This window comes from Desmodus rotundus, chromosome 4, assembly GCF_022682495.2.
Source record: "Desmodus rotundus isolate HL8 chromosome 4, HLdesRot8A.1, whole genome shotgun sequence".
In the NCBI taxonomy this organism is placed as follows: Eukaryota; Metazoa; Chordata; class Mammalia; order Chiroptera; family Phyllostomidae; genus Desmodus; species Desmodus rotundus.
Genome location: NC_071390.1, coordinates 20439790 through 20943438, shown reverse-complemented (window position 1 = coordinate 20943438; position 503649 = coordinate 20439790). Strand labels below are relative to the sequence as shown.

Below are 503649 nucleotides of genomic sequence, written 5' to 3'. Positions count from 1 at the left end.
ACTTCCTCTGCTACCCACAAGCAAATTGGGCCCTTCTGGTGCTGATTCCCAGGTGGGTGGTTTTGTGTACTTCCAGGACCCTGTGGGTCTCTCCAAGGAACTCTCCTGTGAGGCTGGGAGTTTCTCCCACTGCTGTAACCCCTACAGATTTTTACAGCCAGAGGTTTTGCGACTTTATTTCCCCATGCTGGAACCCTGGGTTGCACAGTCTGCCTCGCTCCCCAGTTGTTCATCCTGGTTTATCCACACACAAATATGGGACAGCTCGGTCTGCCAGCTGCTTACTCACCTGCCCTGGTCCTCTGCCTTGCCGCCAGTCCTCTCCGCCCCTCCTACCAGTCTGAATGAATATTTCTTCTTTAATTCCTTGGTTGTTAGACTTTCATACAGTTTGATATTTTTGGCAGTTCTGGTTATTTTTTGTTTTTAAATTTGTTGTTGTCTTTCTTTTGGTTGTGTGAGGAAGCAAAGTGTATCTACCTACACCTCCATCGTGGCCGGAAGTCCTTTTTTTTTTTTCTTTTTAAGCAGAACTCCAAGGTGGAGACAGCTGAGGCACCATCAAAAAAACCATGAGGGGAACAGTTCTCAGTCAATCCCACGTCTTCCCTGCCTCTTCCAACTCTGTCCCCTAACTTCGATTCCCCATCACCACTCTGTCAATCCAATTCTCCACACTCCCACACTCCATTCTCAAAGTAATGGATTCTGAGCTTGTGTATATTGATGGTCAATCCAATGAGTCTATCAATATTACAAAATTCTTAAAAGTTGAATTCAGCAAATCTTCTGTATTATTGATTCTGTTGACATCCCAATATCCTCCAGCTTGGTAGTTACATCCAGGGTGGGGGATGGAAATGGGATAGGAGTGCAAGAATAAGATCTGGAACAGGGGGAATACTCCACCCCTTACCTGCCACAATGTCTGTGCCTTCTTGTCAACTATTTTGGGGGTATTATACAGAGACTGTGTGTGCCCTAATGGAACCCAAGTTTCTCTAACTCCAAATCTATGTGACTGATTCAGAAAAGAGGGGATTAGGTGTCGACCCTAACAGACCTCTTCAGAATGAGATCCTTCAGCCTTTGTAGCTCTCATAAAAATCTTTCCCTAAGGGGGCTGTTTCGGCATGAAGCTGAGGAAATATAGACGTGAGAATACCCAATTGGGAGATGCTCAGATGTAGCCACGTTGGTGACAAGGGGAACATGAACGGTTGGCCCAGTTGGGGTCTTCAGACCAGGGCTAAGAGAAGAAGAGAAACAGTCTCTCATTGTGGCAGCTGCTGTCTGACCTTTCACTGTGGACCAGGGCTGGCTGAAAGTTTCCCAGGTTTTTGAAATTTTAACATCTTCACCAGACTAGTGATTTGATAACACTGGATCTCTTTCCCCATAATAATCAACTATAAAATATTTGAAAGAAAAACGTACCCTGTAATTGGCTTTAGGGAGATCCTAACAGGGGAGAGCTGATGCCTCACTCAGCATCCAGTCTAAAGGCATGAGGAGCCCCAGAGATTGAATGGGTAGACAGTAAGTAGGCTGAGAATCTTACAACTTGTAGGAAGGAAGAAGTGGGAGCCTGGAAGATTACCAGCTGCAAGGCCTGTATGGCTCCCAGTTCAGGAAGAAAATCCCCAAAGTGGAAAAGAAACAACCCCAGCTGAATGGCTAGGCCTTTGCAAGAAATAAGAAAGCCGGTCTCAGAGACCTAGCTTGGATTAGCAAAAGGACCTTTCTAGGGGCTTCACCCTGATGGCTTCCCTAGCATATTAAGATACCTCCCATCCTCAGGAACAGTCCCATTTCATTGGTGACCATATAGGGGTTCATTTGCAAAAAAAAAAAAAAGTAACAATGATATCAGTTCATTGATACCTGGGAGCTGGAGGAAGAAAGAGGGGTGAGAAAAGACTGGGATCATATGCCTTGCTTACCTCGCTTGCCTCATGGAAGAAGAAATTCCCCTCCCCTCCCCCCTCCAAATCCTGACATGAACTAGACACAATGCCCTTACATGGTTTTATAGAGACCAGTGGTCTGGATTCTCCCAATATTGACCCTTCCCTGCCTCCAACATTTGTGTGTCTGCTTCAATTTAAAGGCTCTTGGGGACCAGGCTGGGAATCAAGGTCTTCCCCATCATAAAGGGGCTTCTTAAAGTAGGAACAAATTTCTTTTCTCAAACTCAGGGACTCTCCAAGTGTCGGCTTAGCTCTTCTCAATAAATTGGAAACTACAGTGGGTTGAACTGTGGTGCTCAAAGGCATATCTGTCCAGAACCTCAGAATGTAACCTCGTTTGGAATTAGGGTCCTTGTAAGGTAATTACCTTATAAGGTAATTAAGGTAAAGATCTCAGAAGGAGATCATCCTGGACTAGGGTGGGCCCTAAATCCAAGGACGAGTATCCTTATAAAACAGAAAAAGAGAAAACATAGAGACACAGAAGGAGAAGGCCATGTGAAGACAGAAGCAGAGTTTGGAGAGATGGGGCTACAAGCTGAGGCATGCCAAGGATTGCTGCCAGCCACCAGAAGCTAGGAAAGAGGTATAGGATGGAGTCTCCCTCAGAGCTTCCAGAACATTCCAACACAGACACCTTGACTTTGAACTTCTGGTCTCCAGAACTGTTGTTCTAAGTCACCAAGTTTGTGGTAATTTGTCATAGCAATACTAGAAAGTTTATATACCTCTCAAGAATGAGGTCAGGTTTCCCTAAAGGGGAGTGGGCATGTATCCTGGGTGGAGGCTAAGGTCAATTTCTCTAACTCTATTATACACAGGAGGAATCTGAGGCTCAGAGTTTTAATGACTGAGTGAAGTACAGCAGAATTATACAAAGAGGGTTCTAAAATCAATGCATAGGTCAAAAACAATTTAGTCAAAACATGAAAATTCTTTATATCACCCATAGATACTACTTCTCTCTTTTTAAATTTTTATTTATTAATTTTAGAGAGAGAGAGGAAACATCAATTTGTTGTTCCACTTACTTATGCATTCATTGGTTTATTCTTGTATGTTCCCTGACAGGGAATCAAACCCGCAACCTCAGGGTATCAGGACGGTGCTGTAACCAAATTCCCTGGCCAGGGCCTAGACAGCCTCTCAATAGGTCCAGCTCAGCCAGTTTGGAATCCATTGCTGTTGCAACGGTTGAGCACCAGATTTGGAAGTTGATTTGCTTTTAGGGCCCATGTTTGAAAAATGTTTGAATCATTGAACTTACACTTAATGTAACTAAGATTCCATCTCTCTTCTCACCCTGCCGGTTGTTCAGAATCACTCTTGGTTGATTGCACAGAGCTGTACTGGCCCCATGTCAAATGTGCCATTGATGCAACTCCATTGTGGTGGAAGCAAGATTTAAACCTAATCACTATGCTGCCCCCTAAGCATTTGTTCTTCCAGCTCGGGGGTCCTGACTATTACCAGTGTGGGCCTGCTTTTTCCTGAGCCAGCTTTGGGTCACCCACCCACAGTCACTCCCCAAACCTATCCCTCTCTCATTCCCAACCATCTCAGACAAGGATTCTAGCCTGAGCTTTTGATGCTGTGATATTGTGATTTAGAATAAGAAATGTATATAGGAGTTGGCAAAAGGAGGCTTAGAGTTGCTTGTATGGAAAAAGACATGCAGGTTATGATTATTACAAACAATAGCTTTATTAACTCAAAAGAAGGACACAGTACACTTAGGTACAATCTCGTGTGTGGTCAAATTGCCAGCCTTCATTTTTTACACATTTTTGTAGTCTACTTGCTATACTCAAGCACACTTTGGCACAGAGTTCTTTATTGTCATCAGTTTCTTGACATGCTCCTCTTATGCAGTGAATCAAAGCATCCACAGTATGTGGTTTTCATGAAAAGACTTTATCTTTGCGACACCCCCAAAAAGGTCTTTTGGAGTGAGGTCTGGTAATCATGGTGACCATGCCACTGGCCCTTGTCAACCTATCCACCTGTTGGATAGGTTGTTCATCAAGAAACTCACACACTGTTACAGCAGTGTGGAGGAGCTCCGTCTTGTTGAAAGAAGAAACCATTTTCATGCCGTTTCTGCAATTGTGGCAAAACAGTGTCTCTCGGCACGGTAGTTACAACTGTCACGTTGTAACAGTAGTATGGAAAAAATGGGTCCAAGTACCCTGACACGCGAAAGACCCACACAAACTGCACTTTGCCAGCTGATTCAACTGTCCTTCTGTGGTTACAGGAGGACTGTCTCTTGAATAGTAGACACAATTGTGCCAATTTACAGCACCTGAAAGGTTAAAAGGAGCTTCGTCAGACCACGTAGTTTTATCAATGATGCCATTGTCTCGTCTTTCTTCATTCAGAACCACTTCACAGAATTGGAAGCGGTGATCCAAATCGTCTTCCAATAACCCATGAAGCAATCTTGGCCGCCGTGTTTTCAAACCTAACCTTGCAGTAGGTGACTCAAAGATCTACGGGAAAGGCCTAACTCAATAGAAGCTCTTTGTTTTGATTTTTTGGGATTCTTCCTAAAAAATGCCTGACTCACTAATATCTCATATTCTTGGGTGGTAATAATGACTGATCAACCACTTTTTGGAGCATTACAGATGGACTCAGTTTCACCAAATTTATCTCACATCCTGTAAGTTGTCTGTCTACTTGGTGAAGGTGTGTCAAATTCTTCAGCCCATTCCTGTTGAAGCTTTTAGGCATCATCTGTTTTCCAGTATTGTTTAAGTATCCACTTTTGTTGGTCATTGGTTAAATTACCAGCCATCATTACCTAAAAGATAAATCATAAGTAAGGATACAAAATAGTAACAACAATAATAACAAAACAAATGATACAAATAAATGATACAATAATTTATAAGTAAATAATGTAAGAATAAACTTTGTGTTTTGCATACTCATATAGTTTTTTTTAAGATTTTATTTATTTATTTATTTTTAGAGAGAGGGGAAGGGAGGGAGAAAGAGAGGGAGAGGAACATCAATGTGTAGTTGCCTCTCGTGAGCTCCCCACTGGGTTCCTGAAAGAATAGCCAGATGAAGAGATACATAGGGTGACATGCACCCTGACTGGGAATGGAATAGGTGACTTTTTGGTTTGCAGGCCGGCACTCAATCCACTGAGCCACACCAGGCAGGACTGCGTACTCATAACTTTTGCCCACCCCTGTAGTTGGTCCTTGTCCCCACTTCTGGCACAGAGCTTCGAAAACCCTTGGAATTTCCTAAATGACAAGAGCAATAAATGTGTCTTGGTATTTAAAACAAACTTTCATCCTCACCTGAGTTAATTTTAATGCAGTCACTTTTAGAAAGCACCTAAAGGGGGTGGGACGGATTGGTTGCTAGGGAACAAACCTTGTGATCAGAGAGTTGGAACTTTCATTCCTGCAACCCTGACCTCCAACAGCCAGTGATTTAACCAATTGTACCTATGTAATGAAGCCTCCATAAAACCCCAAAAGGATGGTGTTTGGAGTGCTTCCAGGTTGGTGAACCAGAACAGATTCATGTGATGGGAAGGTGGCAAACCCCAAACTCCATGGGGGACCCTTTCAGACCTCACCCTATGTATCTCTTCATCTGGCTATTCTTTCATATTGTTAAAAAAAAATTGAACTGAATAAATTTAAAGATCTAATTGGCTTTATTTAATGATTCATGAATGGGGCAGCATCCATCCAGCATAGAAAGGGACTCTGAGGAACTCGGTAAAATGAAGGCATTTATAGGCACAAAGGGTGGGACAAAGAAATCATAAACAAAAGAAAGGATTGTTTCAGGCAAGATCACCTTCCTTTGGGGGAAGGAGGGATGTCTATCATGCAGATTACCTCACTAGTCCTGATAGGTAATTACAGATTGACTAGTTAAAAGTCACATTCCTGGGAGAGACTGAAATTGCAATTAAGTTAGCCAGTGTGGGGCTTGGCACAAGTGACTCCATTTTTTGCCTGTTGTTTCTTTCTAACAGTATCCTTTAATATTCTTTGTAATAAACTGGTAATCTAGTAGGTAAACTGGTTTCCTAACTTTTGTGAGCCACTCTAGGAATTTAAACCGAGGAGAAGGTCATGGGAATGTTCAATTTGTATGTGATTGGTGTCTGAAGTAGGGGTCACTCTTATAGGATGACACCCTTAATCTGTGGGATCTGGTACTATTTTCCAGGTAGACAGTGTCAGAATTGAGTTGAATTGTAGGATGCCCAGCTGGTATCAGAGAATTGCTTGGTGGGGTTGAAAAAACACAATGGATACGGAGGACAACCCACAGGTTGTTCCCCAGCAGGGGCCTGAAGTCTGGGGGAAACAGGATGATAACAAACCACCAGAGCTCCCCACCTCCCCCACTGCAGACTGTTTCCACCTCACCCAGCAGGTTGGATTAGACTTTTCTGATGGGCTTCCATCCACAGATAGTGTTTATATCCATGTCCTGGGAGGCAGAGGGAGCAGGGTCAGGATACCAGGAGTAAGGGAAAGTTTGAGGGAAGGGGGTTTCCTGCCCAGAAATGATTTCCAGGGAGAAGAGACAGAGAAATGAGACTGGGTGGGCTGGAGTCAATCAGCTGTGACTGTGATGCCTGGAATCTGACACTCCCGTGGGTGTAACCCAGGCTCTCCAGGAGACTGGGACTCTGGAGTGGGGGTGGGATCTGAGACTGGCCCAGAGGGAAATTCCCGGGAGGGGAGGGAGACTTAGGTCCACTCTGTGCCTAGAGGATGAATTTAAGGGAGGAGAGAAGATTGTACTTGTTGTTTCTGAGGGAGTAGCTGCTGTAGGAAAAGGCCTCACACAGCTGCTTATTGCTTATGACACTGCGGGTGTTCCAGCTCCTGGGAAGACAAGACAGGAGGGAGAAGGGGAGGAAACTCAAGTCCAGGTCAGAATGTGGAGAGAGGTGGAGAAAATCAAGAAAGGAGAATGGGGTAAAAGACAGGTGGAGGTGTGAAAGTTAGGAAGGGATGGATGGAGGTGGGGGGTCAAGAGTGAGAGAGGAAAATGAAGAGGTGTCAGGGGCAGATGAGAGGAGCCAGGACATGGACAAAGGCGGGGTTTGGGGAGTTCTGGGGGCTGGGGCCCAGATAGTCAAAGTGGGAGCAAGTTGCATAAGATGGGGAGGGGTCACAGATTAGGATGGGATCTTCCTGAGGAGACCAGAGGTGGTTCCCAGCCTGAGGGACCAGTTTTCAGACATGAGGGGTGGGCATTGAGTAGGCGAAGGTAAACATATAGGAGGAGCAGGGTCATGGCCAGCAGGCAGCGGGTAGGCAGGTGCTGGGGACTGGACAGATGGAACTAATAGCCTCTGTAGAACTCACGTAGCCAGCCTCATATTTCAAGCCCTGAGAGCGGGGCAGGAGGGAATATGGTCTTACGCTTCAGCCAGACATCCGGTCAGCTATGAACACATATTACCTTCTATGTGTGAAGGACAGGGAGGGGCAGTGACAGAGGTGGCCTCTGGAGGCCAGACCAGCAAACAGAGCTCCCCTTATCTTCTTGCAGCTGTCCCACTGGCTGTCCTTATTTTTTATGCTCTCAGCTAGTTTGGGTTTAGGTGGGGCAGGATGCAGAGTGGTAAGGCAGAATGAACCCAATTCAGCACCTGATTAGCAAAGGGGGACAGTGTCTCCTGCGCCCCCTCCTTACACCATACAGAAAGCATCCTGATATATTGACAAGGGACAGGAGGGCTCTGATAGTGTGGGTGTTCCAGAGCCTCTCTGCTTTACTGCTAGACTATCCTATTTGTTTTGCAATTTCCGAGTTCCTAACTCTCCATTCCTCCACTCCAATCCTCCCACACATCCTGCATTAGGGTCCCACCCATTCCCATTCCTGTGGATTTCAGAGCATTTGACCTCCTGGCAATGGGCTAGCTGGAAGACAGGGGGTGGAGGGACTCTCTCTCTTTCTTTTTAAAAAAATTTTTTCAAAAGATTTTTAAATTTATTTTTTAGAGAGAGGGGAAGGAAGGGAGAAGAGAAACATTAATGTGTGGTTGCCTCCTGCATGCCCCCTACTGGGGACCTGGCCTGCAACCCAGGCATGTGCCCTGACTGGGAATCGAACCAGCGACCCTTTGTTCCTCAGGCTGGTACTCAATCTACTGAACTACATCAGCCAGGGTGGAGGGACTATTTCTGAACTTACTAAACTCTCTATCATCAATTCATCCTCCTAACAACCCTGTAAGACAGGGGCTTTTATTATCCCCATTTTAGCGATGAGAAAGAAAGCTCACAGAGGTTAAATAACTTGTTCGGAGTTACCCACCTGTAAAAGGTTGGGCCACAGTTCAAAACAGGGGTGTCTATAGCAAGAAGCCATGTTCTGAAGCATCGTGCTTTGGTTACTCCAGGGATCCCCATGTTAGCTCACAGCACCAGCGCCCTCCCAGTTCTTCCGAATCTCATTGCCTTCCATCCTTCCCACCCACTGCTCAGATTCAGTAAACTGCCAAATTGTATCTATACTCCTCCTTCCAGCCTTTGTTACTTTCCACAAGGATTCGGTCTCATTTTTATACTTAGTATTTGTTGTTATAAAGGTACCATAAGTACATTAAAGGAAATTTGAAAAATGGCAAAGAAAAATACACCTAGAATTCAATTATCTTATTACTACCATTGTACTTTCTTCCTGTGTTTTTTTCCCCTATGAATAGACTCCTTTACATAATTGGAGTCACTTTGTACTATAATTTATCATACTTTTTCAGCTAACATTTATCATAAGTGTTTTTTCACATTCTTTTAACCTCTTGGTAAACATCGTTTTGATGGCCATGTAGCATTCCACTGTTAGGACGTCCCGTAGTTAATCAAGCCACTTTCCTATCCATCACTTTCTGGAGTTTCCACATTTTCTAGAGTAAGTAATGCTGTGCTTCCCAGAAATGGAATTAGTGGGTCAATCAGTGTGCACATTAACACAAGTTGCTTTTCTGAGAGATTACTCAAAGTGTATGAGATTCTAGTCTTTCCCCATTCTTCCCAGCACTGGGTAAGATCATTGAAAATCTTTGCGTCTTGGCGGGTGGGGGAGGTAGAAGAGGGATGGTGGGGATAAGTGGTGATGGGAGGACACCTGACTTGGGGTGGTGAGCACACAACACAATATACAGATGATGTACAATAGAATTGTACACCTGAGACCTATGTAATTTTATTAACCACTGTCACCCCAATAAATTCAATCTAAAAATAAAGAAAATCTTTTCCCCTTTAGTATGATTTTGTTTATATACTTCAAAAACAGGCAAAACTGCCCCGGCTGGTGTGGTTTGGTTGGTTAGAGCATTGTCCCACACACCAAAAGGTTGTGAGTTCAATTTTGGTCAGGGAACATACCTAGATTGCAGGTTCGATCCCCAGTCAGGGGTGCATATGGTAGGCAACCAATCAATGTTTCTCTTTCTGTCTCTCAAATCAATAAAAATATATTTTTTTAGAAAACAGGCAAAACTATCCCTGGCCAGGTAGCTCAGTCTGATAGAGTAGCGTCCCGATATGCAGGGGTTGTGGTGGGTTCAATCACTAGCAAGGGCACATGTGAAAATCAACAAATCAATGCATTAATAAGTGGAACACAAATTGATATTTCTCTCTTTCTTTCTCTAAAGTCAATAAATACTTTAAAAAAAAACAGGCAAAACTAATCATGGTATTAAAAATCAGGACAGTAGTTATCCTTGGAGGGTAGAAAATTATTGGGAAGGGTCATGAGGAAGATTTCTGGGGAGCTATAATGTTTTATTTCTTGATCTTAGCACTGGTTACAGAGTACGTTCAGTTTTAGAAAATTTGTCAAGTTGTACATTTATTATATGTGTACTTTTCTGTATGTTATACTTCAATACAAAGTTTACCAAATATGCCAAAAGCACAAGCGACAAAAGAAAACTAGATAATTTGGACTTCATCAAAGTTTAAACTTTCGTGCTCTAAAAGGCACCCTCAGAGAAAAGATACCCCACAAAATGAAAAAATATTTGCAAATCATATATCTGATCAAAGACTTGTATCTAGACATATAAATAACTCTTAAAACTCAATATAAAGACAACTCAATTTAAAAATGGGCAAAGGGCCCCAGCTGGTGTAGCTCAGTGGATTAAGCGCAGGCTGTGAACCAAAGGGTCACTAGTTCGATTCCCAGTCAGGACGCATGCCTGGGTTGCAGGCCCCGTCCCCAGTGCGGGCCATGTGACAGGCAACCATACATTGATGTTTCTCTCCCTCTCTTTCTCCCTCCCTTCCCCCTCTCTAAAAATAAGTAAATTTTTTTTAAAAAGAAAATATTTTAAAAAATAAAATAAATAAAAATTGGCAAAGGGCCCTGGCTGGGTAACTCAGTTGGTTAGAGCATTGTCCCGATACACCAAGGTTGCAGGTTCCATCTTTGGTCAGGGCACATACAAGAAGCAACCAATGAATGCATAAATAAGTGGACCAACAAATCGATGTTTTGCTCTCTCCCTCTCAAAAAAAATCAATTAAAAAATTTTTAAATGGGCAAAGGATCTTAACAGACATTTCTCCAAAGATATACAAATGGCTAATAAGTATATGAAAAGGTGTTCAACATCATTAGTCATCAGGGAAATGCAAATCAAAACCATAATGAGATACCACTTCCCATACTCCAGGAAGGCTATAATAAAAAAGGCAGACAATGACAAGTGTCAGGGAGGATAGGGAGAAATTAGAATCTTCATACGTTTCTGATGGGAATGCAAGCCACTTTGGAAAACAGTCTGCTACTTGCTCAAAATGTTAAACAGAATTACCATATGACCCAGCAATTCCACTCTTAGGTATATATACCAATGAGAAATCAAAACGTGTGTCTAAACAAATATGTGGACATGAATGTTTATAGCAGCATTATTCATAACAGCCAAAAACTAGAAACGACCCAAACATCCATCAGCTGATAAATGCAAAAATGAAATGTAGTCTATCTATACAAGAGAATATTTGGCAATAAAGAGAAATGAAATACTGGTACATGCTACAACATGGATAGATAAGTCTTAAAAACACTCTGCGAAGTGAGAGAAGCTAGTCATAGAAGACCACATATATATGATTCCATTTATATAACATGTCCAAAACAGGCAAATTTATAAATACATAAAGCAGATTACTGGTTGCCTAGAGGTGGGATTGTGGGGGAAATCACTGAGTGACTGGTAATGGGTACAGATTTTCTTTTTGGAGTGATGAAAATGTTTTAAAATAGGTTGTGGTGCCCTGACGGGGTGGCTCAGTTGCAGCTGGTTGAAGTGTTGTCCCCCTACACCAAAAGGCTGCAGGTTTGATCCCCAGTCAGGGCACACACCTAGGCTGCAAGCTCGGTCCCCAGTTGGGGCACCAGTCCCGGCACATACAGGAGGCAACTGATGGGTGTTTCTCTCTCTGTTCGAGAAACATCAATGTTTCTCCCTCTGTCTCCCTTCCTCTCTCTCTCAAATCAATGAAAACCTATCCTTGGGTAGATGATTTAAAAAAAAGTTGTGATGGTTGAACAACACTATGAACGTACTAAAAGCCATTAAATTTTACACTTTAAATGGGTAAATTGTATGGTATGTGAATTATATCTCAATAGAGCTGTTATATATATTTAATTTACTAGGGAAAGTCTCTTTGTTAATTTAATGAACCAAAAAACAGCTATGTTATTTTAATATACAATCATTTGTTTACTATATTTTTATGTTATTCTTAGCACTTCCTCCTCTGAAATTGTCCTTTACCCATTTGTCGTCAGGAACCTCTTTTTTTAAACCTATTTTGCATGAATTAGTTATACAACAAGATTGTAACTGATCGTATTTGCTGCAAATATATCTCCCAGTGTGCCCGCCTTTCTTTTTTTTTGTGGGGTGGGGGTGGAAATGTAGTTTCTTTTTAATGATTTTATTTATTTTTAGAGAGAGATGAGGGAAAGAGAAAGGGAGAGAAACATCGTGTGTGAGATACATCAATCAGCCACCTCTCACCCACGCCCCACCCAGGGACTGAACCCACAGCCTAGGCATGTGCCCTGACTGGTGACCCTTTGCCCTTGCAGTATGATGCCCAACCAACTGAGCCACACCAATCAGGGCTGTTTTTTATTTATACACACACTTACCAAAGTTGTAAATTTACTCTGTAGGTAGCCAAATCGATCACTCTTTTATTGAGGTGAAATTCACTCTTTTCTTTCTGATTTCTTCTATGGTATTTAAACTTGCAAGTTTGTCCTCCCCACACATTCCTAGAAGGCTGCTGAATATTATTCTATGTTGTTTTCTTCTAATTATACTTTCTTACATTTACTTCATGGCCTCCTAAGTGATCCATCTTCTCTAGTCTTATATACCAAGCCAAACTAATCTTATTTAAAAACAGATCTAATTAAGTCACTTCTTTGTTCAAGAACTGTTGGTGGCTTCCCACTCCCTATGAAATTAAGTTTAAACTTCTCAGCCTGTCATTCAAAACTCTCTACCACTTAGGAGGACTGTGGAAGTCAGTTTTACCAATTCCTTCGTCCAGCAACGTGCCCACCATTCCTTCCCTTGACACCTCAAGTTCCCACAGTGTACCCCTTGCTGCTACAGCTTCACTTGCTTAATTGTCTTCTCCCCGGACCCTCCTGCTTCAGTACCTTCCCTCCAGCTCTCCCCCCTACTTAGAGTATCACTTGCTGCAGGTCCACCTCCCTTCAACAAGCACTTTCCACAAGTTAATTTCATTTTCAGCAAGAGGCCTTCCTGAATCTCTTTGGTCAAAACAAATTTCTCTTCCTATAGGTCTATAGCACTGCCCATTTTAATCCTATTCCTTGATGTGTGCTTTTTATTCAAATTGTGGCAGGGTCTGATTTTCCTGGCTCTGGAAGTTCCTAGAAGGCAGGGACCAGGTCTTCATCGTGACCTGACTTAGCCCCTTCAGTGACAGCCCATTATGTTTGGATATAACTCAAAATTCTTGCTGACTCCAAGACTGGGCAAGCTGCTTGCCTCGCTGGCTTTCGATTCCCCGATTCTGGCCTTTAGTGCTCTCCTGTTAATGAGAGGTAACAGTAGCTACATTAAGTAAGGAGTTGTGGTCAGCTTTTACTGAGATTTGGTAGGAAGGATTTCTCACAAAACCTGGTTTCGAGTGAACATTAACTGTTATCTTTTTTGTCATCGTCACCATCGTCTTCATCTTTGACACCACAGCCTCTCCCCTGCCACCGTTTCCCCTCGCTCGCCAGGCTGAGAACCTACTGCTGTTCTGTTCTTTCACCCCGCCAAGCACGTCCCAGCATGAGGATCTGTTTCCTCTATCTGCTCCACCTGGCTAAGTACTCCTCACCCTTCGAGTCTCAGCAGATACATCTGAGAGACCTTCCTTCACACACCAGTTTAAATGAGGTCTCCCCAATATATATGTTTATGCTGCCCTTTTCAGTTAGGTTATAACTTGTAATTACGTTCCTATGTGACCATTTGCTCCAAGTCTCCCCACCCAACTGTATGCACCGTGTTGTTTCGTCCACTGTTCCATCCCCAGCTCCTGGCATGTTGTAGATGCTAAGTTAGCTGGAGTTTGACTGGCTGGACACGTGATGAACAGAGTAGTTTATATAGCAGGTACTCAATAAATGTTCTGATTTTAATTCACGTTAACCCCATACAGACTCTTCCTGGGCTTCGGAGGTGGGGAACCTTAGTTTTCAGAGATTACACCTAAACATAGAACCAAGAAAAACTCTGCAACGTAAGATAGGAAACAGGAATAAAAACATCACGTAAGTGCTCTTCATGAGAGCAAAAACCTAGAAAAGGTTTTAGATGGGAAATGGCTCCTTCCCAAGGCTGCAGTAGGAGCCTGGAGCTGTGGGTCAGCTTCCAGTCCCACTCATCTTCCCCCACGCCCCAGGTTGGGAACGGCAGGGTGTGTAGTCCCCCACCCATTTCCTGTTCTGCTTCACTGAAGACCTCAGCGTGGGGGTGGGGAGGAGTCTCATTGGTGGGTGCTGAGAGGACGGGGCTGTGGCCGCATGGTAGACGGTTATTGTAAGCATTCTGGGTACTGGAAGCTGTGCCCAGCAGGGGCCAAAAACAGCATCTTTGAAACTCAGCTTGGAGGCAGGGGGCCGCCGCCTCAGAATTTCTTTTTACACATTCCCTTTCTTTCAGCTTGGCCTAGAACATGCCTGGGCCATCCTCAGCACCCCCTGCCCCTCATCTCCCTTCTTTATCCAGGCTGTAGCTCCTCATCCTATACCTTCACCTTTACTCTACTAAATCCCCCAAATAAGGCCCCACTTTGTAATTAAAAAAAAAAAAAAAAAAGGAGGGGTGGATGTGGGGAGGCCCTGGAAGGGTAGTTCAGAACTTTTCACTTCAGGGGATGAGATTTGATATCAGGGTGAACTGGGCTGGGCTGGCTGGGCTGCAGTCTAACCTTTGGGGAAAGGGGTTACAGGGCAGGCTGGGGTTGGCTAAGGGCATTAAGAGGGGCTGAAGGTTATACTGGACCAGACTATCAGTCCTAAAAAAGGGAGCTAGAGGTCAGCCTGGATTGGGCTGAGGTAGGAAACATGAGGAAGGAGGAACTGAACCCAGGCTGAACTGGGAATCTGCAGTGGGTCCTGGCTGGGCTAAAACAAATTTTTCAGTATCACGCTGGGACCTTGGGTAGGGCCCTAACCTGCACCTGGGAACAGAGGGCATGATGGCCTTGAAGGGCCTCCCCTTCTCCTACCAGAGCAATTCCTCCAGAGCAAGGGCCTTCCTCAGCCAGGTTGCTGGGGCAAACAGGGAGGAGCCAGATCTAAGGGCTCCAGAGGAAGTCGCTGGCCACTATGTTTCCTGAGTTCAAAGCGTCTCCCCCTGTCTCTCTGACACACTCCCTTTCCCCAAGCAGGGCAGAGTCCAAGCCTGGCAGTTCACTGTTCTTGACCCCCACTCCCTCCAAAACACAACACACACACACACACACACACACGCTGTGAACCTTCAAATACCCAAACCAGTTACACAACTGCTGCCCCAGCAGCCCCCAAACCCAACACAATCGAACTGCTAAGCCACGCATTCAACAACACACTCTCATTTCTGTATTTGTAGCCTCCCACTCACACCCAGCAATCATCCCTTCTCTGCCTGGTTCAGAACCATATCCCTAGCACCTAGAGTTGGGCCTGGCACCTGGAGAAAGCTCAGTGATTAGCTGAATGAATGAATCCACCAAGACACATACCATAAACAACTGCATATACTATCCCACATACATATTCACACATGTGTATGTTCCATGACATACATATATCTAAGCCCTCTCCCAGCTCAGCAGTCACATACATACATACACTGGCACACACTCAGGCAAAAAGGCCAGATGTACACCTAGTACCGGACACACTCCACGTAGGTGTTACCTAGCACTCCCAGGGGGAGTTGGTGATAGCAGCTGGCTGGCAAATGTCCTTCAGTCAGGTCAGGCCTGCAGAGGAGCGGTGTGTTTGTGTGTGCAAATGCAGGCCTTGGGGTCCTGAGGCGCTGGGGCAATGAGAAGGAGCTGGGCTGGCAGCAGGGCAGGGCCAAGGTCACTGCTGAATTGGAGGGGGTGGGGTGGGCCATGAAGTCCTGTCCTCTGGTTTCTTCTGCCAGCTGGGAGGTGAGGGTAGAGGTGCAGGTCCATGAGGCCTTACTTCAGATCCAGAGAGACCTTAGTGGGGAAATAGTCTGAGGCCTCAGGTTCCCCTGCCTGGGATGAAAATGAGGGAGACTGGGTAGGGGGCTTTGTAGGTGCTGAGACCCCCATCCCCAATTCATAGTAGCGTGTCCCTGTCTTGCCAATCTTCTTTAATGGTGTGGGAGGAGAGGACTGCTGGAGGGAGAGGAACTACCTGGCAAGGAGTCTAAAGTGTCCTATTCTTCTTCCCATTTTTCCACGGAGCTTCAGGCTGCCCCCTAGCAAGAGCCCTTAGGTATCCTCCTCTCTCCCTCTGTGCCCTCACCCAAAGGCAGCAAGGAGATAGATAATCCCGCTACTCTCTGACTTCCCTCTAGGTAGCTGGGCTGCTCAGCCTCCCCAGTACGGGCAGGAATCTCACTGACTGAGCCTCCCAGGCACTCTAACCACCAAAACTCCTTTAGAGTACTCTCGGAGGCAAAGACGCCATTCTCCACCCCACCCCCAACACCTAATCCAGGAGAGGCTATCCCAGGAACCCTGCCTCAGGAGGGTCACCTGTCTGGCAACCCCATGACAGGAGTGAGGAACAGTGGAGGGTGGGAATGGGGTGGGAAGTGAACTTTTGAGGGAGCAGGGGCCAGGCTGGGACATCTGAGGAGCAACACCAGAATAATAAGGGGAAATGTCAGATGGGAGTGAAGGGGAGGCCGTAAGCCCAACTCACACCTCCTCCCCAATGGCTGGTCTTAGGACTGCAGGAGCAGGGGAAGACTGTCTTGGGCTGAGTCATCACTGAGCATCAATGACCAACCAAGACACGCTCAAACTGAAAAGTCTCTTTATTGATCGGTACCATACATGACTCAAATGGAGAAAAAAAAGGCATTACAGTTGGGGTGGGCCATCCCTCTTCCCAACCCCTTCCCTCAGCTCCTGACACAACACCCCTCCAGCAGTGGCAACTAGAGTGAAGGAAACAGAGTGCAGAGAGCCCCAGAATCCAGAAGAAAGACTGGGAAGATAGGTGGTACTAGCATTTCCAGAACTCGCCACAGGAAAAGGCAACAAAGCCAGAGCTGGGCCCTACTCGTGGCCTCGCCCTGGGCCCAGAACCTCCACGTGTCCAACTGCAACACAGCTGAGGGTTCTGGCTGCTTTCCCCTTCCTTCTATGAGAACAAGGACTAGAGGGCATTTGGGAGATGAGCACCCTCTACTTCAGCTGAGGAACAGAGCCCTATTGCTCCCTGCTTAGAGGGGGGCACCCAGTGGCTCCTTCCCCTCTGTGGAGGGCAGGGGAGGACTAGATTCGCAATCTGAGGGACCGGAGGAAGAGAGTACTGGACAGAGTGGATGAGCCCTTCCCCTACCCCATGCCTACCCAACTGAGACAAAACAAAAACACAGTGACAAACAGGGCTGCGCCTTCCCTCCATTCTCCCTGAGGAAGGGAGCCTCCCCTCCTCCATCCAAGACAGCTGCTTTACTGGAGGGCTTGTAAAGAATACACACACAGGGCGGGGGCCGGCAGGGAGGCGGCGGTGCTGGGAGTGAGGGAGTTACGAGCGTCCTGGAGGATGGGGAAACAGAGACAACAGCTGGGAGCTGTTCCAAAGCAATGGCCCCCTACCCCATGGCATGCCTTCCCCAACTCCAGTCATCCCAGAGGAAAAGGGAAGAGAGATGGCGAAATGTCTCCTTGGTCTGAAGCTCTCAAACTATATAAAATGGTAACGTTTCCCCCGCTACCCTACCGATATGCTCACCTCCACCTGGGCCCTAAACCCCCCATTTGCCAGGCATAGGGAGGTAGCTGGACTTTTAATAAGGGGAAGAGGGGGGACATGAGTGACTTTTTTAACTTACATTTTTAATATTATTTTTTTAAAAACTTGGAGCTGGGATAGGTGGTGGAAGAGAGGAGGAGCCCAGAGCATTACCCCTCTACTTCCAGCCACCTAGGGGGAGGGTCTGGGGAGGGGCACTCAATGAAGCGCCATAACTTTAAGTCCCTAGGGGCTGTGGGGATAGACAACCCCAGGCTTGAAGGGGGTAGAGTCAGGAGGATGGGGAACCCATGGGGTAAGGATGGAGGCAAATGCTCTGGGGGTTGGTCAGGACATTTCTCAGAGGCCCAGGGTCCACGCAGACATCCACATGAGTACCTCCTTCCCCCAAAAGGCTCTGCAGAGGCCAGGCCCAGCCCAGAGCCACTGCGGGGCAAATCTTGGCACCTGCCCCCAGTGAGTCCAGTTCCTCCCTGAAGTGGGTGGATGGAGGCTGCCCATTTTAGATGCTCAGTCTCTTCATTCTGTCTTCTGCTCCCTGGGGCTTCAAGAGGTGGGGCAGGCAGGCAGAGCACTGGGTGGCCCTGGTGAAGCCTTTACTGGGAGGCCTGTGATGTGGGGTTCTCCGATTTGCTTTCTTGGCTGGATGGAGGCTTGCTGTTCCAGGGGCTGTTGGCGCCCAGGGCAGGGGAGTTGTTAAAGCTGTCCTCGTCGTCAATGCCGTTGGCTGCGTCAAACTGGGTATTCTCCAGCCGGGTGATGAGCCTCTCGTCCTCGTCCCCGAACTCCCCGCCCATCAGGGTGGGCTCCCCCACCACCATCACATCCTGAGAGTGGCGGAGGTCCCCAAACATAATCGGGGCAGGGGCTCGCCCAGCCCAGGGCAGCAGAAACCCCCAGAGCCCCAATACCCACCCAGAAAACTCAACACCCCCACCCCCTTCTCATACCCCAATTTAAAACATCAACTCCTCTGACACCCTCAGCCCTTGGAGTCCTTCCCACTGAAGGACTGCAGAGCATCATGCTCTGTAATGCACATCCACTAGATTCTGGGAAAAAGTCAGTCTACTCCCCAAGCTCCCTAGTCCCTCTCCCAAAGTTTTAGGGGGCTCCTAAACTTCTGTCCACATGTGAGAGAGGGAGCAGATCAAAGACACCAATGGGGGAAGTGTGTGCATGTTCATGTAGTCTAGACACACACAGTGAGGCTGCACGTCCCTCTGCGAGTGAGTGTCTGTGTCTCCGATGGCCTGTGTGCTCCCAGCTGTCTGTCCTGAACGTCCGTGTGTTCTCGTGGCTGACTGTCCCTTTACATCTATATTGCTATGTCTGAGTCTGTGTGATCACAACCACACATGTGACTAACAAGGACTCTCATCAGTGATAGGAGTCAGCCCATCCTGGCAGAGCACACTGGGAAAACTGTCTCTACTTCTATGCCTGCTGGTGAGCTCACACTGGGACAGAGTCAAGAGTCAGGGGTCAGCAGTAGGGGAGCCCAGAAGAGAGAAGAAAGCCGAGATGCTTACAGGTACCTGGCTGGAGAGGGCGAAGGTGCTGGCTGGGCTTTTCTTCTTGCTGTTGCTGTTGTTGGTGTTGCCGCCACCGGAGCTCATGGTGCTGCCCCCTGACATCTTCCGTTTCCGCCGTTTGCTGGGCTGCTGCCGGGCGGGCTCCGCTGTGTCAGAGAAAGGAGACTCAGGTGGGGCAGGGTGCTGGGCCCCTGGCTCTCCATCCTGGCTCCTAAGGAGCCTGAGCCTACCCTGATCCCAGTCTTGCAGACCCAAGAGCAAGGACGGGGCTTCACAAGGAGACAGATACAGCCTTGGGGGATGGCATCAGATCCTGGTAAGAGCAGATACAGGCCCCAGGCACTCACCGGGGGGTGCTACCATACGCTGCCACTTCTGGAAAAGGCAGGTCTTGAGGCAGTCACGAGGGCTGAGGCTGTAGGTCTTGTGGCGGGACATGAGCTCTTGCATGGGCTCGAGTATCACACATAGCTGTGGGGAGACCAGGAGGGGGCTTGTCAGGGGAGAGACACGGAGCTCAGTCAATGGGAGGGGCAGAGACTGAGTGATCAGACTCACTCGGAGGTAGTTGAGAGTGGAATTGGACAGCCCACACCGTGTGATATTTTTGGAGAGCTGATCCAACATCTGGGGGTCCTGGGCCTAGAGGGGGAGAAAGACAACAATGCTAGCACCTGGGCTGCACTTGCTCATCTGCCCTATCATCTGAGCGCGTGACACTCCCGAAAGAGAAGAGGGGCTATTACGAAATCCATTTTTCAGGTGCAGAAACTCTAACCCTCTAAGGTCACTGTCAGGACACGAGACCTTATTCTGCCCTCCCCGCTGTCTGCCCTCCCCCTTTCGCCTTGGTTTCTGCCACACTCACGTGCATGGCAAGAATGCTGCGGGGGATGAGCTCCCGGTGCTGCCGGATGCTGAAGTGCCAGGTCTTTATCCGCATCATATCATCAAACATGAACTCCAGGTATAACCGCCCCTCCACACATACCTGAAGACAAGGCTGTCACAGCTCTGCCCCTCCCCCATACGTGAAAGTGTACCTGTTCCGCATTTGCTCACAACTCCCCCGCCACATATACTTTTGCCACCTGCACCTAAATCTGGGTGTAAAACTGGTATGGACTACCCCCTCACATAACTTTTACACCCATGACCCCTATACACAGCACAAACTGAGTAGAAATGCTTGACCAATCCTGTCCTCTCCCATGTAGTTAGTGATACCCTCATCTGCTATAAGCTTCCAATGAGGGCAGACTCTTCCTCACTGGTGTACGTACCCCTGTGGCCCAGAATATGGTCATATACAAGCTCAGTAAATGCCTGCTGAATGCGGTGGCACCCCTGCCCCCTTCTTATCTGGACACGCCCCAGGATGCCTCCCTGGGGAACAGCTGAGTACAGTTTGGGAAGGAGGAAGGGAATCAGACTCAGGTGCTTCAGCATTCCACATCCATCTGGATTGCTGACCTGGGTGAACATGGGTTTGCCGTGCTGGGTCACCATGCTGCCCTGGTCACAGTCGAGGGACACAAAGTTGCTGTGGAATGCCTCCTTGGGGTGCTTAAGCACATAGTATAGCTCCGTAGCACCCCCCTCAAAGATGCTGCGGAAGTAGCGTGGGATCAGGGTCCGGCCAATGGCTGTAGAGAAGGGACAGACTCTTCAGAACAGTAGGACCTTAAAAGGGGTCAGGCAGATGCCACTCCTGCCAAAACAGATACCCTGGAACAAATACCCACTCCCAGACTTTGGAAGGACACTCCCACAGCAGAACTGGCAGAACCCCCAGAAGCCACTCACTGTATCTCTTTGGTCCATCCTCCAGGCAGAAAGTGATGGTTAACATGGCATCATCCTCGAAGAACTCAGTTGTGAAAGCATCCCACCAGAGATTGTCACACTCCTAAGAGCACAGGGAGAGGTGTTTTTGTGTCAGAAGACATCCCACTGGGGTGCCCGGCTGGCCCTCTCCCTGCTCTTTCCTCTGGATACCTCTGTCCAGTTTTGAAGCCGTTTGTTAAGCTCGAATATTCTGTAGTCAGTTTGGTTTCCATATGGTGTGTGCCTCCTGGGATAAGTAAAGAAGGGAGGTTAGTAGGAGCAGAGCCTCCCCAAACCCCCCATGTCTACCCTCACCCATGTAATGGAAAGTACCTCCCACCCCACTGGACTCCACTTACCCAATCCCCGGCTCCAGGTATGTAGGCGGATACATGGGGGTTGGGCTGTGTAAGGGAAGAGGCTATGAGAATGGGGGTGGAAGACAGGAATTATTGGGGGGTGTAACTCCCTCCCCTTTTTAGGCAGGATCCCATCTGGAAAAGGGGTGAGAAGTGAATAAGACTCACCCCACATCCCGATCTAGCATGGTGCCGGGATGGAAGGGGGGGAAGGCGTTGCCGTTCGGGGGCTCCTTCGGCGAGTACAGCTTGAATGACTTTGAGGAACAACCTAGGAGGGAAAGGGAAGAAAAAAGGTGACCTAAGTCCCTCTTGGGAGCTCACCTGAAGTTAGCTAGACTGGGTGAACAGGGACTGGTCTCCTGGAGCCAGAGAGAAGTAGGGGAGAACTAGGGGAGGGGGACTACCCTAAGGAGCACCTACCTCTGCTTTTAAATCTGGCTCCAATCTTGTTTTATTAAGAAACTAGAAGTACCCAGCCCCAATACCCAAGACCTTATTTCTTCATGTGGCTGAGGTCTGGATGACAGAATCGAAGCTGGGAAGAAATGCCAATACCACAGAATAAATACCCAAACATTAGAATCTAATTTTAATAAACCCCCTTTTCAACTACATTATTGTTTTTAAAGATTTATTTATTTATTTTTAGAGAGAGGGGAAGGGAGGGAGAAAGAGAGGGAGACAAACATCGATGTGCAAGAGAAACATCAATTGGTTGCCTCCTGCATGCCCCCAACCAGGGACCTGGCCTGTAACCCAGGCATGTGCCCAGACCGAGAATGGAACCAGCGTTTCAGTCTGCAGGATAACACCCAACCTGCTGAGCCACACCAGTCAGGGCTCAGCTACATTATTTTGTTCCATCAGCACCACCATGGTGTGAGGCAGCAGGACCGACTACAGCATTCCCATTTTACAGATGGACAACTGAAAGCTCAAGGGGTCTTGTCAAGATCATAGAGCTAAGGACTTGGGCCCAGACCTTCTGATTCCCATACCCTGAAGTATTCCTACCCTTCTTTTGACCTCTGGAGATCAAGTTGTGGGAGAAATGAGGGGATTTAGCCAACTCCCTGCCCCTCCTCCACACCCAGGGTCTCAGGAGGGCAAGGGATGGAAAGATAAAGGGTGGGGGGGGGGGTGCCTGTTGGGTGCAGCCCACCAGATAACCAGTTGGGCCTTCTGACTATCCCCCCCACCAACGGCCACTCCCTTATCAGCCCAACCCCCTCTCCCACACCCACCACTAGTCTAGTATTGTCTCCAAACCAGAAACCCAAAGCCTTAACCCATTCTGTCTTCTAAGACTTATAGTGCGGGAGGGAGGTAGAGGGGCCTCCACTGGATCTCAGTCTACTTATAAAAGGAAAAGAGGAGGCCCGGGAAGGAGGCTAGGTTCTGGGGTCTCAGTCTAGGAGGCAAGTGGTAACTGGACAGGGATCTCTACTTGTACCTGTGCATGTGCAGGATGTCCCCTCTCCCCTCACCTAGACGCATGCAGTTCCTGGTGTACTGTATCACCTGACTGGAAGGAGCGTTATATTCATAGCTGGGTATGAGCCAAGTACCCCTGCAATGCTATCTTCCCCCCACCCTCCAAGGTGAGGGAAAACTGAGGCACCATTCCAAAGGTCCTGATCCCAGTTATAGTCGCTTCTTCACGTCCCCAAACTTGATTGCATTTGGAAGGGTAGCTGTATTAGTTGTGTCTTAGCCTCCTCCCCAATTTAGGCACAAAATCTACTTTGTTCCTCTGGGGGAAGAGACAAAGGAAGACCCTGTGCCAATGTGTGTCATTTAATTCTCTCCCCAGGGAACCTTCCTCACAATATGGGCAAAAGGAGGGTCCCAGAGAGGCCTTCACTACATAGTCCCTGAAGGTGCCAAGAGTCAGAGCCTGTGTGTACCTGCACATGTGTGTGCCTCATCCTGCTGAGCAGGCTTCTACCCTCAGCTCGCCCCAACATGCCTACCAAGGGCTGGAACCCAGCAGCCCCAGGCAGGATCGCTGTGCCCAAAACAGGCCCTCGCCCCACGCACGAGCTCTCGCAGTTCACATCCATATGCTCCCAGCACGGCACACACAGCCTTCACATGCCTGCCTGGACTGAATGAGGAGCCTGTGCCCTCAAGAAAGAGACAGTCCCACCCAGCCCCACGTCTCTGAACTCCACCAACAGGTAGACCAATGCCATGTAGGAAGCCACAGTTCATGCAGCTCACCAGAGGCCAGGCCTGGGCAATGAACCCAAGAGTCTAGATGCTCAGACCTGGGCTTGACTAGGCCATCCTTCCCCCGAAAGCATCACTGCCCTTGACCCTCAGTTTCAGGGCCACTTGAAGAACTGTGTCAGCTCAAGACCCTAAAAACAAGTGAGGCAGGGTACCTGGATTCCTCTCTAACTCTGAAAGAAGTTTCAGAGCTTCAATTTCGCACTAGTGAACTAAAAGGCACTGTCTGGGCCCAGGGAACAGTTCTGAGGGGCAAAAATCCAAAGCTCTATGGCCTTGATTTACACCTCTAGTGAATGGACGTAAAAACCCTTAGCATCTCTCAGGAGGCATGGCAACTCCCAGTAGCCCCGGCACAAGGGCTTGAGAGTGAGAAGAGAAGGGGAGGGAACACCACCCAGACCATCTGTCCCTGTTGCCGCCTGTCCACAGCAGCAGGGGTAGAGGGGAAAAGTGGGGGCGGGGGTGAAAGGGCCGTGTCATCCAGCCTTGGAGTCAGACATAGCCCCCCTCCCACCTCTAGCAATCTGGGAACCCTTAGGAAGGAGAAGAGAGGAAGAGCCCAGAACTAGTAAAGTTTTCCCAGGATGGAAGCTGCATCCTAGGACTGAGGGGAGCAGCTCCAGCTGGGCATTTCCATGGTAACCAGCCTGCCTCCCTTTTGGGGCTGATCAGAGGTCAGCAGGCCTGGGAGCCCTGGCCTCTCTAAGCTGAGAGGCACCTCTCCCCCAGCCAGCATACCAGGCCAGGGCCAGACCCAGGACCTTCTACCCACCCCCTACAGGCTTGCAGGGTGCCCAGACTTACCTGGGAGAACTGAGGGGGCCAGGAGAGGTGCGGGAACGACTGGAAGCCCACCAGGGCCCTGGCAGGGGTGAGGACTGAGGGGGGGGGGGCAACTTCAGCCGCTCATGTCCCGAGTGGGACGGGCAGGCCTGGCTGGGAGCTCCACTCCGTGGGCCGCACAAAGACTTGCACGCACAGCCTTGGCCTGCCCCGCGGCGGCCACAGCCCCGGGGGAAAGTTACAATGGCCACTGGGCCGGGGGTCGGGGGCCAGGGGGCCGGCCTGGGGGGCGGGGGGCCGCGGGGAGTCTGGAGCCTTCTTTGTTTGCAAGGTTTCCCTCAACAATGGCTGCTCCGCTCTTTCCTCTCTCCTCCTCCTCCTCCTCCTCGGCTCTACCCGCTGCCGCCTCGCGCTGCCTCTACCTCCAAGCAGCCCGCCTGCCCTCCCCAGGCCACCAGGCCCCTCTGCCTGGGCAGCAGACCAGGCAGGGCCCGGCACTCACACTCACTCACAATCGTACACGCACAGACACACGCAGCGCCCACCAGCTCCCAGCCTTTTCTCCCTTTCTTTCCTTCCCTCCCCGCTCGCTCACGGAGCCTCTCAGAATGAGGCCCCAGGGCGGGCAGAGGGTGGAGCTGCCCCCACCGGCCCCGCCCCCTCCCAGCCAGGGAAGAGGAAGAGGGAGAAAGGGAGGGCGCGGGAGCAAGAGAGGCAAGCAGGCAGGGAGGACTGCTGAGAAAAACAAAAGAGAGAAAGAGACTGGGAGAGACTGGGATGGAGAGATGGAAACAAAATAGACTGGGCCTGGAGAGACCTGGGTGGAGGGGAGGCCTGTGGGGGCCAGGAACTGACATGCTCGCTCCAAGCCCCAGGTGTGGTGCTCAGGAGTGAGCAGGGGAGCCAAAGCCACAGGCAGGGATGGAGAAGGGTGCTCTCCTCTCTGGAGACTCCCAGTACCTACAAACCACCTCCCAAACGTGCCCCAAATCTCTCTTGCCACCCTGGGCTTCAGCCCCTGGTGAAATTCCAGAGCAACTAGCGGGGGGGGGGGGGGGGGGGGGGGGACTCCAGGGGGTTATTTTTGACAGAGATACACTCTGACTTCAGCCTATACACAACTGATTGGTGGGACGAGGACACGCCAGGCTCCTGGGCCCCCAACCCAGCCAAGTTCCCATCCCTGACTTAGATCTGCCTCAGCAGGAAGCTCCTTCCCCCACCGCAGCCACCACCACCGGAGACACGTGGGTGCAAGGGAAAGAGGCGCTGTCAGCGCTAGGGAAAGCAAACTTGCCCAACCAAGGATCCCCAGAAGGGGGCCTGGTCTGCTGCTGAGTCCTCCCCACCACCCTGTGGGTTAAAAGTCCTCCCCACCACCCTGTGGGAAAAAAGGTGTGTGGTTACTGGGGTAGGAGCTCTTCTCCACTGCGGAGGGCATTCCCAAGAGAGGGGGTGTTTCTAAAACTTGGGTAGTCCGGGCACTACTCCCTGGACAGGAAAAAAGAAACACACACACACACACATTCTCTCTCTCTCTCTCTCTCTCTCTCTCTCTCTCTCTCTCTGAAGGGGGCAGCACATAACCTCCTACTTCATTGCAGGTTGAGTCTCCCTGCCCACCCCCACCATGTACACTCACAGCCCCAGGACAGGATTTCTCCTGACTTCTACACCAGTTGGCTGTGCCTTAAGAATGTTGCACCTGGCTCTGTGAACACCCTCCACATGTAAGTAACACATCTCACTTTACATAAATCAGTACCTGAAACATACTTCAACCAGTGATACGTACCTCAAACTCTAAATAAACCCAAACCCAAGATGCACACACATACACAGTCTGTGTCAGACCCTGACACCCATACACACTGGGACTAGTGACATGCATGCCCCGACCCCAACAGACACACCAAAAGTGCATTATATGCCTCCTGAACCTGGGACAGGCTATTACACACACATCCTGACCATGTGTTACCCAGGCACTAACCCCATAAACTACCACCCTTCCCGAAACCTGCACACCATTCTCCGTCATGGCCGGCCACAATACACCCAGGCTTTCACAAACATACCAAAATCTCTGAGATTCAGCCAGACTCTACAACGTACTACCTATACCAGGCCTTGAGACATTCTCACTGACCCAAGTTTACAGCCCAACTCTAAGATAACCAACGCCCCCCCCCCCACTACTGACAATTCCTGTCATTTGTTTGGTATCTTTAAACTTTCCAAAGTGCATTCACAGGCAGTATCTCAAAAGTACAGCACATAGGGCCAAATATTAGCCTAACTAGAACACATTATAATAAGACAGAAAGGCCTGAGGCTCTGGATTTCTAACCAGACTCATTTAAGCCCAGCCCTGGGGCACTGCAGTGGTTCCTACTCTCTCCCCCTCCAAAGAATGGCCATCCCAGGCCCAGAAATGACTGTCTACATGGGAAGGGGTATAGGTGTGTGCTCTGGCTTCTGCCTCCCAATTCAGGGCGCAAAACCCCCACCCAGTCTGTCTCCTCAAATTTCGGGGGGAAGGGACCTTAAATACCAAGATGACAGACATGCCAAGACTCTGGCATATCATTCGAAATGGGGACCCTCCTACTTCCTTCTCCAGCAAGTCTGACCCTCTCTATGTTCTGACTTAATTTCCCCACTTGCACAGGGGCAGAAGAGGTCCCGCTAAAGAAAGCAAGTCTGAATTAGAAAGCCCTAATAGTTGGGGTGGGGATGAGCAGGGGGCATCAAAGAAGGACAAAGGTGATGAGGATAGAGTACAGGGAGAGCACCCCTCCTGGAGGTGAGGACTTTGAAGGGCAGCAGCCTTCAGGATAAGGTACCAGCACTGCCCCCTGCCCGGGCCCCTGGGGCTCCCTGACCCAGGCCTCCAGTGTGCCTGCCCCCCTTCCTTTGTCTGTGCCCGGCCTCCCGTTGGCCTGGCGCTCTGCCATCCTCTTCTCCTGGCTCCCAGCCGCCACCACTGCTGCCTCCCTCCCCTCCCCCTACTCCTCCCTGCCTTAACCCTTCTGAGCCACATGCTGCCCCAGACAGGCCCTGGCCCCCTCAGCAACCTGCCCTATCCAGGGTGATGTCCCTTAGCAAAGGTTCTATCTGCTCCTGACCAAAGCCCCAGAAGCCATTCCCCGCCCCAGGAGCACTATGGGAGTTGGGGGGGGGGGGTGTATGTGTATATCTTGTGGTGTTCCTTCTGCGTGTGCATGTGTGTGGGTCTGTGTGTGCTCTGGCTTCCCTCAGTCACATGTGTGGGGCATGTGCTGTCTCTGCTGGGCTGGGGGAGGAGGAGGAGGAGCTGGGAGACAGCAGAGCACAAAGGAGAGACTCAGACAGGCAGGCAGGCAGCAGGCGGGCGGCCTGCCAGGGCGCCTGGGCGCCCACCCTAGGGCTGCTTCAGTTGGGGGGAGTCTTTGGACCTGGACTGCACATGCCCTTGTGTTCAACCATGTGCTCCCACCCACCCATGCAAGCCTGGTCTCCTCTCTCACCCCAACTACTACCATTCCCCACCCCCAGGCCACTCTCAAGCCTCTCTGCATGTGGTTCTCCTTTAAGTCTAACCTCTATCCATCCTCTGTGGCATCAATCCATAAGACTTCTTCACATTGGGTAAAAAGATTTCCCACTCTTAGCCATCTTTTGCCCCCTCTCCCCCACCCGGGCCACTAGACACACAAACAGAACATACCTTTTGGAGTGCTAACTAAAGATGCCTCCCCCCCTCCCCACACACCCTGTGCACAAGTCCTCTTCCCGGCCCCATGCTGCTCCCAGACAGGCTGAGGAGGAAATTTTCTCCCTTCTCTGCTGGACCCAGGCACCCTGCCTCAACTTCAGGGCCAGCCTCTCATCTACCTCCAACCTGACAACCCCTCCACACACCTCCTACCCACTATTTGTAGGAACTAAGATTCAAAATGTAAGACTCAGGCCTCTGGCTTGTTCAGAGCCTTAGTTCCTACTATGCTCATGTGAGGCAGTGGAGGATCAAGGCCACGGGGTAGACTCAGAGCATGGATGGATCCAAACAAGGTACCCAGCATGGGGCCGTTCTTTGAAAAAAATACACACACAAATATGCACACCAAGCTGGTTATGAGGAGGAATGATGGGGCCAGGCAAGATTCCAACTTAGTAAACTCTTTCCTCTCCTCTCCCCCACCCTCTGCAGCAGGAGCCAGGGGTTCCCACACCCAGATATTCCAGGATCCTCAGGCTCTACTAGCCCACCCTCTGGGCCCTGGGCCCCTTAAACGTCAGCCTCAGCAGGCACTTTAAGTGTGTACCCTGACCAGCTTGGCCTGGCTCACATGATTTTCAAGGAAGCTTCCTCACTAGCAGCTTCCCTTGAGGACTGGGGGGGGGGGGGCACTTGTGGGGTGTGGGCCTCCCAGAAAGCAGGGAATCTAGAGGAGCAAAGGACCCAAACCAAGCTAGATTCAGGGACACCTGACTTTCAGAAGAAAAGAAGAAAGCTAACTCCAGCCTGGGACAGGAGGGGGGCCTGCAAATAATTCAACTGGGTAGTTCAGTTGGTTAGAGCATCAACCCAATACACCAAGGTTGCAGGTTCGATCCCCAGTCAGGGCACATAAAAGAATCAACCACTGAATGCATAAATAAGTAGAACAACAAATCTATGTTTCTCTCTCTCTCTTTGTGTGTGCGTGTGTGTCTCTCTCTCCTCCCTCGCAACCTCTCTACAAGTCAATTAAAAAAAAGAAATGTAAGAACCCAGGGTCCTGGGGATGTGGACAGACAGTGTTCTGAGGTCCTCTGAAAACTACCTCTACAATCACATTGCCTCTCTTTCACCCTGGCAGAGAGGGAGGGCCTTCCCCTCCCCAGGAAAAAACTCAGATCCAGGCTGTCACTGGCAAGAGCTCTGTTTGGGGGAGGCAGGGATCTGAGCCTAAGTTCTTCTCAAGTTCTCCCTTTGGGGTCAAGCATTGCTCCCCTCAACTCAACTCTCACAAATCACTCTTGTCCCTAGCTTACCTGGGGCTGCCACATTCCCTCTCCCACAGGGCAGTGATGCCAGACCCTAGGGCCCAATTATCTGCCCCCTCCCGGAGTACCTCCTGTCCCTCAAGAGAGCCAACCTTCCCTGGCAACAGGCAGGAAAATCTGAAGGTGGGGGAAGATGGGGCCCAATTAATCCCTCCCCCAAAACACGGCCCTCAGAAACAACCTGGAGGGGGGTGTCACAGGATCTGTAAGAGGGAATAGGCAGCAGGGGGGGGGGGCAACCCAAACCAGCCAATCACAACTCTATGGTGACCTGAGGGGGGGTCAAAAGTCTAGACTCACTTCTGATTGGCTAACACTCTGGAATTCTGGGAATTTCAGCCCCCCAAACCCCTCCCCAAGTAGCCTGTTCCCCCCCCTCCTAAAATCTACACACGAGCTACCCCCAGCACCCCCACCCCGCGCCTCCAGGCTGCTACGTATTTACATAGTTGGGGAAAACCCTCCCCCCGGACTGAGGTCCCACATACCTCTCACAGCCCCCTACCTCCGCCATGCCATCGACGCCCCACACACAAGTTCTCGCCAAACAAGGGGTGAGGGATCCTCGGAGAGGGTAAGGGAGGGAGGGGCCGGGCGGCCGGGCGCCCCACTCACCAGGACAGGCACAGCCCACTGACATCTTCACATCGCCCGCCGCTGGGGGCCCAGCCGAGTCACGGTGCCCGCCCCGCGCGGGGACAAGCCGGGCATGAGCCGCCGCCGCTGCCTGCGGCCCCCGCTGCCCTCGCCGCCGGCCCGGCCAGGCCCGGCCTCTGCCCTGTGCGGGCGGGCCCTAGCTGCAGCGAGGAGCCTGTCAGGCGCGGAGCAGACAGGAAGGAAGCCAGGCAGGAAGGCGAGCTGCCTCTGCGTGTGTGCGCGCGGGTGTGCGTCCCCCGAGTGTGTGTCTGTGTGTGCGCGTGTGCGTGTCTGTGAGCTCCCGCTGCCAACGCCGCCGCTCGCTCGCGTCTCCCACTCCTCCCTCCCGCTACCGTAGGCGCCCGCTCTCCGGCCTTAGCGGGGCTGGGCCGGGCTTTATTAATATGCTAATTGCCTGCTAGTGGGAGGGGAGAGCGGTGTCAAAGTGACCCGGGCGGGCGCGCAGCGAGCGACGCCGTGCGTGCGCCGCGCCGCGGGCGGGCGGGCTGCTAGGGGCCGGGAGCGTTCAAGGAACGGCAAGCATGTGACGCAGCTTTTAAAAAAGGAGACGGTGGCAGAGACCCCAGAGAAGGAGAGCGAGGGGGAGAGATAGGAGGCGAAGACTCGCACTGTGTGTCTGTCCTCCCGGCGCTGCTGAGTTGGGAGCCGTAGACGAGCCGGAGCGGGAGCCGGGACTCGGGGAGGCGGAGTCTGGGTGGGCTGTGAGGTGTAGCTCTTTCTCCACCCCAGCCACGAACTGGGAGGGAAAAGAGACTGCTGACCCCCCCAACCCCCACCCATGCTCTCTCTTGAGACCGCAGCCTTACTCTGGACCCTTGTTATGCTTCCCCCCACCCCTATCTCAACCTGGGAAAGGACCACTATCCCAATTCTTGTAGCAACCCGTCAACTCACCTCCTCCCTAAATTAACCACCCCCCCTAGCCTGTTAAACCAGTTGGGACTAGAGCTGAAAGGGTTAATTAAGTGGGGTTCCCGCCCTTCCCCGCCCAAGGATCTGCGTTTTGCTGGGGGGGAGGGGGCAGCGGAATGGCCGCTTGGTTGGACTGGGGAGATGGGAATCAGCAGGCTGTCCTTCCCCCCCTTGCAGGTTCTGACTCATCAGTCAAGACACTCTCCTCTACTCGCTTCCCCCTTTCTCCATCCAGTCTTGGCCTCCCCCACCCCGCCCCCTGCCTCCCGCCCCTCGCCTGGAAGCCGCTCTCCTTTGAAGGCCTGGAGACCCGGGAGACCTGGAAGCAGACCCCTCCAGTGCCCTCTACCCGTAGGGCCTTTGGCCACGGTGGGAGTGGGGTGTGTGGAAGGATGATCTGGATGGTCAATGTAAGGAACACTCCTTCCCCAGGGAGGAGCCTCCCAACCTTCAGGCACTCTTCAAGGACTCCCCAACCCAGCCGAAGGAGGGGGGACGCCTCCTCCCTCTCCGTCCCTTCCCAAAAGCCCAGCCTTGGCTGCCTCATAAACAGGAAATATCTATTAGCAGGGGGAGGGAGGGGAGCCGTCTGGAAAAGAGAGTTGGCCCCCTCCTTTCTGGGGGCTCCCCAGCTGCTAGCTTCTCTTCCTTAAGCTTCAGGGTGCTCCAGGAGTAGCCGCCACTGGGGACCTGAGCTGGTATTCCCCTCCCTAGGGCTTGTGGCTCAGACTAGGTAGGGGTCCTGCTCCCTTTTGTTACTTAGAATGGGATTGATTGTGAAGGTTTTCTCCTACCCCGAGTCTGCACAGCTGGCTTGACTGGCTGGGGGAGGGTTACAGATGTGGAGGCTTAAGTGTTTATGAGATCCCTTCTCTCCACCTTGGCTTTTGCTGAAGAAGCTTGAAATGATGGGAGGATGAGGATCTGAGGGTTGAGAAGACGGCCTTCCTAGGGACGGGAACCCTCTCCCATTTGTTTAGGAGAGTATGGGGGAGGGGAGCTGTGAGCACAGCCACATACTCCAGCATTCCCATCTTCCTTGTGGATTCCCCCACCCCCGCTCCCGTCCGCTCCCTATCCCCACCTAAAGGTGAGGGAGTAGGGATGGAACTGAAGTCATCCACACTTATACAGGCATCCTTGACAGCATCCCCTGCCTGTGACTATCTCCTCCCCATATTCCTTCTCCACAGAGCAGTGGGTCAGCGCTAGAGGGAGTAAAGGGAACCTAAAGTAACAGAACATTGATCTGGAATTTTGGGCACCTAGGTTTGAATTCCAGCTTTGCCCCTCACTAACAAGTGACTTGGGGCAACTGACTTCTCCACTCTAAGCTTTAACCTCTGTAATTGTTGAGAATCAAACTAGGCAATGTATGTCTGGTCACCTAACCCAGGACCAGCCTTGTAGTCAGTGCTCAATATCTATTAGCCCCTTTCTGCTTTCTCTGAAGTTATGTTATTTCCAGAGTGTGGGAAGTGGGCTGGATTGGATGGACATTAGAGGTAGAGTGGAGGAGAGGGGTTACCTGCCCTGACCCCTGTCACTCTCTGCTTTTCATGATTTGCCTTCCCCCAATCCTGTGACCATTTTATCCCTCAGGCCACTCATTCCAAACAACTAGCTTGGCCAGATTCCATAGCAATACCAATTACCTGGGTGGACAAAGGGACTTACAATCTACCCTGTAGGGGACTTTGCCTCCTGTGATTCTGAGGTTCCCCTTCTCCTATGTTAACACCTGTGGGAGGTGGAAGGCAAGGAAGAAAAAACAGCTTTTGTTGAGCACACACTATGTGCCAGGCACTGTGCTAGGTGTTTGATACCCTGAGATCTCATTTATTGTTCCTGACGACCTTTGGGAAAAAGTGCTATTACTTCCATTGAACAAGCAAGAAAATTGAGATTTAGAGAGGTTAATAAATATGACTTGTCTGTAAAACGTTCTTTTTTGTTTTTCAAAGGTTTTATTTAATTTTTAGAGAGAGGGGAAGGAAGAGAGAAACACTAATGTGTGGTTGTCTCTTGCACGCCCCCCACTGGGGACCTGGCCCACAACCCAGGCATATGCCCTGACTGGGCATCAAACCGGTGACCCTTTGGTTCACAGGCTGGCACTCAAGCCGCTGAGCCACACCAGCCAGAGCTATAAAGCATTCTTATTCCTCTTTGCCTACTAACTAGTTAATGCCTCATTTAAACTTCAGTTCCAGCTTCATCTCTTCTAGGAAGATACCCCTTCCACTCCCACTCCAGCTAATCTAGTGGCCCTCTTGCCTTTAAGAAAATATCTCCCACAGAGCATTTAAGATCTTGCTTCCTAGCAATTGTCCTTCAATTTGGTTCAAATAAGCTCATAAAAATTCTCTTTAAAACAAAAATCCTGCAAAAGAAAAAAAAAAAAAAAAAGCCCTGGCCGGATGCTCACTTGGTCAGTGTCAACCCTATACACCAAGGTTGCAGGTTTGATCCCTGGTCAGGGCACATACAATACAGGAATCAACCAGTGAAGGCATAAATAAGTGTAAGACAAATCAATGTCTTTCTATTTCTCTCTCCTTTCCTCTCTCTCTCTAAAAATAAAGAAAAATTTTAAAAATTTCAATACTGTTGAATGAGTGATTAAGATAAGTGGTTTCAGCTCCTTGAAGAACCAGGCTTAGGGGGATTACGTAACTCACCTAAGGTCACACAGCTGAGTACTAAGCTCTTTTCCCTGCCTTACTGCTAGTATGGACCAGACCTTGGGAAAGAGAGAACATCTTTGGAGCAGCTCTGGGAACTGTGGCGCAGGCAAAAATGGGAAGAGAAGTCATGGATGCCTGGTACATAGACCTGGGGTGTGGTACAGAGACGGCAAGCCTATGTAGAGAATCTATAATTTAATTACCATGTCCTGGAGGATGGAGGCTTAACTGAATTTTTTTTAATTTAATTGATTTTTTAGAGAGAGAGGAAGGGAGGGAGAGAGAGATGCACACACACATTTGTTCCTCTTATTGATGCATTGATGCATTCATTGGTTGATTCTTGCCTGTGCCCTGACCAGGGATCAACCTGCAACTTTGGCCTGTCAAACTGATGCTCCAACCAACTGGGCTACCCAGCCAGGACGGCTTAGCGGGTTTGGATGGATGGATATGAGCACCCAGTTTGGGTTTTTTTTTCTGAGTTGAAATCACATTACATAAATTAACCATCTTAAAAGTGAACAACGCAGTGGCTGGCATTCCAGTATTTGTAAATATCATTTACGAGTACAAGGTGGATTCTAGACGGGATGAAGAAAAGTAGCAGGTACTTGAGAAGAGGTGAGGTGAGAAAATGGGAAAAGGAGCCCCTCAGAGAGATAGACAGCAGAGGCAACTGACTAGGCTCTAGCTCCAAAAGAGGTAGGCTTCCTGCTTCTTCCAGCCCCTAGAACTTGTCCCATCCAACTCCCCCTCCTGACATTAACCTGGGCCTTCTCTATTTTCTCCCACATTTTTTTACACTTGAGACTCCCTCAAATTCTTATTGGCATTGGTCTTTCAAGGATGAATATTCTTTTTCCATCATGATAGTAGATGATATATGTCATTGATGGCTGTGTCCCCAGCACTTAACGGTACCTAGAACCTAGAGTGTGTCCTGTAGTATTTGCCGAATGGTAAGAATTATATGATAGGATTTATCTTCCCTTGCCTCAACACACGACTCCTTTCCCTCTGGTCCATTGACCATCATCATCACCACCATCATCATCTACCATCACAATTTCTTCATTTCTCTGTGAAAAGAGTTTCTCAAAGTGTATAAGAAACTCCCAGGAAACCTGGTAAATGTGTAGAAGGCCCCACCCTCAGATGGAAGAGATCTAATCTCTAGAGAGGGCAGGGGATCTAGGAATCTGAAATTTAAACAAATTCCTCAGGGACCCTGCCAAGGTGGCTCAGTTGGTTAGAACTTTGTCCCAATACTCCAAGGTTGCAGGTTTAGTCCCCGGTCAGGGCACATACAAGAATCAGCCAGTGAATGCATAAATAAGTGCAACAACATATCGATGTTTCTCTCTCCCACCCACCTCTAGAATCAATACATTTAAAAAAATTTTTTTAATGTTCCTCTTGCCATGACTGGTGTAGCTCAGTGGGTTGGATGTTGTCTTGCAGACCAAAAGGTCACTGATTTGATTCCTGGTCAAGGAATATGCTTGGATTGCATGCCAGGTCCTGGGTTGGGGGCATAGGGAGAGACAACGGATTGATGTTTCTCTCTCATGTGGATGTTTCTCCCCCTCTCTTCCTCCCTTTCCTTTTCTCCAAAAATAAATAAATAAAATCTTTTAAAAAAATGTTCCAGTGGGGAGAAAATGCAGACAACTCTAATTGAATAACAATAAAGTAATTTTTAAAAAATAATAATAAATAAAACATTTAAAAAATAAAAATTTTAAAAAACATTCCAGGTGATTTTCATGCATAAAGATATTTGGGAATAGTTCTTTATTCTAAAAGGATCCCCACGCTTCAGGGTGTTCCCACCAAGTGGGCAAAACCTATTAGTGTCTCCTTCCACAAACAACTGCTTAGTACAGTGGAGGACACACCCTATAGGAACCTAGTAGCCAAAGAAAAAAAGTACTGGGTGCCCCTGGGTGAATGGCCTAACCCTTTCTTTTCTTTTTGATTGATTGAGTTTTTAAAAGATTTTATTTATTTACTTTTAGAGACAGGGGAAGGGAGGCAGGAAGGGAATAAGAGAAACATCAGTGTGTGAGAAATGCATCAATCGGTTGCCTCTCGCACACCCCCAACTGGTGACCTGGCCTGCAACCCAGGCATGTACCGTGAATGGGAATTGAACCATTGACCTTTTGATTCATAGGCCAGCATTCAATCCACTTGAGCCACACCAGCCAGGGCTGATTGATTGATTTTAAAGAGAAAGAGAGGAAGAGGAGGGAGAGAAACATTGATTTGTTGTTCCACTTATTTATGCATTCATTGGTTGATTCTTGTATGTCCTCTGACCTGGGATGAACTGCAACCTTGGGGTGTCTGGACCAGCCATGGCAGCTTAATCCTATCTTAGTCCCAATTTCTTCTTCAGAATAATGGGGATAGTGATCTCTGCTTGTCTAATTCCTCCAGGGATAGTGCAAGAAGTCCATGATACGTGACAACAAGCTGAGGACTGTAAACCATTCCTCAAATGTGGGTTGTTTGAGCCTAAAAATAAAGCACTAAAAGGGACATTGTTTTAGGGGTGAAGCTACCTGGTAGATAACTGCAGTTCAGGTATATTAATTATCTTTTGCTGGGTAACAATTTACTCTCAAATTTAGCATCTTAAAACAACAAACTTTTATTATCTGATGCAATTTCTGAGAGTCAGGAATTCAGGAGTGGTTGAGATGGTGGTTCTGGCTTGGGTCTTCCACAAGGTTGTAGTCAAGCTGTTGCCCAGGTCGGCGACAGCCATCTCAAGGTATGACCGGTGCTAAAGAATCTGCTTCCCAGTTAACTCTCGTGGTTGTTGGTAGGTCTCAGTTCTTCAATGGCTGCTGAACAGAGGCTTCCATTTTTTTTGGGGGGGGGGATTTTATTTATTTACTTTTAGAGAGAGTGGAAGGGAGGGAGAAAGAGAGAAACATCAAAGTGCCAGAGACACATGGGTTGGTTGCCTCTCACATACCTCCAGCTGGGGACCTGGCCTGAAACACAGGCATGTGCCCTGACCAAGAATCTAACTGTGACCCTTCCGTTTGCAGGCCAACGCTCAATCCACTGACAGAGGCTTCAATTTTTTGTCATATGGGACTCTCTGTTAGGCATATTGCAACAACATGGCATATTGCTTTCAGTAGAGTAGTAGTGTAAGATATGAGAGAGAGAAAGAGCGGGGGAGGGGGAGGGAGAGAGAGAGAATGAGAAAAAACACCTAAGCTGAAAGCCCGTCTTTTTATAACCCAGTCTTTGAAGTGCTATATCATCACTTCTGCCTTCTATTATTGGTCACACAGACCAACCCTCGTGTATAATATGGGAGGGACTGGCATAAGAGTGTGAATAACAGGAGGCAGGGATTACTGTGGGCCATCTGGGGAGTTTCCAACCACACCAGGGCTGGTCGTCAGTGTTGCAGGTCTGGAGATTCAGTGAATCATAATTCATCGGATTCAGGAGACTGATTCACACAAATTAAACACACATGAAACATCATCTTGGCACTACTCTCCCTCCCTCTTTTCTAGAACTGTTTAAACTGGTCTTCCTTTTGAACACAACAGATGTGTTCCTACTTCAGAGCCTATGCATTGGCTGTTCTCACCACATAATGCCCTTGTTTTTTTTTTTAAAAGATTTTATTTATTAATTTAGAGAGAAGGGAGAGAAACCCCGATGTGAGAGAGAAGGTTGCTTCTTGCATGCCCCCATTGGGGGACCTGGCCTGCAACCCAGCCGGGCACGTGCCCTGACCAGGAATCTAATCAGTGACCCGTAGGTTTGCAGGCTGGAGCTCAATCCACTGAGCCACACCGGCCAGGGCCAGAATGTCCTCTAAATGGTAGGTTTTCCTTGTGATTTAGGTCTCACTTCAAATATATCCCCCTCAGAGACCTTACCTAATCATACCATATAAAACTGTTCCCTCTTGCCCTGATGTGGCTTAGTTGGTTGGGCGATGTCCCACAAACCAAAAGGTTGAAGGTTCAATTCCCAGTCAGGGTACCTGCCTAGGTTGTGGGTTTGGTCCCGTCAGGGCATGAGTGGGAGATGTTTCTCTCCCTCTTTTTCTCATTCCCTTTCTTCTAAACAAATAAAATAAATAAAATTGTTCCTTTTTACCTTTTCCTCTCTCCATCCCATTTATTTTCTGATACTACCTAATAAAGCCCTCTGAAATTATTTTGACTCTGTTTACTTGGAGATTGTCTCTCAACTAGAACGTGAGCTTCATTAGAGAAGGGTTTTTTTTGTTTGTTTGTTTGTTTTTTGGCCTGATTTGCTATTGCGTATTTCCGGTGCCTAACACAGAGCCTGGCGCATAGCAGGCACTGAATAAATAAACCAGAACACTGATTTGCTAATTGATACTGACAAATACAGGTTATGTGAACTTGGAATTTTGTCTCTCTTGATCACCATTCTTTCTCCCCATAGAAAATGATATGGGAAGTCAGTTATTATAATCAGATGAGTCTGGTGAGCATGGAGCTGGGCAAGGACATGTGATTGGAGGTGCCAATATTTGGTGGCCTATGTCTCTGAGGTTTTCCTTCATGGCCCTTAGGAATGCATCTGCCGAGGACAGTAGCCAGGACACCACCTGTCTCAGTGGCACCGAAGACTGAGAGACATGCCCTGGCCTGTGTGGCTTAGTTTGTTGGGAGTCATCCTGCAAACCAAAACGTTACAGTTTGATTCCTGGTCAGGGCACATGCCTGGGTTGCAGGTTTGGTCCCCTGTTGGGGTGTGTACAGAGGGCAGCTAATCAATTCTCTCCCTCCCCCTCTCTCTAAAGTAAAAAGAAAAGAAAAGAAAAGAAAAGAACAGACTGAGAGATATGTTCTTATCTTTTTGAGTAGATTCCATGCAGACACCATATTTAGGTGAATACTTTGTTTTGTCAGATGCTGAACAAAGCAAAAATACAACTTTCTGCCTTCTTTAACATTAATCTTCCCAAAGCCTAATCACCATAATAATGACAATTTATGCCCAAATCATCAACATTTATGGATCATCTCTTAGAGTATGTTTCTTCCACAGACGAAGAATTGTGTTATATATCTATTCTGATTTCTCATAGGCAAATTATTTCTAAGTTTACTGGAAAGAAACTTTATTGTTGCCCTCATAGGACTATTTTATACAAAAAATTGTGAACAGATTCAGTTTCTGAATTTGTGGCTTTTTAAAAAAAAATTAAAGCTGATTTTATATAGAGGGAGAAAAATATTGATTTATTGTTCCACTTATTTATGCATTCATTAGTTTTTCCTTTTCTTTTCCATTGGTTTATTCTTACATGTGCCCTGACCAGGGATTGAACCCACAACTGTGGCATATCTGTCGATGTTCTAACCATTGAGTACCCGGCCAGGGCTGAATTTGTGGCTTTTAAAGCCTATTTGGGAAGACAAAACTAACTTACCTGAAAGATTATGAAACTAACTGAAAGGCAGTTGTATTAGTGTGCCCGGGCTGCCATAACAGAATACCACAGACTAAGTGGCTTAAACAACAGAAATGTATTTTCTCACCGCTGTGGGGGGCTAGAAATCCACGATTAAGGTGCTGGCAGTGTTGGTTTCTGGGGAGACCTCTTTCCCTGTCTTGCAGGTGTTGCTTCCTCTTCTGATACCAGATCTATTGAATTAGGCCTCCACTTTTATGATGTCGTTTACCTTTACCTCCTTAAATGCTCTACCTCCAAATACAGTGATATTGGGAGTATGTCCCTTCAACATATGAATTTTGCCTGGTGCAGGGGTGGGGTGGGCACAATTCAGTCCATAACAGAGGCACTCTCTCTTCCTGAAATTTTTGTAGGAAGGTGTGTGTGTGTATATATATATTTAAATATTTTATTTATTTTTGGAGAGGGGGAAGGGAGGGAGCAAGAGAGGGAGAGATACATCAATGTGTGGTTGCCTCTGTATGTCCCAAGCAGGGACCTGGCCCACAACCCAGGCATGTGCCCTGACTGGGAAGCAAACAGGCAACCTTTTGGTTCGCAGGCTGGCATTCAATCCATTGAGCAACACCATCCAGGGCTTATTTTTATTTTTTTATGTTTTATTGTTTATGCGGTTACAGTTCCAATTATTTCACCCTCATCCACCCAGCCCACCCCCGTAAATTTTTATTTGATTTTAAGAAGGGAGAGGGAAAGAGAAAGAGAAACATCAATCAATTGTTCCATTTATTTATGCATTCATTGGTTGATTCTTTATATGTGCCCTTATCGGGGATCGAACCTGCAACTTTGGCTTATTGGAATGACACTCCAAACGATTACCCAGTGGAGGCTGTGGGGATGTATGCTGATGCAACCTTCCTGAAGGACAATTTGGCATTATCCTCCAAAATTTCAAATGCACACTCTTTAACTCAGCAATTTTCTTTTCAAGGAAACTATTCCAAACACAAGGCAAATATACATGTACACATGTACAAGTATGCTCACTGTAACTTCATTTGTAATAGTGAAAAACTGGAAATAAACATAACAAATAATGATATATCCATATAATGGAAGGGGTACTCTCTAAGATCTCAATAAATATTTGAATAATGAATGAACTGTTACATTAAAAAAAAGCAAGTTGTATAACCATACATATGGAATGGTCCTTTTTTTTTTTTTTTTAAGATGTTGTTTATTTTTTAGAGAGGGGAAGGGATGGAGAAAGAGAGGAAGAGAAGCATGAACCCATTGCCTCTCGCGCCCCCAACCCGGGACCTGGCCGGAAACACAGGAATGTGCCCTGACTGAGAATCAAACCTGCGACCTTTAGGTTCAGCCTTTCAGTTTGCAAGTCAGCGCTCAATCCCCTAAACCAGGGGTCCCCAAGCACCGGAGCCACGGACCGATAGCTGTCCGTGACCTGTTAGGAATTCGGCCTCCAGGGTAGCTCTCTGAGCCCCGCCTCCTGTCTAGCCCTCCCGGCCTCCCACCACCCAGTCCATTGCAGGAGTGCAGCGGCGAGCAAGTGAAGCTCGCCAGAGCTCCACCTCCAGTTTCCCCCGTCCGTGGAAAAACTGGCCCTGATGCCAAAAAGTTTGGGGACCGCTGCACTAAACCACACCAGCCAGGCCATAGAATGGTTCTATTTTTGAATAACAACAACATCAACAAAAAGAAGGAGAAGGAGGAGAAGAAGAGGAGGAAGAAGAACCAATGTGTAACCCTATAGATTTTTAGATTCATAGAAAAAGTGTGGATGAATATACACTGAAGGTGACAAGGGTGAAATCTGCAGGCCAAGTGTATTTTTTACTTTATATAGTTTTGCATTCTTTGAAATGATTTTTAAACATTTGTAATAAACTTTTTCCTAAAAAAGTAGGAAAACAATATGAAGTACCTTCTACATGGCAAAAAGGCTTTCCTGGATAAAATAGGGTATGAAAGATGTTTCGAGGTTCGAGTACCCCAGACAGAAAAACCAAAGGCAGGAGAACACCTGTTGCCTTCGGAGAGCAGCAAGGTGATCTGTTTGCGTCATCGCAAGACATTTGGTAATGAGAAGCCAACCTGGGTTTCTGAGCGTCCCGGAGAGACGCTGAGAATGCAGCATACTAAGATTAAACTCGCAGTAGTGCCGCAGTGTGAGAATAGGTGAGGGTTAGAGTCTGGAATGCGCGTGCCCACTAGGGGGTGCTGTTTCAAAACATAGGCACACTTGGATTTTAGTGAAAGGAATGCACTGTATAGCAGGTAGAGCATCAGACAAAAGAGGGTGTTCCGATGGTTGGACAGGTTAGGAAAATAAAAAGATGCGCAAATGTTAATTCTCCCCTTATCACCTCTCGCTCCCTACCTGGATAGCCCACACAGAAAAACTAAGCATTACAGTACGTACGCCTATAGCATGTACCAGTCCGGCTCCATCAAAATGACTACTTCCCCAGGATCCCCCGTGAGGCCGCTGCCCTCTCTCCGGGTGCAAGTGTTGGGGGGGAGGGAGGACAGTGGATCTCGCCGCACGGCTTTCTGGAATTCGTAGTCTTGCAGTGCCTTCCGGGAGTTGTAGTTCTTTTCCCGCTAGCGGCTGGGCGAGGCAGGCGGCTTGGAGGCGGCGCCGGCTATCAGAGCTGCGCTTGGATGTTCAGGGGCCAAGATGGCGGCGCGCCGGGGACGGAGAGACCGAGTCGCGCCGCCTCCGAGTGGGGGCCCTGGCCCCGACCCTGGCGGTGGAGTTCGCGGCAGCAGGAAGGGAAATCGGAGCCAAGCGCCGTATGGGACTGTGGGTACTGTGAGCGGCGGGGAGCAGGTGAGAGCCTGGCGGCTGGCCCGCGCCTGGCAGCAAAGCGGCGTGTGCCGGGCGGTGACACGTGGACGCCACAGGAAAGGGAGGAAGCGCTCCCAGTCTGTGCCGGGTGACTGTGGGAGACAGGTTGGGCCGAGGGGACTGGGCCCTTTGCTGGTAGGATGCGGGCAGAGGCAGGGTCCCTACGGCCATTCTGCGGAACGGCGAAGGAGCACAGCTTGGTGTTGGAAACGTGGCCCGTGATTGGGGGGGGCGGTGAGGGATTCGGGCTTGGAGTTGAGGGCTAAGACCTCCCTCTAAGGACGCCGAGTGGGGGTTGCCCCTATCCCCGCGCCGCAGTGCCTTTTCGGAGCCACGTGGTCTGGGGGGAGCGATTTTCTCCGAGAACTTATCTGCTCCCCCTCCCCCTCCAGAGGGCCGCGGCACCCACGTGGATTGGGCTCCGGGTTGGGGGGGCCGCGGGTCCACGCTGGGGCGGGGAGGGAATGTCCACGTGGCTCCCGCCTTAGGCTGCCCGGCGTCTCGTATCGGCGCTGGAGCCGCACTGCCGGGAACTGGGTGTGTCTCAGCTGGTCCCGCCATCTCCGACCGGGCTGGGGGCCCCTGGCTGGGAAGGAAGGTAGGGACTGCTAGAGTCAACTTTGCTCAGAGCCTTGGAGTTTTTTTTTACTCCTGCTTTGGTCCGCGACTCCTCTAAGACAGCGGATGGTGAAGGGCTTTCCAGATGTGCGGATGGCCGGGTGTGCTGGGGAGGGTAGAGGGCTGAAGTTGAAGGTCTGTGGAGTGAGCTTGTGGCGGCCTCTGCCTGACCAGCTTGGGCTGGGTTGTGAGTCACGAGCACTGGCATTTTGGTTGCCTGCAGTTCTGCCTCGTTCTTGATTCAAGGGGAATGGAGAGTGTCAGTATGTACAGGGGGCAAGCTTAAGGAAGGGAAAGAATAACCCTCTCAACCTCTCTCACTTTTTCCTTCATCTCTTTTGAGGAGGCAGCTAAGCCTTGCTCCTGTGAACTGATACAAATTGGGGTGGTCATTGTGTAAGGTTGTCTGGGATTTTTGCTGGGGATGGGAAAAGTTAGAGGCAATTTGAGAACAACACTAGGTGAACATTTATTGGATGGGGGGGGTAGGTTCCTTCTGTTAGAATCTTTTTTCTTGGCCTTCAATTCTCCATACTTCAAAAGTTACTTTCTTACTCCTTAGCAGAGAGCTTCTTAAAAGTTCCCAACCCGAGGGGAGGTTAGCAGGACTTAGCTTGAACTCTTAAGCAATGAAGTCCAGTCCTTGAAGATTTTTTGTTGTTCTGCAGGTGGGAGTTGGGCTGCAGGCTGCCAGGTAATGTCACTTCCAGTAGACCAGTCCAGGCCCTTGCCCAGGAGAGAATGGCTTCTGGGTCCCCAACTTGGGAGCTTCCACCTCCTCTTCCTTCCTTTTCTCAGAGGTCACATCTTGTGGGAGTGGTGCTGCCTGTGCTTTGCGGGAGAGGCAGGAAGAATTCTTGATGTAAGCTGTAATCCAAGTTGGTGGTCATTTGGGGTTGGGTAGGGTCTCATGGAGAGGTTGCCCCGTTCTGCCCCCTGCTCCCCAAGAGCCATGTGTGGAAGCTAGTCAACTAGCTATTCACTGACATAGCATTATGTTCGGACGCAGGGAATACTGTGATAAACCACTCATGGGCCCTGTCCTATAGGATCTTATTTTATCCTCACCCAAGGATACTTTTTCATTGCTTTTGTAGCAAAAGAAGAAGGGGGAGGGGAGAAATACCTATTGTCTGTTGGAAGTGGTGATGAGTGGTTTGTAGAGCTGGTCATTGTCTTGAGATTCTTGGCCAGGTAAGTGGCAGGGCAAGTCGAGATGCACCTTCTTGTACTGCCCCGACGGGATTGAATGGGCAGCCTGGGCATGTGTGCCGACCGGGAATTGAACCTGTGACTTTATGGTGTACTGGACAACACTCCAACCAACGGAGCCGCACCGGCCAAGGCAGATCTTATGTTTACATATCAGGCTAGACAGACAATAAGGAAAGTGCATATTTGAGATTATATAATTAGCAGTAGTAATTTACCTTGTAGGGTCTGGGAAAGGACATTTTAAGCTGAGACTCAAAGGTTGTGTGTAGGTGGGGGACACTTTCATCAGAAGGAATTCTATGTGAAGGCCTTGAGGTGGGAGAGAATATGGGTTACTGGAGAAACTGAGAGACCTATATGGCTGGTGTGTAGAGAGACAGGCTGGGTGGTGAGAGAGGACACCCTGGAGCAGAAGTCTGCTGGGGAAGACCAGGACCCCAGGTAAGCCATATTAAGGAGTTTAAACCTAATGACAAGAGCAGTAAGATACCATTAGAGGGATTTAGGCAGGGCCCTTGGAAGTTATTGGATTTATTTTTAAAAGTTTGTAGCTGGTTTTGAACCACGCAGGGACAAAACTGGATGTGGGCCTACTTTTAGCCTGGGCTTAGCCCCTAGATGATCTCGGTACACTGGGAGCTCTCCTATGTGGGGACTGAGTGCTGGGTGATGTCAGGTGAAGAGGGGTTGTCTCTGACTGGGGCTCTGGTACTTGTCTGTTGGAGGTGGTGATGAGTGGTTTGTAGAGCTGGTCATTGTCTTGAGATTCTGGGCCAGGTAAGTGGCAGGGCAAGTTGAGATGTGGCCTCCTCGCTCACTTTGGAGTGTTTGCTGAGCTCACTTTGGAGTGGTGCTATTCAGCTGCTGGTTGTAATTACAGGATTGTGAAGGTCTGGGAGGAGTTACTGCCTAAAACCTGCCACCTTTCAGTTCTTCTCTGGGCTTGGCTTCCTAAAGAGTTCTTTTCCAGCCCTTCCTCTCCCAGGGTATCCTCAGCTTGGTAGGAGGGTGGATATATGGTGTAGTTACACCTGTTGCTTCCCCCCACCCCCTTGGAAGAGGTGCAGAATTTTCCTTTGCTGCAGAAGGGGAAGGGGCTGACTTGTCCATATGTGTTCTATTCTCTGGCCTGTGCATCATATGTTTCCTACTGTGAAGATACCCGTGCCTCTGGCCTCTGGCTTCTGGCATTGCGGGCCCCATTCCAGCTACTTCTGGCCCTGCCCACACCCACATGCTTGACAGGCCTGGACGGGTGGCTCCCTGCCTAACAAGGCTGAAGACATTGCTGGTTCTCAGGGAAGTGGTGGGGTGGGGCTTTTCCATCTACAGAATCAAGCTTTCTCATCTTTTGCTCTCACCCGGTAGGGGTAGGGAAGAGACTTTTTTTCCCTTGGGACTACCCGTGAGAGATTGGGTGGCACACTGTAGGACATTCAAAATAAAAGCGTAAAGTAAGTGCCCTGATCGGCATGGCTCAGTTGGAGCATTGGCCAGTATGCCAAAAGGTTGGGGGTTTGATTCCTGGTCAGGCACATACCTAGGTTGTGGGTTCAGTCCCTGGTTGGGCATGTATTGGAGGCAACCAGTCATTGTTTCTCTCTCACATCAATCTTTCTCTCTCTTTCTCTTCCCCTTCCTCTTTCTCTAAAATCAATAAACACTTAAAAAAATTTTTTTAATATGAATTAAGTGTGAATATCAGCTGTGTATAAGACACTGTGCTAGGCATCATGGGTGACCAGGAAGTGTGTGGACAGTTTAAACCCTTTAAAGCCAAGAAGAATATAAAAGTTAATAGGATACGAAGGGTTGTTTTATTTTCCCCAAAAGAACTTGGAATCTATTTTAGTAATGATGCAAGGAATGTCATGGGCTGGGGAGGGGGCAGGATGTGATCGCCAGAAAAGTGAGTGATACAGAAACACTTATAAATTCAGGGGACAGAGCATCTTGAGTTGGGGCCCCCGAGGAGTCTTCTTGAAGGTGGGACTTGAGCTAAGCAGGGAAGAGAAGTGTAAGGGTTTGAAGGAGGTAAGGTGGTGGCTGAAATTGCTTCCTGATCTTCTCTCCATGAGTGTTGCCCTTCAGACTGTCTGCCTTAACACTTCCAGCAGGCGTCTCTTCTGAACAGTCTTGATGTTTTGAATCCCCAGTTCAATAATCCCTTGTGGCCCATCTGTTTCTGGATATAGTCCAGACATTTGTTTTTTTGCCCAGAAGGTCCTTGAACACTCCCATCTTGGTTGGGGCTTTGGCTCATGAGTTGCACTTCTCTCTGCTCACCAAGCCTGGAGGTTTGGCGGTGGTGGGGCTTCTGCTGAGTCTGGGGCCATTGGTGGAGGGCTGGGCACCTAGTTTACAGAGCATATCAATCAGCTGCCCCAGAGGGCCCATATCCTGCAGCCTTCACAGTGCCCTTCTGACTTCTCCCCCTTTTGCCCCAGGTGCTGCTGCAAGAAGAGGTGGATGATTCTGGCTTTGTCAGTCTTTCTCGGCTGGGCCCCTGTCTGAAGGACAAGGACCTGGGGATGGAAGAGCTGATGCTGCAGGATGAGACACTCCTAGGGACCATGCAGAGCTACATGGATGCCTCCCTCATCTCCCTTATTGAGGATTTTGGGAGTCTTGGAGAGGTGAGCTAGAGCTGGGCTTGCAAGTTTTCAGACAGAAGCTTTGCATGGGGAGGTTATGGCTCAGTTCTCCCAGACCCTTGGCTCTGGAGAGAGAAACCCAACCTGAGTCACTGAAGTGTATTTTGTGTCTCTTAAGTGAGAGTTGGCCTGCAGGCTGCCAGATTATGTCCCATTTAAGGATGACCTGGGAGGTTTGAACTATAGCCCAAGGCCTTTTCTCCTGCCTGGGTCCCTGACTTACATGTCCAAAGGGTCTGATCCCTGTTTGAGCCCAATACCAGCCTAGCCAAGGGTTGTCTGCTGAGCATCCCATTTTTTAACTTGAGGGCGGAAGGAGTTTTTATAACATAAGTTTAAGGCTCAATTTTGACAGGTTTTTGTTGACACTAGAAAGGTAGTGGATGGTAGCAAATGAGATCAGAACTTATGCCTTCTGGTACTCAAATTTGTCCCTGGCAAATTGAGCAGAACTGAGAGCCTGGGAAACTGATTATCTTGGCATCCAGCTCGTAGCGGCTCAGTAGATCATTTGGGATGTTGTCTTTCTGGAGCAGAGCAGGCTATCACTGGAGGACCAGAATGAAGTGTCACTGCTCACAGCTCTGACGGAGATCTTGGACAATGCAGATTCCGAGAACCTGTCTCCATTTGACAGCATTCCTGACTCCGAGCTGCTTGTGTCACCTCGGGAGGGCTCCTCTGTGAGTGTGGGACCAGGAGAAGGGTTGTATGGTTGGCGCAAAGTATGTCTGTGGACCTTCTCACATAGTTCTGAAGCAAAGACTCATCTCAGCTCCTTTTCTCCCTCTTAGCTGCACAAGCTGCTAACCCTCTCTCGAACACCCTCAGACCGTGACCTCATCACCCCAGTTGACCCACTGGGACCCAGCACAGGCAGTAATAAAGTAAGTGGGGTGAGCCTGACTTAGGCAGCCTCAGGGAATCTCAGGGGGGAGGAATGTGTGGGGACAGCTCTGGAGAAAATGCCTTCCATGACCTCTCTTCTCTCTTGTAGGTTGAGATGTCTCTCACGGATTCCCCTTGGGACTTTTCCCCACCCTCCTTCTTGGAGACCTCCTCCCCCAAACTTCCTAGCTGGAGAACCCCAAGATCCAGACCCCGCAGGAGCCAGTCCCCTTCTCCCCAACAGCGTAGTGATGGAGAAGAAGAGGAGGAGGTGGCCAGCTTCAGTGGCCAGATGCTTGCTGGGGAGCATGACAACTCCATGAGCAGCGTCCCAGATTTTCCCATGCATCTGGCCTGCCCCGAGGAGGAAGATAAAACTGTAGCAGCAGAGATGGCAGTGCAGGCAGCTGGTGACAAGAGCATCTCTTCCCTGAGTGAGCTGGTGCGGGCCATGCACCCATACTGCCTGCCCAACTTTACCCACCTGACGTCACTAGAGAATGAACCTCAGGAGCAGACAGGTGATTTGACACTGCCTGAGGACTGTGTGGTGCTGGAGATTGTGGGCCAGGCAGCCACAGCTGGCAATGACCTGGAGATCCCAGTTGTGCTGCATCAGATCCCTGCTGGACCCCAGCCTGTTCTCCTGGATGATTCGCTAGAGGCCAGTCCAGCCTTGCAGCTGCTCCTACCTACACTAGAGTCAGAGACAGAGGCTGCTGTGCCCAAGGAAGCCCTCTGTCCTAAGAAAGAGGGGTTGTCACTGGACTCAGAGGAAAAGCGGGAGTCAACCTTGTTGGAGTCCAGGGAGGTCATGGAGCCAGTGGCAAACAAGGGGCCTAAGAACCCACCAGCCAATGCAGTGCTGAGTTCCCAGAGAGCTCGAAAGGGCAGGAGGAAGAAAAACAAGGAACAGCCAGCAACCTGTATAGAAGGGTATGCCAGGAGGCTGAGGTCATCCTCTTGTGGGCAGCCTACTGTGGCTACGGAGGTGATCTCTCAGGCAGGCAATTTGCCTCAGGAGGAACTTCAAAGACAGGTTGGGCCTCCCCGTGGTAGAGGGAAGCCTCGGGCCTGGGCTCGGGCTTGGGCAGCTTCCTTGGAGAAGCCTAGCTCTGGGAACTTGGAGAGTAGTACTGGACAACCTAGTCCTGCTAAAGAAGGTCTTCTAGATCTTTGCCCCAACCTGGGTGATACCATTGAAGCCAACCCTGTTCCAACCCATCTCTCCTTTGTTGACTCTGCTTGTGCCGACCCCATGCCGCTTGATTCTGTTGAAGCTGATCCCAGTTCAGTTGACCCTATTCTAGCTGACTCTGCACCTGTTGGCCGTGCATTGGTTGACCTTGCTTCACCCAACTCAGAGCCGGTTGACGCCCTCCCAGCTGGCCCAGTATTGACTGAGCCAGTTCTGGCTGACTCAGTGGCAGTTGACCCTGCAGTGGTTGTTTCTGTCTCAGATGACCTGCCACCAGTTGACTCTGTCTCAGCCAACCTAGCACCAGTTGACTCTGTTCCTGATGACCTGGCTCCAGTTAACCCTGTGCTCGTTAAGTCTAGGCCAACTGATCCCAGACGTGGTGCGGTGTCATCCGTCCAGGGGAGTCCAGCCCCCCAGCTCCTGGAGTCAGAATCCTTGGACCCCCCAAAGGTCATCATTCCTGAAGTCAGGGAGGCCATGGGTCCTCTGAAGGTGGAAGGTGGTACCAATGCCACAGCCCAGGAAGCTAGACCTCGGCCTCTTAGCCTGTCTGAGTACCGGCGACGAAGGCAGCAGCGCCAAGCAGAGGCAGAAGAAAGGAGTTCCCAGCCCCCATCTGGGAAGTGGCCCAGCCTCCCAGAGACCCCCACAGGACTGGCAGACATCCCTTGTCTTGTCATCCCACCAGCCCCAGCCAAAAAGACAGCTCTGCAGAGAAGCCCTGAGGCTTGCTTTGTGCCTATGGGTCCCAGCCCCACTTCTAGTCCTGAGCCACCCGCAAGCAAATCTATGACCTCAACTCCCACTGAGCAGGTGCCATCCCAAGAGATGCCACTGCCAGCAAGACTTCCACCTCCTGCTGTGCAGTCCATGCCCCCCACAATGCCCACTGCTCTGCCTTTTCCACCGGGTGGGGTGGGCATGACCCCCATGCTGCCCCTTCCTGCAAGTGGGCAAGGTGTCCCCAGTCTGCCCCCACCACCCTTTCAGCCTCCTAGTCTTCCAGTGTCTGTGGGGCCAGTGCCACCTGATTCTTATACTCACTATACCCCCATGCTACCTTGGCCTTGTTACCCCCCAGTGTCTCCTGGTTATCCGTGTCTGCCCTCCCCACCAACAGTGCCCCTAGTGTCTGGTACTCCTGGCACCTATACAGTTCCCCCCACTTGCAGTGTGCCTTGGGTACCCCCTCCTGCCCCAGTCCCACCTTACAACTCTAGCTGTACTTATGGGCCCTTGGGATGGGGTGCGGGGCTGCAACATCCTCCATTCTGGTCTGCTGTGCCTCCACCACCTTTGCCTCTACCCTCTGTTGGGAGAGCTGTTCCCCCACCCAAATTGGAGCCCAGTGTCATCCCAGCTGACCCTCCTGAAAGTGTACTTCCTGCACCAGTGGCTCCTCCTCTCAGTCTTGGCTCAGCTGGCCAGGGAGCTCCACAGATAGAGTCCACCAAGGTGGAGATCAAGCCAGTGCCTGGATCTCCCCATCTGAAACACAAGGTGTGCTCCCCAGTGCAAAACCCGCAGAGTAAGGCTTCACCCCACCTGTCTGCTGAGAGTGTGATTGTGGAGGAGCCTGCATCAGAGATGCTAAAACTTGAGACCCAGGAGACAACGTCTAGGGAGAAGACCCCCTCTCCTGTTGCCAAGGCTGTCCCCACACCCAGGCAGAGTACTGTCACAAAGTTGCCTGCTGTTCACCCAGCTCGCCTAAGGAAACTGTCCTTCCTGCCAACCCCACGTACCCAGGGTCCTGAGGATGTGGTACAGGCTTTCATCAGTGAGATCGGTGAGTGCCAGGCAGTTCAGTGAATGAATGAGGGCATGGGCATCGGGTGCGGAATGTCCTCCATAGATCCGGATGGAGCACCTAGACGGACTGGCCTTTGGATTTTTTTGGAGGGTTTTTTGAGAGGTGGAGCTCTGGGTTTCTTTCTTTCCTGCTTTCCTGTTTTGTTGCTGCCTTGATTTACTTAGTATGGTGAGCGGGGGTGGTGCATAAAAGAAGTGAGGTGATTAGGGACTTCCTGGGACCTGTATAATCAGTTGATGGGAGCTGGTTTCCAGCCCTGTGTTGTGTGCTTCTACAGGAATTGAGGCATCGGACCTGTCCAGTCTGCTGGAGCAGTTTGAGAAATCAGAAGGTGAGGGAACCTGGGTAGCTTTGTTCCAACCACTCGTTGATAATTTCCTTTGGGCCCAGTTTATAGTCACTTAAACTGGGGGAGGGGCAGTCTCAGCTACTAGAGCAGTCTTAAGCCACGGAAAGGGTACAGCTGGTACTTAATACAAAGAATAAACCAGCAGGAAGGTCCATGTGGGTTGGATTGTTTGGGGACATTTTTCTAGAGGGAAGTAGCTCTCAAGCTAGACTTTAAAAGACGGGATTTCATTGGATGCATGTGGTGAATAAAGGCAGAGGTATAGCAATGATTGACTATGGTGTATTTAGAAGGCAACGGATAGCTCAGCTTTTTCAGTGCAAGGCATGGTTCTCGGTGCTGTGAAGGACACTATATCCTGTTCTCAAGGAGCTTGTGGTCTAACTGGGGAGAGAAATAATGCAGAAATGACTCCTGAATTGGAATAGGCATTTTTAATTCAGACAAAATATAAGTACAGAATAAGAACAGGCTGTAAGACTTTAAAAGTTAGGCTGGTCATGTACCCTTGAGTTAGGCTTAGAGGTTTGGACTCAGATTCATTGGGTAGTGTGATGTTTCTGGGCAGAGAAGAGACATTAAAAGTAATACCTGGGCCTGGAAGAGAATGGATCTTCCTGAGGGAAGATCCATATTCCACGCCTGGTGGAATATGTAGGCAAAGTGTATTTTCCTCCTTTGGGTCTCAAAGCCAGCCCTTCTATACCTCCTCAATTTGGAACATCTAGTTGGGCTTTTAACCAGTATGGTTTCTTTGCAGCCAAAAAGGAGTGCCCTCCCCCGGCTCCTGCTGACAGCTTGGCTGTAGGAAACTCAGGGTAAGTCTGGGGACGTGTGAACGAGTTACCCTACAGCTGTTGGTCAGCAGCCGGCTGGCGCTCCGGGACCGTACACTGGATGCCTCTGTTGCAGGGATGCTTCATCAGCTCTAGAGTCTTGCCCTGTTTCCCCATCCCCGTGCTCAGCCCAGCACTACTGGGCATTGCTTGGGTGGAAAGGTAGGAGGATGTATACCAGCAAGTACCTTTGGTCTTCTGGCAGGTCATGCCTCTGGGGATTTTTCTTTCATTTAACAAAGATTAAAAAAAAAAAAAAAGCTTTTATTTATATATTTTTAGAGAGAGGGGAAGGGAGGGAGAAAGGGAGAGAAACATCGATCAGTTACCTCTCACGTGCCCCCAACTGGGGACCTGGCCTAAAGGCATGTGCCCTGACTGGGAATTGAACTGGCGACACTTTGGTTTGCAGGCCGGCGCTCAATCCATTGAGCCACACCAGCCAGGGCTCATTTAGCAAGTTTTAAATTTGCTAAACAAAGTGGGGGAAGGTGTTCATGGCTAGGGCTTCCCTGGCTCCTTGTTGGACACAGGCACCCTGGACCTCCTTATTCCTCAGTCTCTCAGTACTGAGAGACCTTTTTTCATTTTTCTTGTACATGGTACCCCATGTTATTCTGCCAAGCACATTCCTCTCCACACTGATTTTTGGGTTGGTTTGAGCAGGTAGGTAAGGCTCCTGGCTTGAAGGAGGTCTGCCTTCTGGCATTGGGCAGGGCTGAGTTGAGCCCCAACCTACAGTTTAGTCACCAAGACACCTTTTGTGCTGGAGTAGAATGATAGGGGCAGGTGTGCATCCCATTTTTCTCTGTACACATCCCTTTCCTGTTGCTTTCTAAGGAAAGCAGATGTACAAGATGTCAAGGAGGGAATGAACCAGGCTTTCCCTTTTCCCCCCGCCAGCAGCGTTGACCCTCCCCAGGAGAAGCGGCCCCTAGACCGGTTACAAGCCCCAGAATTGGCCAACGTGGCAGGTGGGTTCAGGGTGGGGAACTCTGCCTTTGATTAGTTCATGGAGCAAATGTTTGTAGAGCCTGTTCTGCAGCATGTGTGGGTAGGTGTTGGGGATACAGAGATTGGTCCTCATTCTTGAGGTTCTCAACAGTTCAGGGGCAAGTGTATAAAATGAGTATGTTGAGTAGCAGAGATTGTGTGTTAAAGAAGCCTGTGTGGATTATGGTGGGATCTGAAGGGGGACGGTCAGGGAAGGGTTATATGGAAGGTAATGTCTAAAACAGAGGCTCGAGAAAATCACTGATACCAGTCAGGTAAGTTTAGGGAACTGAGCATTCTAGGGAGATGGAGCATCTTGAGTGGAATGAAGAAATATAGTCAGCCTGGTATGTTTTGGGGAATTGCAGATGGTTTGGTTTGGCTATAGTGTAGTGTCTGATCAGGGTTGGGGGCAGGGGCAGAACTAAAGCGAGAGATAAAGCCGGAGTGGTAAGTAGGAGGACAGATTATGGGAACTTCGAATGTAAGTTATTTGGACTTGTTCATTGAAGAAGCAATTGAAAAAGCTTTACCAAATTGGTTTTTGGGCGCTCCCTCCAGCTGGAATGTAGAAGACAGGTGGACAGGTATGAACCCCAAGGAAGGGGACCATCGGAAGATGATTACAGGAGTCCAGGCAAGAAGCAGCCGGAAGTCAGACAGTGCTGCAGTAGGGTAGAGGGGTCTGGGTATGCAGAGGTAGACCAGGCAGGCCCTGGACACTACTTAAGATTAGAGCAGTGAATAATGGTTGAGGGGTTCAGGAAGGCCCTGGCTGGCTGGGTTTCTATTGCTGGTCCCCAATGTGAGGAACTTGGGGGAAGGAGCAGTGGCACCAGTTGGTGAGGTTGGTGTACTTCGTGAGATGAAGTGGGGTTCTCTGGAGCCTATATACACAGTGTTTGGAAGTGTAGAATCGGATCTCACCCTGCTATCTCCATCCTCCCTCCCCTCACAGGGCTCACCCCTCCAGCTACCCCTCCCCACCAGTTATGGAAGCCCTTGGCTGCTGTTTCCCTGCTGGCCAAAGTCAAATCTCCTAAGTCCACCGCCCAGGAGGGAACCCTGAAGCCTGAAGGAGTTACAGAGGCCAAACATCCAGCTGCAGCCCGCCTCCAAGAAGGGGTCCATGGCCCTAGTCCAGTTCATGTGGGCTCTGGGGATCATGACTATTGTGTGCGGAGCAGGACCCCCCCAAAAAAGACGCCTGCCCCAGTCTTCCCAGAGGCAGGCTCCCGATGGAACGTCAAACGCCATCAGGATATCACCATCAAACCTGTCTTGTCCCTGGGCCCAGCTGCCCCCCTGCCCCCAGGCCCAGCTGTCTCCCAGGACCCACTTGATCACAGGACTAGCAACAAGCAGGCACATCCTCCAGCCCCTCGCCTTGCCCCATCTGCCTTGCTGTCCCCTGAGGCCTCGCCCAGTCGGAATGACATGAACACTAGGACACCCCCCGAGCCCTCAGTCAAGCAGCGGCCGATGCGTTGTTATCGAAAAGCCTGCAGGTCAGCCAGCCCCACAAGCCGGGGCTGGCAGGGCCATCGTGGCCGCAGCAGTTCTGTCAGCTCTGGGTCCAACCGGACCAGTGAAGCATCTTCCTCATCCTCATCATCGTCTTCATCCCGATCTCGGTCCAGGTCCCTCTCCCCCCCACACAAGAGGTGGCGAAGGTGAGCTCTGGTGTCCTATTAGGTCCTCTCCATATAGGAGGTTCATGTGTACTCCTGGTTTATTTAAGCTTTTTGCACATCAAGTTTGATGCTTTCAGGCACTAAGACTTCTATTTCTGTCTTTGGCTTTTATCTTCTCCCACTTCCCTAGATTGTTGAAGGAGGCAAGCTGTGAGAAAATAGCTTCTGTCCTCTTGAAGTTTGGGGTATCCTGAGGTCTCTGCTTCCTTGAGACCTGCCATGGGGAGACTGTTAGGGTTTGATCTTGACCATGTTGATTTCTTCAAACACTGTATCAGTCCTCATTTCTGGTATTTTCCTGATGGGATTGTGGGTTAATGGCAGACAGTTCTTTTAATCTCCTGTTGAAGAAAGAGTCTGGGCAGTTCCTTTGGGTGTCTCTGTGGCCTCATCTGTTTCCTGGCAGTACTTTTTTTTCAGTAACCCAAATTTTTCCCATTTAGATAAGGAGGCCATTAGCTCTTGAGTTCATTTATTTTTCTTCTTTCTGATTATTACCAATTTTTAATTGCATAATTGAAAATAAATATGATCTATTCCAAAACACTAAAACATTCTAGATACATCTAAAGTTTATGAAGGCTTCTGTTTGGTCATCTGTGAGAAGTTTTTCTAGACCTCTTCAGCTCTCCTTTGCCTTTAGTCCTGAACCTCCTGATAGGGAGGCAGGGCTGCAGCCAAGGTGAAGTAAGTGGAATATGCCTGCGCCGTTTCCAGCATTCCTATGTGCCCCTTTATTTTCCAGGTCCAGTTGCAGTTCTTCTGGACGTTCCCGAAGATGCTCTTCCTCTTCCTCATCTTCCTCATCCTCATCATCTAGTTCCCGAAGCCGGTCCCGCTCCCCATCCCCCCGCCGGAGAAGTGACAGGAGGCGGCGGTGAGCATGTGTTCAGGGAGTCAGTGCATCTGGGGTACTAGTGCCTGAGAGTTCTGAGACTGCAGCTGTCTTATGTCTGGGGGGCTGATGGCACCTTCTTTTGTCAGGTACAGCTCTTACCGTTCACATGACCATTACCAAAGGCAGAGAGTGCTGCAGAAGGAGCGTGCAATAGTGAGTAGAGGAACAGGTCATGGAAGGAGGGAGCTTGCCCCGACCCATGTGCTCATAGAGCTGTCTGTAGCTCTGGCCCTGGTTCATGGTTATGTGAATTTTCGTTGACCTTACATAGGAAGAGAGAAGAGTGGTCTTCATTGGGAAGATACCTGGCCGCATGACTCGGTCAGAGCTCAAACAGAGGTTCTCTGTTTTTGGAGAGATTGAGGAGTGCACCATCCACTTCCGTGTCCAAGGGTAAGCTTGGGCCCCAAGGTCAGGGTGTCTCTTCTGTCCCATTCATGGACCTTGATGCTTCTTTGTCTTTCCTCCTCACTTGGGTGTGCTGGTCAATGTCAGACACCTTGATTTTCCCACTCAGTGGGCTATTTGGGGAATGAGAATAATCACCTCAGTCCCTCTCTGTACTCCGGGGAGGCTGTTTCTTCTCCATGGCATGTGCCCAAGTAGCCTCTGCCTCACCCTCCCCATCAGTGACAACTATGGCTTCGTCACTTACCGCTATGCTGAGGAGGCATTTGCAGCCATCGAGAGTGGCCACAAGCTGAGGCAGGCAGATGAGCAGCCCTTTGATCTCTGCTTTGGGGGCCGAAGGCAGTTCTGCAAGAGAAGCTATTCTGATCTTGGTGAGTGGAGGGAGGCCCTGAGACTTTTTGGTGTACTTGATTTTCCCAGAAGGGTCCCAGCCTTTTGTGAGCAGGCTAGGCAGACTTGTCTTCCTCTGACACACAAAGATCCTAAGGGGTGGGATGACTTACAATCATTATTGGGTTGGGAGGTGGTGGCCATCTCAGGACCCTGTGGTTGACAGGTATGGTCAGAGACCTTGATGTTTGTCTCTCTCTACCTTTATAGACTCCAACCGGGAAGACTTTGACCCTGCTCCTGTCAAGAGCAAATTTGATTCTCTTGACTTTGACACATTGTTGAAACAGGCCCAGAAGAACCTCAGGAGGTAACCCTGGGCCCTTCTCCCCCTTCCCCTATTCTTTGGAGGTGTCCAACCATCTCCATCCCCCTCCCCTTATTCCAGGGGAGAGAGCTGCTAGTGAGATGAGGACTGTTTTATAAAGAAATGAAAAAAGTGAAATAAAAATTGTCTTAAATCAGATTTTTTTAAAGGGTATTTGTTTTTTTATAACAGGCATTGAAACAAGTTAATTTGCATTCCTATGTGAGATGAATGAGGCTGAGGGGTTCCCCCAGGGTTTGGATGATCTATGTCACTATGCAGACTAATAAACATGAATTAGACAGAACTCCTAAGTGCTGTTCTGCTTCTTTCTTTCCGTGGTGTTAGTGCCAGACATAACTCACTTTTTGTTTCCACACAATCAGCGTCGTTTACCTCCATTGAGTTCCTAGGACCCCTCTTTGGTCAGGTACCAAATCCTATTGGACTTGAAACTTGGTTTCTCAAAGTGTGTTGTTAGTGAAATCAGTCATCTAGAGCAGTGTTTCTCAAACTTTAAAGGGGCATTTGTATCTTTTGGAGATCTTTTTACTTTATTTTTTTAAACAGCATGTTTCATTGCTTTATTTATTTATTTCTTAGAGATCAGGGAGGGAGAAAGAGGAGAGAAACATCGACTGGTTACCTCCTCCACACCCCTAACTGGGGACCTGGCCTGCAACCCAGGCATGTCCCCTGACTGGGAATCAAACCGGTGATCTTTTGGTCTGTAGGTTCAATCCATTGAGCCACACCAGCTGGGTCTGGAGATCTTTTTAGAAAGGGGATTTTTGACTTCTGGGGCCTGAGATTCTGCATTTCAAACAAGGGAATACTGATGCTACTGGTTTTGGAAGGTGGTTTTCTTTTTTAATGAAAAAATTTTTGAAGTTTTTATTTTTTTAGTTTATTTTTTAAAGATTTTATTTTATTTTAGAGTGGAAGGGAGGAAGAGACAGAAACATCAATATGTAGTAGTTTCTCACACGCCCCCTACTGGGGACCTGGCCTGCAACCCAGGCATGTGTTGTGACTGGGAATTGAACCAGGAACCCTGTGGTTTGCAGGCCTGCACTCAATCCACAGAGCCACACCAGCTGGGGCTGTTTTTAAGATTTTATTTTTTAAGAGAGGGGAAAGGAGGGAGAGAAACATTGATGTGTTAAGGAAACTGATCTGTTGCCTCTGGCAATGCCCCCAACTGGGGACCTGGTCTGTAACTCAGGCATGTGCCCTGACCAGGAACAGAACCGGCAACCTTTTGGTCCGCAGGCCTGCGTTCAATCCACTGAGCCACACATGCCAGGGCTGGAAGCGGTTTTAATATGAAGGGAAACTCATACTTATTCCAAATAAAGTTGTTTTAAACAGACTTGGGTGTACATGTACCATTTTAGTTTGAGCACAATGCTTGGCACAGAGCAGTTGCTCAGACATTTAAAGAATGCATACATATACCTTGCCTGGTATGGCTCAGTAGATTGAGTATGCGCCTGCAAACCAAAGGGTCACGGGCTCCATTCCCAGTGTAGGGCACATGCCTGGGTTGCTGGCCAGGTTCCCAGTAGGGGGTGCGTGAGAGGTAACCCCACATTGGTTTCCCTCTCTTTCTCTTTCCCCTTTCCCTAACAGTAAATACGATCTTAAAAAATAAAAAATGCATACAAGTGGATAGACCTCTGGGGCAGAGGGAGATAAGAGAGTTACATCTAGGAGACAGGAATGCCTATTTTGAGAAAGGCAAGTATGTGTGTCCCCTTACCCTTCCTGAGGGGCATTAATGGGAAGTAGTCAAGGGGTAGTGTGTACGATTGAAGGTCTGCCGCTAATGTGAATTAAAAAATAATAGAATTGGAAACTGACCTGGCAGGCCTGGTTATTTGAATATTTAAGTGTTCGTGACAAAGGGAGAGGGAATTTTCTAGTTCTCCCATAGGGAGAGTTCATTGTACGAAGTGTGACCCAGGAGGTACAAGTGTTATTTTCAGGAGTATGGTGCTGTATCATTCAGGTTTGGTGCACAACCTCTTTTACCTTCATGGAGCTGACTTCTGACTGAACAGGTGGGGGGAAGGGTTTCATGGGCAAGACATGATTGGGGAAGGGGCAGTTTTGGGAATCAACGCCCCATCTCTACCATGGATGATCTGAAGGATCTTAAGCAGTGAAGGGAGTAAAGAGGATGGGGTGGCGTGTAAAAAAAATCGCTGTGGGAGAGGGAGGCAGTGAAGGTGAAGGGAAGGTATCCAGTGGCAGCTCTGTAAGGGGCGGTCTGGAGATCTTGTTACCAAGTCTAGAGAGTCCGTAGGTACACACATTTCTCTGAAATGCGAATCCCAGGCAGGGAGCGGGAAGCCGCAGCTGGGAGAAAACGTGCCTGCTGTAAAGTTAAAAAAAAAAAAAAAAAAAAAGCCCGGCACCGGAAGTCCGGTGTTTTCCCGCCACGCCGAGGGCATGACCCCTGACGTCAGGCTCCTTTACAAAGCGAAAGGTGGTGGGCTCCGCCCTTACCAAGATGGCGACACTCGTGGGAACGCAAATCTTAGACTTCGTCGAGGCTCCGCCTTCTAGTGAAGGCGGGACGGCCCTGGAGAGTGTGCCCGCCTCTTCCGCTGTGCCCTCTCCTCTTCCGCTTGTGCCGGCGCGGCGCGATGGCGTCACTTGGGTCCGTCCCCACTTCTCAGGGTTCCAGAGTTCCTGAATCGTGTGCGTACGCAACGGTAGTGACGCGTATTGTCCGGAGGATGGCGGACGCCGGCTTGCGCCGCGTGGTTCCCAGCGATCTGTATCCTCTCGTGCTCGGCTTTCTGCGTGATAACCAGCTCTCGGAGGTGGCCAATAAGTTCGCCAAGGCAACAGGCGCTGTGAGTCCCGGGCTTGGGGCATGGGCCAGGGTGGGCTGACCACAGGACTCCGAGCCCAGACATGCTTAGGTTTCCAGGTAGAGAGGTCTGTAGGGTGCGCCTGCCGCATGTCTGCGGGGCCTTTGTGCCGAGTTCTCGGTTGAGACCAGAGAAAGCCTGGAGTCCGCGAGGTCTGACTAGGTAATGCTGATTGAGTCGTGTTGCTTTTTTGCTGGTGAGCAGCGCAGTAGCGGCAGCGTGGCACCCGCGTGGCCCAGATCACGTGGCTGGCGGAGTGGCTTGAGGGAGCACCCAGTCCCATCGGAGGCTTTGGAAGCTCCTGGTTGCTTCTTCTGGCTTTACTTTGGCTGGTGCAAAACGTGACTTGACCTTAACTCTCAATCGAATTTACTGGACACTCAAAGATTAAAAAGCTGCTTTAGGAGGGTGGGGTTTTCAGTAGTAAAGAAGAAAATAAACGAGAGTAGGGGCAGGGTTCTGCTTTTAGTCATACTGAAGCAGCATTGAACATCAGAGTCCTATGCAGTCATAGCAGTGAGCTTGGATCTTTGACTTGAGGAAACAAATACGTACATGTAGGTTTGGGACCAAGCTCTGCCATTCATTTAAGGATGTATGGCCAGGGCAGCTTGCTTAAACTGAGTCTGTTTCTATTTCTGTGGAGATGTTACCATCCACTTCATAGGGTTTTTGTGAGTTTCAGTAGTATAATGCATACCATGTAACAATCCTGGTGCCTGGTGGTCAGAAAACATCAATGAGTGAAAGCTGTTATCATAGTTTTGGTAACTTAGGATATTCTGAAGACATGTAAAATGAAGATGACCAAGAATGTGAAAGGTTTGGAATCTAAATCTCAAGAAAAGCAGACATGATTGCATGGGGAAACACCTTGAGAGAAGGTAGAGGGTTTTTGGCAGTCCTGGTCTTTGACTAGAAGATAGATTTTTTTTCTTAGTGGAAGAATCAGGGTGCACAAGGAGAGAATCATCAGCCTCAAAAAGGACTTCTTGAGCTGAGGCAGCCTGCCATGTGACCAGATACAACTGCTTTCATGTTGGAACTTTTTGGAATTGACTGTGAAGGAGGCTGCAAAGAGTGTTTTTCTGCAACGGGCTGATGAAATCGGGCATTTCAGAATTAGGACTTTTTTTTTAATGTGACAAAAACTAATCTTTGTGGCAGGTTTAATAAGGGCCAAATGATTTCTCCAGATGCTAAACCCTTTGTATGCTTTGTCTCTTACTCTCTGAACAACGTATGATGTATAGTATTATTTCTATCTTACACAGAGGAAGAGAGTCTCAGAAAAATTAAGCAATCTGCTCATGGTCACCCAGTCATAACTGGCAGAGGTGAATTTTACATCTCTGCTCATCTGATTCTGAGCCCGTACTTTAGTGTGTACTGCAATGCCTTGCCATTTTTATTGTATTAGTGAATAACATCTATCAGTGTTGCCCTGGCTGGTGTGATTCAATAGATTGAGTGCTGGCCTGCGAACCAAGGGGTCGCAGGTTCGATTCCCAGTCAGAGCACATGCCTGGGTTGCGGGTCAGGTCCCCAGTGTGGGGTGTGTGAGAGGCAACCACACATTGATGTTTCTCCCCCTTTCTCCTTCCCTTTTCTTCTCTCTAAAAATAAATAAATAAAACCTTTTTAAAAACCATGTCTATGAGTGTGCTTAGTAGCTCGATGAAATTCTGTACTGTATATATGACGTAGCTTTTTACCAGTCTTATCTTGGAAGCTGATTTCCAATGATTTGATATTATAAACCAAATGACAGCAGACACTCTTTCGTATAAATGTTTGTGCCCTTGTTTCATGGGTAAGGGTAAATTCCTGGATAATAACATTGCTAGAATAAAAGGAACACACATTTTAAAAGGCCTTATAAATAGGATTGAGAGGTGGGGAACAGATGGTGTCAGAAACTCTGACTAGCCTAAGTTTTTGATACCAGATATTGGAAGATACATAAGTAGAATATTTTTCTCCTACTTTGTACAAGTAGAAGAAGTCATATGAAACTTTAACATTTATATGAACTATCAGGTATAAAACAGGTCACTTTTTAATTAAAAAAAAATTTTTTTTAATTGATTGATTTTGAGAGAGAAACATCAATTTGTTGTTCCGCTTACTTATGTATTCATTGGTTGATTCTTGTATATGCTTTGACCAGGGATCAAACCTGCAGCCCTCGCATATCAGGATGATGATTTAACCAACTGAGCTACCCGGCCAGGGCCGAAAACAGATTCCATTTAACAAGATGGTAACACAGAGTCTGATCTCCCCTGGAAAAAGTAGGGTAAAATTTTCATACCCAGCTCTTTACTTTTTCTCCTATAGACCCAGCAGGATGCCAATGCCTCTTCCCTCTTGGACATCTATAGCTTCTGGCTCAAGTAAGTCTTCCCTGTACCACTCTGGCTGTTTTCTTCCCCCAAGTGGGCTGGGCTGTGTTTCTTGGTTTGGAGAGGTCCTGATCACCTAGAAGTTAGCCTGAGCTACCTCAGCAGGTCTACCAAGGCTCCAAAACGGAAGTTACAAGCAAATGGGCCAGTGACTAAGGCGACTAAGAAGGCTTCATCCAGTGACAGCAGTGAAGACAGCAGTGAGGAGGAAAAATCCCAAGGGCCTCCAGCTAAGAAAGCTGGTAAGGCAGGGCAGGAGTTGGGGTTAGCAGTTCCGGGCAAAGGATTTGTAATCTGCCTATCCTATGTGGCTGATTCTTAGTGGTACCTGTGCTTTTGTTCAGCTGTACCTGCCAAGCGTGCCAGTCTGCCTCAGCATCCTGGAAAGGATGCAGCCAAAGCATCAGAGAGTAGCAGCAGTGAAGAATCCAGTGATGATGATGAGGAGGAAGAGGACAAAAAGAAAAGGCCTCTCCAGGTTTGCAACTTGGGAAGGTAAAGGGTTGCTTAAGGGGTCAGAGAGAAGAAACCTAAAATCTTGGCTTCTGGCTTGTGCCCCGGTTGGTGGTGGGCAAATGACTAAGAGGCAGAAAGTCTGGGGACCTTTCAGAGAGGTGATAGAAGTACGAGGTCTGGAAAGGACACGTGAGGGTGAAGGTAGACTCTGAATCTAGACGAAATCAACCCACCTGCCTCCCCAGAGGTATTGGGTTTCCCTGGGGTACTGTCTAGGACTCCAGGAGTGAGGGAGTATGTTTTGTAGACAGTGTTGGGAGCTCCAGCCAGGGAATGGCAGGGACAGGACCAATAGATCATGGGGCTGAACTTTCTGTTTCTTACTAAGACTTTGTTGTCCTTTTCATATGCTGCCCTGCTTAGTTTTCCCTTTCCCCCTAAAAAATAAGAAGCCTAGGAAACGTTTTACTTTAGGATGCCATTGGGTACCCAAAAGCCCTTGCTGAGTCTCAAGGCTCCTTATGTGTTTTCTCACAGAAGGGAGTTAAGCCCCAACCCAAGGCAGTCAAACCTCCTCCTAAGAAGGCTGAGAGCTCTGATTCTGATTCTGACTCAAGCTCAGAGGATGAGGCACCAAAGAATCAGACACCAAAGACAACACCTGCCGCAGCTAAAGCTCAGGCTAAAGCCCCAGTGAAACCAGGTACTGTTTCTTTTTCCAAAAGGCCAGGCCAGGCACCAGTTGGCTCTGGGGATGGGTGTTCAAGTTGCTCATTTAGCACAAAGGTGAAATGGTGCTGGTATTGAACTGGGGGTACGGATTAATGTTATATTTTCTTTAAAAAGCTATTAATGAGCAAAAGACTTTATAATTAGGGGCTAGTAACTAGAGAAACAGTTTGCAGCGAGGGAAGGTGGGTTTTAAAAAATGGCATCAGTTTGTCATTCTTTAGTTGCATTTCATAGACATTTTATATTCCCACAAACCTGGTTTTACTGTGACCACTTAACACCTCTATTGTTTGTGCTTTTCACTCCCATTTTTTCCTTCTGCACCTTCTTTCCGTAGTACAAGTGAGAAGTTTTATTTTCTTCTGTGATGAAGGTTAGGTTATGATTTATAGGAGCTTCTCTAGAAGTTGGAGTAAAAGACTTCAAGGACATATTTAAATTATTCGCGTCATGCCATTTTAAAAGGTAGAATAGTTTTAACTTCTGAAGTCAGGCAGGAAAGACATCCTTTGTCATAGTGAACCACAGCAGTCTCCTTTATGCCTGCTCTGAAGGCCAGAGAATTGACAGCCTCCTAAGTTCTGAGTTAATAGGGCGGAAGTTTTTCTGTCCCTTTAATTTCTGGATACTTTACACTGTTTCTTTTTTCTTAGGCGCACCCGCTCGAGCAGCACCTAAAGTAGCTAATGGCAAAGCAGCTAGTAGCAGCAGCAGCAGCAGCAGTAGCAGCAGCAGCAGCAGTGAAGACTCAGAGGAGGAGAAAGCAGCGGCTGTCTCTAAGAAGGTCTAGGCTATAACTTCTCCCAGGGAAGGGGGGACTGGAGGTGGAGGGGGCAGTTTCCATTTCCTGGTAGGATTGGCTGGGTCAGCATTCTCCTGTGGTGACTGATTTTCTTGTATGATGCAGGCTGTACCTAAAAAGCAAGTAGTGGCCAAGGCCCCAGTGAAAGCAGCTGCCACACCTACCCAAAAGAGTTCCAGCAGCGAGGACTCCTCCAGTGAGGAGGAGGAGGAGGAGGAACAGAAAAAGCCCGTGAAGAAAAAACCAGGTGACTGGACACGGGGGGGTCAAGCTACATGACTGTGACCAGGGCCCGTGTGCGGAAGGGCCTCTAGTCACCATGTGTAGTCTCTGTAGAATTGCTCGATGTGAAGGCTAGTTTCTCTCAGAGGAAGAAGAAAGGCACATTGTTTTTAATAACCTGGACTCGAAAATGACATGTCAGCAACCCTGCTAATTCTGACCCACACTCCAGGGACAGGTTGAAGCTCCATTTCAGGAAAAAGAGGTGTTGGAGAATTTGGGTACATACTTTAAAACCACCACATTCTCCCTTTTAAACAGGTCCCTATAGTTCAGTCCCCCCGCCTTCTGCTCTCCCACCCAAGAAGTCCCTGGGAACCCAAGCTTCCAAGAAAGCTGCAGAGAAGAAACAGCCTGAGGAGAGCAGTGACGACAGCAGCGATGAATCTGGTGAGTCATCGCCAGTGGTGAGTGGGTCTGAGGAGCGTTGGAGGAATAAGAAGGCAGAAGTGCTCTGTCCCTCCTCTCACTGAAGCAAGACAGCTAAAGCTCTGTGGACTGTGCAGCTTTCTTTTTATTGCTCCTGGTTGGGTTGGGACTGTGGTCCCAGCCTAACATATGGGTTCTCTCCAGATTCGAGCTCTGAAGAAGAAAAGAAACCTCCGGCTAAGGCAGTCACCTCTAAAGCAGCCACCAAACCAGCTCCAGCAAAGAAGGTGGCAGAGAGCTCTTCAGACAGCTCAGGTAAGACGTGTGGAGGCCCTCAGTGGGGTTGGTGCTCCAGGGGCTCTCCTCGGTCTAAGTTGAGGAGCTATTTATTCTATCCTCTTCTTGCCTAGACTCTGACAGTTCTGAGGATGAAGCTCCTGCCAAGCCAGCCAGTACTGCCAAGAATCCCTCAAGTAAGGCAGCTGCCACTCCCAAGCAGCCTGCAGCTAAATCAGCCGCAGCTCCCAAGCAGCCTGCAGCCAGTGGCCAGAGGCCTCTGACCAGAAAGGCTGATAGCAGCTCCAGCGAGGAGGAGAGCAGTTCTAGTGAGGAGGAGGAGGAGGAGGAGAAGGTAAAGAAGACTGTGGCCACCACTAAGTCCAAGGTGACGGCCAAAGCAGCTCTGTCTTTGCCTGCCAAACAGGCCTCTCAGGGTGGTGGGGAGAGCAGCTCTGATTCAGATAGCTCCAGCAGTGAGGAGGAGGAAGAGGAACAGAAGACGTCTAAACCCCCAGTTAAAAAGAAGCCACAGACGACAGCGGGAGCTGTAGCCCCTTCCAAGCCAGCCTCTGCAAAGACAGTAAAGGCTGAGAACAGCAGTAGTTCTTCTTCTGATGACTCCAGTGAGGAGGAGGAGGAAGAAGAGAAGCCCAAGGGCAAGGGTACTCCTAGACCACAAGCCCCCAAAATCAGCAGCTCTACGCTGACTATCCAGAATGGGAAAGCGGATAGGGACAGCAACAAGGAGGAGGAAGATAAGACAAAGGCTGCAGCAGCAGTTTCTAAGCCAGGTCTGTATCCAAAGAAGCTGGTCCCTGGGTTTCCCCTCTAAAGTCAGGTTGGGGTGAATACTCTTGGACGGGGTAGGGAGAGGAGGCAAAATGACTAGGTTTCAGTTGCAGGCCCTCGGTGTGGCAGTCTGGACAGAGGAAGAGGAAACTGGTCTCCTGAGTCCGGCTTTTTGTTCTGTAGGTTCAGGAAAGAAGCGAAAGCAGAATGAGGCTGCCATGCAGACAGAGACTCCTCCAGCCAAGAAGATAAAGCCTCAGACCCCCAACACATTTCCAAAAAGGAAGAAAGTAAGTTGTCTCGTTTTCCTCTCAGGAACTAGCCCTTATTTTTTTATTTACTTATTTATTTTTAAAGATTTTGTTTATTTACTTATTTTTAGAGAGAGGGAAAGGGAGGGAGAAAGAGAAGGAGGAGAGACATTGATGCGCAGGGGAACATTAGTCGATTGCCTCTCGCACGCCCGGAACTGGGGTCCTGGACAACAGCCAGGCGCATACTCTGACTGGGAATCAAGCTGTCTACCCTTTGGTTCACAGTCCAGCACTCAATCATTTAAGCCACAGCAGCCAAGGCAGGAGCTAGTTTTTATTTTTTAATATTTTTAAAGGTTTTACTTATTTGTTTTTGGAGAGATGGGAAGAGAAGGAGAAAGAGAGGGGAAGATGGATATGTGAGAGATCCGTTGACCGCTTGCTTTTCACACACCCCCAGCTGGGGGCGTGCCCTGACTGGGAATTGAACCAGTGACCCCTTGCTTCACAGGCTGGCACTCAACCCACTGAGCCACACCAGGCAGGGCTATTTTTTAATTTATTATTATTAGGGTTTTTAATTTAAAATTTTTTTTAAATTTGTTTTTTAACAGCAGGAAATAAAATTTTAATATATGTGCATGGTGAATTCACACAGGCATGAAAATGTCAAAAGAGGGCATATAAGGCGTATTTGGACAAAGGAGAAAGTAGAGACCCGGGTGTTAGATTTCAGAAGTGAGGATGGGGTACTTTAAAGAGCAGAAAGAGGAATCTGGGATCATCTTTTGACAGCACCGGGCACACACGCACATGTCACAGGAGGGCTTCTTTGTTACCTGGCCACTCCGTCTTTAATTTCGCACTTCGTTCTCCTCCAGGCAGAAAAAAGGGCATCTTCCCCCTTCCGAAGGGTCAGGGAGGAGGACGTTGAGGTAGATGCTCGGGTGGCAGACAACTCCTTTGATGCCAAGGTGAGGAGAGAGGGAGTCACCCCTTTTCTAAAGTTTATTTTTAGAGGGAGGGAGAAAGAGAGGGAGAGAAACATTAATTGGTTGACTCTCACATGCTCCCGACTGGGGACTGAATCTGCAACCCAGGCATATGCCCTGACCTGGAATCAAACTGGCGACCTTCTGGTTTGTGGAAAGATGCCCAACCAGCTGAGCCACGCCGTCAGGGCGAGTTCTCCATTCTTCAGTGGGGAGGTGGCGCAGGGGGTGGGGGACAGTTTTGCTTCAGACTAGTAGGAAGTTCTCTGGGTTCAGGCCTTGAGTAGGGAGAATAATGTAATAGGGCCCTGGTGTCCTTCTGTGTTAAGCACCTCTCTCTACTCACCAGCGAGGTGCAGCTGGAGACTGGGGGGAACGAGCCAATCAGGTCCTGAAGTTCACCAAAGGCAAATCCTTCCGGCATGAGAAGACCAAGAAGAAGCGGGGCAGCTACAGGGGAGGCTCCATCTCTGTCCAGGTTAATTCAATTAAGTTTGACAGCGAGTGACCGGGGTCACCCTAGCAAAGCAGGGTGGTGATCCGAGACTACTGACTTTCCCTGACGGACCCAGGAGTTCCCAGCTCTGTTAGGGGGGTATTGATGAGGGCGGGGGTATAGAATTGGTCCGAGGACTGCATCGGAACATCCTCCCTGGTCCTTTTCTATGTTCGTAGTTTTGTACAGATTTGATTTTGAGTGTTAAGTAGTAAGGACAAGGTAAAGGGTGTGTTCTTTTTAAAGAAAAATTTGTTTTAGTTGTCATCCCCTTCTTACTGTTCTGTGGAAGTCCTCATACTGAGAAATTTGTATATTTTATATTAAATCATTTCCTATTGATTTTTTGTTGTGATTTTCAGAGGTGTGTTCCCACAGATAAAAGCTATTGCTATTGCCCAAGACATGATAAAGGTCATGTGTATGAACTTCTATGATCAGAGAGGTCTGCCTACATGAGTGCATATGTCCGCATTTCATCCCTCCTACCCATCAACACTGGTGAGGGGCAGTTGAGAATGGCTAATGTAGATGTCTGTCAAGCACGCATGGTGTAGTTCATCCTCATTCTCGGGGTCTAGGACTGAAGTTTTCAGCCAGTGTGAACTTAGCTACTTTGGGGGATAAAATTCGCTGTATCGTTACAGGCAAAATAATGATGTAATGTGAATGTCGTGGACCCAGTCTGAATGTTTTGTTTTCTGTTATTTTATTATTACATAATGATATTTGCAATACTTGTTTTTTAATTCGAAAGCATAAATTTTTTTATTGTTCAAAGGCTTGTTTTGATGACTTGACCCTTAACAGTGGTAATCAGGACTGCGTCATCTGGTTTTTCTGTTTTAGCATTTTAGAGGGGAAAAATAACATTAATTTAACCACTTGGTATGTCTGTCTTGGTAGCAGTGGTGACAAAAATTAGTTTCATTAACTCCTACATGGTGGGGAATCACTGATGAAAAAAGCAAACGAAGAAAAACTAATAATCTCAGTCCTCAGTAGGAATTAGGTTACATTTGTCAGGTGAACTTGTGACCTCTGTGTGTGTGTGCTAACACTTGAGTAGAGTGGGTTTGGGGGAGCATCCAAAAAGGATTATTGTGTCTCGTAGTTGGTCCATGGGAGCGATTGATGCTCGCCCTTCAGAGCTGCCACCAGCTGCCACCGCTGTCGCAGTGGAGGTGATGAGAAAGACCAACTGGGCGGAGGTGCGACTACAGGCCTGGCCGGCCGGCCGGCCGGCCGGAAAGCTGCAGGGAGTGTTGGCAGTGCGCAGTCAGAGCGAGATGGGGAAGGCAGAGTCCACAGACCCGAGAGAAGGCTGGGCTGTCCCTGCAGTGGGAGGGCGTGCCCCAGTTTCATGGACAACGTATAGGTCTTATAATTAACCTCCCCTTGTTTGGGTTTCACAGTTGTCAAATAACCTGATAATAACCTTGTTTTCCATGTAACTGCCTCTAGGAAGAAAATGCACTGTTCATGCTGACGTGGGTATTTCAGTCTGCATGGTAAAAGTTACACATCTTACTATAAAATAATAAATGGTTGGTTTATAACATGTCTTGGGAGTTTTATTGTGAGCCCGAAGCCCTCCCACCTCCTATTCAAACCAGAACAACTTGGGTGCCAGTTAGAGGGCTGGGGTCAGACCTGTGAAGTTCACTGCAGAGCTGTCTTTGCTACAGCTTTCTGGCTCTTCTTGGCCATTCCTTGTCTCATGGTTCCTTTTCCAGGCAATCGTCCAGCTGGTGTGGGGGCTAAATTGGGGCTTGGCACAGTAGCCTGTGGGCCAGATCCAGCCCATAGCTTGTCTTTGTATTGCTTGGGAGCTAAGAATGGTTTTTACATATTTGAAGGGCTTTAAAAAAGAATATGAGAGACTTCATGTGATCACAGAGCCTGCAGTATTTACCATCTGGTCCTTCACAGAAAAAGTTTGCTAACCCTTGGTACAAATCGGCGATTTCATAGCACTGGCTGGAAATCAGAACCAACTGGGGGCACTTCCAGAAACACTGGTGTCCAGGGGCCCACCCCAGGCTGGTCGAGTCAGACCCTGGTGTTCTCTGGTGGGGCTGAGTGTTAGTGCCCAGGTGATTCTAAAAGGTAAGCAGTGTTGAAACCCACTGATTTAAAAGTGAAAAGAGCCCTGGCTGGTATGGCTCAGTGGATTGAGCACTGGCCTGTGAACCAAAGGGTCGCTGGTTCGAATTCCAATCGGCACATGCCTGGGTTGCGGGCCGAGTTCTCTGTGAGGGGTGCACAAGAGGCAACCACACGTTTGTGCTTCTCTCTCTTTCTCCCTTCTTTCCCCTCTGTCTAAAAATAAATAAATAAAGTATTTGGAAAGAAATGAATTGATACTTTTTCTTTCTCATGATTCCATTTGCTAATGTTAAACGAGTAAAGTGAAAATTAAATTCCGTCTCTTAGTCCCATTTTGGGGGACTTGATTCCTGTGTCTCCTAGAGTTTGTCTGTATGTACTGTGTGCACCCTCTCTCCTTTTCTTCACACAAGTGGGGTGGTTTGCTGTGTGCGGTGTTTTACAACTGGGGAGCTAGCTCATCTCATGACCGAACACAGCAGCTTATTTGTAGTGGCTGCAGGTACTCCATTGTATGGAAACTGTGAGTTACTTCAACTAGGACCTTACTGGTACACGTTTGGGTTGCTTTAGTATTCTGCCTGTGTCATAGATTGCAAATGTTTGTTTTTCAGGTCTTTTCGTCTTAATATGGAATATAATATATCTCCATTGCCTTTTCTTCTTAAATGAATCATTTGTAAGTTTACTGTTTATTGTTTATGGCCTGCCCTGGCCAAACGGCTCTGTTGGAGCGTTGTCCCATGCAGCAGAGATGGCGGGTTCACTCCCTGGTTGGGGGGTATAAGGAGGCAACTGATTGATGTTACTCACGTGGGTGTTTGTCTCTTGCTCTCTTTCCCTTCCCCTCTCCAAAATCAGTAAATATATCCTGTGGTGAGGATTTTAAAAAATAAAGTATAAAAGAAAGCAATGGCTTACTGGGGTTTTTTTGCATTTTATAAATACCACCTTTCCCAGTATTGTGGTTTTTTTGTTTTTTAACCTAACAGACTTGTCTTCTTCCCCTCAGGCTTTGCACATCTGAACCTGCCGCATATATGCAGCTAATGTGCTCCACAGATGAGGCAGTTTAGCAAATTGTCTAAAAGCATTTACTAGGAAATTACCTAACATCTACTTTCTCATATTTGAAGGGAGAGTATTTTTTCATCTTACCTATAAAATGTGACTACTCTGGAGGGTTGTAAGGACTGATAACTTATCTAAAGCACTTAGCACAGTTCCTGGCCCGAGGTAAGCACTCTGTGACTGCCACTTGCACAATAAGAGAGTTTCTGAAATGACTTTCCTTGGTGTCCTTGTGATGTGCAACATGCCATTGCAACAACGGCTCAGGTCGTATCAGAGTTCATCACTGTATCCTGGCAATGGGTTTTGTTGCTTTTTTGCCTTCACAATGCCAAAGGTTGATAGGCAGAATTGGTTTTATTTCTCAGAAACTAGTTTTGTGAGGGATATGGAATTCCCACCAATTGCTAATGGGTTCTGGCACTACTGCTGAAGTCCACAAGTTCAGTGAATCCCATACGTGATGGCCCATGCTCCCTGCAGTGTGCCTCACAATGACACATGGAAGGAGACTCCTACACCCCTTGTAGGCTTGTGTTTCGCAGGGTTTATCCTCACCGCAACCCAGCCCTGTTAGGCAGGTGTGAACTAGGTCGGGGTTTCTCATCCTCGGCATCCTTGCCATTTTGCAGCAGATAATTCTTTGTTGTGGAGGACAGTCCTGTGTGTGGGAGCATGTGTGGCAGCATCCCTGGCCTCTTAACTCCTAGATCCCCCAGTTCGGACAACCTAGAGTGTTGCAGATACTGCCAAACGTCCCCTGGAGACAAAATCACCCCTCATTGAGTACTGGGGAAGTAGCTGAGTAGCAAATGATTTGCTTAGGGTTGATAAAACCACGACTTAGTGGCACATTTAGACCAGAACCCGGGTCTCCCTATGTTTGAAAATCAGTCTACCTGTATTCCACATTGCCTGCCACGTGCCAGCCGTGGAACTCCCAGAGAGCTCGGTGTGTGATGGGCAAAGCTGGACATGAGAGCAGTTTTGCACAGTGTTCTGAGTGCTGTCATCAAGCACCAGAGTAGCTCCCCGAAGGGGACAAGCAAGAAAAGAGTTGGCTGACCTTGACCCAGGGTTCTGAGGAGAGGAACAGCTTACTAGGTGTGAGGAAGGCACGTACCATGCAAAGAAGATGTTTTTTCCAGTGGGGGAAGAGGGCTCTTAGGATGAATCAAGAGGGTATGTGGAAGGTAGGAGCAACATGATGCTAAGTCTGAAGGTTCGATGACAATGACCTTTGGTACCCAAGTCAGGGGTTAGTACTTTATTTTGTCCCCTTGGGATTGATAGTTAAGTGCAATGTTCCCGGTGCTAAAACAGCTGACAGGAAAGCAAAGTTCCAATGACCTCTGAGTTCTCACCCTCTGCTCCCTGCAGAGCCTGCTTAAAAGCAGCCTGCAGTTACTGAAGAGGCCAGCAGGTGGGGATTTGCCCGCTGCAAGGAGCTGGAGTAGACTTCAGTCGAAGCCTGACTGTCGTTATTCTAGTTACATTCAGCAAACTCAGAGAACCTGCCATGAGCTTTTGGAAACAAGCCACAAGATGAATGAGACATAGGCCCTCATTTGAGGACCTGTGTTCTGGAGGGTGGACAGAGGAGGCCCTTCTGCTCTCTAGGGTATCTATGAGAGGCCACCTGTCGCCTCACAGCTATGGCAAGTGGCATGGCTTGTAGAGGACGTCCACCATGGAACTTTCCCCTCAGGTTCTACAGGGCACTGGAATCCCCACCGGGGGGACAAACCACAGGCCCTCACTGCGTATGTAACCTGCAGCCCCGTGTCCTTCCTAGGCCTGGATGCTCAGAGGTCCCAGTACTTTTCCCTGCCTTCCCTCTCTCCTCTCCTCGTTCAGTATAATCCCTTTATGGAGCTCAGGATTGAGGAGAACAAATACCAGACTTCCACCTTGGAAGTGGGTTTGAAAGTGAGGGGAGTACAGAGTATTTTGATAAATTAGCCTGCCAGACACGGAAATGCAATACATTCAGCAAATATGAGTGCTTACTCTGTGCCAGGCACATAATGTGTGATTTTGTGTGAGAGATGTTGACACAATCATGAATGAACAAAAAATCAGTCCCAGCAATCAAAGTTCACCTAGTCTAATGAGGAGCAAGGATAGTAATCCTCAGAAATGTGTACATGTAAAACTTCAGTACAACGAAGACAAGGTGCAAAGAACTGAGAACAGTAAAGGGCAACTGACCCATGTGATGGAGGACTTCCTCATGGATGGGGTGGTCGTGGAATTTATCATCTAAACTGGGATGGGTTGAGAGTGAAAGGGAGAGCTGTTAATAATTAGGCTGACATGAGCAGGGGCTAATCTGAGACTTCTAGGCAAGTCAGGACATGGCCGCCGCAGTAATAAAAACCTTTAGTGAGGAAGTGATGTTTCAACTGAAACTTGTGGGTCAGAGTTGCTTAGGCAAAGGTGGTGAGGATGAGCAGGGCTGTGTGTTTTTTCCAGCTAGAGGGAACAGCGCGTGCAAAGGCCTTGTGGTGAGAGGGAGCTCGACGGAGACTCCAAGCTGTGACAGAAGGTACTTGAAGCTGACAGGCAGCGTGAGGAGGAGAGAAGGCTAGAGAGGGAGGGAGGGGACCAGAGCCTGCGGAGCCTTGGTAAGGCATGTTTAAGATTTTGGTCTTTATTCTGAAGGCAATGGGAAGAATTGAAGGGTGTCTGAGTATGCTAGCTTGGGCTGCTATAACAAAAGAGCACAGACGGGGTGGCTTAAGCAACAGAAACTTACTTCTCACAGTTCTGGAGGCTGTGAGAAATGCAGGCCTACCAAGATGCAGGCCTACTTGGTTCCTGGTGAGAGCTCCCCACCTGGCTTGCAGTTAGCTTCTCGCTGTATCCTCACATGGCAGGGAGAGAGAGAGTAAGCTCTCTGGTCTCCTTTTATAAGAGCACTAATCCCGGCATGGGGGCTCTACCTCGTGACGTCATCTAAACCTAATTACCTCTTCAAACCATCACATTTTGGGAGACACAAACATTCAGTCCATAACAGTGAGTATATATGCAATGTGCTTTAAATGTTTTTTTATTAGAGAAAATTTCAAATATATACCAAAGTAGAGAGAATAAATACTATAATAAATCCCCATTAAAAATTTTTTCTTAGATTTATTTATTTATTTAACATCATTTGATTTATTTTTAGAGAGAGGGGAAGGGAGTAAGAAAGAGAGGGAGAGAAACATCGATGTGCGAGAGAAACATCAGTTGGTTGCCTCTCACACACTCCCAACCAGGGTCCTAGCCCATAACCTAGGCATATGCCTTGACTGGGAATCAAACCAGCAACCTTTAGGTTCACAGGCTGGCGCTCAATCCACTGTGCCACACCAACTAGGGCAAGATTTTATTTATTTATTTTTAGAGAGAGGGGAAGGGAGGGAGAAAGAGAGGGAGAGAAACATTGATCAACTGCCTCTCACATCCCCAGTCAGGGACCCAGCCCGCAACCCAGGCATGTGCCTTGACTGGGAATCGAACCGGCAACCCTTTGGATCACAGGCTGGCGCTCAATCCACTGATCTACACCAGCCGGGGCTGTTCTAGAGTTTATAAAGTACATCAATGTATAAAATACATACATTGAATTATCTTTAGACTCTCTGGACTCAATTGCCTATACGTGTGCGGGTTTATGTCTGACTCTCAATTCTATTCTATGGATCTATATCTCTCCTTATGCCAGTATCATACTGTCTTGATTGCTGTAACTTTACAATATAAAACTTATAATAAGTTTTAAAATTGGGAAACATCAAAGGATTTTGAAGAGGAAAATAACATCAAGTTATATTTTTTAAAGGTTACCCTGGGGTTCCTCAAAAAAGTTAAACATAGTCCTAGATAACCAGAAGTTTCACTCTTACGTATATACCCGAAAGAACTGAAAATAGGAACTCAAACAAATACTTGTATGCCAATGCTCATAGCAGCAGTATTCTAGCCAAAAGGTAGAAACAACCAACGTGTCCATCAGCAGATGAACGGATAACCAAATGTGGTATATGAGTACAGTGGAATGTGAGTCAGGCATACAAAGGAATGAAGTCCTGATACCTGATACAATGTGGATGAACTTTGTAAACATTATGCTATATCAAAGAAGCCAGATACAAGCAGATAAATATTGCACAACTTCATTCATGTGCAACATCTAGGACAGGCTAACTCACAGAGATGAGAAGTAGATTAGAGATTATCGGGGTTTATTGGTGAGAAGAATACACAGTTGTTGTTTCATGGGTACAGAGTTTCCATTTGGGGTTATGAAAAAGTTTGGAAATGTATAGTGGTGATGGTTGCAGAACATTGTAAATTAATGTCACTGAATTCTACATGTAAAATGGTTAAATTGGCAAATTTATGTTGTATATATTTCATCACAATTTTAAAATGAAAGAGCCCTGGCTGGTGTGGCTCAGTGGATTGAGTGCCAGCCTGCAGACTGAAGGGTTGTTGGTTGGATTCCCAGTCAGGGCACATGCCTGGGTTGCAGGCCAGGTCCCCAGTTGGGGGTGTGAGAGAGGCAACCACACATTGCTGTTTCTCCCCCTCTCCTTCTTCCTCCCTTCCCCTCTCTCTAAAAATAAATAAATAGAATCTAAAAGGAAAAAGACTGATTGGCAGCTGTGAAGAAATCAGACTGTAGGTTAAGGTGACTGCAGTAATTCAGGGTAAAGATGATGTTCTGTTTAACCCTTTCAGGTCTACTCTATCCTTCTCTATCCTGCTCTGTGTTGACTGAACGCTCTGGCTTCTTCTGGTTGAACTTGGCCAATGTGGAGCACTGGTAAGAGATCGGAGGGTAGGAGGAGACCGAGATCAGGGAATACCCTGGCTTCCAAAGTTCAGGGTTGCTGTGGTCACTGTATCTCCTGATGAAAGGTTACAACTCCTATAAGACAGCCCTGTTTGCAAAGTTCTCTTTGTATTTTATTTTTATTTATTTTTATTTAAAAAATTTTTTTAATTTATTTTTAGACAGAGGGGAAGGGAGGGAGAAAGAGAAGGAAACATCAATGTGTGGTTGCTTGTCATGCGCCCCCCACTGGGGATCTGGCCTGCAATCCAGGCATGTGCCCTGACTGGGAATCGAACCAGCCACCCTTTGGTTTGCAAGCGGGGGCTCAATACACTGAGCCATGCCAGCCAGGGCCTCTTTGTATTTTAATAATGGTTCCCTCCCTCTCCCCATTCCTGCTAGTGCCATAGTGGTCACCACTACTGCCCTTGTATTTCCCTACACCAGTTTATTACTTTAATAGTTCCTTTATTAAAGTTTCCTAGAATTAACTAATTTGAGTGTGCAGTTCGTTTCCTGCCTTAGATGGGGGTGGGTGTAGTAGAGAGAGCAATAGGTGTATTTTGAGGTAGAGCCTTGAGGTTTTGACAGTTTGGATGGTGTGACAGACATGACTGGTATATGAAAAGTTCTCATACATTGGGTAAGATAGGACACACAGTCTAGGGGAAAAAACACAAGATTCAGACTCATACTAACTAATTATATTCTACGTACAGTATCAAGTTCCGAAGTGGTTGGAACAAGTGATTCAATGTACTAAACCATCTATCACCCTGCCTTGGGGACAGAGTGATAGAACTTACTCTTCTCCTAGCTCTCAGATATGCAGGAGAGAAAATGGAAGGATCAGGAAGGTGGGGTGTCCCAAGGAAGCAGTAAAAATAGAATTATTGGAAATGATACTAGGAAAAATGCCTAATAATTTGAGGGAAGTGTCAAGATCCAGACACTGGGTCACAGTGGCTCAGTTGCCCAATCAGGTGACCTGGAGGTGAATGGGAACAGCAGTTTGTCGAGATATTCAGGGTTCAGGGCTAGTGAAGCAACACCCTGTTACATCCCATACCTGTCCTCTGGCGCTGATCTCTCCCTGAAACCACAGACACGACACAATGGAGGCGATTTCTCCATCACAGACCCTACACCATGTATATATCCTTCAACTCTTTCCTCACTTTCCTTCTTTTTCCACTCTCTTTCAGCCTCTGAAAGGCACATAAAGCCTGTATCCCTGAGAGGTGGCAGGGCATCTGAGATTGAGGTGTAACACACTTCAGGATGTCCTCGGTCAGCCAGGAAATCCTTAATGGCCTACCTGGCTTATTTACCTTCGATTCAATATGGAGAACTCTAATTAAGGTATAACTCCCACAATACAATCCTTAGGTCTTGGGCCCCTGGACCAGTTCTCTGCTAGTTGTTTCAGCTCAGCCTTTCGGACCAAGGGCCCTTGAGTGGGTGTGCCAGTAGCATAACCTCACTTTCTTTCTTGTTACTCTTGCTTTCTTTCTGCAAGAAGTAGTTATCAGCTTAATCTTATTCCCTTACATGCTCAAAGGATGCAGAGAACCTTCAGCCATTCACAGCTCCTCGCCATCTGTGTGATATCAGACCGATTACTTAACTTCTGTATGCCTTGAGTTGTTATTCTTAAGCTCTTAGCCAATGCCTGGCACATGGCAAACTCTGTTTTGAGTCTAAATTCAGTTTATTTTGTATGCCTGCTTTATTTTATTTCAGTTACTTATTTTTAACTGGGTATTATGTGCACCCAGAAAAAGTTTCCAAAAAGTAAAAAGGCCCACCACTTCTCCTAACCACCCAATTCAACTCCCTACAGACAGCCCTCTTACTAATTCCTTTCTTAGACTCCAAGAGACATTCTATGCAATTATAGACACAGACTCAAATTATTTTTTCCTTGGACAAATACTAACCCTATCTTGGAGAGCTTTTCAAATCAGTTCTTACTGAGTTGCCTAATTCTTTTTTAATTTTTATTATTTACTTATTTATTTTTAAAGATTTTATTTATTTACTCTTAAAGAGAGGGGAAGGGAGGGAGAAAGAGAGGGAGAGGAAGCACTAATGTGTGAGAGATACATCAAACAGTTGCCTCTCACACGTCCCCAACCAGGGACCTGGCCCACAACCCAGGCGTGTGCCCTAAGTGGGAATCGAACTGGCGATTTTTTGGTTCACAGGCCAGGGCTCAATCCACTGAGCCACACTAGGCAGGGTGCTTAATAGTTTTTTCTAGATGCCTCCAAATTTATTTATAAGTTTGGTATAATTTTCATGAAATAAGATGCATTTATTTTCATCCATTTTAACTGTACATATTAATAAGTTTTGGCAGCTTTATATAGTCATTAATCATCACCAAAATTAAGATACAAAATGTTTTCATTACCTAAAAACTCCCCCTTTCCCCAATGAGGTCATTCTCCTTACCTACCACTGAGCTCTATGCAATCTTGGCCTGCCTTCTGCTACTAGTTTTGCTTTTTCTAAAGTTTCACACAAATGGCATCATACAATGTTGCCTTTTGTGTTTGACTTCTTTCTCTTAGCATAATGTTTCTGAGATTCATCCATGTTGTTACACATATTACTATCTCATTTCTTCTTAGTGGAGAGTAGTATTGCATAATAAAGAAACTTTGAAATCAGTTGCCAGTTGATAGCTATTTGGTGTTCTAGTTTGTTCTTATTATGAAAAATACTATTTGCATATGCGTCTTGGTGTGGGCATATATTCACATTTGTTCCTGGGTAAATATCTAAGATTGGGATTACAGGGTCATAAGGTGAGTGTATTTTTATTTTGTAAGACACTGTCAAACTGTTTCCTAAGTGTCCATACCATTTGCAATCTCATTGGCATGTATTGGAGGTCTGGTTTGCCTTTTTCTTTTTAACAGCTAGAGTGTAACTGCTGGACAAAAAGAGCAATAAAGCAAACGTAACAAATGTTAACAATTGATGAATCTGAAAAAGAGTATATAGGTTTTCACTTTAGTATTCTTTTTGTTTATCTTTAAATTTTTAAAAATTCACGATAAAAAGCTGGGACAAAAATGAAATTGCATATTACATGAAATTGAACTGATTCTGAAGTTTACCTTCAGGGAAAATTTGCCAGGAGAGCCAAGAAAATGTGACAAAGAACAATGAATAAGAATGGGTCCTATGTTAGCTTAGGTAGCTAGATACTAATTTAAAAAAGAGCAAAGGGAATCAGACATCAAACCTAATAAATTTGGAAGCTGAATCAGATAATAAGCCTGTTTTGCTAGGAAGTTGCAACATTCATATGTACCCTAGGGGATCACAGCATTTCCCCACCAAGGGGATTAACATCACCCCTTCTCCGGTGCAGAGAGAGAGGACTGGCTTTTCAATCACCCCAGGATACAACTGGTCTGTTTTTCTGCAGATTTCTGGGATAAAACAACAAAAGGCAAATTTCTCTGCTGGACGCATGCCCAGCAGAAGTCAAGGTGGCACAGGGCAAGGTACTTCTACTTTGACATGAGCAGTGGGAACTAAAATGGTGACCATAAAGTCCTGTCTACCCTGGGAAAGGGATCATATTGGATAAGGGACATAGGACCTCAGAAGATCTAGGAAATGGATTGGTTAGGGGGAGGAACCAACAGAAGCCCACAAAAGATTGGGAAGTCTGTTAGTTTGAGAGGGTGCCTGGTCCTTCCCAAGCCGAAGATAGTATAACAGAGCCCTCCTTCCACCCTCCAGTCACTGCCCACCCCTCCTCATAACACAGACATACCCTGTTCCTTCAGGCATTCTCTCTCCTTAGCAGCCGCGTGGCCCTAACAGCCCCCTGGGATTCGGCAGCCGTGCAGACTTGGAGCATGGGCTTGTGCACAGCACCCCTGGAGCACAGCTGGGAACAGATTAAGCTAGCTGGATGGGGACAGACATGGACTAGCTTTAGCATGGCACAAAATTTTGGGGTGCTGTCATTTGTACTGGGCCTGATGAAGACAAGGCTGAATGTTTTCCATGGCAGGTGTGAGACACTGAAGCTGAATCCAGGACAGTCCTTTGTATTCACTCCAGCTCCTTCAATATACCTACCACTAAGCTTTATCCTCCCGTATGTGGGTCCCTGGAATGCTTTCCTGGCAATTCCTTGAAAGGGCCTCATTTTCACCTGCAACACTACTAGATGTCAAAATTGCCTCTAAAGCTACAGTAATTTAAATCTATTTTACTGTCACACACAAAACCCTCCCAGAAAAATTATACAGAGAATCTAGAAAAAGGTTCATGAGGATATAGATATTTAGTTTACAATAAAGTGACATTTTAAAATTAGAACGAGTTGGGATTTTGGTCAAGATTGGCAGCATAGGTAAATGTGGTATTCACGTTCTCCCACAGCCACAACAAAATTACAACTAAATTAGCCCTGGCCGGTGTGGCTCAGTAGATTGAACGAAGGCCTGTGAACCAAAGGGTTGCTGGTTCGATTCCAGGCACATGCCTGGGTTGTGGCCCAGGTCTCCAGTAGGGGCCATGTGAGAGGCGACCACACATTGATGTTTCTCTCGCCCTCCCTTCCCCTCTCTCTGAAAATAAATAAATAAAATCTTTTTAAAAATTATTTTTAAAAAAGAGATAGGAAACAAAAACTAAACTAGAAAACACAAAAAAGAACAAGTTAGAAATGAAGACTACTTTACCTGAAATTAAGAATACAGCCCTGGCTGGTGTGGCTCAGTGGGTTGGAGCTTCTATGGGGATTCCGTAAACCAGATGGTGGTGGGTTTGATTCCCGGTCAGGGCACATACACAGGTTGTGGGTTCAATTCCAGTCAGGGCACGTATAGGAAGTCAACCAATCGATGTTTCTCTCTCACACTGATGTTTCTCTCTCTCTCTCTCTCTCTCCCCATGCCTTCCTCTCTCTTCAAAACAAAAAATTTTAAAGGATACATTACAGGGAATTGACAGAAGAGTAAGTGAAGCAGAGGATCAAGTCAGAGATTTGAAAGAGAAGGTAGCAGAAAACACCCAATCAGAAGAGCAAACAAACAAAAAAAGCATCCCAAAAAATAAGGATGGTATAAGGAGTCTCTGGGACAACTTCAGGTGTACCAACATTTGCATCATGGGGGTGTCAGAAGAAGAGAGATAGCGAAGAATTGAAAACCTATGTGTGATTGATTTGGAGTTCCAACAAAGATGGAGGCGTAGGTAGAAATGCTCTGCTTCCTTGCACAACCAAAAGAAAGATAATAACCCATTTAAAAACAATAAGCAAGCAGAACTGCCAGAAAATCAAACTGCATGGAACTCTGACAACCAGGGAGTTAAAGAAACATTCGTCCAGACTGGTAGGAAGGGCAGAGATGGGCAGCCAAGGCAGTGGACCACACCGATGAGGCGGGGCTGGCCGACCAGGAAACTAAAGACTCAAAACTTCTAGCTGTAAAGTCCTGTGGGGATCCTGGAAGTAAGACTCATGAGAGTGTGTGGGCTCCTTGAGACTGGTGCTAGTGCACAGGGTGCATGGACTGCTCCAGCTCCCAGGTGAACTGCTGATCCGCCTGAGGTTGCAGACTGGTCTGAAGGTGGGTAGGTGACCTCTGTGCTAGTTCAGCAGTTTCCTGAAGACTGGAGTGCTCAGCCCCCAAGACTGGATGATACTCAGACCAGACTCAAGACTGGTCTTCAGCCCCTACTGCTCAGTCCAGTGAATGGGTAGGAACAACTATTGAGTGGTGTTATGGGAGTGGGTGGGATGAGAGAGCAAGAGAAACATCAATTTGTTGTGCCTGTATTTATGCATTCATTGGTTGATTCTTGTATGTGGCCAGCCTGGGGATCAAACCTGCCACCTTTGCATATTGGGACGATGCTCTAACCAACTGAGCTACCTGGCCAGGGCCTCTTCCACAAACTCTTAAACAAAATGGAAATAAGGGTGATGGAAAATGAAGAGTTTCTTTAAAAAAAAAAAAAAAAGACTGTGGCTAGACCACACAGGATGTAGGAATTTGTTAATTACTGTTTATAGATTCCTACTAATTCATGGCTCCAATGGCTTCTGCTCCCTATAAGCTGTGATCTTCAGTATTTGCCTGTCTTTTCAGTTTTGGGGCAGTGGTTTACCCTAAAAAGATTTATTTAAAAATAATTACATAGAAATCTAGAAAGAAATCTTTGCAATATAATGGTAACCACATTTGAAGTGATTTTTGTCTCTTAGTATTTTCAAAAATTTCTACCTTGAAAGTCAGAAAGAAAAAAACACAAGCTTTTCTTTTTGTTGAGTAATAGGAACATGGTACATCATGCAGTGAAATAGTGTACAGCTATCCAAAATGATAAGGAAGCTCTAGAAGTACTAAGATGGTACCTCCTCAAGACATACTTAAAAAGGAACTATAAGATAATATGAAAACGTGCTACCCACCCTCCTGATACACCAAAATCGCGCATATAAGAATCAACCAGTGCATGCATAAGTAAGTGGAACAACAAATTGGTGTTTCCCTCCCCACTTTCTTCCTCTCTCTCTCTCTAAAATCAATCAATAAAAAACACATATCTTGAAAGAAAATTTTAAAAATACTTTGAATTATTTTCTATAATCTCACCTACCACATCAAATGATTTCACATTTTAGTGTTTCTTTTCAACTTAACACTTTAGAGACCTCATCACTTTTAGATAACTGGGAGAATGGGATAGGTTTTCAATACTGTTTTCCTTTCACATTATTGTACAAACATGGTTTCATGTTACATTTTATTGACTATGCTGTTACACTTGTCCCATTTTTTCCCCCTTTTGTTCCCCTCTGCCCTGCACCACCCCCTTCCACCAGCATTCCCCACGCCCTTAGTTCCTGTCCATGGGTTGTACATATAAGTTCTTTGGCTTCTCCATTTCCTATATTATTCTTAACCTCCCCCTGTTTTGTACCTACCATTTATGCTTGTTATTACTTGTACCTCTTCCCCCATTCTTCCCTCTTCCCCTCCCCACTGATAACCCTCTCTGTGAACTCCATTTCTGTGATTCTGTTCCTATTCCAGTTGTTTGCTTAGTTTGTATTTGTATTTGTTTGTTTTTTTTAGGTTCATTTGTTGATAGTTGTGAGTTTGTTGTCATTACTGTTCATAGTTTTTATCTTCTTTTTCTTTTTTTACCTCATATATTTGTATTATGTAAATTCTTATGCAATACTTAAAACATATTAAAAAAAGAGAAAATGGTGTAAAGAAACTCCAAAGTATTCATCTCCCAACTTTCAGAACCCACTTCTACCTTTCCTATACTTTTCTTAACCTTCCCCTGTCTATTTTCTACCTACCATTTATGCTACTTATTCTCTGTACCTTTTCCCCTCTCTCTCCTTCCCACTCCCCTACTGATAACCCTCCATGTGATCTCCAATTCTGTGATTCTATTACTGTTCTAGTTGTTTGCTTAGTTTCTTTTTCTTTTTGTTTTTTTAGGTTCAGTTGTTAATAGCTGTGAGTTTGCTGTCATTTTACTGTTCATAGTTTTGATTTTCTTTTTCTTAGATAAGTTCCTTTAACATTTCATATAAGGGCTTGGTGACGATGAGCTGTGGGGGGGAATCCGCCCACAGGGCCCCCCTGTCTGCCATGGATGAGAATAAGTCTACCAAGACATGATCTGCTTGGGGAGGAAAGGCAGCTGATCTCTCAAAGGAGAAGGGCCAGGAGCCTGTTCCTCAATGGGCCGTTTTTGGATTTATTTGCATAGGAATACAGGGCTTATGCGTAAGGCTTATCAATCATTGTCAGGTAGTAATGATCAAACAGTAGATAACATTCAAAGAACTATGAGGACTTATTTTGAGTCAGGGTCAGATAGCTAAAGGACCATAAAACTTTGGGGAACAAACACATTTCATGCTTGGACCCTTATTTAAATTGAAGGTATTGGAAAAATAGGTTTCGCAGGATTTTATGCATTCTTTTTTAGGCCTGATCGCCCTGGGGAACCCGCCCTTTCCAGCACAGGGCAGCACCCACCTCCGGCATTGTTTCAGGCTTAAGTCAGGTAGGGGAAGTAAGGCAGCCAAGATTAGGAGACTTCTTGCAGACAGAATGAGGACTCAGGCTATGTCAAAGCCGAGGGGCAAGGGTCCATCATCCCCTTTTTCTGTAGCCCCCCAAGTCCTTCCCTGAGGACCCCTTGGTGACCACGCCTGTCTTAGGTCGTCCCCCCTTTGAGGAATCTTACCCGTCATTGGCTAACTGGTCATCTGCTCTGGGCCAAGCAGGGTGAAGTAAAGGAGGCAGAAGCGGTGCCCCTGCCAGGGAGTTAAGCTTTGTCTCCTTAGTGGCTTAGGGTCCCAAGGTCTCTCACTCAGCCTTAGCCATGGGGGGTTACAGCTTCTGAAACCAGGCAGCGCAGTTCCCAACAACGAACTCCTTTAATTTGACCTTATCTGGGAAGCACTTTATCTGCCCTTCCATTCTAGATGATAGCTTTGCTGGAGAGAATATCTTGGATGTAGGTCCTTGTCTTTCATGACTTTGAATACTTCTTTCCAGCCCCTTCTTGCCTCTATGATTTCTTTTGAGATATCAGCTGATAGTCTTATGGGAACTCCTTTGTAGGTAACTGTCTCCTTTTCTCTTGTTGCTTTTAAGATTCTCTCCTTATCTTTAATCTTGGGTAACTTTATTATGATGGGCCTTGGTGTATGCTTCCTTGGGTCCAACTTCTTTGGGACTCCCTGAGCTTCCTGGACTTCCTGGAAGTCTATTTCCTTTGCCAGATTAGGGAAGTTCTCCATTATTTTTTCAGATAAGTTTTCAATTTCTTGCTCTTCTCTGGCATCGCTATGATTCAGATGTTGGAATGTTTAAAGTTGTCCCGGAGGTTCCTAAGCCTCTCCTCTTTTTTTTTTTTTTTTTTTTTTTTTTGAATTCTTGTTTCTTCATTCTGTTCTGGTTGAATGTTTATTTCTTCCTTCTGGTCCAAACCGTTGATCTGAGTCCCAGTTTCCTTCCCTTCACTGTTGCTTCCCTGTATATTTTTCTTTATTTCACTTTGCATAGCCTTCACTTTTTTCTCTATTTTGTGACCATTCTCAACCAATTCTGTGAGCATCCTGATTACCAGTGCTTTGAATTTTGCATCCGACAGGTTGGCTATCTGTCTGTTGCTTAGTTCTTTTTCTGGAGTTTTGATCTGTTTTTCCATTTGGGCCATATTTCTTTGTCTCAACATGCCTGTTATGTTGTAAGGGGTGGAGTCTAGGTATTCTCCAGGGTGGGGCAACCCACGTTGCTGAGTTTTGGTGCCATCTGTGGGAAAGGGGTCAGAGAGGGAATAGTGCCGCTTGCTCAGCTCTTGGCTTTCAGTCACTTCCCCCGCTACCCACAAGCAAATTGGTCCCTTCTGGTGCTGATTCCTGGGTGGGTGGTTTTGTGTATGTTCTAGGACCCTGTGGGTCTCTCCAATGAACTCTCCAGTGAGGCTGGGAGTTTTCCCCACTGCTTCAACTGCCACAGGTTTTTACAGCCAGAGATTTTGAGGCTTTATTTCCTCACGCTGGAACCCTGGGTTGCCCGGTCTATCTTGCTCCCAGTTGTTCCTCCTGGTTTATCAATACACAAGTATGGGACTCCCAGCTGCCACCTCATCTGCCTGGTCCTCTCCACCCCAGATGCCTGACTCCACCCCTTCTACCAGTCTGGATGAATGTTTCTTCTTTAACTCCTTGGTTGTGGGACTTCCATATTGTTCAACTTTCTGGCAGTTCTGGTTCTTTTTGGTTGTTGTCCTTCTTTTAATTTTGTTGTTGTCCTTCTTTTGGTTGTGCAAGGATGCAAAGTGTATCGACCTACACCTCCATCTTGGCCAGAAGTCCAGTTTCATGTTTCTTTATGTTATGGTATCTGCAAACTGTTTTGTAATATTAGTATCTAATAACTTAATCATTTATTGGTGGGTTTCTATTAAGCCCCACTGACTTATGTGTTTTAGTACATACAGATTTCCTTTTTCTTTTGGCCTAGTTCACTGAGTTGTAAATTCCTAGGTGAGGGACTGGGTCAAAGGGTATCAGTTGGTTCTTGCTAGATGTTGCTTAAGTGTGCTTCTTGAAGAATTATGTCAGTTTGTCTGGCCATTAACCAGGTGTGAATGTATCTGTTTCCCAAAGCTTTGACCAGCCAGCATTGGGTATTTAATTTTTACACAGTTTAATAGCTGTTAATTGGGACCATACTCTACATACAGTCTTTAATTTGCATTTCCCTAATTACTAAGGAAGTTGAGTCTCTTAAAAATATATATGTTTAGTGTTTGCATTTCCTCTTAGGTGCCTATTCAATTCAAAGCAAGAAATATTTTGAGTGCCCACTATGTGCCAAGTGCTTTGTGCTTCCTTCTATGATGAGTGACCTAACAAAAATGACGATTTGGGGATAGGGTCAGGGAGCCGGAAAAATAGAGAAAATGAATGATGGAGTGTACTCAGTTGGTAGAAGCACAATATTGGCGGGCAGAATGGGCAAAATCCAGTGGGTAGAAGACAAAGTAGGAAGGGGTTGGTCCTGTCTGAAACAGTAGGCTTTTGCAGGGCAAGGGACTTTAAGTGGGGGCTGAACAATGGGTAAGATTTGTCTAGGTGAGAAAAAAAATGTCTGGGGAGAGGGAATAATTTGGGGAGAGATAAAAGGGGTTGAAAAACCTAAAAAGATAGTACTTGTTTTATGGAATTGTGACTGTCCCATTATAGTGAATATGTGGAACCCTGGGGCTGAGGGATGATGAATAATGTAGGGTTTACTTCAGGAACCTGACTTTTGTCCTGAAGGTTTTCTGATGTTATTGTTCTTGAAGAAGAGTTACATGAGCCCTGACTGGTGTGGCTCAGTGGACTGGGTGTCGTCCTGAAACCCAAAAGGTCACAGTTAGATTCCTAGTCAGGGCACATGCCTGGGTTGCGGGCCAGGTCCCCACTTGGGGGTTGGGGGCGTGTAAGGTCGATGTTTCTCTCTTACATTGATGTTTTTCTCCCTCTCTTTCTCCCTCCCTTCCCCTCTCTCTAAAAATAAATATCTTAAAAACAAAAGAAGAAGAAGAAGAATGGCATGAGCTAACATATGTTTTAAAAGACCTTTCTGGTAGCTAATGAGAGGTAGATCTGGGGACACTGGCGTTTATAAGATGAGCCTAACTGTGTCCTTGGCCATTTACCAAAGGTTAGAGAGATACAACTAAAAATAAGCTTGTTATGTAGTATACACATTAACTCTTTATATATCCTACTTAAAACTATATTCCCTGCCCTGGTTGGGTATCTCAGTTGGCTAGAGTGGCCCAATATGTCAAAGTTGCATGTTCGATCCCTGGCACATACAAGAACTAACCAATAAATGCATAAATACATGGAACAGAAAATCGATATTTCTCTTGCATACACAAATCAATAAATAAAAACTAAAAACGTATATCCCCATTTCATGGCTTTTAAAAAATGTTTAAGTTAAGGGAAAATATACATAACATTTACCATCATAACTGTTTCTAAGTGTACAATTCATTGGCATTAAGTAAACTCACATTGCTATGAGACTAATCACCAGATCACGGCTCTCCTTTTTAGTTAATTTAGTTGAGTTTTATTAAAGAGAAGTTGAAATTTATACAAATTCACTTTTTTGGTAATAATTACTATTGTTTGCTTAACACTTTACATTGCATAATGTTCTTTATTTTATTTTATTTTTAATTTTTTAAATCCTCACCCTAGGGCATGCTTATTGGTTTTAGAGGGAGGGAAGGGAAGGTAAAAGAGAGGGAGACAAACATTGATCAGATGCTGAACCTGCAACCTAAGCATGTGCCCTGACAGGTAATCAAACCTTCAACCTTTCAGTTTATTGGATGAGGCTCCAACCAAACGAACCACACCAGCCAGGGCTGTTCTTTAATATATATGATCTTCTTTGATCTTCATAAATGTGCCTCCGAGGTGGATATTATCCCCATTTTACATATGAGAAAACTGAGGCCAAGAGATAATCCTCCGTATTATCTTGGAGAAACAAAGAGTATTGCCCAGATTTATAGGCTGAGGATTTCATCCATTCAGTCACTCATAAAGCAGATAGTACCGGATACTTACTATATGCCCAGTGTAAGGACAATGTTGAGCAAAATGGACATAATTGTTTGCATTTATGGAGCTCAAGGAATAGTGGGGGAAACAGGCATCAGTCAAGAAATTATAAAAATAATGAAGTAATAATAAACTCGTATTGAAGAAAAAAAATACCATGTTATGAGAACAATTTCTATACGACAGAGGTACCAGACCAAACCTCACCACAAACCTCACAAGAAATGATAATATAAAATGTCTTCATCTGAGGGAAACCCAGGACTGAGTATACATATTCTATACGCATTTATAAACCTTCTAGAAATGATTCACCTTGGCATTTCTCTGTGTCTAGTCCACAATATACCTCCTCTTTTTAATTTTTAATTTTATTCTTTAACGATTTTATTTATTTACTTTTAGAGAGAGGGGAAGGGAGAGAGAACAAGAGGGAGGGGAACATCAATGTGTGAGAGACACATTGATTGGTTGCCTGTCACACGCCACCAATCATGGACCTGGCCAGCAACCCAGGTGTGTGCCCTGACTGCAAATCGAACTGGTGACCTTTTGATTTGCAAACCAGTGCTCAACCCACTGAGTCACACCAGTCAGGGATAATTTCTTTTTTTATTTTTTAAGACTTAAAAAAATATTTATTTATTTATTTATTTATCTATTTATTTATTTATTTTCAGAGAGAGGGGAAGGGAGGGAGGGAGAAAGAGAGGGAGAGAAACATAGATATGCAAGAGAAACAGCACTTGGTTTCCTCTCACACACCCCCAACTAGGGTCCTAGCTCGAAACCCAGGCATGCGCCCCGACTGGGAGTCAAACTGGTGACCTTTTGGTTCGCAGGCTGGCACTCAATCCACTGAGCCACATCAGCCAGGGCAAGATTTATTTATTTATTTTTAGAGAGAGGGGAAGGAATGGAGAAAGAGAGGAAGAGAAACATTGATGTGAGAGAGAAACATTGATCGGTTGCATCTCACACATGCCTTGACTGGGGACTGGGCCCACAACCCAGGCATGTGCTCTGACTGGGAATCGAACCAGGGACTTTTTTGCTTTACAGGACCATGCCCAACCAACTGAGCCACACCGGTCAGGGCCACAGTATACATTCATTGACATTATTTGACTTGTATACTGACCTCAGCCTTGTGAGGTAGGCAGGCAAGTATGACTACATTTTACTGAAATGACAGTGTCAGAGAGAGGTTAGGTAACTTGCCTAAAATCACATGACTAGTTAATGGTGGAGCTGGGATTTGAATCCAGGTCTTATAACACCTCAATGGTATTATTCTTTTAATATTCATTTTTCTGCTTATTCATTCATCCGTCAAACATGTGCTGATCACCTTCTGAGTGTCAAGGTATGTATGGAGCAACCGAGCGCTACTGAAGGGTTTTAAGCAGGAAAGTAGCATGATCCACTTTAAAGAAATTGTATTTTCTTTTTTTTTAGAAAGGACTTTATTTATTTTTTGAGAGAGAGAGGAAGGGAGGGAGAGAAACATCAATGTGTGGTTGCCTCTCGCACACCCCCAACTGGAAACCTGGCGAGCAACCCAGGCATGTGCCCTGACTGAGAACTGAACTGGCGACCCAACCCTTTGGTTCACAGGCCAGCACTCAGTCCACTGAGCCACACCAACCAGATCAGAAAGTGGTGGTTTTAAAAGTATGGTCTGGGCCCTGGCTGGTGTGGCTCAGTTGATTGGAATGTTATCCCACAGGTGAAAGCTTGTAGGTTCGACTTCCAGTCAAGGCACATACCGAGGTTGTGGTTCGATCCCTGGTCCCAGCACATACTATCCGGGAGCGTAAGGGAGGCAACCAATAAATGCTTCTCTTTCACATCGATGTTTCTCTCTCTTCCTTCTCTCTCTAAAAAAGGCAATGAAAAAATGTCCTCAGGTGAGGATAAAAAAATTAAACATAAATAAAAGTGTGGTCTGGGACCAACTACTGGGTCAGAATCTATGGGGTTGGGGCTCAGGAATCTTACGACTAGTCAGGTGTGGGAATCCTTGTCTGGTTCTAGTGCAATAGAGAGAGAGAGAAGCACTGTATTAAATAAGGAGGTGATGCAACCAGTGAACACAACTAAGGTAGTGGCTGTAGTAACCAAGTGAGAGGTGATGAGATACAAAGGAATAAACTTGAGAGTTACTGAGATGGCATGGGCAAGACTTTCCACTTGAGCCTTCCCTGGACAGTGGCTGAGGTCAAGGAAGTAGAGCTTGGATTCCTACCTGGGCCCTCTGGTTCCAGAGCCTCTAGGCTTTACTGCATATAGCTGTTCATAGCCACATCTTGATTATAAATATTGTATATTTAGTTATTTAGGACTTGTTTTGCAAATCTCCATCTTTTTGAAAACTGTCATTGAGCCCTCGCTGGTGTGGCTCAATGGAGTGAGCACTGGCCTGAGAATCAAAGGGTTGCCTGTTGGATTCCCAGTCTAGGGTTCATGCCTAGGTTGCCAGCCAGGTTCCCAGTAGGGGGCGCACAAGAGGCAACCACATAGTGATGTTTCTCTCTCTTCCTCCCTTCCCCTCTCTATAAATAAATAAATAAACTATTTTTTAAAAAAGAAAACTGCCATGAAACCTCGTAGTTATTCCTCACTTTCGTAAAACCTAGGAGAGAAATAAGCAACAGACAAGTAAGGCCTTGAAAGTTTAAAAATATTTCTTTGGGGCTGAGTACACAGGCAAGGAAAAAGTAGGTTTGATTAAGCAAGCACAGACTGCGGGAAAGAACAGGACACTGCTCCCTTCTACACACCGTAGGACGCGATCAGGAAACCTTAAGACAATAATCTCAGAAGCCCAGAAGGTGACCCCATTTTCTCCCCAGGGTTATTACTGGTTGTCAGGCTGGAGCAGTTCAGGAATTCAGGAAATTGTAAAGAAACCACAGCAGCCTCAACAACCACCTTCCCAAACATCAACACCAACAACCTCGACAATAAAATTCATTAAAATCCATCTCCCTCCCACCCACAACCACAGACTTGAAGGAGGCAGATGGGACCATGGAGCTCTTCGATGCTAATTCCCTAGCATGATTCATCCTCAACCCCGGCCTGGGTTTTCCAGGGTTTCCAGGAAGCGGCGGGGGTTGGGAGCGGGGTGGGGGTGGGGTGGGCAGGTGGAGAGGTGGGGAGTTGGGGAGATTGGGAGCACTTACATCCCTATTTCTGGGTCAAGGCACCAGGGGCTGAGGACACCTCCACTCTCTCCTCACTGCCAAGTAGGTCAGGATTAAAACAAACTGAAGCAAAGGTTGAGGTTGGCAGTTGCAGGGAAAGATTGGCATGTCCAGGTACCTGGAAAGGCCGTTCGGATTAAGCCAAGAAAGCAGAATGGAGATACTGGGGGAGAAAGAGATGGGAAAGGGCGTGACCAGAGTCTACGACCCGCGCGAGTGTGTGTGTGTGTGTGTGTGTGTGTGTGTGTGTGTGTGTGTGTGTGTGTGTGTGTGTGTGTGTGTAAGGATGACCAATTAGAAAGCGAACTGTGGCGGGACAGAGGCGTGTCTTGGTCGAGATTGGATAACGGCTCCGGGAGGTGGCCTCCCACAGCCTGGACTCGCAGCTTCGCAGTTCCGCCGTATATATCGCAGCCGCGGCTGCGGTCTAATGGGATCAGACTGCAGTGCCAGTCCCTGAATCGTACGCTCCTCGGCTTGTTGCCTTGGGTCCTGGGTCCATTCTGTCCCCTCCCAAGGTTCGCTGCATCCTGGGTTCCCCAGCCTTTCGCCCGGCTCGCCGAGCTCCTGAGCTTAACGTCTGCAGAAGGAAATAGGCACAGTCATGAATGTTTCAGAGGAAATAGAGGAGCTGCTCCAGCCCTACAACTTCGAGATGTTACGGGACATAAGGCCCTTTTTGGAGGAGTACTGGTGAGACCGGGGGAAGGGCCATGCCAGGGGCCTGATCCTGATCACTGAAGTTTGGGGTGGTGGGGAGACACTGCCCGCGATGATTTCCTTCAAAAGCAAAGGTATGGGGCTCCCCTGTACTGCCTCCATATCCCCGTTCTCAGAGGTGCAGGTAGTGTGGTACCTCAAAGAGATTAGCTCTCGAAGAAAGAAAGGGGGAAGTGAAAGAAAGGGGGGCAAAAGAAAGAGAGAGGCAGAAATAAGAGGGTGGGGTGAGGAATATGAGAGGAGACAGCAACCAAGCGGAAAGAGTATAGTGAGAAACGGTTTCTGAGGAACCGAGTTTATTGAAAGTCCTAGCCCCACCAGCCTGTGGATGATTCTTCTTTGTATTCTGTGGCCTTGGGTGGCCGTGTGCTCCCGCATACATAGTGCTGGTGTCCCGGGACAGCCTGCCCTTCACAATTATCCTGTTGTTCACCAAGTGTTCCATCGTCCCTCCTGCAGAGAAGGAGGCAAAGTCAGGGAGCTCTTCAAGATTTCCCCAGGCTCTCTGGCTTTGCCCTAAGACTTTTCAGAGGTGTTTGTGGGCTGTGTGCTGCGGCCAATTTGCTGCTACCCAACCGGGTGGAAGCTATTGCCACATTCTTAGACCCGCAGCCCTGTGTTGGTTCTAAGCACCGGCCAGCAGTTATCACCTACTTCCAGCCCCACTGAGAGAGCAATAATCACAAAGTCCTTGGACACAGCCCCTGCAATGTCGTAGGTACTTTCTATATTAACCCTGTCAGGGGAGGAGTATTATTCCCCTATACAAATAAGGAAACTGAGGTTCAGATAATTAAGTAATTTTTTCCAATGACACACAGCTAGTAAGTGGCAGAGCCGGGGCTCCAACCCAGAACATTCACTTAGATAAGTGGGCATTTTACTAACCAGCACCCACCCACGAGCCCATCCCCTTTGCCTTCTGCCTGCCAGGGCAGTCTCATTCCCCATAGCTCTGATCTACGTACTGCTCATCTTTGTGGGGCAGAACTACATGAAGGCACGGAAGGGCTTCAACCTACAGAGGCCTCTCATCCTTTGGTCCTTTTGCCTTGCGATCTTCAGGTAAGACACTCCTCACTTATCCTGTACACCCTAGACCCTTGCTCTATCTCTAAAAGCTTTCTAGAAAACTCAGTTGCATCAACTCCCCAAGTTGCCATCCAGCTCTCCCTATCCCATTCCCTCAGCTCTAGGTCCCCTCCCCAGCTTCCTCGCTCCTTTCTCAGCCTCCAGCCTGACAGTTTCTGTTCTCTCAGGAGTCTTCTTGTGCTCATGGAATCTGTACTTCTGACAGATTTCTCCAGAGTCTAATACCCTTTCCCAAGACCTTTCAATAACTTCCCTAGCCCCTCCTTCCCATATTTTCTCCCCCATCAATTTCCCCCATCCTGCCACCCATCTCCTCATAGGCTTCTACCCATCCTGAGAACTCTGTCCCTAACTCATCTTTCAGTCCCATCCTCCAGCATTCCCTGGTCCTTCCCCAGCCCTCATCTCCTCTAGATTACTGATTGGATTTACCAGATTAGCGCCAGGATCTCAGAAGTTGTAACTCCTGGAAGGGTGGGAAAGTGGTAGGGCCTGGGACAGTAACCTGACCAGGCTGAAGGGGCAGGGTGGATTGGTGTCTGGGAATGAACTTACACTCTTTTCCTCTATCCCATTTCAGTATCCTGGGAACAGTGAGGACATGGGGCTATATGGGGGCCTTGGTACGTAGGGATAGCCTAAAGCAAACTGTGTGCTTCACCGTCTTCCTCGAAAACTCCGTAGTCAAATTCTGGTCCTGCCTCTTTGTTCTCAGCAAGATCATTGAACTTGGTGAGTGGCAAGGCTTTGTCTCTCTGGCACCCAGTCAACTGCATTCTTCCTCAGGGTCCCCCTCACCCATCACGTGGAGAGTCCCTTCCCCACCCGTGGGTCCTAACAACACCTCTCACCCAAGCCCCTCTTCAGATTCTCTGCCAAAAAGACACCTCTCCCAACCCCGAGAATTCCCCCTGTGCTCCCATATCCACTGTGGAGGGTGGTCCTGACAGCGGGTGGTATGCTAGCTCTGACTCCCCATCTCCCAGGAGACACAGCCTTCATCATCCTTCGTAAGCGGCCGCTCATCTTTGTGCACTGGTTCCACCACAGCACGGTGCTAGTGTTCACGAGCTTTGGATACAAGAACAAGGTGGCTGCAGGAGGCTGGTTCATGACCATGAACTATGGTGTGCATTCCCTCATGTACACCTACTACACTCTGAAGGCTGCCAAAGTAAACCCCCCCGGGTGGTTTCCCAGGCTCATCACCAGCCTGCAGATCCTGCAGATGTTTATGGGAGCCGTTGTCGTCATCCTGGCTTACACCTGGAGACAGGAACATGGATGCCACACTACAATGGAACACTTCGTCTGGTCCATCGTCTTGTATATGGCCTATTTCATCCTCTTTGTTCACTTCTTCTACCAAACCTACGTAATGCCCAAGGTTAAAGCCAAGACCAAGAGGGAGTAAAAGTCTGGGAAAAAAAGAAGAAGCTCCAGGGTCTCTCTTCCCCAGGGCACTTGAGGGGCATGGTTTAGGTCTGGGAGAATGATTAGGTTGTATCCCCCAAGGTGGCAGGAAGTTATGACAGAGAAGAAACATGAACCCTAGGAAGGGGGTGTGATCTAGTACTTTGATGTTTCTATTTTTAATGTGAGGGCCAAGCAGGCCTGGGGATCGGGCTGGGACTGAGAAGGATCTCCAGAGCTGAGTTATTTATATTTCTATACAGAAACCTTCCTCTTCTTGCTCTATTTTTAAATTAAACATTTCAGTAAGATTTCGGAGTTTTGAGAATTTGGGGGAAGAAGGGGACTGCTTTGACGGGAGATGGCTGCTGGCAGTGGGATGATAAGTAGGTGGGAAGTCTAAGAGGATGTGGGCGAGGATGGGAGGCACACACGCAGACAATAAGAACCCTAGGCCTGGTAGGCACTTAATAAATGTCTGTTACAGACCAGAATTTTATTGCTGTTAGAGGCTCAAGCCCCTCATTGGAACAGTGAGAAATAGGTACAGAAAGGCGGAGTAACTTATCTAAAGTCATAGGCTTCCTAAGTGGCAGAAGTGACACCTGTAAGTGTTCCACACAAGATCTTGCAATTATCCTCCATGTGATCACAAGGTGGCGCCGCAGCACCAGCTTTGGCCAACGCCGGCCTTGTAATCCGTCTCCAGGCCTCCAAACAAACCTGCAAACACGCGTGCGCCCCTCTGCTCTACGTATCCTCGGACTTCCCTGTCCTGGTGTTAGCGGCTGAGGGGCACTGAAGCCCTAGAAAGTTGGACCTTTCTTGTAGAAGAAGGTGTCTTTCCTGTACACCGAGTACTCGTTTAAACGTGCGGGAGGATGAGGGGAGAGGGCTCAACCGCAACTCTGAAACATCAGGCCTTTGACAGTCCGCGCACATTTATTTCATTTATCTTTGAAAATGATAAATGGGAGAAGAGGAGTCTGGAGGAGTCGGGGTGGGCCAAGGGTGAATTGCCCCCCCCCCCCCGGGGGAACTGGTCCCTGTTCCTGGCCTTAGTCCCAGGGGCGCTAAGTCCCTGGACCGTGCGGAGGGCCCAGTCCACCCCTCAGAGCTGGGAGACGAAAGGCTCTCTCCCTAGCCAGCGCCTCCCTCCCCCCAGCTGCCCCAGCGTCCCTCTCGGACCCGGGGCGGGATCAAGCCAGTCAAGACGACCCCAGTCCAGGGAGGCTGTGAATGATCGACCTCGCCCTTGGGGGTGACCTACAGGCTGGGCCACTCATACGGGCCTTTCCACAGCGTACTGACACGGGCTGAGGTTGGCCGCCGGGGGCGGCCCGGGTACCGTGGGGTAGCTAAAAGAGGAGTGCTGTTTGGCCTTGAGCCTCAAGCTGGCCAGACTCGAGTTACACGGGTCCCGATATACGTAGGGAGAGGAAGCGGCTGCTGCAGCAGCTGCGGCGGCCGAGGCGTAAGGGCAGGACACTGCCCCAGAGGACACTGCGGCCGGAGCCAGCCCGGGGGCCCCCCCGCCCAGGCCCTGCAGGGCCCCAGGCCCTGGCACGGTGCCTGGGGCGGCCGCGGCCGAGGGCACCATGGAGGCAGCGATGGAGCTGGGTGGCGAAAAGACCGGCTGCGAAGCCAAAGGCCCCACGTTGACTGAGTTGAAGGCGAAGGGGAAGGTCTTGGCGGCGAGTGGCGGGCCGAGCGCCTTGGGTGGCCAGTTGCCGTAAGAGTAGCCCGGGTACACCTCTTCGTAGGGCGGCACCAACCCCCCGAGAGGCGCCGCGAAGCCGCCCTTGCACAGCTCCGCCTGCTGGCTGCGCTCGCGCTTCCGCCACTTGGCGCGCCGGTTCTTGAACCACACCTGCGGGCGCGGAAGAAAAGGCTGTCAAGGCTGGGAGCCGAGCGGGGTCCCGGACCGGCCAGCGCGGCTGGTGACTGGGCCACCCAGATCGGGGTTCAAGCCGGGCCGTTATGAGGATACAAGATAAGGTGGCTGGAGATGGGAATGCGGATCGCGAGGAGACACGGAGCCAGGGAGCTGAGATCAGAGGCAGTGGGAGACGTGGGGGCTTGCAGTAGGATGGGGTCAAGGAGGGGAGACGAAGAGAATAAGCGATAGTCTCTGGGAATGAGAAGCACGAGGCCTGGAGTAATAGGGTGGAGTGAGATTGAAAGTGGGTGGAAAGCAAGCCGTGTGGGGCAGCAGTCCGGGGCCTTGGGACGTGCGGGGTCCGAGGATGGGACAGAGAGGGCAGAAACACAGGCTGCAGATGCAAAGCTAGTCGCTAAGCAGCCCAAGACAGAATGGCCGGGGTGGAGTGAGGGCTGCGGATCTGGGAGCGCGTACCCGCACGCGTGCCTCAGTGAGGTTGGTCCACACGGCGATCTCTTCGCGCGTGCTCATGTCGGGGTAGCGGTTCCTCTGGAAGGTTGCCTCCAGCTCTTGCAGCTGCTGGCTGGTGAAGTGCGTGCGCTGCCGCCGCTGCTTCTTCTTCAGCGAGCCGTCTTCGGGGGAGCCGCCCGGAAGCGAAGCTGAGGCCTTCTCCGAGTCTGGGGCCGGGTGGGGGCAAGTCACAGGGATTCCCAGGCTGGGGTACCTTCTTCAGCAGCCCCTCACTCCCACCCGGGCTCTACCCCTATTAGGGATTGAATTTTTATCTCCCCTACTCCCAGAAGGGGGCGCGCTCACCGCTGTGTTCCTGGCCCTTGCAACCGTGTTCTGGGAGTGGGGGGTGGGGAGTACCCGCATCTGACAGCGACAGCGCTGGGCTCCGGGCCTCCGCCTCGCTGAGTAGGCCGAACTCCATGGAGAGAAGACTCTGGAGGAAAGAGAAGACACAGACCAGGTTCCTGGGGATAAAATCTCCGGGTTATCTGGTTCCCAGAAGTGTTTCCCCATAGGTTCACTAACCCCTTCCTCAGCCACCACCATAAAGCTACCTCTGAGTGGGGTGCCCTAGGATAGAATGGGGAAACAACAGCCTAAGGAGAAAAAGGTGTATACGCACAGGTTTTATGCGCAGATATACACACTAGACTTTTTTTGCTCACTGCTGGGCACCTAGAACTGTACCTGGTGCACAGTTGGTGCTCAAGATATTTATTGAATTAGTGAAAAATCACACCACTGCATGCCACATGCTATATACCACATCCTCAAAAACTTCAGTTCCCTCTCACATGAATGCCCAATAGCCCCATAACTTAAACATGCCCCTCAGCCAGTCACGTCATGCAGCCAGAACCTCTCCACTGAGACAGATTTGATTTTGAACCAGGCCTGATATTTCTCCCGTTAGGATAATCACTGCTGTCAATTACAAGTACTTACTGTATGCCTTTATCTCATTATCTGTCCCCTCACAAGAAAACATCAATATTAAAAGTACGATCACCTTTTTCAGGTGAGGAAACTGAGACTTGAAGTAACGATTAAGGGTCACAAGCTTGTAAGTAGTGGAACTGGAATCTGAACCAGTTCTGAGAGACTGAATCTAATACTTGTTTCACCATTTGCTCTTTCAAATTGTGTTCTTTGGGGCCCTCCCCAGAAACCCCCTCAGGCACTGGAACTCAGGACGAGCCTCAGGGATAGGACACTAGTCTGGCTGTGCTTTGGTCTGCTTTAGCCAGAGCAGCCCTGCTTTTGTCTTTGTTATTTCGTTTTAATGCTTTCTGGAGAGGTTTCATTTGAAGAAAGGATTCCGGAATCAAAAATAAGTTAAGCCAGGCAGGTGTGGCACAGTGGATAGAGCACCAGCCTGCGAACCCCCCAAAAAGGTCCTCGGATCCATTTCCGGTCAGGGCACATGCCTGGGTTTCAGCCCGGCCCCAAGTTGGTGCAGCATGAGAAGCAACCAAGTGATGTTTCTCTCCCTCTCTTTCTCCCTCCCTTCCCTCTCTCTAAAAATAAATAAAAATCTTTTTTTAAAAAAGTTGAAAATCACTGCACATTCTGGCTCTGTCTGCTTTGTGCCTGCCCAGGCACACTTCACACCCCACCAGTCATTGCTCCACTCTCCTGCACAGCCCCTACCAGGCCTGCCCCAGGCAGTAGATGTGAGCTTCTAAAAACCACCTTGTTACCCTTACTCCCTATTCCAAACCTTGGAATTGCCCTCCTCCTGTCATTGCCCAGGAGCCTGCCTGGGTTCCTCTTCAAGTCTCCCCTGAAGCTTTCTCTTTCCTGCTGGCTCTCCCAGGCCCCCTCTGGTAGGAGGAAGGAAAAGGGGCCCTAGTGGGACTCAGGAACTCTGGATGCTTCTAGGTCAGAGGAGACCCAGAGGAGGCTAGGGACAGAGGAACAGTGGTGAAGAGCTGGGCGAGAGGGGTCCATCTGCCTCCCCATTAACAGGGATTTAATACAGGCTATGAAAGGTGGCATTAATGCTGCCGATTAGCCTAAATAGAGATGTGTGTCACTTGGCTGCTCTGAATTTATTAGGAGCCTTTCCCAAGGAGGCCAGATGGGCAGTGGCCTGTATGTGCACATGGTAATGCCCCCTTCAACCAGCTCAGAGATGACAGCTGCCCCCAACCCCAACCGCTCAAGTAAGGTTGGGGTGGGACAGAGGTCAAGGCAGGAGTTGAGAAATAATCCTTGTTCTTTCCACAGGCAGAGGGGACTAGACCTTGGACCTTTTCCTAGGATTAAAGAGGCAGGGCTGAAAGGAACCTGGAAAGGAAGGAGAGAAGTCAGGACAGGGGTGGGGGTGCTCAGCTGACCTCTCCCCTTTCACGTCTGAGGTCAGGAGTCAGAGGCTTGGGGCTGGCTCAACAATGCTCCGGTGGAAGGGAGATGCCCTTGGGAAGGACCTGTGGCAGCCTTTACTAGTAGCTCTTCCCAAATAGCTGGGAAGGCTTAGAACTGAGAGCTGGAAAAAGGGGTGCTCCTAGGTATCCTCTTGCTTCATACCCAAGAGGGTGAAGAAGGTAAAGGGTGTTGAATGCATTGTGTCGGAGAAGACTAGACTTCGGGTGGTGAGCACACAATAGAGTATAGAGATATATTATAAAGTTGCACACCTGAAATTTACATGTTATTAACCAGTGTTACCCCCCAAAAATGTTAATACAAAAATAAAATAAAATCTTTTGTTTTAAAGACGCCCTCAAAATGCAAATTGTGCCCCCGACTTCTCTAGAAGCCACAGTAGCAACACAGATGGGGAAAGAGAGACAGTTGGGTTTGCCTGTAGGGAAAACTAAATCCCGCCATTGCCATTTATCCTTCCAGTCTGCTTTCGCTGCAGACTTCTAATTTTCCAAACTCCCCTTCCCCCAGCATTCCATACCTGTGTCTTGGTTTCACCCTTTATTTCAGCAGAGGGAGGCAGGGTGAGGAGAGATAAGGGCCAGAGTAAAAGATGAAGCTGAGAAAGCAGAGTTCAGGCTGCGTGTTCCCAGAGACAGTCAGACACACATGCAGACACACACGGGTCCCCACTCAGACAAAATAAGCACTTGGACTTGGAGCTAGAGGCATACAAACACATACTCTCCCACACATGCGCTCCCACATTCAAGCAGACAGACACACACTGCCACACAGTCTCCTCTCTCTGTGACAGGGACAGCTGCCTTGCTGTTTTGGAGCTAGCCATTACCCTCCCCCCTCCCCTTCCTGGCCCCTCTGAACCTCAGCTCTCAGTCCCAGGAACTAAGGACTCTGTGGGTAGGAGGAAGCCAAAGGAGCCAGTAGAGTGGTCTACACTCAGTGGCTTCTGGGGAGAGTCTGCTCAGCCGAGTGGGGAGATGGCAGGAGAATGCTGGAGGAAGAGGATGAGGCAGAGTGGGGGGTAAAAATTACCCAGGCCCCTTTTAGGAAGTACTTTGGAATAGCCCAAAGAAATTAGGTTTGGAGTCAAAAGATCTTGATTCATGTACTGACCCCCCAGCTTACTAGCTATGTGTTCTTAGCAAATTACTTCTCCTCTCTGAGCATATGTTTTTCATCTCTAGAAGGGAGATCATAATCCTTTACCTTCAGTATTACTATAAGGTTAAAATAAAACATAATGTGTAAAAGTGGGTAGGGGTACAACCCTATCCAAGTATATATTTTTCTCATTCATTGAGATATGTTTATTTGGCATCTTCTATAAGCTGGTCATTGAGTAAGTCACCAAGGACAGAGTGGTAAGTATGATCGCATCCTCATCTCTGCTCTTGCTTGAGTGGTTCACCTCCCTAGACCCTGTATCTCCCAGTGAAGAATTTCTCTGGCAAATAAAGACGTGAGTATGCCGCATTTTAAAGAGGAATGCAGCCTTGGCTGGTGTGGCTCAGTGGATTGAGTGCCGGCCTGTGACCCAAAGGGTTGCCAGTTCGATTCCCAGTGAGGGCACATGCCTGGGTTGCCCGCCAGGCCCCCAGCTGGGGGTGTGTGAGAGGCAACCACACATTGGTGTTTCTCTCCCTCTCTTCCTCCCTCCTCTCCCCTCTCTCTAAAAATAAATAAATAAAAGTCTTTTTAAAAAAGAGAGAGAAATAAACCTAATTAAACAAAAGAGAGCTGTAAATGTGCATTGTGAGCACTCTGTCCTGAACATAAAGGAGAGCCCAGTCAATCAGATAACAGCAAAATGGGTGGAGTAACGCAAGCTGGGAGCCATTTTTGGGACCAAGGACTGGTAAAGGAAAGAATGAAGCCTGACTGGGTTAGTAATAGCAGATGGAGTGGATGAGGCTGAGAAGGGCCCCAACTGTGAAACCGAAAAGAATGCTAGAGCCAGGCAGGCAATAGGAAGACAGAGGGTGGGGCCATAGGTCTCTAGCAGACTTGTGCCCTGATGGGCTGGTCAGGCAGAGGCTGGGGGCGCCAAGTGGTTGTCTGAGCTGGAGACAGGCTGGCTGAGGATTAAGCTCCCCCAAACTGCTAGAGGTTAGGAAGCTAGGAAGTTGGGACTGAGGCCAGGGACTTCACCTCACTCAGTGGACAGGGACAAGCAGTAAGTCTAGGAGCCAAAGGTTTGGCTGATGCTGGTAGAAACTACCACGCAGGGTCAAAGAGAGCCAAGAGAAAACCGTGGTGCTTCGAGAGGGGCTGCCTGTCCCACCTCCAGCCTTTCTGACACACCCTGCACGGCTGGGATGCACGGCTGGGATGCACGGCTGAGAACATGGTCCGCCCACACCGTGCCCCATTAGTGTCAGGGTGGCAATTCTAGCCCTAAGGAGAAGGGAGGGCCTACAGGTGTGCCCCGATTCAGAAGTACAGGTTAGAATTATAGGAAGCTGTCATAAACTGCAGCAAAAACAATATATCCAAGGTATATTAAGGTAGCAAGCAGAGACTATCACGGGACAGAGAGGCCATAGTGGGGAGGCCATGGTTTCTCTGAGGGACACAAGTTCATGGCAAGAGGACAACTGCCATGTGTACCCACTTTTGTTCTGAAGCCAAAGCAGTAAACCAGGGCCACAGCCAGAAAGCCCCAAAGAAGTTGCAATAATCATGCCTATGGCAGGAAGCACCTATTGGAACTTTAATAGGAGAAGTACTTTCTCTTGTAGGGACAAGATAAAGAGGAAGATAAGAGGGGATGGAGTTGTGGTGCTGTGGCTCAGCAAGCAGCAAGTGGCGAACAGGTGTAAACCAGAGCCCTAAACCATAGTATAAACCTGAAACTGAAGTGAGGCCCTGAAGTGCACACAGCCTCACGTTCCTTACTGATGCCGAGCACCCAAACTGTCTGGTCCGCTGAACTGCAGTGACAAATGGGAACAAATGAAGACAGCTGTAGACAAAGCTCACAACCCCAAGAGGAAACCCTAAGACTCAGGTGGAGGCAGCAATCATTTAAAAAATGTATTTATTGCCCTGACTGGTGTGGTTCAGTGGATTGGGTGCTGGCCTGTGAACCAAAAGGTCGTTGGTTCAATTCCCAGTCAGGGCACATGACTGGGTTGCCGGCCAGGTTCCCAGCTGGGGGTGTGTGAGAGGCAACTGTATCTCTCACACATTGATATTTCTCTCCCTCTGTTTCTCCCTCCCTTCCCCTCTCTCTAAAAAGTAAATAAATAAAATCTTAAAAAAAGAATGTTTAAAAAATGTGTTTATTGATTTTACAGAAAGGGAGAGAAACATCGATGTGTAGGAGAATCATTGATTGGTTGTCTCCCATACGTACTCCGACTGGGATCAAACCCACAACCTAGGTACGTGCCCTGACTGGGAATCGAATCCCCAAACTTTCAGGATGATGCCCCAACCAACTGAGCCACGCTGGCCATGGTGGAGGCAGCAATAATTTGATGCACTTAATTCATTAAGGGGTAAATCAGGGATCAGAGAAATGAACCTCCACACTCTTTCCTTCCTTCCTTTCTTCTTTCCGTTAGCAAGTGTTAAATTCTAAGACAGATCCCCAAGATTGGTAAGGTGCAGACCCTAACTGCTAGGAGCCTGCAGTCTGGGGAGGGAAACAGAGCACAGGATAAAATGATGGGCTTCATGGGCCTGGTTCTCAGATTATGGGAGACAGAGAAATGGAAGCCCATGTAAAGGTATGTTTTGAGGCTCAGAGATTGTAGCACATAGTTGAGCTAGGAATTCTGGAGAAAGAGAAGGGGCAGAGGCTTCTGAATAATTTCTGATTGGCAATGAGATAGCAGGTTCAGAGGGCAACAGGGAGCCTAGCTTGGCTAGGGTCTCAATGTGGGCAATGCAAAGTCATCAGAGAAAAAAGGGTCAGGCAGGGGGGAGTCTCCAATGAGGGGCAAAGGGTGGTGGTTCAGGTTTGATACATTCTAGGCTAGAGCATCTCCAGCTTTTCCATAAAAACAAACAAACAACCCTACCAAGACAAGTGAGAGAGACCCTTGGGAAACTAGGGGCACAACCCAAAACAGCTGCCACCAGTATGAAATTTCTTTGAGATTTCCAGCCTCATGTTAAAAATTAAAGTGAATTTTGCAATATATTCCATATTTAAAGTTATTATGTTTATTTAAATATATAATTAAAGTTTTGTCTCCAAATCTCCAAGTGACATCATCACACCAGGAAGACAAATGGGCCATGTTTAGCCTGCAGCGTCATGCTCCTGCCTCTCCTGTACTGTCCTCCTCCACCCCAGCCCCCTAAAGAGAAGCATTGCTCCAAGCAGTGGGAGTCACTGGAGGCTTATAGGCAGGAGAGTGACATAAAAGCAGCATCTTTGGGACCTTTACTTGCCATTGGTGAGCAGAATAGGTTGGGCAGGGGAGAGATAGGAAAGGGACTCTGTGAAACCAATTCTGATCCCACCACCTATCTTTTCCTTTCTCTCCCCATCACTCTTATCATGGGTCCCTGTCGGTCACCATGGGCTGGACACTCTAAATCCCAAAGCTCAGGAACTAATGGATCTTTCGGGTCAGCTGCCATCTTCCTTCCCCATACTCTAGGAAGCATCATTTAGAGTAAGTGGAAAAAGATTTGGGTGGCTCCTTCCTTCTCTCATGCCCACCCCAGCTCAGCCTCTCTGCCTCCCCTGCCCTCCCTTCCTGGTTCCCTATGGACTCGGTCTTGGAGTCCATAGCAGAAAACAGATGAGCATATTTGGCCTGGCAGAGGGGTTAAGCCTTTGAGGAACTCCCTTGAACTCTACTCAGAGAGGGGCAGGGGTAATGTCTGACATCTGATGTCTAAGGTGGGTGTTCCACCGTCACTGAGAATCTTTCTGTGGCTGGATCAGGGATGCTATCTGGACGATCTAAGACTTGAAACACCACCCTTCCAAGCAAAGATTCTACAGTTTGGGCATAATAATGGCAATAATGCTTCTTGTTTCTGTGGTGCTTCTCCATTTGCAAAGGGCTTTCATATATATGATTTCATTTAATTCTTACAACCACAGTGAGTGGCAGGAACGACCATCCCCATTTCAGCTCTAAGAAGACAAATTTGTCTAAGCTTACTCAGATTGAAGAGATTGAAGACCAGGGACTGAGCTTGTTTTCCACTTCTTGCCCCCTCTGTTCCAGCAACCATTTATGGCTCTGACACGCACTGATCCTCCCAAGCCCTGAAGGATTCCATTTCTACTTCCTGCCTCTACCACCTCTCTGAAAATGAGCTCTGGAAGTTGGATGTCCACTGTGTGCCAAGGAACATTTTCCTATTCTGTATCCCATACTTGTATCATTCCAGTTCTAAGAGGCCCCCTCATCTCCAGTTTCAGGATTTGGGGAGCAAACAAGTCTTCTGCTTATCTATACCTTTTATTATTTTGTGAATTTCCACCCTATCTCACTTTCCAGAGGCCTCCACTTTGAAGTTTGCTCTCTCCAGCTGCCACTGGCTTCCCCTCCTGCCAACTATTCTCTGACCCTTTTCTAGGCCCATGACATTCTCCCTTAGAGCCAGTGACTCGGCGTGCACTCAGCTACATAGTTTTATGCAAGGAGGGGAGAAGGTTTTGCATTTGTTTCCAATCATATTCATTAGAATGCTGTTGCTTTTTGGCCTTATTGATAAAAGCAGAACTTTGGGCTAAGGTCCTCAGGGAACCATCTACAATGCCTTCCCTATTCCTTTTCTGACTCGGAGCCTTTCATTTCACCCATAATTGTGATTTTCAAAGGTAGTGGGAGCACAGGCCCCTGAAGAGGGTGTCAGAATGTGGTGGGATATTGGGATTCCACCCAATTGACTCCACCTTTATCAAAAAGGGGCAAGGAACAAAAAAGGTTGAGAAACAATGTCCCAGCTGGTAATAAGCCAACTTTAAAATTGAGGAATGGAGGTGGGAGTGAGGGGAATATATATTCTATGTCACTCATGGGTGGAGGTTGAGAAAGGTTGAGACCCACTTGTTTAGATCATTTACTCGTTGCTAGACACATCATCTTGCAACTGTCCCCATGAAAACTCAGTCCCCAGGCCGACTGTTTTGTTCACTAACATAGACTGGGGGAGTTCTCTCCACTCTGTTCCCTTCAGCCTAACTGGGGTCTGGCTAGTTAAAGAGTTGGTGGTAATTGTAGGGGTCCAGAGGAATCAGCAGCCTCCCCCAGCTACAAGGAAAGCACACAGGGAAATTGGGTAGGACTGAGACCTCCTTCCTAGCCAGAGTTGGGGGCCCATAGGGTTTTGTGCTGGATCCAAGTGTCTGGATTCCATGCCTCCTTCCTACCTCTTCTCAGCCACCAGAGTGGTTTTCAGATTGGTGGGGCTGAGGGAGCAAAAGGGGAAACAAGACCAAAGGGTTTGCTTTGCTGAAGGGCTGCAGTTTTCTCTTTAGGCCTGTGCTCCTGCTCTCTGCAGAGAAGGCACCTTTAGCCCACTGACACCCAGGCAAGAAGTCTGGGGGTGTCTGATCAGCTGTAGTGGAATTAGGGGTTGCCTCTGAGTTTATGAGGGAACTAAGGTTGACAGGGGCTTGTGCTGGGCTCCTCCTTGTCCTCCCATCGCCCTTTGTGGTTTATTCCTTCTTTTTCTGGTCTTGATTTCCACTAGCAGTCCCATCGTTGGCTTTGTCTCTTTACATTTGGATTCTGGAAGTCTAGGTGATGCTTGGGTCTGGTTTGGGTTAGAGAGGGAGTCTCTCCCACTACCACTCCACCCCAAGGCCAGGCTGCAGTCTTTCTGTCACTCCCTGCTCCTGAGTCTCACAATCCCTAGGAGCAGAAACAAGTTTGCAAAGTGGGATTTGAGGCAACCCACTACAGCGAACCCCACTGTACATGCAGCAGCTGGGCAGGCGCTGACGCGTAAATGGACATGCCACTCGGCCAGGGACATTCTGTCCACCGCTGCCTGACACAGTGCCTGCTCCAGAGAGACCCACCTCTCAGTCTGGACATTCTGTCCGCTCCCAGCCTCGTGCGCTGCGGACATTCCGTCCGATTTCGTGGCGGTCTCAGGCCGGGACCCATGAGAGCCCTGACACCCCAAGCCCGAAACGCCAGATCCGCTGCCTGGTGATTCGGGTTGCCCAGCCACTTCCCTGCCGCCCGGACAGCGGCCATCTGACCCGGTCTCGGCCAGCCTCTCACTACACGGCTCCTATCGCAACTGCGAAGCAGCAGAGAAGAGAAGCGTGTGCGACTAGACGCACGCCTGCTCCTACTCCCTTGAGTCTGAGTCCCAGCCGAAGGGAGTCGGGCTCCCACAACTGCCCCCTTACTGGGCAGCCACCAGCTCCCCCCACTGTCCAGGGCCTCGGTAACCCCTTTAGTTCCCTTGCTGCCTACCTCGAGCCGTCGGATTCCAGGGTGCTCTCTGGTCACGGTTTCCCTGCCCTTTACTCCCCGCTTCGCGGAGCCCCTGTCCTGGCTTCATGTCCCCGGTTTCCCTCCGGCTCCTCTGAGTCTTTCTTTTTTCTGTAGCCCTAGTTCTGACGCTGAATTTCCCTTTCCCTAAGTCCTGGCCCTGGGTCTGCAAACCGCTCTCCCAGTCTCGACCCGTCCCCCAGGTGCCGTTCCCTAGTTTAGCGGACTCAGGTCCTGTTTTAGGGATCCTGAAGACCAGCCATGGCCCCTTGGCCCCTTGGCCCCTTGGCCCCTTGAGCTCCTGTCCCCCGCAGGGTCAAGCACTCACAGTGAGTCCAGCAGCAAGCAGACTCCCGGCAGCGGCGGCTGCGGCGGCGGCCGCAGTCTGGAGGGCAGGCAGGGGCCAGCGGCCGGGCACCCGGCCGGAGTGCGGGCCGCCCCCCTGCGCCCGGGCCGCCGCTCCGCTAGGACGCTCCCGGACTAGCTGAGGGAGACAGTGAGCCTCGCCGCGAACTGCCACCCGTGGCCTGCGCCCATTCACTTTATGGCAAGCCCAGGGCGCCCCCAGCCCGCAGCAGCTAGCCTGGCTCGTAGGGCCCCGCCCCCTTCCAGCTGCGCTTCCCGGGCTCCACCCTTTCTAGCTGTGAATCTTCAGGTACCGCCTTCGGGGGTGGGGTCCTGCCAGCTCCCTGACAAGAACCCCGCCCCCTGACCAATCGGAGGGTCTTCTCAGCAACTGGGACACGCCCCTCCCCACGTGGCTGAAACCGCGCTCCAGCAAGAATGCTTTGGCAGAGCCAAACAGTAGGACGTAGGGTGGATTCTGTAGCCCCACCGAGCCTGGGCCCTCCAGCGGAGAGGTGGAGCCAGGCCGCCACCCCGAGAGAAGTGGAGCTGTGCCGGGGATAGGGCTGCCGGGGTGCCAGGTGGGGTGGCGCACGGGCAGAGAGAGGCCGCCGTTTTTCAGAGCTCAGACTTCGTTGCCGCTCAAGTTTCGGCGATTTTCTCCACTTGTCGCTGTCTGTCTCTCTGCCCTTCTGTGTCTGCTCCAATCCTCCCACGTCTCGCCTTTCTTTCCTTCCTCTTTTTTCTCCTCCACCGCTTTGCTCCTGTTGTTCGTCCCTCTCCTCCCTCCTCTGCCACTTTGAAACACTAGTGTCTCTTTCTTTCAGCTCCTCTTTTCCCTCACATCTTTCTCTCCTTTCTCTTCTTGGCTATCTCCCGCCCTCTCCCTGCTTTTTCTTTCCTCTAAGGAAAGCGGCTTCGTGGAGAAAGCAGAGTTTGGAATGAAACAAACCAAAGCATCATTGTAACCCTGCTACCAAGCACACCATCACTGGGTGACCTTGGAGAAGTAACTATCACCCCTTGGCCTCCACCCATCCCCAAAAGTTAAAGGAGGCCCTCACTGAATCTCAGGGCTTGGACTGGGCACTCTTCAGAGGCCTGGGCAGTTCACTTGTCAGTCTGCACTTTTGGCTTGCCCAGGCTGTGCTCTTCCAGCCTTAACAGGGCTAGCTTCTCCTTGGTGATACCAGGTTCAGTTCTGTGAGCAAGGTGTGGCCTTGGTGCATGCTAGTTAGGGAGTTGCAAGGAATAGGACAGATGTCCCAAGGAACATATGGAGTCAGGTTGGGTTGTTTGGGTGCCCCTGAGGGCCCTAAGCCCTGTCACACAATATGCTCCTAAGATAAATCTGACCAGTAATGTCTCTTCTTAAAACCCTTCAATGGCTCCTGAGCCCTCAGGATAAAGGCCAAGCTCCCTTGTCTGGCATACAGGACTTTTAGGATCTGACTCGGTCTTAATCTCCAATCTCCTAGTAGATTCCTGCACACCTCTGGCCTTTCTTCTGACAGTAACATATTTCCAGCTAGTCTTCATCTTGTCAATTCCTAATCATCCTCTTAAGCTCCACTCAGGCCTCATTTTCTCTGGGAAGCTGTTCCTGAACTCCCAATTTAGCCAGATGGCTAGCCTCTTGTTCCCACAACTCTCCTGTACATACCCTCTATACTGAAGTGACCAGCTTATATGTTGTCCCCTATGATGCTAAGATTTAGGAGGGCAAGTACCATGTCTCCCCCCCCGCCCCCGCCATGTGTCTAATAATGTAGGAACTCTATATTGAAATCTAAGAGGGAGATGTTCTACCTGGTAAGTAAGTTAAGATGGAGGTTAGGAGGGGCTAGGACATTGTCATTTCTCTCCTCCTCATCTCTAACACACAATCCCATTCATGTTTTTAGGCTGGCTAGTTTTTGGAAGTATGTGGGAATGGAAACGGGGGGAGTAGGGAGTTTTGGCTCACTTGGAGGATTTTCCAATTTTTGGCTGTTTAGACCTCTTAATCTGATATAGGCCCAAGAGACCAAATCCCAATTTTCAGATGAAAGTGGATAATGGCTCAGATGTACGTGGAAAGAAGTGGTATGGTGGTTGTATCTTCTTCTCCTCTCTCTGAGTGAAAGAGGCCAGATCCTCAGTTGGACTCAGAGATCAGGAGCCTAATGTATAGGTGCAGGGAGTGCTAAGGAGTTCTGCAGGTCTGATGTAAGGTCTGATGAGTTCTTCTAATTAGAGAATCCTGGCACATGGATGGTCTTTGGATGTCTGGTTTTGAGACTACATTTGTATGGGGTTAGGTATAGCACTTCCCTGGATTTGGATCATCCACAAATGGGAGGAAATGGGAAGAGAGTTTCTATGTTTTTTTCACTGTTTCCCTGTCGTCTCTTCAGGTCTGCAGGGAATCCTGGGCTCTATTCCAGAAAACAGGCAGGAAATTTCACCAGTCAATCTGCAAGGAGAAAACCCATCCCCCTGTCCTTTTCCTACACATTCTCACTTCTAGGTAATTGTAAATATCCTAGAAACCTCTATCATGTCTTGCAGGAGGAGAGGCACCTGGAGAGTGAAGACTGAGGTGGGCATCTAGCCTTTAGGCTTCTTAGTATTTCTAACAGGGAAGGCTTCAGCTTCCTGTCACTAGTGACGTGGACTAACCTGTGTGATTAGCTTTGTTCCGGGTAGGTAAAGCGTGTCCAAGGCTTAGTATGAGAGGCAGAGCTGGGAGTTACAACCTGATAGACTAGGGCATAAGAGATAGTGAAAGGCAGTGAAAATGAAAAGTGAACTGGGGGTGAGGACACCTGGGTTAGTCTCTCTGCTCTGCCAGTAAATAGTAAACGTGGGGTCCATCTTTCCACTCTTGGACTCAGTCTCCTGCGCTGTAAAACAAAGAGACCTGAATTAGATACTCAAGGTTTCTGCCACCTCTCAGTTTTTCTATTTCTGCATAATAGGGATAGGGTACAAGACACAGAAACAGAGTTGGAATGGAACAAACACGTCTATGAAAAGCCAGACAGGACAGTGGGGAGAGTGGGTAAGGGAAGGATGGAATAAATTGTGGGACTGGGCCTAGGATGGAGGGAACCCAGTAGCTGCCTCGTGTTGAAATGTTCCCTTAAAGGGCACGATTTTGGTCTAGGTGACTTTGATAGAGGGTGTCCTGGGCAGGGCAGAGAAAAGGGAGTAGAGTCGCCCGCTCAGGGTCTCAAAATGTACCCCGCCCCCTTTCCAGCAAATCGTAGCTTTCCTCCCCATAATGCCCAGCAGATACTGCCAAATTGCATTGCAACCGAACTCTAGCTAACTCCACCTCTCCAACCGCCCAGCACAATCTCTCCTCGTTTATTGGCTTTTATTATTGTCACTCAGAAAGTCCTTGTATCCATTGGTTGTCTCCTACCTACACTTTTCTTTCGCTTGTAATCGCACCTCTTTCGGCACAACCCACCTCTCGAAGCCAATTTTCTTTCTTCGATTGGATAGCTGGAATGCCACTTTTCACGGTGCAAAGTTGTGATTGGCTGTGCGCGGCAGGGCTCGCGCAGTTACCAGGCAGCGGGATAGACTGAGGCTAGTTACCACGTCAGTGAGCTGACAGGGAAGGTACCCGGCTCCACCACCCGTTCCGGCTGACTCTTTCCCGGCGCTGTGCGGCCCCTGACTACAGCCTCAACTTTCAGGAAAAAGGGTTATTTCCTCTTTCCCATCTGCCATCACAGCCGGGAGAGCTGCTGGGAGACGCCTTCGGGGCTCGGGCTGGACATGAGCAGCGGCTGCCGGTCCTGGGACTAGGCCCCGCCATTTTGGATCCGCTGACAGGTCAGCTAAGTCTCTTCTTAGAGTTCCAGGGTCGTGAAGGCCGCCCTGACTTCGTGGTAGGGAGTAAAGGGAGGAGGACCTTTAAGTTGGACGAGCTGGGGTGGGTTAAGCGCGCAGCGGCAGGATTCAGACGAGGGAGAGATTGTTGTGGAAAGGCAACTGGGAGGAATGTAGGGGCAAAGGTCAGGCCCCTTCCGCAGGTGGGGCGACTTAAGCTCTGATTTCTGATCCCTTGCAGATGCCCAAATCCTTTTTTTGTGTTCCCAGACTTAGCCTAGCCTTTAGCTCCTCCCTTCCTGAGCTTTTTGCACTCTAAAGAGCATTGTGCAATATCTGCTTTTCAGGATTGATTTTTAGACCTTAGATGTGAAAGTCTCTTCAGATTGTGTACAGCGTCCACTTCTGTGTGACTGCCACATTAACACAGCCAAACTGCTTCATTAATATTGGGTGATGAACTTTGCAACCTAGACCCCGGTGGTGGGGAGAGGTGTGCAAGGATTGAGGCCAGCAGTGTGGGGACCTGGGCTCTGAGAGGCTTTCTTCCTGTAGGGCAGCTCAGATGCCAGTCTGGATCTGTGTATGAGCTCTGGGTCTGTCTTCTGAGCTTGTTTCTTCTTTCACACAATCTGTTTTCAGATATTGTCTCCTGGTGTATATTTTGGTTGGCATTTTTCCCCCCATGTCTTTTCTTCACTTGGCCTAAAGAGATGAGGGTCAGTCATAAGGAAGTCACTCTTTAATGACATATTCGGTGGAAAGCAGAGTGGGATTTGAAGAGTGGTGAAGTTTAGTGCTGTTGGCCTATTATTTTTAGTGGGTAAGAAGAGTCATAAGAGATGTTCAGGCAGTTTAAAAGTGTAGGGTCAGGAGCAGAGTGAATGATGGAACATAACCCCAAAAAGTATAGTTTATGGCACTGTGATGACATTTAATAAATTACTGTATTGTAAACCTTAAAGTACCCCAAGGGTAAAGAGTGACTTTAGAAATGAGGAATAGTGTAGATAGTGTTTTTAAATGCACAACATAAAAATGTGTATGCCTTTTTAAAAAATTCTTTTATTTATTGATTTTAGAGAGAAAGCGAGAAACATCAATTTGTTGTTCCACTTAATTATGCATTCATTGGTTGATACTTGTATGTGCCCTGACCGGGGATTGAACCTGCAACCTTGCCATGTTGGGGACAATGTTCTAACCAACTGAGCTATCCAGCCAGGGAAGAAATTTATGCCTTTAATTCAGGTGCACAGGGCACTCCTCTGGGCCCTGTGGAGGATACAAATGAAAAGCTCTGTTTTGGGATTGCTCTGTTCAACTTACTTCTTAAAAGTAGTAGCATATACTGGTATGTGCAGTGGCCTAGTTAGAGCATGTGGTAGGGATAAAGCCGTATCAATCTAATGCCTTTCAGCATATAGTGGACACTCAGTAAATGTTATCTGTACCTAGTATTAGTATATGATCCTAAGTCGTGACATGGTTCTGCTCCTGGCAGTCAGCACTTCTGCATGGTGAGGTAGTAGTAACAAGGAGAGTCATTGTGTTAGAAGGGAAAACTATCTAGAATCTAGAGTGACTAAACTGTTTATTTCTACCTAATGCCTTCTCCCCTCCTGAAATTGTGTGTGTGTGTGTGTGTGTGTGTTGGGATAACATTTATTTATTTAAAATAATTGGGATGGAAATGGTACAGCAAATATTTGCATTTTAGGTTGATGATCTAAGTTAGAACTTTCAAAAAAGTACTTGAAAGTGGCTAATGAAATGACATAGCCCAGGAAGTATCTAGGTGTGATGGGGCAGCCCTGCTCATCTGGGTTGATATGCCCTGTTAAGCCCTGTTGAATTGATATACTTTACGTAATAGGCAATCTAGTCTTTGGGTAGATAGTGTGACCAATCCAGCATCTTTTCAGTTTGGCCTGGAGATGACTCAGGCATCAAAGATTTTCCTTTTTTTTACTTAAAAAAAGGCATTTGCTAGATAGGAATAGTTCTTCACCACTAACCCCCACCCTGACCCCAAATCAGAAAATTTGTACTTTTTCAAGACTTGTGTTCAAGCTTTTTTTAAAGGTGGCTGGTAGACTGTATGTTCTAGTCTTAAAGTGATGCTCATTGGCACAGTGGGAACTCAGGTTGCAGACACTTCTCCTTATGAGTAGCTGGGCACCAATCCTAGTTCACCTTGTAGATCTCAGAGTTCCACTGCTATTTCACTTTCTTGTGTTCCAGAAGGCAGCATGACTGCCACTTTTAGGTAATAACTTCATTGATAAAGTACTTAGACTAGCTACTGTGGGCAGCTAGAGTGGAAAAAGACACAGCTCCTTCTTTTGAGGAGACCCACAATATTTATACAGTACTCAGTGGAAGGATTATTCTAGCCTCTGTACACCACTTCTGTTGCTTGATCACAGTCTGTTCCTGTAGCTTGGTGTGACAAATTAGAATGATGCTGTTGGGTTATTGGCATAGTTGAGTTGAAGGAGAGGGAAGGTTAATTTACCCTCAGGTTAGAAGAGCTGTGTGAGTGTAATTGGCAGCTGTTTAGCAATTATTGTTCCTCTTTTCTGTCAGTATGTCCAACAGTAATTGTTTAATTAAATGAAAATATAATAGAGCAGTGTGCGGATTTGAAGTCCCAATTGTAGTGGAAGTGATCATGGGAATAATGATTTGTTGCTACTATATAAACCAGGAGTACAAACTTAAATGCCTGAGTATCAGGCAGGTAAATGACTGAAGTGAGCCAGGTGAGAATGTATTAGGATGTAATGGGGACTGTAGTACTGGAATGTGGACACAATATACCCAGTTTTCCTGTTTTTGAGAAGAAATTGGGAATTCAGATCATTGGGTTTGAAACTGTTGGCAACTAGTTACCTTTTTAAAAAACCTTTGCAGGTGGAACAAAATATGTCTGTGGACTGGATTCTGCCCCATGACAGTGGATGATGACCCCAATATACAAGATGGGCAGGACTTAGGAGACTGCAGTTCTCGTTATACACTCAATCAGACTAACTTGTTATCTTTATCCTACTGTGCTACTGTTACCCTTATACCTTGGGTACCCTGGTGCTTAACAGTTGAGTGAGAGAAGCCTTGTTTTATTTTTCATCTTCTACCTGGCAGAGGGGTTATCTTTGAACAGTTTTCCCCATATCTTACTGGCTCACCTTGCAATACAGTTCTTGGGATAAACTCAGAGTCTCCAGAAGGGGAAGGTGCCTGGCAGAGCTGAGGTACATTGGTCACCTGATTATCAGGTTTGGGAGGATTTTCCAGTCCTGTTCTCTCAGGGCACCAGCTTTTTTCCTGGTTTGACTTTCTCTTTCCTCACCCTTTGTGTAAATTTCTTGAGCCCAGTAAATTTACTTGTGCAGTAATTCTTGGTTACTTTCAATAAAGCACCACTATGGTGTGTTCCTCAGCCAGCTCTGGAAACCTTGTATACTCTGCATCTTTAGTGCTCCTCTGTTATATCTGAGAAATGGAGTGAAGAAAAACCTTGGAAGGGCTAGTTGAGGGTTGTTTAGCTCCCTGGTACCTTTTACCCTCTCAGAAACCCATCAGTGTTCTCCTGGTTTGCAGAGCTCTGTACTAGACACAAAATTGCATGAAAAAGGAAAAAAAACCCCTGAGTCTTTACCTTTGGAGAATCTAATGTCTAATTTGTTAAGCACAGCTTTTACAAGCAGTTAAGGAAAAAAATAGCCTAAATAATGGTGTACTAATGACAGCTAGAACCAAAGAAAATAATATAGAAACATATATGAAGAATTGACAATTACATAAATAATTATATACAGGGTTGGCACAAATAATGCCCTTGTTTTTATTACAAAATCTTTAATATGCCCTGGCTGGTGTGGCTCAGTGGGTTGAGCACTGGCTTGTGAACCAAAGGGTTGCTGGTTCAATTCCCAGTCAGGGTACATGCCTGGGTTGCAGGCCAGGTCCCCCAGTGGGGGCCACGTGAGAGGCAACCACACATTGATGTTTCTCTCCCTCTCTTTTTTTCTACCTTCCCCTCTCTCTAAAAATAAGTTTAAAAATCTTAAAAGAATAAGTAAAAATACTATTTAAAAATAAATAAATAAAAAGACAGAACTTTTGATAGTCTATTTTATATATACAAAGAATACAAGGTCTGTTCAGAAATTATCCAGTCATGTAATATGAAAAATAGAGACATTTGCTGCAGAAGATGCCAGATACAAGAAATATTGTATATAGGACAGTGATACCTCAGTCCCCTTCAAAGTAGACACCTTAGGACCTCACACAGTTTTCCCTATCTCCATGCGCTGCCCTGTCATATTTTCTTGAATCTCACTGGTGGTCTGAAATCTCTTCCTTTTCAAAGGTGATTTTACTTTTGGGAAAAGCCAGAAGTCTCAGGGTGACAAATCTGGGCTGTAGGGGAGCTGAGTCACCTGGGTGATTTGGTGTTTTGCCAAAAAACTCTGCATGAGACGTGATGCATTAGAAGGCGCAGTGTCGTGATGAAGCTACCAATCACTAGTTGCCCATAGCTGCGACCTTCTGAATGAATCGTCTGAATAGTTTCCACTGAAGAATGTTCAAGCTTAGTGCAAAATTTGATGCAGATTTGTTACTCCACTCAGTCATTTTGAATGTGATACCACATAATACACAGACTCACTCAATGGCATCTACGGCCCCCACTGACTAGTACAGTGAAGTCATCATTGTTCACACATGGGCATTGCAGTCCACTCTCCTTGACAGCAGGTTATATTGATGTTGCACAAACCATTCTTGTTATATTAACAAAGGCTGGACTTTTTCTGGACAGACCTTGTATATAGAGCATACATGGGGCATCAATATCCTCCACCCAGCTTAAAAAACATCACCCAAACTGAAGCCACCTGTATGCCCTTTCCTGACAGTCACACCCCTCTCCCCCGGCCACTATTCTAAATTTTTTGTGAGTTTTGCTGGGGTATAGTCTTGGTGGTGTGATTGCTGAAATGTAGGATATGAAGTTCTTCAACTTTGCAAGATAATTCCAAATTATTATCCATGAGTTACATCAAAATTTATGTACTTACCAGCCACTTGGTCTGCATTTTTACCAATTTTTAGTACTGTCAGATTAAAATTTTTATGCTATTTTGGGAGTGTAAAATGGTATCTCATTATAATCTTATTTTATAACTTGATTATTAATGAAGCTCATAATCTTTTAATTTTTTGCTGTTTGTATTTCCTTATTCTGTAAAATGCCTATTCATGTCTCTTGACAGCTTTGGGGGGGATTTATATATCCTTTTTTTCTTTAAGATTTTATTTATTTATTTTTAGAGAGAGGGGAACAGAGGGAGAAAGAGAGGGAGAGAAACATCAATGTGTGGTTGCCTCTCATGCACCCACAACTGGGGATCTGGCCCTCAACCAAGGCATGTGCCCTGACTGGGAATTGAACTGGCGATCCTTTGGTTCGCAGGCCAGCGTTCAATCCACTGAGCCACACCAGCCAGGGCTATATATCTATTCTTGTAGTTTAGTAGAAGTTATTTTATATTATGAATATTTCTTCTGTATTAGTGGTATGTGTTACAGATACTTTATCCCAGTTTGTAATTTATCTTTTCCCTCTTTTTTATGGTGTCTTTTGGATAAGTGTCTTTAATTTTTTTAAAAAAATCCTCACCTGAGGATATGTTTGTTGATTTGAGAGAGAGGAGGAAAAAAAGAAACATTGATGTGACAGAGAAATATTGATTGGTTGTGCACTGGAGATTGAACCATAACCTGGGTATGCGCCCTGACCAGGGATTGAACCCATAACCTTTTAGTGTATAGGACCAGCCAGCTGAGCCTCCAGCCAGAACTAAATATCTTTAATTTTAACGTGGCTTAATTTACCATTTTTTTAAATGGGTTGTGTTTTTTGTGTCCTGTTTAGGTACTTTTCCCCTATGCTGAGATTATGAAAATGTTTTTACATATTATCTTCTAAAAGTTTTCAAGTTTTGTTTTTTTTACATTCAAGTTTTTAATTCATTTGAAATAGAATTTTTGGTATTCCATGAAGTAAGGATCCACTTTATTGTTTCTGTTTCTCCTGCTTTTGTTTAGATCTAGAGGGAGTTGCCAGTTGATATAGTGACTCCTCTTTGGATCCTCTTGGGGTGAGTAACTGGGATGCTGCAAAGCATCATTCTGAGTGCTACAGATCCAGCTTTAAACAGACAGGTCTTTCAAATGATACAGGAGTATGTTGCTCAGAGTCTCTGGGTCAGTGGCTTTAACTGACCGGGGGATGTTAGTGTGTTTTTCCTGGTTGTTCCTTCTCATGTTATTTCTGATACAAGATAAACCTTAAGTTCTTTTCTGCCACACTTATATGTGGTTTTCACAGGTCTTTGTGACCGTGTGACAAGGGGTTCTGAGCCATCAGGTACCCGACAGCAAGTGGTACATCAGAGCTTCCCATTTGAAGCTCAAGAACTGATTCCTTTGGAAGATTCCCTGGGTGAAGAGACAAATTCTCAGAGGCTGGAGGGAGATTAGGCAACTCTGCATAGTCTTTGAAAATAATTACTTTTTTATTCCCTAGATGTTTTTTTTTTCCTAAGAAAAGAAGTTTAAGACAATATTTTTTTGCTTAGATATTTGCCAGCTTAGAAAGTTGTTAGCTTTTGGTGCCTAATGAATTTTGATCAAATGTTAGGTTGATTATTTCATTTGGAATCCCAGTTCAAAATTTATCTCCTCCAGGAAACTTCCCAAATAGCATGTAGATTCTACTAGTTATCAATTAGTCCCATTAACACTTTGTTTGCAATTTGTAGTACAGCGTTGTTGTTTACTTGTTGCTGTTGTTTTTCAATATTGGTGTTTTCTCTCATTCTTTTACTTCTTTGAAAGAGAAATTAAGTATTCTTATTTTATAATTCCCTTTCTAGGCCCCCTGAAATATTTTTACAATGAAGTACAATGGTAGGTATTCTGGGAGCCTTGTCTTGTGCAAAATATGCAAATGGAGTAATAACCTTATATTGAAGGACTTCCATAATTTGCACCCCCTCCCCTTGCTATTCTAGTTTTACCTCCAGTTACTTCCTTAGGAATAATGTTCCAGCCAGTCTGGAATAATCATGATCCCCTAAATACACACTGAATTTTCCTACCTGTAAGCCTTTACTCATGCCATTCTCTCCTTATAATTTTGACTTCCTGAATCCTGTGTTTCAGATGCCTTTCTAGGGCTTCTGCCAGAAATAATATTCTTTGCTTCACTCCTGTAACACTATGTGTCACTCATGCATTGGTATTACAAAGTTTGTATGTATATTTATGTGATTAATCTACTAGATTATAAATTCCTTGTGGGTTGGTCACAATACAGGGACAATTCTATATGACTGCCTAGCATTTTGCTTAGCATGAGCTAAGGAATGTCCAATTGACTGAAGTAAATGTTATTTAATTAACTTTGCTGCTTTTAATCATTTATGGATGGAATAATGCAACTACTTTTCTAAAGAGACTGCTCATTTTAAAAAATAAGCTAATTGAAATTTAAAAATAGGTAGTAGGTAATATATGTATGTGACACAAAATTCAAAAGGTACAAAATATACAGAGAAAAGTAAGTCTTCCTATCACCTGTTCTGTAGTTCCCTAGTTCTTTTTTTTTTTTTTTAAGATTTTATTTATTTTATTTTTAAACAGAGGGGAAGAGAGAGAACGAGAGGGAGAGAAACATCAATGTGTGGTTGCTTCTCACGTGCCCCCATGAGGGACCTGGCCCACAACCCAGGCATGTGCCCTGATTGGGAATCAAAATGGCAACCCTTTGGTTCGCAGGCCAGTGCTCAATCCACTGTGCTACACCAGCCAGGGTCCCTTTTCTTTTCTCTGGAGGCAACTGCTGAGTTTCTTAAAAATCCTTCCAGAGATGTAGAGCATACTCATCTTGCCTAAATAATTTAAGGAAGGAGGGATACTAGAGGTTTTATCTTTACTGATGCTTTTAATTATTTTCAAATTTCTTTTTCTTCTTGGTTTCCCTCCTCCTCAGAAGAAAAGTTTTATATTCTCATCTTTGAATCTTCTCAGGAAGAGAACATTGTTGTGTGTCTAGACCATTTGGAAAGCAGATTGTTTTCTAAGACTAAGCTAGTAATTTATTTAAATTGTCATTAAAATAAATTTTGTCTTGCCTTAGCCCAGTGGCTCAGTCGGTTGGAGCATCATCCTGTACATCAAAGGGTTGTGGGGTTCAGTTCCCTGATCAGGGCACATACCTGGATTGCGGGTTTGATTCCTGGTCAGGGCATGTGCGGGAGGCAGCCAATTGATGTTTCTCTCACATTGATGTTTCTCTCTCTCTCTCAAATTGATATAACATGTCCTCAGGTGAGGATTAAAATAAATAAATGAATAAAATAAGTGTTGCCTTATGTTGGATTCCTTTATGGATTGGGGGATGTGTTATGGGCCTGGACAAAATTTGTACCAGTTCTTTTTCCCTTTATTATAGTGTTTTTCATATTTCTCACTTTCTGGGGGCCCTGTCTTGTGCAAAATATGTGAATGGAGCTACTTGCAGGGTTAATTTTTTTAAAAGATTTTATTTATTTATTTTTAGAGAGAGGGAAGGGATGGAGAAAGAGAGGGAGAGAAGCATCAGTGTATGATTGCCTCTTGTGTGCCCTCCACGAGGGACCCTGCCAGCAACCCAGGCACGTGCCCTGACTGGGAATCAAACTGGTGACTCTTTGGTGGCAGGCCAGCATTCAATCCACTGAGCCACACCAGCCAGGGCAGGATTCATTTTTTTTCTCTATGTCTCTGGTTCAGTTTTCTTTTAGATTCCACTAAACTCTATAAATGCCTTATGGGCAGAAATGTACAGTAATACATTCTGGTAAAAAAATTAAAACGTTATAGCTCTGGCTGGTGTGGCTCAGTGGATTGGGTGCTGCCTGGCGCCTGAGAACCAAAGGGTCACTGGTTCAGTTCCCAGTCAGGGCAAGTGCCTGGGTTGCAGGCCAGCTTCCCAGTTGGGGGCACGTGAGAGGCAACCACACATTGATGTTTCTCTCCCTCTCTTTCTCCCTCCCCTCCCCTCTCTCTAAAAAATAAATAAATACAATATTTTAGAAAAAAAATGTTATAGATAAGGCTAGAATATTCTCTGATTATACCCAGATTTCAAAATACCTTCTCTAAAGATAACTATGGTGATTGAGGTTGGGGTACATTCCCCCAGACCTTTTATTCTGTGTTTATATATCTATATATACCTATATAAAGTGTATTAAGTACACTTAACAACATGGATGACTCACAAGCATAATGTTTCAAGGGAAAAGGGCAAATTGCAGAATATTTACAATATATTAGTTACATAAAGTATAAAAATACAGGATAATACTATATATTGTTTAAAGATACATACCAAGGAAGTAAAAGTATAAAACAACATAAAAGTTTAATAAACATCAGATTTAGAATAGTGGGACCTGTGAGTGAAAGAGAGGAGGATATGATTAGGGAGGACACACAGAGACTTCAGTTGTACTATTCTTAATCTGGATACTGACTATTATATTACTCTTTATATCTCACTGTATGTTAAATATTGCATTTAAAAATTTTTTTAAAAAATATTTTATTTATTTATTTATTTAGAGAGAGGGGAAGGGAAGGAGAAAGAGAGGGAGAGAAACACCAATGTGTGGTTGCCCCTCATGTGTCCCCAACTGGAGACCTGGTCTGCAACACAGGCATGTGCCCTAACTGGGAACCGAACCAGCAACCCTCTGGTTTACAAGCCCGCGCTCAATCCACTGACCTACACCAGCCAGGCTAAAAATTTTTTAAAAAAGATTTTGTTTATTTATTTTCAGACAGATAGGGAGGGAGGGAGAAAGAGGGAGAAAAACATCAAGGTGTGATTGTCTCTCATGAGCCCTCCACTGGGGACCTGGCCAGCAAACCAGACATGTGCCCTGCCTGGGAATCAAACCATTGACCCTTTGGTTCACAGGCTGGCACTCAAGCCACTGAGTCACACCAGCCAGGGCTGCATTTAAAAATTTTTATTTTATATTTCAATTTTTATTTATTGATTTGAGAGGGGGTGTTAAAGAGAGAGAAAGGAACATTGATTTGTTGTTCCACTTATTATGCATTCATTGGTTGATTCTTGCATGTACCCTGACTGGCGATCGAAACTGCAATCTTGATGTATCAAGACAATGTTCTAACCAACTGAGCTACCTGGCCAGGGCAATATTGAAAAACAAATTTTTTAAGACAAATTAAGCACAAATCAGTAGCAAAGTGTTTTTTTCTTTAAAGACTTTATTTATTTTTTTAGAGAGAGAGGAAGAGAGGGAGGAATGGAGAGAAACATTGATTGGTTGCCTCTCTCACCCCCCCACCCCAGGCACCTGGCCTGCAACCCAGGCATGTGCCTTGATTGGGAATAGAACTGATGACATTTCGGTTCTCAGGCTGGCGCTCAACCCACTGAGCCACACGAGTCAGGATAATACTGAATATTTTTAAAACTAAAAATCTAGGGAGGAGGTGACAGTGGAGGAAAAATGGGGGACATCTGCAATATTATCAACAATAAAAATAAAGAAAAAAAAAACAAATATAGCCTTTTCGGTAAGATGGGTTTGTTTTTACATTAGTGGTAACACACAATATGTCTGACTGCTCCTTCCATGTCTTACTTGTTTTGCATCCTTGGCATTCTAAAAGATGTCTTATGTGTAGTAGTTTCTGGAATTCTTTCTCTTACCCTAATGGCCATACTATTCAACTTTCCTTTAGCCAGATCTAAATGTTTGTCTAACTGTATACAAGACCACCCCCACCTTTTCTTCCCCCCTTTTTTTAAAACAAATTTTGTCCTTCTGAGGAGGGGTTCTAAATAATGGAAAGTGGTTAGTTGGTTTTACATGCTTCTAGGGTTTCTCTATACCAAGAATATATTTAAAAATATATATATATTTTTTCACCTGGGAAGAGAATTAAATCTTTTCTAAGTGCTGTTCTAGGCATGAAAGAAAATGGTAGTTAAGTGCTAATTAAGTTGGGAGCACTTAAAATACTAAAATAGTTTTTCAGCTTCTCTTCAGAAATTCATATAGAAGCCGTTTTAAAAAGAATCTACCTTTCAGTCTGCTTATTAGAGATTTCCTGCTAAAAGCAAATGAACTTGACTTTTCAGACTTTTCAAAGGTTGTGTCACTGCTGCTGTCCAGTTTTATGGAGCTGATTTGGCAGAATTGGTGTGGTCTATAAGTTGGCATTGTAACTGTGGTTCCAATCTAAGGCTATTTCTCTAACAGCCTTCATTCTTTTAACTTGAACCTTCATTATTTATTGAATGGATAGAAAAGAACAAAGGGAAGATCTGAAATATTGATAATATATCTTTAAAACACAGATATATCTGCATACCAAATGGCATCATAGGAGAGATTTTTGAGGACAATTAACTTTGAAGAATTTGACATGTTTACTAGAGATTGTTGAAGTGCCTTTGAGAAATTGTCTGGATTGATGTTTTTTGAAATATATCTTAAACTTCCAGAAATCTTGGTACTGAAAAGTTAAATTGTAATTCTAAACTTATCAGCTACAGATTAAGTGTGGATATGCTCTGGGTAAGCAAATATTAACTAGACTTTTTTCTTAACTGTTTTGGTAGGTTTGCCAGGATGGTGGATAAGAATATTTACATCATTCAAGGGGAGATTAACATTGTGGTTGGTGCCATCAAACGAAATGCCCGATGGAGCACCCACACTCCATTGGTAAGTGGGGAATGCGCAGAAAGCTTGGTCACTAATTTGTGCATGGTTAAAACAGTAATCAGTTTCCTAGTAATAATCAGAATAGTAGGAAATCAGAGTTGTTCTTGATATCAAGGACCCTTGTGTTTTTTTCCAACTAGTGTCAAATTTACAGGCTGCCTTTTTTCCTCTAAGACCCAAAAGATGAAACCATTCTTTTCTTTATTTTTAAAGCAGTCTTTTTAAGATTTGATTTATGGGAGTGTGGGGAGAGAGTGAGAGAGAGAAACATCACTTTGTTGTTCCACTTATTTATATATTCATTGGTTAATTCTTGTTTGTGTGCTGACTGGGGATTAAACCTGCAACCTTGGCATATTGGGACCAACACTCTGACCAACTGAGCTACCTGGTCAGGGCCTGATACAATTCTTCTAACTGTTCTTGTAAACAACTTAAGCTAGTGTTTGGGACCTCTTTAAAATGCCTAAAAATATCCGAAAGATTTCTTTTCTTTTAGTTCCCTAGGGCTGTCAAATTCATTTAAGTTAATTTAGTTATTTATACATGGAGTATGGCTTGGTGATGGTACTCCTTGGGAGTTCAGCAAGCTTCTATATATAGTGCAGGCCATATCTTGCCAATCAGATGAATAAGAAATTTACCTGCTGTAAAGGTGGCTTCCTTGTTGTATACATATGTTCAAGGATTTTTTTTTTGTGCAGTTGTACAAAACACTTTTTGGCACAATTGTAAAAAACAAATTTAGACATTTCCAACTTGGCATTTAGAAATTTCTCATGTTTATTTATAAAAATAGATTGTTTTAGAAGTGAGATGGAGTTAGGAATGTCTTTGAAGTGAATATGCGTGATTATATAATGAGTATGAAGGAGGAGAAGAGTATAGAATAGCACACATGTCTTAATCTGTTTGCCATAACAAAATACCACAAACTGGGTAGCTTGTGAACAACTGAAATTTATTTTTCACAGTTCTGGAGCCTGGAAGTCTGAGATCAGGATGCCAGCATGGTCAAGTGGGGGCCCTCTTCTGGGTCTCAGACTTCTCATTCTGTCTTCAACTTGGTGGAAGGGACAAGGGAGCTCTCTTGGGCCTCTTTTGTAGGGCATTAATTCCATTCTTGAGGGTTCTACCTTCATGCCCGAATCTTCCATCTTTTAAAGACCCCACCTTCTGATACCATCACATTGGACATTAGTATTTCAACATGTAAGTTTTGAGGTGACGCAAACAGTCAGACCATAGCAAATATGAAGGACCTGACAATCCGTGGTAGCTTAAGTGCTGTGGTCATGGTATTGATTAGTATTCAGTATTTACTATTTTAGGTAAGCCCAGAGGACCTCTATGAATTAAGAGATTAAGGAACTGGAAAAATGTATAGCTAGCTTTTTTTCCTAAGAAGAAAAGCTTACTGGATTTTCTGGTTGAATTCAGGGAAAGAGTCCTTGATCTGTTCTTTATTTCCCTTTTTCTCTTTGTCCGACTGTGACTTAAAAAAAAAATACCTGTGTGTTACAGGATGAAGAACGGGATCCTTTGCTGCATAGTTTCAGTCATCTAAAGGAGGTTTTAAATAATATAACAGGTAAGTCCTTACATCTATGTAAACTACTTATCCTGGTTTAAAAAATAAACAATAAAAACGTGTTTGATTTACTGCAGGGCTAGACAACTTTTTCTGTAAAAAGCTACTGTAGGGACGGACAGACTTTTTCTATAAAGTAAATATTGTAGGCTTTGCAGGCCATCTCAGCTGTGCCACTACTCAGATCTGCCATTGTAGTTCAAAAGCAGATGTAGATAATACTTAAATGAATGAGTGTAAATAAAAAGGTTGCAATCTAGGTCTGACGCTTGGATGTAGATTGCTCCTGGTTTACTGTATGCCTGGTCTGTTTCCTAGAGTCCCTAGGAAAAGGGCATCCCACTTCAGTGGAGAATCAGCATTCATGCAGTGATAAGTTTCCTTCATTATTTGTAAGCTATTTTAGTTACTATTTTTGTTTTGTTTTGTTTTAACTACTTTCTTTGTCTACCTCATGCATGCCATGACGTAGGATATTGGTGGCATAAATAAAGTTTTTAATATCTGTAACAAAACCTTTTTCTTGTGGAAAGTGATTGTCACTTTTAGGGCCTTAGCTCTCTCTGCTGCAGATTCTTCAGTCTTTATGTGTTCCTGGGATTTTTTTTCCCACCTTGTTTCCCTAATCATAATGAGCTTATGTAATATTTACTGAGGGGGGCCCCAACCCGCCCCCAGAATTTATTTATAAAAATAAATAATAAATGTCTAATTGTGTATTAAAAATTGTGTATTTATTCTTACGTGTTTAAATTTCAGCCACCTTCAAAGTACTCTCTATATGATGCAATATCCCTATCGAGATGTTTTTTCCATTGCTCAAAACAATTTTTGAACTTGTTGATTTTGATATCTTTTAGTGTTTCTGCCATTTTTTGTTTCACCTCTTCCCTATTGGCAAAACTTTTCCTTTTGAGGACTTTTTTCACCTAGGGAAATAAACAAAAAAAAAGCCAATTGGGCAAGATCAGATGAATAGGGAGAGTGGGGCACCGGGGTCATGCCATTTTTGGTCAAAAACTGCTGAATACTCAGCGTGGTATGGGCAGGTGCTCTTGTAAATTACCCACCATGAAGTGGGCAAATGTGCCCTGGCTGGTGTGGCTCAGTGGATTGAGCTTCAGCCTACGAACTGAAGGGTCGTGGGTTTGGTTCCCAGTCAGGGCACATGCCTGGGTTGCGGGCCAATGTTTCTCTCCCTCTCTTTCTCCGTCCCTTCCCGTTTCTCTAAAAATAAATAAACAAAATCTGTGTAAGAGTCTTAAAAAAAATTCACTGAAGCTGAACACAGCTTCTCACAACAATGTCTTTTGGTACACTGGTACAGATGGGTTCCTAGAACACTCCCCTAGCCCAGGAAGCCTGTACTACAAGGGACCTGTCCTCTAAAAGATTCTGGTTTTTTTTGGTGGTCCCTCTTTGTATATGTTTAGAATTTAAAAATCCACTTTCATGTTTATTACCTTTTTGAACTCTTACACAACTCTGTAAGGGTGGGTTGGCATATATTGTCCCTTTTTATGAATGAAGTTGAAGCCCGGAGACCTTTTAAGTGATTAGCTAAGTTCACACTGATCCTAAGGGGTGGAGTCAAAACTAGAATTCTGGTCTCTAATGCCTGGTTTAGTACCCTGTTTTGTATTGGTTCTTTTCATACAATTAGAGGATAATGTACATAGGAAGTACCTTATATATGTATATATATGTGTGTTCAGGGGGAGGCAAGCCTCAATATCTTTGGGTTTTTCAAGGTGGGGGGTGGGGGGTGATAGAGACTAAAAGGGAAAGCCTCAGAGCTGTGTTGCTGTGTTGACTGTAAAAGACAAATGTTATATCCCTGGAATGGTTTTAGCTAGTAATGTATCTAAGGCCACAATTGAAATTGTTTTTTAAGCTTATGTAAATCAAATAACTATAAACAAACAAGTACATTTCCTCCTTTTCATGAGGAATGTAGAAGAATATCTGGAGAAAAATTCCTTTTTACTTTCCTAAACATTGGCTGAAGTTATCTAAGGATTCTCTATGTGTTTTCTGTAAAGGAGCAAATGCCAAGCTATTAAAAAGCATTGGAAATGTTAGCCAGGAAGGATCAAGTATAGAGGAGGTAGTTGTTGGCTAGTTAGCAGGGTGAATGTTGTAACTAGGTGCCAGGTTCTTACTTTATGGCCTATATTGTAAGTGACTTCGATGCTTTAGAAAGAGTTGGCTGCTTGCACAGATTTTTTTTTTTTTTTTACCTTACAGATAAAGCTTACATTTCCAAATAAGAAAGAAAATATAGTGAGTAGATATTTATAACTTTCTTGGTGAGTCAGAGTTCAGAGTACTATCTAAGAGATGTTAAGAGGATTAAACAAGTGAATATATTTGGAAACATTCAGCAAACATTTAAAAATTTTATTTATTTATTTTTAGAGAGGAGGGAGGGAGGGAAAAAGAGAGAGAGAGAGAGAGAGAGAGAGAAACATCAGTGTGAGAGAGAAACATTGATCAGCTTCCTCTCACATATACCCGGATCAGGGACTGAACCTGCAGCCCAGGCATATGCCCTAACCTGGAATCGATCCTGCGACATTTTACTTTGTGGGACCACACCCAAACAACTGAGCTACACCCGTCTGTCACCTGGGCAAACGTTTTATACATAGCCTGGGATTGTTGAATTGGTTGAGAACACCCTAAAATGACTGAGATCAGACTGGAGTAGCCTCATAGGCCTTTTGGGCACTCTGTGGACATTGAGGAGCTGAGGTGGTGCTGCTGTCTTGACAGCCACATTTCCTGTTTGCCATCCAATCCATATCCCATACTTGTTTTCTCTTTCCTGATATATCCTGAGATTTGAACTCACGTCTCTGATGAGTAGTTACAGTCCAGGACTTGGGGGTGGATAGACCATGTAAGAGCTACCAAGTTGAGTCTGCTGCCTAATTTTCTTACACCCTAGGGTTAGGCATCCAGATTATCTGCTGCGTGAAACTAGTAAAAACCAGAATGTGCTGAGAAGCTAGTTCTGTTAGTGGTACTAGGAACATACCTGGGTGTTACCAAGCTTTCCTCTGGAGGAAGAAAGAAGGTGCAAGTATTTTCTAGGGGCCAACAGTGTGGCAAATGTTGAAATTGTGCCTGCCAAGTTTGCCCCATTGTTCTTGGGTTTTAGCATATTACCTGCCTGAGAAAATGACAGAGTGGACACGAAATAGAGCATTTCATGGCCTTTCAATTGGTTCTGACGGCCCCCCCGCCCCCCCACAGTGCTGGCTTCTAGGAGCAGGTTTATGGGTCAGCTGCCCCTGTGGTCCTGGACTCTGCAATCCATGACCAATTTTTTGTTTCTTTTACTGAAACAAACAGATTTTTCTGATTGGCAGTGTCAGGAGGACTGCTTTCTTGGAAGCCTGTTAATGGTTGAAGGCTGGGAAAGGGTTTTGAACCTGGAGAGAATAGCTAGTGAGACTGCTCTTGCTATGTGACTCAAAATGGTGTCTTCTATACTACTTATATTGGAGGAGGTATGGCAGGAATTCTAGGACTTCCACTCAGTTTAATTCATGAAACTTACTTGGGCATGGTCTGTTTTTACAAAGGCTTTCTATTAGCATGTTTCTAGGCTTTCTCCTGGCTTAATTGCTTAAGAATATTACTGTTGGAAATAGGTGCTTCATTGGACATTGTCAAAACCAAAATGATTTTTTTTTCCTTTTCTTGTAAATAGAGGATCATTTAAATATATAAGCACTATCTATTCCTTCTGGAGTATTATTTGAGTATTGTGAAGGAAATAAGTCCAGACCTGTTATTCTCACAGATATGTATCTCTGGACCACATTTGGAGTCAGTATTTGCCCAAACTGCATGATGACTTCATGCTCTGTAGCATTTAGAGTAATAGAGTATTCTAACACCGAATCTAAAGACAAGGTTGCACTTGGAAGATACAGGGTGCCTAAGAGCAAAGTTTGCATATTGCTACTTTGGATAAAGTCTTTCCTCACCACCAGTGAGATTTGACTGCTGCCCCTTTTATGAATCCTTTTAGGAGGTTATTCTGAAGAAGTTAAAGCAGGTGTGTGATTGCCAGGGGTGGGGATGGAGTGTGGAGGATGGGTACAGGTTTCTTTGTGGCATGATGAAAATGTTCTGGAATTATATAGTGGTGATGGTTGTAGCACTCTGTGAATATACTAAAAACCATTGAGTTTTATACTTCAAAAGGGTGAATTTTATGGAATGTGAATTATATCTTAATTTTTAAAAACAGCAAGTGTAGTTTGGAAAAGTGATGGGGTTTACCAGTTCTTTCTCAGGACTCAGAACTATGGAGGGAGGCTTCTACTGTATTCGATGGTGTGCTTTAAACCCATTGTCCAGCAAAGGCAGCATAAGGCTCTGTACAGCCTCCTGGCCCAGTTTGTCCTTTTATGTCTCTCTCATTAACTCCAGAAGCACATGGCTTTTATATTTAAATTTATTCAAGCTGTAATCTTTGACATTTGAGTTAGCTTTTAGTACAGTTTTGCATTTATAGTAATATATATTATGTATTTTCTCTATCCCCAAAGAATCCATTTTAATCTTTTCCGGTTGCAAATTTCAGCCTGTCTTGTCCCATCTTCCCTCTCTTGCTCTCTTTCCCCTCCCCCCACACAGTGTGTTTGATCAGGTGTGGCAGGAATATCCACTGTCAAGCTGCGCCCTTTATATTAGTCAATATTATCTTTTTCCCCCCTCCCTGTCTGTCTGCTCCTTTGGGCTTTCCCAGTTGATTTATAATTTTGGAATTCTCATCGGAGTCTGTAATACAGTTTGTTCATTATTTAACCAAAACCTGTTTAATGAGCAGAGAGAGGCAATGTAAATGTTAGGCATGTTGCAGTGATGTACCTTTGTGCTTCTCAAAGCGGGTGGGTAGTTAACTCTGTGCTGCCTGCAGGGCTGGGGTGTCCTGGCCTTAGGGGCAGAAGGACCACTGCCACTCCCTTGCATCTGCCTAAGCCCTGCCATGGGCTTAGATTCCAAAGACACGTTTTCCTTTATCCTTCTAGAGATCTTGTGGGGGCTCTTGCAAAGAGATATCTTCAGTCTCATAGCTAAGTCTCATAGGTAAGATCTGTGGCATGGGATAGGGCATGGAAGGGAAAGTGAAATATCAGGATATTTGGGTTTAGGTCTGAAGAGAGTAGATAGTTTAGAAGAATCCTTCTAGCTGACATGGTCTATGGTCTTTGATTTCTTTGTTCCCAGACTGGACAAGTGTCTGCAAGCCTTAGTACCATTTGAGCTTCACCAGGAATTGAACTGGTAACCTTTCACTTCGTGGAAGGATGCTCAGTCAACTGAGCCACACCAGTCAGGGCAGGAATCACCTCTTAATGACTTTAAAGCCTTCAGGGCCAGGGCTTGAGGAAGACTTCTTAGTGGTGTGTATGTCGGGGATGGTGTTGGCATGGATAGTGAGTTTGCCTTTGGAAATTTAACCCCAGGCCTTTTAAATTACGAGGATCTCTGAGGAATGAGGGTATTCAGCATAAGACTAAGGTGATCTTGAGGTCCAGTATAAGCACATGCAGTAATTATGGAACTGTTTTAGCTTCTTGGACATCTTTCTGGGATCCATTAAGATTTGGATTCCTTCTAGGTCTGGCTTATTGAATTGCTTCTAACCGATGTTTATTGACTATCTGTTATGAGGTAGGCATTTTGCGTAGGCACTTAGGCATTGGATCTATCACAGTTGACAAACAGGTGAACTTTCTTCCTGCCCTCATAGCCACTGGTTTACAAGACTAGTAGCTCTAGATGACCATTTCAGGCTAAGCTTTGTGTCCTTTACTCTGTGCCATATGGTTCCCTATCAGGTATGGAGTGGATGATATTGAAAGAGAGCAATCTCTTGCCATCTTTTCTTGTTCCTACTCCTACCTTTGCTGATGAAACAAGCTAAAGAAATGAACAGAAATTATAGCTTATACATTTGCTAATTTGACTTTCTCATGTAAAACCATTCTTGCCAGAGTTTAGATATTCCCAAAGACATTGGTGGATTGCCCAGAGTAACTCTGAGGGATAGGCTATTTCTTTATTGAGCTTACCTGGACAGCAAGATATGGTGTATTTGAGTTTAAGAGCAAGAAGCAGGTGCCTGGAGAAAGTGGATATATCAGGAATTTATTTAAATATAGTTTATCCTGGACAAACACACCTGTAAGATACTGTCTATCTCAAGCTTTGTGAATTAAGAGTCTGAGCTAGGAGGTTTGAATCCATGTAACCTCCAGAGGTTTGCAGAGAACATTTAAACAGAGTCCGGATGCCAACCTGTGAGGAACTAATACTTAACATTTATCTGGCCTAGGTCTCTTAGAAATAGCCTTCTAAGTAGAAGTGAAACTCTCCAAGGATGCCTCATACCTGAATTTTAATGTTTCAATTGGAAGATAGGGAGTTATAGGGAAAAGAAATTTTAGTAGTCACTGTCTGGAAAAAGATTGAGTAAGGATACATTACGTGAAAAAAATTTTGCTAGAGTTATCATCTCCCATACTGAGTGAACACATACTTTCATTTTTTAAAAAAGATTTTATTTATTTATAGAGAGAGGGGAAGGGAAGGAGAAAGAGAGGGAGAGAAACATCAATATGTGTGGTTGCCTCTCATGCACCCCCCACTGGGGACCTGGTCTGTAACCCAGGCATGTGCCCTGACTGGGAATCGAACCCGTGACCCTTTGGTTCATAGGCTGGTGCTCAATCCACTGAGCCACACCGGCCAGGGCTCTTCTTCTTCTTCTTCTTCTTCTTTTTTTTTTTTTTTTTTGTAGGGGTTTATGGTTTGGGGAATAGTAGAGTATACAATATATCACTATTAATCAGTATGAGACGAATGAGCTTTGTCCTACTTGGAATTGAGCTTGTGAATTGTTCAAGGCCTGGCTCAGTGGAGGCTAAAAGAACCAAGTTAATAAAAATTGGCAGACAAATTCATGTAATGGGCTGAGTGTTGGAAGAGGCAAGGTTGGACAAACATGTAAGTATTTATTTCCAATGCCCTTTTTGTTTTTCTTTTCTATAGTAAAATATAAGACTATATTAGTTTGGAGATTATTGAGTAACACATTAGGATATGACTTGAGTTTGAGTCAGACTGACTTTGGCATCTTAGAATCTTGGTAGCTTGATTAGCCTCAGACATTATGGGCATTTTAGCACAGTTAAAGAAAGTAAAAATAGTGTGATTCTTTATTCCCCAGGTAGTATTTATATACATAAGGTAGCTCCAAGAGGCCTGTATTTTGATGACTTGAATTTGTCATTTTTTTTACTAGGGCCTTTCCCACCTGATCTGAACCCTCTTCACTTGACATTTCTAAACAAAGAAGTTCTTCCAAACATTTATTTATCTTTGGGCTTAGAAAATTACTTTCTTGAGAAAATGTAGCTCTGCATAGTCTGGCTTCTTATGGATCCAGCCCTCCCTTTTTCTCTTCCTAATACTCAAAGTTAAACATCAGAACTAGTCTGCTGGCACAGAACTAGTGGCACATTTTCCATTACATGTATCTGAAAGGGGGTTGTAAAAAAAAAGGGGGGTCGTGGTCATTCTTAATAGCTTGGCTCTCAAGGGCAGAGGCAAAGGAACCTAATTTCTAATAGAGGTTAGGGAAGGGTAGGGACAGTGTGATAGTGTGGCCTGTGGTGGATGTTAAAGTTGCTGGTATTATTCTCATTGCCATTATCTTCTTTAGCACAGTCACCTCTTTAGAGGCCTGAAATTATTCTCTGGGTATGTGCCCAACTTGCTATGACAGCAGTCAGATGGGTAAAAAGAGGAAAAGCCAGCTGCTGCTTTGTTTTTAACGAGGAGGCAGGCAGAGTCCCTTTCTTTTTTTCCACCCACTCAAACTCAGGGCAAGTGCCAGGAGGGTTTCAGAAGAAGCCAAATGTTTGAAATTCAGTGTGCAGCTTTGTTAGGAGAGATAGTGAAGAGTTATTTGTCTCAGCCTTGCCCCTCTGACCACCTCTTTATGTTCATACATGCTTAATTGGTCACCTCAATTTCTAAAGTGTTACTGAATATGTTTATGGAAAGAGTGAGTGCATTTCTCTTTTCTCTCCTGGCACCCATTAAAAGATAGAGCTGGATATACATACAACAACAACATGAAGATTATATCATTTTAGCTCAGATCACCTCATTAAAAAAGGGTGGTAAATGGAGAACAGTGACTACCTTAAGCTCTCCATTTTGCTTCTGGAAACTAGATGATAAGATGTTCCTTCCTAGTTCTGAGGCCTTTGTTTTGTCACTTTGGTCTTGAGAGATCCTGAAGGACTTAGATGGACAAGCACTCCTGGCTGCCTGTTGGCTGGCTCTCATTGCATCTCTTCGGTAACACCAGCCTTCTGTTAGCACTAATACTACTGGAGGTTGGGTTGTGAAGGGCTGCCGCATGTGTACTCATCACAACTGACCTTTCCTTGTTCCATGCCTGTTGAGCGATTACTTGCCCATTTGTGGAACTCACATTATTGCCTTGGATTTTTGGCCCAGTGTGAAGTGGGGGCATCCAGGAAGTGGACTGATAGACTGTACATCAGAGGGCAATAAATTGGCATTTGATTTGGTGGAAAGGCAGGGCCAGATGTGGTGTGGGAGCAAAGGTTTTTCTGCAGTCAGCCATGCAGCTTGCCTCCAGGTGTCCTGGAAAGCAGCTTGGGAACTGGAGGCTAAGGGTAGTTGGGGACATTAGTTGTAGAGGAAAAGGATCAAAGGGACTTCTATGTTATATGCCCTGATTTGGGAAAAATCCTCTGCAAGTAGGACAAATAACGTTTCCCTGATATTGGTAGGAATTTTTCTACTGATTATTCTTACTTTTCAAATAAAGTGAGTTATTAATTGGTGGGAAAAAATATATAAAATTTGAGAGACTCTTGACAAGGGCTTGCAGAATAAGAAAGCCTTATCCAACATGAGCCTTTTCATGAAGATTCACTCTTCTTTTTGGACAAACGCAGGTTTAAGAAAACTGGCTCCAAACTGCTGATAATGTGAAAGCTAAGATATTATTATGACTGTTTTACCATGGACCACAAGTGTCATCTTTTACACTGTAGGTCGCATTCCATTAGTGGATTGTGGTGATATTGTAAAGGCTAGCACAGCATTTTTCCTCAATTTTTTTTTATGAAAAACTTCAAGCATACTAACAATTGAAATAATATACCACAGTGACCACTCACATTCCACACTGAGAGGCACAGTTTTTAACATTTAGCCATATTTGCTTTATCCATATGTATATTTTTTCATAAGCCATTTGAAAATAAGTTGCAGACATGATGACATTTCACCCTTGAATACATCAGCATGCATCCTAAATAAGGACATTGTCCTACATAATTATAGTACCATTATCACACCTCTAAGAAACTTAATGGTAATTTACCAATATTAACTAATATGAAGTCTGTATTAAAAAATTTCCCATTTGTCCCCACATTTCCTTTTGTAGTTATAGTTAGTTTCACAAGCCAGAATCCACGCAAAATTGTCATTTCATTAGGTAGTTATATCTCGTTATACTTTAAAAATCTAAACAGTTTTCTCTACCTTTTTTTCCCTCTTGGCATTGACTTTTTGAAGAGACTATGGCATTTATTTATTTTATTTATTTTTTCTTAAGATTTATTTATTATTTATTTTTAGAAAGACGGGAAGGAAGGGAGAAAGAGAGGGAGAGAAACATCAATGTGTGGTTGCCTCTTACACACTCCCTACTGAGGACCTGGCCCGCAACCCAGGCATGTGCCCTGACTGGGAATCCATCCGGAGACCCTTTGGTTCGCAGGGTGGCACTCAATCCACAGAGCCACACCAGCCAGGGCACATTTATTTTTAGAATGTTCTACATTCTGGGTTTGTTTTTGTCATTGTGGTGTCATTTTACTTGTTTCTCTATCCCATATATTTCCTATATTCTAGAAGTTAGGATTAAAGGCCTAATTTGATTCAGGTTAAACTTTTTTGCCAAGAATAGGTCATTAGGTGCTACTGTGTACTTCATTAGGTGCTACTTTGTACTTCTTATTGTATCACCACATACTGTCAGGTTGTCCCCAGTATTGGTGACGTTAAGCTTTACTACTTGCTTCTGGTAGTGACTGCCATATCTCTCATTGTAAAATGTTTTTCTGTTTGCAATTAGTAAGGGATCCTCTGAAGTAATAATTTGGCACCTTCTGAATATCCTGCTCTGTAATATTCTTTTACCTAATGATCATCCATTGATGAATTTTTACTAGAATCATTTATTTCAGTAGAGGTTGAAGAATGATGATTTTCTCTCTTTTTTTTTTCTTCCTAATTTTATTGTTATTCAAGTACAGTTCTCTGCCTTTTCCCCCCACCCCAGCCTAATCCCCAGCCCTCCCCCCCTCCCTCCTGTTTCCACCGCCCCCCCCCGCCCCCCCCCCCCCGTTATTGTGATGATTTTCTAATTGACATTCTTTCTACATTTATTAGCTGGCATTCTTTGTGAAGAATTTATTCCTTCATACACTGAAGGATGAACCACAATTTCTCCTAAAAAGTCAGGGGAAATGCTTAATTTTTTCCCTTTAATTGCCAATCTTCAAAGTAAGGAGTTAGTGTTAATGACCACTCATGTTGGTAAATGAGGGGTTTCCCCCTTTTTTGGGCTTGTGAATATTTATTTATTCAATGTTTTATAATTAATTACATTTATGATAATTTTTGGTGCTCAATCATTCCCAGTTTGACCAGTGAGAGTCCCTTTAAACTAGATCCTGTGTCCCTTTGATTATGACCCACTTGAGCATTTCTTTGCTTTCTGGTACAAGCTATAGGCATTAAGGGAGGGGGGGAAAGAAATAGAATAGAAAGAATCAGTGCATCACATAATAAAGATAAGTACTATTTTGGGAAACTTTTGTTTCAATTAGAAACATGTATGTGTTCTGGGTTACAGTATAACTGTATTCATTGCAGTGTAAACTGTATTTCTTTCTGTAGGTTATGGTTAAAAAAAGTTAGAAAGTTCTGGTAGAGAGAGCTTGTGATTTCCTCCTGTTCCAGCACTAGTTTGAATTTGTGTCTCTGCAATGTTATTTCTTGGGCTAGGAATCAAAAAAGGTGTTGAGTCAGGGTGCCTCTTCCACCATATTCTTGACATTCTGCCAGGGATTCTCTGAGGGTGCCTTAGCCCCCTTAATTTTTAGGACTATTACATCTGGGTTTCATCCCTATTAACTTTGATTTCAGTAAAGCATTTCTTTCCCTATTATTACATATTATTTCGTCCCACCAACTTTATTCTGGTATAATTAACATATGATACTGTGTTAGTTTAAGGTGATAATTTGATACATGTATATGTTGAGAAATGATTACCACAATAAAGTTAGTTAACACAATCATCATCTAACATAATTACAACTTGTGTGTGTGGATGTGTATGGAGGGGGGTGGGCTGTGAGAACATTCAAGATCTACACTCGTCCTGACTGGTGTGGTTCAGTGGATTGGGTGTTCTGTAAACAGAAAGGTCACTGGTTCAATTCCTGGTCAGGGCACATGCCTGGGTTGCAGGCCAAGTCCCTGGTTGGAGGCACATGAGAAGCAACCAATCAATATTTCTCCTGCACATTGATGTTTCTCTCCCTCTTTCTCTCTCCCCTTTCTCCCCCTCTAGAAATAAATAAAATCTTAAAAAAAAGACCTATTCTCTTAGCAGCTTTCAAATATATAATACAATAGTTAACTGTAGTCGCCACCATGCTGTATATCAGATCCCAGAGTTGTACCCTTTGATCAAGTTCTTCCCATTTCCCCTATCACCCAGCCCCTCGGCAACTACCAGTCTACTCTCTGTCTCTGTGAGTTTGCTGCTTCTTAGATTCTACGTATAAGATCATATATTATTTATCTTTCTCTGTCTGACATTTCACTTAGCATAATGTCCTCAAGGTCCATCCATGTTGTTGCAATTGGCAGGATTTCCTTTTTTACGTCTGAAACAGTTCTATTTATATGGTTGTTTCTCTCTGGATTAATCAACTTTCTTAAGGCAGAGATTAGTTTGAGACCATTTGATTCATAACAATCCTGGAGAATATTGTTCTTCCTCAAGGAAATAAGGGTCGGGGATGTAATTGTGACTGACTAGTCACTTTGCATCTCATACCTTATCCCTTTTATATGATGTTAAGCTGACTTGTCCAGGGAAAAGGGAGATGGCCTGTCATCATAAACATGGCCTGGCCATCCTTTTGAATCCTTTTGAATGGGTTGAGGAAGGAGTCATTTGTATTGGAAAAACTCCAAAACAGTACCTTCTTCAGGAACTTTGCTCTTCGCACTTAATGTGTGCCACCAGGAGGCAGACCTAAAGTTTCTGGTCGGGTGGGCTGGTGATTTGAGAAGCTCTGGAATTTGAGTGGACAGCTGGCACTGGTTTGAAGTCTGCCCAGCTTCCACATGTGACCTCAGGAAATTATTGTATGCCCTGTGTGCTGAAAGAGGTTCTAGAATGGTCTGAAGAACAGCAGTGGTGTTTGTGTGCATTGTCTATCCCACCCCCACCTTTGCCCCACCTTCTACCTTGTAGTACTGAGTGCATGGCAGTTTCATTAGATGCTTAAAGGTCTTGGATGTCTTAGGGCTCTATTAGTCCATTTATACTCACCTTTGATTAATTAGTCTGTGCATCTCAGAACTGAATTCACTAAAATTTACCATAGGATAAGATGTAAAAATTAAAACAAGAACCCCATTTAAAATGTAATGGAGGGGGCTAAAGGGAGAACTCTCACGTGTGTTATTCAATGCCCCTTCTAACCCCAACAGGAGGAGATGGACCTTTCCTTTCCAATAGGAGGTGTTACTACTCTATTAGGTCAGCAGGAGGAAGAAAAGATTCCTCCCTACCCGGTAACAGCTCATCCAGTGACAGACTGCCATAACTCAGCTAATGAAAGTACAGTTACTGTACTTAGAACTTTCAGTTTCCTCCAAGAGACTCCCAAGTCCATAAAAGAGGGGTCTCTTCTTTGTTTCTCTTGGGTTTGCATGTGGTCCACCATTAGACTGCAGGTCCTGAATTGTTATTTTTTGTTGTTGCCAAATAAACCCATTTTGCTGGAGAAATATCTGGCTATTTGTTTAGGGTCAACAATGTCAGTGGCTGATTGCCATTTCTAATAAAACTTAGTTTTGCATTTGAGCCCTCTTAGGCTTGGACTTTGGGCACAATTATTAGGATTTTGAAGTCTGGGGGCACAAAACAAAGATTTTAATAGCTAGCTAAGATGCTAAAAGGATAAGGAAAGTTCTTTTCTATAGCTTAGATCTAATAGTCCCAGTTCAAAAATAACATGAGCACTTTTTAGTAGCAACCCCTCGTCTTTAGCCCGAGGACCTCCTGCTAGCAAAGAAGTATCAAAACCCATGTAACTTTGGATAGGTCTTGACTTCAAATTAGTTGAACATCCCATCACATATTTATCTTTTGAATCTCAGATAAAGCACCCATATTTAGACTAGACCATGGGAACCTTGGGTCGTCAGAGAGAATGCCCTTAAGAAATTCCTTTTTTTCCTTAGGAAAAGTATTCCTAGAATTTTCAAGGGGTGAAAGAGATAGTGAAGCAGTGAAGCAATTAAATAGTGGTTAAGGTTGTTCTAAAAGAGAAAGTTGGAGTGGATGTTGAAATATACATGTGTTCTACAAAAAGACCTGTGACCTATCATTTTCTTAATAGCTTATTGTGTTCTGAATTTAAAGCTTATTGCATTCTGCATTTCTTTCTCCTTTGCCTCTTTTTTTCTGGTATAAGTCTACATCAATGGAAATACAAGGTATTTCATTAATACCTACTATAGCCAAATACTTTTTGTGACCAGAACCTGGTGACAAAAAGATCTTGGTTCCCTCTGGCTCAGGAAGAGAAGTTCTTGGTTCAGCCCTGGACAGAAGCATTGTGGGAAAAGTAGTCAAGGGAAATGGATTCTATTACTAGAATCCAAGTATGGCTCGTTAATCCTCCCAGGTGAGCCCAAGATTAGCATCTTAATCAGTCTCATTTCAGAGGTTTTAAAGACTCATTCTGTTCTCTAGGTTTATTATAAGGAAGGAAATGAGCAGTGGCTGTATTTGGTAGAACTCTTCGATATCTAGAGAATGGAAGACATTGCCAGGGTCCTGAAGGGTTCTAGGTTGGCTGCAGGCTAAAAAGTCAATAAAACTGGGTTGTGTGCATGCAGTAACAGAAGGCAGAGAGTGGGAAATACGTATTTATGTTGGTAATTGTCTTCCTGTAAGTTCCTGAGAAAGGAAAAAGTTGACTTACTCCCCTACCAGAGGTTGTTTTAGTGTTATCTAGAATGTGAGTTCATCCACAATTTCTCTTTACCTAATTGATGTTGGGACATTCAGTTAGGTCAACTGATGGTGAGTTGTTGTTTTTTTTAATCCTCACTGAAGGATATGTTTTTATTGATTTGAGAGAGAGAGAAAGAGAGAGATAAAGGTAAACATTTATGTGAGAGAAGAACATTGATTGGTTGCTTTCCATATGTGCCCTGACCGGGGCTCAAACCTGCAACCCAGGTATGTGCCCTGATTGGGAATAACATCCACAGCCTTTTTGGTGTACTGTGTGATGCTACAACCAACTGAGCCCCGTGGCCAGGGCAGATGGTTAATTTTTATTCTGAAGTAATTTCAAATTTATAGAACTGTTGCAAGAATAATACAGAGGTCTCTCACATACCTTTTTGTGAACTGTTTTTATCATTCTCTTTCTATCACACACATACATAATGTATGTAAAATTTTTTCTAAACCATTTGAGAATAGGTTATATACATCATGACCTTTTATTCAGTGTATATTTCCTAAGAATAAGGATATTCTTTTACATAATTTATATTTAGTACAGTTATTAAATTTAACAAATTGAATATTATTGTACTTTACTATTCATATTTCAAAATTGTCAGTTGTCCCAATTAATAAACTTAAAAATTTTTTCCACCTTCAAAAAAATTTCCCCATTTACTCAGTGATCACATACTGCATTTAATTGTCAATTTTCTTTAATCTCCTTTAATTTGGAACAGTTCTTCAGCCTTTCTTTATCCTTCATGATATTGACATCTTTTATGAACACAGACCAGGTTTTTCTTCCTCTCTTCCTTCCTACCTTCTCTCTCTCTCTCTCTCCCTTTTTCATTCGTTTGTTCGTTTGTTCCTTCCTCCCCTCCTTCTCTCTCTCTCTCTCTCTCTCTTTTTCTGTCATCCTTTCTTCTTTTCTTCCTTTCTCTCCTCTTTCTCCTTCTCCTTCTTCTTCCTCAGACCATTCCTCATTGTGAGTTTGACTGATGTTTCCTCCTGACTAGATTCAGGTTACGTGCGTCTGGCACGAATCTGCATGCTGCTACTGAGAACAGTGTCCTCAGGGTGTATGTGGAGATACCCTCATTGGTGATACTATTTTGATCAAGATGTTATTTTATTTGCCACTCGATAGATACTATTTTTTCTTTGAAACTCATAAGCAGTCTGGGGAGACACTTTAAGACCATATTTTGCTCCTTATTAAACTTTCCCCCATAGTTTATCATGCATTGATGATTCTTGCCTGAACTATTTTCAGGTTGCAGTGATGGTGAATTTTGAATGATTGCTTGAATTACCTGTTCTTAAAGTACTTCCTTAGATGTGGACATGAACTCTCTTCCTAGCTTGCTTGTGTTAAAGGGTGTCTCTTTTTTTTAAGAAACTCCATTGCATGCCTAAAGGTCTATATTTCTTTATGGCTTTGGTGGTTCCATTTTAAAAAACAGTAACTAAAAAGAGTTTCGAAAATTGGTAATTTTCTAGAATATGGCAACATCACCCAACTGCAATTTGTTCTCCACTCAAAAAACAGCATAAATGCTTCTTTAAGCTAGAATAGGGTTAGCCATGTGAAGCTGATTCCCTTTTTTCTCTTTCTCTTTTCTCCTTCCTTTTAAATATTTTATTTATTTTTAGAGAGAAGGAAAGGGAGGGAGAAAGAGAGGGAGAGAAACATCGATGTGTGGGAGAAACATTGATTGGTTACCTCTCGCATGCCCCCAACCGAGGACCTGGCCTGCAACCCAGGCATGTGCCCCCACCAGGAATTGAACCAGCGAACTTTCGGTTTGTAGAAAAACGCCCAGTACACAGAGCCACACCAGTCAGAGGTCTCCTTCCTTTTAATAAATGGGATAGCAATATGAATTCATTATCATGTTTCAACCTTTATTTTCAAATCTATTTTAAAAGCTTGATAGGGCTCATTAAAAACTTCTATGTTATCTTTTTAAAATGTGTAATTTTAAACTGTCCAGGAGCTTTAAGAGAGTAATGCTAAAAGGAAAAAAAAGCATTTCTCCATTCTTATTTACTATCACTCTTTTTTCTCTGTATTTTTCCTTTTGCCTCTCCTTTCATTCTTTTGAAGGATCTGATCAATATGCATGACTATGCCTTCTTAAGAAAAGAAAAGGTGAACCCTGACTGGTGTGGCTTAGTGGATTGAGTGCCGACCTGCAAACCAAAGGGTCACTGGTTTGATTCCCAGTCAGGGCACATGCCTGGGTTGCAGGCCAGGTCCCCAGTAGGGGGGTGCATGGGAGGCAACCGCATATTGATGTTTTTCTCCCTCTCTTTCTTCCCTCCTTCCTTCCTCTCTCTTTAAAAATAAATAAATAAAATGAAAAACAAATTTAAAGAAAAGGTGAAAGAGGTATTGCTTTGAGTCTCAGGTTCGTTGCTGTTACTACCGTGGAGAGTAAGCTAATGATATGATATTACTATTGAAGGCTTGTCAACTAGCATTATGTTTTGTTGAGGGAATCTTGCCCATTGTAAATAGAAAAAAGAGATAACTAGGGAAAGAAAAGAAAAGCAACTAGAGAGGCAGGAAGTATGGAGGAATGAACAGAAAGGAGCAGAAGAAAAGGACTTGGGACTGGGGGTACAGACGTAGGGGGGAAGGACCAAGAATACAGAGCTGCTAAAATAGGAAAATGGAAGTCAGCTCTAAAATTTACCTTTGGCCAGTCCAGTGTTTGGGCGTTCCCCCTTCTAGTAGAGTGTGTTACAGGGTAGTGTGAGATGGGGTGAATGAAATGGTCCCATTCTTGACTCCTTGGATCCATCTACCCAGATCTGAAGAATTTACCCTGTAATAGGGTGACTTGATAGCCTGATCCTAGTAGGATGGAATGGAAGAGGCTACTAATTCATGCTTTTTGGGTAGCTGGCATTAACAGTATTATTTTTAACTTTCCATTTCAATCCCTTCATTGTTTAGCCTCCATTGGCTACCATGAGAGCAGTCAAAATTAGCAACTATATAAAATGAAGTACCTCTTGTCTCCCCAGTCACTTCCAAAATAAACAGGGAGTAATACTGTCCGTATTTTGTCTCACTTTACTCTGAAGGCTACTGATAGAGGAAGCATGGATTAGTGTGTAGTGATTTCTAGGCTCTGTCTTCTGGACAGATTCCCCTCTGAGTTCTGTGGCTGAGTGACAGGACCATGTGGCAGGAGTGCAGCTGGAAGTATATCATTGGCAGATTTGGGTTGAGTAAATATAGCAGGAGCAGGATGTCAGTGTGGGAGATGGATTGTTCTGGGAAAGGAAGTGTTGTCTTTCGTCTGAGAAACAATTTCCTGCACTTCTGGGGCTCTTGCTTTCTTCTTCTTCTTTTTTTTTAAGGGCAGAATAGGAGTTGGCAGGGGTTGGGTACACTTGCCCTATTCTATCTCTGGGTGTCTGTCTGAGACATTTGAAGTTGGGAGTAGATCTATTCCCAGATCTATTTCAGCCAGTTAGGAAATGGACCCAATAAAATAGCCATACCTATGCCTTCCAGTTCACTTTTTACAGTTCAAGCACATACCTACACAGAGTCTCTTTTTTAAAAAGTAACCATTCTGTCAGTAATACAGACAGGTTGGGAGACAAAAGTAATTATACAAAGAAAATCAGCTCTATTGAAAGTCAGACATGAGACACCAGCTGGCAGGAAACAGCTGGGATGTTTCTGGGGGCTAGACTCTTCTACACCAGAACTTAACTCTTCAAGCTATGTCTGTTATCTGAGCTACTTAAAATGGCTGCCTACTTACTAACAATCTATGCGAAAGACTAAGCCCATTAAATTTATGTGGTATTTTACAACTGACTAGAACTTTACAATTTATAAAGTGCTTTGCATGTTTTTTTACTTTTTAAAATAGCCCTTTTATTTTAGAATAGATTCAGATTCATTGTAAAGAAGTTGCCATATTCTCCAAACCAAGTTTTCCCTGTTATTAACATTTTATATTAGTATGGTACGTTTGTCACAATAAACAAACCAATATTGATGTGTTATATTAACTAAAGTTTTTTTTAAAGTTAATTTTTATTGTATTTTTTTCCATTACCATTTAGTCCTTGTATACTTCCCTCCTCCCAACAATCGCCACACTGCTGTCCATGTCCATGAGTCCTTTTTCCTTTTTGCTCAATCCCTCCACCCCCTAATCTCCCCCCACCAGCTGTCATTTGGTCTCCATCTATGAGTCTGTTTTGCTTGTTCAGTTTGTTCATTAGATTCCACGTATGAGTGAAATCATATGGTATTTGTCTTTCTCTGACTGGCTTATTTCACTTAGCATAATGTTCTCCAGGTCCATCCATACTGTCGCAAAGAGTAAAATTTCTTCTTCTTCTTTTTTTTTTTTACGGCCGAGTAGTATTCCATTGTGCAAATGTCCCATATTCGTTTTATCCACACATCCATGGATGGACACTCGGGCTGCTTCCATATCTTGGTGATTGTAAATAACGCTGCAGTGAACATAGGGGTGATTATGTTCTTTTGAATTAGTGTTTTGTGTTCCTTTGGATATGTTCCCAGAAGTGGGATCGCTGGGTCAAAAGGCAGATCCACTTTTAATTTTTTTGAGGTATCTCCATACTGTTTTCCATAGTGGCTGTACCAGTCTGCATTCGCACCAGCAGTACAAAAGGATTTCCCTTTGTCTACATCTTTGCCAGGACTTGTTTGTTGATTTATTGATGACAGCCATTCTGACAGGTATGAGGTGGTATCTCATTGTGGTTTTAATTTGCATTTCTCTGATGATTAGTGATGTTGAGCATCTTTTCACATGTCTATTGGCCATCTGTATGTTGTCTTTGAGCAAATGTCTATTCAAGTCCTGTGCACATTTTTTAATTGGGTTGTTTTGGGTTTTTTTGGTGTTGAGTTTTGTAAGTACTTTATAAATTTTGGATATTAACCCCTTACAGGTATATCAGTGAATATGTTCTCCCATTTTGTGGGTTGTCTTTTTATTTTGTTGATTGTTTCCTTTGCTGTGCAAAAACTCTTTAGTTTGATATAGTCTCATTGGTTTATTTTTTCTTTTGTTTTCCTTGACTGGGGAGATATAACCAATAAGAAATTGTTACGAGCAATGTCTGAGATTTTGCTGCCTATGTTTTCTTCTAGGATTTTTATGGTTTCGGGTCTAACATTTAATTAAGTCTTTGAACCATTTGGAATTTATTCTTCTGTGTAGTATAAGAAGCTAGTCTAGTTTCATTTTTCTACACATGTCTGTCCAATTTTCCTAACACCATTTATTGAATAAACTATCTTTATCCCATTGTATGTATTTGCTTCCTCTGTCAAATATTAATTGACCATATAAGTGAAGGTTTATTTCTGGGCTCTCTATTCTGTTCCATTGATCTATGTGTCTGTTTTTTATGCTAGTACCATGCTGTTTTGATTACTATGACCTTAAAGTTATACTTTATTCAAATTTCCTTGGTTTTTACATGATGGCCTTTTTATGTTTTAGGATTACATCCAGGACACCACATTCCATTTAGCTGTCATGTCTCCTTAGACTTCTCTTGGCTGTGACAGTTTACATATATTTTTTCATTTACCTTTTATAACAGCCTACAAAATAAACTGGACCTTTGTTATGTATCCCCCTTTTAAAGATAAAACTGAGGCTTTAGAAAGGGTAAGTGACATGTTCAAGGTTATAGTTAGTAAAAGCTTCAATTAAAATGTGATTATGCTACATGAAAAAGGCAATGAGATAACTATTCATTTGCTTTTTATGTCAATGAGGGCAGAACTATAGATAAATGTCAGGTGGGCCATTTGCAGAACAGGAACAAGAGACAGGTGAATATAGCTTGTGTCTGGACAATTCTGTCTTACCTGGATACAAATTATTATTTTAATCATAATACACTTTCTGTTTGTAATTCTGCTTTGTCTGCCAAAGGAGGTGATCCCAGACAATCCTGAGCTGCCTCTCCAGTTACGTTCTCTAGTAGCAGACTTCATGGGTCCCTGTTGTTAAGACACCCCAGTTCAATGGGAACGTCCACTGAAAACATGACATACACACTAACGCAATCAGGCTGTTTTTGGTATGTGTGAAAGTAACTATCTGTGGCAAAAACACATGAGTTTTTTAGTGCTGGTGTTTAGTCGGGCAGGCTGAAGTTCTTGGGTTGGGGGGTTAGGCAATTCATTCAAGAACTGTAATGCTGAGAGGTAATAGGAAAATTAGAAGTCTAACAAGACATGGCAATTACTAGCTCTGAATGCTCTACCCAGAGGGGTGAGTGAGAGGGATGGTAAGAGGACGTAAAGTGTAGTATGTTACCCATGATTCTAGAGACTATTAAAAGGTCGTCTCAGGGTGATGGGAACTGTAGGGGTACAGATCTTAAGGGAGAGAATAACATCTGTTGCCTATAGAAGTACCGTATTTTTGGACTATAAGATGCACCTTCCCCCAAAATTTGGGAGGAAAGGGGGTGTGTGTCTTATAGTCCGAATGTAGCTTACCTGGCTCTCAGGGGGTGGTAGCGGAGGAGGTGGAGCGGGGGTTTTTTTCCCTATTTTTCCTCCTCTAAAACCTAGGTATGTCTTATGGTCTGGTGCGTCTTATAGTCTGAAAAATACGGTAGTTATAGAATTGTACTTGTATCCTAAAGGGAAACTTTTAAAGTACTTCAACTTAAGCTGACAGGGTAAGCAGATTATTGATGCCATTAACAACCACTTTTATGAGAGTGGTTTTGTGGGGGGTTTTTAATTAATGGGAATGGAGATACTTCTCAGTTGATGCTTTTATGATATGTATCTGTGAGCCTAGAGGCTGATTTGGGAACCCTTGGTAGTGAGTCACTGTTGCCCTCTTTTGTTGGCTCTGAGGCTGGGAAAAACCTGATGTTTTTCTCCAAAAAGAAGCTGGGAAAATAGCAGTGAGTAAAACAAAGAGGAAGAGCTTTAGGAGGTTGCATTATGTTGTGCATCTTCATGGCATCATGGAGTGGGTTGAGGACAGGGTAGATATTTAAACCACCAATTGTAGGAGTCTTTGAATTAAAGATATGAGCGACTGAGGCCTTCTTCCAGGAGGGTGACAGGTTATTAATGGAAAGAAGGATTGCAACAGGTATTAAACATCATAGATTTTACCTCATACTCTGAAAATGCTTTGCTTCAGTAATGTGGAAGACAAGTAGACAATGTGAAGAATGACTATTTGAAGTTCTTCTACCAGAAAATCCTGTCCATTGGTGAGATTTAAACTGTCCTTTGGTAGGGAAAAAGACTGGGGAGGATCTTGTGCTTAGAATCAAATACAAGACAGATTAAGTACCTGTGTCTCTAGAGAACTTTGCATTCAGCTGTAATGGAGGAGGGGGGAAATTCCTTATTGTGGTCTTTCATAATATGAAATCTTCATATGAGTCTCAGCAGATGTAGAGTCTCCAAAGAGTTTGTGGCTAGCTGAAGCAGCTTGGGTTCAGTAACCTCCAGTGGGAATGCAAGACAGAGATGGCTCCCTGACATTTCTGCTTCAGAGCAGCCAGTTTTGGTGAGTGGAAAGCTAGCAGGTTTACTTCACTTTTGCAAGAATCCAGAGTGATCCCTCTGCACTATGGGCTGAGGTGACTTCTTGTCTCTACAAAAGCTACAGAGGAAACACCACAGGCTTTAACAGAAACTTGTTTATGGTTCCCAGAAGCAAAGCTCTTACTTTGTTAAAGCACTTTAGAAAAATAAAATAGAATTAGAGATAAGAAAAATCTTTACTTTCATTTTCAAGAGCTTTTTTAAAAAAATTGGGGTAAAATTCATAAGTCATAAAATTAACCATTTTAAAATAAACAATTTAGTGGCATTTAGTACATTCACAATGTTGCACAACCACCATCTCTATCTAGTTTATTTTCTCTATTTTTTTTTAACTCCTCACCTGAGGATATGTTTATTGATTTTAGAGAGAGAGGAAGAGAGAGAGGAAATATTGATGTAAGAGAAACATCAATCGTTGCCTCTTGTATGTGTCTGACTGGGGATCCAACCCACAACCTAGGCATGTGCCCTGATCAGGGATTGAACCCGCAACCTTTTGGTGTATGGGACAATGCTCCAACCAAGTCACCCGGCCAGGGCTACTTCATTTTTGTCACCACAAAAAGAAAGCCTGTACCCATTAAGTATTTGCTTCCCCTTCTTCCTTCCCTCCAAACCACCAGTTTGCATTCTCTCTCTTATGGATTTACCTGTTCTGGATATTTAGTATAAACAGAATAATATAGTATGTGATCTTTTGTATCTGGCTTGTTTGACTTAGCATAGTGTTTCCAAGGTTCATCCACATTATAGCCTGAATAAGTACTTTATTCCTTTTGATGGTGAATAATATTCTATTGTGTTTTTCCACTCATCCACTAATGGACATTTAGGCTGTTTCTACCTTTTGGTTATTGTTAACAGTGCTGCTAGGAATGTGTGTATATATATTTGAGTACTTGTTTTCTACTTTTTAAATTATATACCTGTAAGTGGAATTACTGGATCATATGGTTAGTCTATGTTTAACTTTGGAGGAACTGCCCAACTGTTTTCCACAGTCCCATCTTACAGTCCCAGCACCGGTGTGTGAAGGTTCCAGTTTCTTCATATCCTCACCAACACTTGTGATTTACCGGTTTCCCCCCCGCCCCCCGATAGCTTCAAAATGTTTTGAGGCTGGATAGATAGGACTGTGATGATGTAACTTCTTCCAGTCCTTAAGGAGCTCCTAGCATGCTTTTCTTGAAGTAGATGGATGGCTCTTCTAGGCTAAGTAAAGCATTGCGGTTCTAGCTTTGTGCTGAAGAATGACTTCTAAAATCTGCAGCAAACAGTGATTACAGCTGGTACAGGTTGCCTAGAGAGGGCTGACATCTGATTTGTCAAAAAAAAGTGTCGGTTACACTTTGGGTCTTGAGAGTAGTAGATGGCGGTATTTCAGGTTTCATTTGCTGTCAGAATCCTCTACCAGGCAGTGGTCTGTGTCTTGCTGACTATACAGGAGGCTCAGTTTGCGTGCATATTGCCAGCTTATTTTCCTGCTTGCTGAGTAACCTTCTGGAGATGGAGTTAACTCTAATTCCCGAGTGACTGGTTCTGTAACATGTGCTATATAAACTGATTTCAGTTGTTATTCCATTACTACTTATGTGAGAGACTACATACAGATATTAAAACTAATGTTCCCATTTCTTTGCTGTCTAGCAGGATAGTTTCTTATTTTGGTGTCTTCTCCATCAATTATTGAATTCCTAAATGCTTTTTATTTACCTTCTCTTTTTTTTAGGCCATCAGTTTCCATTTGTGTCTGTATATTGTGATTTGTCTAATAGTAGTCATTATGGTTAATGTTTTAGCATATCTTATCTAAATTTATTTTTCTTTTGTGAAATGAAAATTCTTCTTGTGGAAGGAGAAAATTGATACTGGGATCTAGGATGCTTGAACTTCTAGTTCTTTCAGTTTTTGCTATAAATCTAGTTTTCCTTTTTTTCTTAACACTGCTTTCTCTAGTTTATGTGTTGGGTGGTCAATTTTTCTGACTTCTGGAAAAAATTTTTGCTACTGTATTGTTCATTGTGTTTTTTCCTTATAATATTTTAAGTCAGAATATATTTCAATGTTTATTGCTTCCATTGGTTATTTTTTTAAATGAGTTTGGGCCAGTTTTCAAAGTAAACAGAAAATTGTAGTCTGTACTGTGTCTTCCCCTCACCCCCATGTAAGATTTGCAAATGTATCCTAACCATTTGATCAAAGTCAGGCTTCGAATAAGGCTTTATATTACAGTCAGGTGTGGTTGAATGACAGGTATGTCTGGATTTGGTCTCGAGAGATTTGGGGATGTACAAGTATGAGATTTTTTTCTTTCTCTCTTCCGATAATGTGGTGTGGTCGATAATAGGTTGAGTTGTAACATTCATTAAACCACTCCTCACATTGCCTGTTTTCAAAGCTTATCAGGATGACTTTGATTTAGTTATTTGGAACCAAAAAGGCAGTTTGTGGAGCCTGGTTTGGAGTTGTGGAGCAGTAATATATCAGAAATCAGATTTAGGTCCCAGTGGGATTATTGCTTGAGATTTATTTGCCTGGAAGTCCACACATCAGCCAAATGGTATGTATGGAAAGCTTTGCTGGAATGCAAATTGGACACACTTTGTTGGGACCTGTAGGGGATTTTCATTGCTTCATAATTTTTCAAAGGTTTGTTATACATCAGACAGTCACTGCCTCTTCTTTAAATCTTTAAATCCCCCCTCTTTTTCCTGTTGTAAAGGTCAGATTTTTTTTTTGACAACTGTGTGCAGGAACAAGATTTGCTAAATCCCTTCATTTTTATTCATACAAATATCAGCATTCAGTGAGCATCAGTTATCCCAGCAGTTAGAAGTAAGGAAAACTCAGGGAGAATCTTGTGAGTCTCAGCTTAGTGCCAGGCATATATCTTTGGGGATAAGTTTGCTGCCTCAAATTTAACTCTTCACTGCTCTGATGTGGTACAGCACCCTTCCAGTGGCTAGCATGTGAAGCCTATCCTTTACTCATCTCATGTGTATAGCTGTAAGACAGATGATATAATTAATGGGAGGGAGCTTTGTTGGATTCTTCTGATGGGGCTTCTTTGCCTGCGACAGTCCTTAGGTTAGTGTTGGAAAAGAAGGAGAATTCATTCCTTCCCTTAGAGACCCTTTAGCCTTACTTAGTTTTTAGTGATATCTTGAGTAGCAGACCACTTTTTAAAAGTATATTTTATTAATTATGCCATTACAGTTGTCCCATTTTTTCTCCCCTTTATCCCCCTCTGTCCTGCACCCCTCTCCCTCCAGCACCCCCCCACCCTTATTCAGATTCATGGGTTATACATATAAATTCTTTGGCTTCTCCATTTCCTGTACTATTCTTAACGTACCTCTGTCTATTTTGTGCCTACCAATTATGCTTCTTATTCCCTGTACCTTTTCCCCCATTCTCCCCCACCTCCTCCCCACTGATAACCCCTCCATGTGATCTCCATGTCTGTGATTCTGTTCCTGTTCTAGTTGTTTGCTTAGTTTATGTTTTTGTTTTTTAGGTTCAGTTGTTGATAGTCGTGAGTTTGTTGTCATTTTACTGTTCATAGACTGTTCATTTTAGACTGTCATTTACTGTTCATTTTAACTGTAATTTAAGTTTTTTATCTTATTTTTCTTAGATAAGTCCCTCTAACGTTTCATATAATAATGGCTTGGTAATGATGAACTCCTTTAACTTGACTTTATCTGGGAAGCACTTTATCTGCTCTTCCATTCTAAATGAAAGCTTTGCTGGATAGAGTAGTCTTGCATTTGGTCCTTGCCTTTCATGACCTCAAATACTTCTTTCCAGGCCCTTCTTGCCTGTAAGGCTTCTTTTGAGAAATCAGCTGATAGTCTTATGGGAACTCCTTTGCAGGTAACTCTCCTTTCCTCTTGCTGCTTTTAAGATTCTCTCCTTATCTTTAATCTTGGGTAATTTAATTATGATGTATCTTGGTGTGTTTCTCCTTGTATCCAACTTTTTTGGAACTCTCAACTTCCTGGACTTGTATTTCTATTTCCTTCACCAGATTGGGGAAGTTTTCCTTCATTATTTGTTAATATAAGTTTTCAATTTCTTGCTTTTCCTCTTCTTCTGGCACACCAATGATTCAGATACTGGTATGTTTAAAGTTGTCCCAGAGGTTCCTAAGCCTATCCTCATTTTTTCTGAACTCTTGTTCCTTCATTCTGTTCTGGTTGAATGTTTATTTCTTCCTTCTGTTCCAAATCTTTGATTTGAGTCCCATTTTCCTTCTCTTCAATGTTGGCTCCCCATATATTTTTCTTTATTTCACTTTTAAGGCCATCTCAGCCTTAAGTACTAATTAAAACCTTTTTCTTTGTCTAAAGCAAGCCAGTAAGCTTTCTCCCTACTTCTACCCTTTCTCTTTTTCTCTTCCTTTCAAGGGGGCATCTGTAACAGCTGGTCCAAGGAACCCTCTCATGAGAACCTCTTAGCTGGATTCAAGTAATCTTTTGTTTCCTCAACTTATTTACTACTGATCCTGTAAAATTTGGTGCAAATAGACTAGATTGACCAGAGTAATGGGGCCACCATTGATCTTTCAGACTGAGATATATAATGATATGAGCTCTTCTTGGATTCTATCCAGTAGCTCTGAAATGGAGATAAATTCCTTGTACATGGGAGATATTTTAAAACAAAATTATTTGTCTGTTATTTGAGGGTTTCATTTGGTTCTTTGTGTACCAGTCAGATAAAAGCCTGAAGAGTTATCTGCTATTCTTCACTTTTCTAGGACAAGCAGGTCTACAGTCACGATGATGTAGAATGCACAGGTTGATCCTGGAGCTGATCAGGGGCTCTGTCCTGCCGACGTGAGCTGTGCTGTTACATTGACATCTTTCCCCCACCTTGGTGCACACGAAGCTCTATACCTGATAAAAGAAATCTTTGTTGTAAAATTGAACTCATTCAGCCGTTGCAAGGTTAAAATGGAGAATTAGTTTCCTTTCTCTAAAATCCAGAGAATCTGACTTCCTAGGAAACAGCCTGAAACTGTGAATGTACTCTGGTCTCATGTTCCTGTTGCCATTGACTGGCCTAGTAGCAAATTCATACCTGGGAAATATCCATGAATGCTTTTTTAGCTTAGACCTTACAGAACCAGAGAGGATCCAAACTTGTGTTTAAGTCTGCAGAAGACAACCAGGGGTGTCCAACCTGCGGCCCATGGGCTGCATACAGCCCAGGATGGCTGTGAATGCAGACCAATACAAAACCATAAATTTACTTAAAACATTATGGGATTTTTTGTGTGATTACATATCTTATTGTATTTAATGTGTGGCCCAAAACAACTCTTCTTCTTCCAGTGTGGCTCAGAGATGCAAAGGTTGGACACCAACAAAAGTAACAAAGTAGTCAAACAAGAGCAAAACTTTTCTCCATAAAATCTCTATTTACCTAACTCACTGACCTTTAATCCTTATTATATATACATAATTTAAATAATTCAATCATCATTTATGTTCCTTTTATTCATTTAGCATAATTTAACCCATTTCCCATTTGCCCCAAGAATACTCACTGGCAGCACTTGCAGCTGCAGCATTTACCCCAGGGTGACTCACAGATTACAGTCCTAACCTTACTCATGAAGTATATTGCTTTTATTATTACTTTCACATTGCTGTAGTATATCGATAGCCTTTGGAAGCAAAGACATCATTCTATTTATAGCATTCTGTTTTTAGTAGTGGCAGTGAGCTGTACTTTTTTTTAATAATGGGAGATGGGTTAATATAGAATTTTCCATCAGTTTACCTACACATTTATCATTTAATGGCATTATAAGAATACATCAGCCCTGGCTGGTGTGGCTCAGTGGATTGAGTGTGGGCTGAGAAGCAAAAGGTCACCGGTTTGATTCCCAGTAAGGGCACATGCCTGGGTTGTGGGCCAGGTCCCCAGTAGGGGGCGCAGGAAGGGCAACCACACATTGATGTTTCCCTCTTTTTCCTTCCTTTTCCTACTCTCTAAAAATAAACAAATAAAATCTTTAAAAAAAAAAAGAGTACCTCAAATTAGAATGCTATAGGCTAACTATTCTTTTTAAATTTTCAATTCATTATATATAGTGCATTTTAATTATCTTTGTACTGATAACATTATTTCTCTTTCTAATTATTTTCATGAAATAATAGTCCCAGTAGTAGAATGACTGAGTTTTATAGCTGTGTTGTATCTGATAGGAGTTTTCTAACTTTTTTTATTTTTGCTAATTTAGTTGACAAGATGATACCTTAATAATTTGTTTTAGATTTTTTAATAGCTAGTATTTTCTCAAGTAATTTATTCTTTGCATATTTTCCTGTGTGAATGGTCTGTTCTTAATTCTTGGCCACTTATTTGACAGAAATTGGATAGCGTCCTTTCAGATTTGTATTAGCAACTTTTATACTTGGATAATGCTTTTTTTATATTTTCATCTTTGTTGTCAGTGTCTTTTTTTCCCCTATTACTATGGGCTATTTGAAACCTAAGTAGGTAGAGGTATTTTTAATCTTTATAAAGAGATGCTTGGGCATCAACTAGTTTATTTGCATTTGAAGTGTAGAAATGAGAGATTCTGTGAGAACCTTTGGTTCAGAGTGTGTGTGGGATCCTCCTTGTATGGAGAGGAGTCAGTCCAAGGTGTAAGGAGGGGAGATGAGGACAAGGCTGACACCAGATCTATAAATAATCTAAGGTTTAGCTTTGTACTTTGAAATAGGAATTAGCTCACTTTTATTGTCTTCCCCAAGTTACTTACTATTTGGCCATGAAGAGGAGACATTAGGATTTTTGGAGGAATGTTACTGTTTTCAGCTCTCAGAAAGTGAAAAGTGCTGATAGGGGTCAGTTCGGTCTCTTGTTTTCTCATTCCTCTTATAGTGAGATGACTGAATGAAAAATCTGGGTTTGGCAATTTGTTTAACTAGATGTGATGTCCAGCTTCCTAAGTAAGAAAGTAGAATTCTAAATACTGAAAGGTCCTGTATCCCTTTGTCATGGCACCCTGCCTAGGACAGATACCCACGTGAAAGACAGAGCTAACCCAGCATGTCATTTTCCTCACCATTGAGCAAAATCTTCTTTTTTTTTCTTTTTTTTTACCTCTATTATACACTACTATGCCTCATCATTCTCATTGATCTCTGCAGAGAGTTAGAGGCCCAGACTCTTAGAACTTTTGCTAAGTTCCTACTTTCTAGTGTTCTCTCTGGGCTGTCAGTTTTTTTCTCTAAAATGAGAAAAGTACACCAAATGACCTTTAATGTCCCTAAAGTCACAAGATTCTTTGAATCCATAATCCTGTCACAGTTTAGAAATACTTTCAGAGGGATACTATTCTTATTGAATGTCATTGCAGTTTATTTGTAATGAAAATTCTGGTGTTGGAATATTACAGAATATAATTTAAAAAAGAAAATATACTCACTATTTACTTCCATGCATGTTGAGGTAGTCTAACTTTTCAGTTTCCCTTTGTCTTGCTATTGGCCAGTAAGGACAATTTTCAGATGAACTGTGCTTCAGACTGGTTATATAATTTTACAATGGCCATTTAGTTCAAAATAAATGATTCCAAGATTTTTATATCTTTTAAAATTTTTAATAGTTCTTGAAAATGGATTAATACTGCCTGAGTTTCAAGTGAACATGTTCTACTTTGATTTAAAATTTTTTACTCATTGAAATAACTTACATTTCATATATTAATACATACATGAAGACATATAAATATATCTCAGTTAAGCATCACAACACTCCTCATATCCATGAGGATATCGAATAGCAGTCCTCAATAGCTATTCTTTCCAATTTCTGGTCAAGATGGCAACATAGGTAAACGTGGTATTCACCTTCTCCCACAACCACATCAGAATTACATCTAAACTACAGAACAACCATCATGCATAATCACCTGAAATGTGGGTGAATGGAAGTCCTACAACCAGGAAGTTAAAGAAGAAGCCACATCACGACTGTCAGGAGGGTCAGAGACATGGAACTGGCTGGTCCCACATCCATGAGTGGTGGATAAAAATTGAGAGGGATGTCTTGGCTGCAGAGGGCCCCCCTGAGGAGCAAGTGGTCCCAGCCCCATACCAGGCTTCCTAGCCCAGGGTCCCAGTGCCAAGAAGAGACATCCCCATAACTTCAGGCTGTAAAAACCAGCAGGGATTGAGGCTGAGGGAGACAGAGGGCTTCTGGAGTCCCAGGCAGTTCTTCCTAAAGGACCTGTACACAGACTTACTTAGACTCACTCCCTCTGAGCTCCAGCACTCGGGCAGCAGTTTAGAGGGCACCTGGCATCAGGGCCATACAAAAGTGCTGGTAGAAGCCATTGTTCCTTTGATGAGCCCTCCCCCCAACAGAGCCTGCAGGTGGGCACCGTATCTGAGACTTCATCAACTTGGCTTTCACTGTTCTCCCTAACCTGGTCATTTTCTGGGTCCCCACCTCACCTAAATTTTGGGCCCACCTAAGCTACTTCCAGTGGCTTTTCCATATGAATGGTCTGTCTTGGCTTATGCTTCAGATATTCTTAAAATCTCTCAAACAGGCAGCAACTGGCTTTAGTGTGTTCCATACCTCTTGCTAAGTGAATGACCCCAGGCCTGGCACTAGCAGCAGCTGGCCTTGGTTCACAACTTGGCCTTACCTGGACACCTCCAAGCGCAGCACAAGTAGCAGCCATATGCAGTTTGCTTTGTAGCTTATGCCAGTGGCCCCAGGCAGAATACTGGCAATGGTTGACCTTGGTTTGTACCTCCTGGGAGGCCCCAGAGCGAGAGCACCCAGTGGATAGCTTCAGGCCATACCAAAGCACTACCACCCAACCACCTCCATAAGCAACACACTCAAGGGGTAGACTCAGTGGGTACCAAAGCCTGGCTGAAGTAACTCTTGCTCTATGGGATGGGCCTCTGCATAGGTGATTGTCCATGGTGGTCAGTGGTCACAGTCAGTCCTTGCAATTGATTGACCTGGGGGTAGGTCCCTCATGTTGATGTGCCAACAGCAATCAAGACTCAACTATAATAGGGAGGTGTACACAGCCCACAAGGGGATGCACTTGGAGTACCCAGATTGAGTGATCAGGGAGGTTGTGCCACTGGACCCTACAGAACACTTACTACATAAGGCCACTGTAGCCTGCGAGACATGGCAGTCCTACCTAATACATAGAAACAGACACAGGGAGGCTGCCAAAATGAGACAAAGAAACATGTCCCAGTTGAAAGAACAGAACAAAACTTCAGAAAAAGAACTAAACAAAAGGGAGACAAGCAATATACTAGATGCAGAGTTCAAAACACTGGTTATAAGGATGCTCAGTTAACTTATAGGAAGAGTAGATGAACTTAGTGAGAACTTTAGCAAAGAGATAGGAAACATAAAAACAAAGATAGAAAAAATGTACCAGTCAGAAATGAAGAATACATTAACTGAAATATAGAATATATTACAGGGAATCAACAGTATAGTAGATGAAGCCAAGAATCAAACCAGTGATTTGGAATGTAAGGAGGCAAAAAGCACCCAATCAGAACAGAAAAAAGAATTTAAAAATAATGAAAATAGAGTAAGGAAACTCTGGGACAACTTCAAGTATACTAACATTTGCATCATGGGGGTGCTGGGAGGAGAAGAGAGAACAAGAAATTGAAAACCTATTTGAAAAAATGACAAAGTTCCCTAGCTTGCTGAAGGAAATAGACATACAAGTCCAGGAAATGTAGAGAGTCCCAAGCAAGATGAGCTCAAAGAGACTCACATGGAAACACGTCATAATTAAAATGCCAAAGGTTAAAGACAAAGAGAATCTTCAAAGCAGCAAGAAAAAAGAAGTTAGTTACCTACAAGGGAGCTCCCATAAGACTGTCAGCTGATTTCTCAACAGAAACTTTGCAGCCAGAAGACATTGGCAAGAAATACTCAAAGTGATGAAAAGCAAGGACCTACACAACCAATATTACTCTACCCAGCAAAGCTATCATTTAGAATAGAAGGACAGACATAGAGCTTCCCCGGCAAGAAATAGCAAAAGGAGTTTATCACCACCAAACCAGTATTAAATGAAATGTAAAGGGTCTTCTTTGAGGAAAAGAAGGGGAAAAAATAAAAATGTGAATAATAAAATGGCAATAAGTATACATATCAACAATTGAATCTAAAAACAAACAAACAAGCAGGACAGAAACAGACTCATAGATACAGAGGACATTTTGACATTTGCTGGATGGGGGAAGGTTTAGGGGCAATGGGTGAAAAATGTGAAGGGATTAAGAAGTACAAATTGGAGAACCAAGATGGCGGCGTAGGGAGACACACTGCGCCTCCTCGCACAACCAGAACTGACTGAGAATCGAACGGCAAGGGGGTCCGCCACCAAGGAAATAAAAAATAAACATTCATCCAGACTGGTAGGAGGGGCGGAGATGGGCAGCCGGGGCGGAGAGGACTCGCGTGGCTGTGGCAGGACCGAGACTGGTGGAGTGTGGGACGAACGGCGCAGGCAGTCCCAGCACTAGCAGACCCTGCGGCCCCACGTTCTTGCAGATAAACCGAGAGGGCCGGACTCAGAGTGGCGGAGAGCGGGGCAGGCAGAGCAGTGGGTAGCACCCCGCGGCCCCACATTCGCCCATTCGTAAACCTGACGAACGGCGGGGAGAGAAGCAGACTGCACAACCCAGGGCTCCAGCCCGGGGAAATAAAGCCTCAAACCTCTGATTGAAAATGCCCGTGGGGGTTGGGGAAGCAGCAGGAGAGACTCCCAGCCTCACAGGAGAGGTCGTTGGAGAGACCCACAGGGGCCTAGGGCGTGCACAAGCCCACCCACTTGGGAACCAGCACCAGAGGGGCCCAGTTTGATTGTGGGTATTGGAGTGAAAGATTGAAATCCGGAGGAGAGTGAAGCGGGCGCCATTGCTCCCTCTAGGCCCCTTCCCCACGTACAGCGTCATAGCACAGCCACCAGCGTTACCCCGCCCTGGTGAACATCTAAGGCTCCACCCCTTAAAGTAACAGACGCGCGACAAAAAAAAAAAAAAAAAGGCCCAAATGACAGAACACTTCAAAGCTCCAGAAAAAATACAACTAAGCGAGGAAGAGATAGCCAACCTATTGGATGCACAGTTCAAAACACTGGTTATCAAGATGCTCACAGAATTTGTTGAATCTGTTCGAAAACCAGATGAAAAAATGAAGCCTATGCTAAGAGAAACAAAGGAAAATGTACAGGGAACCAATAGTAATGCGAAGGAAACTGGGACTCACATCAACGGTGTGGACCAGAAGAAAGAAAGAAACATCCAACCAGAAAAGAATGAAGAAACAAGAACTTGGAAAAATGAGGAGAGGCTTAGGAACCTCCAGGACATCTTGAAATGTTCCAACATCCGAATTATAGGGGTGCCAGAAGGAGAAGAGGAAGAACAAAAAATTGAAAACTTATTTGAACAAATAATGAAGGAGAACTTCCCTAATCTGGCAAAGGAAATAGAATTCCGGGAAGTCCAGGAAGCTCAGAGAGTCCCAAAGAAGCCGGACCCAAGGAGGAACACACCAAGGCACATCATAATTACATTACCCAAGAGTAAACGCAAGGACCTACATCCAAGATTACTGAATCCAGCAAAGCTATCATTTAGAATGGAAGGGAAGATAAAGTGCTTCTCAGATAAGGTCAAGTTAAAGAAGTTCATCATCACCAAGCCCTTATTATATGAAATGTTAAAGGGAGTTACCTAAGAAAAAGATCAAAAATAGGAACAGTAAAAATGACAGCAAACTCACAGTTATTAACGACCACACCTAAAACAAAAACAAAAGCGAACTAAGCAAACAACTAGAACAGGAACAGAACCACAAAAATGGAGCTTGCATGGAGGGTTATCAACAGGGGAGTGGGAGGGGGGAAGGGGGGGAAAGGTACAGAGAATAAGTAGCATAGATGATAGGTGGAAAATAGACAGAGGGAGGGTAAAAATAGTGTAGGAAATGTAGAAGCCAAAGAACTTATAAGTATGACCCATGGACATGAACTATAGGGGGGGAATGTGGGAGGAAGGGGGTGGGCAGGATGGAGTGGAGTGTGGGGGGGAAATGGGACAACTGTAATAGCATAATCAATAAATATATTAAAAAAAAAGAAGAAGAAGAAGTACAAATTGCCCTGACTGTGGCTCAGTGGATTGAGTGCGGGCCAAGGAACCAAAGGGTTGCCGGTTTGATTCCCAGTCAGAGCACATGTCTGGGTTGTGAGCCAGGTCCCTTGTTGGGAGCATGAAAGAGACAACCACACATTGATGTTTCTCTCCCTCCCTTTCTCCCTCTCCTCCTCTCTCTCTAGAAATAAATAAATAAAATCTTTAAAAAAAAAAAAGAAGTACAAATTGGTGGTTACAGAATAGTTATGGGAATGTAAAGTAGAGCCTAAGGAATATAGTCAGTAATATTTAAAAATTTTTCATTTTAGAGAGAGGGGAGGGGAGGGAGACAGAGAGGGACAGAAACATTGATATGTGAGAGAAATATCGACCGGTTGCCTTCCATATGCACCCTGACTGGGACTGAACCCACAACCCAGATGTGTGCCCTGACTGGGAGTGGAACAGGCGATCTTTCAGTTTTCAGGACAATGCCCTACCAACTAAGCCACAATAGCGGGGCCTAATTAATAATATCTGATAACTATGTATGGTGTCAGATGGGTGTGAGGTTTATCAGGATGATCACTTAGTAAGTTATTTAATGTCTAATCAATGGGGTGTACACCTGAAACTAATATAATAATGTATGTCAACTGTAATTGAAAAATTAAAAAAATGATTTCAAAAAGTACCTACTCTTGCCCTGGCTGGTATGGCTCAGTGGATTGAGTACCACCCTGAGAACTGAAATGTCTATGGTTCGATTCCTAGTCAGGGCATATGCCTGGTTTGCAGGCCAGGTCCCCAGTTGGGGCATGCAAGAGGCAACCGAGTCTCTCACACATCGATATTTCTCTCCCTCTTTTTCTCCTTTCCTTCCTCTCTCTCTAAAAATAAATGTATAAAATCTTTTTTTAAATAAAAGAATGACACTATTAAAAAAAAACCCTACTCTTTTTTCATCTTCTGCTACTCTTAAGAGGCAGCCCCTTTCATCTCTTTTAGCAGACTCTTTTGGCATTTACTTCTACATTTCTAATTAACAAGCTTATATTGCTACTTCTTGTTTTTTTTCAGTTTTAAGCATGATGTTTCACTCATTTGTTTTATCTCTGTGTTAATGTTTACAAGAATCAAGGTATCTTAGAACTGGATAAGACTTCAGATCCTCCAGTAACTCAAACTCAAAAAACATCATGGGTCCAATAGGGAGTAGTGTGGACTGTGGCAAACTGGAAGGCTACACCCATCTAAAGTCATTCAATTCTGTTTTTAACTCCATGCATCAGACATTTGCAATATATGGACCATATTTGGATCCTGATTCATGCAAACCCAAAACAATAGTTTATGACAGTTGTAGAAATTGAATAGTTGCAAATTGAGCACTAACTAAAATTTTGATGCTAAAGCAATGTTACTCTTTTAGATGTGATAATGAGGGTATGGTCATGGTTAAAATGATATGTACAGGATTATCTACAAAATAAGATGGAAGGGGGAGGGGATAATAGAAAAAAGATGAGCTTTGAGTTGCTAATTATTGAGAATGGGTTTGGGGTACATGGAAGTTCATTGTACTTGCCTCTTTGCTTTTATATAATTTAGAAAATTTTTATAATAAATATTAAAAAATTATGTAGTTCAGAACCTGGTCACCTTAGCATGGGAGAATTAGAATGAGGAGGAAAGGAATCCAGAGTAGGCTAGAACAAAGGCACTTCTATTACCTGTATTGCTTAAGGATTGTCACCAGACCCTTAATAGTATATTCACTTAAATAGGTATTTATTTGGTTCCTTTTCATTTTTTTAAATTTCTTATTTTATATATTCATTTGTCTAGTGTATTCTGTTAAATACTCACTTGCATACTCATTAAATATTTATTCTATTTTTAAAATTTATTTATTGATTAAGAGAGAGAGAAACATTGTTTCGTTGTTCCACTTATTTATACATTTATTGTTGGCTTCTTGTAAGTGCCCTGACTGGAGAACGAACCAGTAACCTTGGCTACTGGTAACCAACGAATATGGTAACCTTGTTTTGGGACAACGCTCCAACCAACTGAGCAACCCTGTCAGGGCCCAGCCTTGTCATTTTAGAGGAGAAGAAACTAAAGTACAGAGTGATTATGATTTGACCATGGTCACACAGATTATTTGTGGGGAAAGCTAGAACTCAGGTCTCTTGATTCTATATCCTTTGCTTCTTATGAGAAAATTGCCCAGCTGACTTAAATAAGAAAAAAGGATTACGGTTTTGCCTGGCAGTTTTCTGTTTCTTATCCTTAGCTCTTTGTTTTTAGAATACTGGCTAGAGGTTTGGCTTTCTCTTTTTGTAAGGTGATAGGGATAAAAGATTCAGCCTTAAAGTGTGATAAAAATCCAGGCCTAGAGATGGCTGTATTTCTTAGAATGATAAGGAACTTCAGAGCTTAGGCAAGTTATAAGCATAAAACTTTAGATGAGGCAGGACTGGAGAAATGAACCCCTTGGTTCTCTTTGATCCACAAGTGAGATTTCACTCCCACTGAAAACTATTTCTGTGTGTGGACTTTAATTTTTTTAGAAAGTGGGTTTTGTTTTTGTTTTTGTTTTTTAACTCCAAAGCACTAAGCCGGTAGCATAGATATACAGACTTGCCAACTGTGATGAATGTGTTGCTAAGTAGCTGTGACAGAGCCTTGGTAAAATGCTTTGCTATAGAGCTGTGACTACATTTTGCTACCAGGTCAAGTTAAGGATTTGGGCAGATTTTTTTAATATATGTTTTATTTACATGTTTAATTTAAAAGCCTAATAAACTTGAGCTGACTTTCAGAGTTACTCTGCTGTACTAGCAAAGATGCACATAGTAAACATCAGTTGAAGGAAGAGGATTTATAGAAAGCACCAGAAGAAAGTAGAAAAAGTCTTGTAGAAAGATGTTAATAGTCTCTTCCCCATTCCAGCTTATTTCTCCTATTTTTTACCTTCCTACCCTGCACCTGTTTGTTTACATTTTTCTAAGACCAAACAGAGGCAGGAGGGAAGGAAATGATCTTACACAATTCCTTTCAGCAGAGAATTTGAGTTCTTTTAGACTTTAGTTCAATAACCCTTTTGAAGCATACCCTGTTTTCCCAAAGAACCAGTCACTTGTCAAGTGTCACAGAACTCAGGCTTTTATATATTTTTCTTCCTCTCAGGTGTCAAAAATTATGCAAAATACCATTTTGAAATTGATACAGATACCTGGAATGAAAGAGTTGGAACTAGCAATTTTTAGAATACATTCTACATATTGACTAGTAAAGATTTTGCCCTTACCTATGCCTAGGGACTGTTCTAGACTAGAAGATGGATAGATTCTATACCTGAGTCTTCATTCTTATTTTTAAAAAAATAAATGGAAAATTAAAGCTATATAGATGCAGCACACTATTTAGTATATTATATAATGGCATCGATTCTATTTTTAGGAAAGTGTTTGTCTCTTAAGCTAGAATATATGTTCCTTGTATTTAGGGGCCATGCCTTTTATGTCTTTCAGAGCTTAATAAATACTGACTTGTATATTTGGTAGGTATTTTGTTTGGCATGATTTTATTGGTTCTAGGACAAGATAATATTATTCTGTGTCAGGAACTTTACATATATCATCTCATTTAATCCTTCCAAGAATATTTCTTTTTTAAAATTTTTTTTTATTTTTTAAGATTTTGTTTATTTGTTTTAGAGAGAACAGAAGGAGAGAGAAAGAGAGGGAGAGAAACATCATTGTGTGGTTGCCTCTCATGTACCCACTACTGGGGACCTGGCCCACAACCCCGGCATGTGCCCTGACTGTGAATTGAACCCACAACCCTCTTGTTCACAAGCCAGCACTCAATCCACTGAGCCACACCAGCCAGGGCCCAAGAATATTTCAACATAATAAGATCCTTACTTTATAGAAGAGGAAACTGAGGTTTCAAAAAGTTAAGAACTTATGTCAGGTCTCATACTTAATAAGTGACAAACTGGGATCTAAATCTAGGCCTGTTTCACTGATGATAGCTCATGCTCTTACCTCCATGTCATGCTCCCCTTAGAGCTTTGAAATCATTGCTAGAAGTCTTTTTATTTATTTACTTATTTATTTTTACAGAGTGGGGAAGGGAGGGAGAAAGACAGGGAGAGAAACATCAGTGTGCGGTTGCCTCTTGCATACCCCCTACTAGGGGCCTGGCCTGCAACCAGGCAATATGTCCTGACTCCGGATCGAACCGGCACTCAGCCTACTGAGTTCTCAGACCAGCACTCAGCCTACTGAGCCACACCAGCCAAGGCTAGAAGGCTAGAAGTCGTGACAAACTATTCTCAGCCTCCTTTTTGGTAAATATGAAACTCATTTATTCTGTTGTTCCAAAAGATCCCTTCATGTTTAAGTCAGCATTATGGACTTCTCTTCTGAGAGCCTATGCTAATAGGGTCCATTATAGCGTAGTAGTTAAGAGTGTGGGTTCTAGAGCCACACAGAGCTGGGCTTAAATACTGTGCTTACCTTGGTGACCTTCAGTAGGTTACTTAACCTTTATGAACCTCAGCTGCCTTGTCTGTAAAATGACATTATGGGTTACTACTCATAGTATTCCATAAGAGAGCAATAAGAAGGGATAAACTATTGATACACATGAGCTTGGATGAATCTCAAAGCCATTATGCCAAGTGAATTACTTCATTATTTGGCATCTGGAAAGGCAAAACTTTGGAGACAAGGAACATATTATGTTTGCCAGGGATTAGAGGTAGGGACAAGGTGTGCTACAAAAAAGGGCAACTGAGGGAATGTTTGAAGTGATGAAACTGTTCTGTATCCTCATTGTGGTGGTGGTTACATGACTTTATTTATATGTTAAAACTAATAGCAAAGTACACCAAAAAAAAGAAGAAAGTCAATTTATTGTATGTTCACTTTAGAAAATAAATTAAAAGTAAAAAATGGGGAAAATGGAGATAATAATAAAACCTTTATTATAAGATCATTGTGAAAATTATAAATAAAGTAATGTATCTAAAGTATTTATCACTGTACCTCATATGTAGTATATGACTAAATGATTGTCTTACTGTTATTTTCATCATTAAAAGTATGATTAAATTTAGTGGCATTCATTGAAAGGACAATGGAATAAACTGTCCCACTATCTGCATGGGTACAGTTAGTATACAGTGAGGACAATAAATAACCATGAGTCAGATGGAGTATGTGTTTTCATATGACTCAGCAAGGGACTTGAGGGCTTCTGGAAGGCAGGGGAAGATTAGGTCTGCTATTTCTGGAGTGTCTTGCAGCTGGCTTTTTTTCGGGCTGTGTGTACAGTTCCCTTGATATTATTCTTCAACAAAATAGCTTTGGTCTTGGAAGCCACAGCTCCTTTCTCTGGCTTCAGATTAGATCTGTAATTTTGTTTGAGCAATCTGATCAAAGAAGGAGCTGGAAGTGGTTCTCATACTTGGAAGATGGTAATTGGTTTGTATAACAGCTGTGGCTTCCAGAGCCATTTCCTCCCACCAGCCAGTCTCTGGATTAGACACTGACAGTAGCAGGGCAAGCATTGTTCAAGAGCTAAAGAAAAAAAAGTTAAAGTCAAAGCGGCATTGTAGTTGTACTACAGTGAAAAAGAGGCTGTAAAGCGAAACCTTGACCTTTCCATCATGTAAGTTGGTTGTCTTGTACAAGAGCTCTGAAACGGAATCAGAACAAGTTGAATTGATAGTAAAAAGGATTCTGACCTCACAACCCTGCTACAGTAGTTACTTATTAGTCTTACTAGCACTTACTGGTCTGTGAATTATATTCATTTTAACTAATGACACTGGAATTCAGAAAACAGGGAAAAAAATGTTTGGGGTTCTTGGCGTAGGACTTTGGTTTAGGAATGACTTATTTTTTCCTAATTTCTTTATAGCATTGACACTAAATTTCAATCAAAGTTTTTATCATTTCATTTGTTTCTTTCATAGCTTGTCTTTCTTATATATATGTGGCTAAATCATTGATTGCTATAAGGAACATTACTTTTTTTTTAGATTGTGAGGAGACAATGCCAATGTGACTAGTCTCTTGATTTGCTTTGGTTTGGGTTTTGGTTTTTAGTTTCCTGGGAGTTATGGTGAGTGGTTAGTTAGGGTAGTGGTTTAAAATATAAGAAGATCAGTAGTTTTAACAATCATCATGGTTAGTTGCACATCTCTGAATATACTAAAAAAAATTGAATTATATACTTTAAAGGGGTGAATTATATGGTATGTGAATTATATCTTAATAAAGTTGTTATCAAAAAATGCCATACCAAAAAAATCATTATACTGATCTGTGACCTCTTAATGGAAGGATTTGGACTGAGAACTTCTTAAAATGGTCCCTGGCTGGGTAGCTCAATTGGTTAGAGCATCATCCCAATATGCTAAAATTGCGGGTTCTATCCCCAGTCAGGGCATGTACAAGAATCAACAGATGAATGCATAAATAAGTAGAACAACAAATCCATGTCACTCTCTCTCTCTCCCTCCCCCTCCTTCCTCCCTCCATCCCCCTTCCACTCTCTCTAAAAAAAATAATTAAAAAGGAACTTTTAAAAATGGGACTATTTTCAAAATGGGACTAAAGTCTTAATCAGTGTCCTAAGATCATCTCAAATTATGAATTATGGAATATTAAATGACTTTTCTGAACAATTCTTTCATTTGTCTACTAAGGAAATAACCATTCAGGTAATCATGGCATAGATGTTGGTAATTTTGTGAGGGTCCAGGATTATAAGGAACATCATTTAGTCTAAAATAGTGATTTTCAACTGGGTGATTTTGCCTCCCAAGGGAAATCTGACAATATCTTGAAGCATTTTTGGTTGTCAACATTGGGGAGAGAGGTGTGTTACTATTATATAATGGATAGAGGTTAGGTGGAATGCTGCTAAACATCCTACAGTGCACAGAATATTATCTGGCTCAGGCTATTATTAGTGCCAAGGCTGAAAACCCCTGGTATAAAATTTACACTTACGTTTTCTTCTAAGAGTTTTATAGTCTGAGCTCTTACATTTAATTTAGGTCTTTGATCCATTTTGAGTTAATTTTTGTATATTGTGTGAGGTAGGGGTCCAACTTTATTCTTTTGCATGTGGATATCTTGCAAAAAAGACTGTCCTGTATTTATAGAATGGTCTTGGCACTTTTGTCAAAATCAATTGACCATAAATGACTCTGGTATAAAATGACTTTGATATCTATCCTATTTTTGCTAGAAGATCCTTACGCAGCCTTCCTAAAGTCATAGATAATCTTGATGACTCTGTACTACTTCAGCTATCTGAAGAATAACCCAGGGTGTTGTACAGATGCTGCTGCCCCTGAATGAGAACAGGTTAAGGATTATGGTGTCTCTAAGCTCCCTTCTCTGATATATTCAGGCAGCTCATACCATGCAGCCAGCCACAGGGCTCCCCAGGCTAAGGGGTAGCATTAAAATCAGGAAGAACCCTAATGATCATTTGACCTAATTCTCTACCAAGTACTCTGAATTCTGTCTAACATTATTTTTTAAAGATTTTGTTCGTTCATTTCTAGAGAGAGGAAGCGGGGGAGAAAGAGAGGGAGAGAAACATCGATGTGCGAGAGATAACATTAATCAGTTGCCTCTTGCATGCCCCCAACTGGGGACCTGGCCTGCATGTGCCCTGGTTGGGAATTGAACCAGCAACCTTTGGGTTCTCAGGCCAGCACTCAGTCCTCTGAGCCACACAAGCCAGTGCTATCTAACACTATTATTGTTTATGACACATTTTAATATATAAGGCAAGTACCCTCTCAGTACTTAGCTGTTTCAAAAATTTTCTTAGCTATTCTTATCTGAATGTTTTATATATGCTATTTTATTTAATTCTGAGGCAAGCCTATGAGTTATGGTTATTAAAATCTCTATTTTACAGATGTGGAAACTGAGGCTTAGAGAAGTTTATTTGTCATGGTTGCACCAGAACTGGAATTTCAGTATAGATCTTTTTGACTCCACAGCTGCTGCCTTTAGAGAGCATATAATGAAATCTCCATCTTTACATAAAATTGAGTTGTTGTAATGGGAATAAAATAACTACAAAAACATATGCAAACAGAAAAATGGTATATGAGACTTAAGTTTAAGCCAATATATGCTAGGAGGGAAAATCTAAACTATATATGAGTCATTAACCTTTTATAGGGAAAGGGAGTGTAGGCCGTTCTCTGAATACACTGGCTTCTGATTTGCTCTGTTGCTAAAGAGGTCCTTACAATAGTGGGCTTTGTCCTACAGGATTTTGAAAACAAAATTGTAGCATGCCAACACCTTAAGTACCCTATGTGGTTCTGGTTGCAGCATCTGAGACAGATCTGAAAAATATTCAGAGAAGGGTAAAGTAAAATGAAAAAGGAACTTCTAAGTCTTGGAATATTACAATTCTGGAACATAATCTTTAAAAAAAATTTATTGACACTCTAACCAGCAATTCTTTATTAGGATGCCTGCCCAGCTCACACAGGAGAGTAAGATTGGTCAGGGAGCACGGAGAAATGGGCATAGAGAGCAAGGCGAGAAGCAGGCAGGTCCACCTTGCCAGGGACACCCTGGCCACTGCGGTAGGTGCAGGGTCTGGTCCAGGGAGGACACAGCTGTTGGCATCCTCAGGAGCAGTCATCCCCTTGAACCTTTCATTTCCTCAAGACCGCCTCCTTTGGGACCCAGTAGGCCTTGTCCATGCTGTCGTTGACGATGATCAGGTCAAACAGGCCAAGCTCTTGCTGCTTTCCAAGTCGGCCAGGGCAGTGGCCTGCCGCTCCTCTATCTTCATGTTCTGCTGCCGCATCCTCTGCCCCTGGACTTCCAGTGAAGGTGGCTGCACAAAGATGGGCCTCAGATCGGTCTTCATTATGTTATGCACATCCATGTTCTGCTGCATTACCTCCCTGGTCACAAAGTAAAATAATAATCTTTGCTATTCTCCTTTTTTGGACCTCAGGTCCTTTGTGGTGTGGGACACACTGAACCTGAAGATGCTGCCACGCTACTGCAGGAGTCTCTTAAGCAGGGTACTCTCTTCCTAGCCCAAGAAGGTCTATTCAGTATGATAGTCCTTGGTCCTGACATCCCTTGGGGAGGAGTGTCAGGCTGCTTCCCCTCTCTGCCCCTCTGTATCATTCAGGGTCCACAATGGCATCCAACATGAAATCCATAGGCTGTGGGGTTTTACAAGCTGTCTGGAGCTTTTGGTGCCAGAACTGCCTCTTATATTTTGAGAACTGGTACAGAGGTACCAGCCTTTAATGTGATGTCCAATGGGGTGCAGCCAGCGGGTTCTGCAGCCTGTGGGAGTGAGGGGAGAGGCAGGCAGAGCCAGTGCCGCAACAGCCCACTTCTGCTGGCAGGGCCTACATCTGTGCCTGGAACAAAATCTTGATATTGGAATTAAGTATAAGAAAAAGTTTCTCCTTGTGTAGTTTTAAGTAAATTTATAAAATTTTATACAAGAGATTGATTTAAGAGAGATTGAAATCAGACATTCTGATCTGTGGTCTTGGAATGGGATTCAGGGGCTTAGTAGACACCCTGAAATTATATGTGAAATTGTGTGTATGAGGTCTGTCCAGAAAATATCCAGCCATGTACTATGAAAAACAGAGACATTTATTGAAGAAGATACAAGATATAAAAAACATGGTACATAGGACAATGATACCTCAGTCCCCTTCAAAGTAGCCACCTGGGATCTCACATAGTTCTCCCAATCTCCATGAGCTGCCCCATTGTATTTTCTTGAATCTCATTGATGGTCTGAAATTTCTTCCCTTTCAAAGGTGATTTTAGTTTTGGGGAAAACCAGAAGTCACAACACACCAAAACTAGGCTATAGGGAGACTAAGTCACCTGGATGATTTGATGTTTTGCCAAAAAACTCTGCATGAGATGTGATGCATGAGAGGGCGCATTGTCGTGATGAAGCTGCCAATCACCAGTTGCCCATAGTTGTAGCCTTCTGAATCACCTGAATAGATTCCACAGAGGAATGTTCAAGTTTAACACAAAATTTGATGCAGATTCATTGCTCTACTCACTTGGTCATTTTGAATGTGACAGCCACACAGTATACATGCTTGGTCAATGGCATCTACCTCCCCCACTGACTAGTACAATGACGTTGTTGTTCACACATGCACGTTCCAGTCCACTCTCCTTGGCTGCCTGGTTACACTGATGTGCAAACTGTTCTTGTTATATTAATGATGGCTGGACTTTTTCCGGACAGACCTCATACACACACACACTTTTCTGGGGAGAAGACTCATGTTTTCATCAGCATCTCAAAAGGATTATTACATTCTGCATTTGAAAGCTCTGTGAACTTGGGCAAGTAACTTTACCTTTTTGTGCTTCATTTACTTTCACCTGTAAAACAATGGAGCTATTCTGTCATCCTTAGTTTCTTTCCATCCCTGGTGTTAAGACTTCCTTTTCTCTATGAATTGACATTCTTGGTTCCACATGCCCGAGAAAGTGTTACCTTTAAACTCTGTCACCTTAGTGAAATAGTATTAAGAGGTACCACTGCACTTCTAATTATGAACAGTGTCTCTTTCCTAGCTTTAGAAGTTGAAGTCCTTTCAATCATGTTTCTCTTCTAAAGGTCATTTCAATAAGTTTTTATTTAATGTCTTCTGTGTGCCAGAAACTTTTGGGTGTTTTGTGGAATACAAAGATAATCACATTTAAGGAGGGTCATGTACTGTTCTGGACAGATAAAGAATAAAAGGTGAGCATTCCTGCGGAAAGGATGGAGGTAGGACAATGTGAGGTGTGGGCAAGAGCAAGGAATCTGGTGGGAGTGAAAGGTAATCAGTATGTTGGATTCATGTTATGGAGAGCCTTAACTGCCAACAGAGGGAAAGCCCCTAGATATAATGAAAAGAGACCTAACTGGAAATCTGAAGACTTGAAATACAGATTGGCCTTTGTCATAATTATGTGTGTGATCTTGAGTAAGTGACTTAACCTCTCTTGACTTGAGTTTCAATACATACACTCACAAATTTCACTAAAAAATACGATACAGCCTCATGGTATTTCTCTAAAATTCTATTATTCTTTTTAATTCAGTTAGAAATGGGAAATAATTGAAGGTTTTTGAGCATGGTAATTTTTATCAGCAGAATTACTGCTGCTTCACTGCTTGGAGGCTCCTATTAATGCTGTTTCTTCCACTGTTGTGTGATTGCTCTGGAAGTACTATCACTTTAGATAGTTCTTGATGTGGTCAAGGAGTTGGCTATCATTATCATTATTAGTTTACATTGTCAAGAACATAGCAATTACCCGGTGTTTGTTCTTGAATTAGATCTGAGGCTAGTCTTGTTTCCTCATGTTATCAGTCCCTGACCTGAGAGCTAGACCAAATGTCTAGAGTGTGGGCAGCAGGTAAGTGCTGACATTTTGATGGCCACATCATATTTCAGGGATCTATGAGAAGGCCTGTAATGACCATGGAAAGCCAGCCAAGAATCTCCTTGCCATGGACAAATGGGAGTAGTTACTAAATTTAGCTGACATTAAGCTGCAAATTATTTGAAAGGTGGAAAAGGATTCTATTCAGAGGCTATCTAGAATTTCCATTTACTAATCAAGCCTGTGTGCTGTAGGGGCTTTCATCCCAGGAAAAGTATTGCTTTCTCTCTTCCTCTTTCCCCACAGTTTGTCCCTGTTATAATGGGAAGATGATTTGTAGCTCTTATTGGGACCTGGCACTTTAGTGCTTCCTGCTATTCTTAGATGCCAAGGGCCACAGGATGATAGAATCAGAAGTTGGAACTGCTAGTTAAAAATCGGAATATGAGCTTATTTGTTCTTGAGTTTTATCTAGAGAATGATAGAGATATGTATGAAGTACAGTACACTCCTGATTTTTGAGAGGAATGTTTCTAGTGATATTCACAAATCACCAAACTCGGAAAACAAAAAAAAATCTGTGTAAGAACTTGTATGATCAATAAGGGCAGGTTTTTCCAACAGAAAAATGGACAGACTTGAGCAGATACCTCACAAAAGAGTATATCTGAATAGTCAATAAACATAAGAAAAGGCATTCAATTTCATGAGTCATTAGAGAAATTCAAAGTCACAATGGAATACTGCACATAGAGTAGAATGACTAAAATGAACCGATACACTTGTACCCTGTAAGCCAGCAATTCCATATCTAGAGATATGCAAAATAGGAATTTATGCATACATTCACCAAAAGATGTGTGTAGGAATGTTTATAGCAATGCTAATCATAAAAGTCAAAAAAGAGGAACTATCCAAATGTCCATCAGAAACAAAATGGATAAGTAAAATGTGGTATATCCTCACAATGGAGTACTACACAGCAAGTAGAATTTAGTGAACTACAACACAATGAAATTTTTTAGAGTAATGTTGAGCAAAGGGAGCCAAACACAAAGGAGTCCATACTGCATGATACCATTTATATATTAAGTGCTTTTCAATGACTATGCAAGGCAAATCAGTGGTATTAAAAGTCAAGATAATGGTTACCTTTGGAGGGATTGTGACAGGAAGAAGTCACGATAGGAATTTCTGGGTCCTGGTAATGTTCTGGGTGCTGATGGTTAAGGTTGTAAAAATTCATTGAGCTGTATATTTAATGATGTTATGTATGTTAACAGTTTCTTAAAATGTGGAGGATGGGCTTAAATTTGTAGATGCTGAGCAGTTTTTCAGGCCTACTCACGAGCTAAATAATTTACTGGTACAAATTAACCCTAGTGCAATATTCAAACTTTTGTCTCATAAAAGTTACTGATTGCAATTGATCTTGGATCTTCAGAGCCCCTCTTAGTAGTTGAAATAGTAAATATTAAGTCTTTGGATGCAAGGGTCTATATTATTTTGGTCATCAATACTAGTAAGATGGCCTGTGGGGAAATGAGTGTAAGATCACTAAAATGAAAGAGGTGGTCTAGTATTTCCCCTGATAATACTGACTTCCCCCCCCCTGTCTGAGTCAGGCTCCAGAGGTTGTAAATATGAAGTTTGCTCTTTCTCTTTAGGCAGCTCAGTTTGTGCCTTTCTTAGCTTTGCCTCACTATCCTCCTTTGTAAGATACTGCTTGCCCACCTTCCGTGGCTGCTGATAAGCAGCTCTGGTGCACTGTATTTATTAAGGTAGGCTGCCACTTTTTATTCTTTTGAGAATTTTTGGTCTTTCTAGTTATGATTTTTGCGTGTCCTTGTTTGTGGATCTGGAACTTAATTATTAGTTTTAGAGTGAAAGGTAGGGATATTTTGTTCTCCTGAATTTTCTCCCTATTCTAGACCTGTGGTTATAAAGCTTTAATCAGAAGCTAATTCAGTGATGATGGGTTAGTCTTAGAAATTGCCTTCTATTCAAGTTTAATTTATTCTGTGTTTCAGTGTTATAGAGAAATCTCATTTTATGATTTTTGGTTTACATTTGTATAATTTAGGAAAATATATTCAAGTTTAATTTATTCTGTGTTTCAGTGTTATAGAGAAATCTCATTTTATGATTTTTGGTTTACATTTGTATAATTTAGGAAAATATGACAACCTATATTTTAGATACATATATATTTACAGAAATATATGTATACATACACATATATATTTTATTTTTTCTGTTGGGTTTAAAGAGTTGTGTTGGATATTATGAAATTGGAAAGAGACCATGTGGAGTTACAGGATTTAGGCAAATTCGTAGTTGACAGAAGTGGTGAATTGAAAAAGTGGTCAGGTACACATGTTTCTTATTTAAGTCTAGTCTATTACTACTGTTTAATGTCAGAGTAAAAAAGTGTCAGTAGCTCAAAATGGCAAAAGCATCCTGACAGACTGGAAAAAGTTGTGCCTAGTGTTCTGTTGACCAAAAGGAGGTTATATTTTCAAACTAGCTTCCTGAGATAAAATTGAAGTCATACACCTGCCCTGCTTATTCTTCTTAGCCCTGATTTTAGTTTTTCAAATCTTCCCTATTAAATATTATATTAGCATTGTATATTTCAAAGTCAGTTATGCTTGTATTGATTGAGATTCCTATTAATCTGTGTTAGATTTCTGGTCTCTGTTAGGTCATTTCTACTACTGGCCTCCCCTAAAATAGAAGCATGCATACATGCTTGTATTCTGGTGAGTATAAGCACTAGGGTATTTTCCTGGGACTGTTAGAAAACCTTGTAGTGGAATTAACCTAGGAGAGATTTGAGGTTTGCAGGTAACTGAGGAGGGGAGGGTTGGTCAGTTTGTGGCCTCTGTACCAAGACTTTTCTTTATCAGCCCCAAGCTGCGGGGGCTGGTAAATCAACCCCTGAGGAAGGGGTTGATTTTCTATTTATTAGAAGTGACATGAGCAGTGGGGCAGTGGCAAAGAGGCCATGTTGCTCTTACTAAATATACATCTCTGACAGTTGGATAATAGGTTCCAGGAAGTTCAGTGGAAAATTAAAACAAAGCAACATTTATAGCTGACTGAACTTGAAAAGCCATTTTGGTGTTGAATGGCAAATATGTAGACTTCAGCATTCCTGGAGCCTGATGCATCCTGCTGGATGGCCCTGTTCCTGTGTACATGATGGCCTGGGGACTCAGCAATATGCAGGGTGCTCTTTTTTAGAGTGTTTTGAGGAAAGAAAGTTTGCTGCTACTTACAGAAGTCCCCTTCCCATGGATTTTTGCAACATAGGTTCCTTATGTCTAGGGAGCATCTTTCCTCTAATGATTTGAGGACTTCATTGTTAGAAGGACAGGAATGTCTGGCAAGGGACAGAGGAGCTCTTAAATACTATAAATACTCCTAGGCATCCTTTATTGGGACTGAAGCTCTAAACCAGGGGTGTCCAACCTGCAGACTGAATGTGGCCCAGGATGGCTGTGAACGCAGCCCAATACAAAATTGTAAATTTACTTAAAACATTACTTAGTTTTATCACTAAGTTTTATTACTTAAATATGTACATTTTCTATATTAATGCTCACAAACTTGGGACCTGCCTGACGATTTTAAAAGATTATGTATCGAAAGGGCTGCTGCATAATTAGGGTTATTATGTGAGGACATTCTTGCTTATCTGTGGTGGCAGATATCACAAAAATTATGCACAGACCATTTTTATTGCTCATCAGTTTTTGTTAGTGTTTGTGTATTTAATGTGTTGCCCAAAACAACTAACTCTTCTTCTTCCAGTGTAGCCCAGAGACACCGAAAGATTGGACAGCCCTGTGTTTAAGCAGATTGCTGTGGTGTATACACGTGATCTTAGCATGGTAACACTTCTGATTGATGTACCTAGCTGTCGTGAGGCCACTGGCTTGAGCCTTAAGTTGGGCTGATTGGCTGAAAAGAGGGCTTTGGACTCTATATGGGGGGTGGTTATTTTCTTGGAACCAGGAGGGGGACTTGCAGGGATAGGAAGGTGAAGAAATGGTACAGGGTACGTAGGTAGAGAGAAACAGTTGAGCCTTTTGCAATTATCGAGAAGAGTTCCTGCATATACCCATCTTTTTCTCCAGGATGGTGTCCTGTTGCTATTCTGATGGGAACTTAGGAGCATTAGTTTGGTTAGGGTGATAAAGCTCCTGTCATTTAATCCCATCAACTCCTCTAGGAACTTCATGCTAACCAGCCTGGCTATCAGGAAACATGAATTGTGGGTATGGATCTAACTTTCTTCTGTTCCCGCTCAACTGAACTGTCTCCATTGTCTGTAGAATAAACAATTCCTGTGCCCTATGAATTTCTCCAAGTTGAACTACACCAGTGGAAATGAGAATTGAGTTTATAGGTTCCCTAGTTTATCAGCAAATGAGTTTTCTCCCCTTGCATCTTAACTGGAAAACAGAGACCCAACCTTAACAATTTCCTCAGCTCCTCCTTTTCTTAATGAAGAGCTTGAGTGGGCCCCACTTTTAGACATGGTTACTTGTTATGGTGGAATGTTTATAAACTTAGAAAATGTTAAATCTCTTTCTGTCCCCACTCTGCTGTGGGGTTGAGGCATAATACATTTAATGGGTCTTTTCCCTTCTCAGCTGTAGCCATGGCAGCTCTGTGCTTAGATTGCTTAGCAAGCATTTTATAAACCTGATAACCTGGCACCAAGCCTTTGGTTCACTTATATTTTAATGCTATTGAAGTTTAGCTTTTAGTTTGTAGGGACCTGATTACTTTAGTTGGCAATTGTATGCATTGCGAGAGAATCTTAGTGGCTGATCCACTGTTGCCTATGCAGTTTAAAGGGTCTTTAACTGGAGTAACACCATTCTTTTGGCAATCCTAGACTGTGAATCTGTGATGCAACAAGATAGAAACACCTGTTTCTCTTTGGTTTCTCCAGAAGAAACAACTGTGCTCATTGTATTTTCCTCAAGTTCCTGCAGTCTCTGAGAAAGAAACTTTCTTTCCAGTGAATTGAGTTTAATTGTGGCCTATTGCTTTTTCCTAAGCTGGTTAAAGCAAAGATGTGCCTTGCCCTGTAGAGATCTGAGACCTGGCTAGGCTCATCTTGGTGGTCTTCTCCTAACGGTGAAATTAGGGCCCAAGGCACAAGGAAGTGCGGGTTCCCGTTGTGTCTTGTGGATATAGATCTTCCTAGTCAGTGCTCACCTTGTCAGAACCAAGAAAGCAGTTCTGAATGTGTTCTCCAGAGGCTTGCACAGGAGTAGCATGCTGTGGATGCTAATGAAGAGGAATTGTGCCGTTAGGCAAAGGAAAGATTTCATGACTTGAAAGCGGGCATCTTGTATTGTGGAGACCAGGTTATTTTCCCACTTTGTTAGAAGAGACACTACACCAAGAAGCTTCATATTCTCCTGAGTACACACAAGTCCACACTGCAGTTAGTAGATTTATGAGGTGTGGGCCCTTACGTGACAGAAAACAAAACTGGCGGCTGCTGTGTGGTCCGGTAAAATTCTTGTGCCATCTCGGTGGTGTGGGTTACAGAAGAAGATGGAGAGGGCTTGCTGCCCTCCCTTGCTGGGGCTCAGCTGCCCCAAATACTTGTGATATTATGGGTTATTTATGAGGTCATCTGGGCTGGGATTCTCTACCCTACACCCTGGTAGGTGAAGATTTGCAGGCCGAATGTAGAAGCCCTCATTAATCTTCCTGGTCTTGTTGAGGATTTCTTGCCAGCCGCAGCTTCTGTTGGAGAATGAACTGGCTTTTCCCACTGAACTGCAATGGCTCAGATTAGAATTAATCCTTTTAATGCTGCAGTTCATGATATAGTCATTAGGTGACTTGGAACTAATCCTGTCCACCTAACTAGTGTGATTTATTAAATACACATGGAGATCGAGTCTGAATACAGCCAGGCAGAATCAGCAGCAAATAAATACCTCTGTGTATCTATATTAATGCTGGTCGATTGGGACACAATTGCAGGCTGGGCTGGGGAGAAACAAGGGCGAAAGGAGGCAGAGCTCTATGATCAACAGCATTTCCCCACCCCTAGCCTTTACATAGTAGAACCTATAAAAACTCTAAAGACGTATGCCCAAACTAAGGAGGAAGAATTTCCTTAAACATGTCAATGACTTGAATGACTTTCTTCCTTTAGGTTTTAAAATAACTGTTGAAATAGAACTCTCTCCATGACTGAACTTGCTTAGATTCTTTTGAGTTCTTTTGAGTAGATACCTGAAGCAGGACACTAGGCACACTGGTCTATCTCCTCTCCTGGCTTCAGGGCTTAAATTTTCCTTCTTGAAAGGGGCAAGGAAGTAGAGCAGCCAAGCCTGCCATACAACAGTTCTCTTCTTTGATATACTTGACCAAACTAGCAGAAGCATAATTTCTTTTGTGAAGAATTGAGGTTTATCATTTTCCTTTCTCAAATCTCCTTTTCCTCTCCCTCTTTGCTCTTTTAGCAGACATGGCATTAATATGAAAAACATCTACCTAGCTGGCTTCGCTAAATCAGACAACTCTGACATTTGTAAAACCTCTCATTAACATTTTCCCCAAAGAGCACAAAATTGCCTCCCCTCCACCTCCCCTCCTAGTACAGCCACCTCAAAGTTTAGGCTGCTTTCCATCACCATTGGCAGCCTGTTCTCAGAGATGTTGCTTCTCTAAATTTTCACTCTTGGCCAACAGCTAATGGTCACATATGGGGGGAACCTTCTGTTTGGATGCGACCCAGTTCCTTGTAAACATTACTTTTTATGACTTTTTCCTGGAAATGACAAGAAATCTTTGATAGGAAAATTGGGGTATGGATTTCTTTAGTACTTCCTCTGATTGTGACCTTTTTCAACTAGTTCCAGAGTATTGGTTGAACAATACTGTGTCCATGGTCCTCAGCTAGACACTGTTAATACAAAACCAAAGAAGCTTTGTCCCTTTCTGCCTTCCAGGAGCTGACAGACTACAGCTAGTTATTCCATAAACCAGAATACTAAACTAAACTAAAGCAACAGCACTCTAGAAGTACCAAGAAGGAAGAGATTAATTCTGGTAGGAAGAAATCCAGGATGGTTTTTGCTGAAACTGAGAAAGTGAGTAGTGAGAAAGCCAGGCCTGGATTCTTGGGATGATCTTGGTTTTCTTACTACCTTCAAAGCACACCTTGTGTACCCTGAACCAGTGGATGAGAACTAACCCAGAATTGGGATCTTGATGTATCTGGTGACAGTAGTGCTTCCTACTTTACTGTAAGGTAGGCATTGGTAATCTTTATTGTTTGTACTCCTCAGTTTTCTTTGTCATTCCTTTTTTGCACTTTATTTCTTTTTCCCCCTTTAAAAAAAAAAGATTTTATTTATTTTCAGAGAGAGGGGAAGGGAGGGAGAAAGAAGGAGAGACATTAATGTGTGAGACAAACTTCGATTGGTTGCTTCTTGCACACCCCCAACTGGGGACCTGGCCCGAAACCCAGGCATGTGCCCTGATCGGAAATCGAACCAGTGACCCTTTGGTTTGCAGGCTGGCACTCAATCCACTGAGCCACACCAGCCACAGCTCAACCTTTTTCATTCTTATAGCACACATAAACTAATTACTCAAATTCTGTGGCACAACAAAAAATATTTTTTTGTCAATCTGACCAAAAAAGGAAAATAGGTATAATTGTGATTCATTCACACCAAACGACTATTGTTGTGTTGGCTGTTGTCACTTTTTTATTTGACAATCCAAGAGAAGAGTTCAGTGTTCCTGACTAAATGTTCAGGTATTGCATGTTTTAAAAATTCTTGTGGCACACCATTTGAAAATCACTATGATAGAAAGATAGATAGAAAGAGAGAAAGAAAGAAAGAGAGAGAGAGAGAGAGAGAGAGAGAGAGAGAGAGAGAAAGAGAGAAAAACTAATAAATTAAGATCCAGAAAATCTTAAGGTTTGGCCATGGTCATACAAACTAGTATAATCTGTAATTTGTAAGCAAGGACTGTGGGTTATTCATCTCTGTATCTTCAAAGTCTAACACAGGGCCAGTTCCACAGAAGGGATTCGAATCCAGAAAGGCCAGTATTGTTTCAGTGATCTTATAAGAGCCAAATTTTTATGATTTTTTTGTAATAATATTTATTTTTCAATTATAGTTGATTTACAATATTATATGAGTTTCAGGTGTACAACCCAGTGATTAGACATTTATGTAACTTATAAAGTGACCACCCCAATAAATCTAGTACTCATCAGACACCATACATAGTTATTACAATATTATTGACTATATTTCCTATGCTGTACTTTACATCCCCAAGACTACTCTGTAGATACCAGTTTGTACTCCTTAATCCCTTCCACTTTTTTACCCATTGCCCCTAACACCCCACCCACCTGGCAACCATCAAAATGTTTTCTGTATCTATGAGTCTGTTCCTGGTCTGCTTGTTTGTTTATTTTGTTTTTTAGATTCTACATATAATTGAAATCATATGGCATTTGTCTTTGTCTGACTTACTTCACTCAGCACAATACCTTCTAGGTCCATCCATGTTGTTGCAGATGACAAGATTTCATTCTTTTAATTCTATGGCTGAATATTTCATTGTATATATGCACCACTTCTTTATCAGTTCATCTATTGATGATACTTGGGTTGCTTCCATGTCTTGGCTAATGTAAATAATGCTGCAATGAACATATAGATGCAGAGATCTTTTGGATTTAGTGTTTTCGGTTTCTTCAGTTAAATACCCAGAAATGGAATTGTTGGGTCCTTCACTGTATCTTGTTATTGCCTTTGTTTTAAAGTCTATTTTTTCTGGTATAAGTATTGCTATCCCAGCTTTTTGTTTGCTTGTTTGTTTCATTTCATTTTCATGAAATACCTTTTTCCATCTTTTTAATTTCAGTCTGTGTGTGTCTTTCAATCTGAAGTGAGTCTCTTAAGTCTCTTATAGACAGTATATGTAAGGGGCTTGTTTTGTTATTCATTCAGCCACTGTATATCTTTTTTAAAATATTTTTTATTGATTATGCTATTATAGTTTTCCCAATTCCCCCCCATCTCCAGTCTGCCCTGCCTCCCCAACCCTCCAGCATTACCCCCCTTAGTTCACATCCATGGGTTGTACATAAAAGTTCTTTGAGTCCTCTATTTCCCATACCATTTTTTAATCTCTCCCCATCTACCTTATGCCTACTAACCATGCTTCTTCTTCCCTGTCCCTTTTCCCCCCTATTCCTCCCTTCCCCCTCCCCACTGAAATCCCTCCGTGTGATGTCCATTTCTCTGATTCTGTTCCTGTTCTGGTTGTTTGCTTAGTTTTTGTTTTCATTGTTTTTCTTTTCTTTTAGGTTCATTTGTTGATAGTTGTGAGTTGGTTGTCATTTTACTGTTTATATTTTTTATCTTGTTTTTCTTAGATAAGTCCCTTTAACATTTCATGGGCTTGGTGATGATGAACTCCTTTAACTTGACCTTATCTGGGAAGCACTTGTCTGCCCTCCCATTCTAAATGACAGCTTTGCTGGAGAGAGTAATCTTGGATTACTCTCCTTGCCTTTCCTGACTTCAAATACTTCTTTCCAGCCCCTTCTTGCCTGTAAGGTTTCTTTTGAGAAATCAGCTGATAGTCTAATGGGAACTCCTTGTATGTAACTTGTCTCCTTTTCTCTTGCTTTTTTTAGGATTCTCTCTTTATATTTAATCTTGGGTAACTTAATGATGATGTGTCTTGGTGTGTTCCTCTTTGGGTCCAACTTCTTTGGGTTCAATTTCTTTGGGACTCTCTGGGCTTCCTGGACTTCCTGGAAGTCTATTTCCTTCACCAGATTAGGGAAATTTTTCTTCATTATTTGTTCAAATAAGTTTCAATTTCTTGATCTTTCTCTTCTTCTGGCTCCCCTATAATTCGGATATTGGAACATTTCAGGTTGTCCCAGAGATTTGTAAGAGTCTCTTCACATTTTTGAATTCTTGTTTCTTCATTTTGTTCTGGATGGATGTTTATTTTTTCCTTTTGGTTCAAATTGTTGCTTTGAGTCCTGGTTTCCTTCCTGTCACTGTTGGTTCTCTGAACATTCTGCTTTATTTCACTTTGGGTATCCTTCACTTGTTTTTTCATTTTTCGACCAAGCTCAATCAGATCTGTGTGCATTTTGATTACCAGGGCTTTAAATTCTCCTTCAGGTAGGTTGGCGATTTCCTCCTCGCTTAGCTCTCTTTCTGAGGCTTTACTGTGTTCTTTCATTTGGGCCATATTTCTTTGTCTTGGTGTAGCTGATAGGTTGTTAGGGGGGGTGGGGCCTTAGGTATTCACTGGGGCAAGGCAACCCTCTTTGCTGTTCTGAGGTGCTGCCCTGGGGAGGGGCCAGGGAGGGAACAACAATGTGGCTGGCCTGCTCCTCTCTAGTGCCCTTTTCAAGGGACTCTTGTGTGAGACTGGGAGCTTCTCCTACTACCACAGCCACAGTAGCCCACAGCCACCTCTGAGTCCCCTTAAGTCAGCCCCTCCCTTGCAGCCCTCAGAGCTGGAAGCCAGCCCTGACCCCAAGGTCTGCTGTGATGCCTCGGTTTTTCTGACTTGCCCACGCCATCTGCCTCCTTACCAGTCTGGTTGTTCTGATTGATTTTTTCTTTAATTCCTTTGTTGTTGGAGTTCCATGCAGTTTGATTTTCTGGCACTTTTGGTTGTTTATTGATTTCAGATTGGTTGTTATCTTCCTTTTGGTTGTGTGAGGAAGTGAAGGGTCTCTACCTATGCCTCCATCTTGGCCAGAACTCTGTATATTTATTTATTCATTTTAGAGAGGGGAAGTGAGGAAGAAATAGAGCATTAATGTGTGGTTGCTTCTCATGTGCCACTTACTGGGGGCCTGCCCTGCAACCCAGGCATGTGTCCTAGACTGGGAATTAAACTGCTGACCATTTGGTTTGCAGGCCAGCACTCAATCCACTGAGCCACACCAGCCAGGGCTCACTGTGTGTCTTTTGATTGGAGCATTTAATCCTTTTAAATTTAAAGTAATTTTAGATAATATGTGTATAATGCCATTTTATTACTCATATTTTTAATTATTTTTCTTCTTAAAGAAGACCCTTTAACATTTCTTATTAATAATGGTTTTGTGGTGATGAACTCCTTTAGCTTTTTCTTGTTTGGGAAGCACTTTATCTGTCCTTCAATTCTAAATGATAGCTTTACTGGGTAGAGTAACCTTGGTTATAGGTCCTTACTTTTCTCACTTTGAATATTTCTTGCCAATTTCTTCTGGCCTGCAAAGTTTCTGTTGAGAATCAGCTGGCAGTCTTATGGGAGCGCCCATGTAAGTAACTAACTCCTTTTCTCTTGCTGCTTTAAAGATTCCTTCTTTGTCTTTAATCTTTGGCATTTTAATCATGATGTATTTTGGTGTGAGTCTGTTCAGGTTCATCTTGTTTGAGATTCTCTGTGCCTCCTGGACTTGTATGTCTATTTCCTTCACCAAGTTAAGGAAGGCTTCTCTCATTATTTTCCCCATGATTATTTTCAAATAGATTTTCAATTCCTTGCTCTCTCTCTTTTCCTTCCAACACCCCCATGACGTAAGTGTTGGTATGCTTGACATTGTTGCAGATGTCTCTTTTACTATCCTCATTTTTTTTTTAATTCTTTTTTCTTTTTGCTATTCTGATAGGGTGTTTTCTGCTTCCTTCTCTTCCAAATCTCTACTTTGAACCTCTGCTTCATCTATTCCACTGTTGATTTCCTGTAATGTATTCTTCACTTCTGACTGGTTATTTTTTATGTTTTCTATCTCTTTGTTGAAGTTCTCACCAAGTTCATTTACTCTTCTCCTAAGTTCATTGAGCATCCTTATAACCAGCATTTTGACCTCTGCATCTGGTAGCTTGTCTTGATTTTATTTAGTGCTTTTTCTGGAATTTTGTTTTGTTATTTCATTTGGGACATGTTTCTTTGTCTCCTCATTTTGGCTTTCTTCCTGTGTTTGTTTTTATGTATTAGGTAGAGCTGTTACGTCTTCTGGGCTTGGTAGAGTGGCTTTATGTAGTAGGTGTCCTGTAGGGCCCAGTGGTAGTCTCCTGGGTCATCCCAGCTGGGTAGTACAAGTGTGTCACCTGTGTGGGTTGTGGTACCTCTTGTAGTTGAGCCTTGATTGCTGTTGACACTCAGCGGGAGGGACTTAGTGGGGGTCCAGGCTGGTGGGCTACGAGGACTAGTCTCAACTACAGCTGAGGAGCTGCTGTGCAGGGGCTGACCCCACACAGCAGGACTCGCTTCAGTGGCGCTGGTGCCCATGAGTTTGCCCCTTGAGAGTCACTAGTAGAGGTGTTTGGGTGGTGCTCTGATGTAGTCTGAAGCTGATCACTGGATGTGCTGGCTCTCATACCTCCTGGGAGGGGTGTCATTTAAGCAGAGCCTCCTGAAGATCTGGCAGTTTCTTCTGCTGCCCCAACCCCCACCAGTTTTTATAGCCAGAATTATGGGGATATCTTCCTGGTGCTAAAACCCTGGCAGTCTGGAATAGGACTGGGATTGCTCACTCCCAAGGTAACCCTCCCAATTTTTATTCACCACACGTGAATGTGGGACTGCCTATTCCACTGCCACTTCTCTGTGCCACACCACGTCTCCACACCTCTCTACCCTTCTCCATGTTTCCACGCCTCCTACCTGTCTGGATGAATGTGGCTTCTTTAAATCCTTGGTTGTCAGACTTTCATACAGCTCAATTTTCTGACATTTCTGGGTGTTGTTTTGAGGTCTAGTAGTAATTTTTTCTGTGGTTGTGCGAGGAGGCAAAGTGTGTTTACCTACGCCTCCATCTTGATCAGGAATCTCTTTATCTTTAACCTTTGGATTTTAATATGATGTGTCTTGGTGTGGTCCTCTTTGTATCCATCTTGTTTGGGATTCCCTGTGCCTCCTAGACTTATATGTCCATTTCCTTCACCAAATTAGGGAGGTTTTCTTTCATTGTTTTTTCAAATAAGTTTTCAATTCCTTGCTCTTTCTCTTCTCCTTCTGGCGCCCCTGATTCTAATGTTGGTACATTTGACATTGTCCCAGAAGCTCCTTACCCTATCCTTGCTTTTTTGGATTCCTTTTTCTTATTGTTCTGTTTGAATGATTTTTCTTCCTTATGTTCCAAATCATTGATTTGATTCTTGGCTTCATCCACTCCACTGTTGATTCCCTGTAAATTTTTCTTCATTTCATTTACTGTAACCTTCATTTCTGCCTGGATCTTTATTATGCTGTTGAAGTACACAATGAGTTCCTTGAACATCGTTATAACCAGTGTTTTGAACTCTGCACCTTAAAGATTGCTTATCTCCTTTTTATTTGGTTCTTTTTCTGGGCTTTTGTTCTGTTTTTTCATTTGGGCCACATTTCTTTGCCTCCTTATTTTGACAGCCTTCCTGTGTTTGTTTCTATGTATTAGGTAGAGCTGCTTTGACTCCATCTTTTTAAAAAAAATTTTTATTGTTGTTCAATTACAGTTGTCCCCATTTTTCCCACATTACTCTCCCCTGCCCTACCCACCCCTCTCACCTCTCACATTTAATTCCCCCCCCCCCCCCGTTATCTTTGTCCATGGGTCCTTCATTCATGTTCCTGACTTGACCCTTAGACTCCCTGTCTTAGCAGCATGGCATATTGTAGGTAAGTATACCTGTAATTTGGATGGACCAGAGCCTTAGGTAATCACCAGGGTAGGGCAACCCATGTAAACCAGGTTGATGGAGTCTCAAATATGGTTGCCATTATGTGTCTCTGTGTGGGAGAGGGCTCAGAAGAGGGACAATGGCTGCTGCTTGGCCTCTGGTGTTTTGTCTCTGGGGAAGCTGTCCCCCCAGCATTCACCCTGGTGCCAGACACTTCAGTTCCTCCCCACGTGCTACTGGTGCCCTTCTAGCTGCTGCCCTGGTGTTAGAGCTCAGAGGGAGAGAGTCTGCATAAGTCCTGAGACCCTTATGGGCCCTTTAGGAGGAGTGCCTGAGAATCCCATAGTTTCTTATGTTGCCCCAACCCCCACTGGTTTTTGCAGCCAGAAGTTATGAGGATTTATCTTTCTGGCACTGGAACCCTGGGCTGGGTGGTCTGGTGTAGGGCTGGTATTCCTTACTCCTGAGGTATCCTCCCAATTTTTAATTCCCATTGGGATTTTGATTCAAAAACACAAATTAATACAGGGAGAATTGAAATCTTTATAATGTATTTGGCCTCCCTTTCCAGAACATGTTACAGCTTCTTCATTTATTCAAAACTTTTTTTGTGATGCTAATAAAATTTTTTGGTTTTTCTTTCTCCCATTTACATGCCATAAATTTCTTAGGTTTATTGTTAGGCATTTAAAATTTTCAATTGCTAATGGAATGGGATCCCCCCCCCCCCATTATAAGTTTCCTTTATTTTTCTAAAACAGGGTTGATTCTCCTGTATCCCTACAGTGTAGTGTATGTTATATGCCCAGGTCAAAAGAACTACTAGCTACATTTTCAACAAATGCCAGCCTTTTCAGTTACCTATTGCTACATGCAAACCATCCCAAAACCTTGTGCCTTAAAACAACCATCTTAATATGTCTCACAATTAAGACATATGTCTCAGCCAATTCTTAGCTGACCAGGGCTTATCTGGCCAGTTCTTCTAAAGGTCTTCCTTGGGGTCTCTCCTGTGGTTGCAGTCAGCTATGTCTGTGGCTTGGATGTCTGGCACCTTGTAGCTTCCTTTGAGGTGATGCCTGCATCTCCAGGGCTTGTCTTTATGACCTTTCTCTGATAGAGTAGGTTAGACTTTGTACATGGAGGTACAGGTCTACAGTCTGGGTGTGGAAGTTACTTTATCTACATTGTATCTGTTAAGGCAGTCACAGGCCACATTCAAGGGGACAAACATAAGTTCCACCTCAAGGGTGGCATTGTGTGGGACTGTTTCTGGAGACTAATTATCATGATGGCATTTGTTCATTTGTCCTTCTTCCTTTTCTTCCTTCTTTTATACCAACTAGCTACTCTAGACTCAGATTCCCACAGGCATCTTTTATCTGGTCAACTTCTAGTACCAAATCACTATATTCATTGTTATAAGCAGGAGTCTGTTTGAAGGGTGCTAGCAGAGGTTAAAAAAACAAAACAAAAAAACAAACCGAAAGACCCTAATGTTTCCACCTTCCAATTTGCTGTCCTGGACAGAAATACAGAGTTCACTTGAGCATGAAATACCAGACAAGGGGCAATTGTAAATTGGCCTTGTTCTGAATTCTGCCTACTCTCCAGAAAGGACAGCTTTCCCCTTCCTCCCCAGCAGAAGTCCAATCCCTTCCCTCATTCTGGCTTGTCAAAGTGTTCTCTCCTATGCTGGTCCAAGTAGAAATAAAGTGTTATTCCTTTTCTTTTTTCACATAATTCTTCTTCCTACCCTGGGTTTATTAACCTCTGGCTTAAATATGCACCAAGCAAAGATGTATAGTCATCCTGCCCTTCTCCCCATCAGCTTAGTCTGAAGGAAGGCAGCAGGTGATGGAATGCATAAAGGATGGGGAGGGGGGTGTACTGGAGGGGGAAAGAATCTTTTCTCACACACTATGGATGTTGCTTAACAGAACGGGTGTGAAATTTAGTCAGAGCCACAGCATGTGTTTCGATTTTCCAGGGAATTTCCTCTTCCTAACTGTAGGTTTAACCCTTTCTTCTGTGTAGTGCCAAAGGCTGTCAATGTATATGAAATGAGTTACTTGCAAGAAGACAGTGCTAGGATTTCAAGGACCCCTTCGGAGATTTAAGATCTCCAACTTATTTCCTGCCAAATTGTTGTGGGAAAAACTTCAGACTTGAGTGGACCTGGGTTCAAATCCCATGTATACCATTGGATGGGCTTGGGCAGTTACTTGACCTATTTGAACCTCCATTTTTCATCTATAAATGGAGATAAATACTTGGCTTATAGGGTCTCGTGAAGATTAAATGAGATGATGTGCTCAAGGTGCCTAATAAAATGCACACCTGTACATAGTAGGCATTTGATACACATTTGTTTTCTTCTCCAATCTTCCCACTGGATTTTAAGGATATCTACTCTTCTTTTATCCTGAGCCACCTTGGGTTTGTGATGTAAGCAGCTTCTCACATCTTAGATTTATTGCTTTTCTCCCTTAATCTAATTCTGCAAGTGTGTTAGAGGGAAGAAATCATTTTACATGGTATGCAGCACCACTCTGGGGGTCCTCATTAAGCTAAAGCATGAGTCTCCATAACAATGATGAGAAGGATTACAAGGCTTGTCTTCCTCCTCTGATCCTGGAGGCCATATGAACTTGTAAGAGTTATAAAATCATACAGTGGTAAAAAAATAAAAATCATACAGTGGTAGAGCTCAAATGAAACATAGATGTCATCTTGTCCATTTTATAGAGAAAAAACTATGACTTTTAGAGGTCTCATGTCTCGTTCAAGGTCTCATGACAGAGTAGTGGCAGTTCTGGAACTAGAGCTCTGAATTGGCTGTTACTATGGTTATAATTTAATTTTTGGAATACTGTCTGACTTAAGTCCTGAGAGCCTAGCTTTTGTTATATATAAACTTTCTTCTTAATTGGAACCCTGATTATACTTTTAGCACTAGGGAAGTGAACACTGTTGAAGACATTTCATTGACATTCTTTGGGGGAGCAATAGGGCTCCATTGAGAGTATATCGATTACCACCTAAAAATCTCTTCTTGCCTCAAAGGTTGCCCAAAGGGCACTGAAGTGGCAGCTTGGCTGTCTGTTGAGCCTCTGCTCCCAGAATGGTGAGTTGGGAAGCAAATTGGTTTCTTCTGTTCTATAACTTAATTCTCCAAATAATGCCAAGTAGGGGAGGCTCACCCCAAGTCCCAGCTCTCTCTTTTTTTTTAATTGAGGTTTAATTAACACAAAATAAAATTCACAGACTTCAGTGTTCAGTTGCTAGATGTGGATAATTGTATAAATACATATAAGCACCTTAAAAAACAGATAAAAAATATCCTTATCACCCCAGAAAGTTTTCCCCCTTTACCACTTTTTGTGTTCTATTATGATAGATTAGTTTTGTTTTTGGATTTCATGTAAGTGGACTCATAGAGGATTTGTATCTAGCTTCTTTTCACTTAGCATGTTTTTTTGGAATTTATCCATGTTGGTGCATGTGTCACTGTTTCTTTTTATATTGTTTTGTGTTACTGAGTAGTATTCAATTGTATGGATAAAACATAAGAGAATTTACTCATTCTGCTATTGAAGGACATTTGGATTGTTTCCAGTTTTTGTCTGTTATGAATAGGCTGCTCTAAACCTTTCTATACAAGTCTTTTTGTGAACATATGTTTTAGTTGCTCTTGGATAAATACTTAAGAGTGAAATTGCTGGTCATAGGGTAGATGTATGTTTAACTTTAAAAGAAACAGCTCTTCAAAGTGGCTGTACTTCACAGTCTATCTTTTCCTTCCCTTAGGGGCTAGGCTCTTTAAGTTGAGGATTTGGCAGGGGAAGAGAACCTACATCATCAGGATCCCTGCTGCCAGAGCACAGTGGCTTGAAGCGGACACTTAAAAAGCTGAAACAGGTGTTTGAAACCTTACTCCAGCCTCCCTATTTGATGCCAGCCCCCTGAGAGGCTGGGCCTTAGCCAGCAGAATTCAGACCTAATCTAATGGAGGCTGGATTAGGGGCTTTTGCAGGACATGGCTACATAATATTGTATTTACTATGAGTTGGTACATTTGAAGCAGGTAAATGAACATCTTCATCTAGGAGTGGAGCTTTTGGTGGCCCAAATGCTTTTTCAGCATGGAACAGTTAGTCTGTATGCCAGATGAAAGCCATTCACCACTCGTGCTTCTTACCCTCCGTATCCTTGAAGTTGTATGTAGTAGAGGTCGGCACTTCCCTAAGCAATGTTAATATCACCAAGGGCTTTAACCAGGTAGGATTTGGTATCCTGTGTGTCAGATATTATGGGAGATAAATTATTCCCTGGTAAATTCTTTCTCTATATTTTTAATGCCTCTGTCTTACTTAGGCCTTGGGAAACTAATTCTGATGGGCCAGAGGTTAAAGCAAGAAACTGAAGGATAGGGTGTGAGTTCTGAAAGCCAAACTATACCAAAACAGTAGTTTCTCTAACTATGCTCAGAGGGGTTGAAGTTGATAGAAATGTGATCTGTCTTTACATGGCTGCTTTAACTGAAGGTTTCAAAAGGCTAGGTTCCAATTGCAAATCTTTTCTAATAATGGTTAGAAGAGCCCAGGGAGAGAAGAAATGTCAGTCTAGCCTTTCTACAAACCCTTGAGGGGAAAGTGTGTTTCTGAATTCAGGTCACCTTATTCTGAATTCGGGTCTACCTTGCGGGTGACCATTCCTTTAAACTTAATCTGGTTATCTCCAGACCTCCATCTTGGAAGACAGGGCCTAGTTTTAGACTGTATTATGTGGGCACCATTCTTGGTATGAATAAGCTGAGATTTGTAGATTAATATTCTTTCAATACTTTTGAAAAATTACAGTAAAAAGTACAGTTCTGTGAATTTTAACACATACATAGATCCCTGTAACTGCTGTGGCAATCAGGATACAGAACAGTTTCATCACCCCAGAAAATTCCTTCCATAGTCAGTCATACCCACCCCATCCCTAACTCTGTCAACCACTGCCCTTTTCTCCATCACCATAGTTTTATCAAGAAGGTCGTAAAAATGGATTCATACTGTATGCAACCTTTTGAGACTTGTTTCTCTCATTCAGCATGATGACTTAAAGATTTTGTCTAAACTGATGCATAGATCAGTAGTTCTCTTTTTATTGCCAGGCAGTATTCTGTGCATGGATGTACCACAGTTTGTCCATTCACTAGTTGAAGGACATTTGGCTTTGCCAGTTTTGGGGGGCAACTATGAACAGAGCTGCTATAAACATTGGTGTACAGGTTTTTGTGTGAAAAACATTGTTATCTCTAAGGGGTTTAAATTTGCATTTCTCTAATGGCTAGTGACATCGAGCATCTTTTTTGTGTGCTTATTTGCTATTCATGCATCTTTTTTGGTGATGTGTCTATTCAAGTCTTTTGTCCATTTCTTCACTGAATCGTTTCCTTACTGTTGAGTTTAGAGACTTCTTTATCTACTCTGGACTCAAGATTTTTAGTGGCAATACAATTATTTATAAATATTCCTCCCAATCTGTAGCTAGTCTTTTCAATTTCTTAAGAGTCAGTATTGTTCACAGAGCACTTTTACTTTTGATGAAATCTGGTGTATCTTTTTTTTTTTCTTTTGTGCATTGTGTTTTCAGTATCTAAGTATTCCTTGCCCAATTCCAGGTCACAGAGATTTGTCCTGTTTTCTTCCTCTTCCTCCTCCTCCCCCCCCCCTTTCTTCTTCCTCTTTTGTCCTTCTTCTTCTTTAATCCTCACCCAAGGATATGCTTTTTTAAATTGATTTTTGAGAGAGACACATTAATTGATTGCCTCCCGTACACACCCCAACCAGAGATCAAACTCGAAACCTAGGTATGTGCGCTGACTGGGAATCGAACCCATGACCTTTTGGTGTAGGGGACGATACTCCAACCAACTGAGCCACCTGGGCAGGTCTTGAGTTAATATTTGTATGATGTATGAGGTGTAGATCAAGGTTCTCTCTCTCTTTTTTTTTTTTTTTTTTTTTGCATACGAGTGTGCAATTGTTCCAACACCATATGTTGATATCAGCGCCTTTTTAGATACAAATTCTCCTTAGGACTGTACCTTCTTTAGGAATGAAGGAGTTACAAAGGATTCTGTCTTGGGTTCCTCCTTTCTTTCCAAGAATCATCCTTGTTCCTGTCCCTTGTTTCTTTCTGGGTCTTTCTGAATTTGGGTTTGTTTTTAATGCCATGTAATGGAGTACTCATTATTTGTAAGTTGATTAAGTACAAAGTATTTCACTATAAAGTGGCCATCCATCACGAGGAGGCATGTGAGCTATAAAAAACATTAACTGGTACATCCTGGGCTGTAATGCAACTTTACCAGACTAACACAGCTTTTGTATTGTGTGCAGTTGGAATAAAATGAGAGACACACAGAGAGAAAGATATTATTGGGAACAGGTGTTGGGAGAAACATCTATTGATTGTCTCTCACACGCCCCCACCTGGGGACCTGGCCTGCAACCCAGGCATGTGCCCCTGCCTGGGAATGGAACTGTTGACTTCTCAGTTCACAGGCCAACTCTCAATCCACTGAGCCACACCAGCCATGGTCCATGGTTTTGTTGTTGTTATCCTCACCCAAGGACATGCTTATTGATTTTTAGAGAGAGAGGAAGGGAGGGAGAAAGAGAGGGAGAGAAACATTGTTTGCCTCTCATAGGCCCCCCAACCAGGGACCAAACCCCCAACCTATGCATGTGCTCTGACCTGGAATCGAACCTGCAACCTTTTGGTTTGCAGGATGACACTCCGACCAACTGAGCCACAGTGGCCAGGGCTGTCCCAGATTTTCTGAAGTTGTTTCTCAACTCTTTCAGGATTGCTTCGCCAGATTGAGCTGTCTTGAAGGTTCTCTGGGCACCTTTCAAAGCAAATTTGTTCTTTCTTCAGCTCACAGACATATCTTTAGAGGCAAGTGATTAGGGTATTCATTCTGGCCCTTATGGGTTACATTTCTGATGCCTTTGTTTTACCATCAGTAAAGTAAAATGTGAAATGTCCTTTATCATAAAGTTCTTGAGCTGGTTAGTATAAGAGCTGGTTGAGGCAAAATAAGATTCCTCAGTCTCAGTGTCACTAAGAATTTATACTGCTGAAACCATTTGCAGGTGATGGAGAGAGGTAAATAAGTAGGATTCTGTATACTTAAGGGACATAGAAAAGTTGCCTACCAGTCCCATACTTGATATTCTTTAGGGATTCTCAGATTCTTCTCTAGAAGCTTTGGCTATTGACCCTTCAGTCTTTTCCATCATCTGTAGATTTCGCTAATGTCAGTTCAGAATTTAGCTCTTTTTTATTTCCTCTCACTTTCCTTCAGGGCCCTTAGAGGAGACCTGACAGGGTAGTAATTGATAATAAAACTATAATTGTCTTCTCTTCTTGCTATTGTTGACCAATGAAGCTTTTTACTAGACTGTGAGAGAGGAATTTGCATTGAAAAAGTTGTTCTAGCCCTGGCTGGTGTGGTTTAATGAGTTGGGCATCATCCTGTGAACCAGAAGGTTGCCAGTTCGATTCCCAATCAGGGCACATGCCTGGGTTGTGGGCCAGGTCCTTGGTTGGGGGCATGCAAGAGGCAACTGATCAATGTTTCTCTCCCTCTCTCTCCCTCCCTCCTTTCCCTTCTCTCTAAAAATAAATAAGTTGTTTTAGAAAAGTGCTCTAAGTGTAATGAATGCATAAAGCTGGAGTGATTTGTCCTGTTTTAAACTATAGGAACAGAAGTTTTTAATTTCTCCTGAGCTTTGAAATTGCCTGCTTAAGTTTGGGCTTGGTCTTATACAATGCATGTAGAAAATGGCAAGGCAGAGTAAAGAACCACAGGTGCTCTGGTTTGCCTGTATGTTACTATCTAATTGCTTTCTTTTCAATATGTGCCTATTTCCTCTAGAAGGAAGTGAACTAGTGTTTAGAGTTGATACGCATCAAACTTGTGCTCTCAGTAAGACACATGGATCAGTCTGTCCTTGAGCCTCTGCAATATGTTTGAGGCCAGTCCCTGTGGGCCTCATTTAATCCTGCTGGCCTTGTTAAAGGGGCCTCTATCTTCCTCTTGGGTTAGGAGGGAACCTGGGCAAACTTGATGCTTAATTTATATGGCAGTACTAAGCTCAAAAGCAATATTTAGTCTTTGGTTAGGAGGAGGAATGGTGCAGAAGAAACTTCAATTCTAGGATAGTTGAGGTTTTCTTTTTTCTTTTCCTTTTTCTATCCAAGTAATGCAGTTAAGATATCTAGTAGTAAACCTGTAGCAATAGCACGGTATAATATTTAAGAACATAATGCAGTGTTTAGAATCCAAAACAGACCTGGGTTTAAATTCTACCTCTCCCACTTACTGTATAATCTGGGCACTTAATTTTTTAGAGCTTTGGCTTCCTTCTCTGTAAAATGAAAACAGTAATACTATTTCTCAAGGTTATTTGGGAAGATGAAATTATCTGTGTATAATAATTACACTTAATAATCTATGTAGCTGTTGCTGATATCTGAGACAAATTAAGGGTTTTTTGTCCTGCGCAATGGAGTAGGATTCTTCTAAGGGCAGTGGACAGCTGCTCCTAACAGCAAACCACACTGGTTATTTAGCAGGAATGCCAAAGGTGGGAAGCTCTTTTTGATTCCAGTCAGTATTCATGCATCATATTGGAAAAACTCATAAAACAAACTAATGTTTTCATGTGTACGCTGCTTTTAAGTGCCTGTCTTAAATTCGGAAAGTAAAGGGTAAATCTGACTTCAGGCAGAGCAGACTGGACCTACTCAGTGAGAAGGAGATGGTAAAAGTGAGGAATTCAGGAGAGAGATTTACTGAAAGCAGCCTGCTGTTGATGCTTTCAGGGATTTGAATCCCGGAGGCGAAAAATCCTCCTATTTCTCACTAAGGAGAGGTGGACCTGCCATAGGCACAAGAGAGGTGGCCAAGGTCCTGACAAAGTATTTGAGCCAGAAAGCATATGCCAAATGCCCTTTTCTTTGTTGGTTATCTTGAACATTTTTGGGCTACATATCTAAGGAGGAGGAGTTCTGTCATCCCTGGCTTAGGTTGGGACCTCATGAACATGACCTTTCTATAAATTGCTTATCAAAGATAATTCAGAGGCAAGTATGAAATTGTGATTTCTAATCATTGCGGTTTTCAGACTTTCAATAAAACCCCAAGTTGTATAAGTACAGGAATTGCTCACATTTAATCAGAGAGAGTATTAAATTATTTTTTTACTTTATAAAGATTGGGTTGGTATTTGAGGGAGATAGATCAATCTGAAAAATGAATACTTCATTTTAGAGTTTTTAAAGGATCAAGTGTTAGAAGTAATTTGTTTTTCTTAATATAATGTGGTTGATACCATTATCTTCTGCTGCTGGCCCTAGGAGGGCCCGTCCACCCACCTTGTGCCTGGGTGTTGCAGTGATTAAGCCACTGCAGTGCTTTGTCTCTTAATGGGTCATAATATCAAAGATAATCCCCCCTCCCTTCTCTAAAGTCACCTGGGAGAAATTCAGCACATATTTGAGAGAAGAAAATAGATCTGGGAAATTGTTGGGTGATAGCTGAAAAAAAGGATCCCCTGTCAAGAGCTTAGACAAACTGGGTTGCTTTCCCCCTGGGCTACCTTTATAACAGACTGCATTCATGTGCATTTACTCCCAAACTATAGTTTGCATTTAGAATAAGTTTTAGGGATCTAAAGGAACCTTAAAGAATTTAATTAGCTCTGGCTGGTGTGCCTCAGTGGATTGAACACTGGCCTGCGAACCGAAAGGTCACTGGTTCAATTCCCAGTCAGGGCACATGCCTGGGTTGAGGACCAGGTCCCTGGTTGAGGGCCTGAGATAGGCAACTGATTGATGTTTCTTTCCCTCTCTTTCTCCCTCCCTCCCCCTTTCTCTAAAATATAAATAAATAAAATCTTAATAAAAAAAATTAAACTACCATCTCTATCATCTTCCCCAGGAAATCCTTATAGATGAGGAAACTGGCACAGAGAAGTGATGTGTTTTGCTCAAGGTCACGTAATTGGTGACAGACCAAGACAGGACCTAGTGCATTTCTTTATTTCATTATAAAAACAATGAAATAAAGTTATATAAGGCAGGATTGCAAAGGCTTGTCTGGGTTTAACTCTTAAGCCTCCATTAACTAATAACATTTCTCTGAAAGCTGCCCTTTGGCAGTTTTCTCTTAAGTCAGTTCCTGAAATCAATCCTAAATCCCCACCTGACCATTCAAGGTCTAGAAATAAAGGTATGGAAGGGGTAGCAGATATTCCAGAGGCTCTGGCTTCACCAATAAATAGTTTTGTTCATCCTTTGGACCACTACTCATGATGTCGTCCAGTGACCAAAAAGTGCACAGCTTCTTCCTACCAAACTTACAGTATCTCAGAAATTCCATGTGGGGATAATTCTCAATCTTACTTTTACTTTTATAAGAAATATTCCTGGGTATAGCATAGTCAGAAAAGTAGAACATGAGGATCTAACACTTTCTTCTAAAATGGAATGTGCAGGCATATACAGAAAAGCCAAAAATGAAAAAACTTTTTGTGCTCAAATAATTTTGTCCTGTGTCTCTGGATACAGAAATGTCAAGAGGGGTACAAAGGAGCTAGGCTTTTGTTCTTATCATGCTCTGATTTATTAGTCTGTTATACATGACACCTTGTGAATGATCGTATTCTGTCTTCAGAAACATGAGCCAATATTTGCAGGAGCTAGGTTGGGAGCAGGCTGATGACCCTCTAGAGTCTAGAAAGCAAGAATGGAGAAGTAGGCCCTGAAAGCAAAAGGGTGGAGATAGGCATTTCTGGAGCCAAATGGTGTTGAAATAATATACCACAGGCCTTTTCCTTGTCAGCGTAATCCAATTGAGAATGCCCAACCACCCTTGATAAGAGTCACTCAGGAGTGAAGAGCCAGCCTCGCTATGAGGGAAAGCAGCTTATGTGTGCATTTTGGCTCAGGAATGTGCCAGCCCAATGCCGGCCAAATGAGAAAAGGTTGCTACAGGCTGGAGAACACAGGCCTCCTGGGAGGATGGTGACTGCCCCCTTGTAGGCTAAGAAGGATGTGTTCCCTTTTGTCTAAGGGCAGTGCTTGGTGCCACATGGTGAGGCCTTTGCCATATTATTGGAGGGGGTGGCGGCTCTGACATGAAAAGAGAAAACAGTGTCAGGATTCATCCATTCTGGACAGGTCACCTCATTCTCTGAGAAGACAGAAGACTTGAGGGATATCTGCAGATCCTCAAACTGACATTGGGCCAAGCTGAGACTTCTCTGTTTTAATGTAGTAATAATATAGGGAGTTATAATAATATAAAGAGTTGAGCTCCCTGCTCCTTGGTGTTGAGTAGAATACCACCAAGACATCTCTAAAGGGCTTTCACTTTGCTTTGTGTTGAAGTGGCCTATGAGCTTCTCCAGAAAATGGTTTAATAATTCTTGTTGTAGTTGTTCTTATTTGTCATTGACTAGCTAGAACTTGAACCTGGATTTGATTTTAGAAGCGGGTGGCCTAGTACTAAAAGGATCTCAAGTGTTCTTTCTCCAGTGAGGAGTTTATTTACCCTTTTTGTACCCATTCCTTTTTTTTCTTCCCATCTTAGAACATGAACCAGTCACCTTCAGAGCACCCCTCTACCTGATCTGCACTCTCTGTGTACTGGACTGTTTGTGCCTTGAGGTTGCCAGCCTTCCAGGGTGGGAGTTTTGGCCACTTGGCAGTGGTGTCAGATGTCTCCTTGGTTGTAAAATTACTCACCCTCTTTACTATGAACAGCATCATGGCACCTTTCCCCAGAGAAAGTCAGCTCTTCTCATTCTTCTGAAGATCAAGACAGTTGAATCTCAGCCCCAGGCAGGCCAAGCCAGGAGGTAGAAACCAGAAACTTTTCTGTTCTGGTTTTAGGAAGCAGTAGAGTTGAGTGGCTAGGAAAACAGATTAGAGTCAGATGAATCTAGATTTGATTCCCATTTTTACCACTTGTTAGTTGTATGATCTTATTTAGTGGGTAGATCTACTTATCCTTTCTAAGTCTCATTTTCATCTTCAAAATGGGGATAATTATGAAGAGAGAAGGTGTATTAAGTGCTTAGCACATGGCATTGTACAAGGTAATAAATGGTAGCTGCTATTATTATTATCTCTATCTCTTCTAAAAGGAGGATGAATATTCAATCATTGATTTTAAAATGGAACCCTATTACTTTCTCTGACAACTTGTATGTATACCTTGGATAAAACTGAAACCATCAGAAATTTAAAGACCTATTTCAAATTGTACCATATGTAAATAACATCCTTAACTTGTATCCCTTTTAAGGTTTAAGTAATCAAAGATAGAAGGCTCATCTTTGAAGTTTTTGGTATTTATTTAAATCTTAAGAAATAAACTGAACTTATAGTACCTTATTAAGAACATTGGACCGGGATTCTAGAGCTACAAAACTAGAATAGTAATGTCTTAGTTGTATTTATTGCACATTTATTTCATGTACTACATGTTTTACATGCATCAAATGAAATCATATATATAATTGCTGAGCACAGTGCCTGGCACATAGTATACCAGGTCTTTCTGGAAAAACTCCAGCTGTTGTTAATACAATGAGAATGGTTTGCATGACATCGCTGTAACCTGGCAGCCAAGGAGAGTGGACTGGAATGCACATGCATGAACAATGATGACTTCACTGTACTAGTCAGTGAGGGCGATAGACACCACTGAGTGAGCATATGTACTGTGTGGCTGTCACATTCAAAATGACTGAGCAAGTAGAACAACGAATCTGCATCAAATTTTGCATTAAGCTTGAACATTCCTCGCTGAAACTGTTCGAATGATTCAGAAGATTTTTGGGGACAATGCAATGAGTGGAGCACAAATAAAAGTGTGGCACAAACCTTCAAAGATGGTCGAGAATCTGTTGAAAGTGATCCACATTCTGAAAGACCTGCAACAAGCAGAACACCTGAGAATGTTGAACGCCTACAGGCTCCAATCAACAAAGACAGTGAGAGAACTAGAAGCCGATCTGGGGATTCCAAACACTACTGTGTCCGAGATTTTGATGCAGGATCTTGGCATGAAACATGTCATGGCAAAATTCATTGCATGGCTTCTACTACCAGAGCAGAAGAAACATCATGCTGCAGTTGCCAATGACTTGACTCGAACCTCTACCAATGAACCAGATTTCCTCAAGAAGGTCATAACCGAAGATGAATCATGGGTCTATGGTTATAAGGCCCAGGCGTCCCAGGGGAAGTTGCCTGGTTCTCCACGCCAGAAGGTGTGGCAAAGTTATAGGAAGGTCAAGACCATGATAACTGTGTTTTTTGATTGGGAAGGTGTTGTCCATCACGAGTACACCCCTCCAGGCCAAACAGTTAATAAGGAGTACTACCTCGGTGTTCTCATTGGTTAAGAGATGCAATTCGATGAAAATGGCCACAGCCATGGGCAACTGGTGATTGGCAGCTTCACCAAAACACATTCATGCATCATGTCTTGTGCAGAGTTTTTGGCGAAACATCAAATCACCCAGGCAATTCAGCCCCTCTACAGCCCAGATTTGGCACCCTGTGACTTCTGGCTTTTCCCAAAACTAAAATCACCTTTGAAAGGGAAGAGATTTCAGACTGTAGATGAGATTCAGGAAAATATGACAGAGCAGCTGATGGCAATTCCAACAAAGGATTTTGTAGATTGTTTTGAACAATGAAAGGGATGCCGGGTGAACTGTGTGAGGTCCCAAGGTGCCTACTTTGAAAGGAACTGAGGCATCATTGTCCTGTGTTCAGTGTTTCTCATATCTTATATCTTCTTCAATAAATGTCTCTATTTTTTCATATTACATGACTGGGTACTTTCTGGACAGACCTTTATTATTATTCTTATATATTACTAGGGTTGATGTTCTGATCTGCTCCTTAAGATGAAATATCTCAGTATGGGTATCAAGAGGCTTGGAAGAAGCAGGAGTGATATCATACAGAGACTTGGAGAAAGTCCCATGGAGAACTCTCTGGAGGCTCTGGTGTGACCCTCACACAGTATACAATCCAGTCAATGAACAAGGGATCATTGGTCTCCCTCCTGCTAATAGCCAGGCTTATGATACCCAACCTCATCTGTCAAATTAGGTAGCTGGAATCTTTGACTGCCAAAATACATAAAAGCCGGAAGTCACAGGGCAACTTGCATTGCCCACACTGGTCAAGAAATCAAGATCTAAATACATGAAGACGTACCATGCATAGATTGGTAGGCATGACATAGGAAAGATGTCATTCCTCCCCAAAATGATCCATAGACTCAATGCAATTCCTATCAAATGCCCAACAATATTTCTTATAAATATAAAGAAGTTTATCATAAAATTGAAATGGAAAGGTAAAGGAACTGGAATATAGAAAACTGTATTTAAAAAAAAAAGAGGAATAAAGTTGGAGTAATCATACTACCTGATTTTAAGAATTAGAATAAAGCTATATAGCCCTGGCCAGGTAGTTCGGTTAGATACAGCATCATCTCCATACACCAAGGTTGCAGGTTTGTTCCCCAGGCAGGGCATTTACAAGAATCGACCAATGTAGAAGAATGCATCAGGAGTGGAACAACAAATCAATGTTTGTCCCCCTTTCTCCCTTCCTCTCACTTCCTAAAATCAATAAATTAAAAAAAAAGAAAGACAGAATATAGCTATAGTAATCAAGACAGTGTGGTGGTATCACAGAGTTAGACATTAAGATCAATGGAACAGAATAGAGAACCCAGGAATAGACGCACACAAATGTAGCCAATGAATTTCTGACAAAGGTGAAAAGACAACTGAATTGAGAAAGAATAATTTTCTTTAATAAATGGCATTGGAAAGATTGGACATCCATATGCAAAAAAAAATAATCCTTGAATTAAACTTCACACATTATATAAAAATTAACCCAAAGTAGATCATAGATGTAAATGAAAAGCATAAATCTGTATACCTTTTAGGAAAAAAAACCTGGAAAAATCTCTGTCACCTGGGGTTGGACAAAGAGTATTTAGATACCAAAAGCACAATGCACAAAAGAAAACAATTGATACGCTGAACTTCATCAAAAGTACTATATTTTGCTGTGTATAATGCACACCTATGTTTCTGGCACAGACTTTCAGGAAAAAAAATCTTTCGTTTTAATTTTTTAATTCAATTATTTATTTATATTTAGAAACAAAATTAGTTATCGTATTCCAGTGTATTATTTTGCATATGGATATCATTATTGCTTTCTAGAGTTATACTTTGAATGCATAAGCATAAATAAAAGACTTAAAAACATTTATATAGGTATGGTGTTAGTATACCCATGTATAATGCGCATCCTTATTTTTCCCTCAAAAATTCGGGCAAAAAAGTGCACATTATACACTACAGTAAAAGTGCATATTGTACAATATGGTAAAAATGTCTGCTCTGTGGAGAGATACTGACTCTCAATAAATTGAAAAGACTAGCCCTGGCTGGTGTGGCTCAGTGGATTGAGCACCAGCCTGAGAACCAAGGGGTTGCCGGTTCAATTCCCAGTCTGGGCACATGCTTGGGTTGCCGGCCAGGTTCCCGGTAGGGGGCTTGCAAGAGGCAACCACACACTGATGTTTCTCTCCGTCTCCCTCCTCCCTCTCTAAAAATAAATAAATTAAATCTTAAAAAAAAAAAGAAATTGAAAGGACAAACTTCAGACTGGGAGGAATATTTATAAATAATTGTATTGCCACTAAAAATCTTGAGTCCAGAGTAGATAAAGAAGTCTCTAAACTCAACAGTAAGGAAACGATTCAGTGAAGAAATGGACAAAAGACTTGAATAGACACATCACCAAAAAAGATGCATGAATAGCAAATAAGCACACAAAAAAGATGCTCGATGTCACTAGCCATTAGAGAAATGCAAATTTAAACCCCTTAGAGATAACAATGTTTTTCACACAAAAACCTGTACACCAATGTTTATAGCAGCTCTGTTCATAGTTGCCCCCCAAAACTGGCAAAGCCAAATGTCCTTCAACTAGTGAATGGACAAACTGTGGTACATCCATGCACAGAATACTGCCTGGCAATAAAAAGAGAACTACTGATCTATGCATCAGTTTAGACAAAATCTTTAAGTCATCATGCTGAATGAGAGAAACAAGTCTCAAAAGGTTGCATACAGTATGAATCCATTTTTACGACCTTCTTGATAAAACTATGGTGATGGAGAAAAGGGCAGTGGTTGACAGAGTTTGGGCAGACGTGACTAAGGGATAAAATAGAAGTTTTCTGGGGTGATGAAACTGTTCTGTATCCTGATTGCCACAGTGGTTACAGAGATCTATGTATGTGTTAAAATTTATTGACCTCTCTATACCAAAAGAGGCAGTTTAAAAAATTATTTTTTCTTTAAAATGTTTTTTAAAAATTAAAAAGGCAGAATATACTTACCCTGTAAGTATCAAGCCATGGCTATAAAATTGCCCTGGTCTCTCACCATGAAAGAAGACATGAAACAAGTATAGTAATAATGGCAATTGTATGAAAGGTTGGAAGATCTGTACCCTTTCCCACCTCTCAGTTAATTTTTTTTTTCCATATACATGTTTATATCTCAAATATACCAAATTCTGGTGGGACTCCTCCAAAAACCTGGAACTATCTTCTGGTAAGCGGGCCCCCTGTAGTACATACAGGCTTCCCCTGCTAGGTGAGTGTTCTAGGAACCCCTCTGTACCAACGTACCAGCTGGCGTTGTTGTGAGAAGCTGCTTTTGGCATCAGTGATTTTCTTATAAGACTCTTTCAACATATTTGCCCATTTCATGATGGATGATTTACCAGTGCACCTGCCCACACCGTGCTGAGTGTTCAGCAGTTTTTGACCAAAAATGGTATTACCCCTATGCCATTTCACCCAATCTCTCCCTGAGCAACTTGTTTTATTTCCCCAGGTGAAAAAAGTCTTCAAAGGGAAATGTCTTGCAAATGTGGAAGAGGTGAAACAAAAAATGGCAGAAGCATTAAAAGGCATCAAAATCAATGAGTTCAAAAACTGTTTTGAGTGATGGAAAAAATGTCTCAACAGGTGTATTGTATCAAATGGAGAGTACTTTGAACATGACTGAAGTGTAGCACATGTAAGAATAAATACACAATTTTTTATAAATAAATTCTGGGTTTTTGAGGTCCACCCTTTGTATGACCATTTCTTAAATGACACACCAAATTGTACGTAATGCGGTTGTGTTCCTAAAGCCAGCAACACTAGGTGACTTCAAATGTTTTAATGTGCTTTTTAAAAAGTATTTAAGATGTTAAGACTATTAAGAAAAAGTAGTTTATAATTTTTGGTTTTTCCAAATATTTCTATTCTTTACATCTCAATCCTCTACCACCTCGCACACAAAGGCTTTTCTCTGCTTTTTTTTTTTTTTTTTCCTGTAAATTGTACAGCTCTAGGTGGGGGTAGTGGGGGATAAGAAGCAGGTTTTATACAGCTGATGTGATCACTCTGCAGACAAGCTTGGAAAATGCTATTCAACCTGCCAATTAATTAAAGCATTAATCTAAGAAGCAGCCGGGCCCAGGGAATGTTTACCCAGGGGGTGGTGGTAGTAGGAATTAAGTGGGAAGCTCCCTGTATTTACATGAAAATGAAGGTGCTCAGGAAACCTCGCTTCCTTTTGTCTCTAAAGGTGAGCAGCCTTGATCTTGTCCCTAAATATTTCTGGCCTATTTGGGAAGCCTTTCAGGGAGCTGGTCTCTGAATGATGAAAGCACAGCATACTCTAGAAAACCTAATTAAACCATGGGCAAAGTAGGGTAGGGAGCAAGTCCAATGTAGTGTAACTTAGACCTTCTAAATTCAGGAGCATGTGCTGGTAATTAGGTAGAATAGATGTAATGGTTTTACAAGTTTTGGGACCATATGTTGTATAGACTAGGTTCAAATCCCAGCTCTGCTTTTTATCAGCTGTGTAATTTGGGGCCAATCATGTATTTTTATCTGAGCCTTGTTTTTCTTATCTGTAAAATAAAGATTATGAATTGTCCTTCATCTCAGGGTAGTTAGCCCTCTGCTTGTTCTAGGGAGAAAGGAGGCTAGAGGATGATTAGGACCTTAAAATTACAAACCACCTCCCTGGGTAGGTACTGTGCAGCCTTTTATTTTTTTTAGGTTTTTTGTTTGTTTGTTTGTTTGTGTTTTTTTTTAGCAAGGTTCTATAAACCTCAGCATTACCCCTCACCTTCCTGGGATGTACTACATTCTTTATCTCTTAGAGAAGTGACCACGATCATAACAGCAGAAAACAAAGATAGGCACCTCACCGTAGAATCTCTTTGACCACATTGGCCGTACCCGAGATGAGGTTTACCTGCGTATCGCTAGGGAGGGTGAATATGGAAATGGACTCAGCAATGAAAAATTGACCCAGCAATATTGGATGATATTAAAGAACTTACTTTTTAAATTGTCATATACATAACATAAAGTTCACTGTCTTAACCATTTTATTGTTAATTTTTAAACCATGATAATAATACTCTGGTTTTTTAAGCTTTTTAATCTTTGAGCTACATACTAAAATTTTACAAATTAAATGATATAGTGTCTGATTTCACTCAAGGTAAAACACAGGGAGGAAGACTGATCCAGCAACAAAGAACTCAAGCCTCACGACACAGATAGGAAGGACCTTTTTCTAGGGTTTAGCTTTTCGGTAGATGGCACCTGTTCATTCCTGTTTCTTTTGCAGAACTCTCAGAAGTTGAGCCCAATGTGTTCCTTCGTCCATTTCTGGAAGTGATTCGCTCTGAAGATACCACTGGTCCTATCACTGGACTGGCGCTCACCTCTGTCAACAAGTTCCTGTCCTATGCACTCATAGGTAAGATCGCAGGCTTTTTGGATGACCAAAGCACCTCATTTCCTGCCTTTCCTGGGCTGGTCAGGCTTTAGGCCATGAGCTGGTAATACTGGAAAGTTCTTTTCCCAGCCATCTGCTTCCTTGTAGAAGAAAAATAGGAGTATTGATTACTCATCATGCTAATTGACTCAGGTTTTGCAGAGCGAGAAGGAAGGAGAGGTTTCTTGGGACTTGATTTCTTTATGCTTCAGAGGGGGTGAAGGATATGGTGGGTGCCATAGGGAGTTTGGTTTGGTTTGGTTTATTTTTTAAAGTTTATTTTAAAAATGTAATGTATGCTTATTTAAAGAAGATAATTAATAAAGAGATATCTAAAAGAAAATTTAATGGACTATATCTTTCTCAATGCTACTTCTTTAGGTAAATAATGTTAACAGACTGGTTTGAATCTTTCTAAACCTGTCTCTACATGTATATAATATATAGAGGGAAGCTCTGGCTGGTGGTGTTCGGTGGATTGAGCAACGGCCTGTGAACCAAAGGGTCGCCCATTCAATTCCCAGTCAGGGCACATGCCTGGGTTGCAGGCCAGGTCCCCAGTAGAGTGTGCACAGAGGCAACCACACATTGATGTTACTCTCCATCTCTTTCTCCCTCCCTTCCCCTCTCTCTGAAAATAAAAATAACTTTTTAAAAATCTATAAAAAAATATAGAGTACCATCTTTTTTAAAAATAAAAATAGGATTATGTGCTACATATCTTTTTTTACTTAATAGTATTAACTTAGGAAAATGTGCATTATATAATTGTCTATCTGATTTCTCTCCCCCTTGGTTTTATTGAGATAATTGACATATAGTATTGTATTAGTTTAAGGTATATAACATAAGGATTTGATATATGCATATGTTGTGAAATGATTACCACAATAAATTTAGTTAACATCCATCACCTCATATAATTAAAATTTTTTTCTTGTGACAAGAACTTTTAAGATCCATCTTAGCTTCTTTCAAATATAATATACAGCATTGTTAACTATAGTGAACCAGGCTGTATATTATATCCCCAGAACCTATTAATTTTGCAGTTGGAAATTTGTATATTTTTTTCTTAAACAATATATAATATAAAATGTATCCTTTTTTATCATTTTAGGTATATTATTAAGTGGCATTAATTACATTCACAATGGCATGCAGTCATCAGCACCATCTATTTCCTAAACTTTTTCATCACACCAAAAAACCCTCTAATCATTAAGCAATAATATGCCATTTTCTCGTCTCCTTAGCCCCAGTACAAATTTTTTTCTTTTCAGTAGCCATATAATTTCCATAGTACAGATATAATACAATCCATTCAATCATTGTCTTATTGACTAATACTTACTATTTAGGTTCTTTCCTATTTTGAGCCATTATAAATATTGAAATAAGTCCTTGTTTATATATCCTACTTATTAATTTTCCTTTTGTATGACAGATTCCTACACTTGAAATTTCTGGATTAAAAGGCCAGGCGCTTATTACATTTTCATAGATACTACCAGGTTACTTTCCCAAAAGATTACAGCATTTGCACTTGCAACAGTGATGTTTGAGAGTTTCCATTTCCCCATACTGTCACCAGCACTGAATACTATCAGTATTCTTTATTTGTGCTGATTTTGTGGGTGAACACTGGTATTTTGTTGTTTTTATTTCCCTGGGGTTGAACATTTGAATTTCTTCTTCTTTGCCTATTTTTTACTGTTTTTCTTATCAATTTATAGGAGTTTTTTACATAATAGGGACATTAATCCATTGTCTATAACAGTACTACAAATATTTTCTCCCAATGTAGCCCAAATATTTTATCCTGTCTATTGTTTATGTCTGAATTTGTTTATGGTGTCTCTTTTGGATTCCTTTTTAGTTGGTCTTGTCACTCAGGACCCTGAATTCCTTTTCCCCTATTGACAGCCCTTGTGCAAGCGTAAGGAGCATAGATACAGGCAGCTGTCTTTGTTTCTAACTAGGGAGACAAGAAAAGAGGCACTCAGACAGAAGCTAGCCAGAAAGAAAAATGGCCTTCTGTTTAGAGCAAGAAAACTGTTTATCTTTTCCTAGAAAGATGGGTTTGCTTAGCTGAGGTATTCCTGAATACCTCCTGAGCAGGAATCCTGGGTACCAGCTAGTTTCTGAATAGGTGCACCAGCCTCTCCAGGCACCCTAGTCCTAGCTTTGTACTTTTCCTAAGCCAAAATCAGGCCCAGCTACCTCCAGCCTTGTCCTGAGCACCACCTGCAGGTCATCTCTCTTCACAGCCTCCAGCAGCTGCCCTCTGTGTCTTTTCCCTCTGTTGTCCTGTTGATGTAACTCTTTCCCCTTCCTGGACTTGGCAGACAAGCTGGTCATTGGAGACCTCAAGCCAGCTGGTCATTGGAGTTTCCTGTGGTGGGAAAAGAAAATGCTGGAGGTGGTGATTGCAGTGGGCATGAGAAAAGGAGCAGGAAGGAGTGTATGAAAGGAGATGAGATTGGCAAATTTCCCTGCAGCGTGCTCCAGAGTGGCGAAGAAAGGACATTCTAAGGGGAGCTGTCCCGGGGAGAACAAGGTCTGCTAAGTGAGCTCAAGCCAAATACTCCTTTGTTTGGACTGCCTTTCTAGAAGAAACTAACCCCTACACCTCAATCCTTATGGCCTAAAGCTTCCAGGATTATTTTAGGTTTTACTCCAAGAACCAACCTTTCATTTGGCTCCACACAGCTGCCAGACCAGGATTTGTAGTATTGATTGCCTGGCTTGCTGGTAGGCCATGCGAATGGCTCTAAAGACCCGTCACTCTTTTTTGCCTTTTTAGAAAATTGACTTTGCTATTTCATTCAAGCTCAGAGAATAAGAGCTACAAAAAGATTTGGTAAAGCTTAAATTACTTTAATAAGGGAGATTACTGAAGGAGGGGAAGAAATGGGCCCCCAGGAGCCTTGTGCCATGGGAGCAAGACTGTCATTCACTGAGCTCTGAAGCCCCATGCAACAGTGAGATGACCTGGATTTCCTGTACAAGGTCCCTGCAGGCCTGAAAAAGGACTGTCAGGCGGGGCTGAGAGAGAGGTTTCAGGCAAGAGCCTTGAAAGTACAGTCATACCTCAGAGATACTGTGTTCAGTTCCAGACTACTGCAATGAAGCGAGTCATAATCTTTTTGCTGGTGGAGGGTCTTGCCTTTCTATAAAACACAACATATGTGAAGTATAATGAAGAGAAATACAATAAGGCAAGTTATGCCTCTATAGGATTTTCTGTGCTAATTGGGAGAACAAGGAGAGTTGAGGTGATTGGAAGGAGCTGGTTCACCCCATATACTATATATCATCATGAAATTGGCTTCCTTTTGCATGACCTCTAAAGCAGCCACTCCTAATGCTGAGTAAAGGCATTTTGTATTGGGTTGGCCAAAAAGTTCATTTGTTTCCCCCCGCCCCGCCCCCTGGTAAGATGGCTCTAGTAGCACTTAATTGTCTTTAACTTCATTTGAAACAATTTTGTGAGATTGTATTGTGACAGCCATCTTATCAGAGCGTATTTTTAAAAAATGTATCAAAATTGGTGAATTTTTGTGTAACCATTTTAATATTGAAGATGGAAGAAAATACTCAACATTTTTGGCATATTATGCTCTAGTATTTCGAGAAAGGTAAAAATATAACTGAAATGCAAAAAACACATTGGTGCAGTGTATAGAAAAGGTGCTGTGACTGATGCAGTGTGTTGAAAGTGGTTTGCGAAGTTTCATGCTGAAGATTTCTCACTGGACGGTGCTCCATGGTTGGGTAGAGGAGTCGATGTTGATATCAATGAAATCAAGACATTAATTGAGAACAATCAACGTTATACCACATGAGAGGTAGCCGACATATTCAAAATATCCAAATCAACCAAGTTATTGGTGAAAATGAAAAATGTGTCTTTTATCTTATGGAAAAAACCATACAGACTTTTTGTCCAACCCAATAAATAGGACCAAAACAGTCTAAGTGTCAGAGACCAACGAGGACAGAAAGAAAAAAGAAAACTGCTCACACTTAAGGAAAGTCTTCTGGCTCATCGTCGCAAGAGAAATGTTCTGGTTTCTCAGCCACTTCCTGAGCTTTAGGCTCAAGAACTCTGTTAATTTCAGGTAACAGGAAAAAGAAAATGCTAAGAATTTCTTATAATCCCCACCACTTAAAACCAGGAGGTGCTCCTGCTTTATACCATGCTACCTCTAGAGCTACTTTCTGTCATTCAAAAAGCTTTATCATGTCCCTACCCTTCTTTTTCCTATTTATGCTCCCCTTTTTAAGGATGATCCAGATAGTTCTGAGGACTCTTGTAGGCCTTCGGGGAGGCCACTTCTTTGGCTCTTCCTTGTGGGTATTTAACGCATGAGTGAAGCAGTTCCCCTCTTGGCAGCATTTGTGTTAGGTTCTACCCTTGTGCAGGTTGCCTCACCTCTAGCTTCTCCCCTTTTCCTATTCACTGTTAAAATTCTCCCTCCCTCCTATTCTTCAAGTAGCCAGCTCCCACTTCTGTTAAGTTTGACCCTTTTCTCTCGTAAGGCCTGTTTAGTTAAGCTGGTGACAGGATTCGTGCTCTGCGTCATGCTGTTTTAAATAAGAATGAAGAGGTCTCTGATCTGATGTAATGTGGCACCCAAATATGAGTATTGGCAGCAGCGACTCTCCATTGCCTCCCTCTACTTCCCTACCTCAGTAGCATATGAACATAAAACTCCAAAAACAACCAGAAATGGATGTGTTGAAGGAGAACACATGAAAAGAGGAAGGCTGCAACCTTGGCATTCAAAGGTCTTGCCCTACTCAGTCCTTGCCCTGGGCCCAAAACTCGTATTTCCAGGCCCTTTCTCTGAAATGAATAGCTTTACACCAGTGATTCCCAAAGTGTGGTCCCCTGACCACACAGTTTTAATGTCACCTGGGATCTTGTTAGTAATGCAGATTCTCAGGCCTCACTCTAGACCTGCTAACTCAAACATTCTGAGAGTGGGTTCAGCAATTTGTATTATTAGCAAACCCTCCAAGTGATTTGATATATGCTTAAGTTTGAGAACCACTCTTTTCCGCAGTGGAGTTTATGCTAAGGAGTTCATTAAAGTTGTTTGTAGGCAAAAATCTCAGGTAGCCCAAGGAACCACAGGTTAGGAAATTGAAGAGGAGAAAACCACAGTCTTCTAAAAGCAGTCCCTAGACGTGATATCTTGCTTTTTCTCTCTCCTCTCCATATCATTTAGTCAGTCTTTCCTTTTTCACTGGAGCAGATCCCACCCATGAGGGTACCGCAGAGGGCATGGAGAACATGGCAGATGCTGTCACCCATGCCCGTTTTGTGGGCACGGATCCTGCCAGCGATGAGGTTGTCCTGATGAAAATCCTTCAGGTAAATGGAGGGAAAGAGCAATTAGGCTAACTGCCAGGAGCTGATGCCACCGGCTCTACTCACCCTGGTCTGGTAGTCTGCGGGCAGTGTGAAGCTATGTTTTGACTCCACTGGGGCTTAGGGAGCTACTTTGTTTCCAATCAAGCAGCTCAGGTACCCAAAATAAAAGCTTTTTCTAAGGAAAATAATTAAAAGCTTTAAATGAATTGGTATCAAATACCGGAAGCCCTTAATATACTTGTACCTCTAGCAGCCTGTATCTGTGCCATCCATCTGTTGGGCTTATAGACTAGGGCTGGAAAGGAGGATGAACTATGTCAGGGTCATGCAGAGTTAAGACACAGTTCCCAAGACAAGCTTCTGGAGACATCCCCCTGCCAGACTAAAGTAAGGTCAGCATTCTTGCTAACTTCTCTTTCTCACCTCAAGTGCTTTCGTAAGAGAGTAGAGGAATAGGAGGCAGCTTCGCTCCCCTCAGGTACACCCTTCTTCATCTTGCCTGCCTTATTTATCATAGTATGTCCTCTTTCTTCCTGGTAGGTGCTGCGGACTCTCTTGCTGACGCCAGTAGGTGCCCACCTGACCAATGAATCTGTATGTGAGATTATGCAGTCTTGCTTCCGGATCTGCTTTGAAATGAGGCTCAGTGGTAGGTGCTTGAATATTGGGCCCTTCACCATTCCTGGGGATATTGTGAGTATGAATACAGGATGCTGTCCCTGAACCCAGAGAGACGGAAAACTTGGGATTCCTCTATCACCTACCTTGTGAAACCACAGGGGTTTAGAAGTCTGTCTGCACTTGGCTGTTTGTTGTGCAGCTAGTATAGAGAACTTAGCCCATTGTGCCAGGGCGAGAATTACAATATATCCCTGACTAACCCGGCCGAGGCACCAAATCTCCTTCCCATGGGGTTTCTGGGATTGACACCCACCTACAACCCCTGAGAACACATCATTGCACCCCTTTTTTGACTCAGTAGTGCCACCTAGTGGGCCAGTGAAGTTATGGCTGCCAGGCTGTGCTGGACAGAGCTGGTTTTAATAAGTTTGGCATAATCCTTGGTAAACAAGGTTTGGAGGGGAGTCTGCTCTGAGAAGCCTCCTGATAATAGCACGGCAAGTAATGACACCTGTGTTATTTGTTTTGCCTGTGCAGAGTTATTGAGAAAATCCGCAGAGCACACTCTAGTAGACATGGTGCAGCTGCTCTTCACAAGGTAAACCTGCTGCTGTTTGCTTCAGCCCTGCTGCCCAGGCCTCTTGAGCCTTCCTGCTTCCACACAGCCACTTCAGGGACCTGGCCAACCCTACAGCCACAGGAGAGGCCAATGGGATTTGGATGGGGGTATTTCTTTGGGCCCAGGGTTACCAATCAAGGGAGAAGGAGGAGGGAACCAGCTTGGCCTCAGGAGGAGGCAGAGGGTTATTTGATCTAGGCTGACAGACCTCATTCTGCTTCCCAAACTTTGGTCTGTCTCTGTACAGGTAGCAGCTGGGAAAAGGAACCCAGAGAGGAAGCCAAACTCAAGGGAGCCTAGAACAGGTTGCCAGGCTCCTAGAGCTCAGCCCCATTTCTGTGAGGAAAGACCAAGGCTAGGGTTATCAACAATCCTGGTTTGCCCAGATTACCCTGATTTTAGCACTGTAAGTCCCATATCCCCCTCAAATCTCTCAGTCCCAGGCAAACTGAGGCTTTTGGTTACCTAGTTAAGGCCCTCAACTTAAGGACCTGGGAAGTCTTTTTATACTATGCCTAACTTTCTGTTTCCTGCACCTCCTTTCAATGGACTGGGAGAAGAGCTGAGATAAGAACTTTAAAGCCCCCCACCCCTCAGAGGATATTGAGAATGGGGGAGGTTGTGCAAGTGTGGAGACAGGGGTTATATGAGAAATCAGTGTAACTTCCACTTGATTTTGCTGTGAACCTAAAATTGCTCTAAAAAAGTGTTGTTTTTTTTTCAAAAGCCTCTTCCTGGGATTTCTTTTTGCTCTCAGATCTATAAATATTAATCCTTATTATCTACAGACTAAATCTGACCCTGAACTCTGCTGCAAAGAGTTTCTTACTTCTCTGGCTCAAATATCCTGGTTTCAAAACTTCAACCTGCCTTTTATTTCTCATCCCATGCACAGTCTCCTGGGGTTGTGATGAACTGCCCTCTCCCCATCTTATGGCTTTCAGCGATACTTGCTTGCCATGTGAAACAGGAAGCAGTCAGTTTGAGGATGAAAAGAGCCTCCATACTCCAAGGGCACATAGTTACTTTGCTGTGATGACCACCTTCTTTTTAAGAAAGTGTCTGTGTCATACCTTCCCCAGTTCCTGTAGCTCTTTGATGAAGCTCTGAAGAGGTTGAAATTAGCCTGCTTCCTCCCGTCCTTCCTTGCTATTCCTAAGAGGCAGGCTTGCTCTTGCCCAGAGAATCTTTGGGCTGTGGTTGGCATGGATGGGGGAGTTTTGTTAATATTCCTGTTGATAATCTGTGGGATTCTCTGTATTCTAGGTTACCTCAGTTTAAAGAAGAACCCAAGAACTATGTGGGGACCAACATGAAGAAGGTATGACCTGCTGTCCCTCATCCAAACCTTGATCTCCCAACATCAGTGCTATGGGGATTTTCCTGGATATCCTTGCTTAGCAAAACATACTTTTGCTTAGACAGGTCTGCTTGGAATCTAGAAATAGCTATCACAACTTTAGTGAGAAATTTATTCTTTCCCAGATACCTCTCCTTCCCAACCTTCTCTTTCCAGCCTATCTTGTTGGCCCACTACATAAGCTGGTGAGCTAGTCCTTCCTAAAAATGGGATGAGGCTCATCAGGTTGGACTAAAAATGTATGTTGATAAAGATGAAAGACCTGCCATCTTCTTAGGGCACAGCCTTGTCAGCCGGTAGGAGGCCAAGAGAGTCTATGCCCCAAATCCCATCCAAATGCTGGATTAGACTGGGCTCATGCTTGGACTAGTCTCTGTTGACAAGCAAATCAAGCCTGACTCCAGAAGGTTCTCAAACTGCTAGAAGAATGGTGGTCAGAAGAATGGCCTCTTTCTATCTTGAAGAGAAGCCCTGGACTTCACAGGCCTCCCATGAAGATTCTGCTTGCGGCCCTAAGAGGTTCTGCCCAGGGAGATGACCCTTGGCTATTTGGTGCATGCACCTAACCTTCCCCTCTCTCTGCCATCCATCCCCATTCCTACCCTGTGCCCTGTTGGCATGTGTCTGAGTTTATTTCACTCTGTTTAAATCGTTCGTTTGCCTGTCTTTCACAGATTTCTCCATGTCTCCTCAACAAACTGGAGCTAAATAGTGGGGAGCAGACCAAAGCCCTGAACCAGTTAGAGAGGGTACTACTCTTTAAGAACCTCAAGGTCTCTCTCCCTCTCCTTCCTCCCTTTTTATTTACTTAAATGTTTATTTTATTTTTTGTATGTAACATCTGGGTTCCATTTCCATTGTGTAGAGCACACTCACCCCTCCCTAGTAACACAGCATGGCTTTGGAAGAGTTGCATATATTTATAACTTTGCACTGTTGATCATTTTCCTGGGGCATCTAGTTGCCTAGAGACAGAAGGAATCCTTGAATTGGTGGTGTGCCATATAGTGAGCCTAGATAGTGAGCCTGGGTCCTGCTGATGTATTATGGATAGGCTTCATATCTACCATTTCTAGGGGAGCTATGAGGGCCCTCCAAGCAAGACCCTTCCCTCTTCTAGCCTTTTTTCTGTCTCACAGCTAGCATGAGAGCTTAAGCACAGTCCTCAACTCTATCTGGACACCTGAACTGGGTTTGGAGGGAAAGGACAGTCCATCTAGTTAGGGTCTTTTTTTTTGGTGGGGGGTGTTACCATTAAAGTGGTCACTCCAACATTTAAGACTAGATGAGTGGAAAGGAGCCAGGTGCCAGAATAGCCCAGGGAACTGGGAACATTTTGGAATCTGCAAAGATGCTCTCTGTCTTTTAAAAGTCAAGATGTACAGGAGCTTAGTGGAGAGGTCCAAGCTAAAGATTACTCTAATACCCATAGCCCTGCCTTAGAAGGAAGAGAGAGAGAAGAAAGTATGGGGTCTCTAGGCTGTCTATCTCAATAGCATGCATGCTAGCAATATGGTTTTGGACATCCACGTCATTGAAGATAAAAAGAACGTGTGTGTGTGTGTGTGTACACCTCGCTGGGTAGTCCATAGGCCTATGTTCTCTTTGCATGCATTGCCTCAAGGTCCATTTGTGTGCTTGCCTAATCTCAAGTTGCAGGTCTCTTTATTGGCTACCCAGCATTTTGCCATGGTTATTAATCTAGGACCTCCCCTTTTGTAAAACTTATACTGTCCATTGGAAATATAGTTACATGAATATGGTGGTGAGGGTTCCATGAACATCTACTGCCCACCCCCTACCCACCTTAGGACCTTAGGACTGGGGGTACAGCTATACTTTTTAAGGACTGAGACATTTGTGAGAACTGGCAGCCTCTTGGCCCCTAGTCCAGCCAGAAGGCAGAGAACACTCACTGAAATGATCAGGTTGGAGCTATCTTTGCTGAGGATAGAGAAGAAAACAGGAAAGACTGAGTCTAGCATGGGAAGGAATCTTAATGAGTGACTGGCTTCTCAGTGGAAGTAGGACTACTTAAGGCCCTGAAATGGGTAAGTGAAGCTGCCTGGAGAGAAAGGATATCTCATAAAAATAGATCCAGAAGTTACTACTTTTGGGAGCTCAGTGACCATTGCCAATAAGGCCAGGAAGTTCTTGTTTTCTCTCATTGGGCTTCTTACCTGTCTGTGTTTATCTGACTCTTACCTCCAGAACATTTTTTATCATGAACTTGACCGAGATGAGCCCCAGTGGTTCCTGGAGATAGTGTCCTATTTCCTGTTTAGCCACAGTGCTCAGAGTACTTGAAGCTCCATTAGGCATTTTGGAGATGGACACATAACAAGTGACCGTCAAAGGCTGTTGCTGTATTATTAAAAGCTAGGGGCAGAGCTCAGCACCTGGACTGTCTTTCCTTCATGGGTAGAGCTATGGGTAGGGAAGGAAGAACTATGTCATTTCTAAGCAAGGGATCAAAGGTTATCCAGGTTCTGGAGGACTTGGGGGAGGTTGAGGAAGCAGGCCTATCCCCCAAATATCAGAAGAAATTAATCAGGCCAAGGATAATATAGGTATATTCAGCCTGTAGAAAGACGCAGTAAGGAAAAGCATTTCTACCATCTTTAGAGTCATTCCAATGGTTCCTGGAAGAGAATTGCTGTTGCCCAGTGCAGGAATGGTCCATCAGTCTAGCAATAGTTTGGTATAACTCTGTAGAAGGACTGGCTTCCAATCCTAACTGAAAAGGCATCAGGACTAGGACAACAATGTGTGCCTAAACAAAGTCACTGTGAACTTAGGGTGGAGAAAATGCGTAAAAACTTATATCCTTGAGTAGTCAATAGATGATAGAGATTTTCCTTTGTGACTAAAAGAAGGCTATAGGAAGACCAGAAATACAGCAAGAGAGAGGGAAATGGAATGGAGAAAGGGTCTAAGAAATCGGTAGCCTTACCATCTGAAAACATAAATTGCTTCTAGAAAGACCCCACAGTGAGAAGGACAGGAGGTCCCACTGATATACAAAAATTGGAGCATCAGAGAGCAGAACAACAGCATGACATGACCCTCCATCCTTAACTTCACAAACCAACTGAGATGCCACTCCTCCTTTAACTTCAAGGAATGAGCTTTTGACCAATTTGATGCAGAAATTCTAGCGAGTGAAGGGTATGTTTTAAGATTTAGGCCCAGTTCATGAAGCAATAGGAAAGCTAAGAGTCTAGCTGGGAAGGAATAGGTTCTCATAGTTGGATAAGAACTAGGAGTAGGAGGCTTCTCCACAGGTAGTAGAGGAGGAAAGCCCAAGAGTGCAGGACCTGCAGATTTAAAGCTCCAAGCAAAGGAGTCCCTGCCCTTACCCTTTCTACAAGGGGATTGGGCACCATTTATAGGTCTCAGGATTGCCACCCAGAACTCAGGGAAGCAGAGCAATGTGTGAGGGCTGGCCCTATGAGTGACCAACCTAAAAGGAGAATGTAACCTTCCACATGGAGGATGTCAGGCTGGCCTGTAAAGTGGCCAGTGTAGAAGCCAGGTTAGAGGAGTAGGAATGTGCTCTGATGGTCTAGATTCTTCCTTTGGAACAGATGCAGGGTATTGGCTGTTACTAGGGATAAGTAGAACTAAGAGAAGGGAGATTTCTAGGGATAAAGTTTTAGTTTGAATACCAGTGCTAATGAGGTGTGATATTTCCAGCTGAAAATGAGAGCAGGAGGCATGAGTGATCCATCCAAGTGGAAGAAACAGAAGAGATCCCCCCGGCCCCCACGCCATGTTACCAAAGTTACACCATGTTCAGAGCTGCCCACCTCCAATGGAACCACCTTATCCTCTAACCTCACTGGTGAGTACCCTTGGCTGCTTCCTCTGATTAGAATAGAGGAGAGCCCTGGCTGTTGTGGCTCAGTGGGTTGAGCGCCAGCCTGCGAACTGAAAAGTCATTGGTTCTCCATCAGGGTGCAGCCTGGATTGCAGGCCAGGTCCCAAGGTGGGGGCGTACCAACTGATGTTCTTTTTCTGCTCTTTCTCCCTCCCTCCCCCTCTCTCTAAAAAGTAAATAAAATCTCTTTAAAAAGAAGAAGAAAAGCTTCTTCCTCTCTCAAGGATTAGTATACAGTCCAGGAAACAGTTCTGGTACCATAAAGGGTAGGTGCTTCGCACAGAATCTCTTCTTCAAGCCTCACTTACTTTGCTTGGTAGGTGGCGTGCCGTTCATCGATGTGCCCACTCCCATCTCCTCTGCAAGTTCAGAAACTGCCTCAGCAGTGGTCAGCCCATCTACAGACAGTGGACTGGAGTTCTCCTCCCAGACCACTTCGAAAGAAGACCTCACTGACCTAGAGCAACCTGGTTCTCCAGGGTACAGCACAGCTACAGAACATGGCAGCAGTGAGCTAGGGGTTCCTGAGCAGCCTGACCCCCAGGTATGGCTTTAATTTCTAAAGGTCTCTCTCTAGTCTTCCACTGTGGGAATTGGCTTGATCCTTTGGCTCCTTTATTTAGGCCATGACTCAAAAGAAGGTTAGGGTAGGGGGCACAGTTATTCCCTGTTTCTGGAATTTGCTATGCTGCCTAAAAAAACCCACAGTGTGACTCCTGAGAGGTAGCTCCTGGAATTTATCAAGTTATACATACAGGTAGTAAGTCCTTGGCAAAGGTGAGGGAGCTGGCCATGACTTTTTTCTGGAAGGTGATGATCTAAATCCCAAGCCTCAGAGTCTCTGTTGCCTCTAGGGTTTGAGTCATTATAGGTTAATGATGCCTCAGGAGATGTTTTCTGAGTCCTTCATCATGCTCCTCCCGTTGATTTATAGCCCACTGAGCTGGCCCTACACCTGCAGTCCCCTAGAGACACTTGGAGGACAGGTATTTCAGGGCAGTAAGTTCCAAGTTGTTCTTGCTTCATCCCTCTTCCTATATCGCCCTGCTACTGGTCATAGCAGGAAGGGGCCCGTGTGGAAAAGACCCAGTCAGCATCCGTGGAGTCTATCCCTGAAGTGTTAGAGGAGTGCACATCTCCAGTTGACCACTCTGATTCTGCCTCTGTCCATGACATGGATTACGTCAACCCCCGGGGCGTGCGCTTTACACAGTCCTCCCAGAAAGAAGGTGAGTACTCTTAGGCGGGCTCTTCCGGCTCACCTCCCCTATCCAATCCACTAAGCTGCCTGAGCCTAGACTGGTTTGGACCCACTGCTAGTTCTAGTCAGGAAATGGAATCAAGCCTGAGGGCTATTGGCATGGATGGATCCCTTCCCTATCTTATACACAGAGGGAGTTTAGTGGACAATAAGAATTGAGAGGGAAAATAGAAAGCTTTTAACAAAAAGGCAGGATCATCATTTCTAATTGTTTTCAATAAATGAGGTCAGTGTCCTAAGTTCCCCAGAAGAAAACACTTTTTTTCTTGAAGAGAATCACTAATCTGAAATTGCCTTGTCAAATGCAGGGCAAGTTAGGCCAACCTATTAAACCAGTTGTTTCTTAGGAGTCCCACTTCCCTCCTGGCCTTCCCCAGGTACAGCTTTGGTTCCCTATGGTCTTCCCTGCATCCGCGAGCTCTTCCGCTTCCTCATCTCCCTCACCAATCCCCATGACCGCCACAACTCAGAGGTGATGATCCACATGGGACTGCATTTGCTGACAGTGGCTCTTGAGTCAGCCCCTGTAGCCCAGTGCCAAACCCTCTTGGGCTTCATCAAGGATGAGATGTGCCGCCACTTATTCCAGGTAAGACTGGATTTCTAGAGGGGCTTAGAGCCCCTGGCTGTTTTCCAGGGTTTCTCAATGGGCAGGGGAGCATAGGGAGGTTTGGCTGATTCATGAAAAGAGTGTAGGATCTAGGAAGTAACCTTCCCCCCCATTTGTCCAGTAGTCATGGTCAAGATGACTTCATTAATTCCTGGGGCCTGTTGCAGCCAAAGGGAAATTTAGGAATGGCTAGATATGAAATCCCCTCAGAGCACAGGACCTTAGTGGAAACTTCACACAATTTACTCTCCTGCTTTTGTCTTGATTGAGCCATAGTTAGGTTCAGAAACCTAATGGCCTGTCCTACTCTGGTCTCCAGCTACTCAGCATAGAGCGACTGAACCTTTATGCTGCTTCCCTGCGAGTATGCTTCCTACTGTTTGAGAGCATGAGGGAACACCTCAAGTTCCAGCTGGAGGTGAGTTTTCAACTTTGGAAGAAGAAAAAATATAGGAAGGTGTGTGCCATCTTCAATGGGGCCAGCTCTATCATGCTGCAGGGTGGGATTTAGGGACTTCTGTAGGAGAGTGCTTCTAGCCACCCTAGTTTGGTTCATTGGCCGGCCTTTTTAGCTGAAGTTAAAAGGATCCTAGAGAAGATTGACTGGCTATAAAATGGGAGAACCCAAATATGAGGACTGGCAGGTTACCTCACCATGAGTTGGTATAGCTCTTCTGCCTAACAGCTCCTCTGTAGCTCAGGCAGGCAAGTCAGGCTGACTTTACAACTAAGGTGTAAAAAGAACTCTAGGTAGGACCAGGTCAGGCTCATACAGAGAGCACAAAAAGGCCAACTGGCAGCTTGTTTTGGATCAGGCATGAGATAGAGAGCCAGGCATTATCCCCCAACATGGAGGCCAAAGAGGGGAAGTATTTAGGGGATAGAATATCTATAACTGTCTCTTAATTCATGCTCCTGGCAGGGCTTCTGCCTCTTCTTTGACATTTTTTTTCTGTCTAATTTTGTCTCTTCCTATTTTGAATCCTTTCCCCACCCAAATGCCAATTAATGGGTTATTGCCAGATGTACATCAAAAAGCTCATGGAGATCATCACTGTGGAGAACCCCAAGATGCCTTACGAGATGAAAGAGATGGCATTGGAAGCTATTGTACAGCTCTGGCACATCCCCAGCTTTGTCACTGAGCTCTATATCAACTATGATTGTGACTACTACTGTTCCAACCTCTTTGAAGACCTCACCAAGCTGCTGTCCAAGGTGCTGAGCCTTATATATTGCTGGTACTAAGAAGGCTGTATTAAAGAAATCTCTCTGGTGGTAGTAAGGATGCTACATACAGGGAGGGGAATCACTTGAGAATTGGGGAACAGGAAGAAGAAAGACATTTTCTCAGGGCAATTTAGAAGTTATAGGAAGTTGGGGATTTGGGAGAAAGGGTCAGTTAAGTGTAAAGTATTCTAACCTCAATTCTATTGGATCTGTTTACTTTACAGAATGCCTTTCCTGTGTCTGGTCAGCTCTATACAACACACCTACTGTCTCTTGATGCCCTGTTGACAGTGATTGATAGCACAGAGACCCACTGTCAGGCTAAAGTCCTCAACAACCTTATCCAGCAAGAGAAGAAAGAGGCAGCCAGGCCCAGCTACGAGGCAGTAGATGGTACCCGAGAAGTCAGCAATAGTAAGAGGCATTTTGTTCTTTGAGGATCCTAGGGTTCTATGCTTATCCTTTCTCTACTCTGAATCCTTTTCCTGCTCTTATATCACTTCCTCTGGCATACTCCCAATTCTGTGTTTTTGAGGTTTGGTGGTTTGAATTACAGGGCAAGCAGGCAGGTTAGCAGGACTCATAGATTTTGCCCTTCTCCTCTACACTTTGGCTTTTTCACAGAATGACTTATGGAGAGAAAGGAAAACATAGATTTAAGGATATAGGACTTCTGTCCCTAAAAGTTCCAGGTCCTACCTTCCCCCACCCCCAGTATCTGACTCCACTCTAATTAATTTTCTCAAATTTCCTCTGGAGACTGGGTTGCAGAAGATCGAAGAAAGTGACTAGATAATCTCTTTATTAAATTATATAATCTAATGCTTGGCTGACCTAAGGTAGTGACTGCTTGTTTGGGCTTGAGTTTGTTCTGTTCAGGGCTGGCAGCCTATGTGGGAGCAGTCTCCTTGGCCAGGGACTTGACTTCTCCTGCAGCTCTACTTGGCTTCCTACTCCATAAGTCTTCACTTACCTTCTTCTCTCTTGCCAGCTGAGAGAACAGCCAGTGATGGGAAAGCTGTAGGCACAGCCCCAGACACCCCAGGCCTGCTTCTTCCAGGCTCAGGTGGAGGGCGGCGGCCAGCAGAGCATGGGAAGCCAGGAGGCGGTGATCTGGAGGAAGCTGGTGACTCTGGGGGTAGGTACTGGGGGTCTGTGATCCTAAGCCCCCTTGACTGGTAGGCCTGGTGGAGAGCGGAGGTGGAGTAGCAGACATGCCCTGGGGTACTACAAGAGTGAACTTTAGCTGCTCACCATGCCTTCAAACCCAGAAAGAGCAAAGAAGATGTGTGGGGTCCTACAAGATAGGACTTCTAGGGAAGTGGGAGACTGATCAGTCTTCCCTTGAGGACAAGCAAATTTCTGAGGCATTCTTCTTTCTCACTGTAGAATATATCAGCAATTTGCAAAAGTCACTTTCTGGTAAAAGAGGTCTTACGGGGTTTTCCTTCTCTTTCTCCCATTTCTAGCTGATGTAAAGTTTACCCGGAAGCCACCTCGATTTTCCTGTCTCCTGCCAGATCCACGGGAACTAATTCAAATTAAAAACAAAAAGAAGGTACATACAGAGTCTGAGTGTTCTTTGTAGGGTTTCTATCCCACAGGACGAGGGACAGTCTAGCAGCTCATTCATTGTACTGCTTCCTAAGGCTAATCTTTGGGCTTGTTGGGACTTCAGCAATCCCCCGGTTTCCTTTGAAGCCCTTCCCTTACTCCAAAGCCATGTAGTTAGTCCTACTGTATGAACTAAGTTATAACTGTGAACTTAGTTCATAAAGTTCAAGTAACTGGTTTTTTGTTGGTTTTTTTTGTTTGTTTTTGGGGGGCGGGTTGGTTCTTAGTCCATACCCTACTGTGTGCTCCTGGACAACTGCTGTTCTAACTGAGAGCCAAGTATTGCTGGTGGTCATAGGAGCCCCGGGAGCTGGTATTGTGTGATCCACTGAAGGTTATTGGTCTGGTCATCTCAAGCTCTGGGGTGGTGATTGACACTAAAGGGAAATTGACGTTAGTTCTGGTGCTTTAGTAAAGTTCAAAAAACTGTGGTTTTTTTGTTATTGTTTTTTGTTTTTCGGGGGTGAGGGTTCTTAACACCTTCCTTTTAACCCTTTATTCCTCGCATTGCTAGCCTAGAAGACTTTTGTTTATGCGTGCCCTTGATTGCAGAGCTATAACTGGAGAGACAAAAGCTATCATCACAGTTAGTTCACCTTGTCCTAGACTGTCCGGTGCATCTTGAGCACTCAGGGAAGGAGTGAAAAGGAGCTCTTCAGCCTGTTCTAGTAAGACATGAAGATTGAGGAAAGCCAGGTCCAGTATGATCCAGCCTTAGTTCTGGGGTCACTTAGAGCCACATTCCCACATTCTAGGAGCCTGTTAGGTGACAAGCTGTGCACTGTGATGAAGTCCAGCCTGGCCTTGTCTGGTTTAGGGGCAGAGTAGCTTCTGACACGTCTAGTGTTTCTTCTACAGCTTCTGATCACTGGCACAGAGCAGTTCAACCAGAAACCAAAGAAAGGGATCCAGTTTCTACAGGAGAAAGGCCTACTCACCATCCCAATGGACAACACAGAGGTAGCCCAGTGGCTTCGAGAAAACCCTCGGTTGGACAAGAAAATGATTGGAGAGTTTGTGAGTGACCGCAAAAACATTGACCTGCTGGAGAGCTTTGTGAGGTGAGGCAGCTTCGAGAAATATGGTACGTAGCTGGTGATCATTCAGGGAAAGAGCATCCTTCCCTCAAAGCATTCTCAGTCAGTTCCTGCTGGTGACCCAGGTCACATACTCTTCCTCTTCCCATCACTTTTATCTGTTGGACCTGAAAGAGTATCCATCAAGATAGCTTTGGGAGCCAGGGTGGAGCAGGGTCCCTGAGCACAGGGTAGGTTCTGGGTTTCAGGGGATGAGGTTTCTCAGAAAGGCAAGAGTGTGCTGATGTGAAAAGTACTAAGGTCAGGAGTAGTCAAGTTCTGATCTGTGTTAGAAATGGCCAGGAGATACCTCTCCTTTGCTAGAGCCCTCAGCCCGCTCAGTTCCAGTAGGAAAAGGTTAGAAGAACTGTGGCTAATAGAGAGCCCAGCATTTGCAGCTTATATATTTTCAGCATCTTCATCCTTCTTACTCTCCCTATAGCACCTTCAGCTTTCAGGGTCTTAGGCTGGACGAAGCTCTTCGCCTCTATCTGGAAGCATTCCGCTTGCCTGGGGAAGCACCAGTCATCCAGAGGTTGCTGGAGGCATTCACAGAGCATTGGAGGGTGAGTTTGAGTGGCAGGGGCTGAGCCCAGCCTCCCAAGTTAATTTGACTGAGGGATTCTATGGCTTCAACCGAAGGACCCAGCTACTGTTTCCTAAAAGGCTGAGAGTATCATCAGTAAGCTTCCCATAGAGAGTCCAGCTTTTGTTAGGAGTTGGCAAGAGGTTGTCTGCTTTCTGGGTTGGTACCTTCCTTCTGTGCCAGCATTGACCTGTGGGGTGGTGGTGAGGGTTTAATTGGCCAGAGAGGAGCATTGACACAGATGGGGTCTTTGCTTTTTCAGAATTGTAATGGCTCCCCATTTGCCAATAGCGATGCCTGCTTTGCCCTGGCCTATGCTGTTATCATGCTTAATACTGACCAGCACAACCACAACGTTCGCAAACAGAATGCACCCATGACCCTGGAGGTAAGCTTGGATCCCAGCCAGGGCAGAGAAGATCCACCAAGCTTTGGAGATAGCAGAAATGACATGAGCTGTCCAATGGGCATGGTCAGCAAGGTTCTGTCCATGGGAATCAGGGAGGGCTGACCAGTCCAGAAGAGGAACTGGGGTGGGGAGGTGGGTTCTTTCACTAATGGTTCCCCAAGTCCTATTTACTGCAGACTCGGGAGTTGGGGCCTTAACATTGACACATGATGGGGAAAGCTTATTGGTCTGTCTCTAGGAGTTTCGCAAAAACCTAAAAGGTGTGAATGGAGGCAAGGACTTTGAACAAGACATTTTGGAGGATATGTACCATGCTATCAAGTGAGTATGTATGGAGGATGGTGTAGCATCTCTGTTAAGTGGAAACACACTGCTCCCTTTTCCAGATTTTTAGAGCCACATCAGACTGCAATGACTCATATGCCCTCTATTGAGCCTTGGGACTTAGTTGGGCAGCCCTGTCTCTCCCATCTCATTGCTTCCTTAAGCCTAAACAATATTGGGACTCTAGTACTTTAAGGACCCAAACAGCTCCTGCTAAGTGTAGTGTGCTGTCCTCATTTCCCAAACCCAGAGCAGCTGGGTTTTCCTGTCTAGCTCTCAAGTTGTGTTTTAGGGCTGGTAGAGAACCCAAGATGGGCACCAGAGGGTGAGGCTTGGATCAGAGGTCAGAGATGGGACACTTAGTTTTTTACTACAGATCGGAATAGGTAGAGAGGATTGTTCATCTCTCATATTCAGATAGAATGTGACATCTTACCACAGAACTGAAGGCCCCACTTAGAGATAGGTCCTTGAGATTATGGGGAGTTATGGGACACCTCTTCTCTTTCTCCCTGGTGGGTGGGAAGCAGACCACTGAACTTCAGTTTCAATGACCTCTCGCTGAGGAGAGTCATCAGCAGAGTCTCACATGGAGAGTGCCACAGTAAAGCCCTTGTCCTAGCTTGTGAGCAGTCAGGTTCACAGCAGTGCACACACTCCTTACCTTACCTCCTGACAGGAATGAGGAAATCGTGATGCCAGAGGAGCAGACAGGCTTGGTCCGGGAGAACTATGTGTGGAATGTACTGCTTCATCGAGGTGCCACCCCAGAAGGCATTTTCCTTCGTGTGCCTCCTGGCAGCTACGATCTTGACCTCTTCACCATGACCTGGGGCCCTACTATTGCTGCTCTCTCTTATGTCTTTGACAAAAGCCTTGAGGAGACAATCATCCAGAAAGCCATCTCAGGCTTCAGGTAGCCCACCTCTGGCCTTGGAATTGACCTCTTCCCACCTCTCTGAGCTAACATGGTTGCCTCCATACCTCTTTGAATCCTACTCTTATTTTCTTTTTTAAAAAAATATTTTTTTCCATTACCATTTAGTCCCCTTATACCCCCTCCCCCCACAATCACCACACTGTTGTCCATGTCCATGAGTCCTTTTTGCTTTTTGCACAATCCCTCCACCCCCTAACCACCGCCCCACCCCCCCACCCCCTTAACCTGCTCTTATGTTCCTTAGAGTGGATTCTTCCTGAGTTTTCAGAGGGAGGCTAAAGCTTGGTAAAGCTCAGTCTTAAACAGACTTAAGAATAAAAAGTTTCTTCCTGGGACTGATCGGGGAAGAACCCCAAGCAAGCCTCCTCAGGCACTTGGAAGGACTGCCTGGCCTTCCAGTGACTCTCTTTCTGGGATGGGGGTGACATTACAGGAAGTGCGCCATGATCTCCGCCCACTATGGCCTCAGCGATGTGTTTGACAATCTCATCATCTCTCTGTGCAAATTCACAGCTCTCAGCAGTGAGGTGAGCACGGTTAGGAACTATGTACCTGGAGTTCCAAAGGAAGACCTCTCTTTTAACCATGGATTACTCTTATCCTCAGAGCTGGTTTCCCTCAGCTTATTTCTTCACCTCCCCCTTGACTGCAGTAGAGTTTAGGAGCTTAGGCCATTTCTGTCTTGCACACCCTATGATAAGAATAGCATCACCTCATGTAATGGGGATGGGAGAGGAGATGCAGTAGTGGGGAAGGCCTTACCCAGGTTAGCTCTTCCCACCAGTATCATGGGGGGTTGAAGCAGAGCCAGCAGAAGGACCCTCAGGGAACCACAGGTTGAGGCCTGAGGTTCTCTTTTTTTCAGACATTTGCCAGACCCTAAGCATCTTCTGATCTTTTTTCCAGTCTATTGAGAACCTGCCCAGTGTGTTTGGAAGCAACCCTAAAGCTCACATTGCAGCCAAGACAGTTTTCCATTTGGCCCATCGTCATGGTGACATCCTTCGAGAGGGCTGGAAGAATATCATGGAGGCCATGCTCCAGCTCTTCCGAGCCCAGCTGCTGCCAAAGGCTATGGTGGAGGTAATTCTTGGTAGGATACTAATCAACAGTAACAAGGCAAGAGCTCCAAGAGTATATGCTGTCGATATATAGAACTGGTTGAGAGTAGCACTGGGCCTGCTGCCTGCTAAAGCTTACCAGGAACACCTCAACTGTAAACCACAGATCTTGAGTAGGGGTATAACTGTCAAGGAAGACTGGTAGAAGCCATTGCTACTCACTGTACGGAGGGGCTAGTCAGTGGGGTAGGGAAGAGAGCTATAAGAAGAAATCCACTTTGCATGGGGGAGCAGGAAATGCAAAGGGCATATAGAAATAAATTATTCTTGACCTACTTTTCCAGGTTGAAGATTTTGTGGATCCAAATGGCAAGATCTCTCTACTGCGGGAGGAGACACCATCGAACCGGTGAGGGCAGATCGGAGGCTGGAGGCCTTGGGGAGAGAGGGTCAGGACTCTGGAGCTCACTAGAATTTGTACTCTCTTTCTACAGAGGAGAGTCGACAGTGCTGAGCTTCGTGAGCTGGCTGACACTAAGTGGTACTGAGCAGTCTAGTGTGCGGGGCCCTTCTACTGAGAACCAGGAGGCTAAGAGAGTGGCCTTGGACTGTATTAAGGTAACTACCTGCCTACCACCTGGTGAATGAGCCTTAGACCCCTCCCTACTGGACAGATGTCCTGTGAACTGAAGAATAGAATCATCAAGGGCTTGTGAGCAGAACTGACTCCTTTTGCTTTCTCTCCCTGGCTCTTGGGAAAGTTCTCTTCACTCCAGCCCTTATCACTGACCCCTTCCTTTTCTTCTGTGCCTCAGCAATGTGACCCGGAAAAGATGATCACAGAAAGCAAGTTTCTCCAGCTGGAGTCACTGCAGGAGCTCATGAAGGTAGAGAATGAAGAGGAAAGAGAGGGAAGAACTGGCTGAGTCTGGGAGGGGAGAGGGGCACAGTGGCGTATACTTCAGTCTCTGTCAGGGCAGGGCCAGTGGCTGCCTGCTTTCCTGTTGTTCTCCTCTAGGCTCTCGTCTCAGTGACGCCAGATGAAGAGACATATGATGAGGAGGATGCTGCTTTCTGCCTGGAGATGCTGCTGAGGATTGTGCTGGAGAACAGGTAGAAGGCCATCTTTAAGCAAGCTTCACACTGGGCTTACTCCGAAGGGATGGAAACCTGGGGCCATCTTGCTGAGTGGGCTCCAGGGAAGAAGCACATGAAGCTGTAGGCAGTGGAGGAGAATCTTGCTCGTTATACCTGTCTGCCTAGGGTATAATACCAATGAGCCCTAAAAGGCCTAGCCTGACCCAGAAATGGAGGCTCATTGCCCAGTGGCCTCTCTAGCTGAGACTATCCTCATCCTTTATGTTCCTCAGGGACCGTGTGGGCTGTGTGTGGCAGACTGTTCGAGACCATCTCTACCACCTCTGTGTCCAGGCACAAGATTTCTGCTTCCTTGTGGATCGGGCAGTGGTGGGGCTATTGCGTCTGGCCATTCGGCTACTCCGGAGAGAAGAAATCAGTGGCCAGGTAAGCAGAGTACAGCTGGTAGGGCAGGAAGGTATGAAACGGACTAAAGTCACAGTGTCAGTGTAGATATGGCCGCCAGTTACCAACTAGGGCTGGGGCAGTCTAACAGATGCCATTGGGGATGAGTCTGGAATGGCCTTTAGGGATGAAACTGGTACTCAGCACCTTTACTGGCTCCTATAAATCTGCTCTGAAGGCTGCATGGCTCTGCTTTGTGGCAGTCCCAGCCCTATACCTGGTTTTCTTCCATGCTTAGGACCCTCCTGAACTCTCTTGGCCCAACTAGAAAAGATAACCAGCATAGAACTAATAAGTGAGTTTAGCAAGGTTCCAGGATATAAAATGAACACACAAAAACTAATCATATTTCTATATACTGACAATGAACATATGGAAAATAAAACCAGAAACACAATACTATTTATAAGTGCTTCAAAAAAATTAGATACTTAGATATACACCTAATAAAACATGTATAGGGTCTATATGCTGAAAATTACAAAATGCTAATGAAAGAAACCAAATAAATGAAAGGGCATACCATGTTCATGGATTGGAAGATTCAGTGTAGTAAAGATGTCAGTTCTCCCCAAATTGAACTATAATTTTAATGCAACTCCTGTGAAAATGCCAGCAGGAGTTTTTGTAGACACAAAATTGCTTATTCTAAAATGTAGGTGGAAAAGCACAAGCCCTAGAATAGCCAAACATCTTGAGAAACAAGAAAGTGATATTAAGGCTTACTATATTGCTACAGTAATCAAAACTGTGGTATTGATGGAGGGATAGACACATAACTCATTGGAACAGAAGAGAGAACCCAGAAATAGACCCACACAAAGTTGCTCAACTAATTTTTTGAAAAAGGTACAAAAACAATTTTTAAAAAACAATACAAAACAGTACAAAAAACAATTGGGGAAGGATAACTTTTTCAATTGCCAGAGCAATTTGAAATCCATAGTGAAGAAAATCCAATAAACCTTGACCAAAGTTTCATACCTTATAAAAAAATTAACTCAGCACTGGCTGGTATGGCTCAGTGGATTGAGCACTGGCTTGAGAACCAAAAGGTCACTGGTTAATTCCAGTCAGGGCACGTGTCCAGGTTACAGGCCAGGTCCCCAGCTGGGGGAGTGCAAGAGGCAGCCAATCGATGTTTCTCTCACATCAGTATTTCTCTCTCTCTCTCTCCCTCCCCCCTCTCTCTGAAAAATAAATATTTTTTTTAATTAACTCAAAATATGAGGGAGGACTCCAAAACAACAGGATTTATTTAAAAAATTGTTTATTCTTACATGTGTAAACTTTAGTCACTGTCAAAGCATTCTCCATTTGATACAATACACCTATGGAGACTTTTTTCCACTGCTCAAGACAGTTGTTGAACTTGTCAATTTTGATGCCTTTTAGTGTTTCCGCCCTATTTCACCTCTTACACATTGGCAAAAAGTTTCCCTTTGAGGACACTTCTTTCATCCAAGGAAACAAAAAAAAAGTTGCTCAGGGCAAGATTGGGTGAATAAGGAAGGTGGGGTATGGGGTTCATGCCATGTTTGGTCAAAAACTGCTGACCACTCAGTACGGTGTGGGCAGGTGTGCTGGCAAATCACCCATCATGAAATGGGCAAACACGTGTTGAAAGAGTCTTAAAAAAAAATTCACTGAAGCCAAACACAGCCTCTCACCACAACACAAGCTGGTACACTGATACAGATGGTTTCCTACAATACTCACCTAGCCAGGGAAGCCTGTACTACAAGGGGTCCGCCCTCTAGAAGATAATTCTGGCTTTTTTGGGGTCCCTGCTAGTAGATCACAGGTTTAAGTGTAAAACTGTAAAACCTCTAGGAGGAAACATAAGTGGATATCTTCAGGAGCTAGTCAAATAGTTCTTAGAATTGACACCAAAAGAACAATCTGTAAAAGGAAGTAATGATAAATTAGACTTTATCAATATTAAAAACTTCTACTCTATGATAGTCCATGTGAAAAGGATGAAAAGACAAAGAACAGCCCTGGCCAGGTAGCTCAGTTGGTTAGAGCATCGTCCCAATATACCAAGGTTGAGGGTTTGATCCCCAGTCAGGGCACATGCAAGAATCAACCAATGAATACATAAATAAATGGAACAATAAATTGATGTTTCTCCTTCTCTCTCTAGAAAATAATAAGTAAACATTTTTTAAAAAGACAAGGAACATATGTCAAATCACATATTTGAAAACAGACTGGTATCTAAAATACAAAAGAACTCAAAACACAACAACAATAAAGCAAACTAGAAAATGAGCAAAAGATCTAAACAGACATTTCACTGAAGAAGGTATACAGATGGTAAATACAAGGGGCAACAACAAAAAACCCCCAAACAGTTATCTTCTAGAGAGCGGGCCCTTGTAGTACAGGCTTCCCTGGCTAGGTGAATGTTCTAGGAACCCATCTGCATCAGTGTACCAGCTGGTGTTGTGAGAGGCTGTGTTTGGCTTCAATGCATTTTTTTTAGAGTCTTTCAACAGGTTTGCCCATTTCATGGTGGGTGATTTATGAGCGCACCTGCCCACACTGTGATGAATGTTCAGCAGTGCCCCACCCTCCCTATTCACCCAGTCTCTCCCTGAGCAACATTTTTGTTTTTCCCTGGATGAAAAAAGTCCTCAAAGGGAAATGTTTTGCAATGTGGGAGAGGTGAAACAAAAAACGACAGAAGCAATAAAAGGCATCAAAATTGACAAGTTCAAAACTGTTTTGAGCAGTGGAAAAAAACATCTTGCTAGGTGTATAGCATCAAATGGAAAGTACTTTGAAGGTGACCGAAGTTTAAACATGTAAGAATAAATACACAGTTTTTTAAAAGATTTTATTTATTTTTAGAGAGAGGAGGGGAGGGAGAGAGAGAAGGAAAGAAACATCAGTGTGTGGTTGCCTCTCACATGCCCCTACTGGGGACCTGGCCTGCAACCCAGGCATATGGCCTGACTGGGAATCAAACCAGTGATTCTTTCGTTCAAAGGCCAGCGTGCAGTCCACTGAGCCACACCAGCCAGGGCTAAATACACAATTTTTAATAAATTCTGGCATTTTTTGGTTCCCACCTCATATGCACGTGAAGGCATTAAGTGATGCTCAACATCATTAACTAGTAGGGAAATGCAAATTAAGCTGCCATGAGATATCACTACACACCTATCAGAGTGGCTAAAGTAACAATATCAAATGGTGGTAAGGTTGTGGGTCACTCACACATTGCTGGTGGGAATATAAAATGGTATAGCTACTCTATTGGCAGGTTCTTATAAAACTAAATATGTAACTACTGCACAATTCAGCAATTGCATTGTTGGCATTTATCCCAGAAAAATGGAAGTTTACATTCTCGTAAAAACCTATACATGAACACTCATAGAAGCTTTCGCTGTAATAGCCAAAAACTGGAATTGACTCAGGTGATTGTGAACAGGTGAACAGTTAAACTGTAGTACATATATACCATGGAGTACTTAATATTCAGCAATTACGAGCAACTACTGATACATGCAACAACTTGGAATTATGCTGAATGAAAAATGCCAATCCCAGGTTGTATACTATGTAATTCTATTTACATAATGTTTTGAAATAACAGTTTTAGAAGTTGTGGACAGATTGCCAGGCGTTAGGACGGGCACAGGAAAGAGTCAGGTGTAGTTATAAAGGGATAGCAGGAGAGATCTGTGGTGGTAGAACTATCCAGCATCTTGACTAGTGGTGGATACAGACCTACACAGGTGATTACATTGTACAGAACTTAATACACACAGGAATAGAATTAAAACTGAGGAAACCAGGTAAGATCAGTGGATTGTATCAATGTCAGTATTCTGGCTATGATATTATACTATAGTTTTGCATAATGTTGACATTGGGGGGTAAACTGGACAAAGTGTATAAAGGATTTCTTTGTGTTACTTCTTATAATACATACCAAACCCTAATTATCTCAATAAAAATTTCCATTTAAAAAATACATTGAAAAAAAGAAAAGACCAACAGCTATACCCTAAGTTGAGTCCTAGTCATACTGTCCTCACTGGCCTAAGAAGACTGGTGGGATAGGAGACTAGACAAGAGTTGTCCGCCATTTCCCACTTTCCACCCCCACCCCAGGTATTGCTCTCCCTGCGCATTTTGCTACTAATGAAGCCCAGCGTGCTGTCCCGAGTCAGTCACCAGGTAGCCTTTGGGCTGCATGAACTCCTTAAGACCAATGCAGCCAACATCCACTCAGGTGATGACTGGGCCACCATCTTCACGCTGCTGGAGTGCATCGGCTCCGGCGTAAAGCCCCCAGCTGCCCTGCAGGCCACAGCCAGGGCGGATGCACCTGATACTGGTAAGCCCGTTCCCAGGGAGACATACAATGGCAGATGAACCATTATGGCTCCAGGGGTTGAGACAGGAAAACAAAACAGGTTACTATGTTCAGCAGATTAAATACCCATGGCTTCTGCCTACAGCTTCCAAAGCTTCCTATGCCCACTGGCCTCTCCCCAGCACATCCTCAGGTTAAATAGCATGAAAACTAGTAAGCAGCAGAGAATGCTATGGAGCTAGGCTTTACTACTGCTCTGAGGACTGTTTTCTCAGAAAATGTGGGAAACTGCCTCCCTCCCCTGACAGCTGCTACTAGGTGCCATCAGGAACCCAAATTAGCCTGCTGCCCTATTTGGTCAAGAGAGAAGCTGTCCAGACCATCCTTCAGCCCTCTGGTGACAGGGCTGAAACTAAGCCAGACTGAGAGAGAGGAGAGGCCAGGCCTCATTTGCACCTTTCTTCTGAGAGCTGAGATTATTTCCTCGACCCCATGTCCCATCCTCACTTTGTGCCTTTCTCCTTGCTGGCTCAGGGGCCCAGTCAGACAGTGAACTCCCATCCTACCATCAAAATGATGTGAACCTGGACCGAGGGTACACTTCCGACTCAGAGGTTTACACTGACCACGGCAGACCTGGCAAGATCCACCGATCAGCCACAGATGCTGACATGGTCAACAGCGGCTGGTTAGTGGTGAGTGACCATATGGGCAGAGGATGAGAGTTCCCTCCTTGGCCTGTGGGAAAGGTTCCTGGTCCTCTGAGAGGGCATCAGGGGAAGGTCCAGTTCAAGCCTGGGTTCCCAGCCGTCTGTGTACTTTACAGGTGGGGAAGGATGACATCGATAATTCCAAGCCAGGGCCAGCGCCCGGGACTGGGCCCAGCCGGCCAGGCCCTTCAGCCCTGGTCAATCAGTACAGTCTAACAGTGGGGCTGGACCTGGGACCACATGACACTAAGTCCCTGCTTAAGTGTGTGGAATCGCTGTCCTTCATCGTACGTGATGCTGCCCACATCACACCCGACAACTTTGAGCTCTGCGTCAAGACTCTCCGCATCTTTGTGGAGGCCAGTCTCAATGGCGGTGGGTCACCCAATGAAGGGGCAACTGGGGAGTAGCCATGTGAATATACAGGGCACAGGGAGGAAAAGGCAGGCCATCTGTGCCCACGGATGTGGAAATGTGACCTGGATCTGGCTCCACTCAGGGTGCAAGTCCCAAGAGAAACGTGGCAAGAGTCACAAATATGACAGCAAAGGGAACCGATTCAAGAAGAAATCCAAGGAGGGCTCAATGCTTCGGCGGCCTCGAACCTCCAGCCAGCATGCCTCTCGAGGCGGGCATAGCGACGATGATGAGGATGAAGGCGTGCCTGCCAGCTACCACACGGTGTCTTTACAGGTCAGTCAGGACGTAAGTACGGCACCCTTTACTTCCTCTTCTCTCCCTGCACCTGACTGTGGGAGCACGGGCGGGCCAGGGACAGCCAGGACTGAGAGGAAGGGCACAGGCCCCCCGCCACCACCTCCACACTTTTCCTGCCCATAAGTCTTTGTTTGCTTAGTTTTTAAACAGGTTTAGTTTTGAGTAGGTAATATATGCACATGGTACAAAGTTCAAAACGTACAAAAGGGTAAGCAGATAAAAGGCAGTCCTGTCCCTGTTCCATTCCTGTCCCTGAGCCACTAAGTTCTCACCAGAGGCAACCACCGCCACCAGTTTCTGGTCTGTCCTTCCAGAGCTATCCTGTGTCTATTTAAGGCATATAAAACAGCCTTAGAAAAATGATGAAAAAATTATTAAATCTGTCCAGACACTATTCCCCATGAAAGCCTCTGAGCCTGAGGTGTGCTTTCTGGTTTCTTTTGTTGTTTTTTGTTATTTGATCTTGGAGGGGAAGGAAGGAGAAAGAGAAGGAGAGAAACATTGATGTAAGAGAGAAACATCAGTCGATTGTCTTTCATACACACCCCAACTGACCAGGACCTAACCCACAACCTTTTGGTGCATTGGGTGATGCTCCAACCAACTGAGCTACACCAGTCAGGCCTGCGTTCTATTTCTAAAATGAGATTAACTTGATGAGGTTTTGTCTATAATCAGGTGTGAAAGAGTTGAAAAGGAAGTATCTTTCTCACTGTGTAATTCAGTGTTATTAAACACTTAGTCTGCACCCCTCCTCAAGTCTCCTCAACTAGGAGTAATACCCAACTTTAGTAAACAGTGGCCAGGACTGGGCACTAGCTCATAAAGTCGAGAAGGGAGTGGTGAGTATTTTGCCATTGGTACTAGGGGCCCCCTTGAGGACTCAGTCAGGGACAGTGAGGGTCAGGAGTTTCACCAGACCTGACCCCACTCATGTCCTGCCCTTCCTGTGACTCCAGCTGCTAGACCTGATGCACACCCTGCACACGCGGGCGGCCTCTATCTACAGCTCGTGGGCAGAGGAGCAGCGTCACCTGGAGACATGTGGCCGGAAGATCGAAGCAGATTCGCGCACCCTCTGGGCCCACTGCTGGTGCCCTTTACTGCAGGGTAAACCTTGGGGGAGCAGGCAGGGCAGGGGCAGAGGTGAGGCTGGAGCTTGGGAAGTACCAGGGCCAGGATGCCTAAAGGACCTTGAACCTGTTCTCGCTCTCAGGTATTGCATGCCTGTGCTGTGATGCCCGGCGCCAGGTGCGTATGCAGGCACTGACCTACCTGCAGCGAGCACTACTGGTACATGATCTGCAAAAGCTAGATGCCCTGGAATGGGAGGCCTGTTTCAACAAGGTAGGACTTCCCTCTAGTCTAAAGGTAAAGTTTAGATCCTTAAGACAAGGCAAGTAAGACAGCCTGAAGAGCCCCTAATGTCAACCCGCAGCCTACATCATACCTTCCCTTCTGCTCAGTACCCGTCCACCCCAGCCCCTGGCATCCTTTGGGCAAGGCTGCCAGCTGACCCTTCTAGGAGATGTTGACAATTTACCCACCAGGTGCTGTTTCCTCTACTGACCAAGCTGTTGGAGAACATCAGTCCCGCAGATGTGGGTGGGATGGAGGAGACCCGGATGAGGGCTTGCACACTGCTCTCTAAGGTACTGCTTACCACCGTGTACCCACTCACTCTCCTGCTTTTTCACAAGGAGGGAAGCCAAGGCTTTTGGTAGGACTTAAGATGTGCAAGTAGGTGTTCAGGACCCCAGCTGTGGAGACTCAGTGGTACTTAAGCACCTGGGAGGATTCTGGGATTCAGAGGGATCTAATCTAAGATTCCCATACAAGATAGGGCAGACTTGTCCTTGGAGAGGGGTATCGAGGGCTCCTGCCTTACCCTTGGCTGAAAGGGGCTGGCGGGCCATAGGTCTTCCTGCAGCACCTGTCTCCACTGCTGTCACTCTCTACCTTTGCTGCCCTGTGGCTGACCATCTTGGACTTCATGGACAAGTACATGCACGCAGGTTCCAGTGACTTACTGGTACGTTCTACTACCTCATCTTGACTTCTGCTGCCTGCTTTCTCTCCCACCTGCTGGAAAGACTTACTGTTTCCCCCTTGTTGGTTACATCCTTCTTACCATCTTCCCCCATGCCCTCTTTCCTGTTCTCATGGACCCACTGCCACCTGCAGTCAGAGGCCATCCCTGAGTCTCTGAAGAACATGCTCCTGGTGATGGACACAGCAGAGATTTTCCACAGTGCAGATACCCGAGGAGGCAGCCCCTCAGCCCTCTGGGAGATCACCTGGGAGCGGATTGACTGTTTTCTGCCCCACCTAAGAGATGAGCTCTTCAAGCAGACTGTCATCCAGGGTAGGGGGCTCAGCCCAACTTCCTTAAAGTCTGGAGCTCACTAGTTCTCTATGTTCTAGGTGGGTGGGAAGACTGGTGGGTAGTCAGGGCTTTGCCTGAAAGAAAGCACTTAGAGAGTTGCCATCTCTATTCTTTGCCCTCCCCAGACCCCATGCCCATGGAGCCGCATGGCCAGAAACCTCTGGCCTCAGCCCACCTGACTCCTGCTGCTGGGGACACCAGGGTACCTGGCCATCCACCTCCCCCAGAGCTGCCCTCTGAACTGGGGACCTGTGGTGAGTCCCTCTGGTCCAGCCTACTGGGTGTTGAGCAGGAAACGAGGGACCTAAGAGGAGGCCCAGAGTAGTGTGGGATTGCGTTGAGCATGGGCTGTGAGCCAAGGGAAGTGGGGAACCAGAGAATCCTGTTTGCCGCCTTTTCCTTTCAGAAATGGCAGGACCAAATAAGCTATGATGAGCTAGCTGCTTGAGATTTTTCAGGCTTGGAAAGAGAAGGCTGGGTCTGGGACTTGGGGAATATGCAAAGGTTGCCATTCAGGGATGCTGAAAGTAAAGACCAGACCAAAATGAACCTGACTAGAAGTACAGCAAAGAAGGGTAGAGATAAGGTAGCTGGGCATTGGGATGAGTTTCAGGGGCGACTCCCAACTATTTTGCTTATGGGAACAGGGAGGAGCAAAGGTTGGGATGAGAGAGTGACTGCAGCCACCTTGCTCTCCCTATAGACTTCGAGAAGCCTGAGGGCCCCCGACCTGGCAACAGCAGCTCCCCTGGATCACCAGTGGCATGTAGCCCCAGCAGGCTGAGCCCTACCCCAGATGGGCCTCCACCCCTGGCTCAGCCCCCACTGATCCTGCAGCCCTTGGCCTCCCCACTACAGGTGGGCGTGCCACCCATGACTCTGCCCATTATCCTCAACCCTGCTCTTATTGAAGCCACCTCACCAGTGCCCCTCCTGGCCACACCTCGCCCCACAGACCCCATGACCACCTCTGAGGTCAACTAAAACAGGCCCCTCAGAAATCAGGACCAGGACTACCAGGCTGTCCCTGCCTCCCACCTCCAGCTGTCCCAGGGGCCACAAACTCTTCAGGCCCAGCCCAAGATGTTGTCGCTGCTACTTGTATGGGGACCTGAAAAGAACTTTTGTAACCCTTCCTGGGACCCACGATCAGGCTGCAGGACCTTCTTTTCTGCTCTCCATTCTTGGGGGTCCAACCTGAGAGCACACTCAGGTATCACCTGCAGCCTGGCAGCTCTGGGGAGGCATCACTGTGCCAGCCCTGCAGTGCCTGCCCTCGTGCCCCTCCTTCCCGTGGTCAGGCATTGAGAGCCAAGCTAACCACTCTGCACTTTGTTTCCCATCCCCGCTCCATCAGCCCTGGGCCACCTCCTCCAGTTCTTCCTTTTTTATTAATGAGTTGGTCAGTTTGGAGAGATGATTGGCACCATGGAAGGTGGGCAGATGGGGCTGGGCGGGGACTGCCCACAGGAGCATGTACATAGGGAAAAACAGACAGGACAACAATGGACTTTTTATGATGTAATAAATGTCTTAGTACCAACATTAACGCCTTTCCCTCTGGTTTCTTTCTTGAACTTGTGGGTACCATGTTATTAGGATACCCAGGCCATGGACCCTGCATGAACGGAAGTGACACTCCTGAACTACCAACAGTCTGGCCCGTGTGGCCCCTGGCCATCAGCCAGCCAGATGCCAGGATGGCTGAGGTCAGGATCCCTTTCCCACTGCTGCTGCCCAGCCACCACCATCAGCACAGCAGTGTTCCCTTGTCACCGGGGATGTGCCAGGTGTTTGGGCAGTGGTCCTCTTCTCAGCTGCTCCAAGGGAGACACCTGAGACAACATAGACTGAGGTCAAAGGGAAACCAGAGCTAAGCTGTAGTTATTCAGAAGTCTTCCCTCTGATGTGCCTCACGGTCCAGGAGCACAGAGGAGCCGGGGCGCTTAGGAGGTAGGCCATCTTGCCCACAGCTCTGATCATGCGTATCTGGGCACAGGGCTTTCATTTTGGCCCCAAATTGAGGAGGCACCATTTTTTCCACCACATGGCCTCCATCCATCCCAGTCACTGAAGTGTGATTGGAGAACCCCTCCCCTTCCCTCCCTTCCATCAGGGTGAGGTGGGAGTGTGCATGGGGCAGGCTGTGTGTGGCCCCTGCAGGGCTTAGGTACTATGGCTGGGATGTAGAATGCTATATATTAAGCTTTCCCAAGTAAAGCATATACATCATCTTGGCTCCTCCTCCGTAATGGTCCCATTGCCATCAGGGGGGAGGCTGGGCAGAGAGTGGTACCCTGTTATACTGCCAGCTGACCTCCTCATGGAGAGTTAGGAGCACTCACCCTCTTCATTTGGGCCCCAAGTGACTTTGTGATCATTCAGCACCTGGAGCTTCCCTTTGCTCAGCACAACCACATGGATGTTGCTGGGAGTCGGGACCTCTGTAAGGGCCTCCCTCAGGTGTATCAATAGAAAAGGGCACCTTGGGCCCTGGCTGGTGTGACTCAGTGAATTGAGCTCTGGCTGTGAACCAAAGGGTCACCAGTTCAATTCCCAGTCAGGGCATATGCCTGGGTTGTGGGCCCGGTCCCCGGCCACACATTGAAGTTTCTCTCCCTCTCTTTCTCCCTCCCTCCTCCCTCCCCCTTTCTAAAAATAAATAAATAAATAAAATCTTTAGAAATAAAAAGAAATGGAAATAGTCTAATGTGGAAAATAGCCTAGTGTGGAGAAACACTGACACTAGTTTCTACCTCTTCCCTTCCTTCTCCCCGAAGTAGTCCAGACCATCCCTGGTTCCCAACGCTGCCCATGGGAAAATTAGGAGTGTGACCGCACTTCTGATCTGCACTTTGCTGTATGAGTGCAGAGAAGCCAGGATCTACAGTCTGGTAGACACTAGGGTCCTTGGCTTGATAACAGCTCTGATGTCTCTGTTCTACCATCTAAGCCCCGCCCACAAGCTCTGCCTTGAGAAGCTTGTATGTGCTTCCGGGCAGGGGTGGGAGGGTGAATAATGCTGGCCGCTGCTAACAAGCCTGAAAACCATCCTATGAACAAAGGAATGTGACAAGTCTGTGTTCCTCAGCTGGTCTGCAAATACTAGAAAAGAAGCTGGAGTGATTGCATACCAGCCCTCTCTCCACTGGGTAGCAAAAACATTTGCTGTCAGTCTCATTTTTTACAGAAGTATCATCTGACACATACATGTGTTGTTGGCAGTGTTTTCTCTGAGAAGGTAAAGGGAGCTACCAAAAAAACTGATGTTTGGATCTTAATTCTAACCAACAAGGAAGAGTGGCTGGGCGATATGGAAGTGACATAAAGCCTTGTGGGAAAGTAATAGAGTAATCCGGAGGGAAATGTTGGTCTGAATGATGTCGTCTGTAAGAACTCTAGGACAGCAGATTTCACCAAGTGCAGAGGAAAGCTAGAGACCTATGACCCTACCACGGAGAAGTGATTTTTGGGGGAGCCTTCTGTATGTGTCAATAGTAAGTGCACACTCACACCACTTTGGGGAGGTATGGACTATTACAGATGAGGCAGTGGCTTCAGAAACACCAAGTTCCTGGGAAGTTAGGGGTTTGTGACTCAACCCCAGGTCTGCCTCACTCTAAACCACGGGGTCATTCATATAACACTTCCTCAGTGTGGAAGTGGTGTGGAAACCCACCAAAGCTACTGATGCTCTTCGACTTACCATGGGCTTGCATCCCAATAAACCCATCATAAGTTGAAAATACCATAAATCAAAAATGCATTTAATATACATAAGCTACTAAGGCCCCGGCTGGTGTGGCTTAGTGGATTGAGTGTTGGCCTGTGAACCAAAGGGTCGCTGGTTTGATTCCCAGTCAGGGCACAGGCCTGGGTTGCAGACCAGGTCCCCAGCAGGGGATGCACGGGAGGCAACCACACATTGATGTTTCTCTCCCTCTCTTTCTCCCTCCCCTCCCCTCTCTCTAAAAAACAAAATCTTTTTAAAAAAAATTTATACACACACACACACACACACACAAAGCTACTAAACCTCATATCTTACTTAAAACATGTTGAGAACACATTAGCCTACAGTTGGGTAAAATCATCTGATGCAAGGAATACACTGTAGAGTATCGGTTGCATCCCCTCATTCTCATGTGGCTGCTGGGGAGCTGGGACTTGCTGTTGTTGTCCCGCAGAAAGTATCATACATGTCCCTAGCAAGCATGTTCCTAGCCTGGGAAAAGATGAAAATTCAAAATTCAAAGTATGATTTCTACTGAATGCATATCACATTCACAGCATTGTAAAGCTGAAAAATCTTAACCTGAACCATTGTAAGTCAGGAACATCTATACATACATTTTCTGTAGCCTCATGAGAAGTAAAAGGTTGAACATCTGAAAAAACAAGCTATTATTACCTAGTGAACTTACACACTAGAAAATGGAAAATGCACACAATCACGAATAAATGTGAATTTTCTACACACACAAGAATATCAGGAAGAATGAATGAATCACTACGTTTTGTGGGAGTTATACTTGGATTTTCCACTGGGGGGTGCCGGTGCCCCTAACCCCTGCATTGTTCAAGGGTCAACCACACAGAATTAGCTCCAATGGACACACACCTCACACACACACACACACACACACACACACACGCCCCGCCCCACCACCGCCTCATCAAAAAAAAAAAAAAAAAAAGGAACAACAAAAAGCATGGCTCTATCAGCCCTTGGATTGGGTATTTAGCTTTGCTTAGGGCTCACTGCCTGAGGTGCGAATGGCCTTGAGGAAGCAGAATCTCTGAGCCCCTGGGCTTCAGTTGAGAAGAAACTTTAGTTCAAGTAAACAACTTATCACCCCCCACCCTTGAAATATTCTTCACTTGGCTTCTGAGACACCCATTTTTCTTGGTTGTCCCCTACCTCATTGGCTATGCCTTTGTTGGCTCCTCCTTATCTCCAGCCTCTGAACATTCGAATGCCCCAGGGCTGAGCCCTTGCCTGCAAGTCCTTTCTCTACACTCAGTTGCTGGGTGTTGCTGTTCACTGTCCGACTTCAAACAGCATTCATTACACTGACTTTATGTCCAACTACCCCCTTGGTTTCCACTTGTATGCCCCATAGCCTGTCCAACATAAACTTAAAAGGAAAAATTCTTGATTACCCCCCTGCAAGTCTGCTTCTCCCCCTGTCTGCCCCATATCCCTAAAAGACAACTCCATTCTTCTAGGTTCTTATGCCAAATTGATACCCTGTTTTCTCACATTAGACATCCAATTGCTCAGCAAATCTTGTTGTTTCTATCTTTCAAATCTATCTAGGATATGACTACATATCACTCTCCTCACCCACTACCACCCAAGTCCAAGCCACCACAGGCCTGTGGTCACCCTCCTGCATTCTAGTCCTGTGATCTCTGTACTCTCCACACTGAAACCAAATCGCTCTTTTTAAAACATGTCATATCGCTTTCCCCCCCCATTGCTCAAAATCTGCTAATGGCTTTCCATCTCATTCAGAATAAAATCCAAAGCTCTTTCTTTGTCCCACCTACCTAGTTTTCCTGCCGTTCTTCAAATATGCCAAACACATTCGTATCAATCAGCCCTTTACACTGCCAGTTCCTCCACCTGGGATGTTCTACCCCCAGGTACTCACATAATTCCCTCACTTTTCAAGTGTTATCAGAAAAACCTTCCCTGCCTGCTACACACAAAATTTGTATCACTCTTTACCCCCTTACCTACTTTATTTTTCTTCATAGCATTTATCACCAATGGACATACTATACCTCCATTTGATTCTTATCTGCAAATAAGGACATTTTTTTCTGGGGTAGGCCCTCACTACTTCTTGGTGAATGAATGGGGTGAGTTTACGGCGCCTCTGCTTTGGGCCAACTGATAGGGCTTCACACAAAAACAGATGATCATTAGGTTGGAAATTACTGGAACAAACAATGGAAGTTTTCTTAAGTCCAGATAGTTGAGGCTATAGCAACTGATAATAAATTTTGAGTCAGTTAAAATTTCCAGGCCAACATTGGGAATTGTTGGAGCTCACTTATGGATACAAGGGGCTTCATTATACTATTCTCTCTGTTCATTGTGTTTTATACAAATTTGTAGGGAAAAAGCTTCTCATCCTGGAGTTAACAGACTTGCTTTGAATTCTCATTCTCTTTCTTAGGTATGTTACTTCACCTCTCTGAGACTTAATTTCTCCATCAGTAAAGAAGGTAATATTTATCTCTTAAGGTCGTTGGGAGAAAGAAAAAAAAAACCCTTATACTAAACTACCTTAATATAGAACCTGACGCGTTCCATTTGTGGGCAAGATGAAGAGGAAGGGGAAAAATCAAGGGCCATAATAGTCTCCCTTCATGCAGAGCTAGTACAGACCTGCAATTCCATTATTAAGAAGGTCAGGGGAAAGTTGCAGAAAAGATCTAAAACAACATCCTGTGTTGTATTGTGAGCTCAAAGTAGGTTGACTCCAGGAATGGAGGTTACTCATGGCACCTCCTGAAGAGAGAGACTCTGCTAAGCAGAGATGTCTAGCCCTGGAGTCCTACTTTGTAAACTCCTGTACTGACCTTGCTGTCACTAGAAGTGTACAAGCAGACACTGGGAATTCCTATACAAAAGGCAATCTCCTACATCAGACAAAATTTGAACTGTTGAGATTGTGGATACCTTCTAAATTCTAATATTCCAAATCTCTGTAATGGATGAGCAAAGGCTTTCCAGGTGCAGAGCTCCTGAACTCCTCAGCTCAGTCAAGTCTGAAAGTCTGGCCCACTGTGAACCTGCCATTTACAGAATAAGTTTTAGATCCAGATTGCCTCTTCCACGGGAGTTAGAAACTGAGGATGAGGCAGAAATCAGGACTTCTGGCCAAGATGGAGGCGTAGGTAGATACACTTTGCCTCCTCGCACAACCAAAAGAAGGACAACAAATTTAAAAACAAAAAGCAACCAGAACTGCCGGAAAACTGAACTGTGTGGAAGTCCAACAATCAAGGAGATAAAGAAGACACATTCATCCAGACCGGTAGGAGGGGCTGAGACGGGCAGCCAGACGGAGAGGACTCGTGGCAAGGCCTCGGCTGAAGGAAGGGTGGGCAAGGTGGCAACTGACAGAGCAGGCAGTCCCATGTGTGTGTGCAGATAAACCGGGAGGAACAACTGGGGAGTGAGACAGACCTCACAACCCAGGGATCCACCAAGGGGAAATGAAGCCTCAAACCTCTGACTGAAAACACCTGTGGGGTTTGGAGCGGCAGTGAGAGACACTCCCAGCCTCACAGGAGAGTTTGTTGGAGAGACCCACAGGCTCCTAGAATGCACACAAACCCACCCACCCAGGAATCAGCACCAGAAGGGCCCAATTTGCTTGTGGGTAGCAGAAGAAATGACTGAAAACTGGCAGAGAGCTGAGCAAGCACCATTGTTCCCTCTCGGACCCCTACCCCCGACACAACGTCACAATGCAAGGTGGGTTGCCCCCTGTCCCCCCAACACCTAAGGCCCCGCCCCTTACTATGTAACTGACCCTTCAAGACCAAAAAAAAAAAGGCCCAAATGAAAGAACAGATCAAAGCTCCAGAAAAAATACAACTAAGCAACGAAGAGGTAGCCAACCTATCAGATGCACAGTTCAAAACACTGGTAGTCAGGATGCTCACAGAAATGGTTGAGTGTGGTCGCAAATTAGAGGGGGAAAAATGAAGGCTATGAAAAGTCAAATAAAGGAAAATGTACAGGGAACCAACAGTGAAAGTAAGGCAAGTGGGACTCAAATCAATGGTTTGGACCAGAAGAAAAAAAAAAAACAAACATTCAACCAGAACAGAACGAAGAAACAAGAATTCAAAAAAATGAGAGGCTTAGGAACCTCCAGGACAACTTTTAATATTCCAACATCCAAATCATAGGGGTACCAGAAGGAGAAGAGGAAGAGCAAGAAGTTGAAAACTTATTTGAAAAAATAATGAAGGAGAACTTCCCCAACCTATCAAAGGAAATAGACTTCCAGGAAGTTCAGAGAGTCCCAAAGAAGTTGGACCCAAAGAGAAACACACCAAGGCACATCATAATTACATTCCCCAAAATTAAAGAGGAGACTCTTAGAAGCAACAAGAGAAAAGGACACAGTTACCTACAAAGGAGTTTCCATAAGACTGTCAGCTGATTTCTCAAAAGAAACTTGACAGGCAAGAAGGGGCTGGAAAGAACTATTCCAAGTTATGAAAGGCAAGGAAAGTAATCCAAGATACTCTCTCCAGCAAAGCTATCATTTAGAATGGAAGGGCAGATAAAGTGCGTCCCAGATAAGGTCAAGTTAAAGGAGTTCATCATCACCAAGCCCATGAAATGTTAAAGGGACTTATCTAAGAAAAATAAGATAAAAATATAAACAGTAAAATGACAACAAACTCACAACTATTAACAACCAAATGTAGAAAAATACAAAAACAAAAATAAACTAAGCAAACTAGAAGAGGAACAGAATCACAGAAATGGAGATCACATGAAGGTTATCAGCAGGAGAGTGGGAAAGGGAGAGAGGGGAGAAAGGTACAGGGAATGGGTGGCATAAATGGTAGGTAGAAAACAGGGGGAGATTAAGAATAGTATAGAAAATGGTGAAGCCAAAGAACTTATATGACCCATGGACATGAACTAAAGGGTGAGAAAGCGGGTGGGAGGCGGGGTGCAGGGGAATAAAGGGGGGCAAGTGGGACAACTAATAGTATAATCAATTATATATATATTTATACATACATATATTTATATTTATACATAAAGAAACAAACGGAGGATGATTACGGAGTCTCCCTGCGGCTCCAGAGATGCCGCCAGATGGCGCTCTGGGACGACGGCAAGATCAACTTCCTTCCTCTTCCCCTAATTCTTCCCGGCAGCGGGGCCCTGCTCCAGGCGGGGGATCGGAGGGCTGGGGCCCGTCAGCTTCCTCTTGGGGTTCCCCGGCTTCAGAAGTGACCAAGCGTTAGGCACAGCAGAAGCCGAGTAGCAGTGGGGGCGGCCAGCTGTTTGAAGCAGGCCTGGGTGAGAGAGGACACTGGAGTCGGGGCCCTGGGCCACGGGTTGCACTCATTTAGCTTATCCCGCCTCCAGCTGTTCTCCCCGCGAGAGCCCGCGCCTCCTGACAGTCACCTCCACTCTCCGCGCTGCGCGAATACTATCCCCCTAAAGGGCACGCCTTAGTCCCTCGTGATTGGCTGTGGGCATCCGGAGTTAAACTTTCAGCCAAAGAAAAAGGGCAGGGGGCGTGACGTAGAGAAACGTCACGGGAATTTCCCCCTCTCGGGGGCGGAAATGGGGATTTCCCCGCTGGAGCTTGGGTGACCGAAGAAGTGTCACGACCCGTCCGAGGTGGGTCGGGCGGGGAGAGAAGCCGGAACCGGAGCCGCCGCCGCGGTGAGTGGCTGGGTTCAGACCCCTGGGTGGCCGAGGCACCGGGAAGGGCGGAAGGAGGGCCCGTAACTGATGGACCCCCAGGACTGGAGAGCAGCATATGCACAGACACGCAGGGCACGCACACGAACAAGACACCAGGATACACATCTTAACACCCTTGTACAAAGACACGCGGACCCGTACTTGGCCGGCGAATGCACGGCATCGTCCATGTACTCACACTTGCACACACGTACACGCGCAAACATACCCTTTCACAGGTGCCTGCACCCATAGCGTTCACGCACGAACTTCTAAGATATTCACCTGTGCCCTTACTTATCAAGATTAATTCAAACATGTGTTCACACGGAGAAGTTTAAGGACGCTCACCTGTAGCACACGCATGTTGATGCCACGCACACACAACACGCACGCCAGCACATGGGCCGAAATACTGTTGTAAACCTGTGAGAGAGAGACACACGTACTACACACTATCAGACTAGAGCAGGGGCGTGTTCACCCATAGCAGGTGCGGTGTGGGAATCAACCACTATCGACGTGTTTAGGGAAGAAGGGTCCATCCCAAGAAGGAGAGACACCTTTCCTCCCCGCCCCCCACGCCGCCCCAGGCCCCAAGAGACTGGCTCTTGGGGCAGAACCCCGGGGCCCCCCAATGGGAAGAGCCCCCGCCTACAGGCCTTCGGGGAGAAGGCCATCTTACAGCAGGAATGTCCCCTCAAAAGCCCCCGGGTGAATCAGCCATGGCCTCTCTCTGGGTAGAAAATCCCAAGGTTGCTCCTGCGTGGGGGAGGGAAAGAGGGTAGGAGGCGGGACTCCTCCACGACTAGTCCCCTCTCCGGGCCTCGAAAGACCCTCTAGTCCCCGACACCTGCCCTGGAGGGAGGAGGGGGGCCTAACCCCCACCGGGGCTCCCGTGGGTCTGGATGCCCCTCTTCCCACAGAGGCAGAAGGTGTCCACTGACCACTGCCGACCTGGCGCCCCTCCCGCTGCAGGGGCGGGGACAGTTGCGTCATTTCCAGGCCCGCCCCCTCCGGCCCCGCCTCCCCTTGGTATTTTCGGGACTTTCCTAAGCTGTTCTAACTTTCCTGCCCCTTCCCCGGCCCAGCCCAACTTCGGGTCTAGCCCTCCACCGGATCTCTCCCGCCACACCCGGTCGGGTGGCTGGAGGAGATCCGACCCTCCCCCAAATCTGGGCCCCCTTTTCCCCCCACTCCGGACCTGATCTCTCTCCCGCCACTCCCCCCTACCTAAGGCGGGCGCCTGAAACTCTGGGAAAGAGAACCCGGCCGGAGCCACCGGACAGAACTGGGCCTAGCCCACAGACATGGAGAGTTGCTACGACCCAGTGAGTCACTTCTCCTGGCCCCAAAGCCAGTCGGCTGCCCCACCACTCTGTCTGTCTGCTTGTCTGCCGGTGGGCCGGAGTCCCCTCTGCTCCCCTACACCTGTAATGCCCTCAGATGTTCTCAGCCTGCCTGTTAGTCAGTTTCTCTGTCTGTAGACTGCTTCTAATGGGAGTTCTGGGCATGAGGAGGAGAGAGGGTGATTACCGAGGCTTAGAGAGCTGGGAGGTGGAGGGCCCTGGGGGGTGGCTCAGAATCGGCTGACAGCCCCGTCTGCCTCCAAACTAGGGTCTGGATGGCATCATTGAATATGATGATTTCAAATTCAACCAGTCCATAATGGAGCCCAAGGAGCCTGCCCCAGAGACAGGTTAGTAAGTCTTCTAACCTCCCCTTGCCTTAGAGGGTGGGAGAGGGAGGAGCATGCACCTTCTGCCTTGGGGAGGGGCTCAGAGATTCTGGATCAGCAAGGCCCCTCTGTCCTCACTCAGCTGATGGACCCTACCTGGTGATTGTGGAACAGCCTAAGCAGGTGAGTGAGTGGAAGGGATGGTGTGGGACTGCTCAGCTTTGGGGGCAAATGGGGTAGTTGTAGCTGGGTGGCCATGGGGAGGGTCACTGACCACAGAAGCCACTTTGGGTTGGGATAGCCGTGGTTCCGGACAGGCACTAACCAGTCATTATGCTTGCTGCTGGCAGGGGGTGCGGCTGGCTCTGGGGTAGGGGTGGGGGGAATCTCTCCTAGTCACAATGTCACTCTATCCTGGGACCTTCAGCGAGGCTTCCGATTTCGATATGGCTGTGAAGGGCCCTCCCATGGAGGACTTCCAGGTGCCTCCAGTGAAAAGGGCCGGAAGACGTATCCCACTGTCAAGGTGAGCAAGGGTGGTACCTGAAGGTGGGATAGTGGGCAGTGTATCCAGGGGTGTTACTGACAACCCTCTACCCTCCCAGATCTGTAACTACGAGGGACCAGCCAAGATTGAGGTGGACCTGGTAACACACAGTGACCCACCTCGTGCTCACGCCCACAGTCTGGTGGGCAAGCAGTGCTCGGAACTGGGGGTCTGCGCCGTGTCTGTGGGGCCCAAGGACATGACTGCCCAGTAGGTGCCCCCTACCCCTGGCCCCCACTGGCATGCCCCTCATTGTCTGCCAGTCCTAGGCTCCAGCCTACCTTTCTGAGTTTAGCATCTGACCCAAGGGAGAGACTTAGGTTGGCCCCAGAACCCAAGGCCCCAAGTGAAAACCAGAAAAGCTTCCTAGAGGAAGTAGAGCAGTGGGGCGGGTGCCTCGGGAGGAAAGAACCGCCTGCAATACCTCCTCTCCCTCCCCCACCCAGATTTAACAACCTGGGTGTTCTGCATGTGACCAAGAAAAACATGATGGAGATTATGATACAAAAACTTCAGAGGCAGAGACTACGCTCCAGACCCCAGGGCCTTACGGGTATGGCAGGGAGGGAGGAAGTCATGGGAGGTGGTCATGGAAGGAGTAGAGGAGGAAGAATCCAGAGGTCACACCATGCCCACTATGCAGAGGCTGAGCGGCGCGAGCTGGAGCAGGAGGCCAAGGAGTTGAAGAAGGTGATGGATCTGAGTATTGTGCGGCTGCGTTTTTCCGCCTTCCTTCGGGCCAGTGACGGCTCCTTCTCCCTGCCCCTGAAGCCCGTTATCTCCCAGCCCATCCACGACAGCAGTGAGTATCTTGACTACCTGGGGTGCAAGACCTGGGTGTCAGAGGGAACATGAAAGGCAACCTGAAGCTGTGGAGTCAGTTAGGCCTGGGGTGGAACTTGGCCCCACCATGTATGAGCTGAATGATCTTGAGTAAGTCACTTTCCCTCTCTGAGGATGGCTTCTGTCTTGGGTAAATGACGATACTAGGGGCTTATTTACCTTTTAAGGCCGTTCAGATGATGATAGAAAGCACCTGTCTCCATCAATGGGGCCATGACTCTTACATCATCTCAAGTAATTGATATCTCACTCCTACAGAGTCTCCTGGGGCCTCAAATCTGAAGATTTCTCGAATGGACAAGACAGCCGGCTCTGTGCGGGGTGGAGATGAGGTTTATCTGCTGTGTGACAAGGTGCAGAAAGGTGAGGCTGGAGCCAGTGCTGGGAGCTAGGGGCGCTGGGTGTCAAGACTGGGAGCCAGGGCAACTTCAAGGCAGATGGCCTTGGAGATTCCACTAGGTGCTGTGGCCAAGCTTCAGTTTTCCCTGCAGATGACATTGAGGTTCGGTTCTATGAGGATGATGAGAATGGATGGCAGGCCTTTGGGGACTTCTCTCCCACAGATGTTCATAAACAGGTACCCTAGGGACACGGCCAGGGCTGGGGGGGTGCCCATCTAGGCCAAGGCCTTGATGACACCTTGTGTTCTTCTGCTCAGTATGCTATTGTGTTCCGGACACCTCCCTACCACAAGATGAAGATTGAGCGTCCTGTAACTGTGTTCCTGCAACTGAAGCGCAAGCGTGGGGGGGACGTCTCTGACTCCAAACAGTTCACCTATTACCCTCTGGTGGAAGGTGGAGCTGGCCTAAAGATCCCAGGGGGGCTGTAGGGTGGGGACTGGGCTGGAAAGTCCCAAGAACTAGATCAGGGTACCCATGAGTCAAGTTAGGAGTGGGGAAGGTCCCAGGAAGAGGTGGTCCCTAAGAGCCAGCCTGAAGGTTTCGGGGAAGGGGGGAGGATTATACCAACCCGGGGACAGGGCTCTTGAGTGGCCCGTGAGTTGGGGTTCTAACATCTCATTTTCCTCTGCCTCCAGACAAGGAGGAGGTGCAGCGGAAGCGGAGGAAAGCCTTGCCCACCTTCTCCCAGCCCTTTGGTGGTGGCTCCCACATGGGTGGAGGCTCTGGAGGCTCGGCAGGGGGTTATGGAGGAGCAGGAGGAGGAGGTGAGAGAGGGCTGGTGGCAAGAAGGGCGATGGAGGAGGTAAAAGGAAGAGAAGTGGGGAAGGTCATCTGGGAGAGCTCAGGCTGGTGCCTCCTTCCCACCCGCTGCCTGTCTCCACAGGTGGCAGCCTCGGCTTTTTCCCCTCCTCCTTGGCCTACAGCCCCTACCCGTCTGGTGCGGCCCCAATGGGCTGCTATCCGGGAGGTGGGGGCGGGGCGCAGATGGCCGCCAGGGCGCCTGGTGGGGATGCTGGGGAGGAAGCAGCAGAGCCCAGCGTGTCTCCCGAGGCCTCCCAGAGCAAATCGCATACGCCGGAGCTGCTACAAGGTATAGCCCCTGGAATTCGGGCGGTCGGGGCACTGGGGGTGGTGGACCTACCCGCGCCCACGCCCCCTGTCGCCCACAGCCCGGGAGTACAACGCGCGCCTGTTTGGCCTCGCCCAGCGCAGCGCCCAAGCCCTGCTCGACTACGGCGTCACCGCAGACGCACGAGCGCTGCTGGCGGGACAGCGCCACCTGCTGACAGCGCAGGATGAGAACGGAGACACGTAGGTGGGCGGGCGGCGGGGAAACGGGCTCCCAGGGTGGGGGTCCGGGACTCGGCGTCCCGTGGGAAGTCGTGGGGTACTCTGGCGTTGAACAGACCTGCCTTCAAGTCTGGGCTCGTAATGTACTAGTACTGTTCAAGGTACTTGATCTCTATATACTTAAGCTTTGTCAAGTGTTAAAAGGGGCACAATAATAGTGTTTACCTCAAAATGTGCTCAGGAAGGATAAAGTTCAGATGCTGCATGGCCTTTGAAGACGTCTAGGCTCAACAGCCCATCAAGGCAGATTGTGAAGGCTGTGGGGTTTTTAGGGTGGGAGATGTCCTGACTGGCTGGGTGTGCTAAACCAGTCTCCCTCCCCGACCCCCAGGCCATTGCACCTGGCCATAATTCACGGGCAGACCAGTGTCATCGAGCAGATAGCCCACGTCATCTATCATGCTCGGCACCTCGGTGTGGTCAACCTCACCAACCATCTGCACCAGGTTAGGGGCCCCGATTGGTGAGGGGATGGCGGTTGGAAGGCAAGTGGGTCTAGGCCATGGGCAGTCCTGGCTCACTTTGCCTGCATCCCCAGACACCCCTGCACTTGGCGGTGATCACTGGGCAGACCAGCGTGGTAAGCTTCCTGCTGCAGGTGGGCGCAGACCCGGCACTACTGGACCGGCACGGAGACTCAGCAGTGCACCTGGCACTGCGGGCAGGTGCCAGCGCCCCCGACCTGCTGGGTGCACTACTGCGGAGTGGGGTTCCCACCATGTCCCAGCTGTTACATATGCCAGACTTTGAGGGTGAGTTCTTCACCTCGTCTGGGTCTGGGGCAAGGGTAGGGACCAGGGAGGATAACTGGTGAGTGCCCAGAGTGGACATAAGGTGTGGATGTCAGCTGACCCGGGGGGGTCACAGCTGTAAGGAGAATATCCTGTGTCCTCAGGGCTGTACCCAATACACCTGGCAGTCCGTGCCCGAAGCCCCGAGTGCCTGGATCTGCTGGTGGACAATGGGGCTGAAGTGGAGGCTGCAGAGCGGCAGGGGGGCCGAACAGCCCTGCATCTAGCTACAGAGATGGAGGAGCTGCGGTTGGTCACCCATCTGGTCACCAAGGTGAGAGTGAGGACTGTGGAGGGACCAAGGATGGTGATGATGCAGGCGGCAGGGCAGCCAGGCAGTTGGCACTGTGACCGACCACTCCCTTGCACCCACAGCTCCATGCCAACGTGAATGCTCGCACCTTTGCGGGAAACACACCCCTACACCTGGCAGCTGGACTGGGCTCCCCGACCCTCACTCGCCTCCTTCTGAAGGCTGGTCAGTCTTACCCTCAGGGGCATGTGAACAAGACTGGGAGGAGAAAAGAGGTGCCTCCCAGACCACCCACTTTGAAGTCTTGAATGCGAGCTCCCATGGCACCTCCATCCCCTAGGTGCTGACATCCACGCAGAGAATGAGGAGCCCCTGTGCCCCCTGCCTTCACCTCCCACCTCTGGTAGCGACTCAGATTCTGAGGAGCCTGAGCGGGGCACCCAAAGCAGCTTCCGGGGCCACACGCCTGTTGACCTCACTCGCAGCACCAAGGTGAGGCCAGCCTGGGACTAGAAGGACCAGGGAACAGGGCATCTGTACTTAGGGGTGGGGCCCAAAGTATCTGGTACCTGGGCTTAAGGACTGGGGTGGGAGTAGTCAAGGCTGAGGCTGTCTTTCCAGGTGAAGACCTTGCTGCTAAATGCTGCTCAGGACACCACAGCACGCCCCCTGACCCCGCCCAGCTGTGCAGGTGAGATCTCTTCACTCATCCCCACCCCCAGCCCCCTGCTCACACAGGTGTCTCCCTCAGAGCCTCAGAAGGGCCTGCCCTGTCAGAGTGCCGTGGGGGAGGGGTGGTGCCTGTGCCCATCTCTGGAGGTAATGGACACGTCTGTGTGTATGTCCCCCTCAGGGCCAGAGCTGCCACTCGAGGACACAGTCCTGCAGAACCTGGAGCATCTGCTAGATGGGCCAGGAGCTCAGGGCAGCTGGGCTGAGCTGGCAGAACGGCTCGGGCTGCGCAGTCTGGTGGATACATACCGAAAAACAGCCTCGCCCAGCGGCAGCCTCCTGCGCAGTTACAAGGTCAGTTGGGCCCTGTCCCCTGGTTGCTTTCCCTGTCTCAGATCCCAGGTGCTTCCTTGGCCCCAGGGCTCCTGTCCCCACATCCTAACTGTAACTCTGGTTCTCATGTGTCTTCCTTCTCTCCAGCTGGCTGGTGGGAACCTGGGAGGCCTCCTGGAAGCTCTGTCGGACATGGGCCTAGAGGAGGGAGTGAGGCTGCTGAGGGGTCCCGAGGCCCGAGACAAACTGCCCAGCACAGGTAAAGGGATCCTACCTAGAAGATCATTTGGGCCTATAGGGTGGGAGACCTAAGGCTTGGACTCTTCCCTGTGTCCCTCCTTGTGTCCACTCCCCCAGCAGAAGTGAAGGTGGACAGTGCATACGGGAGCCAGTCAGTGGAACAGGAGGCCGAGAAGCTCGGCTCACCCCCTGAGCCTCCAGAAGGGCTCTGCCATGGGCACCCCCAGCCTCAGGTGCACTGAACTGCCATCCATTCACCAGCCCGCTTCCTGGGCCCTTCTGTACAGCAACCCTACCTATTCTAGTCCTTATTTAACACCCCATGTCCACCCCTCAGTTGGGGTAAATAAAGGATTCTCATGGGAAAGGGGGGAGCCTTGCCCCCTCCCCAACTTATGGCAGCCTTTCCGTGACTTGTCCTACACTGCCCCCAAGCTAGGCACTGGAGAGTAAAGAAGTCCAGCCGGCAAGTCCAGAGCAGTTTTAATGGGGGTGGAGGCTGTACAAAGGGCAGGGCCCACTGAAGGAGGGAAAGCAAGGCCATGCTGTCCCGGCCTGTGTATAGGGGCCTGGGCATGGACACGTTCCTCTGCCTCTGGAAGGAGAGAGGTGAGCCCTCAGAGAGGGAGGAAGGAAAGCCAGCTCACCCCCAACTCCTGGCCTGTGTCTTAGGCCCCAGGACGGAGGGGGCTTGCTGGTGTCAGGGGGGAGGGTGGTCTCAGCAGAAAGCGGAAATGTTGTCAGCCCTCCCCCACAAAAAAAAAGCATCAAAAGTCCAGGGGCCCTGGCCCCTGTTGCCCCAGCCCCTAGTACGAAAAAGTGCAAAACATTATCACAAAAAGGGGGTCTCAGAGGGTCCCTCGGCCTAGGCTCCCGAGGCCCATGCCCTAGCCCTGCGCTGCCCCGGACACCGCGTCCGGCGCGGTAGGGCCCTGGGCGGAGGGGCCCTTGGGTGGCCCGAGGCCGGCCCGGGCTCAGGCAGGGCCATGTCATGCAGGCGTCCAGTGGGCACCCCCCCACACACATTCCCACTCCCAACTCAGGGCTTCCGCCGCCCGCTGCCTGCCCCTGCCCGAGGCTCTGAGCCATGACCCTGAGCCCGGGGCTGGCTGGAGGTATTGGGCTGCAGGGAGGGACTGGAGTGAAGTGGGGGGGCTCCATCCTCCGTGCTCCCGGCCTGGGCCAGTGCTGCCTCTACCACGTCCAGCTCCTCACTGCCCGCCTTCAGCTTGACCCGAAGCAGTGCTGCGTATGTGCCGTAGCGGGATTTCTGAGGCAGAGGGGCAGGGGCGGTGAGCCAGCCCTTCACCCCCTGCCCATCCCACCCCCGTGTCTACCCTGCCTGGACCAGGGAGGGACTCTGAAGAAGGCTAGGAGATGACAGCTTCTTGCCCACTTGTGAAGCCCCCAAAGCCCCCAGGGCTCCACAATCCCCTGGTAGGTTTGGTGGCCCTCTATGGGCTCTCTCAAGACTGCCAGTTTTAACAGGCAACGTTTCTCGAGCCTTTACCAGAGGAGAAAACTGAGCACGTGACAGACACCTCGTTTCATTGCCCTTGCGAGTACAGAACATTCTCCCGGTGCCACGGAGGGGAGACTAGAGCTGAGAGGGACTACTGTATTTTGCCGCCTATAATGTGCTCCCACGTACAAAGAGCACCTGTGTTTTGGGCCCAAACTTCAGGGAAAAAGTCTTTCGTTTTAATTTTTCAATTCAAATTTTTATTTGTTTATATTTAGAAACAAAACCAATTATCATATTCCAGGGTATTGTTTTGTGTATCAATATTGTTTTTTAGGGTTACACTTTTAATGCATAAGCATAAATAAAAATTAAAAACATGTATCTAGATACAGAAATAGTACTACCCACATATAATACACATCCTTATTTTTCCCTCAAAAATTTGGGCAAAAGAGTGTGCATTATACACGGCAAAATACGTAAGTAACCTGCCCCAGGTCAGCCAGCGGCCCCACTCTTAGGAGTCCATACATACCCATAGCCACTAGTCTGAGCCTATGTTGGGACACACAGGTCCTGCTAGTGGAGAGAAGTGCCCAGGGCAGGGAGGCTCACCTCAAACTCCAGGTAGGCCTCCTTCTGCCGCTGCTCCTCCGCCTCCTTGCCCCGGGCCTTCTTGCCCAGTAGGGCAGCCCGGTGCTCCCGCAACTCACTTGCCATGGCCTTCAGCTTGGCCTCATGGGTCCGCACTTGCTCCTCCTAGAGGCCAGAGGGAGCATGGTCAGGGTTTCTCTAGCACACAGAGTACTTTTGTGCAAGTTTTATTTAAAAGGTGTCCCTTAAGATAAATGAAGTGCCACATCTGGATTCACAGCATGGCGTGTGGAGTGGAGGCTCAGCCACCCCTGACCCTTGACCAGTGTCCCGGTGCGGGGACATCTACATAATCGTAGCCCTGAGGGGAGTCTGCCAGGCTGCCCTACTCCAGCCCCTGGCCAGGTGGTCAGAGTTGGGAGTACCTGAGAGAGGCGGGTAGCGGCGCTAGGCAGCAGAGGGCGGCTGAACTTCTTCTGAGAACTAACAGCAGCTGGGAAGGGGGGTGCAGAGAACATGGCGGCCACCACATTGATGCGAGTGATCCAGGACTGCATCTGCTCCAGGCTCCTGAGGAGACAGCACAGCTACTTGGAACCTGGGGCCAGGGTTCCTATCCAGGACTGCCAGTCCTGGCTCAGGATTTGGCCTGAGAAGGAAAAATCAATCCAGGGACGAGGGGGAGCAAGTTGGGAGTGGACAGAAGGGGTCTGGGATGGGCAGGAGGAAGGCACTCACGGAGCCTGGAAGAGGAACACCCGCCAGTCGGCCGTGCGCAGGTAGAAGACGTGGGGCCTCTTGCTGTAGTCACTGGCGCGAGTGGCCAGCGCGTGGTGGATGCTGATGGCATTCTTCAGCTCCGCCTCCGACAGGGCCTTCCCAGGCTGGTACTCCTCCTGTGGGGGGTCCCATTTTGTTGTGGACACAGCCAGAGCCCCAAGCCTAGCCTTGCCCAGCCCAGCTGCACTCCCCTGAGCCACCCCTTTAGCCAACCACCCCTTGGGCTGGCCCCAAACCTTCTGCAGGTAGAGGATCATTCCCTTGAGGATCCCGTGGAAGCTCTTCCAGCCCCGCTTGCCCCGAGGTGCTGGGGGGGTGGGGGAGGAGGACAGGTCACAGGAGGATTGGGACAGGACCACTCCCACCCACTCCCCAGACCCACCAGGCCACGTACTCTTCCTGCAGTCGGGGTCTGCGTGCACCTTTCGCACCAGGGCCCCGTGCTTGTAGACGGCGGCCCCGGGCTCGGGAGTCAGGTCCAGGAAAGGGCTGGAGCCGCTGCCACTGCCCCCGCTGACCCTCTTGATGACCTTGGGGTTGGGGTCGGCCAACTCAGACAGAGAGCGTCTCAGCTCCTCCTCGTCTCTGCAGGTGTGATCACCTCAGAGGGGGCTGGCTAGGAAGCCACACACCCCCCTTTTCGATCCTGGTCTCTGCCCATCCAGGAAAACAACTCCAGCGTTTGCAGAGCAGGAAGTGGGAGAACTGCCACTCTTAAAGGGTGTGGCTCCCACCTCAGACCAGGGCTCCCCAGAAGGTAGCTGTGTGTCCCCACTCAGACCAGGGCTCCTTGAAGCAGCACAGCCCCTCCCAAAGGTTAGAGCTTCAAGGGTGGTGCCATGTCTGTCCCTTCCTCCCCTCTCCTGTAACCAGCCCCATCCTCTCCATTTCTGAACACACACACACCCCCAAACCTCACACCTTCCTCCACCAGGACAGACCCGCGTCTGACTCAGCTGCCTCGGCCTCACCCAGCACCAGCTCACAGCTTGTTGGCTAAAGGGTGGCAGAAGCAGCTGCTTCCTAGTGGTCCCCTAGTACATCCTGGTCTGCAGGCTCTGTCACACGTCATCTAAACAGTATGATTCTGTCTGGTCACTCCTTGCTAAAGAACCTGCAAGCTCCCTACTGCCTCCCACACACAGCCTATAATACATCCCCGCCAACACGCTCTCCTTCCACCCTCCATTCCAACTAGGCCCGCCTGCTCTTGGTCTCCCCACCCCACACACATTTCAGCCACCACGTGTTTGCCTCCCAAATACCAACTTCCCACTTTCTCTTCCCAAACAAATGCTCCCCCTCTTTCAAGGCTTGCCTGCAAGTCCCAATCCTCCAAGAAGCTCTCCCTGCACACTACCCCAGTGCTAAGCTCTGCCTCCGCTGGGAGCTCCCCTGCCTGCTGGGAGCCCCAGCAGTGACTGGACTCTCGTCTCGGCACACACCAGAAAGCACGAGCGATCTACAGACTGTTTAGATGAGGGCTCTACCCTCAGACTGGGGACTAAGGCTAAAATTGGACCTTCTCTCTCGGACTAGACTCTTCCAAGACTGACTCTGAGTCATCCCCACTGACGCTGTAAGAGCAGACAACGAGGTCCCTTGTTCTATGACACTATGCGCTCTCTAGGGCCCAAGAGGGGGCTCTCACGCTATTGGTTCAGGGCCCTGCCGCCAGAGACTTCTGCTTACCCACAAGGTTGCCAAGGGACCTCCCTTTCAGCGCCCCTCCTCTCAGGCAGGATAACAGTGGCTACTCACCCCTACCCAGCTTGTCATAACAACCCACCCAGAGACAAGACACAGAACTCCAAGTCCAAGCAGGCATCTCCAAAGAAGGAAGTGAGGCTGCTGCACCGCCTCTCACAGCCTCACCTACCGCCCCTGACCCACAGTACCCAGACACAGAGCCCACCTCTGCTCTCTCCACTTCGCCAGGTGGCCCTTCCCCACAGCCCCGCCCCCCAACCACACAGCCCCAGGACTCACATGGCCCACTGCAATTTTTCATTCTTGATGGAGCTGTACAAGGCCTGGGGAGGGAGGAACAAATCAGGGCAGTGTGGGTCAGTCCTGGGGGAAGGTGAACCCCATGTACCCCAGTGCCAGAGCTCAGAGCCCTCCCTCCCAACCTGGGGGAGGAGACAGAACTGGGGGAGAGGGCAGCAGGGTGTGACGACCTAGAACACAGGCTCTGGAGCAGAGTACTAAGACCCAGGCCAGCTCTGCCACTTCAACTGCAGGACTTTAAGCAAGTGTCCGTGGGGAAGAAGAGACACAGCAACACAGGTTTAACGACAGGCAAGCAACTAGCACAGGGCGTCCTGGCACATGACAGAGGCGCAGTAAATGGCAGCCGCTACTGTTGTCTTTACTGTTGCTATTATCGTTCAGAGGTGGTCCTGCGCGCATCTCGGGTGGGAGAAGCAGGGCTCTGGAGGAAATGGAAATGAGCAACCCAAGACTCTCCTTTTCCCAACCAGATACTTGTTCCCAGGATGAAACCACACAGAGCATATGGGGAAACTGAGGCCCAGGAGTGGGAACTCACGCTGTCACCCCCACCTTCCTTGGCTAATGAGAACGTACTCTGGCTCCCAACCTCAGGACAGGCTGAGACCTACCCCTAGCCCAGATTGCCTCACCACGCCAAATATCAGGGTGGTCCAGCCCCCAGCCCACTCCCACACTTCCTGTTACTGGGCTATGAGGATTAGTTTAAAAGGCGGTAGTTTTAGCCCTGGCTGGGTAGCTAAGTTGTTTACAGGGTCACCCCACACGCCAAGGTTGCAGGTTCCATCCCCCCTCAGGGCACATACAAGAATCACCTAATTAATGCATACACAAGTGGAACAACAGACTGATGCTTGTTTCTCTTTCTCTCCCCCCACTTCTGCTCTAAAAATCATTAAAATTTTTTAAAGTTTTTTTTAAAGCAGTTTTAGCTTCCAAACCCTGCACACCCCAAACTCCCTGTGAGTTCCTGAACCAGTCACTTCCCCTAAGCACAGATGGCCTGGGTTTTGGGGGTGGTCAGAGAAGAGAAGGGGCTAGTAGCGTAGGAGATCCCTCTTCTTAGGAGTGGACTGCAACATGGGTCCACGCCAGTACTTCCCACTGTGGGGGTGCTTCCCAAATCCTGTCTGTGAGTGGGTGTGTCCCCGGCATGTGCGTGTTGGGCAAAGCGTGTGGCATGTGATGCTGTCTGCGTGTGAGCCGGTGAAGTGGTGACGTCGGCGCCTTCTCTGTGATGGGACACAGCCACCCCCAACACACCAAGGTCTCAGACTCTCTCACTCCCCGCCACCGCCATGCCAAACAGACCACATGGGCACACCCTGTCCAGGGCTGAGTACACCCCACAGCCTCCGCCCCCACCCCCCAGCCCCAGCACAACCCAGGCTTATGCACACACAGCTTCCCGGCACACACCCAGCCCAAACCCTGCGGAGCTTGGACTCTAAACCCTCACTCTTCAACTCTCTGGCCAGGAGGCTGAAGTGGCCACCAACATCCAACCTGCAATCCTTGTCTCCAGCCTTCCAGTTCATCCCTTTTGGCCCCCGACCACAGCTTCCTTTCAAAGTCCTGAACCCCATCCGTGAGCCCGAAGTCATGCACCCATCTAGAAGACCCAAAGGCCCTTCAGTTCGAGATGCCCACCTTGGTCAGAGGGTCTGTGCTCTCCCCTCTCCAGTCCATGCCCACCCCTGGCTACCCATGGGCTCCGTCCCTCCTGGGCTCCCCCCTCAGCCCCAGCGATGTCCCCCTCTGCTCATGCTGCCTAAGGTGCCTCCCTCCAGCCGCCCCCTCAGCCGCGCCGCCCTCGGCAACCTCCGCCATCCCCCCACAACCTGGCGTGGGCCGCAGCCCCAACGCCCTCACCGCCTTTTTCTTCTTGCGGCTCTGCAGGCGGCTGACCACCAGGTCAGTGTAGAGCACCGGCTTGAGACTGCGCGAGCGCTGCGGCCAGCCGTAGCACAGGGTCTCCGCGCCGCGGTGGGTGCGCCCGTAGCGCACGGAGCACAGCGAGCGCGAGCGCAGCCGCCCGGCGCTGCTGTGGATGCTGTTGACGCCGATCATGCTGGCCCGGCCGGCGCGCCGCGGCCCCCGGCCATGCCCCCGCCCGCCCTCGGCCCGGAAGGCCCGCGGACGGCTTCCCCGACAGCCGGAGCGAGCAGCCCGGCCGGGCTCCCACCGACGCAGCACCGTGCGGCAGCAGCGGCGCTGTCGGCTCTGCCGGCTCTGCAGCTCGGCGAGCAGGAGGGGGGCGCCGACCGGAGGGGAGGGGAGGGCGAAAGGCTGGGGCGGGGACGGCGCAAAATGGAGGCGTCGGACCGAGAGGGGGGCCCCCTTCGGCGGCGCTGGCCGGCTCGGCGCCTCGGGGGAGGGACCCAGAGAGGCTGGCGAGGAGCACCTGTGTGGGGGCGGGCTGCGCTGGGGCTTGGCGCTGGGAGCCCCTCAGCCCCTCCGCGGGGGAGGCGGGTGCTGTGAAGGTAGGCGGACCCTATAGGGTCTAGAGCTCCCTCCTTCCTCCACAGGGTTGGGGGGAAGGACGAGGAGAGGCCGGGACGCCTCCTGGCGGCCCTTTTTTACTGAGCCAGGATCTGCCACGAGGCTAGACGGCGGCGCAGGATGAAGGAAGCCTTGGAATAGCACAGCTCTCATCCAACTCATTGAACCGCAGGTACCTCCCCAACTCGTGTACGCACACCCCAGTTTACAAACATACACCCCAACTAACCAGATGCACCAATTCACATTCGCCCCAGCTCACGGGCACTACAAATCCAGATGCACACCTTGAAAGTTAGTCTTTAACTCACATATACTCTCGGCACAGACACAAGCCACGAGACAGCCAATTCTTAGATGTACACCCCAACCCAGCACACTCTAAGTCATAGCCCTAAAGCACAAGCACACCAAGCGCAGACAAACCCCCTTGATTCGCCGACACCCTAAACCATACATACACAACTCAAATCAAGCACACCTCCAACTCACAGTGGACATCCCCGCTCAGATACACTCCCAAACTCAGCAATCCAACACAGCCCAAGCCCAAGAACAGTCCTATGCAGTCATTTTTATGTGGTGACCCACACACCCCTCTGCCAGCCCTGGGCGTTTCAAGTGAGTCCAGCTCCCTGAATGAAACCATCACCAATCGGGGAGAGAACCCACAGGACCCGGATGCCCCTGCTCCTCCCATCCTACCAGCCACACAGTAACCCACCCACCGCTCAAGGGGCCTGGGCTCAGGCCTGGTACCAGGGAGCCAGGTGCACAGTATCTAGTCCGTTTGGCGCTAGCTCTCTGCCACAACTTGGAAAAGCCTTTGTCCCTCTCAGGCCCCTATACCTCCTCCGGTGCCTCCTGTGCAGTGGTACCAGGATGGCCTCTGTGACTGTAAACCCTGGGGCTGGGGAGTGGAGGCAAAGAAGGCAAGCGGTAGACCTGTGTGCCCCCCACCCCACACAGGGACCCCTCCCATCCTCAGCGAACACAGGAGGAGGGGTACTGATGAAGACAAATGCAGGGTCCGGGGCTGCCAGATCACGCGTTTTCGAGAGCCGCCTCCCCTCCCCCAGCTGTGCGCAGCCGCGACTGCACGCCAGTGCGCATGTTCCGGAGACCTGCCGGTGAGGCTTTGGGGAAGGGGCGGTACCCAGACTTGAGTCACGAGAGTCCCAACTCCCGAGGTGTGAGCCGGGGGCCAGCGGGCCCCTCACCTCACCTTCCTCGGACACCGCCAACAAGTCCCCCTTTCTCCCCTCCAGCTACCTGTACCCTGCCCCGCCCCCCACCTTGAGCAGCTCCCTGGGGAAGTCGCCGCCTTCGTTGAGCCCCTCCAGGTTCCCGATGAAATCTCCGCAGGTCATGCGCTTCCCAATGTTCTAAGTGAGGGAACAGAGAGAGAGGCGGATGAACCTGGAAGTCTTTAGAAAGGGTCTGTTTTCCAGGCTCCTTCCCGCCAGACCCCACTCACATGGCCGTGGAGATCCGTGTTCAGTAGCATGAGGGCGCAGGTCAGCGTGTGAGCACCGTCTAGAGTAGAGTTGACATTCAGCCTCCACCACCTCTGCGGGGCTCTTACCCCAGCCACCTTCCCCAGACTCCCAACTCCTCCCCGCTCCCTTCCGAACCCCGTGGGTCCATAACCACACTTTTGTAAGTCCGGAAGCCCATTGGGGAATGGTTCCCAAACCAAAGACTTTTCTCTTTCAGCAGCTCTCTCAGAAGGGACCTCACCCTCTTTTTAGGCCACCCTCCCTGCCCACTGCTTGCCCCCCAACACCCGCATGCCTGTAACTCTGCATAAACAAACACAAGTGCGCCTCACCGCAGTTATGCGGTCCGGTGTGGCCAAAAAGAATCCCTACGCAAGCCGAGCATTGTTTTGCACATACATGTGAACACTGGTATGCAAACACACCTGCCACCTGCCTCTTCACAACACACGCTGGCTAGATGGCTAGACCCTAACAGGATGCCTGCCCACACGCACAGTTCCATGTCCGTGCAGCCGTGTCAGCACTGTCTGCACACATGCGTGCTCACAGGCCTGCAAGCTCGTGCATTCGCTCATTCCTGCACATCCTCGTGCACCCATCCTCATCCACAGTGCCGGTTTGCTTCAGTGACCAGCCAGGAAAAAGCCCCGCCCCTGGCCTCCTCACCCTCTGAGGACAGGGCTCCAGGATTGCACTGGAAGTATCTCTGGGAGAAGTGGGCCAGCACACGCTCCCGTTCCTGGGTCTCACCCATTAAGGCCAGCTCCTTCAGAAACACCCTGGGGAGGAGGGAAGGAGCATGTCACCCCACACAAGGTCCCCTTACCAGGTAGCCCTGGCTCTTGACTATTCATGCCCAGCCAGCTTGGGAAGGGTGGGGTCAGGGCAGCTTAGGGAGGTGCAGGGGCCCAGAGGAGGCAGAGCTAAGGTCCTGCACACCGGGCCTGGAGAGCTGGGGCTGCCCTCATATGGCTCAACACCCACCTGAGAGCTTGGTCCAGAGTCATGCCCGTGAAGACAAAGAACTTGAGGTACTCTCCAGCCACAAGTTTGCTGAAGTCATTGCTGTGGGCAGGGCAGAGAGACAGGTGGAATCTCAAGGGGATGTGTCTGTCAGGGGGCCAAGTGGGGGGTTACCTCAAAATCTGGGGCATTAGATAGAGGGGGCGTGGAGGCGCTGCCCACAGATGCATCTCCCTTCCGCCTCCCCTCAATCCCAGCCCGGTGGCTTTACTTCTTGCCCAGGTGCCGAGCCACATCAGCCTTCCTGAAGCCGTCTAGCCGGTAGAGCCTCTTAGCTAGGCGCTGCGCAGCCTCCAGGTCTGCTTTTTGCCCGTTGGACAAGGTGTCTGTGCTTCCCAGGGCTAGCCGCTCTGTGCTGTCCAGCTCTGAGTCTGAGTCAGACACCAGCTGGCTCAAGGGTGGTTCGCTGCCGGGGCAGAACATCAGCTCTGAGGTGTGCAGGTTCTCAGGGGCCATCCAGACCCTTCCACTGTCCCCAGACCAGGAGGACAGAGAAGGGGAGACTGGGATGTGGGGGAGACATTTTCTTTTCTCCAGAGAGAAAACTGTACAGGTTCCCTCCATCATTGCTACCTCTCTGTGTCAAGTCCTGTCTCAAGTCTAACCCACACCCATCTTACTACTGTGGGAGATCTGGCTGCTTCCCCAAAGCTCCCTAAGTTTGTTGTTAGCCACAGATTTCCCATCACCACACTGACCCTACTCGGAACATAGTCTTCTGTCTTCTAGGAACACGGACAAGGGCGGCACAGGGAGGCTATCGGGGAAGAACCATAGATGATTGAAGATCTGAGGGCAGTGGGGACACCTTACTGCTCTTGTGTCTTTCCTGCTCCTGCCTTGTCCAGAGAGAAGCCTCCTCTTTGGCCTTTCTCTGCTACCCACAAAGAAGTAGGCTCTGGGGTAGAGGGGCCTGGGGGTCAAAGGGCTCCCCCTCATCTCCCGTCTCCTCCTTTCCTTCCCCTCCTACCCCGGCTGCTCTCCTTGCATAGCCACCTGTCACCCAGAGGCCCGAAACTACTGTTGCTAGGCAACCCTGTCTCCCTGGCCACCCCCTCCTGTTGCCATGGCTTCCATGACTGAGAGGGTAGCTGGCAGAAGGGAGAACAGAAAGGTTAGACTGATGAATGGACTTCCCGGAGAAGGGTGAGAGACTCCTGATTGGAGGGGGAGGTGGCACAGGAGGGAGGTGATAGGAGGCTGGTGGCTGCATCTTTGGGAGAAGCCTCCAGGCTGGGTGGGGGAAAGGTCACAAGAATTCTAAGCAGGTTGAAGGCTATGTTTGGGGAGGGAAGGGCCCTCCTGGAGGGAGAGGAGGGTGTTCCTTGGGCATCCTTCTGAATCATGGTTTCTCAAGTCACTGGATCTGAGACCAAGAGGCAGGCTGTAAGCCCCCTCCCCCATAGCCAGTGGAAAGTCCTCCAAGTGGGAAAACAGAGCATCTGCATCCCCTAACCACCCCTTCCAGGGGTCAGTAATATAAACTGCATCTTTACACTCAGGCTCTGTCCCTTGGAACAGCTGCTCCTGAAGCCCTGGGGGCCTCAGTTCTGAGAAACCAAAGGAATCACTCACCTGCCCAGGGGTGCCACACCCAGACCAAAGCTGTCCTCTGAGCGGCAGGGACTAGGGGGCTCCCTCCCTGAGGCCTGCTTGGCTGCAGCCTCTGCCTCCTCTTCGTCCCCTCTCTGGGTCCAAGGCCCATCCGCAGCAGAGCTGGTACCAGAATCTGGTTCAAGAGGGGCAAGTGGAGCAGGAGCAGGGGGGTCAGGCCGGGGCTCGGGGGGTTGGGGTGGCAGCTCAAAGGTGAAGAAGGGGCTCCGGGTTGGGCCAGGTGAGGCCAGGGCCTCCAGTGAGGCAAGGCTGGTGTAGGAGGTGCCCTTGGCCCGGTGTGACTCCAAGATGGCTTCGAACACACAACTGAAAGAGTCAGGCCCGTCAGCCGAAGGGCTGGTCCCAGGTAGAAAGGGCAGAGGTGACTTGAGAGGCCCTGGGTGAGGCGTCTGGGTGCCTGGCCTGCAGGGACAGGGAGAACCTCTGATCAGGGGCCCAGCGGACAGATCTCAGGTAGCATTTCATTGGACTTTTATATTGACTCCATGAACGGGATTATCATCTCCTTTTCATAGGTCCCCAACCCCCTAAAAAACAGCCACCACGATAGGGGCTCCCTACCACAGGTTCTCCAAGCTATTGGTGCCCCATGGGGTATTCCATCTCTACGCATCCCCAGCACCCAATCCCCTTTCTCTCTCCCTCCCTGCTAATCTCCCTTTCCCCTCCTTCTCCCTGATCCTCTCCCTTCCTGCCATCCCATTTCTATTTCTGGCAACATCTTAGGAGAAGAAGACGAGGCTCCAAGCTGCAGCGGGGTGTGAGACGGAGAGGGAGCCCCCACACTCCCCACTCTCCCACCAAGACCTAGGATCTGGATTGATGCTCCCCCGCCCCCAGGCTTGATTCTGGCCTCTGGCCTCTCGCTCAGCCCCATTCTTTTCTCCTCTATCCTGGCTGCCTCTATCCTCCTGGGTTCTTGCTGATGCCCCCAACAGCCCCAGTACTCTGCCAGGCCTCTGTCCAGACTCTCCTGCCATGCTGCCCTGTGGGCACCACCAGCTGGGCCCTGGCCCTCCCAGCCCCACCCTCATCTCCCTCGAAGTCCCTTTGACCCCAGCTCTGCCTCCGGGTCAGTGGGAAGGAGCAAGCCACTTTCCTCTCCCACTCCCCCACTCACCGGGCCCCCTCCGAGGCCTCAAACACCTCGTCGTCCACATCCTCTTCCCCACCTGCCTCATCCTCGTCCTCATTGCCACTGCCCAGGCTGGGACGAGGACCGAGGCACGGGCCAGGACGCGGGGCAGGTGGGCGGGCAGTGCCAGGCAGGCCCTCAGAGCTGGGCTGACTCTCGATGGCTGAGTCAGCCTCTTCCCGCTCAGCCAGCACTTCATCGATGTTGGTCTCGCGGTAGCACCTCAGGGGCACCGTGTCCAGGTCCGTCTCGGAGTATTTGGTTGCTCGCCCCACAGCCACCCCAGAGCCCTGCCCGGAGCCCACCCCAAGTGGAGATGGGGGGGCCTGCTCTGGGGGCTTAGCACCTGCAGTATGCACAGGCATCCTGATCAGGAGGTTATCCAGGTCAGCTTCCTGTCCTCACTCTGTCCTAGGAAGGAACTCACCCCACTGCCTCATATTGGCAAGAAGTTCTTTCACTGCCCTAGCCACCATTCCTCCTGCTACAAACTCAGCTTGTTCTGGGCACCAGTGGAGCGCATTTCAAATCAAGTTCTTGTCAGACAATTTTGAGGGGCCTGAGGGAGATCAGCCTCTTCTCTAATCCTTCATATACTGCCATCCCATCCCTCCACTACTTAGCTTCCTGCAGGTGCCCAACCCAGCCGCCATCCCCCAAACCCTCCCCCTCATCCTAGTACAGATGGAAAGATTGAGGCCTGGAGAGGCATTAGCTGACTCAGGAGCCCAGGAAAGGGTTGGGGGAGGTTTAAAGGAAGGCCCCCCACCACACCTCAGCTGCTGTGGAGAAGGCCTGTCCTGTCCCCCTTACCTCAGTCCCTGGACTTACCTGAGCTGGGGGGGCCCAAGGAGCCATAGAAAAATTCCCATTTGGCTCGAGCAATTCTCTGGGCATGAGAGGAGACTTCCCGGGGTGAGGACCAGGTGTCCACCTAAGCCGAGGATGGAGAGGTAGACACAGACACCCAGAGATAAAGGCAGATGTACAAAGACACAAGAACATGGGACAGAAACAAAGAAAACCACACAGGGACAGAGACAGAGGTGCAGAGACAGAGGGACAAGCATAGAGGGCAGACTTAGGATAGACTGAAGGATTCGATGAATAGCCCATGGGCCCCAAACTGCCAAGGAGCCAAGTCTTGTCCCTTCACTGGGATTCTGGGGTTCCAGGGAGCCCAAGGGAGGTCGCATACCTGGTTCAGGAGTCCAGTGTCAGCAGGTCCTCGGAATAATGTGGCCAGGTGCTCAGAGGGCCCTCCCAGCCCATTGGGGAGGGAAGAGTAAAGGCCATCTGCCCCAACCTGAGGTTGGGCTGGTGGCCCATGTGAAAGGCCCTGGCTGCCAGGCATAGCTGAGCCTCCTCCAGCTGGGAGTGGGTCTGAAGTGGATGCCTCCAGCCGCAACTTCCAGTTGGAGCCAGGCCCAAGGGCTGGAGTGGGCCTGGGAGGAGAGAGTCCACCCAGGTCCCAGCTCCGACTCAAGCCTCCGGGCGCAGGTAGCCCATTCAGTGGCCTCACGCTGGCCTTCTCCACAAATCGAAATATGACCACAGAGCTCCGGGCCCCTGGAGGAGGCTGCCCAGTGGGTGAAGAGGGTGCCCAGGGTGAGGGAGCAACATGGGGTGAAGGAGGGCCACGCAGAGGTGTACAGGGTGCTGTCACACGTCCCAGTTCCCGGCCTCGGGGACCTGGACCTGTCACCCGCCGTAGCAGGGAGCCTGTGCTGCCATACATGCTGGCTGGGGGGCTCTGGGGCACAGGGCCTTCGGGGAGCCAGCGGCGCGGGCATCGTGGCGGGGAGATGGCACAGTCACCTTCCGAGCAGAAGCGCATGGCACCCTGGGCCATGCTGGGGCCGGGGGTCAGGCTGGGGGGGCAGGGATGGCGAGGCCAGGCGGGGAGTGAGGGGGCAGCATGCTCTTCAGACAGGCCTGCAAGAGAGGAAGGGGTGCAGGGGGTGAACTGCCAGGGAGTTGGATGGGCAGGAGAGCAGAGACACGGAGGGGAAAGCTGCCTGGGGCCACTGACACCAGAGGCCTAGCCCACCTTGATGGCATCCTTGATCCCACCCCTGGGGATGATCAGACCTCCCGCTTGGGCTACTTTCATGGAGGCCTGAGAAGAAAAGATTGTCCCCCGCCCCCACCCCCATCAGGCTCCCGGAATCTCTCCTTCTGCTTGGGGACCCTGAGCATCACCCTGGGAGGAGAGAGGAAGCTATTTCAGAAGCCGAGTAAGCCCAGAGTCCTTGTGGTATTTTGGAGCTACTTCTGGTGGGGGAAGGGAAAGGCTGGTACCCCACCCTCTGGCCCAGGAGTGTCAGCCAGCCAGCACTATCACTCAGCCAGGAGTCCCCTGCAGTTCATCTTGTGGAGGCCCCAATGCAGGTCCCCAGAAAAAGAGGAAAGGAGAACTGCGAGAGAGGTATTATCTAGGAACCATAAGGGGCTGAGAGGCATAGGGTAAAGGGGAGGAAAAAGACCTGAACAGAGGCCACTACATCTGATACATACATGATAAATGGAAAAGGAACATTTTTGTTCTTAATACAGGTACACGCACAGTCATGCACACACATACCTAAGGACGAATACACATGCATGGGCTACACCTTCCAGTACGCACAGACACAGGCACACACTGCTCAAAGACACACCCTCACACACTCTCACAGTCATAACAAATATGTGTGTAATGGAAAGGCACATGCTTGTTTTACACACACATTGCCATCAAACAGGAACACACAAAGAGATACCCAAATATACATACAGGGGCCCTCATTCTCCAATGCTCACAGACACGCAGGCATATCAGATAGAGGTCTACTGGTCACAGTTACAAATACAGACACGCACTCACACCCGTACTTAGGGAGGGACACACACCCTCTCTCCCAACCCCCACCAATCCATGGTCTCTGGAGGGGGAAGCTCCACCAGACCCTCTCCTCCCTTTCTTCCCCCAGGGGTGCGAGTTTGTCCAGCCCAAGAGGGACCATAAAGGGGTAAAGGGGCCTCTGGTGGCAATGCAGAGTAAGGGCAGAGGTCAGGAGAAGCAACCCTGCCATTCAGGTTACTAAAGCTCAGTGGGGGCCCAGCATATCCCCAGCGCAGCCCGGACTCAGGCTGCCTCCGTACTCACCGCTGCTCGCCTGGAGCTGGGGCCGAGGAGAGGCAGGGGAGAGGCTGGGCCCAGCTCAGCTGTGAAGGTAGCGGCGCTCTAGCCTGCTCCCGCTTTCTCCAGGCCCGCCCGCCCGCCTCTCAGTCCCCCCTCCTCCTCCCTAAACGCAGCTCTAGCAGAGCTAATCCCACCCCCCCCAACCCCCGCCCTCTCCCAGGGCCCTGAGCCCAGGAGACTGACCCCCCTTCTGGACGTTGGGTCCCCGCTGGGCTCTCCCGCCAACCTGAGACCCGCCCCTGGCGAGGGGGAGGAGGTAGGGAACCCCTGGTTCTGCTCCCCAACCCTCACGTGCCCCACCCCAATCGTGTCCACGTCCCTTTCACCCCACCGCCCCCTGAGCCACACGCAGGACCCAGCTTCACACGCGTGTCCCGCTCCAGACCCCACGCGTGTCCCTAGGAGATTGCCACATGACCTGTTACATGCCACACGCGCTCCCGCCCCCACGAGCACGCGGCCGCGCCAAGCACACGGTATGGGTGTAGACGGGACCCGCCCCCTAAATCCAGGAGACCATTAGTTTATGGAAGAGACTTAGGGTACATCGCCTCAAACCCTCAGGGGTTCTGAATCTTGGATCCATGAGACGCAACCCTGACCGCTCGCCCAGGATGCAGTAGGAAGGATGTTAGTCAGACTTCAGGAAGAACTTCCTTGATGCCTGATTTTGGTGTCTTGCCCATCTAAGGGTAAGAGGTTAGACGGGATGACGCCGGGACTGAAAGTAGAAGGGAACAGGCAACGCTTGTGCCCTTGGCCAAGGTAAGAGGAGGCCCATCTATTTTTAAGAAAGGGCCGCTAGTTACTATGGCAACTGCTCTCCTAGGGAAAGCCAGGGCAGGCAGATGGTGACCTCGCAAGGAAGAAGGGGTCTGTTTGGGTGGTCGGGGGACGCGCAGGGCTCACCGCGGGGAGGGGCGGCGCCGGCTCCGCGTGGTGCTGAAGGGGACAGCGCCAGATTTGTCGCACTGCGCAGGCGCAGAGGCGCTAACAAAGCGGGGAGGGGGAGAGCGAGTGCGGTCCGAGGTGGTGCGCTCCCACGTGGCTCTCTGTTAGCAGAGGTGGATCCTTCCAGCTATCTCCTCCCCAAGCAGGCTGAGGAGGAAGGAGCAAGTCCCTCACCCAAGTTGACCCGCTTTGGTCCTTCCCTGCTGCCGGCTTCTATCTTCTTGCTGCATTGGGGGATGAGGGAGGATGGAAAGAATTCTGGGAAAACCAGGATGCTTTAGTTTTTTACCCCAGCTCTCTTGACCCTGGACAAGGCGCTTCCTCCCCAGGGTTTTGGTTTCATCTTTAAAGTGGAGACACAGCACAGACCTGCCCACCTTGCAGAGGTGACCGAAGCCTGAAGAGATAATGAATGGGAAGCAGTTTTCTTTATAAAAGGGCAGGTGAAGCGGCTGCACTGAGAGTGCAACCCTGCTGGGGGCAGCTTTCAGCGACAACAGTAGCTCTCGGCGTCCTTCGCACCTTCACCACCAATGGGAGATAGAGAGAGCACTGCTTCAAGGGTTACTGGGAACGGATCCTGGAACTAGAACCTGAGGACGCGGTGAGAGGGCGGCCCAGAGTCTGAGCCCAGAGCTCAGGGGCGTCACTGCACCAGGGTGGCTCAGACCCAGACCCCACAGCTAACCCCCCAGGCCAACCGAGAAGCAGTACTCCTGGCGGGCTGAGCTGAGCAAGTATTCTTTTCAGAACTCTAGACCTCCTGGGGAAGGAAATGGACCCGGCTGGAGATATAGTCCTTCTTAGCGCTCCCTATATCTCTCCCCGCAAAGTGCAAACCCGTTCCAAATCTTCTGGGAGTGGAAGGGGCTGGGCAGCTCTGTATTTCACAATAAACCAGGAACGGAAGGTTTGGGGCAAGTTTACTTGATGAAGGAATTAAAATTCTAGCTTTGTTCATTCAAGTCAGTCAAAAATTATCGAGCACCTACTGCGTGCCAGCCAGTAAGAAATAGTTTCTTCCCATTTTTCAAAGTCGCTAAAAGCGACCAGAAGACAACGGGTAGGCCCAGAACCTTTGAATTCTGGCTCCGCCCTTCTGCGCTTGGCTTTTCCTGCTCCTCCCATAACCACTTCACTCAGAGCCGTTCACTGGCCCAAGACGAAAAAAGAAGCCAGTCTTTGCTGCATCATCGCCTTCTCCAGACTCGGGTCTCAAGCCCTGTAGCGGAGAAGGCGAGATCTAATGCTGCACCACCGGTCTGTCAGTTCCACCCTCGGTTTCCCGATCTATCCGGAACGCTTTCAGATAGGATCCTCAGTGAGACGGCACTCGATTGAATCGGTCTGTCACTACAGTCCAAGGAGGCGGGTTCGTGGCAGCTGTTCCAAAGTCGAAGCGAGAAGACCTTACTGCGCACGCGCAGTAGACAGCCGAAGGAGCCACCAATGGAGCCGTCCGGAGGGGAGCAAGAGCCCGGAGCCGTCAGGTACCTAGCACCGGAGGGGCCGAGAGAGTGAAGAAAGACCTGGGGGGAGGGGAGTTTAACCGGGACCAGGCTTGGGGGCCGCTCTTAGGAGCCAGAGCTCAGGACCATAACAAAGGCGGACTCGTGGATAACAGCAGCTGGGGGACGCCGCCACCAACGCCCCTTTACCCACAGGCTCCTCGACCTGCCCTGGGAGGACGTGCTGCTCCCACACATCCTGAGCCGGGTCCCGCTGTGCCAGCTGCTCCAGCTGCAACGCGTCAGCCGGGCCTTTCGGGCCCTAGTGCAGTTGCACCTGGCGGGGCTGCGCCGCTTCGACGCCGCTGAGGTGAGCCAGGGGCTGGAGCCCCGCCCCCGTCTGGGTACTGTCCGCGTCTGGGTACTGCCCCCGCCCCGCCTCCTGCCCAATCCCAGTACCCTCTGGACCCCCTTGGCCCTCCAAGAATGCCCAGGAAGCGATCCACCCAGCGGGAAGTACTCGCAAAGTGCGAATACTGGGTATCAACTCAGAGGGAGCGTGGGGTCTCTCCTGGGAGGCCAGGTGGCAAGCCCCCGAGGGCTGGCTGCTGCCAGGAAAGAACTCATCAGGGGCGGATAGGCAGCGCCCACCCCTCCCCGGCACCAGCAGAAAGTCGAGCTTCCTCCCCGCCCGCAGGTGGGTCCGAATATCCCGCGGACCGCATTGGTCTGGCTGTTGCGGGACGCCGAGAGGCTGCAGGAGCTGGCGCTGGCGCCGTGTCACGAATGGCTGTCCGATCAGGATCTGGTACCGGTGCTGGCGCGGAATCCGCAGCTACGGAGTGTGGCGCTGGCCGGCTGCGGGCAACTGAGCCGCCGCACGCTGGGGGCGCTGGCAGAGGGCTGCCCTCGCCTGCAGCGCCTGTCGCTTGCGCACTGTGACTGGGTAGACGGGCTGGCCCTGCGCGGTCTCGTCGACCGCTGTCCGGTCCTGGAAGAGCTGGACCTCACCGCCTGCCGTCAGCTCAAGGATGAGGCCATCGTGTACCTGGCACAGAGGTGCGGCTCGGGGCTTCGCAGCCTCTCGCTGGCGATCAACGCCAATGTAGGGGACGCCGCCATCCAGGAGTTGGCTCGGAATTGCCCAGAACTTGAGCACCTCGACCTAACCGGCTGCCTCCGCGTCGGAAGCGACGGCGTCAGGTGCCTGGGCTTGGGATCGGTGGGGTGGGAGGGGGCAATGATTTAGTCTCTGGGGGACGGGGGTGGACAGTTGTCAAAAGGCAGAACTGGGGTTTCGGGTCTTCCTCGACCACGGCACCCTCGTTCTGAATAGGAAGGGTCCCTAGGATTGCCTAGACCAGAAAGACCACAGCTTCGAAACTTTCGAATCGATATTTACACATTGGCAGTTTCACTCACAAAGTCAAATTTCTGACTTTTCTTCAACCAGGGGAGCTGAGGAGCAGTAACCCCTTTAAGAGACACAGGCAGTCTCTGGTTCACCGGAGGTGTTAAGTGCATGACCCCAGTCCAGGCCCTCTCCCTCGTGTATGGAAGAAAAAGTATACCCCAAGATACAGGGATACATAGGGGCCTTGCTGGCTTCCTTTACGGTGGGTGTAGCGATTTCGTGCCCTTAGCCTCACGCTACTCCTCCCCCAGGACATTGGCTGAATACTGCCCTGCGCTGCGCTCACTGCGGGTGCGGCACTGCCACCGTGTGGCTGAACCCAGCCTGAGCCGGTTGCGGAAGCGGGGTGTGGACATCGACGTGGAACCGCGGCTGCATCAGGCCCTGGTGCTACTGCAGGACATGGCGGGCTTTGCACCCTTTGTCAACCTGCAGGTCTGACCCGCCCACTCCTGGGGCGCAGCTGGACTGTGTGTCAGGGCCTGACTGTAGGGAAACTGGACTGTGGGGGCCTCTGGTGAGAGGCCATTGCCCTACCCCACCCTGGAGCTTCAAATAAAGAGCTTTTTACCCCCTCCTGCCTGGCACTGCCCTGTTGGATGAAGACAGGGGATGTGAGGCTGGGAGGGAAGGTCAGACGGACACAGTCCTCCAGCACCCCAGCTCTGAGGCAGAAATGACCAGAATGCACTCATCTTCTTGGGGCCACCTTTACTGTGCTCACAGGCAGCTCCAAGAGGAGGTTAATGTGGTAGGGTGAGAAGGTAAGAGAAGGGGTAGAGAAGGGGTCAGGAGTTAGGGCGGCCCTGTGTGGGGGTGTAGGGCTCCTGCATCCCTCTGGGATCTGAGCCTAAAAGGCTCTAGCAGAGTCCGGCGAACACCTCAGTGGAAGCGATATTTTCTGGCCGGCTTCAGATTGATGTATGTGGACTTCATCTCCTTGGCCTCAGGGTTCCGCACATCTTTGAATCTCTCCCCCTTGGTGCTCACTACCTGGTTGTCGATGTATCGGATCAGCTTCTTGGGGGCCTGTCAGGCAATCAGTGAGTAGCAGAAGCCAGGAGACAGTCCTACCCATTCCACACCCCTAGCAGCCCCAACTCTCTCACCTCCCTGGGAGCCATGGGCCGGTGAATCTTCTGATCTTCTGCACTATCCACCATCATGTACCTGCCAAAAACTGCTCAGGTGAAGCTCCTGCCACCCTGGGAAAACCTTTTAAGGGCCCAGCCCAGCCCAGCCCATACTCACTTCTGTAGGATGAAGGACTTCAGCTCATCCTTTTGGGGGCCTTTGAGGCGCCTGGGCAGGTCCTGCAGAGGGGAAGCCTGGTCTAGACTCTAGGGCACCAGCAGGAGGAGCATATGGCGATAGGCCAGGGGCGGGGGCTTAACAGTGAGGGGGCCTGTAGCTGGGGCTGCATGGGTTAGGGGGGTTATCGGAGGATACCTGGTTGGGGCCATCCCAGGCTGGAGGCCCCTCCTCCTTCTCTTCTACCAGCATCTGTACAGCTTCTTCCAAGTCCCCCCGGGCTTTGGCCAGCACCCACTGGGCCTGCTCCACTGAACAGGTAGGGAACACCTCCATGAGTACATCCACACCAGGCAGCAGCTCCTCCTCAGCACTGGCTGCCTGTGGGCATAAATGTTGACAAAAGGCAGTACTTCCTCCTTTCCTGCCCCCCAGCTCCCTCACTGGTACCCTCCTCTACCAACCTCATCTTGGGTGTCCCCAGCAGCAGGAGAAGCCCTCGTCTCTTCTTGGAGCTCTTCAGGCTGCTGCAGGGGCTTTGGGGAGGTGGCCACCTGGCTGTGGACCTCAGAAGTCAGTGGTTGCAGGTTCTCTAATAGAGGCAGAGAGAGCACCAGGTTTGCCCAAGCTTTGGGGATGAGGGTTATGAGTCATCCAAGTGCCTGATCCCCAGACTCACCTTTGTTCCTGGCGCCACTCAGCTGCCCTGAGAGCTTCTGCATCATGTCCCCTATTGTACCCCTGAAGAGACAAGGAAGGTGGTAAGAGGACAACTCTGCCCAGCCTCCACAATCAGCTAGCCCCTGTCTTCTTGGCCCCGAGCAGGCCCCACCTTGGGATGTGGGTGAAACCAGGTACATAGGCCTCCATCATCTCAATGAAGGCCTCCATATCGAAGTTCTCCTCTGACGGGCCTGAGGGGCCCAAATCCTCCAGGACCCCAAGCACATAGGAGAAGATGACCTCATCCAAGCCGCTGCAGGAAGGGAATAGGACAAGCCATGGGTAAAACGTTGGAAACCTCTAGCACTCCCACCTCGCCTAAGGCTCCAGCCCTCAGTTTCGTGGGATCCATGAGTCAGACCTCAAGCATTGAGGCTAGAGAATATCCCATCCTCCTTTAGAGCTTTGGTTTTCCATCTGTCCAACAAGTGTAACAGGGATGGGATAAGAAGTAAGGCCATACCAGCAAATCATAATCAGCCCTCCCCACCTCAGGAATAGAGCTGAGTGTTCTCATCCCATCTTTCCATTGGCCACGGCCCAGAGTACTACCAGGCAGCTCCAACTCTGGCCCCAGCACAATCTTTCTAGGACAGCTGCTTCTACCTGAAGTCAGCTTCTGGGAGGTGTGTCTGGACAAAGGCAAGGAGGGCAGCACCGACAATCCTCTCCAGCTCCATGCTCTCTCCACTTCTGAAAAGACACAAGATGTAAGATTATCAGGCCCTCTCCTGCCTGCCCCTACCCACCAGGCCCATGGGCGGCCAGCCCCTCCCTCCTGCCCTGATGTGAAAACCATTTGTTGATGTTGCCTGTAGCTTCCACTTTCTAGCCCTCCCCTACTCTTAATGGAAGCCACAGCCCCCTCCCTGCCCACATTTCCACCTCCTCTAGCCTGAGGCTATATCAGGAGAAGGCCTCCAGAGTGGTGGCTCCCCTTGCCACTCCCCCACCCCTCTCCACCTCCCCACCCCACTCCCCAGCAGCATGCCCAGATCCTCTGGCAAGAAACCAAGGTCTTGGGGTCACATGCCTCCTGGCTCAGGAATCCTATCACTGAGAAGGCCACTTGGCCCCCAAGTCTAACCACAAGGGGCCCATTGTCCAGCCCCTCCCCAAGGAGCAGGCCTCAGGACCAAGACCAACCCTTCCCCCACGCAGAATGGGCCACCCACCTTCTGGCACAAAGGGACTTTTCTGGCTCCAGGGCCTGCATAGAAGGAGCAGTTTTCCACCGATTCTTTACCTCACCAATGCTTGCTCTTCTAGCAGCTTGGGACTAACTACAAAGGACTTTCCATCTTCCTTCCCAAGGCCAATGGAGCCGTACAAGATCTGGCCTTTGCCTTCCTCTCCAACCTCCTCGCTCCCTCCTCACTCACTCCAGTCCCACCCCACCAGCCTCCTTGCCGTTCCTCAACCTTGCCCAGCTTCTTCCTATCTCCTCCAGATATACGCATGGTTCGTTCCCTCACCTCTTCCAGGGCTCTGCTCAAATACTGCCTCTTCAGAGAGACCTCTCCTGACTGACTAACCAAAATAAGTATTCCTCACACTCCCTAATCTGTTACTCTGCTTTATTTTCTATACAGCATTTACTACAGCTTAATGTTATTTTGTGTTTATTTGCCTATTGTCTGTCCTTCCCCTTAGAAAGTAAGCTCCAAGAAGGAAGTGTGGAGGACTTTGTCTTATTCATTGGCATAACCCTAGTAGTACCTACAAAAATGCCTGCATTTAGTAGGTGCTCAATAAATACTCATTGACTTATGTCATTCCTGCCTACCTGTGCTTGACTCCACATCTGTATTTGGGAGTCAGGAACACGTAGATGGTAATGAATGGCTCCAGACCCACAGGTCCACATGTCAGCTGTCCATCCCACTCACAAGACTCAGAGGCATCTTAAATTCTACCTGGTCCAAACTCAATGTCCTCCCAGTCCGAGTACATTCCCTCTCCGAATGTACACCTCCTGTTTCACCAGCTGACAAAACCACTCACTCACTCAGTTGCCAAACCTGAAACTTGGGGATTACCCTTGATTTCACCCTCTCAACCCCACCTGCTGCACTCAATCAGTCACCAAGTCCTGACCATTCTATTCCCTCATTCCTCTCCATTCTATCCACTTCTCCCCAACTCCAGGCTGGCTTCTGCCTAACGTCTCTACCAAAATTTCTCAGGCTAAGGTCATGAGTTACTTTTTCAGGTTTTGCTCTAATTAGGTTGAACCATACGAGCCTGCCATTATTGCCCATTTTTGATTTACAAAATAAAAAGAAAGAAAAAGGCAATTTCTTATGGTTTCATCTAATAGTCGCCCTTTCAAGCAGCATCAACGTTGATTTCTGAGGCATCGCACTCTCCTGTTTCTTTTCCACCTCTCTGGTCGTTTCTTCCCAGAGTCCCCTCTCTGCTGCCTTGTAAATGTGGCAGCAAAGCTCAGGTTCCAATCTCCTCCCCCTCCCCCTCCTCACTCTGTTCTCCCTCTCTCCGGAAGGTTTCATCTGGGCCCACATCTCTATGTACCCACTCGTGTCACCAACTCCCAAGAGCCCAGGCCTCCAGTCCAGCCTTCCTCTTCTGCAGCACACCCAAGTCTTTCGCGCCTCCCAGGCTGTCCTCAGTAAGTGCGTGTCCACACACCCAGCTGTTCCTGTCACAAGTACGGGAATTATCTTGGACACCACCCTACTTCTCGCCTTCCCACATCCAATTGGTCACCGGGCCGGAGCACGCACGTATCTCAGCCCATCTACCTCTCTGCATCTCTACTCCCACTCTGCTTTGTTTTTTCTTAGCTGCGAGAGCTTCCTCACCTTACCCCCCTCCCCACCATTACATCTTCCCCCCAACAGCTTATTCTCCACAAACATCACAGTTGTGTGATTTTTACCAAAAAAAATTTTTTTTCCATCTTATAAGCTGCCAGTGACTTCCCATGTCCCTTCAGGTAAATCTAGATTCTTTTTGTGGCCTTTGATTCAGGGTTTTACCCCTGCCTACCTCTCTCTAGCCTCACCATAAACACCCGCCCTCAACCATCCTGTCCGCTCTGGCCTTCGTTCAATGTGCCAGCACTCAAGCTCTTTCGTGGCAAGGGCCTCTGCCTAGGCAACCTTCCACCTCCACCCCTTGACCTGTCTAATTCCTTCAGGTCTGTTTAAAATTCCTGTCCTGGAGGCCCACTGCCCCTGACCCTCTGGAACTCGTTTGGCCCCCTGCATATGACACGCTCGTTGCAGACTGCCTTCTCCTCACTTAGTGACACCTTTCACAACCATAATTAACTAACCCTCTGGGCAATGTTTGATATTTCATGAGGGCAGGGCCTACACACCTGGCTCATTCATCACTGTCCCTCATAATCTCGTCTGAAGTAGACACTCAATAAGCAGTCACTGCCCGCTTTGCAGTGAAGAAACTGAAGCTCAGTGGGTTGAATGACTTGCACGAAGTAACCTGGCCTGACTGTGGCAGTCATGATTTAATTCCAGGTCGCCTAATCGAGCGTATATTCTAGGGGCCACTCTGGGGATAGAAGGACATCAAGACTTTGAAGTGGGCTGAGACAGGCCTACCATCTATGATCAGTTTCTTGGTCCCCTGAGTGTAACACAGACTTGCTGTGACAGCTCAGAGTTGGCTGAGAAGCCCTAGTCTAGCAGGGGGACCGGCCTGCTAGTCTAGCTCCAGGCCTTAGCACGGGCCCTGGGGAGGCCCAGTACTGCTCAGACCAGGCAGACCAGACCCCTCCACGCAGCTCCACCATGAGGCCAGCCCCCTTCAGAGACCCACATCCATCCTGGGTTATCTCAAATCACGGCTGCTGTCAGTTGCTTGGCAACCTCTGCTGGGACAAAGGCCCAAGAATGCTGCATGAAAACCCAGTTTCTAAAGAAGCTGTCAGGGATGTGGCGGATGTCTCCAGGTTTCTAACCAAGGTCTGAGGACCAGGGGGTTGTTTTTGGGAAACTCCTCACTGTGCCCAAATAAAATGTCTTCCTCCCCTGAGCTTTTGCCCCAGCTTGTCTCCCAAGGAAGCACCCTCCTTCCTCCTATTCTTGACGTGTCCAGACTCTCCCCAGCCTTCAAGGCTTGCCAGTTCTTTGTTTAACACTTCTCCTTCTCCCTAGCCTTCTTAATTTTTTTCCTGTCCAGAGGCCTCCACAGTCCCTGAGTTGGGGAAGCTGCAGCGTGGGCAGCCAACCTTCTCTAGGGTAAGAACATAATTTCCATAAGAGTCTTCAAATTCCGTGCATAGCCCACAGAACACCATTACTTCCTGGCGGCTCCAAATTGAGACTCACGGGTTAATGGCAAAAATCACATGCGGTTGTGGATAATAAGTCGGCATTTACTGACTGCTTACAATGTGCCAGGGATTGTTCCATGCACTTTACATGTATTAACATACCTGATCCTCACAATAACCCTAAAATATAGGTACCAGTATTATCATATTATCCCATTTTACCGAAAAGGAAATGGGGAACTGATAGGTTAATTAACTTGTCCAAGGTCACAGAGTGAGTTATGGTAGATTTACACCCAGGCAATCTGGCTCCAGAATCCTCTCTGTTGACCACTACACTACACCAGCTCTCATGATGTAAATCCTCCCAGCCCTCTCGCCCACCGCACGCTCTTTGCTCACACCATTCTCCCCACTCATATCTTTCCCTCTGCTACTCATCCTGCAGGACTCATTTCCTCCCTGCAGCCCACACTGACTGCCCGCGTCCTCACTGCCCTCAGCAGGCCACAGAGCATCCTCAGGACCAGGCACAGGCCTGGACTCTACAGGCGCTCCATATAGACTCTCTGGACAAACTGAAGTGAGCCTGGGGGAAGGAGCACGTGCTGTTTTCCTGGGGTGGAGAACAGAAGGCGATGTGGGAGGAGGAGTCCTGGGGAAGAGTGTGGAAGCAGTCCTGTGGCACTCAGAGGGTCTAGGCTGGAGGTCTTCACTGTTTCTCCCGGCCCCTATGAAGCCTGGCTCCTGGAGCCCAAGTTCCGGACGCTGACTCCAGAGGACATCACTGTCCCCTCACCCCGAAGTCAGGTCTTAAAGGCGCCAAGGACACTGCCGGGTACAAGGGATTCCGACATCCAAAGTCAAGCGGGAGCACAAACGGGTGGAGCGTGCAGCGCAGGAAGTGGGATCGCAATGCTCGCCGACCCCTGAAGCAGGAGCTCCCCAAACAAGCTAGCGGGATCCCCGAACGGGTCCAGAATAGTGGGCCTGAGGGCGTGAGGATGCGGTTGCGGCCCTTGCAAGCGGGACACATGATCAGGGCGGCCTGAGCGAGCTGCGATGTGCCTTGACACAGGCCAAGGCGAGAATCAGAAACGGGGATCCGGGGGGGTAGCGTGGGGGAACACCAGGAAAGGCACCCTGCATCAACGCCCTCTGCCACTCTCCTAGCCTGGGCGGGGGGCTGCAGGGGAAATCACCTGCTCCGTCGGGCGCCGCCGGCGACCTGTCCCGCGAGGTGCAGCTCTCATCCCCGCCCAGCCCCACCAACGAGATCAAAGGCGAGGCCCAGAGCGGTTTGCTTCCAGGAGCGCCGCGGTAGCCATTTTTGAGAAGGGCAGGCGCCCATAAACGGGCGAGTCTTCGGCTCCCATTTTCATTGTCTCAGGGCTTCGGACCGGCTCCCTCGGCGGCCATTTTTACTGCGGGTGGGGAGGGGTTGGATGTGGAGGCCCCGCCAGGGGGTGGAGTCTCAGTGCCCGAGCGTCCGCGTCGTTCCTCGATCCCGGCCAGTGTCTTCCCATCCGCTGTATTTCTTGGACCCAAAGTCTCCACCCTCAGGTCCTATAGCTTTTTCCTACTCTCCTTGTCTGCCCGGTTCTTCCCCCGCTGTTGGTCCTGGTGGCCCCCTTCCCCCAGACCTGGTGCCTCTTCCCCTTCGTGTCCAGGGCAGGTTCAAGCCCCCTCACCCAAACAACTCTTAGATGCTGACTTCTCCACCATATCTCTTCCCTTTGTATTCCCTTAACAGGGATGTCTCCTCAAGATTAGGGTGGGTTAGGGTCTGGGTCTTGGGACAGGAGCCTGGTTTGAATTGGGTGGGGGCGGGGGTGGGAAGAAGGTGCTCTGGGTGCGGATTGAGCGGAGCCCAGATTCAGGATGGCCTGCAGACCTCGCTCGCCGCCCGGGCCTTCACCCCCATGGTGGCCGAGCTTCTCATTTAAGACAGGACATCTGAATCCCGGGCCCCAGCAAGGCCCCAGCTTCCTCTTTCTGTTCCTGCTGCCTCAGCTTCCTGGTGCTACCCGGTGGGGAAGCCCACAGCCATCTGCTCCCACAAACCCCCACAACAGGTCATGAGGGAGAGTTCCCTTCAAGGATGAGCTCACCCATCCCCAATCAGCAGTGATGAGCCCCTTTTCAGGGCCAGTCCCCTTGTAGGGTGCCGAGGACCCAGAGACTGTCCCTGCCCTCAGGAGTGACAGTCCAGAGTAGAAAGTCCCATCCACTCCTCTCCCCTAAGGACCTGAGGCAGTGCCAAAATATGGAGAAAAAGGGGATCACTGTTCCCTCTTCCAGCCTTGCTCCTCACTACAGCTCCCACTGCCCCCCAGGGCCCCTAACCTCAAAAAGAGCAAGATGTTGGCTGCTGGAGAGGAGGGGCTGACAAGGGAGGGAGGAAGGAGGGAGCGCAGTTGGCACTGCGTCTCCCATAAAAGCACTGCCGCTGCCAGCCTGGCGCTGCCCGGGTTAATGAGGGGTGTGGTAACAGCCTCTTTGAACTCCTGCCAGACAGGCCCCTGGGAAGGGGATGAGTGAGTAGCTCCCTTAGCCCCGGGCCTCTGCCAGCCCTGTAAAGACTGACCGTTTCTCCCCTTCCCCAATCCCCCATCTTCCCTGTTACGCAAAACCCTCCCACCAGCGCGCAGGCCCGATGATGACTTCTCTCCCTACCACCCCCACTGCAGGAACTTTCAGCTTTCCTCAGTAGAGCTGTCCCTAGTTCTGGCCCAAGACCCCTGCAGCCATCCTTGACACTGTGCCTTTCTCCCTCCCCCATCGCCTGTTTCTTGGTTGGCAGTTGGATAGATGAGACTAGATGTCATCATTGGAAAGAATTTCCTGAGTTTTGGGGGGAAGGATGATGGGAAAGGCCTCTGAGAGGGAGCCCCTTGATTTCCAGCTCAAATTCTGGAGAGTGCCAACTCTGTGCAGCAGGGGCCAGGTTCTGTGATCAGAGGACAAAGGGTGGGCTGAGGAAAGGAACAGCCACAGACGCAAGGACACACACAAACTGTACGGTGGGGGCTCCACGGAGCTCTTCCTGCTCAGCATTCCATAACTGGCTGGACCGTAAGACCCTCAGCTTTCAGTCTCCGCCTCCTCAAGATGGGAACAGACTCCACCTGTGCTTTGGGTGCTCCTTGAAGCCATGCAGGGTGAAAGGAGGTAGAGTGATGCTTTCTCTCTCCCCATTTTCTCAAAATGTATTTTGCAGCTGGTGTTAAGGGGCCTCGGTCCCCTTAGCTGATGGGAAAAGCTAGAAGCTTGCCTGCCTGAGAAATTAGGCATAAAGGGCAGATTTCCCAAACATTAAGAGCAGAGAAAGAACCCAGCTGGTAGGTCTCAAAAGTTGGGAGGGACTCAGAGAAGTGAGGAAGGAGAAGCTTAGGGGAGTGGGGTGGGGGCCAGGAGGGGTGTCCCCACTCTTGCTTGAGGTCAGGAAGGGCTCTCTGGGCAATGTGCCTGGCCCTCCCACACCTTCCTCCTTTCTCAGAGGAGCCAGGACAGAGCTGCGGCAGACGCTAGCTGGGGCGGAGTGGAGGCCCCACTTAGGGAGCTCCCTGAGAGCATCGCTGCAGACCCTGCCCCAGGAGCCAGAGCGGGGGTTCATGGGTAAGTGATGCCCCTTTCTCTCAACTCAAGCAGGATGAGGGGAGGGCAGCTCCTGAGCCTGCTGGCTTGCCTTTCCCTCTCCAGGGGTAGGCTGCAGCTCTGCTTTGTGAGTGGGAACGGTACCCAGCACTCCCTTTAACTCTTTAGAAAGTGAAAGTGTGTTTTAGAGAAATCATCCTCTACCACTTTTCTATCTTTGGAGTACTTCATATGGAGAGATTTTTCAGGGAGCTGGGACTCCCGGGCCCTTCCTTATCTTGGGGATCCCCTCTGGCTCAGGAAGCCCCTTAGTCTTTAGCAAGATGCCCTTCTCAGTGTACATGTTCTTGAAACCTCTTGCTTCTCCAGCTCCACATCTGGTCCCACTAGCAGCACATCTGGGTATGAGATGATGGGACTGACTCAGCAGTACCCACAGAATCTTGCCACAGCCTTTAGTTCCCCCTCTCATATCCTACACCAATTCCTTTCGAAATGTAAAGAACCATTGTCCCTTTCCCTAGCAATGGGGCCCTGTTTTCAGCTCCAAGCTAGACCCTCCCTGGGTTAGGAGGAATCTTGAGATCCCACGTTCCTTATCTGACCTATCCTGGGAATGGGGAAAACTTCCTGGAAGAGAGCATGGGCGGGGGGGGGGGGGGCAGCAGCAGGGCTGAGAGAACTTTGGCCACCTGGCTCTGAGAACTGAATTCCATAGGCCGTGAGCTCTAGCAAATGCCCTAGGAACTCAGTTCTGGTGCCCGGCTGTGCTGCACCACCAACACTCCGGCCACTGGGAAGCTGCTGGCTCAGGCTCACAGCATCTCAGCCAGGTGCTCCTCTTCAACTTGGGCTGCTCTTCTGCTCAAACTTGAATGTTCCCCCAAACTCCTTACCTTGCCATTAAAGTCTTTAAAAACATTTTTTTAAAATCCTCACCAGAGGACATTTATTTTTCGTTGCTTTTGAGGGAGAGAGAGGAAGGGAGAGAGAGAAACACTGACAGGAGAGAGAGAAACATCGATGCAAGAGAGAAGCATCAATTGATTGCATCCCATTCACGTCCAGACCAGGGATTGAAAGCGCCTGCATTCAGGCCAGGGGACAAACCTACAACCTAGGTATGTGCCCTGACCAGGGATCAAACCCACAACCTTCTGGTTACAGGACAATGCTCTAACCAACTGAGCCACACTGGCCAGCCATTAAAGTCTTTCATAGTATGGGCTCCACTTAGCTTTGAAGCCTAATCTTCTAACAAACCTGCTGCTTCCTGCTTCTGCTGCCATGCTTTTACTCATACTGGTCCTCAGTGCTTCTTGGGACACCTCCTTCCCATCACTATCTGTTGGAATCCTACACATCCTTTAAAGCCTCTGTCAGATGCCTCTTTCAAGAAACTTCTCTCAACTCCCCAGTGGTGCATATGATCTCCTGGAAGTCCCCCACGTGCCCCTCCGTCACAGCTTGATTCACGAGCAGGCCCTCAGTGTCTAGTCCAGTGTTCTGCATATAGTAGCTGTTTAATAAATGTTCCTTAAGTGTTGCCAAGTGTGTCTCATGTATGAAGAAGAGACAGTTTAGCCTAAAGGTTAAGACTACAGTCAGATTTCCCAGATGCATTCTCCGTGTGTGACCTTGGGTAAGTTGTTAATCTCTGTAGGCCTCATTTTCCTCAGCTATAAATGGGAATAATAATTATATCCACTTCAGGATTCTGTGAAGTTTAAGTTGAATGAATAGTTTCTAAATAGGGCTTCAGCACAGTACCAGCACATAGTAAGTGTGAGGTTGTTACAATTCTTATTCTACTGTCTTGAGCAGAATGTGAGCTGTCTAGTTGAGAGGTAGAATAGGGCTAAAAACTGGTCAGTCAAAATTCACTGAGTGAGGGGCTCCAGACCAGATGCCAGGGTTGGGTAATGCTGGGGCCAGGCCAGGAGGAGGAGGCCATCAGGATCTACTGGGATCTAGGACCCCTGGATTCCCACCTACTGTGTGACCTAGGGCGAGTCACTTCCTCTCTTTGGCCTTGGTTTCCCACCATAATGCATATTGAGGAGGTTGGACCAGGTGACCAGCAAGGTGCCTGTCAGCCCAGCTGTTCTGTGATTTCTAAGGGTCAAGTTCAAAGAAAAGATCGAAGAAGGAAGCAACCAGGCTTCCTGAAGTGTCCCTTACATCTACAGGAGCAGGAGCAGACACTGGGGTTTGGAAGCACAGGCCGCGCTGAGCTGAATTGAGTGGCGGCGCCCCCTTCAGAGGCCTGAAATTGGAGGGTAGGGATGAACCTACGTGCAGCCTGTGGACATTTCCAAAGCATAAGTGGGAGCCTCAGGAGAAATGTCTGTGAGCAGTGCAGATTCTCCAAGACAGGGCACTTTTCAAGGGCTTGGATCCAAAAGGATAGAGAGAGAAGGGGAGACAAAACACACTTTACTTGGTGTGAGACCCACAATTTACTTGAAACCTGCCTTGTTTCACAAAAGGATCTGAGGGGCCTACAAGCACTAAGACAATTCTCCAAGATTAAAATGAAATCTGTAACATAAGTAGGTAGTACATTTTAAATGTATATCCTTTTGACCTAGAGATTCAATTTACTTATTATTACATTTTTATTTTTAGTTAGAACTGATTTCAAACTTACAGAAAAGTTGCCAGAATAGTGCAAAGAACTCTTGCTTATCCTTCTACCAGGTTTACCAGCCGTCAACCTTTTGCTTATTTCTTTCTCTAATCTACAGTCCTTATTTCAGGTCTTGTTATTTGTCCCAGTAATTCCTTTATACAATTTTCGCTCTGGTCTGAGATCCCAAACAGGGTCATGCATTGCATTATTTCCATGTCTCTTTAGTCTCCTTTGACCTGAAACGGTCTCCCTGCCATCCTTTATCTTCTATGACATTTTCGAACAATAAAAACCAGTGGGGTTGTGTCTCAGTTTAGGTTTATCCGATGTTTCCCCAGGATTACGCATTACTGCTGAACTGAGGTGGTGTTTTCCGGTTTAACATATCAGAAATCACATGATGTTGATGTGTCTCTGGTAAAGAAGAAAATTCAAGACACTGTTGTTAAAGATGGTAAGAAAGGCTTCATTCAAGGAGTATTGCAACGGGGTCAGAGCGTCATTCACCCATTTTCCCTACTATGTTACTAGGTTACTATTTACTTTGTAATTAGTAAATACCTTGTTGGAACATACTTTGAAACTATTTAAGTGTCCTGTTTCCCATCAAACTTTCACCCATTAGTTTCAGTATCCATGAATGGTTCTCATCTGAATCAGTGACTGTGATGGTTGGGAATGGTGGTTTTCTAATTTCTTTTTTTACTTATTTTATTTGTTTATATTTAGAGAGGGGAGAAGGGAGGGAGAAAGAGGGAGAGAAACGTCAATGTGTGGCTGCCTCTCAAGCGCCCCCTACTGGGGACCTGGCCCATAACCCAGACATGTGCCCTGACTGGGAATGGAACAGATGACCCTTTAGTCACAGGCTGGCACTCAATACACTAAGTCACACCAGCCAGGGTAGTGATTTTCTAATTTAATTATTCCTTCTAGTGAAAGGAAGAGATTTCCTTTCATATTTATTTATTTAGATAATATTAGTATAGACTTATGTATCCTTATTTTATTCAGGTTATAATCTTTTCTTGTGATTATATGCTTTGATGCTTAAATTGTCCCAGATTTGGCTAGTGGAAGTTCTTTCAAACTGGCTCCTTTGTTTTTTGACATTTTTGAGTAGTCCTTTATTTTCTGGCACAAGTTGTTCCAGGCTCATCTTCTACCTTCCCTGCCACAGGCTTGGAAGGAGCCATTTTCCAAGGCTCCTTGTACTGGAGAATGGAATTTAGACCAGAGATCTGGGAGCTGGCTGTGCTTGTTGCTACTAGGGTGTCATTGTTCAATGATTCAATTTCTAATTGAGACTTTATATTCTACACTACAATTTAATGCTTGTGTTTGTGAACAAAGCTGCATATTCAAGGATACTTGTCTTATCACCCTCATTCCTTCCAAATACGACCATGCCACCACCTTACTTTGCCTATATTACTTCAGAAGCCTCCTAACTGGTCTCCCTATTTCCACAATGACCCCTCTACAGTCTCTTTTTCATACAACATGCAGAATGATTTTTTAAAAAGTCTGATCACTGTTTCTCCTGCTCATAACCCTCTGCCCCAACCCCCTCCCCCAAAATAAAGTCCAAAATTCTCAACATGGCTTCAAAGTGCCAAAGGATCTAGTTTCATCTCTAACTTCACTACCTACCACTTTTTCACTGCTCACAGGAAAGAACATCCTGTCAGAGAGCTGTTGCACCTGCGTTTCTCCCCCAGGTATTCAAATGGCTTGTAAAGATCTCTTTGTCTCCACTCGCGTCATTTATTTAGAGAAGCCTTCCTTAACTGTCGCACTGAAAACAGAAACCCATCACTTATCATTGACATTACATCATATGTTCACCCACTGGCTTGTTGCCAGCCTCTGTCTCTCTACATTGCACCTCTAAAGGGAAGCTCCATGGGAGCAAGGACTTGTTTGGTTTTCTCCTGCAGCCCCGGTGTCTCCAATACTGCCTGGCACATCGTGGGCTCTCAGATGCCTGTTGAGTGAATGAAGATAACTTTCACTCCTCGGGCTATGGCACCCACCACACCCTCTGTCTGACTCCTCCCTCATCCTTCTGTTTGCATGGCTAGCTTCTTCATATTCTGTAGATCTCAGCTTAAATGTCACCTCCTCAGAGAAGCCTTCCGTAATTATCTTATTCTAAGTCCCACTTCATTTTTTATTTCAGCCTCTGTTCCCCCTGTACTATTTATAACAACTTCCCTTTATCTATTTGCCTGTTGCCCCATGCCCATCTCTCCCCACTAAATGCAAGTTCCATAAGGGCAGACACTGTCTCATTCACTATTGTATCCCCAGGACCTAGAACAACTTGCTGGCAAATAATAAGCTCTCAAGAAACTTGGTAGCTGGACTTTCAAAGGCTAAAAGCTGGAAGGAATACAAATGTTATAGAATTTTGGGTGGCTATGAAAGAATAGATTGGACCTCAGTGATCATTTGGGGGTGAGGAATTAGAAAAGATTTTAATTTCCTGAATTCTATGTTTCTGTATTGCAACCTTTAAAAAAATCTTTTATATTTGAACACTTAGTACCTGCCGGGCATTGTGGTAAACATTTACATGCAAGATTTCATGGCATCTTCTTGAAAACCGTATGAGATGTTCTACTATCATCACCTCCATTTGCAATGAGGAAGTTAGTTCAGGGACATTAAGTAATTTGTCTAAGGTCACACAACACGCCCATCACACTACTGTGTTTTTATAATTTAAAAAAAAAAGGAAAGAAAAATAAGATGAAACTCGGGGTAGCAATTTAGGATCCAGGCTTTGTACAAAAGATGCTAAACAAATTTGGCCCTGAGCTCCCTAGAAACCAGGGCAAAGAGAAAATATGATGAGTTGTGAGATCCTTGGTGCTTCAGAGACAGAAGAAAACCACTGGCCAGGAGAAACACCTTTCCCAAGTGCTGAGGTTTGAGACACTTTTCTATGGAGCTCATGAACACAGCAGTGTTCAAGCAAGTGGTCTACAGCTTCGGGGACAGAGCTGCATACCCAGGTGGCTGTTGGCCGATTACAAATGAAAGTTCAGTAAAAGCAAGTCCACAGGGGGCCAAATTTATACAGCCTGAGGTAGTCTGGCTAGACCCATAGTTAAAATTAGATGTGTGGCCTAACTTCCAGCAAACTTCCACAATGTTACAAATTCAACTTGTTAAAGAGTATTAGCAAGAATCAGGAGACAAGAAGTGACATTCATCTTCAATTTCAGCCCTAGTAAATTTTCCAAGTAGGCTGGTTGGTTTTATGCTTCTTTTACAAAGAAACTGACTCATAGAGAGCCTTAGTTACATGACTACACTATGTAGGCGCCAGCTCCGTATCTGTCTTAGACATCCTTTCCCCAGCCACGCCTGCCATCTATGCTTCAACGAGAGCTTATGCCCTCAGAATCTCTGTGGGTGGTGGGTCGTAGGACCAAGGAGGTCCACTCTCATCCCTCCCAACTCCTTGCACCCAGTCAGGGAAGTAAGTCTCACATTGCACGGTTGAGGAAACACCCCACCCCCAAACATAAAAATGATTTCGCGGTATATATCTGACTTCGCTCATTTATTTACTTTTTATTACAAGCTGGGGATAGGTGGGCCCTCAGCTTAGGGAGTTCGGGAGGTTTGCTGCAGGGAGAAGAGAAAGGGAAAGTGGGGGCTTCTAAGTGGAAGAGGATGGGAAGAGGGAAGGAGAGGGTTTAGGGTCTAGGCCCTTCTTCCACCCCATACCGAGGCTTCCCAAGCCAAAGTAAAATAAAGGAGCAACAGGACACCCACCCAGAGATATCCTCGATCCCTTCTCCCACCCCCCCATCCCACAATAACACGAAAGAAATCAAGGAAGTTTAGGAGGCGGGCGGCGGGCAGTCTTGGTAAAAAAAAAAAAAAAAAAAAAAAAAAAAGACAGCTGACACGGGCACGCAGCCCCAACGCGACGCTGAGGTCTCCCTCCTCTCCGGGGTGGAGAGCAGCACGCGCTCCTCCTGTCGGCCGCTGGCCCTGGGGCGCCCTCAGCCCAGGCCTTTCCTCCTCTTCCGGCCGCCACGCTCCGCCGCTTCTCTCACCGGGGTGCGGTCGCCGCTGCTGCTGCTGGCGGGCGGGCGCGGCAGGCGCCTCCGCAGGCGGTACTGCGGCTCGCCGACGCGCGGCGCGGCCTGCAGCAAGAACTCCCCACCGCGGAACGTGACGCGCACGTCGGTGCGTGGGTACGTTCCGTACACGCGCCGCAGCTCCCGGCGCACGAAGTCCGGCAGCTCCAGGCGCGGGCCCAGCGCGCGCTCCACGCGGCCCCAGCGCAGCTCGGCCTGCAGGCTACCGCCCTCCGGCCAAAGCGCCCAGCTCTCGGCCGCCGCTGTCCCTGCCACCGCAGGCGCCTGGAGCGACGGCCCGGAGTAGCCGAGCGCTGGGAGGGGCGCACGCAGAGTCGCGGCGTAGGCCTGCGGGAAGGCCCACCAGGGTGGCATGGCCCCCAGTGTTGCGCCCGGGCCGTGGAAACAGTGGTATTCCCGGGGGGCCGTCCGTTCGCCGGCGCCCAGGGCTGGGGGCCAGCTGCAGAAGTTGTGGGCCTGCACGGGGGGCAGCAGCAGGGGGCCAGGCAGGTAAGTGTAGGTGAGGGGCTGCAGTGGAGGCCAGACACCTTCCCCCGACGCCAGGCAGCTGTATGAGTACATGGCCAGAGAAACTCAGGCTGCGGACGTTTTTACTGGGCCAAGTCCTCACCTGTAATGGGGTGTGTGTATGTGTGGATGCACTTGGTTTTTATTAACACCACCCGTCCCTGGGGCCTGCTAATCCGGAGCCCTGGTTCATAGCATGAGGCCGAGCTAGCTTCCTGGCTTTTGAGAGCCCTTCCTAAAGTGACCAGCTCCCCTCTGCCCCAGGGTTGAGCCTGAACACTAATCTGCCAGCACACAATAAGGACCCAATGCCTTTTCAAGCCCTCAGCCCCGAAATGCTCTTCCACTCACTCATCTCCTTAAGCCGGGGGTAGTTGGTCCTTGGCATTTGCGGGTGGGGGGGGGGCAAAGAGGTCCAGAGCGGGGCTCCTCTCCACCACTTTTTAGTTGAGCTGCTCACCATGCTCTGCCTCAGCCACACCTCCCCGTTTCCAGGCAAAGGAAAACACCTTGAGCTGGCCAGGAGCCAGCCAGCCTGTGTCTACACTGGATGAGCCAGCTGGTTGAACCCGCAGAAACCTAGATGCTCAGCCCTGTGCTCGGTGATGCCCTCACCACAACTTGCTTAGACTCTCAGTCAGTTATGGTAAGAGTAAAATTCAGCCCTGTGTCTGTCTAAAGACGTTAGCCTTATTACCAATCCATGCTAAGGCTTCGTTGAGGCAATCATCTTACAGTCCTCCTGCTCCAGAATGTTGCATAGGAACTTCTAGTTCTTAATAACCATGTGCAGTACGTGGTGATATTCTCATTTATTTTTAATTTTTTTTAAGATGGCATTTATTTATTTATTTTTAGAGAGAGGGGAAGGGAGGGAGAAAGAGAAACATTGATGTGCGAGAGATACATCAATTGGTTGCCTCTTGCATGTCACTGACTGGGGACCTGTCCCACAACCCAGGCATGTGCCCTCACTGGGATTCGAACTGGTGACCTTTCAGTTTGCTGGCCGGCACTCAGTCCACTGAGCCACACCAGCCAGGGCCCCCTTCAGGTTTTTGTTTGTTTGTTTGTTTTGAGATATTGACATACACTGCTGTATATGTTTTAGGCATAGAGCATAATGACTTGACTCACATATATGATGAAATGATTACCACAATAAGTTTAGTTAACATCCATCATCTCAAAAAGATACCAAAAAAAAAGGAAAAAAAATTATTTTTTGTGATGAGAACTCTTAGGATCTACTCTCTTCACAACTTTCAGATATACCACACAGCAGTGTTAACTACAGCCTCCATGTTGTCCACTACACCCCTAGTACTGACTTATAACCGGAAGTTTGCACCTTTCCTACCTTTTGACAGCCTCCACCCGATCCCCCCTCACCACCACTTCCACTTAAATACCTTTCTTGCTTCGTCTAGTTTGGGTGGAGTCTTTTTTCGTTTTACACATAGGCCATTGTGTTTCCTTCATATAATTTAACTAGAGAAGACATTGAAATGGGTATTTTTTTATTCCAAAACACCATCACCTTAGTCTTTAGAAAATTAAATATTTGGGTCGTTATACTGTGGAGTGGAGTCATCTATTGCTTGTGTCAACAACACACACTGAGTGTTCCCCTCCCCCAGCAATTTGTTGTGAAAACTTTTCAAATACAGCAACCTGAGTAGTTTTTGCTCGGTGAATCCCAGGACCCCCGGGATCAGAGGCTCTCATCCACAAAGCAGGGATATGTCGTCAAGAGAGAGGCAGGAAGCCAGTCTTGGAGGGAACTGGCTTCCAGTCAGGAAAATTGACAAAATAGGCACAAGGGAAGGAAAATAGAGATGGGAGCAGATTCATATGGACTTGGCCTTAAACAACTGCCTGGCGGAAGAGGGTAGAATAGAGGCGGATAAACAAGTTTTGGGCTTGGTTGCCTAGGTTGATAGTCAAGACAATCCTGGAGATTTAAAAAGCAAAAACCCTAGTCAGCAACTGGAGGTTGAGGACTGGTCAGTTCAGCTGGGGCATTTGGGGAGCTGTCCAGCGGCAGTTTACATTCAGGCTAAGGATGGTAGGTGGGTAGTCGTGAAGGAAGAGGGAGTAGGGGAAGTTATATGAGATCAGCTGCTACTCTGGCCTGCATCACGCTGTGTCCTGGCTGCTAATTTATTGGGTTCCACTTACGCCTTTTGACGGCAGGGATCTTGTTTGTGAAGTCCACTTTACTGCCTATAGCCGATGGTCCGACCAGCCTTGAGTGAACGGATGAAAAGAGTTTCGAAAACTTGGAGGACCCTCCCTCTGCCTTTAGAAAGCCCCGGGAGAAAGTGAAGGGGACTGAGGAGAGGTTGTTAGGAGGAGGGAACATGGTGGAACCTAGATCAGAGAGGTCAGGAGCCAAGGAAGGAGTGTGTTCGTGTATCTACCTGCCCCAGGGTCCAGGGACTCAAGAGGTCAGGCAGGCAATATGACCTTCGGTCACACCCCACATCTCCTCCCAGTTAGCTCTGTGCTTGGCAACCAGGAAGAGAAGTCAGATGTAATCACAAGGTCCAGCCCTGGCGACAACACAAAAGGACACTTGATTATATTGTCTGTAAAACCAGAGGGCTAAGGAGCCTCGGAGTGTAACCATGGGGCATTAAGTGCAACATAGGCCAAGGTCTTTCCTATTGTTTCACATCTAGTTCTGACCCTTTGGCAGCTCTCCCTATTCCCCCGTTCCCCAACTAGACACCCAGGGAGGGCTAATTAAAGACGCAGGGTTTGCTGTGAAATACACACACATGCTGGCCAAGGAAAGAAAGGCAGGAGCATTCCCTTAGTCAGTTTACGAAGGCCCTGCCATGCCAGGCTCCGTGCTGGATGCTGAGTTTCTTCCCTCCACTCTCACAGCCAGGAATGCGTAGATAGGGGTAAGGGTAGGGATGGGGAGGAATGGTCACCTTCCTTCTAGTCAGGAGGGCTCTCTGGAGCAGGAGAGGTTGCTGAAATGGCTTGGAGTCTAGAAGAGTGATGGTGTGTGTGTGTGTGTGTGTGTGTGTGTGTATGGCTTAGGAGAGACATGGGAGTTAAGAAGAGTCTGAAGGGGCAGGAATGGGGAGAAGGGAAATGAGACAGACTGATGGGGATGAATGCAGAGGGCAAGGTTCAGGAGATCCCTGGGGACTCCCCAAGGACTGGTTGAACATCCTCTAGCCCCCCAACACCAGGGCTCTTGTGTTGGACCACTGGCTGTGGATGGGCCCTTTACCAGGCTGTCAGGAAGGAGGAAGAGTGATATTCCTGTTGACAATAAGCAAAAAGGCATAAGGACCAAAAGTGTGCAAGACTCTAATGCCCCTGTTTCTCATTTAATGCTCCCCAAATCCTCATAAGGCATAACATAGAAGTTCACAAAAGGAGCGTACCTTAACAAAGAAGTGGTGGAGCTAGGGCGCTGAGTCCCAGGCCTGCCAAAGGCCATGCTCTTTGCCCTATCTCCCAGGGTTAGGAAACAGCAGGTCCAGAGTGTGTGCTGTTTGCCTGGAAATGTAACCAGAGTACAGGCCTGTTGGGAGAAGACATAGGACATTCTCACCAGATTAGACTGAGCAAAACAAAATTTTGAGGGTCTGCAGGAGTAAGAAAGGGAAAGACTTCTTTCTATTCTGGGAATCGGGGGAGCTGGATTCCAGCTTGTCTGGACCTCTTGTAGTGTGAATGTTATTGAATCTGTTTGAGCTTCAGTTTCATCTGAAAAATGTGTATAATAGCACCTATCTCCAAAGAACGATGTGAGGACTCCTGATGCAGTTCAGGGCACACAGTGAAGGTTCATTACTCCTGCTATTTTATTATGACTGTTACTAATAGGAGGAGGTTGGGCTGCATGCTGGCTCGCTCCGGCCCGGCGCCCATGCCCACAGCTGAAGCTGGGGCTGTCCGGTCTCAAGAGTCTCACAATCCAGCATCAGATGTCCCAGGTGCTGTCATTGCTATTTCCTTATCGGCCTCAGCTGTGCATCCAGTCAGACGACAGGCTTGCACAGAGGTGCTGAGCTCTCCTCATTCTCTGAATCACTGCTAAGGAAGGATGGGGAGAGGGGAGGGGACACTCAGAAGAGCTTTGTTGATTTAAACTTGTGGGCGGATTGTAAGTGAATCAGGAGGCTTTGGCTGGAAATAAATGATAAAGATTTATTTGAGGGTCTTGAGATTTACAAATGGGACATACAACGAAGCAATACCCAGAGAGTTCTGAAGATTAAAGAAAAGTTGAGAGTTCTTACAGTAAGAAGTACATTCTTGAGAAGAATCAGTCCTGCACTCAGCCTCTGGGTGCGTCTGAGATGGTAATCTTCCAGATGTCGGGGTTTCTGGGCACTGAACATTCTTCCCTAAGATCTTCAGAGGGTCATCTACAGGTTCGCGTACATGTCTTCAGCACTGATGCACAACGCGAAAGTTCAAATGTTTAAGTTCCCAGGCTCGTTAAAGCAAGGATAGTCATTTCCTCATCCTCAGCCTACTTTGATTTAGCAGTTTGACTACAGTGATTCCATTTTATTTACTGTTTCCTCAAACTGAAATGACATTAAGCTTTGAGGAGAGGATGAGCAGGTCAGGAATCCAGGCAACCTGCCCCCTTCTTGCTATCGTCCGCGTTCTTTTTTGGTCCGTAAGGGCAAGCGCCCATGACAAATATGGCGGCGGCAGCCTCGTGCGTGGGCACCTACCTGCCAGGCGGCGTTCCCCGGAGCTCGGCAGAGCCAATCGCTGCGCGGAGGCGGAGGCTGAGGCTGGGGAAGCAACTCTGGGTGCGCAGGAACGCTGGCTCGCACCTGGTTCCGGGCAGCCGCGATTAGGCATCGGTTGCTACGATTGCGGTGAGGGGTTGAACGCGGCGAGGTTCAGGGGAAGGAGCGGGCCGGACGGGGGGGCCAATCCAACGCAAAGGACAGACCTAGGGGGACGGGAATGCAGTCCTCTCTGGAAGTCCCGGGGGCTGTCTGCGGGGATGCCCAAGGTGATCGGGTTGTGGGCTGGGAGAGTCAGTGGGGCAGGGTGGGAGAAGCTCGGGCTCGAGCCGGGAGGGTGGAGTCCCTGCACTAGGGCTCCCTGGGGCTGGGGTCGCGGCAAGCTTCGGGTCCGCATCCGTTTCATTAATGTGAAGGCCCTGGACTCAATGACGTAATAGAACCACTTGGGGAGCTTTAAAAGGACACTGTGTTGGGCGCCATCCCTAGAAATTCCGATTTAATTGGTCAGGGTTGAGGCCTGGGCTTGGGTGCTATTGATTAGGTGATGTTAACGTGCAGACTGGCTAGAGAATCACCACGTGTTTGAAGTTGCTGACCCTCCGGCGCTGCTGTAGCAACCTGCGGGGGAGGGAGAGGGAGAAGGTGCCTCCCCCAGTAAGGTGGAATGTAATTTTTAGCCTGAGGAGGAGGGCAGGCCGGCCAGGGTGGGTTCCCCCAATGGCTCTGGTCGGCTTGGCCTTGCTGTGGGGAGACTGGGCAGGAAGACAAGGCTCTGGGGTGTGAAACAGGAAACACAACACACAACTCTGAGGTCAGCTGCTTGTTGAGAAAAGGACACACCTAATATTTGTACTTTCGTGTGATACCCCTGAGGAAAGGCTGGGAATGGGTTTGTTTCTCCCTCTTCATAGGTGTAGGAATAAACTCAGATAGCTGGTTAGTAATAATTTAGACGACCCTGGGCTCCCAACTTCAGATTTTGCTTATTATTAGCTTTTCCCCTCTGCACCAAATGCTTCTCATACAGTCTCTAGTCTTCAAAGGAATCAGAAGCAAACACCCACCTTCCTCTGATACCCCTCACTCCAGGGGCCCTGTCTGGCATCCCCGGTTTCCTCCACCAAATCTATCAGCCCCACTCACCCAGCCAGGGAGAAGCTACTGTTTTCAACATTTTCTAGCTTTTTATCTCCCAGAAGCCTGATGGGGGAAGAGGGGAGAGTTTTACATCATGCCAGGGGGTCCTTCCAAACAGATCTGATCCTGTCACTTCATCACCCCCATCCCGTTGTCTCACAATATAATCTTGTGTGCGGTTTACCACACCCTGGTGTCTAGTGTCTTTCTACCTCCCTGCTCTGAGCTCTCTTCCCGTGTTGTTTCTGTGCTCCTTAGCACAGTGCGGGGCACATGATGAAAGCTTAATAAACGATGCTTTTGTTATTATTATCACTAGTCCTCTTTTTGCACCTGTTGCCTTGCCGTACCTGTTCTACTCAGCAGGGTACATCATGATAATCTTGATGGACTCCTATAGTGGGCAATTTCTGACTCCCTACAGCCAAGCAGAAGGTGGAGCTGAGGGGCACAGTTGGATCTGGGCGTGACACCCCTCCTGTAGCTGCTGCTGTTACCTGGGGCTGGGCAATGCACATATTAGCTTTTTATGGGTGAATCAATCCAACATGTGTTAGGTGAGCATTGACTGTGGTGAAGGAGCCTGGTGGAGGCAGGAAGCAGAAATCAGAGGAGGGTCTGACCTGGCCTTGCCCTTAAGGAGCTTGGGGGCCGGAGGAGGGTAACAGAGGCATCTGGATCCTGATACAGGAGCCAAGGGATCTGAAAAGAGAAAGAACACCTGGCTAGGAGTCCTCGGGAAGGCTGGTGCCCCTGACCTCCACTGACCTGGGCCTTGAAGAAGCAGGATGTGATAAGACGGTGGGGGGAGGTGGGCATAGTGGCGTGAGAAATGCTCAGATGTTTTAGTCAAAAACACCTGTTTCGAATCTTGGCTCCAGCACTTAATAATTCTGTGATTTGGGGCCAGTCACTTAACCTTCTGAGCCTTGGTTTCTTCATTTATAAAACGAGGATGGAGATAGTAACCAGAGTTGTCAGGATTCATGATAATAGACATAAAAGCCTGGAATATCCTGTACACCCGAGGAATGGTATGTAGTTACAGCTAGGGTAGCGAGGCAGAAGAAACAGCATGAAGAAAGGTGTGGAGGTGGCATTAAAAAAGAGTCTGAGGGATGGCTCTGCGCAGGTGGTGAGCAGCATTGGTGTTGGGGGCTGGAAAGACCTTCAACCAGGGATTTGGCAGAAAAGACACTGGCTGAAACCCTTTAAAGACCATGAAACCAAACTCCAGAGACTTGAAAAAAAGTGATAATTGCTACTGTTTAGTGAGGGTCCTCTATGTGCCAGGTACGATGCTTGGTGCTGTATATACCTTTAGCATTTCAGCCCACAGCAATTTAAGTGGTTGGCTTTATCATTCTCACTTTATAGGGGGTTGGCCAAAAAGTCCGTTTAGTTTTTTCTGTGAAATAAAAGACATATTTTTCATTTTCACCGATAACTTTATTGATTTAGATATTTTGAGTATATCGGCTATCTCCCACTATTGGCTTTTAGTGGGTAGAGGCCCGGGTGCTGCTAAACATCTTCCAGTGCATGAGACAGCCCCACGGCAAAGAATTATTTGGCCAGAATGTCAATAGTACCGAGAAACTTCACAAACCACTTTTGATACGTTCGATCTGTCGTAGCACCTTCTCCATACACTGCACAGATCTTATTTTGCATTTCAGTTGTTTTTATCTTTTTTGAAATAATAAAGGATAACACACTGAAAATGTTGTGTATTTTCTTCCATCTTCAACATTAAAATGACTACACACAAATTCACCAGTTTTGATAAGTTTTTTAAATGCACACTGATACGACATCCGTCACAATATAATCTAACAATTGTTTCAAATGAAATTAAAAACAACTAAGCACTACCAGTGCCATCGTACAGAAAAAACTAAATGAACTTTTTGGCCAATCCAGTAGATGAGCCTGAAGCCCAGGATATTTCCCTGCTGCTGCTGTGAACTGTTATAAAAAAGCCAGTTTCTGAGCATCTTCCATGTGACTGGCATGGTGCTCGGGCTTCTTGGTCGTCAGTTCAATCCTCTGCACACTCCTACAGAGGCAGGCATTGTGACCCCCTTTTAAAGGTGAGAAAACCAAGACTCAGACTGGTTAAGTGACTTGCCTGAGGTTACACTCTTAGCAGGAAGTGCATTTGGCATTAAACCCAGGCCCATCCGATGGCACAGCCATACCCTTTCCACCTCACCCTCTCAGAGGTTTTCTTCTCCTGTTGCCCCAGGGCAGGAGCCTGGAGCTCAGCCCCTTGCCTGTAGGGTTCAGTTTCTCTAGCAACGGGGGCGCGTCACTGGACATCTGGGTGGGAAAGGGGAGCTTCACTCCCTTGGACGAAGAAGGCTTCGGAGGTGAGGTAGGGAGTTCTGATTAACCCCACCCCATCCTTGTGTGGTGGGGAGGGAAGGCCAGAGAGGTCCCATGGTAATACTCTCTGAAGTGCTCTCCACACTTACCATGCTAAGTGCTTTAGGGTCTTTTCTCATGGACCGCTAAGGATAATAGCCTTGGGAAGGCTGGCCCCATATTACAGATCCAGAAACAGACAGAGAGAGGCTAGGCAGACTGCTCCAGGGCGCACAGGTACTGAGTGGTGGAGTCAGGACCTCGGACACTCCAGTGGGTCTTCTTTCAGCTCTGCTACTTAGAAGGTGCCGAGGAGACTTGCAGGGTGACAGATATGTTCATGATCTCAGACGTGGTGATGGCTTCACAGGTGCATACATGTTATGACTGATCAGACTGTACCCTCTGAAGATGTGTAGATTTTTGTATGTCAATGGCATCTCAATAAAGCTGTGAAAAAAATTTTTTTCCCAGCAACTGTTCCTTCAGGGGCTTGAGGTTGCGGGGAGAGGCTACCTGGCTGTCTTCCTGCTTTGGGGCAAGGCAGGGTCACTGTGGCCTGGAAGAGCTTCTCATAGACTTAATGGCTGGTTTCAGGTAGTTTTGGCTGCTTCTCCTTTAATCCCTCCACCACTAGGTACAGCCTGGTGCCGGGCTGGCACGGCATTGGGGGTGCATACAGATCTCTTGAGTGATTGCCACTCGGCTTCCAAGGGTCTGAGAGTGACCCCAGTGAGATTCCCTCCTGTTCTCCCATCAGAGCCTCTTTCTCACCAGTCAGTCCCTCCCTGAGCAAGGGTGGCTGAGCCCCGCCCATTGTCCCGGGGAGGGAGATGGAGGGAGGAGACACAAGCCCTGCCTTCGAAATCCTGAGTGGGGGCCTGCCTGAGAGTCTGCTGTGCAGGGGCAGAAGGCAACGGTCAGGGCCGAAGGAGTTGGAGAAGGTCTCCTGGGCACAGTGCTGGCTCCTGAAGGGTGGGTGAGATCGAGGTGGGGAGATGGGGCCCGTGCTTGTAGTGGGAGGCTCTGGCCTTAACAAAGGAGAAGGTGGCTTAAAGGTCCGAGGCAGGCCAGCCTGGACAGGCTGGGAGAGGCCAGACAGCAGAGGCCCTTGCAGGCTGGGCAGGGAGGGGAGGCCATGGTGGGCGACAGGGGGTAAGACAGGTCCGGTGGGGCCGTCCCAGTTGGACCAGGCCTAAAGTTGGCTCTCTGGGGCCTGACCCTGCTGGGAAACAGAAGTTCTGGCTGTGTGTATGAGAGTATGTGTGAGTAAGGGAGCATGTGCACATACGTGTGAGTGCAAGGACATACAGATGAGGCCAATGGGCAGGCTGGGTCACAAGCACTCATAGAGGATCAGCTCCTGAGGGGGAGTATAAGTCTCTTAGGGCTGCCATAACAAATCACCACAAACTGGGTGGCTTGAGACAACAAAAACTTACTCTCTCACAGTTCTGAAGGGTAAAAGTCCAAAATCAAGCTCCCTTTGGAAGGAGGATCTGGAGCAGGGTGTCCAACCCGCAGCCCCACGGGCCTCATGTGGCCTAGGATGGCTATGAACGCGGCCCAACACAAAATCGTAAATTTACTTAAAACCTTTTTTTTTGCTCATCAGTTTTCGTTAGAGTTTGTGTATCTAATGTGTGGCCCAAGACAGCTCTTCTTCCAGTGTGGCTTGGAGACACCCAAAGGTTGGGCACCCCTGACAGAGAAACCCTTCCTTGTCTCTCCCAGCCTCTGGTGGCTGCCCCCACCATGGCACTCCGTGACTCCGAGCTGCGGCACTCCAGTTTCTGCCTTCATCTTCACCTGGCATCTCCCCCTGCGTGTGTCTGTCTCTGTGCCCGAATTCCCATCTCTACAAAAGGACCCCAGTCGTGGGATTAGGGCCCACCGTGATTCAGTGTGACCTCATTCTAACGTGGTTACATCTACAAAGACCCTGTTTCCAAATTAGGTCACACAGGTACCGGGGGTTGGGTCTTACACATATCATTTTGGGGGGATGCGATTCAATTCACAACAGGGAGTTTGAGAGAAGGAAGCTCCCAGAGCTTCCTGCTGGGGGTCAGACAAGCACACACGAGATTGCTTTCCTGAAGCGAGAACAGCAGCTTGGTGCCTAAAAAAATGAGACAGACTTAATGCCTCTGTTTAAAGTGTGGTCATGGACCAGCAGCATGGTGGCACCTGGGAGCCTGTTAGAGATGCAGAGTCTCAGGTTCCTACCCAGAACTACTGAGCCAAAATCTGCATTTTTATGGAGTCCTCAGGTGACCTGAAAGCACATTACAGCCTGAGAAGCAGTGCTCTGCTAAAAATCTGGCTTTTAGGTCCTTTCCCACCCGTGATGGTCGTACAGCCTGCCAGTCTGTATGGGTAGGCCTGGGTGGAAACCAGACACCCACGCTGTCCTCTCTTCTCTCTCTTCACATAACGTGTTCTTGTATTTCTCTCCCACGTGTCGAGTTTATGTGTGTGCTTCCGACTTCTGGAGAGCATCTGGCTTGCTCAGCCAGTCCCTTTGTTGTGTTCTTGGGCTATGTCCAACTTTTATTTTTTCTTAATTAAGTAAGCTGTTCTTTTTTTAAAAAAAGGTTTTATTTTTTTTTGTTTTATTTTACTTCGTTTTATTTTATTTTATTTTTTTAGAAAGGGGGAAAGGAGGAAGAAGGGGGGAGAGAAACATCGATGTGCAAGAGATACATCAATCCATTTCCTCTGGCACATCCCCAACTGGGGGCCTGGCCTGCTACCCAGGCATGTGCCTTGAGCGGGAATTGAATTAGCGGCCTTTGGTTTGCAGGCCAGCACTCAATCCACTGAGCCACACCAGCCAGGGCGTGCCCGACTTTTTGCCGTTTATAAATGTTACTGCCGTGAACATCTCTATACACATGCATTCCTTTGGGATTAGTGACTTGAGGTGGCATTTCTGGAATTAAAGTGCATGAGCAGTTGCAGCCTCTTACCAAATTTTGTCCCTCTTCTCTACCTATGGAGCTGGATACCACAGCAGGTTTCTCTCCATTGCCCGCACATAGGACCCTGATTTGGGAGGGCCAGTGGCAGGTAAGTCTTTGGAGCCAGACAGGCCAGCGTTCAAATCTGGCACATTTTTGCTGTGTGACATTGGGCAAATCACTTAACATATCTGAGCTTGGCGTTCCTCTGTAAGATTGTTACACACTTTCAGGGATTTTATAAAGAAAACAATAACATCACCAACACCCATTTATTGAACACTTTCTGGAGGTTACCCCATTTAATCTTTAAGTTTCTCTGTAGAGTAGGCATGATCATCTCATTTGCCCTATTACAGAAGAGGAAACTGAGGCTTGGGTGAAGTAGCCTGGCAGTTACGTTGTAGGTACATCGTGTGCCCAAGCCCAAGGCTGTAATGCAGGCCATTAAGGTCAGATAGCACAGATGAGGGAAGATACTGAGCTCACAGCCCAAGCACAGTTGGACCTGGCTCAGCACTTGGACGCCTGCCTTTGCTTCCCATGCCTTTATCAGTTTCCTTGAGTTACTCCCAGGTGTGGTAGCCAGCCTGGCATTGTTTCAGCTGTGTATCATTAACGATCCCCAAGCTTTGTTTTACATGCAAACTTTCTTCCAGTTGGAAATAAGTTTTTAAATGACTCCCAGGTCTGGGGTTTGGAGCGGAGCTGGCTCTGGTCTTTGTAACTAATTGGCTCCTTCTTCCCCAGGGACAAGGATGGTCAGGCTGCCAGTGGTCATGAGCGCTTCTCTGCTCCTAGGCTGAGGCTAGGCTGGCAGCCATGGGGCTGGGTGGGCCCCAGGCCTGGCTGTTGGGCTTGCCCACAGCCGTGGTCTATGGCTCCCTGGCCCTCTTCATCTCTGTTCTGCACAACGTGTTTCTGCTTTACTATGTGGACACCTTTGTCTCGGTGTACAAGATCAGCAAAGCTGCCTTCTGGGTCGGAGAGGTAGGTCCATGCTGGGGTGGGAGCTGGGCGGATGGCAGAGCTGGGTCTCTTCCAGCCAGGAGCCTGGGGCAGGCCGGGCTGCCCACTGAGACCCAGCAAGAAAAGCTGGAGCTGGAGGCCTGGGTGTCTCCTCCTTGGGGATTATATCAGCTCTGGCCACTGTCCTATGAGCCAGAGACTGTCCTATGTATTCACATATGTTAATTTATTAGCTGGATACATTTATCGGCTGGGCTCTGCATGGGTGGGAGTTTGATGGGGGTAGTAGCCTGTAGAGTAGGTTTTAGCAGAGGGACTGACCTGAACAAAGATTGGCAGGCAGGAAAGCTGGTGTCATCTTTGAGGGGTGGTGAGCAGGCTAGGTAGGGAAAGCCCTGGAGAGGAGGCTGCCTGGAGCCCACCTGCCCCATCTCCCCTCTGCCTGCAGACGGTGTTTCTCCTGTGGAACAGCCTCAACGACCCCCTCTTTGGCTGGCTGAGTGACCGCCAGTTCCTTGGCTCTCAGCCCCGGTATGTGTCTTGGGGAAGGCTCATAACTGGTCCTGTCCCACCCCCTTCTTCCTCGGGGCTGGAGGACCCCCACCTGTGTTTGTGGGTGTGAAGAAAGGGGGACCATTTTTAGCTGTTGTCCAGGCTTCCTCCCTTCCCCAAAGTCAGGGCATACTCTGTCTAGGCTGGAGGAGTGGCCGTGACTAAGTCTTGGCCTTGGACACCTTGGGGAGAGCCTGACTCCAGCTCTGCTTGCCTGGCCCCCAGAACTGGGCACAGCATCACCAGCACTCTGCAGCTCTGGCAGCTTCCTTTCCCCCATCCCTGCTTCAGCCCATCACTGCCCCCAACCCTGACAAAATGGTGTCACACCCCACTTTGGCCCTTGGCCCTGGCAGGCTGGCAAGGGAACAGAGGAAAGAGTACCCACTGGTGAGTTGTGTTTCCTAAATCAGAGGCTGAGGACTTGGAACTTGTTAGGACCACCGTGAGCTCTGTCCTTCTTCTAGGGTCTGAGCAGGGGGAACTGGGCCCAAGGCTACAAGGGCATCTTCCAACAGCCCCCCTCTTCCTGACAGGTCGGGCACCGGGCTCTCCTCGAGGGCCGTGGTGCTTGCACGGGTGCGGGCACTTGGCCAGCATGGGCCGCTGCTGGCGCTGTCGTTCCTGGCATTCTGGGTGCCCTGGGCCCCGGCTGGCCTGCAGTTCTTGTTGTGCCTGTGCCTCTATGATGGCTTCCTGACGCTCGTGGACCTGCACCACCACGCCTTGCTGGCTGACCTGGCCCTCTCAGCCCACGACCGCACCCACCTCAACTTCTACTGCTCCCTCTTCAGTGCGGCTGGCTCCCTCTCTGTCTTTGCCTCCTACGCCTTCTGGAACAAGGAGGACTTCTCTTCCTTCCGTGCCTTCTGTGTGGCACTGGCCGCTGGCTCTGGGCTAGGCTTTGTGGGGGCCACACGGCTGCTGCGGCGGCGGGTTGAGGCAGCTGGCAGGGAGCCAGGGTGTCCAGACCTGGCTGTGGATAGTGGGTGAGTGGCCAGCACCATTTTCTTCGTCTCATTTCAGCGCCAGACCCCCTGTCTGATGCAAGGCTGCCCTGGGGTGGGGGTGGCTCTGGCCCAGCCCTAGGCCGTTCTTGACTCCCCTCTGCCCCATAGCCTGTGTGGAGAGGAGCTGCTTGCAGGCAGTGAGGAGGTGGGCAGCATCACCTTGGGCCAGTACCTCCGGCAGCTGGCACATCACCGGAACTTCCTGTGGTTCGTGGGCATGGACCTGGTGCAGGTATGGGAGCAGTCACCCCACCCAGGAGGGCTAGGATATGGGAACACCTTTCTCAAAAACTGAGGAATCAGTTCTGGGTCTTGCATGACAACCGCAGGGTGATTGAAAGGCAGGAACACAGGTTGGGTAGTTAGAGACCTGGATTCTCGCACCACCTGAGCTCCTCACTCCTCGTGTGATCTTAGGCAAGTGGTGGCAGCTGTGTCCTGCAAAGCGAGGGTATGAGAAAGGGGTGTCTCCCCGGGAACTCCATAACAATCTTTTTAAAACATCAAGTGCCACACCAAAGCACATGTAGTATATAAGCTAGCCGAGTTTAGAAATAGTTTTTAGGTTATTAAGCTTGTTTTACTAAGGTGTTTCTAATTGCAAAGAAGAAACTTTTAATTGGTGCTAATGACAGTTTTATCATTGCTTCTCACTATTAGCAAAATTAGATAAGCGACGGGAATTGCTGTTAGGTTTCGTTCTGGCATGCTCCATGTTGAGGGGCATGGGGGTGAGGGCTGCTCTTGCCCCGGCCCCCCGCCCAGCAGCCCCTCACTGCCGCCTGGTTCCAGGTCTTTCACTGCCACTTCAACAGCAACTTCTTCCCCCTCTTCCTGGAGCACCTGTTGTCCGGCCACATCTCGCTCTCCACTGGCTCCTTCCTCTTGGGTGAGTGAGTGTCTTGGGCAGGCTGGATGGACAGAGGCTTGCACCCCAAACCTCTCACCTAACTAGGGGCACAGCCATCCCCCTAGCTGGGGCCTGGGTGGGGGAGGGCGGACGCCGCTGTGGGGGTGCAGCTCCAGCCTCCAGTTCTGTTTTCTGAGGAAGGGGCGGAAGCCTGTTGTGGGTATGAGGGGCAGGGCTGCTCTCAACGGTGGTCCTCCTGGTGATGGTGCCACCCGTAGGCAGTGGGGTGCAGTGTCTGGTAACAGCAGAGACTGTTAGTCACTGTTATGGGTGTAAGATCTGAGTGCAGGTATTTATTACTTATTTAATTCATAAATAAATAAGTCATAAGTGTAAGTCTTTTTTACTTTATTTATTTATAGAGAGAGAGTAAGGGAGGGAGAAAGAGAAGGACAGAAACATCCTTGGTTGCCTCTTGCATGCCCCGCACTGGGGACCTGGCCCGCAGCCCAGGCATGTGTCCTAACTGGGAATCCAACTGCCAGACCCGCAGGCGGGCGCTCAACCCATTGAGCCGCCCCAGCCAGGGCAAAGCCTTGACTGCTTATTCACTCTCCGGCCTTGGGTGTGTTTTACTTGATCTCTTTGGGTTTCCATTTCTCATCTATCAAGTAGGAATAATAATAGTACTTACCTTAAAAGGCTGAGAGGATTGAATAAGAGGGTGCAAATTAGCTCTCAGCACACAGCCTGGCACGTAGTTATGCAGCCTCTGGTTCCCTCGATCGTTAAAACGTGGGGAGGATTGTGGAAGTTGCCGTGGCGCCCCTGACAAGGCCGCACCCCTTCTCCTCAGGCATCTCCTATGTTGCCCCCCATCTCAACAACCTCTACTTCCTGCCCCTGTGCCGGCGCTGGGGCGTCTACACTGTGGTGCGGGGGCTCTTCCTGCTTAAGCTGGGCCTGAGCCTGCTCATGCTTCTGGCTGGCCCCGACCACCCCGGCCTGCTCTGCCTCTTCATCGCCAGGTATGCCCTGCCCTCCCGCACCCCCACACCTCTGTCCCTCCCCTTCACTCTTGCCTGCTTTCTGTCTCTGCTGGCAGCAACCGTGTCTTCACTGAGGGCACCTGTAAGCTGTTGACCTTGGTGGTCACTGACCTGGTGGATGAGGACCTGGTGCTGAACCGCCGCAAGCAGGCGGCCTCGGCGCTCCTCTTTGGCATGGTGGCCCTGGTGACCAAGCCAGGCCAGACCTTCGCCCCACTGCTGGGCACTTGGCTGCTGTGCTTCTACACAGGTGAGGGCCAGGGCCTGGCCAGGGGCCCGCGAGGCTCCAGGGGGCACAGCTAAGCTGGCGTACCGACTGACGACGCTCTGGGTCCGCGAGGGGGAGAATGGAACTGGCTGATGCTGCTGGGGCTGGGCCACCCTGGGCTGCGATGCCTCCTCTGCCTCTCCCCACAGAAGGAGGAAAACTGGGTCTCTGAGTCTTCTGTTCTTTCAGTAGTTCATTCACAGGTTCAGCGAATGGGTGTGGAATACTGTCTCTGCCAGGTGCTGCTCTGGGTGCGAGGGAGGTAACAACCAGACACACACGGTCTTTCCGTCACGAGGCCTATATTCTTGTCAGGGAGGAGGGGCTGTGGTGACGTACAGCCACACGGGAAAGTAGCGGTGGTGAACATGCAGTGGTAAAGACACAGCAAGCGGGTCTTCTTCAATACGTGTGGTTTTGCTCGAGATTGCTTCATTATGGCATTGACAAGATACTCAAGGAACTTAACTCTTGTTTATGTCAATTAACCTATGGTTAAGTTGGTTCGTTACACATTGTTTCACTTAATGTCACGGAACCTATTGACGCCATTGAGTAAGGACTTCCTGTCGTGTGACTGAAGAGCTACTTAGTGTGCTCTGGCAGGGTCTCTCTGAGGAGGTGACACCCAGGATGTAAACTGAATGGGAAGGATTTGGTCTATAAAGATCCAGGTGAATCCCAGACAGAAGAGCGACAAGTGCGAAAGCCCAAGGTACCAGGAGTGCTTAGATGAAGCTGGATAAAGGCTCTGTCTAGAGAGCAGGGCATAGTTTGGATTTTATTCTCAGTTCATAGAGAAACTATTGGTGAGCTCTCCCTTCTGGGAGCATGCCTGCGCCTTTCCCTTCCCTGTCTTCTTCCCCCACAGGCTTGTACCTCCTAAACTCCAAGGGTCCCCACAAGACTTGCAGCCAGGGGAGCAATGGGCGGCAGCAGATCGTCCCGGGCTAACCCCCTGAACCTGTCTCCAAGGCCCCCTTTTCTCTGATTTCTCAGTGATACAAAGCAGACCTGCCTAGTTTCTTTCCTGTTGCTTCTTCGATCCTACGCCTCACTTCCTTGTTTCACTGTCCCTAGCTTTCATAAGCATACTCTCAAAAAAAAAACAAACCCTAAACCAAAAATACAAGAAAGGATTGGAAGGGTTTTAAGCAGGGGGTGACATGGTCTGACTTTTTTTTTTACTTTAATGATTTGAGAGAGGGAGAGAAAACATCAATTTGTTGTTCCACTTATTTATGCAATCATTGGCTGATTCTTTTTTTAAATTATATTTTATTGACTATGCTATTACAGTTGTCCTATTTTACCCCCTTTGCCCCTCTCCACCCAGCACCCCTCACTCCCTCAGGCATTCCCCACACCATAGTTCATGTCCATGGGTCATGGGTATAAATTCTTTGGCTTCTCCATTTCCTATGCAGGACTTGACATCCCCATGGCTATTCTGTAACTACCTAGTTGTACTTCTTAATCCCCTCACCTCTTCACCCATTCTCCGACACCCCCCTCCCATCTGGCAACCATCAAAATGCTCTGTATCCATGATTCTGTCTCTATTCTTCTTGTTTTTTAGTTTGTTTTTTAGATTCATTTGTTGATTGATTTGTTGTATTTTTGCCACTTTATTAATTGTTTTGATACTCTTCTTTTTCTTAAATATGTCCCTTTAACATTTCTTTTTTATCTTTTTAAAAAAGATTTTATTTATTTTTAGGGAGAGGAAAAGGGAGGGAGAAAGAGGGAAAGAAACATCAATGTGCAAGAGAAACATCAGTGGGTTGCCTCTCGCACGCCCCCAACTGAGAACCTGGCCTGTAACCCAGGCATGTTCCCTGACTGGGAACTGAACCAGCAACCCTTCAGTCTGCAGGCTGGCACTCAATCCACTGAGCCACACCAGCTGGGGCAACATTTCATATAATCATGGTTTAGTGATGATGAACTCCTTTAGTTTTTTCTTGTCTGGGAAGCTCTTTATCTACCCTGCAATTCTAAATGATAGCTTTGCTGGGTAGACCAACCTTGGTCCCGGCATTTCGTGACTTTGAGTATTTCTTACCAATCCCTTCTGGCCTGCAAAGTTTCTTTTTGAGAAATCAGCTGACAGTCTTTTGGGAGCTCCCCTGTAGGTAACTAACTTTTTTTCTCTTACTGCTTTTAAGATCCTCTCTTTATCTTTAACCTTTGGCATTTTAGTTATGAAGTGTCTTGGAGTGGGCCTCTTTGCATCCATCTTGTTTGGGAGTCTCTGCTTCATGGACTTGCATGTCTATTTCCCTCACCAAATTAGGGAAATTTTCTTTCATTTTTTCAGAGATTTCCAGTATCTTGTTTTTTCTCTTCTCCTTCTGGCACCCCTATGATGTGAATATTCCAATGCTTGAAGTCCTAGAGGCTGCTTACGCTATCCTTGTTTTTTGTTTTTTGCTTTTAATTCTTTTTTCTTCTTGTTCTGATTGGTTGTTTTTTGCTTCCTTAAGTTCCAAATCACTGATTTGATTCTTGGCTTCATCCACTCTACTGTTGTTTCCCTGTAAATGGTTCTTTATTTCAATTAGTGAATCCTGTGTTTCTGACTGGATCTTTTTTATGCTGCTGAGGTCCTCACTAAGCTCCTTGAGCATTCTTGTAACAAGTGTTTTGAACTCTGCATCTAATAGATTGTTTATCTCCAATTTGTTTAGCTCTTTTTCTGGAGTTTTGATCTGTTCTTTCAATTTTTCATTTCTTTGTCTCCTCATTTTGGCAGCCTCCCTGTGTTTGTTTCTATGTATTAGGTAGGGCTGCTTTGACTCCATGTCTTGGTAGTGTGGTCTAACGAAGTAGGTTAGTAGTAGTAGACCATCCAGGGATGGCTCAACCCTAAGGTCCTGTAGGGTCCAGGGGCACAGCCAACACTATCACCCAAACTAGGTACTCAAGGTGCACCCTTTGTGTGGGCTGAGTACACCCTTCTCTTGTAGTTGAGCCTTGGTTGCTGTTGGCAGATCAATGGGAGGGATTTACCCAGGCCAGTCAGCTGCAAGGATTGGCTGTGACCACTGACCACCAACCTCTGTCCTCTGTGGAGGATCTCTCTGCAGGGGCAGGGTGGTGATGCTCGGATGTGTCTGTAGCTGTCCACTGGGTGTGCTGACCCTGAAGTTTCTTGGGTGATTCAGGCCAACCTCAGTCCCCACCTGTGTTTTGCCTGGGGCCACCCTGCCTGAGCTCTAAAGCAATCCGAGGTGGCTACTACTTGTGCTGGCCTTGGAGATTCCCGGGTAAAGCCAAACTGTGAATCTAGGCTGCTACTAGTGCTGGGCCTGGGGCTCACTGAGGCCAGCTGTTGCTTGTATGAGAGGATTTAGGAAGTGTGAAGGAGGAGCCAAGACCAGCCATTCACATGGAAAAGTAGCTTGGGCGGGCCTGTAAATTGGGTGGGGCAGAGTCTCTGGGGATCTCTAAGGCAGGTCAAACAGTGTCAGCCAACCAGGGTGATGAAATCTCAGACACGCACCAGCTTGCTGGCTCTGTAGGAGGACGCCTTAATAAAGGGATAGTGGCCTCTGCTTGCCTTGATACCAGACACTTCAGTTTCTTCCTTTCAAGCTGCCACCCCAGTGCTGGAGCTCAGAGGGAGTGAGTCTGAGTAGGTGAGTCCGGGTGTGTGTTAAGAGGAACTGCTTGGGGTTCCAGCAGTTTCTTCCACTGACTCAATCCCTGCTGGGTTTTGCAGCCAGAAGTTGTGGGGACTTATCTTCCTGGCACATGGAACCCTGGGCTGGGGGGCCTGGTTTGGGCCTGGGGCTCCTCACTCCTGAGACATCCCTGCCGAATTTTTATCCACCACACTTTGGGTGACAGGCCATCTTGTTCCATGCCTGTGCCTCTCCTACCAGTCTGGATGGATGTGGTTTCTTCAATTCCGTAGTTGTCAGACTTCCATTCAACTCGATTATTGATGGTTCTGAGTGATGGTTCTGTGTTTTAGTTGTAATTTTGATGTGGTTGTGCAAAGAGGCAGGCCATGTCTGCCTACACTGCCATATTGACCAGGAGTCCCCCATTGGTTGATTCTTGTATGTACCCTGACCAGAGGTCGAACCCACAACCTTGGCATATGGGGATGACACTCTAACCAATTGAGCTACCTGGCCAGGGCCTGATACGTATTTCTAAGAGCTGGCGCTGGTTGCTACATGGAGAATGTATTGTAGGGAGGCAATGGGAGAAGTGATAAAGGCTTGCACCAGGGTGGTGCTGGGGGCTGGAAAGAAATATTCGGGTTTGGGATGGGCTTTGGAGTTGGTAGAGGTGAAGGATTGGCTGTCGGCAAGTGGTGAAGTTAACCAAGGAATGTAGGAAGGCTTTAAGGTCTTTGGCCCCAGTCATTGGATGGATGGTGGTGCCATTAACTGAGACATGAAGAACGGGGGAGGCAAGGTTGGGGGAGGAATGAAGAGTTGTGTTTTGGCTCTGTAGGTGTATCATTTGAGATGTGGCACCGTGGACTTTGCAGGAGCCAGGGCTGACCCTGTTTCTTCTGCACACTCTCTTGTCCTAGGTCATGATCTTTTCCAGCAGCCCCCACTGATCCCTGTCGGGAGTGCCCAGCCCTGGCCAGAGCCCCCAGCCCCACCCCCAGCTCAGGCCCCAACGCTCCGTCAGGGCTGCTTCTACCTGCTGGTGCTGGTGCCCATCACCTGTGCTCTACTGCAGCTGTTCACCTGGTCCAAGTTCACGCTGCATGGGAGACACCTGCACATGGTCAAAGCCCAGCGCCAGAACCTGTCACGAGCCCAGACCCTGGACATTAAGACAGTGTGAGAGGTGCAGCAAGGCCATCCCGATGATGCTGTCCATAGCTCTGGGCAGGAGCCACTTTTGCCAGCCTGGTGCCCTGCTCCCCTGCCTTCCTTGGTGCAGCCTGGAGGACAGATGGCAGAATGGGCTCCCGTGGGTCTGAGCCAGGGGTGTCACTGGGTCTAAGATCCTTCTTGGCTGTCTGGCCCAGCTCGGGCAAAGGCTGGGCCAAATTTGCTCAGGGACCTGCTTCCCCCTGTGGGGCAAGTGTAAGAAAGGGACCAAGAAGGGATGGGGATGCCCTGTGGTCACATGGGGCTGCCACAGGGTGGCCTATCCCACTACCTGGCTGGGGCTGGCACTTCCTGTGGGCTCAGGAACCACTTTTGATACCGCACAACTGCCCCCTTTCATCCAGTCATGGGAAGCTGACTGTAAGTCCCACCAGCCCCCGCCTTCACCCTTCCAGTGGGTTCTCTGCTTCAGCGGCGCCTGAAGTAGCATTCCCCCACTGCTGCAGGGCTTCCCTACCCCAACCTAGCCCCTAAAGAGATTCAGTTCATCACAGACAATTAAAGTCATTCTGTTCCTACTCCTGAGGTCTGTGTTGTGTGTGGGAGTGGTGGGTTGGTGAATAAGATTCCTCATCCAATACGAAAAGCATCGAGAGCATTTTCCGAAGGTGAGTTGGGAGGCCACCCATATCAGATTCATGGCGGTAGCAGGGAGAACATGTGGACCAGTGACTGCACAGGTACTTGGAAGCAAAAGCCCTCAGGTAGTAGACCCACTGCTGGACATGGTAGTCAAGGAAGAGCGGCTGCTCCTGGGCCAGCAGTCCTCAACCTTGGAGTCACCAGGGAGCTTTAAAAAATGATGTCTGAGCTCTGTTCCCCAAGATTCTGCTTTCATAGGTCTGAAACCTGGGCACTTGGTTTCTGGAAAGCTCTGGTGATTTCACCTCTGCTCTAGGCTAGTGTTTCTCAGCCTCGGCACCCCAGGCCTCTGCTTAGATGCCAGGAGCACACCTGCCCTGATCCATGTTGGGACAACCAGATGTTTTCATATGTTGGCAAATGTATACAGGTGGCAAAACTGACCTTGACAGAGAACCACTGCTCAGGGCCAGTGATTTGTTGAGGGTGTGCATAGTGTCTAAGAATGTAGGGCTACATCATTGAATTCAAATCCTAGCTAATAAAGGGCAAGCTTTGGGAATTATGACTTCCCTGTGGCTCTACTTCCTCATCTATAAAGTGGGTGATAAAAATACCCCATGTAGGGTTGTTGGATCAAATGGATTAACATTTGTGCCTAGTAATTTCCCTCCAATTATGGAGGACTGATTAATCTGAGTATCTGAGCATTGGCCCCAGGAACTGCATCTTAATAAGCTCTTGAGCTTTTTATACACATGGAAGTTTTGAGAGACTCTGACTTCAGGGATGTCAAATGCTGCTCCCCTCACTTGGGCGTATTTTGATGCAAGGACTTAGCAGTATGAGACTTGAGCTAAGGATGGCCAAGTCTGGCTGACGCAACACTGCCCTCTAGAGGATGGACTAAGGCCAGTCACCACCTCAGACCCCGGGGGTGGGGGCCAGCTCCTCCCTCTTCCAACCCAGCACTGACTACAGACAGAGGCCCAGTTGACCGTCTATTTGAAGGACTTTATTTAAGTATACTGGGCCCCACCAGGCAATGTGGTTGGTGCGAGGCTGTGCGAGGGAGAGGCTTGGGCTAAAAGGGAGGTGAGCTGGTTAAGCACACTGCAGTCCACGGGTTGCCACATCGCTTTCACACACACCTGCTGCTGTGGCCCACACCTGGCAGGGCCTTTGGTCAATGGACGGCATGGGGAGAATACTGCCTGAACTGGGGGTTGGGGCAGGTCTTGGTGTTAGGTGAGGGTGCCGGTGAACATTTGCTAGCCCCAGCTTTGCGCCATCTGGGCTTAAGGGCCTTTGGACCACTGCTAGGCCAGCTCAGTCCAGGGTAGGCGCCTGGTCCCACTGGACCGATGAGCCTGAGCCTACCAGCTCCTGGCACCTAGGTCTGGCCTCCTCCCTCCCTAACCACATGAGCCCAAAGTCAAGAATGGCACAAAACCAGCCCAGAGGGGGCCTTCTCATCTCTACAGCCTAGCCTCTTAGGTCAGCTAGAGTGGGAAAAGGCAACTTGGCTAATTTTGCCTCTCTCTCCAACCCTAAGGGGGCCAGATACCCAACACTGCTCCTTTACTAGGGCCTATGTCAAAGAGTGGTTCTGCCTCCTGTTAGCAAGTGGAAGAGGGAGAAAGAAAGGCCGGCGGGAGTGTCTTTGTGTAGCTCAGATCTCGCATGGCCTCAGCCTATGGATACTGTCCGTTCACCTGTAGCAAGGAGGCCCTGGAGGCTATACTAAGCTTAGGTCCTGTAAACATTAGTGTTAAAAGGGTGACTGGTGGGCAGGAGGCAGTGAGCTCCCCACCTCCAGTCTCCATTCTGAACAAACACTTCAATAAATAAAATTGAAGATGGCATTACCCAAAGATGGATGAAAAGCAAGTATTGGGGCCTGGAGCCAACAAGCTCCTTAAACTCTCTGGAGACCGCCCTGGATGGGGGCTTGGGGTTGGAACATTAACTCTCCCGCTGATCAGAAGTAGCATTACTCCTGCCCTCCTCAAATGCCCAGTGTGGTCCTGGCCCCAGGTAAAGTTAAGGGCATCCTGCCCTCTCCTGACCCTGGAGTCTCAGTAACAGCCTTTCCAGCTTTCCACACCCAAACGGCGATCAAAACCGGACAGAACTCAACCCCATTTCCAGTCCTCAGTCCATGATCAAGAGGCATCAAGAACAGAACGATGAGCAAGGGAGGCAGCAGCTGCTGTGGACCTCAGGGCACCCTGGGGGCGGGGCGGGGTGGGGCTTGTCCTGGGAAGGGCAGCAGCAAGATGTTCCAGGGTTAGGTCTACCTCCCTCTGTGTCCCTAAGGTAGTAAACATAGTCCCACACAGCCAGGCAAAGGCCCAGCAGACGGAGTGGGGCCCTCTGCCAGCACTCTTCCCTGTCAGGGGCCAGTTAGTGGTCAACCCCAGGCCTCAGGCCATCACCATCATGGGTAGTTCATCGTCCTTTCTGGGCCCTGGGATTCCGGGGCCACATGGCACTCGCATAGGTGCACGCACTTGTACCCACACACACACTCACACACACAGGCAGTTCCTCGCAAACACTCCAACTCAGGAAAGCGAGTTTTAAAGTGGAGTTAACTTCAGAGAAAAGTGAAGATGATGTCCCAGCATTAGAAGGTTTTCCTGTGGATGGATCGGGCACCGTCTTCCTCATATTCCTTCTTGGAGACCCACATCTTCTTAAAGGTGTCCAGGGAGGCGAGGATAGAGCCCCTGGAGCAAAGGGAACCAGGGAACATTGTGAGAAAGAGGTCACGGGTGTCTACTTCCCATTCTACTTATTCCCAGAAGAACCACTCACCCAATCCATGTGGAATACAGTCTCTCCTGAGGTGCCGATATCTGCAAGGGCGGGAGAAAGAGGAGTCAGACATTTAGCCTCCCCCCTCACTTTCCCTTCCCAACCCCCTCTTCATGGCCAGTTCCCACCACCAAGGCACTGGATGCATTTCACACAACTAAGCTATGTCCCTTTTGGACCCTGGGACCTCTCTGGGGGTACTGTGGTGAGCCGGACACCCATCCTGAGACAGGCTTCCAGCAGCCCTAAGTCTGATTCCCAGAAAGGCTGGGGCTCCTGGAGGCAAGGTTTGGCTCTGTTGGGGGGTCAGTGGGAAGCAGACTCCATGGCAGGAACCATGGAGGAACTCCTTCACTCAGAACCCCTTCTTTCTCAGGCAGGCTGGCCCCCCTCAGCAGTCACTAAGATGTTGGACTGTGTCATGGGAGTAGCAAAAGTCAGTCTCATACCAATGTCGCCGTCTCCCTGAAAAACCACATGTGGGGCCCTCAGCCTGGCACCCTGCCCCATCTGGGTATTACAACTGCCCACCTTTTGTAAAGATGGGCACTCTGGCAGACCTCAGGGTCAGTGCAGAAGTGGGAGCCAACCGGCAGTACCTGTGGAGCCGAGCTGGCGGGGAGGCCACACCATGTGGCACTTCAGACCCTCGGAGGCCCAGCCCCACCCAGCCCCCGCCCGCACCGGGCTCCTACCCTGATCTTCACGTCTTTCGGAGCCAGTTTCTTCACTTCACTCAGTAGCCTGTCACCAAAACCTGAATGAGTAGGAACGGAGAAGCTCAAGTCAATCCTCTGGGCATCTAGGCCTAGCATGATCCGGAAGCTTCCTGGGGAAGGGCCCCGAGAGCAAAGACCAACCTTTGAACAGGGTGGAGCCTCCCGAGAGCACGATGTTAGAGAAAAGCGTGCGCCGCAGGTCCATGTCAGACTTCTGGATGGCAAACACCAGCACCTCATGGATGCCCTCACTCTCCTCACCGATCAGGTCTGGCCGGAACAGAAGCTCAGGTGCCCGGAATCGGGAAGGACCAATCTGCAGATGGAGGGCAAGCTTCAGAGGCTAGGACAGGGGCTGAAGTCCCTTTGGGAATGGGGATGGAAGAGGCCCATCTTAGTAACCAGGTGGCTATGAAGGCCAGGCTTAGGGAAGACCCTGGATGTCAAGGGCTTCAAGGAACAAAGATAGGGTTCTTAGGGACAAATAGGGAACAAAAAGGAATAAACAGGGCTTCCAGGAAACTAAGGAAGCTCCTGTGTTTAATCCTAGCCCTGGCGTTTCCCAGCCAAGAGACCTTTGGCATCAACACATGGATTCATTCATTCACGGAAACGCCTTCCTATCAATGGAGGTCCAGGGAGAGGCAACTCGGCCTATTCTCTGCTCAAGCGGTGAAGGTCAGCACTAACCACCCCCTTCCTAACCCTATCCTGACCTAGGAAAGTGCCTCTGGTGCCTGCGCCCCTCCCAGACGAGAAGCCAACTTCGGGTCAAGCCCCGCTGGTGGAGACAGGGCTGTTTGAGACCTCCACTGCTCCCACCCAGCAGGGGCTGGAGGAGGGCTGGGACATTAGACACCAGCTCCCCAAGATATCTCCGTTTGGGCCCAGAGCTTTTGGGGGCCAGAGGGCACTGACGGGAGAGGTCTGGTCGCCTACCTCAATGGTGCTGCCGTCGGGCAGGTAGTACTGAGCCTTCTCCGTCTCCAGTGTCTCATCCTTCTGGGGGTTTATGGATAGGTAGCAGGCTCTCTGCAGAAACAAGCGCGAGTCAGGCAGGCAGGAAACCTGGCAGCTACCTGGTCAGAGTCCCTGGGGACTGAGGCGCTGCTGCAGAAACCTGCCCGAGGCAGTGGCGGCCCTAAAGGACGTTAGAGCTGCTGCCCTAGAGCAGAGGCAGGGCGTTTCCATCGGCGTTCACTGGGTGGCGTGTTAGGTGTGTGCCCCACCTATCCCACCTTCCTGGTGGGCAAGTGTGGAAACGTGGCTCTTTGGACCTGGGTCTGAGACCACAGCCACATTTCAACCCAGACTCAGGCCTCCTATGGTTCTGGGCCCCACCACCCAGCTCAGAGGTTAGCCTACAGCCGCAGGTGGCCAGAGGCTTCAGTTTACTCAGAGAGAATGTATTCTGAACCCCTCAAGGGTGAGAAGGAACACAGGTAATTGGCACAAGAGGTACGACAGACATAATGGTCACCATCACCCAGCTTAGAAATAGAACTGGCTCCCTGTCCCCTACAATATGGGAGCTGTTTGGGAAGGTGAGTCTGCCAGTCGGGTGGGGGATGGGGTGGTGCAGGGCGGGGGGGGGGGGGGGGGGGGCGGGGGGAAGCGCCCAGCTGGAGACCTCGCAGCTGTCAGGAGGCCTGGCTGGGGAGAGCAGAGCCTGACCCTGGTCCCCAGGACAGAGCTTCACCTCTCCTGGCTCCAGGCCCTGGAGGTCCTGGATGCTCTGTTTCCACTCCCTATCCCATCCCTGGGCCCAGGGGGCAGCACTCACTTCTTTTATGGCCTTGACAATCTCGAACTCTGAGGATGAGTGGAAATCGTAGCCCTCCTTACGCAGGTAGAGGCGAAGGAAGCGAGAGACGTCCCGGCCGGCAATGTCGATGCGCATGATTGAGTGAGGCATGGCAAAGCCCTCATAAATGGGCACGGCGTGGGTGACGCCGTCCCCAGAGTCCAGCACCACCCCCGTGGTCCTGCCTGTGGCATAACTGAAGCAAAGGGGGCAAAGCATCACTAACCTCTGCCTCCTCACTCTGGGGAGAAACTCACTTCTTTTAGAGTTTGGTGTCGGCTGAACAAAAGCTGGGCCTGCCTTTCTCCAGGGCCTTAGACTCCAGGGACTGAGACGGAGGATGCCTGAGCACCGAAGCAAGCCTTGAAAGACCTGAACGAAAGGAGCTGAGCCCCTTTGAGCTCCCTCCCGACGCCTGGAAGAGCAGGCCTTCCAACCTCAAAAGATGGCCTGGCCTTCAACGGTTTCAGGGACCCGGCCTGAGGGGCAGTTTCACTCTCTGGAAAGGAGGGAGGAAAAAACCCAAATGCCTCCAGGGGCTGGGCAGGAAGAGCAAATGATATAGTAAAGTAAGAATATTTTCACTTCCATCGAAAACCATTTCCCCACGCGACTCTCTAGGTCTGTCCTTGGTTTTGTCTTTTGGTAGAGACAAAGGGACAGACATTAATTCTGTGGCAGGAGGGGGAAGGCCTCAGATGTCTGATAAATAGGACGGACACTGCCTTTGTGCTGGGAGGACAGGGAATGGAGTGATGTGGTGAAGTCACGCTAGCAGACGCGACCATGGCAGCTGCCACTGCAGCTGGTATTTTGCCCTACAGGAATGCCAAAGGACTGCTTTCCCCGCCAGGGGCCAGGCTGGCCAGCCAGGCTGCTACTCACAGGCTGAGCACAGCTTGCATGGAGATGAAAAGGGCTGGCACGTTGAAGGTCTCAAAGAAAACTTCAGCAGCGCGTTCTCGATTTTTCCGCGGGTTTAGAGGTGCCTCTGTCAGGAGCACGGGATGCTGGTGAAAGATGCCCAGACCATAATAAGGGTGAGGCCAGACCCCACCCCTCATTAGTAGTGGGAGAGAAGCCCCTGTGCAGGGGGCCAGGGGGCCTCTGTCAGCCTCCAAAAAAAGGCAAGCTGGGCCCATCACTGACCCCTGCCCAAGTCAGCATCTCAACTTTCCAAAACCACGCCCCTTTCAAATTTCATTCTGTCCTCCCCTCCACTGCTGTCCCCCCTACTTTTCTTTCAGCGTTCTTACCTAGATCCCCTATATATGTCCGACTGTCAAGAAGATTTTGCTAATAAACTCTTAGAATTATTATGATAAAATAATAAACTTTTTCAAAATAGAAAATTAAATTTCAATATTGAATGCATTTTTAAAAAACAGAACATACCCCTCCCCTGGAAATTCTGATACACCTAGTACGCGCATGTTCCTTGGTGTTTCTGAGTGGACAGTTATGCTCTAGAAGTTGAAGGGTGTAGGCTCCGAAGTCTGAGAGACGTGGCTTTGAACCCCAGCTTTACTTTACTCACTACTTGGCTTCTATGCACTTGTTCCCGTGTTTGCAAACTGGAGATAGTGCTACCTCCATCCCACGGGCAGTGTGAAGGCGTGTAAGAGCCCGTCCTGAAAGCACACGGTCTGACGCCTGGCACACAGAACACTCAAACCCTCCTGGTGGTTATCGTCACCATCCTCATCTCTCGGGCCGGGCTCTCCCCAGCTCTCCACACCCCACAGGGCTGCCCCGTGCACGGGACCCTCACCTCCTCTGAGAACGTCTGCAGCTGGTCCTTAGAATAGACATACTGCCAAATGCGCTCCATGTCATTCCAGTCCTTGACGATGCCGTGCTCCATGGGGTACCGGATCGAGAGCAGCCCTCGGTGCTCCTGGGGACAGAGAGCAGGATTTACAGTGGCAGCCAGGCTCTCAGCTGAGTTGGCCAGTGGGCCCTGCTCTTCCAGGACCAGGAGTTCCCACCCCGCAGTCCTCATCCTGGGCTGAGGACAGGCAGCCATTTATTCTCTAAGTCTCCCACTGCACAACTGTAAACTGCTCTCACTGCCCAATCAGCAAGCAAAGGAGAGGGCCTCTGCATTTCCATGGGCCCTTGGCTGCCCCTAGGGCAAGTGACAGGAGACATCTTCTCCACTGGCTGATCCTAGGACACAACTCCTGGCTCCCGCCTCTGGGCCTCAGTGCTCAGAGCCAAGACTGGCAGCTGTGATTCTGTTGTTCTGCTTCTAGTGGCTGCCTGAAGGCTCTGCCAAAGTGTGTTAATTAACTCATCCCCAGGGGACTCCAGCCGGGCTCTATCTCCAATCCCTTTTGCCAAAAAATAACCAGGCCTGTCTATCTGATCATTGGCAAAGGAGTGACAGAACATAGAAGGAAGGCAAAAGCCCTGTTTTCTAGACTGCTCTCCATTCCCCACGTCAGGGTTTGAGATTTTCCTCCCCAAACCAGAAGCTGCTCCTGGGAGAAACAGACTCATGAGGCCTAGGATGGGAGCGCCAAATGGGGCACTTTAAGAGGAAACAGCTCCTTTCACTCATGGCTAAGCCCCACTGCTGGGACCCTGCCCACGGGAGAGATGAAGGTCTTCTGTTGGCTCGAGGACTGGGAGTTACCTCAGCTTTGGGGCCAATGAAGATGTCACCTTCGAGGGCTCCTGCCATGACACGAACGTGCTTGGGTCTGCCCACACTACAAAAGAGAGTGGGGAGGACTGTCACTTTCATTCTTTCTTTTTTAAAAGATCTTACCTATTTATTTTTAGAGAGAGGGGAAGGGAGGGAGAAAGAGGGTGAGAGGAACATTGATGTGAGAGAGAAATATCAATCGGTTGCCCCTCACACGCCCCCAACCAGGGACCTGGCCCGCAACCCAGGTATGTGCCCTGACTGGGAATCAAACCAGCAAACTGGCAACCCTTCAGTTCGCAGGCCAGAGCTCAGTCCACTGAGCCACACCACCCAGGGCAGGACCGTCACTTTTCATTTCACAGCTGAACACCCGGCAGAACACAGGAAGGATGTATGGAGGCACATACTCAGACAGGAAGAAGTGTGCTCATTTCTACTGTGATTGTCCTTCAGGGGTGAGCGTACAGTTGATTTTGATTTCCTTCTCTCTACTTTTTGGCATTTCCCACAATTTCTACCACGAACATGTACTAAGTTATTCATAATTATTTTTATTATGTTGAATATTTATATGATTTAATGTTATTAAAATACATTTTAGAGGATTTAATACCTCTAGTTCTTCTCTTTCCCCGATGTGTGTGTGTTCCAAGAGAGACAAGGAAACAATTTCTAAATGAATGGTTAACTTGGAAAATTTTCGTCTCCTGAGCCCCCTGCCCAGGCCTTCTACTGTGTAAAACTGTGCCTTGGCAACCGTGGCAGACGGCCTTCCTCTTCTCTGGCGTGAAGCCCCTTCCGCAGGTACCTGCACCCTTCTCCCACCTGCAGACTTCCTGCCGTGGGAGGGAAGTGCTGAGAAACTCCTTCTCACTACGATGGTAGATGTGGTTTAATAGTTAAACCCCATCCTGGGTGACAGGAGAATTTGAGAAAGAGGGGTCTGTGAAGAGGCAGTCACTGAAAGCAATGAGTTACCAATGGTAACGTTTTGGGCATCAGATAAAATCTAATTTTAAAAAGAGGCCAGTGCCTCTCAAATTGTACCATGTAGGCAACTGTTTCCCTGGCTTACTCTGAAAGCCACCTCTTGTCCTTCGCTTGTTGTTTTGAATACCAAGGCTGACCTGAACGACAGGTGCCTTCTCCCTAAAAGATGGGGGACTGACCCCCAACAAAGCTGACCAACTTCTCAACCTTCCACGCTACCGACTGACTTACTAGTTTGGAAAGCAGTATTTGGGGATCTGATCACCAGCAAAACCAGCTTTAATCACACCGGATCCCTGAGGAGAGAGAAAGAAAAGTCAGAAGCATCACAACAGGAGATGTATACCATACAATAAGTAAATGGTTCCAATTTTATTTTAAAAATAAAGACTTTATAGCTGTATATAATGTATCTACTGACAAGAGGTCTGTCAGAAGGTATCCAGCCATGTAATATGAAAAATGGAGACATTTATCGAAGATACAAGATACCAGGAACATTGTACATAGGACAATGACACCTCAGTCCCCTTCAAAATAGGCTCCTTGGAACCTCACACAGTTCTCCCAAACACTGCCAGCTGCCCTGCTGTATTTTCCTGAATCTCATCAACAGTCTGAAATCTCTTCCCTTTCAAAGGTGATTTTAGTTTTGGGAAAAGTCAGAAGTCACAGGGTGCCAAGTCTGGGATGTAGGGGGGTTGAGTCACCTGGGTGATTTTCTGTTTTGCCAAAAATCTCTGCATGAGATGTGATGCATGAGAAGCTGCCAATCACAAGTTGCCCATAGCTGCGGCCTGCTAAATCATCTGAACAGTTTCGGCCAAGGAATGTTCAAATTTAATGCAAAATTTAATGTCGATTCATTGCTCTACTCGCTCAGTCATTTTGAATGCGATGGCCACACGGTACACATGCTCACTCAATGGCGTCTACCGCCCCCACTGAATATAGTTCAGTGCAGGCATCACTGTTCACTCATGTGCGTTCCAGCTCACTCTCCTTGGCTGCCAAGTTACTTCGATGTCATGCAAACCGTTCTTGTTACATTAACAAAGGCTGGACTTTCCCCCCAGACCTGGTATAAGCATTTGTATAGTGAACGCATGCCAGAGGGAAGGAAGTGGGGCTGGAGAGGGTGAGGAGAAATTTCACTGTACACTCAAGGTATTATTTTATTTTTCTGTATTCTTTGACTTTTCTACATTGAACATGTTTTACTTTGGCATTAAAAAATAATATCAATAAAGGGAATAAAAGAGGAAAAGCTGAGAAGAGGAAAGCAGCTAGAAGCTCCAAAGCAGCCGAGTTCAGAACACAACCCAGGTGTGAAGAGTGCGTGACACAGTCATACGTCCGTGGGGTGCCTGCACGCTCCTGGCCCTCCAGGGCACATATGACAGACGCCACCATGAGCGCTGCCATGGAACACACGTTGTCTAGCTCTTACCGCAGGGGGACCACTGTGCTTTTGGGGGGGGTTTTAGTTATTATTATCATTATTTTTTACCATGCTTTGTTTCACTCTCGTTGGTCTCTTAATTACCGATGAAGGGCAGGGAAACCCCAAAGCATTGTCTGAGAGGAGAACGGACCCAGCACTACAGTCCGGCTGCTCTAGTCCGTGCTATGTTGGTTGGGCTCAGGCTGGTATCAGAGATGCTGATGGGAGCAGTCAGATTCTTTTCAGAAACACTGACGCCTGTCACAGATACCAACTCCATGCAGGGCAGCTGTCCCGGCTGCGGCTGACGTTGCTTCCAATACATCCTGTTCTCTTCCTTCTTAACTCTTCTACCTTCACAGCTGATACCCTTGTCCTTCCAGCCCAGCACAGTTTGCAGCTAATTGGGGCAAGCCTTTTCCTGCTGCCTGTCAACCACTTCTCCTGGGGGACAGTGTGATATTTCCAGGATCCACATAGCAAGCAGTAAACACATTAGGAGACGCTAAATAGACAAGGTTATCTTTGCACCAAAGACTTCCCAGCAAGACCCCTGGCCCCCTCCCTCTCAAGCCTGCTCTTCTATGGGGGAAGGGTTTGAGAGGGGCCATCCCAGTGCCTGGCTCTGGCAACACAAGAAGGAAGGAAGAAGTGGCTAAAGGACAGGGAAAGCAGTAAGTTGAGCAGGGCAAGCCTGTTCTCTAAGATAGCAGGAACCTCTGCCAACAGAAAAGAGAGAAAACAGAGGGTAAATGCAAACTCATTGGCCTGGGCAGATGAGCAGGAGGCCTGGAAAAGGTGCAGCTGGACACTGAGCACGGAGGGAGGACTGGCCCAGCGGCTCTGGGACAGCGGCAGGGGCAGTGAGAAGAGCGCTGTGTGAGAGAACTCCAGGCTTCCTTATAATTGCTCACTGCCTTCACCTGGGTGTGGTGATGCCAACAGACTCGCTGGATCTCCTGACAGAGGTTGAAACAAAAAGAGTAAAGATGAGACCTGTACTTCAGACTCTAAATATTTTTAAGATTATTTTCCTGGATATTTAATTTTGAGTTTATCAGCGAAAAGATTAGAGTCTGAATGACAAGGCAGATTAAGATGTCAGGTTCATTTCTTCCTCCCTGTCCTTCCTAGCAAAGCTGTAACAGGCCCAGTTCAAATATCACTGCCTTCCTCCCGCAGAATAGTCCCCAGGTAGAATTAATTATCCTCCTCCTATTATCTCATAAAATCACCATTACCTATACCATGAGGCAGCATGCATTTCATTCTGCTTTCTATTTGACTCTATGGTTTATTTTTTTCTCTTTTCAGGCCAAGTTCTTCAAGGACAAAGACTTTATACATCAGCAGTATCTGGTGTTTGCAGGTACTCAAATAGAGGCTGACTAAAGTAAAAATCAAGCTCAAATGACTGGCAGATGATTTCTAATGTATGGAACCTGAATAAGCAGCTGGAATGCCAGAAGCCCCAGGCAGAGGTGGTGCAGACAAGGCCAAGGGAGTGTTGCGAATGATGCACAAGCCCCAGAACCAGACTCAGCTTGTCCTGCAGCCTTGCCAGGCCAGCAGTTGGGTGAAGAATGGATGGTGACCGGGAGGCAGTTCCTTCCCTCTGTCAGGCACCAGGATGGCCTGTCTCTCTATTCTGCTCAAGTCATACCATGAGATCATGTAAAAAGGTAATGTCAATTTCTTTAACAGTAACTAGGAACTGTGTCCCTGGCAAATGGGCTGCCACTCTCTGTTATTCACTCAGGCAAAACCAAGTAAACAAATGCCTTGTACGGGCTTCTTAAAAAAGTAGTCTCATTAAATATTTGATTTTTGAGGACTCAAACATACTGCCAGCCACCCCTGACCATTCATCCTTCTGCTACAGGCAAACAAATAGCAATTCCCTTAGCAAGGCTCTCCCAGTACCTACTGACTATAGGCCTATGGCTTGGGCGACCTTTCTCCAAAACACTCCTGATTATTCTGGACAGGCTGGGAAGAAAGCTAATTATCTCCCTATCTCCCATTTTATTGACTTTTTTTTTTTTTTTTTGAGAGAGAGACAAAGTGAGAGAGATTTGTTGCTCTCCTTATTTATGGATTCACTGGTTGTTTCTTGTATGTGCCCAGACCAGGGATTGAACCTGCAACTTTGGCATATAGGGACAACGCTCTAACTTAGCTACCTGGCCTCTCCCATCCAGGAACAGGATGCCGAGAGGGGGAGCTTCAGATTTAAGGACATTGGTGGCCCATTTTGGCTCAAAGACATACTATGGATGGCCTACAGAGTACTCTTTTAAAAACAACTTTATTAAGATAAAATTCAATTTACCCATTTAAGGAGTATAATTCAATGATTCTTAGTATATAATTTTTGAACTTTTTAATTATGCCAAAAGAAACTCTGTACCCATGAGCAGCCACTCCCCATCCACTCCTCCTACTCCCAGCCCTGGGCAATCACTTACCTACTTTCTGTATCTATAGACCTGCAAACAACTTTTGCACTAATTTTTGGGAGTTAAAAATTAGAGACTGCATAGTCACAAAGGCGCTTTTAAGATTGACCAGAATGCTGATCTATTTGGACAGAACCTAACAGTGATCTAATCAAGGTGTTGAGGTCCTCAAAATGTTGCCCGGGAGCTTCCCTCCTCTTGTATTACTATTGTATTGTATTGTACTGTACTGCATGGCTGCCGTTAGGAAAATAACATGTTTAGTTTTTAAAAATACCTATCACTTATTGCTGTCTTTCAAGTACAGGAATACACACCCCCTCCATTTTCTTCATTAAATTCTGATGAATAGGTTTGGTGTCAGAACAGGATGAAAACAGTGGTCAACAATTGTCTTAATACTGGGAAAGACTGTGAACACATAATTAGGCTCCTCCCTCTTTTTCCTGCTTTCTTTGCTCCTTTTTTTTTAATTACTCTTGTTAGCCCAGAAATAAAATTGTAACAACACGTTAAGCTATGGAGCTGTTAAATCTGCTAGAGACACATTATTCTCATAAAGTTGGCTCACATATTTCAAATAATGTTTCCTATCCATCCTTCACTGTGAAACAAAACTCTCCAAATGTCAAACAGCAAGATGTTGCAGATGCTCTATAAATCCTAATGAGAAAATTACTTAAGTTTCTCCTACTTCACCTTTTCGCAGAATTATGTGGCATCATAAAGGAAATATTTTCCCAGAGGAAAAAAAAAAAACAAGTCAATTCTTTAAATCTCAAAACTGAAAATGCACCACTGCTTTGATGCATTTCAAATACACTTCCAAGAAAGAGAAAGGAGAAACTAAGAAGCATTATTAGCCTTAATGACATTAAAGAAAATGGCTGGAGATGGAACTTCTGCCCCAAAATTCAAGAAACAAAGGATCTCGATGGACAGACTGCTTCTTCTGCATTGCTGATGAGAAAAAGGAAATTGCCGATTTCTATTTGTTTCCCATTTTATTTTTTAAATTATTTATTTATTTTTAGAAAGAGGAGAAGGGAGGGAGAAAGAGAGGGGGAGAAACACCAATGTGCAAGAGAAACATCAATTAGTTGCCTCTTGCACGCCCCCAACTGGGGACCTGGCCTGCAACCCAGGCATGTTCCCAGTTCAACTGGCAACCTTTGGGTTTGAAGGCCAGCACTCTAACCACTGGGAACCCCAGCCAGGGATCCCACTTTAAAACTATGAGAAAGGTGGATGAAGCATATACAAACTGGGTGAAGACAGAAGTAGTAGGTTTTCTGAAAATCAACATCGAGTCCTACTCAACCCTCTGAAGTAACGAAGGGGCCACTCCATCCTTTCTCTACTTAGGGATACCTCTGTTACTCTGATAGAGATAATAATTTGTCTACGCACCCATCAATGAAATGAAACAACAAACAAACAAAAACATTTATTGAATACTAAGTGGTGCCAGGCCCTAAGAATTCTGTGTATGGAGGGGAAGAAGAGAGTAATGGAAATTAAGGAATACCATCTTTTTCCACAAGAATTTAATAGTCTAGTAAGTGAGACCCCCCCAAAACCCTCCCAAAATGGAGGTGTCTCATTGAACTCAACCTTCTGCTTTTGAGGCAGAAGCCATACTCATAAAAAACGGAAAGCTAACAACAAAAAAAGCACCTTTCCTTGAGAAAAGTGAGGAATTTGGGACCGATCTCAACTTGAGTCCTCAACTCACAATCCTGGTGGTCGGAATACTGTTATTTAATCTCTCCAGGCCTCATTTTCCTGCATAAATTGGGGGTAGTCATTCCCATCCACCAACCAGAGTTTTAGGTTAAATGGGACGATGCAACATGCCTAACGTCCCAAGGGCTGGATCAACAGAACAAATCTAAGAGTTTAGGACAGAGGGAATTGGCAGTTTTGCCTCAAGAGACTTAGAAGGGGCACAGAAAATGTATCAACCAACCTCGGTTGGAATAAGTCTTCGAGTGGAAGGCAGAAATTCAGTTGTTTTACAATGGTCTCTCCTCAAATAAGAACAGTATTTACAGTTTTTCCGTTTGTCCCTATTTATGCATTTTCGTGGGGTATTAGCAAGAGGAATAACGGATAAAGCACTGGATTTAGGGAACCTCTACTGTGCAACCTTGGGCTCATTTTACCTTTTTGGGCTTCAGTTTACTCATTTGTAAAACGACAATCAAACTTCCTGCTTAAACCATCCTCCCAGTTTTTGTAAGGATCCAACTCAAACGTATGTGAATCCCCTCCGTAAGGGCTAGAGAGCCTGGCAAATATTACATTAGTAATTATTTTCACTAGCAACTATGCGTTCCTGCTTGCTTTGTCACTCTCCTTTACTCTCGACCTTTATTAATGCTCTAATTTACAATAACAGAAGTAAACGAAATCCTGTGCCCATTTCTGGCACCAGGTCCTCGGAGTCCACCCAGATATATACACAGCCAAGCGGCTCAGAACCTAAGTAAACTTAGCCCTTCTTCACCCGCGGGCGGCCCTAGCCCATCAGGCTCAACCACCGACAGTTCTGGCAGCCAATCCCCAGAGCCCTCGTGCACCGCCCCTTAAAGCGGAGAAACACTCATAGCGACCCGGAAAAACTGCTGCGACGCAAGCCAATCACTGCAGAGGGCAGCCCACATCCGGCAAGGCTCAGAGGCGGGGTCATCAGTCAAGACAGACAGCCAGAACAGCCAATAGAGTTATCGGAAACAGGGGACGGGTGGGTGCCGGGAGCTCACAGAGCGGTTAAGGCCCCTTAAGCGACTGGCCAAAGGGCCCGGCTTGGACTACAAGTCTTCCCTTTATTCACCCCAAAGCTCTCAATCCCGTGGTTGCTGACTGGCCGCCCAGCTTGCGGACTATGGGTGGGAGGAAGACAGAGACAGCGGCAGCTGAACCCGTATGACAGGCCAGGCCAGTGACAAAGAGCGGGTGGCTCAGGCTGAAGCCGGCAAGCGATTCCTTCAGGGAGGAGAGCATAAGACCCTTTAGAGATAGGAAAGACGCAACTCACATTGTCGATCACAACAGGCTGGTTGGCGATCACATCGTAAGACTCCATGGCAGAGGAATCTCTCCTTCCGAGGAAGGAACTGCCTGCCCGGTCCGCTGCTAGCGCCACTGACACGCATGCGCAGACTAGCCGCCAGTGCAGGACGGTTTGGGAGCGGCCTGACCTCGCCTCCGAAAAACTACAACTCCCAGCAGGCCTTGCACCTGTACTAGCAGGCGAGGCAGCTTCGGAGCCCCGCCTAGTTTTAAGAGACTGTGCGTCGCTTGTCTGACGCACAGTGTCCTGGGTTTTGTAGTTTACACACAAATAGAAGGGGACGCAGATTGATAGTTGTGTTGCACACTCTGATCTGTAGTCCCTTAGGGATTCGCAGAGCGTGTTGAAGTATTTTCCGTAGTTCGCTTTGGATTGGCCAGTAATTCGTGGATGTTTGGATTTTACAGATCAGTCCTGCCACTCCCCACTACTTCTCCAGGACAAATAAGGTGACCATGTTTTTACTTTATTCCATAAGACATTAATAAACATCTATCACCATCACACTCTAATAAAAATTTTAATACACACATAGATGGGGAAGGACGTATTACAACAACAAGGGGAAATAACTTAAATTCCATAAAATTTGCCTCTTAGAGAAAAAGCACATTTTATTTGCTTTTTGCATTCCCCCCCCATACGTGTAAACTTTGTAACAGGCTAACTAACATTTGATGACTGGCATTTGGAACTACTGGTATAGAATTGATATTGACAAGTGAGAACATAGAGGTGAAGAGAGGTTATGTGTCACTGCTTTCAAATGAGCTCAGTGCACTCTTCTGTAGATCATTTCCTCCCCTCTTCAAGTAGCAGGAATCCTTTTAGTCAATAGTACTAGTAGTCGGGACTCCCTTCTATCCCTGTCTCTTGGAATTTCTTTAAGATCATTGAGTGGATATTACTTCTTTAAAAATGATTTTAATTTATTACTTATTTTTAATTTTTTCAATTTTTAAGAAATATTTACTTATTTTTAGAGGGAAGGGAGGGAGAAAGAGAGGGAGAGAAATAAATATGTGGTTGCCTCTCATGCGTCCCCTACTAGGGACTGGTCCCACAACCCAGGCATGTGCCCTGCCTTGGAATCAAACCCGGGACCCTTTGGTTCCCAGGCTGGTGCTCAATCCGCTGAGCTACACCAGATAGGGCAACAACATTAACTTTTGAAAAACTATTGTAAACAGGAAAATAATTCCCAACCTGGTGCCTTAGGAATTAAAAATTCTCCCAATTAAGAGAGTTAAGGTAATGCAGAAGGGCAGGCCCATAGCAGATAATGAATACTGTTTTTCCTCGAGTCAACCTGCATATATCTGCCTAACACACAACAAAGAAGAGATTGTCATCACTAAAAACATTTATTAAATAATTATCCAGTTTTAAAAAGTTGATCCTAGCTTACCTAATTCTTGTTATTTTCTGAAGGAACTCCAAAATAGGTATTTCGACATACGACCCCAGAATTTGGCAGCGTGCCAGTTAATGAACATTCACAGACAGGAAATATTTGGATTTATAATCTATTAAAACTAATGCCACACATACGAATGAATCAATCCATTGCCAGTTACGTTTAAATCCTTGTTAAAAACCTTTGTGTGCCTTGGCTGGTGTGGCTCAGTGAATTGAGTGCCGGTCTACGAACCAAAGGATGGTGGGTTCGATTCCTAGGCAGGGCACATGCCTGGGTTGCAGGCCAGGTCTCCAGTGCAGGGGGCATACAAGAGGCAACCACACATTGATGTTTCTTTCCCTCTCTTTCTCTCTCCCTTCCCCTCTCTATAAAAATAAAATAAATAAAATCTTAAAAAAAAAAACCTCTCCGTGTCAGCAAACCAGTGACAAGTCTTTTGTCGGCCAACTGTCCTGTGTTTTCGTGGGACCCTAGCACCTTAAAAAGATGCCTCCACCTCTCTATTTAAAACTGGGTTCCTCCTAACACTAGGGGGAGACCAAGAGCCTTGGGACACCTCCAACACAGGGTGAGGGAGGCGGGATCTATTGCGAAGGCACGCCATTTCTGTGACTGACACAGACACTAGCCAGTAGAACCTGGGATAGGGCGCGCCGATGCCCCGCCCCCTTGAGCGCCCGCGGCCCCCAAGGCACCCTCTGGCCTGCTCTGCGGCTGCGACGGCCTGGGCGGACGGTTTGGTGTGCGCAGGCGCGAAGCCTGGACCTCGCTAAAGCCCCCATCTCTTCGGATAGTCGCACCTACGGGGTCCGCCCGCTGGCGCGTCAGTGCTCTCCTGCTCATCAGCCCTCGGAGTCCTCCCAGCGCCCTACACGCCGGGATGGCGGAGCTGCGGCCTAGCGGCGCCCCCGGCCCCACTGCGCCCCCAGCCCCTGGCCCTACTGCCCCACCGGCCTTCGCCTCGCTCTTTCCCCCGGGACTGCACGCCATCTACGGAGAGTGCCGCCGCCTTTACCCTGACCAGCCGAATCCACTTCAGGTTACAGCTATCGTCAAATACTGGTATGCCCTGGGCCAGGGGGAGACCGACGCGGCGGGCTGGGAAGAGTTTAAGCACCGAGGGCGAAGTAATTTGCGGGGGAGGAGAAGGAGAATGGTTAAAGCACTTGGAAGGAGGGCTTCCTGCTGCGAGGGAAGGAGTTAAGGCTCAAGTTGGGAATGGAGACAAAGGGGTTAACGGAGCCTGTGAGTTGCGAAGGATTAACGAGGGTGGGCAGGTGTTGAAGGGTTAACTGGGATTAGGAGAATAGAGTGAATTGGGGGTGTGTGTAGGAGCCGAGCGGGGATCGATAGGAGAGTGGGAACTGTAAACGTGGTGAAAGGAGGGGGCGCCTGTAGGGGGTCATTACTGGGCGAGGGGAAGCTGGAGGGGGAGACGAGGCGGAGCCTGGGGAGCATTTGAGAGGGCTTTGGAGGAGTGCGGGTGGAAGAGCTCCGAGGGCACGAGGCAGCGCTGGGCAGGGGCGGGTCTGGGGACCCGGGTTCTACTGTAGGTTAGGAGGGGAGCAAGTTGTGAGCGTCGTGCGTGTGATGAGGAGGAGGTCACCTTTTGATGCTTTCCTAATGAGCTCAGACATCGTATCAGTGCATTGCTTTTGTGTTCAAGTTTCACGAAACAACTTTTCCTGATAAACTTTCTGCTTACTCTGCACAGTTCTCTTCACGCAGAGCTTCCTCTAGCTCTGCAGCTGCTTTGCTTTAAGACATTGCCTAGAACAGAGGCAGGGGCAGGGAGATCCATGGTTTAGCTGAAGATGGAAGGGGACCACAGTAAATGCTGAAGACCTGGGGACTTGGACAGGGTGGAAAGAAGGCAGTGAGATGTTGAGCTTCCTGGCCACAAGCTTCAGGATTTAGGCAGCAGTTTCTCAGGGAAGCTGAGGGTAACCTTTCAGTAACTCTGTAAGGATCGGACCTGTTTACTGATGGGCTGCCCTTGGAGTAGGAATGGTCTTCTCTAGTTCCCCATCCCTGTTTGCAACCTGTTTCTTCTGCAGCATCTGGGCAAAACTGGTGTTATGGCGGCTATGGAAAAGAGCCTATCTTCGTGGTCTTTCTGGACTAAGTTGCCTGAGGAATTGACTGGATCTGTCTAGAACCACATTCTTGCAGTCACTGTGTTAGATGGCCCCTTCACTGAGTCCCAGAAGGCTGTTCAGACAGCTGCTTGGGGTGCGGCAGAAGGGGCAGGTAGGCCTGAAGCGGAAAGTGAGGAGATGTCTTTGCTGGTTACCTCTCTCTTTAGGACTGAGTATTTCTCCTCCAGAAATGGCAGAAGCTAGGCTCTATAGGACTGAGACCAGCTCCCTGTGTTGATGAGAACATGTGAGGAGGCTGACGGTGTGCAGGGCCTGGGGACCAGCCGCCTGCTCCTTAGGGAGGGCCACTGGTAGCAAGGAGGAGGTGTAGCCAGCAGTACAGTTCCCTCTGGTGAGCAAGCTGTTCTTTGGTTGAAAGGAGTTTTTGAAGAGAGTTTCTGAGTGAAAAGCAGCTCTTGATAACTTAATCCCCATTCTAATTGCACCTCTATATTTAAATATGTATTGTGATGAACTCTCTTGGATTTTGTCATGAGAGGAGTGGGCCTGGCTCTGCCATGCTGTTAATTCAGGTCTCAAATTCAGCGTAAGGAGAAATTTCTATACAGACTTGGGCAACTGTTTTTGTCACCAAGTGGCCGTGGACGATGGAGTTGTGTGTGAAAGGTATTGAAGCACATGCAAAAGTCTAAGACTGGTTTGGGCAACTCCTTTTTTCCTCCCTGCTGCAAGCTTGTTAAACCGGGCAGGACTTATCTTCAGAGATGGACTAACATGTAATGATGAATGAAGACAGTGGTACAGAACTCTGTGGAGTTAGAAATGCTACCTAGATGCAGAAAAATACAAGAGGGAACAGCCCAGCAACTGGTTCTTCCTAAGACTGAAAGGATTTTGCATTGAGTAAGATCCTGAAATTATTTAACCCATGTCCCTCACATTTGGGATTCCACAAGACCTGCTCAGTTCTCTAGCAGGATGACCAAGGCTGCCTAGGTCTAGCTGTGGTGCAAGGTACCTTGGGATTCCTTTTCTGGGGACACAAGGCTAGTGGACCCTGGTCAACAAGGACATGCTAGCTGAAAGCTGAGACTTAAGTGACCAGGGAGCAGAAGCAGAGAGGCAGAGCCTGTGCTTTGGGTCCATCCCACTCCTGCAGCTGCCGTGGGGAGTGAAGTCCAGTGTTCAAGGAATTAAGTTGAGGGATGCTCTGGGTCCTTGGATGACATTGTTTCCTAAGTGCAAAATATGAAAATTTTCTACATACTCATCTGCTTTCCATCAGGTCTCTGAGTAAGTAAAGCAGAACTCTCTGTGCTCAGGGATGAGGCTCATTTGGTCTGACTCTTGGTCAGTCCCTGCAGTTGGAGTTTTAAGGTAAAGAAGTCTCTCCCCTTGATGCCATACTTCCTGGGAGACTTGGGCAGAAAGAGGGCTGCATTGGAGCGGCAGGTGTAGCACGGAACAGTGGATGCAATTTTGTCTCTTGTTGCTGGGTGGACTGAGGCTGAAGGAGGGGACTAGGAATTTGCAGCGGGACACTGGAGCAGACATGGAGCCTGTAGTTGCTACCCTCTGTTCCTGGGCTCTGTAGCCATCACGGGGTCCTTTCAGAGGTAGCTGCCCTGTTCTTTCCTTCCTCCTCTGACAAGCTGTCCTAAATCCAACTGGTTGTGGAATTAGTGAAATGATTTTGCAAAATCAGAGTTAAGGAAAGACATGGAGATTTGTCCCTTTTCCTAATCCACTCATTTGAGATTCTAAGCTATTTGTAGCAACTTTCTTACAAGTTCTATAAATAACTTAGCATTTCCTAGCAGAGAATAAGGGTTTTTACAAAAGCAAATAATATCCTGGCAAAGAGGATGAAACCAGACCTATGGATTTGTTTTTTAAAAAATTTATTTTAAAGAGAAAGAGGAAGGGAGAGAGAGAGACAGACAAACATTGATTTCTTGTTCCACTTATTTATGCATTCATTGGTTGCTTCTTGCATGTGCCCTGACCGGGGTGGGGATCAACATTGGCATAGGGAGATGATGCTCTAACCAACTGAGCTGCCTGGCCAGGGCCCTACTGGTTTTAAATAGTGTTTTAATTGTATGGTGCTGGCATGCATGCTGGGATCACACATGACATGCCTTTTATTTGTTAGTGCTCCTTTAGCATACGATCCCAATTGCAAAGTGCACTCCATCAATGTCCCAGGAGCGGCAAGCTTTCTGCAGTCTGTGGAACAGTCAGGTGTATGAGGCAGCTCAAATGCAGAGTGTTTGTGGGCTAAATGCAGACGTCCTTCCCCTGGTGGCTTCCATTTCGTCTGTTTGTCAAGTCTACCAGTTTCCCTAGCCATTCTGAAGAAAAGCAGGGTTTTTTTTTTAAAAAGAGCATTAATTACTAAAGGGAACCCTTATAGAATTAAATCCTCAGAGTTAGATAATGACTGAGTCTCTTCCTCAACTGCCTCTCTGTTGGAATTGGGGGGGGAGGGAGGCAGTTAAATGTGATCCTCAGAGGCCCCAAACAATTTAATGTTCCCGCTCTACCTTTGAGACGGCAGTCTCCTGGGTCCATCTTCCAGCTCCAGGAGCTCCCAGGGCTCAGCCCAGCTTCTGCTGCAGTTCTGTCTTTACCTGTGCAGAGATGAGCCAGCCTAAATTTGGCCTTTGTCACTCGCATGATGGAAGACCAGCTTTAGTCTGTGGGGTGTGGGCCTGGGTCTGGAGGCTTTGGGTTTGTTTATAGCAAACTATAATTAACATCGGGCACTACATAGTCTTTCAGGAATAAGCTATCTAAGAGGCAAGAGTGGAGCTGAGCCTCCACTTCCAGCAACAGTGCCTGTTGGGGGGGATGCTCAGGATGGTCTTTCAACAGAGGCCGAGTGGATTGACTGATGCACCTCTTACCTGGAAGCATGAAATGTTTACAGGCACCATGGAAGAGAGACAATCCTTGCCAACCCCACTTGGGATTGGAATTTGAAACAGGAGGAAGCAAAAGGGGCAACCATTAGCCTGTTTTATTTCTAAAAGAAGTCCTACCTGTTGGGGATAGGAGAAAGGAATCTGTTGGGCTTGTGGGATTGGGCAGCCTCCAGCCACCCAGCCCTTGGTCTTATCCCAGGGAAGTGTAACCCCCCCTTTATTTAATCTTTCACCCTAGGTTCCTCCAGTTTGGGACTCCTTAGGTTCGTAAGGCAGAGCCCTTTAGCTTCATACTGTCTGCATTGAGGCTCACACTGACACCCCCACGCTTTGTCTTTTGCAGGTTGGGCGGCCCAGACCCCTTGGACTATGTTAGCATGTACAGGAACGTGGGGAGCCCGTCCGCCAACATCCCTGAGCACTGGCACTACATCAGCTTCGGCCTGAGCGATCTCTATGGTGACAACAGAGTCCATGAGTGAGTGTGTGCCATTCGCCTCCGCAAGCCCCCTTCACCTGCCTGAGCCTTTTTTCCTAAGGTTTTTCCTGAGCAGGGGTGATGTCTTAGTCTTGTAGGGTTGGCTCTTCTCAGGTGGAGTGTGCCAACGTGGTCCAGACCAGCACCTGAGCTCTGCTTATCTGGTGCAGGAAAGTGTCGATGATGAGCAAGAGCTCTAAAACTGCCAGATTTTTCCAAGTTTGCTTTGGTGTTTGAGCTCAGAGGACAGGCAGCATAGCTATGACCCAGAACTTGTGTGGATGCTGTTCATTTTCTTTTTTGTTTTTTTTCCTGCTAGCTTATTATGAAAAATTGTATACATAAGGCAAAGTTGGAAGAATTTTATAGTGAATACTCATATGCCCACTACCTAGATTCAACCATTAACATTTCATTCTACTTGCTTTGTCACGAATATGTCCACCTCTGTATCCATCTCTATCCTTCTGTCCATCTACTTTCTCATAACCTGCAGTTATCTGTGCTCAGATTAGCCACAGTACATTTTTATCTTGGTCTTCCTTCCATTTGCTGCCCTGTATACTGCTAAATCCTACTTGCCTCCCCTATTTCTCTCTCTAATCACCAAATTTGGACACATTTTAATATTAAGTTAAACATAATCAACCTAGGCCCTGGCCGGGTAGCTCAGTTGGTTAGAGCAGGGGTCCCCAGCCCCGGGTCGGGCCACGGACTGGACAGTAGGAACCAGCTGTGAGCTAAGATTACCTGAGCTCCACCTCCTGTCCACCCCTGCCCCTGTTCTGTCTTCTGGGAAACCGGTCCCTGGTGCCAAAAAGGTTGGGGACCACTGGATTAAAGCATTATTCCAGTACCCAAAGAATGTGGGTTCGATCCCCAGTCAGGGCACATACAAGAAGCAGTCAATGAATGCGTAAATAATTGGAACAACAAATTGATCAACTCAACGTTTCTCTCTCTCTCAAATCAATAAATAAAAATATAAATACAATTAACTTAGTAGTAAATCAGTTAAAACAACAGCAACAGTAATCATAATAAAAGCTAACATTTATTGAGCATCGATTATGAGCTAGGCATTCTTCTACTCACTTTATATGTATATCTATTAACTAATTTTATTTTTACCACAACTGTATAATGCCATGTAGGTACTAATATTTGTCCCACTTTGCAGATGAGGAAACTGAGACACAAAAAGATTTTATAACTTGCTTAAGGACACGCAGCGTGGCAATGGTGGAACCAGGGTTCTAACACAGGCGGTCTGGCTTCAGAGTCCATCCTCTTACACCTGGGCTCTGTTGCCTCTTAAGCAGTCACGCAGTAGTTCAATAAGCCACTATCTGTAATTTTGAAAAACAAATTTTATTTTCATCTGTACTGTTTTGAGGGAGTGGCTCTTTAAATGCTGTCTTTCCTGCCCCTCATTAGTATGATTAGTTAAGAGTTTATTCTATTTCTGTTATTGTATCCTCTGTTTTTGCTTTCTATACTTTTTTTCCCCCTCTTATACTGTCTTTTTAGTGTATTGGTGGTGGCTGCTTAGTGTGTGTAGATTGAAAAAATAGCAAAGCTCACTCTGCCCTGTCTCAGCATAAGAGGCTGATTGTGGAGGTGATGGTGATGATGATGATGATGATGATGATGATGATATGATGATGAAGAGGATAATAGTCTTTTCTTTTTTTTGTTTTACTACTTACTATCTTTCATGTCATGTCAAATACTTTACAATTTTATCAGGTTCTTTTGTTATCTCTATTTTCTGTATAAACTGAATCCCTTGAGAGGTTAAATGAATTGGCTCAAGTCGCACATCTAGGCTGTAAAAGTTACGATTGATTTGAGCTCTCTGAGTCCATAATCTGAGCCATTAACTATTGGGCGGTACCACCTCTCTGATCATGAGCCCAACCAAACTTCCTCTTTTCTCTGGTGAAGCTTAGAGTCCCAGGCCTCCTCTCCTCACTGAGTAGGACTCAGGAGCAATGCCTGGGCCTGCCTTTGCAGCCTTCTAAATGGCCCCATTGCACTGTACAGAAGGCGTTGGGAACAGGGAGTTAATCCTGCTGAACAGGGACCCTGCGTTACAGTATTAATAGTGGAGATGGAATAGCAAACAGATGCAGGGAGTGAAGGGACTGTGCTGGGTTTAAATTTATACTCTTAATGAGAACCTGCAGAGGCTATTTAGTGCAGCTAGCCTGTACCTTTTTGCTGACAAATTTATAATAGTTAAAAGAATACCGTTTCCTATGTGGCTTAAATATTATTATAGTCTCCCTGCTTATCAGGTGGGGATTCAAGGCCCAAAGTGACGTGAAGAACATAATTGAGAAAGCTTCATATTTCAGAAGGGGCAGTCTCAATTTGAAAGAGGGTCTTCCTTACTGTTTTTCCTAGTTCGAGGGTACCCTTGTACATATGTGCATTTCTGTATTTCTAAAGCACTTCAATATTCATGTCGTTCATGACAATGATGAGACCTTCATTGGGCTTTCAGCTCACCGCGGAAGCCTAGTGCTCTCTGGTATTCTGTCCTGTCACTGGAGGGACATGGCGGAATGTTCTTAGAAACTTACCCAGTTCTTGGGTATACTGCAGAAGTTACAAGTACCTTTGTAATTGGCCTTGTGCTGGTGTGACTGGTCTCTTCTCAATCCTGGTAAGTTTCTTGAAGAAAAGTTTGCTTTTTCAAACATTTCATGTGGCAAGGCCTCTTTGAAACAGGTGCATGATTCTTATTTAATTTAGTGCTCGAAGCTGAGGTCAGATAGGTGAGTGTTCCACCTTCCAGCATTAGTGCTAAGAGGTGCTCACTGGGAATTGTAGCAAGTGAATTTCCGACAGTGTCCTCTCCCACTGTCCTTTGTCTTCTCATTCAGTGAAGAAAGGACAGGAGCGTTGGTTCATTTATTCAGCGTACATTCATCAAACACCTGTTTTGTACTAGACGCAACATCACACTAGGCATGTTGGGAATAAAATGCCAAGACGTAATTTCTGTCCCAAGCTCATGTTCTTGAAGGGAAGTAAATGTAAAAACGGAGTAATCGGCGCCTCCCTCCATGGGTGTAGAACATACTCTGGGAGCAGAGTGGAGCCAGGGGCTGTTGGTGAGGCTGCTGGATCCGAAGAAGCTCCCAGGAGAAGGTGAAGTTTGAGTGGGACCCGGCGAGAAGGGGCTGGGGTGAGACCTGCCGCCCGACATTGTGACGCACCAGCATTTCACTCTGCGGACGGGGGGAGCTTTCCAGACCTTCTAGTCCAGGGCTCCTAAAACTTCCAGTGCTGCCTACACGCGTGCTTTTTGCCACCTATAGTATGTTACCTACTGTATGTTCTCTTTAAATGAACCCTCCTTTTAAAAACTGATATAAATAAAATTTTTAAAAGTTAAATCACTATCATATGTGGAAACCAGTATCATTTGCTATAGTTTAAAGGTAATTATGGAAATAAACACAGTAATAACAAAGCAATGTCATTAAATTCTAACTTAGGTAATTATGGGAATAGATCTTGATAACAAAGCAATGTCATTAAATTCTGGTTTAGTACTGTGGCCTGTCACAGACTCTAAGCCTGAGGCCACCTTTCTCTTTGTTCAAGAGATTAGCAAGAAGTATGAGAGAGGTATTAAAAAGATATGCTAATGCCAAATAGAACCTGACCCCAGACATCAGAAAAACTGAAAGAGAATTGAAAAGGGAACTTTTTCAAAAGTACATTCAGAATGCTCTGTTGTCGCAGATAAATGGGAAACAGTGATCGAGCCCATCTCCCTTAATCGCACAGTTGAGGAAAGTCCAGCAGGCTGCCGAAGGCCATGGAGCAAGTTCCTGAGAGTAGCAGGACCGCTCACCTCCCCGCTGTTCTGTGCTCTTGGTCATGGCTGGGGAGACAGGCGTGTGCGGGGCTTTCTTTGTCTTTAAGATGACAACATAAGCAGCCTTTTTTAGTTTTTACTATATTCCATGTTAGTGCTAAGTTCTTAATATAAAATTGTCATTTTATGTTATCCTCACAGTAATTTTATAACCTAAAGAATTCTTATTATCTCTTGCTACAGATACAGAAATTTAGACTTAGAGAACTTCTGCACAGGTGGTAAATTAGAAGCCAGGTCCGGCGACCCCACAGCCTGCATTCTTACCCACTGTGCTGTATCGCCTTTCCGTTTTCATTAGTCAGCAGCATTGATTAAATGTCTCCTGGGTACCTCCTCCCGCTAAGATCTTCTCCCCACAGCTTCTTGAGGATAGGGACAGCAGAAGCCCAAGCGTTTGCTGCATTTTTTTCTGGCTCCTGGGAGGCTTGCTTTGGGCTCAGGCGGGGAGCCCCATCCTGGTAGCCCTGTAAAGGGTGAAGAATAAACCGATTGGATGAGCCCTGGGATGGCCAGTCCCATCCACTTTTTTTCCCTATTTACATTCACGAAAGGAAACGGGGAAACGGGACAAGAGAGCACTTGTTTGGATTAAAAGGTTCTTAAGAGGCTGTTTCTGAAGTCAGAGAGATGGAACAAGGTTCAGCTCGGGGGCAGCTGCAGAGGAGAATGCAGTGCTTTTCTAGGGACCCTAAGGCTACTTCCAGCCCACGTCAGCAGCAGAGACCATCCTGTTGGTCTTTCCTGGACTCAGGAGGTGTGAGGCAGCTGAGCCTCGGCTGCCAAGTGCCTGTCGGAAGCCTGCAGCTCTAGCTCTTTCCTTTGTGGCCAGGCAGCTGTGGACTGGAATGTAGAGATTTGCGGGGCTGTGCAAGAGGTGGCTCTCTGTGAGGATTTTGGGCTGCCCCTGCTGCTGCCAGCAGCCCTGGCTGGACCCACGCTACAAGGGCGGGGGGCGGGGGGGGGTATTGCCTAACTGGCGCAAGAACTGGCTAGGCGTAGAGTGTAATCTCAGGCAGACCTCCCCGAGGCAGACTTCACTGGGCAGGTCATCTGCTGTACACCTTGGGCTGGTTCCAAAGACAGCCTCTGGGTGGTGTTGCCCAAAAGCTGGCAGCTCCGCGGGGTACAGCCCACACCACCGCTACTGTCATGGCGAGGTGGGCTCTCACCCGCAATGCCGGCTTCTCAGCAGGTACACCCATGGGGTTTGGAGTTGTTCTTATTCCCCATGGGGGCTGGAACTGCTGGTGACTGTTTTTTTGTGGCTGCCTCTACTGCATTGGTAGAGAACCTACTTTTCCCTTCAGGTCTCTCTCAACTGGGCTCTGCACTGAATGAGTTATTTATTAAAACACTGGATACAGATTAACTTTTCCACTCATTGTTTTGTGTGGTCTTGGTCCCATGCAGATGGAAAATGCTAATTTTCCCTCTTCAAAGCTTAGTTTGCGGAACTTTCTGTGCCATTTCATCCCCCTGGGGTTTCCAGTGGAAGTCCTGGCCGTGACACCTGTCCCCGGAGTGTGGTTGGGTTCTCCTTCCGGTTGGCTGGTTTGCTTTCATCCCAAAGCTCTCTTGAGACTAACAACTGGAATGCCTCTGTAAGCCACACACACAGATGGCAGGTCCCCACCTACCCCCGGCTGGGCACGGCAGGCTGGGGAAGTGCTCTGTTGGCTCACTGGGGGGCAGGTCTCCCTGAAGCTGTGGTCCCACTGCTTTTCATTTCAGAGGTGTTGAGTTTCAGGATGCCCTTTGGGGTGATGTGGTGACTACTCTCTGCTAAGGGGAGAAGGTTGGGGCTACCTAGAAAGAACGGAGGACCCCTGATTTTGGCCGGGGGTGGGAATAGGTGCCAGCAGCAGGGCTAGAGTTCTTCCCGGAGGTGCAGCCACCAGTCTGGGTTGGGTTTCAGGCCCCAGAGCTCTGAATTTTGAAATGGTGAGCGTTCCTCTCCTTTTGTAACCACAGGAACACCTAAGGCATGTGGGGCTCCCTGTAGGTCTGTATGGGTGTGTGGTTTCACCCTTTATAGAGCGTTGCATTTGTGGCATGGATTAGCTCTTCCACTGTGGTGTAGGGATTCCAAATTGTCCAACTGAGAGTCCCTCAGCAGTAAGGGGACAGTTGGGAAGAGGTTCCTTGAGCTGGTCCGGTCAAACTCACTTTAAAAAGTCCAGGAGGAGATGATTACTAGGCTTAGTTTGGTGACTACTTTGTAAGGTATGTAAGTGTTGAAAGACTGTGTTGTGCTCCTAAAAGTAATATAATGCTGTAAGTCAATTATCTTTTAAAAGAAGTCAGAGAGGCCTGACTATTGGGCAGTGACTGTCACGTCAGGTTGGTGCCCTGGGCTGGTCAGCACTGGGAGATTTCCTTTTCTTCCTGCAGAGAGAGGCAGAAACTCGAAGCCTTTACGGGTGTGATGTAATCAGCTCTCTCAGTCCTGGGATTCTTCCCTGTTTGGCCCATCCCTCTAGACTCCCGTCTTTCACACGTGGCTTTTTCCACATTGAATGCTGATCTGCACACCTGCGGTGATCTAGGTCTGGGTTTGCCAGCGGCTCCCTTGCCTAGCATTGTGTGTGACTCAGAGGTCCTGACTCTGGACTTTGGCCTTCGACTCCTAAATTCATTCCTCTGTGCTGCCTCTGCGGTATCCCGCTGAGCTACATTTTTGTTTTAGTACCTCAGTTCTGATGCCTAGTCTTAAGATGTCTGTGGAGTGATCTCGTCCTCCAGCCTGAGCCCTGTGGGAATGGTCTTTTCGCCCCTGCACACACCTTTACAGCTCGCCAACCTGCTTGCTGAGTGCTCCTGCACAGAGCTCTGGGCTCTGCAGCACACCCCCGACCCCGCCCCACCAGCAAAGCCGTGTCAAGTCCCCAGTACAGGCAGAACATTGGAGAAGATTGGGGTTGGGGGACAATGAGAAGTCATACTTGACTTCTGCCTTTGAAAAACCCAACATCTGCTTGGTAAGAAATGGCAAAGTCCCTGGGAAAGACGGTATTGAGGATCGGGGCTGGGAGCAGCTTTTGGGTTTATCTGACTTCTGTGGCCTTGAAGCTGTCTCCTCTTGCCCTGTGACCCTCAGTGCGGCAAGAGACTTTAAAATATGTAATAACAATTGCAAACACTTACAGCTCTTACTGTGTACAAGCACTATTCTAAGTGCTTTTATATAAACTCATTTAATCCTCAAACGGCTGTGTGCAGTGGGGATCACCAGTGTTACTTTACAAGGGAACTGAGGCACAGAGGTGTTGAGGAACTTATGTGCCTAGTTAGTGCATGCCGGCGCTGGCGCTGGGCTACGTGAATGAAGGCAGTCCTCACCCTTCCCTTCCTGCACCTGTGTGCAGAGTGGGCTGGAGCTGGGGACCCCTATTACACTCATGCAACCAAGTTCAAAGGTATCTTGGATTAATGGAGTGTGGATAGTTAAGCAGGAAGTGCTCTGTAGGGGAAACGTGAGCTGGACGTTGAAGCAACTTTGTAGAGAAGAAAGAGTCCTGCTAGGTAATGGCACGAGGGCAGAACTGGAGAGTAGGGGACAGAATCCTGTGTCATCTCTCAAGTCAAGGCCAGGAAAGTCTGCAACTCTTAATGAACTGAGGTGGTGCTTCCTGCTTAGATGTCAAGTTCACATGGTCATGCTTCTTGAGTGGTCAGTGTGCTTCGTGTGAGGCCCCAGGAGCGTGTCTTGACCAGGATGTGTGGAGTATCCGATCACCCCCTCTGGGGAGAGGGGATAGAGATGGGGGCCGCTCAGCGCACGGAGCACCCACACCATCTGGCTGAGTGTCTGCAGTGAGGATCTCTGAAGGACTTTTGTGCTGATAAAAGGGTGTCTTGTCACCCTGCAGAGGATATTTTTTCCTTCTGTGCAGATTTTCATGTCATTTTTTAAAAGGTTTCTGTAATGGTTTTTAAAATTAGTAGACTTTATTTTTAGAGCAGTTTTAGATTTACAGAAAAATTAACAGGTAATATATAAAGAGTTCCCATATACCCTTTCTCTTCTCTGCTTATAGTTTCCCTTATTATTATTATCTTGCTTTAGTGTGGTACATTTGTTACAAGTGATGGCCAGTACTGATACATTTTTATTAACTGACGTCCCTACATTAGGGTTCACGTTTTGTGTTATGCAGTTTTATGGGTTTTGACAAATATGTGTTTTGTATCCACCATTACAGTGTCACACAGAATAGGTTCACTGCCCTAGAAATGCCCAGTGCTTTGCCCACTCATCCCTTCCTCCCTCCTCCCAAACGCCTGGCAACCACTGATTGTTTTATTGTCTCTTTAGTGTTGGCTTTTCCAAAATATCATACATATAGTTGGAATCATACAGTAAGTAGCCTTTTCAGGCTGACTTCTTTCACTAAGCAATATTCATTAAAGGTTTCTCTGTGTCTTCTGGGGGCTTGATACCTCATTTCTTCACGGCACAATATTCCGTTCTATTATGTGCTATAGATTAGCCACTCACTTATTGAAGGATATCTTGGTTGGTTCCAGGCTTTGGCAGTTTTGAGTAAAGTTGTGATAAAATACATTCATATCTAGGTTTTCATGTGGACATAAGTTTTCAACTCATTAGGGCTAAATTTGCTGGATCATGTGATATGATTTTGTTTAGCTCTGTAAGAAACTGCCAAACTGTCTTCCAGAGTGGCCGTACCTTTTGCATTCCTACCGGCAATGAATGAGTTCCTCTCGCTCCGTGTCTTCACCAGCATTGTCAATTTTGGGGATTTTAGTTAGCCATTGTAATAGGGCTGGAGTGGTATCTTATTGTTGTATTAATTTGCAGTTTCCTGATGACATGAGATGTTGAACATCTTTTCATACGCTTATCTGCTGTCTGTATCTATTCTTTGGTGACATATCTTTGTTTTTGTTTCTCTCCTCCCACACCCACCCCACCCCTGACTACATACACTTCTTTTTTTCACAGCACGAGTTTAGACAGTGGAAGTAGTTATGTCTTCTGGCATATTTTCCTTTTGGTCACTTTTCAAGCCATTAAGTGAGTTAGTTCCCTTGAGTGGGTGCTAGGTGCACATCTGAAGTCCTGTCTCTGTTGGCTTTAACTGGGGCTGGCTCATGAGTTCTCTCCCTTCTTTCTCTCAACAATGGTGTTTTCGATGAAGTCCACAGCTGGTCCGGGGGCCTACATCCTCATCCCCAAGGTTCATGATTGATCGTGTCCTCTAGGATAGGCTATGGGAAGACTGGTGTGCAGACCTGCCAACTGCAGACCCTCGTGAGCTTAACCTTGCCTCAGATGAGAAATGAGTGCACCAGGCCCCTGGAGGTCCCAGCCAGACTTCTCTCTCTCTCTCTCTCTCTCTCTCTCTCTCTCTCTCTCTAAGTTGAACAAGATCAAGAGGATTTTCCAAAATCTGTAACTTTCCTGGCCTGTACGTTTCCTGTTCTATCCATCATTGTTGTTACTTTTCAGTTATAAATGTGCTTTTTTTCATTTGTAAAGACAATTGACCCATTGTATCAAAAATGCTGGAAATTCAAGGAGGATTAAAACAATTGCTCCTAGTCCTCTCGCCTTTTGTTTGGGACCCTGCGTGTCCTCACGATGGTCCCATAGGTGGTTAGTCGTAGCGATGCTTCCCAGGTGTGTGTAGGGCTTCTGTCTTGTGTGAGCCCCTCGGTTGGGACTTAACATCTTCCAAGGTTCTCCACTGTCTGGCTAACACTGTTGTCCAAATTCTGCTGGCTTGTGGCTGCCAGGGTTTCCAGATACTGAAGACAGCCCATTTGCTCGGGAAGATGGCTCCTGCCCATTGCTGTGTTGCATTAACTACATCCGTATTTTTTTTTTGCTGCTCGACTTCTCATAGAAGTGAAGAGCAGTTTAGGGAGTGTGTGTACCAATTGTGCTGGCTGCCGACCTCTCAGTTAATACCTGGATTCTTTAACTGCAGACTACCACGCCTGATAGGGATGGTCCCAAAGCCATGTGTTGTTCCTGCTGCTGATGTCCCCTTGGAAAGGTGACTAGTGTTTAGATGTGGTGGTCACTGTCACCTGGAAGTGCAGAGCATGAGCCTCCTGGTTTCTCCCTCTCTTGTGTGTGTATGCAGAAAACGTGGGACTGGACTTACAGAGTGCCCCAGGCCCCCAGTACCCAAGGTATATAGAAGGTTCACAGGTGTCAAAGCACAGATGCCACGATGTGGGTGAGATACTTTTCAGGCAATTGCCTGAAATAAATGGCTACCATTTAGGGCCTCTGAGGCTTTCTGTCATAAATAGGAGTCGGATAATGTGCTCATACTGTATGTTTGTAGGAGGATCTGGTTGATAGATCTAGGAAAAAGTGTGGCCCACTGTCCTCTCCTGGCACTGGGTCTGCTGGATGTTGGGTGGTGCACTTGGTTTCCATCTAACATTAATCACTGGCCTCTCTTCTTCATTTGGGGGGTCAGCCATTCATTCATCACAGAATTGGTCATTGCTGGGACACTTCCGGGCGTGCGGTATATAGTAATGGACAGCATGCTCCTGTCCTGGACTTCATGGAGCCTCCAGTCTTTTTGGCCAAAGGGTCTTTTAACTGGAAAACATCGTGGGGAGGTGGGCCTCAAACAGCCTCGGAGCCTTAGGTTACCATGCAGAACCTCCTTGCCTCCTTTCCTGCAGTCCATGCCTGGAGACCTGGTGGAGGTCTCTCTGTGAGCAGAAGTCCTGAGGCTCAGAACCAGAACCATGGCCGGCACTACGTTTGGGACTAGGCCAGTTGCCGTTTGTCAGTGAGAAATGTGGGTTCTCAGAGAATGTGGTTCACTGGACTCCAGTCCCTTTATTGGAATGTTAGTGAAAGCTAACGGCCTTCAAAGATCCCTTACCTTCCTGCTCTCTCCCATGTCATTCAGGCTTCTTGAGTTCTGGGTCATAGAATCAGCTTTGCCAACAAGAAGGCCAATCAAGGAGATGTTTTCTTTTCCCAGTGCTGACCCTGAGGGCGCTTGGACCCCTGCTTCTGACCACCAGTTTCCCTTACTCTGATCTCAGGCTTTCAACATGAGGTCAGGCACTCAGGAGCCGTGCCTGTGGGGAGGGGTAAGTACTGGAGAATGGGGCCTTCCCCCGGCTCCCGATCCCAGGGTGTCAGGCTGGCTGGCTGTGCTTTCTGCCTGTGATGGATTTGACTTCGAAAGCTTCTGAAAAACTGGGTGGTTAGAGGAAAAAACATAATGGAAACTGATAGATGACACCGTGGCTTGCCCCAACCCCTTCTCCTTCTTGTTCTAACTTTTCCAATATATCGGGTCATAGACATGCTGGATTCTCACCCACTTAAAGCTAGTGTGGCAGTTTCTCATTCTTGTACCCAGGAGTTTTGCACATAGAAAGGGCCCAGAAGGAAGACAGTAGCTGAGCAGGGAACCTTTGGCGTTGGAGCTTTGCAGGAGCACTGCGGATGTGGGTCCCCTAGTTCTGTGCTAGCTCTGTGGTTGGGGGCAGTGTTCACAGCATCTCACGCATGTCACTTCTCTGCTCAGAACCACCCAATGGCTTTCTGTGCAACAGGTGCTCCCTGAAGCTGTACATTGCTGTGGTCACTCAACCACACGAAGAGTGTAGTTAGTGAAAATAGCCAGTACAAAGTCCCTGAGGTAGGAAGGGGTCCAAGGAACAGAAAGAAGGCCAGTAAGTTTGGGGCTTGTAAGAGAGGAGAAGAGTGAGGCTGGAGAGTTTGAAGGCAGCGGAAAGAAGGTGACATTTAACAAATCATTTGTTGACTGCAGAGGGAGGCAAAGGGATGATGCGATGCGGGCAGGAGCGGAGCTTTAGGAAACTTTTGTAGCAGTGTGGGACCTCAGCAGTGGTGCAAAAGCAAGAGAACAGAACTGAGTGATGGTTTTATTTCCCTTAAAAGGAAACAGCAGCAAAAGTGGCTCAAAGGAAATGCCATTAAGATATTTGAATCTGACTTTGATAGTGACTGAAAGGAAGCCTCATTGCTTTTTTATACTGTCTTATCTTGCTTGTCATTGAATGTCTCAGCCTGATTATTTTTTTTGGACAGCAGTGGGAATATTATTACCATCTAGTACTTGCTCAGCTATGACATGATTTGCTTATGTACAGAATACACAAAAGTACAGTCTTTGGGGAACTGAGATGCTTAAAAGATTTGTTTCTTCCCATTACCGTCATTCAGATGTCTTACTTTTCCGGGGCATTTGGCTTCCCAGAGTCCTGGAGGATAGTGGGTAGACAAAAGACCCTTGGGAAGAATCCCTTGCTCTTGGGTATGCAGGAAGCCCCCAAGGATACACCTGTGTACAGATGGCACCTCACTTCCCAAATCAGACTCTGATCTTGCTGCCATTGGCCTAGCCTCTCTTTTTTATTTTTTAAAAGGTCTTTGTATAGATGTTGCTTTAAGCCAAAGCCAAGAGTTGCAGCTGTCACGATGATGCCAAGAAACTCAGGCACCAGGCTCTTCGTTGGCCCAGAATTCCTAGAGAGCACTATTCTGGCTTGGAATCCCCCAGGGGACTGACTGACCTTCCAGTTGCGTGGTGGTGGTTGGGAGTAGAGGGAAGAAGGTACAGTAGGTCTCCACTAGCGGAGAGTGAACTGTGAGTTTTCACCACCCTGCAGAGAAGGGGTCTGCTGCTCCAGGCTTCCTGCTTTTGTTCGATTTAGTGTCTCAGTCTGCCAAGGTCTTTGCTCACCAGGATAGAGTTAAGCCACCTAAGTGTTGGAAGCCAGGTGAGTTTGTTTGGCTGGATTCTCAGCTATATCAGTCTTGGGATTTACTATTTTTAACCCTGAGGAATGCTGTGGGAATGTGGTCCTTGGTTCCCAGCAAGGGATCTCAGGAAACATCTACTTGAGTGAGGCAAATGCATTCCCCAAATCTGGTCGGAAGGCGTGTAGTGGAAAGAGCATCTACTATTCACAGTTAAAACTCAAAGGTGACTGCCCTGCACTCTAGCCCCACTGGGCTTCCAGCTTAGTGTGGGTGTGCAGAGTCTCAGCTGATGGGTTTGTTTCTCTCTCTTCCTCCCTTCCCTTTCCTTCCTTCCTTCTTTCTTTCTTTTTTTTTTTAAAAGATTTTATTTATTTTATATTTTAGAGAAAGGGAGGGAGAGAAAGAGAGGGAAAGAAACATCAATATGTGGTTGCCTCTCGTGCGCCCCCTACTGGGGATCTGCCCCACAACCCAGGCACGTGCCCTAGACTGGGAATTGAACCAGGGACCCTTTGATTCGAAGGCTGGCACTCAACCACTGAGCCACACCAGCCAGGGCCGGCCTTCCTTCCTTCCTTTCTTGTTTTTAATTAAAATAATTTTTTTCTATTACACTTGACGTTCAATATTATATTAGGTTCAGGTGTACAGCATAGTGGTAAGACATTTATATAACTTACAAAATGATCCCCAGATAAGTCTAGTACCCACCTGGCACCATACACAGGTGTTACCATGTTATTTACTGTATTCCCTATGCTGAAATTTACATCCCTGTGACTATTTTGTAACTGCCAATTTGTACTTCTGAATCCCTTCCCCTTTTTCCCCAGCCCCCCAACCCCTTTATTGCCTTGTTCTTTCTTTTTTTAAGATTACATGAAATTAATATATTATAGCTGAAAGTTAAAAAAGAATCTTAGCTATGTCAGAATATTACCTTATAAACATATTTCAAAAGAATTTTACAAAGTTTTACACCCAGTATATAGTACTTCTGCAGTTACCAAACACCATTTCAAAACTGCTAATGAAGTATCAGTAATTGCGAATTGTTCAAAATAAAAACATCATCTTTGCAAATGTTTATTTGGTAATTGCTTACTGAATTCTGTTGTAATAGCTCTCACTCAAAGCATTGTTACAGTCAGGAAGAGTCTCAGGTCTGGCTTGAGGGTTCTGGGAGAAATCCAAGGTCAGGAACTTGGGCAAAGAACCGGACAGCCCTTGAAGGATGGGGCTGATTGCGCTCCAGAGTCCAGAAGTAGGGAAGCTGGAGGCATCTGCTCGTGTTTTCAGAGAGAATTGGTGAGCAGGAAGTGTTTCTAGTGATCACCAACTGAACAAATGAAAGGTGCATACAGCTTCCATGTGCGGGTGCGTGCTGGGTGCCGGACCCTGTGCCATCCCAATAAAAGCCTCCCGGTCGCCCTGTGAAGTAAGTGTTCTTACCCCACTTTAACAGGTGGGGCAGCAGGTGCACATGGGAGTTACCTCACTTGCCCGAGAATCACCCGGAGAGTGGCGGGGCTGGGGTTCCTGTTAGCTCCAGTGACCTCTGTCACCTCTATTCTTGCCATAGTTGCTAAACTCCTCTCTAATTTTAAGCAGTTTCCACCCTGGGACCTCCAAAGTGTGCAAGGAGCCCAGGACTAAGAAGCTCTGATGTCTGCCTTCCTCACTTCTCAGTTCTCACACCCCTGGCGAGCTCACCACTCTGCCCGAGGCCTTCAGCCCAAAACCTTGGGCTGCCGTTTCCCTCCTTATCTCCCATCCATCATTCCAGGCCTTGTAAACCTCTGCCTCTGTTCTCAGATTTAGTCTGGTTAGTGAACGTTTATTGAACCTCAGGATGTACAGGTCACCTGTAGTCACTCGATTGCTAGCGATTGAGCGCCGACCATGTGCCCAGCATTGTGTTTTGTGTTCAGTGTTTGTCACTCTGGGGGACTACAGAGGAGAAGTATGGCGAGAGTCCCCAGTATAATGGGAGAGAGTCCTGCTTAGAATGTAAGGGAGACCACATGAAGTACCGCGTTAGAGGTAAAGCAGCTTTGGGAAAACATGGTGTGGGAAAAGGGCATATTTTCACTTAAACATATGGTAATTAGAAGGGCTTTGACAAGAGGACATGGGAAGGTAAGGCTGGGCTAGAACTGTCTTCCAGACCGAGGGGAACATGTTTGGGGAGTGGGGGCCGGCTGGGGGTCCCAGCACAGGGCTGGTCATGGTGCAGGTACAGCGGGACCTGAGGGCGGAAAGGAAGGTCAGTATCAGAAACACTCGCGACCCCACTGGCCTGCCTCATTTTCCCAACCTGCCAGTTTAGTGACCCCACCCTAAAAGGGGGATGAAGTTTATCACACATGATGTCGTCACACAAACACACACCCATATACACACAGAGCTGGGTCCTAGCGATGACACCTCCTTCCCTAAGTACTCACAAGCTAACTTTTAAAATCTCTTACCATGGGACTCCTAAATGTGGATTATTTGGGGGGGGGGGAAACAATGTGTATAAAGACATGTGCCAGAAGAGTACAGCTTTAGAAGCCACCTCATGTGCCACAAGAAAGCGTGGTCCAGTGACGTGGTCAAGAAACTCATGATTTTCCCGTTTTTGTAAGAGGTGATAGTTCCACTCCTCTCATAACGGGAAGCCAAATTCCAGGATGAGTAATTTACCCGCATTGTGAACCAAGAGGATAGTAATTTCTTTAATGTGTAAATTGATGGATTGGTCAACTTTTATTTGTTTATGTATTTATTTTTATCCTCACCCGAGGACATTTTTTCATGGCTTTTAGAGAGAAGGAAGGGAGAGGGAGAAAGGGAGAGGGAGAAACATCAACATGAGAGAGAAGCGTTCATGGGTTGCCTCCCGTACGCGCCCCTTCGGTTACTGGACGATGGATGCTCCAGCCAACGGAGCCACACCGGCCAGGGCGGACTGATCAGTTTTGAAATATTTGTTTCAGAGTCTTGGCCTAGGTGTCAGGCACCCCAGTAGCCGGTGTCAGGCGCTCTAAATCGTGGCACATTCGAGAACCTAGAAGGAAAGAGTTGTGTAGTGCCCTTCTCCAGAGTGACCTTCCACAGTGACTTCATCGAGTGGCACAGTGAACCCCAGGCAATCTCAGAGGGAGGGAGCTCTACCCTCGCTCTCCCTCCCTCCGATTTCCTGTCAGGGCTCCTGCTGGCCGAACCCACTTGGGAGCCAGAGGGCTCAGGAGCTGCACACAGGTCAGCCTTATAGGGAAGAGAATGAGCTGGGTGTGGTGGTTTTCTTGGCTGTGTAACAGATGACCAAACTTAGCAGCTTGGGACAGGAATCCAGGCATAGCTTAGCTGGGTCCTCTGCTCAGGGTCTCACAAGGCTGCAGTCACAGTGTCAGCTGTCCTACATTCTTATCTGAGGCTCTACTGGGGAAGCATCTGCTTCCAGACTCCCTCAAGTTCTTGGCAGAATTCCTTTCCTTGCAGCTGTAAGAGTCAAGGAAGCTTTCTTAAAGCGAGCTGCAGACACAGAGACTGCCAGCAAGATGTGGTCGCATATAACCTAACATATCCATGGGAGTGATGTCCATCACCTAGGGTGGTGTTGAAAGCGAGCCACAGGCCCTGTCCTCTTCCAAGGAGAGAGGACCCACAAAGGCATGAACACCAGGAGGTGGGGGTCGTGAGCGCAGGAATCGCAAACAGACTATTCTCAGCTTAGGCACCCAGCACAGAGGGTGGGCAACACCTGAGCCTTCCTGAAGATTAGCAGAGGGCCAAGAGAACGGGAACCCGGGTGCAGTCTCAGAGGTGAGGCAGTCATTCGCAAGGCCAGAGGTCTACCCTTCCGTTCGCTGGGCCTGGTGCTTAGAGCATGAGGTGGAGGAGGGGAGTGGCACCCAGTTTGCTGTGAGAGTTGTTGGGAAGTCTGGGCTTTATCCTGGAAGTTCACTGGGGGTGGGCTTCAGAGGGTTTTTCAGCAGAGGAGAGGTGTATCGTATTTCCATTTTGGGAACCTCAGAGCGAAGAAGTAAATAGGGCGGGAGACCATCCAAGTGAGGGAGGCGAGAGGCTAACCCGTGGTATGGCAGTTAGGGTGGAGAGGACAGATTTGAGAGCTGCTGAGGAGGGACGAGGAGAGTTGACAACTCAGTGACTGGCCACTTGGCTGCACGGGGGACGAGGCATGACTGGAGGGTGACTGCCAGGATTCTGGCTTGGTGGCTGTGTTAGTTCCGATCGCTGCCATAATAAAATGGCCACGTATTCAGTGTTAAAACAACATAACTTTATTATCTTATGAAGTTCTGGAGGTCACAAGTCTGACATGGGTCTCACTGGGCGAAAGCCAGGCTGCGTTCTATTCTGGAGGCTCTAAGGAAGGATGAATTTCCTCGCCTTTTCCATTTTCTCAAGGCTATGCACATTCTTTAGCTCATGCCCCTTCCTCCATCTTCAAAGCCAGAAAGGGTGGGCCAAGTCCTCTACCTCTCTCTTCCACTTTTAAGGACTCCGTAGTTAGAAGGAGCTCACCCAGATAATCCAGATAATCTCCCCATCTCAAGATCTTTAATTTGCCCAGGCCAGGTGGCTCAGTTGGTTGGAGCGTCATCCCGCACACCAAAAGTTGTGGGTTAGATCCCTGGTTGGGACTTGTATGGGAGGCAACAGATCAGTGTTTCTCTCTCTCTCTCTCTCTCTCTCTCTCTCTCTCTCTCTCTCTCTCTCTCCCCTCCTCCTCCTCCTCCTCCTCTCTCTCCCTCCCTCCATTCCTTTCTCTCTAAAATCAATAAACATATCCTGGGGTGAGGGTTAAAAAGATTATCTTTTGAAAGATCTTTAGCTTAATCATATCTGCAAAGTTTGTTTTGCCGTGAGGGTAACACACAGGTTGCAGGGACTAGAAGGTGGACATGGTGGGGAGCCATTATACAGGCTGCCATGGTGGTATTTTTCCTCAGTAAAGGTGAAACGGAGAAGGATTGGGAAGATAGCAAGTTCAGATTTGCTTAATCTGAGTTTCAGGTGACTGGTCCGGTTCTTTGCCTGGGGGTAAATTAGGGAACCCTCAAGAGGGGCATGATGCCTAAAGCCATTTTATGCGATTACCTGGGGAGACTGTGTGTGGAAAGGAGATAGTGGGGGTGGGCCCTGGAGAAAGTGGGGCTCTGGCTTTCATCCCTCTTTACTTAGAAAGCCTCCTAGGGGATAGACAGGCGGGGGCCGTGCACTGGGGAACGCTCACATCCAATTTTTTTTCTAGTGAAATGGTCCCTGGCGGTGCCCTCCCTGTGCCAGGCAGCTCTTTGTCCTCTGCAAAGGGGAAGTGGCAGAGCAGTGACCAGTCTCAGGGTGTCATCGGGCTTGGGCTGGCACCGAAGGAGTTGGGCATACTGACCTTGAGAAACTTGATGCTCCAAGCACGTGCCGGAATTCAGATGTGTGGTCCTTGGACTCACTTGCTTGGCACTGCTCCGGGAGGCAGAGGTGGGCTGGAGCTGGTGGAATTCCTTGGTTTGGTTCTTTCTGTAATCTGTGGGTTCAGCTGGGGCTAAGGCTAGACTTCGCCCTACACATACTGGAGGCATGCATGGGGCATGGATGCGCACTTGGAGGGAGGTCACTGAAGGAAAAAATCTGTGCGTCTGTCTCCTTCCCCTGTGACAGGACCTGGATGCTCCATTCTTCTGGGAGAGAGTATCCAACCTAGTAACTAGGCAGGGAACTAAGCCTAATTCCTAAGGAGAAGAGCCGGTTGGAGGGAAGACCAACCCCAGGATAAACGACTGGTCTGTTTAGTTCTCCTAAAAGAAATAAAGTTCTCCTAAACATTGTTGGTGGATATTTACCACTTTGGGGGAGAAGAATAAAAGAGCCCTGGGCACTTGGGCTGGCTCTCACCTTCCCTTCATCTTCCGGATGCTTTTTCAGCCCAGAGCCCAGTTGGGTATGATCAGACAGTGCCAAGAGTGCCTGCCTTGCATCTCCCTGTGCTGCAGTACCCTCAGCTGAGGGCTTACAGTGGGCAAACACATTTGAAAAGATAGGTGGGTGGTCACATCTGTGAGTGAGATGGGTAAGGCTTGTTGGCCAGCTATACTGTAAGAATGCCAAGAGCACTTCCCCTGGGTGTCAGAGGAACTGGAGGCCAGCAGGGGCCCTTCCTGTGAGGCCTGGCTGGATCTTGATGGAAAGGGCTGCAGCCTGAGCCTGTTGCTCATTCATTAAGTCTTCATCGAACACCAGTTATGCACCAGGATGTACATTCAGAGAAATGTCACACATGCACACAGCCAGCCCCGCAGTCCTTTTCACCCCCTCCCCACCTACTGCCTGAGGGTAAGCAATCTTACTAGTTTCTGACTTATCCTTCCTGTACTGCTTTCTGCACAAATGAGTAGATATGATATATTTTCCTATTTTCTCTTCCTTCTTTTTCAAAAGGTAGCATACTACCGTACTTTTTGCTTTTTGTACTTAACAGTGCCCATATCAGTTTGTAGAGCCCGTCCTCATTTTTAGAGCTGCGTTGTGCTCTTTGAACCACTGTCTGTGAACGGGCATTTGTGTTGTTTCCGGTGTTGTGCAGTTTTAAATTCTTAGAGGTGGGGTTGCCGGGTCAGAAGTAAACATGTATGTAATTTTGTTAGGTATTGCTGGCTTCCCTCCAAAAAGGTTGTACTCGTTTGTACCCCCACCGGCAACATTTGAGAATGCATCTCTTCCCCCAGTCTGACCAGTAAATGTGATATTAGACTTCTTAATTTTTGCCAACCTCATAGGCAAGAATGGTATCTCATTGTTGTTTTTAATTTGTATTTCTCTAATGAGTGAGGTTGGACATCTTAGATGCTTAAAGTGGATGTCTTCTATATCTGTATCTATATTCATAGTTTGTGATTTTGTTTTTACTGTGGGTCTCTAACTTTTTCCCACAATTTAAAAAACAGCTTTAGCCCTGACCGGTGTGGCTCAGTTGGTTTGGCGTTGCCCCACAAAGCGAAGGGTCGCCGGTTCTATTCCCAGCCAGGGCACGTGCCTGGGTTTCAGGTTTGATCCCCCGTTGGGGCGCATGTGGGAGGCAGCCCGGCAGTGTTTCTTTCTCACATCGATGTTTTTCTCCCTCTTTCCCCCTCCTCTCTTTAAACATGAATAAATGAAATCTTTTTTTTTAAACAGCTTTTTTGAGATATAACTCACATACTACAGTCACCCACTTTTAAAGTACACAATTTAGTGGGTTTTGGTATATCCATAGTTATGTAACTCTCACCATAATTTAATCTTAGAACTTCTTCATGACCCTAAAAAGAAGCCCTGTACCAGGCAACCTAAAATCACCTTTGCCTCCAACTGAGATTTGCCTACTCTGAACACTTTGTGTAATGAATATATAATTTATGTTATATATTACAAGCATTATTTATTATATTGTATAAATGGAATCACACAGTATATGATCTTTTGTAACTGGCTTCTTCCACTTAATGTTAATGATATAATGCTTACAGTGTTCCAGGTTTTTGTTTGTTTTGGGGTTTGTCTTTTTTTAATATATTTATTGATTATGCTATTACAGTTGTCCCATTTCCCCCCCTTCACTCCACTCCATCCTACCCACCCCCTCCCTCCCACATTCCCCCACTATAGTTCATGTCCATGGGTCATACATATTAGTTCTTTGGCTTCTACATTTCCTGTGCTATTCTTACCCTCCCCCTGGCTATTTTCTGCCTACCATTTATGTTACTTATACTCTGTACCTTTCTCCCCTCTCTCCCTCTCCCACTCCCCTGTTGATAACCCTCCATGTGATCTCCATTTCTGTGGTTCTGTTCCTGTCCTAGTTGTTTGCTTAGTTTGCTTTTGTTTTTGTTTTAGGTGTGGTTGTTAATAACTGTGAGTTTGCCGTCATTTTTACTGTTCCTATTTTTTATCTTCTTTTTCTTAGATAAATCCCTTTAACATTTCATATAATAAGGGCTTGGTGATGATGAACTTCTTTAACTTGACCTTATCTGAAAAGCACTTTATCTTCCCTTCCATTCTAAATGATAGCTTTGTTGGATACAGTGATCTTGGATGTAGGTCCTTGCCTTTCATGACTTGGAATACTTCTTTCCAGCCCCTTCTTGCCTGTAAGGTCTCTTGAGAAATCAGCTGACAGTCTTATGGGAAGTCCTTTGTAGGTAACTGTGTCCTTACCTCTCGCTGCTTCTAAGACTCTCTCCTTCTGTTTCATCTTGGGTGATGTAATTATGATGTGCCTTGGTGTGTTCCTCCTTGGGTCCAGCTTCTTTGGGAGTCTCTGAGCTTCCTGGACTTCCTGGAAGTCTATTTCCTTTGCAAGATTAGGGAGGTTCTCCTTCATTATTTGTTCAAATAAGTTTTCAATTTTTTGTTCTTCCTCTTCTCCTTCTGGCATCCCTATAATTCGGATGTTGGAACGTTTCAAGATGTCCTGGAGGTTCCTAAGCCTCTCACTTTTCCTAATTCGTGCTGCTTCATTCTTTTCTGGTTGGATGTTTCTTTCTTCCTTCTGGTCTACACTGTTGATTTGAGTCCCAGTTTCCTTCCCATCACTATTAGTTCCCTGTACATTTTCCTTTGTTTCTCTTAGCATAGCCTTCATTTTTTCATCTAGTTTGCAACCAAATTCAACCAATTCTGTGAGCATCCTAATTACCAGTGTTTTGAACTATGCATCTGATAGGTTGGCTATCTGTTCGCTGCTTAGTTGAATTATTTCTGGAGCTTTGATCTGTTCTTTCACTTGGGCCTTTTTTTTTTTTTTCTCAGTGCGCCTGTTACGTAAAGGGGCGGAGCCTTAGATATTCACCAGGGCAGGGTACCACTGGTCGCTGCGCTGTGATGCTGTACATGGGGGAGGGGCTGAGAGGGAGCAGTGGCGCTTGGTCCACTCTCTGCTGGTTTTCAGTCACTCCCTCTGCAACCCACAATCGAACTGGGCCCCTCTAGCGCTGATTCCTGAGTGGGTGGGCTTGTGCACGCTCTAGGACCCTGTGGGTCTCTCCAACAAACTCTCCTGTGAGGCTGGGAGTTTCTCCTGCTGCCTCAACCCCCACGGGTGTTTCCAATCAGAGGTTTGAGGCTTTATTTCCTAGAGCTGGAGCCCTGGGTTGCCTGGTCTGCTTTGCTCCCCCGCTGTTCCTCCCAGCTCATCTATGAGCGGATGTGGGGCTGCGGGGTCTGCTAGTGGTTGCACTGCCTGCCCCCGTTCATCCCACAATCCGCCAGTCTCTGGGTCCAGCTGTCCGTCTCCGCCCCTCCTACCGGTCTGAATTGTTTCTTCTTTATCTCCTTGGTTGTCAGACTTCCGTGCAGTTCGATTTTCTGTCAGTTCTGGTTGTTTTTTGATTTTAAATTGTTGTCTTCTTTTTGTTTTGCGAGGAGGCGCAGTGTGTCTCCCTGTGCCTCCATCTTGGTTTTCTCCCGCAGTTCCATTGTTCCAGTTTTTAAACATTTAGTCCTCATAATAACTCTGAAATAGTTGTTACTATTATTATCCCCATTTTATAGATGAGGAAATGGAGGCGCAGAGAGGTTAAACATGTTGCCTGAGGTCACACAGTAAAAAGAAGATGGGCTTTGGAGTTAGGCGGACCCCAAGTTTAAGTTCCACCACTTGCTTGCCATGTGACTTATGGAATGTTACTTAAACTCTGTCAAATGTTTTCTCTTTTTCATGTGTCATTTAAATGGCTGAGGTATAAAGTTGTTGGAGAATTAAATGCTATGATGTAAGAAAAGGGCTTAGTCCGAGGCCTCAAACTTAGCAGGTGCTCATAGTTTATCAAAGTGGTTCTTAGCAGATAGAACCAGGTAAAGACGCGCTTACTTGGTATGGCGGGCCTTGCCTCTCCGAGCAGTTAGGTGTCCCTGAGATGCCAGCTTTTTTTTTTTAAGGTATAATTCACATACCATGAAATTCACCATTTTAAAGTGTACAGTTTAGTATTTGTTAGTATATTCACAAGGTTGTGCAGACATCATCACTATTTAATTCCAGAACATTTCCATCACCCCCAAAAGAAACACTTTACCCTTTAGCGGTACTCCTCACTCTTTCCTCCCCCTAGTCCGCGGAAGCCACAAATCTACCTTCTGTCTTTATGCGTTTGTCCATTCGGGACATTCCATATGAATGGAATCACACAATGTGTAGCCGTTTGTATCTGCCTTCATTCACTCAGCATAATGTTTTCAAGACTCATCCATGTCGTGGCATGTGTGAGGACATCATTCTCTTTTGTTCCATTGTATGAATATGCTACATTTTATTTATCCAATTACTCACTGCTGATACTGGGTTGCTTCCACTTGTCAGCTGTTGTGAATACTTTTAGGAACATTAGCATGCCAGTTTTTGTGTGAGCATGCGTTTTCAGTGCCCTTGGGTGTATACCTAGGAGTGGGACTGTTGGATCATATGGTACCTCTGTGTTTAACTCTTTGAGGTCCTGCCCAACTGCTTTACAAAAAAAGCAGCTCCACCATTTTATATTCCTACCAGCAGTGTATGAGTGTTTATTTTCTCAACAGCCTCGTCAACATTTGTTATTGTCTGTCTTCTATTTTAGCCATTTTAGAGTATATGAAATGGTACCTCATTGTGGTTTTGATTTGAATTTCCCTAATAATTAATAGTGTTGAGCATGAGATGCCAACTTTTAGGTCAGCCCTTTCTGCCTACCCCAGCTGTTGTATTTTCTCCAGAAAAATCTTTCCTATTCATCCTCTGCCTGAAGTTAGCGGTCATTTTGGCCTCTTAGAGGCTAAGTAATACCTTCCTAATCAGATGCTTTGATACAAACCTTTGGGTGCTTCTAGGGGTCAAGCAACTGTGTCTAGTGCTTTAGGCACATGTTCTTCCTGCCGATGGGTTTGATGTTACTCTTAAGGCTGTCACCGCCATTCCTAGGCTCACCAAACCGCTGGGACAGAGCCAGCCTCTCCCCTGGGCACCTCAGTGGGCAGGGCCAGAAGTTCTTGAGCTGGAAACAATTTTGAGAGGCCATCTCATTTCATCCTTCTGCAACAAGACGGTTAGAACCCCTCACCCCCTCCCTACCAGGCTGGGGAGAATTTGTAATGTGTTTTTTTTTTTTTTATTCCTGTTGGAAGAAATCCCATTGGCCCCCTTTTCCACCAGCCAGTATTTTAGCAGCCCCTGTGTAAGAAAAATTCTTTGCTCTGACCCAGATCCCACCCTCTGCCACACAGGCCAATTTCCTCTCATGTTTTCCTTTCTTGGAAGATGGGAGAGACAGCTGCTCCCTAGGAGGGTCTTCATCCTCTGGTCAGACAAAAACGCTTTGGCTGGAGCAGCTCTCACTTTGAGTAAGTCCAGACCAAGCCAGGCCGCTGCAGGGGACTTTTAAAGACTGCATGATCCCGTCACTTGGCTATTGCCTGGGCAGTCTGCTTTGAAAAAGCGACCTGACGGGCTCCAGGTTGTGTGTTTATGTCGAGGCGGGGCCTTTCCAAGCTCATGTTCCAGGGTTTTCAGAGGTTTCGTCCAGCCACCCTGGTGGGTGGTAATCACACACACACAGGTGGAGACCATCTGGCTGGGCCTGCCCCTCCCAGCTAGTCCTGTGAGGGCCAGCCTGCCCACCACAGAGCTGGCCTGGAAAGCACCCTGTGTGGAGGCAGATGGTTCACACGTGCGTGTGTGTGCATGCACACCCATACGTGCGTGTGTGCGAGACCCTCCTTCGAGAGGTGGTGCTGCTTAGATGCATATGATTTTTTCTCTCTCATCTGAGGGTTCCCCCCATTGCGCATACCAAGGAACGCGCTCCTTTTAGTGTGTTTCTCAAGTTTTTCTGGTTAGGAATCATATATTTATCCTGGCTCTAGATGAAAGCCCTGGAGTAATAGTCTAGTACATTTTACAAAGCTGCCTCTAATGGGTGGCTGCTTCAAATCCTCCCTTTGACCTAGTGACCCACCTCCTTTTGCAGAGTTTTAACTCCCAGTCTTGCATTTCCCCAGGTTTTCCCACTCGTATCATACCTGCAGTCCCGGGGAGACAGCTCTTCTAGCCTCAGTTTGCTTAGTAGCTATTTCTCAACTTCCCTGCATGGAATTGCCCCAAAACAGGGTGGTTCAGCAAGGAAAGACAGAAGCTTACACTGTGTCCTGCTAAGCATCTTCTAGCATGTTCTCCAAAATTCCCGGTGTGTATCCTCAAAATGGATTTTGGTTCCCACACTGTTAGATGCTCAGAGGAAATGCACACTGTGGGCACCCCCTTTGAATATAATTGGGTGTGGTTATGGTGACTTTAGGGATGGATTCCTTTTCAGTCCTTTAGAGAATTTGGCTGTGAGAGGTGATCTCCCCACCACAGCAAGTGCAGGAAGCCTGAGCTCACCCAGGCACCCAGGCAGGGCGAGGACTGGCAGGGCGAGGACTGGTGTCAGAGCTTCTGAGACATCGAGTATCTTTCTGTTTCGTCTCTGGGCCTGGCCTCTTGCGGTTGGTGATTATGATGATGGGGAGGAGGAGGATGAAGAAGGGAAAATGCCACGTGGAGTCCCAGGGTGGGCACTGACTGCATCACCATCCCTTCAGAATTCTCCCTTCTGACCACCCGTTCCAGTAGCTTGGCTGGCAAAGAGGCAAGGAGGTGTGGGCTGTCATCCTAGTTTATGGTTTGTCTGTGTATGCTGAGGAGCTTACACGTGTATAATCATTGTGGCTCGTGTTTGTACAAGATATAATTACTGAAAATTATATCATGAATGTAGTTTAACTTTTAACCCTTCCCATGCTGGCAGGCCTCCTGCGCTCTCAGGAACTCTCCCTGACACTTCTCTCACCTAGGGAGGCATGTCACCCCCTAACCAGGCCTTGCCCCCTAATCCGTATCACTTCCCTCTCTGGCAGAAGTCCATCTCAGGGACTTCCCTGAGTATTGGGCTCCTGAGCATTTCCCAGCAGACAGGGAGGCAGGCATTCTTTGCCTCATCATCACTGATGAGTGTGGCTGTGGAGGCAGGAGCTCCCATCCTTCTGGGCTGCCTGGGGATGGGAAGGAGGGGCAAACTTTGCTGCCGTAAGTTTCCAGTGATTGAAGAGTGCGCAGAAGGTGCCAGATTTCGGGAACCACGTGTGCCGATGGATGAATGCACGAGGGGTATGGGTTTCAGGAGGAATACAGGCCCTCCCAGTATTTGGAGTCTGCCCTGGGACCTGTCTGCAGATGCTGAGTTTGGAGGCCAGAAAGTCCAGCCCAGGGCCTGCACCCTTGTGGGCCCCTGGGGGAGGTGGGAGCAGAGGAAGGTTCTCATCCTCACAGAGCATACAGCAGGACTTGTATCCTTAGCAAACGTAGTAAGTGCTTATTAACAACTTGAAAGAATATGGAGCCTATATAAGGCAGATTTTCAGTAATGGACCCTTAATCACGCAGAAAGGAATGTTCCAGAGCCACAAGATGTGGAACTTGTAATTCAGAGTGCCAGCAGGGGAATGTGATCGGCTGGGCCAAGGTCATACACCAGTACTGTAACTGGCTAAAGGGTGAGGCTAGAGTTCTGGTTCCTTCCAGGCTGTTGAGGTCCTTCTCCCCTCGAGGTCCACACACTGGGAGATTCATCTCATTATGGGGTTTGGATGCTGAGGCCACAAAGAATAAGGGAGAACTTTGATTAGACTTTTAAAACAGTGTTTTTCTTTGTCTTGAGCTAGTTGAACTAAAAACATTTGCTTTTTATTTCTTTCAGATTTACAGGAACAGACGGCCCCAGTGGTTTTGGCTTTGAGTTGACCTTTCGTCTGAAGAGAGAAACAGGGGAGTCCGCTCCCCCAACCTGGCCAGCAGAGCTCATGCAGGGCTTGGCCAGATACGTGTTCCAGTCAGGTAAGATCCTCAAGAGCTGGCTGGTGTGGTGGTTCTATTCTCATGAGCTTGATTGGCTTTGGGAACTCACAGCTATGTTTTCGTGTCTGCGGAGGGACCTTTCCTGGGAGTGCTACACCCCATTTGTACCGTGAGGGTGACTTGTTTTGCCTGGTGTTTGGGGTGGAAAGCTACCTGGGCCAGGGAAGGGAAGGGTGTGTCACCATGGCCTCTGGCGGCAGGCGAGAATCCGGGCTGCTGTTCTGACTCCCTGAGCCCCAGTGACAGTCTGCCAGCCATGCCTCTGATTCCCCGTGAGCCAAAGGCCAACTTGGCCCGGAACTGACTAGCTCTTCTCAGTCTGCCCCATTTTCCGTAATTAGCACTGTCTTTGCTCCCTGCTGCCAGTGGCCTAAGTCATCTCTGTTTCTGGGGCCACAAGCACACATGTTAATCTTGACTAAGGCTTGGGCTAACAGTGCGGCAGAGAGAAAGAATTGCCAGGAGTTTGCTCCCTCACAGTGTGAAGGAGAAGCTGGAATCAGGCAGGACCTTAATAGTCAGAAATGTTGTTTGATTCAAGTGCCCTCCAGGGGATGATGCTGTGTTCCTGTTGCCCATATTGTCCCCTGGAAGTTGCTGCTGTGGAACCTGAAGTGGGGCTTTGTGCTGGGAACCTTGGTCTCCCACTCCTGGCTCCGCCCGCCTTAGCCCTTTGGTGAGATGAAATGTTGAAGTGAAATTTTGTACCTTTTATGAAGGCTTTCCTATTGTCTGCACGTTTCTGTGTGGCTGATTGCTCAGCAGCGTTTCCCTGTGACCTCAGATTTTGTTTCTTTGGTTTGGTAAGTAGCCTCAAATTCAGTCCAAGAAACTTTATCCAGCTCTATTGCTCTTTGACTGCTTACAGATAAGGGCAGAGCAGCATTGAGGCCAGGGTCTCTCAAGGCATGGTCCTCAGGCCCCGGCATCAGAAGCACCTAGAGTGCTGGTTGCAAACACGTTGCTAAGTCCCACAGGAGGCCTTTCTCTGGCTCAGAATCTTTGGGGCTGATGTACTCAGATGCATCTGGTAGAGACTAAATTTGAAGAACCATAGATCTGGCAGCTTCTCTTAAGTACAGTGACTTTTTTCCAGCCTCTAGTAGGTTATAAATTGGGAGTTCAACAGAACTTCTGGGTTGAACTCCTCTGCCCTCATTGCAGACCCCTGGGAGTCGGTTGTTGGCAGGGCGGCTGTCACGTAGTGGGACTGATACTAACTCCGCCCGCCATGTGTGTGCTATGGGATAGTTCTGTTTTGGAGGCTACAGTGGGTCTTCTCTAAGCAGCGGTTCCCAAAGCTGGCTGCTCATGAGTTCCCCTAGGGGGCTTGTCAACACAGATCCCCAGAGTCCTCTGCAGAGCTCTGATTCAGTTAGTCAGAGGTGGGACTGGGCATCTGTTTCTAAAACACCTTCCCAAGCGATTCCAATACAGCCGGTCTGGGGATGGTGTTTGGCCTCTCACGAGCTGTTGACCAGGAAGAAGTAATACTCCCAGGGTCAGGTGAAGCAGGCTGCCTGGAACAGCTGGTACATGTGATTTGGTGTTATCCTAGTGTGGTTTGAAGAATCTTTCAAAATTGCGCTAAGTGTCTACTGCCTGAACACCTTGTGTCCCTCCTCTCTCCCTTCTTGGGATGCCTGGAGCTGACTTCAATGTAGAACTGTCTTTGGAAAAATAGACTTTTCTTTAAAAAAATTTTTTTTATTTGCTTTTATTTTTTTTTAGAGAGTGGAGAAGGAAGGGAGAAAGAGAGGAAGAGAAACATTAATGTGAAAGAGAAACATCTATGGCCTCTCATACATGCCCCGACCAGGGACTGAACCTATAACCCAGGCATGTGCCCTGACTGGGAATCAGACTGCTGACTCTTTGCTTTGTGGGACAACACCCAGCCAACTATGCCACACTGGTCAGGGCAAAGTAGACTTTTTTTACGTGAAATTTGATCTGTTGTAGGAAAGGGGGCTCTAAATGCTAGGCAACCTCTTGCTTGTATAGACAGGTATCTCCTTGCCCACTGCATAAACCAGTGATTTATGTTTGTTTCTACTTGATGTACTTGCTCAGGTGGACAGAGATCAGAAGAATGTAAGACGGACAGGTGGTGTGAATCACTGTGAGGTGGGATCAAGCAGGTGAACTTCTGACATAGTTCTGATATCACAGTTATGAAATAATAATGTAGGTGAGTGAAAAAATAGTATTTGATTTGTAAGGGCTCATTTCATCCACTCCATAAAGATCACTAGTGACCATTTTGCAGTATTACTGTGACCAGCAATTCAGGCAGATTATCAACAGATGCTGTAACCATTGGATTAAAAGATTGCTAGGGAACAAGGTAGTCACAAGGACTCAAAGGGTCCCTCCAAAGATGACTTACTACAAAGAAAAAAAGAATTCCTTTACAATGAAAAGATTTGGGTGGGTATCACTTTAACAAAATGAACAAATGTAGCAATACCAATAATGGAACAAATTATTATGTAACTCTGTGTGTTGCAGTGTGAAGTATAAAATATCAACTATGTAGAAAATATCAACTATGTAGCACTTTTGCAAAAAAATATTTTACCTGAATTAAATCCTGAGCAAACACACAAATCCAGATGGTAAAACAGTTGCCTGGACTCCTCAGAAAATGTCAGTGCTCTGAAAGATGCAAAGAGGCAAGGGGTATGGGCTGTCCTAAATTAAAGGAAGAATGACAGTTTAAATGCATTTTTGATCCTTGATTGAATCCTAAACTGAAAAATAAGGTCATCTTTAGGACATCTGGAAAAATACAAATGTAGGCCGCGTATTAGATAATTGTATTGTGCAGCTGTGAAATCCCGTGGGTGTGATGTGTGTAGTGTTATGGTTATATAGGGTAATGTCCTTATTCCTAGGAGATAAGAGCTGAAGTGTTTATGAATGCAGTGACATGGTGTCTACAACTTCATTTTCTGACAGTTCAGCAAAATAAAGGGTGTGTGGAGAGAGAGAGAGAGAGAGAAGAAAGCGAATGCGGTAAAATGTTAACAACTGGTGAATCTGGGTGAAGGGCACATTGGTATTCATTGTGCTGTCCCCTTCTAAGCTTCCAGATTTTCCAAATGAAAAGATGAGGCTGTTTTATGAGTGTCCATTGACTGATGTGTGTTCCATGGTCCTTTCTTCACCGATGGCTCTTTCACGGTGGCTCTAATGTGGCAGCCATGGTTCGTGCCTGCAGGTCACTTGAAGCATTTCATAGTAGCAGCAGGTTGGCTACGTTCCTAAAAGTATAATACTCATTTTCTGTGTTCCAGATTGTCGGTAATATGATTGCACTACTTGAATAACAGGTAAAACAGATCCATCTGAAATTCCTTTTAGAACATAGCAGGGACTAATAATAAATTACCTCGATAATAGGGAAATGATAAAGAAAAGTGTGCAATAACTGATGTGAGAGAGGAGAGCATGGCTGGGGGCCTAAATGTTAAGGGCAGGAGCCAACATTTAGTGTGTGTGCGACATGCCAGGCGCAGCTGTGAGTGCTCAGTTCGTGTGCAGCAAAGACCTGGGAGTTAGCCTGTGTTACACCAGCTTTATAGTTGCAGAAAGCAAGATAACACGGAGAGGTGTGAAGTAGCACGTTCAAGATTACATACCTAGTAGGTGCAAAGGCAAAGTCTGAGCCCAGGGCGTGTAGCGCATGCACTCTATGTCTCTCTCTCTCTTTAAGATCTTATTTGTTTATTTTTAGAGAGAGGGGAAGGGAGGGAGAAAAAGAAGAGGAAGCAAAACATCGATGTGAGAGAAACATTGATTGGTTACCTCTCAACACGGCCCCCACTGGGGACCTGGCCCACAACCCAGGCATGTGCCCATGTAACTGGGAATCAAGCCGCCACCTTTTGGGTTGCAGAATGACACCCAGTCCACTGAGCCACACCAGTCAGGGCCCAGGCAGTATAGTTCTTTTTTTTTTTTTTTTAAACGTTGCAGAGTGTCTTCCAATCACCAGCTATGGAGCAAGCGGGGAATGGAATGGGTACCTCTGCCAGGCTTGTTTTCCCCCCCATCTCCGAAGCAGTATAGCTCTTAATTCCATTCTCTGAACCATGATGCCGTGTTGCCGATAACTCAGCTGACGTCTGGGCTGCTGAGTGTCTCAGGCTAGGAGGTGAGGTTTGCAAGTCATCCACATGGGTGATTGCACTGGGGAACATGGCCTCTGAGCTCCCATGATGCCTCTCTCGAATATTCTGGAACATTTGGAAAATAGACAAGAGCAAAAGGCATTCATAATATTACCAAAATCCTCTTAAATCCATCCTTCCATTTTTAAACTTTTCATTCATGAAAATATGTATATAAAAGGTACAGCTTGATAACTTTTCACAAACTGAACACACTCATATAACCAGCACCCAAATCAAGAAACAGGCTAGTTCTCCAGAAACCTCCCTTGTGCCTACTTTTAGTCGTCATCCTTTCTTTTTTTTTTCCTCTTCTTTTCTGTTTCACTGCCCAGTACAGGTCCTCAGTACCATGTGCCTGAACTTGCTGGCAATAGGCTTAGGAGCATCCATTGCCACAGCTCTCCCCTCTACTGGTTGCCAGCCTCCACGTGACTGCCAGGTCAAGGGCGCAGCATAGTATGAGTGAGGAGCATGGCCCTGGGTCCAGACTCCTGCAGCATTTTTATCTCAGCCCTGACAGTTGCTGCCTCCTGACCTTGGATGGTGTCACTATTTACTCCTCTATAAAGCAGGGATAATAATAGTAGCTACACATGAAGTTATTGAGAGGATAAAATGAGTTAATAGCTGCCAAAAATTTAGAGCAGTTATGTAGTAAGAACTACATAATATTACCTGCAATTATTACTACTCAGTGTTTTAAAACTTTATATGACCCTGGCCAGGTAGCTTAGTTAGTTAGAGTGTAGGCTTTATATGCCAAGGTTGCAGGTTCGATCCCCTGTCAGGGGACATATAAGAATGCATAAATAAGTGGAACATCAAAAATCAATGTTTCTCTTCCTTCCTATCTAAAATCAATTTTAAAAATTTAAGAAAAACTTTATATGAATCAAGAAAGTGGGGATACTACTTTGGAGTCGGTTTTCTTTGTGCAGTGACAATAAATACCCCACTTTGCAGTAAAACCCTGTTGGAAAGGAAATGGCCTTGCTTACCCCTGAATCAGATGTCTACCTCAACTGATACGGTGACGTTTGGTGCTATCTACCATCTTTATCCCGCACAGAAAGTCAGTAACAGCGGTACAAATAAAACCACCCTGTTTGTTCATCACATTATACAACAAGAAGAGAAGTCTCCGTTCAGCTGTGGCTTCCTGGTTTATGCGGTTGACAGTCCTGTAAAGCCATGTACAGATCAAGTTCTTTCTAAACGCAGGGGAGCCCAGGCATTTCAGTGGGACCTTGAGGTGGATCCTTTTCTCAGGCGAAGAATCTTTTTGGAGTGTGAATATTTGCCCCTCGCTGTACCTGTTTTGTAAGACTGGGCTTAGGCGTATCAGGTTTTCTCAGAAGAGGGCACACCCCTGTGATGTGGAGGCATTGCTCTGCCCCGCTTGGTTACACTCTACGAGGTTTACACAGACGTTATTGCACAGAACGCGTGTTTATGTCCGATGTGCACACAGACGTGTGTCTGCGTGTGTAACTCGTGGTGCAGCTCTGTTTGACGGTCCTGCCTGCCCTGTGCTGTCCGCCTTCAACTCAGTGACTGTGCGGAGTGCCCCACCCATTCGCATGTGAGAACATGCTGAGCAGCGCTGTCAAGTAAGTGGAATTCTTAGACCTGCTTTTCTAGATTTTTTTCCCCAAAGATTTTATTTATTTTTAGAGATGGGGAGGGAGGGAGAAATATGTGCGAGAGAAACATCAGTCGGCTGCCTCTTGCAGGCCCCCAACTGGGAACCTGGCCCACAACCCAGGCCTGTGCCCTGACAGGGAATCCAACCCATGACCTGTTGACTTGCAGGACGACGCCCACCCCATTGAGCCACACCTGCCAGGGCTGCTTTTCCAGATCTAAAGGGCATCCACAGCATCACCATCCAGGCTCGGAAATAGCATCATGGCAGTAATCGGCAAGGGAAAGAGGGCGAGGAGACTCGGGAGTGTGGTGGGAATGCCCACGGCAGCTGTGGGGCAGTGCGAGGCTGCTCCGAGGCTGCTCAAGGGACATGACCCAGAAGGGTCCTGTAACCAAGCCCCGACCCGCCGGAACCCGCCGGAGGACGGATCCCTTTCGGTTGGTTTGCTCAGAGGTGGGAAGCTGGCTGTAGACAAAAGAAGTAGAGAAACAAGAGAGGCCTGGGAAAGAAGAATATGCAGAGAAGGTGAAGGATTCAAGAACAGGGGTGAGGCAGTTAGTGTTTGTTTTAGTTGGGGCACTTCTACTTATAAGAAAATGACAGAAATATAACTCAGACTACCTTAATAACAGGCTTTATTGGCTCAGGTGCCCGAGACGCCCGGGGCTTCGGGCGTGGCTTGATCTGTGTGCTCACACAGTGTCCTCAGGGCTCTGACTCGTTGTGGTCAGGCACTGCCGACTGAGTCCCCACATGCCAGGAAAGATGAGCAGTCCCGTCAGGGTATCTGCCTCTCTCAGTCTGTAGTCCCAGCAGGCAGAAGGCTTTTTTCTTCCAATAGTCCTACATTCATCTTGGAGAAGGGCGCAGGTTAGTGCTGCCTGGGTCATGTGACCACCCCGGGCGGTGGTGGTGGTGGTCCTGGTGGTGGTCCAGGTGGGGCACCAGGATTTACATTCAAAGTTCTCCCCCACTTGCCCCGGCTGGTGTGGCTCAGTTGGAGCATCGTTCTGTAGACTGGGAGGTCACGGGTTCAGTTCCCAGACAGCACACATACCCAGGTTGCGGGTTTGATCCCCAGTCAGGGGGTGTATGAGAAGGCAACCAGTTGATGTTTCTCACATCAATGTTTTTTTTTTTCTCTCTCTCCAAAGCAATGAAAAAATGTCCTCTGGTGAGGATAAAAGATAACTAAATAAAGTTCTCCCCCATGCCTCACTTCTATCCACATGGAGTAAGAGAGAAGTCTTCTAAAGCAAAGGGTAGCTGCTGGGAGAAAAAGTTCGTAGTAGGCAAAAGTCAGTTGCTTTTTCAGGGCCGAAGGGGAATCTGTACCTCAGTATTCCAGCTGTGCAGTTACGCTTGGAAGTTGAGTCATTCGGGAATGCACAGACAGAGCAGGCATCTCTTGTGCTGACTGGTTGTGTATGCTGGCGCGGTTTGACTCCCAGCTCACAGAACACCCTGATGAAAATGGCTCAGTGCTCGGGCACTTACCTTACACAGCACGGCATCTGGAGGTGGGGCAGTTCCAGGGTTGGCTGTGGTCTATCCCGAGGTTGTTAAGGACCCGAGTTCTTTCTAACTTCCTGCTCTGCCTTCTTCAGCACTTTGGCTTGTCTTTTTAAACTGGTTCCTTCAGATTCTGGTGGTGGCTGCCATAATCCCTAGTATCCTGGGATCACACCCGGCAGAGTCTACCGGCAGTAAAAGAGACACTTCTGTACTTCGTCTCTTTTTAAAGACCAATCAAAACCACCACCGAAATTCATCAGTGGTCTTCCCTTGCATCTTGTTGGCTAGAGTTATGTCAGGAAAGGGAGACAGTCATGTTGGTTTACTAGTCAGTATCTACTTCCTAGGGCTGGGGATGGGCCCTGGTTCTCTGAAGGTCATGGCCAACAAAAGGCAGAGGAAGAAAACTGGGGTTCTGTTAATAAGGAGGAGAGTGACCACCACGTAGGCAAAGCAGTACCTGCACTCCCACCCAACTTGCCCCAGCCCTACCTGGGGTCAGAGGAACCTTCCCTATTGTTTAGGACACTGGGCCAGTACAGAAGTGTCATGTGGAAAGAGGATGTTCCAGTTATGAGGACAGGGTGGCTCTCATTATTTTACCTGCTACAGCAGATTTAGAACCAAATCCAGCCTCAGCGTGAAGCGTTTGGAAAGTACTGCAGTAAATATATCAGTGATTTCACAGTAGGTACCCAGCTTCTTTCCTTCCTACCTTGCAGCCAGTTTCTCTTACTTCCCCATTCCCTTTTAATTTTTATCAGCTTATTCTTTCTTCTCAGATTGCCATTGACTGCTCCCCTGCCCCCTACCTACCTTCTGGGTTTCATTAGAAAGAAACCATTCCCCAACTCAGCAGGACTTGATTTCTCAGCTGTGCTTTACAGTCCTGCTGGAGAGGCTGGCTGCTCTCAGTTCTGCCATTGGTAGGCCTTAACCACAAATTCCAAGGCAATTTCACTGGAGTTTTAGGAGAAACATGGCCTCCCAACCTTGTAACTGACACTATGGAAATTCAAGTGCCTTTGCTTGCTGCTGTTTAATGGCAACCTCATGACATGTGCTGAGTCGGCTCAATTTGTGATTCAGGCCCAAGACAGGAGCCGGGGCGGCCCTGCCTGAGCCATCAGAGCTGGCGGCTGATTAAGCTCCATGGTAGTGACAGACTGATGCCAGCAGAGATTTTATTCTGCATTTTCTTTCCTTTTCCATTTGTATAAGACGTATTTGCTCACTATGAAAACTGAAACACGAAGTATGACACAGGAAGTGAAATGAAAACCCTTCAGAACTCATTCCCCCACTGGGAATGTTTCTATTTCCAGAGTTTCTTTTCAGTGCATGTATCTATATATGCTTCTCATAGTGGTTTGCAGCTAGCTTTTTTTCTTTTTTTTTTTTAACTTGATATCTTGGATATCTTCCCAAGTCAGTAAGTTCTTTCTAACTATGCACTTTTTTATTATCAAGATACACTGTGCTTTATTCTACCAGTCATGCGGGTCACTCCCAGTCTTTCCCGACCACAGGTCTGCAGTAGGCATCTTTGTGTGTGTGTGTCTTTGCACACTTGCCTAAGTGTTTCTGGGGGAAAAATTCCCAGAAATAGGATTGCTAGATTAAGGGAAATGAATGTTAATAGCCATTGCAGACGAATGATTATATCATAATAATAATAATGATGTAATCACTTAGTAAATGTTATAATTGTTTTAAACAAACAACAGAATGATTGTTTATGAAATTACATTTATAGCAACAAAGTCCTCTCCTAAGTCCTTGAGAATGGGTGCCATTTCATAGGTAGCTTGGCCTGAGAGACTGTTAATTCACGTTAAATGGCACACGTTTGGCATTAGGAGGGACAGGAAGCCCTTACGCAGTGTCTCATGCAGTTTGGATTTAGCGCAGGAACCCGTCCATCAGGCTCCCTGTCTCTGAAGTTGGAAGTGCTGAGCGACGCAGCCCCCACCTCAGGTCGGGGGCTTTTCCAGATATTGACAGCAGGTCAAGTTTTCTATAAAGAATCTCAACGAACCGTGGAGTTTTCCTGAGTTTTGCCTCCTCCTACCCTCCCTAAAGTGAAATTACAGGCACAATTTAGTCTTTTTATGTTGAGACCATTTTTTAAAGTTGCTCTTTTATAGTGAAAAGTAGTAAATAAAACAATAGTTATTGAGCACCAGGCTGTGGTAGGCACTTACATTCTCCTATTTTAACCCTGAGGTAGGTAGCCTGATGAGGAATATACTGATATTTCCACTTCACAGGCGAGGACATGGGCTCGGAGAGGGGATGGCGTACAGCCGGCGAGTGGCAGGCAGGAGTGAGACTCTGGACGCCCCAACCCGCACTGGCGTGCATGCTCTAGCCTCTCAGGGCCCCCTTTAAGTGAAGAGAGGACTTGGGAGAAAGGCTCTTTTCATTAGTTGTATTTTTGAAGTGCCTGTTTCATGGCGAGGACTCTGCCAGATAGATCTGACCCTGCCGTAGGCAGTGGAGAGAGATGCTGGAAGCACAGGCTAATGAATACTTGGCTCCGTAGATCCCTGAAAGGGAAAGATCAGGGTGCTCCAGAGGAATACGATGGTAGGCTCATTTTTGCATTTAGAGTCGGGCAGGACAGGACCAAAGGCAAAGAGAAGAATTTTACGGCAGAGGGAACAGCATGTGGAGGCCCCTGAGGAGGGGAAGGAGCTGGAAGAATAGGAGGGACTGGCAGAAGGCTCCTGTGGCTGGAGGGAGGTGAGGGAGAGGAAAGAGCTCAGGAAAGCTCTCTCAGAAAGCTCCTTTCAGAAAACTTCACTTGAGGCAAAGATAGTGAGATCACGTATGCTGGGGACGTCTAGAGAAGGAAGCCAGGGAAGCTGTATTGAGAAGCCGAACTGCAGCCTAGCTGTAGCTCACACCTTGGGGAACGCTCTAAGCTCCTTCCTGCCTTCCTTCACTCACCCGCAGAGCAGGGATGAGGAAGCGAAGCCTATTCTACCTCCTGGGTCTGGAGAGAGAGCCCTGTGCTGAGAGGAAAGAGCCGGGGAGGTCTGGCAGGAACAGGTAGTGCGGGGCCTTGCACTTGGGCTCAAAGTCCTGACCAGGGGTCTGGACTTGATTCTGAGGGCAGTGGAACGCTGCGAGAGCGTTGTAAGGAGGGAGGTGAAATAACCAGACTGGGGAGCAGAAAACCTCCTTTTTCAAAATACAAATATATGTTAAGACATGCTTGGATTTGAGGTGTTGAGACCTCCTGCCTGCATTTTAAGAGTGGCTCTTCCCAGGAAGGTGCTGGGGCCATTGCAGCCATCGGAGTCATAGATTTTTCTCCTCTCATTCTAATTCTTGGGACCTTAACTCAGTCCTGCCCCCAGTCTGCCTCCCCTGAGGCACCCCAGTTTAGAGAGGAACCCTTCTTCTCTCTTGGGAGTGTTGGCCTCCACATACCTCCAACAGCACACCACCACTGGGCTCTCTCTCCAGACCCAGGAGGTAGAATGGGCTTCGCTTCCTCATCCCTGCTCTGCAGGTGAGCGAAGGAAGTCAGGAAGATTGAGTAAGGAGCTTAGAGCGTGCCCCAAGGTGTGAGCTACAGCTAGGCTGCAGTTCAGCTTCTCTGGCTTTTTTTCTCTAGTTGTCCCAAGCGTATGTGATCTTACTATCTTTGCCTCAAGTGAAGTTTTCTGAAAGGACATGCTACATCATTCCAATGAGAGCTGTCGAGTTCGCTCGTTTCCTGGTTAGGATAAGCTGCCCATTGCTCCAGTCAGCTAACTGAAGCCAAATGGGGCTGCCTGGTTATATTAATGTCATTTTTCTTCTTCATACTCTTTTTGATTTTCTTGACATTTTCTTTCCCTCGGCCTGATTTATCTTTTCTGGTTGCTATGGATCTGTAAAATATTTTCCCTTTCATCTGTTAGTAATACACAACTATAAAGCAAAACAACCCCTGATTTCTCTGCACTCTCCCAAGATTTTAGGTTAATAGTTGAAAGATTGCATTCCCACTCCACTGAAAAGGAACGGGTCAGCCCCTCAGAAATGAGCTTATGACCTAAGTGGTTTGCATGAGTCTAGCCAATGTCTAAACCTGGGTGTTTTTAGGGAAGCCTTCAACCCTAAGAACAGAGGTTGGCGAAGCACAAGCCTGCAGGCCGAATTCTGATGGCCACCTGTTTTTGTAAGTAACATTGTACTGGACACAGCCATGCCCATTACACGTTATCTGTGGCTGCTTTTGTGCTGCAACAGCAGAGATGAGTAGTTATGACAGACTATATATACAGCCCTGAAAGCCTCAACTATTTGATATCTGGCCTTTTACCGAAGAAATCTGCCAACCCCTGACTTAGAGAGTATTTTCCACTTCTGAGTAACGACCCAGTGGAGAGGTGGCCATCTTTAAATCTCTGTGGGATATCCAGAGGGCTTGTGAAATTGCCTTCGCTGGGGCCTGTGCCTGGCCCCTGATAGAGGAATCACAGTGTGAGAGAGGTTTGTTGGAGGAGGGGTGACTGCATCTCCTGCTGAGCTGCTGCTGGATGGGAGGCAAATTCCTTTAGCTTCCATGGGTCTGTATCTTACTTGGAATACTGCATGAAATGCTTTGAGCTTCTTAGTAGCAAGGGGCTGGCTGTTCCATACCAGCCTTAAGCTAGGATAATTCACCCTTAGGCTAATTTGCTTATCTCTGGCCCCCTGTGGAGTCGTAATTGGTTGGCTCTTTCTGTGACTCCTTTTTCTCTGGCACCTGCCTTTCAGGGATGCTCCCTGCAGGAGGCGGTGGAGGCCTCCTGCAAGCCTAGCAGAGCAGCTAGAAAGTTAGGAGTAGGCAGACCCAGCACCTCTGCAGGAGGTAAAGCCCTTTGGTAACCTGACAGGGCTCCAGATAGAACGCTCAGTGAAGAGGGCTGGAGAACAGCATGGACGAGAGCAGGAGCCCAAGAGACAGGTTGCCTGGGTTCAATTCCCATTCGGCCATGGGGGACCTGGGAGGCCTGTGGTCAAAACTGAAATCTCCAAGACTTGGTATTACTTCATCAGTGAAATGGATCTACTAGCAATATATTTAATGCTCCTAGGGTAGTACCTGGCATATTACATGGAAGCAATTAATATTATTTATATTGTCATTTAAGAAGCATATTACAGAAAAAAAGGAAACAAACTTAAAAGAAAAAAATAGAAGCATATTACAACACCATATAAAGTTGGGTCCTAATACTATTAACAGCCTGTGTGCTGCCACGTAGAAGTCAGGGGTGCTCCGTGGAGGTGCTCACGGAGGCCGTCTTGGAGTGATGCGATTGTGAGTTATTGTTTCCTTTTGATAGTTTACTGCCATTTAAAATTTTTCTATAGAGAACATAGGTTTTATTGTCAGAAAAGAAAAACCAGAAGGATAACCATGACTGAATTTTTCAGAGAACTTCCCAGAGAACGGGACAGTGAGCACTGAGGAGCAGCCCCAGGCTGTTCCCACAGGACAAGTCCCCACCTCAAGGTGTGCTGTCTGGTGCAGTTGTCAGAACAGCTTTGAACCCCGTGCGGTGGTCTGCCAGAGCGAGGGGTCCTGCTTTCTTGCTGTTTCTCCATCGCTCTTAGTGGGAAACGAATGGCTCCCCTAAGCCAGTCACAGCTTTCCTCCGCCTCCCCTGGCAGTGGGCCTCTTCACAGAGCCCCTTCTCCAGGAAGATGACAGTTGAAACTAGAACCAGAGGAGGAAAGGACAAAGGAAGTCGGGTGCTTTTCAAGAGGGATTGCAGCAGCCAGGCAGTGGGAGGTGGTTTTGCTGGCACGCAGCAGGGTTCCTCTGAAGCAGCGGTGGGGCCCCCTTCCTCACTCAGCCTGGTCCTGCTCAGCCCAGTGGGAGCTGTATACCTGGGGCAGGGACGCATCTCTGGCTCAGGCTGCAGCCCGGGGTCCCTGCCTTCCTGAGCCCCGAATTAGCTCTGGCAGTCCCTCTTTGGGTTTGAAGATTTAGGGAGAACCAGCTTTCTGGACTGGCTGGGCCTGTCTGGGTCCCCACCAGCACGGTGACCTCAACCCAAGAAACCTTTGTTCTTTGCCTCTCTCCACTGGGCCACTGAGATCACACATGCATTGTGTTGTCCTGATGTCATTTTATTCCCCCAAACAAAAGTAACTATTTTTCCAGTTAAAAAAAGGGCTTAAAATAAAAAAACCAAGCTATGTTGCAAACGTATAAAAAGCAAGTAACAGAACAGTGAGATGTGGGGTTGCATTTTTACTTTAAATGAGAAATAAACATTATCTAAATCCCAGCCTCTGAGACAGCACTGTTAACATTTGGTTACCATCCTTCTAGACGTGCCTCTGTGCATAAAATAGTTACACAATTTTACTAACTTAATATTGTACATATTAGCGTGCATTCTTCACCCAGCGTCAGGTCATGGAAGTCTTTCTAGCCAAGTAAATGGAGATCAACAGCAGCGTTTGTAATGGTTGTAAGTTGTTGCATTGTAGGATGGAGAAAGGAAAAGGCACTGTTTTCCCCTACTGCGTTACTCTCTTGCGTGACTAGAGGTGTGGATTTTTCCATACCTAGCAATTCACTAGGTCTCTGCAGACACCACCTGGGTGTCCTGCAATTCACTTCCCTTGTGGTACTATCTACCTGGAGTTAGTGTCAGATCCCACAAGGAGGGGCTCAGTCCCACAGGACTGCCCACTTCAGGTGCAAATTGCAAGTCCCAAGTTGTCACCTGTACTCCTGACTGACCAACTGTAAATGGGGCTTCTCCTCGAGTTTGACAGATTGTTAGAACAGCTCACGAACTCAGGACAGTTTACGTACTAGATGCCGGTTTATCGTGAAAGGATACAACTCAGGAACAACCAGATGGAAGAGATGCATAGGGTCAGGCACGTGGGAAGGGGTGTGGAGCTTCCATGTCTTCTCCAGGCATGCCGCCCTCCAGCTCCTGGGGCTCACCAACCCAGCAGCTGTCTGAACCCAATACTTTAGGGATCTTTATAGTGTCTTCATGGCATAGGCATGATTGATTATTAACTCACTCTTCCGTCCCTCGTCCCCCTTAGGAGGAAGCTGAATGTTCCGAGCTTCTAATCATGCCTTGGTCTTTCTGGTGACCAGCCCTAATCCTGAAGCTATCCAGAACCCCAGGGGTTGCCTCAAAAGACACCCCTGTCATCCAGGAGCTTCAAAGGGTTTTAGGAGCTCTGTGTCAGGATCCGGGGTCAAAGACCCAGAACAAAAAATGCTTCTAGCACTTCTATTGCTTAGGAAATTATAAAGGTTTTTGGAGCTCTGGCCAGGAGCAGGTGTTAGAGACCAAAATGCAGATTTCTTATATCAATATTACGGATAGTGAGATAACAGACCCCTCCAGGGTAAACAGGCCCTTGTTGATGAAGTTTCAGACAGTTTCCAGTTTCCCCGCTTTAAACAACACTGTAAGGACCAATCATCCTTGTGAGTACGTGTTGGCGACTGTGTTGGGTTATCTCGGAATAAATTCCTAAAGGGAGAGTGCTGGGTTGCAAGGTCTGCAAGGTTTGCAGTTTGGTGTCTGTGCCCATTTGTCCTCTGTGAAGGGGATTCCAGAGGCAGCCGTGGCCACGACAGCCGCAGTGCTCTCGCCCGTGGCTGTGTCCAGTTGGCAGCCCAGGTCCCGAGGAAGTACGGTGTAGCCTTTGAAGTCCACAGAATGATTCACAGCAGTCTTCCAGCTTTCGGTAACTTGGAGACTGACTTTAGCCCAGTGTGAAGAAGGCTCTTTGCGACTGGAGGCCTATAAGCTAAGCAGCCTCCATGGCTGTCAGAGAGCCCAGCTCAATGCGCTTCCAAGCTCACCCGCAAGACGCAGCCCTACCCCGCCCCTCCGAGCAGGAAGGAAGGTCCTGGCAAGGAGTGTGGCCTGGGCACCAAAATGTTACCCCTCGTAATTTATTGCTGCCTCTTCCTGTAACCAGATCACCCAAAATTGATTGTCCCTGTACCTTTTCATGTGCGTGATCGGATAGGAACTTTGGAAGTACACGAGCAGACACATAGATATCTAGGGGTCTGATTTTTACACGTGCACTCAGACGTGAGTGTGCTTCCTGTTCCTTCTCCAACCCAACAGCCCCTCCTGCATGCCACATTCTGCAGGGGACGTTGACAACCCAGAGCACACGCAGAGAAGAGCGGCTTTCAGACCGGCCGAAGTTCTTTAAACTGTGGTCTGGAAGGAATGGCTTTAACACTGAGGAAACTGGAAACATTTGATTCTGAAGAAGAAAAGATTTTGAGATGAGGTGTGAGGAGTGGTAAACTGTGACGCACAACAGGTGTTTTTAAAACTATTTGAGGTCTTACCATATGGAAGAGGGATTTGACTTTCTCTTTGTTACCCAGAGGAGAGAACTAGAAAGCTGTTAACTATTCTTCAGGGTGTATGGAAGCCCTTCTTCACATGGAGAGGCCTCAGGAGAGAGCACTCACTGTCTCTGGAGTTGGCCCAGTCAATCCTGGGCAGCTGCTGGCCCAGGCCTCTGCAGAGGGGCTTTCTCAGTGCTGGGCATGTGTTTGGAGGCCTAGGAGCCCAGCCCACTGAAGCCAGAGACCGCCTCGTATGTGCTTGCTTCCCCTCTAACCCAGCGTGTGTAATGCCACTTCTGCTGGGCTACAGTCCAGCTTTCCGCAAACAGCCTGCCTTCTTCCCCTTCTTGTTGCTTTCTGTCCCAAGCCCTCCCAGGTCCAACTCAGCTGGGTGATCTTTAAGAACACCCATCAGTACTGTATCTGGGTGTTTCTTGATGTAAATTAAGGCAAAAAGAGCAGGGCTAGTTTCCTAAGCCAAAAATCAGAACCCCAGCGCCCCGTGGGAGCCATCTGCTCTCGCCAGTGTGGGTATCGACTTGGAGTGTCTTACCTCCCCTGCGCCCTCTGCCTTCATTCCTTCCTGTAAACAGCGGCTGTGCTTTCCTGTGGTATAGCCTTTCAAAGAGGGAATAGTCACTTAATTTAGACAGTACTTTTAGCACACCGCGTAATTTTTACATATTTGAATTCTTTTATTTTAAAACTACCCTGCAAAGTAGACAGTAGCTTCATCACATCATCATAGTTTGATACGCAAAGAAACAGATGCAGAGAAGTTAAGTGACTTATTTTAACGTCATACCGCAAAGGAAAATGCATCAGAGAATAAACCAAAGAGAAGTGCCATTCCATGAAGACTCTTCACTTGAGGATCTGCCTTTGCCTTGGACTTGAGACTAAACACAACATGCACATTTGGCGTGACTATTTGGGAAGTAGGGTGGTGGTGGTTACCGATGATTCAGGATTGTATAAGAGTTGATGGTTATTGAAGGCAGGTTATGGGTATATGGGAGTTCATTGCATTATTTTCTCTACTTTGGTTTGAAATTCACAAATAAGTTACTTGTTTGTTTGTTTGCTTCTGAAGCCTAAGTGCCCGACTAGAAGTGAAAAAAGAATTTTTTTAAAAATGTGCCTTGGAGAAGTTTGAATTCAGTGTTACATGGTGGCCTGGCCAGGGCCTAGTGGCTTAGGTGAAAGAGAATTCTTTGCAAGCCAGGCTCCCAGCGCTCAGGTCCCTCCATACCAGGAGCTTTCCTTTCTCCTCAACCTCTTTCAGTGTGGCTGGGAAGAAGGACTGAGATTTGTTGGTTTGGTGTGATTGCTTCACCCAGTTTTCTCTGCTGCCGGACTGAGTCTGGTGGCCCACGGAGCAGTGACCTCTCCCAGAGAAGGCTGGGAGAAACCCCGAGCGCCACACCAGACCTGCCGCTCCTTCATCCCGGCTCCACCCTTGGTTGTGTTTGAACTCGCAGTCTGGATGAAGAGAGACGTGTTTTCTGTAATGAGGACAGCACTTGAGCTAAGAATTTCCTTTTTGATCTATTTAACTCCTCACCTGGCTCCCGAAAGGTTCTCTCTTCAGTTTAATTGGAAACCAAATGCTTTATGTATGTAGGGCCAGGGCAGAACCAGGTTCTTCTTTTGAAAAGTGCCAGAGCCACATTCTGGCCTCATCATCCACTCTCCTGAAGGAAGAACAAAGATGGTTGTTGTCTGCACCTCTCTAGCCTATAAGTGCGAGGACCACAACTCTTTCTACTCCCCACACAAGCACAAAATGACAGCAAAGCCAGAGGAGAGCAGTGTGTGCCTCCTGATCTCCAGACTTCTCTGGGGCGAGATGCCCTTCCTCTTTGGAATTTAGGCAAAATGAGGGCTACGCTAAAGTTCTTTGACTTGGGAATGTTCATAGATAAAAATGCAGCTTTGCTCCACAGCAGAAGTGCATCAGCTCTGCTCCCACCCCCAACAGAAGGGAATAGCAGGTAGGTGCAGTGTCTTCACCTGCGCCTGTCCAGTTGTTGGTCTGCAGGTGTGTCTACCATTTTGATCGTAGATTTTAGATACTTCAAGGGCAGTGTTAATCCTGAACTGCAAAGCAGTAAAAATGCTCAAAATGCTAGTAAAAACCAATGTGCAGTGTACAGAAATAGGACTAAGAACAAAAATGGCAAGGGGGAGGGAGGTGTTTTTTATGTAACTGACCATAACCACCAAAGAAGAAGAAGAAAAAAGAAATGGGAAAAGTTTGAAGTCTGTGGCAAAAGGACCAGCATCAGTAATTAGTGTGGTTAATTTAGGAGGAGGTGGTGCGCTTGTTCAGGAACTTAAAAGCTAAGCTGCTGGAACCGCCACTGGTGACGTTTTAGATGCGAGCCGAGGATGGTCCTCTAGAGAGCTGGCTGGTTCACGTCCTTACACTGCACTCAGAGTAAGCGTCGCAGTGGCCAGTCTGCTGGCTGCGGGAGCCGCTACAGGGGCTCCTGCTGCACCTCAGCGATGCCGAGGAAGGGTTCCCCTAATTTTTTAAGTGTATGAGTAATACATAAGTACATCTTTGAGGTTAAAAATTCAGATTCTACAGATAAAGTTCTTCATAACCACACAACCCAATATCGGGCCCCTCCCTGAGGGAACCACTCTCTCCTCTGGTGTGAGTCCTTGCAGGCCTTTCTTCGATGGACTCACCTTCTTCTGGGTACCTATTGAACTGTTTTGGATTTTGCTTTTTCCCTTCTTTCATGTAAGTGAAATTGTACACCTCTTCCCAGTTGGATTTTTTAAATTAGCTCCAGCAGCCCACCAGCCTCCCCTGAAGTGCATCTTAGAAATCTTTTCATGTCAATATGTAAAAATTTATGCAATTCTTGGTGCTGCTGTCTGTGATTTTGTAGTATGGATAAGGCATATCTTGGCCATACTTTTAGGTGGTGTCCACTTGCCCGCTGTTGCCAGCAGTGCGCAGATCCTGTGAGTGCCCTTGTGCGTCCTCCTCAGGGATGTGTGGACACTTTAGAGTGGATACTATGAAGTAGAATGGTTAGGTCAAAGGGAGCGTCCCTTTTACATTGGTAGGTTCTGCCGTGTGGCCCTCCAAAGTAACTGTGCTGGTTTACATGTGTCTGGCAGCTACGTGGATTCTCATTGTGCATTTAACTAGTCTCTTCAGGAAAAAGATGAAAGGAATAGACGCATATGCTTGATTTTAAAGCTTCAAAGGATCTCCTGACATTGGGGGCCAGGGGAGGCGTGGTGAAATGTATAAGGGGACTATGGGTTTAAAACCTTCACAGCCACTTTGGCTTTAAGAACAAAGGGGCTTAGAATCTGACCTGCGTGTAGGTGGCGACCCTCTGAGTGCCAGTTAAGGAGAGTGGGAGCAGCAAGGGCAGGTATTGCCCAGTCACAAGCTTCTGGGCAAAAGACTCTTCCTCCCCATCCTGACAGGTGTCTAAACAGATGGAGCTGCTTTAAAAGAAAAGTGAAAGCACCTGCCAGCCTAGTGCCCAAGGCCTTCTTGAAATGGTGAGCAAGGACCTGTGTTCCTTACACAAGGGCATGGCACAGTGCGGATGAGTGAATCAGATTCGACTGGCGACAGCTTCAAGCTGTGGCGGGTAAACCCCTGCTGAGCTCTGCAGGTGAGGTGCTCACCCACACCTCGGGGAGCATGAGGTGGCCCTGCCATGGCCCCAGGTATGCAGGCACAAGGTGAGTGTCTGGGATCTACAGTCCATTTCTGGGGGGACCACACCATTGCCGCGTAGTGAGCCAATCCTGAAAGGTCTGCAGCCCCCGGAGACTGCCTTTTGGGTGAGGGTCCTCAGGGGCTCCAGCAGCCCGCCAGCCTCCCACCTGCCCTGCTGTAACCGTATAACAGTGTGCTGAGTTTCCGTGCTTATAAAAGGGATTTTCCTTATACTTTACTCTTTGCCTTTATGATGTGGCTTTGAGGGAGGGGAAGGAAGCTGGAGAGCCAGAGGTTTTGAGAAAATACATAGGGAAACAATTTTGAGTCTCCCCTGACTAGCTTTCTAATCCTTGGCGATTCCTTTGATTTCGAGGCAAAACCTTTAAGGAATATTCTTTATGTTTCCTTTCAGTTTGTTAAGAGCAAACATATCTCCTCTCGCTTTTTTTTTTTTTTTTAATCAAGTGGTACAGCACACCTTTTTCCTGCAGAGTGTCTTGCAACCACATTTCGCCAAATTAGTATCAGACAATTAGTTGAGAGAAGCTCTCTAACCAAGCATTCAAAGTAACTTTTCAAGTCACAAAACTGCATTCAGAACTTTAAAAAGGTGGAGGGGGCGGGGGTTCATTCTTGCTTCCACCGCTGGACCAGGTTGGGAAAACTTTACAACTGGCCACCATCCAGCTGTGAAGAACTCTGCCTGCTAGCCATAAAAGCTCATAACACACGTGCAGAGAATCGGTCTCTCTCCCTCTCCCATACGTGGTTTGTTTGTTTTATTGTCATTTTTGTATTCTTAAAGAAAGGCTTCTGTTTTGGCCTTCTTCGGGAGGAGTTTGATTTGAAACCCTGCGGTGGGGCTGTTGGGCAGCTGCGCTCCTAGGACCCCCTTCTCTGCAAGCGTCTTGTCTGCTGTGCGTGTGTGCGGAGAGGGGCAGGGGCGCCAAATTGAATCCCATTGTTCTGTACCCGCTGAAGCCTCCAAGCTCCAGAGGTTCCCATTCTTAGCCTCTCCTTGCATCCTTTAGCACTCGGATGTTAAAAGGTAGTCACCCAGGACATAATTGCTTTTTGCTCCCGTGTGATGTGCATATGTCATTGCCCTCAACTGCTGTTAGTTTCTAGGGCAGGTCTTGCCTCACCACTGTGCAAGGCTCTGAACTGAGCTCTTAGCTCTAGCTTGGCGATGGGGTGAGGAGGAGGGGTGGGGAGGCAGGGAAGCACTCACTGACAGCTTCATCTGGGTCCCTGGGGGGAGGAGAGTTGGCGTTACCAGGAAAAGGTCTTCCCCAGTGTGAAGAGGGCTGGTGGCTTTCCTTTGGTGGGTGCTGTCAGGTGGAGGTAGGGGCCTGAAGGAGCCCCTGGGACTTAGGGTGCTTGGACAGTGAGGCCAGTGCCCTTTGTAGTTTCTGTGGGCACCTCCCCCCAGAATGAGCAGTGACCTCAGGCTGTCCTATATCCTGTGACCTCTTCATTTCTAGAAATGTACTAAGAAACAAATAGATTAGGCACACACAGCTTCACTCCCTTCCCTCCAGCTTGGCTTAGAGCCAGGAGAAAGCCCTTGGGCTTTAGAAATTAGAATAGGATTATGTGAGGGACCCAGTAGGGGAGGCATGGGCAGACTAAGTGGCCCCAATTAGGAGCATCTGAGCTGGGCAGAGGCCAACAGGACTGACTTTGAACTTTACCTCCTCCACTGCCTCAGCCAGAGCTGGTTCATTTAGCAAAACCTCCAGGTTGTCTTCTCCTCTCACCGTGGGGTGGTGAGGCTGCCTGGGCCTATGCAGACTTGTGTTTCTGCTCCCGTAAGTATATTTTAGCTTGCAGGCCTTTCATTGGCTTTAAGGGATTCGTGTTCAATCTCAGAGGAAACCCACTCTGGGCCCAGCTCCACCGAGCAGCTCACGGTGGCTGCAGCAGTAGCTTCGACCTTCTTAGGAAGGGAGGTGTGTTCAGCAGTCATCACATTCTCCCCATGTGTGCTGGTTTCGTCCTGCGACTTTTCAGAGACAGGAGGACAGGCTACCTGCCCGCCCTTATCCGAAGTCTGTGTTGCTGAGGCTGTGTCAGGCACATGTGGCATTTTAGAGAAGAACTGCTAAGCCCTCCTAGGAACCAGCTCTGTCTTCATATAGCACACTTGGGCCCCAATTGTCGAAGTAATTTGTGAGTACCAAGAAGGGGAGAAAGATGGAGACTGTTTCTTGAAAGACTGTGATGGCTGTGCCATTGTTTGACCCCAAAGGGGACAGACTCCAGCCTGCCAGCCTACTTCGGGCCACCTCCTATTTTCCTGGCCTTTCTACAACACCTCTGGCAGACCAGCCACTTACTTGATACCTGACACAGTTAGCTGGGTTTCCTGCCCCTGCCCTCTGTCCTCCAAAAGTGTGTAACTTACCCCAGAACACTCAGAAGGGCTTTTGACTCCGGGACTTCCAGCTTCAGCCCTGAGAAAGCCACTCTTTTGGTCTCCAAAACACAATATTAACCTGTCCTCTCAGACCAGGCACATTAATTTTGAGCACTGGGGTGGGGGTTGGCATTGCTTTCTGGAGTATTGTGTAGAACCTCACTGGGCCTGTCCTTTCACGCAGAAAGGAGACAGTCATTCTCCAGAGTTGGGATGAACTAAGAACTCCTGAAGAATATCTTTGTTTCTAAGTATTTCAAAGGCAGCACTAATTATTTTGCAAACAATAGCCATTTTCTTCTGCAACCCATTTCACTAGAATTTGCTAACTTACTACATCTGGCCAAGTCCAACTTCAAACCGCCATAACTACAGCTGGATGTTTGGAGGATGGGGATAGGGTCAATTTGTGGGGCTAGTTGGAATCTGCACCCCCATGCACCACCCCACGCCACCCCAACTTTTAGGAGTTCTTGCCAGGGAGTTGTTTGCTAATGGGGAAAGAGACATAGTGTAATGAAGCCTCATCGTCAGCTAAGCAAGGGGAGAACTGTACCTCGCGGTTTCTGGACACTTTGTGCCGCCCTGCAGTGGTACTGCCCCTCTGGAGAGCTTGCAGAACAAGCAGCAGCTGAGGGAGGTTTTCGTGGTAGTTGGAGGCAGAGCTCAGAGAAGAGGGAAATGGCCTCCCCTGAAATGGCCTGCCTTCAGACCCCAGAGGGCCCCTCTGCTGTGAGGTTTGGGTAGGGATCCCAGAGATTTACATCTTAATGTCTTAGTTAGGATACTTCAGGGAGCCAGAGAGGAAAGGAGAGGGAGGAGCTCCTCTAACCACTGGACTGAACCACCAGGCCTCCAAACGAGGCATCATTAGCATTTGAAAACCCTCTGAAGGGGGCTGAGAGCTTCCTGGGGTGGGCACTGGGGCCTGAGTGCCGCTGCCTGCCGTGGCTCCACACAGAATGGGGCCCAGCATCCAGAAATAAAGACCGGACCGGACTCAAGAATGAGCCCTTTGTGGCTTTGTCCCAGGCTTGAAAACTGTGACCAAGGCCCTTTCTTTGTTAAGAAAGACTTCCTTGGCCACAGCAGAGCTAATAAGTCTAGTTCTGCCATCAGGCAGAGCTAGGGAAGGAAACCTGCCCCTGGCTGGAAGGTGTTCACCTCCTGCTCTCCAGCCCTTTCTGGGGGTAGTTTGCTGTCTCCTCCCCTGCCCTCCTTTAACTCGAGATGTGCTGGTCCCAGAGCAGCAGCTGGGTCTGTCTCCCTTTCCTGCCTTAGGGTCTCCCCTCCCAGCCGCCTAAATTGCACTCCTTCCTAAATTAAGTATACTTTTTTGGTCATTCTTAATTTAAAGTTTAGGCTTACACGACTTTTTTTTAAGGTTGTATTTATTTTTATTTTTAGAAGGAGAAGGGAGAGAGAGAAACATCGATATGCGAGAGATACATCTATACGTTCCCTCTCACACGCCTTCAACTGGGGACCTGGCCTGCAACCCAGGCATGTGTCCTGACTGGGAATTGAACCGGTTACCTTTTGGTTCAAAGGCCGGCACTCAATCAATCTACTGAGTTGGACCAGTCAGGGCCACATTTATTTTTAAATAAATGTCAATTCTGGTTAACTAAAGGTCATGCCTTCCTACCTTTTCAGTCTTTTCCCTGTTCCAGCCTAAGTCCCTTCCAGGTTTGGGGTCTATTTCTACAGACCAGAGGTCAGCTAGACCCGGGGCCACTGGAGGGGAGGAGGGAACTGCTTTCGTAAACGAGGAGTGATGATGCCACCTACTGGCACTTGCTGTTAGCTACAGGCTCTGTGGCTGGTCTGGTTTCCTGCTAAAGGGATGGGGACCTGGGTGGGCGTCGCTGTGCTGCACTTCTAATGCACAGCAGCGAAGAGCACCTAGAGGGCAGACAGCCTTAGATGTGGGTGTACAAGTTGCCCAGGGTCACAACTAGTAAGGGGCAGATAGGAGCAGGGCTTTCCCGCCTGAAGAATTAACCACCAGGCCACGATTTGCCAAAGCCAGCAGGAGCTGTAGGTGGTAACTGGGCAGGGCACTCAGGAACGTGCACAGGGAGGACTCTCCCTTCATCCTCAGCTCTGACTCAGCCCTGCTGATTTTGTCCGTTTGCAGTGACGCGCACTCTGAACCTCGAACCTCTCTTTGACTCTTGTTCATTTCAGTTTTTATAGTGTTAGTAAGCAACAGCATCTGTCAGAGATTTTAAATATTTTGTTTGCATTCAGTTATTTTGAAGTTACCAAATTATCTTCTACTTTACGGTTAGCAACATTGATTTTCCCTATTTAGTGCTGTGTTAGGAAGTTTCCATTTACAGTCAGTTTGTTTAGGTTTTAAAAAGTAAGGCAGTTTTAGGCGGGGAACACAGGTGATAGCACAGGCGGTACACAGATACATGTTAAAAGTCCTGGCAGTGTTGTGGATGGCCCGGAAGTTCGGGGAATGTTACACTGTGGCCGTCACCATGGACTCGCCCATAACCTTGGGCAGTCTCGAGGATCACTTCTCACCTGTGGAAAATGAAAATGTTGGACTAGGTGATTGTTCAGGTCACACAGACCTATAATATGCTGTGATGTCTGGGCATTGGGAGCCAGGCTTCTCCCAGCTGGGGCTGCTTGCCCTGAGGGGTGGTAGCAAGGAGGCCAGGGCCTTGGCCTTGCTTCATATGCTTTGCCTTTCCCCCCAGAATCCCCCTTTTGGCCTTTTTAACATCTTTTTTGAGATATAATTCACATACTGTGTTGTTCCCAGTTGTGAGACCATCAACACAATGAACCCTGGAACCCTTTCATCACCCCCAAAGCCAGCTCGCACCAGTCACTCCCCATTCCTCCTAACCCTCCCTGCCCTGGGCGACCATTAATGTGTCTGCATAATCTCTCCGCCTGTTGTGGAGACTCCACATAAATGGCATCACTCATGGCCTTTTGTGACTGGCTTCTTTCAGTCAGTGTACTGTTTTTAAGGTTCATGAAGTGCCATGTCAGTACTTCATTTATTTTTATTGCCAAAGAATATCCAGTTGTGTGGGGGCACCGTGTTTTATTCGTCCGCTGGCTGGCTGGCGGCGTTCGGGCTGTTTCCGCCTTGGGACCGTCGGTAATACTACGGCGCGGACGTGCGCGGACAAGTCCGTGCCGACGTGTTTTCACTTCTCTTGGGTGGATGCCTAGGAGTGGAATTGCTGGGTCAGATGATAACGCCGCGTCTACCATTTTATGGGGTCACGCAACTCTTCCAAAGCAGTTCTGCTGTTTTTCATCCCATCATCCACGTTTGACGGTTCCAGTTTCCCACGTCCTCACCGGCAAGTGCCCCTTTCACTCGAGTCATCCTCGTGGGCGTGAGTGGCGGTATCTCGCTGCGGTTTCGATATGCATTGCCCTAATGGCGAATCACGTTGAGCATCTTGGAATGTGCTTATTGGCCATTTATATACATATCTTCTTTGGAGAAAGATCTTTTCAGATCCTTTACACATTTAAAATTTTTATTACTTGTCTTTTTGTTATGGAGCTGCAAGACTTCTTATATATTCTAGTTATCTATCAGATATGCGATTTGCAAACATTTTCTCTGTTCCAAGGGTTGCCTTTTTACTTTCTTTAGTAAAATAATTATGGTTAAATATATATAACACAAAATTTACCGTCTGAATCATTTTGAAGGGTACAGTTCTGTGGCGTTAAGTATATCCATGTTGTTCTGCAACCAACATCACTGTCCATATCCAGGACTTTTCATCTTCCCCACCCAAAACTCTGTCCCCGTGAAACACTGACTTCCCCGTCACCCTCTCCCCCCAGGCCCTGGCAACTGTTCTACTTTCTGCCGCCATGAATGTGACTACTCTAGGTGCACATATAAGTTGGGTCGCATAATACTTGTTTTTCTGTGACTAGCTTATTTCACACAGCAGGATGTCTCTAAGGTTTGTTGATTTTGCAACATGTGTCATAATGTTCTTCCCTTTTAGGGCCGAAAAGTAAACACCACATTTTGTTTATCCATCATCCACTGATGGACACTTGGGCTGCTTCCCTTTTTTGGCTATTGTGAATAATGCTGCTGTGAACACGGGTGTGCAAATGTATGTCTGGGTCTCTGCTTCCAGTCCTTTTGGGTACACACCCACAAGTAGAATTGCTAGATCATATGGTCTTTCTTCATTTAACTTTAAGAAACTACCATACAGTTTTACACAGCGGTTGCACCATTTCACATTTCCTCCAGCAGTGCTCAGGGTTCCAGTTTTTCCACATTTACACCAACACTTACTATTTTCTTGGTTGGTTTTTGTTTGTTCGATAGTAGCCATCCTAATGGATGTAAAGTGTATCTCATCATAGTTTTGATTTGCAATTCTGTTCATTTTCTTGATGGTCCTGTTTGCAGCACAAAAGGTTTTAATTTCAGTGAAGTACAATTTACTTATCCTCTCTGTTCCTTGTGCTTTTGGTGTCTGTCTAAGAAACCATTGCCTAATATAAGGTCAGAAACTTACTCCTACATTTCTAAGAATTTTTTAATTTTAGCTATTACAGTTATGCCTATGGTTCATTTTGAATTAATTTATGCTTATAACGTAAGGAAGTGTTCCAGCTTGATTCTTTTGCATGTGGATATCCCGTTGTTTCAGCACCATTGGCTGAAAAGACTATTTTTTCCTAGATTGAATTATCTTGGTGTTCTTGTTGAAAATTAATTGGCCAAAATTAATTGGCCATTAATTGGAAAGTTTATTTCTGAACTCTTAACTTCTGTTACGTTGATCAAATTTTATCCTTAGGCCCGCACCACATTGTCTAGATAACTGTAGTTTTGTAGCAAGTTTTGAAATTGGAAAGATTGTCTTTCTCCTCTGTTCATCTTCTTCAAGATTGTTTTTCCTATTCTGGGTTCCTTACACATTCACGTGAATTTTAGGATCACCTTGTGAATTTCTGCTAAAAAGGCAACTGACATTTTTATAGGGATTGCATTGAATCTGTTGATCAGTTGGGCAATATTGCCATCTTCATAATATCAAGTCTTCTGATCCACGAACATCGACTAACTTTCCACTTATGTAGGTCTTCTCTAATTTCTTTTAGCGATATTTTGATATTTTGTAGTTTTCAGAGTACAACTTTTACATTTATTCTGTTAAATTTATTCCTAAGTATTGTACTCTTTTTTTATTCTACTGTAAATGGAAGTTTTTCAGATTTTATTTTCAGGTTGTCTGTTGCTGGTGTATAGAAATACAAGTGATTTTCATACATTGCTCTTGTACCTTGTAACCTTGCTGAACTTGTTTATCCTGATAGATTTTTAGTGGGTTCCTTAGGACTTTCTATATGTAAGATCACATCATCTGCAAATATAGATAGTTTTATTTCTTTTCCAAGCAACCTAGATTTGTATTTCTTGTCTGCTTGCCCGGGTTAGAACCTCTAATACAACATTGAATAGAAGTGGTAAGAGTGGGAATCTCCGTCTTGTTCCTGAGGGAGATAATTCAGTCTTTCACCATCAGTTATGATGTTAGCTGTAGGTTTTTGTAGATGCCTTTTAACAGATTGAGGAAATTCCATCCCTAGTTTGAGTGTTTTTATCATGGAAGAGTATTGGATTTTGCCAAGTGCTTTTTCTGTGTCTGTTTAGATGAGCATGTACTTTTTAAAATCTTTATTCCGTTGACACAGTATATTTCATTGATTTCCTTATGTTACAGCAGCCTTGCACGTTTTGGGTTAACTCCCACCTGGTCTTCATGTAGAACCCTTTGCGTGTGTTGTGTGCTCAGCTTGCCTGCATGTTGTTGAGGATCGTTTGTGTCTGTGCATCAGGGATACTAATTTCTGGCTTTTTTTTCTTGTGGTGCCTTTGCCTGATTTTGGTATCAGGGTAATATTGACTTCATAGAATTAATTGTGAAGTGTTACCTCTTCTTTTATTTTTTGGAATAGTTTGTGAATAATTGGTATAAATTCTTCTCTAAATGTTTGATAGGGTTTACTAGTGAAGCCTTTTGGGCCTGGACCTTTTATTATGGAGGAGGCTTTTAATTACTAACTCAGTCTTTTTACTGTTGTATTCTTTCTAGCTTGCAGAGAACGCAAGCTACTAATAGGCATGCACTTCTGTAAAAACAAAAAAAAGGAGAGGCAATCTGGGAAGAGTGGGTCCAACAGATGTTTGGGGATTTGGGGGTTTCTAGTTGGCTCTGCCTGGAGTGGTGCTCTCTGTCCCCTTCATCATTCCATGTCTCCTAGAGGAAGAAGTCCTTCTTTTTCCTCTAAATCAGTGCTTTTGAGGTCAGGACCAATAACCCTCAGGACAAGTGGTGTGTAAGCTCAGCTGACTCTGAGAAAGTTGGTATTCAGACCAAGACAATTGAGAGTAGAAGCTTTCACAGGCCTTCAGGCCAGAGTGTGTGTGTGTGTGTGTGTGTGTGTGTGTGTTTCCTGCCTTGCTTCAAATATTGATAAAAAGTGAAAGCGAAGGGACATCAGCTGTTGAGATTCCCATATCATGTGTGATAGACCACAGTGAACTACCATGCAGCCATTGAAAGAGTGGGGTAGCTTTCCGTGTGTTGATGGGAAATGACGCTAAGATACATGAAGTATGCACAGTGGTGCACCATCGCATGTATTAGAAGACGAAAAATAGAAAGAGCCTGTGGATGCAGAGTTCCTTTGGAAGGGCACCCAAGATACGGGGCCGAGGTGGTGGAAGACTTCATACCACGTGGGTGGTTTTTCCCTTGTGCTTACACTACCTTAACTTTTTTAAGTCATGGACCCGTGTGAAGTTCAGTGGTAAGGCTGTGAGGTGGCCGCAGCTGCACGTTTCTGTTGGGCAGCCTGGGCACCATGTCTGTGTCCTCATGGAGACAGCCACTCCACCAGGCTGAATGTTTCTGCCAAGGTGGGTGAGGCTCGATTCAGACCCCCATTTGGTTCAGGCCTCAGTGTTCTCACCCGAGGGACTGTTCCCGGAACCCGTCTGCTGCGGGAAAGCTGCTGGCAGCTCTCACAGGCCCTGTAGAGTTGGATATTCTCTCTAGAGCAGTTTCAGCAACACAGAAACCCTGGTCTGGTTTTCCAAGGTGAACGGCTTTCCCTGCCCTCCGGTCTCCCTGTGGACTTGGGTTCAGGTGGCCCCACAATAAAGCACTTTATTCTTTCTTGGTGGGCTCAGTCATGGCGCCCCCCACCCCCACCCCTCCACCTCAAACAAGTGGGGGTGCTGAGGAAGTGGAGCAGACGCCAGAAGGCTTTGGTTTTGCCAGGCCAAATGAGCATGTGCACTAGCAGCCTGTCCTTTTCTGTTGAAGCCTGGCAGGATTGGCCAGCAGGAGCGCATTGGGTTTGGGGAAAATATCCGCACTCGTTGCTCTCATCTGTGTGAATGTTTCCCCTCCTTCGCAGGGGCTACCTTGGAAGCCTGAGGAGCCTACCAGCCGGGGCTTCTCAGGTCCCAGGTTGAGTTCTAGGTCTGGATGCAGGGCCTCGAACACCGAGGATCCTCCTGTCTCTCCCACAGAGAACACCTTCTGCAGTGGGGACCATGTGTCTTGGCACAGCCCTTTGGATAACAGTGAGTCCAGAATTCAGCACATGCTGCTGACAGAGGACCCGCAGATGCAGCCCGTGCAGACACCCTTTGGGGTAGTTACCTTCCTCCAGGTGAGGCACAGATTGGGCGCGGGCTCGAGCCTTTTGTGGAAAAAGTCCCGGGAGGGAAGGAGGGTTTGGGTAGGAGAAGCACAGGGAATGGAAGAGTTCCTAGGTCCTCTCCCATTTTCTCCTCCCTCTGAAGGTTTGTCAGTTCAATTCAGGCAATCTGAACCTGCAGAGATGGGAGAGGGGGGAAAGGGAAGGGCCATTTGGGTAGGAGAGAGTGGTTGTAGCTGAGGTGGGTAACAGGGTATTTCAGTGAACTAGGTAAGACCCAGGCAGCCACAGGCGCAGGAACGCCCAGCAGGAGTGCAGTTTTGGGGTGTGCACCCTCCGTGGCTGCAGAAGGCCTCCTTGTGATCCCGATGGGGCCTATGTGAAGGTTCAGTTGTGTCCCTTGAGATTTACTAAGGGCTCAGCGTCTGGTAAGGAAGAGAGCTTTCTACCAGCTGGTGGGACCCTTCGGTTGTTGTTTCAAGCTTAAAGGGTTCCAGAATCTCCTGTTCACATTCCCCATGATCCTAGACTGGGCAGGAACATCTCCCTGGACCTCCCCTGCTTCTTTGGACTTGGGCTCGGGACCCATCCTGAGTTGGCAGCGCCCTGATTTTCTCCTCCACAGTCTAGGGCTAGACTTCGCATCACCAGCCACCTGACTGACCTCCCATAACGGAGCAAGAATCAGGCCTCATTGCCACACTGTGGATCCATCCATATCCTGGCCAGGCAACTCCTCCCTCCTCAGGGAGCCAGCCCCTGAGCACAGATCCTGCCTGTAGTCCCATCGCTAGAGGTGGCACTGTCAGGGCCTGGGTGGCTGACCTTCTAAATGAGTGGGAGGAATGGCCATTAACACACAATGGCATCTTGTCCCTGGGTCTCAGATTGTTGGCGTCTGCACTGAGGAGCTCCATGCAGCCCAGCAGTGGAACGGGCAGGGCATCCTGGAGCTGCTGCGGACGGTGCCCATGTGAGTACATCCCCTCCCTGCCAGGTGGGTGCCTGGCTTCCCAGGCCTGGGGGTGGGCCTCCCTCCTTCCCCCACGTGTGGGCTTTCCCTGCATTGCTGTCCAGGCACTGGGTTTTCACATTGGGGCCCCTGCCAACTCACTCCCTGATGGCCCCCGACCACTAACTACTCCCTTGTGTTCTGGGGCAGCAAACGGGGCAGGCCATAGGCCCAGCCCAGACCCTCCTGCTCCCTTTCTTTGTCCACAGCGCTGGTGGCCCCTGGCTGATAACTGACATGCGGAGGGGAGAGACCATATTTGAGATCGATCCACACCTGCAAGTATGTCTTGAGTGAGGAAAACCTTTCTAGCACACTGTGCCTAGGCCTCTTCCAAATAACACTGGCTTTCATCCTGGGAAAACGAGGAGCTTTATTTGTGAGTGAGTAGAAATGTGGCGTGATTTGGGACTTGTCCCCTGAATTCTGCAGGGCGCATGAGGGAGCAGAGATTTCAGGCCAGGAAAAGTGGTGTCAGACACATGTGTTTTTGCATTTAAAAAGGATGATTTTATTGTATGCAAATCATATATCAAAAAACCTGACTTTAAAAAAAAGATCACCAGCAACTAAATCCATATCGTAGGTGTTGCTTGCCCAGAATTCCCCTTCCCACTACTCCCTTCTGTGAGGAACACGGACTTTCTTTCAGGGACCCCCACCACCACTGCCGCCACCACCCTGTAACAGACAAGAGTGGATGCCGTTGTCCCACACGGCCCAGCTGCAGCAGGCAGCCTGATTGAGCTAATGATTTTAGACCCTTTTTAGATAGATTTCCTTCTTGAGCGGTCAGACACCAAGCTCCTTCCCCAGGTAGGGTGGCATTTCTTGGTGGGTAAAGGAAGTGTTTCTACATACGGGCCTGCAGTTGCCCACCCACATGGTGCAGCGATAGAGTTTCCATGTCGTCTTTGGTTTTTTAGAAGAAGCTCTCTTTTTGCATGCAGGTGGATTCTGAAAGTCATAAAGCATAATTTCCTTGCTTACGGGCTGCTTATGAAGCAGGAGCAGTGGACAGCTAATAACGTGCCTGGTGTGTGTCTGCCCACCCCCGCCATCCCTTACGCCTCTGTAAAAATCTGGTAGGCCACAGGCAGCTGCTAGGAGTTACATGTCCTCTGGGAGGGACAAAACATGGCAGGGAAGAGGTAGCAGGTAGAAACATAGCCAGCAGTTCCCACATCCTTTACTGTAGACCTCTGAGTTCTTGGGCAGAAACCCTGCTCATTCACAGATGATGCTCCTCTATTTTCCTAGTGCCTTTAACACTGAAGTTTTCAACTTACTGCCAGGATCCTCTGTTATCTCTGCTTTAAACTTGGTTTCCTTGTAGCTTCTGCTTATGCAAGAACCAGGAACCACCAAGGGTGTGTTTCCCTAAGCCCTTGTTCTACAGCCGCACTGGGATCCAGCATGGGACACTGTGGGCTGTTGTTTTGCTTCTGTCATAGGTGCCAAGTGTTGAGAAAGAACCTGGTCCTTTGATCTTAGTAGGGTAAGCAGCCTGTCCTTTCTCTGCATGCCAAGAATGGTTCTCTTCCTAATCTTTAGGCTCCCCTGAGACCAGCCAGCAGGACCAAGAGCACCTAGTGGTCTTTAAAAGCAAGCAGGCGGACCTTGGTGAGAAAGTCCAGCTTTCTTTCCTGGTGGCTCTGTGCACCACATGGGAACTTCTCTGTGCTCACATTTGCCAGCCTGGGGCCTGCTCACAAGTGGTTCATTTCAGAGCTGGCTCCTGTTCCTTTGCTCCAAGCTCTGCCACCAGCTAGCTGTGTGCCTAAATGAGTCCCTTAACCTCTCTGGGTCTTAACTCTTTCTTTTTTACTTATAAAGTAAGTGGTCTTAGCTAGCTGAGCCAAGAGGTGTCCTTAGCTCTTTGCTTCAGTGAGGGTCTTCAGGTGGCCCGTAGAGAGAGATAAGTTCAGGCTCCGCCCTGAGCAAGCCAGGGCTCCTGCCTGGAGCATGGAGCTGCTCCCTTTCCTCAGCCTATCCCTGTCTCTGCTCAGAATCCCAGCTTTGCCCAGGCTAACGGTAGCACTGGAAAGGAGGAGAGTGTGGCTGATGAGCAGGAGGCATCCAAGGCAGGGCCTGTCTCAGGAAATAAGGACCTCACGTAAGCCTACCCTGTGCTTCCCCAGATAGGCTCCCCAGCCAACCAGCAGCCAGTTTGGTGCCTGTGGAGGCATGGGGAGAAGGGTGTGCAGACTCCTATCGACATAATAACCCCAGGGATGTTTGGGTACAGCTCTTCCTCAAGGCCATTTGGAGAGTGTTTGGACTCAGTAGTGCCAAGGCCTGCACAAAAGCAGGGGTCTGCAGATGGTCAGTGTCCTCCAGGCCCCCATTTCATTCCAGGAAATAAACTTCATCCAGAGTCCTTTGCCAAACAAGTTAGCAATGCAGGAAGTCCTGCCCTTCTGCTCTCTGATGGCGCTTCACTGTGTGACCACACCCCCTGCTGTTACAAGGAGAAACTACAGATGTGGAACCAGGGAAAAGTTGGTCTATCCTGGCCTCTCCTGCCTGTAGCCAACTTCCACCCTGTCCTCTGTAGCAGCAACTGGGAGATTGGGGTGGGAGTGGGGGGTTCTTATTGGATGATGGGAGGAGAGGAAGGGCTGTGCCTTTCCTCAGGGATGTCATTCCTGGCTCTGCCACATCAGTAACACAGGCCAGCATGTGGTGGGCAGAGTCGAGGCTCCAAAACAGTTGTGAAAGTTATTTTACTGAAAGGTTGATGACAGAGGAGAAGCTTCCCTTGGGCTTTTCCTTCTTCCGGGCTCCCCCTAGTCCCCAGCTCCCCTGGAGGAGTCCGGTGGCTGGCAGAGGCTGTGGTGTGTCAGTAACCAAGGCAGAACAAGATCAGAGATCTTGCTCTTCCAGCACTCAGCCCGGGCTCTGCATCAGCAAGGGCTCAGTAAGTGCTGGAAAGGTGGTGTTGGCCCCATGCTATGGGGCTGCTGAAGGAAGGCTGGCTTTTTGGTTCTTTCCAAGCAGGAGAGAGTTGACAAAGGCATCGAGACGGACGGCTCCAACCTCAGTGGTGTCAGTGCCAAGTGTGCCTGGGATGACCTGAGCCGGCCCCCTGAGGACGACGAGGACAGCCGGAGCATCTGCATAGGCACACAGCCCCGGCGGCTCTCTGGCAAAGGTGGGAGCCGCCACCGGCCTCCTCTTTCCCTTTCCCCAGGCCTGGCTTTCAGGCTCTATAAGATGGGTCTCTGACGTAAACAGCCCATTCAATAGTTTATTTCCTGGCAGGATTTAAACAGCATGTGAAGTCTTCCAGCAGGGTGGAAATAAGGGAGCTTTATTGACCCATTTCTCCTGTGTTTCCTGTGTGTATTTCAAATGCACCACCAGCAGTGACCATTGTGTTTTAGATTTATCCCATGCAGTCTGAGGTCAGGGAGGTGAGTGGAAGCCACAGAACAGTTACAGGAAAAGGCCACAGTCCACCCAAGTACAAGAGAACAAGCGTCGGCCACCCACGGAATTGACACAGGGCCCAGCTCTGGCCTGAAAGCCATGCCAGCCCCGAGGATCACTCTGGCCTCAGGCCCTCCCAGGCCTTAGACAAGAGAGGCCTGGGTGTGAGGCCAGCTTGCAAACCTCCCTGCCCCACTGTCCTGCAGATACAGTGTTAGGGGCTGTGGGCAGGGGACCCTGTACCCACTGCATTCCAGGTGAGGCCTTGGAGGAGGACGATATGACCCTCCTGTTGGAAGGTCCTCCTCATGTTGGTCTTGGCTATAGGAACAGTTGTGGTTTTTAGCAACGGGCCTCCATAACTAACTCCAAGAGAAAAGCAGCCTTTTACAAATGCATGTGTTTACAGCTTCCTTTTCAACTTTTCTCTATTTCTCTGTTCCTCTGCCATTTCTTATTTTTTGAAGAGTAAGACACCTATAGTCCTGAATAAAATACCTACATATGTGGTAGCACTTATGAAAGATTTTCTCTTTCCATAAATGACAACTTACACCCCTGGCACAAATATCCGACTCCTTTCTTTCCTTCCTGCCTGTTCTAATGGAGCGCCAAGCCCATGGGAGGTTCCAAGTGAACATATACAGTTGTTAGAATTATTCTGTTGCTTTTGACAAAAGAGTTAATGTAAGGAGCAATTCATAGTCTTGTCCAAAACAACACCATTATTGGATATTTTTTTAAATTATAAAAGTAACCCATGCTACTATAACAAGTCAGAGAAGTAATCACCTCCATCATCCATCATTTGAGCAACCAATGTTAATTTGCTTTTTTGTATGGGTTAACAGTTTGCAGAGGTAAGTCTCAGACCAAAAGCTCAGAATAGGGAACCAGACTAGCATTCCTCACCCAGAGATCAGCAGAGCACCTTGCAAAGAAATAATCCCACCAAGGGACACCTCTCCTACCTCCTGGCCCTTGCCAGACCCATGGAGAGGCAGAGTACCCTGGGCCAAGGTGGGAAGATGACCTCAGCAGATACCAGCTGGACACCCAGAACCCAGAAACTCGTGTAGGAGACACCTGAACATTCGTGGCAGGGCACTCGCAGCCCTTACTGGCATCCACTTCATGGGCAGAGTCTGGGGGTGGTCATGGGCAGTAGCAGAGGCCTTGGCAGTCCCTGTCCGGACCTGTGTTAAAGCAGGAAGGGAAAGGACAGTGGAAAAGAGCCCTATCTGGGAGGGTGCCCTCTGAGGTCCAGAGCACCCCTGCCCTTGTCTTCCACAAGAATGGCAGTCTTTGGACCCAAGTTTCTTGAGAACATGACACCTTTATCATCCCCGTGTCCTCACGCCGCACTCACTCAGATCCCTCAGCTGATGCCTTGAGCAGGCTCAGGAGGCCTTCACAGGGGCCTTTCTCCAGCATGTCTGCAGATCCAGCTTCCTAGGGAAGGGTTTGGGGGTGCTGGGAGCCCAAAGGGCCACCAGACAACTTAGTGGTGTTGTTGCAGACACGGAGCAGATCCGGGAGACCCTGAGGAGAGGACTTGAGATCAACAGCAAACCTGTCCTTCCACCAATCAACCCTCAGCGGCAGAATGGCCTCACCCACGACCGGGCCCCGTGAGTTTCCTGCCCACAGCGGGGGTTGGTACAGCTTCTGGACAGCAGTGTCCTGGGACTGGGACAAGGGGATAGTTTTGTCCTGAACGGCCTCTTTCTGTGGCTTGCATGAGAAAGAACAATGCTGAGAGCCCTTGCTGGATGCCCCTAGGGTCTGGGGAACATGGATCTGTGGGTCACAGAGAAGGGCCTCAGAGGGGACCCAGCAAAGCAGGAATATAAACATTAGTAAATATTTACATGGGCTGTACGAGCAAGTGGGAGGCCAAATTGGGGCAAAATCTGAGTTGGGGCCTCCCAGCCTTGTGGGAGCCCATTGTGCTGAGAGCAGCTCCCCTCCTTATCTCAGCCTCGACCACAGTTGCCCTTCCTTCCTTCCTGGAGCCTGGTCTCCGGCTGATAGCTGCAACCCCAGGGGCCTCCCTGTCTAGCCAGCCCCATACTGGATGCCTGCTACTGAGGCCCTTCTTCCTGCCTCCCTTCCATGGGGCCCAGGGCAGGGAAGGGAAGTCCCTTGCAGGCCTCTGCTGCCTGTCCGGGGCAGGGGGGGCCTCCATTGCCCTTGGGAGAAACTGTGGCCACCTGAGAGGTCAGATCCGTTTCCTGCTGACCTCTTTTCCTCTAGTAGGGCACAAATGGTGGGCAGGGCTGCAGCTGGGCACCCCACTCTGCTCTTAGTCCTGGGGCAACTCTAGGGAATAGCTGCTGGCAGGGGATACCTGGGAGCTGGCAGGCCAGAGCAGGAACCTTGCCTGCCAGGGAGGAAGTTGCTGTGCTCTGGACTAAGAGGGAAGCAGCTCACTCCTGGAAGACTAGAGTAATCCATCCTTCTTCTAAAAAGTCTCTGTTACATACTTGCTGTGTGGCAGGCTCAGAACCCAGGGGTCCATCTGGGGGTAGCCTCTTTTAGGGGCACATGAACAATCAAATTAATTCATTGGACTGAGTCATCTGCAGGTGCAATGTTTTGGAAATAGATGCTTCTTTCAGTTCTAGCTCCAGATGCTCATCCACAAGCCGCAGAAGTGGCAGTGGTTTAATACACTGCAGAGAAGTCAGCACGATCAGAAGTAGCTAGGGAAGGCTTCTCAGAGGAGGAAGAACATGAGATGTGGGCCCTGAAGGTGCCCTGGAATTTTAACAAGCAAGAGAAGGAGTTGACAGGGATGGCATAGGGAGGCCTAGCTGGTTGAAGTTAACGCTGCCACCTGGGAGCAGATTGTGGGGTCAGGAGGGTTGTTCGGGGAATGGGCCTGCCCAAGAGGACTCACCAGGCAGAAGCCATAAGAACTGATCCCTTTGGCAAGAGCCAAGCAAAGCCCCCACCCCCCTGACCCCCCACCACCTGAGAGCAGTTCTCAACTCCAGCCAGTGGGTTTCTATAGCCAGCTACCTCAAAGTAGTGGGCTTGAGGCACCATGATCTTCCCTTGGCGGCAGCAGATAGCCAAGCTGGGTCGTGGGGCATCTGGAAACTCCACCTGTGAATCTGGACTCTGTCCCGGAGCCATACTTCTTGTGCCCTGAGCTTGGCTTCTCCCTCCAGGCCCTGTTGGCACTGCTGATTGGCTGGGAGGTACTTGAAGGCTCAAAGGCTCAGGCAGATTGCCTATAACTTGTAGTCAATCTCAGTCCAGATGGCCCTTCCGGCTCCTGAAGGTCCGGGTTTCTGGGCAGAAGGGCAGGGACTCTGGCGGAGGCACACCCCACTTGCTCCTCTTGTATATCTGTTATAGGTCTGAGATCTCACTCCCTGTCTTGGGCATACTCCCAGCTGCTGCACCGCCCCCACACACCCCCCCCCAACATTGCAGAAAGGCACAGGGCTCCGGGCTACTGGATGCACACACAAAGCCGGGGACGAGGGCTGTCTGTCAACACAAGGCAGAGGCTGCAGCCTCCACCCTGTGGCCTGAGTTGGCTGAGCTACAGAGAGGTGGGTGGGAACAGACCAGAGGTGCCAGCCTTCTGGGGTATCTGCCCTTCCTGCAGCTCAGGTTCCTAGTCAGGGCTCCCAAGTGGTGGGATCTGCAGTTTGGAGGAAATCAGGACGTTTCCTCTGAGGTTCTCGAGGCTGGTTACTAATTTGTTAGCAGTTGGTTGAGAAATGGTTCCTCCTCCTTTGGCCAAGAACATTTTCCAACACACCCCTCAAGTCCCTCCAGACTCCAGCTCTCTATTATCTCAGGATCAATGACGACGGACTCAGGTCGGACAAGCAAGCACAGTTGTAATATCTGTGCTTCCCGCCCTGGGACTCGACCCCATTTTAGATAAATCTCATGGGTTATGCCTGAGAAGCCAGCCCCCAGTGTGTGGGGCCCCAGTGTTTGCTCCTCTCCCTGTGGGGGAGCAGCCCAATGGGCCTTACTGTGTCTGCACAACTGGTTGTCCTTCAGTCAGGCTTTCTAGGCTGGGGGGCACTATGACTCATGGGGCTTCGCGGGTCCATATGTGGCCTGAGGAAGAGGCCGCAGTCCAGAGGAGCTGACGGAGCGTGGATGTTAGCAGCTGGGCTCTGGCCTACCTGGGGAGTCAGGGGCTTGCTCTTTCATACCTCAATAGCAACTAACACTTAAATCGTGCCTCATATGTGCCAAGCAGTGTTCCAAGTGCTTTACATCATATGCGTTTAGTTCATCCTCACAGTCACTCTGTGAAGTGGATAATCTTACAGGTGAGGAAACTCAGGTGCAGAGAGGCTAATGAGAACTTGCCCAAGGTTACAAAAGGATGGAGAGCATGCCGGCTCTCAGCCATTAACATGGTGTGTGGTCTTCCTTGCCTCGTGATCAGGGACCCTGTGAGGGGCGCACAAGGCTGTGTCTCTAAGGTGGTGACAACCCTCACTGGTGGGCCTCACCCAGCCAGTCAGATCATAAACAGAGACCTTCCATGTGACATCAGGGACAAGGCCGCAGCCGGTGTCAGAAGCTCACTCACTGTGCGCATTTAACCCTGGAGAGCACATGCTGTCAGCCTTGTGCTTCCAAATCCCAGGAATAACGAGCTGTGTCCTAATTGGCTCATTTACACCAGAACTGCTTTTTGACACAAAGCCTTGTTTTCTTCATGTTCAGAAACAAAAAACCCTATCTCTGGCCGCTCTCCCACCTCGGAGGCTGGGGATTTCTTTCTTTCTTCCTTGAGCCTTACTTTTTGCTTCCGAGAAAAGAAGGCCCCTCTGGGCAACCTGCTCCTCTCCCACTAGCTCTTGCCAGCCCTCTGCCCACTGCCTTCCGGGAAGGAGAGTCCTTGGCCCTCTTTGGGGCTGCTTCCAGCATTTCATAACCCTTGCATTCCAGCCATGAAATTTATATCTGGCTTTCCCCAAGAGGATCAGTTGAGAAAAGCCTCCATGGGCTTGGCTGGCGCCTTCCTTCCCACTGCCTGCCCAGGTGAGTTGGGGAAGCAGCTCCTTTGTGCCACTGAGGAGAGCCCAGCTTAGAGACTGCACCTGCCAACACTTGTACGGACCCTGGGGGGAACTCACTGGGCATCTCCCCTGTCTGAGGTTGCCTGGTTAAACATGTAAGGTTCTTTTCTTTCTACAGCCTGGCCTCAGCTCCCCAGCCTCACTGCAGTGAGTCGGAGGATGTGAGTGTCCAGTGCACCATGCGGGGAGGTTTATATTCTATAAACTGTTACTCTGATGCTGGGAACCTGCAGGAGTGTCCCAGGATCTCCTCCTCCCTCTGCCAGTGACTCACCGACTGAGGTTGGGGGACCTTTGGGGGCTTTGTGGGTCACATACCCTCCCAGAGAGGGCAGGGCTCACATGCGTGGGTATACATCTGTTGGTGGGGAAGGTTCCTGACTGTAGGAAAAGCTCTTCGTCATTGAGGCACCTTTAAAAACCAAACTAACCGTCCCTGCTGATCCAAATTTCTCATTTTTCTGGAATTGTACCAATAGCTTTTGAGAGTTTCCTTTTTTTCTTGCCTTCATTTCCTAGAGAAGTAAGGTTTTGAATTCTGTTGTGAGACTATCTGCTGCACCCTCCCTCCAGCGTGGACACACACACACACACACACACACACACACACAGATTTCTCTCCACTTTTATGAATGTCTCTGCTCCCACTCGTTTGGCCTCCCACATGGGGTGACTTTGCTACCTCTCTTCCTTGATCTTGAATAGCTTGTAACCTGGCTAGGGAGTCATCCTTTCGAGAAAATTGTGTTTTGTTTTGCTCATTCTTGAAGCTCATGAACATTAATTAGGAGAAGAAAATATTTAGTTTGCATCCAGTGCATTGGGTGAAGGAGGTGAGTTTCCATCCAGGAAAACAGCTGGGCTGTCGGCACGTCCACTCGCATGCAGGGCAGTCTTCGGTAACCCTGTTCCGAAGGGTCTGTGGCATCAGTGCAGCAGCCAGCCTGGAGCCTGCACCTGCCCCATCGCCTTCCCTCACCTCTCCCACGGTAGGGAAGTGCAGTTGTTTTCACCAGAGAGACAACCCAGAAGGAAACAGGCCAGCCCTCAGGGCCTCAGCCAGGCCCCGCAGAGCTTAGGAAGGACCCAGGCCTTTGTGATCCCTGTTTGTCGTGCTGAGTGCCTGCCATTCTGTGCCTTGCTCAGAAATACACATTGGAAAGGGCAAAACAAGGGTCTCCACAGCGAATCCAGCTCAGTGAATTTCTGCTTGAACCCCACTTCCCCAAAGAGATGAAGCTATCGCCATTGTTAACACCCTCGCCTTGTAATTCATGGCTAGCAAGTTGAATTCGCCATCCAGAATATATCCCCCATCTTCAAGGTGCACAATCGGGAGTATTTTTGTTGCCCATCCTTGATATTCATTGTCACCCAACACTTCAACTGTGAGTCACTTCTCCAGAGAAGGGAAAAGGAAGGCTCAACAGTGAGAGCTGGAGAGAGGAAATGACTCAGTGTCTCAGAAAACAGAAAGCCCAGGGCTCTGGCTAGAGTGGGCTCATTCAGAAAAACTGGTGTCCTCTTTGCCCATCCAAATCAGAGTGCAAGTGGGGGGTGGAGGTCTCTGGTAGCCAGAGGAGTTAATTGTTGGTTAAGGAATCCCTTAATCTTTTTTTAAAATGTTTTATTTATATATATTTAGAGAGAGGGGAAGGGAGGGAGAAAGAAAGGGAGAGAAACATCAATGTGTGGTTGCCTCTCACATGCGCCCCCCACCACCACACCCTGGGACCTGGCCCACAACCCAGGCATGTGCCCCGACTGGGAATTGAACCGGCAACCCTTTGCTTTGAAGTCCAGCGCTCAATCCACTGAACCACACCAACCATGGCAGAATCTCTTAATCTTAATGTAAGTTTCCTCACTCTTGTCTTCTTCAGCCACACTGTGCCCCACTACTCCATCATCACATTCCTTCCCCTGGGTATCTGCAATGAAAATACTGCTTTTTATAATTTGGTTATTGGTTTATCAGTATCCTGCATTTTACTCCTGGTATTGTCCCCATCAGAATTTCTCAGAATGAGCCCTTTCTCAGTAATTGTGGAGGTGAGCTGGCGCCCTCATCCCCACCTATACCCTGTTCCAGTCCCACCCTGCAAGTGGTTCTTTCTCCGGGAAGTTCACAGCTTTCATCAGCAATCTGAAAGCAGAAAGGAATCATCTCCCATGCTAAACTGGGCTCTGCAGGCCAGACCCACTTCATTTCTGGATAGTTGCCAACCATAACGCCCTGGTTCCCACCCTGGGCGTCCCCTGGGAGAAGGCCCCAAGTTGTGTGGCTGGTGCGTACGTCACCGCTGTCACGGGACTGGGATTGTGGCTGAAAAGAGTCTTGGTCGTTAGGCTCCTCTCCTTTCCACACCTGCTGCCACTCATAGAATATGACCAATACCCTTGGGCTAAAATGTAAAAATTAAGACTTTGCAGTCTGGAGAGCCCAGGGTAGAGAGGAAAATGGATAGGGTTCTCTCAGCCTGTAAAGTGTGGGTGGGGTGAGCAGGGGTGTGCACTGGGAACTACGCAGCCCTGGAAATCGGGGGTCTGCCCTGACACTGGGAGGAGATGGTATGTTCAGATACATGAAAAGTCACCTTATGCAGTGGGAAGTGTAAGTACAGAATGTGTTATGTAGACAGGTGGTAAAGGGGAAATCAATGGAAAGATTTAGATCAATTCCTGAATTACCACAGTGTGCCTCTAAGCTATCCCATAAAGCACCCCTTGGTGCTCCCAGTATAGGAGGAATCCTAGGCTAGACAGGTTTTTGCAGCCAAGCAGTTTTTGGTGAGTATTGCCGTGTGCCAGGCCCTGGGTTGTGGGCTGCTATTGTCCTCATTTTACAAGTTAGAGCATAGAGGCTGAGCTATATGATGTAACTCGTCTAGGGTCGATAAACTGAGAATAAGTGTCGGAACCTCGGGTTGTTTGAGCTAGATCCAGGCCTCTTCGCCACTGGGGACTGCCTGCAAAGGAGAATGGAAGCGGAAGAGGTGCCGGCCCATTCCCAGGACAAAATAACTGGAAAGAAGGCCTGGGAACCCAAGAGGTAGCAGGATAGAGGGGGCCGTTTGCCCAGGAGAAACACACTAAATAAAGTAAAATCTGCTAGAGTATACGCTCTGTCAAAGTGAGTGGGGAAGAGCCCTTAATGATGTGGCTCAGTGTGTTGGGCGTTATCCCGCAAACCAAAAGGTGGCTGGTTCAATTCCGGGTCAGGGCACCTGCCTGCCTGAGTTGTGGGCTAGGTCCCTGGTTGGAAGCATGGGAGAGGCAACTGATTGATGTTTCTCTTGCACATCAGCGTTTCTCTTCCTTTCTTCCTCCCTCCCTTCCCTTTTTTCTAAAAATAAATAAATGAAAACTCTTAAAAAATGATTGGGGAAAAATAAGGGGTACCGGAAATGGGGCTCAACATGAAAGAGAGACAAGAGGAATCACTGGGGTGAAGGTGAAGAGCAATTCCATGATGATGCTGTGCGGCAGGAATGCAAGGCAACCAGTTTGAATTGGAGTAGTTCGGAAGGATCCTCTGGAGAAGCGTCTTTAAGAAGATGATATTGATAAATACTGCATACATTTGAATGTCTTGAGAAAATTATCTGTAGACCATTGGTAGTTAGTTTAGGGTTCAATTAGTGATCATTAAAAACCAAACCAGTAAATCTAAGAAAAATAGAAAATCACACCAGAAAGGAAGAGGAATTGTAGTATATATACTCCATGGCTCCGTTGTAACTAGCATTGGTGTAGTATAATAATGTAAACACTTAATAATGATCCAAACAAACTTACAGTACCCTTAGCTTGGGACAGTGGGGGGTGGGATGGAAGGGTACTAAAAGCTTGTCTTCTGTGTGGGAAGTCAAAAGGTAAAGCCTGAAGAGGGGACACCTGGAAGCAGAAATAAAGTCTATTAGAAGTATTGAGGAAAATACCAAAAGCAACAGCTAACCGAGATGAAAATGGTTGTTTCTTAAAAGGGGATCATGGGGAGACTGCTAACTATTTCATGAACCTTGTAGAGCTATCTGGTTCTTTAAACTTTACAAAGAATAGTGTGTGGGGCGCGAGGAACTCGAAGAAATGCTGTGATAGCAGCTATTACAGCTTGCCCTACCCGGGAAAAAGAAAGGGTGACACTTTTCAGGTCAAAGTCACCAAATGGGCACCAAGGCACACCCTGGTCATGTACAGGCACTGCAACTTCCCTGGCATCAGGCTGAGAGTGAGCAGTGTGTAACCGTCCATCGGGCCTCCCGAGAGCGCCTGTCTGGGGTAAAGGAAGTGATGAGAGACACCCATCCTGGCACCCAGTTCTGCCAGCGAAGAGGCAGAGGGAGTAGAAGTGATAGGGCCTCGGGAGAGCGTGTCTTGGGCGAAGCTGGGTCAGAAGAGAAAGCCCCGTACTCTGCCAGAGCAGTGGCTGGCCAGTGGTCTCTGGAGGGAGGGTCCCCACTGCCTTTTGGGGGTTTTGTTGAGTGTTACGTGAAAAGAGGTTTCTAGAAGATGCTGGCTTACAAAATGAAAAAAGTATGCCCTCCATAGTCCTCAGAGTCTTCAAAGTGCAGACACTTTATGGGTCTCTAATCTGAGATGCAGCATATTACATCCAGCCCTTGCCACATCTGCTTTTCTAGAAGCTTCTCTTAAATTAAAATTCCATTAAATACCCTTTGGGAGCCCTGCCCTGGCTTCTAGGAAGCAGTTCTTTTAAGAGTTCAGGGAAAAAAATAAGTATGTCTTCATGGCCTTGACACCCCCGGAAGAAAGACCACTCAAAGGGAGGGAGGTTCTTAAGGAGAAATACTGTGGTTACATTTTTAGCTGGCGTCAGGAAGACCTGGGGATTTTGCCTCGGCCCTCGATTTGCTCATTGTATGATCCTGGGCTAGTTATTTAAGTCTCTCAGTTCCAGTTCGTCGGCAAAATGGGAAAAATAATAGGGTTGTTATGGAAATCAAAGTTGTGAAAGGGTTTAGCATAAGACCTACACCAGAGTCTGCACTCAATAAAGGTACCTCTTAGTATTATTATTGAAAATTAAAAGGAGGTATAATACCTTCAGGGACCAGTATAGATATGTAGAGAATCCTTTATATAAATCAATTTTTTTTGAGAATTTGAGCAAAAGCTGGAAGGAGAAGTATGTTATACCAGCACAGACTTTTAAGGAACAGGGTCAAGAAAAGCTGAAATTCAAGAACTGAATCTTGAAAAAAAAAAGTGCTTTGACCAGCAAAAAAGGACTTTAGTTTTTGTACTTCTGTTTGAAGCAAGAAAACCTAGGCCACCTGGTTTGGGCAGAGTTAATCAATGGCAGAGAGAAAGCAGAATTCACTGGAGTTCAATTATGCTTCCATCTCAAAAAGAATGGTTATCGGATCAGGAGAGTTACATCACACAGGCATGAGAGGATAGAAACCATGTTTTCAGACCTCCTGGTCTGCATGTTTTGTGCCCCAGAATCCCAGGCAGATTGGCAGAGGAGATACATGCGGCTGACGGCAGAAACCTCTGTGGGAAGGAGAGGTGCCGGCAGACTGAAAGCACTTGGAAGTTTCGAGATGCAAAAGGCATCTTAACTCTCTAAACAAGTAAGCGTGGAGTCAACTCTCAGGGAAAATTCTGGACTGGATTATTCAGCTGGCAAACTTTGAACACTTGTGATGGGAAACAGCCCCGGGGGTCAGCGTGGACTCACCAGCAGTCGGACCTGCTTGGCCATCCCCACCGCCTTTTTGGAAATAAGTTACCTATTTCTACCTGTTAGACAAAGGAAGCACTGTAGACCTTATGTAGGTGGGGTTTAGTAAGACATTTTGAGAATATCTTCTGATATCATTGTTGGCAAGACAGAAATGCCCACGGAGCATCCAGGAAGGTGAGGGGCTTGGCAATGGCGGGGTTGGGTTGATTTATCATCGGCTGGGTGAGCATACCCAAAAACCAATGATGTCAGTCTGTCAGCGTGTTCGCCTGGCCCTGCCCTGCTCGCTGTGTAGTCAAAGCCTGGGATGAGAACGTCAGGGGCAGTTTATCAGTTTTGTCAGTGATGTGAAGTCAGACGGGAATGCTGATATGATGTATGCCAGAGTCAGGTTTCAGAAATATCTGGGCTGCTTAAAACACTAGCCAGACAATGCCGAGTTCTGCCGTGGGCTCCAAATAGTCCACAGGACGTGCGTGCGAGCTAGGGACGAAGAGGTCTAAGTGCGGCCCACGGGAGATAGCGTGAGGGGGGGTTGTTGACAGGGGAGGGGGGGTGGGGGGTGCGGTATGAGTTGGTAGTACAATAAGGTTACAAGGAATAGACACTTTCATGACAGTGTTAGTAGAAATAAAATATCCTAAGCAAAAAACTCACATTCCCTCTGTGATCTGCACTGGTGAGGCCACATAGTATATTTATTTCCACACATGACCCTTTACTTCCGGACATGACACTCTGGCTTTGCAAGCTAGAATGAATTCATAAGAGAGTGATGTGGATGGATGGAAGATTCCAGAACTTTGTCTGAATGTAGTTGAAAGTCAGGGCCACAGATTCTGGAAAAGAGAAACTGGATGGGCAGTGAGAGCAGCCTCAGGGATTTGAAAGACTGTCACGGAGGGTGGGTGAGACTGACAGGAAGGCCGGTCGTGCTCTACGGAAGGAAGATGGCCCTGCCTGCGCCTCCCCCAGCAGAACAAAGGCCTCCTGGGTGTTCATTGGCCTGAAGCCTGGCCTTCCCAGAGCACCAGCAATGGCCCAGGGCCCACAGTGTCTGCTCTGGGATCCAGGAGTCCTTTCTGAGGAGACCCACCTCAGAAGCCCCCTCTCCCAGGCTCGGGGCAAGGACCTTTGCTCAGAAAGGGAGACTGACTTGGCCAGAGGCAGCTGGATTGTGGGCCCAGGGTAAAGGCAAACAAGTCTGTATTAAGCCATCAACATTCTTGCAGGAGGAGCAGATAGAGCATCCTGTTAATGCATTCCAGATATATTTTGAGCACCTAATACATCCCAGGCTCTGTTAGGTGCTTAGCTTGGGTCATCTCATTTAATCCTGTAACAAACGGGTACTGTTATTTATTTCCATCAAGAGGATACAGAAGCTTAGGGAGAAGTTAAGTCATTTGCCTGAACCAGTGCTATTAGTCACTCTGCCTCCTGGGGCAGTAGGTCATCCTTCATCCCCTGGCCCCATATCCCTAGCAGTTCTTGTGGGTGTGGACCATGCCTCCCTGGGAGCCCTTCTCCCTTCCAGCTCCCAACCCCTGCCTTCCCCTCCGCTGGGGACTCAGGGAGAAAACAGCCCAGCTGAAAAATCAGGCCATGCTGGTGAGCACACTACTTATTTTTTTATGACTAAGATTAAGCTGACAACCATGCAAAACATTGCAAACCTGTGTCGGCTGCAGATTTAATACCTCACCCAGCCCACACAAATAATTCATGCTTCTGCATCGATGTCCAGAAAAAACAAATCAGCAAAAAGCTGGGCTCCTGCGTTGTGTGGAGCAGCCGCATTTCCATTGAAGCAGCATGCCGGAAATACCCAAGCTTCAGGACTGCAGATCCAGCGTTTTGCAATTTTTTTTTTCTCTTAAAAGATTAAAGTATGCTTTCAGATGATTGAAGGTTGGTGGGAGGTGTAAATGTGGGCACTTGTCACATTAATTCTTCAGATGATTAAGTTCTTTTCCATTTCTTTAAAGCTGTTTGCAGTTGGGTTTGATGTCCTCGTTCTGGGTGAGTGTGTCGTAGCAGTTACCAAGGTGACTTTAGCTGACTTTCAACAATTTATTTTTCCCTCCAGCTTGAGATGTCTCTAGTCCTGTGTGCTGTTGATTCTCTCCCAGCCCCCCACCCACATCCAGGTTGCTATTCATCAGCATTTTTGCCTGTGCCAGAGAGGTGGGGATCCTCCCTCCAGAGGCCCTGAAGGCTCAGAGGTCCCGCCTGGCAGCCTGGTAGTAGCCTGTGTGGGCCATTGTCAGAGATGGCACAGGGAAGTAATTGTGGGAATCACTCCTGGGCTCTTCCACTTAAACTCATCCTTGGCCTTAGGCTTGTCACCTCACCTCTTTGAGCCCCCGTTTCCTCGACTGTAAAGGAGTGTACCTAGGGTGCTTGATGTGAGGACTGAGCAAGTGAATCTGTGGACCCCTTACTCTGGAGCAGAGTAGGGTCTCGTCAAAGGAGAACTGCTCTCTCCCAAGCTCCACCCTTGTCTCGGCGCAGGCCGAGAGGTGGTGTTCCCTGTTGCTCCCCTTTCCTGAGAAGGGAGGCAGGAGGCCTAGCAGCCAGGCATGAGGGAAAGAGCCGGTCCAAGGTCCTAGGCTCCCACACCGGACTGCCACAGACCATCTGTGTCCTTAGATGCATTATTGGGTCTGTTTTGTAAAGGAACAAAGTAGATTAAACAATCTGAATTCCCTTCCAGTGCTGAAATTCTGTGACCCTCTTGGCCAAAACATTTGTCTCATTCTCAGGTCTTGTGAAAGGGTTTGTCAAAGGAGAAGCTAGAGCAAAGGGCAGTTTCAGAACTGGCTTAAGGAAACCAGAGGAAGGGAACACTTTGTGAGAGAGCAGTCGTGTACATCTGGGTGTGGATCCTCCCAGCTAGTGGGAAGGGTCCCCATTACCTCCAGGGCTTTTATAAACCAAAGCTTAAGTGGGTCCTCCATCCTCCTGCCTGCTGACCTCACAGCCCCCCTCTGGGGAGGGTCTGTGCCTCTCTGGGTGCCTCACTGGCCACAGGCCCCAGTGCTCAGCCTTCCAATGTATGAGGGGGTTGGGCCAGTCCCTCACTGGTTGTCCACTCATTGGGCCCAGACATCTTGGGTGGCTTTGGCCGCTTGAATTATAAATAACTAGAGTTTCTCACCCAGTATTTTGATGGACACTGGAGAATTGTTCTGACATTCACAGCCCAAACCAGGATCCGGCCTTTTGAATGGGACCAGTGGGTGACCCTCATTTCTGGCTGCGGCAGATTTGAGAAGTTTCAGTGGGGGCAGCTGAACTGGAAAGAACAAATCTTACATTGCAAAGGGACCCCCTGGCCTAGCTGTGGGGCAGGCTGTTGGTGGGAAGCAGGACAGGAGGGAGTATGAGGCAGCAGTGGCAGGGCCCTGTGGCCCACCTGGCCCACGGTCTGACTCCTGAGCCTGGTTTTCAGCCCCTTGCCGAGGGCTGCATCATTTCCTGGTTTGATGGAGGATGTGTATGTCACCACCGCTCCCAGCTATCACGGGCGTGTGCAAGCTCAGAGCCTGCTCTGGTGTCACAGCCTTCTCAGGGCCAGCTGGAAGGAAGCTCCTGGAGTCGTGTCTCCTGGTCTTCTAGTACCCCAGCCTTGGAGAGCTCCATCTGAGGCTCCAGGCCAGGGACAGAAGGACCCCCAGAAGCTCCTGCTGCCATCATAGGGAAGAACAAATCACTGTGACGCAATGTGTTGGCCAAAGACATGGGCTTTAGAACCAGACCTACCTGCAATCACATCCCAGCTCCACACTCCCTGGCTGTGCAGCCTGGACAAGTTACTCACCCTCTCTGATCCTCAGTTCTTCATCTGTAAAAGGGGTATAATGATACAGCCCACCTCACGGGGGTGTTGTGAGGTTGCTTGGCAAGTTCTTAGTGAATGGTGGCTGTTGTTAATCATTATCGTTAGTCACTATCATTGTTATTGTTCAGGATCCTAGCCTGGGTGACTCCCATCGAGCTCATCCCTATGGTCGGAACCTGTTCCTGTGCTGAACCTGTCCTGTGCTTGCTTCGCAGGAGCCGCAAAGATAGCCTGGAAAGCGACAGCTCCACGGCCATTATTCCCCATGAGCTGATCCGCACACGGCAGCTCGAGAGTGTGCATCTGAAATTCAACCAAGAGTCAGGAGCCCTCATTCCCCTGTGCCTAAGGTGAGCCCCACAGCACCCAGCTGGGCCTCAAGGAGCTGCCACGCCTGTGCTTGCCATCCCCCCAACACCGGGTTGGAATTGGGGCCCAGGGAGGGAGGAGAACCAGTCAGGTGGCTCCATTAGCCTGTGGGGGAGCCTGTGGACTCCGAGCCAGCCAGGAGCCCCTGCTATACTGAAGAACTCTCTTTTGGCCAGAGAAGAGTCCCTCTGCCCTGCTCCCTTACAGAGGTTCAGTGACCTGGGTGGGGTGTTGCAGATGCTCCTGTCCTCTCCCAAACCCAGAGCTAAGGGTGGCGGGGTCCCCATAGCATTGCAGTAGTAGGGCAGGGGCTCTGGTGGATTGGGCTGTGCTTTCTCCTGCTTGCTGTTTTGCCCATGGAAAACACTCAGTTCTTTAAACCCACTGGCCAGCCCAGCTGTGTCCCTTCTGCTACTGTCCACAGCACCAGAACCTCCACCCTGCGGCCAGAATCCAGCTCTCCGCTCGGGGGTGCTGTGCCGGGCCGAGTCTGTTGCAGCTGACTTCCTCTGCAACTCTCAGGGTTCCCCTCTCACTTTATTGCAGGGGAGGCAACAAGAATAATTTGACACTCAGACAACAGGGACAAGGAAGAAAGGGCAAGGGAAGAAGGACCCCCAGAAGCTCCTGCTATTGTCATAGGGTGGAGCAAGTCACCATGACAGAAATGTTACTGTGGTGTGTTGGCCATAGATTCGGCCTTAGAACCAGATCCGTACTGGTTTGGACCCCCCACCCTGTCCCCAGAGCCTGGGGAATGAGTTTGGATGGTGGCCAGCCTTGGCCAGCCACCCCGGTCAGCAGGGCAAAGATAGGCAGTGGTCAGGATGAATGACGGCTGGGAGCCCCCACACACCCCCCACTCCCAACCCAAGACCCCAGCGGTCTCCTCCCCAGTTCCCTCTCTGAGTCAGGCTCAGGGCCTCTAGGCTAGTGAAGGGCTGATCGGGGCAGCTTGAGAAAGCAGAGGGCGGCTTCGCTTGCTTTGCTTACTAGTCTCTCTGCCCCGCTGGTTGCTCCTGCCTGCCCTTCCGCTAGGTGTATTTTGGGACTGGGGATTAACAGTAACTTCTGGAGGCTCTTTCAGAGTGACCCTACTTGGCTTCGGTTTTTTGTTTTTTTGTTTTTTTGTTTTTAAAGATGTGCTTGTGGCCTTGGGGTTAGTCATATTTAAACCTTATGGGATGGTGGGTGCAGGAGCATGTGGAAGATTCTAGACACAGGGCTTGTGCTGTGAAGACACTCCACCATCATCCAAGAACGTGGGAAATTAGGAACTACTTCACCCCCATCCTCTCAACAAAGGAGCCATGACCCCCCACCCCCCACCCCAGCCTTAGCTCTGGGCCTGACCTTGGGCACATTGCTAGCTGACCTCTCTGGCCTCACCAGGACATGAGGGAGGCGGACTCAACTAGCTCTGCAAGTCCTTTGTATGCTGGTCCAGTGTCTCTGTTAGCTCTAAGCACTTTGGAAGAATGCCAGGAGAGAACCTGTGAGAAGCTTCTCTTGGCAGGTGTTGAAATGAAGGTGTTTAGTTACAGTCCCCTGTTAGGGGACTGGTGGGCAGTCAGGAGGTCATTATCCTGTCCCAGGGAGCACAGCCCCCAGTCCCTGAGCCTTGTCCAGACCTGCTACTCACTGTCTCCGTGTTCCTACCCCCAGGGGCAGGCTCCTGCATGGACGGCACTTTACATATAAAAGTATCACAGGTGACATGGCCATCACATTCGTCTCCACGGGAGTGGAGGGCGCCTTTGCCACTGAGGAGCACCCTTATGCCGCCCATGGACCCTGGTTACAAGTGAGAAGGCTCTTTTTCTTCTCCCCACCTCCTTTCTTCGGGTTCTTCCTGACTCCGTCCCCTCCGTCCCCTCCCTTGGCAGTTCTCGGTGGTGCCCTTCCTAAGGGCTGGTTATGAGAAGCGGTATGGAGTGTGGCTGCTGCTGCCTGTCCCATCAGCTCCAGGAGCACTTCCTGGCCTCTCTGCTATCACTTGAGACAGGAGTGATAACTCTCTAGGCCCTGGCCTTTGGTAGTTCTGTATGCCATGGAAATCCACGTTTGAGAGATGTGTCACATCCTGTACCCTGGAGAAACAGGGGTATGGGAAACTGAGGTGAAGCAGACTGGGAGGACGTGTGAAGCCACTCTCAAGTGCCTATATGGAAATCCCACCAGATTTCCTAGAAAGTGAGCGTGTGGACCTGCGGCTGGGACCTGCAGGCTTGGCGGGCGGAGCTGCCCCCTGCCCCTCATCTAATGGCTCTCCCATTCCTTCTGATGGAAACCCAGCTTCTCTGCGCAGCATCTCCTGGCTGGTTTAGGACTCTTAGTTCTCCTTTGCTCTTCTGGCTGGAGCACAGCTTCGCAGCCACTGCCAAGTGGGGTGCGGGGGCCTGAAAGCCATAGACCTCCTTCCAGCCCCCATCCCGGCTCAGGCCGCATAGGTACTTGGCCTGCCCAGCATAGTCCCAAATGTATTGGAGGAACAACATCCTTTTTCATTTGTTGTTTGTTTGTTGAGGGTACGGGAGGAGGAACACTCTTCCTTATCTTTCTCAGGAGTATCAGAAACGGGAATCTGGGGTGGATGGACGTGGAAGTGGGTCCATAGGGGGGATAAATGGTAATGGAAAAAAATACAATAAAAAATAATGTAATGAAATTAAATTTTTTTAAAAAAGGGGATCTGGGCCCTGGCTGGTGTTGCTCAGTGGACTGAGCACCACACTGCAAACCGAAAGGTCACTGGTTCAATTCCCAGTCAGGGCATATGCCAAGGTTTCAGGCCAGGTCCCCAGCCTGGGGCGTGCGAGAGGCGACTGATTGGTGTATCTCACACTGATGTTTCTCTCCCTCCCTCCCTCCCCCTCTCTCTAAAAGTAAAAGAAATAAAATCTTTAAAAAGAAAGAAAGGGAATCTGGCCCTGCAGGTTGCTCTGTTGGTGTGTTGTTGCATACATCAAAGATTGCAGGTTCCAATCCCTGGTCAGGGCATGTAGGGGAGGCAACTGATCGATGTTTCTCTCTCACGTTGATGTTTCTCTCTCCCTCCCCCTCCTTACCTCTCTCTCTAAAATCTTATTTTTAAAGAAGCATATCCTCGAGTGAGGATCCAAATTTTTTTTTTCTTAATTTAAAAAAAGTGTTTAAAAAGGGGTAGGGAATCTGACCCTAATCTAAAAGGTGACCTGCTTTGTTTGTGGTGTATGGGTGGGGGGCAGGAAGTTACAGTAGAGAGGAAGAGAGTTGTGTGTGTGTAACCCAGGGGCGGGGGGGGGGGTGTCTATGAAGCAACTATAAGGTTAATGTGGGCATAGTTTTCGTCTCTGTGTGTGTTGTCTTGCAGCTGAATTTCTCCTCCTTTAAGCCATCATCCCTCCCCCTCCCCCTAAAATACAAACCCGTAATTAAAACAAACAGCAAACAAAGGACCCCAACCACACTCCCCAGACTCAGCCAAGGTAGAAATGGAAGCTCGTGCTTCAGGGATATTGTGTTCCATAAATTATCTTGCCTTTTTCCATTGTTGTTATTACACTGTTTCATAACAAAATTACTTTGAACCATAAAGTTATAAATATATTTTAAAACTCCCTCTTGGTAACATTAGATTTCTGTCCATGTGGTGTTGGTAGTTACTGTAGCAAAAGCTCTTAAATACAACATTTGAAATTAGCCAGCACAAGTGGAGAGGGCCTCCCTGGCCCACCCCCAGCAGAGTCCCAGGCCACCAGACTGCTTCTGTGGACGGCAGGCAGGGAGCTGGTAAAGAGAGGGAAAGTGGGGACCACACAGGAGACCCCAGCCCCTGAGAGTTCACAGGTCATCATTCTCAGTAGGTGACCGAGTGCAGACGGGTCTTGGCAGAAGTGGCAGAAGTGTCCTCAGGTAACATTTGTGTGTATTTAAGGTTCAAGCAGATTATCTCAGGAATGTAAGCACTGGGGTCTCCCAAAACTCAAGAAATTCTACCACCCGACCCCCAACCCCAGCCCTGTTACGTTTTACATCCTCAACTCTGAACCTCTTTTTGCAGTCCTGCATTCCCCTTGGAATATCTTCTTGCCCTGAGGAGGGGGTTGGGCAACATTTCCAATTCTCAGCAGCCTGGGGACCTTGGCCCCCAGAGGGCTCAGCAGATGTCATGTTGCCCCTCAGGCCTCTCAAAGTTCTGGACCCAACCCAAGTTCCCAAGCTTCTTATCCCCGGCTGCTGGCATTCCAGTCCGGCTCCCCCCCCTTCATGGCTCCAGCAGCCCCTCAGTGAGCTTGAGCACCAGGGCACCGCCGACTCCCATGCACATGGCCCCCTCCCGTGCACTGTTGCCCAGGGAACCAGGAGCGGTGGGAACCAGCCACTGGCTTCGGCATGTTTCAATAAAGTTGCTGTGCTGGGAGCTGCTTAATCAAAGGCCTGTGTTATGGGCTCATTAGTGTGGTCCACCACAGGGGCCAACTCGCAGGGGAGCTCCCAGGAAGGCTGGCTGGGGCCCCACTCCCCAGGCACGCACCCTCACTCACCAAGGGGTTTCTCAGGCCCTTTCCAAGAAGTCCTAGGAAACCCTCTGCCCTGCCCCCTCCGGTCCTCGGTCCTCGGCTGTAGAGCCAACACCCACTCCAACTCCCCTCCCCACCCCCAAAGCAGTCAGCGTTTCTGCATCTGACTGCCTTCCCTTTAGGGTCTTGCCACTGTGGTCACAGGCAGCTCCCTAGCTTGTGGGAACCTGAGCCTGTAATTACTTGTGGGCCTCTAGATCTCCTTCTGGAGCTGGCTGTCTCCCTGGGAGTCTGCAGGACCTCCTACAGGCCTGGGTTTAGGCTTGTCACCAGTGAAGGCAGGAGACCCAGGCTTCTGTTTTCTTGGCTGCTACTTGAACCTCCCTGTTGGTCCCAGCTGAATTGGGAGGGGCTGGGATGACTTTCTTGCATCAGCCCTCAACAGCCTTGGCACCTTGTGCTGGCTACCAGCCCAGGCCTGGTATCTCTTGGGGAAAAGGCATGGCAAAGACATCCCTCATGGGAGGAGAGTGACAAAGGAGAGGCTGAGAGAAAAAGGCAGAAGGTGAGGGAGTCTGGGCCCTTTCTGGAGCTTGTGGAGCGTCCCCAGATAGGCCTCCACACTCACCTCCTCCTGGGCTTGCACCCGTTCTCCATGCTCCTTTTCTCCCAGTCTTTCCAGCCCCAGGGAAGTCAAGGCCCCAGCACGCACAGGCAGGACCCTCGGCAACCCCAGGGGGAGTGCACTGGGTGCTCCCTGCTTCCTGGAGGAGCTGGAGAGGCAGGAATCCTGCTCCAGTTCCAAGGCTTCTCAATTTCCAGAGGTCGACACCTTGACTCCCTGTGCCCTACCATCTGCTGCTTTCATCCTCGCTGTGATGGTAAAGCCCATCAGCCAGCTCCTGAGCTTTGCAGGCAGGCCTTCAGACCCTGGGGGAGGCCTGCCAGCATCTCTGCTGCATACCGTCCCCCAGCATTCCTCATCCCAGTGGCTTTAACAAGCCCTCTCCCTTGAGTCTATCATCACCATGCTGTTAGTGCTGTGAGTGGGAGCCTGGCCCAGAGCTGAGTCGTTCATCCGTCCCCAGCCAGGATTGATCCGAAGGGGGAGAAGTCGGCCCAGGAGGTTGTATAGGGGTCACATCACCAAATATGAGAATATTTTTTTGTGCCCTGCAGTGCTTTGTCAGCTGTGTGGTGTCTGACAGCTCACCCTGGTGGTGCCCCTGTTCCTTACCAGCCCTGATGGGAGGCCTCAGGCTTGGGAGAAGACACCCAGCAGCTGTTCTGAGTGGGCTCTGTGCTCCAGGTCAGGTTTGGGGACTCACTGCTGGGCTGTCCTCGTCTGACTCACCACTGTCCTGAGGACAAGCTCCTGCCCTCTCCTGTCCCTTCCCACCCACTTGGGCGCGTGAAGGACACTCGGTAATCCCTGGCCCGGGCCCTGGGCAGCCTCTCTTTGGTGCCTGTACTGTTTCTCCTTCCACTGGAGAACCTGGCCACAGCCCGTGCCCCCTGGAAGCCTTTGCTTGTGCTGTCACGGTGGCCTCATCCAGGAGTTCTCCGTTGGGGTTTAAATCCCAGCACTGTGCCTCGGGAAGTGCACCACCCTCCCTTTCAGGAGAGGCCTGTGGTAGTCTGCTGTGCCCTCACCAGCCAGCAGCCACAGCAGGAGGAGTCCGAGCCTGCTCCTGGCCACCAGAGCCAACTGCTCACCACCCACCACGAACAGAAGATAAGTGAGGCCTCGCTGTGCTGCGCCGCTGCAGCCCACCCTGCCCCACACACCTCTGCCCCTGAGTCCAGAGAGTCCCGGGGCTATTTTCTGGCCTGGGTCTGCCCTGTTGGGTGAAGGGGATGCAGACTGGACCGCTTCCTCATCCCTGCCTCCTCCACTGCCATCGAGGGAGCCAGAGCAGCTCCTTGGCAGGCCCCACCCTGTAAACAACACATTTCCTTCCCTCAGAGAAGGAAAGGGAGGGAAAAAGAAAGCCAAACTTGTTGGGAAGCAAGAACAACGTGTCAACACGAAATGCAAACAAGGCCCCAGACAAAGTGTGGATTGTCATACCAAGGGGAAGGAGGGGGCATTGTCAGCACTATTTGCAGACTCAGAAATATCATTGACCACAGACATTTGAATCAGATCAGCAACATCTGAGCTTCTGCCTGCAGCATAGCCAGGCCTGCCCAGGGCAGGCACTGACGAAAGATCACTTTTTGAGTTCCTTTTGGAACTTGCTGGGGCCCGGGAAATTGGGAAGTTGTTGACAGTCCTCCCTCATCACCAACCAGCCAAGCTATCCTAAGGCACCTGGTGCGAGCTCGTTGGACTGAGTTACTGGCCTAGATTCCAGGCCCCCTCCCTAATAAAGATGGTGGGGGGGAGCTATAGCCAACAACTCACCTCTGTTGGTTCAGCCTGTGCCCAAACTCCTTTCCCCTGTGAGCCTGGGTGTTTCCCAGCGCTCCTCCTACCATGATCTCCTGGGCTGCCTTTTTAAAATGCGCATGCCTTGCCATGCTCAGGATATTCTGATTCAGGAGGTCTGGATGGGGCCTGGTTTCCGTATTTTCAAAAATTTCCCAGGGGAGTTTGGTTGGCTTTCCCCTCTCACTAGAGAGCCTCTTTTCTCCCAGGACTGTCTGTGCACAAATGCAAGCGTTTTATGCCCAGCTCTCGGGCAGTGCAGACACCAGTGAGTGCTATTATAATTGTCTTTCTTGTTTAAGTTCTCATTATCACGATTTCTACTGTTTTTGGGATTAGAGTAACTGCATGCATCCTCCAGCTGGCCTGGAAATTGGCCCTGCTGTCCCCACTTAGAAACCACCTTTGGGCATGGTTTGCCTTCCTTACCAATTGGCTGCCCTGCTTTTTGAGCAGCTGTATGTCTGTGGCCGTCAGGGTTCCAGCCCTTTCGAGCTGAGCTACTGGCCAGGAGATACGTGGCTAGATTGGGGCTGGGATTGTTGGTTTTCCAAGCCATTGGTCAAAGTCAAAGTCATCTTTGTCTCCTCATTCAGAGCAGAGAGAGGAGTCAGCACTGAGCATACAAGGCTTCCAGAATAGGGGTAGCTTTCCTCTACTACCCTGAGGTCAGATAACCATTTTTTTTTTATTTTTAAAGACAGGGGAAGAGAGGGAGAGAAACATCAATTGGTTGCCTCTAGCATGCCCCTAACTGGGGACCAGCCTGCAGCCCAGGCATGTGCCCTGACTGGAAATCAACCTGGCACCCTTTCGGTTCGCAGGCCGGCACTCAATCTGCTGAGCCACACCAGCCAAGGCAGATCACCATTCTTTTAAAGTCCAGGAGACTTGTCTCCTCTTGACACCTGCTTGTCTGCAAAATGGAGATGAGAAGTTCCTCCCCTGCAGGACTGCCACGAAGATTCAGTGAAACGAGACAGGTCGAGCACTAAGCCCGGTGCCTGGCACGCAGAGGAGGCGCTGCCTCTGCTGTTGGTGGTGGTATCATTACCTATGTCATTGTCATAACCATTCCTGTTATTATTTGTGGCCGAGCCAGGCAGCTCCGTGGGGACCCAGTGAGCTCCAAGAACCCCAAGCCCCAGAATTGCACAGGCTTTTCCCACAGTTGTGCCACAACGGGGGGTCTGTTACTCGCGAGAGCTCCCAGGAGCCGCTCCGTCATAGCTGTCTATCTCCAGTGTCCTGTTGATAAGATCTGTTAACATTCTCAGCTCCGGGTCTGAAATATACAAAGAACAGGGCCTGTTTGTTGAATTCAAACGGCTAAGGTTTAACTCCCAAAGGAAATTAAATTAGGTGCCTGGAGCTACGCAGTCTGTCGTGTTTCTTTGCAGGGAATGTCGCCCTTAATATCATGCAGATCTCATGTATAATTTTACCCCCTTTAGTTTCTTTAAAATGATTTGAAGTTTCCAGCAGGAACCAGCAAACCACCAAAAGTGAAGATTGACTAGTGATTAGGGTTTGTCCCCCTTTTTTGGTCCTGCCACCCCCTCCCCCAGCTGAGTACAGAATGAGCCCACACACAGATGGCACCCTACACCCTTGGTAGTGGTTCTACTAAAAGCCACCGTAACTCACCCTCTTCCCCACCAACTCCAGACCTTTGTCAGAGGAACTAGCTTCGGACTGAACTCGGCATTAGTGGGGTTATCTTTACTGTTGTTGAGAAAGTGCTCCTTGGAGCCTCATGGGTGGCCGCAGTCCCTGTGAGCCCTCCCCCACCTCATTGCACCCGGAGAACTAGTTATAGTCCCAGGCCTATTACCTCTCTGGCAGGAAAGTCTCTCCCCCTAAGTTATTTGTGGGTTAGAAATCAGCCCAGCCTGGCCCAGACTGGAGCCATTGTAATATAATTGGGTTTTAGGTATGCCCGTGTTTGTGCTAGCATTTGAAGAGATGGCATCAAGTCCCGGAAATGCCAAAAATATGAATGTGACTTTTGTACTACTCAAGCAGACCGGTGATAACTGGTAGAGAAACTCTGGACTGGGTGGAGGAGGGGAGAAGCCATGGGCTAAGAGGAGGAGCAACAAGGAGCAAAACCCCTGTGGGAGGATCAGTGTGTGATCGGGAACTGGCCACTGTAGTCTGGGAGAGGAAGCCAGCCAGTCCCACCATGGCAACCTGGAGGGAGGATAGGGTGGGAGGGGCACCTCAGGTGGGCATTTCCCTAGACCTGATTTGTCTCTGAACCTCGTCTCTGTCCTCACTTGAGGCCTGAGCTCCTCAAACAGAAACTTGAGTGAGGAGACGTGGGCCAGTGGTTGGAGCTGTTTAGTTCCTGACTGTGGCCTTGCAGCCCGGGAAGGAGACATCCTTTGGCTCCCTGTCAACCAAGGGTGGGAGCATGGAGCATGTCCAGGAGGGGGATGGACTCTCTTCATTTCCGTGTCCCTGGGACTCCCCCCATGGCTCCCCCCAGGTCTAGCAGAGACACCCAGGGATGCTGTGGAATCGAGGAGACGGCTGGGCAGACGAGTGGAAGAATAAACAAATGCATAAAAGTCACGGGGTAAGAGTTCAGGATATGGTCTTTTCTCAGCTACTCACAAGCTGTGTGGTCTTGGGCAAATTACATAACCTGTCTGTGCCTCAGGTTCCTCATCTGCAAGGAGACTGAGGAGATAAGGTTGTGAGCAGGATGCCTGTGTAGTGGTGGCTGGTGTGTTAACTTGGGGTAGTTTTCTCCCATTCCTTGCTCCCACCTCCACCCCATCAACTTCCTTCATTTGGAGCCCTCCATCCCATGAGGCTCCCAGTGACCCCGCTGCTTCTCTCTGCCATCTCACTTCATCTCACAAGCTGACTACATTCTGAGTGGTGAAACTTCTGTTCTTCTCAGAGGGTACAACTCCCAGGGGAAACCTGATGGGTATTTTCTCCAGTTCTTGATCCTCATCCTTCTCATAGGGGGGTTTCCCTCAGAGGATCCCTCCACCGGTGTCTTCACCCATTGCAATTTCCTCTGTGCCCCTCCCAGGGCATTCAAAGTTCGCTGGAGGAGGCAAAGCAGAGGCAGGTAGAGGCACAGCCTGGGGGTACAGAAGGGTCTGGTGCAGAGGCCAGGAGGCCCCATGGGCTCTGGGCACAGGGAGGAGGGGGCGGGAAAGGGGCCAGCTTGAGAGGAGGAAAGACATCCCCAGCCTGGGTCTGGTGTGGTGCAGGCCTGGGTGAGCTTGGCCTGGCTCTGCAGAGCCCGCCGAGCAGAGGAGCCAGCTAAGAAAACGGCCCATCGTGTTGAGGAAGGCCGGAGTGCATGCCCTTGGACACTCCCATGGACTATGAAACTTCTTTGGGTGACAAGAGTGTTGGTTGTGCCCACTAAGTAGTGGGGCCAGGCTGTCCTAGACATCAGTGCGTAGTGACAAGGCATCAGACTAGAGCAGCAAAGTGGGACAGCCAGGAGGCGACCTGGAGAAGAGGTTTCTAAAAAGGAAGTTTTGAAGAACTCCGGCTGAATGGGGCCAGCAGGACAGGGGTTTGGGAGCTTCCGGCCTGAGAGAATGTGGGTACTGCAGATGGAAATGGGAGTTGAGAGTCCCTTTCCCATAGGTAAAATTAGAGATTGGTGCACAGTCTCCAAATTCTGCAGCACAGATGTCTCCAATGTACCTTCCAGGGCATTTCCAGATTCCAGACGGGGCTTGTATTCCAAATCCAAACAGATTCTTTTTGTCCTACCAAGTGAGGCTGAGGGGGAACATGTGACTTGGTTGGGCAAGAAGGATGTTGGCAACTGCTCTTCTCTGCCCTTCAGCTTTTGTTTCCCCTCCAGCGCACTGAAACATGCAGGAGGCCCAAACAGCCAAAAACGGTATTTTCCCACCCATTTCCATAGCCCTTCTGGGACCAGCACTACTGTCCCTCCAGATGTCCCCACCTTGCTTCCCCATTGTCCTCCGATGCCCTTCCTGCTCTACCCTCGTTCCTCTGAGAGTGCAGGCAGGTCGGGGGCGGGGGCAAGTGACAGTCAAGACAGGCTTCCAGCACTTCTGTCTGTTCCTGGAACAGACCACCGTGGGCTCACGTCTCCTCGCGGCCAGAAGAAGGTCCATAGCTTGACAATTGGCAAAAAGACATATTTAAAAAATAAAATAAAAGCCTGTCTTGTGCTTTCTTCCCAGATTCTGTTGACCGAAGAGTTTGTAGAGAAAATGTTGGAGGACTTAGAAGATTTGACTTCTCCAGAGGAAGTAAGCCTGTTGGATTCTGTCTGACAGAGGGTTTGGTCTCTAGGAGCATGTGTGCATGTGTGTGTGTGTGTCTGTGTGTCTCTCTCATCTGTCCCTCCCTCCCTCCCTCTTCTCTCTCTCCCAGGTGCAGGGGTAGGCTGGAAAGGAGACCCGGGAGATGTTAAAGGGCTTTATTTCTCTCTGTCTCCCCACCACCCCCAGCCCTCGTAAGGACACCCAGCAAACTGAATTGCCGGCTCCTGAGAACCTCACTGAAGAGGCAGCCAGGGCCTCCAGGCTAGTACGAGTTTTCCCCAGCCCCTGCTGTTCCCTGGCAGGTTCTGAACAGAAAGCTCATGCCTGCTGCCAGAGAACATTCCACTGGGGAGTTCTGGTGGGCAGCAAGGGACTCCTGCTCTCGCCTTAGGCCACCCAGGAGCCGCTCTCCTAACTCCCTTCTCTAGCCTTAAGCTCTCCCCTCTTGGTCTGCTCTTCCAACCCTAACCCAGAGCCTGAGGAGCTGGCAGGCCAGGTGGGGGCTTGTGCTTTCCTTGGCTCCTCTTCTGGGGTGCAGGACTAGAGCCCATAATCCCCTTTGTTTTTCTTCCTTATTCCCGGCATCTTCATTTGCGGGGACTTACCTCATCCTGGAAAGTCCCTTCCCCTCCCCTGGCCTCCTACTAAGCAGCAGCCCAGTGGGATCTGAGTCTTCCTGGCCCTGATGCCCCGCAGGTTAGTAGAACATTAGCAAGCTGGCCTCCAGCCTCTGGAGAGTTCGGCTGGGCCCTCCCCTGCCTGTGTCAGAGACAAGCCCTTCCCTTGCCCTTTCTGCCAGGAAGTGTGTTTAGGGGAGAGCTCCTTCACCTCCTAGGGGCCAAGCTTTCAAGCCAGAGAAAGGCCAGGCAGGAGCTAGCTTTCAGCCAGGGCTCCTAGGGCCACATCAGACAGTGTATGGTGGCTTCCACGTCCATGGGGTGGAGGAGAGCACGCAGGGCAGGGCCGCCCTGTCCATGTCTCCAGGTGGACAGGAACTTCTCAGAGCCTTAGGTCACCCCCCAAAAGATAGTATCTTGTCTGTCCTCTGGGATACAGCTTGATAAATTAACTCATTTATACATTCAAAAGTCACCAAGCACCCAGTCTGTGCCAGCCAATCAACCCCCACAAGCCACCGGTCCCTGAGGCCCAGCTCCCATTCAGTCAGACCAGAGCCAGCTGCCCAGAAGCGCTTCCGGAGAGGCCGTATAGCCCTGGGGTGGCTTTGTGCCAGGCTGCTGCTTTGAGCTTGGGTGTTGAGGGGTTGAGAGGGGGACAGTCCAGGCAGGAGGGACAGGAGCCAGAGGAAGCTTAGGAAAGTAGGTCACTAAAAATGACTTTTTTTTTTCTTTCCTGTCCGGAAGCTGTCCCCACACCCTGCCCCACTCTCCACTTAGTCCTGGCTCGGACAGTTCCCCATCAGAGGGAGGGAGAGGGAGGCAGCCAGGAAGTATCAGGCCTGTTCGCTTCCAGCCCCAGCTCTAGGCAGGCCAAGGGCCTGCTCTTCCCTCCCATCCAGTCTGGCTTGACTTCTCACCCAGCCCCAGGAGAAGCTGGGCGTCATGAAAGGTGGTCCTGTTTTCCAAGTCATGTACATCCATTGAGCACCAGCTGTGTGCCAGACCACAGTCAGAGTCCTAGACTACAGAGGGAGTAATATATGTCAGCCTTTCCCCCTTATACCCACCAGAAGCTCTAGAAGCAAAACTATAAGCAAATCATTGATTCCCTGGGTGAAGCAGGAAGACCTTGGACTCCCTTTGGCCACCACTGGGACCACTCTTAGGCTGGTAACCCCGGGAAGCAGATGAGAATGAATGAAGGGGAGTAGGGTGGAGGGTTGGTTCCTCCTAAGGATGGAACCAGACCCAAGAAGTCACCTCCAGCCATACTCATTCTGCTCCTCTGCTCCCTCTGAGGCCAAGTCAGGTCCTCCTTCCCTTGGACCATTTGGCAAAGGCTGCAGAGGGCAGGGTCCAGGGTCCTTCTGCACCAGCCTTCAAAAGAGAAGCCAGGGCAGGGGCAGGTCTGCAGTTTTAGACCTCAAGCTATTTCTCTGTAGCATCTGTACCCTCCCCCTGTCCCCCATTCTCCAGCCTAAGGGCCTCAGGGAACAGATTCCTTACATGCTTGTGGCCAGAGGCAGAACCAAGGAAGTGAGCTGGAGAGAGGTCAGCACAGTCAAGAAAGAGTTAGAAAACATGCCTCCTCCAACCCCTAGTTAATTATTGTCCTGGGGCGGGGGGGCAGGGGGACTGAAGGGGAGAAGGGGTCACCGAACTCGGGCAGCTTGACCCCAGCCACCCACCTGGGTCTCGCATTTGAGATTAAAGCCAATCAACCAGTGGCCTGTCTGACCTAGCACCCAGGGATGGGCCTGGGTGGGGGTCCTGGCCACTCTCTAGAAATCTGCAAAGGAGACAGTGGGTTTGGCTAACATGTGCACCCTGGCTCTGTGCTTGCTCCCTCCACAGTTCAAACTCCCCAAAGAGTACAGCTGGCCCGAAAAGAAGCTGAAAGTCTCCATCCTACCTGATGTGGTATTCGACAGTCCGCTGCACTAGCCTGGGCTGGGCCCTGCAGGGGCCAGAGGAGAGCCCAGCTGCTCCCCAGTGACTTCGGTTGAACAACTGTGTAAGAGAGAGTCCCACCAAGAAAAGGAAGGACAAGTGGGAGGATGACTGAGCAGCCATGCACCTACAGCCCGGCAGGATGCAGGGCACAGGCAGCTGACCCCCACCTCACTTGCATCGCCAAGCCCCCATGGACAGGCCGTGATCCCACTGGGCACTGAGCGGACAAATGCAAACCTTCACACTTGCTTCTGCCGCCACAAGTTCTGGTTTGAGAAGTGACTCTGGATCTTCAATGTGCCCCTAGGTCTCAGGCCTCCTTCTCACCTACCCCGTGCCATGCAGCCCAGCAGGAAGGAGGTGGAGTGGCCCTGTTGGTTCAGTGCCCAGCTCAACGCTGGGAAGGCTTGTGTAGTCAAGCTCCTCTCGCCATGGAACAATTCTTCTGATCGTGTTTGGGTTGCTTCCTCTATCTTATTTTGTAGAAACCGATGGTATTTTATTGCTCTACAAAGATGTCCAGAAGCTGTGTATATAATGTTTTTTAAACAGGACTTTATTCCCATGAACTTTTGCATTCTGTCAGACAAGGGCCTGGGGCTGTCTGCCCCTGAGCCGCCACCAGAGAAGGTGCCGGTGTTCGCCTGCCAGCCCAGGGCCCAGAGGAGCCAGCTTCAGAGAGAGGCTTTTTTCCCCAGGTTGGCCTGCTGGGGCCTGGGGCAGAAGAGAGCTGAGGTACTCCCCCATGCGGCCCTGAGCCCAGTTCAGCTGGGGCCAAGCAGGGATACTGCTGGTTCCCAAGTGGACTGGGCCCCACAAAGTTCAAGGACCATCAGGGTCTCAGAGACTTGGTGGCCTCGGCCTCATCTCCCAGGCCTTTCCCACCCAACCAGGCTTGCCTGGGACAGGGTGAGGCCCAGCAGCTCACAGTCATCCCCACCGTCACTCAGGGCTGGGCCTCCAGCTCTTCGACCACTCCTATCCCATTCCCTCATCCCCTGGGCCTCCCAGCCTCCAGGCTGCAGGACTCTGGCTTATTAAAAACCGAAAAATTAACCTCTCAACATGTCTATAACTTTGATTTTGCAAACACCACACTGCTGCCCTCCCATCCTCCCTGCATCCATTCATTTCTCATCTCTCATTCCCTAGTCCCGTCCTATCTCCTGTCCTGCATCTGGGCCTCTCACGGTCCTTGGTCCCTTGGCCCCAAACTGCAGTTCTCGTGGTCCTCCTCCCAGAAGCCCACCTATCTCTGGCCTGTGGTTTTGGGGTTCCTCTTGGGTTATCTCCCACTTCTGCACTGGAATCAGTAAGCCCCTTTCATACCCTCTTACCCCCTACTCTAGGGACTGCTATTTCAGGTTCATCCTTCAGGCCTGTCCAAAGCAAAGCCATTTTGTCTTGTCTGTCAGGGACCATGATCTGCCCCGTCTACACCTCCACACGCACGGACACCACCAGGAGTGCCACAGGTGCAGGACCCCTCTGAGGAGAGATCCAGCCAAAGAGCTGCCTCCAGGGGTCATGAAGGCTGTGACCAGCTCTCCAGGGAACAGTAGTTGGACTTCCAAGGGACCTGGGTCCTCCTCTGCACACACCCTCAGGGCCACCTGGTTAACTCCATCAAACTCAGAGCTGCAAGGTAGTCAGCCTGGAGTATCAGGAGAGACAGGCTTCAGGCTCCCAGCAGCCAAGGTGGAGCCCTCTGGACCTGAGGTCGGCGGCAGCTGTGCCTTGTCTGAGAACTTCTCAAAAGACGTTTCCCAGCCTTCGCCCACCACAGCATCCCTGCCTCTGAAGCTCTTGTCTTCTGACGTTTCATGGCCAGAGAGGCACCATCCGCTTTCCTCCATTCCTTGCCACCCTGACCTGCCTCCCCACCAATTCTTTCTCTCTGGGGCCCTACCCCTACCTGCCTGGTTTGGTGGCAGGGAGGAAGCTATCTTCTGAACTAAGATTTGTCATCAGTAAGTGAGCTCCGAACGCTGAGCCTGTGAAGCCTGTGATCCCCTTCCCGCCCCACCTTGTGAGGAACCTCCAAGGTCATACTGGGGCCAGGCCTCCATTTCCTCTCCCTCCAGTGCACTGGCTGTGGCGCAGTGGCTAGACACCACTGTCCCTGACCAGACCTCCTTTCCCTTGGCCAGTGGTGCCTTCTTCCTAGAGGTTATTCTGGGAGGGGGTCTCCATTGAGCTGGCTGGTGAGGAGGAACCCTCACTGGGAAACAAGGCCGACCACGTCCCATGCCCAGCACAGCACCTGAAACATGGTGGGCGCTCACTAAATGTGTCCCTTCTTTCCCTGCAGCCCTTTGGGAGCCCTGACCTCACAGTGAGTGGGGAGGTAAGACGCTTCCCTCCCTTACCTGCCTCTTCCACAGGCTTCCTTGAGGTTTGCCAGGTCCTGCCCCTCCCTCCAGGTCCCTGGTGCTAGGAAGAGGCTCAGTGACGTTGTCTGCCTGCTGCATCAGGCAGACTCCTGTGGCTCCTCAGGTCCAGCGTGGGCTGCGGGAGGACCACAGACCCAGCTGCCATTGGCGGAGGTGGAGAGGCTCATGCAAGGTCTCAGATCTGGCTGGGGAGCTGGCACTTCTTCCTGCTCTTTTCTTCCTCTTCCTCTTCCAAAAGCCAGGCTTTGGGGCAGGAACTGGGAAGCCAGCGGGAGAGTCTAAAAGGGCTAGAGTGTTTTAAAAAGTGAACACAGGGTCTTGGGACTGGGTTTTAAGGTTGAGTGGAGAGCAGGGAAAAAACCTGAATGTTGGTGCCCCTGTGGGGCTGACCAGTGAAGAAATCCCTTGACTATTTTTGTATCTGGTTGTCTTTCCTCTCTGGCTTCCAGGTCCTCTGTGCCAAGTGAGGTTCCTGGGTCCCTGGGCCCTCCTTTTGTACAAGTACCTGAACGCTGCAATGAGCAGATTTTGTAAAAAATTTTTATTAGTTTCTAATGTCAATGGCGACTCAGTTCCTAGGGGCTGCAGCCAGCCAGGAACTTTTGTAAGAATTTTGGGTGACTGACTTAGATGTCGTTCCCTTCTTGCCCCCTCTTCCTCTGTGTAACCTCAGTGCATTAAACGTATTTGCAGAAGCGCTGGGTCTTGTGCTCCTTTCTGGCTGGGAGTAGGGGAGCGGGAAGCCTGGGGCCCAGGCCCAGGGGGGTGGGTTGGACTTGGCCATTTAGAAGAAGCTGGGGTGGGGAGAGGTCCTGAAGACTGTTCTGGCGAGTGGAGGGGGTGCCAAAGAACAGGATCATGCAGCTGGTGACGTTTCAGTTGTGCAGAAATGACTGCAGGGACAGTCTCTCTTTCACTTGGTTTTGAACTCCTCCAAGGTCAAGGAGGTAGGAGCATGGAACACAGTCTGGAAAGATGAATGGGTGGGTAAAGAACCTTCAGTTTTCTCCTATCTTCCTCTCACCAAAAACACCCCTTTCCCCTTGGGAAGATGAGCCTTCCTCACCTCCAGTTTGGAGTCCTTGCTCCCACTTCCAGCTAAGACCAGGAGAGAGCTGTTCCCCTCACTGGGCTTCAAAATTCAACCTCTTAATCCAGAGCCTGAAGGCAGAATGGAGAAGCTGCCCCAGCACTGGCACACCCCCTGGGCTCCACTGAGGCTGGCACATCCTTCCTATCAACTTCGCTGGGCCTGGTCTGGGCGAGGAGGTGGGTGCTCCTCCTTGCCTGGATTGCCCAGCTCCTGTCTCCCAGAGCACAGTGCAGAGAACCAGAGTTCAGTGCCCATGGGGGAGACAGAAACAGGCAGGCAAGAGGGGGCCTGGAACCTGCGGAACTGCTCTGGGGCCCCATGCATTCTTTCCCTTCCTGCTGGGCCTGAGCGTCTGTCCTGGGGAGTAGCAGGCAGAGCCCTTCTTCCTGGTCCTTGGATGGGTCGGAGCTGTAGCACCCAGGGCTTCTGCTGGGGCAGCTGGCTGAGGTCCTGGGGGCATCACAAGAGGGGAGGAGGAAGGGTGTCAGCCCCTGTGAAGGGACTATCTCTCCCTTCCCTGACTTCTGTGAGAACTAGCTGTATCTGGGGACCTTACCCACGAGGAAGTCAGCACGCCTCCTTGGCCTGTGACCTCCTACTGGACTGTGGCTGGCCTCTGGAGGAGTGGAGCAGGTCTTGTCTGGAGCCCTCAGTCCCTGTGGCAGTCAAAGCAAGGGAACTGGGAGGGTCTGGAGCCAGGCTAACAATCCCCAAAGGCCCAGGCCATTCCCCTTCCCCTTTCTCCTTGGAGCCTGGTGTGGGGTGGTGGGGGTAGGGGGAGATACTTATCTAATCCTCCTCATCTGACTAGCCTAGAAGGACCCAGGGTCAGGGTGAGCTCTTGCTCCAGAGTCCAGAAGAGCAAGATCCTGTGCTTGCATGATTCTGGGAGACAGGACCAAGCTGGGGTTGTTCTGGAAAGAGAAGGCTTTCTGGGGGGTGGGGGGCTTAAAGGAGCCCTGGTGGGGGTAGATGGGGTGGGGGGCACAGGCTTCAGGGCCAGGGCCTGGGGAGCCTGAGAGATTTGCCAAACTGGCCTGACCAGAAGGAGAATGCATGCCGAAAGTGACTCAACCCGGCCTGACACAGAGACAGCTGCAGGCTGCAGAGGGGGGCGGGGGGGGGGTGAGGGGGGAGCAGGTGGGGAGGCCAGAGTGGGGTGAGGGGAGTGATTTGCCAGGAAGATGTGTCCCGAGGCTGCAGGGAAAGGTAAGGAGGTGGTCAGGCAGGGGCAACCATAATCTAGGCCCCTTCTATGCAGGCACGATGGGACTGACCCAGTCCCTCCGCTCCTCCTTGGGGCCAGGAAGCCTTTGGGAGAGAGTGAAGGGCAAGATGGAGGAGGGAGCAAGATGACTCGGGTGGGTGACCGTGGGCTGTGTGACATAGCTCTGTGAGTACCTCGAGGGGCAGGGGAGACTTTGAGAGGTCCGTGATGAGAGCAGTGGCCTTCTTGGGGCCAGAGAAGTGAGGGAAGCACCCCCCACCCCGCCCTGTCCCCTTCCTTTGTTTTTCCAGTTTCACCCCCTGCTGGCCCATACCCCTCTCAGTCCCGAGAGCCCTGAAAGGAAGGAGAATGGACCTTCTGGGTCACAGCCTTTTATAAAACAGAGGAAGGCCACCTGTGCCTTGATGAGTCTATACAATATCACTGTGGGAAGGGCAAGAGCTAGAAAATATGTTCATCCACTTGTTCTTTCAATAAACATAAAATAAGCCCTCTGCTATATGTTGGGAGGCTGGACACAGTTCTGTCCAGGAGGAGCTCATAATGCAGTGAGGGAAAATAGATAAGGAACAACTACAAGAAAGAGCCATAAGAGAAAGGAGTAAGCTGCTTTTTGTCATACCCCAGCCTCACCAATTATTGTCAGTGTGACTAAGACAGGCTAACTAACTTGTGCCTCAGTTTCTTCATCTGCAGATGGATACTTGCTTCAGAGAGTTTTTGCAAGAATGATACGAGATGATGCTCACAACATGCCTAGCACATAGTAGTTGCTCAACTAGTGTAACCCTTTATTAAAGGGCTATGCTAGGGTATGTGCACAGAAAAGCCACCCAAACCAATCTAGGGAGATTTTTAAAATGCTTCCCAAAAGAAATGACACTTAAATCAAAACCTGAAGGATGCTTAAAGGTGAACTGAGCAAAAGAATAGGGGCTTTCCTTTCAAAAGCTCTCCAGGCAGGTAGAGCAGGGGCAGAAGCCCCAGAGCTCTTGAGAAGTATATGGTTTATTAGGCATCGAGCTTTCATTTTAGAAGCATCCTCTGCTTGCTGGATGGAGAACATTTTGAAAACGAGATTGGAGGGAAGGTGACCAATCAAGCCTGGATTAGGGTAGAAGCGGTAGGGATGGAGTAAATGAGATTCATTCATTGGGACAACAAATATTTATTGAGTACTTACTATGTGCTAGGTTCCATTTGAGGCACCAGGAATACAGCCTAAAAAAAGCCTCTCCTTTCACAGGTCTTATATCTTAGTGATGGGAGATGGGTAACATTTTTTTAAATTAGACTGCATAGTACATGAAGACATATGCTATGGAGGGAAAACAAAGCAGAGAAGAAGAGACAGGTGTTGGGGGAAGGGTGCAATTTTAAATACAGAGGTTAAGAAAGGCCTTATTGCTTAGGTGACATTTGAACAGACTCTCAGTGACAGAAAGAAGTGTGCAATAGGGGTATCTGGGGGAAGAGTGTTTCAGGCACAGCAAAGAGCAACTACACTAGGTGTATTTGAGGAACGACAGGGAAGTCAGTGTGGCTGGAACAGAGTAAGAGACAGGGGTGATAGGAGATTACTTAACAGAGGCCAGATTGTATAGGGCCTTGCAGGTAATTATAAAACTTTGATTTTTATGTTGGTTGAAGTGGGAAGCCATTGGAAGGTTTTGAGCAGAGAATTGACATAACCTGATTTATATTTTAAAAGAATTACTCTGATTTCTCTGTTGAGAACTGACTCCAGGAGGTAAGAGCAGAAGCAGCGAAAGCAGGACCTACTGAAACAATCCAGGTGAGAGGTTATAATAAAGTATGGTAATAGAGATGCTAAGAAGTAGTCAAGATTTGCTGAAAGGTTGTTGGTTATGGGATGTTTGCTGAGAAGCAGAAGACTGCAGCAAGAAAAGCTCTGGGGGGAGCAGAAATGAGTACAATTTTAGACATGTTGAGTTTGGACTGGACATTGTGCCCATAAGTGAAGATGTTAAGTGAGCAACCAGTATACAAGTAAATTATCGGAGAGCTATTTCAGAGTAGGATCTATAGCACCTGAAGACTGATTAAATGGATAAGAGAGGTGAGAGGAAGATGTCAAGGTCGCCTCCCTAATCCTTAGTTTAGTAACTAAGTGGCTGACGTGTCCACCCGCTGAGATGGGGATCCTAGTGGAGAGGCAACAGGCAGGAATGTGAAAAGGTTCGTTTGCAATACATTGAATTCAAGGTGCTTGTGCGACATCTGAGTGGAGCGCACAGTTGGTGACTCCATGGATCTGCATCTAGGAGGGTGAGGGTCTGGGCTGGAGATACTGCCTGAGGAGTCATCCGTATACAGACAGTAACAAAGCCTTAGAGGGAAATGAGATGCCCCGGGAACAGGTATGGATTAGTGAGAGAAGAAAATGAAGGACGGGATTCTGAGAACCACTGGCATTTATTTATGAGGTGGAAATTAGAGAGGTCTGTGGTTAGAAAGATAGAACCAGAAGAGTATGATGTCTTATAAGTCGGGAGGAACAGTCAGAGATGGTTTCTGATCCTGGGGGTCATTGGTGTGGGGGCCACAAAAGGACTCTCTGTTCCAAGCTATACCTTGCTGTTTCTTTGCACCATCTTTAGGGTATGGAATTAAGGACTAAGGCTCAAACACCACTTTCTCCTTGTTCAGACATGCACGCATTCATTCATTTTTCATTTGTTCAGCATGTGAGGGGTTGCGAAGTGCTCGAGACACAGGGTCTGTCCTTGAAGGGTCCACATTAGCTCCCCCATCAGGAACGAGGAGATGGTGGCTAGGAAGCAGAGAGGCCCTTTGCTTTTATGGAAGGGTCAGCATCCCCACCCCGGGTCATGCTGAACTGGATTTGAATTCGTTGTACCAGTTAGCACATAGTCACTCTGGTGGCTCTGAAATCCATAATCCCCAGCACAGCCCTCCCCCCTGAGTCTGTATGGACCGGTGTCTCCTCAACATTTCCACTGGATTATATGAGCCAATCAAACTTAGAACTACTAACAATCTCCCCGCCCAAACATACCTAACCCTCTTTAATTTTCTTGTAGGTAAATGGCACCACCATTCAGCCTCTTAAAAATTTCTTTGGTGTATTCCATATATATACATACATACATACATACAGATGGTATATATATATGGGGAAAGTTCATATATATATTTATATACATATATATGTGGTGTGTGTATATATTCACCATATGTATATGGTGAATATATATATATATTATAAATATATATATGGGGAAAGTTTAGAAGGATATACTATATACAATGATAAGCACATCTTGATCCCATCCTTACCCCATTACTGTTATGTATTGATTCCTCTGCATCCCATATCTAATCCTTACCTAGTCCTGTTGGCTCTACTTCCAAAATATGTCCCAAATCTGACAGCTTCTCACAACCAGCTTCAAGTCCAAACTCCTTACCATGACCTCAGAAAGGCCTGGTGTGTTCTAGCTCCTACCTGTCTTTTCCGACACACGGCCTTCATTCTGCCCTGGGACATGCCTAATCTATTGCCTTTGCGTTTGTTTTTCCTCTGACTAAAGCACTCTTACCCCAGGTTGTCTGTCACTTGCCCGACTCCTTTTGAACATGCAGGTTTCAGTTCAAATGTCACTTTTTTTTGGAAAGCACTGTGTGAACCCCTGTCACAGAATATTACATATGTAGCATTATCCTACATATTTAATTTAAAAATATTTTTTTGGTACATGTTTCCCGAGGAATTCCCAAGGCCTAGAAAAATGCCTTGGCACACAAAGGCTTTTGTTAAATATTTGGCGACTGACCAATCGACCTCCGGTAATTACTACAGTTATTTAAGCCTCCGTTTTTTTTAACATTAAAGAGATAATAATTCCTATTTTGCTTGCTAGTTTTACGCATCAGAAATGGGGGGTGGGTAAAGTTAGGAGGACATAGGAAAATTGCCCCACAGTGAACCTTTGCAATTCCCTCAGTTCCATCAGACAGCTGAGCTAATAACCCTCCGTCTCTCAGGTAAAAAGAGCTGTGGGTGAATTAAGCCCAGGAAGAAGTGGCCCCACTACACCGGGGCATCATCGCCCTTTTAAGAAGCGCAGTAAGCCCATCCCACTGTTTAATGTACCCAAGTTAGTACAAGTCACGTGAGGATCTTTGGTTTGCTCCGCCTTAAAGAGGCGTGACCTCAGCTTGGGGCCCAATAGCAGGAGCAACCTCCAAAACAGCCCCAACTCAAGACAGGGAAAAGGGGAGGGGCCAGGCACCTCAGGCTCTGTAACAGCACTTCCGGACAAAACGCCCCGCCCCGGCCCCACTCCCCTGTCCATTTATTTCTCCAGTGCCGGGTGGGCCGAACCAGCGGGTGCTGATTAAAGGCGCCGCGGTGGTGCTGCCGCTTTCTCCTCGCCTCCTCCTCCCCGTCTCCCCGCCCCCTTCCTGAGTAGCGGGACCGGCCGTGAGGTAGAAACACCACCCTCCGCCTCTCGCCGCCCTAGCTTAGGACTCCGGCTCACCGCAGCCCCTTGCCCGCCTGGCTCCCCACCTTGCTGGCCGCACTCGGCTGTGAGGGAACCCATTGTATCCGCCTGTCCAGCTGGCATACTCCGAGGCCGGGCCGTGGTGGGAAGATCCGGGACCCCTGGGCGCCCCTCCAGCCGGTCCCGCGAGCAGGGGCCCCTCCCTTGCCAGCCCTCCTTGCAACAGCGCGGTAGCAGCCAGGGCGCCCTTCCCTCCCAGTGCAGGCGGAGGCCAACTAGCGGGCAACAGGGGACGCACCCCTTCCCGAGCCCCAGCGGTGAATCCCCCCAACGCGCCCCCTTCCTGGGGGAAGGAGAGCCAGAGCGCGAGCGAGCCGGGGCAGGAAAAGGCTGCCGCGGACTGCCCGGCCCGCAGATCATTTTTATTATCGAGATTATTATTAAAAGGGGCGGGGAGCCCAGGACGCGGGGGAAGGGGGCTAAAGACTTAGCTATTTTTATTAAACAGATTATTCCTAAAATAATAATAATACGCGCAAGATGGCTGAAGGTGGCTGTGATGAGAGTGTTGGGGTTGGGTTTTTTTTTCCCCCCCTTTTTTTTTTTTTGATCTGAGGATAAAGCTCTGAGGCGACAGCCGCTGCGGAGACCCTGCCCAGAGTGCCCTCCCCTCAGCTGAGAAGCTGCGGGCGGACAAACGGACCCACAGACGGAGCGATTGGCGCGGGCCCGCCCCGGACGCGTCGCCTGGGCAGCAGCCGGGGGCCGCCGGCGCTCACCTTTCTGCCGACTTCTTCCAATTCTAATCTTTTTTTATTTTTTGGAACGGACTGGGGTGGGTGGAGCAGAGGTGGAGAGAAATCGGGACTTGGCATTTTCTCCCTTCTCTCTCTCCTAATTTGAGGGAGGCCGCCAGCTCTCCCCTTTAAAAAAAAAAAAGAGAGAGAGAGAGAGAGAACGCTGCAGGACCCTCGAAGCGAGCACGCCCGGACCCCTGGCCGCCGCCGCGGCCGCAGGAGCCCAAGATGGCTGGGCGCTGAGGGAGGCAGCTCGGCCCGGCCCCGCCGCGGCGGGCTGGCTCCGACCGCAGCCCGGACCCTTCCAGGCCAGAGCAGAGGCCGAGAAGAAAAGAAAGTGGGGGGGGGTGGGGGGAGGCCGGGGTGGCGAAGGGGGAGGGCCGGGCCAGGGGGAGGGGAGGGACGCGAGCCGAGCCTCCCGTTCATTAGCAGTTGAGAAAAATTCCTTTCTAGTTTGATCAATCCCTGTTTTCCTCGGCAGAGCCGAGGCGCCCGCCCAGCGCGGAGACGGAGAGCGGGGTCCTTCCGCGGCGGGGGCGCCGGGCGCCGGGCCTCGGGGGAGCGCTGAAGTAGCGACGCGGAGGTCAGGCCGGAGCACCGCTGGGGCTTCTCCTCCCTCCCTTTCTGGTCGGGTTTTTTTTTTTTTTTTTTTTTTTCCACTTCTCTCCCTCCCCCTTCCGTTTCTATTTGTGAAGGGAGGAGGAAGGCAGAGGCGGGCTGGTGTCTCTGGCCGGGGACTGGAATTTCATCTGAATGACTGCCCCTGCGCGCACACAGCGCCCCGGAGTCGGCCCGCCTGCGCCCAGCAGCCCGCACCCGCAGACGGCCGGCAAGCCCGGGGGCGCCCACGCCACCGCCCGGGGACCGCCGGCTCGCCTCGCCCGCCCTGTCCGGATCTAGCGGCCACCGGCGCGGCAGCACTTGTTTCCCCGGCCCCCGGGCCCTGGACAAGGCGAGGGAGACGCGGTGCCGGCGAGCCGGGAGGGAGCCACCATTGCCGCCGCCGCCGCCGTCGCTAGAGGAAGTGTGCGGTTCTCGGGCTCTGTCCGCCGTGGGGCGTGCCCCAATGTCAGCCGCGGGGCCGAGCGCAGGCCGCGGGCTGTTTCTGCCCTAGCCGCGCAGGCGGGTAGGCGGCCTCTTATATGGAATTTGGACTCCGGCGCTCCCCTCCAGGGCTGGTGCCCCGGCTGCGGCCCTGGCGCAGTCCGCCACCTCCCGCTAGGCGCTCGGGAGGAGGAGGAGACGCAACCGGCTGCGCGCGCGGTGTGAGGACCGAGGCTCCCTCTGGGGGGCGGGCGCGCGGAAGGCGCTGCTGACTGAGCGACTGTCGGGGCCTCCTGGGGCCGGAGCTCGGGGCTCGGTGGGCCTAGAGCGGTACCAGCCGGACCCCCGGGTTTGGGGAGTTGGGAAGGCCTGCCCGCGGTCGCCATGGCAGATAATTGGAAGAACTGCTTCGAGGAGGAACTCATCTGTCCCATCTGCCTGCATGTCTTCGTGGAGCCTGTGCAATTGCCGTGCAAACACAACTTCTGCCGGGGATGCATCGGCGAGGCTTGGGCCAAGGACAGCGGCCTGGTGCGCTGTCCGGAGTGCAACCAGGCCTACAACCAAAAGCCTGGCCTGGAAAAGAATCTGAAGCTCACCAACATCGTGGAGAAGTTCAACGCCCTGCACGTGGAGAAGCCGCCCACGGCGTTGCACTGCGTGTTCTGCCGCCGCGGCCCTCCGCTACCCGCACAGAAGGTCTGCCTGCGCTGTGAGGCGCCCTGCTGCCAGTCCCACGTGCAGACGCACCTGCAGCAGCCCTCTACCGCCCGCGGGCACCTCCTGGTGGAGGCGGACGACGTGCGGGCCTGGAGCTGCCCGCAGCACAACGCCTACCGCCTCTACCACTGCGAGGCCGAGCAGGTGGCCGTGTGCCAGTACTGCTGCTACTACAGCGGTGCGCATCAGGGACACTCGGTGTGCGACGTGGAGATCCGGAGGAATGAGATCCGGGCAAGTACCCTAACACACACTCACACACTCCCTACCGTCCGGGGACCTCCCGTCTGCACAGGCTGACTCTGGTGACATCAGGCCGGAAGCCCCCTTCCAAACTCTAGTACTCTGAAAGTTTGGGCTCAAGGTTCTGGGAAGAAGGGCCCCCCTATGGCTACTTAATACGTTCCTGCACCTGTGCTCCTAGAGCCCATCTTGCGAGTTATTTATAGAACTGAGGTGTGGGGCTGTCAAGGGTAGAGTTTGGGTGTTGCTTTTCCGTTTTTCGCACAGCTCCCTCCCCCAGCCTTGTTTCTGTAGGCCCTAGGGAAGTCACCAAGGCGGTGACCCAGGTTTTGCTTCTCCAGCTGCTGTTTATGTAATGAGTGTCCTGGTGCCGCTGCTGTGGCTGACATGATCCATGATGTTGGCATACCAATGAGGAAGTAAACAAAAGCAGCCATGTTAGTTTCTAGCCCTACTGGAAACACATTGCGGGGTGGAAGGGAGCTTCCGGGGGCGAGAGCAGAACTCCGGGTATCTGTGTGGACAAGGCCTGGACAGTCAGCGATACCACGGGACAGTGTCTCGGCCATTTGGATTATTCCGGATAGCCCACTCTCCGTGTGTGAGAATCACCTCCCTCTGTGTGCCTGTCTGTGTTGCATGCGCCTGCATGAACAAACCTTAAAGTATGTGTCTTGTCTTCCTCATCCTGAGCCCTTTGCTCCCAGCTCAGCCCTCCATCACAGCCCTCCCACATTTGGGGAGGGGAAGTGGAAGACGGAAAAAGAATCCTGTGGGTTTAAGGTTGAGCCGCCTCACAATCTGGTTTCAGGCAGCTGGCTCCCCTGGGCTGCCGGCTGAGTGATTACGGAACCACATCCCCTCCCATTGTATACACCCTGCAGCAGCGGCCAATGTCAAAACCGCCTTCCCCCTCAGGCCTCTGGGCCTGGCTTTGGAGCCGGACTGAGGCAATACTTCCGTCCCCTTCCGTGGAGGGGGGCTCCTCCTAGGTCCCTCCCTGGTCCCCTGGCTTTTAGAGTTGAGTCATACCAGAAGGAAGGGGGTTGGCCTGAGACTGTCTGAGCCGTTTCTGGAGCCCCAGCTTGGGGCCTGGGGCGGAGGTTGGGCTCTGGGAGGACTGGGAGTGTTTCTGGGTGGGGGCCCCTGGAGGCTAGTCGAGGCCAGTGAGGAGCTTGGGTATGAGGAAGCAGCTAGCAAGGGCCAGTTGCAGATGAGGGCTATTTCCTTTGGAGGGACCAGTCTGAATGAGTCACTGTTTAGCAATTAAAAAACGTACACAGACAACTAACAAAAGGCAGGAGGGCTGCCACTGGCTGAAGGAAAAGACAACAAATAAAATTTGCTGTATAATTAGTTTCCAATTCAATGGGCTAGCTCTGGGTTTTTGTGCCAGGACAAGGCCTCTGGTTTCTTAAAGGAAGTGTTGGGGTGGGGGGTGGAGAGAGGAACCTTTTCCCCCTCCTTTCCCACTAGGGTTAGAAAAGGCAGAAGCCTAGGGAAAGCAAAGGAGCCAGAGGGCAGGCAGAGCCCAGACTTTCCCTAGCATTGGGAAGCTGCTGCTATTAATAAAGATGGAAGGGCTTGGGGGAGGAGGCTGGGAAAAGGCAGAGGCAGGAGAAAGGGGGCTGTCCAGTTCTCAGTCCTGGGATTGGCAGAGGAAAGAGAGGAGGGGAAGGGCTAAGACAGGACTGAAAGGAACAGAACGGGCGGGCGGCTGAGGGCATGTGTGCTCCCACCCAGTGTGGCTCTTAGCTGTGCCTGAGTGCTAGGGATGTCTGATTTGGGTGGGGGAGAAAGCTTAAGGGTACCTAACTCGTTAGTAGGAGGGGATCTTTCGGGGGGAGTGTGTGTGTGTGTGTTTACTAGAGTCTTTGAGACTGTCTGCCTTGCCCTCAAATGCACCTGTCTCCTGGCTGTGTAGTTGGGGTAGGGAGGGGTGGCACACGCACGCAGAGTGTACCCTGGGGTTCCCACCAGCAGGTCTCCGATCCGCAGCTCATGGGAGGAACTGGGTGGAAGCAGGCTCTGAACTTTGTCAGCAGCTGTGTGTGTGTGTGTTTGTGTCTTCATTCTTGTTCCTGGTGTGGGCAGGCTCAGAAGTAGTGGGTCGCATCAGGGCCAAATGTGCAATTCTGTTTGCTTAGCATCTGTGCCCCCTAGCCTGAGCTCACCCGGCCCCCCACTCCAGGCCCTCAGGATTCTCTCTGCTGCCCAGGATACTGGAGTTGGAAACCCTTCAATCACCCAGCACCACTCAGTATGAGTTGAACTTATTGAATGTGGGGGAAGGGGGCCCCACCCGGGTGGGGGAGGTGAGCTTTGGGGAACCTGAATGGAAGAACCCATTTCACTCTCCATCTTGTCTGGGCCCTCCAGGGGGCAGGACCTTTCCTTGGGCCTCTTTTCCCTTGGGAATCAGTCCCAAAGGATTTCTGCTGGTACTGTGGGTGAAGGCAACAGAATTCTCCTGGATATAGGAGCAGAAGCATGGAGGCCCGGCACATGCCTTGAAATGTAGCTCTGCTTCTTGTGCTTCCTCTTCTGTCCTCCCGGGAGAGGGGAGAGGGCAGCTGCTGAAATGCCCTACTGTCTAGAAGTAGAGAACCCCGATCAACCTCTCCCTGGTGGCCCCAACCCTGAGTGAATGGGCCAGTGGCCTGGAGCAGGGGCCCAAAAGGAAGGCAAGCAGGGCCCCACTGGGTGGTGGGGACGAGCAAGGGGTCCCAGAGTCAGGCCTGTGAAGTCTATAGTCCCACCCTGCCCTTGGGAAACCAGTGTGTAGGTCACATTGTCCTGAGGCCTGGATGGCCAGTGCGTGGGCCCCAGAGACCATTGTCTGGGCTGTGTCTAGACTAAATACATTCTCTCCTGGGGCTATGGAGGCTAAGAGCCTAAGATTAGAACATTTAGGTGGGCTCGGGCCTGGCAGCTCCAGGTGTTCAAATCCTCTTCCAGCCCCTGGGTTTAGGGGTTCATCTGAGCAATGGGACTTCTGTGAGCTGGGAGCACCCCTTTCAAGACCCCCTGCAACCTGGAAAGATGACTCAAGATAAGGCCAAACTTTGTGTGTGAGGGGCTGGCAGGGTGTGTGTGTGTGTTTTCAGGCCATAGTTGGTGCTTCCTGTCATTTGTAGGACCCTGGATCAAGGCTGGAATGGTCTTTGCATTCTTGGAGGTTCAGAGTTCAGATGTTCTTTGCGGAGATCCCACTGCTTGGGCCGGTTTGTGATTCGAAGCTGCTGGGGTGACATTACCCTCTGCTCACGTTGCCCTTGGCCAGAGGGGTCGCATGGGACCCCGGAGGGGATCCCGGTCTCCACTCCATGTGTCTGTTTCACGTGCGCTGTAGGAGTGAGGGTTGCCCACGGCTACTTCGTCCCCCACATACTCCAGAGGCGGGGTGAGAGCTGGGGCAGGGAAGCTGTGTTTTTGAGATGTGAGCGTCACGTAGGTGCCGCTTCCTTGACCATCCTGAGCCTGCACAGAAGGCGATCGGTTTGGCCTGCCTCCATGGGCCCAGGCAGAGGCCCACCCCCAGCTCCACCCCAGCATACTGCTGACGCAGCTGGGCGCCCTCGTGCACGAATATTGATCCCCTGCCTCCTGCAGCCCTGGGGAGCGGTATTCATGTCAGTCTGCAGGTGCGTGTGTAGTCGGCCTGTCTGGTTGTGTCTCACATGTGGTGAATTTTTTGTATCTCACGTGTGTATCCAAGAAGGTACAATGTGAGTGACTGATTGAATTATGTGGTTGTCTATGTATTTGTGGTGTAGGGTCAGAAAGGTCGCAAGTGTGTGTTTGTGAGAGAGCAAGCACGCTGCACACCTGTGAGGCGAAGTTGAGCGTGCGTGCCTGTCAGCGTGACGGTGCCGGCGGGACCGCCTGCTCAGCCTGTGGCTGGTGCTTGCAACTCTTGGGTGACTTTTCTCACCTGGTGGTGTGGGAATTAGGAAGGGAAGGGGAAGATGGGATTCACCTTAGGGTGAGCTCGTTGCCTGTGGCAGTATTGGAGGTAGCCACCTGGGTGGATCCCACAGTGCTGTATTGGGGCAGTCTGGGTGGGCACAGGGAGAAGGTGAGCCCGGCTTGGGCCCCGACCCTGGGCTGAGCAGACAGGCCTGGTTGGCCTCATCTCTGGCTCTGGGAAAGCCTGCCTTCCCGGCTGGCCTGGCATTCAAACCCAGACAAAGGGGGGCTTTCTCTCTCGCCTCTTTGTTCTGCTGCCCCAGAGCGCTGCTCTCTGCATGGCAAAAGCTAATTTGACTCTGCAGCTGGGAAACCCTCTCTAGGGTCCGCCAGGGCTCGCCTCCCAGGTGCTGCCTCTCTCCTTGCCCTGGCACCTACCCTGGCACCTCTTCTCCCTAGGTCTATGGCTGACCCAACCTGGGGGTTCACCAGGTAGCCCAAGGCAGAAGCTGAGGCACAGAAAGGGGCATCCAGGGCAGGCAGTGCTGCCCTGGGACAAGGGAGAGTGCTGTGGCCCAGGGAGTGAGAAGCTCCATTTCTGGGAGGAGGTCTTGAGTGGGAGAGTGGGGGGTGGGTTTGGTAGCTGGGGAAGAGGTTAGGGTAGGGTAGCTCTGGAGCAGGGGTTGTAGCCAGAGCTGGAACTGGCTTGAGAGTCATCTGGGCAGGGGTCTAGGCGCTGAACTCCCTCTTTCTGCCCCCCCACCCTCCCACCACAGCCTTTAGGACCCAGCCCTGGCCTTGTCTGAAAACCTCAGGCCTGCCTCTGGCCCAGCTCCTGGGGCCCTGTTCCCTCCTGACCTTGTTTCTCTACAAGGTTGACTTGTGGGTTTTATTATTATTTATTAACTTTTATACAGCCTAGAGTCCCCATGGCCCCACCCGTCTGCCCAGTCCAGTCTGGCACCAAAAATGCCAGCTGGGCCTGGCCAGTCAGGCTCTAGAGGGAAAGGAGGCTTTCCCAGGGCAGGAATGTAAGGGGCCTACGACTGATTGCCCCTCTCCAGGTTGGAGGGGCATCAGAGGGAGCAGCTCAAGGCAGAGTCTAGAACATTGGGTGACAGGAATGAGGAGCAGGATGTTCTGGGGCCTTGGAGAAATGGCAGTGGAGTGCCCTCAAGCTTTCTTGATGCTTTTGCCCTCACAGACCCAGGAGCACACCTAAGGGACAGGGACAGGTGTGAGCAGGTCCTATCTGGCCCAGGGCTGTCCAGCGGGACCTGCTGGAGGCCTGGTCCCTCAAGGGCATCTAGTCCTGACCAAGGGTCCCCGCTTTGCTCTGCTCCCCCTGCTCCTGCACACTGAGATGTGTCACAGTCCAGGTGACTTACTGTGGGCTGGGAGCAGTTTATAAAGTTCCCCTCTGCCCCCTGGCAATGAGAGCCCTTGCTCTGGCTCAAGGGGGGAAATCTGGTCCTGTCTCAGCTGTGGGTTTTTCCCAGGTGAGAAACGGGGCCTCAGCTCTCAGCAACTCCCTTGGGTTTGGGATGTGGAGAGGGGTCCAGCCCTTGCTTCCTCTGCTCCCTATCTTCCAGCTTCTCAGCAACCTGATGCAGTCATTTGGGGTGACTGAGGTGAGGGGTAATGAAGGGGCAGCAAGGGGATATTTTCCTCTGTCCCCCCAATTTCCTAGTGCCTGAGGAGGGAGTGGTACTCCCAACCCCCAGCTTCCCCCAGGTGTTGTCTGTGGCAGGATTAAGATCACCTGGCCCCAGGGAGGGTAATACCTGCAAGGGTGAGCTGACCAGCGTGGGCCCCCTCTCCTGCCCCTATGGCAGAAACAGGAGCCCAAGGGCCTCTGAGCTGGGGGAGGGTAACTGGAAAACCCAGCCACACTGGGCCCCTACCTCAGAGGGCTCTGGGGAGCCAGGAACCAGGACCTGGGACTGCTGGAGCTAAGGCAAGATGCTGCAGGGTCCCAGGGCAGAAGTGCTGCCGGGAAAGGCTCTGAGAAAGGCCTAGAAGAGGGAAGGGGCTGAGCCACCCCCACCCCCAACCCAGGACTGGACAGGAGGTGCTTCCCTTGGCTCTGCCCTGAGGGGTCAGCCATGGACCCCTGAAAGGGTTTCAGGGTGTGGGGCAGGGGCCCCCCCACTGGTCTGGAGGGTTGGAATAGAGCAGCTCTGTTCCTATCCCCTGAGGGAAATGGCTGGGAACCCACCTGGGCCACTCTTTCCTGGGTCTCCACCCCAGGTGCACCCCTCATCGGATATTGGTGGTTTTGAGCAGGGCGTCCGATACACAGATTTGGTGGGGTACGTGGGACCTCAGCTTTCAGATATTCAGGGCATTGGAAAGGCAAGAGTGGCCTGGAGCCTGAGATGCATTGTGGGGTGGAGGGCTGTCCTCCTAAATGTGGGTATAAGGTAGCCAGTAGGCAAAAATCTGAGGGCCAGCTGTTAGAGGGCAGGTAAAAAGGCATCACGTTCCTGAAAGGGTGTCCTGGCCACCTTGCCTTCCTGCCAGGCCTCCCTAAATTGACTGGGGCCTTCCCGAGGTCCAGCCTTCACCCCGCAGGGGATTGGGAGTGGGTACCTGTGCATTGTGTATGACAGTGTGCGTGAGGTATTTGCTAGGCAGTGTGTGCTTGTGTGTGTGCAGTTGTATGTGTGTGTCTGGGCAACACTGAGGTGCTGCCTGCCCTCTTCACACAACCCCAGGTGGTTTCGCAGGCCAGGAGGATCCCTGATGACCTACCTCTATTCCTGCCTCCCACCCAGCAGCGTTTCTGAACAGGTGCTGACCCTCAGGTTCCAACAGATCCCTGTGCCTGTTGGGCTGGGGTGGGAGCTGCTGTAAGTGTCAGGTGCTGGGGCGGGGCGGGGTCTCCTGGGGCTGGTTCTTTGTGGTCCTGCCCCGGGTCACTGAAACGTCATGTGGTTGGGGGAGGCTGCCCAGGCTTCCCCAGCTTAGCTGGGAGCCTCACCCCACCTCCTCTGCTCCTCAGGGTCCTGGCTTTTGGTTTAGCCACCAACACAAAAGGGGGCCACTGAACTCTTCACTGGCCTTCCTCACATGTGAAAGGGGGTGGGGGGGTAGTAAGAAAGGGGTTGGTGACAGCTTGGGAAGCCAGCTGTGTGGGAGTGGGAGGGGGAGTCATGGGGTCAAACCTGAGGGTCACTCTGAGGCCCACACAGAGGAAGAAAAGGAGTCATTCCTTGTTGAGTGGACACTCACTGTGAGCTAGGCTCTGTGCAATTTGCTTTGCAAACCTTATTTTAAGTGTAATACCCATGGGTTTTTCAAGTTAACATGTTATGTATATATAGGGCAGTTGTCTGGCCCAGTGTGCTATAGAAAGAGAGGAAGGGAAAGAGAGAGAGAAACATCAATTTGTTGTTCCACTTATTTATGCACTCTTTGGTTGATTTTTTTTATATGCGCCCTCACTGGGAATCGAACCTGCAACCTTGATGTATCAGGACAACACTCTAACCAACTGAGCTACCTGGCCAGGGCACAAAGCCCTATTTTCAAGAGGCCTTGAGTTTTGTGGGGCAATCAAACCATGGTTTGTGAGCTAAAATACAGAATAGTGTATTCCGTAGATCTTTCTGGGATAATGGCATGTTAGTCACGTGTGACTAGTGGCTGCCGTTCTGGACAGCCCAGCTATAGAGAGGGCAGGATGCGACAGCCCCACTGCACGGCCTGCACAGACTCTGAGTGGGGCCATGAAAAGTCTCCTAGAGGAGTGGGGCCTTAAGTTGAGCCTTGAAAGATAGACAAGGAGAGGGAAGAGGCCCTGTGGACCGCAGAAAACCCTCAGCAGGGAGTAGGGAGTGCAACTATGCACAGAATGTTGGGGACAGGACACTACCAGGTTTTAAAAGAGCCTCCGTTACCGTGCTAAAATGTTTGGAAGGAGGGAGTCAGTGAGGGTTCTTGAGCAGGGGCAAGACCCTGTTTGAAGGGGTGTGTCTGCTGAGGGGGAGTGACGGAATGGAGGGAGCAGCTGGGAGGGGCAGGGCTGGGATGAGCAGCTTGGTCCAGCACCTTCCAGGAGACTGGCCTCAGGTTTTAGGACAGCCAGTATCTCCTTTCCACCGGGCTCCAACTCAGGGGCTGAGGGAGCTAGCAAGGACTTCTGAGGCCCAGCTCTCGGCATCAAGAACAAGGGTGATGGACCCTGCATCTTAGGGCACTCATCTCTAAGACAGGGCTCCCCAGAGAGAGGCATGACCTGGGTAAGAACAGAGCCTACCGCCAGATCACCGAGGAGTGCATCCCAGTTCTCCCACTTACTAGCTGTGTACTTTGGATGAATTACTTAACCTCTATGGTTTCCTCTTCCCTAATGAGGATAATAGTACTTATCTCATAGCATTACTGGGATGATTAGATTCATCTGAGGTGGGGGTTGGGGGTGCTTAGAACAGGCTGGCCTGACCCTGTCCTCAGAAAGCTCCTGGTTTAGATGTGTGTGAGAAGCTATTCCAGGCTTTCAGTTCCTGAGAACAGGCTGGCCTGACAGCTGTTACCAACCAGGCCTCTGGGATTGCATGAGAGCCAGCAGAGGTTGGATAGCAGAAATTTTAGGCCACCTGGGTCAAAAGATCTATAGGATGGGTCTGTTCTGTAGAGGGAAGGTTGGTACTCACCCACCCTTAGTGAGGGAGGGGTAGAGCCACAGCCCTCCTGATGCCCCTGTCTCTGTTGTCCCTGCAGAAGATGCTGATGAAACAGCAGGACCGGCTGGAGGAGCGAGAGCAGGACATTGAGGACCAGCTGTACAAACTCGAGTCAGACAAGCGCCTGGTAGAGGTAGCTAAGCCCAAGTTCATGGTATGGGGTGCGGGCGGCTTGGGTGCGGGACCTGGGGCTAGTTCCTTACTTGGGCTAGCATCTGTGCCAGAACCCCTCAGTCAGTCACTCAGTGAACTGTTAGTGGACAAGCCCTACTGATACCAGGGATACCTGGCACAGAGTCCTATGCTACCAGCAGGTCACACCTTGCCCTTGGGAACCCTGGGAAGCCTGGGGGTTTGGGGTCCCAGACTCTACCACCCAGAGTGTGAGACAGGCAGAAGTGGCAGCCAGAGGTCCTGACAACCACCCTTGCCCCGTGCCTGCAGGAGAAGGTGAGCCAGCTGAAGGAAGAAGTGCGGCTGCAGTATGAGAAGCTACACCAGCTGCTGGATGAGGACCTGGGGCAGACGGTGGAGGTTCTGGACAAGGCCCAGGCCAAGTTCTGCAGTGAGAACGCAGCGCAGGCGCTGCACCTCGGGGAGCGCATGCAGGAGGCCAAGAAGCTGCTGGGCTCCCTGCAGCTGCTCTTCGACAAGACAGAGGACGTCAGCTTCATGAAGGTAGGCTGGGCCCCGGCGGCATTCCTAAATTGGAGCCTGCAGTTCTCTACTCCCCAGCTGGTTTTCCTGACCAGTGCGCCCACAGGGCTTTGGAGCAACCCTGTTCTTTTCTAACTTGGAGACCTTGGGCAAGTTATCTATGTTCCCTGTGCCTCAGTTCCCTCACATCTAAAATGGGGTTTATAATACACATCTACTTATTCTCTATCCAAATTTTAAAAATGTCTGCACGCAAAGAAAAAAAGTCTGGCAACTCATTCAACAGCAAAAATTGACTTGGTGTTGGCAATTTATGGTCTTTATTTATCTTGCTTGGTACAAATATTCAAACATTTTGCTACAGAAACATTGTGTATTGGATTATGGTGCCGACTGGGAGTGATATGTAATACATGCTACAGGCACCATATTTCCCTTCTGAAATCCAGATAATTCCACATTCTGAAACACAGCTGGCCCCAAAGATTTTGAATAGAGGATTGAGTGCCTGCAGAACCTTCTTTCTAGGTTAGTTGTGTGGAGAAAATGATGGATGTATAAAAAGCACTTGCAGTATTCTGTCACATAGTAAGTGCTCAATAAACGTCAGCTATTCTTCTAAAAATGAAGACACCTCCACCAAAACCTCCCCCACCCGCCCTGGCCACACTACAGCCAGAATCAGAAGGTCAGCCCTGCCTGGGGAGAGGGAAGCGGGGCAGCTTTTGTCTTCCCTTCTCCTGTGCTGCCTCTTCCACTGATTAAACCTTCTCTCTCTCCCTAGAATACCAAGTCTGTGAAAATCCTAATGGACAGGTGAGCAGATGGTCACTGGCCCTCAGGGGAACACATCCTAGGGAGGGCAGGGAGGGCCAGGCCCACAGGGGGGTGGTAGGGCGGGCTCACCGGTGATACCTCCTCACAGCAGATGCCCCGTCCACTGCCCCCAGGACCCAGACCTGCACAGGCAGCAGCCTTTCTCCCCCTAAGATCGGCCACCTGAACTCCAAGCTCTTCCTGAATGAGGTGGCCAAGAAGGAGAAGCAGCTTCGGAAGATGCTAGAAGGTGAGGGTGGGGCCCTCAGTGGAAGGGGGAGAGCCCTTTGGGCAGGGGTATAACCAGAGTCTTCCCCGTGAGAGGCAGCGTGGCCTAGTCAGGTAGACTTTTCTTCATGTCCTCCCTTGGCTACTTCCAGCTGTGGGACTTTGGGCAAGCCTGTTCCTCCCTGAGCCTCAGTTCCTTTAGCTGTAAGACAGGAATAATAATAGTAACTACCGCTAGTGGAACAGTGACAGCAACCAAAATGCTGCGTGACGCAGTGCGCGTGGTCTTGTAGATGAGAAAGGTCCCTGGGGGAGAGGAGGCCTGGGTTGTTTCGGATGTGAATTTCAATGGCTTTTGTCCCAAACTCTCCACAGGCCCCTTCAGCACACCGGTGCCCTTCCTGCAAAGCGTCCCCCTGTACCCTTGTGGCGTGAGCAGCTCTGGGGCGGAGAAGCGCAAGCACTCAATGGCCTTCCCTGAGGCCAGTTTCCTAGAGACGTCGTCGGGCCCTGTGGGCAGCCAGTATGGGGCAGCGGGCACAGCCAGCAGCGAGGGCCAGTCAGGGCAGCCCCTGGGGCCCTGCAGCTCCACGCAGCACTTGGTGGCCCTGCCCGCTGGTGCCCAGCCAGTGCACTCAAGCCCTGTGTTTCCCCCATCACAGTATCCCAATGGCTCCGCTGCCCAGCAGCCCATGCTCCCCCAGTATGGTGGCCGCAAGATTCTCGTCTGTTCTGTGGACAACTGTTACTGTTCTTCCGTGGCCAACCATGGCGGCCACCAGCCCTACCCCCGCTCCGGCCATTTCCCCTGGACAGTGCCCTCGCAGGAGTACTCACACCCGCTCCCACCCGCACCCTCCGTCCCCCAGTCCCTTCCTGGCCTGGCGGTCAGAGACTGGCTCGACGCCTCCCAGCAGCCTGGCCACCAGGATTTCTACAGGGTGTATGGGCAGCCGTCCACCAAACACTACGTGACGAGCTAACGCCACGCAGGCGGTGGGGCGCTGGGGAATCTTCCCCCCCAGCCCCCAGTGGCTCGGGAATTATGCATCCAGAGACCTGCCCTTCTACCTTCCTGTCCACCCTCCCTTCCTCCTTCATTCCCCCAAGTCTTGTCCTTTTGGATTTTGTTTTGTTTGGGCTTTGTTTTTGATTTTTTTTTTTTTTTTTTTAATTATGAATCTCCTGGACGCGGAGGTGACATGGGAGCTGGCCTGGGCTGGGGCCGCAGGTGGCCCTGGAGTTGGGAAAGCGCGTACCTCAAGGCGCTGAGCTCTCTCTCTGTCTCTCCTTTTTCCTTCCACTTCTTCTTCCCACCTCTAAGGCTAGGAGGAGCCACAGGTTCCCTACAGCCTTGGGGTGTGGGGGCACACCCTCCTCACCCAGCCCTAGAAGGAAGGGCCAGTGCCCACTGGCCTGCCTCTGCTCCTGTTTTTCTTTGGGCAGTGTGATCACTGACTGAGTAAGGAATGACCTGTAGATTGTGGGGCTTTTGTTTTTTAATTTTTTTTTTAAAACAAAGAATGATTTCTCCTGCTTCCTTCTTCTCACCATCCTCCCAGACGGAGTTCAAAGGCCACTTCTCACGCAGCTTTTGGCGCCTTCAGCCTCAGAGTGGAATCTTACAGGCAGGAACCCCGTGTCCAGGAAAGGGAAAAAGGAACTTTGCCAACGATAGTGACCACAGCAAAAGCAAATAATATTAATAATAATAAAGAAATAAAAGAAATAATTACATAAAAAATAGCACAGCCCTTGTTGAGGTCAGTAGGGGAGGAGGGGCTGCCCCAAGTTGGGTCCTTGCCTGGATTTTGACACAGCAACTTCCTGTAGTGAGCACTTTGTATGAATTGTGGACTTCTGTTCTCAAGGCGCAGGTATTTATTCTGTAATCTGTCTAGAGCACACACGGAAATCCGACCTTCTAATAAACATAATGGCGCAGTCCCACTCCCTGCCTCGCCTCTTACCCCCAACTCCCTTAGCCGGGGGCTCTTGAGGCATTCATGTGGGGAGGGGCCCTCCAGGAATGGAGGCCCCTGGCCGCCTTGCCTGATTCTCTCCTGGGTCTAGCCTGTTCTGAACCTGTAAATGTCAACCTATAAGGCATTAACTATATCTACTCTTGGCCTTGGGTCCATTTGGGAAATATTTGCCGAGGTCTCCCAGGCCTAGCCCTGTGCTTCGTGGGTCCTGGCATCTCTGAGGTTCTGTTAACATGCTCTTAGGTAGGTCTAACAAAGGAAGAAATATAAGTCGAAGAGTACTTCCTTTAGTCCACAAGTATTTATTGAGCACGTGCACTGTGTAAAAGTAAAGCAAGACCCTGCCCTGTCTTGGAATTTGGTCTAACTGGGCCTTGCCCCCCCATTGGGAGGGTGGGGTCACAGCTCCATGCTTCCTTTGGTGACTTGGGCTCTGGCCCCTTAGCATGGGAGATCAGGCAGGGAAATCTTTGGCTCTGGGAGGCATGGAAACAGGGTTGCAAAGTGAAAGTACATCCTACCTTTATCCCCTTTGGCAGAGCTCAGAGTCTAGCATGTCTTGGGAATTTACTAATCCAAAGGGCCAATTCCTGGAGCCTCACTTTGTGGGAATCACTGAGAGCCCAGGAATTTGCACTTTTAACTCTCCAGTGATTCTGACATCCTGGGGTTTCAGAAGTCAGCCATGAGGGTCTGTCCAGGGTCCTGCTTATCACGGAGACCCCCAAGACGGAAGGTGGAGATGGGACACACCAGAAGCCCTTCTCCTTTGCAGGGGAGCTGACCTCTTTAAAAACATCTCTTGGTTTGTTGCTTAACTACATAGATCTGCTTATGTTGTATATAGCCAGTACCTTTCCATATAGTAGCTTCTGGAGCAGAATCAGGGCCTGAGAGACCCACCTCAGGAAGCCTAGAGCAAGTCATAAGTACAGTGCCAGCGGTCCAAGTCTCACCGACCCCTAGTCACCCCTCTTAGACAAATAAGGACCCAAATTGGAGAACTTGGGCTGGCCAAACCAGAGTTTTGATTCTGCTAAGTACTTCTGTCCTCCTGTCCTGTGGGATTAGAAAAAGATGGGTGGGTGGACCCTTGTTCCATGGCTCCTCCTTTCCTAATTCGGCAGAGAGTCAGACCCAGGAACAGAATGACAACAGCTGGCCTGTCCCCTTCTCTTCCCCTGCACTTGTTCAGGGTTGAAGAGAGGGGCAGATGGCTGGGGCACAGTACCCCTCCAAACCAGGGTGGAAGGGTTCCTGGGGGCAGGTGCTGGTGGACAGAGATTTAACTCCGCTCACACCCGCTCCTGTTCCACTGTCCCTTTCTCTAGTCAGGAACCCTGGGACATCCTTCTGTGCCAAGAGTTGGGAGCCAAGACAGAAAGCTGCCCAATTTCTTTCTGACTTGGCCTAGTTTTGTTTTAGCTGATGGGGGAGGTCTTTCTCTAGGTACATCAATCAGATTGGGGTATGGAAGGAGACTCAGGTGGTGGTGGGAGGAGCTTGAAGGACCACCCACGCCCCCGCCCTGCCCCCAGCTCTGAAAGCCTACGCTAGACAATTACACACTCAGGCTGTAGGCAGAGCGGCCAGCTGCCTGGAGTCCGGCCTGGGGGTGCCTGGGCAGCCAGGGAGGCAGGAAGACGCTAACCCCATCCAGCTGTCCTCAGCTACCCAGCTGTCCCTGGCTTTGTAGGAGCAGCTGTCACCCACCTCCCAGAAGGGTCGGGGGTAGAGGAGGCCCCAAAAGAGCTGGAGCTCTCTCAGGACACTGGAGAGCTCAGGGACCCCTGGAGAAGGTGTAGGTGTGTTGTGGGGGGCCTTCCACACCCTGCGATGATGTGCACGCGCAGGCGCCTCTTGCGCCCACAGGCACACCCTGGGCCTCACTCCGCTAACGACTTGGAGATACCGGCTTTCACACCCCAGCGGTGCGCTCCCGCCTTCCCCGGAGAGGCGCTCACTCCTCCCCTTTCCGGGAAGGGCTGGGTGTTGGGACTGTGTCTACCCCACCCCACCGACGGGGTGGAGAGGGTGGGGGGAAAGGGCGGCGGTTCCTGTGGCCCAGATGTGTGGGGACGGGCGGGGAGGCGACCACCGGGGGGTTTCCTGAGCCCGCCACCCCCGTCGGCCCGGCTCTTTCAAGTCGCTGCCCTCCCCCGTCCCAGCCCGGAGCCGAGCAGCTGCGCCCCGCTCCCCGCCCCCAGCCTCTCTCCCAGCTGTCTTTGGGGTGGGGCTGGACAGCTGGGGAACAGCTGCAAGGTGGGGGGGGCACTCAGGTGCCCCAAGCAACAGCCGGAAACAGTCTCCGTGCCCAGGAGGGGGTGCAGGGGACCGGAGGACGGCAAGGCCGGGGCGCTGGTCGGCTCCTCTGCCCTTTTCCCAGCGCATCTGGCCGGGACAGCTGAAAGCAGGGCAGATCCCAGATCAAAGCCCCCTCCCAGCTTCAAAGGGCACCCTGGGGGCTGCGGCGGCGGCGGCGGCGGGCGGGCAGCGGGCAACACCCGGAGCAGTGAGTCTGCTGAGTCAGCGCTCCAGGCCCCTCTCTCTAAGCCGAGACCCCACGTCCTAAGCTCACTTCTGGGTTCACACCCACCCACTCCACTCCCTTCGTTGTCACCATGCCCTTTCCTCAGACACCTTCATTTTCTCCCATCTGAGGGTGGGGAAGAAACACTGAACACTTTCAGGACCACACCTAGCTCCCTGGGGGATTCCCTACTCCACCTCTTCAACTGGTAAATTCCCCCGGGCGTGGGGGGCGTCTAGGTCACCTTCTTCTTCAACCCAGCTCCAGGCCTACGGAGAAAGGGAGGGGGGTGTTACTCGTCCTGGGCTGCGGGGTAAAGAGAAGCGGAAGATGATTCCTGGGTAGCCATGGACAGACCCCACCCCATTTTAGCCTCGCTTCTCAAGTGAGGGTCTCCATGTATGATTTTGGAAAACTTACTTGGAGGTGCTTAGAAACAGTGGTCTCTAGAACCTGGGATCCTGGTAATGGTTCTAGAACCCTCTAAGTCCTGTTTCTGTGAGTTAAAGGGGCAAGGAGTGGCACTGAGGGCGCTGCTAGATTGCCCCTTCTCTACTCTGTGCCGAAGCGCCGAGGCAAGGACCCGAGAGTCAGGGCTGAGATCCCAGAGACTTCGCTGGAGTCTGAGGGGAACGGGAAACACACCAGAGCGCCGCGCAGAGGCAGCTCGGGGTGGGAGGCTCCTGGGGAGAGGTTAGAGACCCAGACCGGCAGGGGGCTGGCCTTGGGAACAGTTTCTTCTTTCAGCTTCTCTTTCTCCCAACACTCCACTCTTCCCACCTGCACCCAAAGGCTTCCCTCCCTTCCAGGGGAGGATGTATTTACCCTCTGCTTTAATTCCTCCAGTGACTGAGAAATTACAACCGCAAGATGCTCTTTCTTTCTTTTTTAAAAATTTACCATTTTAACGATTTTTAAAAACATTTTATTTATTTACTTTTAGAGAGAGGGAATGGAGGGAGAAGGAGAGAGAGAAACATCTATTGGTTGCCTCTCACATGCTCCCAACTGGGGACCTGGCCCACAAACCAGGCATGTGCCCTGACTGAGAATTGAACCTGCAACTTTCTCGTTCACAGGCTGGTTGGTGCTCAATCCACTGAGCCACACCAGCCAGGGTCTCAAGGTGCTCCTTCTGCAGTGATAGTAACAATAGAAACTTTGTGGGTAGAACTTTGGCCTTACCATATTCTCCCTAGTGTATGGGAATCATACCCCCGAGCAAGGGAAGCCTTCATACTCCCAGCCCAGGGCTTCTTCCCTAAAATCCCCTGTCCCTGACATTTATGATGCAGGGGCTTGGCCATGGACTTAACCCCGAGTTCTGCACCGGGAGCCTGAATGCTTCCTCCACAGGCAACTAGTGTTTTTAAGCTGCTTTGTGGCCAATTCCTCTCAACTGCAGCAAGCTGGGATATTTATTACTCCTTGCACTAGATCTTTAATAATTGGATATTTCTTGAAAGAGAATCCATCTACTCAGTCTACAAGTTACTTTTCATTATTTACATTCAGGCAAGGAGAAGGTGACTTGGGAGGTGGTGTGTGGTATAATTTTCAACAGCTTGTAGGATGAGGGCTTCGTAGTGGCACAGGCAACACCTCAAAACTGCAGAAGTTAAATGAAGGAGCAGAATTCCAAGAACTGTGTGTTAAGGGTAGTGTGGACTTCTGGTCTACCTGGAAAAAAATGGCAGTGAGTCATTTGACATATGGTGTCCTGGCTGCCTGGTTGTGAACTGGGTGTTGTCATCAGACACTCTCCATATTGCAGGGCACCGAGTGGGGAGGGAGCATGGATGCAAATGGGCAGCTCAAGGCCTAACAGACAGGGACTCTCCAAATGCCATTCTCACCAGCTGCAGCTCCCCAGGCTCCACCTATCAAAACCTTATGCTTAGTGTCAGTCCTCTGGCTGCCCACGTGGTTCCAGGCCCCAGCAGCTCTTCTGGCCCCTCTGCCCAATTGTCTAGCCAGACTCAGAGTCTCGCCTCCCCTGTGCGCCCGGTCCACCCTCCCCAGAGTGAGGAGTAGTGAGACGGCGATGAAGTTCCAGGTCTGGGGCTGGCACGGCTCCCTGGCGGGCACCGACAGCCATCGCAGTGTTTGTGTTCTTTGATGCCACCGCACTCCCGTGCATTTAACACTCTTACTTGGTATTTTAACTAATTGGTTACGTGATGTACAGCTTACGTGTCCAACTAGCCTGTGTTTCCCTGCAGGACGTGACATGTTAGACATCTTTGATTTTCAGAGCCTAGCACAGTGCCTGCTTCATTCGTTTGCTCAGTCATTCATTCCACACTTAATTATTGAGGTCTTCTAATTCCAGGCACTGTTCCAAAGTTGGGGATACTTTGGTGAATGAAACAGACAAACTCTCTGCCCTCTTAGAGCTGATAATTTAATGAGGAAGAGACAGATGACAAACAATAAATCAGTAAAAGTGAATTGGTGATAAGTCCTGTGCAGGAACATAAAGCAAGGCGAGGGGGTAGGGCATGTCTGTAGGAGAGAGGGGTGTGGCAGTTTTTATACAGGGAGGTGGTCACGGAAGGTGGGATTGAGCAAGAGACTTCAGAATGTGCGGAGGCAAGACGAGGCTCTCTGGAGCAAGAGCGTTCCAGGAAGAGGGTACAAGTGTGGCCCAAGGCAGATGATGCTTGTTTCAGGAACAGCAAGAGGGTGAGTGTGGCTGGAAAAGGTGAGTGAGGGGCAGGCAGTGAGTGATGAGGGCAGGAAGGCTTGAGGGAACTGGACCAGGACACAAAACATGGTTAAGTGCTTTGCCTCTTCTCAAGAGATATTTGATGAATGAATGAGTGAATGAATGAATGACCAAGGAATGAATGAATGCCAAATGCCTAGGCTGCCAGGGCTCTGGGCGTTTCATAGTGAGCTAGAGGGCATCAGGCCGTCTTCCCGGGGAGACAGGACTTGAATCACAGCGTGACAAAGGGGTGAGAAAAACACAAAAGAAGAGGGAGGCACCCCAGGGAGGAGGTGGTTATGAGCACAGGTGGGGAAATAGAATTGTGGGGGGAGGTTGGGGAGCAGTGAGGATAACTCTCCTGAAGCTCAGGGTATGCATGAGAGTCCATGATTGACAGGTCTATAAAAAAGGTTTGGGGTCAGATCAGGGGGCCTTGAATGACGGGATAAACAGTTTGGCCTTGAGTGTCCAATAGCAGCAGGGCCTCTGAAGGCATCTGAGTGGAAGAACTGCATTCAGAACAAAGGGGGTGTGCAGCTAGGCAAGGGCAGAGAGGAGGGACAAGGTGGCCAGCTAGGTGGCAGCAGCAGGTCCAAGTGAGGGGGGAGGTAGGGGTGCAGGGGGCAGGCGGGCTCCTACTCAAGGACCAGGAGGGACTGTGGCAGGTCCTGCTGCCCAGGCCAAGGCATGGGAACCCAGATCAGTTCTCCTTCCCTGCCAGTCAGCCGTGGGCCCCCGGAGTCAGCAGAAAACTCCAGCTCTGGGGAGGAGGCGGCTCAGAGCCAGAAGCTGCTGAGGGAGCACTGGCAGCAAGATGCCATTGTACGTCCGCAATCAAGATGCTTCAGAGGAAATCAAAAGCACCAACTGGGGAAATGAAGTGTGCACTCTCTCTTTCTCTTTCAAACACACACACAACTTCTGCCTCCTAAATGGGTCAAGTGAAGGCTGTGGGCGTGGGCTGGAGAGGGAGGGCTGGAAGGAGAGGAGGCCCATGGCTGGGAGCAGCCTGGGCGCTCGTGCCCACTCACCCTCCTGGCATAGGGGATGGCAGCAGCTGCAGGGTGCGGTGGGACGTGAGGATAAATATACACCTCCCCATACATATGGATAATGCACACAGCTGCCCTGCCTGCTTTGCGTTCATTAGGACCAACTGTTTCAGGAGCCGTGGCAGGCGGGCGGGAGGGGGTGATGTGCCCATTCACAGACAGGGGGGTAGGGGGCTGCCTGCAGCTGTGCAGACACCTCCCCCCACCCCTGCCTGGATCAGCATCCCAGCCCCTCAACCCCTCCCTCCCTCTTTTTCTTCCTTCCAACTCACTGCTCTGACAGATTTGGGGGGCTCGGCGTGGGAAAGGGGTCTACAGAGTTGGCTGAATCCCTGTGGGAGCTGCGGGAGTTGAAGGGAGAGTTGGGCTAGATTGCATCCCCTGGCCCCAAGATGGTTTGCTTACAAGCCAAAGCTCCTTATCCCCTTCTTTGCAAAAGCCGTCTGCGGCATCCAGACAGGAAAAATGCTTCGGTCCTATCATCTGGTGGCTTCAGGGAGGCCCGTTCAGTCTTGAAAGCCTTAGATCCTATCTGTGCCCCCAGACAGAGTCCAGGGGCGTGGAGGTGGCATGGCAGCATGACCTTATGGGATTCTGACCCTCTGGCAGCGACTGCCAGGCTCCAGCTCCCCAGAGCAGGTCATCCAGGTGGGAGTGCGGATTGTGTTGGGGTGACGAATGTTGAGTGCCTGGCCCAGGATGGGGGTCCAGTTGGGGTAACAGTCAGGGCCACCAAGTATGGCTGTGCAGCTTTTGCCCTACACAACACAAGTGCACACCGCTGAAGGGTCCTCAGCTCATGCCAAGCCTGGCACCCTGGTGTGGGGCATCCTCTCCCATATGGGTCAGCGGTGGCCCAGGTGACAGGCCCATGTAGTCTCAGAAACACAGATTCCATTAACAAGGCAAAGAAAGACTGGGAGGACAGTGGCCTCACGCGTCTTTCTGCAGTGGCCCTTTCTCTTTCCCCTCCAGGGCCTCTGAGGGCTCTGAGGCCGGCCAGATGGGGCTGCCAGTACCAGGCCTGGACCCAAAGAGCAACAGCCATCCAGCCTCTTTCCTTTGTTGTCTGGGTGGGGCCCGGACCTTCTGCCCCCTCTGCTGGTGGCCTTCAGAGCAGCAGTCACCTCTGGGACTCTGGGGGAGGGTGTTGTGGATCCTGAAGAGGGGGTGGCACAGAGAGGGTAGGCCTCCCACCTGCCCGCCTCCCCTCCTGGCCCGCTGTTTAGTTAAGATGGCACCCTGGAGGAAAATGGGCGTTCGGGGGGCAGGAATCCCAGCCACGCCATTGCCTAGCTGCGTAATTCCAGGCAAGTGACTTAACCTTTGAGATCCTTGGTTTCCTCAACTGGGAAATAGGGAAAGGAAGGGCTGTCTTGCAGGGCCAGCCAATCAAAGGATCAAACCAGCAAATGACTCACAGGAGTAGCAGTTTTCTTAGCTCCGTGGCAGTCCTGCCCCCAGCCTTCTAGCTTTCAGCTTCAGGTATCCTCGCAAGTTCTCCTATAAATCCTGCCCCTTCTCCACTCAGCTTGCTCGCTGCAATTCTGTCATTAATATTTCATTTCTTTAGCAAAGGCTTTTTGTCCCTGGGACACTGCTATTCACTCTGGGAACAGAAACCTCTCCGTGTTCCTTTGTGCAGGAAGATTCCTTAGCTCCTTTTCTGGGCTTAGAAGCTTAAAGGGAAAAAGGTACCATTGTATGAAGCTGGGACCCAGCATTCAGGTGGGCCTGGGTTCAAATCCTCGCTCTGCCTCGTTCTTCCTGTGTGATCTTGAGCAAGTGAGTCAAATTCTGTGAGCCCTGTCTCCAGACAGTGCGCAAAAATACCTACAGTCAACAGTGCTGCAAGGGTCCGATGATACCTGTGAAGCACCTGCCACGAGGGGTGCCCCCTTAACAGTGTGCCCTGGGGGGCTGGCCGCATCTGCAGTGCCCATGTGTGCGGTGGGTTCTGGACACATGCACGCGACACACACACGGCCTGACACAGCGCTGGAGCAGCAGAGTCACCGCGGGGAGTCGGAGCTCTCTTTCCCTCCTCCCCGCCCAGCTCCTGGTGCTGAAGCTTCTCTGTGTTCTGCAGTGTTGGAAAAGGAAATTACTGAACAGATTGCAATTAAGGGGGGAAAGGGGGGAGAGAGAGACAGAGGCCCTAAAATGCAGCTTGACTGAGCTGCTAAACTGTGTTTTCGCCTGGAGCCAATCAGAAGCCTCTGACAAGAGCGTGTTCCCACTTACAAATCTAATTGCAGGAGGTGTGGCTGGGGTGACCCAGGGAGCCCTGGAGAGGAGGGGGCTGCCAGCACCTCCAGGAAGGCTGCTGCCACTTGCTTGTGGGTTGCCTGGAAAGTTAGAGCCAAGTGAAAGGGAGGTGGCAGGGCAGAGGACTCGGGGGTCCAGGAAGGCCTGGACTCCAGAATTCGTTCCAGCTGTAACAGTTACTGATGACTAAGCACCTACTGTGCACTGGGCACCCATAACTATGGAATCCTCTGGGTAATGCCTAAGGTATCACCACCACGTTTTACAGATAAGAAACGGAGGCAGACTGTCCCCACTGCAGGCTAGCCGTTGCCCTAGGTCTAGGTGTCCTATTCACATGATACTGCTTTTCCGTCTCCCTGCCACTTTAGTCCCGTTCCACAGATGAGAAGGTAACACTCCAAGACAGTAGCCGACATGGTCACGGTGGTGGAGCTGATTTATAGACGAGCAAGGATTGAGCCCCAAGTCTCCCCGACTCCAGAGAACACGCTTTCAAATTGTACCAGAGCCGGGCATTCTGGGCGGAGATGCCAGATGCAGCAAATCGATAGAAACAAAAAACGGAGACAGCCAGTTAAAGTTGAATTTCAGATAAAAATGACTTTTTTAAAAGTATTACAACTATGTCCCAAATATTGCGTGGGATATACTTATATTAAAATGATTCCTTGTTTATGTGAAATTAAGTTTCACTGAGTATCCCGCCTTTTATCTGGCAACACTAGACCTCCTCTCTCCTCCTGCCTCGAGCTCCCCTCTGTTTTGCCAACAGCTTACCTTTGAGGGTGGGCCCTCGGGGCCAGCTGTGCTGGAGCATCTCAAGACTGAGGAAGTGAGGCTGCCAAAGAGGAGGGTAAGCTCCTCTTCTCCAGGGGGCAGAACCTCGGACGGGTGCCCATTCTGCCACCTACTGTGTGACTTTGGGCAAGTGTATCGCCCTCTCTGAACCCTCTCTAAAAGGAAGACCCAGTATCAGGTAATCAGTATTTGCGCATATCCTCGTCAGCCCTAACTTTCCTGATGTCCTCTTCTCCCTTTCTCCCTGTCTGTGCAAAGGGTGCTACACAAACGGGGGTGCCGCTCTGAGGAGCACGGGCTCCCAACACCTGGAATGGAAAACTGCAGGGGACTCGTGCTGGTCATTGGACACCTGCGGTGTGGGCTCGGAAGACTAGTGGCTCAGACCACTGGGAGATGGGCTGTCACTGTCTTCCTCCTCCAGAGGTGGCAGCTGGCTGTCCCATTCAGACCCCGGCTCCAGGCCCCTCCTGCACTGATGGCCGGCTGTGTGATCTTGGGCGAACCCTCAGCCCAGGCCAGGGCCTCCATTTCCCCAACTGTGAGGTAGGACCGACACTGCCCATGATGTGTGTGAAGTGTCTGGTGTGGAGGTGGAGCTTACGAAAAGGCTCTTTTTACTTTTGTTATTGGTGGGGTTAGTATTATATCCTTCTGAAGAAAAAAGCACCTTGAGGAATGCTAACCTCTGAAATAACAAACAGATTTTGGGGCCTCTCTGAGCTTCAGCAAAGAACGCAACACATTCCAGGCTGCCTTCATTTCAGCTAAATTTTATTTGTCGGATTTTTGACAGACATCTAAATTATACATTGGATTTTCCACATGACCAAATACCACGTCCATTTCTTTGATTATCGTTTTCAAAAGGGACTAGGGAAAAAAAAGAACTTTCGATGGATCAGACTGAACCCTGAAACCACACGGAGTGCAGAGCTAAAAATAAAAGGAAGTAAGAACTGGCCCCTGAGAAGGAAGGAGAAATCAAAGCAAACTCTGACGGGAATCAAGGGACAAGTCCTGGAGAGGGTGACACGGTGTCAACCCTCCAGGCCAGGCCCGGATAAGCAGCCACTGACAGTGAGGGTGGGGCACGGAATGGCACAAAAATAGCCACCACTTTAGTCCAGAGGGGAATAAAGAAATTTGTCAAAAGCCAGGGGAGAGAGAAGTGGAGAGAGGACAGGAGGGGGCAGGACTGTGTCCTTCCAGCAGTTACGGGAGCGTGGACTTCTTTCACCCCGGCACATTTCTACCCACCGGCAGGATCGCTGACTTTCAGCTGTGCACCGACATGTTCCCCAGCTCAGCCCACATCGATGACACCCTTGTTTCCATAGTAACCAAGGGAGAATGAAGGGGAAAGGGTGTGCTGCGCTGGGCCGGGGATCCAGCCAGAAGGAGCCGCACAGAGAAGGTCGAGAGGAGGGGAGGGAGGGAGTTTTTCTCAAAACTGGTTTGAGTGCACAGCCCAGGGCCCTGTCCCGGCCTCAACTGCCCTGCAGCCCCCAGCCGCGCCCCCCCTCCATCTTCCGATGCACAGAGCAGTCCCACCCGGACTGGCTGGGGGTGGGAGGGTGGGAAACCAGGTATCCCATTTCTACCTTCCAATTCTGTCTTCTGGTCCTGGCCACAGGGGGTGGGGGTGTGACAGGGGAGAGGAAAGGGGACTTTAGAAGCATTTTGTTTTTACAAATGGGAGCTTTCAAAGTCTGCATTTTCCAGGCTTCTCTCATCTACCCCATGAGCCCCCTGGGGGGTTCAGCAGGGCTCCAAGGGAAGATGAAAGCTTGTGACATCCACCATGTCACTGTGCCTTTAGCTGAAAAGCAAGTCTGAAATTCACAGAGGCTGTTACCAGAGGGGGCGAGAGGCTCCTGCCTGCTGGTCAAGGCCTGGGAAGGATTTTCCAAACTAAGGACTCTTAGTTCCCTAAGTTGGTGGTGAAAGGACAAAAGTATTTCACAGACTGACCATGCACTGCCAGAATCGAAGTTCCATATCACATTGTTCCAAAATAACGCATCGCAGAGCAGGCCTCTCGCCCCCCTGCTCCGTCCCGGGCACCATTTGGAGGGAAATCCATCTTCAAGTGCTTGAGCCACATTCGGAGCCTGACAGGGTGGAGTTTCGGTTGACTATAATTCTGTTTGCCTCTGTTCAACGTGAGAGAGGCGCTTGGGTAAGACAGAGAAGCCAGGAGGTAGCAGGGAGCAGCTAGCTCAGCAGTTTTTTAAAAACCTCACCTTCTTTTGTTTTACAAGTCCTTACATGTCTGTCCACAGCAACCCTGGGGCACCTTTTCGTGTCTGCATTGGTGACTTTCACCCCAGAACGCCTTTGAGGCTGGACATGTGTCAGCCTCACCTGCACAACTCCATCCAGAAAAGCTGGGTGCAGAAGGGCTGGAGGGGCCCCTCTGGTCTGCTCACACGCCTTGGTGGGTTTGGGAAGAGCTACCTCCCCGGGTGAGAAGGCTGCTTGCCTCCTGAGGCCCACCAGCCAGCCCAGAGACAGTCTCTTATTCATTCTCTGAAAACCCCTCAGCTCAGGCACCAGAACAGAGTTCAATTCAGGAGCTGGCTGATGCTCTGGCGGGCTTTCATGTTTGAAGCTGGGGAGTTCTTGAGACTCAGGGCAACACGGGGCAGGAGAAGTCTCCTGCCAGTCCTGTCTGATCAACCAACAGAGGACACATTTTGCTGGAAAGAGGCCGCGGAGACGGGCAGCCGGGTGACTCTGGCTTCCCTGGGAATGGCCCCCACGATCACACATGCTCTTCCCAGCAGCAAAACCCCTCTGCCCATGAGCGGCCCACACCGCCAAGTTGCCAGCACTGTAAAAATTGATCTCTCAGAATCAATCTCCCTGCCTTTGCTCAGTGCAGCAGGTTCATGGTCCGGCTGCATTTATTTTAAAAATCTGATAGCAGCCGCCCATTGTGATCATTTAAACACAGACTTCTTTGGGCTTTAGAAATCTCTTCTATAGGACCGCCACGGAGAAGCCAGCTAATCTCAGAGTTGGCTGCTTGCTCCCTGCTCCACTGAACTGGAGAAAGCCTGTTCGCGCTAGCCCGAGCCCTCAGTGTGAGGGCTTTCTAAGGACCTTGTAATTTTTCTGGAATTAAACCTCCCACCTCTTCTTACATTCCAGATGTCATTACAGTCAAAAGTCGTTAAGAATTTGCTTCCCTGTGTGGCTGGCTGGGGGGCTGGGGCAGGGGTATGTTTATGTGGTGACTTGTTTGCAAGAAAGGGTTTTTTCCCCATCTCCAAAGGGTGAGGATTACATACAGTCTCCTACCTGCATGACAAGATGGTTTAATCATCTGCTCTTCCTTCCCTTCCCCCCAGCGGCCTCCCTGCGGACAGAATGCAGCCCTGGCTCAGTTGATGGTAAAAATCACTGCCCAGCACCAGCAAACACTGTCTGGGCTTTCAAAACCACGGGGAGAATGTCAGGGACAGGGCAGTAAATTAGTGAACGCAGCATAAGCTGCTTCTTCCTCTTTTTCTTTTCTTTCTCTTTTATGAGAGAGAGAGAAAAAAAGCCCACTGGAATTGTCTGAACTGCAATGCAATCTCTTGCTCATTTAAAAGATCTCATTTTCTAATCATGTGCTTTGAGACATTTAATACTATTTCAATTATGCAGAGGAAATAATATAATTCCTTTATTTGAAAAATGATACCGAACCTCAGAGATCAGTTAAATCTACTGCTGGAATGGGGATTCTTTTTAAACTGTGTTGTTCCCTCTTCAAACAGCTGTGGCTGTACACAGATGGAAAAACATTTGGTCAGAAAGAAGCAAATTAGTGTTTTTCAGGACAGAATTCAGCTCCCGAAGCTCCTGCGTTTCCATTCGTCCAGATTTTATTTCTTCTTTGCGATGACATTTTTGCAAACCCAGTTCATGCCATCCTTGGAGGGAAATGGGCAGAGAAAGGCAGTGTTAGTTATAAGAAAGGCACCTCACACTCAAGCCCAGGAGAGGCGGGAGTGGGGGCTGGGCTCCTCCCTCCCCAGCCACTAGCTGCAGGGAGTTTCCTTGCGGCAGGGGCCCACCTGCGTGACCTGGGATAGTGACCTCCTGGGGAGGGGGAGGGAAGCCTCTGAAGGCACAGGAGGGAGATGGGAGGGGACGTGCCCAGTGTCTGAACTTGAGATGGGTCCTCAGGAACTCCCTCTGAAAAAATAAACACATCTGCCTGGATCCAAGGCCTGATTGAAGAGCTATCAGGAAAGATTCCAGCCATTTTTGGCTTTTTCTAAAAGCTGACCTTTGCTAGGGCATTAAATTCAATAAGCCGCCCTTCTGCTGCCCGGTGTGTTTACAGTGTGGCAGTGTACACTTGGGTTAAATTAAATTTCTTTTTGGAAAAACAAACCAACTGCAGTGTGTGTTACTAGACACACATTAGGCAATGTGCATTTATTTCTCTTCGTATGGCACTGCAGGCAGGTTTAAAAGGGCCTGGCCCGATTCTTGTAGCTTAAGTGCTAGCAAGCAGAGGGACTGGGGAGAAGAAGGTCCCCTTAAAGGCACAGTGACCTTGAAAGTGTCCTCTCTTAGAAGGCTGGAGAGGAAGAGAGGTAAAAGCCACACAATGCCTACAGCCACTTGGCAGGTGGCATGATTTCTCCTGGATGCCAGGCCTGCCAGAGATGACCTCCTTTTCAACCCCCTTTGGAGCCACCCCTGAATGCTCTTCCTTTCCCTAGAGTCTCTCCGACCTTCAGGCGTGTGCAGAGTTCCTTTGGAAGCCCCGAACAAAATCAAAGGAGGATCCTGCAACAAACACCTCTCCCCTGCATCTGTGACACAGGCTTACTGAGGTCCCAGTCACATTTGCACATCTCAGGGCATACATGACATGAAAGGCCCCGCACTTCCTGTGACCACGGACTAGTGGTTGAACCTGAACAGCTGAGCCAGCTTAAAGTAATAAATATCAGCTGACACCCTTGGCCATTTGGAGCATTAATCCCATAAACAATGCATCACTGCAAAACAACCAGCAGGCATCCTATGTCCTGGCTCATCTGACCATAACCTGAATTGGCAGTGATTAAAACTCCGCCACTTGCCACCAGAACACTTGGGCAGGAGGACCAGGGAATCTGATGGCCGTTCCGGAGCAGACCTCAGGGCATGCGCCGGGGCTGTTGGACAGCACCTGGCAGCAGCAAGGACAAGGGGGAAGGAATGCTGAGATGGGAGAAAGGTGGCCTCCAAATACCTCTCATTACAACTGGGTCAGCTACTGACTTGAAAAAGCTGAGGCCAATTTTAAGACCATCTTATGAAAAGGATTAATTTAAAGAGAAGCATGTTTAATTTTGGTAACTAATTGGTTTCCAGGGGGAAAAATGATCACCTGCCAGGAGACAAAAAAGATTTTACAAATGAAAGCAGGATGAATACGATCCCAGCCTCTTTGCCTTCTAAGCTGAGCAGCCCAGTGCTGCTGTGGCACTTTCCCGCCCGCTGCAGGAACCTGGACGGACACCGGCAAAGGTGCGCACCTCGGGGGTTTCTCCTCTGTACACTTGCGATATTTTATCAAATCGGCTTCTCCGAGAAATCAGGAACAGTGTTCCCACACTGTATGAATACTGTTTCTTCCCCCTGGTTTTATGGCTGATTACAGAGGGGGGGGGGTTCTTTTATCATATGTAACTAACTGAACATGAATGCAGCCAAAGAGATAGGAAAAATATTTACTCAGCTGCAGGGACCCAAAGCAGAATGTGGAGGGTGAGGGGCAGCCTTCTCCTGGGTATCTGTTAGGGAGGCAGAGGGGATTTAACCCGGGGAGCCCTGCTGAGGAGCCCTGTCCTCCAGATGTCTGTGAGGGCCAGCGGTGGCAAAGCCCTTCTAGCCACAGTTCTGCCAACAGAGGGCGCTCAGAGGATGGCACCCACCAGCTGTCCTGTCTGCCGAGCCTCTGCAGCTGCCTCCAGCAAGTTGAAGGTGTGTGAGAAGTGTAGGGAGATTTAACAGGGACCAAGCCCTGTGGCTGCTCTGCCCTGAAGTGTTTGGGGGTGGTGAGTTGGACCTTTCCTGTTGTTACCTAGAGGAGAACCTCAGCTGGAGGTGGGGCTGTTGGGGAGGCAATAGTCAATGAGGATAATACCTCTCCAATCACATCAGGAACAAGCTATGCCAAGTTGCCCACGGGAAAGGAAAGATAATAGTGTTGTCCAAGATTCCGGAGGGGAGGGTCCATGTCAGGCTAGTCTGAAGTTGTTTCAACAGTAACATGGTGTCTGGCCTACAGTAAATAATTTTCATCTTAAAAACATTTATCATCATCACCTGAGGACATTTTTTTCCATTGCTTTTAAAGAGAGAGGAAGGGAGAGAGGGAGAAGGAGAGAAGGAAAGAGAGAGAGAAACATCGATTGGCTGCCTTCTCCTACACACCCCGACCGGGGATCAAACCTGCAACCTGGGTATGTGCCCTGACCGGGAATCGAACCTGTGACCTTTCGGTCTATGGGATGACATCCAACCAACTGAGTCACACCAGCCAGGACTGTATCTTTTTAATTAATCCTTGTAACAAGCCCCAGCATAGATGGCTGCAGCTCTGAAGGTGCCAGAGGCTATTTTTGGCCACTCAACTCAAGATTCCTGGGCTGCCAGGTATCTCTGCGTGTGGAAGCTGCATATTTACCTCGCTGCATGCCCTGGCATATTAACCTTCCACCCAGACTCCCACCTCCAGTGAAAACTCTACATTTAGAGACATCATAGCAAGAGGTGGCACTTTCTGCTCCTCATGTTTAAGTTAGTGCCCCACATCACTCTTGCCTTAATTTGGCAAGGCTTTGTTTTTGTAAAACGGACAACTGAGAGAAGGTGATCAGTTACTTGAGAGGTGACTGCTCTGTCCCCAAAGAAGGAAATGAGCTCATAGGTTTGTTTAATGGTTGAACCTTTATTGTTAAAACTGGTCTGACCAAATTTCTGCACGTCTGATCTTCGTCATGGGGATGGCGATCTTACAGCCCGAGCAGCCCTCCCCTTTCTCTTCCCACCACACCTCCCCCCACCAACCTTGCTGAGATGGAATTTAAATTGATTGGCTTTAATTCAATAGTGGAGACTAAAGAGAGACACTGGACCTCAAATACCAAGCTCTGTCTGGCCTCGTGGAGGGGAAACAAATTTTGCCACGTCATGGCATCACCCCTAATATGACCACCGGGAAACAGGTAAGGCTGTCCCAACCGTGGGGGTGGGAACCTACTCATCACAGGCCTCAGGGGTCCAGGATTAAAGGCACGATGCCCCTTTCTGTGGGAAGAGTGGGCTCCAACGGCACTGCTCCTTTTAATCTGATCACTCTACGACGCATCCACCACTGCTTGCCAGTGGGAAGGAAGCAGTGGCAGCCATGGCTGGGCAGGCCTGGTTTTTAATGCCATGAGGAGGACCACATATCACATCAGTGATTGGTCACATCAGTGATTACTTTAAGACGGGGAGGAGCTCAGGCCCTTGCTGAGCCACGCAGCCTATACCATTGTGCCACGGGGCCCCCAGGGTCAAGGAGCAGCTGGAAGCAGCATACATAAAATATTGCTTGCTATTAATATCTTTTTCCGGTGACAAAGGGCACTGTACCAGAGAGGTAGCAAAATCGCATGTCCTGGAGCTTGCTTTCTTAAATCTATAGAGAGGTTTGAAAATTTAAAAATAAACCTGAGGTCTGACTTGCAGATAAGCAGTTCCATGTACACTTGGAGTCAAAAATAGCTGATGCCAGGCCTAGAAAGAAGTGGTAAATGTCATTTTTAAAAATACCGAAGTTCTGTTGGTGTATTAAGGGAAAAGTCCCCTACACCAAGGAAAGGGAGCGAATACAAGAGGCTGGGCCAGCAGATGTTCAGTGTTCCTCGGCAAGGCACACTCTGACGCCCAGCTCACACACCAGGGCTCTGACAGCTAGGGAGTCTACTCTCAGCTGGACTAGTGCTCCTGTTTAGAGAAAGCAGACAGGGAACGTGGGAGAGGTGTGAAGAGAACAGGTGAGCATGAGGTGGGGGTGTGGAGAGGAGGACCCAGGAGAACTTTCTGCTAGTTCAAAGCTGCTGATGTAGGCAAGTCTGTGTTAGAACTAAGGCTAGAGACCAAGTTAAAGCTGCTGATCTCTGCAATGAAAGGAAATTCTATTACAGTACAATTTTAATTAAATACACACATGCGCACACGATGTTTTAAAGAGCAAATGTCTTCAAACATCTGACACTACAACAGCAAAGGACAGCTGTGGCCTGGGGTTCAAATTTAGGTCTGTAGGTGGAAGAGATGTAAGCCAGATCCTTTGTTCACTATTTTCTAGACACCCCGGGAAAAGATGACGAGAGTCCTGGGGCTGGCTGTTATACACTAGGAGAGGCCCTGCCAACCCTGGCCCAGCCCCAAGGGTGCGGAGGGAGGCAGCCTCCACGGCTGTGAGACAGTCTGGCTATAGGGCTGCAGGTTCTCCCTCCCGGACATTTTTCAGTTTCTCCTCTTTTTGCCTCCCTCTACCTGATGCAACTGGGTCTCTTCCGATTGCTCCTCCGGACTCTGGGCCTCCCAGCTGGCTGGGGTTTCCAAGATTGACGTTCTCCTTCAGCTTCTCGGGCCCTTCACCTATGCTCTGCTCTGGACGGTTTCCCACGAAAACCTGCTTTAATTACACAGTGCGCTGACCTCCTGGTCACCATCAATCAGGCCAGGAAAGGCCAGTTTGAACTCTTGGGAAGCCCTCAAAAGTCAGTGTTCACACCCAGAATGGGGGCTGTTGAACAATGCACGGGACTGCCTGTCCTTGCAAAGACGGCACACATTTGACTTCAGAACACCCGGCAGAACAAGAACCTGGAATCTAACCCAGGAGTCACTGCCTTCCACAACCTTCCAGCACGCGTGGAGGCTCCGCAGCTACGGAGGCAAGGCGCCTGCCCCAGGGTCCGGAAGCTCACCGCCCAGTGGGTCTGCAGCCACTGCCCCACCTCACTCACTTGAGGGTGTTATTTAGTAGTGCAAGACGGGTCTCTCAAACATTCTGATGAAACACATACACACAAACACAACATAAATAGAGACACTGTCCTTAGATACCTGAACCCGTAACAGAAAATCCAGGTCCTTTTAATTTTTTTACCCTTTGCACGTTTTTTTCCCTCAGGGCCATTAGGGCTGTGGTGGCAGACACACCTGACCCACTTAATGCCTCATCACTTTAGTGGCCTTGCCCATCCCTGACCAGCTCTCACGGGGCAGTGGCTGGGGAGGGAGGAGAGGGAGGATGAAGTAAGAATATAGGGAATTTTAGTAATTATTATACAGTATCCATGTCTGAAAGTGATCTTACGGACATTTTTCTAGTGAAGTCTTTCATTTTTAGGAATACTTACAACCTTAATTAATAAGAATCATTAAAGGCCTGCACTTGAACTAGGCAATGCAGGAAAACAATTCCTCCCAAGTGACTCTTTTTAAAGTGAAAACCAAGACACTGGCTGAGTGGGCAAGAGCTCAGGTCAGAGGCATTACCTGAGGGAGGGACAGGGTCAATCCGTGACTCACGATGAAGTGTTTCCACGGAAAACTCCACGACCTTTCTCCAGTCCCCAAAGGTTACCATTAAAGGACAATAGACAGCAGATTCCCTTCTTAATTAACATTTTTATTAAATAACTCATTTCAAATAATGGTTAAACTCTCTAAATTTATATCATTCTATTAACCATAATCTAATCTCATTAACCTTGAAATCCCAGTCTTAACTACCCAATTCTATACACCCCGGTACTATCTACTAAACTAATTAAGTGACCTTCAAACTATTTCTCCTCCATATAAAATCATTCTTTTTTTTCCCCCCTCACAGTTCTTTGTTAGATCTCTCTTGACAAAATTTCCTGTGAATCTGGTTGCTGAATGTCCCTGACCTAAGAAATTTAACACAATCAAGCCATACGTGGTTGTCTCACTTGATTTAAACCGACTGAGTGTTAAAGCCCTCTCTGACTCTGTAACTGTCTGATAGCTCACTGCCTCTTTTTTGGTGTAAAGATCCTGTGACTGAAAGGGAACTCCACTTCTAGGGAGGTTACAGACCCCAGAATGAGAGCTGTAGCCCCGTGACCTCCCCCTGATAGGACGGGGCAGGGTAGGGGCCTGGAAGACAAAGACTAGAGCTCCCTCCCAACCTCCAGGCTCCCAGGAAGAAGAGGAAGAAGTACCCTGGACTTGAATGCCACAACTCCAACTGATTTTAGATAACTCTAGTCCCTGCTTTTCAATCCCTACCGCTGGCTGAAGGAACAAGAACCTCACTGTTAATCCCTGCTTTGCTTTTCCTCCTGTCAACACTCTGGCCAAGTGAAAAAAGATTACAGAGCTGCCGATTCCCACTTCCTTAGAAGTAGGCACACAAAATGTGTTTATTTTCTTTAGTCCCAGCTTTAGAGCCCCCCACCTCGAGATGCTCTCAGCTCTCTACGTGTGTGCTCTAAACCATGGAGACAGGCAGGGTTCTCTTGCTGCAGTGGTTTATACAAACCCCAGAAGGCTTCATCCGTACTATACTAACCTCAGGCCTCACGAAGGCCACCTTACGCACAATCAAGGGAAATACAGAAGGCAAAACGATTTTTTTTAAAAAGTGAGAAGCTAAATAAATGATTATTTTACCTATTCAAAAACATCCTGGGTTGTATTATACTTGTTCAACCAGCCTAAATTAAGCTGAAAAAATGCAGTTAATTCAAAACCTAATAGATCGATAATCACATATGTGATTATAATTTTATAGAGGAGACTCAAGAAGAATCAAACTACTAATGATACTTAGTTCCTTTGTCAAGTGGGATCAGGGGAGAGGAATGAACTTTACAGTTTTGAATTTTATATACTTTTATAAAATTAACAAGGAGAATATATTACTTTTATAACCAGAGTTTAGGAAGGAAGGAAGGAAGGAAGGAAATAAATAACACCTGCCCCCTCCCTGAACCTGAACCTCACAGAGAGGCCTAAAGAGCTCCAGCATCCACCCTGGGGAGGTGGCCGAGGCAGCCTCTGGCTCTGTCGGAGGCCCCACCTCACACACCTGCACAAAGAGCGTCGGGGGTGCAGGTGTTGAGGACTGTCGAGGAGGGGCTTCTTGTCTCGTGCTGACTGGTATGCTCCCAGATCTAAAGGCCAAGCACAGAAATAGGCCCTGGTTGTTTGTGTAACAAAAAGAAAAAAACCAAGCAGCAAACAGATGGAACAAGTGAGATAATTCTAGAACGTGACTATTTTTCTTAAATAAAAAGCAGTCAGGCAGTGTTAAGACAAATCAATGTCAAATGTCTTCGGAGAGAGGGAAGGAGAATATTAGAATGCAAATGGAAAGAGGTGGCAGGACAACGGTTGAGAATCACACGGCAGGCTCGTACCCCAACACTCTGAGTTCCGAGAAAAGCGAACTGGTCATGCCATTGGAGACACATGCCATCCGGCCACGAGAGAAGATACCACTTCTCTAGATGTTGTTAGTGCCCCACAGCAGCCTAGCGCAGTACTGTCCTACTGCCACAGCACCATGTCGCTTCCCTGGCAGGTCCCCCAGGTGTTAGGTGAGGTGCGTGGACCACGCCGGGGGCTTGGGAGTGACAAAGTAGTCCTGGAGGGCTGACTCCAGGTGTCACCTGGTTTACATCTGCTTGAAAGGACGTATCAGAGCTGGACCTGTCTATCATTCTTTGAGGACAGAGCCTTCCAGTTGTCTTGGATGCACAACTGTTTTCTGCCCTAAATAATATCAAATGGAGGGGAGCCTGCTCTTCCTTTATATATAGTTCCTCAGTTTAAAACGTGGGGCTTTCTGTCAGCACAAGTCTCCCAGGGGGAAACCAAACAAAAGTAGCAGGAAACAGACACCGACTTTGAAAACAGTGGAGATGGCCAATAGGCAAAACCAAAACACTTCTATGGGGTAACTAGTGTGCATAACTGTTGATGGCTCTGTTACTTTGGGAGTACATGTATTTAGCATCCAAATATGAGATACAACCCCAAACCACCAACCTAATCAGCAAAGAGTCCTAGAGTTAGCAGCATCCTCCAAGTCTTCTCTTCTGACCTCCTATCTAACTGGGTAGGGTGTGCTTGTGTGGGGTGGTTTGTCTTTCCAGAAGAGTTGATGATATCATGTTGGTTGCTAAGTGAAAAGCACTAAACTCTCCATGCCCTTCACATCCTGGATTGTTCCTCTGCCCATCAAAGGCTATTTGTTTCATGTCTCTCCTACCTAGCTCAGCCCAACCAATGAGACAGACTACCTTGGTTGGCTGCCATGTTGCCATGTGACCAAGCCTTCCGGTCATCTCACCTGAACGCCCTCTCCTGTGAGCGCTGAGCAAGACTGGATCTGCCAGACTCTGTCCCGGATGGTGTGCAGGTTCAGTCCTTCCGCAATTTCAGAGGCAGGGGCCGCTGTGAGCAAATCCTGCTTATTAGCAAAGATGAGCACCGGAACGCAACTTAGCTTTTCTTCCTCCAGTAATTCTGCCAGTTCCTGGATCATTTTGAGAATGGATGGGGGGGGAAAGGACAAAAACTATGATATTTAACCATTCATTTCTAATGAGAAAAAAAACAAAATAGTTATGCTGATCTATTAGCAACTTTCAAGAGCAGTGGTTGTCAAACTGGAGCCTGTGGAAGAACCCCCTGGCAGAGTGCTGGTCCCACCCCAGAGACGCCGACTTTGGGAAGTCTGAGTGTGGGCCCAGGAGTGTGCATTTTTAACTAGCTCCCCTGCAACAGTTCTGCTATAGGGATTCATAGGGCGCACTTTGAGAAATACTGTTCAAGGGAGAACACAAGTTGTGCTGAGCAACATAAAACTTAGCAAAGGTTGTTATCTGCAAATAACTTTCAATGAATACATGTATATGCACACACATATTTTAAAATATAAACTGAAAATGACAGTTGCTTTAAAGGCTATAATTCTATTTCATCAATCTTTGTCTCTAAAACATGCACATGCATTATACTTCATCAAACCCATATTCTAAAATACCTGTGTTAGTCCACCCAGCAAGGTCTCTGATTTTTAGGCTGTTGGATGGGGTCTAAACGGAATGTTAATTCTGTCTGCAATCAGTATAGGAGAGGGTGTATACTTAACCTAAATACAAGGGCCCACCTCTCCCCACTAAATCCACATTTTAAGTCTACTTAAGACACTTGGGCCGTCAGAGAGAACTGGATGGTTCAAGAGGCAGAAAGTTATGTGACCCCCTTCATCTTCAAGCTCATGTTTAGCATTAGTTCACATGAGTGACGATCCAGAAATCATCAAGGTATACGGGGTTTTCTCCAAGAAACGGGGACAGTTCTCAAACTAATTTCCAGGAAAAAGGAACATAAACGTGGGGACTGCTACATTTGGAAGGCCACCTGTGGTAGCTTAGGACACAAGCCAAGGACTCTACCATAAAATGTAATCATGCTTCTCCAAAGAGGCCCACTCTACTCGTTCCTGCTTATCAGTGTACTCAGTAAACGGTCGATTCCACTGCTTCTCTATTTAAAACTGTGTACACAAATGGCCTGTGTAATCATGTTCACATGGACTCTGCATTTGAAGCCGCATTAGGGTTCAAAGTATACCTATCTCTTGGCTTGGAAATAAGAGCGGCTTAGTCTTGACTTGCACATTTCCTCCCATCCCTTTGAATTTGTAAAGTTGCCCTTGGACCAACTAAGCTGACATTGAAAAATGTATGTAGAAATAATAAGTGAATTGTTCCTCTAGGTTCATTCCTACGTGGCCTGGGAAGAAACCTGAAGAGCTTTTGGGCACAGTGGTGAGTCCCATTTGCTTATATCTCGTTTACTCAATTTGATTAAGACTAAAAGGCTTTACTCAAAAGAACTGTTTAAAGAATTCTGAACTAATTTCTTTTTAGGCAACTGGTATTTCTGCCTGCTTGCCAGATTATTTGACTGTCTAGTTTCAACTGCAAAGATTAAACAAGAAACAAAAACGAAAAACAAACAACCCCCCCCCATACATTTACAAGGCAGATTAATGAATACCCAGTTATTTGTGAAATAGCTCAACGGGAGAATCATTTACCTGACCCGTCTCTTCAAATCTTTTTCTGTCTGCGCTGTCAATGACATATATCTGCAATGTAGGAGAAGGAGGTTACTTCAGTAAGCAGCTATGTGGAAGACCCGGCACCTTCTATGGAGGGAGCAGATGATCCCGTCAGCCAATTTCACATGCGCGCAGCACGTAGAAATTGAGCTGGTAACGCTTACCTCGTCTGTGGATGCAAAATAAGCAAATTAATTAATTAATGAAATGGGAGGTGCCCAAAAATTCCTCCCGCAAAGCTCCAAAGTAAAAAGTCAGTAGAGTCAAGCAGGATGAAAATAGCTTCATTTACTGGGCATTCACTAAACATTCTTGCGAGATCTACCATATTAATCCTCGTTACAACTCTGAGATAGATTTCATTATTTTCCCATTTTATACATAAATAAACATAAGCTCAAAGAAGTTAAGCAACTTGCTCAAGTTATATCAGGTACTTGACAAAACTGGGATTCGAACTCAAGTGCACCTCACAGTAAACTCCAGAGTCGCTCTTAAGCACTCTGCTAATACTGCACCCCAAGATGTCTGGAATGGATGGTGTTTTGAGACACCTACTAATCCTAGTTTTTGGACATCGTCATTCCGAAAGTGTCATTTGCAGAATTAACGATACACTGACCTCATGTGCTGGGGCAGGAGCCCCAGTGATCTCTGTCCCTTCCTACCCTCACAGGCTGCTCGGAGGTAGGAGCAAGTACTGGAAATAGCAAGGGTGTGCACGGTCTTCGCCAGAGTAAGCGAAGTCCTGAGATACACCGTAAATTATAAATCTGAAGCTTTCTTTCCCATCGCTGAATTTTTAAAATTTTTTATTTTTATTGATTTTAGATAGAGAAAGGGAGAGAGAGAGAGAAACATCAATTTGTTGTTCCACTTATTTATATATTCATTGGTTGCTTCCTGTATTGGCCCTGACCTGTGATAGAACCTGCAACTTGGTGTTTTGAGATGGCAGCCTAAGCAACGGAGCTACGGGGCCAGGGCTCACTGAACTTTATTCATTGCACAAACGACATCCTATAACAATGAAGAAAATACGGGAAGACCAAAACAGAAAATCACCAATAGTTACAGAACCCAAACATATTATTTTAATTTCTTATGAAAGTTCTCTTTTAATTCTTCATATGAAATTTTAAAGAGAAAATCAGATATAATTTTGTAGTGCTTTTAAAAATTAAATGATATATTAAATGTTTTCCCAGTTGCTAATCTTAAAAATTATCAAATTTTCTAACTTCCTTTAAAAAATTTAGAACTGTTATTGAATTAATGGTACAATGAAAACACTCTTTTATTTATTTATTAGAATTTTATTTATTGATTTTAGAGAGAAAGAGGAAGGGAGAGAGACACACACACACACACACACACATTGATTTGTTGTTCCACTTATTTATGCATTCATGGGTTGATTCTTGTATGTGCCTTGACCAGGGATCGAACCTGCAACCTTGGCATATTGGGATGATACTCTAACCAACTGAGCTACCTGGCCAGGGCCTGAAAATGCCATTTTAAAAGAGCATACAATGTGTCGTTACTTAATGTCACTGATAATTCTGCAGCTTTAAGCGAAACTACAAATAACAAAACCAGTTTCACCACAGGCTAATTGACATGAGTTAAGTTCCTACAGCATCTCATCAATGTTACAGTCAAACAATGTGAACAAAATGACATTATTTGAGGACCTGCTGTATTCATTTAAAAACAACAAAAAGCAATCAACTCTCACTTTTACATGCCTTAAATTACATAAACTGATACACTATAATGCACGTAGACATTTCCATACACAGGTCAAATTCTGTGCTACTCGAAAACTTGTTCTCTTTTGAAATAAAAACAATGAAAACTCCTTTGCTTAATGCACTCTCATTTAGAATCACTAGTGCTAAATATACCAGGAACCAAGTTCAGCCTTTCTTCTGAAGAATATCCTGTTTCTACCTGTGTTTCTTCCATGGAGAATCATAAAGGAAGAAGGATGATGTGTTTGGTTTCAGTATTTTCTTTTTTGCAGCCTTATTATTATTGTTGTTAATATTACTCTGGACCCAATTCAGTAAATGCATTTATGGGCTCTGCACAGCACAGATACCCCAAATTCCACACTGTTTTCCACCAGTGAGGCTCACATTTTTCAAGTAGGAGAAATAGTGTAAAAGACACAGAAAGAAGAAATGTAATGGGAGCATGAAGCTCGGTATAAAAGACCTAATGAAAATTATCTGAGCATCCACAGTGGATTAGGGTTATCTGCAGGCAGGCAATAGTCCAAAACGTAAGGGAGGGAAGAGGGTCTGGTGATCATTGGGAGGGTGTTTTGGGGTTAGAGGGCTTCCTGGAGGCTGTGTGCAGGTCACCGGTAAGAAAGGAATTACAAAGCAGGAAAAAATGTGCTTGTGAGCAAAGGCCATGAGTAACAAGTTTAGGGTAGAAAGGAGGAGGCTGAGACAAGGCTGAAAACACAAACACGCAGTCGAGAAATTGATATTTGATATGATGAAACACAGTTGGGAGAGGACAATAAGGAACAGGAAGGGTTTTAATGACAAGAGAGACGATACCAGAGAATCCAGTGGCTGAAGATCAGTGAGAAGAAAGTTTTAACTTTACTGTAATTACTTGCCAAATTACTTGCTAATTACTGCTTGGACATAAAGTTTCCCAGGAACACTTCCATTAAAATATTCAAAAGGAAGGTTTTCCTAAACTATACATATATTCTTCCTATTATTTAGCATAATTTTTATAAAATTGGACAATGACTACACAGTAATTCCAGGAAGAAGCCTATGAAACAATGGCCCCGTGGATCAGGGGCGGAATGAAAGAGCCGTAAGTACCAGGTCGTCTGCTGACACACCAATCTGCTCTTCAGCAGTGACACAGACTCCCACCGCTACCGGTGCGGCCCAGTATGTTTTCTTCTGGTCAACAGATAAAGATAAGGATAGCCTCACCTTTTTTTTTTTTTTTAAACAATATAGCTGTTAATATAATCATAATTTTTAAAATCCAGAACTAAATAAATAATCAATAAAAAATCTTCAAAATATCAGATGAAATAAAACATTTAGTGCTTCTGACTGATCTCAAAAACATTATGGACCTTCAAAAATCAAGTTTCATAAATGGATAATCAATAAAAATAGGCAGAAAGTATGAGATAAAGTGAAATATTTATAGTGCTTCTGACTGACCTTAGAACATTATGGACCTTCAACAATCAAGTCTCATAAACCTATTCTAAAATAAAGTTATCCACGGCACTCAGAATGATGCTTTAAGCAAAGGCAATCCACATCTTCCTTGGCAATTGCTTTGAAATTGTTACTTGGTTGTGGGAGGAAGACCCAGAGAAAAAAGATTTTTTTTCTGATGCCAGTTCAGCCTGCCCGGGGTTATTACCCAGAGACTGTATGCAGCGCGTGAAGGGAGGACTCTTTGTTTCTCTCGCTGCTGGTCCCCCTCCCTCCTGCTGCCACCTTTTGGCCATTTTATGGCTCCCATGTATTTCTGCACCAGAGGGACAGGCAGAGATAAGAGATGACACCAAAATGTGTGGCTTTTTAAATAAATGTTGAGCAAAAGTCTAAAAGGAGGTTGAAACTTAAAAAAAATTAATAAACAAGGTTTCTGGATAATGTGTGGTTTTTAATTATGTGTGCCCAGTAGTCTGGCTACTCAAGGGTGAGGGACTTTATGGAAAGGCTACATGGGACAGCTGTTCGAGATCTCACTTGGCATCTTGCACTTTGGGTGTGGAATTGATGACAAAGTTATTTTGTTTAAATTATGTTGCATTTAAACACAAAACTGATCATAATAATGTAAATGGAGCTTAGTACTAATATGAATATACCTTGAAAAAAATGATGTATTTTTATCTATCAAACAGCTGTTAGTTCCTGGCCTAAAAGAAATGGAAGACACCCGATCCGCTCCTTTCTATCATACCTCAGGTCTTAGTTCTTAGTCACTTCCCCGAGGTGTTCCCGGTGTCATCTTCCCTGGGAATAATTTTGGCACTTTTAGGGGCTGCCCTAAAAAGGACTCTTTCAAACTCCTAGAGAACCGTTTAATGTTCTAAAGAAATCTTCTGTAAGGGGTCAGGTAGTAAATATTTTTGGTTTTGTGGCCCACACAAGCTCTTTCACAACCATTGAAACTCTGCTGTCGTAATGTGAAAGAAACCATAAAATACAGGGTGGACAAAATAAATTTTAAAAATTTAAAAATTAAATAAAAAGCAAGCTACCATTTGGAAAAAAAAAAACTGGGATGGGCAAAAGTAGGTTTACAGTTGTGAGCAGGCAAAACACAGAGTTTATTCTTCATTCATGTATTCTTATTCATTAATTATTGTACTACTTATTTGTATTACAACTGTAAACCTACTTTTGCCCACCCTTGTCCGTAAACAAGTGGACGTGGCTTCTTACAATAGAACTGTATTTATGGACACTGAAATTTGAATTTCACTTCACTTTCATGTGATGAAATCTTATTCTTCTTTTGATTGTTTTCAACCATTTAAAAATATAAACACCATTACCAGCTCACAAGCTACAGAATAACAGAAGGCAGGCTGGATCAGTTTAGAGCTGGACCACCGGCTCTACAGCGAGAGTTTATTATCGTACTCCAAAGATAACTAACTGACAAGCATTAACCAGGCAACTACACGTGTGGAGCCTCAGGACTGCTGTAGAGGTGGTGTAATGGGACTTTACAACCAACAATGGAAACTATTACACAAACAGACGAGTATGACCCATCAACTCCTGCCACTCCAAGGTGCCACACAACTGGCAAACTGGCCTAGAGTCACCAGGCCTTAGAGTCTAACCCCGGGGGCTCAGCTGCTCCCCAAGATTTGCTTAACCTCAAACCACACTGGAAAGTCATGGACTGTTGACACTGAATCCCAAACACTGTCTGGTACCGGGCAGCGTAACGTAGCTGGTAGAGGCTCCCGCAGGGCTGCTCTAGGGATTTTTGCTGGATTGCTCGCCTATTCCTGGGCGCTCTACGCAGGAGAGTGGCATCCAGGGCCAGCTTACAACTATCTTGCAGTTTACCCTGAAGGTATTGGAGCTTATGATTTAAAATTACCCTGACCTATAAGACCAGAGAGTTTCTGAGACCTCCTTATGGAGCCTTGGAGTCATTCACGTCCTTATAAACTGTTCTTTTTTGAGTATTTTTTAAAAAGATTTTATTTATTTTCAGAGAGGTTGGAAGGGAGGGAGAAAGAGAGGGAGAGGAACATCAGTGTGTGGTTGCCTCTCATGCGCCCCCACTGGAGACCTGGCCTGCAACCCAGGCATGTGCCCTGACTGGGAACTGACCCTTTGGTTTGTAGGCCGGCACTCAATCCACTGAGCCACACCAGCCAAGGCTGAGTATTTCTTTCCAAGTACTTTAATCCACAAGATGAACAGATAGAACTGTTATTTCTCTCAACCACCTGCTTCTTCTCGCCTCTTGACTCAAAAAGCAAAAGAGAATCTAAAGCTCCTTCCCCAATTTTACTGAGCTATAACTGGCAATAGCACTGTATAAGGTATAAACATGATGATTTGACTTGGTATGGATTTGCTTAAAATACTACTTAAAAAAAAGTGGTGGTAGGGGAGATGAAACAAAAGATCGCAAAACTGCAATTAGGAAGCTGGTGATGGGTATGCAGCTAGGCTTCCATCGTACTATTTTCTTGGCCTTTACATAACTTGAAAACTTCTAAAATTAAAGAATTATATTTCAAGAAGAAACAAATTATTTGAGATTATAGAAGTTTCTTCCTATCTTAAAGGGACATTTTTTTTTTCTTTGCTGTTCTCCTAGAAGGTATACAATACGTTTTGGAAGAATAACTTGTTGAACAGATGGATAAATGGATAGAACTGTGTGTCTCATCTTTTTCTTCAATCTTTAATCTGGCAGCAGAAATACAGTGGAACTTAGCTTTGCTGAGAGCCAGAGGCATGATGATCGGCATGATGAGCCCGTGTGTCGCCCGTCTCAGGACCTCGAACATGTCTGCCGGTGGCTCACATATTTATATTTTGGTGCTGGTCTCCATTTAAGGGCCATGGTGAGTGGATGGATTCACTACTCATAACCCCTGCTGTGATGGAGATGCTCCACCCATTTCCCATTTTATTGTATTTATTTTTTTTAGATTCTATTTATTTATTTTTAGAGACAGGAAGGGAGGAAGAAAGAGAAGAAGAGAAACATCAATGTGGGAGAGAAACTTTAGTTGGCTGCCTCTCACATGCCCCCAACTGGGGGCCTGGCCCACAACCCAGGCATGTGCCCTGAGATGGGATTGAACTGGTGACCTTTTGGGTTGCAGGTCAGAGCTGAATCCACTGAGCCACACCAGCCAAGGCTGCTCTCCTCATTTTTTTAAATGGAATTTGTTTTTATGTTTTTAAAGATTTTATTTATTTATTTTCAGAGAGAGGGGAAGGAGAAAGAGAGGGACAGAAACACCGATTGGTTGCCCCTGACTGGGAATGGAACAGGCAACCTTTTGGTTCGCGGGCTGGCACTCAGTCCAGTGAACCACACCAGCCAGGGCTGCTCTACTCATTTTGTAGAGGGAATTAACAATCCCCAGACTTGGCCACAATGACGCACAATCATAGAAACTCAAAGTTGGAAGGGAATTTAAAAGTTACAGAACTCCACACCCTACCTAATGTCAGAATCCATCTGTAACAATCATCCATTTCATCTAATCAGTGCTTTTCTCAGCACCTTGCCTTCTTGACAAAGAAAGCAAAGTTCCTCTCTTCACTGAGCTCACATTCCAGCGGGGGGGAAGGGGGAGAGGCAACAAATAAACATATGTTTGAGATGACAGGCACTGATAAATCTGACGGAGGGAGAAGAAGAGCAGAGATAAACCACAGTGCCAGAGGGTCACAATTTTCAATGTAGTCATCAGAGGTTTCCTGGTGAGGGGACACGGGAGCAGAAACCTGCAGGAGGTGAAGGAATAAGCATGAGGACATCTAAGGAAAAAGAATGCTAGCGTGGAAAGAGCCATGACAAAGGCCCCCAGGGGGGAGCATGCTCGAGTTCTGGGGACACAGCAAGGAAGCCAGTGCGGCTGGCGCTGAGAAAGGGGAAGATGAGTCAGACAGGTAAGAAAAGCTGGAAGGTGGGGGTCCTTGGCTTTTACCCTGAGATGGGAAGCGTATGTCTTAACAGGGTCACAACAGCGACAGTGTTGAGAAGTGCCTTCGGGGGGGCAAGTAAGGAGACCAGTTAGGGTGCCGCTGCAATGACCAGTGCACAGGAGCAGTGGGGGTGGAAAGAAGTCAGCGGCTAGAAATATTTTGAAGGTGGAATTGACAGGCTTGACTGGTGGGTCCCATGAAGGGAAGGAGGGGAAGAGGAGCCAAGGATGACTCCAGTGCTTTCGGATGAAGGCATCTGTCATTTACTGAGAAGACCGCAGGAGGAGTGGCTTTGGGCAGGGGTGGATGAAGATACAAATTGGGTCTGGGACATGTTGGGGGTGAAGGGACTTATCAGCCACTGAAGTGGAGATGTCCAATAGGCAACTGGCTGTATGAGACTGAGTTCCAGGCTGGAGCTAACATTTTGGGATTTATCACCATGTAGGAGGTGATTAACACCTGGAACTGGAGGTGGTCACCAAAACAGCAACGTGGGGAAGAAAAGCATAGGCTTGAACCATGAGGGCGCTCCAGCCAACCTGTGGAAGTTAGGAGACGAGGAAGACTACAGCAAGGGAGATGGAGGAGGAGGAGCCAGTGAGATGGGAGGAAAACCGAGACAGTGGTATTCTTGAAGCCGAGGAAAGACAATGCTTCAAGGACGGCATCCCAACTTTGTTAACCGTGCTGATAGGTCAAGTAAGATGAGCACTGAGCACTGTACATGGGACTTGGCAACATGGAATTCCTCTTGAGCCAGAATGGAGGGTTCTGCGTGACTGGGAGGAGAGGAAATAAAGACAGGGAGTACAGAAAACCCTCGTAAGGAGTTTTGTTATAAAGTACAGGTGGCAAACAAGGCCTGCAGGCCGAATCCAGCCCTCCACCTTGTTTTATCTGGCCTGGTACCTTGTTTCTACCCTGCAGCAGCGCCAAGCTCTCGCTTAACTGTTAAGGAGTAGTTACATGTATACAGTCCTAAAATTACATTCGGCCCTTTGAAGGCAACCACGAGGCTGATGTGGCCACCGGTGAAAATGAGTCTGACACCCCTGTAAAGAGAGGCTGAGGAGTGGGACGGTATCTAGGGGGGAGTACAGAGTTGGCACAAGTTTTTGTTTTTTAAACAAGAGAAACTACAGGATGCGGGCATGCTGATAGGAATGATGCAGCAGAGAGAGACACGTAGGAAGCAGCAGCAGAATGAAGCTATTGCAGATGCAGGCTGATTCCTACAGGTAAGGAAGACATAGATGTGGCAGACACTGCAGTTTACTGTCTATGGTCACAACTGAAATACATGCAAACTTTCAGTTCAAAGCTAGTGAAAATAATAATGCAATTTCTTTTCTATCCAAGTTCATGAGACCCCCCCAGTTTCAGGGTGTGAGCAGGAGAGTGAGTGGCTAAGACAGGATGAGTGCCAAGATTACTGGAGGGAGGAAAAAGGACTGAGAGGCGGGGATACTGGAGAAAACATGTATTTGGACAGTGAAATCTTTAAGAATTACGAAATAGCAGCCCTAGAGAATGTGACAGGGAGCCGGGAGCTAACATTCCAGCGCCTGCCTGAACAAAGGCCCCCTCAGCCAGGGAATCCCCAATGCGTGAGGCAGCATCTTCTAATACTGGACAGTTACAATCACAGGAAACTTCTTCCTTATTCTGAGTTCATCTCTACCACCTAATACTCGCCAACCTGCTCCTTGTCCACTCCTTTAGAAATATTAATAATGAAGCTAATCTCTCTGACTTAAAGTAGTTCTTAAAGCAACTGAAGACAGTTCCAAGTGTTTTCTTTTCCAGGAAGGATGTCGTCGGGTCTTTCGAGCATTCCTTATACATCATTGTTTCCAGGACTCCCACTATTTCATTGCACAGGTTGGGATACACTTGATTTGTTAAAGTCCTTGGGATGACAGAGTTAGTGGCACAATCTTCTGACTTCCCTTCTGCTGTTCAAATCACTATGGTAATCAATACTTTATTTGCCACGGCGGGTGTGGGTACAGCATTGTTACTGAGCAACAGCAAAACATCTTATACAAAGAGGTGTCTCCCTCACAGTCTGGAGCCTTCCGCTAGCCCTAAATTAACAGTGATTAACGTTATGGCAATGGAATGACTGACAAGAAAGAACATTACAGTGTTAATGTTCCTTACATGGCAGAAAAGACTATGAATGAATGTATCAAAAGGAGTACTTACAAGAATATCAGTGTTTTCAAAATAATTTCTCCAGTATGGTCTGATTTTCCTCTGCCCACCAATGTCCCATACGTTCAGTTTAAAACCTTGTGATTGCACACTCTTGATGTTAAAACCCTGCAACAGAGAAAGGCAAAAACGCCAGTTTTGGTAAGCTTCAGGATCATAATGTTGACCGAGTTGTATTTGACAGCTATGTTATTTACGAATTCTGAGGTGCTCTGCCAGATGTGACACTGGTCATACTGAAAACAGTTTGCTATGATGGAGAAGAAAGAGCTATATTTACACATGCGTATTTCATTCAGCTGGTGGACTCAGGATTGTAATATCACGGCTACCATGATGTGCTTTCCATAACGAGTGCACACGCATACGCGCACGCCTGCTGAGGACAGCTTGGTATGAGAATCGTTCTGATAACAGACCACACCCCTGATGAGTCCTCAGGATGGTGAAATTGAACAGGACACTACATGTAACTAACAAAAAAACCCAAAGCTGGATCTGAAAACTCAACAGAACAGAACAAAGGCAAAAGCTACAATCTGGAAGACTGGATTCTTTAGGAGTAGTTCAAAATTAATACAGGAATTTCCTCCTGTGGATTACTCAGGAAAAGGAAGGCGCTGATTTCAGGACACCGTGAGGGAGGCTGGTGAATGACTGGATTAGGGGCCCAGCGAGGAAGGCAGGGCCTGCTGGAACATGTTCACACTCTGAAGTGGAGCCCTCAATTACAGGCGGTGATGAAAACAAACAAGCAAGCAAGCAGCCGTTGGAAGCTATTCCTTAGCAGGTATCTCTGATGAACCTGAAAAGAAAGTACTCATTCTCAGGACCGTCACTCAAGGTGGAACCTTGTGGAAGGTGAGCAGATCAGAGGCAGGCGGAACTGTGAGCTGGAGTTAGAGTGCAGAGAAGCAAATTAACAAGAGCCCTGGGGTTCCGAGAGAAGGCACTTTATGAGCAAGAATAAAAAAAAAGTCTTCTTGCAAAAAGGATATAGTGAAATCAGGATTAGAAAAACCCAATCAACAGCGTGCTCCCACAGAAGCACATTTTCCCCAGAATAACTGGAGGTAAGCGGGTCTGGGGGTGCCTCCGCAAGCACGGCTTCGTCTGGCGGCTCGCCAACACCGCTGCCTAGCGCAGACAGGCAGGGAATAATGCGATGGTACAGGAACACTGCCACCCAGTTTCCCCTGAGGATAAACAGTCCCTGGAGAGTAACTGGGAATGATGCTGACTGCAACTCCTCTAAAACACCAATGACTAAATAAATTAGAAGTGTAAGAGTTGTAAAGGGAAGTGACTTAGGCTTATTGTAAAAGGCTATTTCATTCTGACTCATTGAGAAAACCACTTTTGTGAGCTGAAAAATTCTATACATAACTACAATAGTAAATGTCAAACCCGGTAACATCGAATCCTTCTGAAATGAAGCAGGGAACAAGTAAGAGTAAATCCTGGAATCCAACCATATGTACCAACTGCCTTGAAGTTCTATTAAGTCATCAGACCTACTAAGAAATACTCTAAGGGGATAATGAGTAGATATAAACATTTAGAGATGTGTATTGTATTAGTATTTATAACAACATATAAAGATGTTCAACGTAAACAGCATATTTTCTATAAGCCTTTTTAATTTATTTTAAATATACCCATCATATATATGCATAGAAAAAAATTGAATGGGTATATAACTAAATGTTAATAGTGGTTATGTATGAATGGACATTATAGGTGATTTTCAGCTTCTCAATTTTACTTTTTAATGCTTTCTAAATTTACTCTAATGAGCATCTATTACTTTTTCTAATACACAAACAAAAACACACTAAAAGTTTGTTTTCAAAAAATAAATATGAAATCTTGACATAATGCAGGGTGAGGCAAAAGTAGGTTTACAGTTGTGAGTACACAAAACTTTATCCTTGTATTATTATTAATTCTTTACATTATTGTCCGTAAGAAGAACTGTAAACCTACCTCTGCTCTACCCTGTATAATAAGAATCACCTACAACACATCAAACAAAGCTAGAAAGCTAGAATTGGAACTCTGGGTCCATAACTTTGAGTTCATTTCCATGTTCGCAGCATGGGAGTCCTATTTTAGTGGTGTTCTTGAGATGCACAAATCAACCCCCGCTCCCCCCCCACCCCCCAAATTTAGCCCTTCTTTTTCTGGCAGAAATCCTCACACACTAGTATGAGTTTTCAGCCCTTCTAGGCTAGACTACTGTAATATGCTCCTCCTTAGGCTATGCATTATATTTGTTCAGAAGTTGTAAAATCGCTCACTTTTCTGCAAAGGGTTTTGAGTCAGTTAAGACTTGTAGGCCACGAAGTACACACACCAGCACAGCCATGCAAACCTGACACGAAGCTCTTATCACACGGTGGTGACAGAAAACGCTAAGTAACCCCGGGTTTGCTAAAACCTCTAATGGTCAAACACTTTAAGTGACTAAGACCAACGGGGCTCTCCCTCCTTAGGGAACCCAAAGGCTTGGCCGAAGGTCAAACTTTCTCAGAATTTCCTACGGGAAAGGAGGTCTAAAGGAGCAGACTGGAGTTCTTCCCACCGGGACCGTCTTTCAGCTTCCAGACAGCGAGCACCACCACTGCCTTCCCCTTGTGTTTCCTTGCTTAGCCTTAGGAGAGAGAGCGTTGATGAAGCTGGGTTAAAAATATAGGTAGTGGGTTTTTTTATTTCAAAAAGTAATATATAGTTGTATTTATTAAGTCTGAAAAATACACACTAAAATATTAACAGTGGCTTTTCTCACAGTACTCTTTGGTTTTCTCCGTTATACTTTCTCTGTGTTTTCTACATGAAATAATTTCATAATCAGAGAAGATAAAGCTATTTTTGAAAAAGATTTTTTAAATTTATTCTTAGAGAGAGGGGAATGGAGGGAGAAAGAGAAGGAGAGAAAAATCGATCAGCTATCTCTCACATACACCCCAACAGGGGACGTGGCCCTCAACACAGGCATGTGTCCTGACGGGGAATCAAACCAGCGACCCTTCACTTTGTAGGACGATGCCCAACCGAGCCACACCAGTCAGGGTGATAAAGCCGTTTTAAAAAGGGAATCACTTGGGCCCTGGAGGGGTAGCTCAGGTGGTTAGAGCGTTGTCTCATACACCAGTGATGTGGGTTTGGTCCTGCCTCAGGGCACACACAAGAATCAGCCAATGAATGTAAAAATAAGTGGAACAGCAAATCAATGTTTCTCTCTCTTTCTAAAATCAATCCATCAATGAAAACAACTTTTAAAAAGCAATCCCTTAGATCGGAGGGAACTGATTGTATCTTGACGTATGTATTCATACATATTTATTTGAATTACCTATTTTAAAAATTATAAATACACATAAAATAAAATTTACCTTTTTAACCACGCAGCTCAGTGGCATTACACACATTCACACGGTCGTGCAGCCATCCCCACCATCCTCCACAGAACTTCTTCCCTCTTGCAGCGCTGCCACTCTGAGCCCAGTACACGATAACTCCGCCCCGCGCCCCCGGCCTCTGGTAACCATTATTCTAACTATTATTCTACTTTCTGTCTGTGTGCACTTGACTATTCTAAGTATCTCCTATGACTGGAATCTCTTGATATGTTTAATGAATCTTAAGATTACTTTTAAACAGTATGGACTTTTCTCAGTAACAAAACTTAGACGTGGACAAAACCGTATTTCGCATTTTGTCTTCCATGTTGCTGTTATCATCTCCACGTGTCCCACAGCATCTGGGGCCGAGGCACTGCTCACCTGTGTCGGTGTGATGTGGCTGATGTCTTCAGACGCAAGCTGCTTCAGAAGGGTGGTCTTGCCAGCATTATCCAAGCCCAGGAGAAGGAGTCTCACCTCCTGGTCTGGTGCGCTTTTCAATTTACGCAGAATTGAGAGAAGGCCCTTGAACAACCATAAGAAAGATTACTTTGGGGACACTAATGTTGATTATTATTAAACATCAGAGAATCTTCTCCTTGAAAAAATTCTTGGTTGTGGAGAGCACAATTATTATTATTTTCTACTTTAATGCCATTTATTTCAGTTGCTTCCCCATTCTAAGTTCTGGCTGAAGGAGGTTAGTAAATTCAGCAACTGGATAAACAGCATGGCTTATTCCTGCTCCTCCTATTAATCCAGCTTAGTGGTCACCCCAGTTCCCCTGGGAGTATGAGCTACTACCTAATTCGTGTGTCCAAAGCCCTTCATATAAATTTAGACTACAGTACTCATCATATCCGGCTATAGGTAATTGGCTTTTGTATTTTACTCCTTTACTAGCATGAAATTTCTGGCGGGGAAAGATTATACCTTCTGTTTCCCACATGCCTGGCTTTTATTAGATAGATACTAGATAATAGTATCCACCCAAGTAAACATAAGATGTAAAGGTGCTATACAAAGAAATACAAAATAGTTGTATAAAATTGCATCTGGGCTCTGCTCATGTTTAAAACCGTCATTTGGCCCTGACCAGGTAGCTCAGCTCGGTTGGTTAGAGCATCGTGCTGACACACCAAGGTTGCAGGTTCGATCTCCGGGCAGGGCTCACATAAGCACTGACCAGTGTACACATAAAGAAGTGGGACAACAAACCGGTGTTTCTGCTTTTCTCTCTCTCTCTAAAAGAATCAATAAATAAAATTTGAAAAAAAAAAGAGACTTCATCATTCAAAATACTCTATCATCATCTGACTTTCATTAGACCCTTAGAGCACAGGTGCACAGGGGTGATGATCTGTTTTTCAGATGAAGAATTTGATGAAACAGACAAGTTAGGGAATTTAAAAGTCACTAAGAAAAATCAAAACTCAACAATGATATTTTGACTAGTGACCTAATATTTCTGTTTCTTGTTTTTATTATTATTAATTTTTATGGGTAGAAATACACCATATGGCTTTTTATCTAAGAACGTAAGAAAAATCTTATAAAACTTTTTAAAAAATATTATAAGAGAGTTACTTGTTTTGTCCTGCAGCTGACAATTTGTTCTAACGAGGCATGGTTACAACAAGAATCAAAGAATCCCCTATTTTAAATGGCATTTAATCTAATCTCTCAGCTCAAGCAGAAATTCCTTCAAACTGAGTCTTAGAATTATATAAAATGGTTATATGTTTTTATCTCCATTGCACCAGGCAATATTTCAAACCAGTCTGTTCACTAAGGCCAAATAATGATTCTGTGAAGTAATTCTCAACAACTGAGTCTTTGGACAATGATATGCAAATATGTATAATTATTAAGAATTCCCTTCTCCTCAGAGATGCTTTGTTTACCACTTCCAGTACTGTATTTGCACCGACTTGCTAAGAACCCCATTAACCTCTATATGCCTCAAATTTTTCCAAAACTAAAATGGAAGGTTTGGTTAAAAACAGAAAGACAAACCCTATACCAAAAGATCTGGGGAAAAGAGGCTGAACAGATCTGAAACTAACAAATAAAAATAGGCAGGTCTTTTTTTTTTTTTTTTAAAGATAAGACATTTCTTTCGTTTTCATCTTTTCTGTCCTTGAATACTTTGACACCATTCCTTTTTGAAACTGTATTTATGAGAAGTCTCCCTGGCTTCTGTTAGCTACATTGCAATCACTCATTTATAATACCACCTTTCAGAACAGTTAAAATTAGAATTCTGAGATCCTCCGAGGACCGGCGATATAAAAAGGCTAAGAACAGGGAAACACACTGTGCTACTCCTGAGTTCCTGATTAGGTGTCCTCATTACCTTCCTAATAAAAATCTAAAACACCTGGAATTTATCCCATTAGTACATTAAACAACGTACAGGTACAGTTCTTCTCATGCATTATCTACTGGTATAGAAATCGTGAAAGGTGGTTTGTTTTCTATAAAATATTTTCAAGGTTCAAAATGAATGTTTTTGGTTTTTCCTCATGTATCTCTTCTTTTAAAAAATCAGTACATAAAAATACTGCATTCTGCAGGCTGAGACTTTGTACACACTCATTCTACTTGACATTGAATAATTTAAAGAAAAATGTAAAGCCCTGGCGGGTGGCTCAGTTGGTTAGAGCGTCGTCCTGATACTCCGAAGTTGCGGGTTGGGTCCCCGGTCAGCACACACACAGGAATCAACCACCAAATGCACAAATAAGTGGAACAACACATCGATGTTTCTCTCTTTCACACTCCACCTTCCTCTCTCTCTCTCAAATCAATAAATAAAAATTAAAAATAAATAAAAGAAAAATATAATTTCTATTCCTCTTAAAAGGAGAGAAACGAAACACAGATGAGAAAGAAACCATTCTGGCGTAGGCTGGAGGGTGGGAGGCGGGGATGGGTCAGGTGAGCGCGGAGGGGCCTGTGAGGTGGTGCATGAGGAGGGGTGTGCTGGGGTGAAAATGGAGACAACTGTACTTGAACAACAATTTAAAAAAAAGAAAATTAAAAAACCATTTAAACATAAACAAAACAAAGAAACCATTCTAACTATAGCTAAATGTTATTAACCCAATGGTATAAAAAACAAGACTTCTACATTTCTAATGGGTAATTTTCCTCATTGGGAAACAATGACTTCACATGCTTCACCTTTAAGTGAAATTACAGAGAAATGAAAAGTTCAGCTAGTATCTTCTTCCAGCGAAATGATAAATGGCATCTCAAGCATGGTCTAGGCAAGACAAATTCAAATACAATACAGCATCATATTAACCCAACTACTCAGGACAGGGGATCACAGGATTACCAGCCTTTGCTAAATAGGGAAGAGGATATTTATAGCTATCAGGGTTCTGCCTGAAAGGTACAAAGTAAGCTGATTTAACAGGCTGGAGGAAAGAGCAGAGTCAGTCTATTCTGTGCATCCATCCACGCGTGTCCATACTTTATTTTAAATGTCAAACGAAGGAAGGCAAACATTAGAAATTAATTTTATTATGAGGCTAAGTTTTACAGTTACAAATACAATGGCATGGATTTTTAAGGTGTATTTTTGGTCAAAATATTCATTCATTCATTCATTCATTCATCATTAAATACCCATGATGTGCCTGAGTACAATAGTGAGCAAAACAGACGTGGTCTCTATGTAGGATCTGTACTCCTATGACATTAAATAAAGGCAATTTAAGAAACAAGAACTTTAGTTAACTGTAGATTGTGTAATCACCATTCACATATACCAGTTATGTGCACCCTGGTAGACAAAAGTGGTGTGACTCAGCCATAAAATGTTTAAACAAACTTTACTACAGATAAATCATGAATAGATGTGCTACTCACTATAGACATTTTGCCTGCCTCACAATCAGCTTAAACTCAACTATTGGCAGAGGCATGGCTCACTGACCTAAAATGATGCAAACCAGGTCATTCAAAGAAACTGGTGTGGCAGAGGGAAAAAGAGGAATGTGTTGGTATATGGAAAATATATGTGGCCCTGGCCGGTGTGGCTCAATTGGTTAGAGCATCCTCCCGTGACCAAAGGATTGCGGGTTTGATCCCTGGTCAGGGCACATACCTAGGTTGAGGGTTTGATCCCTGGTCCGGGCGCTCCAGGAGGCAACCAATCGATGCTTGTCTCTTGCATCGATGTTCTTTCTCCCCCTTCCTCTCTCTCTAAAAGCAATAAAAAAATGTCCTCCAGTGAGGATTAAAAAAAAAATGGTGGCTGTGAGGAGCAGCTAAAATCGAAATATTCAATTAGTAAGCCAAATGTCAAGCACACACACTCCCCATAACTAGCTTAAATGGAACTGACTTCAATTTATTTTTACCCCTTTAAAATAACAATAAAAAAAAAGTTGGTACTGCGCAGTAAGACCTTATTAATTTCCAGGAATTCCTATAGCCTTGATAGGGAGAACTTCACCCAAACTTTGTCTTCTTTGTCCTCATCTCTCTACTACATAAATACCATGTTTCTTGAGGAACAAAATAAGGGCATCTCCTCAGAAAGACTGCGGGTTCCCACTTCACCAGAGTCCTAACGAAAAGAACATTATGGGTTTTAGAGTTTTATAGATTTGTATTCAACTTCCCTATATGTGTAACTCCAGGCACAGTTAGATCTAGAAAATGGGAACAATACTTACATCTCGAGAAAAATGTTGGGAAGATTAATAAGGTACTGTCTGTAAAGCATGGCACATAGTAGGCACTCAAAACAGTTGTGTTTATTTTTTCCTACTTTTCACTGACCATTTCTGACCAGAAAAAATAATCTTGGGAATCTTCAAATATTGAATATGCTTGGTAACTACCTCTAGGTTCATACATGTAGAAAGCGGTCCATAATTAATTCCTGAATGAAGGAGTCATCTGTTAAATAACAATAATTAATTATGCTCTAAAATTACTGCCATTTTAGTATTTCACCAAGGACTGAGAATCATAAAGCAGGGGTAAAATAGCTGACCTTAAATGTTCAGAGAAACCCCAATGGGTTTTTGTTGCAGTACCCTCCAAATTAGAAAAAAAAGCTTGTATTAGTCGTGGCTGAAGGTTAAAAAAAACACCACCAAAAATCAACAACCTGGGAGTTACTGTTCAGTTGTTCAGCTACCTTGGGGGCCCATGGGATTCGAGATGTGATACACTGAATCACACCACTGACTGTTTAAATTCCATGTTCCACTTTCAGTTCTAAGAATAGCTCACACTTTTAGTGGTAGAAAAAAAAAGTATTTTGGAAATCAGGCAAAGAATCCAGAATAATTTGTCCTAATTTCTTATTGTTCACTTTAGGAAAAAATAAAAACAAAATCTGTCTTGATCACTGAATAGTTGTATATAAGCGTTGCATACACTGTCAATTTGTTGTATACAGTATCAATTTGCACCTGGAAACATGAACAGTGGTTACTTTATTGTGGCCTGTAATTATAAATGAAACAATCATGAAATTACACAGTCCACTTAACTGATAAACAAAATGGGAAAAGTTAGGCTACTCTCATACATTTCTCATTTATGATGACATCTCATTCTCTATTGGTGTGGCTTGACTTTTTCATTTCAATTCTAGTCATTTTTTGGTAAATATTTATGTTTATATTCATTTGTTGAGACAAACTTAGCCTTTAAATGGACAGCTCATGTATAAATGATTAATAAAAAGAAAACATGTAAAAACCTGTTTAGCCTGAGGTTAATAAAACTGCAATGTAGCGAGTATGAAATGTGATTGGCAACTTCAAATAATTCTACTTTTTTAGCAATCTGACAATGTAGAATCCATCGAAAAATTTTTTCCTATCAAAATTTACTCATTGGATAATCTGACCAAAGGTACATATTTTTTTCTTTGTGGACATCTAGCTTTTTCTTCTAAATCAATAAAAGTGGTATGACATTTCTAAGAGTCAAAAAGGAACTGGGGTTGGGGTAGGAAAGTAAGTTTGGGTGCTCACTCTTTACAGTTGGGAAGTCAATCAACCCGTTCTAAATGTTTCACAATCAATTTTTCTTTACTTGCTCTAAAACTACTCAATTTCATTTTAACACCCTCCAATTAACTTCACAGAAATCAACAAAGAACAGAGTGCCAATGGTCAAATCTGTCACACATCATAATTTACAGTTTTGGAAAGATCTAATTAGATCTGACAGAGAAAAAGACTGCCCCAAATTGATGCACACTCTCCAGTTTTAATTTCCCATTCTTAATAGTTTGGAGGCCCCGAGCTGAGATTAAGACCTTTTGGTTCTGGTGTGGTCATACGCAAAAGAAGGTTGCAAGAGGTTCTGAAGGAAATACCAGGAAGCGGGCAGCAAATTTGCCTGCAACATGGATTAAAATTTTTCCAGCAACATGGATTAAGTATTGAACGGAAGATTGGTCATCAGGTACAAATAGACCTTGCAGAACCCTCAGCAAATGACTGCAGAAGCCCGCCCGCCACGCACACACGAGGCGGCGTAAAATCCACCAGGCGTATCTTCCAAGAGGCACCTCTTTTGTGTCCTGGGATTTAAAACCCTCCCCACAGAAGCCTGCACATCGCGAGGCAGAGGAGCGCTAGGCTACCTTGTCCCACGGTACCGCTAGGGCGACCTCAAACGCAGTAGCAATGGCCCTGATCCCCGTTTACGGGAAGGCCCCGGGGGACCCCACTTTCTGGTGGCGTAGGGAGGCCGACTCCCAGGAAATATCTAAGCCTGCGTGCGAGGAGTGCTCTTCGCTGCTTCTCGGATTCGCCCTCCTCCCAATCCCCAGAGTAATGATGGAGCCCCGGCTCCCAAGCGGGACATCCACGCACCCTTCTAGCCCCTTTCTCTCGCTTCGGACCCCTTGCAAGCTCCGCCTTCCTACCCAGGCCCAGGTCTCCCTCCTAGGCCCACACCCTTGGGGCTCCCGCCGCCCCCCAAAACCAATCCAGGACCCAGATAGCAGGCTGAGCATCATCCCATTCCCTCCTTAGCTTTAAGCGCAGTGCCCCGCCCTGGCTTGGGGACGAGGCTGGGGGTGACCGACCGGTTCAGGAGGGGCCCAGGCCCCCACACTCACCATCCTCCCGCAGAGTCCCTCCTCCTCCTCCTCCTGCCACCCCCGTTACCAGGGGCAACTAACTGAGGCACCGCCCCCGACGTCCCTCGCACGCACAGCGGAGGAGCGAAGCTGCAGAACAGAACGGGGCGGGGTCCAGCTCCGCTGTTCCCCAAAGTGCGCAAGCGCGCCAAGGTACCCGCTCACTGCTCCGGCGGGCGGCTAGAGCGTCTGGAGGTCGCTTCAGGGTAGTAGACACTCTGGAACCGTGACAACTCGTCCACGTGGCCTGCAGGCCTCCCGACCCAGGATTGGTCGTAAAGGAGGGACGTGAAGGCGGGGCAACGGAGGTTCCCGGGCGAAGTTCCCAGTTGTATCCCCGCAAGGCTTCGAGGGCGGGCTGCGTCTCCAAACAATTGTCTCAGAGCATTCTTCCAGGGACCAGGTAAGTGGCCGGGGGAGGCAGCCGCTCGCCACATCTACCCCCAGTCCTTACATCCTGGGAGGGAGCTTGTGTTTCTGTCCTCACTCTGCCCAAGCTGGGCTGCGGCACGGGTGGGGCTTCCACCTGCTGAAGCCGCGTGGCCAGAGCAGTGGCCAGGGTCTGCCCCTGGACCTCTTCCGTGTGGCTCACAGCGCCTTCGTCTGTCAGTCTGAGGAACGGGGGCGTGTGGTAGTGCACCCATCTCCGCAAACCGGTGTTACAGTACGTCATGGAGGAGTCCAAGTGGTGGGAGGCTGCCTGTCGGAGGTGAAAAGCAGCGGAGGGACTGGCCCAGAGCCCTGGGGTGGGCTGACATCGCGGGTGAAAAGGCATTTTGGGATGTCCAGGATTTGCTAAATTACATAGGACCGGAGTCCCCAGGGAGGCAAAAAAAAAAAAAAAAAAAAAAAAAATGGCCTGCACTTAACACAAGTAAGAAGGAGAGGGATTTGGGGTGAGTTGCCAGGTGGTGCTATCTCCACCCTCCCTCCCTGCAGAAGACTGGAAGAAGAGATCGCAAGGAGCCAGGTCCTATTCTAGACTCTGGAGACACAGCAGCGCACAAAATGTTCCAGGAGGCCCTGCCTTCCTCACTGGGCTCTTCATCCGGTTGTTAACCAACTGGTCTCTCTGCCTTCTGTGAGGTCCCGCCACACCGTGCTTACCTCCTACGATTGCCCAGACTGTTCTTTATAAGCTACACATCTGATCTTGTTACGCTTCTTAAAACCTTTTAATGGCTTCCTGAAATTTTTAGGGAAAAGTTCCAAAGCCTTAGCTTTTTCTATGACTCCACTTTCTCTCCTCTCTTAGCATATCGATTATACTTCTTTTGAAATTTTTTTAGTGGTTGCCATAGAGTTTGCAATATACATTTATAACTAATGCAAGCCCACTTTCAAGTAACTGTACCGCTTCACTGGTAGTGCAAGTACCTTCCGATGGGGCGTTCCCAGTTCCTCCCTCCCATGCATTCTGTCAGTGCTGTTACTCATTCATTTCACTTGTCTACAGCTATCATCACTAGTATACATTGTTGTTACTATTATTTTGAACAAACTGTTATCTGTTTGTTAACTGTTAATGATTAGAGTAAGAAAAATAGCCCCTGCTGGTGTGGCTCAGTGGATTTGAGAACCAGCCTGCAAACCGAGAGTTCGCTGATTGGATTCCCAGTCGGGGCACATGCCTGGGTTGCAGGCCAGGTCCCCACTTGGGGGCGTGTGAGAAGCAACTGATCGATGTTTCTTTTCCTCTCTTTCGCTCTCCCTTCCCCTCTCTCTAAAGATGAATAACCTTTTTTTTTTAAATAAAGACTTTATTTTACCTTCATTTATTCCTTCTCTGACATTACACAGGTCAGAGTATATGACCTATATCATATATTTTCTCTTTGAAGAACTTCTTTTAACATCTTGCAAGTCAAGTCTTTGGTAACAAATTCCAAATTCTTTCAACTTTGTTTGAGAAAGTCTTTATTTCTCCTTTATTTTTAAAGGATTATTTTGCTTGATACAGAATTCCAGGTTCATGGGGTTTTTTTTCTTTCAACACTTTATAAATATTTTTCTCTCCTTACTCTCGCTTGCATATTTTCTGAAGAGAAGTCTGATGCAATTCTTATCTTTGATCTTGGTTTTCTGTAGCTTGATCATGATATGCCTAGGTGTAGACTTTTTTGTATTTATCTTACTTGGTGTTCTCTGAGCATCCTGGATCTGTGCTTTGGTGTCTGTCATTAATTTTGGAAAATTTTGTCATTACTTCTTCAAGTATTTTTTCTTTTCCTTTCTCTCTTCTCCTTGTATTCCCATTATTTGTATGTCACAACTTTTGTAATTGTCTCAAGGTTCTTGGCTATTCTATTTTTTTTTTCAAGATTTTATTTATTTATTTTTAGAGAGGGGAAGGGAGGGAGAGAAACATCAATATGTGGTTGCCTCTCACTCATCCCCTACTGGGGACCTGGCCAGCAACTCAGGCATGTGCCCTGCCTGGGAATGGAACTGGCAACACTGTGGTTCACAGGCTGATGCTCAGTCCACTGAGCCAAACCTGTCAGGGCATGAATTCTTTTTTCTCTTTAATTTTCAGCTTGGAAGTTTTCTACTGACACTTCACTGATTCTACATCACTGATTCTTTCCTCATCCATGTCCAGTCTACATCAAAGGCATTCTTCATCTTTGTTACAGTGTTTTTGATTTCTAACATTTCCTTTTGATTCGTTGAGTTTCCATTTCTCTACTTACATTATCCATCTGCTCTTGCATGTTGTCCATTTCCCTATTAGAATTCTTAGTGTATTAATTATAATTCTTTGAAGTTCCAGTCTGATAAGCCCAAAATCTCTTGTCATCTGGTTGTGATGCTTGCTCTGTTTCTACAAACTGTGTTTTTTTGCCTTTTAGTAAGCCTCACAGTTGTAGGGTTTTTTTGGTTGAAAGCCAGATAATGTGTATCTGGCAAAGAGCTAGGCTGTGTTTCCTATCTCCTGAATCTGTGGGTGTCAGAGGCCAAAATTTCCTTTGGTGTCCTTGTTTTTGCCTCCACTGTTGCCTTTGGGTTTCTAGAGACTTCTTCAATAAGCTCTGAGACCTACAGTTGGACAGGCCTAAGACTAGGTCTCAGTGTTTGAGGGAGCCTGCAGCCCTGGACCTTCAACAAGTGCTTCGCAGTCTCCCCTCACTCCCCTTCAGTGAGACAGGAAGGCTGAAAGCGACTGGAGCTGGGTATTTCCCTGTCCCCCTTCGCTTAGATTCTGGTAAAATAGTTCCCTCTGAGGGCAGGTCTTGTGGAGAACAGAGGGCCCTGGGTGTGCTTTAAAATAAAATGGCCATGTTCCCCATCTCCCTGCCAGAAGCACTAGGGGATCTTTTTCTGATCTTGAGAACCTAGTGAGCTTGTGCATGTAAAGCTTACAAGTATGCCCGCCCCACCCAAGAGTGAGTCCCCACTCGTCCACACTGAGCTTCCAGCAATTCGCCGATTACAGTTTACATGTGGCAAGCGTAGTTGCCCCATCAGTGGGCTTCTGCCCCCGATGAGCTGTTTCTCTGTACCAGCCTGTCGCTTCAAGTTTGGGGGTAGTGGTTTGCCCTGTGACCTCAATTCCACAAAGGGTCTAAGAAGAACTGTTGATTTTTAGTTTGTTCAGCTTTTTTTCTCACTGTGAGGACAGGACTGACAATGTCCAAGCTCCTACACTTGTCAGACCTGCCTTAGTTTCCAGACATGGAGTCCAGAGCCCAGTTATGGGGGAGAGTTCTGAAGTAAATCAAGCTGAGTTAGAATCCTGGCTCTGCTGCTGGCTAACGCTTGTGTGACCTGGTAAAGTTATTGAATAGTTACCCGTGCCTCGGGTTTCTCATCCATAAAGTGGGGTTCTATCGTACGGGTTATGGTGAGGACGAATTTAGAAAGTGCACGGCAAGCACTGCGCGAAGGGTCTGGCATGGAGTAGGAGCGCAGTCAGTGTGAGCGGTCATCGGCATCCCCCCCGCAGCACCCGCTTTCAGCGCTGGCTCTTCTTTTTGCCTGGAATGCTCTTCCATCTGTCTAACTTCTACGCGAGCTTCAAAACATTGTTTGGTTCTTGTACTAGCAAAGTGTGTTCCGAGTCCCTCACCTGTTTTAGATACGGTGACCATATAATTGCTCATGCAATTGGGACACTTGAGAATTATTAAAAGCGGGTGCTATTAATAATTACCCCATGCCAACAGTCCTGGGCAAACGGGGAGATACGGCCATCTCAGTTTTAGATGCCTCCTCTCTGGCTTTCCACAGCTCCCAGTGGCTGTCAGCAGCGCTGTTTACTCTGCTGTCCATGTTGATTTGTTTGTTTACCTCCTATTCTGAAATTCCACGAGGGCAGGCGTGGTGCCCCACTCACAGCCACTCTGGGTGTCCCCCACAGGGCAAGGATGCACCGCACACACAGACCCTGAAGTGATGCGAGTGGTCACGCCGTGTTGATTCTCATCTTTACCTGCGATTGTTTCTACATTTAATGTGACCCCATGCCTCCTGACTCCTTCAGATGACTCTGTTCCATCTTTTGGGGCCTTGCTCGCATGCCACCCCTCTTGGGAAGCCCCCTTTGAGTGCTGGGTTCCCCGCCCCTCCCCCTCTGCTTCTGCTCTTCTCCTATATCACTGTTTCTGTATATGTTCTATACTGTCCCACTGTTCATCTCCTGTATCACTGTTGCTGTACATATTATATACTGTCCCACTGGTGGGCTCTCGTTCCCCAGTCAGACTCAGCTCCCCACGGACGGCCCTGTGTTGTCCCTGGTCCCAGTCTCCCCACAGCTTGATCAAACATGGGGCGGGCTACCAGTCGGCACTCAGGAAACACACGCCGGTACCCAGTTGCTGAGTCTGGTGACTAGTCACTGAGGCCTTCCCAAACTGAGCCAGGTGACACTGTGGCTGGTGAAAGCAGGCCGCCTGCCACAGTGGGAGGTGCTCAGGGCCTTGGGGGCAGGCTTTGACGTAGGGGACCGTCCTCATTTTTCCTGTATTCCTTAAGTCCACAGTTTTGTGTGTGAGCAAGATGGATGCTGAACTGTCTGGCTTTAACATCGATGCCCCCCGTTGGGACCAGCGCACTTTCCTGGGGCGGGTGAAGCACTTCTTCAATATCACGGACCCACGCACTGTCCTGGTATCAGAGCGGGAGCTGGACTGGGCCAAGGTGATGGTGGAGAAGAGCAGGTGAGCAGTTAGGGGTGGGGGCTGGAGGCTCTGGGCGATATTGATGAGTCCCTTAGGGAGGGGGTGGAAACTGGGGGTGAGGACATAGGCAGAGATCTCAGGAAGGAGGAGGAAATTAGAGTAGGATGACTTGGGTGGGGGGATAGGAAGCTAACTCTGCCTATTGTCCTGGGGTGATAGGATGGGGGTCATGCCCCCAGGCACCCAAGCAGAGCAGCTGCTGTATGCCAAGAAGCTGTATGACTCGGCCTTCCACCCTGACACCGGGGAGAAGATGAATGTCATTGGACGGATGTCCTTCCAGGTTCCGGGCGGCATGATCATCACAGGCTTCATGCTCCAGTTCTACCGGTGGGACCCGGGAACAGGCATGGGGAGGTGCCACCACGTGGGTCTGCCAGGCAGCGAGCAATATTATGATAGTATTAATAGCCATCTTTATTGAAACTTGTCAGATGGTAGGCACTCTGCTATGTTCTTTGCATGTGTTACCTCATTTAATTTTCTCAACAATCCTATAGACAGGTACTATTATCTCCATTTTACAGATGCAGAACTGGGATTCTGGAGAGGTTGTATAACTTGTCCGAGTTCATACAGTGAGGAAGTATCATTAGCTAAATTTTAACTGAGGCGGGCCTCTCTAGAACACTCAGTGAATAAACTATCCCAGTTTCCTCTTTTAAAGGTGCTTATATTCAACAATAAATTTAATGTATTTCTATAATGTAATAGCCTGGGAAAAAAATAGGAAGACCCTTTCAGCTCAGTTGGGGAGAGAATAAAATTTGTAGCTGCTGGATATGTGACTCCGCTCCCTTCCTCTCTTCCTTCTGTCCTCCTCTCTCCCCGCCAAGCATTCATTCACTGGGGCCAGGCCAGGGGCCCCAGCTGTTAGGAATATAAAGACTTCAGTCCCACCCTGGCTGGTGCAGCTCAGTTGGGTGGGTGTCACTTTGGAAAGTGAAAGGTCGCTAGTTTGATTCCCAGTCAGGGCACATGCCTGGGTTGTGGGCTCGATCCCAGGTCTGGGTGAGTGCAGAAGGCAACCAGTCGATGTTTCTCTCCCTTTCTTTCTCCCTCCCTTTCCTTCTCTAAAATCAAAAGGAAAAAAAAGACTTTAGTTCCTCTCCTCAAGTAGCTCCCAATCCTGTTGAAGAGACCAGGAAGTAAACAGTTACAGTCCAGCTTGCTGCGTGGTAGGTTGAGAAGACAATATGGGGTTGCAGGAGCAGGGGGCGTGGACTGACTGTCTCAGTAAGGGCAGGGGAAGGGTCAGAAAGGTTCCAAGGAGGAAGTGATCTCTCAACAGGGCAAGATCTAGCTATGTATGGAACGGAGTGAGTGAGTGAGAGAGAGAGAGAGAGTGTGTGTGTGTGTGTGTGTGTGTGTTCGTGTTCCAGGCAAAGGGGTGAGGCTGTGTAAAAGCCCAGGTGCATAACATGTGGGAACATTCGGGGAAAAGCCGGTACTGTGGTCTGACCTGTGTGTACCAAGCCCTCACTTCCATTCTCTCCTTTCCTTACTGGTAGAACGATGCCAGCGGTCATCTTCTGGCAGTGGGTGAACCAGTCCTTCAATGCCTTAGTCAACTACACCAACAGGAATGCAGCTTCCCCCACATCACTCAGGTAGGGGGCCTGAACCCCAGGCCATCCACGGTCTGGAGGAGGTGGCTGTCCTTTTGCCCAAGGGAACAGCCCCTCTCAAGGGTTCTCAGGCTGTCAGACCTCCCTGGGTGGGCCTTGCACTGGACTGAGTCTCCCTCTTCAGGGTCTGGAAGTGTTTTCTTACGCTGACTCTGAGTATCTTCTTCCTAGACCAATTCAAAGTGTGTTCATCCTAAAGATGTGTCTTCTGCATTCGTTCTACAGTTAGTCCTGCAGTGTGAATTTGGGGCCAGGCATGGTTCTAGGTGCTGGGGACACATTTGAGTAAGACATGTGTGGTCCCTCTGCTTGGGGAATTTAAGGTCTTCTAAGAAAAAAAGCATAGTAATTTCAGATTGCGATTGCTGCCATTAAGGAAAGACGCAGATGACAAGAGAGAGAACAGCAGAGAGAGGTGTCTGTGTAGACAGGAAGCTCTGGGAAGTCCTTCCTGGAGAGCTGACATTTCAGCTGAGTCTGAAGGATAAGGCTTGACTATGAAAGGGCCCAGGGAAGAATACTTGGATAGGGAGCAGCAGCCTGCAGAGGTTCTGAAGCAGGAAAAAAGCTTGGCTTGCACGTTTAAAGTACAGAAGGGAGGCCCAGAGGGCGGAGCTTCATGAGGTGGGGTTGGTCACAAGATGACACTGGGGAAAGATCACAGGAGCTTCTCAGGCAGGAAGCCTCGTTTCCAGACTTACTCACTCAGGCCATGGTGTCACACTCAGCAAGAGGGGCTCCCCACTCGTAAGCATCTCTCTCCTCCTCTAGGCAGATGGCCCTTTCCTACATCACAGCCACATCCACCGCGGTGGCCACTGCTGTGGGCATGAACATGTTGACAAAGGTACTGTCTGGGGCTGCTATGGGCATGGTGGCCACTAGGGGGCAGCAAAGTGCCTGGGAGCGCCAGGCATTTTCCCAGTCTGGGTAAATTGGGTTATAACGGTAGCCCAGCCAAGTGGTGGGAAATACAGCAGGGCTGTCCCCAGGTTGGTCTTTCTGGAACCTTTGAGGGCATTTGGGTTCCTAGATGAACGTGTGGATGTGTGGCAGTAGTGAGGTCTGGTTCTTGTTTTATAGTCCTTAAGTCCCTCCACCCCCATCTTGCAGTGAGCCTGAACAACTCCCGTTGTTTCCTTCCCTCAATAGAAAGCTCCACCCCTGGTGGGCCGCTGGGTGCCCTTTGCTGCTGTGGCTGCTGCTAACTGTGTCAACATCCCAATGATGCGACAGCAGTGAGTACAGGGATCCCTTTTCTTCCGTACAAGCCACGAGGTCAGCAGGGAAACCGAGGCAAGAAATCAAGGCAATGGGTGGCTTCTTGGGGCTGGGTAGGGTAGGGGGCAGCTGGGTTGTGCTTCTGAAGGGTCCCTGAGGATTGACTGCTCCAACAGTGATGGCCACAGGAGTGACAGGTAACTTAGGTTTCATCTGAGTGTGTGGCAGTCATTTTTTGGCTGGTGTGGGATGATAGGGTAAGCCTGTGGAGTTTTATACTCGATCATGTCCTATCCACTGCAACTGTATTTAAGTTGTGAACTCTGCTACTTCCAAAGCCCTGGGGATGGCTTACAGAATGAAATGTAGCAGAGCGAGGTGTGTCCAGAGATAGAACAGAGCCAAGAAGCTTTGAAGGAAGCCAGAGGAGTACATGGGTGTTTTCCAGGCACCCAGTTCTAAGCTCCGCAGCGGGGAAGGTGAAAGGAGAAACCCGCTGTGCCTCACAGTTTTTATTTCTTGACTAGAGCAGGCATAGATGTTCCTCTGTTATAAAAGTGAATGAATGATGTAATATATGTAAAGCCCTCAAAACAGCACCTAGAACATAACAAATGTAGAGTGTTAGCTTTTATTGCTGCTGCTGTTGTCATCATCGCCTTCATCATCGTCACCAATTCCTACAAGCAACGTTTCTTGGAACCACCAGTAAATGGAAACTTACCACACTTGCCCTTGCTGAAAGAGCACACACTCCCGGAATAGTCATGCATACACTTTGCTCCTCTTCTCTCCCCCTCCCGCATCCAGTTGCTCCTCCCCATCCAATGAGTAAGTTCCAGCCCCATGCCTGGTTTTGGGTTGAGTGCTCTCAAGAACTGGCCTGAGAATAACAGCCAGGGTAGCCACCTCTGTGGCACGGTCACTCTGTGTCCGGCACTGGACTAAGCACTTTGCAGGCATCATCCTGTTTTCTCCTCACCCAAGTCCTGTGACGTGGCTGCCACAATTGTCCCCATTCTGCCACTGTGGATAACTGAGTCTTTAGAAGGATTATGGAAGTTGCTCTTGATCACTTTTCCTCTGCGGTTTCAGGATTCAGACTAGGCAGTCTGGGCTCTGGACTAGCTCTCTACCACAGCCCTAGATCACTTCAGAAATACCACTCACCGGCGTGCGGAAGGAGGGTGCAGGGCCAGGCTGCACAAGCTGGCATCCTAGAGCTTGAGTGCCCTGGGCTTGGTCCCCTAGTGTGCCACATTGCTGGCCAGCTTCCAGCACCCCTTTCCCAAGTCTAGCAACTCCTGTCTGTGTTTAGGGAACTCATCCAGGGCATCTGCGTGGAGGACGGGAATCACAATGAGATTGGTCATTCCCGGGTGAGCAGAGGCCTCCCTTTGGGTGGGAGGAGGGAACTTCCTTTCATACCCTGTCCCGTCCCTGGTGGTCAGAGCAGGCCTAGGCTCTTACGGAATCTCCCTGACTCCACTCTCGCTCCCCTCAATTTTCCCTGTGTGTCTCTGTTTAGGACATTTTTCATGTCCTTGCTCTATCACTTCTGGTCCTGAAGCCATAAAAGTCTGGCTGGGTGGGTGAGGATTGGGTTAAGTACCTCAGCCCCTGGCACCTCCACCTCTTCCCTATACCAGCTCAGATTTGGCTATGACCCTGACCCTGACCCAGCCCTGGATACTGGTTAAGGTCATTCCTGACAACTTACTCTTTTCTGCCCCCAGAGAGCCGCAGCCATAGGCATCGCCCAAGTGGTTATTTCTCGGATCACCATGGCAGCCCCCGGCATGAGTAAGATGGGGAAGCCTTCCCCTCCTGGGGCCCCTGGAACACACGATGGAGGCCACAGCCACACTCAGCTTTTGGGTGGGAGGTGGGACCCCAGCCTCTACAGCCGTGCTTCTTGTACTGGTTCGCTTAAGTGCTGAAAGCCACAGGAGAGCCACTCTGTGGTTCCCGGAACGTCCATTAATCCGACATTTTAAGTTCTTTTCATTCAACACATACTCCTTAAGTACCTTCAAAGTGCTGGACACATTGCGGGGTGCTGGGGAGACAGTGGTAGAGAAAGTAAGGCTCCTGCCCCGGTTGTGCTTCCAGCAGGGGCACGTTCAGAATAGGGTAACAGTCTGCTTCCATAAGCCTTCGAGGGTAGTTTTCAGTTTTGAGAAGGACACTGTGGGCCTGGGGTACCTGTACTGTAACTGCATATGTGCTTCGGGAAGCCCCTTCTGCTGGGACTCGGGGGCCAAGTTGGAGTGGCCATGCCTAGTCTTCCATGCTTCTCCCAAATGAAGAGCCTTTTCTGGCACTGCTGGGGATGGAGAGGGAATCTCTGAGCCCCTGATCTGACTGTGGAAAGGGGTCTTAGGGAGAGTCTTACAGGTCCCCCCAGCTTCTCCCTGGTCTCTTTCAGTCTTATTGCCAGTCATCATGGAAAGACTGGAGAAACTGCACTTCATGCAGGTGAGTGGGGGTCCCTTTTGCCTCTTTTCTGCCCCCAGTTCCCTAGCCACACCTGTTTTGGGGAGCTCCTGATCCTCTCATCCTTCCCTCTAGCTATCAGCCTTCCTCTCGCTCAAGCAGAGCCCATACTCATCCCCACTGGCTGCCCGCTCTAGGCACCAGAGCCGGTTGCTCAGCCTTGTCTGCAGAGAGCAAGCAGAGCCCCTTCCCCTCTCCTTCAGGGCTGGCAGTTTCAGGCCTGTGGGTTTCTAGCTGGCTGGCTGGTGGTGGGTAGGGCAGGCGTGGGGTTCACCTTAAGGTAGATAAGTCCCATGTGGGTCTTTCTTTTGTTTGTTTTCGTTTTGTCTTTTTGCAGAAAGTCAAGGTCGTGCATGCGCCATTGCAGGTTATGCTGTGTGGGTGCTTGTGAGTAACATGTTTTCTTGGTCCGGGTTCTGCGGTGTCCAGGGCACCTGAGGTCTGTCTTCTTGTGTCACTCGGGCTGAAGAACATGTACGCCTTTACCTGACTTCCAAAGTGCCCAAGCTCAGAACACCTGTGGTCCGTCTGGAGCACTCTCACCTTACCTCTTTTGGAGGGAGCCAGGCTAGCCAGGCTCCACGCTCACATCCACATGGAAAGCAGAATGCTTGGGCCCCCTCCTGTCCCAGGGTCTTCCCCCGGGCCTTAAGTCCGGAGAAGGGACTCCAGACAACCCTAAGGAAAAAGAAATGATAATTATGTGACATGATAGAGGGGTTAGCTGACCCTAAAGAAATCACACTGCAATATATAAATGTACCAGATCAACACATTGTGCATCTCAAACTTGCCCATTGTTATATGTCAATTATATCTCAAAGATATATAAATAGATAAAATAAACAAAGATACAAAAACGATGAGACAGCATGGGGCTGTCAGGTGTCCTAGCCACGTGTCATGGCAGCATTCTTCGGTGCCTGCCGTTGACTGGACATGTCCCACCACGAGTCCTGCTTTACAGGGCCACAGAGCTAATGGCAGCAACAGCAGCTACCATTTATTGAATGTGCCCGCTGTGCTCATGCTTCACACCTATAATTTCACTCGGACTTGTCTGCAGAGAGCAAGCAGAGCCCCTTCCCTCCTTCAGGGTCACGCAGGAGTATATACGGTGTATATGTATGTATATATTCAGTGTATATGTATGTATATATACATAATCTTTCACAAAAAAAGAACCCAAGGCTTGGAGAGATGAAGACACCGGCCCAAGGGTATATAGCTCACAGTTGCTGGAGCTGAGATGGATCCTTGGCAAACACGCTATACTTCTGCGAATTGAGTGACCACCGAGTGGGCAGTTCCTTACCACAGGCTGGGTGCTGTGCGTGGGTTATCTCACTGAATCCTCACAGGACCTCTGCGAGGTCAGCACTCTGGTCCTTTCTCTGCTGGCTCAGAGGGAGTAGTGTGCCCCAGCTTGCGCAACTTAAGTGTCAAAGCTGTGATAGGAACCCAGGTCTGTTAGACTCCCAAATCCTGTAAGATGTGGTTCTGGACCCCCATCAGCTGAAAACTTGTTATGAATCAAGACGGTCAAGCCCTTCCCCAGACCTGCTGAATCAGCATCGCATTTTGATTAGTCCCTGGAGTTAGTTGTGTGCACGCTGAAGTTTGAGAAACCCCGCCCTTTACCGTTCTGTACCTGACTGGAAGTTCAGGGACTGGAGGAACAGGGCCTTTGGGTTCACACCCCTCACTGCTTTCCCCACCGTCAGCGGGTGCATGTGGTCTCTGGGGCTGCCCTGGCCCGTCAGGGTGACTTCATGGCTTGAACAACAGGGGTATTTAGAGGTAAGGAAGGTGCGGTGGAGGCGGGCTGATGTTGTTCCGAGCCAGAATGAGTATCCCGGCACCGAGAGGCCGGGAGAAGGGTTGGAAGGAGAGGCTCTGTGGGGCCAGCTGGGAAGGCAGGCCAAGCAGATGGGCATCTCCCCGATCCTTTAGGGGGCTCAGGAAGGGCCTGTGTGAGGGGCTGTGTGGAAACGTCCCCTAACGCTTTGGTTTCTCCTTTTTTCCAGCCTCATCTTCATGGTGCCAGTGGCATGTGGGCTCTTCCCACAGAGATGGTATCATTCCTTACTTTGTTTTACCAGATGCCCCGTCCCTGCTCTCCCTGATCTGCTTGCTGTCCCACAGGAGGGGGTGGGGAGGAAGGGCAGCGTTTGTCCAGGGACCTCTCAGGGTTTGTTAGTACCTATCAGCCTAATCTCCGGAGCTCTTAACCCTGTGTGAATGGTAAACCAGAACACACCTCCAAGGGGAGGAATTGCTCCCTCCCAGAGGGCCAAGGGCTGCGCTGGAGAGAGAAGGTGGGGGAACAGTAAGAGCCTGTGTCCTGCTGGTTGGGTTATTACATAAATCTCCCCGGCTGGATCTGGTCTTTGAAACTGAACATGGGGACAGGTGCTCCTTCTGGCTCATATTTGCCAGGGGGCGGACGACTTGAACCTCTTCATTTCCCGTGCATGCCATGGAAGGGGAGCATCAGACGGGTGGGAGGAAGAACGAACTCCAGGAGACCAGCTGCAGCTTGAATATACACTGAGAAGATGCCAATCTCCCCTTCCTTACTCTTAGCTCAGTAGTCAGCTGTTAGGCATCTCCTGTGTTCTGAGCACTGTGCTTGTAATCTTGTGGAGAAGGTGGAAGTTGAGCACCTGGGAGAAGGAAGTCAGGCCTGAGTAGATGTAAAAGCAACGTATTGTGTACAGAGGCTGTTACTAATTCTGATGGAAAATTGGGAAGGGCTTCTTAGAGGTGGCATTTGAGTTGGACTTGAAGGGTCATTTGCAGCTGTCCAGGTGGCATACTCAACCCCTTCTCTCTTCTCAGTGAATTGCCAGTGTCCTATCTGGAACCGGAGCTCCGAGACACCATCAAGGCCAATTACGGAGAACTCGTGCCTTACGTCTACTTCAATAAGGGTCTCTAAGTGCCCCAACCCAGCGAGGACCAAGCTCTACCCATATTCACCAGTCCTCCTCAGCCACCAGGGCCCTCATTCCTCTCTGCCAACAGGACCTGAGGCCAGGGTGGATTTGGGGGGTGGGGTGCCAGGATACCTCATGCTTCTTTCTACTCAGACACCTGGTTTATTGGGCGCTGGGGGATAAACGTGAACAAGGGGAGAAAGACCAAATCTTCTACCTGCTCCTCCTTAACTCCCATCCCCTGGAGACCAGAAACTGAGTCCCCTTCAGAGAGAAGTTGCTGGGACCTGAGGGAGACACTCAACAAACTGAATGGAAAAATTAGGAAAACTTTGGGATTCTGGTTCCAGCCAGGACTGGGGCAGAGCCCCTGGGACAAAGAGAAGCTCCCCTTCCTTTTCCCTCTTCCACATCACCTCCTCTCAAGCTATGGACCCTCTCCCCGTGCGGTTCCAGCACGGTCTGTGTCACCTTAGGGCTCATCTCCACTCTTCCCCATTCTCCTCATTGCCCCAGGCAGAAAGGTCTGGGAGTGCTGCTGACCTTGAGCTTATCAGGCACCTGGGAGTCCTCAGTGCTAAAAAAGGTCATCGTGTGAGGCAGCAGAGTTCCATGGTGCTTCGAGCCCCGTCTGTTGACTCCGACTTTGTTCTCCTGCTCTAAAACCGTGACTGGTTTTACTTCTGTGTTTCAGAGATAATCCCACTAACTGTGAGTAAAAAGCATGTATGTAAGCATTAACCGCACATTGTAATGGGCACAATTTCCTGGCTGCCTCCCTTCCTCAGCCCATGAGGTTAAACACCAAAGAAACACTGGTGTGTAGTGACCAGCAATGGGAAGTTTTATTTGGATGCCTGTAAGAGAAAATCAGCCAAGACCAAAGAGCCTTAAAGGGTACAGTAAAGCCCAGCCACTTGCCCTTCCCAACTTGGCTGCTGGAGGTGATTTCTCAGGCTCCCTGGGGGACAGTTGTGGCATTCCTGGGGTCGATGTCTGTATGAATTATGTCTAGTAGAATTTTCAAAGGATACCACTATGAATCAAATAAAGGGTACCACTGTGAATCGAATAAATTTCTTGAAAGAGTACAATAAACTGCAGACTGAGTTGTTAATGCCTGGATGGAAAGCCAGATCTGAACTTACTTGGGCCTTGGCAGGGAGGGGGGCATCACAACTTTAAGGGGAACCGACATGGCTAAAGCCAAGGCTGTTCGTTTCCCTTATTACAAGAGGAAAATCTATCTGTCTTTGCTGGAAACTCCAGGGGTCTCCCAGAATGGGGGCTGTGTTGCCCCAGAGCAGGAGTTGGCAAACCATAGCTTGAGGGCCCAGATCAGCCTGCTACCTGTTTTTATTTGCCTGGGAACTAAGGATGATTTTTATATTTTTTAAAATCCTCACCGAGGATATGTTTTTTATTGCTTTTAGAGATAGAGGAAAGGAGGGAATGAGAGAAACATCAGTTGGTTGCCCCTGTGCGGGCCCTGGCTGGGGACTGAACCCTCAATCTAGGTATGTGACTCTACTGGGGATCGAACCTGCAACCTTTTGGCTGCATACCAATAGGATGACACTCCAACACGTCCAGGGCAAGAATGGTTTTTACATTTTTAAAAGGTTGTAAAAAGGAAAAAACAATATGTGACCGAGACCCAATTTATGAGTAGGTAGCATGCAAAAACTAAAATAACTTACTCTGGCCATTTATGTGAAATTTTCCCCTACTCTGGAGTAATAACTAAAAAAAAATGCATCGTGATCATCCAGAGAGCTTGTTAAAACAGATCGTAGGGTCCCCTTCCCCAGAATTTCTAGTTATGTAGGTCTGGGGCAGAGCCTGAGAATTTGCATTTCTGATAATTTTCCAGTGATAATGATTCTATGTGCTACACTTTTTTCTTTTAATTAAATTTATTGGGGTGACATTGGTTAATAGGATAATACAGGTTTAAAGTGTATGCTTCTAGGGTATAAAATCTGTATATTGTACTGTGCCCACCGCTTAAAGTCACACTCCACACCATATATTAGGCCTCCCCCCACCCCAGTCTCTCTGGTAACCACCACATTGCTGTCCGTGTCCATGGAGTTTTAATTTTATGTCCCACATATGAGTTAATCATATGGTTCTTAACTTCTGACTGATTTATTTCACTTAGCATAATATTCTCAAGACCTATCTATAAGGGTTGACCAAAAGGGCAATATTTTGTCTTTTCTTATGGCTGAGTAGTGTTCCATTGTATATACACGCCACATCTTCTTTAACCAGTCCTCCATCGAAGGACACTTTGGTTGTCTCTCTACACACCACACTTGAAGGACAACTGCTTTAATGAAAAAAGGCCTCCTCCCTGTGGTCGAAGTACTGGCTGCAATTTAATTCCCCTCCCCCTGCCCCAACTGTTTTCAAAAATTAAGATACAATTCATGGAACATAAATCCATCCTGTTAAAGCGCACAATTTAATGGTCTGTAGTGTATTCAACGAAGCTATGCAACCATCACCACTAATCCCAGAACATTTCCATCACCCCCAAAAGAAACCGTGCATTAGCAGTCACTCCCTCTTTCCCAGCCCCAGCCCCTCAATCCCCAATCCACTTTCTGCCTGTAGTTTTGCTTATTCTAGACATTTCATGTAAATGGAACCACACAGTATGTGGCCTCCCGTATCTGGCTTCTTTCACTCAGCATCATGTTTTCAAAGTTCATCCATGTTAACATGTGCAATTTGACTTTAGCTGATGTCTGAACAGAAGGGGCTGTGTCTGTGAGCTAGTTTTCTTAGGATAGGAGATTTGGCTTCAGCTTTGCCCATTTTCAAAGGCAAGTAGGAAAAAAATCTTAACGGAGCTCAGAAGCAGTTTCACACTGATGTTCTTCCAAAAATCAACAACTTTTCCCTTTCCTTCCCAGTTCCTTAAGCCTCCTGGCATTCCTCCTCTCTTCGTAGACAATTACTTTTTGGGAAAAGTCTGGGGTATATAGGGGCTGCAGTTCAGAGGCACTTTTAAAATTGTTCACTCAAACTGCATTGCAACTGCATTTTGTAAGGCCTCTGCTTTCAGTTGGCTCCTGGAGGATATGGAAATAAAGTTGGTTAGAGTCACTAACCAACTTTAGAGTCACTAAAATGTCTTTGTGTGGGAAGTGCTAATCCAGGCTGTGCAAGGTCTAGTGTTTGTCCTGTCCATAGCCCAGTTTTCAGAATTTCTTAAAAAATGAGTAAGACTTGGTGTGCCATACACAAAGCTGCAAATTCAGTAGGAGGGGTTGGCCAGGCGGATACAGATTAGATGCACTGTGGGAGAAGCTTTACATGAATCTCTAGAAAAAGAAACAAGGGGTGGGAACTAGGAGTTTGTAAACAGGGAATTGTATGCGTAAGTGTAAACAAAGTTAAGTGTATTT

At 47.7% G+C, this 503649-nt stretch overlaps 17 protein-coding genes and 3 long non-coding RNA genes across 50 annotated transcripts; 12 read left to right on the top strand and 8 right to left on the bottom strand.

Moving 5' to 3' along the window:
- Positions 1 to 16521: 16521 nt before the first annotated feature.
- Positions 16522 to 30312, bottom strand: LDB1 (LIM domain binding 1). Of its 4 annotated transcripts, none has more exons than XM_024555703.3 (11): positions 29875 to 30312; positions 21376 to 21478; positions 21208 to 21252; positions 21020 to 21095; positions 20828 to 20930; positions 20495 to 20667; positions 19890 to 20012; positions 19580 to 19663; positions 19369 to 19492; positions 19025 to 19167; positions 16522 to 18313 (listed from the first exon to the last, which is right to left on the bottom strand). In XM_024555703.3, exons 1-11 carry the CDS (start codon positions 29897 to 29899, stop codon positions 18083 to 18085), a joined length of 1230 nt encoding a protein of 409 aa, XP_024411471.2. In that variant the 5' UTR covers positions 29900 to 30312; the 3' UTR covers positions 16522 to 18082. The 4 variants fall into 4 exon arrangements, with proteins under 4 accessions (XP_024411471.2, XP_024411470.2, XP_053778687.1 ...); XM_024555702.3 differs by having other exon boundaries at positions 19019 to 19167; positions 29875 to 30310; XM_053922712.1 differs by lacking the exon at positions 29875 to 30312 and adding an exon at positions 24250 to 24814 and having other exon boundaries at positions 19019 to 19167.
- Positions 30313 to 41620: 11308 nt separating this feature from the next.
- Positions 41621 to 56256, top strand: PPRC1 (PPARG related coactivator 1). Of its 5 annotated transcripts, none has more exons than XM_024555699.4 (14): positions 41621 to 41812; positions 46111 to 46299; positions 46854 to 47000; positions 47112 to 47204; positions 47315 to 50195; positions 50497 to 50550; positions 51329 to 51386; positions 52311 to 52378; positions 53356 to 54070; positions 54837 to 54968; positions 55076 to 55142; positions 55261 to 55382; positions 55620 to 55771; positions 56001 to 56256. In XM_024555699.4, exons 1-14 carry the CDS (start codon positions 41660 to 41662, stop codon positions 56102 to 56104), a joined length of 4935 nt encoding a protein of 1644 aa, XP_024411467.2. In that variant the 5' UTR covers positions 41621 to 41659; the 3' UTR covers positions 56105 to 56256. The 5 variants fall into 5 exon arrangements, with proteins under 5 accessions (XP_024411467.2, XP_024411466.2, XP_045047466.2 ...); XM_024555698.4 differs by having other exon boundaries at positions 52308 to 52378; XM_045191531.3 differs by having other exon boundaries at positions 52245 to 52378.
- Positions 56257 to 58740: 2484 nt separating this feature from the next.
- Positions 58741 to 69825, top strand: NOLC1 (nucleolar and coiled-body phosphoprotein 1). 4 transcript variants are annotated; one of them, XM_045191578.2, is made up of 14 exons: positions 58741 to 58961; positions 61320 to 61375; positions 61487 to 61626; positions 61729 to 61862; positions 62378 to 62543; positions 63226 to 63356; positions 63480 to 63621; positions 63918 to 64046; positions 64230 to 64340; positions 64436 to 65095; positions 65277 to 65383; positions 66229 to 66321; positions 66689 to 66817; positions 67950 to 68396. In XM_045191578.2, exons 1-14 carry the CDS (start codon positions 58749 to 58751, stop codon positions 67968 to 67970), a joined length of 2232 nt encoding a protein of 743 aa, XP_045047513.2. In that variant the 5' UTR covers positions 58741 to 58748; the 3' UTR covers positions 67971 to 68396. The 4 variants fall into 4 exon arrangements, with proteins under 4 accessions (XP_045047513.2, XP_024411464.3, XP_045047514.2 ...); XM_024555696.3 differs by having other exon boundaries at positions 61490 to 61626; positions 66689 to 68396; XM_024555695.3 differs by having other exon boundaries at positions 58742 to 58961; positions 66689 to 68396.
- Positions 69826 to 90667: 20842 nt separating this feature from the next.
- On the top strand, positions 90668 to 93672 carry ELOVL3 (ELOVL fatty acid elongase 3). Its single transcript, XM_024555806.3, has 4 exons — positions 90668 to 90902; positions 91863 to 91994; positions 92602 to 92753; positions 93008 to 93672. Exons 1-4 carry the CDS (start codon positions 90814 to 90816, stop codon positions 93433 to 93435), a joined length of 801 nt encoding a protein of 266 aa, XP_024411574.3. The 5' UTR covers positions 90668 to 90813; the 3' UTR covers positions 93436 to 93672.
- Positions 93673 to 93911: 239 nt separating this feature from the next.
- On the bottom strand, positions 93912 to 106229 carry PITX3 (paired like homeodomain 3). Its single transcript, XM_024555705.3, has 4 exons — positions 105970 to 106229; positions 96133 to 96262; positions 95791 to 95993; positions 93912 to 95304 (listed from the first exon to the last, which is right to left on the bottom strand). The coding sequence occupies exons 2-4, from the start codon at positions 96248 to 96250 to the stop codon at positions 94717 to 94719; spliced, it is 909 nt and encodes a 302-aa protein (XP_024411473.1). The 5' UTR covers positions 96251 to 96262; positions 105970 to 106229; the 3' UTR covers positions 93912 to 94716.
- A 3326-nt stretch (positions 106230 to 109555) lies between these two features.
- On the top strand, positions 109556 to 233738 carry GBF1 (golgi brefeldin A resistant guanine nucleotide exchange factor 1). Of its 10 annotated transcripts, none has more exons than XM_053922452.1 (41): positions 109556 to 109814; positions 121537 to 121642; positions 123167 to 123233; positions 201382 to 201513; positions 206796 to 206914; positions 207455 to 207563; positions 208073 to 208133; positions 209421 to 209475; positions 210189 to 210287; positions 213211 to 213358; positions 213715 to 213938; positions 214458 to 214623; positions 215033 to 215244; positions 215585 to 215683; positions 216289 to 216483; positions 216720 to 216909; positions 217487 to 217633; positions 217965 to 218053; positions 218968 to 219170; positions 219628 to 219751; positions 220034 to 220159; positions 220419 to 220501; positions 221184 to 221420; positions 221878 to 221971; positions 222351 to 222527; positions 222850 to 222914; positions 223000 to 223123; positions 223321 to 223392; positions 223524 to 223618; positions 223876 to 224029; positions 228176 to 228401; positions 228915 to 229075; positions 229207 to 229465; positions 229590 to 229795; positions 230767 to 230917; positions 231024 to 231154; positions 231358 to 231459; positions 231726 to 231839; positions 231992 to 232172; positions 232319 to 232447; positions 232897 to 233738. In XM_053922452.1, exons 2-41 carry the CDS (start codon positions 121547 to 121549, stop codon positions 233175 to 233177), a joined length of 5703 nt encoding a protein of 1900 aa, XP_053778427.1. In that variant the 5' UTR covers positions 109556 to 109814; positions 121537 to 121546; the 3' UTR covers positions 233178 to 233738. The 10 variants fall into 10 exon arrangements, with proteins under 10 accessions (XP_053778427.1, XP_045047327.2, XP_024411462.2 ...); XM_045191392.2 differs by lacking the exon at positions 210189 to 210287 and adding an exon at positions 115935 to 115987 and having other exon boundaries at positions 206769 to 206914; positions 214455 to 214623; XM_024555694.3 differs by lacking the exon at positions 210189 to 210287 and having other exon boundaries at positions 229590 to 229783.
- Positions 233739 to 241019: 7281 nt separating this feature from the next.
- On the bottom strand, positions 241020 to 242898 carry LOC123479248 (uncharacterized). The gene is made up of 3 exons (XR_006654800.2): positions 242342 to 242898; positions 242008 to 242082; positions 241020 to 241259 (listed from the first exon to the last, which is right to left on the bottom strand). It is a non-coding gene; the product is annotated as an uncharacterized lncRNA (long non-coding RNA).
- Positions 241590 to 249163, top strand: NFKB2 (nuclear factor kappa B subunit 2). Of its 2 annotated transcripts, none has more exons than XM_024555367.3 (23): positions 241590 to 241635; positions 242895 to 242987; positions 243274 to 243355; positions 243477 to 243517; positions 243762 to 243860; positions 243940 to 244091; positions 244328 to 244434; positions 244525 to 244683; positions 244983 to 245087; positions 245216 to 245301; positions 245383 to 245521; positions 245764 to 245892; positions 246012 to 246218; positions 246298 to 246439; positions 246810 to 246924; positions 247017 to 247230; positions 247374 to 247543; positions 247645 to 247747; positions 247863 to 248014; positions 248144 to 248213; positions 248376 to 248548; positions 248675 to 248786; positions 248888 to 249163. In XM_024555367.3, the coding sequence occupies exons 2-23, from the start codon at positions 242967 to 242969 to the stop codon at positions 249007 to 249009; spliced, it is 2700 nt and encodes an 899-aa protein (XP_024411135.2). In that variant the 5' UTR covers positions 241590 to 241635; positions 242895 to 242966; the 3' UTR covers positions 249010 to 249163. The 2 variants fall into 2 exon arrangements, with proteins under 2 accessions (XP_024411135.2, XP_045047332.2); XM_045191397.2 differs by having other exon boundaries at positions 248885 to 249163.
- A 70-nt stretch (positions 249164 to 249233) lies between these two features.
- On the bottom strand, positions 249234 to 265558 carry PSD (pleckstrin and Sec7 domain containing). Of its 2 annotated transcripts, XM_024555421.3 has the most exons (17): positions 265489 to 265558; positions 262594 to 263330; positions 262227 to 262329; positions 261381 to 261741; positions 260222 to 260662; positions 258858 to 259052; positions 258608 to 258688; positions 258290 to 258402; positions 257599 to 257657; positions 257417 to 257506; positions 253596 to 253639; positions 252001 to 252191; positions 251843 to 251913; positions 251565 to 251722; positions 251252 to 251396; positions 250848 to 250991; positions 249234 to 250037 (listed from the first exon to the last, which is right to left on the bottom strand). In XM_024555421.3, the coding sequence occupies exons 2-17, from the start codon at positions 263245 to 263247 to the stop codon at positions 249807 to 249809; spliced, it is 3081 nt and encodes a 1026-aa protein (XP_024411189.1). In that variant the 5' UTR covers positions 263248 to 263330; positions 265489 to 265558; the 3' UTR covers positions 249234 to 249806. The 2 variants fall into 2 exon arrangements, with proteins under 2 accessions (XP_024411189.1, XP_053778428.1); XM_053922453.2 differs by lacking the exons at positions 249234 to 250037; positions 250848 to 250991; positions 251252 to 251396; ... (3 more) ...; positions 253596 to 253639; positions 265489 to 265558 and adding an exon at positions 256051 to 257031 and having other exon boundaries at positions 262594 to 263312.
- A 510-nt stretch (positions 265559 to 266068) lies between these two features.
- FBXL15 (F-box and leucine rich repeat protein 15) lies at positions 266069 to 268967 on the top strand. Its single transcript, XM_024555404.4, has 4 exons — positions 266069 to 267020; positions 267195 to 267348; positions 267676 to 268181; positions 268644 to 268967. The coding sequence occupies exons 1-4, from the start codon at positions 266980 to 266982 to the stop codon at positions 268831 to 268833; spliced, it is 891 nt and encodes a 296-aa protein (XP_024411172.1). The 5' UTR covers positions 266069 to 266979; the 3' UTR covers positions 268834 to 268967.
- A 119-nt stretch (positions 268968 to 269086) lies between these two features.
- On the bottom strand, positions 269087 to 276052 carry CUEDC2 (CUE domain containing 2). Of its 2 annotated transcripts, none has more exons than XM_053923397.2 (9): positions 275827 to 276052; positions 270973 to 271056; positions 270476 to 270619; positions 270323 to 270384; positions 270108 to 270235; positions 269842 to 270024; positions 269644 to 269705; positions 269502 to 269562; positions 269087 to 269421 (listed from the first exon to the last, which is right to left on the bottom strand). In XM_053923397.2, the coding sequence occupies exons 2-9, from the start codon at positions 271044 to 271046 to the stop codon at positions 269275 to 269277; spliced, it is 861 nt and encodes a 286-aa protein (XP_053779372.1). In that variant the 5' UTR covers positions 271047 to 271056; positions 275827 to 276052; the 3' UTR covers positions 269087 to 269274. The 2 variants fall into 2 exon arrangements, with proteins under 2 accessions (XP_053779372.1, XP_024411133.1); XM_024555365.4 differs by having other exon boundaries at positions 270973 to 271059; positions 275827 to 276051.
- Positions 276053 to 276346: 294 nt separating this feature from the next.
- LOC128780706 (uncharacterized) lies at positions 276347 to 281363 on the top strand. The gene is made up of 4 exons (XR_008426707.2): positions 276347 to 277795; positions 278124 to 278242; positions 279192 to 279342; positions 281192 to 281363. It is a non-coding gene; the product is annotated as an uncharacterized lncRNA (long non-coding RNA).
- A 3005-nt stretch (positions 281364 to 284368) lies between these two features.
- Positions 284369 to 285980, bottom strand: C4H10orf95 (chromosome 4 C10orf95 homolog). The gene is made up of 2 exons (XM_053922226.1): positions 285833 to 285980; positions 284369 to 285584 (listed from the first exon to the last, which is right to left on the bottom strand). Exon 2 carries the CDS (start codon positions 285533 to 285535, stop codon positions 284876 to 284878), a length of 660 nt encoding a protein of 219 aa, XP_053778201.1. The 5' UTR covers positions 285536 to 285584; positions 285833 to 285980; the 3' UTR covers positions 284369 to 284875.
- Positions 285981 to 285990: 10 nt separating this feature from the next.
- MFSD13A (major facilitator superfamily domain containing 13A) lies at positions 285991 to 306769 on the top strand. Of its 6 annotated transcripts, none has more exons than XM_045191400.2 (9): positions 285991 to 286127; positions 297438 to 297677; positions 298105 to 298187; positions 298745 to 299197; positions 299327 to 299450; positions 300011 to 300107; positions 300925 to 301096; positions 301174 to 301367; positions 305938 to 306769. In XM_045191400.2, exons 2-9 carry the CDS (start codon positions 297510 to 297512, stop codon positions 306198 to 306200), a joined length of 1554 nt encoding a protein of 517 aa, XP_045047335.1. In that variant the 5' UTR covers positions 285991 to 286127; positions 297438 to 297509; the 3' UTR covers positions 306201 to 306769. The 6 variants fall into 6 exon arrangements, with proteins under 6 accessions (XP_045047335.1, XP_045047333.1, XP_045047334.1 ...); XM_045191398.3 differs by lacking the exon at positions 285991 to 286127 and adding an exon at positions 290061 to 290346; XM_045191399.2 differs by lacking the exon at positions 285991 to 286127 and adding an exon at positions 290354 to 290486.
- A 1056-nt stretch (positions 306770 to 307825) lies between these two features.
- Positions 307826 to 322911, bottom strand: ACTR1A (actin related protein 1A). The gene is made up of 11 exons (XM_024555687.3): positions 322762 to 322911; positions 316050 to 316114; positions 314814 to 314889; positions 313947 to 314072; positions 313061 to 313185; positions 312155 to 312371; positions 311311 to 311403; positions 310513 to 310687; positions 310348 to 310409; positions 309653 to 309693; positions 307826 to 309564 (listed from the first exon to the last, which is right to left on the bottom strand). The coding sequence occupies exons 1-11, from the start codon at positions 322807 to 322809 to the stop codon at positions 309462 to 309464; spliced, it is 1131 nt and encodes a 376-aa protein (XP_024411455.1). The 5' UTR covers positions 322810 to 322911; the 3' UTR covers positions 307826 to 309461.
- A 1992-nt stretch (positions 322912 to 324903) lies between these two features.
- On the top strand, positions 324904 to 422075 carry SUFU (SUFU negative regulator of hedgehog signaling). 2 transcript variants are annotated; one of them, XM_024555684.4, is made up of 12 exons: positions 324904 to 325279; positions 329587 to 329721; positions 356111 to 356247; positions 385637 to 385779; positions 386655 to 386740; positions 386989 to 387061; positions 389777 to 389933; positions 391731 to 391842; positions 405050 to 405184; positions 406869 to 407007; positions 416330 to 416398; positions 418888 to 422075. In XM_024555684.4, the coding sequence occupies exons 1-12, from the start codon at positions 325098 to 325100 to the stop codon at positions 418975 to 418977; spliced, it is 1458 nt and encodes a 485-aa protein (XP_024411452.1). In that variant the 5' UTR covers positions 324904 to 325097; the 3' UTR covers positions 418978 to 422075. The 2 variants fall into 2 exon arrangements, with proteins under 2 accessions (XP_024411452.1, XP_024411453.1); XM_024555685.4 differs by having other exon boundaries at positions 324905 to 325279; positions 389780 to 389933.
- Positions 422076 to 429379: 7304 nt separating this feature from the next.
- TRIM8 (tripartite motif containing 8) lies at positions 429380 to 443242 on the top strand. The gene is made up of 6 exons (XM_024555682.4): positions 429380 to 430985; positions 439629 to 439724; positions 440036 to 440269; positions 441033 to 441064; positions 441199 to 441314; positions 441668 to 443242. The coding sequence occupies exons 1-6, from the start codon at positions 430416 to 430418 to the stop codon at positions 442273 to 442275; spliced, it is 1656 nt and encodes a 551-aa protein (XP_024411450.1). The 5' UTR covers positions 429380 to 430415; the 3' UTR covers positions 442276 to 443242.
- Positions 443243 to 453398: 10156 nt separating this feature from the next.
- Positions 453399 to 486862, bottom strand: ARL3 (ARF like GTPase 3). Of its 2 annotated transcripts, none has more exons than XM_024555681.4 (6): positions 486743 to 486858; positions 480019 to 480162; positions 476225 to 476341; positions 466785 to 466835; positions 465027 to 465212; positions 453399 to 456567 (listed from the first exon to the last, which is right to left on the bottom strand). In XM_024555681.4, exons 1-6 carry the CDS (start codon positions 486743 to 486745, stop codon positions 456520 to 456522), a joined length of 549 nt encoding a protein of 182 aa, XP_024411449.1. In that variant the 5' UTR covers positions 486746 to 486858; the 3' UTR covers positions 453399 to 456519. The 2 variants fall into 2 exon arrangements, with proteins under 2 accessions (XP_024411449.1, XP_053778262.1); XM_053922287.1 differs by lacking the exon at positions 453399 to 456567 and adding an exon at positions 462403 to 463845 and having other exon boundaries at positions 486743 to 486862.
- On the top strand, positions 457744 to 480095 carry LOC123479244 (uncharacterized). Its single transcript, XR_008426611.1, has 4 exons — positions 457744 to 458164; positions 458997 to 459102; positions 466461 to 466512; positions 479994 to 480095. It is a non-coding gene; the product is annotated as an uncharacterized lncRNA (long non-coding RNA).
- Positions 486863 to 486961: 99 nt separating the features above from the next.
- SFXN2 (sideroflexin 2) lies at positions 486962 to 501328 on the top strand. 2 transcript variants are annotated; one of them, XM_024555679.3, is made up of 12 exons: positions 487017 to 487166; positions 491741 to 491925; positions 492106 to 492276; positions 493458 to 493556; positions 494346 to 494421; positions 494727 to 494812; positions 496114 to 496174; positions 496532 to 496598; positions 497224 to 497273; positions 497629 to 497678; positions 499319 to 499366; positions 500133 to 501328. In XM_024555679.3, exons 2-12 carry the CDS (start codon positions 491765 to 491767, stop codon positions 500230 to 500232), a joined length of 969 nt encoding a protein of 322 aa, XP_024411447.1. In that variant the 5' UTR covers positions 487017 to 487166; positions 491741 to 491764; the 3' UTR covers positions 500233 to 501328. The 2 variants fall into 2 exon arrangements, with proteins under 2 accessions (XP_045047325.1, XP_024411447.1); XM_045191390.2 differs by lacking the exon at positions 492106 to 492276 and having other exon boundaries at positions 486962 to 487166.
- Positions 501329 to 503649: the final 2321 nt, after the last annotated feature.

What these genes read in the sequence shown, in the direction of transcription:
- SUFU (XM_024555684.4), top strand. Translation starts at nt 325,098, where the DNA reads ATGGCGGAGCTGCGGCCTAGCGGCGCCCCCGGCCCCACTGCGCCCCCA. An exon ending in CTGCTGCGGACGGTGCCCAT is followed by an intron (nt 386,741 to 386,988) that starts GTGAGTACATCC and finishes CTTTGTCCACAG; the next exon opens with CGCTGGTGGCCCCTGGCTGA. An exon ending in CCGGCGGCTCTCTGGCAAAG is followed by an intron (nt 389,934 to 391,730) that starts GTGGGAGCCGCC and finishes GTGTTGTTGCAG; the next exon opens with ACACGGAGCAGATCCGGGAG.
- GBF1 (XM_053922452.1), top strand. Translation starts at nt 121,547, where the DNA reads ATGGTGGATAAGAATATTTACATCATTCAAGGGGAGATTAACATTGTG. An exon ending in TGTGCCGCCACTTATTCCAG is followed by an intron (nt 215,245 to 215,584) that starts GTAAGACTGGAT and finishes TCTGGTCTCCAG; the next exon opens with CTACTCAGCATAGAGCGACT. An exon ending in CAAGCAGACTGTCATCCAGG is followed by an intron (nt 232,173 to 232,318) that starts GTAGGGGGCTCA and finishes TGCCCTCCCCAG; the next exon opens with ACCCCATGCCCATGGAGCCG.
- ELOVL3 (XM_024555806.3), top strand. Translation starts at nt 90,814, where the DNA reads ATGAATGTTTCAGAGGAAATAGAGGAGCTGCTCCAGCCCTACAACTTC. An exon ending in CCCTTTTTGGAGGAGTACTG is followed by an intron (nt 90,903 to 91,862) that starts GTGAGACCGGGG and finishes TCTGCCTGCCAG; the next exon opens with GGCAGTCTCATTCCCCATAG. An exon ending in CAGCAAGATCATTGAACTTG is followed by an intron (nt 92,754 to 93,007) that starts GTGAGTGGCAAG and finishes CCCATCTCCCAG; the next exon opens with GAGACACAGCCTTCATCATC.
- SFXN2 (XM_024555679.3), top strand. Translation starts at nt 491,765, where the DNA reads ATGGATGCTGAACTGTCTGGCTTTAACATCGATGCCCCCCGTTGGGAC. An exon ending in TTCATGCTCCAGTTCTACCG is followed by an intron (nt 492,277 to 493,457) that starts GTGGGACCCGGG and finishes CCTTACTGGTAG; the next exon opens with AACGATGCCAGCGGTCATCT. An exon ending in GCATGAACATGTTGACAAAG is followed by an intron (nt 494,422 to 494,726) that starts GTACTGTCTGGG and finishes TTCCCTCAATAG; the next exon opens with AAAGCTCCACCCCTGGTGGG.
- TRIM8 (XM_024555682.4), top strand. Translation starts at nt 430,416, where the DNA reads ATGGCAGATAATTGGAAGAACTGCTTCGAGGAGGAACTCATCTGTCCC. An exon ending in AGGACGTCAGCTTCATGAAG is followed by an intron (nt 440,270 to 441,032) that starts GTAGGCTGGGCC and finishes CTCTCTCCCTAG; the next exon opens with AATACCAAGTCTGTGAAAAT. An exon ending in GTGAAAATCCTAATGGACAG is followed by an intron (nt 441,065 to 441,198) that starts GTGAGCAGATGG and finishes CACTGCCCCCAG; the next exon opens with GACCCAGACCTGCACAGGCA.
- LDB1 (XM_024555702.3), bottom strand. Translation starts at nt 29,899, where the DNA reads ATGTCAGTGGGCTGTGCCTGTCCTG. An exon ending in GCAAACCCATGTTCACCCAG is followed by an intron (nt 20,013 to 20,494) that starts GTCAGCAATCCA and finishes CCTTGTCTTCAG; the next exon opens with GTATGTGTGGAGGGGCGGTT. An exon ending in CCACTCTCAACTACCTCCGA is followed by an intron (nt 19,493 to 19,579) that starts GTGAGTCTGATC and finishes GTCTCCCCACAG; the next exon opens with CTATGTGTGATACTCGAGCC.
- PSD (XM_024555421.3), bottom strand. Translation starts at nt 263,247, where the DNA reads ATGGCCCAGGGTGCCATGCGCTTCTGCTCGGAAGGTGACTGTGCCATC. An exon ending in GCTCGGCACCTGGGCAAGAA is followed by an intron (nt 258,689 to 258,857) that starts GTAAAGCCACCG and finishes CCCTGCCCACAG; the next exon opens with CAATGACTTCAGCAAACTTG. An exon ending in TCCCCAGGGAGCTGCTCAAG is followed by an intron (nt 253,640 to 257,416) that starts GTGGGGGGCGGG and finishes CTCCCTCCCCAG; the next exon opens with GCCTTGTACAGCTCCATCAA.
- ACTR1A (XM_024555687.3), bottom strand. Translation starts at nt 322,809, where the DNA reads ATGGAGTCTTACGATGTGATCGCCAACCAGCCTGTTGTGATCGACAAT. An exon ending in AAATACTGCTTTCCAAACTA is followed by an intron (nt 314,890 to 316,049) that starts GTAAGTCAGTCG and finishes TCTCTTTTGTAG; the next exon opens with TGTGGGCAGACCCAAGCACG. An exon ending in CCGACGGCAGCACCATTGAG is followed by an intron (nt 310,688 to 311,310) that starts GTAGGCGACCAG and finishes CTCCATCTGCAG; the next exon opens with ATTGGTCCTTCCCGATTCCG.
- FBXL15 (XM_024555404.4), top strand. Translation starts at nt 266,980, where the DNA reads ATGGAGCCGTCCGGAGGGGAGCAAGAGCCCGGAGCCGTCAG. An exon ending in CAAGAGCCCGGAGCCGTCAG is followed by an intron (nt 267,021 to 267,194) that starts GTACCTAGCACC and finishes CTTTACCCACAG; the next exon opens with GCTCCTCGACCTGCCCTGGG. An exon ending in GCCGCTTCGACGCCGCTGAG is followed by an intron (nt 267,349 to 267,675) that starts GTGAGCCAGGGG and finishes CCCCGCCCGCAG; the next exon opens with GTGGGTCCGAATATCCCGCG.
- CUEDC2 (XM_053923397.2), bottom strand. Translation starts at nt 271,046, where the DNA reads ATGGAGCTGGAGAGGATTGTCGGTGCTGCCCTCCTTGCCTTTGTCCAG. An exon ending in AAGTCCTTCATCCTACAGAA is followed by an intron (nt 269,563 to 269,643) that starts GTGAGTATGGGC and finishes AGTTTTTGGCAG; the next exon opens with GTACATGATGGTGGATAGTG. An exon ending in GGCCCATGGCTCCCAGGGAG is followed by an intron (nt 269,422 to 269,501) that starts GTGAGAGAGTTG and finishes ATTGCCTGACAG; the next exon opens with GCCCCCAAGAAGCTGATCCG.
- PITX3 (XM_024555705.3), bottom strand. Translation starts at nt 96,250, where the DNA reads ATGGAGTTCGGCCTACTCAGCGAGGCGGAGGCCCGGAGCCCAGCGCTG. An exon ending in CAAGGGCCAGGAACACAGCG is followed by an intron (nt 95,994 to 96,132) that starts GTGAGCGCGCCC and finishes ACCCGGCCCCAG; the next exon opens with ACTCGGAGAAGGCCTCAGCT. An exon ending in TCACTGAGGCACGCGTGCGG is followed by an intron (nt 95,305 to 95,790) that starts GTACGCGCTCCC and finishes CCGCGCCCGCAG; the next exon opens with GTGTGGTTCAAGAACCGGCG.
- NFKB2 (XM_045191397.2), top strand. Translation starts at nt 242,967, where the DNA reads ATGGAGAGTTGCTACGACCCA. An exon ending in CAGACCCCAGGGCCTTACGG is followed by an intron (nt 244,435 to 244,524) that starts GTATGGCAGGGA and finishes CCCACTATGCAG; the next exon opens with AGGCTGAGCGGCGCGAGCTG. An exon ending in CAGGATGAGAACGGAGACAC is followed by an intron (nt 246,440 to 246,809) that starts GTAGGTGGGCGG and finishes CCCGACCCCCAG; the next exon opens with GCCATTGCACCTGGCCATAA.
- C4H10orf95 (XM_053922226.1), bottom strand. Translation starts at nt 285,535, where the DNA reads ATGTACTCATACAGCTGCCTGGCGTCGGGGGAAGGTGTCTGGCCTCCA.
- PPRC1 (XM_045191531.3), top strand. Translation starts at nt 41,660, where the DNA reads ATGGCGGCGCGCCGGGGACGGAGAGACCGAGTCGCGCCGCCTCCGAGT. An exon ending in CCACACAAGAGGTGGCGAAG is followed by an intron (nt 54,071 to 54,836) that starts GTGAGCTCTGGT and finishes TTTATTTTCCAG; the next exon opens with GTCCAGTTGCAGTTCTTCTG. An exon ending in ATCCACTTCCGTGTCCAAGG is followed by an intron (nt 55,383 to 55,619) that starts GTAAGCTTGGGC and finishes CCTCCCCATCAG; the next exon opens with TGACAACTATGGCTTCGTCA.
- NOLC1 (XM_024555695.3), top strand. Translation starts at nt 58,749, where the DNA reads ATGGCGTCACTTGGGTCCGTCCCCACTTCTCAGGGTTCCAGAGTTCCT. An exon ending in ATCTATAGCTTCTGGCTCAA is followed by an intron (nt 61,376 to 61,486) that starts GTAAGTCTTCCC and finishes GAGCTACCTCAG; the next exon opens with CAGGTCTACCAAGGCTCCAA. An exon ending in AGCAGCAGTTTCTAAGCCAG is followed by an intron (nt 65,096 to 65,276) that starts GTCTGTATCCAA and finishes TTTGTTCTGTAG; the next exon opens with GTTCAGGAAAGAAGCGAAAG.
- MFSD13A (XM_045191400.2), top strand. Translation starts at nt 297,510, where the DNA reads ATGGGGCTGGGTGGGCCCCAGGCCTGGCTGTTGGGCTTGCCCACAGCC. An exon ending in TTCCTTGGCTCTCAGCCCCG is followed by an intron (nt 298,188 to 298,744) that starts GTATGTGTCTTG and finishes TCTTCCTGACAG; the next exon opens with GTCGGGCACCGGGCTCTCCT. An exon ending in TGGGCATGGACCTGGTGCAG is followed by an intron (nt 299,451 to 300,010) that starts GTATGGGAGCAG and finishes GCCTGGTTCCAG; the next exon opens with GTCTTTCACTGCCACTTCAA.
- ARL3 (XM_053922287.1), bottom strand. An exon ending in GATTTGAAGAGACGGGTCAG is followed by an intron (nt 465,213 to 466,784) that starts GTAAATGATTCT and finishes AAAATGATCCAG; the next exon opens with GAACTGGCAGAATTACTGGA. An exon ending in TCACAGGAGAGGGCGTTCAG is followed by an intron (nt 463,846 to 465,026) that starts GTGAGATGACCG and finishes CTTGGCCTTTAG; the next exon opens with ATCTGGGAGCATACCAGTCA.